The following is a 576,716-nucleotide window of genomic DNA, read 5'->3' on the forward strand; positions in this document are numbered from 1 at the left end:
CATATAACACTGGTTTAGTGGTGACGACCTCCTTTAGCTTTTGCTTTTCTGGGAAACTCTTTATCTCTCCTTCGATTCTAAATAATAGTACCCTTGCTATGTAGAGTAGTCTTGGTTGTAGGTCCTTGCTTCTCATCACTCTGAATAATTTGTGCCAATCCTTTCTGTCCTGCAAAATTTCTGTTGAGAAATCAGCTGGTAGTCTTATGGGAGCTCACTGTACATAATGAACTGCTTTTCTCTTGCTACTTTTAAGATTCTCTCTTTGTCTTTAACCTTTGGCATTTTGATTATGATGTGTCTTGGTGTGAGTCTCTTTGGGTTCATCTTGTTTGGGACTCTATGTCTCTGGGATTCTATGTCTGTTTCCTTTGCCAGCTTAGGGAAATTTTCCATCATTACTTCTTCAAATAATTTTTCAATTCCTTGCTGTCTCCCTTCTCCTTCTGGTACCCCTATGATGCAAATGTTGGTATGCTTGATGTTATTGATGTTATCCCAGAGTGACCTTAAACTATCCTCATTGTTTTGGATTATTTTTTCATAATAACTTAAACATTTCAGTTATTGTACTTTTCAACTTCAGAATTTCCATTTGGCTCTTATTTTATAATTTATATCACTTTATTGATATTCTCTCTTTGATGAGACAGTGGGGTCATACATTCCTTTACTTCTTCAATCATGCTTTCCTTTAGTTCTCTGAACATATTTATAATGGCTACTTTGAAGTCTTTTTCTGTTAAATCTAATCACCAGAAGTTTCTGTTGCCTGCTTTCTTTCTGGTATATGGATCATAGTTTCCTGGTTTTTTGTTTTGTTTTGTTTTGTTTTTGTAGGCCTTATAATTTTTTGTTGGAAAATGGGCATTTTAGTTAATTGTAGTATTTTAGGTTCTTGGACCTCCCTCCCCCTGGACCTCCTTATTGTTACTTGTGTGTTTAGTGACTAGCTGGATTATTTTAGTGAATTCAACCTACCCACTACTTCCCTACAGTTTTAAGCCTCTGCAGTTGCTCCTCAGGGTGTGCCTATAGTCCTCCTGGGATGACAGTGGTGTTGATGGGCTCTTTTCTTCTCTTTCCCTGACCATACCCAGCTGTTAAACTCTGCTAATTGCTGGCTGCTTTCTCTATTGTCTTCACCAATGCTTTGTGGCATAAACTGCTTTACAATTATGTCCGACAAATTGTGACTCTTTTGAAGGAATAATTTCTGAGGTTAGTGTTTGACATATATTTTTTTGATGCCAGGAAGGCTCCTCCCTGCTGTCTTATTCCTCTGTTCTCCCTTGAAAACTAGTTTCCTATAGTTTAGCTTATATCTTCCTTAAATCCATTCGTTTTCCTCCTAATTGCGTTTCACCAAAATCTCTGCTATTTTAAGAATACCCTAAGGTTTCAACCTCTGCATACTCTGTTGCAAATGCAGTCAGTTCATTTGTGAAGAGATTAGGCCTGCCTCTTCCTGTAGAAAAATCTCTGAGCCAGGGCTCTGGAGCCGGGGGTAGGGATAATAGAAAACTCTCTGAGTGACACCTCTGCTCTAGGAGCTGAGTGGTCAGTGGAGGAGGGCTAGCAACCTGAGATTGTCCTGGCTTGCCTCTCCTGCCACCTATGGAACCACCACCTTATTTATGATCTGGGGCAAAGGTAAGCAGGCTTCCAGGATTCTCAGCACACTGTACCAACATGGAGCCTCAATTCCATTAATGGGGCCTGGGTAGTTGAAGAGAGCACACACCCTTCACCACACTCCCCAAGTACTTACCCGCAGTAATAGGTTTTTGTGGGCAGGATGAGAAATTTTAGTTATTCTCCTCCAGGGAAACAAGCCCTCTACCTGGGAAATGGTGGCAGCGGGAGCCCCGTGTTCCTAGCTACAGCCGTCTTGAGTGGAGTCTCTGCTTCTTTGAGTAGGGAGTGGAAGGGAGATAGCAGTCTTAGTTCAAATACCATAGATTCTGGTCTTTCTTAATGAATTTTCATAGATTTTCTTGAATATCTATTCAGGTTTCTTCATTTGCTGTTTACCCTTAAGACCATTTCCAGAGGCTCTAAATGGGTGCTTTTTAATAATTTTCACTTTTCACTGGAGAGTGGGTTAGTGGGGCTTCTCATGCTGTTGTGCCAGGAGTCGGTGTCTCGGACTCTTTCTCTCTCAACATTGTTTTTTAAAGATTTATCCTTGTGGATACACATAGTTCTAGTTAATTCATTTTCACTACTCTATACTGTTCTACCATTACTGTATAATACTCAATGCCGTGAATAAAATACAGTTTACTTAGCTATTTCTCTACTGAGGGATAAATAGGTTGCTTTCACTCTTTCATTAGAAACAGTGCTGCAGTGTGCGTTCTTGTGTATATCTCCTTGTGCAAAATTTCTGAAGGGTAAACACCTAGAAGTAAAATTTCTAGGTTATTGGATAATGTTATGGCCATCTTTACTTAGTATCACCAAAATACCCTCTAAAATATTTAGATGAATTTATGCTTCCTCCATCCTTCACAACATTTAGTGTTATCAGACCTAATAATTTTTACAATTCTGATTAATGTGAAATGATTCTTTATTTTATTAAGTTGCGTCTCTTGATTACTAATGAGATTGGGCAACTTCTTATATTTTATTGATAATACTTGTTTCCTGCTTTCAAAATTGTTTGTACCCTTACACACACACACACACACACACACACACACACACATCTATACAGAGGGTGACAAAAATGTATATACATATTAAGAAAGGAAAAAACTCTATTAAAGTTGTAATGCTCAATATATACTGATAACAAAAGATGAATACAAATCATGTGTATACATTTTTTTGGTGCCCTCGGTGTGTGTGTATATATATATATATATATATATATATATATATATATATATATATAGTGGAGGATGGGTGGAATGGGGATATTGATTGCAGGGAATATTTTTATATTTTATTATTTCCTTGTTGATTATATGGATTACAAATTCTTCCGTTTTGGGACCTACATAGCTGATTGACCTACAAATGACACACATGACCCAAGCTGAACCAATAGAGTTCTTTCTTTGAGAATGTGAAAGAAACTTAGAACACAGAAAGGTAAAGCCTGGAAATTATGTTTGTGACTAGACTGTGGAAGAAAGATCATCTCCTGAAGTCCCCAGAGATGTCCTGGTTCCTTTACTTCTGATGCCAGGTCTTCTTTGAGTCTGTGAAATATCCAAGAATCTTTTTAATACCCACCTACTTAAAAAAATTATTGCTATGCAATCTGGTTGCTTCTGATCACAACAAATTTAAAAAATAACTTTAATATAACTCTCAAATTTTTGGCTTGGGCAATTGGTGCCATGGTAGTGCCATTAACTAAATGGGATTATAGGCGAGGAGGAAGGAGTAGTATTTGAGGAAAGGTAATTGGTGCAGTTTTGGACACGTTGAGTTGTGCTACTCACAAAAGAGAACTCATAGAATTTAGGGATGAGAAGAGATTCAAGAACGAGGGAGAAGTTACCAGAATGAATAAGAGGCCTGACTTATAAGCGGGGAGTACTCAATAACAGGTCAAGTAAAATGTGCCAGTGAGGAGCCATAAATGACCTTGGCATGGTCAGGGGATGGAAACTCGACTGGAGCACATCAAGGAGTAAATTGCATGTTAGGATGTAGAGAGAGAGGGTAGAGCATTATTTTGAGGAACTTGATGTGAATGGAAGCAGAGAGATAAGATAACTAGAAGGGGATGTGATTTGGGCGGGGGTGATTAAAGATGTGGGAGACTATCCATGCTTACATGTGAAGGAAAGAGAACAGAAGGAGAAGCAAGAAAGATAGGCAAAAGAGTGATTTCCAGAAGACGGGAGGGAATGGGGCAGAACACAGATAGAGGGATTCTTTTAAGAAGAAATGAGAATAAGGATGTTTTGTCACATGGCAAATAATTACCCACTTTTTAAGACCTGCTATAAAGTATGCACAAAATGATAAGAGGTTATAAAGGAGAGAGCTACTAAATCTGTCAGTGGTGTCAGGAAGACTTCATCCATTTGATGAAGTTCATTTTGATCAGATATGACTGACTGCATATCTGTGTGGCCTGAATACCGAGGGAACCACATACTTGAGCTTTGTCACTTCATGGTCCTCTGGATCAAGGATTTTGTAGTCTTGATGCATTTTTAAAGGCTCTTCTTCAATTATATTAAAATATGGTGGGTGGTGCAGAAAATAAATCTTGCTAACCTTATACCTTTTCCATATCTCTGTACACAAACAAATTCCATGAGAAAAGTCTCAGTTCTTCAGCAGGGTTACCCTATACTCAAGAAGGTTCTCTTGCAGTGCTTCCCAACCTTTCTCTACATCATGACATACAGAAAAAAACTGATAGTATTTATCCTGCACACTGGGGTAAACAGACTCCTCACAACGGGGGCTTCTGCCTGACTGCACCGAGGGCTTCAAAGTCTTGAGCACACCTGTACACAACTGTAACTCATTTGGAGTGCCATGACATACCCGTACCAATTGAGACCTCTGCTCTAAGATGCGTGCTCCCACATTTTAATTGTTTTTCTAAGTTTCTGCTCTATGATAAAGGACTTCTTCCTCCTATCATTAAAATCATTACCGAAATTATTCAGTGTGTAATGTGGAAGGATGCTTAAATACTAAAAGCAGATGGTTTACTGTTCTCTTACATAGCTACTTCATAAATGTGTATATTAAAGAACCATCTACATTCAAATATATCTTATAGTTCTCTAAGTTATCTCATTGTGAAGTTCTTTCCTGTTTCTCACTAAGTCAAATCTGGTGTAGGTGTCATAGGTTATTCTTTGACTCTTTTTCTTTCAGAAACTATAGCTATTCTTTCACAAGTTAGAGTGGTATAATGCAGGAAGAAAAAATGTTTATGACGCTAGACATTATATTGCAGTATATACTTAATACGTTAACAAATAAGGTTCAGTATAAAAAAAATCCTTCATATATCCTAGTAGGAAATGAATCATTTTTGTTTTTTGACTTCCTAAATGCATTTTAGGTAATTTTTCTGTGGATTGAGGTTTCTATGAAATGTGATTTTTGTAATTAAAAAAATTCTCATTTCCAGCTGTGCCTAATTTAATGTTTGGTCCCTGGAGGTTAAGAAGTATCAATAACTGTATATGCCCTTTGTATTTAGAGAAGTTGTAGGAAGATAAGAATCTGGCCTTTCTCATTTACATTGTAACAAGAAGAAAAATATGGGAATGTATTATGCAAGGAAGTGTTGAGATGTATAGGAAATTGTGTTTTAAGACCTACTGTAGATCTATGTCTGTGTCTGTGAAAGAGAGGATAATTAGTGCCTGCACTCTCAGTCATATCAGACTAAAGGTAATGGGGTGTAAGAAATGGTTCATTAGGCTCTCTCAAGTACTTTTACTGTGTCCATACTATTTATACCAGCAGAAAAAATTCAGTCTTTAAAATCAAGCCAAAGCATTAGCCTTAGATTCTTCAATATGAGAAATAACATTGAGTAATGATCCCTTAAAGTCAAAAGAAAAAACGTACATAAAAAAACCTACACAGTGTTTATTGGCTTATATGTCACCCACACTGAATACTTAAAATGTCTGCCCTCCTCCCTTCTTGACCACTGGCTCCACGTCCAACATGTCTCCAGGAATTTGAGGTGGTCAGAAACCAACTTGCTAAACACAATCAATATCCACATAGTAATTTTAATTGAAAAGGAACTTTGTTGCAAATTGTCTCCTTACCTGGGGTGGGATGGGGAGTAAATGGGGGAAAGAAGCAATAAGGAGGCCTTGGTTCTCGCTCCCAGAATAACTGCCTGTGGTGGTAGACATGAAAATTGGGTCAATTTACAGAGGTTATAGTGTCTGCCCACAAACTTGTTTAAATGTTGCTCTGAGAGGTATTGAGGCAGAGGGAAAGGGAGGCCGTGGGAAGGGGAGGGGCAGTGTGTTTTATGTTGCCTGGACCACACCTAGTTCTGATGGAAATTCATGAACTCGGTCTCTTTTAATCCTTTCTCCTCTTGTCTCTCTGGCCTCCGATAAAACTGCTGGAGTCAATGCTGGGCAGGTATTAGTAGCTGTAGTTGGAAAGTGTATGCCTGCTGTAGAACAATTCCTCAGCCTGTGGAAAGAAGTGGGACAATGTAGAGTTGCTAGGGGAGGATCTACCACAGTCAGCGACTTGGGATAAGTTGCATGTTTAATTCTTCCTTGAGTCCACTCTGCAAGTTTATAGGGAATAGGGATAAAGGTGAATAACCTGTGATTTCTGTATTGAATGGGGTCTATGAGAGTTCTGGTTATCATCAGATTAGGAGAATCTTTCCGTAGATAAGGACAGGTCCAGTGCTTGACTGGGTTGTGGTTTATTGAGATCCCATTGGTTTGTCTACCATAAGCCTTGAAAGTAGCTGGGCAAAAGTGGTGGAAACAGCTCTATCCTGGGTAGGAAGGGACCTTTGACTGTGACTTCTTTGAGGGCAGTGGCATGTGAATAGTGGCTCTGTGGCACCATGTGCCATTGTGAGTAAATGCTTTTTTGGTTCAATATGATAGGAGAGGAAGGTTAGTAGAGAGGAAGGAAAAGCATAGGAAATACATAGGAACTGCTCATTCCTTTGTGCACACAGAGAGACCCTATTTTATATATCACTTCTGGGGCTTGATCGATCTAAAAAAAGAGATAATGAAATGAAAATGGAAATGTATAGTGCCTGAAAAACTCGGTTGCCAGTAGATGTTTTGGTCAAATAAATGCCAAGCAACTAGCTTGAGGAATTTTTAAATGAAATCGGTTACTTTGAGAAACTTTGCCTTGCTTTAAATAAATGTTTCTGAAATGATAAACTTTCCGAATAATGGGGAAGATATTTCTTGATAGGCAAACTTTTCAGTATTTTAGATGACTACCTATTACTTCACTCTCTTTAGGACTGGCCTGTCTTCACTTACTCTCAAACTATGTCAGGAAATTAGGACATAAATGATTAGGTAAAAATTGTCATTGGGAAATGTCTATTTACTCAATGCTATTTATTAGGTATTAGGAGTTCCAAATTTTAAAAATGCTGTTTTAAAAAGTACACATCAAACAAGAAAATAAACCACCCTTTGAACTATCATTTTTAATGGTTAAACCTCTTGTAAAGCAGCAACAATTACTGAATACTCTTTTTTATATAAAATTTTCCCAGCTTTATTGAGACATGATGGATGTATAACGTTGTATAAATTTGTGGTGTACACCATGTTTATTTTATAGACATATATATTGAGAAATTATTACTACAGTAAGGTTAGTTAATATATCCATCACCTTACATAATTACCTTTTTTTTGTTTGTGGTAAGAAATTTTAAGCTTTACTCTCTTTAGCGACTTTCAAGTATACGATGCAGCATTGTTAACTAGTCACCATGCTGTACGTTAGATCCTCAGTTCTTACTAATCTTATAATTGGAAGTTTGTACCTCTTAACCACCTTCACCCATTTCCTCCATCCCCCTTGTAACTACCAACCTACTCTGTTTCTATGAGTTTGATTCTTTTAAATTCCACGTATAAAATCATACAGTATTTTTCTTTCTCTGGCTGACTCATTTTACTTAACATAATGCCCTCAAGTTACATCTATGTTGTCACAAATGGCAGGATTTCCTTCTTTTTTATGGCTGAATAATATTCCATTGTATGTATCTACCATATTTTCTTTACCCATTCATCTGTTGACAGACACTTAGGTTGTTTCCATGTCCTGGCTATTGTTAATAATGCTGCAATGAACATTGGGGTGTAGGTGTCTCTTCAAATTAGTGGTTTCATTTCCTTCAGATATATCCCCAGAAGTAGAATTTATGGACCACATGATAGCTCTGTATTTCATTTTTTGAGGAAAAATTTCATTTGTTTTCCATAGTGGCTGCACCAATTTACATTCATTTTCATTTGTTTTCCATAGTGGCCGCACCAATTTACATTGCCACCAAGAGTGCATAAGGGTTCCCTTTTCTCCACATTCTCTTTGACACTTGTTATTTCTTGTCTTTTTGATAACTTCCATGCTAACAAGTGTGAGGTGATATCTCATTGTGGTTTTGATTGGCATTCCCCTGATGATTAGTGATGTTTTAGCACCTTTTCATTTGCCTGCTGGCCATTTAACTACTGAAAACTCATGAGAGCTTTTATTTTTATTTTTTATTAAATTTATTGGGGTGACATTGGTTAGTAAAATTATATAGGTTTCAAGTGTACATTTATATAAAACGTCATATATATATATTGCATTGGGTGTCTTGAGAGCGTCTAAAGTTGCTGTTAATTCATGTAGTTAGAGCAGATACAGGTAGAAAATTTTGAACAGAAGATTTAGAGTCAAAACACCTGTATTCACATTCAGCATTGCTGCTTCCTAGTTATGTCTCTTAATTTCTGAGTACTACTTAACTCATCTGTGAAATGGGTAGAATAACATTAAAAATGGTGTGTCTCAACATGGAAGTACATTGTACAAATAGAAATAAGAACAGTGGTTGCTATTATTAAGATAGCTTTATAAAATGAATCTTCTCATCCCCTTTTTAGCCTGTCTCCCTTGACAGTTTTCCGTATTCTTTGAAGTTTCAAGATCTATTACATCCCAAACACACAAACCCAGTAAGCCTAGAGACACTTGGTGTTTAGTCCTTCCATGGTTGCTTGCAGAACTGTGTGGCCCAGAAGCCTAGCATTTTTCTTGCTTATTCAGGCACTAAGAATGCAAATATTAACCCAGTTTTTTTTTTTTTTCATTAGAAAACACTTTTCCCCCTTTCGCTGAGAATTGGGATTTAAACACATTAACAGCAATTAGTACTTGAGCCAAGAATTTAGGTTTTGATAAAAACTACGGTTGACATTTGCTCCTGGAAGAGAGAGTGAAAAATGGTCCATAAAGTTTCTATTAACTTCAAAAGCAGCAACATCTGCTCCAATCCACAAAGCTTCAGGGTCTAGCATGGAGGCAAAGAGTGCTCTCGGCAAGCTAAGAATCCAGTCAAGCCCACAGTCTTTCTAGCTTGGCCTTAACATATTGAAAGAGGAGAGCATCATTTCCAGCAAAAACTTGGCGAAGTCTTTTAAAGCAAGATGTGAAACCAGTGTAACGCTTTCGACTGCGACACTTGGCAGTGCAGCCGCCTGAAACAAGTGCTGCCAAGTGCGTTATTTCACAAGGGTTGTTCCAATCTCACCTCTTCCTCCTCCTCCTTTTTTTTTTCCTTTGCCTCTCACCATGGCTATTTGCATAATTCATTGTAGAAGTCTATGTCCTATAACTCTTAGAGGGCTGTTTGCTGATAGAGTCACAGACTATTTAAAAAAAACAAAAAACCCTTTCCAAACAACCCTGTGGTTTTCTCCGCTATGTAAGTTTCTCCCTAAAATTCAGGGGAATTCCAGACCATTTTGCAATTAGTTAAGGATTATATTTCCTTATTTTTATTAATTTTATGTAAAGTGGGATTTATCAGTGGAGCATTCATTGACACTGACTTCAATTTATTCTGATGAAACTGACTGACATCTGTGTGTGCTGTTCATCAGTCATAATTTAAACCATTCTTAATTGCATTAAATGTAAATTAAGACATTCAATTTCAGCCATTATTTTTCATAAAACACTGTGAACTGAGTTTTAGTGGGTCATGAGATCCTACATTCAAGATAAATAGGGTAAATTCAAAACTTACCATTGATGTTCATATTTCACCCTTTGTCGACTATTTCTTTTGTTGCTTACTAGATTGGAAGAATTAATTTGCTCTCTGAAGAGATGATGGCTAAGGAAGATGTAGCTGAAATTTTTAACAAAGGATTTTATCATTTTTAAAGATTGCTTATGTCTTAAATATATGATTTTTTAAAATCCTTAACTATCTAAACCAAATGATAATTTGAATTGAAATTGCCAAACTAAATTCTCTGATTTGGAACTCCTGGGATTTAAATCCTGGGATTTTAAGAATTTAGGATTACATTTTCTTTAAAAATGGCTTTGTTGTGCTTATACAAAATTTCAGTACTATGGATTAGACATAGTAATGTAAAATTAGCAAAATCTGTGAAATACATATTACATATTATATGACATAATACAGTAAGGTATAACCTCTCTCCTTCCCCCTTCTTGGTAACTGTTGCTGTTTCCAAATAATTTATTCTGATTTCATTTGTAAGCAACTGTCCTGAACGCCTGCAGTTCTCCCCATTGAATGAGAACAATCATCTTTTAGTCATATAATGATTGGAGTGACAACGATAATCATTAACAGTAAATAGTAATAGGCATTTGTATATCTTTTCATGAGCAAATATATAAATCCATGGTTAATATTCACCCCTAAAGAAACATTCAAATAACAGCCATAATGGAGGGCCTGAGAGCAATCAGGCCCAAGTGAAAACCATGCTTTTAGCAAGTATTAATTTTCAGTAGAATAAAGTGTCAAATAGCTGTGACTGACAGATTGGATTTGGCTAGGTTCTTGTTTATTTTAATCTAGGGAAATATGGGAACACTTTTATGGGTGGGGTTTTTGTTTCTCTTGTTTTGTAGTATCTTTGTCTTTACCTATATGATTACACACTGGATTATTTTGAGAGAGAAAAGAAGTTTCCAAGATGTTCTGGATCTACCCATATACGGAGCCTGTGTTGTGCTGTGCAATCCTCCTAGGATATGTAGATTTATTTAAGAGAACACTCCTCTGCTGCTTACACCAGTCAATAGTGAAAGATTTCCTTCAGTAACAAACTAGCTAGAACGTTGCCATGTCATTAAACCCCTTTGCTTTCCAAATAAAACTTGGTCAACATCGAGAAGGAAACTGTCACACTTGCCTTAGTTACTCATGTAGTAAAATTTCAGATGACTATTATATACGACATTTACATTCTCATGTCAGTTCAGCTGATGGAGAATGAAGTGTTGCAATAAGTCTGGAGATGGGTAGTGATGCAATCATCCTACCAGTTTCTTGCTATTAATATATGTCTCTTATTCATTTTTAAAGATAGCATAAATGAGAGTACTGAATATAAATGGCTTTTGTAAGTCATTCAGGTCAGTGAAGCATATCATTGTTTGCAACCTGAGTTTCATGAGAGCCCTGGCTGGTTGATAGGCACACCATATATTTTTCTCATAAATGAAAAACACAACAATATTCACAGTGTTTAATGAATATTATAAAATAATACAATATGAGTTTCCATAGGAAAAACTAGTTGTGTGTACTTAACAGTGTGACCTTAGTGTATCATCTTTAGAGTATATAAAACCCACATAGAGAGGCATTGTATAATTTATTTCTCCAGATGTAACATTAACAAACATTTTATTATGATTTATTTTTGGGGTCCTTGAAAGATGAAGGAAGTTCTTTAGTATTAGCATTGCTAATGATTTTAATGAGGCATTAAAATGTTGCAGTATTGTAGGAACATTTTTCTTTTTTTAACATTATTTCATTAATATTTCACAGGAATTTTAATGTTAAATTGATGAAAGAACCTGCGAGCATCATCCACAACATGTCAAAGTGCTCGAATAATGGGAAAGAACCAGAGAAAGGCAGGGCACACTGCTGGGGGGGAGGTCTGGTGAGAAGCCCCTGCACTGGAAACACTCCATGACATTTCAGTCTGCTTTGCTGAAATGAAGACAAAACAATTTTATTTTCTTGCTGAGGGGTTTTCTGCCACAGTCCACAGAAATCTAGCACACGTAGTACATAATGTTTGTATTCCCAGATTAGGCATGGAGAAACCAAGCACACACACAGCGGAGCTTTTCTAGGAGACGACAGTCTGTTGATTGACTTCTGTATTCGAGTAACCTTCCTCATTGAATGTTTTCAGTTTGAATCCTTTCTGCTACATACTGCTTAATAATTTCTAATGTTTTCATTTCCTCTGAGCATATGAAGGATGCTTTCATGGGCATTATATTGTTTAATCCTCACAAAGACCCTTCTGAACTATGGAAACATCAGAAGTCATTGTTATTATTATTAGTTTTTTTACCCCAAATCATAGTACTTGTGCAAGGAGTTGCTATTTGGATAACTTACAGTTACCACAAAATGACCACTCTTCCAAGAATGTGGACCAGAGGAATTAGGGACAAGAGGTTTCATCCCCAGCTAGCAGAGTTCTCACATGAGTCCATAATTCCAGGAAGAATGACTAGCTTTATTTTAGGCATTTGAGAAAGTTAAACAGCAGATGAACCAAGGACTAAGCAACCTTTGCAGTTGTATAGTGGAAATCCTGGCACAGAGGACAACTGTTCTGGAATAAATTCTCCAATGTCACAGGCAAAAATAGCCTTTATTATGGTTTGGTCTCAGCAGCTGCTTGTTCTTCCTGGATCAGAGCATGACAGAATCGTGTTCTGGCTGGACAGTATCACTGTCACGTGCATTTCATTATCTATAAGCCTGATCCTGCCTGTCAGCAGCCTTCAAGGCTACACTTTAAACCTCCGTACACCCAGTAAGCAAACACTTTTATCACCTCTTGCTTCAGAGCCAGTGTCTATTGGATCTTTAACATGGTCTCTAAGTTAGCATAGCTGTGTTATAGAATTGATTTACCTGAGAATTGTGGGTCCAGAAAAACAAACAAAAGATCTGTAGCTTATAGAACCAACTACAGGGATATCTAACTCTTTTTCTCATGCCCTAGGCAACGATTTTCAAAGTGCGGTCCATGGGTCCTTCGTACCTGAATTACTGGGGTGGGGGGTAAGGAATCTATAAAGGGAGAGGGGTACTTATTAAAATGCAGATTTTGAGGCCCAAACCTATTGAGTTAGACTCACCAGAGGGAAATCTGGGGAATCTTTATTTTGAACAAGATTCTTAGGTGATTCAGAATAGCAATAGTTTCTAGTCTTGAATTTTTTTTGATAGCTTATTTAAGTTACTTGTACACATTTACTTTAGTACTTAATTAGTGTGTAAAGATGCCACTTATAAGTGATTAAAAATAATTCCATTCATGAAGTATTTGTTCTATTGCTTGGAATGAGAGATTTGTACTAACTCTGTAACTTGCCATGTGTACTGGTCAAGCAGCTCTGCGAGGATGAAAAGTGGGGTCGTATTTCAGCCACAGCATCCGGCAGCCATCTTGCAAATGCAGGCAGTAGTTGATCATAATGGACAAGGTGGGACTGCAAGTCTTTTTTTCTCATTGCTTAATACACCTATCCAAGAACTCTGGAAGGTGTACAGAAAAAACTAAAAGCTGAAATGCAAGCTAGTCAGTTCTGCTGTTTGTTAGCTACTATAAAAGCTTCATTGAGGAGGAGATGGCTTAATACCTTGCCTAAAATTAAATTTCGGTATTATCTATGGATTTCAATTATTCATGCTATTCTAAAACTCCAAAGCATGAAAAATCTAGAGCTACTTATTTCCTGTTCTAGTAAAGCTACCAATAAGTGTGTGGAATCCAATATGGGTGTAAATAGAGCAATGGACTCTGTCTCTCTACCTCATTTGTTTTTAGCATTTTAATAGGGGTTTGATTTTCAAAGTGTCTGGCCCAAGATATGAAATCTGGTTCATGTACTGCCATATTGGACTGTCCTCTGAATGTTGGAATTTATTTTTTCCCATTGACATGAGCTGATAGAAGTGTCTTATTCTATCACATGGAGTGCCATTTAACTCTAGTGACTTCTGGTGCCCCTCAGATCATGCTGACTGTCAGGAAAACCCGATCCCCAGGCCTAAACATGTACACAGACTTTGATTGCAGTCAATTCACTCACTCTGAAGGGTAGCAGGTCTGTGTGTCAGAAGTGTGTCAGAAGAAGTATACAACATATAAACAGGATAGAAAACAAGTTCCTTATTACCCTGACATAAACAAATTTTGATGTCTACTCTACCTTCAAAAGCGTATTTTTTTAGCTCCTATGTCCCCTCCCTCCACTGCCAACAGAACACACACAAACACCTCTCACTGAATTAACACATCTCTTAAAAAAAAAATGGCAGCAACCCCCCAGAAATATTGAAAAGGAAACCCTCTAAGGAAATATGTGTCTGACCTGATTTAATACCCTTGGAAATGGAAAGTTTGGTTCAGGGAGAATTTTTATTTGTGTCTTTGTTTTTTTATGGTAGTATTTTGTTAGGTACTCATCACTGCAACTAATTTGCATACATTTAGATTCATCTGACGAGTTATATAGTTATCAATATAAATAGAGATCCAAAGAGACATAAAGAACATATAGGAAAGTGAATAGAGAACAGCTATTTTTAAATAAACAAACACATAAAGATTAATAAATAGAAAAATATCTTCTTAATACTAGGCGGATGAACTAGACGGCCACTAAAGCCCCTTCTAGCACTAAACTTCTTTGATTCTGTGGTGTGTTGGTTAAGAGCATATGCTTTGGGAAGACTACCGAGGTTTGAATTTCAGCTCTTCCACTTGTAAACTGTGTAAGTCTGGTAAGTTATTTAACCTCTCTATAATTATTTCCTCATCGAAAACTGAATTTTATTTCAAAACCCTTGTAAGTTTGTCATGAGGATTAAATGAGTTAATACATATGTCTGTTATGCAGTAAGGATTCACTGAATTTTATTAATTGTAGTAATCTGTTGAGCATCTATAATATGTCTTGAGATTTTATGAAGAGCAGCATGAAAAAAAAGTTTGACATAGTTCTTTTCCTCAAGTCGTTTACAATCTATGGAGAGCAGATTTGTAAAAATGTAATTCAAGAAAAATTATACAACAGCATGAGACTGACATAAATCACAGCAGGAGACAGAGAAGGGAGAAGGTAGAGAGGAATAGTATGACCAGAGGACACCTGAGGAGGTCAGGTGGAGCTCATCTTTGAGGGACGTTGGTGTTGGGGTTCATGGGAGGATGGAGAATGAATGATTTTAAGCAGTGAACCAAGGGATTGAGATGGGAATAAGATTGAGGAGGCTGTAGTTGTCAGACTAAGAATTCAGTCAAAAAGTAGGGTGGGGCTAGAAAATGGAGACTTAGAAATTGGCAGAGGAATTTCAGCTTAATGTGCCTGGCAGTAGAAAAGCCATTAGAAAGTTCTTGAACACTGATGTGCCATGATGAAATTGATATTTAAATACATCTGTATGTTGAAATTGGAGAGACTAGAGACATAATTCAATTAGTGTATCAGTTGTCCAAATCTAGTTGTGCATGAGAATCTACTGGAGGGCTTTAGCCCCCGAGGATTCTGATGCAGTAAACGTGGTGGCCTGAGAATCTGTATTTGCAAAAGTTCCTTCAAAGTGGTGTAACCTGCATCCAGGATTTGAGAAGTGTGGAGCTAGGAGGTTATTGCATCACTCTGGGCGTGAGGCTCTGGATTGGTGTCATAGCAATGGGAGTGGAAAGGACTATTTAGATTTAAATTATGAAGAGAGAAAAAGAGAGAGAGAGAGAAAGAGAGAGAGAGAGAGAGATTGATTGATGACAGATAGACCATAAGGTATTAAAAAAGAGAAAAAAGTCAAAGATTGCTTCTAAGTTTCTACTCTGATAGAAGAAAGGTAGTTTGAAGGAAGGCACGCTGAGATAAGTTGTGAGTCAGTTGAGTTCAAGTTGATGGCAGTTCTTTTAACAGCATATCCTGCACGCAGCTAGAACCTGAAGACTGGAGCACAAATCAAAGGTCAGGACTGGAGACAAAGATTTGGGGGTCACTGGCAGGGTCAGTGGTTGGAGCCATTAGAGTGAATATGCGCACTAGGGGGAATAAGTGTAGAGAAAGGAGCGATGAGTGCTACGAGTAGAACCTCAGTGTGATACCTAGCCCCTTGAGAAAGAGGCAGTACAAGGATTTCAGCCAGCAAAGGCGACAAAGAAGTTAGGCCACTTGGAATGTGAGATGATTGAACTGGAGACTTTTGAAAGTTTTAAAAGTAGTGACAAAACTATGTAGGTCATCTGAATGGTATCCATGAAGTCTTAATGGACTGTTCTGCATGCAGACTATGAATTTATTGTGAAAGAATACAATTTGATGTTTAAATTAGTATATCAGTTGTCCAGTGGTTCAGGTGCAAGCATTTGAAGTGGTAGACTTGTGAAATAACTAAGATTTGGTAGATCTCTTTTGGAGGTGAATAAATTCCCACAGGGAGAAAGTGGGAAGGAGAAAAGATCACTTACTATGTAGTGGGTGCTGCCTTTGCACTTTATAAGCATTAAATTATTTAATCTTCACAATTGCTTTAAAAGGTAGATATTATGCGTATTTTACAGATGAGACCAGTTAAGCATATAGTGATTAACTCACCCAATGAAACATAATTGGAAAGAGGAGTAACTGGGATTCTCATCAAGACTTTTCTTATCCCAAAATGCATTCTTTTACACAGTTTATTTAAAAATTTTCAATTGTGTTGTCTTGACAGCAGAAGAGAATGAATTCATATCAGGCAGATCAGAAGCAGTCTACTGAAAGTGGGAAAATTTTCAATTGTTATGTTTTAAAATTCACGTAAATTTTACATTTCATTCCTTACTTTATCTGTGTTTATTTTAATGTAAAATGTTTAGATCACTAAATTTCCCCATCCAATAAGATGTACCATATTTTTCTAGTGGTATTCCCTGACATACTGCCTGGTGTCTCCAGAGGTTGCACAGCACTGTATCCTAAGTAACTTTTAGGGCCTGGTGCATAGTAGGCATTCAGTAATTGGTGAATTAATGTATCAAAGGGTCATTAAAGGTAGCTGAACATACTGAGAAGGCAATTTCTTATGGGATGGTTTCAAAGACTTCTCAGAACTGGATGAAGTTTAATACTGTCAGTTACTATGTGGTCAAGTGAAGGAATCTAAGGCTATCATACCTAAAAGCAGTACGTGTAGGGGAGAATTGGTGTGGGGAGCCTGGCTTTAGAGCTGCCTTAGAGGAGAATAAGCTCTAGCGTGTGGTTTTGCTGATGGGAGGCAAAGTCACAGGGAAATCAGAAACTCCAAAATGAGATTTCTGAATGTTAAAGAGACAATTCTTCTGTATGTGGTGATTGAAGAAGAGATTTAGGAAGTCAGCTAGGCATTAACGTTAATGATAAAATCTAATAGCTTTACAATTTCATCAAACTAAACACTGCTACCATGTTGTCATCATATATTTAAAATTCATTCATTCATTCATTCATTCATTCATTCATTCTTTTAGCAAACATGTATAACTTATAAAGTGCCAGGCACAGGGCTAGGTAAGGTGATGGTTACAAAGATAAAAACAGACATGGTACTTTTCTTTCTATTGCAGAAAATGAGGGGATATACAAGGTAAAGAGCAATGAGAGCAGTAAGAAATGCACAAATCACATATCAGTAGGACGTTCAAGGAGAGATTACTTCTTTGGAGAATCAGAAATTACTCTTGGAGGTGATAGCATTTGCACTGTCTTGAAGAGTAAATAATATTTGGTTACTTTTAGATGTACTACTACCGTGTTTCCCCCAAAATAAGATCTAGCCGGACAATCAGCTCTAATGCGTCTTTTGGAGCAAAAATTAATATAGGGTCTTATGTTAATTTTTGTTCCAAAAGATGCATTAAAGCTGATTGTCCGGCTAGGTCTTATTTTTGGGAAAACAGGGTAATATGTTTACTTATCTCTTGGCATAATTACACTTACCTAAGCCAGAAGGCAATATTCAGCTTTTTTCATTTAGCTGCATATCTGGAACACCCTTCAGTAGTCAAGATGCCTAGGCAAAATGATACATAGGCCAAGATTTTATAGTTTGTCTTTAAATTTCTCTTTCTATAACAATTATCATACTATTTTGTGTTTTCTGAGAAGGAAAAAATTTGGACATATGCAATTTTCTGTTGAAGACATCATTAAGTAGCAGAATTTATTAACAACTATAGTTGAACCAAAGGACACATCAACTGATTGTTAGTTCCCTGCCACCAAATGAAGATATATTATCAGTATTTGTGTTAAACATTCCATTTTAACAGTGCAGATACATACTCATTAGCAAGCAGAATAACCTTAGAGTTTGCACTTTGCAAATGCTTATTTTCATGAGGTCGGTCTGAGCAGGTTTTAAAACTTTGCATTGCCTCCCGCATGTAATCTCAGAGCCTGTCACTCACATGTAGAAAACTCACCTCTTTATTTAGTCCGTGGTTGGTGAGAGATAGACACTTACAGGGCCCCTCTGCCCTTGAGCTGTTCCATTAGTGCATGGAAAGCACCTTGCAGCCTGTGACAAGCGCAGCAGATCGGCACTAAATCAAAAATCAGTGCCAGCCAGGGATCTAAGCCACCATGAAGGTCACAGCCATCAACTGCATGCCATCTCAATCCAAACAAAACACATTGGATACAGGGGCATTTTCACAACTCACAATAGGTGACAAACACTTCATGTTAAAGTAATCCATAGCAGTGAAACGGGGAACTGACCTTTTAAGTACTTTTGAGTATCTAATGAAAGTTTGAAAAAGCTGGAGATAATTTTTGGTAATATTTGACATTTAAAAACAAAACAAAATAAAACCTCCACATCATGGTGTTACTGTAATCAGGATTTTGATGAAAACATTCTTTTCTGTTTTCAGTATTCATGTGTGTTTTTAAGAAACAAAATAATCAGGAACTTTATATAAAAATAGGTGTCCTTTGCTTTCTTGAAATGTGTCATTGATCCATTATCAAATGAATAATTTGTGCTTTAAACTGCCCAGGTTTGCTTATTCTGAGAGTTTATAATTAGCATTTATATTAAATAGGTGACTTTATTACAACTTTACTTTCAACAGTCCAATTCAACTGAATTTATTGAATTTGAATCTAGATGTAATAGGATTTCTGTACTGTCCAGTAAAGATTTTGAATAATATAAACATTATTTATACGTTATGGATCAAATTACCTTTTCACTTTCAACTCAAAAAAATATCTAGGAGTTAAATGTATCAAAATTAAATTATAAATCCTCTACCTACTTCATGGGTTTTCTTTTATCTTGTCTGAGGATTAATTGCATATGCATAGGTTAATAAGAATTGAGTAACCAAGCAAACTAGCCAGATTTTGCTAAATTAACTTGGAAAATGCCTATACTTTACAAAATGAAAAGCTTATACACAAAAATTATTTTCTTAATGGAACAAGCATATTAATATGATCTGATTGAAATATATTACACTGCTATAGAGGTGGGGTGAGGTGAAAGCTTAGTTATGTACTTTTGATGAAATAATTGATAAGGGGATAACATAGAGATATATACATTATTCTTACCCAAATTAGCTTTTGTGAATGATATTCAACAAAGCAATGGATACAGAGAGCAGAGAAAAAATGAAAGTTCTTTACAATCTAATCAGGTTCACAGTGACCAAAACTATTTTGAGAATATGCCATTTCAGAAACAAATATATGGACCCAATTATCTCTACCATTAAGTGAATTCATTGTTTATTTACACTAGCTGGTGAAGTTTCATGAATCTGTAAAATCAAAGCAGTTCGGGAGTGTATGTAATGGAAGAATGCCATCTGCTGGGGAACCTTGTCAAATCCATATTTAATTAGGAAAACCTGAGGACACATGTTCTGCAGACCAGGAAGATTCAAAGTTTGTGGAAGCATTTTTCTTCTGAGAAATCGTCTCTCAATTAAGCTGATGCATACCTTTGATATACATTATTCATTTTAAATTAACTTGATTACTAATTTCATGGAATCACTAGCCAGGAAAGCCTTGAAAGGAAACGGGTGCAAAGGGCTTTTTTTCCCCCCTTTTTGCCAATTTACAAAGTTTTTGTATTCATCATTCATCAGTAGTCACCCAGAGTCTGTTCTATTTAAAAGCTCTGGCTTTTCACTTAATGCATCCCATCTGTTTCTGAAATAAATTGCAATAATCCGTGTTTAATTTTAATCAATGTATTACTAAATATGCAAATTATATTAAAAGCCGTGGTTTGAAAAAGCTTTCATTTGTAAATATGGTAGCTTAAAACAGGAAGCATATCTAAAAGCCATTTAGCTACAGTAGCCTAACTCTAACACTGTAGCTGATTTATAAAGCAGATCACAAGTTGATCTTTCTGCCACAAGGGGATATGTAAAACTGTTGCATATCAGATTTTGTTAACATCTGATGGGCTAGTGCTCATACTTCAGCAACCATGTCTTTTACATTTAAATTAAGGTAATCTTATTCCATTTTACATCTTTCTGATTTTTTTTTTACACAACCTAACATATGAATTTGCGTGATTGGTTTATGAATCACAGTTAAAGCAATTTGAGCAAGCCTTTCAATCAATCTTAAATTTTTAGTGTCTAATTTACTTGTGATTTGCATAATTAATTGTGGAAGGGATCCTTTGGGAGTCCCTCTTTTTCCCCCCTTTCCTTTCCTACCTTGTGTCTCACTCACTGACTAGACAGGGTGGGAATGATACTGGAATTCTTTCAGCCTTGCTAAGTGACTTTGTTAGGAACCCAGAAATTACGTGTCCCATTGCTCTGTCTCATCTGGCTGGACTAAGGGGTAAATTCTGAAAATTAAGTATTGTCTGCAAAACAGTGCCTTTACAGGGCTATCACTGAATTGTGTGTATAATTTACCAAGCAATTACCTTAAAAGAAAATTTTGGAATTCTTTCCTGTATACAGGTCATGAGTGTATGGAAATATATATAATTATGTTCATATCCCGAATTCTGTCCCGAATTTATTAATTGTTGTACTGATTTGAAGATATCACCTAGGGTGTAGTCTAATCAGCGCCGGGCTAGAGCAAATTTTCAGGAATTTTGCTAGCTAGTTGTTAAACACGTCATTATTAAAAATAAAATTACAGAAACTGACATTAAAATAAATTATACTAAAAACAAAGGTAATAAATACTCAAACATCACACCCTAAATATTGTGCTACATTTTCTTGTCGTCTGTGTTCATAAGGGATCTGTATGGTGTAGATACTAGATGATGAAGTGTATTTCTTCCCAGCTCCGCATTTAGTAACATCACACTGGTCGCTTGAAATTGGCCATGGTGGGAGTATTTACACCATAGAAATTGGCGAAAGCTACAAATCAAAGCTTTTTACCCGTCTATGTAAGGGGTTAACCATTTACTCACACATGGTTGTCTTTAATTATAGTACATAGACAGGAACTCAATACATGTTCTCTGTTATTTATTCCTGGGCTTTTTTTTTTTTTTTTTTCAGGAGAAAATCAAACTTTAATACATGTGCATGGGGAATTCATACAAGCATGAAAATTCCAAGACAATGAGGCAAATTTAGGTATATATGTCATTTTGGACAAAAGAGAAAAGTGGGGAGTAGGGGTCTTATATTTTAAAAGTAAAAATGAGCGATTAGCAGGTAGCAAGTGAGTGCCAAACAAATTCCTGCTGGACAGCTCAGAAAGCAGTGGGACCTGGGGTGTGTGGGGACGTTGTCCCTGAATGGGGTCTTCATCTCTATCATACTTAAATCATATTAGGCTAAGGTAAATATGCTCAGATTTCCTTTCTGGAACAGGTCTTTCCATCTGAATCTCTTTTGTTTCTTAATAACCAGCTTAACGTCAATATCCCCAAAGGCAGTTTTAGGGTGGCTCTTTTCAGAGAATGACTGCAGTCCTCACAGACCTTTTTACAAAAGGGAAATATATTATTTGACTCCCTAGGGAACCTTAGCCCCCCATTTCCTATTAAACTTTGAAAATTAAGTTTTAGTGTAATAGATAATTTGGGAAATACAGAAAACTTTTTTTTCCAGTGATTTCATTATCTTGGAAAGGAGGAAAGTCATCCCCTATTCATAATTTACTAAGCAGTTTGTGTCTTGCATATGAATTTTCCAGGCAATTTATTGCTGAGTTTAAGGGGCTGTCAAGCAATCCTGAGACTAGTTTGTGTTAGAGAACTAGTTTGTGGAATAAATTCACTGTCACAATGTAAATAGTAGAATCATGCCAACGACCATCTTTATTAGAAATAAGCTTTATCTGTGCAGAAGATTTATTAATCATACCTCAGGATACATAACAATCAGTGTAAACAAATTAAAACCCTTAGCTTGTGATCCAAGGTCATTTTAAAATTGGAAGCGACTTCAGCCCATTCTAAGAGTGCTAATGATGTAAAAATATGTAGGGCCCAGTCTTCTGGCGAACATGGCGCAGGGCAGTGAGGCTCTTCTGGCGAATGCACCGTCTCCTCTGCTTCCACAGGCCCTTTGTGTAGCCAGACTTCCTGGGAAAGGTGGGCTGTCTGCTGTTGTCCAGCACTTCTGTAAGATTGTTTTTTCTATTTTCAGTTTCCTTACTTGTTTTCTGTTCTTCTTTGTTTTCCCCTCACTGATAAGAAATAACTCATAATCCACTAAAAATGTTAACCATGGTAAATTTTCCTCTCCTAAACAAAAAGAGAATTCAAGATACAAGATTTTTTTCTGTATAAAAAGTTTTTTAAGTTAAATATTTAATTAAAAATATGTTAAGGTCTAAAGAGTAAAATTTTGATGATTATCTATATGTCTACTCCTATTTTTTTTACCCCCTATCAAAATCTTATGGTAATTAATATCTTTACCCCCTTTGTAAACATACAAAGTCCTTAGAACATTTTAACTCTAGTCGCAGTACTACTGGCTTATGTGCTCTGACTTATATGCTATTATAGTCACATACTATAATTATATCTTTTTTTGTTTACCTCCACAAAACATTATTAGTGCTATTTTATAAGAATCAGTGTTTGTTTAAATTTAATCATCTACCTACCATTTTCTTTGGTGTAAAGCCTTCCATTTGAGATTACTTTCCTTCTGTCTGAAGTATGCACTTTTGAGTGTAACTTACCCTTCTGTCATTCTGATTACATGCAGCCTAGACCTTCTCACTCTATGCTCCATGTCTCTTAGTCTTTTATATTTTCTATCTCCTTGCATACATATGTAAAGATACGTGATTCTGCAGCATTCTGAATAAATCCCTGAAGTCTATCTTCCATTTCACTGATTCTCTTTTTAGCTCTTCTTAATTTGCTATAGAATTTCTTCATTGAATTTTAAATTCCAATTATTATATGTTTGATTCTTTTTCAAATTTTATTTATTTATCTCTTGTGTTTTTACTCACATTTTAATTCTCTTATTTCACTAAAGATATTAAAGTGTTTGTTTTATATTATGTGATTGATATTTTAATATCTAAAGTTTTCATATATTTGGTTCTGTTCTCTGTTATTTTTGCTGATTCTTACTCATAGTGCCTTATTTTCTTGTGTGTTTTGTGAACTTTGATGACTGTGAGTTGATACTTCTTAAAGTAAGACTATGCTTTCAGGGATCATTTCTATAGTTCGTTACTTAAAGTAATGGGAATTCTTTGAAGCCTGCCTTGAAGGTAGGTTACTTCAGAGAGTTTATATTTGCTTCTGTTGCATGTCTAGGGCCACTTTAAATTATTGGTTTATGGTTTTTCAAACCACCTGGTAGGGTGAATTCAGGGTGCAGATCATGAGCAAGTTGTTGTTTGTTGTGGTTATTAATACTTGGGATTTTTTTTGCACTCTCCATTTATTCTACACTAAGATCAGGAAGTTTACCCTCTAATTCTCTTTGGTGGGTTGGGGGGAAGGGGATCGGGATTATTTGTAGTATACCTTTCACAGAAGATATAACATTTTATGGTCACATCTTTATTGGAGGAATCATTATATTTCATAACTTGAGTAGGCTCTGGTGTTTTTCTCCTCTCTCTCAACTCTTGGGAGGCTGTGGAAATCTAAGCGCAAGGTATTTAATTAAGTTTATGCTCTCAAGAGAAGATTTCAGTGCTACACTTACCTCTCTGGGTTCTCATATTCACTTAGTTTTTGACTTTTGAATATTCTTTAATATCTTGTCTGGTCATTAATGCCATCAAAAAGGGAGGTTTTAATACTTTATCTAGCATTTTAATATTTTCATTATGAGGTCAGGCAGGTATCTAGCCCACCATACTTGTAGAAATGGAATTTCCTTTTTCTTTTTAAGGTCATTAAAATGAAGGTTATAGTCATCCTTAATAGTATTCATAATGATGTAAAATTATTTCTGTACCTAAGATAGATACTTTGATTCAAAACTAATGAAGGGCATATAACTAAGTAAATTACCTATCTCATAGATATTGAGTGTGGGGGGAATCTCCTCTATAGATATAGTCACAAATGTAAATATTAAACCAAATGGGAACATTTGTACCGTAATAGCTCCTCTTCCATTTTTGCACAATTTTTAAATCATGAAGTATGAGCTATCCCTTGCAACAATCCTATGAAGTTGCTATTTTTGTTGTATTATTAGGGTACTGTAGCACTTGAAGCTGGTAATGACTGAGGTTATAATGGCGGCATTATAGTCCATTGAATTGATACATTATTTTCCTTCACTTTTCACTTGTTAGCATTAAGGTTGTTCCAGTGTTTGGGGTTTTTTTTGTCATACATACTATGGTCATGAGCTTTGTTGATATGAGTTAACCGCCCCCCCAACACACATTTTTCTTATAAGAACATTCTTAGAAATAGGATTTCTGTGTAATAAAATATGGAAAACTTTAATTAAAAGTCTCATTTAGGTATGTTGAGATACTGCATTCTTCAAGTTTAGTGGAATAGCCTTTAGAGAATCACCAAAACACATTATAAAGATTGTGGTTGTAGTGGTAACCTTAGGATCTTTACTAGTAGAGGTCTTGAAAAAAGCTTTTTCTAGGGTTTTGGCTCCTTTTGCATCTGCCAATTTGTAACAAGATTTTTTTCCTTTTAGTTGTCAAACTATCTCCTTCATTAGTTGAAGCCCATAGGCCTTAAATGTGAAACAGGTTTATACAACTTCATTATAATACAGGAGTTTGAATTTAGACACAAACTGTGTTTTAAATGTAAGGATGTTGTTAGCTCTTAGCAGTATATTTGAAAAATAGTAGTCATATGGAAAAATACTTCTGAGGAAAAGTAAGCAAACAAAACCTCTAGTTTTCCAGTTATATCTGATGAGCCAGTGTAATTATCCTGACATTCTAGGATACAATAGATATTCAATATAACTTTAACATTGAAGACTCAACTTCTTAGCATGGCAGGCAGGCCTTCCTATCTGACTGCAATATACACATTTAGTTCCAATCCCACTACATATTTCTACCTATTCTGTACTCTAGTCACATTTAAATAATCCTTCATTCATTTAGTCATTCATCTATAAACAAATATTTGTTGAGTCTCTACATTTACCAGGCATTGCAGAAGCAGTGAGTATTGACTACATTTTCTTATTTTTTGTATTCTTGATGTTCTGGCATTTGGGACCTTGATTCTGAAGAGTCTGCCCCTCCCATGGTTAGCTGAGTCCTAGAAATAGTAAACAGTTCTCCTTTGAGCCTGCTTTTGATATACACACAAACCAATTCAGAGCCCACGCCCAGCATCTCTTTCATCAAACTCTCACACACCAAGTGCACATTACCCCTTGCCCTAAATCACCCCAGGACTAGGTACTGGACAACTAAGGACCATCGCTATGGCCCAGAACCCACTGAAGTTATTCAAACTCTCCAATCCTGAACTTACTCAGTGTATCTGTCCTACCTTGCCCTTTCCTTCCTATGAAAACTCACGAAGGCTCTGGGCCATGCTCTCCCCACACCCCCTTCTGCCTCCTGACCAACGTTGGTGTTTCCGTATGTGGCACTGTGGGTCATTCTGTGCCTCCTATTTCTAGGGATCTATGAGTACAAACTTCTTCCTTCATGACAATCATTTCTGTGTCTTCGTGCATCACCACACCTGATTAAAACAAATCCCTGGTACAATTTTAGAACACAGTGGTTAACCGTGGTTGCTCTCACGGAACCTACATTCTATATTGGGGAAGACAGGAGAAAAAAAGTAAGTAGGTTAGGCTAGTTGGTATTCACTTGGTATACCCCAGAATGTCTGTACTGATTATTATAGCCAATATTTGTTTTGAGTGGCCAATATTCATATTATACCAGGTGTTAAAGATTTTGAATGGCACCTCTATTAGTAGGTAAACAAACACTAGTTGCATTTTTCCTATCTACTAAGTTTCTATAGAGAATCTCAGATGAGGCAGGAACTAAAACCTTAGTCTCGGGACTAAAGTCCAATGTTCTTTCTCTTTTCAAGTGTAATTCTGAACTACTTAACTCTTAAGCTCTTTTGACTGTTCATAATGCTCATTTTCCCCTCTTTTTTTGACTTTAGAAATCTTATTTCTAGCTTCTGCTACATCTTCCGTGGAGACTTCTCTCGTATCATCAGGTAACTTTCATTACTTTCGCTTTTGTACTTTGCTTATGCATGTGTTAGAGTCCTTGTTTCATTTTGCTTCATTTGTATATCTGTCTCTTTTATTACAGTCTAAGCTCTTTGAGGTGAAGGAAGGTGTTTACATTGTTATCCTCAGTACCTAGCACAGCGCTGCACACACATAGTGGGATCTCAGGAAACGGTGAAATGAAATGACTGGTTAATCATCAGGAGAGTTGCAGGAAGCCTTGCTCCTAAGTCCTAAATATAATTTTTCTCATAGTCTTGTATAAACTTTTAATATTTGCGTTGGATCAACAAAACAGAGTGTAGCATATCCAGTATATCCCAAGGAATGGGAAACTCACTAGACCAATCACCTTCAGTTTTCTCTCGCTCAGACTTTGATGATCCGGGATCACTGTGATAGTGAAATCCTTGGACAGATATTTAGCTGTGGAAGTATTTATCCTTATAAGGGCAGATGAAGGAAAAGGAAATCCTCACTGGCTCTTAGTTCAGTAGAACTAAGCTGGTCTTTTATGAACTGGGCAGACAATCCTAGCAACTGGGCTTCATTGTTCTCATTTTTATAATTTAAACTTCTGTTGAACCTATAGCATAATACTCTAATCCATGAGCAGAGACAATTTGGTCTTGTCATCTGGCAGCTATTCGTTAATACTAGTGACTGGCAAAGACTAGACAAATGAAGAAAGACAGTTTTGTGAGTCCAGGGAGACGGTTGAAGTTAGACCAACTGTTCCTTTTCCTGTCATTATGGAGTTCAAGACCCTGGTATTTTTGTGACTCATATTAACTACTGTTGGAACTACTGAACTGGTGGTATGTGGCAGGAAATAAAGCCTTTGTTAGCAGCCCTTTGAACTAGTCTCCCTGGCTTTGAGCTGTGCCTACCTGGAGGTGTTTGTGCACAATACAGACGTAACTGACATTAAAGCACGCACAATGCAGTAGCTTCCCAAGAGCCAAAGCTTTGTTGTTGCCTTAGGGTCTGACATTACTTTTGACATTCTAAATCTCAATGTTTATGAGAAACATCAATAATAATAACCACCCTTTGCATGGGTACAGTACCTTTCTCCCCAGGCTCTCAGTGCTTCGCAAGCATGACGCCTTCTGTGCGGAGGGGGAAGGTGGAGTGGGAGAATCTGGCCCCAGATAACTAAGAGCTAAAATTTTTCTTGGCGAGCCTGAAGAATAAAGGGGACAATTTAGGATAGGAAATGAAGGGTGTTGGGTCCAGCTGAGACTGTAAGGAGAATTTAGCAAGCTCGTAATGGACCTGACGCAGAGTTTGTCTAGCTACAGTTAATCATGACTCTTAAAAAACAAAACAAAACGGAGAAATCACTGGATCCGTGAATATCTCTAGTAATTGTCCATAATGGTTAAAGTATCAGATAAAGTTTAAATCATAACTACCGGCTTCACAAACTCATCTAATATAAGTTCAAAACTACTTTGTCTTAATTTGTCACATTTTATAAACAGTCAAAACATTCCTTTTTGCCTGGAAAGTAAAGAAAACCACCACCACCATACATCATTTAATGTTTTTAGATTTTGGTCTCTGAAGGCAGGCCCTACTTCATGTTTATATCCTTAACTCCTAGACTACCGTGTTTCCCTGAAAATAAGGCCTAGCCGGACAATCAGCTCTAACACGTCTTTTGAAGCAAAAATTAGTATAAGACCCAGTATTGTATTGTATTTTATTGTACAGTACTGTACTGTACTGTATTGTATTGTATTGTATTATACCCGGTCTTATAGTAAAATAAGACCAGGTCTTATATTAATTTTTGCTCCAAAAGATGCATTAAAACTGATTGTCCGGCTAGGTCTTATTTTTGGGGAAACACGGTATACCTTTCCCACATTAAGTGCTTAATAAATGTTTGCTTAAGTTGAAATTTTGTAGGTGTTTTATTAAAAATTGTTTTTCATAGTCTCTGCTCAGTTACTTTAGTTTTCAATTTTTTTTTCTGTGTAAAAATTGTTTTCCACATATAATGGTATAGATTCAAATTTGTTCTAAAATATTATCTGGAATCTTATATTTTGAACATAATTTCTATATAAGACCTATGGAAATTTAAAGATTCTGATCCATAAAGGATAGTCTACCAGCTTGTAAGATGATTTTTAAAAAGCGAAGAATACTGCATTTAGTTTTAAGACAGAGAATGAGTTTTAAAAAATCTTTATTTAAACCTTATTTTTGGAATGGAATCTTTAAATTCAACTGGAATGGTTGAAATTTTCTCCAGAAATGTTATGTTTTGTGAGGTTAACATTCATATGATAGCTGTACAGTAATATGCTTTTCAAAATCACACACACAATATTTGTAGAGCTTATTTCTTTGATGCAGGTTAACAGCTTCACAAAATGATTCTGTAGGTTTTGAAAAGGAAGATACAGTACTGGTGAGAACAGCTGTTTAATATGTTGGAAAGCACAAGCATAATACAAGGAAGTAGCCCCTGCAAAAGGAACACTAAGAAATAAGTTTGGTAGGATTTAAAGATGGAAAAGTTGCTCCACACTGACCTGAGGGTTCTGTAGATTAGTAACAATAATAATATTCATGTATTACCTCACTCTTTTGGTTCTTCTTTAGGCCTTAGAAATAGAGGGTTGAGTTAATTATTTTTTTCTGTTCATAGAACAATGCTATCATTATCTATTCAAGGCTCTCTCTTATTTTATCCTTTTTATCTCTCCATCCCCTCACTCCACTCCCATTTCTCGCTCTCATAGATATCCCCTACACTAACGCATTTGATATATGTACATATGTAGGAATGTAGGTATATATTTGGATAAGCATGACTCTTAAAAATTGTTGTATACGTTTTACATTTAATAAAAGGCATAGATATAATTTTATTACTTTTTCCCATTCAACATTATTTTAAAATAAAATCAATCCAAGTTACTCTATGCCCCTTTTAGTTCATTGCTTTTGACTGTTGCCTATCTTTCTATCATATGCATCCATCCCATTTTATCCTCAGAAGAGGAACTGATAAATAGGTTGCCTCCAACTACACATTACCAAAAAAGAAAAAAAATGTTGCAAAGAACAATCTTGTGCCTATGAGTGAATTTCTCTGGGCTAGATAGTCAGAAATGAGATTGCTGGTTGATAGGGAGTATACCTACTGAACTTCCTTGGTAATACGTAGCTCTTCAGAATGATTACATTGGTTTATACTCCCACCAGCAATGCATGGGAGATCCTATTTCCAGACATTCTTAACATCATGTATGCATTTTATTTTATAACTTTTTAACATTGTGAAATACATAATCTATATAGGAAAGTGTATAACATACAAGGTCTGACAGTTCAGTTCGCGAACTTGCCACTGTGCGCTTACATTGGCAGCACTGTACAAACAGCTCGGTAAGGTTTCATAACCTTGGTATATCAGTGTCTCACAGCTGTGTTCATGTCGACGTGTGGCAGTGTCTTACTGAGTGGTGTTCATTATTGTTGCATGTTTTTGTGTGTCGTCACGAGAATGTCTGAGCTTGAGTTAGAGCAAAAAAAAACACATTAAACTTCTTGTTAAATTTGGCAAGAGTGGAAGTGAAATCAGGGACATGTTAGTCCACATTTATGGGAATAATGCCATGAAGAAAATGGCAGTGTACAAATGGATTAAACGTTTTTCTGAAGGGAGAGAACGTGTCACTGATAAAGAGAGGTCAGGGTGACCAATAATGAGCAGAACTGATGAAAACGTTGCAAAAGTTCATGGAATTGTGTGTCAAAATCATCAGCTGACTGTGAGAAGCATAGCAGACCAAGTAAATATTGATAAACAGTTAGGAAAATCTTAGCTGAAAATCTTGGCATGAAAAAGGTGTGTGCAAAAATGGTCCTGAAGGAGCTTACCGATGAACAAACTCAAAGGAGAGTCGACGTTTGCCAAGACCTTTCAGAGAAGTAAGACGATGTTTTGGGCCGTGTTATCACTGGTGATGAAACATGGGTGTACCAATACAATCCTGAAACAAAGTGTCAAAGTGCATAATGGAAGTTAGCCAATTCTCCACAACCAAAAAAGTTCTGTCAGTCCAAATCAAGAGTCAAAACAATGTTGCTAACCTTTTTTGATATCAGACGGATTATTCATTATGAATTTGTACCAACTGGACAAACAATTAACCAAGTTTACTATTTGGAAGTGCTGAAAAGGCTGTGTAAAAAAGATGATCTGAACTTTTTGCCAACAATTCATGGCTCTTGCATCACGACAATGCACCAGCTCACACAGCACTGTCTGTGAGGGTGTTATTAGCCAGTAAACAAATAACTGTATTGGAACACCCTCCCTACTCACGTGATCTAGCCCCCAATGACTTCTTCCTTTACCCAAAGATAAAGGAAATATTGAAAGGAGGACGTTTTGATGACATTCAGGACATCAAGGGTAATACGACGACAACTCTGATGGTCATTCCAGAAAGAGTTCCAAACTTGCTTTGAAGGGTGGACTAGGCACTGGCATAGGTGCGTAGCTTCCCAAGGGGAGTACTTCAAAGGTGACCATAGTGATATTAAGAATGAGGTACGTAGTACTTTTTCTAGGATGAGTTTGCAAACTTAATTGGCAGACCTTGTTAGTGTACAGCTTAGTTAGTTATTAAAAAGTAAAGTTTTAGACATCCAGGTAAAGAACATTGCTAGTATCCCCCAATCCCTTGAATGCTCCTTCCCAGTCATAATCCTTTCCCTTCTCCCAAGCATAACCACTATCCTGATTTTTATGATAATCACTTCCTTGTTTTTCTTTTTACCTTTACCACCCAATTATTCATCATCATTCACTGTAATTTAGTTTTGCCTGGTTTTGAAATATGTATATATTCTTTTGAGTCTGGCTTTTTTCACTTGATATTACGTTTAGGAGATTCAACCATGTTGTTGCATGTTGTTATAGTTAATGTATTTTTACTATTGTAGAATATTACACTATATGATGATACACCACAGTTTATCCACTATACTGTTGATGGATGTTTGCTTTTCCAATTTTTGGGCACTATAAATGAAGCTGTCATGGGTACTCTTATACATGACTCTTTGTGCTCATGTGTACTCATTTCCTGTTGGGTAAATAGTTATGAGCAAAATTGCTGAATCTTAAGATATCAGTATTTTCAAGTTCAGTAGATAATGCCTAACAATTTTCCAAAGTGGTCATATTAGTTTACATTTCCATCAGCAGCATTTGAAATTTCCTGTTGTTCAAAGTTGCATTACACTTGGTATTGTCAGTCTGTTCCCCCTTCTGATCTCTTATGAAAAATTTCAAACAAGCAAATTTGAGAGTCTCCAGTGAACACTTGTATATCCACCACCTAAATTCTATCACTAAATTTTGGTAGGCTCTGGTTGCACTAGGCTGAGAATTTAGTTAGCTGGGAGCAATGAAATAAGGACATATAGAAAGAGAGAGGGTTTGAGATGACTAGGAGAGTGCAACTTTGTGCATTTCGTTTAGCAGTGGAGAATATTATGATAACTAGTCATATAGAGATAGAAGGGCAGAAATAAGTTTATAACAGTGATAAGTATGCAGACTATATAGTAAGGTCTACATTAAGGATATAAAGTGGAAAACTAATTATCTAATAATTTGACACAGTATAAGATAGTCAGATAGCATGACCTAAAGAAGGATTTTAGTCCAAATAATTCCATTTGTTCAATTCTGAGAACTGCTGGCTTTTAAATTAAATTTCAGCAACATGTCAGGTTCTTTATATAATCTTACATAATTATATTAATAAACCTGCAAAGATATAGAATTATTTCCATATTATAGATGAGGAAGCTAAGATTCAAAGAGGTTAAATAATTTATTTAAATTCAGAGTGAGTGGCAGAGCTGGATTAATATCCAAGTTTGTGAGACTCTAGACTCCATTTATTATCAAACCAAGTTCTTTGCCTTTAAAAATAAATTAATGAAGATTATTGTTAGGACTTGCTTTGTTAAATAATATCAAGCATAATCTGCACAAGCATAATCTGAACCCACTTACCTACAAGTGGCTTTTTTTTTTTTAAAGCTATAGCATACTCCTTAATGATTGGGAACAGGGAGCAAAGTGACCTGCAGCTTTATGGGATTCAGGTGTGAAAGCAAGTTCATTTCCAGGGTGGAGCATCAGGAGGGGAGAATGTGAGGAAAGGTTCAATTATAAGGCAATATGGCTAATCAATTTAGTGATAGAGATGATTATTCTGTGGATACCAGTGTATAAATCACCTCCTGCTTATTCAGTTGAGTTTGTAGGCTTTGAGCTCTGTCTCATATGTTGGCATTGCCTGTGTGACATTTAGCAAATTCATTTCTTGGTGATTTGGTTTTCTCATGTGGAAAATTAAGCTAACCATACTTACATTTTACTATCTCACAGAGAAAGTGTGGAGAATTAATGGGTTAATGCTGGAAAAGATCTTTAGACAAAAGCACTGTTATTAATCCTAGCATATAATCATTTGCACTCTAGAATAAGTGCTTCTATGATATTGTCAACGCACGTTCATTAGAATAGATATTTTTCTCAAGCTATGTCTGTGGGTTCTAATTTAACACATCTAATTTTATTTAATCAATCCATTCTAAATGGTCCTGGAATGCAGTCAGAGAGTGACCTTATACCGAAAGGGCAAGATAGATAACTACCCTGGCTTTCTTGTCTGACTGTGAGCTCTCTAACTACGTACACGTATGCGATTTTTCCCAGGGAGGCTATGGATGGGCCCTCTGAAAATAACATTCATAAGTGACTTAAAAGAAAGTTATTTAGAGGCCTAAAATTTTAAAGTTTTTTTTAACTTACTGAAAAATATAACATTTTAATGTTCTGGAGAAGCATTTTGATATAATATATTGAAAGAATAATGTCCTTTAATACTTTCAGTGAGTAACTCTTCTGCAGTTTAGAATCCAATAGCTTTCTTTTGTGTGCCTGTGTGTGATAGCAGAAAAGCTTTCATACTTTTTGTTACCATGGAAGTTATAAGTAAAACCTCATGAGAAAATTTAAGTGCATGCCTAGAATTGAAATAATTTTGGCATGGACTTGACATGTAACATAAAAATACAAACTCATTTAGTAAAGATGAAAAATAAAAGATTTTAAAAATCTTTTAAATTACCTAATCTAGATGCAAATCAGGCTGTTTCTATCAAAATTGATTTTTTAAAAATTTAAAATCTGGTATAAGTCTTCACAAGAAGCTATTTTGAAATTGAATCTTAAATAATTCTCAATAAATATAATTTTGTTTGAATCTCTTAGTACATTAAGTTAGAAATAATTTGATTCAGCAGTGGGTGGATTAAATTTGGAAAGAATAAAGACTAAGTACTTGAAGTTGAATTGCAACCTGAACCTTCAATTTAATTATCATGTTGATTATTTAGTAAATAAATTTAATACAAAAATTAATGTTCTTGGAAAGTCATGTGGTAGAATTAATTATGGTGTCTACTACTCAAATAATGCTTAAGTTTGATATTATATATTTTCAAAATAATTTATAGAAGTTTGAGGTGTAAAAACTTACATATGCGAGTACACAGAACAGTAATTTAAACAAGTTAATTTTGCTGTATATAAATAACCAGTCAGCACATTGTGATAAAAATTATTTTCATTTTAGTATTCATTACAGTAATTTACTACAGAATTATATTGGTCACATGCCTGAAATTATATTTATTGAATATACAAATTCCATTACTTACTATTAGCTGAAAAGCATGGTATTCATACTTACTCCCAGCATTTAACTAAAGATCTCAAAAGTGTTTTTAATTTTAATAAATGTAGTGTTTTGGGCCAGCCTGGTGGCTCAGGCAGTTAGAGCTCCATGCTCCTAACTCTGAAGGCTGCTGGTTTGATTCCCACATGGACCAGTGGGCTCTCAACCACAAGGTTGCTGGTTCGATTCCTTGACTCCCTCAAGGGATGGTGGCCTGCGCCCCCTGCAACTAGCAAGGGCAACTGGACCTGGAGCAGAGCTGCGCCCTCCACAACTAAGACTGAAAGGACAACAACTTGACTTGGAAAAAAAAAAAAGTCCTGGAAGTACACACTGTTCCCCAATAAAGTCCTATTCCCCTTTCCCAAAAAAATCTTAAAAATAACGAACAAACAAATGTAGTGGTTTTGCTTTGAATTCAGAGAAGCCTAGTCTAAGAAAATTAACAATTTTTTAGAAGTCACAAAGAAAATTAGTGACAGTTGCAAATAAACCTTTTTCTACTGAGGTTATTCATTTGGGACTAAATTTATACTGTACATACAGGGGGTGCCAAAAAATATATACACATTTTAAGGAAGGAAAAACTATTAAAATTGTAATAGTTAATATATACCAATAACAAAAGATGAATACAAGTCATGTGTATACATTATTTTGGCACTCCTGCTATATATTTATTTAAACATATTATTGGATTCTTAAGATAAAGCAGTGCCCCTGAAAAAAAATTCATATTTTGTTCTTTCTGGAAATGTTGGTTTATGAACTATTTGGAAAATGCTTTCTCTTATATTAATCAAAACAGTTCAATTTCATAGCTACTTCAGTATTAAGAGAACTTATTCAAAATTGAGATGTAAACAAATTAAGAAAATAGTATTTTTCATATTTATATTTATCATTGGAGTAAAGAGAATTTCTTGTTAAAGTAGTTCTGATCTGTGCCATAGGAAAACAAATGACTTAGTAAAAACAAGGCTATAATGCCATCTGGGGGCTTTTAGGGACATCACAGTTCACTAGAACTAAGAATTATATAAGGTAATTTACAGTTACCTCTATTTGTCCTTCAGAATAATAATTACCATTTATTTTTCCCTTCTTACTGATTTTTATAGTAATTGCACGAAAGGAATAATGGCTCAAAATATCCTATATTCGACAATCTACATTACCAAGATATTTCTTTCCTGTAGCCAGGCAATTTTTTTCCCTCTTAAGAAGCAGGATATGTACAACACAAAATGTCTAAAACTTTACATTCCATTATGAGTGTAATACAACTACAAAGTGAAAACTGAGTAAGAGGCTTAATAAAATGGCATATACTAATATGCATCTATGGCAGCAAAAATATGTCCCACTCTCCCACCCTTTTTTTTGGCTAACCTTAAAAACTCATAGAAAGGTCAGTCACACCAGCAGAGCCACCTTGGGGAAGTGGCATTTGAGAAGTGGTTACAGTTCAACAGCCACTTTTAAGGGAGTTCATTTGAATTCATCAATTAGTAGTCTTTACTGAATGCCTATTGTTTGCTGAATATTGTTAGGAATAAAGTAAGATCCTTTGTGCTGTCAGGAAGTAGTATATACAATATACATGAAATAAAAACATATAAGACCTGCTAATTTCCTTTTCATAGCATTTTTTGTTTGTTTTGTTTTACAACAAAATGTTTATTTTTTTCACAATTTTTAGAATGATTTTGGTTATCTGATACTTTAACTATATTTTCCCCACTTGGGTGAATTTAAAATTCCTGTTGCTATAAGCAATATCATATTTAATTAGAATCTCACTATTTTTATTTGTCAACTTATTCACATCCTTTGTTCTTTCTGCTGATTATCTATCAGCCTGATATATAGTAGATGTTCAATAAATGTGAATAAATAAGTCAATATTTTAGAGTTTTCTAATTGTTCCAACAGAAACTATATATCATAAAGAAAAAGAAAAAACGTTGAAATAGGCAGTGACTAGATTTGTGGGATGAAAGATTTGGTCCATTGTTTGCAGCCTGACTCTCTGGCTGTATATTTTATGCACAGAGGACTCAGAGAGGTCTAGCTGTTGCAGGGGCATTTAAAAGAAGTAGGATAAATTTGCAAGGTAACCTGATTCATTTTTTTAGTCATCTGATTACTATTGCATCTACTAAAAGCTCTTGTTAGAGTTGATGAGATATGTAATATTTAAAAATAAACATCTGTAAATTATTTATAGATTATTTGAACTGAATTACATTACTGTGGCAGAGGCTAGTAGTGGTTCTTTAATATCTGTCCTTGTCATCAGCAATAGAATTTTTATCTGGGCATTTGACTTCCCCAAATAGAGGCTACATTTCCCAGCTTCCCTTGTAAGCTGCCTGTGTCCATACGACAGAGTTCTAGCCAATGGATTATAAACGGAAATATCTTGTGGCAATGTCTGGAAAACATTCTTAAGGGACAGGTGGCACATGCCCTTTGTCTTCTTCATCCTTTCATCTATCCTGCTGCCTGGAATAAAGATGATGCTATCTTGGCCCATAATGAAGAGGCCACACAGAATAAAGTTGTAACAGCTCTGGACCACTTACCTGGGAGAGAAATCAACTTCTATTAATATTTTGGTACACTTATTTTGGGTTTTCTACAACTTATAGCTGAATTTAATATCAACTAATATAACTGCCATAGAAAATGCAGATTCATTTGTTGATTACAGTAACAATAATTTATTCATGTTTTCAAATTAACTTTTGTATAATATATCCATGTGTTTATCACATTAATTTTATCCATCATCTCAGAAGCATTATGAGAATATTTGAAAGGGTACTTTTATACAGTTCATTAAGAAGAAATGCAAATAATAAACATAAGAAAAATATTCAACCCAAAACTAAAGATGTAAATTAAATTATCCTTTATTTATTAGTAACTTAACAAAAACATTTGTAAAAAGGAAACTGACAAAGCAGTTTATTTCTTGATACATAGTTCCAAATTGTTTTTGATTTGTTGCTACAAGCAATTAACTGGATCAAGAGTCATAAGAATTTATTTGGTTTTTGACCCAGCAACTCGGTTTCTAAGAAGCAGTTTTAAGGAAATTGTAAACACTTAAAATGTTATGCACACAAATATATTAATTGAGGCATTATTAATATTGGTGACTAATTGGAAATAATCTAAATGTCCAACACTAGGGATTGTTTGAATAAAATATAATATGTATCAGACAGATTGTCAAATGACCATGGAAAATGATGACATATTCAACAAATTTATATTTGTCAGAACACATTAACATGTCAATAAGTATTTGTTGAATATGAGTGTCTATTATGTTGCAGGGTTTGTTCAGGTTATATAATGATGAGTGAAAGTAGGCAGACATGGTGTTGATTCTCATGGAGCTTATAGCCATGTGGAAAAGACGGATGATGAAATAATTACCCTTAAATGGTTTGTGCTATGTAAGAAAGGAATGTGGTTCTATGAAACCAAATAACAAAGTAATGTTAGACTGAGATGTTAAGATAAGCATCCTTAATTAAAGTTGTGACCTCCAAATTGAGATGTGAAGAATGGAAAGAAGTTAACCAGAAGAAATGGATAGATACATTGTGTAATAACATAGAAAATGCTTAGGTTGTAGTAACTGGAAAACACAGGATACAAAAATGAATCTAAATATGAATGTATACAGAAATAGATGTACAGAAAAATAAGACCAGAAGGAATACATCAAAATGCTAAGAATGATTTAAATGATGGTAGGATTATGGGTGATTCTCCCCTCATATATTTTCCCAATTTTCTATAATGCCCCATAATTACTTTTATAACATTTTTTTAAATAAAGAAATGCTATTTTTCCATATGTTAACACATAAAACTATTAACATAATACATGTAAGGAAGCTTTGACTCTTACAAGATAGAAAAAATTTCGTAAAGTAAAATAAGAAAAATAAATGTTTGGTTAAGCAATCATTGATAAAGAAAAAAGCCTTCTGTGGTCATGTGCAGAGGGTGTAAAACTATGGCTACTCTCTGTTTAAGAGTGGAGCGAGGAAGGTTTTCTATCATTCACAGGGTCTTTTGTAAACTAAGGAGCTAGAAAAGTAAATTGGGTACATGAACATTTAAAAAGCATACTTAAAATCTGACAAATTACTATGGAAATGCCTTAACAGTTTTTGGAAATTGTTCTATTAAAGTATGTTTAAGTTTTTATGTAGGAAGAAAACCATAAATAGCCCTTTTAAAGGTCTGGTTTTGAAAAAACTGAGCAACTTCTTTGTCATCTCTAGTGTTTTGTGCAAAGTAACTTTATACCTTCACTGAATGCAAGGAGGAAGGAGGCGTAAATGAGGAATAGTAATTTAGTTCCCAAGGAAACCCTTTACTAATTGGAAAAAAGGACACTTTCAGGATCTGTGGCTATGGCGATGTTTCTAGACAGCTGTGAAATTTTCTGCTGTTATTTTCTAATCTTGAAAGAAGGAAGAAGTTGCGTTGCAGATTTATTTTAAGTTTAAGAGCTAACTTAGTTATATGGTGAATGCTGACCACTAGCAACATGAGAAAGGTAATGTCAGTGTAGAATTCCAGTTATCACTGGCAGGTATGCAGATCTGTCAACTGTCAAGCAATAATAAGACACTGGAATCTATGAATTAGGCTCAGGAATCTTTATAAAATTTCATTAAGTGGGCGTTAACAGAAGAAACTGTAGAGAAGTACATACGCCACATAGTTCACATGTAGTTGCTCACCTAAAGAATATAAAGATGGAACAAATACACATGCTCAAAATATGCCACTTAACTGTGTTTTAGCCAGCATCTATGGAATTAAATCATAATTATTTAAATTCAGCCTTTAGCCTTCAGTCAAGTAGGAAAAATCATAATCCGCTTTATTCTGTCTTAATAGGAAAATTTACACTGCTACTTAACATTTTCTGAGGGCATGAAACAGGGGTTGGCATGTAGCAAAAATACTGTGTGTGAGTGTTCAATATGATAATGATCTTATTTATTAATTACGAACTTATATTTACAGAATTAAAAAAAATCATTCTACTACTAGGAAAGTTGAGGTCTACAGCCCAATTTTATGTCCTAAAGGACTTCTAATTGTTCTTCGTTTCTTTGTAACTAACATACACACACAGACTCCTACACAACTATAGACCAAGGCTTTTTTTTTTTAACTCTGAGTAGATATTGCAATCATCTGGGGAATCAAAAAAGTATGCTGTCCAGGCTGCTTCCTATACCAGTTACATCAGATTCTGGTGTAATCCAAGTATCAATATTTTTTAAAACTGTCCAGGTGATTCTAATGTGCAGCAAAGTGGAGAATCGCTGTTCTTAATAAACAAGTAAACTAGCAAAATTATAAATTCATTTTAGCTTTTCCTCATTTAATTTAGCTAAAGGCATAGTACTGTGGTTCTGTATGCACAGTTACTGGCTGTGTATGCCCAGTGGAATATTGTACTCATTGGTTGATTAACTGTTTAAACCCCTGGGGATGGTAGAAATGGACTAGGTGGTAAAGTAATATACATTACCTATTACTGATTTATGAAGTGTCTGAAATATGCACATCTGTAGTATTAATAATTAGGGTGACTTCTGGGTAAGAATCCAAGCTTAAGTGATGCTTCTCAGTAACCTAACTGGAGATTTAATATCTTGGAAGTTTTATGTACCAGAATTCTAAATAGGCACAGTGATAGCAACAATAAAGCAATTAAGCTCATCTATTCTTTCAACTTTCTAGCTGCTGACAGTGAACTAACCTAAGCTGACCTTTACTAATAGAACTGCAGATGTAATAGAACTCTAGATGGGTTCATATTGTTAAAGAGTGCTCCACGGGTTACATGGAGAGAAAATAAAATCCTTTGCTTGTGTTGTTCAGAAATTTAATGTGATACACTATTGACTGACTGGAGTTGATTAATACGTCATTAAATAAGAGTCTGATGCTAATACAGACAATGGAATCTGTTATGGCAGATTTCTGTCATCACCAATGCACTCATTACAAATACTATAATTATGAATGCGAAGCCATTAGAGATAGAGACAGAGAACTCAATTAAAAATTCTTCTGCATTCTGCTTAATTCCATGAAATATACAGCAAACTCTTTAGTAGGACTGCAGAATCCTTAACTGAACAATTCTTGTTTGAATGAGAGCACAAGATATATTGGAGCAGTGGAGTGTGTTGAAAAGGGGTCAGTTGGAGTGAATGAACTGGTTGTTTGTTAAAAGGGAAAGTAAGAGCTTTAAGTAAGAATTATCTAGAAGACCGTTCAGTGGGAAGTTCTAAAAATTATAATTAACGCTTTGCTTAGTACAAAATCTAATTAGTAGGAGTATGGTTTTAAAAATTCTAACTTAAAAATTTAAGTTAGAAAACCTTGTGTTTTGAACCCTAGCTCCATCACTTAACAAGCAGTGTAACTTCACATCTTTGAGACTTAGTTTCATCATCTGTGAAAGGTAGCCATTTCTTCCACCAAATTCAGAGGGTGGTTGGTTATGAGGAAAAATTAGGATAGAGGAAAGGGATTGAAACCTGAAAATGCTAATAAGTAAGTGTGTAGCAAACATTATTGATAGCCTGTGCAACAGCCATTCCTTTCTTCACTCTTGTTGGCAGAACCTTAATTTTATTTAGGTATTCACCCATCTCCCATGGAGTAAATCAGGATCTAATCTAATCTGATGAACTCAGTTCCATACTAGGGATTGGTTTAGAAAGGGGACGGAGACCCAATCCTGATAAATGAAATGTGAGGGGAAGTTTTTCAAGATGTTCTGTTCAAGAGTTACGCTCATATGTTGGCAAGAGTAGTAAGATTCAGTGACAACTTTAGGTTGCAAATAAATATCTTAATGGCTTGAATTTCTGAAATAGCTTTATTGACATATAAATTACATACAATTCACCCACTAAAAGTGTACAATTCAATGCTTTTTAATATATTTACAGATATGTGTAACTATCACCACAGTCAATTTTAGAATGTTTTTATCACTTCAAGAACAAACCTTGTATTTTTTAGTTACTGCTGCTCTAACCTCCTCCCATCAACCCTAAGCAACCACTAATCTACTTTCTGTCTCTAATCATTTCTCTATTCTGGACTTTCATATGAATGGAATCGTACAGTATATGATCTTTTGTGGCTGCCTTGTTTCACCTAACATGTTTTCAAGGTTCATCTATGTTGTAGCATGTATCAGTACTTAATTCCATTTTATGGCTGAATAATATCTATTGTATGAATACAACATATTTTGTTTATCCATTGATGTATATTTGGGTTGTTTCCCCTTTTTGGCTGTTATGAATAATGCTGCTATAAAGATGTATGTACAAATTTCTGTGTGAAACGTATGTTTTCATTTCTCTTGGGTATATACATAGAAATGGAATTGCTGGGACCCCCTGAAACAAAGGGAATTCCCAGGAAGATGGCAAACGATACCCCAGGGTGAGAGTTGTGCATCAGGCCTAGAAAACAACCAGTTCAGATTGGAGCAGGAAGTCAGAAGTTTTGAGGAGGGATGTCTCTAGGAATAAAATGGAGCCGTTATATTATAGATTTGATCAACTGAAATATTACATTGAGAGCAATAAGATAAATCACAGATCAGGGGAGAACTAGGGAAAGAGACATTTAAGAAGAGCCCTCCTGGGAACAGAACAAACCACCAACCCTGCCTCAAAAATTCCCCCTGCCTGAATTTTATTGGTTCAGACTGTGGAACAATAATCAAAAACAATCAGCCAACAATTAGTGGAGACTAATTGCTGAGTGTAATATCAAAAGGGGAAGAAGGCTTAAAAGGAAGATCAGGGAAAGAGGCAGTCAAGGAGAGCCCTGCTAAAACCCGTCATCCAGGGTGACTGGGCTGACACTGGATGGGGCAGTGTGTTTGTTTTTCATGGTAAGCCCTTAATACAATTTGACTTTACATATGTACATGGTTTTATAACGTAAAATGCAAATTAACATTTTTTACCTTACCATGTTTTGATGATGATGATTTTTATTTCTCTTTCTTTTTGCCCCAGCTTTGAGATATAATTGACGTATAACACTGTTTAAGTTTAAGGCGTAATGTGATGATTTGATAAATGTATAGATTGCAAAATGATTACCACAATAAGGTTAAATAACACATCCATCACTTCACATAATTACCATTTCTTTGGTGGTGAGAATGTTTTAAGATCTGCTCTCTTAGCAACTTCCAAGTATATAATATAGTATTGTTAACTATAGCCACCATGTTGTACATTAGATCCTCAGAACTTATCCATCTTACAACTGGAAGTTTGTACCCATTGAACATTTTCCCATTTCCTCCACACCTCCTCCCCGGACCCCAATTCTACTCTCTGTTTCTATGATTTCAACTTTTTAAAATTCCATAAGTAAGTGAGATTCTACAGTATTTGTGTTTCTCTGTCTGACTTATTTCACTTAGCATAATGCCCTCAAGGTCCTACCACGATGTCACAAAAGCCAGAATTTCCTACTTTCTCGTGGCTGAATAAATATTCCAGTGTGTGTGTGTGTGTGTGTGTGTGTGTATTTATATACCACATTTCTTTGTTCAATCACCTGTCGATAGACATAGGTTGTTTCCATGACTTGCCTGTTGTGAATAATGCTGAAACAAACATGGGGTGCAGATATCTCTTCAAGATAGTGATTTCATTGCCTTTGGATATACTCGTATACCATGAATACTGTGAAGTGGGATTGCTGGATCATATGGTAGCTCTCTTTTTCATTTTTCTTGAGGAAACGCTGTATTTTTTCCATAGTGACTGTACCAATTTACATTCCCACCAACAGTGTGCAAGTGTTCCCTTTTTCCACCTCTTTACCAACACTTATCTCTTGACTTTTTTATAGTCATTCAAACAGGTGTGAGGTGATATCTCATTGCATTGTGGTTTTGATTTGCAATTTTCTGATGATTAGTGATGTTGAGAATCTTTTCATTACATGTTGGCCATTTGTATGTCTTCTTTGGAAAAATACCTATTCAATTTCTCTGCCCATTTTAAAAATTAGATTAGGTTATTTATTTATTTATTTATGCTATTCAGTTATATGAGTTCCTTGTATATTTGGATAGTAACCCCTCATCAGATATATGGTTTGCAAATATTTTCTTCCATTCTGTAGATTGCCTTTTCATCTTATTATTTCTTTTGCTTTGCAGAAGCTTTTTAATTTGATGTAGTCCCACTTGTTTATTTTTGCTTTCCTTGCTTGTAATTTTGGTGTTATATATAAAAAAAATCATTGCTAAGACCAACAAGGTCTTTCCCCCTATGTTTTCTTCTAGGAGTTTTATGATTTCAGGTCTTACAAGACTTTAATCCATTTCTAGTTAATTTTTGTGAATGTTATTAGATAGGGCTCCAATTTCATTCTTCTGCATGTGGTTATCCAGTTTTCCCAGCACCATTTGTTGAAGAGACTGTCTTTTCCACACAGTATTCTTGGCTCCCTTGTCAACTACTAGTTGACCTTACATGTGAAGGTTTACCTCTGGGCTCTTGATTCTATTGCATTGATCTATGTATCTGTTTTTATGCTATGTAGTACAATGCTGTTCTGATTACTATACTTTTCTAATATAGTTTGAAATCGGGAAGTGTGATACCTCAAGCTTTGTTCTTTCTCAGGATTGCTTTGGCTACTTGGGGTCTTTTGTGGTTGCATACACATTTCAGGATTGCTTTTGTTTACTTCTGTGAAAAATGCCACTGAAATTTTGATAAAGATTACATTGAATTCTTCAGATCCATGAACATGAGATATCTTTCCATTTGTCTATGTCATATTCAGTTAGTTTCATCAACATTTTGATTTTCAGTGTACTGATCTTTCACTTCCTTAGTTAAATTTATTCCTAAGTATTTTATTGTTTTTGATTCTATTGTAAGTGGGACTGTTTTATTTCTTTATCAGGTAGTTTATTGTTAGTGTATGGAAATGGAACTGATTTTTGCATGATGATTTTGTATCCTGCAACTTTACTGAATTTGTTTCTTAGTTCTAATAGATTTTTGGTGGAGTCTTTAGAATTTTATGCATGTTATCTGCAAACAGAGGCAATTTTACTTCTTTCTTTATGATTTGGATGACATTAATTTTTATTGTGTAATTGCTCTGGCTAGGATTTCCAGGACTATGTTGAATAGAAGTGGCAAGAGTGGGCACCTTTGTCTTATGCCTGATCTTAGAGGTAAAGCTTTCAGCTTTTCATCATTGACTATGATGTTAGATGTGGGCTTATTATATATAGCTTTTATTATGTTGAGGTACATTCCTTCTATACCCAGTTTTTTGTGAGTTTTTATCATGAAAGGATGCTGAATTCTGTCAAATGCTTTTCCTGCATCTATTGAGATATTCATATGATTTTTATCTTCTATTCTGTTAATGTGATGTGTCACATTATTGATTTGTATATGTTGAACCATCTTTGCATCCCAGGAATAAATTCCATTTGATTATGGTGTCTGATCCTATTAATGTACTGCTGAATTTGGTTTGATAATATTTTGTTGAGAATTTTTATATCTGTGCTTATCAGGGATGCGGGCCTGTAGTTTACTTGCAGTGTCCTTATATGGCTTTGGTATCAGGACAATGTTAGCCTCATAAAATGAATTTGGGAATGTTCCCTTCTGTTCAGTTTTTTTTGCAAGAATTCAAGAAGGATTAGCATTAATTCTTCTTTAAAAGTTCAGTAGATTTCACCAGTGTACCATTTGGTCCTGGGATTTTCTGTGTCGGTAGGTTTTCGATGAACCCATCATTGGACTGTTCATATTTTCTACTTTTTATGATTCAGTCTTGGTAGGTTATATGTTTCCAGGAATTTATCCATTTCTTCTATGTTATACGATTTGTTGGCAAACTATATTAATTGTTCATAGTAGTCTCTTATGATCCTTGTTATTAATGTGGTGTCATTTATAATATTTCCTCTTTCACTTCTGATTTTCTTTATTTTTTAAAAAGATTTTTATTAAAAAAATATAGCTAACATATAACACTATATCAGTTTCAAGGTCACACCATAGTTGTTCAACATTCATATACCTAAAGAAGTGATCACCATAAGTCCAGCAACCATCTGACACCGTAACACGCTGTCACAATATTATTGACTATGTTCCCCATGCTGTACGTCACATCCCTATGACTTATTTGTTTTATGCATGGACATTTGGACCTCTTATTGCCCTTCACCTTTCTCCCCCTTATTATTTTTTCAATTATAGTTGACATTCAGTATTATTTTAATTTCAGGTGTACAGCATAGTAGTTAGACACTTATATAATTTAAGAAGTGATCCCCCAGACTAGTCTAGAACCCAACTGGCACTATACATAATTATTACCATGGTATTGATTATATTCCCTATGTTTTACATACTCATGACTATTTTGTAACTACCGGTTTATACTTAATCCTTTCGTCTTTTTTACCCTGTCCCCCAAACTTTGATCACAATGGAAAGGCTCCGTGTGACACATTGCTTCTGGTACAGCAATTTCTGTCAACTAAAAACATTACGGTGTGTCCTCATCCACCTTATTCACCAGACCTGGCACCGTGCAACTTCTGGCTCTTCCCCAAAGTCAAAATGACCATGAAAGAAAAACGTTTTGAATCGATTCAGGACATCGAGGCAGCCATGACAGCACAACTAGAGACACTCATGAAAAGGCTTTCCAGAACTGCTTCAGAAAGTGGCAAGAATGATGGGATTATGTTTGAAGAGAGGAGGAGTATTTTAAAGGGGATTACTGGCAATGTGTCTTTTACTGTAATAAATTTTTTATTTGAACATTCACTGTATGTTTTGATCACACCTTGTATCTCCACAATTATTGCACCTATAGTGTCAATTGGTAGGAGGATAGAGGAGGAGAAAAACGTATATCATGTTCCCCAAAGTTTAGACCTAGCCAGATGATCAGCTGTAATGTGTCTTTTGGAGCAAAAATTATTGTAAGACCCAGTTTTATATTATATTATGTAAGACCCAGTTTTATATTATATTATGTAAGACCCAGTTTTATATTATATTATATAAGACTCGGTCTTATACTAAAATAAGACCAGGTCTTATGTTAAATTTTGCTCCAAAAGATGCATTAGAGCTGATTATACAGCTAGGTCTTATTTTGGGGGAAACACGTTATAGGCATTGGATCCACTATCTTGCTGCCTTAACTCCATCCAATGAAGAGGGTTGCATTTTCGTTAGTGTTTTAGCTCCTGTAGTCTCCTATTGATAGCCACTGTCACTGCTGTCACTATTGCCATGGGTTTTCTTGGAGTCAATGGCATGAGAGAATGGAGAAAAAGGAAAGAACCCCCCCACCCCCTAGGGATTTCCCTATTTTCTCAGAACTTTAAGTGTTCCTTTTCTACTCCCAACTAAAACTAGAGGGTTTCTCCGGCTTATTTCCCTAATGGTATGACAGTGCTCATTTCCAGACTTGAGGCTGCATTAGATTCAGGCTGTGGGGATACTGGAGGAAAAAGAAATGTTGGCATGGTGGTGTTGAATTCTTCTCTCCCAATCCAACCTTTTCCAATTCTGAAATAGCTGCACTACTTTTTTTGTCCAGGTTGTATAGTGTTCAGTTGGAAAGAAAGAAAAGGTATTGTGTATTTATTCCATCTTACCCAGAACTGGGCCCCTATTATGTTTTGAGAGTTTATATTTTAAATATAAGCTTTTTATCAGATAATGATTTACAAATATTTTCCCCAGTCTATGGTTTATCTTTTCATTCTCCTATCTTTTAAAGAGCCGAAATATTAATTTTCATGCAGTAGTATATTTTTTCTTTTATGTATTGTGCCCTTGAGGTCATAGTTAAGAAACCTTGCCTGATGCAAGGTCACAGAGATTTTTTTCTTGTTTTATTCTACAAGTTTTATAGTTTTAGCTTCACATTTAACATTTATGTCTATGATCCCCATTGAATTTTGTATATGGAATGAGACATAGATTGAAGATCATTAATTTGAATGTGGATGTCAAATTGTTTTAGCATCATTTATTAAAAGACTACCTTTTCTCCACTGACTACATTTACACCTTTGTAAAAAAAAAATATATTTCTACTTTTAGACTCTGGATTCTGTTCTATTGTTCTATGTCTTTTTTTTATGGTAAAATATACACAACATAATGTTTATCATCTTAGCCATTTGTAAGTATACAATTCAGTGGCATTAAATATATTCACTGTTGTGTAATCATCACCATTATCTATACCAGAACCTTTTTTTATTCATTCTTAACATAAACTCTGTATCCATTAAACAATAATTCTCAACTGTCCCCTTTCCCAGCCCACCTCTATTTCTAGCATAATGTTTTCAAAATGCTTTATATTGTAGAAATATAAAGGAAAAATTTTATTCCTTTTACGGCTGAGTCCAATTCCACTGTATTCATATTATATGGAGATCATTGAGCTTCTTGGATTTATAAATTCATGTCTTTCATCAAAATTGAGAAGTTTTCAGCCACTATTTTTTTAAATATTCTTTTGGCTTCTTGCCTCTTTGCCTTCTGGGACTTATACAATTCATATGTTGATCTACTTGATAGTGTTCCACAGGTCTCTTAGGTTCTGTTCACTTTTCTTTATTCTTTTTTCTTTCTGTTTCTCAGACTTGATAATTTCAGTTGTCCTACCTTCACTGCTTCTTTCTTCTGATGAAGTCTGCTTTTGAACCCCTCCAGTAAATTTTTTACTTCAGTTATTGTATTTTTGAGCATCAGAATTTCATTTAGTTTCTTTTTATAATGTTTTTGTTCTTTATTGATATTCTCATTTTGTTCATACATTGTTTTCCTGCCTTTTCCCACACATTCCTTTAGCTCTTTGAGTCTCTTTAGGACAGTTTTAAAAAAGTCTTTTGTAAGTCCAATGTCTGGGGTTCTTCAGGGTCATTTTCTGTCAATTGACACTTTCCTGTTTCTTTGTATGTTTGTGTATTTTTTAAAAACTGAACATTTGAATCTTTTAATGTCTTAACTCTGGAAATCAGATTCTCCCTGTTCCCCAGAATTTGCTTTTTTTTTTTTTTCTTTTAAAATTGTTGAAAGGTGTCTTTATGGTGGGGATTAGCCTGAGGTGAAAGCTTAAGGTCTTCTCAGGTGATTTTTTGAGGCTGTGTCATTTGCTGGGCATGTGTGGTAGCTTTCTAAATTCCTCAATATATGTGGTTGCTTTTTAATGTCCTAATCCTTAAAAGTCTGGCTCCCAAAAGGGGGAAAAGGGAAGGAAAACAAACAAACAAACAAACAAACAAACAAACATGCTGTTCTTTTAAATTCCCTCGGAGCAGCTTCAGTCAATGAGGTTTGAAACAATGATGGCCTGACTCTGTGCTAGCCAAGATATCCCCTGGAAGCTGTGAAATTTTAAATAGACTTCAGAGTTCCAAAATAGTTCAGTTTCTGACAAAACAAGTGTCTAGGTGGAGTCTTGATGTTCCTACTACTCCAGCTTCCCTGAGGTCATTCTAGTATAATCTTTTAGAAAGTTCTTTCTCAGCTGTCCTAAAAGGAACCAAGGAAGGAAGTGTTCACCCTGGACCAGTGCTTTAATGACCAGAAGAGTATTCCTTAGATCAGAATAATGAGGCAAACCCCCAAAGAATGTGGAAAATCAGAATGATAAAATTTAGGCTACTTGGGCAACCATGCTGCTTCACTTGAAGATTGTCCTTCCAGGATTAAAATTCTGGTGTTCTTGGGTTTTATTTCACTTAAGATGAACCCACCTTTTCCAGAGGCTAGTCTCTATTTTGGTCTGTCTTCAACTGCATGCAGACAGCAATCTGGGGCTAGTGCACTGCAGGTAACCTTATTCTGACCCTTGGGAGTGTTCCTTTGTCAAATGTACTCAAAATGAATACAAAGATGAATCAGAGAAAATCCCAGTTCTCTAGAGACTGTCAGATTGGGCAGCTGGCCATAACCAACATACCTTAAAGTAGGATGTATGGCTCTCTCTTACTGGTATCTAGTACATTCTGCCTTGATCCTAAAAAGTAGTGATTTTATGTGATTACTTTTTGAATCTCTAGTGCATCTATACCTAATACATGTTTATTGGATTAATGTATTGGTTGGGACACTTGTAGTAGGTTTGCTATGAGAATTTACTCCTAGGATCCTCATTTGAACCTAACAATCACATATACAAACACATTTACAGACATATGTATAAGTAGTTCCTAGACCAGTGATTCACAGACCTTGCTACTCAAATCAGAATTACCTGAGGAACTTTCCCCAAATCCTGATTCCTGTTTTCTAAACATAGAGATTGTTTACAAGTCTGGGGTGGAGGCTAAGAATATATATATTTCAAAAACTACTTCGGTAATTTTGGTATGCAGCCAGAGTAGAGAACCACAAGCCTTTGACTACCTCGGGAAATCCAGTAGTCAAAATAGAGGAATGAAGTGTCTTCTATTCTTTAGAGAGAGTCTGGGTTAGACAGTATAGCATAGAGTTAAGAGCACTAGTTTTGGTGCTTAGAGATTGGGTTCCAATCTCAGTATAGCCACCGCCTTAGCCTTTGACAAACTACCTAATCTTTCAGAGCTTCAGTTTCTTTATAAAATAGGGACTACAGGGTTACTATGATGATTTATGTAAAGCCTTGGCACAGTACCTGTACGACAGCACACGAAAAATGTTGGCTTGATTTCTTCTGCTGTACAGACATGCCCCTGGATTAGTCCGGATGCAGAAGTCTCCTGAAGTATACCTTCTCTAGGCAGCTCTTTAGGAAACCGGGAGGTTTCCTGGTCCCCCAGCCAAGTGAAGGATGCAAAGCTATCTATAATAAGAGGGAGGGGACTATTGGTACGTACTTGCTCGCCGAGCTCGGGTACTGCGCTACGAGTGTCCACCAGAGGACGCTCAAGTTACCTAAGCTTCACGCGCAAAGCAGGCGGCGCCCCCGCGCGTGCTCACTCGGGGCTGTGCGCGCCTCGGAACCCTTGCGCCATCCTGGCTCTCGACTGCTGCTCCCAGTGGCTACCCCAAAGCAAGCCTCTGTGGCTGGGTACGGCAGCGCTTTGGGGACAAAAATCTTCCCGCGTCCGTGGGCTCTGCTTTGCACAGCTTCGTTCCGTAGGCAAATCTGGGGCGGCAAGTATTAGCGTTTCCACGGCTCTGCTACCTAGGAGATAGGAGGAGGCTGAGCCCGGCGCAGAGTCCCGGCTGACTTGGGCCTGAGCCCTGCGAGACGCCGTCCTTACCCGGATGTTGCGATGGCTGATCGGGGGAGGCCGAGAACCTCAGGGACTGGCCGAGGTAAAACCCCGGGTGGAGCCTGCCTCCCTCCGCAGAGGCTTCTGTCTAAACCTGGCGCTCCAGGGTCGGGACAATGGACACTCGGGCGGGCGGAGGCGGGGCTTGCGCGCGCCTGTGGGGGTCCTCACGGGGGTCAGGGGGAGGTGGCTTTTTCTTCAGCTGCTCTACTCGGTCCACCTAAGGCTCAGAGTTAAACACAGTATTCTTGTTCCAAGAGATGAGGAAAACTGAAGCTGATGGGGTTCATCAACAGGCTCAAGACACTCAGCCAGCCTTCTCCCTAAAACCAGTCTCTTTTCAATTTAAAAAAGTATCTGACTTACTACAAACAAGTGGTGACTGCAACCCTACACTTTCGGTTAACTTGAATTGGTGTCACTTCCCCAAATCAACTGGTGCTTGCACAGGGAATATAAAATTAATTTGATTTTCAAAAATCCAGGAACAAAAAAGATTAATTAGTTTTTAAGTTAATTTGCTTTGAAGTCAAGAAAACGATCTTCTAATTAACTACTATTTTTGGTTCCATAGTGACGCTTTCTTCATGGGCCTGAGTGGTTGAATAGACTGTAACGAGATTTATATTGAAATGTTGTGAATAAAGTAGTTTTGGAACGTTCAAAGTGAGGTCTGGAATTGATTTCATATGCCATCCAATGGAATTTGTATTGAGTTCCCTTTTATTTCTCATAGGAAATTTTTGTTTTGATTGTTAAAAATAAAAAAAACGGGTTGTTGTGAGTCAACAGCCTTATTTCTCAGTCTTATATCTTTGCAGTTCAGACTCTTTTTTTTAAGTGTTTCTTATCTGAAATTAGGCTTATTTCAGATAGGTTGAAATCCTAAAGATTATGGAAGAATTGTGGGAAATTGAGTAATTCATATATACTGTATATGACAATTCTGTATAAACCCAGTTATTTGATGAATCAGAATATGATTAACTAATTCTGCCATGCCTGGCAAGCTTTAATTTGGGGGAAGTGGTATATAGTTTTCAGATTTCTTACTATTGCTTTTCTCATCAGAAACACTGTTAGGGAAATGGGATAAATAAAAAATTACTGCTTTGGGGGTGAATTTTTTTTTTTTTGGAAAACATTTATGCATATTAGGTTGTGCACTTCTTCAAGTACTTCAACTGTAGCACAACTATGAATTTGTACATTATTGGAACCAGTGGCTTTCCCTCGTTTATACAAGAACTTGGAATCCAGGCTTCTAGGTTAAGCAGTGTTTCTCTGCTGGGATACTTTTACTTCTTAGGGGACATTTGGCAGTGTTTGGAGACATTTTGGATTGTCACAATTCAATGTGGGAGTGAATTTCTATTGGCGTCTAATGTGTAGAAACCAGGGATGCTGCTGAACTTCCACAGTGCGCAGGACAGCCCTTAACGAAGAATTATTTGGTCCAAAATGTCAGTAGTGTCAAGTTTGAGAAACTGCAGTTTAGAGCTTAAGAACAGAGGTTTTATGAAATAGTATTGGGTTTGACTACAGAAATGGGGTAAACAAGCCCTATCTTAACAGAATTGTTGAGTTATATGCTGTCCGTGCTTAACACAGTGTTACACATATAGGTTACTACCCAATACTTCGTAAATGTTAGCAATCATCTTTAACAGTATTGTCCAAAGTTGAATTCGTTGATGTCATTGACTCTAAATGACTTTATTCCTTCCATATTCATTCTGCAAACATACAATTAATGCCTAGGCACTGCTTTAGTCTATTGTATTTTACCCCTTTGACCTGTAAGTTTGTTTATGCCAAGTTTCAATTGAGAAACACCCATTCTAAAATGTTGAGTTGGATTGACCCATTCATTTTTTAGGTGAGGTTTATCGAGGTGTAATTTCTGTAAGATAAAACTCACCCTTTTTGTAAATTTATTGTGACTTGAAAATAATAAAATTTATGGTGTGGATTTGTGGTAGGAGAAATATTTTGTGTTAAATTGGCAGTCAGTTGATATTAGGGGAACTAATACATAGTATTAGAACATGATATCTTACAGCTTTTTAAATCTTGTATTCTTAGATGTATACCCTGTAGTTTTATTCTAGTATGGCCTTATCATAAAGCGTTTTATCTCTTTTTCTCTTTTGTTTTGCCCCCCCCCATACAAGAAATCTCCTTTGCAGACAATAGGTGAAGAACAAACCCAGAACCCCTACACTGAACTGCTTGTACTGAAAGCGCATCATGATATTGTACGATTTCTGGTACAGTTAGATGACTACAGGTAAGAAACTAATTGTCCAATTGACTCCTCTTTGGGAAGAGTTTAGGGAATTTTATATTAAAAACAACTTCAACATTAATCCATCTTTTCTAAAAATTTAAAAACTGATCATTTAGGGACATTTGGTAGAAATTGGTCTGTGCATCGTGATGAAATATGTATCTGAAGTCTTTTTTGCTCAGAAGTCAGGATGTTATATTTGGTAATTTGATGGTTATTTTTGTTTGAGGTTTTTTTGTTTGTTTGATGGCTTAGAAATATTTTTGTTGGCCTGGAGGAAGTGTATGACATTTGGATGGGGTTATAACTATGTTAAGGTCAACCTAAATTTGAGAAACAAGTATGGGAACTGTTTAAATATCAGGTACCTACAAGGAATATGCTATTTTTAGTGGAAGGTAAGTATTTAACCTGAATTTTTTTGTTATTGATAAAACCCCTTTAAAATGAATATTATGAAGCATAGGGAATAGAGTCAATAATATCATTAACTATTTATGCTGACAGATGTCACTAGAATTATTCTGGTGATCACTTTGTAAGCTTTATAAATGTTGAATCACTGTTGTACACCTGAAACTAATATAAAATTGTATATTAACTATAATTAAAAATAAATTAAAAAATTTATACAAATAAAATGTACATTATTCTGTACTTCCTTGCTAGCACTTCCTTGTATATTGTGTTTAATATATTTGCAAATAGAGATGAAGGTGTGTAGGTCTCAGGACTGTAGATTTAGCTTATTACAAATCTGTATATCTGTTTATTAAACCCTTATTCAGCTCTGTGTTTGTAACATGTCTCACAATAACAATTACACAATTAATTGTGTAACTATTTAGTATTTATCTTCTATAGAATGTAAACTTTGTGACAGTGGGGGCCATATTTTCTTACCACAGTATCCTTAGTACATGGCACAGCACCTTACATGTAGCAGGTTAATTAATAGCTAGCTGTTAAAAGAATTAATGAATTCCCAGACCATTACATGTTGCTTGCCATCTTAACTCCCTAACTCCACTTCTGTTGTCCCTATCAATTCTTCCACTGTCATCTCTAATTGTCTCTTTTGCTTCTGATACTGTCTTTTTTTTTTTTACATTTTTGACTCCATGGGTGACTGCTGTGATCATTCCTAATTCTGACTATCACTTCTGATGTCTTCTCTTTGCTTTTCTTACGTTTTTGGTATTTAGTTGCTTTCCCATGTACGATGCATTTCTGACACTACCTGGAGTTCGGTCAGATTTCACAGGTTAGGGCAGCGTCCTGCACAGCACTCCCTCACCTCGGTCACCAGCTGCAACCTCCAGGGTTGCCAGGCCACCCACACTTCTGACCTTCCCACTACCTTCTTAGGGTGGATAATTCAGAAGACGGACAGAACTCTGGAAAGCTCTGTACTTGTGACTACAGTTTTATTATGAAGGATGCTATCAGGACCAGCCAAATGAAGAGGCTTGTAGGGCAAAGTCTAGTCGGTTCCCACATACAAACTCTGGGTCTTCAGGATCTGTTACCTCTCAGCACATCAGTGTGTATCACCAACGAGGAAGCTCACTCAAGCTTTGAGTGTCCAGATTTTTTATTGGGGTTTCACGCACAGGAATGATTAAATCATTCCCCACGTGATTGAACTCAAGTTCCAGCCTTTCTCCCACCCTCCCTTCCCCAGTTTAGCGAGCAGGATAGTATTTGGGGCTTCAAGCCCCAACTCTCTAATTATATGGTTCATATTTCCGACAAGGCCAGACCCCACCTTAAATTGTCTAGGGGCCCACCATGAGTCCTCTTGTTAGCATAAACTCAGGTGAGGTCTGAGGGGCCCAGCTTCCTTCTAGAAACAAGGCGCAAAGTCAAGCCAAATTACACAACATGCTCCTAAACGTATGCCTGAAAAGATTTGCCTCATATATATGTATATATATATATACAACATTATTTTCCTGTTGTGATGTAAACCAACCAAATCATAGCATGTTAACCACTGTACAATATTCAGCCTCTTTGGTAATATTCATTGTTGGTATGTCCTAAGAGATACTCTGTTTGATGACATCTTTGAAACTAAACATTTCTGGCAAGATAGAATATTGGACAGCTGAAATTTTCTTGTACCATTTGTTACCATAGTAAGTTGCTAGGTAGGTTAAAAAAAAATCCCAAATAAATTCTTAGATCATAATCACTAATATTTGGGCCTTAAGGAATCCTCAAATCATTTTGTGTAAGAAAGTTAAATAAAAAATATACAGTATACTTTTAGGATGTGGTCTTTAATTTTTATATAGATTAACTGTTAAGATTCCATGTTCATTGCTATCTGTCCTCCGAAATGTTCTCTTGGCTAGTCTTATTACATAGTTAGAGGAAGAATATCCAGAAAAGGTCATCTTGTAGAATAATGATTGTTGTACATATGCTGATATTTGATTACATATTTTCCCACAGTGGTGCTTGTGTATGCTTCAGTTGTTCAGTGATCTAGTAAATGTTCTGTAAATAGTAAAAGCCATAGATAATTATATCAGTTATCTATTACTCTGCCAAACATCACCCCAAACCTGGTGGTTTAAAATATTGATGTATGTTTGGCTCACTATTTTGCAGGATGGCAGTTTGGGTTAGGCTCCGCTGGGTGGGTGTTTTCCATCTGCACCAGGATCAGCTGATCTCGGTTAGGTCCTCAAGCATCTGGTCAACTAGTGGAATAGCTGGGGCTGGCTGCTGTCAGCTGGAGTGGCTAGGCTTGCTCTTGTTCAAGTGCTGCTCACATAGAGTTCTCATACCAGCAAAAGGGCAAGTCCAATGTGAAACTTTTCAAGTCTCTGTGTCATGTTTGTGGCTGTTTCATTGGCTAAAGGAAGTCAGAAACTGGCACAAATTCAGTACGTGAATAAACTCTCCCCCTTGATGGGAGAAGGAACTAAATCCTGTTGCAAATGGTGACATGGAGGGAGAATAATTTGTGGCCATGTTTGCTGTCTACCACAGTGAATCTAAAAGACTAGAATAGATGAAAAAGCCGACTTTTTTTTGGCTTTGGCCAAAAATTGAAGGTATTACTACATGAATCACATTTAATTCTTTGTACTCAAGTCATCATTGTGTCAAAATTTTTGTATAATCAGGTATGAATTTTTCAGTCAGTCACAGACCTGTAGAACTTTCAATCTGTGTTTTTAAAAAATCAATTCTGTAATGTACAGAAAAATAACTGAAAGTTATTACTGGTAACAAAGACATAAAAAAATCTGCAAACTATATAAATATTTATTATAAATAGAATTGAGAGCTCTTAATAGTTCAGTTTAGCGTGATCTTTACCATTGCATAGGAACATTATTTATGCATTGTAAAATTACCAAAATACCCTAAATAAATATTATATTGTTACATTTTTTTATGTTTTTATTTAGTTTTGTAGACATTACATTCTGGTTTTTTGGTCAGCTGTTGTAATCCAGGTTTCACGCTTCAGGTCTTTAGATAATATCAGTTTATCGAGAATTTTGCAGAAGGATTTTCTTGTTTTCTCGGTGGCTCAGCTAAAATCAGTGAGTGGAAAATTTTCTTAGATTGGTTTTTGAAGCTACCTAATAAATCCTGTATAACCTAACAGACAGCTGCCTTTTCTTTTCTTCTTTAGTATTTTTTGAACATGAAGTGAGGATCATATTGATTGGGAGATCACTAAAGAAGGCTAAGCCTCAGCAAGAGTCTTCTAAAAAGTGGACTGTGCTAAAATTGCATGTAATACTCTAGCATTTGACACATTAAACTAAACTGAGTTCATAACACATCTTAAGAATAGTTTTCTCTGTTGCTCATTTGACCATTCCTTGATACTCCAGGAAACAGACAAGGTTATGTAGGATGGTGATCATGACTGGAAAAGAATCAGGTGACCCATGAAATGCCAGACTGGAGAACAAAATATGCCACTAGGATGGCTGGTGAAGCTGTATATTCACAAGAAACTAAACAAGCTCAGTATAGTTTGATAGTTCACTAACAACAAATAATATGTTACATCTTTAAGAAAATCATCTTAAGCTAAGAATAACTTTCTCATTAACATTCAGAGAAGAGAAATCAATAGTCAAGATGACTTAGATCCTCCTAATACCTGGGCTCCCTGGGAAGCAGACAATAAAATGGAGTTGAACATGCCAAAGGTTTATTAGAGAGAAATACCAATGACGGGAAAAGAGAAGGCAGGCTTGGACAAGGGGAGCGGTCTCAGATGTGACAAAGTCTCTGTAAGCCCAGTGGGGAGCTCTGGAGGACAGAAGCCCTTTAGAAGAGTCCTGTGTTGGATAGAAATAACTAACACTTTTTGCCCTGCCTTGCTTAGTCATTGGCTGAGGGTCGTCCAAGAATGTGCCTCTGGTTTCCACCACTTTGCTTAATCCCAGTGGCTGAGGGCAAACTGAGATAGTATGATATTGGCTGGAAAGCTGAAATGGACCCTGAAATGAAGCTGGAGGCGGATGACCACATTCCACACAGCTGGGCAGGTAGTCCTCTCTTGGAGGGGTTTCTGCAGGTCAAGATGTAGACTGCCTTTCCTATACAAACTGTAACTTGGGATCAATAATAATTGATGAGAAGAGATTTATCTTTACAGAAGAATTCAAGCTAGGGAGAATCAGAATTGGAATGCTGTAATTTTGCAACCTCTAATAGAATGATAAATTCAGGCGATGGCTATTAATATTACACACACACACACACACACACACAAACTGCTAGAAGTTATATTTCCTGGTGGAGTGTACAAATTGCCTATGAAGTGGCCTTACCAAAAAGTCAAATTTGAATCTGACTAAGTCTCTAGATCTATCAGTTTACTGGAAGTACAGGGGATTGTTAAATGACAACACAGGAAGGTAGCTAGCAAGATCCAGACCATGAGAAATCTATAAAAACAACTCTTAATTGCAAGGAAAAAAATGAAGGCATCAATAGAATTAAAGAGACTTTAGAGATATATTAACCAGTTACAATATATGAACCTTATTTAGATCTTGCTTTTAGTAAACTTAAAAAACTGAAGACAGTCAGGGAAATTTGATCACTGACTGGGTATGTGGTGACATTAAGGAATTAAGTGTTAATGTTAGTTGTGATATAAAAGAGTCCTGACAGATACATACTGAAATACTTACTGATGAAATGTAGTGACTGGGATTTGCTTCAAAATAATGTGTGGAGTAGGGATTGGATATTCTACAGATGAAACAATGCTGGCCATGGGTTGATAATTATTGAAGACAGGTGATGAGTACCTGAGGAGTTTTGTTATACTAGTTCCACTTTTATATATATTTAAATTTTCTATAATGAAAAGTTAAAAAAAATTATTAAAAAAACAATGGTATTTTTATAGAGGAAATAAAAATGCCAATTTAAGCAGTATTTTTGTTTCAGTATTAAATAAATCTTTTTCTTAGATATTATTAGATGCAGAAATCACACAGATGGACATGAACACATCTGCTTAATAAAGTAATAAATGGCAAAAAACTGGGTTAAAGGACATAGCATTGGTATACAACCACAGTGAGTTTCCTAACACTTCACCCTGAGTTTGGTAGACTTATTCACTGAATCACTGGTACAACAGGCCATCTGCAAACCTCCAACTCAGATGTAGGCTTACCCCAATAACAAGAGCAAAGAAGAATGTTTCCTCTCAATGAGCAGACAGATCCTCAGAGAAGACCCAGAAGGGTCTGAACTGAGCATGCTAAATTCATTCTCTCAAACGCATTTATTAGATCAGTCGGGGAGGGAGAGACCAAAGGCCCTTTTCTAGTAGTAGAAGTTGCTTCATGGAAACTTGAGCTCAAGGAAATGGAGGTTTCCCCCTAATAGAAGTCACAGGGATTTTTCGGTATTCTCATAACGTGTTTCCCCGAAAATAAGACCTAGCTGGACAATCAATTCTAATGCGTCTTTTGGAGCAAAAATTAATATAAGACACGGTCTTATTTTATTATAATGTAACTATATTTTATAAAATTATTACTAAGATATATAAAATATTTCTAAAATATATAAAATACATGTATATTACTAAAATATATAAAATATATTTTACTATAAAATAAGACCCGGGCTTATTTTACTCTTATAGTAAAATAACACCGGGTAATATAATATATAATACTGGGTCTTATATAAGTCCAGGTCTTATATAATGTAAGACTGGGTATTATATTAATTTTTGCTTCAAAAGACTCATTAGAGCTGATTGTCCAGCTAGGTCTTATTTTTGGGGAAACAGGGTACTTGTGAACTTGATATGTAGTTCAGTTTTCTATTTGTGATTTGGGGGAAGGGAGAATTTACCAAAGGTTTTAACTTTGCACGTGACCATGGAAACTGAAATCTTTCCACCTTCATTCTATTTGTGAATTAAAAAAGGACCTTAGTCATTCAGATATTAGAGTTGTGTTAATATATACATTTTTCTTAAGAAAATAATTTGATGTTCAAGTAGATCTAATGAAAGAATCACACCTTAATATGGCTCCTGAAAGTGTTTTGATGTTCCCTTCAACTTCTCTTATAAGACTCTATCTACATACTTCTCTAATTTTCTTTAAGTAGTTCTAGTATACAAGATAAGCAAAAATCTATTTTAAGTGAAAATTTTGCTGTTTTTTCAGTTTTGTCTGGTTTCTGGTATTGTAGTATTTTTCAGCTTTGTTTTATTGTAAAAAATATATACTATTTTGAGTTGCGTCATGTATTAGAAAGTACCTGTGGATTAGGTGGAAAGTTAGTTAACCACAGGGATTTTCTGTATTGTCATACTAATGTTCTATTTTTATTTTTCCAGTGTGTTACGGTTATGTAGATATTGAATACAGGAAGGTTTATGTTCACGTTTTTGGGTTATACTTTTTTATTATGTCCTCTAAGGTTATATTTGAATCTGTAGCACCATTGACTTAAATTCACATGAATAAGAACTATTAAATACACACTTAGGTAATGGACATAGGAATTACTTGTGAAAATATTTTATATTGTACAAATATTCGTGAAACTTTGCTGTACTTTGAGCTCACATTTGGCAAGAATGAGAATACTTTCTCTGAGATGTTCAAAGGGAAGGTGTTTAAAGGGAATGATTTCTATAAATTTAAATGAGTATAAATGAGAATTCTCAATGGATGTATGAGCTGGACTCTGTAACATTACTTAGTAAGGTAGACTATGAGCTCTTTAATGGCCAGAACTATCTCATTGATATTTACTCTCAGAATTAAAAAAAAATATATATATATATGCAGTTCATAACTGGCTCTCTATAATATCACTTCCTTTTCTCCTGTTCTAAAAAGAAAAGCTTGATTTCAAGTGAATGAAAGTCAGTCATATTTTGGGAACAACTAGGAATCTATTTTGATTCATTAAAGAATCATTTAAAAACTTGTGTACTACATTATGAATAACAAACTACTTGATAATGCTTACAATGTGGTTGCTTTATATCACTGTCTGTGTTGGGACACCGCTTGAAAACCATGCTTTCTTGATTTTATTGTAATGCAGTCACTATGATGAATAATCCTTTACAACAAATTACTTTTCTTGCTAATGTTTCTGTTATGTGTATCTTCTCTATAAAATGTAGGTGATTGTTCCTTTATATATATATATAGTGAAGGTAAAGAGGAAAAATAAGCTATAACTGAGTTCATCACAGATCTTTCTTTTCATGCCATGAAAAACTTTCCTTTATTTCTTTGCATTTCAAGCATTTTCAATAATAATAAAAAAAACAACCCTCAAAAAAACCCCCAAACCGTGCTAACCAAGAACATGGTATTTGTATAAAAAGACCAAAGAGCCAAGAGGAGCAAAGGAGAGATCTTGGCTTTAAATATTAATAGTGGACTTAAAATATTTTTACAGAGAAAATAATAGAAATAATGAATTTATCTAAGGACACGATTCCTTTGTTCCACTCTTGAAATATCACTTCCTGTTAGTGAAGCTGTTCCTTAGCGTGGTTTCATGTCACTTAAGTCAAGGTTTAATCATGTATTTTGAAGCAAGGAAGGACTTTAAAGATCACTTACAGATCTAACCTCATTCTTACATTTCTAGCAGTTTATTCATTGTAACACTGTCAATGGTCTTATTTATCTTTGGGTCCTAGTACCTGGCACAAAAACTAGAAGGTATTTCATCAGTATTTATTAAATTACCTTAGAACTTAATCTGCATTGATATTACCTAATAAATCTGAATAGCTAAGGTTTGATAGTTCTTAGTAATCTTAGTATTTAAATGTCACCAGTGATTTGTTTTTCTTGACCTTTTTTCTCTAACCAGATTTGCATCTGCTGGTGATGATGGAACTGTAGTTGTGTGGAATGCCCAGGTGTGTATTGATGTTGTGTGGATTATGTAATAAAGACATGACTGTATAGTTGAATATGCATTCATAAACATGATGTGGAGTTATACCTGCGTATTAGTAGACTGAGACTAAGTAATACTTGAAAAGAGATACTTAGAATAAATTCATTTAAAATGGGGACCAATAATTCATAATAGAGTTTTTTAATTAAGATTTTTCCTGAGAAGCAAATGCCAAATTATGAAAAGAAAAGTTTTAATCTTATTGAACAATATTTAAGTTATCAGTAAGTGCAGTGATTCTGAAAATGAATCAAGCGTTGATTTTTGTGGGAGACACAATTTTCCTTTCAAAATTGTCTGATTGCATGGTATAACATTTCTCATGTTTGATTTCAATAGTAATATAATAAAAAGCTTATTTTTTCAAAATATTTAAAGCTTCACCAAATTTCTCTGGGGGCTTCTCTTCTTGATTCTTTGATACTCAAATTGTTCTCTTTTGAAGTATTTATCTTCTCTTGTTAATCTGTCTGACTCCATTAGATCCTCATTTTTTAGTGGCTTTGCCTGTGGTTAAAGCAGTTCTTTAATATTATGTTCCCCACATTCATGAAATCCTGCAGCCTTGAAAAATTTGCAATTTGTTATATTTACATTGTATTTTTGAATGTTTACTACGGAAATCCTTGAGAGACAGAAGGATGGGTGGTTGGGGATAGATAGCTGTTGCTGTTAGAGAGACATGTTGTGGAGGCTTGATGAGTGGTTGCTGCGTTATTGGCTGTATGTACATATTTTTGTTTGTTTGTTGTTATTCTGACTTTTTTCCTTCCACAACTTCATAACTGTGGAGACTTAGATAACAGATACTTAGATACTGAGGACTTTCTTTTTTTTTCTGCAGATTAAATTACTGATTTTTGTGTGTGCTTATTTTATCAAATTCTTAAAATCATACGGAAAAAATATTCCTTTAAATTTTCTATAAAATATGCTAAAATAGGATTTTCTATTAGGAAATAATTAAAATTGTTTATGGTACTCTTTCAGCACCTGTTTAGATTCTGTTAGGTTGGTGCAAAAGTAATTGCGGTTTTCACCTTTATTTTTAACCCTTTAAACCGCAATTACTTTTGTACCAATCTAATATTTGATTACTTAAAGTTAAATGATAAGGTCTAAGTAATTTCAAATAGAATATATGTATTTTCTACATGGTGATTCTTCTTAATGTTGTCAACTAAGATGATTTAAGTTGTGAAATATGAACCTATTAACATTTTTATTGGTATTTCAGACAGGAGAAAAACTTTTGGAACTCAATGGACACACTCAAAAGATAACAGCTATTACTACATTTCCTTCCTTGGAAGCTTGTGAAGAAAAAAATCAACTGATCTTGACAGCCTCTGCTGATAGAACAGTTATTATATCCTTAAATCTGAAAGAGTGAAATAGCTATAGTGACCCAAGGGACCGGTAAATACATTAGTAGTCATTAGCCTCTTGAGGCCTGTCTGTACATTCCTGTTTTAGCAGAAATGATTTGTTCTAGCCTTCTTAAGACTTCTCAAAAGTATTAGGCATCTGAAAAGTATTAGACTGGAAATAGTATGTTAAGGCTGATTATTGATGGAAACCCCATGACTAAAGCTATTCTTTCCAAAGTTACTAATATATTAGGTTATATATAATGGAGGAAATGGAGAAAGTGGGCTTAAAAATACTTATCTCAGTTTGCTTTTCTGTTTAGGGAAGTAAAGATGAGTTGGGCTGGAGAATAATTCACATTTTTTCCTCTGCTTGTTGTACAGCAAAAGAAACTTAATGGCCCCAACCCATAGAAACCTTTTGAGCATCCCAGTCTGACAGAAAAGTGAATTTCCATCTGCTTAGTGTTTAATATTTAGTATTTAAAAACAATTTTAAAAAAGTAAATTACTGCCTTTCTTTCCCACATACTTTTTGGTAAACATTTAAGATGTAACAGCATTAGTAAAATTTTATAAAGTGATTATGTGTGCCAGGCAGTGGTTTTACATATATTAATCCATTTAATCCTTAACAATAAGTGTTTTTAGTATTCTGTTTACTGATAACAAAAGCAAAGAGAGGTTAAGTAACTTGTCCAAGGTCACACAGCCAGTGTAGGGCAGAAGGCAAGCAGTCTGACTGCAGAGTCAGAGTTCTGAACCATTATATAGTACTGTCTTCATAAAATATGTTACTTGAACAAATTCAGCCCTTTAATATTTGTGAGAGTAATTGGATTTGTGAAGGCCATAGCCAAATGCTATGTATAACTATAATCTTTCATTATTTGTATAAAAGATATCATATATTAGCTTTAAAAAGTCTATGCTTATTTGAGAAATTGGTTTAAATAGCTTCCAGCATCAGTGAAATAAGTTTCAGAGTAAGCACAAAGAAGTCAGTGTTTCTCGGTCTTCTATAGAACCAAGACATACTTTATGACACACGTGGAATGAGCTTATCAGTTGCAATGATTTCTAAACAGGTTTCCAGTTGGTGAAAACATTTCAAGGAAAGATTAAAATAGGGACAAACTATATTTTGTGGTGATTATAATATTACATAAAAAAGGGCATAAAGTTCATTCATACGTTTGTCAGAGTAGCTTTATTACTACTGCTCTATTGAGGCAAATATTTCATGAACTAAAGCTGTTTTTCTTTTTTTTTTTTCAGTATCAGTATAATCTCTGCAAAAGTAGAATTCAAAATGTTTTTTTTATTAGACCATTCCTAAGGTACTACAATAATATTTAGAGGAAATTATTAAAATTATTATTACAGTACAGAGATGAGTAGTTGGGACACTATCAGTATAAACTTCACCTGTAAATGGTAGTATAGAATCATTTCCTTTGCTGAATGACTTTTCTTGTTAAAAATAATTCTAGGCTGCATTGTTGGCAGTTCCTTTTACTCAGATAAATTCTAAATTTACTCTGCTTGGGCCTTCACTATTAACTAACTTCATTAATTAAATGCTGAGGATAGATTTTTAAATTTTTGTCAAGTGATAGTCTTAAAAGTTCATATATACGTATGTATTTATATATATTATATATATATTTATTATATAAATGTGTTCTCAGACATGCCAAAATATATATCTTACCATAGGAAATGGTGTGAAAAATTTGAAAATCATTATACCCCTTAAGTCAAACTAACTTTGAGAGGTCCTCTAATTATTTTAAATATGTATGCGGGTAATAGGAATACACTGTTCCTGTCTTTTTGAATCAGGATAACAGTAGTAAATTATGCCATACACATTGAGAGAGCTTTCGGTAAAAATTCATGGATGCAATAGTTTTTAGTATAAATACTTTATGTTAAATACTTATTGGATTATGATGGATTATTTTGGAGAATAAACCTTAAAATTTAAATAGTCATGATTTTTAACGCCTGTGAAGATTCAGTTTTCAGATCATCCATTCTGTTGGCATTTTCAAATAGTTTAATAGTGAAATTTTCTTCAAACTTATTTTAGATTGTAAGCCTACTGTGACAAGTTGATAACTCGCTATATGAATTAATTTTTGTAGTAATATAAATGCTAACTTTTATGCTTTATTTTCCACCTAAATGTGTAGTATTTATGACTTAATTATTAGAAAAGTTATAATTAAGATTTAAAAATACTGTTTAGAAATTATTTCTTAACAAAAATTTAGGTATGGAATTGTGATACTGGCAGACAGGTTCAGAAAGTATCATGCTTCCAGTCTACTGTAAAGGTAAAATCTTATGCAGATATTTTATGGTAATCTTTTTGTCTCAGAAAATATTGTTTAGTAAGTTAGATGAAATTACTTGTGTAGGTTTTAAAAATTGTTTCTTCCAAACATACCTAATAGTTATTTGCTTCTTCTAAGATAAGATTTTTGGGAGCATATATATTAAATGCTAAAATGTTTCAATATGAAATTAGAGCAGGGGGCAAATCTCTATAGCAAGATAAGGAAAAAGGTAGTACCTAGTATGTTTTTAGTAGGTAATTCTAGAAAGAGATATTACTTGCAGAATGTTTCTTTATTCTTCGAAATAAAAATGTGGAGTTATTTGTCGCTCAACCTCTGACTTCTATAACATCATAAAGACAAGACATATCAGTTAATTCCAAAACAAAATCATACATCATTAATTGGTTGCTGCTGTTAGGTTCATTCATTTTATAAATATTAATTGGGGCTTAGTACATGAGAGGAACTCTGTTAAATGTTGGGGAAACAAACTTGGATAAAACTTGGTTACTTTGATTCCTACAGAAGAAATTACCTTAAATATTCTCAGAAAGTGCTACTGTTTTTCAATAATGTCAGCAAGTTTGGGGAAAGAAACCAGTAAAATGAGGTAATGTTTCCTCATTTGCTTTAAAGATAACTGATCTCTAATATTAAGAGATAAAACTTTTTAAAAAAATGTAAAAAGAATTGCTGTGTGCCAATAATCAAGGTATTTAATTTTTTTCCCCCAAAGGCAGCATCTCTGGTAGCCATCGCATGCTACTGTGCTGTTCTAATTATCAATTTATTAAAGTTTCTGGGGAAGAAAATGCCGTTTACTATTTGCTTGTATCTAATTTAACAATAGATTGTCTTTGAAAAAGTCATTAACGTATTGACTTGATCAAATCTCTATGCTTTATTTGATCTGAAAGATGCCCCTTTTAAATCACTTATAATATCTTCTTGCTTTCTGTCTGACATCATTAATTTTCAAATGAAAATACATGAATTGAAGGAACAGGAAAGAGAAAACATTTAGTGTATGGGGGAAATTTCCATTGGTGAACTGTTTTGTGAACTATTCAATAAAAAAGTGTCTTATCCCAGTATGGTGAAAGTACTTTTTAAAGAGATTTTACTGTAATCTTAATCAGCTGGATAGTTGTATTTACTCCTGCTATGTTCATTTCACATAAAAAATTGGTAAACATAGCACTTCACTCATTTTAGTTCAGTGGTTCAATTGTTCTTGAACAAATAATTTATTAAAGAAATTCAGATTCCTAATAAATATAAGAAATACTATTTTATTTTTTGAACTAGTAATGTTTTTATGCAGGTTGGTATTAGCGAGGAGGTGGTGAAATTGGTGTTTGTATTGCTGTTAAGAGTATAAATTAATGTGATCTTCTGAAGGCAGTTTGGCATTATGAATGAATCTGGAAAAAAGAAAATGATTACATGAATTGACCCAGAAATTCAACTTCTAGAATACTCTTTACAGGAAACAATAAAAAACTTGGGCAGAGATTTATGAACAGAAATGTATATCACAAATATATTTTATAAATGGATGATTGGCAGCATCCTAAATGACTTACAGGAAAATAGTTAAATTATTGTAGATATCTATCCTAAAAATAGTATTTCAAAAGAATACATAAAGAGTTTTGAAAATGCTAATAAGATGTTAGGTAACAAAAGCACTATAGTATCCTCAACAAAGTACTAGCAAATCAAATCCAAAAACATATTAAAAAGATATATACTTATGACTAAGTGAGATTTATCCCAGGAATATGAGGTTAGCTCAACATTTGAATAATCAAGCAATGTAATATACTGTAGTTAGAATAAAGGACAAAAACCATGATAATAGATGCAGAAAAGCATTTGGCAGACTCCAACATCTTCTCATGATAAACATCGTCAATAGACTAGAAATAGATGAGAACTTCTTCAATCTAATAGAGGGCATCTCTGAAAACCCCACAGCTAACATGGTATTAATGGAGAAAGACTGACTGAATACTTTCACCCTGAGATCAGGAGCAAGACAAGGAAGTCTACTCTTGGAATGTCTATTCAACATTGTACTAGAGGTTCTGACACAGGGCAATTAGGCAATAAAAAAGAATAAAAGGCATCCATATTGGACAGGGAGAAATAAAACTATCTCTATTCACAAGCAACATGATCTATATAGAAAATCCTAAATCCTAACAAAACTATTAGAACTAATAAGTGGATTTAGCAAGGTTTCAGGGTACCATACCAGTATACAAAAACTAAGTGTATTTCTGTACGCTAGCAATGAAAATGAAATTAAGAAAACATTTCATTTACAGAATCATCTAAAAGAATAAAGTACTTAGAAATAAATTTTTAAAAAAGGTGACTTGTATGCCCCAAACTACAAAACATTGTTGAAAGAAACTAAAGAAAATCTAAATAAATAGAAAGACATCCCTTATTCATGGATCAGATTTAATACGGTTAAGATTGCAACACTACCCAGTCTACAGATTGGACACAATCTCTACCAAAATTCCAGCAGGCTTTTTGTTGTTGGTGATGTTGTTTTGCAGAAATTGACAAGCTGATTCTAAAATTCGTATAGAAGTGCAAAGGACTCTAGAATAGCTAAGACAGTCTTGAGCAGAAAGAATAAAAGTTGCAAGACTCAAACTTACCAATTTCAAAATTTACTACAAAACTATAGTAATCAGTGCATTGTGGTACTGGCATTAAGATAGCCATACAGTTCAATGGAATAGGATTGAGAGTCCAGAAATAAAACCTTACATATATGGTCAATTGATTTTGACAAGGGTGCCAAGACCATTCAATAAGAGAAAGAATGGTCTCTTCAACAAATAATGCTGGGTCAACTGGATATCCACGTACAGAATAATGAAATTGTATCCCTACTTCATGCCATATCCAAAAATTACTTCAAAATGGATCAAAGACTAAAATGTAAGAGCAGAAACTAAAACTCTTAGAAAAAATACAGGAGTAAATTCTTTGTGACCTTGGGTTAGGTACCTTAGATCTGACAACAGACACACAGCAATAGAAGAAAAAAATGCTAAATTGGACTTCATCAAAAAATGAAAAGCTTTTATGCTTCAAAAGACACCATCAAGAAAGTGAAAAGACAACCCACAGAATGGGAGAAAATATTTGCAAATTATATATCTGGTAAGGAACTTGTATCCTGAAAGTATAAAGAAATACATAAAGAACTCTTACCATTCAACAATAAAAAGACAACCCAATTAAAATTAGACGAAGAATTTGAAAGACATTTCTCCAAAGAAGATATGCAAATGGCCAGTAAGCACATGAAAAGAAGCTCAACATCATTAGTCATTAGAAAAATGCAAGTCAAAACCATCATGTCATATTGTTTGACATACACTAGATGGGTAATATCTAAATGTCAGATAATAAGTGTTGATAAGGAGGTAGAGACATTAGAATACTCATACATGGCTGGTGGGATTGTACAGTGGTCCACCCACCTTGAAAAATACTTGATAGTTCATCAAAATGTTGAACAGTTATCATTTGGCCCAGCACTCTTGACTTCTGTTTATTCCCAGGAGAAATGAAAGTGTACGTCCAAACAAAAACATGTGCACGAATGCTCATAGCAGCATTATTCATCATAGCCCAGAAGTGGAAATAACCGAAATGCCCATCTGTTGCTGAAAGGACAAAGCATGCTATATCCACACAGTGAAATATTATTTGGTAATAAAAAGGAATAAAGTTCTGATATTAAAATTTCAGAGATTAGACAGGGTAGGACCTCTTGAAGTATAAACTGCTTGATTATTTTCAACCCTTATTATTCCAGCAGTTTTAAAAGCAACCTCACCCTCAGCCCAGGCAAGACTACCAGAACTTTTTCCTTTTCTTTATTCTTGTCTCTTGCTCTTGCCCTTACACTCACTTGAGCCGATGGGTGAGGAGGGTACTATTAAAGTGTGGACTCTGAAGGGTTCTACAGACCTAGAAACACTTTCTTGAGTCAATAATTAGGAAATATTAATTGGGAAGATACATAAAAACAGAGGTCATATTTTCCGTTTTATCTAAATAACAGTTTATTTTAAGCTTGCATCTTACCTGTTTCTGAGTAACAAATTACCTCAAAACTTAGTTGCTGAAAACAATATTATCTCACAGTGTTTGTGGTAAGAACAGAGAGCAGCTTCGCTGGATGGTGCTAAGTGTTTCTCATGATGTTGCCCTCATCTGAAGGCTTGACTGGGGTTGGAGGTTCCCAGGCGCCTCACATGCTTGGCGCGTCGGTGCTGGTGGTTGTCCACAGGCCCCACTTCCTTGTGGATCTTTTCTCATAAAGCTGCTTTTGTGTATTTGCCCTAGAGTTAGTGATCCAAGGGAGAGGAAGGAGAAAGTCTTTTATGTCTTAATCTTATAAGTCGCACACCATCCCTTCTGCCATGTTCTATTGATTAGAAGCTAGTCATTTAGTAGAGCCCACATTTAAGGGAGAAGAATTCACCTCTTGAAGGGGAGGGTGGCAGAGACTTTGTGTACATTTTAAAACCACTAATGGATGCTTGAATTTCTAAACTAATACACATTTCACATGAATTTTGCAGTGTTTAACCGTTCTTCAGAGACTAGATGTTTGGCTGTCTGGTGGGAATGACATATGTGTGTGGAACCGAAAATTAGATCTCCTGTGTAAGACTAGTCACCTTTCTGATACAGGTAAAAAAATAAATCAAGGTAATTGTGAACCATCATTACAGACTCTAAAAACGCAATGAATCTCCAAAGAGACTTTTCATGAACGAAGGGAGGGGATTTTTTCTTTTTAGTTCTGAATGTAGCCATATTTTTCTATTTCAGGTTAAGGTTTGTGTAAAATGTAAAATATATTTCCATCACAAATTGCAAGGAAAAGATAGCCCCCACCCCTTCTCCTTTTGGCTTCTCTATCCCTTCTAACAGAATTTCTCAAAAGTGGTCAAGAAAAATCTTTTCAAATATGCTCTTCGGCCATATTCCTAAACTGAGTTTGATGAGCATGTTGATACCTAGAAGCAGACCTTTATGGCTTTGCAATAACTTTTTTTTCTTTATTTTGGGGGTATTGGACTTTGAATAGATTCCTAATGACCTTATTTTACAAGTGGCTTTAAGAAAAAGTTCATTCATGTGCAAACTGGCTAACAAAATTCTATTTTCTCAGTTCCGTTGACAATAACATTTTAACAACACAACAAAAAAAATCAGTTTTGACTTACATTGATACCAAGGATCTTAAAAAATAAAATATATTAAGAGTAAAAATATTTAAATATACATGAGTAAATTTAAATGATAGTGAGTTTTCGTGATTTGGGTTTTCCAAATTACAGGGTGCCTGGTAATTAGCAGTGCTTGCTATTAAACCTTTATCTCATGACGCGCCTTTCATAAGCCTTGCTTGATTTATGGCCTACCAGGGTTTTTAGGGACAGTTATTCTGTATTTGGAAATAAACAAAGATAATCTTAGTTTGATGCAACGGAAAGAGCCTTAACCTTTCCAATAATATGTTCTGTGGTTCTGTGTATAAGTTGCTACTTCTGGATTATTGAGTTTCCATTATTTTCACTTCACAAATAATTTGATAAACATTTTTTAACAAGCTATTTTCTGCATCTAGAATTCTCTTCTTTCTACACCATACCCCTGGCACCCTCTTGACTCTCCTATCTCCTTCACTTTTTTATCTTGAACTGCCTACTCCTCCCCTTTCTCCTCCTCTGCTGTCTCCTCTTCCTCCTTGAACTTGGGAAAATACAAAACATACTGTTAAAACAACCCTATGTGGGGAGAAGATTTTGGAGAGAATTACTCCCCAAATTACAAGTGTTAATCCTTTGATGGATGGGAAGGTAAAGCAAGCAAGTAGAATATTTTCAAAATTTGCATATATGTTACAAATTACATATATATGTATATACATAACACATATTTCATAATTGAAAAATTAACTTTAATGAACAGGTGTTTTGCCTACACATGTGGTTCTGAATCTAATATATCAATTCTTTCACTCTTACTGACAAAAGTAATAATTGTAACATACGTTACAGAAGTTATGGTTACCCTTAAATCATTTCATGATTCAGCTATAAAAAGATTCTCAGAACTTTATATTTAAATAAATAGGTGAAATCTGGTGAAATAGTGAATCTGATTCCAGTAATTCAAATAATTTTGTAAATGTATTGATTGATTATAAACATGCTATTTCAAGGCAGTTTCTTAGCTGTTGACTGTTGCCTAACTCATTTACTGCCAGGGACACTCAGGATTCTTAAAATTTGCATTGAGGAAAATGCCAGTTTTACGTCTTATTTGAGCTAGCCATCTTGTAAATGGTGATGGTGATTATCTTAAGGGATCCCTGGTAAGTAAGTTCACCACAATAGTACAAATGTTCAAAGAGTATACCCTACCCTTAATAAATCAATAATGTCTTTCACCTACTTTTCACAAAGTAATTTTCCATGTGTAAGCAAGCAAGGAAGTGTGATATAGCAAATTGTGTGTGCTTTATTGTTACTGTTCCCTTTATGGGAAATGACTGACATAAAACTGAGAATGTTTTTATTTTTGATGTAATCCATGAGGAAAGTAATTTGACCTTTGTTTTATATATTTTTGAAGGGATCAGTGCTTTGATTGAAATACCTAAGAACTGTGTTGTGGCAGCAGTTGGCAAAGAACTGAGTGAGTATGACTCTTTTTCTCTTTTATTTCTTTTTTTTTTTTTAATTTTGCACTAGACTTGTATACACATTTTGGAAAGACTAGTATTTTATTTAAGGGACATCTGCCCCTGCCCCAGTATTGGTCTCCTGGGATTGTTGAAGTGATATGAAGACTTAGACCTTTTTAAGATGTTGGGTCAGTTTTTGTTCTACACTTGGTCTAACATAGTCAAGTGGGGCAAAGTAACCCCACTTTTCTTATGCCAGAGACAGCCATTTATATTCCACAGTCCTCTTTGTTGCTGATTTGTACTTGTATACTTATTTAGCAAAAATTTTAACCACATGGAACAACTGTCAATATTCTGGGAACTAAAAACTTGAGTTGGGAGGGCTGGAGAAGGATTATTTTGGGAATTCACTAAGGCAGGGACTGTGGAGTCTTTGCCTCAGGAAGCCAGAACGGGCCCATTTTTTGGGGGGGGAGTTTATGCCATTTCCCTCAGAGTAGTGGGATAGCAGAGGGAGACGTAGCAAAAGGAATTTTGTACATGTATTAATTGAGTATGGACGTGCTATTTGAGGGCCACTTTTGTAGCTGTTGACTGTTGGCTAACTCATTTGCTGCCAGGGAGCCCACAGTAAAGAAAGCCTTTTGTGCTCACTGCCTTATGAGTGAAGTTTGGATGCCAAGAATTGATAGAGTACACATGCTTCTTAAAAGCTGCTTTTTTTTCTTGAAGAATTTTCCTAATGTAGCCCATAGGGCATTTGGCGTGTGACACTTCCGGGGACCATCCCTGAGATTTGCTGTGACCGTCAGTTGGCATGTTTGCAAATGCCAGTGAGACATGAGCTTACTGTTCAGCATGTATGTATTGACGGCTGTCTGCAGGCATCACTGCTGTGCGGTGAAGCTTTCTTGCTTCAACTGACCTTTCTGTGTGTCATCATGTCTGAGAAGTAATTTTCTAGACCCTGTGCTTATCCTTTCTTTTCACAGAGTAGTTTCTAAAGATATTGTAATTGTCTTTATTTTTTTCTTTTTCCTTCCTTGCAGAAATTCAGTTTTCCCATGTTCTCCATTGAGCTTAGCTTTTCTCTGCCTTCTATTGCTGAATCACTTTGTGTTTTTCTGGCTGTACTCTAACTCAGTGTATTAGAATGACCTGAAAGGCTTGTTAAAAACACAAATTATTGGGCCTTACCCTCCGAGTTTCTAATTCAGCAGGTCTGGAGTGGGGCCTGAGCTCTGCATTTCTGACTGGTTTCCACATAGTGCTGAGGTTGCTTGTCTGAGGACCATACTTGTGAGGACTGCTGCTCTAAATATTTTGATCCACTTCTTTCCACCTCACTACTGTTGAGGCTCTTATTTCCTTTCTTGCTTGGAATATTGCGGTAAGTCTCCTAACTTATCTTCCTTCCTCTACTTTAGTGCCTCTCGAATGCCTCCCCGTCCTTTAGTTTTAGTGCATCTCAGATACATTCTTCAGTAGATGTTAGAGGGATCTATCTAAAATGCAGGCTACTCCCCTGCTTAAAAGCTCCAGTGGCTTCCTGTTACCTACAGCAGTCGTTTGTAGACTCTCAAAAAATCTGACTTCAGTACAAAACTTCAAGTTTTGGAAGATCAACATAGAGTTGCCACATTTTTATTTTGTTTAGTAACACTGATAAAAAACAAAAACAAAAAAAATCAAACAAGCTATCGTTTGCCTTCCTCATTTTGTAAAAATTACTTTTTTAACAACAAAGCATGAAGATTGTGATCTCAAAAAAAAAAAAAAGAATAGGACTTTAAATTGAATATATTTACTTTTATGTGTTCCTTATGTTTTCTCATTTTTGCCTCAGAGGAATGAAATCTTTGCCCTAGAGGACCAGTGTAAGCTCACCACCAGCCCAGACTTTTCAGCATAATCACATCAGGCCCTCCATCATCTTCCTCCTGCCTCCTTTGAGTCCTGGATCACTTACTGTCGATACTGAATTGCCTGGGATTCCGCTCGCTGGGTGTTTCTCATCTTCGTGCTTGAGTCCTGCTGTCACTCTGTGTCAGGCTTGCCATCCTACTCATTGTCCTCTTGGATGGCCCTGATTCCTACTTTTTAAGAGCTCAGCTCCAGCATCTCTTTTTTTGAGAACGGAGGCTTGCTTACCTAATACCTCCCCTCCCAGAAGGCTTTCCACTATGTTCTCATAGTACTGCATCTATCATTTCACTTACTACTTTAAAACAAGACTTCTGTTTGCTTTTTGTTCTCTCCTTGCTCCTCCCTTCAGAATGTGAGCTCCTTGGCAACTGGAACTTTCTCATTCATCTTTCTGCCAACAGATGAGAGATTTTTATTGAATGGATGAATTAGTGAATTCATTGAAAAAAGGAAGACATGAACGTTGGTTTTATTCAGAAAACAATTTATAAAAAATACATAATCTTAAAAATGGAGTTCTGCATTTTACTTAGTTTTATCATAAAACAGACATATATTACCATTTTTCCTTATGTAAAAATAAATTTCATTCGCGTAAATGGAGTTTGTTGTCTGTTTCCATGACCTAGTTTGTGCCCACATCCTTGGTTTTACATGTTGCATTCCAATTTCTCTTTTTCTATGTGTGGGTTCCTTTCAACAGGAATTACAATTTCTGTGTGCACGAGCTACGGTGACTTTGAGGCCTTACTAGCTAAGCTAGGCTGTCCACGGTGAAACCTCATTCTAGTTCAGAAGTCCAGGACTTTTTTGTTTACTTTCTTTTTTAGAATTGATTATTGCTTCTGCTTTGTTCTCTGATTTAATTCATATTTGTTCTATTGTCTTGAAGTTCTTACATAGGTGACCCTGTGAATACTTGTTAGTAGAGGTCATATTTGTGGGCTGATTGAATAGTGTCACATTATCTTTAGTACTTGGTGGTAGTTCTTTGTAGAAACCTATTTTGTAGGTTTCTTTCTTGTCAGTATTATTTCTGTTAGTTTGACTAAACAATACGCTGCTTTTTATTGCACAATCAATCTCAAGACCTTTGGTAGTATTCCAACCAATGTAGATTCAACAGAACTTTGATAAGTGTCAGGAAGAGTTCCCTTTGTATTGACTGAAAGCCATTCTTCTGACAGCCCCAGTTTGAACGTAAGTGACTATCAGGATTAAATAACTGGGCTAAAATATTGTCTGTTGGTAAAAATTGTCCAGAGACATAGAATGAAATGTGGCATGACCTATTTTCCAGAGAGGAATGTGAGAAAGAAGAGAGACTTTAGTAATTAGCCACCACTTTGGAAAGGATATGATCTCTGAGACCCTCCCATTTCTCAGGCATTAGTCACCCTAATCTGAGCCTCCACAGCACGTGGTCGAGGGGCTTATTATAATACTTAATATATCAACTATAATAAGCATGTTTATAAGTCTCACTACCACTCTAGACTGTGAGTGTCTCCGGGTAATGACTGGGCCTTATTCACATTTGTATCTAATTTCTTGGAACATAGTAGATGTTTAGTAAATGTTTGTTGATAGAGTCCCTTCTGTTGATTTGTTTTTGGGTTTGTTGTATTGATTAAAGTTAGGATTTATGTTAGTTTAAAGCTATTTATTAAAGTCAGATAATGAGTAAACAACATGTTTAACATCTACTGTAGTCAAAAGAACTGTATGGCACACAAAAATTATAAGGCATATTCTGTTCAGAGAATTTATAATTTAATGGTATGAGCCTAGGTATCAAGAAAAGTTTAAAAAAAAATAAAAGCAGCTGCTGAAGTCTTCACTGACTTGAAGTTAAACATAAATTTGTAGCTTATTTTTAGCAATATTCACTGACCTGGGACTATGAATAGAGAAAACTGATGGTGGAGATGGTTCAAGGTTGTGGTCAGTCACTGGCCAGGGAGCGAGTGAGGCAGGACAGTCAGACATGCGCTGGAGCCCTAGAAAAGGTGAGACTTCATGGGTGGCGGGGGGCTTAGACGTTTTAATGAAGGAACAGAGTTCTAAGGACACACTCACTTGGGATTTTAGTCGATCATTTGAAACATTTCAAGTATTTGAAATAAATATTTTAAAGTAGTATTAGTAAGGCTCTCTTAGAGATGGGTTTTCAATATTTTAGACATTTCTAACTTAACGAAATGCTGGCTTTCTGAGCAGGGATAGAATTTTATCTTCTTTGTCCATTTAAATAAAACTATATCTGTCTTTCCATTTAGTTATTTTCAGGTTGGTAGCACCCACAGAAGACTCACTGGAATGGGATATTCTTGAGGTTAAGCGTCTCCTTGAGCACCAGGATAATATTCTCTCCTTGGCTAAGATCAATGGTAAGCTCACTGTGTACATGTTTATATTGTGAAAAATTTTGTGGTTGTTAACAGCCTGTTACGAACTTCAATCTGGTTTTGTTCTAGGATTTCTAGAATTGTCATTGTTAAAATAAAGCTTAGATTAGTAGGGATTGGCAGTTATACTGTGAGGTTCAAGCCAGTTTCATAGATTGGTAGGAGAAAATTTAGGCACAAAGAGAAAAGAGTGGGGCAGAGAGAAGAGACGATGGAAGAGAACAGCGTTATCTCAGGCTCTGTGGGATCACTGTCATAGGCTGTAAATAGTAATGCTTAGGTGCACTGTGGCATTTTTGGCAAATGGTTCTGGCTGGTTCCTCTTCTATAGACCACACAGTATGATAGTATGAGTATATAGCGAGTTACACACTTACAGTCGAATGACCAGGATCCAAGCCAACTGTGTTCATGATTGAAGACTCAGAAAATAACACCAAACAAAGGTAAAGGTCTACAAAAAAATGGGTCATATCTGCCCTTCCTCCTGGCTGTGAGTTTTGACTTCCCAGAAATCCTACTTGGCTTCATAATGAGTTTAATTCGTGTCTCCTGTGAGCTAAATCTGACACCAGATGACAGGATAGGATCCCACACCACAAATCCTGAGATTTAGCTAGTTCACTTTCAAATAAAGTGACATCTTCTGTCATCAGAGCTCTTCTGGGTGATCTGTGTTCCGAGGTCAGATGAGAGGATTCCTGGTGGCTTCAGTTGGACTGTAAGAGGGTCCTGTAAGGATGCTTTGAATATGAGGTAGTGGGAGGACTGGACTGGACCCCTGATCTGAGACCTGGGTTGGCTCTTAGACAGGAGGCAAAGGGAGAAAAGGGCATAGAGTCGTTTGTATGCCTTTCAGTCACTTGTATGCCATCATTAGGTACATCAGTGAGAATGTCCCTCCCAGTTCCCAAATCCTCCTCCCTAATAGCCAACTTCTTGTCCAGCCCAGCTGCAGTCTTTCTCAGGATTAGAAGTGTCTATGGAGATAGAAGTAACAATGTTGGGAGCACCCCTTTATTTTTTTCTGGGGGCTCTTTTTCCTCTACCCATGGATGGCAGAACAAAAGGCAGGTTCTGATTGGGAGACTGACACTGAGCCATAAGCTCCAAGGACCCGGAGCGGCTGAGAAAGCGCACTGTGTTCTGGTCCATTACACTGGTCACGCCCAGCTGTCCTGTTTCAGCTGGGAAGCCGTGGTGCCATTGACCCGCATGGTTCCTTCATACAGGTGGTGGGATGTTACTGAGGTAGCCTTAGCTTCATGGCTTCTTTCCCTGTGTGACACGTAGAGACGCTTAGAACAGTTTCACCAAGAAAGGTTTCTTTGGGTATTTCTCTGCCAACTTCTTAAGGGACGGAAAATGGAAAGCTAAAGCAAAAAAAATTAGTGAAAACTAAAAAAAGGCCCTAGTGCTTTTCACTTTATAAACACCATGACTATGAAATTACACTGCAGGTACTAAATAAGCCAAAAGGATATGTAGGAATCATATACGGACAGGTAGTCTGGTAGAATTTGAAAATGATACTGTGACAGTCTGGTTTGTACATAGGCCTCTCTGCCTTGATGCAGATATTGGCGCATGAAATGATTATATCGCACAGTTCTCAGCCCTCCTTCTTTGTCCCATCAATTCCAGTGACAAAATGTGGCTAGTTACTGGATTTGTAACTCATGGGAAAGTGGATTTTCAGTGAGGTGACCCTAGGGCAACCTTGGAATTGTAGACAGAACTCCCATCAATGGTGGGCAATCAATAGTAGGTTTGCCAAAGAGATCTGAATGCCTGGGCAGAAGGTTTTCTAATACAGACATACAAGATAACCTTGCTTATCTCTTTTGGCAAAAGGCTCTGGGTGCTTCTTCTTTATTTTATTCCTTTTCCTGTTTTGTGCTGACAGTATGGTATGGTAATCACAAAGTATTAGTAATTGTGAGGGATGGGTCTAGGCAGATGCCAGGTGAGATTTTCATACTAAGTGACTTTTGATGCTTACCTAGGATGAAAGTCCATCCAATATAATACATCATTGAGTTTGTTTGGTGTGAGACATTTTGAATGACCTGTTTTGGAATATAAATAATTTATATAGGATAAACTGCACTGACTTAGGTGAATGCCAGTAATTTTGTTTCTAGTGAAAAATTCCAACTGAGCACCAAATACTTTGTTTCTGTTGCACAGATGAGTCACAGACACTTGGGGGATTAAGTCAGAGCTGGCAGCTGTGTGGTCTCAGTAGGTACATTAATTTGGTTATGGTGACAGATGCAAAGTTGGAGTCAAGAAGAATCCCCACTCCGTAATTTCTCTAGTTCTTTTGTAGTTTGAGTGTAATTGGAAAGAGGAAGAAAAGGGATGGAAAAGAATTTTATGAAAAAACTAGTACCATGTTTTCCCGAAGATAAGACCTAGCTGGGCAGTCAGTTCTAATGTGTCTTTTGGAACGAAAATTGATATAAGACCCGGTCTTATTTTACTATAATATAAGACCAGGTCTTATCTAATAAATATAATATAATATAATATAATACCGGGTCTTATATGAATTTTTGCTCCAAAAGACGCATTAGAGCTGATTGTCCAGCAAGGTCTTATTTTCAGGGAAACACGGTACTCCCTTAACTTTCCAACCATTAAAATTAGAAGCTTGTTTCTCTCTACAGATAAGAAATGAACTTATTTCTTAAAAAGCAAATTCTGTGGTCTGTTAATAAACAATAGGCATTGGACTTGGAACTGAGACAAAATAATATTTACATGTATGATTGCTGATAATTCTTTATTTCTAAGTGATTATTCATCTAATGATTACAAATTTCTGTCTTGCTGGTTTATTTGATAAATGGAATAATTAAATCATAATTACTCATCTATGTATTCTTAAATTACAAGTAACTGGATGTTTTAATACCATTAATATGGAATAATACTAGTGGCTCAAAATAATACGAGGGACTCAAAGATAATATTTGATGTCTTTTTAAAATGTCTAAACACTTATTATTTTATTTGGTTTGTACAATCATTCTCATTTAGAACTTGAGAAATCCAAATTAAAGAAGAGTTATATGACTTTCTAGAGACTACATGGCGAGTAGCAGTCAGAGCCAAAATCAGAACTTGGCTTTCTAGACTCATGCTACATTGTTCTATTCTACCTTATTCTAAATAGCAAAAATTAAAATAGATTACATTTATTTAAGATAATTTTTAGTCTAAGCAGTTGTATATTTTCTGTTAAATATATAATTTGAAAGGTGTCTTAGTTGGCCCACTAATTTCATTTTCTTGAAAGGATTTAAAAACTTGTTATTGTGCAAGAAATACAGAATAGGAAAATGAGAAAATAGTGAGAAACATAAAAAATGTAAAAATTAAAATTGTTCAACTATATAGCGTTAAGCACTGGCCCATATCCTTCTAGATGTTTTTCTGGGCATATGTATTTGTGCATATGTGTATACATATGGTTTGCTGTTTTGTAACAGTATGTTGTGAATATATTTCCACATCAATATTAACATACTTTTACAACTTAATTTTCAATAACAGCATTACTATTCCATTTTGTGGATGTCTTATTTATTTATTCAATCCCCAATTATATGTTTAGGTTGTCTTCAGATTTTTAATGTTATGTATAACAACCTTGTATGTCTTTGATGTATACTTTCCTTGGGATAATAAATTCCTAGAGGTAGAATTGTTGAGTCAGTGGATTTGCATTTTTTTTTTAAAGGTTTTGATGCAGATTACCAAATTTGAAGGGATTATATCAATTTGTACTAGGACATTCGTAGTACCTGAGTGTGCTAATTCCCTATGCTTTTTGCCAGCATTTGGGTATTTTCCTTTTTTATAATCTTCCCCAATTTCAAATCAATAAGTAGTATCTCATTGCTTTTAGATTTCTTTGATTATTGAGGGAGTTGCACATCTTTTCACATGTTTACTCACCATTTGTATTTCTTATTTTGTCTGTTCAGATTTTTTGCCCATTTTTTCTGCTGGAGTATTTATCTTGTTCTTAGTGATTTCCAAGAACTCCTTATGTATCAAGCATAATAAACCTATTTTGACATCTAAGTTGCAAATTTTTTCCATCTTTTTGCCATTTAAATGTCTGACTTTTTTCACTAAGCAGGTATTTTCTGAGATTTCCCCAATTCCCACCTGGCCTCCTTTAGAGCGTTTTAGTACTTATATTCATAAAAAAGTATTCACCTTTTATTTTCTTCAATCCTTTAAGTATCTTTAATGTTTTAATCTTTTTGAAACTTATTTGAATAAAGTAACAGAAAATATATATACCAGTGGTGCCAAAAAATGTGTACACATTTTAAGAAAGGAAAAACCTGTATTAAAATTGTAATACTTAACATATACTGATAACAAAAGATGAATACAAGTCACGTGTATACATTTTTTCTATCTATATAGTATCTGGTATCTCTATCTATAGCTATATATCTCTCTCCCTAGTTGCTGGCACAGAGTGCCTAAAACTCTTGTAATTTCCTAAGTGGTAACAGCACAGGAGCATCTTTTGTTCTAATGTTTGGTGTGATACTTCCTGACACAGGGTACTAAATACCTTGGAATTTTCAATAATAGCAGTGTCTTTTGTTCCAATGAGGCCACTCTTGGTAGGTTCCTGGGTCGGGGCTGTTCTCCAGAAATACCAAGCTATGATTAGAAGCTTGGAATTTTCAGCCCTAATCCCCATTCTCCAGAGATGGAAAAGGGGCTGGAAATGGTGTTAATAATTGATCATGTCTACGTGATGAAGGCTCCAAAAAAATCCCAACAGTATGGGATTCCGAGAGCTTCCAGGTTGGGGAACATGTGGAAGTGCTTGGAGATGGCATGAAAGCTCCACAACCCTTCCCACATACCTTGCCATGTGTATCTTCTCCATCTGGATGTTCACCTGCATCCCGTATACCACATTCTTTTTTAATAAACTGGTAACCATTAAGTAAGCTGTTTCCCTCAGTTCAGCGAGCTGCTCCAGGAAATGCACTGAACCCAGGGAGGGGGTGTAAAAACCTCTGATTTCTAGCTGATCGGTCAGAAGTACAAGTAACAACCTGGACTTGCTGTTGTCATCTAAAGTGAGGGGAGAGGGAGTCTTGCGGGACAGAACCCTTAAACTGTGGCATCTGATGCTGTCTCCAGGTAGATAGTATGAGAATTGAGTTAAATTGTAGGTCACTTAGCTGGTGTCACAGAATTGCTTGGTGTGGGAAAACCGCCCCTACATCTGGTGTCAGAAGCGTTGTGAGTGTGGTAGCAGGGTGAGAGTCAAGGAGACACACTGAAGTGTCGGTTTTCTAAACTGTCTGACCCAAGGCAAGGTTCTTGTATTCCCCAAACACTTAACCAAATATCCCAGCATGAGGTATTTCTTTGTTCACTAATTGAAATGCAGTCATCATCATATACTAAGTAAGTCAACTTGAGTCAATTTCTGCTCTTTCTGTTCTATTAATCTTTCTATTTGGCTCATTTAGGTGCCTCACTGTTCTAATTATTGTGGTTTTATAGAGCATGACTACTGGGCAGTCCATTCCTTTTTACTTTAGCCTGGGTAAAATGATCAATAGTAAGACCTATATGAACTCTGCCTAGATTGGAGTTTTGTAACTGGCTCCCACGTTGGCGAGCTGATCGTCTGGGATGTCATGGACTGGACCGTGCAGGCCTGTGAACGCAACTTCTGGGACCCATCTCCACAGCTGGACGCTCAACAAGAAATAAAACTCTGTCGAAAACCAAATGACATTTCTATTCATCATTTTACGTGGGATGAAGAGGTAAAAAAAAAAAAAAAAATTGAGTATCTATAAACTTGCCTTTTAAAATAAACCCAGTTTCTAATTTTAAAAATTTAATCTCATGATGGATATGGAAAGATATTGTTCCCAATGTTCAGGCTGTGCTGTAAAATATGGTATTTTCCAAAGATTGTACCAGTTGCATTAAAAAAAAGCTTTTAATCTTAGCTGCTATCCTTGAGGCATAGAAGTTACTAAATTGCCACAGATTGAAAAACTCTTACTGAAATTTTGGGTTGGATTAAATAATCCCATAGGATTGGAAGACAATGCTTTACATTGTTTGAAGAAATACTTTGGGAAAGAATCATTTTGAAGATTCTGGTGCTTTTCCTAGAGAGGTAAAGGAAATTAAACATTTCAGGAATGTGTTTCTAGTTCACTAGCATTCTCGGGCAAGGTGATTGTGTGAGAATTACTGATTTCAATCCTTTAGGCCTGGGCGGTGATGCCCTTGAAGCACTTTACATCTTTTCTTGTGGTGAGATTAGTACCAATAGTTAATGAATTCTGGCTCTGGTCTTACCATCTCTTCTTGTAGCTTTAGGGCTCATGTTCAAGGTAACCTTTGAGGAAAGGGGTTAGAGGAGGCTTTTATTTCATGCCTTTCTTTACTGTTTAAATGTTCTAATCATATGCATGTCATATTTTTATTTAAACATTCCAAAAATAATGTTCTGGATGGCGAGAGTATCGTCCATTTTTTGTTTTCTTTGCATTTGTCTTTAAAAACAAAACGATAGGCTAATAGGATAAAGAACACTAATATACCCAAAGATTTAAGTTTCTTTATATCCCAACTTTATTTTGAAAAAAATTATATATGATAAAAACAACAGCGTTTCAGAAAAGATGGAAAGTAGATTTCTAAGAATTGTAGCCCTAAAAATTATATGTACTCTTTTCTCACTTTTTAAAAATTTTCAAAAAACTTTAAAAATTTTTTCTCCTTTTTGTAAAAATTAGTGTTTAAAATTTTTTTCATTTTATATTTTTAATCTTAAAATTTTTAGTACTTATGAACTGCTATGAATGCTTGATAAAGCATTACTCAGTTTTCCCCAATTTTCTTCCTTTTATAGGGAGTTCTTTCCACCAGGGCCGTTAATTATTGGTAACAGGTGATGGATAAAGTGACTCTTGAGTAAATGCTGCCAAAAGCTCATGAATTCTCTAGGTGTGTTTTTCATTTTCTTTGTGATCTTGGATAAGTCACTTAAACTCTGCATAGACTTCTTGGTCTGTAGAAGTAGTTTCTGGGGTTTCTTTGTATTGAATGCTACCCCTAGGGCTCTACAGATTTTAGCAAGTTGGCCTGTTTTCCTTAATGCCCTTGGCACTGGCCCCCAGCATGCATTGCTAAGTGTAGAGTACCCATTCTGAGAATCAACTTGGAACACCAAAGGCTTCCCAGAGTCTAAATCTGGTATGATTCCCAAAGCGTGGGCTTTGGTCCAGATACTGTGTGGGTCTGAGTTGGGTTTGTAACCTTTGAGGCTGCACGAGAAGTGTTCCAACAGGGAGGTAATCTGTAGGGATGTTTGGAAAGGTCTGCCTCATTGGGGTACCTAGTGAGTAAGAATGAATGATTCTAAGACAAGTGCTACCAAAAGTCTAGTGGCTTGAAAAATGTTTTCAGAACCTCGATGGTGTGATATGAGGCAAGAGCAAGGGACTGGAGTAACATGACCTTGATTCAAATATCGACTCCTTGTCTTAATTTTTTGTGTGACTTTAAGTTTTTAATTTTAATTTGCTCATCTGGAAAATGGAAATACTTGATTTTCCTACCTTAATGTGATGTTGTGAAGCTGAAGTAAGATAAATATTTGTGAAAGTACTTTCAAAAGATTAAAGTTGTTTTAGTAAAAAGTTTTTTTTTAGCACATTTAGAAGAATGTTTTTGTGAAGTCTTCAGAGAGTCTTACGATGACAGTGCCACTGCGGTATAGGCTTTTTTCCTATCCTTTATAGGTCTCTTGATTGTTTAAGATGTGCAGTGCAAGTAATTTTGTTTCCATTTTCCAGGCAAAAGAAGCTAAGTAACTTCCCCAAGGATATAGTGTTACGTGAATGAAAACCTAGCTTGCACCTCAGCAGCTCCTGCTGCGGGGCCAGTCGCCAGCCATAGCTCCTTTCTCTCCCTGTCATATTCCAATAAGGAAGAAAGGGACGCTAAGGGATATAACATAGCTTTCTGTGCATTAGTAGTTGTGTCCTTCTACCTTCTAAATGATCGGAGCTTTCCTTTGTGATTTGATATTTTTGGACTTCAGAGGCAGCACAATAATTTGGACTGAAGGTTAGGAATAGGGATGGGAACGGTGGCTTTCTGATGTCGCACCAGGGCTGCAAATCTATTACACCAGGTAGTGGTAAGTACTAGTTGTATGCTCATTTCTGAATCCCCCCACCCCTACCCCAGAATGTATTTGCTGCAGTTGGAAGGGGTTTGTACGTGTATAACCTTCAAACGAAGCGTGTGATTGCCTGTCAGAAAACTGCACACGACTCCAGTGTCCTGCACATCGCCAAGCTGCCACACAGGTAGGAGATGCAGCTGTTCTGCAGCAGATGACCGGCATTCCCAGTTCCTTGGGCTACCAATGTGATTGCTCAAGTGGCAAGTGACCTGGCTTTGTGGCTAACCCTGCTGTATTCTTGTGGAAATGGAGAGCCCCCGTGACTGTTTCTAACAGAAGAGTCTGTAGCAATATATTATTACAAAATTTACAAGCAGCAAGGTCCATATGAATTACACTGAATTTCATTACGAGAAGAGATACTTTAAAATATGGTACTTATTTAAAAAAGGAAAAGACTTGGGTACTTACTATGTGCTAATTTTTCTTTGTATGTTTTCCATAAGCACATCTTTTTGTTCTCTGTTTATAGCCAGAATCAAGTGGTCATCTCCTGTTGTCTGAGGCTACTAAGTGAGGGCTTTCCTCTTGGGGTAAATTTGGCTGCTGAATTTTCAGGGATGAAATTATCTGAAGGGAATAGTATTATTTTCTATGCAGGACACTTTCAGAGTGAGTGGCACCCTGAGAAGAGATGTAGTGAGAGGAGGGAAGGGGACTGCTCAGGGTAATTCATACCCTGTTTTCCTGAATGTATTTTAAAAAATGGAGATGAAATTTTTATACCATTTGAGCCAGTGTAACAATATAATGTTTGCCTTTCCCGAAGAGTGCTTTTACTTGGCATCGTAAAGCTATGTTAAGTTGTGATTTTTATCAGCTCCTGCCAAGAGCTGAATAAAAGCAGTTGAGGCCTCCTCTGATTTCTTTCACTGCAAATTTAGCATTGGCCCTCTATGGTGCTCTTTTTATCACTGATTTTCTGTTCTGACAGGCAGTTAATCTCATGCTCAGAAGATGGCAGTGTACGCATTTGGGAGTTAAGAGAAAAACAGCAGCTTGCCGCTGAACCTGTACCAACAGGTGTGTGTCTTTTCTCAAAAAGGCAGTCTTTCTTTTTTTCTCATCTTAAAGGGAAGAAAGGCAGTTATGTATAACCGCAAGAATAATATACCTCGTGCTCCAAATAGGCAGAAGATATTTACATGAAGCATATGGTAACTGTGGTCTAGAATTCACATCTTAACATTGCTTTAATATAGAATTGCCTGTTTATGTCAATTCAAGTCAACTAGGATTTTACTGTTTCGAGGGGAAAATTATTTTATGGTTATCTCACTGATCAGATAACCTAATGAGGTAATTATTCATTGATATTGTTTATAATTCTGTCTTATACACAAACAGAATTTGTGCCACCAGATATCAAACTGAAGTGTTTTCTTTCGGCCTTGAAGCGTTATTAACATTGAACTCAATTTATGGAAAAACAACTTTTGCATTTATATCATAATCTCATGAGCTCTTGACTTTCAGGTGTTTGGTTTGTAAAACAAAATCCTGGTTAGCAACATTAGTACAAGAAATCAGATGCTGGTATCTGGGGAGCTTTTTCTGGTTATCTAACGTCTTAGGGTATTGTGTTTGGACACACATGTTGCCTTTTGACTACCTTTTGTTGATAGATCTGAGTTGTGACACCCCCCACTGCCCCCCTCCCCCATTTTGGCACTGCCATTCAGCCCTTCTACTCCTCTCCGTCTTCATTCCCAGTGTCTGTCTTTTTGTCATGTTAATACACCTTCATCAGTGGGTGAGTAGGGGCAGTGAAAAGAGATTAGCAACACAGCTGGTTCGATAAGAAAGATGACAGTGAAGTACCATTTAAAAACCCTAGAGCAGTGCCTGGTCCCCTCCCTTCAGCCCTTGACAGAGCATTCCTGCATTTACCCATCCTGATTTTCCGATCTTACATTGCTGTCATAAGTAAAGAGCACAGTAGTTTTGGAAATGACTGAAATGATTGTTTTTTTTCTAGTTTTTTTTAACATGTGGGGATTTGGAAGAGTGAACAAACAAGCCAGCCAACCTGTTAAAAAGCAACAAGAAAATGCCACTTCATGTTTACTGGAGCTCATTGGAGATTTGATTGGACACTCCTCGTCTGTAGAGGTATGGTCTTTAGTAGGCACACACATGTCCAGGGAATTCCTGCTCCTGCATCTCACTGCTCTTCCTTCAGTGGGTCTCCTGAAGACCTATACTTTCTCTTATCTGTAGGATTTTGCTGAATCGAAACATGGAATAGGATAAGTTACAGTATGTGCAATTAGGATCTCTCTTTACAGAGATATGATTTGAGGAAGCAAGGAATGCTTTGCTTCTAAAAAATGGACTTAATCACCATTGTTTATGAGATGAAGATAGCTGATAAGAAGGACAGTGTGAAACAGGTTGAATATACAGAGGGGGCCAAAAAAATGTATACACATTTTAAGAAAGGAAAAAATTGTATTAAAATTGTAATGCTCCACATATACCGATAACAAAAGATGGATACAAGTCATGTGTATACATTTTTTTGGCACCCTCGGTATGACAGTAGTAAATAAGTAGATAGTGCATGGAGGGTTGTGGTTATACATATAGTTAGCCTCACAGAATCTGATTCCAGGGGTATTTATCATATTCATGAAGAGAGCACGTTTTTACCTCCCTTTGCAGGATAATAACTTGTTAGCTTTAGTAACACCCAGTGTCTTGATTATCATTATGCATATATGAAAACACTAGTTGAGAATTATCAGATGCATACAATTCTAACTTGTGGAAATCCAGATACATTAAGTTACTATAGGCACCATTGCTTATAATAAAGGAATAAGATCAGTTGAGCTAAGGAAATGATTGGAACTGGTAATAGTATGATAGCAGTATAAGCAAGGCTTTAAGTAATATAATACATTTCTTGAATTGTTCTCCCGTTTCACAGCTTGGGAGGAACAAATTACTTTTCATTTGAAAGTGCATTTATGCTTAGGAGTAGCAGAATCACACTTTTTATCGAGCATTTCCTGTATTTCAGGCACTACACTAGACACTGACTTTACAAAGAGCTAAAATATAATCCTTGCCCTCATGGATCTTACACTTTAGTAGAGAAAAAGGATACAGACCTAATAAGCTGTTAGTCTAGGCTTCTTATGATGGACTCCGATGAATAGCAGGCAATGAGTATTCAGAAATGAGAAGAAAATGGTTAGTGGAAGATATGGGACTCGAGACTCGAGCTGAACCTTGTAGGTTAGGTAGGAGTAACACAGACTTGTGACACGCCCCCAGATGCTGGGTACTTTGTCTTATTCATCTTTGCTTTTCTCTAACAGGTAGCCTGTTGTTTTCATTTTGTTTTGTTAACTTTGTCTCTGCTTCGTTGGCTGTAGTGTAGTTGGGAGTGGTAAAGATTGAATGTGGTGAGCAGAAGGGCAAAAATGGGATTTCCTTGGTGGCAAGGAGCAGATAGGCGAGGCTAGAGCACTGGGTTTCTGTGAACAGACTCGCTAGGAGATAAAGCCTGGGAAAGTAGTTTTGGGTCAGATTATGTGTGTCCTTGAATGTAAGGCTGAGGAGTTTGCACTTTATTTTTTTTAAATTTTTTGATATGCTATTTTAAAAGAATAATTTTATTTATTTTCAATTTACAGTTGACAGAATTATTTTATATTAGTTTCAGGTGTACAGCATAGCGGTTAGACATTTGTATAATTTATGACGTGATCTCCTGACTAGTCTAGTACCCACCTGGCAGTATACGTGGCTATTACAGTTCTGTTGACTGTATTCCCTGTGCTGCACTTTACATCCCTGTGACTGTTCCGGAACTCCCCATTTGTACTTCTTAGTGCCTTCACCTTTTGCAACCATCCCCCTAACTCCCTGCCCATCTGGCAACCATCAGTTTGTTCTCTGTACCTATAAGTCTGTTTTGTTTGTTCATTTATTTTGTTCTTTAGATTCCACATATAAGTGAGATCATATGGTATTTGTCTTTTTCTGTTTGTCTTAATTCACTTAGTATAATAATTTCCAGGTCCATCCATGTTGTCAAAAATGTAAGATTTCATTCTTTTCTATGGCCGAGTAATATTCCATTGTGTATATGCACCACATCTTTATCCAATTGTCTATTGATGGGCAGTTAGGTTGCTTCATGTCTTGGCTATTGAAAATAATGCTGCAGTGAACATAGGGATGCATATATCTTTTTGAATAAGTGTTTTGGATTTTTTTGGACAAATACTCAGAAGTGAAATTGCTGAGTCATAAGGTAGTTCTGTTTTAAATTTTTTGAGGAACTTCCATACTGTTTTCCATGGTGGCTGCACCAATTTGCGGCCCCATCAACAGTGCACGAGGGTTCCTTGTGCAACACTAGTTGTTGATTTATTGATGATGGCAATTCTCACAAGTGCGAGGTGATATCTCATTGTAGTATTAATTTGCATTTCCCTGATGATTAGTGACGTTCAGCATCTTTTCATGTCTGTTGGCCATCAGGATGTCCTTTGGAGAAATGTCTGTTTAGATCCTCTGCCCTTTTTTTTAATTGGATTTTTTTTTTTTTTTCTAGTGTTGAGTTGTGTGAGTTCTTTATAAATTTTGGATATTAACCCTTTCTTGGATGTATTATTGGCAAATATCTTCTCCCATTCAGTAGGTTGTCTTTTTGATGGTTTCCTTTGCTCTGCAAAAACTTTTTAGTTTAATGTAGTCCCACTTGTTTATTTTTTCTTTTGTTTCCCTTGCCTGAGGACATAGAAAATATATTAATAAGAGTAATGTCTGAGAGTTTACTGCCTATATTCTAGTAGTTTTATGGTTTCATGTCTTACATTTAAGTCTTTAATCCACTTTGAATTTATTCTTGTATATGGTGTAGGAAGGTGGTCTAGTTTCATTTTTGTGCATGTATCTGTCCAGTTTTCCCAACACCATTTATTTAGTAGACTGTCTTTACCCATTGTAATATTGTTGCCTTGTCTTAGATTAACTGACCATATAGGCATGGGTTTATTTCTGGGCTCTCTGTTCTGTTCCATTGATCTATGTGTTTGTTTTTATGCCAATGCCATACTGTTTTGATTACTATAGCCTTGTAGTATAGTTGGATATCAGGTTTTGTGATACCTTCAACTTTGCTTTGTTCTTCTTTCTCAAGATTGCTTTGGCTATTTGGAGTCTTTTATGGTTCCATGTAAGATTTAGGATTATTTGTCCTAGTCTGTGAAAAATGCCATTGGTATTTTGATAGGGATTGCATTGAATCTATAGATTGCTTTGGGTAGTATGGACATTTTCATGATGTTAATTCTTCCTATCCATGAGCATGGTATATGCTTCCATTTGTTATTCAGTTTTTTTCTTCAGTGCCATATAACTTTCTGAGTACAAGCCTTTTACCTCTTTGGTTAAATTTATCCCTAGGTATTTTACTTTTTTTGATGCAATTGTAAATGAGATTGTTTTCTTAATTTCTCTTTTTGATAATTCATTATTGGTGTATAAAAATGCAACTTGTTTCTGAATATACATTTTGTATCCTGCTACTTTACTGAATTCATTTATCAGTCCTAATGATTTTTTTGTGGAATCTTTGGCTTCTTTCTATATAGTATCATGTCATCTGCAAATAATGACAGTTTTACTTCTTCTAATTTGGATGCCTTTTATTTATTCTTCTTGTCTGAATGCTGTAACTGGACTTCCAATACTGTTGAATAAAACTAGTGAAAGTGGACATCCTTGTTTTGTTTCTGATCTTAAGAAAAATGCTTTTAGCTTTTCACTGCTGAGTGTTAGCTGTGGGTTTGTCATAAATGGCCTTTATTATGTTGAGGTATGTTCCTTTTAGTTCCACTTTGCTGAGATTTTATCATAAATGGATGTCGGATTTTGTCAAATGTTTTTTCTGCATTGATATAAGATATTTTGTCCTTCATTTGTTTATGTAGTGTATCACATTAATTGATTTGCAAATACTGAACCAACCTTGCATCCCAGGAAAAAAATCCCACTTGATCGTGGTGTATGATCTTTTGAATATATTGCTGAACTTGGTTTGCTTGAATTTGGTTTTGTTGAAGACTTTTACATCTATGTTCATTAGTGATGGGTCTATAATTTCTTTTTTGTAATGTCTTTATCCGGCTTTGGAAACAGGGTAATGATGGTCTCGTAAAATAGAGCTGGGAGCCTTCCATCTTGAATTTTTTTGAATAGCTTGAGAAGGATAGGTGTTAATTCTTCTTTGAATGTTTGGTAAAATTCACCTGAGAAGCCATCTGGTCCAGGACTTGTGTTTGTTGGGAGTTTTTTGATTACTGATTTGATTTCGTTCGTAGTAATTAGTCTGTTCACATTTTCTGTTTCTACCTGATTCAATCTTGGAAGATAGTATGTTTCTAGGAATTTATCCATTCCTTCCAGATTGTAGTATGTTCTTATAATCCTTTGTATTTCTGTGGTGTCAGTTTCACTGGATTTTATTTTCAAAATGGTAGAAACCCATTAAAAGTTTTTAAGTGGTGGGGGAACCTTCAAAGTGGCACATTTGTGATGATATAGAAATGTCAGATTGTTAGGAATTTTCCTGAGTGAAAGTATTGACACTTAAGTATTTAAAAAAAAAGTATCTCTGACTTCATTGAGAAAATCTAGACTATCTCTTAGGTGCTATCTCAATTTCCTCATTCCTTTTATTATATTTTCGTCTGTACTCTCTAGCCCAACCCCTCTATCTGTGTACTGAATTCTATCTTAGTTCTATCTCCTGAGCAAGTTTGCTCCTATATTAACCCTCTTCACTCCTACATTATCAGCTGAGGCCTCATCCTGCTGTCTTCAGAAATGTATATTTCAGAGAAAGCTCTCATTCTGCTGTTTTTTAATACTGTTTTTTAGTTTTGTTTTTGTCTCCTTTATTTCACTCTTTCCTTGGAGGAGCTCATCCTTTTTATGGCTTCATTTATCTCCTCTTGATGCCAACTCTCCTCCACTTCACAGTGTCCGTGCTGCCTTCTCATCAACATTCCATTTTCCTATTAGTTTCTAGTCTATTCTTTCACTGGCTATGACCTTCCATTTATTTGGAGAGGTTTATGTTTTGAAGCTTTTTCTGACAATTTCAGTTATTACTGATCTGTGTCCCCCTTTTCTGAATTTCTGTGGCAAATCATAGCCTGAACTACATTATTTATAGTACCTGATTTCATAGTCTTTAATTGATACCCTAATTGTTTCAACTGTGATTTGGTTTTTATAGCTGAATTAGAACCTTCTTGAGGGTAGGGACCATAAGCATATAGATAACACTCAGTAAATGCTTATGGATGGATTAATTATATCTCCTTTTTTATAGAGAGCTGAAGCCAGTGTTTACCTTGGAGAATTTTGAATTCAAACTTTTTTTTTTTTACATAGCCATTTGTATGTAAATAATAAGGAAAATATAAATGATTAAGTAAAGTAGGTCTGGCAGGACTTCTGACAAAATCTTAAAACCAGTACTTGAATAATATGGTAAAATTTCCAAAGATACTTTGGGAATTCCTGTACATTACAAAAATAGCTATTATTTATAGTTCTCTAATTGAGAATTCAAATACTAAGTATTTGTCTAGTAGTTATGTATTTGTATATGACTATTAGCAACACTTAAACTTTCTCATGGAAAATGAGTTTTACATTCAGATCCAACGAAGTCTATAAGGTACGTATCTTATAAGCCCGTGTGTTAAACCTAGTCGTGGTCTCTTCTGTGCTCCTTGGAGTTGCTGTAATCAGTAATTTTAAATTTCTTTACAGATGTTTCTATACTTTGAAGATCATGGACTAGTGACATGTTCTGCTGATCATCTCATTATTTTGTGGAAAAATGGAGAACGAGAATCTGGATTGCGCAGTTTAAAATTATTTCAGAAATTAGAGGAGAATGGTGACTTATATCTTGCTGTCTAGTTTAACAAATTCAGAATACATGTGAATGAACCTTGAACAGCAAATGTAGGGTAATACTCTGAAAACCATTAATATAGTGATCACTTAAATGCATAATGTGTATTTTTTTTTTCTCGTCACTCCATAAAACTCTGTTTGAATTTTTGTGGGTATACAAACCAGCAACAGGTTGCTGCTTAAGTATTAGTACATCTACCAATGAATATACCTCTAGTGTTTTAGCAGTGAATTTTCAGATCACACTACAAACATACAGAAATAAATTATTCTGCAGTGTCCCTAGAGACAATAAAAAATGTTTTACATCAGAAATTACATGAGCTTTTGTTTAAGAAGGAGGAGTCAGAACCTCTGAATTTAGTATAATTTTGTTGCCTCCAATTAAATTCTTATTCATCATTACATTTTTAAAAAGTTACATATAATTTCTTTCATTTAGACTCCAAAATAAATATTTTAACTATACCTGTTCATTCCCTTAAATATGTCTTTAACAAACCTGCTTTTAAGGAAATATACATGATAATTACAGAAGATATTTGGGAGAAAAATTGAAAAACCCACTGAAGAACAGGTAGGATGTAGCATATCTGAATTGAAACCTGGGATCTCCAGGAGACGGTCCCTTCCCTGTAGGAAATGAAGATCACGTAGTAACTGCACTTGGGGCCGCTGTGGAAGTGCTGAGTGCTGTGAGCGCCTTAATTTGCATCTAGACCTTGTGAGGAGGTGCAAGTGGCTAGGACAGTAAAGTTGTGGCATTGATTTAGAAGGTTTTATCCTTTGGTTTTCTTCAGAGCCCACTGATGAAGAGTCCTGGTGATGACATATTTAAATATATCCTTTCTCCTACAACTTCCCCGGTCTTTAGTAACTAATTGTCAATGTTCTATAGAACAAACTTGAATCTCTCACTGTTTAAATACAACTTTTTTTTTTTTTTTGGTGCCAAGTAATTTGTTTAAATCATTTTTCAGTTTTAGTTCTAACTACTAAGATCCCTATAAACTCAAATCAGTAGGAATCTTATGAAGGAGTATTTTTTCCCCATTGTGAACTGGCCTGAACAGCTATTGGCTAGATTGGATTGGTACTACACCAGAGCTGCCCCTTACCTACTCCAGGGATGAGAGCAAGGTCAGTAAAAAGTTACAGTGTTTCCAAAGTCAGAGACTATAGCCGGAAGTGCCTGATCCATCTTCCATTGACTCAAATATGAAATACTTAAGAAAGGCTTCTCTTGCAGTGGCCACTGAGATTTATTCACCTTCATCACCCCACCGGCTTATATCAGAACACTCTCTTTCCCTTCTGGTACTAACGAATACAAATTAAAAAGTGTTCCACACATTAAAAAATGGGCGAGTTTAGTTGCGGAGTTATTCTTAAGCTGCTGCTGAAAGAATCCTATGCAAGTAAGTACAAGGTGATGGCGGTGTCAGGACCAGTCCTTTTCAAAACACTTTCTGCAGATTTATTTGTTCATCACACACAGACACACACACACACACACACACACACACACACACACACACTCTTGATGGAATCTTTATAAAGTGTTTTCACTCGTTTTACCTTTTACCTCCACTAACTGCTCACAAAGACTGGACAAGCTAAGATCACCTGGACCAGATATGCCAATATTATTATAAATGAGGAAACTGAGGCCCAGACAGGTAAGGCCTTGCAATTTGTTAGCTCTATTCCATTATCGTCATTGGGTAGCTTTCAAAATAGAAATTGAAGAGGACTAGAATAAGAGACAAAGGCTTACATGACTAACATGGAGGAAAACCAGATAATGCTCACAGTTATTTCTGTTATAATTTACAATGAAAATAGCTTTATGGAGAAATACATGAAAATTTGTTGCCTCCATTATAGAAGAACATGAATAGGAAAATCAGCACTCCCTTTTAGCCAACAAATTGTGTTACTGTGGAGTCACATAAAGACAGCTTTCTAATCTTTCATCCTGAAATTGGAGCCCCCCGCCCCCCCCCCCCCGCCCCCCCCCGGCAGTTGTGCCCTCCACCAGGCAGACGTGCTTTCTGGTCTGAGTGCGTCAGATTGTTGATCAGTGTGATTAAGGTTTATCTCAGAATCATTTTCAGGCTTTTAATTTTCCACTATGGGTGGACTTTCCTCCATTACTAGCTAGCGCTTTCTTTGGAAATTCTACATTAGGTCATGAGTTTGTAAAGTTGTTTTCTTGAATTATATAAGGCATATTTAATGAATTATATGAGGGATTCATATATATTTTTAAAAACTGTTACTTCCTAATCTGTTCTGGGCTAGCATTTTGTGATAATCTATTCACATGGGGTGATACAAACCACAGGGGAGTTTTGGGAGCAAATAGTATAAGTACCACTGTAGGTCCCTCTGTTATACTCTGGTTAGTTTTCTGCCATGAGAAACTCTATGTTTAGCGGGAAGCCTCCAACCCATTCACTGGACTTGATAGATTTTGCTTTCATGAATGCCCTCATTTAGAAGAATACAGTTATAATTGAGGTCAACGTATATTATGTGCATTTTTTCCATTTTCTAGCTTAGTTTTCAACACTATTATATTTGCAACACCAGTGCTAACACTGTGCTGTGTGCCTCATTACCGCATTCTCTGGCTTTATTCATGTAATACAGTCAGAAACTTGCAGTCCAGGCCACTGTGTCATCTCTTCCATTGATCTTCCCAAGTGGAGTGGGTTCTGATGGAACTGATGAGGCTTGTTCTTTGCTCACAAAACTAACCAGTCCAGACTCTGAAGGCAAGCCAATGTCAAAATCTTAAATTGGAAATAAAGAATGACTTAGAGTATAGGGTCATTCTGGTCCAGGTAACATTTTCTAACTAACTACTGGTTAAGCAGTAGCAATAATGTGACTTCTCTCTGTATTAGATAGTGTTGCATTTTCCTAAATTAATATAGCTCCCCTCAACACAGTGTTTTAGAAAACAACTCCCTGTAAGCGGCAATTATACCCATCTGACATACATGTCATCTGAAACACTATTTCTAATAAATGGACTATTTGAAGGAATGCACTATTTAGTTAGCAACTCAGTAGGAGATTCCACTGCTGAAGAGCAGAGCTAAGCTAAAGCTCTAGTACCTGGCAGTCTTAAAACATTTAAGCTAATACAAAATTAATTTAACAGTCCACTGAGTAAGCTATAACATTCATATAGAAAATGTCAGACAACTGATAAATGTTACTTACCAAATGGAACTGAGAGAGAGATGGTCAGGAAAAGGGTGTCCTCACCTCAAGCAAGCGTCTGAAGCCTAGGCAAATGATTTAGCTCCTTAAAATGAGGTACTGACATCCTGAATAGAATGTGTTCTGCAAACAAAGTGTATGACTCATGAAATAAAGGACACTAAACTGAAAATTTGAAATTACAAAAAATTTAGGCCAAAGAGGAGGTAAAATAAAAACAGCTGTTGGGAATGAAAAATGGCTGTAGGAATTTAGTTACAAGTAGTTCACAAAAACATTTTCATCACATTTACATATTGCAGCATTACAATACAAAGCTACCTGCTGTCCTGACCACGCAACTTTTCTTATCATCTAACAAAAATAATTTAGATACATTTCTTTGCATGTAATTGTTGTATGTTTCCATTTTTTTGGGTACAAAACATAGGGAAAAAAAACATTGGCACATTATGTAGTGATAGATCTTTTTTTGTTCTTCCCATGTACTAGTTCCAAGTATTGTGCATTCCAATTTTCATTTGAAAAAAGTAACTACTGATTCAGTTAATTCAGTCTCTGTTTATACCTCTTAAAAGTGCAGCATGGAGTACAGAGAATTTGAAAGAAAAATGAAGATATTTTGTTTACTGAGTTTCTGATATTTACAATACATAGAGAAGAGTTGGCTGGTAAAATAGAAAGGAAAATGTCAAGTCTGATTTCATGTAGATCACAGAAAGTTGTGAAAAGAGCTGTATAAAAATATGCATTTGTGCTTTAGAAGCTTTTAGCATACAATTAATAGTATTTACTGCTTCCCCATATGTCTATTTTCTGACATATTTACACATCTTGCAATCATTTTTTTTTGTACATTAAAGGAAAATGGCATGATCTCAAATATGGACAGGTTAAAAACATCTGAACCTTGAAACTTCCCCTCCCCCCTCCCCAAATATATATGTATAGATGGTACATGGTACAATATACTCCATTGACTTATACCCAGAAAATTTAGATTGATTTAATAAAAATTTTAAACAGCAAATGTATAGAAATCTTTTTTAAAAAAGCTCGTCTAAGGGCATTCAGATTTGATGGCTTTTATATCTAATACTATATAGTGCCTTGTGACTGCTTCTGTTAACCATAAATAAGGGAAGCTCACGGAGTCCCTTGAAACAAAATGTCACTCCCTTCCCCATCATAGATGGCTTTCTGTTCAGATGAATGCCTTTTATAGGAAAGGCGGCTCACAGGCTGCTGCTAGCAGTCTAGAGAAGGCACTCACCAGGCCAAGGCTGTGTTCTCACGTGGGTGTCACACTTGGGTGTCTTCCATCAGAAGAACCCCCGAGCCATGGAGGCTGTGAAGCTAACCGGTGTATCAATAATTTGGTCCTAGTTGTTTTGCTCATTTTATATAGTTTTCGCTTAGATCTTATGAATCCTTCAGACCAGTGCTCTTAAGGAAAACAGTGAAGCTGAGCAGTGACGACGACGTATGACAGTAAGATACGAGCTGCACACCAGCTGAGTGACTTGCTCATCATCCCGGGAAATGCGCTCAAAGGCACCGGGTCTGTGCTGCTGCTGGCCTGCTAGTTACAGTCACGCAGCTCGGTGGCTGGCGAGGGCACAGGATGACAGCAGGGCGAAAGCTCTGTCACTAAGTGATTGCACAAAAGAACATACATTTTTCTTCATGGCACTTTCTAAAAATGAAATTTGGGGACCTAAATGATTCAAGGTCAAATACTAAACATTCCCTCCTTAACCTGTACCTGTCATTTTCCTTCTAAAGGACAGCCTCTCAGTTACACTACTGGGATTCACTGTGCCCTTTGCAGACAACAGGTCCTCTTCTGTCTTGGCTTTAGCTGTCAGATGGAAGCCTCAGACTTTTGCACTTTAGGTCATCTAATGTCTTCCAGTGTTTGTAGTTATTGGCCAAATGTTGCATCAGGGCTGGCAGATGTGCAAAGGCTGCAAGGACGGAAAAGAATCAAAAGAAGCCTGTTAAGTTAGACCCCAAGAGCATTTATAAGGCTGGGGCTCCACGGAACAATTTGGGATCAGAATTGGAGGACAGGGACCCTAGGTGAGGCCTTAGGCTGCAAGTGAACACACAAGCGTGGGAAGGATAATCATGAAACACTCGTGTCTGGAATACAAACAGGTCCTTTTAATGAAAGATTGAAAAGCTACTTATCAGTGACATTACCAAAATACAGGATTCACAGTAGACTTAATAGATTTTGTGTTCTTTCTAGAGTTTCCTCCAATGATAGAATAAAACTGCCATAAGCTTTGGAAACATGTCCTTTGAAGAGGTGAAGACTTGTTTATCAATTTACCAAACATCCACTGAGCCTCCCGTACACTAGGTTCATGCTAGGTGCTGGGGACACAGCAAGCGTCCCTGCACCCCACTATACCTGGCCACAAAGAGCTGACTTAAACCATTTCAGTCACACCCTTGCCCAGCCCATGTCACTCAAGGGGAGCACATACAGGACAATGCTGTGTGGCTGACCGCACACAGGACCTACCGTCCCAGGCAGCAAACATGTCTGTGAGGAAGTAGTCGATGAAGGAGATCTGGGACTTGGGGATGCTGCAGCTGTTCCGGTCAAACACGGGCATCACCACCGGCAGCCCCTGTCTCTTCTCTTCGTCCGTCTGTAAAGCACACAACACACACAGGGCAGTTGGGCGCGCTGGGACCCGTCGGAGCGGTTCCAGGAGCAGCTGGTTTCCCAGAGCAACCCTGTGAAGACGGGCCACCAGCCAGCTGGACGGTATAGATGAGGACGTAGGCTCAGCAAGGTCCTGAGGCTTATTTTATAAGTCAACCACCTGAGGAGATGCAGTGACTAAATTCAGGTCCTCTGCCTCGCAAGTCTCGCATCGCGTGTGCTAAACCACAGCCCCTCCTGAAGTCCTGATCCTCTAAGGGTTCGTACCCCCTTTTCTGAGATCTGTTTGCATTATTGCAAGGTCAAGACTATTTTCAAAGTAACGCTAATAAGTACTAACATGAGTAATACTAACTGCCATTTGTACTGAGTATGCTGAAGCAATGGTGGGTAAATCTGCTGATGCCTGAGCAGGAACCAAAGAACTGGCACCAAGCTGGACTAATAGTCATTGTATTAGTCACTTTCACGTGCTTGCAGTTAAAAAAGAAAGCCTATTTCATTTAAGAATATCCTCACTGGGGGCGGACGGGTGGCTCTGTTGGTTAGAGCCCGAGCTCTGGGCTACAGGGCTGCCGGTTCGATTCCCATATGGGCCAGCGAGCTGCGCTCTCTGTAACTAGAATGAAGTCAATGAGCTGCGGCTGAGCTCCCGGGTGGCCAGTTGGCTCAGTTGATTGGAGCGCGTCCTCTCAACCACAAGGTTGCCGTTTCGACTCCCGCAGGGGATGGTGGGTTTGCGCTCCCTGCAACTAGCAACGCCAACTGGACCTGGAGCTGAGCCGCACCCTCCACAATTAAGATTGAAAGGACAACAACTTGACTTGGATGGAGCTGATGGGTCCTGGGAAAAACACACTACTGTTCCCCAACAAAAAATCCTGGAAATACACACTGTTCCCCAAATAAAGTCCTGTTTCCCTTCCCCAATAAAATCTTTCTTTCTTTTTTTATTTAAAGAATATCCTCACTAAAGCAGTAAGAATTATGAACCTTATTAAATTTGGACCTCGGACCATGCATCTTTTTAAGATTCTGTGTGACAAAACGGGAAGTACACATAAAACCTGTGTTGTATACAAAACGATGCTGGTTGTCTGAAGGAAAGCACTTAGGCAACACAGCTGAACTACCCCAATGGTTTTCATGGAACATTATATTTTTACCCAAAATAAGGACAAACTTGATTGTTCAGATTTGGGTATTGCACATACAGTTCACTCAAGGTGTGTGTAAATCTGAGTATTTTACACATTGGAGTGTACGTTTCTATGCGTATGGCCATAATTCACCGAGCTGAATATTAAAATCCACATTTCATGGTGTGTTGAGCCAGAGGCTAGCTGATCAGAGGCCTTTATTTGCTGTCACTTTTGATTTTTAGGTCACGTTGTCTTATGAACATCATACAATTTCTTTTTGGGATGAGGACTCCTCCTAAACAGGGAGCTTAAAGAACTTAAAAGTAGTGCTTTCCCAGTTCCTATTCATAAATGTTGAGAATAACTAGGATTCCAAGGCCTCGCTGTGGGTCCTGGGAAGCCCACTAATACCCACCAGCTTCGGGCTCAGCTGGCTCCTCAGGTCAGTCAATCGGGCAGCCTGAAAATATCCACTGTTGTTCAAGGAGTAGTTTGCTTTTTGTTGCTGTTTTCTCTCCCTCTTTCTGGCAAGCCCAGAACTGCCTGTCCTACTTTTCTTCAATTTAGGGTCTCTCTTCCTGGCCTCGAAAGCTGCAGTTACGTTACGGAGTCCTCAGCTGGCCATTCCCCCTGCCGACCCCTTCCAGATATAATCAGCTGTTTATCCTGCTTCTGGTACATTCCAGCCATGACAGCAGACCCCTCTCCCCCCACAAATGCATTATTATAGCCGCTACCTGTGTGTGTGTCTTTCTGTCATACATGTACATCAGTCCTTAGAGCCTCTTCTCTGCAAGTAGGCCTATATTTCGAATGGCATCTGTGGTCTGCTACTTCCTGGATTTTTCTCTGTAACTCCTCCTCACACTGCCAAAGTGAGCTAGCTACTGCTGCTCTCCTTATATAAAAATTCCATTTTCCCTCCTTACAAATTTTTGCTCCTAATGCTTTCTCCTATCACAGTCCTTTCTTATTTCCACGTTTCTAAATCCTTCAGAATAACAGCTCTAACATCATTCCCACAAAGCCCTTCTTTTACCAAGAAAAAAAATCTTTCTGAACTCATAGTACTTCACATACACCTCCATCAGAGGCATTTTCATTTGTTACCAATGTGTGGACCTATCTATTTCTACCTCTCTCCCCTACTGTATTACGTGCTACCCATGGGCAGGGGTGTTTCTTACTCATGTCTGTGATGCACCATGGAGATAATAACCTAGTGAACGAATGGGTGCTTTCCCAGTTTTTGTGTAAGTTCAGGATGTAACATTTGAGGATGAAAAGATACTTCCAGTGGCTCAGTTCATTCCCCTCCCCCTCGAGAGGCTGCGGTTAGGACCAGTCTCCCAAAGGAACCAGAAGTCTACTCCAGGCAGGTGTGAGCCATTTCCTCCCAGGGAGGAGTCATTTACTAATTGACAGTGACTCCGGGAGAGAATCCGCGGAGTTCTGTAACCTGGGGCCATTCCCGGAAGAGAAGTGGAGCTTTCCTAGAGCGGCCACGCACCTGTGCAAAGTACTCCTCAGAGATCCTTCCGGCCCATTCGATGCACAGGTCCAGGGGGCGGCACGGGTTGGCCACGTCTGCACATTTAATCATCATGCGCTTGATCAGAATCTGGTTTTCAGGAAAGTTCTTCCCGATTGGGTTGCAGTCGTAGTCGCTGCCCTCCAGCTGGAAAACATTGTCAGGTGAGGCTAGTGCAAGATGATGGAGGAGGCCACGAGGGCTAACTGACTGGGCATTGGATGGTGGTCGCCTGGGCACTGAGGCATGCCTGAGACTCGGCGAAGGGGGTGTTCTCATTATTTCCTGATACAGTCTTGTTCAAAACAAAACAAAACAACAACATCTCAAGCAATACAAAAACATAGAATTTAAAAGGTCAAAGTTCCTGTCACCACTCATCTACCCCCTCACGTCCATCCTCTGTCCAGAGGTAACTGCTACAAGCAGTTTTCCTGTTTTGTTTTTGGCAAGTGTAATCTTAAAGACGCAGAGCTTTTCTCCCAGTTTTATCAGGAAGTAAATAAAAGTAGAACTTTCCACTTCTTTAGTACATTAAAGATGGGGAAGTAACACATACATGTAACCCTTCGGTGATTTCTTCATTTATTTCTGTTTATGCCTACCAGCTCCCTCTCTCCTAGGACTTTTCTGTCCCGTCGCTACTTAACCACCTCCTCTTCCTTTCTTTTTCCTTTAAGGTATGTGTCCACCCATGCTTTCCTGGCTTCTCCTCTGACTGGGGGGTAGGGAGTGTGGGCCATGTAAGTTTTGGGGTACCAGGAGCAGAAAGCAGGCCAGGCCAGGAGCAGGTGTGTTCAGCCATGTTTAAGAAGGCTGGTCGTTCACCAGTACATGCCTCGGGACGCATGTCAGTAGCTCTGAGCCAAGTGGCCCAGTCTGCGAGTAGGCTGACGGAAATGTAACAACAGGCCTGGAAGATTGGTCTTCTCTACCTTCAAAGACACCTTCGAATTGATTGTGTGAAAACAATTAGCTCTGAGAGCTCTGCCACGCTGGAAGACTGCACGGCATTAAGGCTTTGGTTTGGTTTGTTTTGAGACTGGACCTACTTATTAAACCATCAGTGGGCAGAATTATGTTCTGAAGGTGGTTATTTTGATTACTTACCGTTGGGAGGATACTCCTTACTACAGTTACTGCAGTAAATAATAAATCTCAACACAGAGTTGAGGGCTTACTTGGATAGATGACCTTCCCAACTCTAAATTCTACTATTCTGCATCATTTTTCCCTCCTAAATCCTCAGATCCTTGCTCACTGAAGTTCTCTGTGGGAGGAGAGGGCCTGGCATTATGCTGTGGGATCCTTGGGGGATGGAGAACACAGGTGAGGTGGCCACTGGCCCCCCATCCGGGCTGGTCACGTGATGGATCCTACAGACAGTCTCCTTACTGATGGTCAAGTTACCTTTAAGACAACCATTCACCATCCATCTGCGTATGCAACCTCTCCTACTCAACAGGAGTGAGCAGAAAGCTTTTCTAACTTTGCAGGGCTATGAACAGCTTCATGGTTTCAGGGGGCAACTGATCTCACTTTAAACAAGAGATGTGAACCTTCTGTCCATGTTCCCAAAACTCAAATTTGTAGGGACTTTAATGCAGGTCCAAGATTTAAAGAGAAACAACTTATGCTTTTGTTTGCAACTAGTGACTCCCAATTTGACTATATATAATCTTTAGGTACTGATATGCTTTTAATGCAAACCAGCAAGAATATAGTTCTTTAAAAGACCCAAGTTTGAGGTTTCCTAACAGCTCAAAGAACAGAGAATTAGAAAGGGCTTTGGATCCCCTGAAACACCACCACCTGTGCCTGTGTGCTGCCTGCAGCCTCCTTCCGTGATACGCTTTGGGCCCACGTCCTGTGTCATCACTGGCTTTCTTTCAGGGCCTTTCTTTCCAGGAGCCCCGAGTTGCTGTGCCACACTCTCAGTCTGTTCTCCTTCCCAAGGCAAACGAGTGGCCAGTACTCCCAGCCCTTCTTTACCAACTGCAAGCAAATAACCACCTTGTATTCAAGGGGGAGAGAAAATGCTTTGAGGCCAGAGTAGGCTGAATGGCCATACACTCTGGTGTCTCTGCTCGCATGGGTGTGCTCACCTCAGCGGCCATCGGCTTGTTGATGCTGTTCACAAATTTGTTCACGTGTTCAAAGTGTTTTGTCATCTCTGTTGCTAAAACCATGTCAATAATAGCCTGGCGCAGGGTTCGATAATGGTTCCTAAAATAACCAGGAGACAAAGAGCCTTGTTTACATCATGTCCCGAATTAGAACTGTTCTGCCACCATTTACCACAACCTAGGAGGAAGCTGGTGGCACAGGTAAGAAAGGAGTGCAGATCACAGACGGGTTTACCTGCTCATCTTCCCACTGAGCCAGGACTTACTGACACTATTCCATTTTCCCCAGTGATAGCTGCCCCTCGTGTGATCTAGGAGCACATTAAAAAACAGTACCTGTCACATGGTGGGCACTTATTTTACAAGGCGATTCCTTTCCACCTTCCCTTGGCAAGATCAAAACAGTGAGGTGCAAGGAACTGACAGGTTCCTTCCCTGCAAGGCTGATGAGCTCTCCCACTGCATTCAGTGCAGACGTGGCGAGTCTTACTACAGAGAGTGCTTAGTGGACATCTGGTCCTGTCCACGCGTAGAAAACGTCCCTGGGTTCTAACAGCCCATAGCCTTTATTTAGACGTTTGGTTTACAGGATTAACACATGAAAAATACTATCACGTTTTATTGGCCCAATAATTGTGGTGTGGCTGTATTGCCAATAACCCTTCTTGTCTCAGTAGCCTAGCTGGTCACACATAGCACGGGGTTAGGAAGATGGGCTGGGGTTTGAATATTGCAGAAGACTGGGATTTATATTAGTGATGCATGTTCTGGACCAAATTTCAAGGAGCAAACATGGACCGAATGTCACCATAGGTGTTTCAGATGGGACTAAATGTCCTGCAAGGCAGAGAATTGTCATTATTTCTTTCGATGGTGAATGATGGCATTGGAAGAATGTTTTCCCATGAATAATAATTCTCTAAATTACAATTAGATAGAAATTGTAATGGATGGAATAACAACCCTGCCCCAAATTACTGTCTAGGTCTTACCATCTTTTTTCTAACTTCAAGAGCCAGAATGGGGAGCTGAATAAAATTGGTTGTTGGAAAGAATTGTTTTTGTGTAAGTTTTAAAAAACAGTCCTTGATACTGATGGAACTTAAGTTGAAGGTGGAATAACTGGTCTCCATATTTCTCAGATTTCTGGAGATCAAACTGATAGGTTCCTGATGACAAGTGGGCGTTAGGCCTGCTGAGCTCCATGCTCTCTGTGCACTACCGTCTCCCAGGAGCTTGCTCTCCAGCCTGCAGGGTTGTGGCTAGCAAGACCACTTGCTTCCAGCTGTTCACATGTAGCCAGCTCTTCACACGTAGCCAACTGTCACCAGAAGAGCATACAACACCTCGGGGGAAACCTGCCCAACCTTTAGGACACTGTCTCCTTGTAAGTTAGGGTTTTAAGTGGCCAAAAACTGAACTGGGGCAAGACAGGGAAGGACACATTTTCCTTGAGTTACACAATAGACAAGATGTCCTCCTAGGAGGGTAAAAGTATCTACTATACAATCAATATTTACAGAGTTGCTGTGTATAAACATTTTCATGAACTCACTGAAGCCCAAATGAGATTTAAAAGGATGAACGCAGCCTGGAAAGTACCACTAAGTTGATAAGGGCAAGGTTATTATTGGACTGTCTGACACAATGGGACAGCTAGTCTCTCCCCTTCTCCTTTCTCCTAAGAGGAAGCTAAGTACTTGGAGAAGTTAGGGACAACTGAGTATCCTACCAATACCCCCCAAACCTGAGCACAGGGCCCAAAGCACAACCAACCTGTCAATATTCTTGAAAATGTTGCATTTGCTGTCCTTGACCGTCAGCTGGAAGGCCAGGGCTGTGTGGTGACTCTCCAAGACGGCGGTGTCATTATAGAGCACGGCAAGTTCGCTGCCTGCATTGCACAGGAAAGAGTTGGTCCTTCCCGGGTGATCCACATCATGGACAGTCGCAGCGATCAGTGCTGCCACCTCATCCAGCTGATCAAGGCTGCCCTGGGGTTGGGGACGCAAGGTTGAGCATTACCCACCGACGCAGGAGACCTTCACTCATCTCTGTGTCCTGGGCGGGGGTGGGCTCGGGGAGCTGGGATTCTCAGAATGTTCTCGCAGCCCCCTGAGCCTGCTCTCGCTTCCCACTTCCCGGAAGCTGAGAGGCTGCCTAGGACACAACGCATCGCCTTGCTGTGCTGTGGGTTATCTCAAGGGAAACAGAAATGCGAGCTGCAGTTATAATGGATACTAAGTGCTTTCTCCAGAGCACATTCACTCCAGTTCTGCAGGAAGACGCCAAATGGCCCTTTTCAAATGCCTGCCATGTGGGATAGCCATGACTCTCTTCCATGAGCTGACAGAACAGAAAGTAGCCTATGATCACAAATAATATTCATTTTATTTGCCTACTTCTGAAAAGATTTTGAGTGTGGCAGTAAATGGCACAGACACAACACAAAAGGATTAGAACCAAGCAGACAACAGGATCAAGGTGAGGAGAATTTTCCTGGGAAAATCGAGGTGAAGGGGGCTCTTACTGTCAAGAACAAAATTCAGCTCTGGGCTAGAAGGTGGCAAAGGCAAATAGGGAAACTGTTTTTCTAAAGCTCTCATTATATAATCAAAGAATACAAATTAGAGCATCAAGGGATACACACGTTTTCTCAGCTCAGAGCTTTAGGAGGAAGTTACCAAATGGGTTATTGTTACATAAGAGACACTGTCCTTTTTGAATTCATTCATTCAGTCATCACTTATTGGATGCTTACTGGGTGCCCAGGTGTCCTGCAGAATGCTGAAACTACTGTGGTGAAATATACTGATGTCATCCTGGCACTAACAGATTGATAATTTATGGGGAAGGCAAAAATTAGTAAAAACCAAAACCAAATAACTTACTGTGCGATGAGGAAAGAAGGAAGGTAGAGATGCTTTAGAGTATAACCGTGAGGCCTGACTATTTGAGGGCAGACCATTCAGCTTTCTGTGGTGATGGAAATGTTTATGTGTGTGCTGTCCACTACAGTAACCCCTTGTCACACGTAGTTTACCAGACCCTGGAAATGTGGCCAGCGCAACTGAGGAACTGGATTTTTCATTTTCTTTCATTTTAGCTAAACGTAAATAGCCACAGGTAACTAATGGCTACCACACTGGACAGTGCAGGTTTGGAGGGTGGGCAGGGATGGCTTCTCTAAAGAAGCGACTTTTGTGCTGACGCCTGAAGGGTAAGCAGGAGTTGGCTAGGCAATGAGCGGCAAGATAGAGGAGCCCAGGCCGAAAGAACAGCCGACATGACACTCCTGAGGGGAAACGAAAAGGGGATTTATTCAAGAAACTTAAAGAGCATCGTTGAGACTGATGGGTAGTGAAAGAGGAAAAAAGTGATCCCCCAAGGTGAGGCTGGAGGAGTGGGGACAATTTTTGGTATTTCCGAGTTGCTCTCATAGGCTATGGGAGGCAAAACTGCAAACTGCTTCTCAGATGCTAACAGGTAAGGAACCGTGAGTCTGAAAGCTTTCCTGAAAGCTGTCCTTACCCGAGGGAGCCATTTCCATTTCCAGTCCTGACCTGGAGCTGGTGGGCGATCCTGGCTCGGACCCAGTCCACACAAGCAGGTTTCCTGAACAGGGACAGCAGTTGATGCTACGCTTTCAGGCCTTCCCAGAGCGGCCATGGTAACCTGCAGGAGCACTCAGGACACAGAGCTGCCCCAGCTTGGGCTCCACTCACTGATTCTGCCTGTGTGGTCAGGACCCATGGGCCTCAGCGAGTGTTTCTGGACTATGTTCAATCTGGCGTGGAGTCTGGGGCCAATTTAATTTTAAATTCTTCAGTGAAACAGATTCAAGTGACTGGAGTAGACAACACATAGATGAGACATGCCTTTTCCCAGCGTACACTGACTGAAACCTGGCAAAGGTATCAACAATGGGCCGCATTGCACTGTGTAATGCAATGCCTGGTGAGAAACAGGGGGAGGCAGGGAAAAGGCCTGGGCCGGCTAGCAAGCACCTGGCCCTTCCTATGGGAGGGAGGGTGGGGCTGTCTATGGCAGAAAACTTCCTACTAAACCTACGACATGAGAAATAGCAAACCTCAGAGGGGTAAGCATTTCTGCATGTTTTTCCTTCTCTACCCAGCAGGAGCAGATTTGGATCACACGGAGGCTGGTTGGCCAGAGTGGACTCCGCCCTGGTCAGCCTTTCCAACAGTTCCTTGCCTAGGGTAAAGAGTCACTTACACCAGGAGAATAACCAAAGAATGCTGGCTCGCCTGACCTCTCCTCTTGCAGTGGTTCCTGGGAACCGGTAAGAGTGGGGAGAGGATAGGCTCTGAAACAAATCGAAGGGGAAAGTCAGCTCTGGGCATGCTACCTACGTACGTACACTGCTGGGTTGAGGACGTGGAGCCACGTCATAGGGACATAGAAATTAGGGGTGATAGTTGACATGGGCATTTGGTAAGAACACATTTTCTTGATTCTCTTCATCAGCAGCAGGTCTGGTGGAAGAGGCTTCAGGAGTAAATCCCACTTGAAGTGCCTCACAGGGACCAATCAGGGATCCTGGGCTCCCGACTGAAACTCTGAGCTCAGGAGCCCCTTCCAGCCCAATTCTCCAAGGATCCTTGCAGCTCTAAATTTTCTGATTCTCTGGCAGGGGCTGCCAGAGGTAGAACGTGTCTTTTGAATTGTAAGGATATTCTATCTAGTCTTAGACTTGTTCTATTGCTGCTATTTGAGAAATTCAACCATAGTGTGAATACATTAGCAGAACTCACAATTTAAACAAAAATCCTTCTTTTAGGGGAGGGAGATAATAAGGTGACTAAGCGTTCCCTAATTTTTCAAAGATTCAATCTATATTTTTTTCTAGGATGGTCCTGCTTAAGTGTGGTTCATCTCTAATTCAAGACTGCAGTAGCTATAGATCACTTTGGAGTTGATGCCCTAGGAAATGCCCTCAGTTGGCAGTGTGCGACCTCAGCTGTATAACAGCACAAGCAGTGTCAGATGGGGGACCACGAACCTGGAGGAGGAATCTGGAAGTGTCTTAGCTCCTCAAAGAAAGCTGCTCTAGAAACACAGGCTGATACCACCTTTTCTTAAAGTAAGAGACAAAAATCTTCGAAAGCAGCATTCTTGGATCACACTCTTTGCTTTCTTGCTGATGCAAATGAATACCAGCATCAGCCTTTGGCAAAACTGAGAAGTAAACATTCCCCTCCCCATTTTGGTGCCATTTCTGCTCTTTCTACCTATCCCACTACCACTCTTCTCCTTAAGTACCTAGAGCCTTAAAACTAAGAAAATGATCTGAAGTTAGGCATTAGCTGATTGAAATGAATTTCAATCTCTATACAGCACTTCTCCCAGAGGTGTACAGTCTAAGCTTCAGTTCTAATTGTAGCAAAGGAATTACAAGCTTCATTGGGCAACGGATGGTAGTTGGGAAGGAGGGAAGGCAGGGATCTCTTGCCAGCTGTCATGGGTGTATACAGCGCTGCCCTACACATCAGCGCCTGAACATGACAGTATCAACTTCTGAGTAAGACAAAAGGACATGGGACTCTCTCAGGATTACACGACGGTCATTAGCATACAGACAGACACATTCACAGCTACCCAAAACACATAGATGCATGTAAATCAGTACAATGCTAAAGAGCTCATTACTACCTGGATTATAACACACTGATCGCCAAATTCTGATTCCAAAACTTAACCTCTGAACCGAAAAACAGTTTGATGTAACAAATTCTGTCCTCTCAGCCAGTATCACAAAGGGCTCCTATTTGGAGAGTAGTCATGGCATGTAAGTAAAGGAGCCACTCCAGTAGCATAAACCATTATTTTAGGCATTTGGAGAAGTGGAGGCTATGAGAAAAGACCATGTCTTAACAACACCAATATGACAAGTCAACTTGGTAGCAAACACAGCTCTTAAATTGGCTGCACAATAGCTGTTTGCCTCATATACTTATTAAGACTGAGTTCTTGAATCTCCAGTCTAGCAGGTAACTAGATCAGGACATCAAGATTCTACCTTCACTCTTTCCTTTCCAAGAAAGAAGGCGGTGGCGTGCAGGACGTCGGCAGCGTGGGTGGAGTTATGGTAGGCGTTGGATGAGTGGTAGTTGGCTTCAATCACCTGGAGCCAGGCCCGGAGAGTGGTTTCAGAACAGTGCAAAAACTCACATACTCCAAACCGGGAAAAAACCTTCAAGCCCAGATAAACCAAGGGCCTGGAAAACAGGAAAACAAACCCTGATTCATTGTACTCACTGGTCCAGAAGCTGCTTTCTTCGATGACACTAGGAATGGAGGCATTGTTCTTCTGATGCTTATTCCACGTGCACAGGGGTGGGGGGTAAAATTATCTCCTCCCCCAATTACAAGGAGCCAGAGCATCTCCTCCTCACTAGCCACTTATGTACAACTAGGTGCCTCATGGTGGTCACTCCAAATGAGTTCTCGATTGTCTCTAAGTCATATGCCCTTCAGTGGCTCTCACAACCAAGAAAGGTCCCTGGTGTCCCTCTCCATCTCCACTTCTACGTAAGCGCTGTGCTTCCTTTGTGTCCCCTGAGGGGGTTACTGAGCCTAAGGACAAAAGGAATGGCTTGCGGGGTCTCAGCAAAATCCTGTCATTTAGTCATGTTGCTTATTTACAGGTGAGAACCATTCACATCCTATAGCCTAACAGCCTTCTCCTACTTAGAAGAGGACTTTCTGAGGTATCTAATCTCCCCTGCGCACAGGATGGGCCAATAGTGCCCTCAGCTCCTTTGGTAAGGTGGGGCTTCCACAATTTGGGGCTGAGGATACTGAGAACTCTTGGCTCACTAGCACAAAGGAATGACCTGGGTAGGTCTGAGAAGGACGCTCAGTATTTCCTCATTCTGGGTCATCGCCAGGCTGACCCCACACATCACCCACTAATACTCCTACTCAGGGGCCACAGTCTCTGCTCGTTCAACACTCCTCCAGCATGGCAAGAAAGGCAGAACCTGTGAGGTCTCTTGCAGCAAGGACTCACGTCTCCCTCAAGGTTTTCAGATGGGAACGTCTTGAGCTTGGCCATCCATCTTCCCTTGCTGGAGCCAGAGAGGCCACATACCTTTTATGTGTAACGGCTTCCAATTCAAAGATGTTGAACTCCCAACTCTCCTCATTATCAAGTAACTGAGCAATACAAGGGGGGACGTCGTTGATGGTTACTGGCATTGCAAGGTGACCGTGACTCTGGTGCACATCTGAGAAACAGATGGGGTGGGGGACGCTGGTTAACTGTGGAATCTTGTGCCCCTGAGCATTTGTCATCATTTTCATGGCTGCTACTATAAAAAGGAAATCTTGAACTTCCAAAGGTAGGAAGATTCACTTCAGCGTTCTGCTCTGACATTACTGAATTTTGAGACTCCCACATAGAAAAATAATTCCGTTTAACTGTCTGTTGAAAGGTATAGAGATTTGAAATTCTTATTCCGAGACTAAGAATTCTTATTTTCAGAGAAGCCATTTTAATTAGGAGACCTGGTTTCAAGATACTTAAACTTCCGTGAGACAAACAGGAAGTAACACCAAGGTCTCCCCTTCCAAAGTAATCACCACACTGGGGAGGCAGAGGCCAGAGACAGGTTAGCAGGAACAAGTGGGCAGATGACAACTTACTCTTGGTGAACACATACTCATTTCCTGACAACCTTCTCAAGCCATCCTAGAATAAAGAAAGAGGCTATTAAAAGCATGCTTTATACGCCATTATCATTATTTTCACATTTCTGTCATTAGCCAAAGAGATTTGAATCCTGAACAACCCAGCCAATCTGGAACTCCAAACTGAAGCTCAAAATTAAATCAGAACAATAGCCACAAGACAGAGGAGCGTCTCCCTTCCGTGGCTAACAGTCCTAGGAGACAGAAATTGAGAAGAACGTGTATATGACTGCACTCAGGTCTTACACCTGAGCTGTGAGTTGGTTCTATTCTAATGCCGTCTTTCTCTTCTGGCGTTTGGAAGCCACATTAGTGAACTCACAGAAGTTATCTTGCTTTGGATGCATGTGATTTTGAAGGGACCCCGCTTATCTTCACAGGGACTGTGTTATTTGATTTACATATTAGGGAGCCACAGCCATGGGCCACATTTTAGGGATTCCTTAATCCAAAGCCTTAACATTTGGGGTTTAATTTTTGACTAATATTTAATTCTTTTCCAACTGTATTTTCCATTTTGCAACATGAGCATTGCTGCTAGCCTTCAAAAGAAAAGTTTCTGGATTTGAGGTCTTTGGAGGGACTGGACAGAATTACAGTGTTCTGCCATTTACTAGGCTCTTGAACTAGGTCCTGGATGTTTTTTCATTGCAGGTTCCTCCCCTTCATCTTCTACCCATGTACCTAATTATTTAGATCTTTGTTAAAAGCCATTTATAATTGCTTGTCATCCCTAGAAAGTGTGTGCTAAGGTTTAAAGTACTAATGAAGGGCTCCCCTGAAGTCACACCTTGGATCTTTAGGCCAAGAGCTTAATTTTTACAAGTGGATAAAAGCAACAATGGCCACAAATGTCCTGCCTCTATGGCAGATATCACCAGGGACTCCTCTGTTTTATCTTTGCCTTTCTTTCTCCTCTTCCCTAAAGCTACCCTATAAAAATAGGTGGAATCCTGCCCTGGTTCCTTGCAGCATTACCTGGAGAGGAACCCCAAGATGGCATGGGAGCAGGGGGAAGGAGGGCAGATACTTGACTCGTTCCAGGAACCAGCACCCTCCTGAAAGGCCCCTGCCAGTATTCTCTACAACTGAAGTCTACTCTGCATTGGGATGGGGCAGCCAGGGCCAGCCCAGGGGCAGGAAAGGGACAGGAGGTCACGCAAATTACAGTCTCACAAGAGACCTTTAATAGGAACAAGGAGAATGGGCCAGAAAGCCAGTCAACACTCAGCATCTGGGGGCAGGGCTCAATAAAAACCTTTAAAATAAAACTCATACATGACTCCTGGACTTTGCTTTTCCCCCAAAGAATTCTTCCAGCTGCAGCCTCTGATAAGGCGCACAAATGAAGAACTGAATTTTCTTCTTTTACTTCACTTGCTGATAGAGAATGACTATAGCCAAATAGGTCACATACACACACTAGAACAGGATGAGTCCTTCGAAGTAAGCTATCTTGGTGGTTACAAAGGATGGTGTTGGAGTGCCCTCCCCTGCCCCACCAAGCCAGAGCAGCTCCACGCTCCTTTTATCCGATTACAAAGGAAACTTCCATATAAGCTTGTATTTGAAGAATGGTTGACACCTAAGATTTCGGAAACTAGTTCTGTAGTCTGAGTACAAACTCTTTCCTTATATAAAGAGCCTGAGAACCGTCAATCAATCCAACCTTGTGCCAGGTCAAGGGGAAGAAGTAATCAAGGGTCCCATCATGCATATTGTACCCTCAATCAGCCGCCTATGAACTCCTTTCTGTCATCCAAATTCTGAAGGACCGCCTCCCACTGATTTGCTCAGTCAGCTTTACAAGGCTTCTGCAGAGAGCTTTTGCAGAAAGGTAAATGCAAGAAGTACTTGAATAATGCCACTCACATAAATTCTGATGCTTCTGGTTATACTGATGTTAGTCCCTACAACAGGGATTTCGGTAACTACAGGTAACAGTATATGTTACAAGTCACATGTACTCTAGAGTGCATTTAATGTTATCCCTCCTGCATTTCTGGGTTTTTCTCGTCACTCACAGTCATCAGGCCTCCGACGAGATCACTGGTGTGAGGATCTTCGTCTTTGGTACCCAGCTGAGGGGAGTAGAGTTCCGTGGTCCGTAAAATTTCTAAAACTCTGTCCAACGCTTCTGCTACTGTGACGGGGCTGTTTTCTTGGGCTGCATTGATTATATTTATAACCTAAGGAAGTAAAGAAAGAGAAAGAGGAAATTTGAGGACATTAGGATTCTACTTCCCAAAAGTCATACCTATACCCGGAATCCAACAGAAATCAGGTGATGACGCATTGTTCATGACCAGCGCTTTCACGCCACTCCTGCCTTCTTACTGAGGAGGGCAGTTCATCCCCCTCTCCTGGTGTTACTCCTACCTCCCTGACAACATTTTTATCAGGTCCTTGGCTGACCTTTCTCCTCTAGCTGTCTTAGACAGGGTGGAGCTCCTCAGCAACTGGTGCTGGGCCTTTTTCTCACCTATAGTCCTTTCAGACATGAGCTCTTTCACGCCCACAGCTTTGGACACATACGATCTGTGTGCTAAGGACTCTCAAATTTTCATCCCAGCCCTGAACTCTTTTTGACCTTCAGACTTATATATTCAATTGCTTATCTGACACATCTATTGAAATACTTTACTTAATGTGCAAAACTAAACTCATGATCTTTCTCCCCTCTCCCCAAACCAAGCAAGTAAACAAAACAAAACATAACAACAACAACAAAAAATGGAACAGAAGAGCTATGCTACTTTCTCCAGTTTTTACACTGAAGGAAAAAAAAAACCAAGTCACTTCTATCCATTTTGTGCTCAAATTTAAAGTCTGAAAGTCCCTGATTTATGAATCACTTGCCCCTTGATTTACATCTCTCCCCACCCTGACAACATAATTAATCTCCAAGTCAAATTGATTCGACCCCTAAATATTTCCTGATCTATTCATTTCATTCCTCTTCCACTGCTATAATTCTAGAACAGCCCTAACTGGCCTCTTCTTTTTCACTTTTGCCATCTCCAATTCATTATCTGCATAGTGGCTGGATGTTCTTTTCAATAACACACCTGATCAGGTCACTCCCCTGCTTTAAACTCTTCTGTGGTTTCTTCTGCCCATAAACTAAAATATAAACTTATCATGGCCCAATTGGCCAGAATGAACTGAGCCCTGCATAACTCATGTCTCCATCTGCTCCCCTCTGTTCTCCAAACTCCAGCCACCCTGGCTTTCTTTCAGGTCCTCAAATGCTCCAATCCGTCTCTTCCCACCTCAGCGCTCCCTCCCTTGCCATGTCTGCTGCCTAGAATCCTCTTACCCCCTGTCTTCTCCTGCACTTTTGCATGCTTCAGCTCTTATGTCAAACATTACTTCCTCTCCAGAGAGACCGTCCCTGATCACCCCTCACCCCACCAAAACAGGGACCTAATCTAACCTCATCTCCTAGAATCCTGTAGTTTTCCTTTATAGCCATTACTGTAATTTAGAACCACATATTTATTATGTGTTTATTTGTTTAAAATCTGTTTCTTCTACTAGACTATAAACTTGGTGATATCAGTGGTATGTCATTTTATCATTTTATCTCCAAAACTAGCCCAGTGCTAGGCGGCCCTGATTGTAGAGTGGAGGCAGCAGGTACCACTCACCTTTGTGATGGGAGCTTCGATGGTCATGGAGTGGATTCTTGCCATGGATGGATAGCGACGATTCTGTAGGCTTGGTGCTGGAAATAAGTCAAGAAAGATACATCAGGTTTTGGTGGCTCTGCCTGACTAGGGGCAGCAAAGGAGCCCTTCATGGACTGGGAGCGTGATTCTCAAAGGACTGCTGTCCCCCTGCTGTCAACCCACAAAGCAATGAATTTACCCATCTCTTAACCTTAAAAGGCTAAGAGCTCAGCCACGACTTGCCAGAGTCTGGACAGGGTGGTCTGGCCTGGAACTTTGGTAGCAGGAAGGCTGTACGCATCCCAGGTCCACAAGGGGGATTTCAGAGAAGGTTGAGGGGATCCTGAGGCCCCACCCCAACACCTAATGATCCCCCAGAACTTACTTTCCCATAAGTCACTAAAGCCCAGCTTGGGCAGCAGCATCACTTTCAGTCCTGTAACTGGGTAACTGCAGTGTGGGGGGTGTGGGGGGGCCACGAGGGGGCGGGGGCGGGGCAGACGAATGAGCCCGCTCAGCATGAATCAGGGCCAGGCACTCGCCTCCCTGAGCCTTCAGGTTCGTAGCACCCAGAACTCAGGGTGGTTCTAGCTCTCATCTGTTGAAACTTTCATGTCATTTAATTTTTTTGAACGGGTAATGTTTACATGTGGTCCAGAAGTCAAAAGGTAGAAACTTGACTTTAAAAGCATTGTTCTCAACCAGCTCTTCCTAGCCCTCCCTGTGAGGCAGGCAGGAGGGATAACGCAGGTTACAGATGGATCACTGACTCCAGCCAGTAGTTGCAGAGCTGGCCTGCTGCTCAGCCATCGCTGTGGCCCCCTCTGCTGCCAGACAGCCACACTGCAGACCTCTGCATACTCTCAACTCTCCCTCTTTCCGTGCTCTGGAGTGAGGATATCCCATCTCAAACTCTGCTCTGAAAACTCATCTAGTTGACATTCCCTCATCCATTATCCTCTCCATCTAAACTGTATCCACATCTTTATCCATCTGAAAATATTTCAGTCCATCCTCTTTACATTCTCGGTCCCAATCCCTTGCATGCCCTGTGATTTATCCATCTTTCTCTATGAATTATCCATCTTATCTCTAGAATCTTTGGTTCTTGCTAGTTCAGCCGCTTCCCTCGTATTCATTGTGACCCAAAGGACTGAACAGTCCTTCACTTGCCCCTCGTTTATTCCCTTAAGTTACCATCCCACTTCTCTCCTTCCTATCACCGTCACTATCTATCCCCTCCTCATACCCCTAGCATCTGTCCTCCCATTTGCCAAATAAAAACTACCTGAATGAGTGAAATCCATTAGTCTGTGCTCAGCTCTTAAGCTCGTTGATGTCTGCAGCATTTATCACTGCTGGCCATCTCCTTTCTTCTGCCACCCTCTGTTCTTCGTTCCTGTGACAGTGGACTCACCCCAGCTCTCCTGTCCTCTCACTGGCCTTAGCTCTCCTGCCTGGCCTCTCATGGAGGGTGTACCCTCAAGCCTTGGACTTAGACCCTCTGTTCTTTCATCACACACACACACACACACACACACACACACACACACACACCCCTTAGAGATGTTCCTCTGTTCATGGCTTCATCTGTCACCTCTAGGACCCCAAATCCACATCTCTAGCCCTGAGGACCAGTCTTGCATTTTAGCTTCCTTGCCATCTCCACTAAAATAAAACTCATCATCGTCTCAACCTCCCACCTACCCATACATGGAGACTTTCCTATTTCTGTGAATTTACTTACATCTTTCCAGGCACACAGGCATGACAGTTCAGAATCGTCTCTCTGCAAACCCAGCTGATGATTTAGGCCTGACTGAACTCAAAAAATGTTTTGCTAAATTCTGCCTCGCAGTTTATCTGTGATGTTTTATTAAGGGAAAGCGTGTGTAACAGGTACACAGAAAACTGGGTTTGTAGTGGCGGTGGGAAGTCAAGACTCTGGTCCCCGCTCTGCCCCTAGCACCCGAGAGTGACCCAGCTATTGGAACCCCGAGCTGCTCTGTGGTTCTGGCCCAGCACACTTTAGACCACCAAGAAAGTAGCATCGAGTCATTTCAAAGAGAGGACAAAGACTGTAAAAAGTAAAAAAAGAATTAATGGCCTAAAAAGTGTTCAGCCTGTGGAAAAAAAGTCAGTTTCATTGAAATCCTACTCCTGGGGGTTTTGTTTATATGCTGACGACTTCGTGACTATATTCCTCTGTCATTTTCTATACTTTTAAAAGATCCAGGAAATTTGAAAGACCTCTTACCATCACTGCCTCGAGATGATATCGACTTCACATCTATGGACTCTTTCCTCCGGTTCTTGTATCTGAATGAATGAGACTCTAAGGGTTTCAGATGAGTGACGGAGAGTGATTAGTTATCAGCTATCACAGGTAAAGTCCAGATGCATTTTATTCCCTCATTCTCCAAAGGAAACAAGGTTACTTTCTAAGCACTATAAAACATTTTTAGGAACTAGTAAAGCACTTTCTCTTCAAATCATCACCACATAAGAATTTTCAGGGGCATTAGTTGTAAAATGATGCCTTTTCCTGTGGTACCACATTACATCCTAGAAATAGGGCTTCTTATCAAGCCTTATTGAGATCCATTAATAACATATCGTTTTGAAAATAAACATTAAAACTTGGCGGGGGCGGGAGCTCATTTTCACCTGAAGGGCAATACATTTAACTGGCTGGGGAAGGCTCTTATGGGGATAGCTGAGGAAATAAAAATACGAGTGAAGTCCACAGAGAGTTGAATGTACTTGAGAAATTAATGTGGACAATGTTCGGCCCCTCTAGAAAGTCAGACCTCTACATGGTCTTCTAGGTTCTCCTGAGGGTGTGAGTTCATCAAATGATGAAACTGCCGATCCCAGGAAGGAAGAAAGAAAAAGCAGTTTTATAATCGAACCGTTTCCAACAACTAAACCCTCACTTTTGTCTCCATTTTCTGAGGGAGAAAAGCACTTAAAAATTCTACATAAGTCTTTGCAGGCTTTGAATTTAACACTGACAATGTGCTGCGACATGAATGCAAGACGTAAGGAAACAGTGCACGCCACCAGTGAGGACCGAGGGGTAAAAGTGTGAGGGCGCAGAGCCGGCTTCCGGCTTCTGAAGCAGGCATTTTCAGGGTGTTTGCGTCCTGTGGGAGTGACACACAAGCAGGAGGGGGCATAACCAGGACACGGAACTGCTCTCACTGTGCTAACACGGGGCAGCCAGGCAGGTTCCAACAGAAAGAATGCATCTCTCAGACACCAATAAATGATCATGTTCCAAGAAAGAAACAAAGGTTCAATAATGCTTTTTAAAGAATTGTCTAGTGACACCACACAAAGGTGTAAGAGCATGTAGTACTAAACAGGATCAGCTCTAGAGCCAAATTGCCAACATTGAGATCTTTGCTATGCCATCTAGGAGCTGTGTCACCTTGGGAATGCTACTTGTCTGTCTCAGTTCCCACATCTGTAAAGTGGGGACAGTCATAGCAGTCATTCATCGGCTGTTGTGAGATGTAAATTACTTAACCCATGAATAACACTTAGAACAGGGCCAGCTACGTAGTAAGTATGTAGTTCATGTTGGCTATTATATGTTATTAATCTGTTCATTTGCACATGTACCTTCTTTTTAGGCACACGTGAAATCATGTGACAATATTGTTCTAGTACTTGCCGTTTGCACTTCATAATATGTTTTAGATACTTTTCTAGATCACCTTTTTAACCATTTACTTTAGTGTCCTAAAAAAAATCTGATTCAGTTTTTTTAAAAGGCTATAACAATAACTAAACCTGAATTATATTTATCCAGCATGAAGTGAAAGGCAAAACTGTTAGAAAGTGGATCTGAGCACCACAGCTACCACCGTGTCTTAAATGTTCTAACTTAAAATATTCACTATCTCTTTGCCTAATTTTGTCTTCCAGCCTCTGCCTTAATAATATCCCTGGTCTTGGATATGAGTTTCAATATTTCTTTATAAAGACAACTGTAATGACAATTGATAAAGACAATTATAATATTAAAGACAAATATAATAATAAGGTTTGGATTATATGGCATCTTTCAAACTCTCAGAAACTAATAATGGTCACTTGGGAGACATGCGTGTTTAGCCTATTCAGAGACTTACCAATCATATATGTTGCTAACATTTGTTTACCAGATATAAATTAAATCAAACTTATTAAAGATTTAAGATTACATTCAAGAATTCCTCAAAATGTAGTTTCTAAATAAAACTAAAGTAGGGAGGTTAATTTACCAGCTGTGGGCCCAGGTTGACTGGTTGAATCCTGAATCATGCATTAGAAATTATTCAAAGATGAATAATGCTTATTCTTCCTGATTTTATCTCAGCTAAAGTTAAGAGAAACTATAGCAATCGAAATGATTAAAAGTTTGGAGAAATTATTCTTCAATAAAGGCCATTTAAATCAAAGAATCTGTTATTCATTCTCTCAACAAATGCTTGTGGAATGAATTAAAAAAACAGGGGGAAAAAAAGATAAAAGTTTTAAATAGCTGTACCCAAAGGCAAAAAAGGATATCGTATCACCAATTTAAAAAAAGCTACAACTTACTGAGTACCTACTATGCACCAGATACTGTATTTCCATATTTACTTTAAACAGAGAAATTACATGATCATTAAAACAATTCTGAAAGCCACATATTACAATCCCTATTTTACTGATGAGGAAATTTAAACTTGGAGAGATTATGTAGATAGTTCAAAGTCAAAGAGCTAATAAATGGTAGAACCTGTGTTTTCCAAGATGGGATGTTTCAATTTATCAATGTTCTGTGAGTATTTATTGTCTATTTTGTGCCAGGCTGGGCTCTGTACAGGATATGAAAACACTTGTAACAGGTTTTGGCATCCAGAACCCTTTAAGTTAAAATAATACTCTTGCAGAAAGTGTTAGAAGAAATAAACTAAAACGAGAGAGAGAGAGAGAGAGAGAGAGAGAGAGAGAGAGAGAGAGAGGGTGGGGGAGGGGACGGGAGGGGAGGGGAGGACAGATGGGTGGGGAAGGAAAGGAGAATACTAAACAGTTAAATATTAGGTTCTGCTAAATATCATGTACGTTTTCTCCTTTAATCCTCTCATAACAACGAGATGGACATTGTTAGTTCATTTTACAAATAAAGAAACAGAAGATCAGAAAGATCCAATGAAATCTTTCTGAGTAAGCCAAAATATGGTCCATCCTGGAATCAAGGAGAGGGACTAAATAGTAGCCCACGGTCTGACTTTATGCATTAGTGGTTGGGAAGTCACCAACAGGGCAGAGAATGTACGTGCGGGAATAAGAATTTTAAATCTTTGGTAACAGATTGATTTTTCCCTCTAATGCTCGAGAATGCCAGACCTTTCAAACATAGAAGTCATCAGGTCCAGCCCCCTCATTTTATGGTTGAGGAAACCAAGGGTCAGACACTCAGCATCTTGCCCAAGGTATGAGGCGGGGAGCGGGAAGCTGAAATGGTGACTCAGTGCTCCTGACTCCCAGGCCAGGGCCCATCCACATTTTCTGACTGTTTAGTCACTGACTGCTGCTAAGAAAGGGAAGCCTGCTGTCGTATAACAACACTGTGCCTCCCCTGGACTTCTGGGCCACTCTCTATTTTAGGTGTATGCGCTCGACATGGTCTCTAGCCAGCAAAAGAAAACCAGGAATGGGGAGGCATTCAGTAGAAAAGGTTGCCATAAATGAATGTTCAAAAATTTTAAAGGGATTCTGCTTTGATTCTGGTTTTCCAACCTTCTGATATCAGCAACCCAAATTCTGGGGTGGTGACTGTCCATCTAGACTTCTTTGGAGTAACTGATAGAGTTGAACCTACAAATGCCACCTGAGTGTAGAAGAGGGGAATGGAAATATTCTCACCTGTCTGAGAATTGTCTCCTGAATCACGATGAAACTTGTGAATCTAAAGTTGTGCAAAAGTTTGGTAAAAACAAGAGAAAGAGATTTAAAACATGAGCTATATTTCCAGCCAAACAATTTCATTAAAAAGCTTTGAAAACTTCAAGAAAGCAAGAAGTTGCACAGATAATATGAACTGATGAAAGGTTCACACCAAGTGCAAGTAATAATATAAATGCTCTGTTATGTTTATACACCAACAGGAAGGCTGAGCTCGAGTGCAGGAAGGTGCTCAGAGGACACACTTTCTAAGCAGGACACCTAAATCTTCAGTCAGCTGAGCTGTGCTCATTTTCACAGTCTGCAGAAATGCAGCAAGACAAAAAGCTATAACAAAATTTAACATTTTTTAAATAAGGTTACTATATAACCTGTTTATAATTCATACATGTTACAAAATTTTTCTGTAAATAAAAGTAACCCGAATTTAAGTCTAGGATTTCTGAAAACCTTCCTACAAAACTCTTCAAATGCTTTATTTATAGACGGTCAATTTACACAATGTTTCTTCACAATGAAATCTGAACTTTAGATGTAGCTTAGCACCTAGTTCCTTCTGGTTACCAGTTTTTTTTTGGGCTGATGATTTTGTGCTAATGCTCAATAAATGTCTGTCAAATGATGAAGTAATTAACGCTAGAAATAATAAATATGCTTTCTTTGGGGCTCTGCACTGTTGTGTTTATGAGCGACTGAGACACCGCTGGGGCACATTCCAGCTCTATCACACTTACAATCATGCAGTTTTCCTGCTAAATCCACCTATTTCCAGTTACTCAGACCATCAAACATTTGTAGCCACTCAATGAAGGGGATAAAGTAACTCGAGAAACAGGACAGGTGAGTGTGTAGGGCTGTCTATGAAGAAGATGAGTATGGTTTAGCAACATCAACTGTAATAGCCAGAAATCCCATCTATATCAGACACAGGTTTCCAGCCTGGTTGAACCATTGAAAAATAATCATGTAAAACTGAAGTGTTAAAACAGGGGTTTTCTATGAATTATGCTGCATAGTCCATTCCACATAATTAGAGAAACAATTACATGGCCAGCCTGTGCAGACCTTGGTCTTAGTATGACTAAGGGCTGTGACTCATTTATCCCATAACTATGGGACCTTTTTATTTCTTCTGTGAACAACCACTTTATGTTTTCCCTTCACAGATAAAGACCATTTGCTACAAAGCTACTAAGTGCAGTGTGAATTTTTGATACTACCGTGTTTCCCCGAAAATAAGACCTAGCCGGACAATCAGCTCTGATGCATCTTTTGGAACAAAAATTAATATAAGACCTGGTTTTATTTTATTATAAGACCAGATATAATAAATATAATATAATATAATATAATATAATATAATATAATATAATATAATATAATATAATATAATATAGTATTGGGTCTTGTATTAATTTTGACTCCAAAAGATGCATTAGAGCTGATTGTCCAGCTAGGTCTTACCTTCGGGGAAACACAGTATACCAGCTGTATACAACTTTTGCCTTGCAAAATGTTTCTTAGTTAGCTTTAGTTCAAAAGCAAATGATTTTTAAATACTTAGTTTTTTTGTCTGAATCACAATACACCTCTCCTTTAGGAACAAAGTCCCATGGCTCCCCACATCACACACACACAAAACCCTGTCTTGTAGTTCACTGGCCCCCACAGGCCAGCTGTTGGAACTGTGGAGCTCCTGGAAGGTCAACGTGGGCTTTGTGTTCTGTCCAGATGGAACCCCATGAAGCCCAAGGTCCAGATGCACAACCCACCCCTCTGGGATGAAAATGTGCCTGGGCCCCTGAGGGGAAGTGGTGGGAACAGGGAGGAGGGGAGAGACACTGGATCCATCTGCTGAGGAGGTTCTGGTATTTCTCCACATAGGATGCTGCATTTGGCACCTTCTGAGCTGAACATAACACACCTGCTCCAAGCCTGTCACCCTCCAGCTGGCTCATGTGCATCTGACGGGCTCTCCTACAGACAGTACAGAGACTAGGAAAACACTGACCGACCAGCCATCCAACCTTCACCTGCTTCCCAAGCAGAAGGTCTATGGGGCTGTCTCAGCAGCTGCTGCCCAGGACCCCACATCATGCCTCATTTCCTGCGTCTCTGTGGCCAAAGCAGCACCTGAGGACCTTTTCGCCTGTTACACCCAGGAGTGCCAGGTTTTTATGGAAACTTCTTGACCCAGGTTATCTACGTGCCTCTTCTAAATATCCTCTTTTACAGATAATGTTTCACTTGGATGAAAAAGTTCTTTCAGCATTAGAATTTTCTTCTTGGCGGTCTAAACCCATCTGTCAGTTATAACTTGGTACGAATGATTCCACTAAAAGGATTTCCTCATAATTCTCAGTCAAGCTCACTGAAGAAATAAACAGGGAATGAGTGGGTGTGAGGTTTGGTGTTTTCTGATGGGCAGCCTGGGGACGGTTTGCAGGCCTGAGGACTGTGGGGCAGGAGGAGAGAGGCCACTTTTCATGACAACAGCACCCATCACTTAGACGTCTGCCATCTGCTAGCAGGTTTACACAAGGTCAGACAATTAAGTTTGAGAATTCATCCGAGAAAAAGTGCTACATACCATTCAGCAATGGCTGAATATCACTACAGTCACCTTCGAAGTACTCCCCTTGGGAAGCTATGCACTGATGCCAGCACCTAGTCTACCCTTCAAAGCAGTTTTAGAACTTTTTCTGGAATGGCCATCAGAGCTGTCGTATTACACTTGATGTACTGAATGTCATCAAAATGTCTTCCCTTCAATATTTCCTTTATCTTCGGGTAAAGAAAGAAGTCATTGGGGGCCAGATCAGGTGAGTAAGGAGGGTGTTCCAATACAGTTATTTGTTTACTGGCTAACAACTCCTTCACAGATAGTGCCGTGTGAGCTGGTGCATTGTTGTGATGCAAAAGCCATGAATTGTTGGCAAAAAGTTCAGGTTGTTTTCGCCTAACTTTCTCACGTAGCCTTTTCAGCACTTCCAAATAGTAAACTTGGTTAACTGTTTGTCCAATTGGTACAAATTCATAGTGAATAATCCCTCTGATATCAGAAAAGGTTAGCAACATCGTTGCAAAAGTTTGCGAACTTAATTGTCAGACCTCATATTTGCAACCTGTTCACTACAACATCCTTGCAAGGAAGGAAGTATCGTCATTCCTCTGACAGATGGGAAAACTGAGGCCTCGAGAGGTTAAGGGACTTGCTTGAGCCTCACAGCTAGTACACGGCGAGCCCAATTTTAAGCCAAGCTTCCTCTAGCTCTAAAACCATTTCCTCTTTCTCACATTGCTCTCTACAGTGAGGCCCCAGAAAGGAAATCCAGGGCCCAGGCTTATTAAACTGGGGTCTGAGGACAATATCCGCTGGGTCAGTGCAGGGCATGTTTCAAATATAACTTTTCTTTCCAATTTTTAGGAAGGTATGAATTTCTGCTATCGATAGGTGTTGTTACATGCATGCTAAAGCAAAACAAAAATACCATAATTCAATGTCCCCATGTCAGCCAGCTTCCCTGGAGTGTGGTGTTTTTGTTTTTTTTTTCCTTTTGTGAAAGAAAGTTTAAAGTGTAGAACATGTCCACGGACAGTAATGATGGGGAATTTTGATACTGTGTGTCCCGAGGGACCCGCAGGCTTTAGCACTAAGTTTCTGCGATGTGAATACTGCCGGCCTGGGCCGCTCTTGCCAGAGCTCAAAGCAAGTCTTCGGAAGCCTACAGCTTGTTTTTGGAAAGAAAATTTATAACTTATAACCTTTAATTACTTAAAATACTACAGTTTCCCACAAATATTGCTTGCTGTCCTTGTGCTGCATGCCTTGTTTACAAACACCTGATTATGCTTGCCTCTAAAAACTACAAATTCTGTGTGTGTGTGTGTGTGTGTATGAGAGAGAGAGAGAGAGAGAGAGAGAGAGAGAGAGAGAGAGAGGGAGTGTTAAAGGTCATTGGATTGTTTTCCTCTTAGAGAATAATCATTTAACCATATTTTCTCCACACATCCACCAGAATGTCTAAAACTAAAAAAAAATTGTCAAGGATGTGAAACTGGAGGGACTATAAAACTGTACAACCATTATGAAAAAAGTTCTGGCAATTTCTTAAAAAATTAAACATAGACCTACACTATGACCCAAATCCTCAGTATTCAGTTCCACTCCTGAGTATTTACCCGAGATAAACAAAAGCAGTTATTCACTAAAAGCCTTGTCTAAGAATGTTCAAAGGAGCCAACAAATGGAAACAGCCCAGAAGTCCATCAATGAGAGAAACTGTGGTAGATTGATGCAATGGAATACTATTCAGCAATAAAAAAGAAAAAAACTACCGATACATACACTGTGGATGAATCTCAAAACATGATGAGTGAAAGCAGCCAGATAAGAAAGAGTAGACACTGTGAAGCTCTAGAACAGGCAAAACGACTCTCTGGTTACATAATTCAGAACTGTGTGACCTCTGGGGGGTGGACCGGAGCAAGGAGAACTGGGAAGCAACATGAGGGAACTTTGGGGATGATGAGGTTTGGTCTTTTGATGGAGTCTGGTTAGAGAGGTATGTGCATTTGTCAAAACTCAACGAATGCTATACTTAAGATTTGTGCATTTCACTGTATGTAACTTTTTACCTAAAAAAAGAAAATTCCTCCAAAACAAAGAGTAAGCTCTAGTTAATAATATGAATGTTAAAGTACCAAAGAGCAAACTGTCCTGATGCTTGCGACTTAGTTTGAAATCTATCAAAGAATAAGATGGACTGATTGATGAATTAAGGGATAGACAGATGGACAGATATATGATTGAGCAAAATATTAATTACCGAACCTAGGGGGTAGGTACACACGTATTTACTTATAATTCTTCTAACTTTTCTACATGTTTGAAAATTTTCATTGAAAAATACTGGGAAAATTGTATGTTCAATAGAATATGGGTGGATGGCTAAAATTAGAAGTCTGAAATATAATTTCAAATGCTGTGAAAATAAACAAAATGAAGGAAATTGAGAACAGCCTGAATTGAGCAAGGTGAATCACATCGCATGGTCCCTGGGATTCCCGACCACGAACCTGGGCATGAAAATGATGTGCCACTTCAAACCATAACACGGGAATTGCAGACAGCAGCTGGCAATCTCAGAAGATTTACCTAGGTAATGTTGATACATTGCTCTCAATAATTTTATTGATTTTGAGAATTTTGGAGTTACAAATGAACCTAAATCCTGATCTCTCCTATGGGAGAAAAACTCTAAAACATAACTATATGAAAACATTCCTCCGATGTCCAAAATCACCTTTTTTGAAAAATGAAAAGTCATGAGACTTTTTAGCAATTAAAATGAGTCAAGGCCAGGATCAGTGTAATAATCAGTGCAAGCACGCAAGCAAGCAAATAATACTAGATACCTCCTTTAACATCCATTCAGAATCACCTTGGGAATGTGAAGAGCATTTTGGTAGAAATGTGCTTTTGTCATTATTGAATGACAAAGTCATAAAAGGCATTGTCACAATTATAATCACCAGATAGCCCAATATGTGAGCGTGGGGATCAGCCTTGATGCTTCCTTTTCTCTCATCCGCCCCTGCCTACGTCCATCATCAAATCCTGTAAAGTCTCCCTTCTAAATACCTCTAGAATCACCACTTCACTTCTCGCCATTGTTAGAGAGCAGGCTACCATCAGCTTACCTGAATTTGGCAATACCCCCAGCCCGATCCATTCTAAATTCTTCAACCTGTGCAATCTTGCAAAATGGTCCGTTTATTCCTATCACTCTCCTGCTTAAAATGCCTACTTCCCATAGGTCTCAGGGCCAGTTTCATGTGACAGCCTGACCATGAGGCTCTGCAGTGTGGCCTGGCCCCTGCCAGCTCTCCTGCTGCCCCTTGCCACCATGTCCTGGGCTGTCAGCTTGCAGGCCATACTGGCCTCCTTTCCTTCCCACTAATTTTCCCCTGCTCTTTACTACCCATGCCTTTGTACATGTGGTTCCTCTGCCCAGGAAGCTTCCCAAGCCATTCTCTTCCCTTTGCCTATTTGTCCTCCAGATCTTAGCCAAAAGGTGATTTCCCCACAGGAAAGCCTCCCCAGAGAGTTCTTGCCTATCCCAGTCCCTCCTGAGGTCAAGTGTTTCTGTTACATGTTCTTAATGGACTTTTCCTTTATTGTATTTCTTACAGTTCAAAACTTTGTGCTGTTTGATTGTCTGTTATCCTTCCAAACTGTAAGTTCTATTTAAGCAGGATTACTTTTGTATACTGAATACTAACACAGCACCTGGCACATAAAAGCTCAATAAATTAGTCCATAAGGGACTGAGATTAATCCGCTTCTTTACCTGGTAGCCTGTGTTGAATATGCTGCTGTTAATGATTTGGCCACCATATTGGTCTTTGGTGACCAATATACTTAATACTGATGTCTCTAATGACATGAATTTGCAGAGTGTTTCATGGTAAAATACTGATAAGGAAATTTTCCGTAAAACTTTTTTTTTAAGCAAATACAATATTGACTGAAAACTACATCCATATGCTCTGATAGTGCCAAATCAGGCAAAACAGTTGGTGTGACGGTGAGAAATCAGGGGCATCAAAAACCTGAATGCACCCTCGTCCCTGAACCAGTTCCCTGCATCTCTGAGTCTTTGCTACGTTTCTCATTGTATTAAACAGAGCAGTAAAAACGGTAGCTATACTTTAAAAAAAAAACAAAAAGATTGTTCATATCTATACGCACATTTGTAATGAAATGAGGAGTAATTTTAAAGCATTTCTTAATTACATAGAAGAGTGCTGGCTTTGAAGGAAGAAGATTCGATCAAAGTTTTCAAACTCAGACTATATAGCATTTGGTAGCTTTTGTGTCCCACCCCCATCAATATTATGAAAAGAGGTAAAAACCTTTACAGATGCAGAAAAGCACTATTCTCTTAAACAATCAGTGTAGACAATCAGTCGACTTATTAAGCAATCCTTATTTTTTTTAAAGATGAAACATGCTTGATCAACAACTTCACAACAAAATGGAATATGGTCACGTATGTGACACGACTTCCGTGATGAAGAGCAGTTTGAATGCTGGGAACTGAGTCATTTGAGAACCCACCTCTCTCACTAACATGCAAGGAAAATGGCAGTGTGAGTGGTATAACGCAGAATTTCTTTGATCATCTTTCTTTGCTGAATATACTTTGATGAGCATCTCCTCAGATAGCAAACATATCGGATGCATACATCAAAGATCTTTTCTGTCTGCTCTATTTTCGGAAACCACTGGGAGATTCACTTCTCAAAATTCCCACCCAAACCACAAACAGTATTCCCCAAACACGGGAACAAAACCCCTCATGCAACACTCGGGATCCCTGTCCTTGTGATCACCTTCCCTTAGCTCCTGACGCCGTGGGCAAATCGCTGCTATTGTTTTCCTGTATTCTGAGTCTGGATTAGCACCAAGGCCAAGGAGAAATTGCACGGATGCTAATCTCGATATCTGGTGTCAGATCACTTCAGTTAATTTCATGAGCCTAAAAGACTCAGTGCAACGTCATCTGTCCCCTTTTATCTTGATGGCAATTTAAAATGTTACTTATATCAAAGCAACATGCATTGGTTTGATATAAATGAACATGAATATGAATTTTTAAGATTACAGAAGATAAAAAATAATAATCCCAGGCTTCCCCCCACCTCCCCACCCACATACTTTGCTATACACGCCAGACAAGTGGACATACAGCGCCTCTACTGTTAGATATTTTCTTGGAAAAAGTTTAGCATCCCCGTTCTGTGCAATGCCAGGTCCAGGTGTTTAGATCACCGGTATCCCTTGGTCAAAACGACTCTCATGTCGGTGCTGGTGCCCAATGGCCCAACCTTCAACATGCCTTTGCAAGGGCCTTTACAGATAAGTACTCTCGTTATGTAGCCCAGTGATAACCATGTTTGTATCCTTATCTCATGGAAAAACACTTAAGGAGAACTACCATTCAAGCTTAAAAGTTTTATCTTTTCCCCCTTGTCCAGTTTTTCTTTTAATGGCTTTCAAATACCTGCAACGTAAGCACCCCTTTGCTTCATACCTGGCAAATACTGAGTTTCCTAATATGGAACTATGAGAGTGGTTCTCAAACCTCAGCAGGAATCTGAATGACGAATGACGTGAAGGGTTTGTTAAAACAGGTTGCTGGGCCCCTCCCCCAGAGTTTCTGATCCGCTCGGTCTGAGCAGGGCCTAGAATTTGGATCTCTCACAAGTCCCCAGATGAGGCCGAGGCTGCCGGCCTGGGGACCGCCGTGCAATAGGTGACGCCTCGCCTTGCAGGGTGCCCTGTGTGCCAGCAGTGCTGGCTGCACCTGCTGGTTAAAACGAGCAACTCTCAGGCTTACTCCACTCACTGAGTCCAAGTCTACATTTTAACATTTAATCTCCAGGTGATTTGATTACAATTATAGCTTGAGGAACACTGACTCAAGTGGAAAAATCATAAGCTTGCCAACTGATCTGTAGATATTTCTATTTTGGGTTGTATAAACCTGGGCAACTCATGAGCTTCACTGAGTCTGTTTCCTTATGGGTAAACGGCGACCTGTGCCTACTTTTTAGGATCCAAGAGGATCAAGTGAAATAATTTGTGCAAAATGCCTTCTCAGTAGCTCTCAAGCTCGTCTTTATACTGAAATCACCCGGAAGGCTTGTAAAACCACACTGCTGGGCTCTGCCCCCATAAGTTCTGTTTCAGTAGGTCTGGGTTAGGGCCAAAGAGCTTGTGTTTCTAACTCGTTCCCTGTGAAGCCTGAGGCTGCTGGTCCAGTGGGACCCACTGGCCTAGCCCGCAGGGGGTGCCCACATCATGCTTGTTCTTTTTGTTTTCTTTAGGGTCAATTCACCTAGATGTATCCTTTTTCTTTTTTCTGGAGGTGGGGAGGGGAGAATCTGGATTCAGTAGTGATGTATATACTCATTGCTATTTCAAGACCGATTTTAGTTTACGGACATCTTTAGAGCACACGTTGTGCATATGGGGTGTGCTCTGTTCAGCGAGCAGCACATCTGTGTTTCTCCCTTTTATGCTGTCATTCCTCTAGCCTGTGTCCCCTGGTTGCTCTGTGACAAAGAGGAACTTGTATATAAATAGCTTCAGAAAGAAATTTCATTTTACTGAAAGTTTCTTGTTCTTAAAGGCTTGTCAATGACTGATGGCACTTTTGCTAAACACTTTTATGTGTATACTCATATGCCTGCTAGATTTTGTCAAGAGAATGAGGGAATTGCAAAGATCTAGCATTTTCCCACTCCTGTTACACTAGCATTCAACAGAGAGTCATTAAACTACTTAATGACACTGGGGCTTCATCTGCACTGAGATTAGCATAAGACAGAAGCAATCAGCAGGACGACCCCTTAATAAATCAGACCCTTTGAAAGCTATGCAGAGACGGGACAGCACAAAGGAAAAATTAGTAATAGTGAGAGGACAGAAGAGTAAACCAGCTTCATCACTGTGTGTGCTGGGGTTCTGAAAGAGATGTTCATTATAATCTTTGTTTACATATTGTGAACTATCACCCCCAAGAGGAAAACGGCAGCTCTAAGTGATACCTCATCTTTTTAATTAACTCAAGAAATATTTATTGGGCCTGTGAGACAAAGATAGTTAGAAACTAGTCCCTGCTCTCAAGCGATTTATTGTCCAATAGGGGACAAAAAACATTCAGTAAGTGTTTGTTGAGAGTATACTATGTGCCAGGCAATGTTCTAGGCACAGGGATGAGAAAGAGAACAAAAGATACTCTCAGGAAGCTGGTTTAGAAGCGCCAAAGGTAGCATTCCTCAAAGGGTGGGATGCCGAAGGGGTAAACAGTAAGTTTAGGGTATTCCAAAATTTCACACTAAATAACCTTGAACCATATATTGAAGTCATTTGCCCTTCGATGTCTTTCCAAGCCTTCTGAGTTTATCAAGAAGAAACCCTCAGGTCAGGGCTGGTGTGCCTTTAACACCTACCTGCTTCTTTCCAAGGGGAGGTCTCAGTCTCAGAGCTTTCAGCCAACAGCAGTGGCTGTCTAGAATTTCATAACATTGTGAGGTTTTTTTCCCTGTTTTTTCTATATTTACTGGTACCTTCCATTATGGCTAGTGATTGCGGTATCCCATTTTATGGTAGTGATTACTATGGTGATAACAAGTTTTAAAAGTGACTGCTTCATAAGAAAAATATGCAATGAACCCGAATGATGAATGACGTGCATGAGTATGGTCATGCATGAATATGGAGACAATCAAGGTGCAGGAGTGACCGAAGTCTGGGAAACAGAGTCATAAGCAATATGCCTGTCCTGGTCCCCCCCAGTGCCCTGGCTTCAGGGGAGAGGAATCAAACCAGGTTGGAGGATTAGGCTTCAGGGAAGAGATTGAAAAGCATGGGAAGAGCTTTCAGTTGTGGACATTAAACATTCCAGTTAAGACATAGTGATTGTCAGAACTGATTTAAAAAATCAAAACCCAACTATATGTGCCTATAAGAAATTTACCTTCAATAGACATATAGATCGAAAGTAAACACATGGGAAAAGATACATCATGCAGACTAATAAACATAAGAAGGCTGGAGTGATTATATTAATAACAAATAAAATAGATTATAATACAAAGAGATATAAAGAGGAGCTTTCCGTAATGATAAAAGGTCAATTTATCAGAAAGCATAATCATAAATGTATACTATCTAACAACAGAGCTTCAAAACACATGAAACAAAAATCAATAGAATTAAAGGGAGAAATAGATAAGCCGATAATCATGGCTGCGGATCTTAATACAGCTCTTTTAGCACTTGATGGAACTAGAAAAAAGTTAGTAAAAACACAAAAGATACGAAGAATGCAATCAACCTCCTTGACCTAATTGGCATTTATAGAACACTACCCAACAATAAAAGAATACACATTCTTTTCAAATGAACTTAAAGTATTGACTAAGGTAGACCTTAATCTGGACATAAAACAACTCTCAATAAATTTAAATGGGTTCAAATCACACAAAGTATGTTCTCTAACCACAGGGAGTTAAATTAGAAACAAATAACAGAAAAATATCTATAAAATCCTCAAATATTTGGAAACTAAAACACACACTTTTCAATAGCCTCTAAACCAAAGAAGTAATCAAAAGGGAAACTAGAAAGTATTTTGAACTGAATGACTATGAGAACATACTGTGCAGGAAAGAGTTAACACTTTGTAAGCGGGCATTTTCGCGCCAAATCACGTCCTAACGCGGGGCTTTTTTGACATTTTCTCGCCAAAATTAGACTTTCCGTAAAATATTCATATCTTTCGATCTATTTAATATTTTTTTATGAAACTTTCAGTGTTTTAGTTTAAAAAGAGGTCTCTATTTATTTACTTTGCAAAATTTTTGCCGGTTCCAACTAGAGGCGATATGACGAGTTTACTCGTTTCCCACAAACAGGCCTGAGCAATGGTTAGAACAGCCTGCTTGCAGACTTGGCTACTGGCTGGTGTCTGGAAACTTGACTTTTGGAATGTTCCCTACAATGGTAGGACTTTTTAGTTCATCTGGGGTACTGACACCTGCTTTCTGTCTGGGAGATGGGAATTTTGATATCCGTGGCTGGTGCTTATGCCTGTGGGACCACCTCCCAATAAAAACCCTGGACTTTGAGTCCCTAGGTGAAAATACTGCACACATGTTGTTGCATTCTGCTGCTGTAGAAAGCAGACTGTTCCGGATGACACCAGCTGGGGATGGGAAGGGAAGCTTATATCTGTTTTCCTCTAGACTTTGCCTGAAATTGTTTCCCTTTTCCGATTGTTGTAAAAAACTATAGCCATAACCACAACTGCCTCTGAGTCCCTGAGTCCTTCCAGTGAATCACTAAACATATGGGTGATTGGGACCTCCTAAACAATAACATCAAAATTTGGGGATACAACTAAAGCAGTACTTAGAGGGAAATTTATAGCAGTAAATACCTATGTTAGAAAAAAAATAACCTCACCTTCCACCTTAAAAAATTAGAAACAGACCAGCAAGTAAACCTGAAGTGAGCAGAATAAAGGAAATAATAAAAGTCAAAGCAGCAATCAATAAACTAGCACACACACAAAAAGTGGATAAAATCAGTGAAACCAAAAGTTTCAGGCCCAGATGATGAATTCTGTTAAACATTTAAGGAATAAACAATGCCAATTCTCAGCGTCTTCCAGAGAAACAAAGAGGAGGAAATACTTCTCTACTTATTTATGAAGTCAACATTACAGTGATTCCAAAACTAGATAAAGACATTACAAGGAAAGAAAACTACAGACTAACATCCCATGTGAGCATAAATGCAAAAATGCTTAACATTTTAGCAAATCAAATCCAATATGTGTGAAAGGATAATACAAAAATTTATCCCAAGACATGAAGGTTGATTTAACATTTAAAATCAATATAATTTACTATATTAACAGACTACATGAGAAAAAATATGATATCAATAGATTTTTTTAAAAGCATTTGATAAAACCCAACATCCACTCCTGATTAAAAACAAAAAACTCTCAGCAAAATAAGAACAGAAAGAAACCCTTGACCTAATATGTATAATACATAAAAACCTATAGTTAATGTCATATTTAATGCTCAAAGAATAAATGCTTTCCCCCCAGAATCAGGAACAAGGTAAGAATGTCTTCTTTATCACTTCCATTGAACACTTTAAGGAAAGAAAAGTAAAAGGAATCCAGTTTGGAAAAGAAGTAGTAAAATGATCTTATTTAGTAGATGACATCATTGTCTATTTAGAAAATCAGATGGAATGTATAAAAAAAACTATTAAGATAATAAGTGATTTAGCAATGTTGAATGATTTAAAAAAATCAATATAGAGAAATCAATTGCATTTGTCTATAAGAACAATGAGCAATCAGAAATTGAAAATACATAAACAATACTACTTAAATAGCATCCAAAATATGAAATACTTTCAAATAAATATGAAAAAGGATAGACAAGACCTGTACACTGAAAACTATAAAACAGTACGGAGAGAAATTAAAAAGACCTAAATAAATGGAGAGCTAGACCACATTAATGGATCACAAAATTCAATATTGTAAAGGTGCCAATTTTTGCCAAATGTTTAATTTTAATCTCAAATAGAATTCCAGCCAGCTTTTTGTATAAATGGGCAATTTGATTCTAAAATTTATACAGAAATAAAAGGACTAGCTTAGCCAAAACAACTTTGAAAAAGAACAAAGTTTAAGGATTTACAGAAGCTGATTTTAAGATTATAAAGATACTGTAATTATAACAGCATTGTGATACACAAATATAGATCAGTGGAGCAGAATAGAGTCCAGCAACAGAGACACACATATATAGTCAGTTGGTTTTTGACAAAGGTACAAAGGCAATTCAGTGGATAAAGGATAGTCTTCTCATTAGAAACTGGAACTGGCTATCCAAATGTCAAAAAAAGAAAGAAAAAGAAACTTTAATCTACACTTTGCTCAATATTAAAAAATTAACTCAAAACCATGGATGTAAATAGAAGAGGTAAAAATATCCATCTTGTAAAAGAAAACATGGAAGAGAGTGTGATCTTGGGTTACCAAAGATTTCTTAGATGCAGAAACCAAGGCATGATTCATAAAACACTGATACATTGGACTTCACGGAACTTCTGCACTTTGGAAGACACTGTTAACAAAATGAAAAGACAAGCCACAGACTGGGAGAAAATATTTGCACATATCTGATCAACAATTTTCTCCAGAATATATAAAGAACTGCCCAAATTCAGCATTAAGGAAACACACAACCCAATTCAGAATTGAGTGAACTATTTGGACATACAGTTCATCAAAGAAGATATACAGATAGCAAATAAATACATGAAAAGATTGTTTTCATTGGGGAAATAAAAATTAAGACCAGAAAGAAATATATTGTATAATTATGAGAGTGTCTAACATTTAAAAGCGGACCAGGCCAGGTGATGGCAAGGATGTGCACAGGTTGAATTCTTATATTACTCATGGAAGATCACATGGTTAGGAAAAACAACTTCGGAAAACAGTTTGAGAGTTTCTTAAAAAGTTAACATGCACCTACCAAATGATATAGGTATTTACTCAAGAGAAATGAAAGTATACGTCCATTCGAGGACTTTTATATGAATGTTCAAAGCAACTTTACTTGTAATAGCCAATTCTGGGAACAAACCAAATGCCAACTAACATTTGGATGTTATAAATGAATAAACAAATTGTGGTGTAGTTATACAATAGAATGCCACTGAACAATTAAAAGAAAGGAACTACTAAAATCCACCAAATTGTACCCTTTAAATTGGTGAGTTGTATAGTCTACTTATATCTCAATAAAGCTGTTTCAATAAAAAAGAAATGAACTATTAATAAGTGCAAGAGCATGGTGGATCTCAAAATCATGCTGAGTGAAAGAAGCCATACAAAAAGAGTTTATACTCTATAATTCTATTTACATAAAATTCAAGAAAATGGAAACTATTCTATAGTGATCAGTGGTTGCTTGGAGATAGAGGAGGGCAAGGAGGGACAGGAGGGAGTAATACAAAAGGGCACAAGGAAACTCTTGAAGATATATTGACAGAGATGGTATCTTGATCGTGGTGATGGCTTCATGGATGTATACATATAACAGAGCTCATCAAACGGTTCACTGTAAACATGGACAATTTAATGTATGTCGGTTATTCCTCAATAAAGCTATGAAAAAGAAATAATGACCTGAGGTTCCACGTAAGAAGTTAGAAAAAAGCAAAGTAAACCAAAGTGACTTACGCAACTCAATAATGAAAACAATCCAATTAAAATTGGCTAAAGATTTGAATGGATACTACAAAAAATGATATACCAAAGTCCAGTAACACATGGAAAAGTGTGCAGTACGTCGTTAGTCACCATGGAAGTGCAAATTAAAACCTACACACCTAACAGGATGTTAAAATTGTCAAGTTGAAGGAATGTGGCAAATAATGATTAAGGACAATATCAACAAAATAAACAAAAGAGATACACAATAGAGAAAATTAATGAAGCCTAAATGTTGGTTCTCCAAAAAGATAAACAAAATTGATAAATCCCTACCTAGATAGTCAATTAAAAAAGAGAGAACAGAAATATCACTTTCAGAAATGAAAGGGAAGTTATTACTACAAATCCTACAGACATTATAAGGATAATAACAGAATATTATGATCCATTTTTTTGGTCAAAAAATATAGATGAAATGGCAAATTTTCTGAAAAAATAAGGCTTACCTAAACTCACAAAAGATGACAGAGAAAAAATTGAATTTTCCTATATTTATGGGAAAATTACAGAAAAAAGATTTTCGTATCAAAAATCTTTCCACATAAGAAACTCCAGGCCAATATACCTTCACAGGAGAATTCAAGCACACATTTAAGGAAGAAATAACACCAATATTATATATTATATAAATTCATTCAAAAAACAGAGGAGAAGGGAATACTTCTAAGCTCATTTAATAGACCAGCATAGTCCTAATATACAAAACCTGATGAAAGCATTTAAAAAAATTATAGACCAAGATCCTTCATAAACAGACATGAAAGATATGACATTTCATGAATGATAAAATTCTAAGTAACCTATAAAGCAACTGCTAGCATTAATTAAATCAATCAAGCAAGTTCATAGGATACAAGGTTAATAAAAAATCAATTATGTTTGCAAACTAACAGCAAACATTTGGAAAATGAACTTAGAATCAATTCAATTTGTTATAACATCAGAAAACATAAAATACTTAGACATAAATTTGACAAAACTATGCAAAGACCTTTATACAGAAAACTACATACCATTGCTGAGAGAACATTCAAGATCTCAACAAATGGAGAACTCCACCATGTTCATGAATTGGAAAAATCAATATCATTAAATATCAATTCTCTCCAATTGATCTATAGCTTCAGTGCAATCCTATTCAGAAACTCAGAAGGCTTTTTTGGGTGAACATTATCAAGCTAATTCTAAAATAGAAATGCAAAGAACATGAATACCAAACCAATTTTGAAAAAGAACAACAAAGTTGAAGAACTTACATAACCTGACTTTGAGACTCACTATAAAGTAATTAACAAAGCATATAACTGACATGTGGATTGACAAACAGATCTACGCAATAGAGTAGCGTCCAGAACAGACCTATAACCAGTCATTTGATTTTTTGCAAAGGTGCCAAAGCAATCCAATGAGGAAAGGAAAGTCTTTTCAACAAATGATGCTTGAATAACTGGATATCCATATGGAAAAATATTAAGCTTGATCCCAGCTCATACCATACACAAAAATGAATTCTAGATGGATTATACGTGTAGACCTAAATGTAAAAGATAAAAACCTCAACGCCTTTAGAGGAAAATATAGAATATCTTTATGACTTGGGGATAGGCAGAGTTTTCTTAGGCAGATCACAGAAAGCAATAACCATAAAATACTGATAAATTAAATGGTACCAAATTAAAATCTTCTGTTCATCAAAAACACTGTCAAGAAAATAAAAAGTCACAGAGTGGAAGAAAATACCAGCAAACATATCTGACAATAGGTTGATATCTAGGGTCTAGGCTATATAAAGAACTTACGCAACTCAATAATGAAAACAATCCAATTAAAAATGGCTAAAGATTTGAATGGATACTACAAAAAACGATATACCAAAGTCCAGTAACACATGGAAAAATGTGCAGCACGTCGTTAGTCACCATGGAAGTGCAACTTAAAATCTACACACCTAACAGGATGTTAAAATTGTCAAGACTGGCGCCACCACCTGTTGGCAAGGACGTGTAGTAAGTAGACCGCGTGTATTATGCTTGGGGATGTCAAATGGTAAAACCTGGGGGAAAGAACTGGCAGTTTCTTATAGAAATAAACGTACAACTAACGTATGACTTAGCAATACTCCTAGATATTTTCCCAAGAGAAACAAAAGCATATATTCACAAAAAAGGCATCTACAAAACTGGTCGTCGTAGCTTTATTTATAATAGCCCAAGACTATAACCAATGCATATGTCCATCAACAGGAGAATGGATAAATGTGCTGTGGAACATTGCAATTCATGCAATGGAATTCTACTCAGCAATAAAAAGTGACAAATGGATAGACCCCCAAACATAGATAAGTCTCAAAAAGATTATACTGACTGAGAGAGGGCTTTCACAAATCAGTACCTAGTGAATGACTCCATTTAGATAAAATTCTAGAACAGTCAAAACTAATCTATGGTGGAAAAAATCAGCTCAGTGGTTACAACTGGGGATGAAGGGGCAGAGATCAATTGGGAAGGGGAATGAAGGAACGTTTCTGGAGCAGTAGTAATGTTCTATGTTTTCTTAGAGGTTCAGGTTACACAGGTGTATGCAGGTGGACCAAAGCTCATGCAAAGGTCCATTTATGATTTGTCCATTTCTTTACATGTTAATTGTTTATAAAATGTAAGCAAATGTTAATGACATGCATGCTAAACTACTGGGAGAGGAGTAGTGACATACGAAATTTATTTTGCAAGATAAGAGATGTACTAATGGATGCATAGAGGAATGTATATTTGGAAAGATATGTGATAATGCAAATATAGTAAAATGTTAAAAGTAGAATCTAAGCAGTGGGCACTTGGGTGTTTATTGTAAAATCCTTTCAACTTTGCTTGGTAATTTTCACAGTAAAATGTTAGAGAAAAAATTGGTTGGAATGTAAACTGAGGATGAGCCCTAGGAGTCTTTTTCATGATGTCTGCTTCCTTCATGATTTATAAAAGCGGCTGAGTGTGCTTTGTGCTGTGAGTGGCATGTACCAGTAAAAATATTATTTGTTCAAAGGCAGCACAGCTGTGCAATGGTTGCAAAGTTTGACGCCAAGCTTGAAGATTTACCAGCTGTGTAACTGCTCTCTGAATATCGGTTTCTTCGTCTGTTAAATAAGGACAATACTATCTTATGGGCTTGATATAATGACTAATTGAAAGGATGCCATCAAAACAGCCCAGAGCCTGTAACAAAATACTTGTTCGATGAACCATAAACATTATTGTATTGCGCCTCATCATTTTCAGACATGTTGGAATCCCCTTCGATTCCTCTCTCCTCCGCATAGCTGAGCAGCCTGGCCTACCCCGTCCTCCTTGCTGCTCCTGTCCAGCAGAGGGGTTCAACGCCCCATGATGTCCCCTCCCACCGCTGAATTCACGAACGCCTGACCAATGCCCCTGCCACCCATTTGCAGTCATTCTTTGCTCTCCTTTCCGTCTCACCCCACACTACCTCATCTGGCAGAAAATCTGGATCATTCTTTGGTCAAAACATGGCTTATGCCCATCTCTTCTGTTTCACTAGCCTTTTAGATGGGGTCTACCCCACGCCTCGTTGCTTTTCTTTGTTTTCATACGTCTGAGTATCATCTACTTGGCTTCATAAGACTAGAACAGAACAGACGGTATCTCATTCCTCCCGTGTAGCTTATCAAGTACTTTTCCAGTGATTAACTTGTACGATATGATGCTGGTAACTGAAGTATGGATAATTGTGGATAACCTCATTTAGTCTCATTAGAATGTGTTAGTCACCCACCTGGCACTATGTAAGGTCCTTAGAGGAAGGAGGAGTCAGGATGGAGAAGACACTGAAAGCTGCTTGGGATGACAAGTGTAGTGGGACAAAACCTGACCAAGTGCTGGGCTGTGTGATGCAGCCAGTAAGTGCAGCAGGGGCCCAGAAAGGACAGAAGGCCACTGTGCAGGGGACACACAGTGGGAAGGACTGGATTCCTAAATCCGCCTTTAAATATATACCTAGGACTTGGGAGCCAGGACTAAAAAGGGTGCCAAGGTGCTAAGCCTTTTAGAGTGAAGTCTCCAAGGGGGGAAGCATGTGCCATGTCACAGGAGGGGCGAGGGGCCAAGTGCTAGCAAATCACCTGGACAGACCTTATAGCAACAGAGAGCCAGTGGGAGGTTTGAAGATAGAAACAAATGATTGGAGTGGCCTCTCAGGAAGATGAATCTGGCAGGGGGTACAAGATGGGTTGGGAGGGGAGCAGTGGCTTTAATTCAGTGATTTTGGAGAAAGTGAATGTTCTTCTGGAGGAAGAAGAGAGATGAATCTAAAAGACCACCAAGAAATCGCACTGTTCTCTAAACACTGCAACCAACAATGGGATGCTAAAAGTTAAGATTCCTCCAGGGAATCGATGATGTCCACCCTTGAGGAACCCCATTCTCCTGTGAGAAAATATTAGCCCCAAGGGTCACACCAGCCTCACTGGCTCCAGCCCACGAGTTGGAGGCAACAATCACAGCCCAGAGGGGCAGCCAGGGGAGCCAGCTCATGAATGAGAACAAGTGTGGGCTGTTTGTGCAAGGACCACGCACAGACCACTCACTTAGGTCTGCGACTTAGTGTTAGAACCTCAGCAAAATGTAAAACTCCCCAGGCTGCCATTGGTATTTCCAGAATCAAAGGAAAGGGCACTGCCAGCAAGACTAGCCAGAAAGTGTGTTTTGGGCCAGGGAGTTCAGCCACAAGAGTGACTAGCTCTTCTCCACAGTCCAGCCCACAAGGGTCGGCACCCACTCTCTGTTCTACCCCAGTGAACCAAGAGGAATGCAGGCTGCATCCCAGAAAGTAAATCAAAACGCTGGTTCACCTTCAGCAGTTGTGTAAGGAGGAAGTCCGTTCTGAACAAAATGAGGCAAGTTTTGTTTTCCCTTCCTTTGCTCCCTTACCTTTTTCTGGAAAGACACTTGTTTTGTGTTTTCTTGGAAAACCAAATTTTACAGCCCCTCTTCTTTGTAGTCAACATTGTCTAAAAATAACTTTTCAAAGGTGGTTTTTCCTAGTTTACCCTCTTGTTCCAACAGAAGCTGATGAGGCAGAAGGCCCCAAAGAGTGTGGACCCCTTGGTTATCCTCAGCTTCTGCCTGGGGAGGGCCTGCTGTGGGCCAGACTTTGCATCATGCACTGGCTCAGGCATCCTGAGTGGACACCCTGCACTCAAGGGCTCTGGCCAGCCACCAGGAGGCTGCCTTGCCATGGGCAAAGCCTAGAACCCTGAAGCACCCATTAGCTTTGATTAGATATTCTAAAGATGCGACAGTTTTAATGCTACTTTAAATTCCTAATCCAGAAAAGAACTGTGGAGCCATTGTTCAAACAATTCCCTCTGAGTGTTAACTAATTTATCAAAAGATAAGGCAAGCAACACAGGTGCGGGCCCCACAAGCCTCCACCTCAAAAGCCTGTCTGTCATCACTAAGCTGCTGCAGCCCACGCAGATGCTCTGCTTCCCCGACAGTGATAAATTCTCCCCCAAACATGTGCTGAGGTTCTCAGGCCCAGGGGAAGAGTGACTGGCCGTGGCAAAGGGTAGCAATCTGTTTTTTCAAAAATTCTTTGAAGCACAAAGTGGCCCCTGCCTGAGCCTGGCCAACCGGCCCAGCTCACCATCCATTCCCCAGGGCAGCAGCTCCTGGGGCTCAGGCCCCCCTGCTGCCCTGCTGCCGGGCTCCTCCCGGGGGAACACTGTCCCTTCACCATCATTGTGCCATCCAGGGATGTGATTTGGATGTTAACCGTTACACAGAAAGCTTATACAAGACGCTGTGTTTCTGTGGCTAAAGGGGGCAGCCTGATTGCTGCCCCACCAGGGGCCCACAGTGACAAAGAGAGAACAAGAATTGGCATTTGGGTCCTGTAGAGCCATGAGGACGATTTACTGAAAAAGATTTTTTAAAAAATAGATGTTCTCTTGGCCTGAATGGTTCTGGGTGAATTGTTCAAAATTAAATTGAAACAGAAAACGACATAAATCCCATCCACACCATTACCCCCCCTACCAGATCTCATAGCCATGAAACATTAATGCGGAAGAGAAATGGGAGGGAAAAAAAAATACTGTCAGCTGAAACCAATAACAGGGCTTGGGCTAGAGACGTGGCATTCATTTATGTGGCGTGTGTCCCGAATCTCAAGAAGTCAAGTGCCTTTGGGTCAGTCCCTATAGACAGGGACGCTCCCGTGCCTGGATCATCTTAGGGAGAGAGACAACTGCCGAGAACCTTCCCCACCATGCAGGGAGCCAGGCTCTGTGCTAGGTGCTTGCTTAGAAGACAGGTGGCGTCCCCATTCTCACAGAGCCTGCAGGGACAGTGGATTTCCCCAGTCAGCCTTCTCCTGAGCCAGTGCCTATTCTAAAACGCCCCTCCTGCAACTTGCTGGACCTCCGAGTCCACGCTATGCTTCACGCCCCCTAGTGCAGACACAGCCTGTGGGCAAGTACACACAGGGGCACTACTGCTACCCAAACTCCAATTACTCTGGCCCTGGATGCAAACATTCCTTCCATAGGCATGTCCTATGCCCTCTGTGGCCCCGGGCCCAGGAGGGGCCCCTGGCCCTCTGTGTGTGAATTACACATGACAATCCACTGTGCACCTATCCTTTCATGGTTCTTTGTTCAAACCACACTCCTGTCCCCCTATAAAACATCCTGCAGGAAACTTCCCTAGACTAACCTAACCAATCCCACCAGATCCAAACCACTCAGAAGCTTCACTCTGCAGCCTAGTGGTTTTCAACCTTGACCTTGGCAGTACGTTGGAACCCCCTGAGGAGTTCTTAGAAATCCTCATGCCCAGTCTATACCCCAGATCCATTCCATCAGAGCCCCTAAGGCCCAGGCATCACTGTGTGTGTGTATGTATACATATATTAACTTTCCAGGTAATTCCAATGTGCAGCTAAGGCTGAGAACCACTGCATTAGCCTTTCCACGTTCCTCACCAGTTGGCACAAGTTCTTCGGGTGCTGCTCTTCCCCAGTGTAGGCGGATGGATGTAAACATTCCTACCGCAGGGATTTCCAGGTCATGTTCCTTAAGGATTGCAACTTGCTTGTTAGGAAACTGACTTTTATTTCCTTTGTAACTCCAGGGCCAAAGCTCTGTCATGAGGCACTTGCATTCATTTTGACAGTTCTAATGATCTGAAACCTTCTCACAAACCTCTAACCGGCTCAAAGGCTGGCACCTCTGGTTTCTCTGCATAGTATTGCCCTTCTGGTTCATGCTCAGAATTAAAGAACTCAACAAGCACATGTGGAACGAATGGCACCGGCTGAGACCCAGCCCTTTGCTTCCTCCCTCTTACCCGCAGGTACATCGTCACACCAGTTCAGCCTCCCATTCCATAGCCATCACGTTTGATTAAGATAATAAGGAAAAGTATTATTTAACCCACCCCTTACTTTCTAGATTGAGGGACAGATGGCCAGGAAGAAGATGAGTAAATGCATGCTTTCTTCAGTCTTCTGGATCGAGGCTGTGAAATACCAACCAGAAACTCAGCCTTCGGCAAACTAGGATGACACACTGACTGCAAGAGTCAGATTTCTCCAAAATGGGGTTAATAGAAAACATTCCAAATTCTTCCTCCTCCTCACTCCTTTTTCCAACAATGGCATTAGAGGATCCATACTTTCTGGAACTTTGTTCTTAGAAATTATTTAAATGAGGCACCATATAAGTGAAGGTCCAGAAGCTTGAATAAAATAAAATCTTCAGAGATGAAACAAAAGATCCTTTAGGCAAAGGATCTGTGTCACTACAGTTGAGTTTTAAGCTTTGATTATCTGTGGACCTCCAAAATATGATGAAAAGATGAATTCTGAAATGCTGCAGTTACTGACAACACTCCACACACATTACTGCATGTCTAATAAGCAGTTGTCCTGGGAGGAGGAGCTGTCATTACCTTCACAAGCAGCGGAGATCAGAGGCTCTAGCTTTCCCTAAGGAAGACCCAAGGCTCCTCTATAGACAATTCACTACCTCACCCTCGTAGCATCCTTAGAATCCTACACAGACCCCCTACATGCCCTGCTGTGACTTCCTTTCATAGCATGTCAAATGCACAGATAAACTTGATGTCATTAACAGATGGAGGCTAGATTGGGGCAGGGAGTACGTGGCATAATTTTCTTCAGTCCATACACACACCAGGATGGTTTTGGACCGAAAGTATGGATTGTCAGAGGAAGTGAGACAAAGAACAGTGGGGCAGTGAGACTCTGAGCCCCAACTTCACCCCCAGCTCAATCTCCCCAACTCTACACCACATCAAGGGATCCAGCCAAGCCTAACCATTCTTGCTTCTCCTGCCTCTGGTTACCTTTTTGATTCTGCATGGGAATCTTCTCCCAACAAGAGCAAATTTTATCCTTCCTCATTCAACACCTACTCCATGAAGTAGTCCCCATTTTCCCAAGTAAGGGTAGCCTTTTCTCATGCACTTGCTCAGACCATGGACCTCTATTTCCTTTATAACCATATTGCTAACTACTTTGAATCCTGGTTCTGCCACACATGATCTATGTGAAAGTTAGACAGGTTTCTTAACCACTCCAAGCTTCAGTTTCCTCATTTGTAAAATGGGGATCATAATATCTACTTCATGGAATTGCCGTGAGGATTGCAGGAGTAAATATATGAAAAATACTTGCAAAGTAAGGGATACAAAGTGTTCCATACATGATATATCTTATTGTGATTATTCAAACATAAGATCCTTGACAAGTTCCATTGAGCTATTTACTGAGAGAATTCAGTAGCATCAGTGGGAGGTGGGATACAGGGCAGTGGGGCACGAGGCTCCCTTGATGAGCTGGGGCCAGTGTGGGAAGTGCTAAATGCCCTCTGTAGGTGAGAGGAGGAGAGAGTGGTTGGGGAAAATCACAGAAGAGAAATGTGACCTGGGTCAGGTGAGCAAGAGTTCTCTAGAAAGATAGGAAGAAGGAAGAGCAGGCTAGACAGATGGAATAGTAACTAAAATGCCCAGAGGCATGAAAAAAACCTTATGCCTGTGTTTAGAGAACTACAAACGGCTTGGTGTGGCCTGAGCAATGTGGCAGTGAACAAGGTGGAGAGTAGGCTGAGGCAGGATCACAGAGTGCTTCTGCGTCCTCCTCAAAGATGCCTGACAATTGCTTTTTGGATGATGATGAGCCACTGGGGAGTCCTTTAGAATGAGAACTGTGGACTGGATGGTGTGCTGGTAAAGATTTAACATCTGCCTCACTGGAAAATGTATGGATATCCATTATCTAAGTTCATTATAAATTTTACTGATAAAAAGCAGAGGTTAGTAAATTATGGCACCAGGGTTTTATAAATATCCCTCTTACCTGGTTTTGTAAATATAATTTTATTATAACATAGCCTATCCCATTCATTTACATATCACTTAGGGCTGCTCTCCTGATACAATGGCAGAGCTGGGCAATTGTGGCAGAGATCGCACGGTCTACAATATTTATTACCTAGACCTTTAAGAAAAAAATGCCAGCTTGATATAAAGGATGTGCGGCACACAATTTCTAAATGATATTAAAACATAAAATATTCCTCATCATTAATTCTGTATAGCCAATTGATTCATCCAAAATGCTTTTGTTGACTTTTTGCTGAACTCATGTATAAGCAGGCTATCTATGGCTGCAACTGATGAATGCGTGGGGTTTTGACATGAATGTAACTTGATATTTCATTTACATTTAGCAGTGAGATGAAAGTAAAATGACAGATGCATAGGAACTCCCCTCATTCATCAATGTTATGAGCAACTGCTTTGTTAAATCACATAATAATAGTTTTTGAATACTGGAAGGATATTTCTTCATTTTTTTGTGCTGTTTACAATGAAACTGCCACAGATTTGATGCACATTTAAATTTAGTCCGTATTAATAACATTTTCTCCATCACTTTCTTACGTCTAGGAAATCAACCCAAAAATAAGTCCTGGCAATTTTTAAGTTCAAGATGGTAACACAGGTGGCTTCTGAATGCACCACTTCCAAAATACACATCAAATCTCCAATTACATACAAAACAATTGCCTCTGAAATAAATCCCGAAACTAGCTGAATGACTTCTACACAACAGGTGAATAAGAAAAACCCACACACAAGTGGGTAGGAGAGGCTGAGAAACAATCTTTCTATAAACCCCACTCCCAGTGGGAAAACAGACAATTAAGAGGGAACCCACAACTCCCAGCTTCTCCCTGAGGAGTAAAGTATTTGAACCCCACATCTGGCACCCCAACATGTAAGACTTTCACCTGAGAGATGGCCCCCAAAATCTCTAGCTTTGAAAGCCAATGGAGCTTGCATCCACAAAACCCATAAGGCTATAGGAAACTAATAGACAGTTCTTAAAGGGCTCACAAAGATTCACCATGGCTAACCCCTAGGGCCCAGTACAGAGATAGCAAACTGAAATTCACTCAGTCTGTCTGAGAAAGAAGACTATTTGCTTACCTTAAAAGCTTTGGCCAGAGGGGCAAGCTTGTAATAATACACATACCTAGGTGCCCACTGCAATACTTTTCAGAGACTGGGAGGCTGGCAGATACTATCTTTGTGATCTCTGTCTGCTCCACCCCATGTCACTGGTATCTCCTGGGAAGGAGTTTGTGCACATTTATGGTGCCTTTGTTTTTATAGCTGCCATGCAGTGGACACCTTTTGATTGCCTGGTTCTGGTGGCCAGTGTGGCTTATGCTCACAGGTTACACAGGCCTGTACCAAACAGAGAAACTGTTCTGAACAGGCTATCCCCCCACCCCACCCCCAGGGCACAGTGGAGAGGCAGCAGACAGAAACACCCATTTCAGTCTTAGCCTGCAAGAGGTATATTTGTATACTTTAAAAGCTGTTGCCTGAGTGTTTGACTTCCAATCAGCCTGCATCTGGGTTCTGACAAGGCCTCCCCACTGGGACACTGACAGGTCTTTGCAGCACACCCTCAACTACTGGAAACCACTAAGAACAAAGTAGGCTACCTAGACAATAACAAAGTTATGAGAGTCAACCAAGAGCTAGGGCAGGGTGAAAAGATAAGATTCACCTCTTATAGGAGACCATGCCATCAAGACTGGGAGGAGAAGATGTTTTATCTAATGCATAGAACCAAACAAAGAGAGTTAAGGAAAATAAAGAAACAAAGGAATATGTTCTAAATGAAAAAACAAGATAAAACATCAGAAAAATATCTTAATTAAATGAAGATAAGTGATTTGCCTGACAAAGAATTCAAAATAATAGTTATAAATATGCCCATTAAGGTCAACAAATAATGCATGACCAAAGTGAGAATTTCAACAAAGAGAGAATATTTTTAAAGTTCCAAACAGAAATCAGAGCTGAAGAATATAATAAACGAACTGAATAATTCAGTAGAAGGGTTCAACAGCAGATTAGGTGAAGCAAGATCAGCAAACTTGAAGACAGGGCATTGGAATTCATCCACTCAGCAGCAAAAAGAAAAAGAATTTTAAAAAAGAGTGAAGATAATTTAAGAGACTCATGAGACAACATAGAGTAGACCAATATTCACATTATAGGGATGCCTGAAGGTGAAGAGAAAGAGGCAGAAAAATCATTTGAAAAAATAAGGGCTAAAAGCTTCCCTAACCTAGGGAAGAAAACAGACATCCAGATCCAGGAAACCCAGAAAGTTCTAAATAAGATGAACCGAAACAGACCCATACCAAAACATATTATAACTACATTGTCAATAGTTAAATACAAGGACAGAATCTTAATGCAGTAAGAGAAAAAAACAACTTGTTATGTATAAAGAAACCCCCATAAAAATATGAGATTGTTCAGCAGAAACTTTGCAGGCCAAAAGGGAGTGGCATGAGACATTCAAAATGCTGAAAGAAAAAAAAAGATCAACCTAGAATCCTCTACCTGGCAAAGCTGTCCTTCAGAAATGACCTAAAGAGAGCAATAGATAGCAGTATGATAATAATAGGGAACTTTAATATCCCACTTTCATCAATGAATAAATCACCCAGACAGAAAATCAGTAAGGAAATTTTGGACTTAAACAACACATTAGGCCAGATGGACTTAACACACATTCCATCCTAAAGCAGCAGAATACACATTATTTTCAAGTGCACATGGAACATTCTCCAGAAGAGATCACACATGTTAGGCAACAAAACAAGTCTCAATAAATTTAAGCAAGTCTTAATACATTTAAGAAGATTGAAATCATGTGAAGCATATTTTCTGAACACAATGGTATGGTATGAAAGTAGAAATCAACTACAAGAAGAAAACTGGAGAATTCACAAATATGTGGAGATTAAACAACATGTTCCTGAACAAGCAATGGATCAAAGAAAAAAAAGGGGAAATTTAAAAATATTTTGAGACAAATGAAAATGAAAATACAACATACCAAAACTTATGGGATGCAGCAAAAGCACTTCTAAGAGGAAAGTTCATAGTGATAAATACCTACATTAAGAAACAAGAAAAATTTTAAATAAACAACTTAACTTTACACCACAAGGAACTAGAAAAAGAACAACAAACCAAACCCAAAGTTAGCTGAAGGAAGGAAATAAAAATCAGAGCAGAAATAAATGAAATATAGACTAAAAAGATAATAGAAAAGATCAATGAAACTAAGAGCTGGTTTTTGAAAAATGAAACAGACAAACCTTTATCCATACTCACCAACAAAAGAAAGAAGACTCAGATAAATAATATCAGAAAAGAAAGAAAAGATAGTACAACTACACTACAGAAACACAAAGGATCATAAGAGACTAATATAAACAATTATATGATAAAAATTTGGACTATGTAGAACAAATGGATCGAAATATACAACTACCAAGACTTAATCATGAAGAAATATAACATCTGAACAGACCAATTACTAGTAAGGAGATTGAATCAGTAATCAAAAACCTCATAACAAAGAAATCCCAGGACCAGACAGCTTCACTGGTGAATACTAGCAAATATTTAAAGAAAAATTAATGTCAACCCTCAAACTCTTCCAAAAAATTGAAGAGAAGAGAATACTCCAAAACTCATTTACAAGACCAGCTTTACTGTGATACCAAAGCCAGACAAGGATACTACAAGAAAAGAAAACTATAGGCCAACATCCTTGACGAACTCCTCCACAGATGCAAAACTCCTCAACGAGACTTTATCAAACCAAATTCAACAGCATATTGAAGGCATCATATACCATGATCAAATGAGATTTACCCCTGGGATGCAAGAATGGTACAACATTCACAAATGAATCAATGTGATACACCACATTAACAAAATGATATATAAAATCATAGGATCATCTCAACAGATGCAGAAAAAGCATTTGACACAATTCAATACCCATTCACGATAAAAACTCTTCATAACTTCTCATGAAGATGGCTCCAAAAGCAAAGAAGGAAGACCCTGTGCTTCTCAAAGCTGAAACCAAACAAAGGCTTTGAAGGTTAAGAAAGCAGTGCTGAAAAGTGTCCACAGCCCCACACATAAAAGAAGACTCTCATGTCAGCCACCTTCTGGCAGCCCGAGACACTGCGCCTCCAAAGGCAATTCAAATAACCTCGGAAGAGCACCTCCAGGAGAAACAATCTTGACCACTACGCCGTCATCAAGTTCCCCTGACCACCAAGTTGGCCATGAAGAAGATAGAAGAGAATAACACTCTAGTATTCATTGTGGATGTCAATTCTAACAAGTACCACATCAAGCAGGTTGTGGAGAAGCTCTATGACATTGACGTGGCTAAGGTCAACACCCCAATCAGGCCTGATGAAAAGAATAAGGCATATGCTTGGCTGGCTCCAAACTATGATGTTTTGTATGTTGCCAACAAAATTAGGATCATCTAAACTGAATCCAGCAGGCTAGTTCCAAATATAAATTTTCTCATCATAAAAATAATGCAACAAAGAGGGTATAGAGGTAATATACCTCAATATAACAAAGGCCATATGTGACAAACTCACAACATCATACGCAGTGGTGAGAAATGGAAGGGTTTTCCTTTATGGAAAGTGTGTCCACTCCTGCCACTTTTATTCAATATAGTACTGAAAGTCCTAGCCAGAGCAATCAGGCAAGAAAAAGAAATAATAGGGATTCAAATTGGAAAGAAAGAAATAAAACCATCTCTATTTGCAGATGACATGATTTATACCATGGTTCCCCAGAAATAAGACCTAGCCGGACCACCAACTCTAATGCGTCTTTTGGAGCAAAAATTAATGTAAGACCCGGTCTTATTTTAATGTAATATAAGACCCGGTCTTATATAATGTAATATAAGACTGGGTATAATATAATATAATATAATATAATATAATATAATATAATATAATATAATATAATACTGGGTCTTATATTAATTTTTGCTCCAAAAGATAGTTTAGAGCTGATGGTTCAGCTAGGTCTTATTTTCAGGGAAATATGGTATACAGAAAACCGAAAGACTCCACCAAAAAACTGTTAGAACTAATAAATTCAGTAAAGTTGCAGGACACAATATCAATGCACAAAAATCTATTGCATTTCTATACACTAAAGATGAACTATCAGAAAGAGAAAATAAGAAAATCCCACTTACCATTGTATCAAAAATAATGAAAAACCTAGGAATAAATTTAACCAAGGAAGTGAAAGACTTATACACTGAAATCTATAAGACATTAATGAAAGAAATTGAGGGAGACGCAAATAAATGAAAAGATAGCCCATTCTCATGAATTGAAAGAATAGTGTTAAAATGTCCACACTATCTAAAGAAATCTACAGATTCAATGCAATCCCTATGAAAATTCCAATGGCATTTTTTACAGGATAGAACAAATCCTAAAATTTGTGTGGAACCACAAAAGACCCTGAATAGCCAAAGCAATTTTGAGAAAAAAGAACAAAGCTGGAGGTATCAAATTTCCTGATTTCAAACTATATTACAAAGCTATTACAAAGTATTCCAAACAGTATAGTTTTGGCATAAAAACAAACACATAGCTCAATGGTACAGAATAGAGAGTCCAGGAATAAACCCACATATATATGGTCAATTTGGGTATGATAAAGGAGCCAAAAATATACAATGGGAAAAGGACAGTCTCTTCAACAAATGGTGCTGGGAAAACTGGACAGCCACATGCAAAAGAATGAAACTGGACCATTATCGTATACTATACACAAAAATCAACTCAAAATGGATTAAAAGACTTGTAAGGCCTGAAACCATAAAACTCCTAGAAGAAAACATAGGAAAGAAGCTCCTTAACATTGATGATTTTTTTGGATTTGACACCCAAAGCATAGACAACAAAAGCAAAAATAAACAAGTGGAACTACATCAAACTAAAAAGCTTCTGCACAGTAAAGAAAACCATCAATAAAATGAAAAGGTTGTCTATGGAATGAGAGAAAATATTTGCAAATCATATATTTGAGACAGGGTCAATATCCAAAATATACGAAAAATTCATATTACTCGGCAAAAAACCCCAAATCATCCAAATTAATAAAAAGGCAGAGGATCTGAACATATTTCCAAAGAAGACACACAGATGGCCAACAGGTACACCAAAAAGATGCTCAACATCACTAATCATCAGGGAAATGGAAATCAAAACCACAATAAGATATCACTTCACACCTGTTAGAATGGAAGTTATCAAAAAGACAAGAAATAACAAGCATTGGAGAGGATGTAGGGAACCTCATGCACTGTTGGTGGGAATATAAATTGGTACAGCCTCTATGGAAAACAATATGGAGATTCCTCAAAAAGTAAAAATAGAACTACATATGATCCAGAAATTCCACTTCTGAGTATTCATCAGTGGACTACTCAGAATACTCCACTGTAAAAATTATACAAAAATGCAGGCTTTCAAATTGTAGCTAACTTTCTGGGGGAAAAAACCCCTCCTTCACCCTAAGGCCCACGTAGTCTCTCCTGTTTAAGTCCTGGTTGTTTTCAACGTGTCTGTTTACTGCCCACTACCAAAGCTATCTTACTTTTTTTATGTCCAACTAGCTTTTCCTCATGTTTTGGCCTCCGGTATTGAGGCTCCTGAGGGGGTGGCTGGTGAGCAGGCGTGAATGGTTTCACACAGAGGCAAACTTGGTTTCTGGCTCAGACTGATAGCCTCTTCCCCTCTGTTTTTCCCATCCTCCACCTGCTACCTGTCCCCACCACTCACTAAGGGCCTTACAAATGCCTACTGATGTGGCAGAGAGGACAGGGTGAGAGGCTGGATAGGGCAAAGGAACCATGCAGGAAGGACAACCCCGAGCTGCTGCCCTGCTGACCACAAGGGCCGAGTTTCTCTGACAGGTTGGAGGGCACCGGTGTCTACCTGAAACGAGCAGCCTCCCGGCCTACCATGCTCAGTGTAGTTGCACATGCCCAGAATGTTCTCAGTTTACCCTCCCCCTTGTCAGCCAGGTGACTGCCTCTCAGCTTCAGACCTCAGGGGCTTCAGGAAGCCTGTCCGGACTGGCTTCCACTATGACAGTCACCACCAAAGCCAGGCAGGAAGTTGTGTCTCTCTCCTGGGAGCCAAGACTTTCCCACACACATAATCCTATTGCTAAATTCTCAGTGTCCCTGCCTGTCCCTTGCCCCTGCTGTGAGCTGCTTCATGTCTGTACCCTGAGACACACAGCAGGTACTCCACTCACGTCTACTCAGGGTTTGGCTGTTCAAATGTGGTTTCTCAGGGAGAAAAATACGGTTTTGCAATATCAGAGGCCTTTCTTTAAATAGCTTCGTGTAAATATGTACTAAAGCTAAATGGAAAAATTTTGTTTACTTAGTGGCTTTACCAAATATATCAAATATTTGGGGCACCTACTGTGAGTACAGTACATATGTACAAACTAAACTCAGTATCATGGTAATATATTGATCACATAAAATACCTTTCTAAATGTGAACAGCTTCTCTCAGGGATAATTGAGATCATGTTTTTAGTTGCAGTGTCCTTATTTTTGCCGACTTCCTTTTAAGAAGTCACACTTGGACATGTGCCTTGGGAGAATACAGCAAATATTCTTTGTAGCAGCACCTGAAACATATATTGGCCACATACAGATCAAAACTCTACATGTAATAATAATAATTTGGGGCTAGACAGAGCCACATCTTTAATTCCCTGTGCCTTCCAAAGGTTCTTGTATTAGGGAGTAAAAATTAGTTTTAAAAATAATTTCCTGACGTCTTCTAGACATGTAAAGTGGGTTCCTGCCCCAAGCTGAAAACTGACCCAAAGCAGTGAATGACTAACGGTCCAATGGGTGATGCAGACAAGAAGTGTCACTGTCACCTCGTTGGTGGGCAGAGACATAGGTGGCAGGTTCGGGAAGATTTGCGGGAGTGAGGAGAAGCCGGGTGGAGGACTGAAGGACGAGGAAGTGGCAAAGGGTCCATCCCATTGAAAAACATGCGACAGATCTCAAGTACTGGGCACTTAGGACACATTTAAAACTTGTTTTTGTCACCAAGGATTAGCAACGAACAGAAACCAGCAAGCAATTCTCTGTGCCTTTCTCTCCTCATTCCCTGCCACCAGCCACTGTCTTCTCTCGGTTTTACGGAGAAAACCGTAGATATTGGGCTGTCTTAGTCATCAGGACCCTGTTCTGCCACATGCTAGAGGACAAGTCCCCCAAATCATGAAAGGGCCTATCAGCCCAGCCTCCTGCCAGGAAGGAAAGGATTAGGGGGACAGAACTTGGCAGATGTAAGGAGAGTTAGAGGCCTGGGGCAGTCAATGGCAAGGACACACCCAATAGAGGGCCAGTGTGGGGGTAGGGAACTGGCAGGGGCCATGGCGGCAGTGGGCAGAAACCTGTCTGAGGCGTGGTACCTGGGCTCCCTGCTGTCTAGAGAGTGCGAGTTACCTTTCTGCTGTAGATTGGGAACTAATGAAAGGTGCCCCCAACATTTCCCCAAACAGAAGTGTTCCCTAAAGGTCTGCTTAAACGCCCATCACAATGTCTTCCTTTTCTCAGTAAGTCTGCAGCTGAGTCACTGGCAGACACTAGACTATGTGCACAGCTTGTTGGGCCCTGTATCATCTATGAAAGGGTGTGAGGGGCCTGGATTCAGGGTAAGATTTGGCAGGGGAGGGACGGGCTAGAGCAGCTCTGTCCAATAGAAGTACTGTGTGAGCCACAAGAGCAAACCACATATACAATTTTAAATTTTCTAATAGCTACATTAAAAAGTAAAAAACAAAAACAGGAAAACAAAACCCAGGAGAAATTAACCTTAATATTTTAAACACAATATGTGTAAGATGTTACCATTTCAATATGTAATGAATACGAGACTGAGATTTTTAATGAGACAATTTGCATTTTTTTTCATACTCAGTCTCTGAAATCTAGCCTGTGGTTTCTACTTAGCCCACATCTCAATTTGACAGCTGCATTTCAGTACTGGGGCAGAGGTGGGGGTCCTCCACAAGTCTAGGTCAGGGTCCTCATACCTGGGAGGGCAGAAGTGAAAATCTTTTCTGACTATATTTAACCCAGAACAGATCCTGCTCATAAACAAATGACCTGCGTTTTCACTATCAGAATCTTGACGCCATTCATCTTGTCAGTGGCTTGTAAACTTCAGAGTGAATGAATCATGCGGAGGGCTGATGAAAACAGGTTGTCCAGGTCCACCCCTGGAGTTTCTGATTCTGTAGGTCTGACTTCGCAATTCTAACAAATTCCTGGGGCTGCTGCTGCTCCAGGGACCCACACCTGGAGAACCACTAATCTAGTCTAACATCTGGCCAATGAGTACCTTCCGTAAACAGCCTGTTCTCCTGAGTGCGCAGTCTACTTCTATTTGATTACCTCCTATGGTGGTAACCTTATGATCTGCGAGGGCTATCAACTTTGGTCAATGCTAATTCTTTCCTATATTGAGCCTAATTTGATCCTTTGAAACTTCCTATTGCTTTTGCCTTCAGGGCCTAATTCCGCCTTCCCCATACAAAGCCTTCACAAAACTAAAGACCTGTTTTCTCCCTCTTCTTACTCCCTGATATTCTATACCCTTTGTATTTTGTTTTAGGCACTTCTGACAGGCTTAGTCTTACGCATTATTATTACAGTAAAGCTCAATATTTTCTTAATCTTTACAACAATTTTAAGATTAAATACCATGTTTCCCCGAAAATAAGACCTAGCCAGACAATCAGCTCTAATGCGTCTTTTGGAGCAAAAACTAATATAAGACCCGGTATTATATTATATATTATATCATGTTATATTATATTACATAAGACCTGGTTTTATGTTATATTATATTATATAAGACCCGCTATTATATTATATTATACCTGATCTTATGTTATATTATACAAGAACCGGTATTATATTGCATTACATTATATTATGTTATGTTATATTATATAAAAGGCCTGCTTATAGTAAAATAAGACCGAGTCTTATATTAATTTTTGCTCCAAAAGACGCATTAGAGCTGATTGTCCGTCTAGGTCTTCTTTTTGGGGAAACACAGTAGCTTACTATAAAAAAATGAGAATGAACCCCAAAATTTTATCTCAAAGCAAGATTTCATCGTTACAAACTTGGGCAATTCAGCCCCCATTTCTGCCTGTATTATCCCCAAATAGCGACATATGTCAAAGTGCTTTTAAAGCAGTCACTTCCAAATGCCTATCCCCAGACTGATGTCAGGCTCTGACAATGCTTTTATCAGTCTACAGCGGAAGAGAAGTTTTTCCACCAAGCCAAACTTAAATAGCTATTCTTCATTCAGAGAACATGTTCTTCCTACATTTTTCCATTGTTGAATCAATCTTTCTGTCATGAAATGAGGGTGACAAGGTGGTCAATAGAATTCCAAAGGCAGGGATTCTGTTTGCAAACTCTGGAAACCTCTGTGCAAAATCCAGGTCAGATTGGTCTCCTTCTGCTCTTGATCAGCCATTGTCTTGGAACCTCGAGTAGCCAGAAAACAGACTGCTTCCTCTGAGCCTGGCCATGGGCTTTCTCCTACTCTAACCCCGTGGAACAGAGAATCTTTTCTGGAGCCACTCATTAGGTGGGCCGAGCTTCCTAAATCACAAGAAAACCCCTTCCTCTTACTGGACATGAGACACCTGCACCTCTCTGAGGCTTCCCCATGGCTTGTACGTCATTGTTCCATGAGAAGGGGGACCAAGTGATACACTCCACATTGCCAACTGCAGCCCTACTCTCTCGTCAGCTGGCTTCCCATACTGTGTCCCGGGGCTCCAAGCCCACCACGGGCACATGGGCTTTCAGGAGTACAGTGCTCCCCCATATTCTCATGGGCAAGGCTTGGAGGAGAAAGTGAGAAGGGGGATGCATTGTGATTGGGCTAGGGGTGGGCACCGTAGGTGCGGCAGTGGGAAGGCCCCTCTGCTTTGCCTGGACCAGCTTAGGAGGAGCTGGTGTAAAGTCAGGATCTCAGTAGCCTCCCTTTCCCTGAATGCGTCTGACTCCAGGATCAGATCACTGAAATTCCAGTCTGAGTCACGCATTTGGATTTGGACCTCATGAAAAGGCAACAGCCGCAGGAAAACTAGGTCCTGTCAGCTCTGAACCAGGGTGCAGGGGTTGGCATGAAGGCAAAGGGTGCCCAAAGAAGTGTGTGTACGCATGGAGAGGGAGGGTTCTGGGGGTCTGTGTAGGCGGTTCCTGGCCTAAGAAAGTGGGTAACCCAAGAAAGAAAATTATCTTCTAGAAATGAGGTCAGCAAACTTTTTCTGGAAAGGGCCAGGCAGTAAATATTTTAGGCTTTGCCAGCCGTGTGGTCTCCTCTGTAACTGCAGTTACATAGCCACACCACTACATAACAAAGGAGGGTGGCTGTATTTCAATCAAACTTTACTTACAAAACAGGCCACATTTGGCCTGTAGGTTGTAGATTGTTGCCCTTTGTCCTAGATGACACCTAAAAAAACAGTAGCCAGTCTCTGTGGGCCCTGTGTTTTGTGCTTCTCTGGGGCTTGATTCGCACCTACTCATACTGTGCTCTAGAAATGTATCCTGTTTATCTGTCTGTGGCCTCCATGGCTCCTGGGGCAGAGACTTTGTGTCCCTGGTGGCAACACAGGAACAGGTGTTGAATACACATTTAGGGATAAAGTGTGTGTGTGGTGAAGGGGGAGATGATGTTTACAGCAGACAAACCTCACTGAGTATTTCCAGCCTTTTGGCAAAGAGCTACAGGGTTCGCATAGGAAAAGCGATCTTTGCTGATGACAGGTTCCACCAGAGACAGCAGCCTGGCTTACAATTTCACTCCTTGTTAAAATGCAAACCCATGGACAAATTCTGACGTCAGGGCTAAACCCCAGAAAGCAGCACCACTGGAACCGCCTGTAAACAGGCTGCTCCCACCCTCTGGGGAGCCCTTCCCGTTACAAACCCATCACCATTCACTTCAGACTCCTTCGATGAGGAGGAAAAACACTGCGGCTAGCCAAAGATATAAAATTCTATGTTATTGCAAAATCTAAGTGTCTCTTTAGGCCCATGTAACACTATTACGTGACGTCAATGGCTCAGGGTATCTGAGCTCTGTGCTTCCACTATTCTCAGAACAGCAGTAAAGACGTTTCTATTTAGAGCCTCAGAAAAGAAGAGGTGGTCCCTTGATTCTGCATCTCTAAGTCCTGTGCTAAGGGCTAGCTTGCTTTCCCTGGGAAGCAGGAAGAGTTTACAGGTGACAAGAGGCCAGAACCTAGACATTCGATTCCATTTAAGCTAACCAACAGCCTGAGGGCCTACTATGTGCCAGGCAGCATGGGCACACAAAGACCAGCACAGCCCAGTGACCCCGCTGGAGAGGAGAGAGCAGTTGGGCACGCAAATAGCCATGATATGGTGGGGGTAATACACAGCAAAGAAGGTACTTTGGGGGCTTGAGGAAGAAAAAGGGACTTGATGTTTCTTGGGCTGGACCATGAAAGCCTGGTAGAATTTGGGTACATGGAATTGCAGGGAGACTGGCTACAGGGAGATTGGGGGTCCCATTCATTAAGTGACAAAAAGAAGAAGGAGGAGGAATAAGGCTAGATTGGTGAGGGAAGGTTGTGCTTTTTTGGACATAAACTGTGCTTGGCTCATTTCTGGCACGAGCGTGAATGAGCCCAAGCGGGCCTGCATTTTGCACTACGGCTTCACAGACCATACACGTTGGTTTGTGCTGCTTGGGACAAGTGTTTGTCTCTAAAGAGCCATCAGGATTTCCTCTGCCTCTCCCTCTGCCCGTGTCACCTCCCACATAATCTCATTCTTCCTCCTGGGATGTCTAAACTTGCTGTTGAGAGAATTGTTTTCCTATAAAAGTCAATTCCCTTCCTTTCCCAGAGGTCTCCAAGGACTTGCCTCTCTGTGTGGCTTTATGGTATTAACTGAAAATTTCCTGATTCCTGATAAAATTCTGTGCTGAAGGAGGCATTTTATGTTGAACTAAATCTTATGAACAAGGACATGATTGCTTTGGCTGTTCTAGGATATTTTGCCAAATGAATCTTGAAAAAGAAGACCAAAGCTGGAGGCATTACACTTGCTGATTTCAAAGCTATATTACAAAGCTATAGCTATATTACAAAGCTATAGAATCAAAACAATATAGTAATGGCATAAAACAGACACAGAGATCAATGGAACAGAATAGAGAGCCCAGAAATAAACCATGTATAGGAGGTGTGATCAAACAATATGGGGAATGTTTAAATAAAAAAAAATTATTACACTAAAAGACACATTGCCATTAATCTCCCTCAAGATACTACCGCTCACTTCAGACACACTTATCCCATTGTTCTTGCCACTTTCTGAAGCAGTTCTGGAAGTCCTCTTTCATGAGTGTCTTTAGATGCGCTGTCATGGCTGCCTCATGTCCTGAATTGATTCAAAACATTTATCTTTCACGGTCATTTTGACTTTGGGGAAGAGCCAGAAGTGCACGGTGCCAGATCTGCTGAATAAGGTGGATAAGGACACACCATCATGTTTTTATCTGACTGAAATTGCCGTATCAGAAGTGATGTGTGACACGGAGCCTTTCCATTGTGATAAAAAAGATATGGTGAATGCTGCTGCCAAGTGCCATCCATTGGAAAGGTAGGGATCTTCAATCTATGGGAAGCGGTGCATCGAACCTTATTAACAGTGTGTGACAAGTTTCAATTTGTTCAGTGCACTCAGGCAGGTGTGAGCTATGGTTGAGAGACACTGTGTTGTGACGTGTGCCATAAATCATCCTCCATCATGACAACGCTCTGTGTCACACATTGCTTCTGGTATATGTCAATTTCTGTCAAAAAAACATTACGGTGTGTCTTCATCCACCTTATTCAATGGATCTGGCATGGTGTGACTTCTGGCTCTTCCCCAAAGTCAAAATGACTCAGGACATTAAGGCAGACATGACAGCACAACAAAGACACTCATGAAAGAGGACTTCCAGAACTGCTTCAGAAAGTGGCAAGAACAACGGGATAAATGTGTTCGAAGCGAGGGGGAGTATTTTGAAGGAGATTAATGGCAATGTGTCTTTTACTGTAATAAATTATTTTATTTAAACATTCACTGTATTGTTTGGTCACACCTCATATATGGTCAATTAATTTATGACAAAGGAGCCAAGAATATATAATGGGGAAAAATAGTCTCTTCAGTAAATGATAATGGGAAAACTGGACAGCCATATACAAAAGAACGAAACTAAACCATTATCTTACACCATACATAAAAATCAACTCAAAATGGATTAAGCACTTAAGACCTGAAACCATAAAACTCCTAGAAGAAAACATAGGAAAGAAGCTCCATGACATTGGTCTTGCTGATGATTTTTTGGGTGTGACAGACACCCAAAGCGCAGGCAATGAAAGCAAAAATAAACAAGTGGGACTACATCAAACTAAAAAGCTTCTGCACAGCAGAGGAAACCATCAACAAAATGAAAAAACAACCTACCAAATGGGAAAACATATTTGCAAATCATGTATCTGGTAAGGGGTTAATATCCAAAATATATGAAGAACTTATACAACTCAATAGCAAAAACCAAACAATCCGATTAAACAATGGGCAGAGAATCTGAATAAAGTTGACACCTGAACAACGTAGAGGTTAAGGGTGGCACCACTTGCACAGTAAAAAATTTGAGTATAAATTAACTTAGGCCCCCACATATGCTGATTCCCAATCAGGGATCAAAATTATTAGACATTTTTCCAAGGAAGACATTCAAATGGCCAACAGGTATGCGAAAAGGTGCTCCACATCACTAATCAACAGGGAAAAGAAAATGAAAACCACATGAGGTATCAACTCATACCTCTTAGAATGGCTGCTATCAAAAGACAAGAAATAACGAGTATTGGTGAGGATGTGGAGAACAAGGAACTCTCATGCACTGTTGGTGGCAGTGTAAATTGGTGCAGCCACTATGGAAAACAATATGGAGATTCCTCAAAAAGTTAAAAATAGAACTACCACATGATCCAGAAATTCCACTTCTGGGTATTTATCCAAGGCAATAAAAACACCAACTAGAAAAGATATATCCACCCCTGTACATTGCAGCATTATTTACAATAGCATAGACACGGAAATAACCTAAGTGTCCATGAACGTTAGAATGGATAAAGAAAATGTGGCATGTGTGTATGTGTGTGTGTAGACACACACCTATATGTACACACACAGTAAGTCCTCACTTAACATTGTTGATAGGTTCTGCAACTTTAAGCGAAACAACATACAACAAAACCAATTTTACCACAGTCTAATTGATACAAACAAGGGTTAAGTTCCTACTGTATCTCATCAACATTATAATGAAACAACATTAAACAAAGCAACATTATTTGATGACCTGCTATATAATCAAATATTATTCCGCTGTTAAGAAAAAAGGAAGTCTTGCCATTTGCTACAGCATGGATGGACACTGAAGCCATGACCCTAAGTGAAATGAATCTGACAGAGAAAGACAAATACTATATAACTTATATGTGTAATCTTAAAAAACAAACAAACAAACAAAAAACCACACACATCAAAAAAACCACACTCACAGACACAGAGAACAGACTGGTCATTTCCAGAGGTGGGGTGGGGGGTAGGTGAAATGGGTGAAGGCTATCAAAAGGTACACACTTCCAGTTATCAAATAAATAAGTTGTGGGGATATAATGCAGAGCATCGTGACTATAGTTAACAATACTGTATTGTATATTTCAAAATTGCTAAGAGAATAGATCTACAAAGTTCTCCTCCCAAGAAAAAAATTTGAACCTATGTGTGATGATGAATGTTAACGAGGTGATCATTTTGCAACATATTCAAACATCCACAGACACCTTCAATGGACTGAGACACCAACTATGTGTACACATACAGTAAGTCCTCACTTCACACCGCTCACTGCATGGCTCACTGCACTCAGTCCCACTCCCGCTTCGGAAGCCGCCTTCTCAAGAAGCCCAGGCATCCTTCGGTCCCGTTGTCCCCCAGTTCATTTCTTTGTTTGGTGAGGCTTCACCTTCCTTTTTTTTTTTTTTATAATTTATTTTTTAAATTTATTGGGGTGACAATTGTTAGTAAAATTACATAGATTTCAGGTGTACAATTCTGTATTACATCATCTATAAATCCCATTGTGTGTTCACCACCTGAGGCTTCACCTTCTGATCCCACACTTGACAAGTCTCTGACATGTTCCACTGAAATGGAGTATGACTCAAAGCTCTTCATATCTTTTAGAGACATTGTCCCTTCTTTTAAAATCCTCATCTACGTCAAAAGCCGTATTTTGTATGTTTTCAAAAATAGATAATTGGTAATTATGTTTGTTGAGTGCTTTTAAACCAACAAACTTTAAAGCAGGAAGTGCAAATACACATAATCCAGTATTAAAAGTATAAATCAAAAAGAATACTGATACCAATGTTGCTCTCTATGAGAAAACTCTCTAAAAAGGTTCTTAAATATAGCAACTTATTAAAATTCTGTCACTTCAGAAGACAACGTTCAAATTATTGTTCTACATGATGTAATGATAAAAAAAATCACAGTACTAATTTGGACTGAGTCTTGCTTTTGATACAAATCTGTAGGAGTGAAATGTTCAAATGCATATATACTTTTTGTTTGCTTGAGAAATTAAGATAGAAACACAGAACATTTTTTATTTGGAGGAAGAATTTTATGCTCCCATAAAATATATTAGTTTCGAGTTGCATAGCCACAAGCTAAATCATATCTGATGTGCTTTCCTAAGACAGTAGCACAGGCTGGCAGGGGAATTTTTTTTTATTTGTCAAAGGAGCCTAATTTTGTTATAAACCTTCTTAATTGGCAACAACAATAAGACACGGAGAAAGACAAGCAGAGAACAGTGGTGAGAAGGTAACGCACGGTCAAGCAGACAAAGCAAATGAAGCAAACTGAATACCATACCTGCTTATTATTGTCGGTGGCACAACACAGCTTCTTGAGGGAGACAAAATGCCTAATTTTCCTAATAACATAAATAATCAGGTATTAGTGAGTCAGATGTGAGATGACTCAACAAATTAGCAAATGAAAACATCAACAGAAACTTCTTCAAGCAAAACTCCAGGGTCTATTCTAGGGCAGTTTTAAAATTCAGATAAAACCCAATCTACAGAAAATGCGTTTTCACACGCAGCCCACATGTGCCTTCCGAAACTGGGCTTCGCTTTTAATCACAGCCAGCTCAGAAACACTTTGCTAATGGGTATTTCATTTTTTACCATGTCTTGAAGCTTGGCTCCTCAATATCTTTCAGTGATAGGATGAAATACTACTCCAGACAAAATTGGCTTTAATTCTGCTGATGCTTATAATTTTATAGCTTATATAAAAAGCAAAAGACTCATCTGGACAATGACCAAATTTCATAGCTGCTATTTTTATATTTAACATTCCGTATTATTTTACAGTATGGTCATCATAACGAATGCATTTTTCAGATGGCAGAAAAAAAGCCTTTTACTTTAAGGTCATGGCCAGAATCCCACAACAGCCTGTGGTCCTGCTCATTACCACAAAGGAGACCAGGAAAAGACTATAGGTGCCTCAGCTCTGCACAAAATTCAGCTCAAGGTAGATTTTCTACTGAGAGTGAAACCAGGAATTCCAGAGGCCTATGCTAGATTGTATAGTAATGAGTCTCCTCCCTATTTTTTGTCTCTCTTTGGCTCTGTCTTTCTCTCTTTGGTTCAGTGTTCTCTGGAGGATGCTGAGGAGAGCATAGAAAATTCTGTTTATCCTGTAATGAGCTTCACTGAACAGGAAGAGGTAAAATTTCCCTACTTTTAATAAGAATTTCTTCTGATAGCTCACTGCCTGCAACTGGGTGGGGGGTGGGGGTGGGCATAACACTGTGTCTAGACAAAAGAACGCCTCTCTCTTATCTGTAAAATCTGAAAGATCAGAAAAATTCATTCCGAGACATTACCCAGCAATAGCGTGTCTCCTCTGCCTTGGTTACCTAATAATTCTGGTCACACACACAAAGTGAATCTTAGCGTAAATTTTCTGAGAAGATGGTCTAAGGATGATAACAGCAGGCCAGCCACTGTGGCCTCTGAGCACTAACCACTGATGGGAATGGCCACGCTGAGGCCCCTGAATTCAGGGGAAGGGTCTGGGAGGCGTCTCTCTGGGCTCATAACCCTCAGTCAGGGTCTGCCAGTGCCCCCCCGCCCCCCCCATAGACTGAAGCACAATGGCAGGAAATACAAGACGGTGGTCTCTGCACTGAGGGGGAACAATTTCAAAACTAACCAAAATAAGTAAAATTGGAGGAGAAACCACCTACAGACACTTTGCTGACTTGATGGAATGTCTCATTTTCTGACCACGCAACAATTTGCAAGGAACCTGGGTAGTCATAAGAAGCACAGGCAGGACTCCCCTCTTCCGGCTATTGGCATATAACTGCCACATTTTCCTCTTCCAAAACTTCACACAACAGCGTGCATCCCTTATAAAGCCATACTATGAAGCTGGTGTTGACCTTCAGGGTGGTTTACAAAGGCTCTCAGTGATGTACTGTTTGGCTTCATAAACCTTCCCACAAAACTTAACTGGGAGAAGGAAAAGGGATTACATGTTTGCCTTATCTCTCCACGAATGACTAGGCTGCTCTGGTAATCCAAGATTAAATGGAATCAGATCACCTCTGCTTTCGATCAGAAACACCTTTCTCTCCATAACCATGACGTCCAGGGCGCTCACCCCCTTGTGGAGCAAGCGCCAAGCTGGCCTGGAGAGAGCCAGCCCAGAGCTGATACCTCAAGGAGAAAAGGTCGGCTCCCAGTTGCTTTGTTGTTGTTGTGATGAAGGGGGAAGGCCTAGAAATTGAGCTCCTTCAGAGAGCAGTGGGGAAAATGGAACCACAGACAGTCAGGTGGAGGTGGGCAGTTGGGGTGATGCTTCATAAAGCCCACACTCAGGAGAAGAGAGTGGGAAGGAAAGTAACATGTGGGGGTTGTTGCTGGCTACATGGATGTGTCCTTGGTATATACTATAAAGTACAACCCAACGCTACTTTAGTTGTGGGTCTAATGCTTACGCTGGTATTTCAATATGCACATCCAATGCTCACATGGGCCCTTCAATTAAGAGTTCAAGAATTTGCTCTTACCCTCCTTGGCCAATCACTGGGGTGATCTTCACATGCTGTTGGATGCTGTCCCCGGATTTCCGTCTGGCATAGTAAATCCCCTGCCACTCCTACATGGACAAAGAGAGCTGTTAAAATCCTTCTGTGACAGCTGAGGTCTGCTCCTACAGTGCGTCTTATCAAGTTGAGCAATCAAGTTCCCACATGCTTTTGTTACATTCCACAAAACACCACTTGATTGTTACACCTGCTCACTACATAGGGCTCAAGGTCACAATGCACGAAGACCACAAGACCAATATGTCCATCCCCAGGCTACCCCTTTGAGCTTTCAGGACACTCGACCAGTGTGTGGAGTTCCTGTTTTCAGTCCTATGGGTGTCGTGGCACCAGGTCAAGGAATTCTTCTGAGGTCTCAAAACCTTTTTAACAACCTGACAGCTTGAAATTATCATCCTTAATTTACAGATGGGTAAACTGAGGCTTAGAGATTCTAACTTATTTGCAAAGGGAAGTGTGAAGATTCCTGCTGTCTCTGGACCCTGGGGGACTGGCTGAATGAAGAGCCTGGTGTCCTCAAGGGGGAGCCTGCGGCACCTCCACAGTGGCTGAGAGGGGGTGCTTAAACCAGAACCTGAGCCTTTTCTCTGCAGCCTTTTCCTGCCCTCACCCACACCAGGTGGCTAACTGGTATGCAGACTGGGGTCACCAGATGTGTGGCAGTATTCTTTGGCTATTTTTTAGAGTACTTGACAACTTTCTGTTTCCTTATAAATCTCATTGCCCCAATTTTTAAAATTAACTTTGGCCAACATATATAATCCACACTTATTTTATTCCTGCAAACTGGCCCGCCATTAAATAAATATAATACTTATCTAACTACTTCACATCAGACAAAGCAAGATGAAAGAAAGAAAGAATATGTGAGAACACACTGAATGCTTAAAAGAAAATGCAGAGGAAGTTCCAGGTACAGGAGTCATGCTCCTATGGAGTGCGGGGCGGGGGCGGGGGGGGGGCTCAGGGAAGAGTCCTACTGCAGCAAAGGGGGGGCCACTGACAAGCTGATGTGTCGGGGAGACACGAGCAGTCCATTTCTACTGAACTGTGATGAGTAAAGAGAACAGAAAATGGAAGACTGAAAACTGGGCCTCCGTATAAATATTGATATGAAATACTTCTAGTCCTCCAAACACTGGATAAGCTAAAAACAACAACAACACATAACAGCTCTATGAAGTAGAACTCTGCTCAGAAACAGGAATGATATTCTAGCAACAACAGGTGGGATATATGCACGCCAAGGAGGAAACATAAAAAATCACCAGGTTCTACGTCATGGTAAGTACCAGATTCATTTAATATCCAAAATTCACAATAGAATTAACTCACTTTGCAAACATAAAAGATTTGTCATTTAAGTATTACATAATGGTGTTAAAGAAGCCACTCTGAAAGACCTGACCCAGAAACTCACATCTCACCCACCTTGCCTTTCTTGATGCACGTGTTGATGGTGTCCAGGAGGTCTGCCCGGTTCTTGTCGCTTTTGGGCAGCTCAGCGAGTTCTTTCCCCAGGAGTTCACCCTTGTGGTAGCCCATCATCCTTTCGAAGGCTGGGTTGACATACTATGAACAGGAAGTAAGTAGTTACAGGTCAGTGCAGGGACGCTGCGTGCTCTGGAGGAATGCTTGCTGGGACACGGAGGAACGTGTTGGAATAGCCCATCCACGATGACTCATTTTGAAATCTTTAGCAAAGGTCATTTAAATTTCCCCTTTACATATAACATCCTCTATTCAACTTTTTCCTCCTTGCTCTGGTTTTATAACATTCAGATAGCTGGTAGGTTTTTAAAGGGGCCGAAAGCGTTCCCCCAGAGAAAAACTGCAGTCAGTATAGTTTCCCTTTCAGTGCAGCACCCACCATCCTCAGCCCATTTGCTCCTGTTCATGGAACAGGCTGGGAGGTGATTAATAGTATGTGACAGCTTCCCCGTTTCCCTCTCCCCGAGATACAGGGTTCCTAACCACCAGGTCCTCATTGTAGAATGACGGACTCTGTTCCCTGTGAAAGGCATCATCTCTTAGATTACACGTGGGGAAGGCGAGAAAAAAGGGAGGCCCTTCTCCTCATTACTGAGACCAGCACCCGGCTGCCCACTGTACAAGAGGGAGGCACAAAGCAAACGTGTTCCATGAAGAGAATTGATGGTTCAAGTTTGGATACTGGTGGGGGAAATGTGGGATTTGTGCCTGGTCTGTACCAGAAACATATCTGGTTTCTCTGCGGTCCAGGTGGGCCAGCAATCGGTAGCAATATGAGGAAGATTTCAGATCCATTTCAAGGAGCAGCCAGGAAAAACAAATTCTATAAATATGGACAAACAGGTAGGAAGGTTTTGGAGTGGGAAAGCCATGGCTACATATTTTGGTTCCAATACTGATTAGCGGGCCTTTCCTTGGGTAAGTTCCTTGACCTTGATGGGCCTCAGCCTCCCCATCTGTACCACAGGGCACTTATGTCTCTTTCATGGGCTTGCTGAATGGAAATGAGATAACCTTGTGAGTGTGTAGATGACAGGGCTGAGGGATACTGACGTTAAGGGTCCCGTATGAGAGCAGGGTGTGTCTGTGTGTGCAGTGTGGGGTGCTGCAGGAGAGCAAAGGTGGGGCTCTGCCTGTCATGGGCCACTATGTTGAGCACTGCTGGTCTCTACTGATGATACAAGTACCCCTCACATTCGGTGTCACTATGCAAACCAACTGTAGGCGGGCCAGTACTCGTCTGTGCAAAGTCTACATTTCAGAGCATTTTTTTTAAGTATCAATGCCTTTCTTTCCAAAAATTATAATAAGAAGACTATTTCAACAAAGTTTTGTCTACTATGAACATTTCCTTAGAAAGATGCCTTTAGTATTATATATAAGAGTGCTTTATAATTAGAACGCCAGCTATCGGCAAACTCTTATTGAATAGCTAATTTTTAGCTTATAAGATTATCAGTTTTCTTTGCATGCTTTGATATTCCTTTCTCCAAAGAAAACATGCTGAAATTTGAGAATTATGGGGAAAGTACTTGAAAAAGAGTGGCTCAAACTTGAAAGGTTCTATTTTGACATCTAAAAATAAAAATTGTCTCTGTACCTGAATCACATGGTCATCGCTTGTTATTTCTATGGCTTCATGACAGTGGTCTAATGCTGTAAACACTGAATTACAGGCCCTGAAAGTTGCAAAAGATTGATGTTAGTTCTGCTATAAAACCACAAGTGTTTCATCTGTTAATTTATCAAAGTAAACAGTTCCTCAGTCATTAAAACCATGTACCTTCTGATATTGTTTTGAGAAAAGAAAAAAAACACCTAGCTTTTCCAACTAAATGAATAAACAGCATATATTTCCATACATATGATACAAAGACAAGAACTGTAACCAACAAAATCTTCATGGATCATGATAAGAACTACATACGCATGTACTGAATGAAACCTTAATATGGACACAAAGGAACAAAGGTGCCGGGACAGTCTTCTAGGTCCCCTGTGTTCTAGGCCAGTGATGTCATTCTGTTCCATGCACACTGTGGTCATGGAGAAGTCAAGTCCCTATCAATTAAGAAAACCTACTTAAGCCCATCGGATCTAAGGTATTCTAGCCTTTTGCAATACACAGAAACTTTTTCCCCCTTTCTCTCATGATCGCCGATAAACAAGTCTTTATAGTACTTTGCTTTTAACCACACCCACTGGCATGATGAAAGACAAATACGGCAGGCAGGAATCCCCCCCCCCCCCCCCCCGTCTAGATAACTGTACAGCTGAGCAGGTGGGCACTTTTCTTGGGACCTTCGCTGTATATCTGGAATATTTGAAATCATTTCAGTTTCTCAGTCTCTTGGATAGAATTGTAACTGTCTTCCAAATCTATAGAACTCCAGATACGGTATGTAATTTACTATCTAACAGGAGGTATGTACCTAGTTCTTAGAGCTTTGTTATTTGTACTGGCTGTTTAAAGAATCTCAGTGAAGGCTTTCCTACACATTACAAAAAAGATGTTGATTTACTGGAATGATGTTTCTTCTTACAAAACAAACTCTTAAAAGGTAATTTGTTTTTTCCACTCATAACGGCATCTAACTTTGCCATCCTGTTTTGAACTATTTCCAAGGGATAGGGCAGAACAAACTGGGTAAAATCTGGTCCCATATTTTGCTAGTTATGGGACCTTGGGCAATTTTTTATCTTTGCTGGCCCTGTTACCTCATCTATCAAAATGAGGAAAATAACACACATTTTACAGGTTGTTATATGAATCAAAAGAGATAGTTTATGTGAGGCATTTCTCAAAGTGCTTAAGAATTCAACACAAGTTATTTGTTATTATTAGTAAGATCCCAGAGTAACATTTCTTTGTTTCTAAGGCTTTCAAAGGCTGTTGGTAAAAAGTGAATAATGACCTATCTTTTCTCATAATTATGTTTGAAATATCAGACCAATAATAGCAAGGTAACCTGCATGGGGAAGGGAAAGATTTTAGCCGGATGAAGGACAGTGTTACAGTTTCAGAGATTAAGGGACTAGTGTCGGAAGGTAAGTAAAATAAGTAATTATGATATGAGTGAGCAAAGGAGAACATAAACCTAACTTAACTGAGATTCCTGATGTTTTCTTATTTAAATTGCTCCAAACTACCTAATTTAAATTATCCTACTAGCATCTCTGCATTTGTATACGTGATCCTTTAAAATAAAATAAAAAAAAGAATAAAAGGAAACTTTAAAATTGTTACTATAGCCGTTGCTGCATTGCTTCTCATTAAGAGGCAAGTGAGAGCTAGTCTTGCCAGAATTATTTCCCAGGCACCTGGTGCAGATCCTGGCATCACAGGAAAGTGTTCCCTGTCCTCCAGAAGTTAGACGTGCAAAAGCATACTCTCTGTGGGCTAATTCCTTAACTTTGAGAGCTGGATAATTAAAGCTCTAACACATTTTATCAAATGATAAATTCCTCTTTTGCCCAAGTATTTTCTTAAAGTACCTGTGTGTCTCAACTAAGTATGTAAACAGATACTTCAGAGTATTCTTGTTTTTGTGAATTCAAGAGGCTGCCTTTATACAAGATTATTGCTCCGATCTCCAAAATTTATCTATTAAACGTTCATTGTATGATTATCCACAAAGCATAAAATCTTCAATAAATATAATGCCCAATGGGACAAAGCAAATTCTCATCAACATTTGAAGTGAAAGGATATTGGTGGGACCGGCAGATTATTTTCCCCCAGTGACTAACATTATGGACTGCAATGTTTAGATCTAGGCTTTAAACCAATTTGGTTCATGGTTCTATTTAAATAAACCTGCAGCAAAATGAGGTAATCAACTTGAATCATGTTTCTAGAGTTTGGGAATTTAATTGCTTGTATTAATTATTAATACTCTTCATGCAGAAGAACCCTAGCTTTATTAATTTTCTGTTCTTGGGAACCTTGTAACTCTGGTCCTCAAACGTATCCTTCAGGTTGAGAACTTGGAAAATTGGAAAAAGCAGCGTAAGGAAAGGTAACTTTAGTATGGAAACCCCTGAAGTGCAAGCAATGTAACCATTTCCCCCACCTTCTTAAGGACCCTGGAAGGTCCAGAAGGCAAGGCAAGTATTATAGGAGTCTGGGTATAAAGTCTACAAAGGCACAGTGATCTGATTGGGTGCAGAGTGTATCAGCTGAAAAGCAGGACACCTGGATTCTACTCCAGCGTGGGGACCAATATGGTAGCTGTGATTGTGTCAAGTCTCCCTGGCTCTCGGTGTTTTGCTCTGTCATCTGTGGCTGGGGTGGTTGGATTATAGGATCTCCTGTGTCCTTTCCAAAGGTATTCCAGAATCTACTCAAACAACACACACACACACACACACACACACACACACACACACTGAGGCTGCCTGGAACAAGGGTAGAACTGGGCAAGGTGGTGGCTTGTAGAGAGAAGATTCTGAATACAAACCCACATTCCAGTGGGAGTCTGCTGGGAGGCGGAAGCGGGAGGAGTGGAGGCAGGAGGGGCTCCTGGACTTGCTGCTGGTCAGCACCATTCCTGGGCGATAATGCAGTAGGGGCCCCTTACTCTAAGCCTTCACAATTGGGCTTCTCCTTCTGTGACACAATGGCTGTGATGCAGTGCACACAGGATAAGCACTCTGTAAACACTTCTTAATTCTGAGAGATTTAGCGTTCCAATGAATATAAAGTCTTCCCCATCAGAAACTGATTCTTTCTAAAATTGAGGACTACCGCCTTCTTAAGGTTTGGAGTAAAATAAACACGGTGATTTGGGTGTAAGTCCTGGATAACAGATATCAGACTGACTAATGACGACACAATAGCTGGTATTGCATTAGTATAAACTGATCAGTTTAAACCCCACTAAGTAGCTAAATCTTATCTGATTTTGGATAACAGTTCTTTTCATAATACAGAAGCATAAGAATATTAGAAGAGTTAAATGGTCATCATTTAACCCACATTTTCCTAGGCTTTCCCCATTTCACGAATTCTTCTGTTCAACAAAGTAATTCATCAAACGCACACAGAAATAAGATTTACTTCTATCTTTAAAAGTTATTCTATATAATGGAATTTTAAAATTAGATAGTTTTTGTTTGATCACCCGATCTTTTCTTTTTCTTGGTTAATATGGTTACCATACATGAAGACCTGGACAGAAGTATCTACCTTCAACATTCAACAATCATCCTTGCACTACAGCTTGTCCTTGCAAAATACTAGTAATGTCACATATTTAGCTGCAGCTGGGGGCGGAATTGCAGGCGAAAGTATTATGTAATTAGACTAAAATTGTTCTGGCATTGTGTAATAAAGAGCTTCATTTTCCCAGTCTACAGCAAGCGACAGAGTTGCCTGCCTACCGCTGGGGTGCAGGTAGAGGCTTTAGAGGTCCTTGATGGCCCTAAGGAGCTGGGGACAGTCACGATATGGGGTCACCATTTGCCACTCCCCCACCCTGCTGGTCCCAGATCTTGTATGCTCAGGGAGAGTCAAATCAGGAACAAACACCTTACTCCTTCAATAAAAGGGAAGGAACTTGGAGAAGGTTGAGGCAGAACCAGCTAAAAAGCAACAGAAGAAACCGATCACTTAGCCCTCGTCTGGCCTTGTCCTACACAGAACTCTAACCTGCCCAGCAACCCCCATCCCACCTGCAGGAGTTGCTGTCATGCTGTTTGCTGTTGACTGGGAAGAGAGGCTCTTTACCAGCGAAGCTTAAGCTGGTGTGGAAGGTAAGGGGAATCAGGATTCTGTGCAAACCTCCCTTCTTGGGGCCACTGCCTGCCTGAGTCATGCACCAACCTCACAATGATTTGTGTTAAGAAATTGAGCCTTCTCACTATGACCTCTAAAATGGGTCCAACTCCCCCAGCTAGCTCCAGTCAGTGAGGGGTGAGGCGTTATGGAACTTACATAGTGTTAGGTACTGTGAAACTTGCCAAGTTCTGAATCTGATGAGACCCTGAAAAGTTTTCAGTGCCCCGGCTCTAAGCAGAGTTCACCAGCCTAACAATAACCTGAAGCCCTTTCTTTAAGCCCACGATGCTTGTGAGGGATGTTTCTATCCAATCGCCAGACCTGCCTTCGCCTGCTCACTGTGGACCAGGCACCTTTGACATCTTACATGTGCTATCACATTTACTGTTTCCTAAGAAAACTCAGACAATTATTTAAAATAAAATGAGGGAATTACCTATCAAAGCAATAAGTATCTGTTCATTTTTGTTGTAGATAATACACAGCAAAAGATGTACACCAAAATGAAATCCCTCTTTTTAAAATTCTATTCATTGTGAAAACATCTAAAAAAACTGTACAGTCTTTTTACCTTCAATTAAAACAGCCGAGATTCCCAAGAATGAAAACAATTAATGTACAATATTAAAAATCATAAATTTCTGAAGTAAAGGCAATATGGTTTTCTTGAAAAATTCTATTAAGTTCTCTGAGGCTAATAAATATGTGGATACAAAGAAACTAAGGGATTTAACTTATTCAAAAATCTTTGGTAATATTACTCACCAAAGACTGTTAAAATACCTGAATTTCCACTGTTTGAGATTCTTTTTAGATACTTTCCCACATAAGAAAGTGTTTATTCCCACACTTTATTTCTTAAAGCGCTCTATCCACAAAAACAAATGAACAAACAAAAAAACCTTCCCTGACCAGGGGAACCCCAGAAGAACCTGCTTCTGTGGGTTTATGCCAACCCATTTTGCTTCCATGGGACAGAGGATAGCAGAGAAAAATTAAGTTTAAAAAGGGTTTGGTCCCCTTTGAATGCAAATTAAGTAATCAAGATAAGAAGTTTAATCATTTCAGTGAGATGCTATCTTATTTAATTTTTGCTAAGCCTGAAACCATCCTGACCTTGCAATTGGCCAGAGAGAGAAGCCAGGCTGGCACCGTCTGGCATCCTACTGCCTGGAGCTACTGGGAAAGGCCTCCCAGGGGCCATACGTTGGGTAGAGCCTTCTCTGTCCTCTGATCTCTCTCTGTTCAAGGGGACGGGTTGAAAAAATCAGGGTCCTGAGAAAGTGCTGGCATGGAGCATGAGCAAAACCAGGCATGAGCTAGGATCCTGATATTCCAAGATGTCCCAGAAGTAGAAAGTCCCATCACCCCATAGTTCTGACCATACCCTCAGACAATCCTATTCCAGAAGTGAGCACCAGGGAGAGACCTGCTCTTAGAGCACTAGATACCTGTTTAGACTTAAAATCAGTTTCTTGAAAAAATGTCATGCACTCAGGCCATAATGAAATTGCTATCGTGGTTATATAGCAATTATTATGGTTAGCATAATAAATATGCCCACTGGTTTGTCCCTATCCATAACAACCCATGGAGGAATGTATAAATGTTGAAAGTAGTAAGTAGAAAGTAATTCTCAAAGGCTATTCTTAATCTCTATCTAATTGCACAAAAATTAAACAGCACTTTTGCTTGGGTATAATTTTAAAACTGCTGTAAATAGTGGAAAATATTGTCAAAAGGAGAAATGCTTCTAATTTATTTCATTATATCAAAGGAATCTGCCGTGTACCCGCTACCATTATTTGTTTAACGGCTTCAAAATCCCTGTGACTCAGCCAGGAACCTGTGAATAGCAACCTGATGACAGACAAGCTTTTCTACAGAATTGTTAACCTCGTGCCCCCTCTTATTTGGCTACATACCGTAATTTGAACTGTGAGCGAACTTCCCCATGTTCTATTTGAATCAGTTCATTATAGCAAGCAATTATGCTGTTATTCTCCATAAATCTCTGAAAAGAAAGCAAAGATAACACATAAGACATATACAATTACTTCTTAAAGAGTCAAATAAAGAAAGCTTAACAATTTTTCCTACCCAGGTAACTGTTACATAAGAGAACTAATAGGTAAAATGAGACGAAGTAAAAGCAGTCTGTCAAGGTGTTTGCAATGCTTGTTTCAACATATGAGAAACAACAGAGCAGGTAATCTTGTATGCTTAACTCCCTTTCTAACAAAGATGGGAACAACTTAATTATGCGTGCTGACAGGAAAATAAACACACAATGTTGTTAATTACTGAAACACCTGTGCTTAAAAGTCTCCTAAAACCCAACACTGGACATATTTGGTGTGTGCCATGCTTCGAATGACCTCTTTCCAGGGAAGAGGTCCTTTGCTTCCTTCCTCATCTTCTGAGTACCTACTGTGTGTATGTCTGTCTGTCTCTCTGACACTCACACATATACACTTCCCCGTCTCTAGTGAGGATGGCTTCTCTTTGGGGAATACCTTTGAAGCCCCCTGACTTTCCCTGTGCAATTGGTCCCCACTATTCCAGGTGGAAGCTGGGTAGGGCTCAAGAAAGAGGGGGAAGGCATGAACACCCACAGAAGGGAAATACTTTCCTGTTTTTGTTTTGTTTTGTTTTGTTTTGTTTTGTTTTGTTTTGTTTTCCAAAGCAAAGCTCGACATGGTTAGGTTCAGGTTCAGGCTGAGTTTCTGGACCGGTGAAGATTATAATCAGCCTATAACAGCTCTGAGCATTGTTAGCTGATGCTTCTTAAGATACAAAAAAACACATCTGTGATAAAATAAGTTTTGAAAATGTTGGGATAAACAGATTTAGACAGGTGTTTTTCTTATTTTTTAAGACAAAAAGTAAACTTCTATTGTCTATACTAATTATAAAAGTAATACACATTAATTTTAAAGTGTATACAATACAGAAAAACACAAAGAAAAAAACCTTTAAATCCCTGATAATGCAGTAAGCTAGAGATAATGTTATAAGCTGGAGATGTTAATTTTGGTTTATTTCCCTTAGGCTTTTATTATGTCTGTGTGTATTTATGCTATATTTTCACATCCAAGTAATAATTTTTTTATATTTTATTTTTCTTTAGGTCTCCTGAGAACTTCCATTGTAGTGAAAAACAGCTTGTAGGTGATGGTTTCTAAATGCTGGTGCATACACCATGTTTACCCGAAAATAAGACCGGGTCTTATATTAATTTTTGCTCCAAAAGATGCATTAGGGCTTATGTTCAGGGGATGTCCTCCTGAAAAATCATGCTAGGGCTTATTTTCCAGTTAGGTCTTATTTTCGGGGAAACACAGAAATTGTTTGCACATAACTGGCATGTAGTGTTTTGCAGACTAGAGGTAATGGAAGAGTGCATTTCCTTATTTTGGGGGGATTAACCCATATCTTTGAAATAATCTGAATGAATCAAAAGCAGTGGTTTTCAAATTTCAATGTGCTGAGTATCACCTGGCATTTGGTTAAGAATGCAGATACCTGGGCATAAACTTCCAGAAATTTAGGCAGGTTTCTTTAGTACAGGACTTCTCAGGGCTCAGTATGCTCGTTTGCAATATTGCTGATGAGCACTGTGGATTTTCAGGGGCGGGAGAGGGAAACCACAGTCTTCACAGATTTCCCAAACTTGTTTGACCACAGAAGCCTTTTGTCACGGAACACCTCTTAGGAGATTTTGGAACACTAGTGTTCTGTGGAACCGCTTGAGAAAGACTGCTAGTTTAGTGGATGCGGCATGGAGTTTGGAGTTAAATCCCAAGCATTTCCATTTTGACTTTGTTATGAGTACGAACTCTGGCAAGCCATTTAGTCCTTCTGAGCTGGTTGCCTCTGTTTCCAATCTCTCCTTGGTAGGTGAGGATTAAGTAAATCATCTAGCAGAGAGCTGCACAAATAATAAATCTCAGGCCGCTACTTCCACCTCCCCAGGGAGGCCTGTTCAGGGAGGAACTGTGCCACACATAGTAAGTATTCCATGGATACCTGTTCAACTGAATAAGCACCATTTCAGATAGAAAGAGCGACCCAAAGGTGGATATAAAAACAGCTGCCATCGCCCTTTGCTAAGATACTGGTTTCTAAAACGTTCAGAATGGACTGAGCCTCACGCAGTTGGCCACTTACACACAGTTACAGAGGCTGCAAGTGGAGTTGCTGTGGAATATTTGATGGTACAATTTGTTCCTGGATCCCTACTCAGGGACCCACAGACTGAAGCACTGGCCAATTAGCTAGCAACACAGGGCTGAGTTTCAGCAGATGATTTAATACAATCAAAACAACTCAGAGATGGGAACCAACCTCACGGAAGGCAGAATCGCTGTCATATTTGGAAGGGTGCTTGGTAGAGAGTTGCCAAAGACAAGATTTTGCCCAAATAAGGACACCAGCCACCTGGAGAGCAGACTCAACTGATTTTGTGTCACAGTAACTCAGGAGGGAACGTCTTTGTAGGTGTTGTGTGCTTCCTTCAGAAGGAGCCCAAACTATTTGTGGCACCCTGACCTGGCTGCCAAAAGGCCTTGATCAGAGCCAGTGCGAAAGAATACCAGGTGCCCCTGACAGGTCACGCTTTGCGTGCTCCCATCAAGGGTTTTATGCACCGTGGCTGACTGCAGAAAGTAGCACCAATCCACACAGAGGGAAATGAAACCTTCTGAGCAACATGGACAGGTTACAAAACACATATTATGTGGGTGCAAAAGTAATTGAGGCTTTTACAATTATTGTTAACCTTTTCAACCGCAATTACTTTTGCACCAACCTAATAAAAAGGGTACAATGGAATTTAACCTCCTAAATTTACTTAATTGCCTTTGCACCCAAAGAGGGCTCGTTGCTTCCTCTAAGCTTTTCTGTGAGCAGATGTGCAGTCTCAGCCTCCAGACAAGTGGCGGTCACTCCAAACAAAAACTCTATACCACTTGGAGGGAGGAGCCCTGAACCCTAAGCTGAATTCCGAAAGGGACACTCGACAGCACCTCTGTGGGTCCTCGTCAATGTCACCTACAGTGTGTCATTGCTGTTCTCAGAAATGAGGCTCCAAGGAACCGTACGTCCTCGTACTCTGAGAGGTCCTGCCTCAGGATAGTAATGGGCTGGGTGCAGTGGGGTGGTCAACGTGAAACAGAAGACCTATGAAACCTGTGAATCATTTCAGGTTACTTCTCAGGAAATGGTCATTGTAAGTAAAGAAGTGCCAGGTACAAGTCTCCTTTTACTTCTCTTCTTGTAACTCTCCATTCCAGAGCTAAGAAGCGTTGTCTCATACATTCTCATCAACATTCAGCATATAAGAACAGCTTTCAGCACCAAATGCCAGCCTTTGAGAGATGCGATGATAGACAGGAGGAAAGTTATGTGAGTGATACTGCTAACGAGAAACATTCATTTCTATGACACGTGTGAACCCTTATGCTTCTTAAATATTACATAGAGCCTTGCTCACGGGGAATTTCTGCTTCTCTATGGTCTACAACAGAGATTTATTTATTTTTTTTCAATCTGGGGTAGCAATACACCATTACTTAAAACACCCAAAGGAATTTTCATAATTCACAAGGCACAGGCAATATCCAGTTTTTGAGGGAAAAGGATGCATCCTGTCATCCATTTGAGATTCATGTGACGCGTGTCAAAAAAACCCGGAGATACCAGGTAAGCCTAGTAATTTAGTTTGCTGTTGAGTCTCCTTGGGGTAATCAATCTTCATCTTCAAAGCTGAGTATCAGTGTTAATTCATGTGGTCACTCAAATAATTTTTCTTTGCTGACATTCACAGGATGCCGTAGCCATCGTGGGCCTGTCCCTGGGGTGTACGCTCTGGCCAGGCCCCAGTGACCACGTAGCCCTGGTGCCGACGTGGTGCTTACCTCTGCATAATCATTACACATAGAAATCTGACGAGACAACTGATTCAAGTGAGATAACTTTGGGACTACAGAATTTTGACCTGATATAACAAGATGTGTTTTTATGTCATTCCATACCTGTAGCTAAGATCTATGGAGATCTGAGAGAAAAAGGAAAGAGGTTTGACTAGCAGTTGCTCATTACCGTCCCATAAGAATAGATACTTCCTGTCCTTTCCTTCCCTCCCAGTCCCAGAGCGGAATTCCCTTAGCAGTTATCCATGGCTGTTTGCCTTCACTGTGGTGGGAGAGCTAAGGGTAAGATGCCTGCACCCCAGGGAGGTGCTGGCTCATCTTCTACATACCCTGTTGAAGCCTGCATGCAGAAGAGGGAGGACTGAGGCCTCTTCATGGTCGCCCGATCTGCAGCAAAGCAGAAAATGTGGTCACTCAACAGACACAATCAGGATTCCTCACACTGAAACACGGAGAGAGAGCAATGAGGCAAGCATGGCGTTGGTTCCAAGACTGGCTTCCTGACCAGCACGTGGTCACGAGGTACACCTGCCTTCAAGGACCCAGACTCCCTCATCTGCCTTCCAGATGCAAAAATAACAAAACAGTAAGGCGAAAACTCTAGCAGTGTGTCTGAAACCATTCTCATAGGTACCTTTGAGGGCGCTCTCCAACTCTGGGCTGCCCTTGGGAGTTGGAGCAAGTGTATGGGAGCAGTCCCATAAAGGGACAAGGTAAGTACAATGCTCATCCCAGAAACAGTTGTCCTGTTTGCCATCTCCAAACCTTCTAAAGCACAACTCCCACCCCAAGACCTAGCTGGGTCCAACTCTCAATGTGAGGAAGATATTATAACAGGCATTATAGGCTGCTGCAACCCCTGGCCAAATGGGAAAGAAGTGTTATCAGGAATGCCAAGTGAGAAAAGAAGAAAACAAAACTTGAATGTTGTCACTTATTTCACGGGAAGGTTTCCTATACTGAGTCTACAGTTGGGTCTTACAACTTCAGTTTGAGTAGAAGGTGGGAGTGTGGGTCAGCTTGCCATGAAGACATGCTGGGCTGTTTCCATTATGAGAGAGAAAAGCTTTCCCTGAGACAGCCAGCAAGTAACATGGAGTGTACACCTTGGAACACAGGGTAGAAAGATGGAATAGAGGGGATTGGGTGGAGGGGCAGACGAAGAACAGTAAGAGAAGTCCCAGTGCTGACTTGTGGCATTACCTGTAGCTGATTTCTGCCTCGCCCCCCCCCCCGTCCCCCCAGGGAGAAGCTGTCTTCCCTAACTCCCTTTCTCCTTAGGAACTCAAGGCCCTACCTTCGTTGACTATTAAATCAGGACTGGCACAAAAAGGGTTCCAGAGGTATTAACCATGTTCTATTTCATAAGAGGAGCAGCACAAACTCAACACTCATTTTCATTATTACTCCTTGATACACAAAATATTTTATTAAAACAGGGGGAAAGGTGAAAAATAATAATAAACAAGCCATAGCAAACTATAACTTGTCAAGGACAAGTAGACATTTTTGCTATGTGAGTAGGAAAAACAAAGAGTGCTTTGTTCTTGGTCCCATGGAATAAGCCAAGCTTGGGGAGAATGCTGGGGGCCTGGTGCACATCTGGAATTCATGTCCAAGACTCGAAGATCTGAGTCCCCAGAAGACAAAATATAAGCCCGATGGCTGAAGAAGGCTGACTGCATACCACAGTTCCACTTACTCATTCCCTTTGAGATCCCATCTCCCACCAGGATGGCGGGGTGGTAAGGAACCAATAGGGACAGTTGCTTCACTTTCCTTGCCCCACAGCCTGTGGTAGGTATCAGAGTGAAGAGACCTAGCTCCTAGCAAGAGACTCAAGGAGTATCAGGTAAGGAGAAGTCTTTGGTGAGGCCAAGACTTTGAAGCCAGGATTTCCCACTGTACCAATATGGCTTTGGAATGGAGTATTTCAAATCTCCCTGGGCTTGGATTGCTTGGGGAAAGACCAAAAGTCTGAATCGCTGGCCTGCCAGCTCCTACCTTGCAGAATCTGTGCCATTTGCCACATTGGTGCCAAGTCCAGTAGATCCTAGGCCCCGATTAAGATCTTATTCTCCCCAAAGCTAATGACAGCTATTAAGTAATCACAACACATTTTGGTACTTGCAAAGATTCCAACCATTGTCGTTTGTACAAAAAAATTTTTCCTTCTAGATCTTTCATTCTAACTGCTGGCCATTTTAGACAATAAACCTGGCAGAGCAATTTCTCATCCCACAGTCTCGTACCTATAGCCCAATCCCTCTTTTCTGCCTTCCAACACTGACATACATCTCAGCCCTGCTTCTCGCCATGTAACTGTCCCAGCACATAAACCACACAACCCTTATCTTGCAGTGGATTTTGCAGCCCTTTGTTCTCATGGTACCATTTGTTTGTAAGTGAAAACCAAGCATTCTCCCATCTCTTTTCTTCCAACAAAAAAGATAAGCTGGAACAATGTTCCCTCCAGACCTTCTCCTTCCCAGACTTTCTATTCATTTCTAGCATACAAAGAGGAACCATTTTCTTTTCCGGAGGTGTACGAATATGTGGTAACAGCCAATAGACATGATAGAGAGAAAAACCTAAGTATTTCCAGAAACTCGCAAAACAAAACCCCCACAGCAAGATCTAAGGTTGGTACTGCAGGGCCAAGGTCATGCCTATTGTTCTGCCATCTCCAAGACGGGATTACATCAGAGAAATGTTTCAGAAGGGACAGGACCATTTCCAACGGGCTATGATAGGGGAGCTTACGCTTGTGAAACCACCGCAAGGATCACCGTGTGCTCGGAGGGATTGGTGGCCCGGATCGACCTGCAACAAGAAGGCCCCACGTCAAACCAGATGACCAGGGCTTTGGTACATTAAACCAATGTGGAACTTCTTCACACTGAAAAGGGCAGAAATTCAAATCTTCCTCTAAAGAAAAAGTCTGAAAACACATGGAAGACAACAAAGAAAGATGCCCTTGTGGGTGAGGACAAGCTCTACGTGTTATTTTAAAAAAAAAAGTTTTTTTTTTTTTTTTTTTTGTAAATTCCTAGGCAATTATCCAGGAGGTCAGGTCTGCCAATTTTCCACTTCAAAAACCGGCAAATCCCACTTTCTGATTGAAATTCCACTCTGCAAAATAATTGGCACTCCTACAATTCTCTACTTATCAGTTTGTACTTGGGAGGTAATTGAGTTGGATCCTTTTTCTTTTAAAATAGTAGACTGTTCCGAAAGTTGACCTTATAATAAAAATGAAAATGCTCGCTGGCAGCTGGATATACCAATGCAGGTTGAAGCGTATTAAAAATGGTACACAGAGCCACCGCAGTGTTTCAGTTGTACTGCTGTTTGTCCTGAAACACTTTAAACAACTGCGTCATCCACTAGGGCTGAGAAATATTACAATATAGCAACTGTCACTGCAAGGATACTTGTTGTACTATGACCACCTGTATATAGTTTATTCCCTAGGAATTTAACAGGATGAAGACATGTAAGAATGTAGAATTTTGAAGTTGGTAAGTTTTCTTAGAAAACATGCTATGAATGCCGCATCTGAGACTCTGGATTATTCTGGTCAGGGGTTGTGAAATGGATGAACTTTTCATAATGGGACACACACTTGAATCTTAGTACAAACAGGTGCCTTGCTCTGGCCTCTGCTTATTTTGAGATCCTTCAGAAGAGAACCATCATCTCCAAGAGCAGAAGGCTCAAGGCTGCTCCTGAGTAATTTGTGAAACAACATGTATTTATTTTTCTTTCTAGCTACTGGGATTTTAGATCTTCTCCATTTTAACGTGTTTGCATGACTGCTCCCACAAGGACAGGCAGCTCACATCGCTCCAATCTCTTCAACTCCAGAATTTCCTGACCTTTCTCAAAAAATGCACCTTCCTCATTTCCTATGCCCTGAGACCTCACACTATGTGGGTGGAAGGCTCAAGAAAATGACCGGCTGCTGTCTCCCTGGGAAGTGAAGGTTCCCCTTATGGATAAATGGTATTTGGATGACAAATACCTTTGGAGACAATGCCTTCCTTCACTCACTGTGGGGCACGAGAAGTAAGTCAGTAGTTCTCCAGTGCAAGCACAGACTACTTCCCCTTCAGCCAGCCCACAGAAAAGGTCCTGGTAAGGGGAAGCTACATGCAGTTTCCACTTAGTGGCCTACTGAATGCATTTCCAGAATTACCAGTTAGCACCTAATGAAAAGATGCAGTGTTTCAAAGGCACACTCTAATCTCTAAGGAAACACTAAGCACTTCTCACCTTAGTTTGGCTTCTTCTTACCCAATGAGGTGTCAAGGGTACACTTCAGGGCTACATTCAAACGGGGGTGGGGGGTGGAAGGTTGGGGAGGGTGGGGACAGGGAGGGTGGGGACTTAGGCAAGAGGCTCACACACTGTCAGAACATAACTGGGCTGGAGCACACTCTTGCTTAGATTCTTTGGAGATTGGTTTCCATTTGGGGGATTGCTTCCTGCTGCTTCCTCTTCTCTCTCATTCCTCCAAAGGAGCTGTTGTGGTCAGAGGGACCTGGACCTCTTCCTGGTGGAGAGGACTAAGGCAGAGCCTGGGAATAGGCAGGGCAGGGGTCCAAGGCAGCACGTTAAGCTAAGGTCCAGTCTAGCTCAAGGGATCTTGACAAGAAAGAATACACATTTGCTGAGAGCACGTCCTCCACTCAGACATCTTAGGAAATGTGCTGGCCGTCACGCACAGGATTTGGGCCATCCTCAACAGGACTAATACCGGTCGGTAAACACACTAGCAGATACATAACCTGGCTTCTGAACTGCACCGATCCCCCATTGTTTTTCTGTGCAGCTAAGACAGAAGTACACTTATTAGGAAACAAAAGTCCATTTCTTTATATTCAAGGAAGATTGTAAAGCTCATCTGCTAAAATGGGCCTTTCCCTGAATGAAAACAATTCTTTCTGTTAGTTTCTTTTTGCGCCTGAAGCTTGTCTTACATCATTCTTTGTACGCACACAGGACCATAGCTATTTCTGCCACAAAATAATGTGAGAAAAGTCAGTCAACACCAAGTAAAAGTAGATATACTCAATTAAAAAGGACCCAATTCTACCCTGAAAATCATGTAAAAAGATATTTCTACTAAAAATATGATCCAAATGTTGTATGATACGTTTTATTTATTAACACAAGTAATAATTAAATAGGCAAATATTTCTATGCAGGAAAATAAAATGACTTCAGGCCAGTAGGGACATTTTAAAATAGGTTCCTTAAGAAAAATTCTTCTTTGGCAACTTGAAAACTGTCAGAGAGCAGCAAGGTGCTGCCTGTGATGGGAAACTTCCCTTAATCCACTCATTTCTTGTCAGGGGACCATAGGTTCTAAGAAGCCATTTCCCTACCTCACATTTCATTTACTACTTTCAAGAAAATTCCAGCTCCATATGTAATTGGAGTCTGCCCTGGCCTAGTATTTAATTAGTGACCTCTTCCTGTCTAGCTTCAAAGCATTCCACTTCTGCTAAATGGATCAGTTCATGCAGAGCTAACTCTGAGGACTGCATTTATTTATGAACAGGCATGCGTTTCCTCCCCAGAGTGCCAGCATTTCTGTAAACACGTAGGGGCTTTGGATCCCTGGGAGATTTTCTGCTCCTGCAAAGTGGCTGCCTTTTCTCCATGACTGCTGTCGAATCCACCCGTCTGTGTCAGGCAGGGAAAAATGTATATTTCACACATTCTGATGCTCATTTTGGGGCAGAATAATTACGATTAAAATATCTGGTTTACATCCAAACCATATCTCCATATCTGTATAATAAGAACTGTGTGAATTTTAATGCTTTTTTTTTTGGTGAAATATGAGCAATACTCAGGGGGGAAAAACACCCTGAAGTTTTCAGTGGTGCCCAGCTCATACCTCTAAATTCATCAGAACTCAAATGTGGGAAAACAGAAAAGGTGAGATAAATCCATAGCTTTGATCACAGAAATCTGTATATACTGCTTAAAAACATCAACACATATTTTACAAAGATTTGGGATGGAACTGGAGACACCTATAAAGGAATTTCATTTGAAGCTGTTAAGTGGACATTGACTAAACATTAAATTAAGGAAGGTACCTGCACACTGCTTCTGCATCAAAGTTTCGCGTTTGTCTGTGATCAATTACAATAATTTCATGATGTTTATCTAGAAAGCATTCAAGGGCTGACTCCGGAGTCCGGGCAATATTGCATCTATAACCGGCTCTGTCACAGGCCCACCAGAATCCATCACTCTGACTATCTTCCTTTGCAAAGATCAGCAAAACCTGGAACACAGAAAAAAAGCATCTTGACAGAAATCATCACAGTAGAGACTATTAAAAACAGGCTTATGGTATGCTGGTTACAAACGCAGCCTCCAGAGGGAAGCTACCTGGCTTCAAATCCCAGCTCCGCCGACTGGTTCCAGTGTACCTTTGAATGAGGCATTTCCTCTCTTTGGCCTATGGTCTCTCCTCTACCAGGTGTGACAAGAGTAGTGCCTCATAAGCTAGTTGTGAGAGTTGAATGAACACAGACTAGGCGTGGTTGCTGTTTATTTTTAATTTCCCAATTGCCTTTATTTTTAAATAGATTAAGCAGTGAAATCATTAACAGGATAAGGAACACAGGCTAGATGTATATGTATGGCTCACGTATACATCTCTTTGGTTCCAGGGCAGGCGACATTTGCCTCGTGGCACCTGGAGGCCACCTCTCTGAACTTAGCACTTAAGTTCATATAAAGATACAGGAAAGGGTGGGAACTCAAAACGACCTCAAAAACTAATTCTAACATCCAATCCTTGCTGGAATCTGGAATGCATGATCATAAAATATGAAGCTCGTGGAACCATACTGAGGAAAACGTGAATCTTTTTGCCTCCCTGAAAAGCACAGCCCCACCCCTGGAAAGAAGGTAGCGGTAATTTATACCACGTTGCCTTCATCACCCCCTGGGATGTGGGACTCGGATTCTCCGGCAGGCAGAAAGCCAGAGATGGCCTTACCACCACCTGAACTTGTTCATTCATTCACTTGGTTATGATCTATCTTCCCTATTATAACTGAGTTTCAGGACAGCAAGGACCTGACTGTCCCCTTCCCTGCTGTAACCCTGTGCCCAGCACTTGGCTGGAACTTTCTAGCTGCTCAGTAAAGATTTGATCAGTGAAAGGATAGCTGCTTATATGGGTTTCTGCAAAATGCAAAAGGGCTTTATTATTAATAGGAATAAGACGACATCACAGCGATAGGTCCAATAAGAAAAACATGTGATAACATGAAGATATTGATAAAGCATTTCATATTCTTCAGCACCCACTCCTGGCCTTAACAATTAGGAACAGAAGGGTAGTGTCTCAACATAATGAGCCTGTAAGCCAATGGCCAATATCCTTCCTCATGATGACACACCAAATCTGTTTCATTAAACATCAGAAACAAGACAAACTGTCCAACTATTACCACTATACCTTAAAAATGTTTTGTCAATCAAAATTTTGCAACATATAAAAATATAAACAAAAACAGAATGAACCTTATGTACCCAACATCTAGCTTCAGCAAAAACCAACTCCTGGCCAATCTAGTTTCCTTTCTATTCCTATCCACTTTCCCAACTCCTGTACTACTCTGCAAATCCCACATATCCTATCATTTCATCCATCTGCATCTGTTAACAACAAAGACTCTTAAAATACACCACTTCACTAAACCTCTCAGATAATTCCTTATCATTAAATATCTAAAGGTATCATAAATATCCTTTATTTTACACTGTTTGCATCATTCCCTGTTTTCTCAAAGCCATGTTTCCAGAAAAAATACTTTTCAGTATGATTCTGACATTTCCTTCTTAGCACGTGGCTTGAAATCACAAGCCAGTCATATGTGAGGTAGCCACACCTAAGGGCTCTCTCTGAGCCAGGCTCAGTCACTCCTCCACCCAGGGTGTTCCTAAAAATCTTCAGCCGCAGAGCTTTCTACGAAGACATAGGAGATGGCTCTCCCAAGAGAAGTGAAGGACAGAGATTTGTGGATTTTGATAGTGCAAAGAAAGCCTTCACACATAACTGCTGACCAGGGAGTTAGAAGGAAAAAAAATCAGGTAGAATAACCTGGTTTGTGCACAAAGTCAATAGCCATTTCCTTGGTGTAGCTGTGGTATTAACATGAGAAACTCAATGTGCAGACCCTAAAAGTCAGAAAAGGTGCCAGAGCATCTTGTCTCCCATCTGTCTGGCTGAATTATGGCTTGCTAAACAAAAATGTCAACACTTTGTATTTCCTTTATACCATGATGCTTCAGCATTTGACCAGTACAATAAGAACACGGCTGGATTCCCATGTTGGACTCTGCTACAGATATCCATCTCGTATGTCTTACGTGTCCTTAAAATATGGGAGTGTTCCACTTTTGGAAAAATAATGTCATTATTTAACAAATACTTCCTGGGTGCCCATTATGTGCGAGACACTTTATAATTGCTTAGAATACTCTGATGAACAAAACAGAGATCCAAGCATAGCAGTGGTGGAAGGACAAACAGTAAACAATCGATATAATAATAAGCAAGTGATACGGAATGTTGCAAGTGGTAAGTGCTATGTAAAAAGCATGAGGCGGGGTGAGGAGGATCAGGAGTGGCTGCTGGTAGCAGCGCTAAGTAGGGTGGTTAGGGTAGGTTTCACTGAGAAAGTGACATAGGAGCAAATGCCTGAAAGAAACCAAAAAGTAAGCCAAGTTGACATCTGAAGGAAAGCATTCCAAGCAGAGGAAACAGTTCCACTGGCCCCTACAGTGGGACACATGCCTGCTGTGTTCCAGGAACTACAAGGAAGCCAGCATGACAGAGGGGAGGGTGAGAGGGTGGGAGAGAATGTCAAGTTCACAGCAGAGGGCTAGATCATGGATAAGGCCTTACAGGTCATTCTAGGAACTTAAACTGGATTCACGTGGAAACTTACAAAACTGATTGAAAGTGGGGAATTCTATTTATTATGCCTTGTTATTTTCTGTTTTTCTGATGCTTTGACTGACCCTGGAGAGACTTGCTGAGTCTGGAGAGACTGCCCCTCCCAGGGCTAGCAGATTCCTAGGGACAGCAAAGGACTTGGCTAGGAATGCACTTCCCATATGCAAACCAATCCAGAGCTCAGATCCCTACCATCTCTTTTACCATGCTCTCACGCTCTGGACCACTGTCTACCTGCCCTGTCATTCCAGGGCCAGGTACCATACAACTAGAGACCTCCCCTGTGCCCCAGGCCACTGAAATGATGCAAACTAGCCAAACCTGCTCACCCCGCCTCACCCATTCCTTCCCATAGAAACCACAATAAAGGTTCTTGCCCACATTTTCCCTTGCTCTCTCTGCCTCATGACCAACCTTGCTTCTTCCGCTTCCCCAGGTAGTCCTGCGTGGTGTGGCTTACCTCCTCCTCTGGGGAGTTGTGAGTAACAAACTATCTTTTCAATGACAGTCATCTCCTGATCTGTTGGTCTCACCCTACTGGAATAATAGGAAAATCTACATTTTTAAAACGGGAGTATTTATATTATAAAGCACTCACTAGAGAATTTCTTTGAGTAGTGTTTAAAATTCTTTCCATTTATAAAAAATTCAGAAAGACTTTTCAATAATTCAACTCCTAAGCAAAGTGAAAAATCTATGGGAAATAAAAATATGTATAAATTTTAAAGTACTATAATTGCCCCTTTTATTGAGGTTTGCCTGCCTCTACAGAACTATTCCTTTTCTAGGAAAGTGATGGACCCAAGGAACCAGGGTCAGACTCTCTGTCCCTGTCTCCCAGGCCACAGCTGGGCTAATGATATTCTGTTTCCAGGAATTTGGAATTTGAACAGAGAAACAGGAGCTCGATTTAGGACCCATGGCTCATTTTAGTAGAGATCCTGAAGGAAGAACCTTTCACTCCTTCGATGTCAGACTACTCAGGGATGGCTCATTGCCACCCTTTCTAAGCCACGGTTTTTCAACTCTTCCTTGGATTCTGAAAAAAAAAAAAAAAAATTGCACTATTTTTCTAATGTAGTTCTTATTCATTTACTTACTTTTTAGTATAAAGCAGCTGTTACCTGCAACCAAAGGACAAAAACAAAAACAAACAAACAAATGGAACCCCTTAAGTCAGGGGTGTCCAAACTGCGGCCCATGGACCAACTGCAGCCCGCAATCCATTTTTTTTTGGCCTGCAGCAAATTCCAAAAATATATTTAGTTTACTTAAATAAACCAGGTGAGGCAATATGTACTTCACCTCGAGTGAGTGGCCCGGCTGTTTGTGTATTTTACCACATATGGCCCTTGGTAAAAAAACATTGAAAAAGTTTGGACATCCCTGCCTTAAGCAATACAGTCCCTCTTCAGGTTTAGCATTCTGTGTATCAATATTTAGTTTCTTGTTAGATGTAGCCATTTGTAAATATTTACTGACCATTCACTGAGGCAAATCTCATAAAATGATTCTGTGAAATATATTTTGAAAGTCATTATTAAAGGCATATGACAACTTGATTTGTAAAAAATCTGAGTAAACTGACCATTTTACTTACCCTAAATACGTAATATGCAGAACATTCATTCAAAGAATGTTTATTGAAGAATATCACACCAGATACTGAGTTAAAAACTGGGAGTAAAAGGCTGATGGAGACGGACACAGCCCAGTCTCTGCCCCTAGGATGCACGCCGGGGAGAGAGACAGCTAAGCAGACAAGTACAATAAATACAGTAATGAGTGGGGATTATAGGCCGAGCACGGACGTGGACCCAGGACAAGAATCTTGGCATAGAAAAACAGGCACAAGGAAACAGTTCTGTTGTGTCAACCTCACTGTACGGTTGTAAATACAGCAAACGAACTGATCTCGGGTGAAACCTGGGACAATGAGGAAACTTCTTCTTTTAGGGGCAGATCTTGGCCAATTTGCATTCTGTCCAGAATTAGAACACGAGAGGCAGTCCTCACTTAGTGTGGCCGTGCCAGACCACAAAAATGACCATGCAACGCAAGCTTAATAAATGATGATAAAAATGATTGTTCCATGACCTTGAGAAACTTTTGTCAAACATTAAAAGCTTTCTTACTGTTGGTTATAAATGTATAGGGAAATAAATGTAAAACTAACACTTAGTCAGTACACTGCGATTGAAAACATTGGAAACATTGAGAATGAAAATGTTTCCTTTTTAGAAACTTATTGGAAGTTGTTCAAACAGGGCTTGCCTTTTTCTAGTTGTATAAATTATGATACAGAGTGAGCATCTTTGCTATGCCTTGGTGAATTATAAACTCCTAAGTTTGGATCAGCTTCCAACACTTTATCCTCTGTACTTTCAATGTCACAAGATAGCCCCAGAGTTCCTTTAATGAATGTGCCGGGTTTTTTTTGCTGGCATCATTTCCCCTGTGACATTTCATCTTTTTTGTCACAACCATTTTCTTCATTTATTCCGATAAACTTGCTGGCACTGACTGACTTCCTCCGGTGACTTTCTAGAATCTTTCCAAGGTGGCAGCGTCAACATGCCCACAGTTGGCTGTCTCTCCTCTAACTCCATGTACATTCTATCTGATTTTCATTTCCAATGTTAACACTTTTCATTTCTTCGCTGCACCTTCGTCTTTGCTGTCTAATTCCCTCCCTCTTTCAATGATCTATTTTTGTGTAATGACATGTGCATGACCATGGAGAGACAAAGTGGCAACACAACTACACACTTGGCTGTCTGTGCTTGAAATGAAGAACAGCTAGGCAGAGACAAATCATGGAGATGCTGCAAAAGGTGACATGACCGGTCACTGATCATGCTGCATGTTTGTTATCTACATACTGGTTTGTGGACTGAAGAGCTAGCAGCAAAGTTCACACTTTATGCAATTACTCATAGCTAAAACACTGATGTAACTACAATCTGAAACATGGTGTTGGGGGTTTGGTGTTATTTAATTAAACTCTGAAAATTGTGCACACTGGAACCGTACTGCTTCTCCAATATAACTACAAAAGACCTCCAAGTGCCACGCAGGGCCTCCCTCTATCTCCAGGGAAGACTCTACCTAAACCTTCTTGGAACCATAAAGTTAATTCATCTGTTGACCCAAGCTGGAATGATGAGGGCAGGGCTAGAGAATGAAGAGCAGGGGTCTGGTGTGAGAAGCTGCAGAGGGCTAGCACACACAGACTGCACAGGACGTGGGTGGTGGGGAGGGTCCCAGGGGCAATGACAGGAACGGGGCCATGACTCGCATGAGTTCTCAGGGCAGGAAGGGACTCTGGGGTGATCCATCAACCCCCATTCAACAGATGAGGACAGTGACTTCCCAAAGCTGGACCCACACATCCCACCAACTCCTCGTTCAGTGATCTTTCCATGGCTCCAGCTGACGTTCTCTTGCTTAGCTAGAAATCCTTGTACTGTTCCTTCGATAAGTTTAATTGAGAAAGTGCTGAAAAATATCTTTTTGAGGACAGCAATAATCTGTCTTTGATACCGTTTCCCTGAAAATAAGACCTAGCTGGACAATCAGCTCTAATGTGTCTTTTGGAGCAAATATTAATGCAAGACCTGATATTGTATTACATTATATTAGACCCGGTCTTATGTAAGACCCAGTCTTATGTTATAGTAAAATAAGACCAGGTCCTATATTAATTTTGGCTCCAAAAGATGCATTAGAGCTGATTGTCTGGCTAGGTCTTATTTTTGGGGAAACACAGTAGGTAAATTACAATGAAACTTCTCTCTGGTGAAGGCCAATTATGAAAAAAATAAAGACAAAACTATCTTTTCCTTAACCTGAAGAAAACAATATAAGTTTTCATTATTATTAGTGTTTTTTAGATGTGGGCGTGTCTGCACTTCTCCAAATGGATTACCAATATCTACTATTAAACATCCAATTTTCAGACTACTTGATTGGGCTTTAAGCAAAAACTGGGTAAGAAGGAGCTTCTAGAACAGACCACATGTATAGCTCATATAAGTTGTATCCATATAATACTAAAGAACTAGCCAATTTGATCAGAGGAGGGATCAATGCAGTTGGATAAAAATGGCATGGTAGCTTTCCTTAAATGTCCCTAGGAAAGTGATGCTAAGAACAGCTAAAGTTTGATGAGAATTTTCAAAGGGCCAGCCCTTATACCAGAAGTACGTTAGATATACTATCTTATTCATAACCCTCTAACAATTCTTTGGAAGTGGGCATTATCTCCATTTTATAAACACGGAGACTGAGGCTTGAAATGGTTAAGAGACTCACCCACAGCCACACAGCTAGCAAGATTTGAACTGAGATTGATCTGACCTCAGAGCCTGTGTAATCATTATGTTAAGTAACTGACTATCAGTTTTATTTTTACCCCCTAAAATATGGGACCAAAATTCCTACCAACTGCGTGGTTCCACAAAACTGGCGGGTAAGGCAGAAGACACAATGTGGTATCAGCAGTAAGGCAGACAGAGGGGAATGCTGACCACAGCAAGTTACTGAGTCTGAACGTCTCCATCACTTGGTCATTTCACTTAATACGTGAAGAACAGTTCCCCACGAGGCCACATGATCTCCAACACATAACATCTCCAATATGCAAGAGTTCCAGAAATATCCATGTCTATATAACATGGAAAAATAAAATTTAAAGGGAAGTGCTGCCTTGCTAGGAAAAAGCTTAGGCCACAGCTGTAAAGCTCTGTTCCCAAGTGCAGCTGGAAAGCCCTGTGTGAGGGGAGCAGGACGTACTCTGAGCACGTCAGTTCTGCCCTCTGGGGAAGTAACTGTGCTTCAGGCATTGACGAAGAAAAGGCCACTTGATTTTCAGATGTTGTCATGTTGATATGAATCTACTGCTTCATAATATTTCCCCTACTTTTTATTTTGTTGCCAAGACTGGAAAATATGACTTTTACGGTGCGTCACAGCCACTCATGAGGAGAGACGATGCCCCCGACAATACCTCGCTGCACTGCTGTCTAACACTTCCACCCATTCCACGCCTAACGGTGCTCCTGCCAGCTCGTGTGGGGTGTGCGGAGCCCCACGTTACGTGTCCTGACATGGGAGCCCATTTCCCCTGGCGAACTCAGAAACACACTCTCAAAAGCAACCACATCCTGAAATATTTTTATCAAGCAAGTTCCTCTGAAACCCTAAGCGCTCTGGTTGATGTAACTAATTAACATTTTTGGCATGCCAGTGAAGTTACAGAATAGATATTTTTCTCCAAGAAAACAAAAAACAAAAACAAAGGCACTAGGACATAGTATGATTTTTCTAAGACAGTTGCAATGGCAGGAGCACAAAAACACTTAACTAGACACCATTGCCCCTAAAGTTAGGGTGTTATACAAATACTAAGACCGACTGCCCGACCCTTCTGGGTGCTCAGGGAGCATCAGCAGTCGCTCTTCCCCCTGCAGCGGCCTGTGTGGAGCCCTGAACATGTAGGTACTCAGCAGATTCCTACTGGAGAGATCGAAGAGTGAGACTCTACATTTGAATGAGACCAAGTAGTAAAGGCCCCTGCCGTCTAAGTTGAGCTTCTCATATTTTTAAAAGGCATCTCAATTATTCTGTCCCTCACTCAGGGCAGGACTCTTGACCACTTGTATCTGCTGTCATTTGGGGCCAAATTCATGGGACTGGAACCAGGCAGGGTACACAGTAGTGCTGGGAACATTCCAGCTCTTGCACTGGGGGATAGGTTCATGGTATTCATTTTCTTATTATATTCCACAGCTTATGAGTACAATTTAAAAATATTTTGGTATGTTTTAATATATCTAATAAATCAAAATTACAGACAATTATTTTTCAGTGGTCTGGAGTGGGGCTGTTAAAGGATGTTTAAATTCTGCTGAAGACCAGATGTTTCAGATGACAGAAATATGGTATGTTTGAGAGTTTGTTATAAAATTTGACTGCTAAACATGTATAAAAAAAAACAAAACTTAAGGGTAACCACTAAAAAGATAGAAGCACAACCTATAGCTTCTAAAACAAAATAAAAGGTAACTCTGAAAACTCAATTTGACAAAACGCAGAAATAAGAAAAAAAGAAAAGAAAAAGGGTAACAAAACAGAAGATACAAAAAAAGACGAATTGTATTAGTAATCACACTCAATGTAACCAGACTGAACTCCCTTATTAACTCTCAGAATAGGTGTTGGAAAAATATTATATGCTGCTTGCAAGAGACATACTTAACTTAATGTTATTAAAAAAACTGAAAATGAAAAGACAGAAAAAGATGTATCAGGAAAATGTTAACCAAAAAAAGCAGATCACAATATCACCAACAGATAAAACAGAATTTAAGGGAAAAGTTTAAAGAGGGATACTAAATAATAAAAAGGACAGTCACCAAGTATATATACACAATCAAGAATACAGATTAAGGGGGGCCAGCCCGGTGGCTCAGGTGGTTAGAGCTCCATGCTCCTAACTCCGAAGGCTGCGGGTTCAATTCCCACATGGGCCAGTGGGCTCTCAACTACAAGGTTGCTGGTTGGATTTCTCGAGTCCCGCAAGGGATGGTGGGCAGCGCCCCCTGCAACTATAGATTGAACATGGCACCTTGAGCTGAGCTGCCACTGAGCTCCCAGATGGCTCAGTTGGTTGGAGAGTGTCCTCTCAACGAACCACAAGGTTGCCAGTTTGACTCCCGCAAGGGATGGTGGGCTGTGCCCCCTGCAACTAGCAACTAGCAACAGCAACTGGACCTGGACCTGGAGCTGAGCTGCGCCCTCCACGACTAAGACTGAAAGGACAACAACTTGAAGCTGAACGGCACCCTCCATAACTAAGATTGAAAGGACAACAATTTGACTTGGAAAGAAAGTCCTGGAAGTACACACTGTTCCCCAATAAAGTCCTGTTCCCCTTCCCCAATCAAATCTTTAAAAAAGAAAAAAAAAAAAGAAAGTGTGATACCATTAAAAAAAAAAAAAAAAGAATACACATTAACATCACAGACTAAAAATATCAGCAAATATTAACAGATATAGGTGATATTGACATATCCACTATCATAGAAACTAATAGATCACATAGTGAAAAAATTAAGATAAAGATGATTTGAATAACACAATTAATAATATTGAATTATTTCATGAATATAGAACCCCAAATAGAAGAAATATATCTTTCTATTTGTGGAATATTAATTTCAAAATTGGCTACATTATTAGCCACCAAACGAGTTGCGAAACTATTAAAGAATCAGTAACAAAGGCATCACAGCAATTCAATGTAAGAAGGAACATATAGTCTTTTCAAGTGGAGCTGGAACAACTGGACATTCATATGTAGACTTCTAAACCTTGCCCTCTATATCACACCATACACAAAAATGAACTTGAGATGGATGATAGATCTAAAATTAAAAGTTAAAACATTTCCTGAAGAAAACAAAGAAATAATCTTCTTAACATGAAAGTAGGTAAAGATTCTTAGAACACAGTAAGCAATGACCATAAAAGAAGTGATAAATTAGACGACCTCAAAATTAAAATTTTGTTCAAAATCCAGAGGTATGAAGATGAATAGAAGAGGCACAAATTGGGATAAAATACTCTCAAAATCTGATAAAGGACTTGTAATAAGAATATTTAAAGAACTCCTATAACTCAATAACTTTTAAAAATTAAACCCAGGCAGAAGACTTAACCAAACATTCACAAAGGAAGATAAACGAATGGCCAGTAGGTAAAAAAAACAAACAAAAGTGTTCAACGTTATTAGTCATGGAGAAATGAAAATTTAAATAACCATAAGATAGTACTACTCACCCACTAGAGCAACGAAAATTAAAAGACTAAACATCAAATATTACTAAGGATTTGGAGTAAACAGAACTTGCATATTGCTTCCAGGAGTGTAAAATGGTACAACCACTTTGAGAAAAGATCTAGAAGCATATTGCCTTATAAAATTAAACACACCATTATTTTAGAAGTTGTAGCAAGACAATTAGGCAACTAAAATAAGATAAAAGAAAGGAAGAAGTGTTCCTTTCTGATCTCAGAAAGGAAGAAGTTTTGCCATGATCTTGTATATTGAAAATCCTAAGGAATCTACAAAAAAACTGTAAAAGCTAGTAAGGTTGAAGAATATAAGATCAATATACAAAAATAAATTGTATTTCTATACATTAGCAATAAACAACCTAAAAGTAAAATTGAGGAAATAATTCCAATTGCCATAGCATCAAAAAGATTGACATTTCAGGAATAAATTTAACAAAATATGAAAGACATACACTGAGAACAACAAAACATTGTTGAAAGAAGTTAAAGAAAATCTAAATAAATGGAAAGACACGTTATGTTTATGGATTGGAAGACAAAATTGTTAACATAGTAATAATCCCAAAATTGATGTACAGATTTATTGCAATCACTATCAAAATCCCAGCTGCTCCCCCCGCCCCAAATTAGCAAGCTGGTCCTAAAATTCATATGAAGATGCAAGGGAGAAAGAGAGGCAAAATAATCTTGAAAAATAAGAAGTTGGGGGACTCATACTTCAAAGCTATAGTAATCAAGACAGCGTGGTACTGACATACTCGTATGGCAGATATATCAGTGGAACAGAATTTACAATCCAAAAATAAACCCTCACAATTAAGGCCAGTTGAATTTTAACAAACGTGCCAATACAATTCAACAGGAAAAGAATATTTTTTTTAACAAAAGTGGCTGGGACAACCAGATACCCACATGCAAAAGAATGAAACTGTACCTCACACCATATACAAAAACGAACTCAAAATGGATCAGAGAGCTAACCTACAAAACTCTTAGAAGAAAACAGAGGAGTAAATCTTTGACCTTAGATTAGGCAATAGATTCTTAGATATGACACCAAATGATGTTAAATAAAGAAAAATTCCAGAATGATGAATACAGCCTGATACCTGTCAACTAAAGCTTAAAATATTCAAAACAAAAATATTACGAATGGATGCATACATGTGTAGAATATACATGTATAGAATGCACAAATATCATAATCAATCTCCAAATAGTGATTTAGGGAGGAAAGGAAAGAGGGCAAAGGGATAAATAAAGGCTTAAACAGTACCTGTACTCTTTTGTTTCTGAAAAAAAAACTCAGACAAATAGGATATACTGTTAATATTTGACAAAAGTGGGTATGGGTATACACATGCACCTTTATGAATATTTGAAATTCTTCGCAATTTGACAAATTACATTTTTAAAAGAATAAATCATCCTTATCATGAGCATTCATTGCCAATAAGCACAGGGCAAAAAATGAAAGTAAATTAAACCAACTGATCTAAAACTGCACTAATCTCAAGAAACATTCTGGAAATTGTTTTGGGAATATTGTTATTAGATCCGTGGTCATTGCCTTTATTCAAAATGGACTACAAAGTACGTGCGCCCAGAATGATTACTGGAATTTTCCATTTGTTTGTATTCTATACAGACAGTTGTGGCTTATGTTTATTTTAGTAATTTTCTCTCTCTCTCTGCTCCTAAATTTGTTTTCATCAAATTTTCCCAAGCTTAAAACTCTTCTTTTTGTTTTTTCCCTTCCCCTAGATTTGCATTTCCTTTTCTAAGCAATGATAAAACATTATTTTATTTTCCATTTGCTCATAAATCAAACAGTACTCTTCTTTAGGTTTTTTTTTCTTTTTTTCTTCATTTTCATCTATGTGTTGGTTGGTTTGCTTACATCTTTTCTGCATCCTCACTCATCCCAAGTGTCAGGCAAGCTTCCTAAGGAGGCCTCCCGGGATGATGTACATGCAGAGGGGGATTTAACACTTATTTAAAAGGGTACAAACCCTTTCACACATGTTTTTCCAAAGGGGCCACAGGGAACTGGAGGGGCTGTAGGGAAGACACACTGTTTCCTCGGTGTTGCAGTGCCCAGAAGGCTGCGTGGCTCAAGTCACAGAGGACAAGAAAGGGGAGCCTTTTGTCATTTTCTCTTCCTGGCCAACAACAACAGTTATTTCCTGAGCACTTTTCAGTCTTCTAGGCACTCCATGCTATTCCATTTCACTCACAATTCCCTATGGGAGGGGCATTATCATCTCCACTTTACAGACGGGACCCTGGGTGGGGAAATGAAGCAATGCATGCAAGGGCACACAACTGGTTAAAGGCAGAGCCAGGATTCACACAGGGCTGTGGCTCGTGGCAAAGCCCTGCCCTCTTCCACACACGCTCCTTCCCCTTCCGGCTGCAGCAGGATGTGGAACAGACTAGATTTTTGGTGGAAGAGTTGTCCTCCCTCACAGATCACCATGCAATCTACCTATTAGGTTTATACTCAAGATGGGGCAATATTTAAGTCTTCTGGAAAGCAATTTGAAAGAAGTTAAAGAAAATCTAAATAAATGGAAAGACATGTTATGTTTATGGATTGGAAGACAAAATCCAAGGGGCAAGGATGGCTGACTGCTGTAGTAACAGAGGGGCCCCTCAGACAGAGCTCACATGACCACGTGCTCTGGAAATGAGGCCCCTACCGAGTAATGGAGGCGTACCTGAATAGGATCTTGCGTCAGTCTCATGGGCCCGATGCGTACCTCCGCGGAAGAAACCTGCTAAACAAAGGACAGCACATGAGATGTGTCACGTCTGAAACGACAAGAATTGTCAACATTCCTCCTTGCACAGGATATTACATATGCCACTTTGCAGACGCTACATAAAAGGATCCAATTGATTGACCTGGAGACAGTTTACAAAGCACCACGTACAGTACAATCCTGGTTTTGTAAAAGAATACATACATTTATACGCACTGAAAATGTCTGGGAGGCTATCTCCTCAAATGCTAAGAAATGGGTTTTCAGGTTGTTTTTACTTTAAGTGCATGGACTTTTCCACAATAAGCATGTACTGTTTTATGGGAGAAAACAACTCCATTCAATAATTGCATACTGAGCACCTACTATGTGCTGGGCACCATACTGGACTGTTATTCTGGAATTTCCAAAGAGTAAAAATTTCTCTTAAATGTGGAAGCCAAAGCATTTCTATGGTTTAAGAGCTGTAACTAGCTTACTCTCACCCATGCTTATCATGAATAAATTATTCATTTCAGTTGTACCTCTTCAAATAAACACATCATGACTACAAGAGGCTAAATTGTGCCCCACAACTCCAGGGATGAGCTTAGGTGTTCACTGGCCAACACCATCTAACTGCCTTTGGCTGTAATAACCAAGCCAACTGATGTATACATTTTTAATTACTTTACTTGGATTTCTAAAAATGACTTTTCTCTAGACAATTGGATTGAAGGTCTTGGCCTCCCCTCCATGGATCCAATTTTCTTTTTCTCTCAGAGGCTGCAGGCATTTGGCCACTACCTGGAAGCTTATCCTGCATTCAAAACACTATGTTGACCCCTGTCAGTCAGATGAAGCACCTTCAGCAAACATCGGGATTCACAGGCCCAGAGACACCACACTGACCCAAGCTGCCAGAGGAGGCTTTATTTAAACAACAAGCAGGAAAAGCAGTGTTTTCTTTCTACTTTTGAAAGCTAAAAATTACCTTTCTCCTTTCTTCACCTTTCCCCATGTTTGACTCCCAGTGGTGTGAATCTTCTCCAAAACATCATAAGTTGCTGACACTCTTTTTCTCTGTAAGGTTGATCCGCCACCACCACCCCCACCTCCCCCTCCCCCCAAAACCACACTCAAGCATCATCTGTGAAGAAATAACACTGGGAGCTTTGGCCTCTCACCAAACCAGGCAGCAGAAAACATGGAGAGCCCTCTGATGACACCCATCCGAGGCTCCTCGGCCTCTGTGATTGGTTCTCGGGAGGGCAAGCCTTCACTCTCCTGCTCTGCTTGGCAAGGCTGCCTCTCAACAGTGGGTCCTTCGAGCAGGCCTGGCACAACTTAAACCAACTCGGGGCCTGGAGTCCCTAAGCCCGTGGACCAGCAACAAGTTCCTTCAGTGTTCCACTGCTGTCTTCAGGTAAAAGTGACATACTCAAATTGAGTGTGTACCTCTCATGCTTGTTTTCTTAAGCAATGTCCTGCAAGATCTTTGTGCCGATACCAGCACCCAATGTAATACAGCCCCAAGACTAATTCCACTGGGGGAGAACCGTCCCCAGCCTCCTGCGTCACTAGGCTCTCGCCCCCCTACCCAGCTCTACCCTAAAAGCAGTTTTTATTGTCTGAAACAGATACTCTCCATCAAAAGCAGTGCAACTGCCAGAATTTTGCTAAAAGTTAAAGATTAAGAAGTGAAACCAATTAGGTACAGTAAGGTAGATTTGATTGATAATCTGGGATATCTTTTCACTCTCCCTCTGATCTCTCTTGGATTCACTGCATCTACCACACATGGAAGGTTTCCCTCCAACAAGGCCACCTGTTAATGGTTTCTCCAGCAAAACGGGTTCCCAAACGGGTTGTCCAGGGGCAGAAAATAAACAAATGAAATAAGAAATCAATAAAAGCTTAAAAGGACTAAAATTAAAAGAGACTCTCTTTGGAAGGCTGGGACTGGGGGAAGGACCCCTGCTAGAGGGCACAGAGTCCAAAAAACAATCGTAATTCACTCCTGACTGATACATTCTTGTAGACTTTGGAAGAAGCCAATATGTGCACAAATTAGTTACACAGGCCATTTCCAACTCTGCCAGGAGGACATGTGATGACCGTGTGAGCACTTCCTAAGTTCCCCTCTGTCCTGAGCATTGTCACTTTCACATGAGGGACCTCAATGGGAGACATGCAATGGACGCTGAGTTACAACATGGAGTTTGAAAAGCAACACTCAGTCTAGAAGATATTCTTTTCCTGCCAAAAGACAAGAAAGAGCCTATAACTTTCTCCCACAGCCACAAGAGTTCACTGCCTGCATCCAGCATTTGAACCGCTGCCTGACTGAGCTCCGCAGGAAGCTACCGCCTGAGGCAGAGCCAGGAGAGGAACCCCGAGGCTGGCGGACCCTGGCCAAGACCCCTGCCTCTCCCATCTCTCCCCAACTCCTCCCTGCCCCAGTTCCCACCTCCACTGCCAGCCTGGGGCCTTCGTTTCCCAGTTCCTCTAGTCCTGACCCACACTTTGCTTCTTGTCTCTTCGCTTGCCTTTCCCTTCTTAGTCTGTGCTCCCGGACATCTGACCTTGGCTTCTGTGTCCAAGAGAGGACAACTATCACCACAGAACCCCAGAGCCTCCCCTCACTGGCTCTGGGGGCTGGCACGAGGCAGTGACCAGCAGAGGAAAATCTGCAGCAGGTATCTTCACAGACAGCAGTTGGCAGAGTTCTGTTTCTGACACAGGCGTCTTACTGCCTGCATTTCACCAATTTGTAAGAGCAATTATGAACAGAAACAGGAGACCATTTACTGATGTCTGTGTAGCCAAGTCAAGATCCTTTATTTCAAAGAGTGAACTTTGAGCAACTGCAGACGCACAGATCCTCAATTAGTATATTAGCTGTGATTCCAGGAAGTGACCGATTTTGCCAAGGACACAGAAGTAAGAAAGGGGTGGGTCATAGGTAATACAATTCCAGGTCCTGAGAGGAGAGGAGGATGAGACGACAGTGTGAAGAGAGACAAGCTTCCTAGCCACTCTGACCACATGGCTTCTCCAGCAGCCTAATGAGGAAAGACTGCGGACTGACTGCAGTTCTAACTGTCCAACACTTACAACGTGTCAAATATTTGTGTGTACCTGGTAACATACGCACATGCTCATATACACGTAGCAGGGTCACCGATTCCCATTCAGATGAACTGGCTCTTTGGGGTGGGGGTGGGGGAAGAGTCCTATTTTGTAGCATTTGCTGATTCTATGGTGTCAGTTCTTTCACCTTAGCTGATCTCAAGCTAGCAACACAGGTCCCTGAAAGCGCAATTGGGAACATATCTTTTCATTCAGAGAGGGTCTATGAGTGGCAAACTCATTCGGTCTGTTGATCTGCAAATGTCTATCACTCACTTTTGTTTGATTGTTTAGCAAGATACAGAATTCTGGTTGATAGACATTTTCCCTCCAACTTTGAAGTTGAGAGAAAGGACGTAAACTTCTGGTTTTGAAGGTAGGGAGATCAAGGAAGGCTTCATGAAGATGAGTAGGTCATGAAAAATAGGAAGATGAAGAGACTGGGTGGGGGGGGGAGACATTTCAAGCATATGGAACAACGTAAGCAAAGTCATGGAAGCAAGAATGCAAAGGTACAGTGGGGAAAAACAAGATCTAGAAAAGACGGATTAGAGAGTGTGAAAGTGAAGCCTGGGAGGGTTGGGGTGAATTCCTTAGAGGAGACTGGAAAGGAATGCCCCTTTTATTCTTTAGCACCAACCATCATGCAGGTTTCTGAGCAGAAGATGGAACAGCATCAGATTTATGACTTGGCAAGGAACAAAAAAATCAAATGTTTGGTTTACCTACTCTCTAACTAAACAATAACAGATTTACCAAAACTGAAACAAAGACACTGCTGTGAGTGGGAACTACAGCAGAGAAAGCAAGGTGGGGAAATACATCTCTCAATGATCAAGAAAAAAATTGCCGAAAAATCCCATGCAGCTTGGCCTTATTTAATGGAGAGGGCTCTCCAAAAAGAAAACTAGCTGGGGCAGGGCAGGCAGATGAAAGAGACAGACTCTTGGGAGGAATCAAGGTGATTCAGGTTGGCTAGTTCACCTATCACTGCACCATGTTCTCTGGTGATGGCTGCCACAGCTCTTAGTAGTTTCAGCTTCAGGAATTCTGTTAAATTACCTGAAGTCAAGTCTCAGAGCTTCTCTCAAAAAGAAGGAAGTGAGAATTCAGGAAGAAAAGTGGTTGACCTGGAAAGCCCTACCTACCCCATGTGCTCAGCACAGCTTCCTGGTCCCCAGTGGCCCGCTCATCTGCCCCCATTCTCCCAAGGCTCTTCAAACCCAGCTGCCCCAAGGCAGAAGGAATGATTCTCTCTCCTCTGGGGCACTCCCCCTGCACCTCACAGCCCTGACTTCATGACTCATTTAAATGCCTGTCCCTTTGGCAAAATTGTGAGTTTCTTGAGGACACAGACTCTTTTTCACAATCTTCTCCCCAACATCTAGATGATGCTCAGAAACGGCTGGTGCTCAATACGTAAATGGTTCTCAGTAAATAAATGGAATTGAATTAAGTTGCCTAAGATCACACAGATTTTAACAACAGAGTCAGGACTGAGACTTCATTTTTCCCCGACTCCCAGGGCACTGCTCTTTTATTATGCTCCAAAATGTACAGAATTCTGACTATACTACCCACCTTTCTGTTATGGGTTTCTGGATTCCATTCTGATTTGGCAAAACAGGTGACCCAATCCCTGGCAGTCCTGCTCATGTCCTCGTAGTCAGTCTGTCCTGCTGCACACAGGGCTGCCAGCAGAACCAGGAAGGAAAAGGGAGGGTGTGCGCGTGTGTGCCTGGGGAAGGGAGGGCTTCCATAATTTCCACCTTCCAACAAGCTCAGAGTCTAAACCTTCCCCCTTCAATGACTTGTCCTTTGCAATCCCTTCCTCCCCACCACCTGTAGAAGTTAATGTCTATGCACAGGCACACACACACGCAGCTCATGGAAAACCTAACTTCATGAGAGGGGAACTCCAGGGTAAAGATCATTTTTCACTTACAAAAGGGACCAGCTGTGGGCTCAGGAATAGGGCTTTTTAAATGCCCTTAATCAACTCTGCCTGCTGCCCTGCTGGCTCTAATTTTAAAATAATATTTCTCTCAAGGTATCCCCTGTCCACCCTCCATTCCCAGGCCAAACGTCTTTCTTTATTCCTCTGAGCTCTGGGTAAGCAAAGGTGGTATTTGACTTTTGCCTTTGTAATGGGCCCGTGCCTGCCTTCCGGCTTCCTGTTTGAGGCGCCTCAGCACTGACCACGGGGCTGGACGTCACTGGTTCATCCTGGTCTCCACTTCCCAGGCCCATTGCCTTCAGCGCATCCAGAATGCTTCCTCTGTCTCTTCTCAGCCACGGGGATGAACCAGTGATGTCCGACGGGCCTGGTTCATCATAACCGATGGTTAGCTCTGCTCTCTCCCCATCCGCAAGCCCTCACGTTGCTTTGATTCCAGCCACTCTCCAGCACCTCCTGGCAACTGTGCTGCTTGGGCCCTTTCAGTGCCCAACAGGTGGTCCTGAACCTCCCCTCGCCTACCTGCTTCCAACTCTCTAATCCAGAAGTTCTCATATTAGAAGTACTTAGAGAACTCTGAAAATGTATCAATGCCTGCACCCGATCTCAAACCAAGAGAATCAGAATATCTAAGGATGGGGCCCAGGCATTAGCATTTTTTAAATCTCCTCAGGAGCATCCAGGGTTGAGAATCACTAGTTTATTCTTCTGAGTAGACACGTCTGTTAACATCACACTCTATTACATATTAATTTATTCAATAAATATCAACGGAGCAACTAACCTAGTGAAAGGCACCAAAACTCACCCAGACTCAGCCACCATACCTGAACCCAGATACCTATGGGTTTTGTTTTTTTTCCATATATCCCCCCCCTCCAAAAACCTAAGATTATCACTTAGGCAAGAGAAAGATACAGTCCTTCACATTTGATGAATTATTCCCCCAAAACAGTATCCCTAAATTAGAATAAAAATAAATAAAAGATTTATTTTATTATTATTTTTTGTTATACACATACACACATATATATAAGATGTGATCACAAAATATGGTGCATGTTTAAATAAATAAAAAAATTATTACAGTAAAAGACACATTGCCATTAATACCCCTCACTTCGTACACACTTATCCCATCGTTCTTGCCACTTTCTGAAGCAGTTCTGGAAGTCCTCTTTCATGAGTGTCTTTAGTTGCGCTATTGTGGCTGCCTCGATGTCCTGAATCGATTCAAAATGTTTACCTTTCATGGTCATTTTGACTTTGGAGAAAAGTCAAAAGAAATTGCACGGTGCCAGATTCGATGAATAAGGTGGATGAGACACATTGTAATGTTTTTATTTAACAGAAATTGCATACCAGAAGCAATGTGTGATATGAAGAATCACAAATATGGTGAATGCTGCTGCTGAGTGCTGGTATACGGCAATTTCTGTCAAATAAAAACATCACAGTGTGCCCTCATCCACCTTATTCACTGGATCTGGTACCGTGTGACTTCTGGCTCTTCCCCAAAGTCAAAATGATTAAGGACATCAAGGCAGCCATGACAGTGCAACTAAAGACACTCATGAAAGAGGACTTCCAGAACTGCTTCAGAAAGTGGCAAGAACAATGCATAAGTGTGTTCAAAGCGAGGGGGAGTATCTTGAGGGGGATTAATGGCAATGTGTCTTTTACCGTAATTTTTTTTATTTAAACATTCACCATATTGTTTGATCACACCTTGCATACGAGTATATATGATTGCTCATAGTCATGAGATACTCACAGTGGGTGACATACCTACTAACTTCATGTTTTATGCTCTGCTACTTAAAATATTACATTAATTTGGCAGCATGATGCTGTATCACATAAGTACAAACACACAACTATCTACTCATCAAAATACACAACCATAAAAAGCCAATTTGACTTTAAAGTTTAAAATTTCTATTCACCAAAAACTAAAGCAAAAGCATAAAAACACTCTTAAAAAAAAGAGAAGATAGGTGACAGCTCAAGAAATGGTATTTAAAATATGGGAAACCAACAAGTATTAGTAACCAGAACATATAAGAAAACCTTTAAAAATATCAATAAAAAGACAACCAAAAATAAAGTTGGGCAAAAGATTTGAAGAATTCACAGAAGAGGTAATACAAGTATGAAGGAATGCTCAATCTTCAGTAATTAGGAAAATAAAAATTTTAAATTACAATGAGACTCTGTGTCACGCCCAGTGAAATAAGCAGAATGGTAGAATTAAGAAGCCAAACACTAGCCAGCATGGGCAAGAATGAGTTCCCACAGGAACTCATACATTGCTGGTGGGTGTGTAAATTGGTTCAGCCACTTTGAAAAACATTTTGGGGATTCCCAGTAATGATGAAGAAGTACATATGCTACAATCCACCTCGTATGTGAGTGTTTCTCTAGAGTAAATAAGGAGGTATTTATAAGAATATCTGGAGGAGATGTATAACCAAAATTTGGAAACAGCCTAATTCACAAGCCATGCACATCCATCACCAAAATAACCAACATATCGAGGAATAGTCATACATGTATTTAAAACAATACTGAATATAGTTTAGGAATATATTGTAATACATGGTTATGAATTCCCAATTGAAGCAAGTGGAGAGGGGGATGTATTGAGGGAAGGACATACCAGAGGCTTCAACTACTGATGATCTATTTTTTTTAAGCAGTGAGTAGTGAGTACATAGGTGTCCACTGAATTATACTTTCTAGCTTGTTTTATATCTTAATTAATGTAAAATGAAATTTAAATGTATTTCATTGTATTGCAAAGTCTATTTTCCATTTTGGGGTTAACATTAATTGAGCAGTAGCCACTCTATAAATATTCTACATACGCTTTTTTTTCTAGTAAAGTCTTTATTTGGTAAAATAAGGTGCTGTATTTAAAATCCCACTGAATACGGATAGAGTTTCCCCGAAACTTGGTAAGCTGACATCCTAGAAAACTGGGCTGGGACTCGGGAGACTCTGCTCAAGATAAGTAACTGTTCTGCTGGGGGTTGATGGATCCCCCACATACATCATCTCATGTAATGGTCATCGCAATCCCACTTCTTTACGAAGGAGTTAAAGCTCCAGAGAGGTTAAATAACTGATCCAAGAGGCTGGAGTTCAGATTTAAGCCCAGACTCGGCTTACTTAGAAGGCCATGCTCTTATTTATATAGTCACTAATACCTCGATTGGTTCCAGAAAGGTCTTCAGATGATATACAAACAGACTTTAAGTAAGAGTTTTAAAAATAACTTGTAAGTAAGAAGTGAAAGATCTAGCTCAGAAATAATAAGCATAGGAAAGATGAAGCAAGTGAGAAGATCAGTATGTATGTTTGTGACAGCCAGTTCAGCCTGCTGCCAGTGTAAAGTGGGAGAACCCACCCATGCACTAGACTAGACAGAGGTGGGCTTTCCAGCACTGTGTTTTACAATGCCCCGCCCCCATGTCCTCTCCTCCATTCCCAGTCACTGTCAGTGACAAAGGTGTTCTTTCTTAAGGAATACTGCTACAACATTCTGTGAGCCTTACAGGGCAAGGGGCAGAGAGGATGAGATATCCTACTGTGCCCGGAAAACACTGCAGTGGGAAAAGAGAGGTCATCCTCTGGTTAGCACTGAAGTGGCAATTAAAAAGCAACGCAGAAGACACCCGGATGCCAGCAGATTCAAACACAGAAAATGCAGCCAGCATTATCAAATGGAGAAGCCATCTCCTCCCTACAAATATCAGATGAAAGAGAACTATTTAAACAATATAGTCATTTCATCTACAGACATGAGAAAAGAACTCACCCTGATATTGATTATGGGTTAAAATGGAAAGAAAAAAAAATGGTCTAGAATACAATCCATGAAAGGGCAAGTGCCTGAAGGTGGTTACCATAAGGAAGCCTCAGAGAGAATTTGCTTTAGCGGGGAAAAAAACCCTAACTGCATCTCATTATAATTATGTCAAAAGGCTTCACATCACACATGCAGTACAGAATCAAGGCATGAGACTTTCATAAACGTGACAATTCAGCCAGTGTCACTGGGCCCAGTGTGTGTAAACACAACACCATTCCCAGATTCCCAAGGTCAAACCCAGACTCTGACTTAGCAGAGGAATTTAAAGGCAACCGCAAAACGTGACATCCTTCAACTAGCTTCCTTCCTTTTATTAGGAGTATTACTGATAATAGATATTTCTGGATGACTTCAAATATTTAAAATTACAGTGTATCCTAGAGGACAAGCAAAGAGCAGTTGATTTCTGATTATTCAGGAGGCAATTATCCAGATGGTGGAAAAACCCAAGCATTCCTGATGCTCTCCCATCCTGTTACGTGCTGCTCCTTAACATTAACTGAAGACGGGAGAAAGTGGGGAGGGATATTGAAGTCAAGTCAATTCTGCAGCACGGCCAGCAGTTCTGGTAAATAGATTTGTTGGGCAAGGAGACAGAAACCATCTGCTAAAAAGTGAGTTTGAGATTTCCTGTGGATTTCAATTATCCATGCTGCCTCTGCCCTCAATTTTATCATTGATAAGCTAGAGTTGCCTGAGAGAACCGATAGCTAACTGTCTTCTCTGCTTGGCTCCAGGAAAAATCTCATACCAGGTCTCCGGTGACCCTAAAGCAACTCTGGCTTTTTGGCCACATCTAGTACTGCACCAAAACTTCAACCACACTCCCTTTCCTGACGCCGGTGCACTACACGCACGCAGGGGAAGTGTAACCATCACTCCCCGAGTCCATGGACATCAGGGGTAATGAGTCAGCTTTGAGAACTGATTCCCATTTAAAAACTAACCCATTTCAACAAATCCATTTAAAAGTAACTTGTGAGAAGGAATCTGCACATGCAAATGCCCACCTTTTCGAAAAGAATTTTACTTACTGGGCAAATACAATGATTTCCAAACAGTATTTTTCAAAAGCACAGTTCACATCCTAAAGATGCTAAACCTAAGTGAAGCACTGTACAACAAAACCCTCAGCATTTATAGGCGCTCAGCATACATGACAGCCGCCCGAGACCAGCAGGGCTTACGCTGGGAAGGCATCCCCATGGCCCTGAGACCCTCCTCTTTACCTAGCAAAGGCCCCACTGTGCCTTGGCCCTCTGGCTCCACCATGGCTTACCTCAAAAGCCAATGTGACAACGTTACCACCTAATTTCTTCTTTTAAAAAAGTATTATTTGTTACGATTTATGGAAGAGAATAGGGAAGAATCGTGAGGGTGGAAGCAGCCTCTTTACAGGCATGTGACTGAGCTGAGGAAGGGCTCCCATGGCAGCACCCTCCTTTCTCCCAGAAACCGAGACAATTACAAAGGGTTACAGAATAAATGTGTCCACTGCTGGAGAAAAAAAAAAAAAAGAAAACTCCCAAGCACGGCAAAAGATTAAGTGCCAAACGTCCATTTTTCTCTTCAACCAAAGTACATTTCTTTAAAAGGGGGTTCAACTCACAACTCTCTGAGACCCACTTACATCTTCCTCTTCTCTTGGCCAGAGAACAGGCTGGACTGCATAACCCTGTCCAGGAATGGAAGTGCAAGGCTCCCTTTTATTCTTGCTCTAAAGCTCGCCCACTTGCTCATTCTGATGAGCCTCAGGTGCTCCCCTTTCCGTACGCAAGGCATTAAAATACCTTCAGCAGAGCACAGTGCTCTGCAATCCATTCAGTGAAGGTGGTAAGTGATATGCCAGAGGTACCTACAGGGGGCTATGGGAACTCAGGCAAGATGCATTTTGCTCCATCTGGGAATTTACACAAGCTTTTAGGAAATTCCTGGAGCTCAGTGATGAAGGAGGAGTGATAATGAGCTAGTGAAGACAATGCAAGGGGCATTTTATGCCTACGTACGAAATACCACGAGGACTGGCAAAGAACAGAGTTCCTGGGACAACCACAAGCAAAGTGGGTCTGTGGATGGGGATGATGAGGCTCAAAAGGGAGGAGGGAGCCAGGTCACAGGTCATGGTCTTGTCCTGGTGAGAATCTTGGGCTTGATTTGGATTTTGGAATCTTGGGCTTCCTCCCCTCCATTTTCACTGCTTGTCAAAAGAAGAAACATATAACCAGGTTTTTGCTCATAACATCTTGATACCATGTTCGAATGAACACAATACCATGGAAAGTAGAGAAGAGAAATGGAAAGAAATAAATCTTTGTAACACCACCAAACTGCCAGATTAAGTCTTGGCCAAAGCATTTTCTACCTCTGGACTTTTCAGTTATGTGAGCCACCAAATTGCCTTTTACTGCTTAAGTAATAAAATTGCAAGGCTGAATAAGCTTTTCTGTGCTCAACACAGAAAGAATCCCAATGGAAACAAATGACTTCCTCTTATTAATATTAGAAAGAGATCTGATAATATATATCCTTTGGATGGAGAATAGGCCACATAAGTTACATATGTAATGGTGTGTAGCTTCCCAAAGGGAGGGATATGAAATAATCACAACCCAAACAACTAGACTCAAGACCAACACCTGAGCAGAGGAGCTATGGCATTCCAACTGAGGGATAATAGAGCTACTTTTCACAGCTGTCTTTGGGCCAAGAACACTTACGAAATTCCAGGAAAGCCAGAGGTCTGAACAGAAGCTAATGCAACCCAAGGTCTCACATACCAACAACCAGTCTATAAGCCAAAGCTTTTCCAGTTATTTAGGCTGTCAGAAGATTTCTCAGACAGGTTCAAGGGCAACTTATTCCCTGATTTCTGCCAAATTCAAACAATTTGTCTCAGGGTTTTATATCTGAAGGTCAGTTTGGCTGGATATAGAATAATTGGCTCATTTTTTCTTTTCTAGATTATCTTTAACATGTTTCTTTATAGTCTCCTGGCTTTAAGCATTGCTATCAAGATTTGAGACCAATATGATTTTACTTCCTTTGAATATAACTTTGTCTTTTTGCCTGGATACCCCAAAATATATTTCGTTTTCTTTAAGGGCAATTATGTTACTAGAATATGTATTGGTGTTGTCAATTCTGAATCAATTTTCCCAGTACATAATATACCCTTTCTGTAGGTGGGTTCCAGTCTTCTTCCAGGAAGGTTGTCTTTGATTTATTTTTAAATATATGTTCTATTCCACTCACTTCATTTTCAGAGAAAAATATACATAGGGATCTCCTTTGTCTATCTTTCATAACTGTCATTTTCTCTAAATCTTTCCCTTTTCATTTGTTTTTTCTTCTTTTTCTCCAACTTCTATTTCCCTTGTAGGGCTTTCTGCAGCGTTTATACATTGTTATAGTTCTTCCAGTTTGACCTCCATTTCTTAGGTTTTTTTTTTTTTTGCTTTTATTTCTACTTCTTTTCTGAGTTATCAACTCTTTTTCATATACTTCTGTTGTCTAAGCATTTAATATGTTTTTCTAATTCAGACTCATTCTGTTCTTTCATAGCTTTTAATCATTTTCTTAATTTCTTTTAGTTCATTTTGAAATATTAGGTGGCAGTTTCTTCTCTGTTTTGCAGGCATGTTTTTCCCATGTGCCCCCATTGTCTGCCAGTTGGAGCCTGCCCTCCATTTTTGGTTGTTGTTCTCAAATCACCTCACCAAGCCCTCCACTCCTCATTGGACTGCCCCTCTTGGGACAAGTGCTTAGGGCCAATGTCTGGGCTCCCCAGCCCTTGGACCACCAGAAGCCCTTCTGTCTTCCAACCACTTCTTAATATAAAGCTCCTTGTTACTGTTAGTGGTTTGGCCCCAACAGCACATATTTTGGAGTTCACAGACCTACTCTGATACTTAGTTTTGTAAAAAATGCTGCTTGTAAGGTGTCTGCTTCGATAATATTATTGCTCTATTTTTCTGGTGATGTTTTAGGGGATGAAAAATGATGTCATAAAAGCAGGATCCATTAAAAAAATTTTAAGTTGAACTTTATCAAAACTAACAACTCCTGCTTTTAAAAGAGACTGAGGAAAGAATGAAAAGACAAGCAATAGATAAGGAGACAAATATTTTCAAATACATATCTGATAAAGGACTTGTATCTAAAATATACAAACACCCTAAAACTCAACAATAAGAAAAAAACAACAACCCAATTGAAAAATTGGGCAAAGATCTGGACAGAAACCTCACCATAGAAGATATACAGATGGCAACAGCACATACAAAGATGTTCAGCATCATTTGTCACTAGGGAATTACAAATTAAAACAATGGGATACCACTGCACACTTATTAGAATGGCTAAAATCTGAAAAACTGACAATGCCAATTGCTGACAAGTATGCAGAGCAATGCTTATTCAAAAGAGCAGAAACAAAAGCACTTAAGAATAAATTCTTTCACTCAAACATTTCTTTAACACATACTTACTGAGCACCTAATGTATTCTGGTCACCAGGGAAACAATTGCTCACTGCTATGCAACCCAATAAATGGATTGATTTGGATTTGAACTCAGACTATCTGACTTCAGAAACTGTGCTTTCACATATGATATTACAAACCAGACTACCTGTGTCATCAGGCAGTCTGGTGTGTAATATCAAGAAGACTGAAATAAATGAAATAATATGCTGCCTTCCTGGATGGGATGTCAATATTAAAAAATGGTGTCTCCCCTTAATTAATCAATATATTAATCACTATAAATATCCTGGCACAACTTTTTAAACTTGTAAAGTGATTCTCAAATTCATATAGAATAACTGCCAGCAACTACTTAAAAAAATTATGAAAGAAGAGTTAAGAGTATTTTGCTCTGCCAGATGTAACAATTGACTTCAAAGATACACCTACCAAAACAGTGTGGTTCTAGCAGACACATCAATGAAAGACAACAGAAAGCCTAGGAACACGCACATACCATACACACACACACACACACATACACACACACATATACATGTACATATATATAAATATATATGTGTGTATATGTATATGTATTTATATATTTATTTATAATTAAATATTATAAATATATAATATATATGTATACACACACGAGATATGTGTGTGTGTATGTGTGTGTATTTTTTTCCAGTTCCTAGGTTTTATATTACCTTTCATTGATTTCTCTGCTAGAACCATGCTGTCTTGGAAGTATGACATCAGCAAACAGGAAAAGTGTCATTTTATATCAGTGGGGAAGAAGTAAATAATTCAGTAATTTCAATAACAATAATTGGTTAACATGTAGAGAAAAATTAAGTTAACTCTACGTATCATAACATATATCCAAATTACTTTCAGATTAAATTTTTAAATGGAAAAAACCCTTGAGAATATTGAAAAAAATATAGGTGAACATTTACATCATTCAAAAGCCTAGAATACTTTACTAAGAATAACATCAAAGACATAAACACTGAAGGAAATGAGTGTTAGATTTTTATTAATAAAAACAAAATATAAAAAAGCAAATAATAAAACTGAAAATATTTGTAATGAATGCTAGAAAAGAAGTTGGCATCTTATCAAAGTTTTAAAAACTCTAATAAGACAATTGTAAAAAAGGTAAGCATCTCAATTAAACATGGGACAGTAAAGGACAGGCAATTCATGAAACAAACACACAAATAGGCTATAAAAATTATGCTCAGCTTCTCTGGCAATCCAAAAATGCAAATCCAAGCTAGAATCCACTTCGCTCATCAAATTCCAAAGATTTGACAATGATAATCCCAGTGCTGTTTGAGGTCTGGGGAAATCAGTATTTTCCTTGCTGGAGGAAGAGGAAAACTGTCCCAGTGACACTGGATCCCTTAACACACATCAAATGCCTTCCTGGGGCTTGGTAACTTAAATGGTTAAGATCTTTAAATGTGTTTGAGACTCTTTCAATTGCTGTCCCCCATCCTCTGTTTATATATCTACCACGACATTTATCATGTCATAATTTTGTCGCCATAACCACAAACTGTCAGGGGCAGGAGGACCCTACGAGACAGATGACAACTGCATCCAACCATGGTCAGAGAACCAGTAGGTGATCAGCTGTGACAGTATGTATCCCAGCACCCAATGGCCAAATCCACCTGCTACAACCAAGACTCACAGATATTTGGTGAGTGGGTGTTTAACTTAATACATCATTTAAAAAGCTGAAAAAGCCCTTAGTAAATGGAAGATTACTCTGTTCCTTGGCACGAAATGCAGGCTGCTAGAGAACTAAAGCTGCCAATGTTGCTATTCAGTAAAAGGTTTTTAATATAACACCAACTCTGGCATTTCTTTTCCCTGTGTGTAACTAAGGGGTAATAATACGTGCCCCTTGGAGAGGGCAGATGTCAGTTCTGTATTAGTGCTTGGCATTACAGGCAGTTGATAAATGATAGATATTATTAGAATGATCGCTCATTCATTCTTTTGGAAAATCCTTACTGAGTCTCACAATGAACCAGAAACTAAATAGGTGCCTTCTATTTGTAATCTAACTTAATAAACTGGATCATGACAGCATAAGCTCTTTCTTTAGCTTAAATCAAAACATAGCCTCAAAACATTTGACTTGCTTACGTGAAAATACAAGTGTTAACTTCTGGATTAGCTAACTTTACCCTTTCTCTCTCCCCCCAATATCACATAAAATCAAGAACTGCTTTATGTTCTCACTTGTATTATTACAAAATACTCTTCCAGACATTGAACTCATAGTGAAGGATGGTTTCCAAGAATTTGGGAATTGGGAGGCTCCCAAGGGGTCATTTTCTTTAAGTCTTTCATTTTACAGAGTGCCAAATAAGGCCTAAGAGAGTATGTAGTGTGCTAAAGGTCATACACAAGTGTGATGTCACACGGGATAAAATCAAGGTCTCCAAGCTGCCAGGCCAGTGATACTTCCACCCTGCCTCACTGTTTCTTTCTGGTAACCACGAAAATGCTTTCCCGTTAAAACCAGAAGCATAGAATACCCCATTTTCAGGCCTCGCAAAGAGAAGATGTTGGAATAGATTTACTTGTGATCAGCTTTATTCCCAATCCCTAACTCATGATTCTGCTATAATTCAATGTAAGGACCTATAAATACATACCATGTGCTTGAGAGAATGGCAGATAAACCACAAAAGTTAAAAGCCTTTACTAGCAATTCTGGAGGAGATTATTGATTATTTTTAAATGAAAAGGCTAATTATGAGTTTAAAAACTTCCTCAAATGTCTCATTTTATCATTTCCCTTTACATCTTATTTTCCAAAGCCTTTTGCAGAACTCCGACATAATATACACAGCCGTAAAAGAAGACAGACTAATTAAGCAGTCTCTGAAGCCACTCTACTAAAACTTAGATCTTTCAATGTGGGCTTACCTAATAGCCAAAGAAAAACTTACGTGGCAATGTAAAAATCCAGAGCAGCAAAGGGAAGGGATGAAGGAGGGAAGGGAAAAGTGGGTAGGAGGTGACGTTCCTATATGATTAGGTAATCAAGAACAATTTCCTATAAACTAGAAGGATACTCTTGAACTACTGAGATGTCTTACTAAAGCTGAGATGTAGGTCTGGGTCCTTGAGTAATAATAAAAAAGTAATAGAGGCCAGCAAGGTGTAACAGGGGAAAACTGACTGAGGACCAAAGGCTTATGTTCTGTCCCAACTCATCCATTATCTAATTGTGCGATCACAGCCAGATCACACCATCACTCTGGGTATCAGTGGTGCAAAATCAGAGTTAAATTCAGTGCTTCTCCAACTCATCCATAGACGTACCCTAAAAAACAAAGAATAATGAGGGTTGGGGATTGTAGCCTGCTTGAAGCCCCAGATTTCTCTGGTCTAAAAGTGTCTCCTATTTAAAAATATTTCATGGAGATTCTACTTCCAGGTTGTTTATGATTCTGATCAATTTATTGATCCTTTCTGAACCTCAATTTTCTTGGAACAACTCTCTGACAAGAATAACTACAAGTTTGGACAGAATATGTTTTTATAGGCCTCTATTTGAAAGTATTGGAGAGATCACTACATAGTGAGACTTTGTCAGACCAAGATCTGTGGGAGAAAGGAAAGTAAAAAGCAAGAACGTGGCTTTTGGTGTCCAGATCCCCTCAAGGCTATTGACAATTCTGAAAACAGAAGCTGACAAGCTGAGAAGAGCTTTCATGCATCTCTCAGAAATGGAAAGACAAAACTGGAGTTCAGGGCCTATCAGGGAGAAAGGACCTTAATAAATACCTTAGGTTTTCAGTTGGGACCCCAATGGGATTGGATTGACCTGGAAATAGATCAACCTTTATATGGGGATGAAACCCATCTTTGAATCATCTCAATCGCTGACTGAATTATTATCACCTGTATTTTGCCCAGCTGCCAATAGAAGCAAAAGTAGATTTGACCTAAAGAAATATGCCATCATCTAGAATCTCAAACTATCTCTAAATTTCCTGAAATATACTGTCCAATACACAATAAAAAACAAACAAGCTAGGTAATAATGAAAATAAAGATTGACCAAAAAGCAAAAAGGGAAAATAATTAAATAGACACACATGAGATCCAGATAGTGGAGTTATCATACACAGTGTTTAAAATAACCGCGGTCAATACATTCAAAGAATTAAAAGACAAGATACAAAATTTTGGCAAAAAGCTGGAAACTATAAAAACGAATCAAGGGACAATTTTAGTACAGGCATCCTCTGTTGTCATTTCTACAATCTTCACAGCATCTTCACCAGGAGCAGACACAGAGACATGAAGTGAGCAAATGCTGTTGGAAAAATGGTGCCGATAGACTTGCTCTATGCAAGGTTACCACAAACCTCCTTTTTTTTAAAAATGCAATATCTGTGAAGCATAATAAAGCGAAGTACAATAAACAAGATATGCCTGTACAGAAAAATACAATTAAAAACAGTCACTAAATGGATGAGTTTATAAGGATATGAAGCATGGTGAAGAGAGAATTAGGGCCCTGGAATATAAGTCAGAAGAAAAGATCCAGACTAAAGTGGGAGATGGAAGGATGGAAAATACAAGGAGTGTAAGAGACATCTGGAACACAGATAAAATGTGTCATGTATATGTAATATCAGTCGTAGCAGGATAAGAGAGAGAATAGGGCAGAAACAAAATTTAAAGAGAAAATGACTGAGAAATTTTCAATAGTGAAGAAACAAATCAAGCCACAAATTTAAGAAGTACTATAAACCTAAGAAGAAAAAAATACAAAGAAAACACCTACTCATATCATAGAAGAATAACTGAAAGCAAATACAAAGTGAAAAATGTTTAAAAATAGCCAAGGAAAAAGACACATCACTTTAAAGGAGTAGTAATAATAAGATTGACATTTAACTTCTCAACAGAAATAATGGATGTGAAACACAGTGAAATGATACCTTCAAAATGCTGAAATCAGTTATATGCCAACCTAGAACTCTATAACTAGTAAATATATATTTCAAAAATAATAATAAAACAAAACTTTTCAAATGGGGGGGTGGGGGAGATTGAGAGAGAGAAAGAATTTGTCACCAGTAGACTGGCACTAAAGAAAAGACTAAAGGGAGATTATTTACTCAGAAGGCAAATGATATCAGATGGAAGCTCACAGATGGGCAAATAATGAATATCACTGGAAAAGGTAAATGTATGAGTAAATCTAAATGAATATTCAGTGTAGAAAACATTAGTGATGTCTTCTTGACTTTTTTTAAAAAATAGAGAATTAAAATACACAACCATAAGAGCACAAAATTAAGAGGGAAATAACTAAAATTTAAGTATTCTAAGGTCCTTCTAATATCTGGGAGAGGAGTAGAGGTATTAACATTAGACTAATTGCAATAATTTGGTAATTTCTATTAATTACAAAAAGAATATTAAACAAAGTTTATAGCTAACTCGCTAATAGAACGGGGAGATGGGAAAAGTATTTAAACTAGTAGAAACCAAGAGAGGAAAAATACCAGACATAGGACAGGTGGGGAAAGGAGAAGCAAACAGTAAGATAATAGCTTTAAATGTAAATATCTTATGAAAGTATTTAATATAAATGAACTAGGTTCCTCTTCCAGTAAGAAAGAGTAAACTCCTAAACCACCAACTCTCTCGCTGACAACAATGACAAACTCTAGACAAAAAATGACAACCTGAATTTCTGGAGAGTAAATAAAAGCAGGCAGATTTTGGAGGGAAATAGAAAGTTAGAGGAGGAGTCCGCACCGATGGGATTTCCCAATTTTTCAGCTCTGCCTTGAGGACAGGCCACAGCCACAGCATAGCATGGGAGGCTCAAACTCTGACAGACAGCTCACCATCAATCTTGCCTAAGGAACCAGAAGATGGAGCCTGGGGCAAAAAGGGTTATTAGACAGTAAAGGGAGAACTCCAGCAAAGAGGGAACCAGAGAGGGAGAAATCTAAACTTTGCCCAAATCTCTGCCTAAACTTTGAACCACACATGCACAGGGCAGACTCCAAGCCACCCAGCTAAAGACAAAAAGCTTAACTGAAATTTGAGCTACCATCCACCTCAGCTAACATAGAATTTACAGTTTGAGTCTAATCAAGTTAACTGCCTCCTAAAAAAACAAACAAACAAAAAATCAATACTCCTCAGAAGACTATAACAGAATCCAGAGTTTCCTCAACATATCATTCACAATGTCCATGATACAATCCCAAATCCCTCCACATAAGAAAAATAATGGCAACCCTGAGATGACCGAGATGTTGGAATTATCAGACAACAATGTTGAAGCTGCTATTGTAATTATGCTCAATGAGGTAAGGAAAACTTCTGCTCATAGCAAATGAAAAGAGAAGAAATCTCAACCAAAAATAGAAAATATAAAAAAGAACAAATAGAAATTTTAGAACTGAAAAATACAGTATCAGAAATATTCATTGGGTGTGATTATTATCAGAATAGAGATTACAGAGGAAACAGTTCATGAACATGAAAGGCGATCAATAGAATTATCCAATCAGAAGAGGAGAAAAAAAGAGTGGAAAAAAAAAAAAAAACTAAACAGACCTAGGGAATATGTAGGCAATATAAAAAGGTGTAATATATTGATAATTGAAGTTGCAGGTAGAGAAAAAAGAAAGAATGGAAGATAAAAGTATTTGGGAAAATACAGGCTGATAATTTTCCAAATTTGCGGAAGACATATGTTTATAGATTTAAGAAGGCAACAAATCACAAGACAGCGGTAAATAAAGCTGTACCTGGGCACATTATAATTAATTTGCTAAAAGCCCAAGATGAAAGCAGCCTGAGAAAAACTACACATTATACACAGTGGGAGAATGATCCAAATGACTGCTAAATTTTCATGAGAAACAGTGGAGACAGAAGACAGAGGAACAACAACTTTCAAGTTAATACAGTTCTGGACAAAGGAAAACTTAAGACAATTCATTGCCCAGAGACCGGCAGTACAAAAAATGCTAAAATAATTATTTCAGGTTTAAGGAAATGGTACCAGAAGGAAACATAACTGTTGAGGAATGAATAAAGAGCATCAGAAATAGTGACTATAAGGGGATATTTTATCTGGGTTAACATAAAAGAACAAATGGAAAACGTAAAATTAATATGGCTTCTGAAAGATAAGATAGGAGACCATCTTAATGATCTTGGGGTAGGGAAAGATTTATTGGACTTCATTAAACTTCTGTTCATCAAGAGATATTGTTCTACTCTCCAAACTAGGATAATGCTGAGAAAGAAAGGGAGCACAATTAATCATTACTATGGAAAACTAGGCATAAGTAGGATAGTTAGGGACAAACTGGAAATATGGTGACATTACCTATCTACTGACAGGTAAATGTCCAACAGGATTGTGCTCTATGTACATCAAAAGGTATGTACAAGAAGGTTCACAGCAGCATTATTTATAATAGCTCTAAATGGAAATATCACAAATGTCCATTAACATTAGCATAAATAAATAAATAAATAATGGTATAATTATCCAATGGAATACTATACAGCAATGAAGTGTATTAAATACTGTAACATAAAACAACATGGATTCAACTGTGAAATGTAATACTCAGCAAAAGAAGCCAGACATAAAATAATATATGTTGTATGATTTCATTTATATAAGATTCAGAAAACAGGCAACACTGCTGTGTGGTTTTACGTCAAAAACAATAAGAGAGGGAGTGACGATTGAGAGGGGTTTTCTGGGGTATTGATTCTATTTCTTAACGTGTGTGATAGTAACAAATATGTTTACTTTGTGACAATTCATCAAATAATATGTTTTTCAAACTTTTGTATTTGTACATTGCTCTTCAATTTAAAAGTTTATTAAAAACAACAACAACCTAGATCTACATGTAAAATGAGATCACAAAATTCCTAGAAGATAACATAGGGTGAAATCTAGATGACCTGTGTTTGGCAACAACTTTTTAGATAAAATACCAAAGGTACAATTCATGAACAAAAATAACTGATAAGCTGGACTACATTAAAATTAAAAACATCTGCTGTGCAAAAGACAATGTCAAGAGAATGAGACGACAAGCCACAAACTGGATGAACATATTTGTAAAAGACACATCTGATAAAGTACTATTATCCAAAATATATAAAACTCTTAAAACTCAACAAGAAAACAACCCAGTTAAAGGTCTTAACAGATACCTCACCAAAGAAGATATACAGATGGTGAATAAGCATAGGAAAAGATGCTCCACGTATGTCATTAGGGAACTGCTAATTAAAATAACAATAACAGGGGCCGGCCCGGTGGCTCAGGCGGTTAGAGCTCCATGCTCCTAACTCCGAAGGCTGCTGGTTCGATTCCCACATGGGCCAGTGGGCTCTCAACCACAAGGTTGCCAGTTCAATTCCTCGAGTCCCGCAAGGGATGGTGGGCAGTGCCCCCTGCAACTAAAATTGAACACGGCACCTTGAGCTGAGCTGCCACTGAGCTCCCGAATGGCTCAGTTGGTTGGAGGGCATCCTCTCAACCACAAGGTTGCCAGCTCCACTCCCGCAAGGGATGGTGGGCTGCGCTCCCTGTAACTACCAACAGCAACTGGACCTGGAGCTGAGCTGCGCCCTCCACAACTAAGACTGAAAGGAAAACAACTTGAAGCTGAACGGCACCCTCCACAACTAAGATTGAAAGGACAACAACTTGACTTGGAAAAAGGTCTTGGAAGTACACACTGTTCCTCAATAATGTAGTGTTCCCCTTCCCCAATAATAAAAAAAAATAACAATAATATACACAAATCTATTAGAATGTCAAAAATTCAAAATACAAGCAATGTCAAATGCTGGTGGAGCAACAGGAACTTTCATTATTGCTGGTGGGAATACAAAATGGTACAGCCACTCTGGAAGACAGTTTGACAATTTCTTACAAAACTGAACATACGCTATGATCCAGTAATCATGCCCCTTGGTATTTACCCCAAAGAACTGAAAACTTATGTCCACACAAAAACCTGCACATGGATATTTATAGCAGTTTTATTCATAACTGCAAAAACTTGGAAGCAACCAAGACTTCTTTCAGTAGGTGAATAGATAAACAAACTGTGGTACATCCAGACAATGGAATGTTATTCAGTGCCAAAAAGACATGAGATTTCAAGACACAGAGAAACCTTAAATGAGTATTACTAAGTAAGAGAAACCAATCTGGAAAGGCTACATGCGGTACTATATGATTTCCACCTTAGGACATCATGGACAAGGCAAAACTATGAACACAGTAAAAAGATCAATGGTGGCCAGGGGTTAGGGATGAAGATGAGATGAACAGATGGAGCATAGGGCCCTGAAACTATTCTGTATATTATAATGGTGGATACATGTCATTAGACATTTGTCAAACCTATACAATGTACAACAGCAAGTGTGATCCCTACTGTAAACTAATAATGTGTTTAGGCTGGAAATTAATGTCACCGCAGGTTCATCAATTGTAACGAACGTACCGCGCTGGTGCAGGATGTTGATCATGGGGAGGCTATGCATGGGTGGGGGCACGGAGTGTATGGGAAATTTCTGTTCTTTCTGCTCAACTTTTCTGTGAATCAATTTTTCTTTAGAATTACTCTAAAAAATAAAGTCTATTAAAAAGAAGGAACCGCTTCAGTGCTCACTTACGTAACGTAAAAGATATGTCAAAAAAACTTTTATATTCTCATCAATAATATATCTACACTTTTATTCAAACATATTTAAATTACATGGCATTTAATGAAACTCCTAGTGTGGAGGAATGCATAGTGTATGTGTGGCTTCCTGGTGCTGCAGGCCCAGCTTGGACAGCTCTGAGGCAAGCACCTCTCCACAAAGCAAGCCCCAGGGAGCACACTCTAAGGTCAAAGGAAACCCCAGGGAGCCCTCTCTAATCTCATAATACATCCCTCTGCTTGGCATTTTAAGGTTCCATTGATGGGAATTCACAACAGCCTTCTTCAGGAAGCCTCGTGAGGAAGTGCAGCTCTGCTACCCCATCTGGCACATCCTGCCAAATCTGGCTACTGCCTCAGGCCACCAGGCAGAGAGTTCTCGATTCCCAGATTTCCTGAGTCCATGGACATTGCTCCACTAGGACTCAGAATTCTGTCAGAGAAGATGACTCACAGCCTAATAACCTTTCCCAAAACTCCAGCTGCTGCTGTACCAGCATCTACTCTGTGTGTGCTGCCGGCACTGCCTCCTAAATGGAAACAGAAGGCCCCACAGGGTACCAGGGCCACCAGAAAGAAGGGAACTACAGTAGCATCATAGACTCCAGTGGGATTAAAAGGACATAACATCAAGAACATCAAGAGGACAAAATACATTATAAAATAAAAGTAACTGACATGAAAATAGCACCTCTTGCTCAAGTAACGCCCCACATTTTGTAAATGTAATAAAATTATCCTGTTTACAATCAAATCATCAAAGCATTGGAAATTTAGAATTAAGCAAGTTTATTTTTTTCGTAGTATCCCCACTGAATCTAAATTCCCTCTTCTTATTTATACACACTCATCAGAACTCCACATAATCACCAGTACTTAGTGAAATGTGACATAAAAATATCCTTATGGATGGAACCAAAACACTTTAAGAAAGCAATTAAAATGATTTCACAAGCTGTTGTATATTCATTTCATTTCAGAAGTTTATAGTAATTAACATACTAAACCAAGCCCTGCTGCAACCAGGAGGAACAGGAGCCACAAAGCTTCCCCAAAGAGTAAATGAACTTGGGGCATTTTTTGGAATACTGACTTAAATTAAACTAGTATCGGAATGAGAGAAATTAAAATGATGAAGACTGATTTTATACTATATTTTCAGTGTTAGTATTAATATGCGAAACTACCCACTGAAATATTTGAAAAATTATCTCCCTTTAAAATATCATGAAGTCTTTTTAAAATAATTTTTTATTTTTCAATTATAGTTGACATACAATATTATATTAGTTTCAAGTGTACGATATAATGATTAGATTTTTATGTAACTTAAGAGGTGATCATCCCAATAAATCTAGTACCCATATGACACCATGTACAGTTATTACAATATTATTGACTATATTCCCTGTGCTATACTTTACATGCCCATGACTATTTTGGAACTACCAATTTGTACTTCTTAATCTATTCCCCTTTTCACTCATCCCCACAATACCCCTCCCATCTGGCAACCCTCAAAATGTTTTCTGTATCTATGAGTTTTTCTATTTTGTTTGTTTATTTTGTTCTTCAGTTTCCATATCTAAGTGAAATAATAAGGTATTTGTCTTTCTCTGTCTGACTTATTTCACTTAGAGTAATTACCTCTAGGTCCATCCATGTTGTTGGATATGGCAAGATTTCATTCTTTTATGGCTGAGTAATATTCCATTGTACACATTTACCTCTTCTTTATTCATTCATCGATGAACACCCAGGTTGCCTCCATATCCTGCCTATTGTAAATAATGCTGCAATGAACATATGGATGCACACGTCCCTTCAAAGTATGGTATGTGTTTTGAGTTTCTTCAAATAAATATTCAGAAGTGGAATTGCTGGGTCCTTCTTTGTCTCTGGTTATAGCCTTTGTTTTAAAGTCTATTTTGTCTGGTGTAAGTATTGCAACCCCAGGTTTTTGTTCTTGTTTTTTTCTTTTCTTCCATTTTCATGAAATATATTTTCCCATCCCTTTACTTTCAGTCTGTGTGTGGTTTTCAATTTTAAATGAGTCTCTTGTAGGCAGCATATGTATGGGTCTTATTTTCTTATCCATTCAGCCACCCTGTATTTTGATTGGAGCATTTAATCCATTTACATTTAAAGTAGTTGTTGATAGATATTTAGTTATTGCCATTTGTTATTCATATTTTTGAGCTTTAGCTTCTTCTTAAAGAAATCCCTTTAGCATTTCTTATAATAGTGTTTGGTGGTAATAACCTCCTTTAACTTTTTCTTGTCTGTCCTTTGATTCTAAATGATAGCTTTGTTGGGTAAAGTAATCTTGTTTGTATTCCTAGTTTTTCACCACTTTGAATATTTCTTGCCAATCCCTTTTAGCCTGTAAAGCTTCTGTTGAGAAATCATCTGACAGTCTTATGAGAGCTCCGTTGTAGGTAACTGCTTTGCTCTTGATGCTTTTAAGATTCTTTCTTTGGCATTTTAATTATGATGTGTGTTGGTGTAGGCCTCTTTGGGTTCATCTTGTTTGGGACTCTCTGCACTTTCTGGCCTTGCATATTTATTTCCTTCACGAGGTTAGGGAAGTTTTCCATCATTTCTCCAAATAGATTTCAATTCCTTGCGCTCTCTCTTCTCCTTCAAGTAACCCTATGATGCAAATTTTGGTATGCGTGATGTTGTCCCAGAGTCCTCTTAAAGTATCCTCATTGTTTTGGGTTCTTTTTTCTTTATGCTGTTCTGATTTGGTATTTTCTCTTACCTTATCATCTAAATTGCTGATTCGACCCTCTGCTTCATCTAATCTACTGTTGAATCCCTGTAATTTGTTCTTTATTTCAGTTATTGTATTCTTCATTTCTGACTGTTTCTTTTTTATGTTTTCTAGCTCCATTTTTGTTTCATATCTCTTTGTTGAATTTCTCACTGAGATCATTGAGCATCCTAATAACCTGTGTTTTGAATTATACATCTAGTAGATTGCTTGTCTCCATTTTGTTTAGTTCTTTTTCTGGAGCTTTGTTCTGTTCTTTCATTTGAGACATGTTTCTTTGTCTCCCCATTTAGGCTGCCTCCCTGTATTTGTTTTTATGTATTAGAGATGCTGTTTCTCTGTATTAGTAGAGGGGCCTCATGTAGTACTCTGTTTCCCAAAAAAATAAGACCTAGTCGGACAATCAGCTATAATGCATCTTTTGGAGCAAAAATTAATATAAGACCTGGTCTTATCCTACTATAAGACCCAGTTTTATATAATATAATATAATACAATATAATACTGGGTCTTATATTAATTTTTGCTCCAAAAGACACATTAGAGCTGATTGTCCATCTAGGTTTTATTTTCAGGGAAACAAGGTAGGTGTCCTGTGGGGCCCGGACCAGTAGCCCAGTCTCCCTGGTTACCTCAACAAGGTGCTACTGGTGTATCTCTTGTGTTGGTTGTTTTGCCCTCCTGTTGTAGTTGAGCCTTGGTTGCTGTTTGCACATCCTTGGGAGGGACTGACCATCTGGCTGATTGGTTGTGAACACTGGCTATAACTACAGTGGAGTAGCTGTTATGCAGGGGCTGACCCTACAGCACAGGATTCGATTTAGCAGGGCTCTGGTGCCTGTCCAGTCTACCGCTTGGGTGTGTTGTCTGTGGAGGCAGCTGGGTGGTGCTCCAGCTCGAGAGCGCCCTGGAATGAGCGACAAAGTAATCTTCAGATGGCTGCCACCCACGCTGGGCTTGAAGGTGCCATGAAAAGGCTAAGCTGAGAACCAAGGCCAGCTGCTGCTAGTGCCAGGCTTAAGGCTGCGTAATAAGAGGTATGGGGCATGCTGAGGCCAGAAACTTCTTGTCTGGGTTTGTGAACCTTGGAGAGATTTTAGAAAAGTTTGCAGCATGAGCCAAGACTGGCCACTTGTATGGAAAAGCCACTGGAAGAGGCTTGGGTGGGCCTGCAGGATGGGTGGGGTGGGGTCTCAGGGAATTTCCGGGGGGGGGGGTGAATGGTGTTAGCAAGGTTGATGGAGATTCAGATATGGCATCTGCCTAAGTCTGCAAGCTGGGAGAGTGGACAGCTCACAAAGAAACTATGGCTTCTGCTGGCACTTCTGTCTGGGAGAAAGCTGCCCCTCCAGTCTTTGCCCTGAGGCCAGACAGTTCAGTTCCTCCCTGTATGTCTCTGGCAACTTTCAATTTGCTACCCCAGTACTAGAGCTCAGAGTGAGTGAGTCTGTCAGTGAGTAAATCCATGCATAGGTCCTTTAAGAGGAATGCCTGGGACTCCAGCCACACTCTATCTAACTCAGCCACCATCCCTGGTGTTTTTCACGTACAGAAGTTGTGGGGATGCCTCTTCCCAGCACTGGAAACCTGGGCTGGGGAGTCTGACATGGGTCTAGGACCCCTCGATCCTCAGGGAAGACCTCTACAGCTGAGATATCCCTCCTGATTCTTAAACACCATACATGGGTGTGGGACCAGCCCTTTCCGCATCTCTGCCCCTCCTACCAGTCTCAACCTGGCTTCTTCTGTATGTCCTTGCTTGCAGAACTTCTGTTCAGCTAGACTTCAGGTGATTCTCAATGATGGTTGTTCTGTAGTTTAGTTGTAATTTTGATGTGGTCCTGAGAAGATGCAAGCACAGTATTTACCCACTTCGCCATCTTGGCTGGAAATCCCCGCATGGAGTCTTGCTATGATTTCAAGTAGAAGTCTTCAGAAAGACTTGGCTCTGTGATTTCCATCTTATGGGAACACAATAGTTGAAAAACTAAAATGGACAGTCCTGAGCTAGGCCATCATTAAAGGCTAGGGATGTGTAATGATAACCTAGGCTGCCATGACCCTCTCTTAGCCAGAGGTCCTACCTACCAGACCTCTTAGGTTCCTACCAACCAGAACTTAATCAGAGCAAAGACATGCAAGACAATGGCCCAAGTCCTGACCAGAGGATCACCCAGGGGACTTTTTTCTATAGAAAAGGCTGAAGTAAACTTGGGCCTTAACTCAGTCAATTATGTTTACAATGAGGACAAAGATCAGAAGCCACAAAGACCCAGTGATGATTCCAGTAAGTGACAGCTGAGAGTGGTAGGCTGAGATAGAGAGAAACATAAAGAGTATTTGATACCGAGGAAACAGTTCTAGTGGCCTCAATAGCCTCCAAACCATGGCTTTCAAGCCTCAGACAATAATGGAGTTTCACGGGGCTGGCCTTGACTCAATAAGGCTAGGTCCGCTCAGAATAGCATATATATAACTATTACACTGTTTTGTGCACCTGAGACTAATTTAAAAAATGTAAAAAAAAAAAAGAAAGAAAGAAAGAAATGAAGAAACTGTAAACTGTATTTCCAAAGTAATTAAAATAATAATTCTTGTAAAGTTTTGGTGGCTAATGGAGTAAGCTTCACCTAGGTAGAAAATTTGCTCAATTAGAGTCTTTAGTGTCTGACCATGATAAGTAAAAGAGGCAAGAGAAAGCTGTGATATGGGTTTTGGGGGGAGCACTGAACTGATAAGATTCAGTATTTCTGATCTTCTATTTCCTGTAAAATGCATGGAAAAGAACACAAAAAAAATAGCAAGTAAAATACCAGACATAATAAAGACTAGACACGGATTTCAAATACATAGCTACTTAACAGTAAGCTTAAATGTTGGATATGAAGCAGAGAACATGTTTTCTTACCAGAGGAACAAACCCAGAAATAAAACTCCCACCAAATAAGCCTATGAAATTTTGCAACGTTTGATGTTACCACTATTAGAAGATACCTTCTGAAGGGAATTACAGTGGAAATGTAGATACAATAAGCACAAACACAGAACCCAGAAAAGAGCTTCCTACACAGAGGATGGTTTGAATTTTTGCATTCTGAGAACACCAGGTATATATAATAGCTGTTTCCTGCAAATACATTGCTAAAGGCCATCTGAGCAATACCATGTTAATATAAACCTCATCTCACAAAGATGACTTTGTGAAAGGGAAATACATAGATGATTTTATAACAAGATAAAAAGGGTTCATGATTTTTAACTTTAGAAATACAATTTTCGAAAAATCTCCTGGTTACTACTGCACCACCCCTTGGAGAATCAGGGTCATATTTAGATAATTTCATAATTTCAGTCTCTCACTTACTATAGGAGAATTGGGATGGCAGGGTCATGGTGAGAACACCAGCCGGAATATCTTGCTTTAGACCTAGGAGACCAGTGACTAGACTCCTGTATCTAGACGCCGGAAAGGGGCCATTATTGGAGCCACTGATTCAGTTATAGCAAAGAAAGTGAGATTTCTGTGGGCTCAGAGAAAACCTAAAATGTATGGAAAAAACTACACTGTAAGGGCACTTTACAATGAGAACTATGACATATCACGACTAGGTCTTTCAACTGAAGATATATATACACATGATGTTTTAAAAGAAGATTTTTGTTCAATATCCTACTGTTTTAATATCTGTATCTCCAATATTTACTTTCAAGTAGATTTTTGTATGTGGAGGGCTAAGCATCAATTATTTGAAAATTTCACTGAGATTACTATTGCTGCACAATACCTTCTTGTCATCCCCAGAGCCCAGTACAGTGAGCTGCACACAGTAGACTCATAATATGTATCTGATGCTGAATGAATAAACAAAGGAGTGAATGACAGAAAGAATGACAGGTGAAGCCTTGTATTCATTCTACAGGAATTTATTGAATCAACTGCATGCCAAGACAGAGGAGTAAGCAAACAAACATGATAATCACACACTGTGACAAGTGCCATGAAGGAAATAAATCAGGTGATACCATAGAGAGTAATGAGAGGGAGAAGAAGCTCTAGATAAGGTTATCCTGGGAGTCTCTCTAAGGAGGAGGCCTTTGTGCTGAGCCCTAAAGTATGATATGGCGTGTTCTACTTTGAGGGAGTGGGGAGAGTGTTAGCAGTCCAGCAAAAGGAACACTGGGTGCAAAGGCCCTGAGGCCAGAAAAGATAAGTTATTTAAGAACCAGAAAGGAGACTGATATAATACTATGTTTTAAATGCTGAGTAGAGCAATGCACACCAAAATGCCATACCTAGAAACAACTTACAGATAATTTTACTAAGCTTCTCAGAAGAAATCTACAAACAAATAAAATGGAGGCTTAAGACAATCACTCCAGTAATTCAGGCAATTCATCACACCATTACTACACTCACATTTTGGACTTTACTGTTCTGCATAATTAATTCAGCCTAGATATAACATAACATAGACATGCCACTTGCTTCAGTTCAGAGGATAATAGTATAGATATTTATATCCCATTTTATATCATTTTTAAGTACCCTTTGGTGTCTTCAGAGGTTAATGATGACTTTTAAGCTTTCTAATCTCGTGTGGTTAGATCTTTTTGTTCTTGTCGAGATATTTAAATGAAATTCAACATTTTAAGAAATACCTTGGAAGCACTTTACACTTTGGAAACAAAGAATTGTAGTCCTCATAACAATTTCTCACAATTTGTCAAATCCGACTTTAATTGTCGGTGGATTCTTACAAGTTCACAGAGTAACGAGAATTGGGTAGCAATTGAAGCAATTAAAAGCAAATCCAACACATATGTGGTCAATTAATTTACAACAAAGGAGGCAAGGATACACAATAGGGAAATGACAGTCTCTTGTCAATAAATAGTGTTGGGAAAACTGGATTACTATCTTACAGCATACACAAAAACTAACTCAAAATGGATTAAAGACTTGAGTGTAAGACCCGAAACCATAAAACTCCTAGAAGAAAACACAGGCAGCAAACTCCTTGACATCGGTCTTGGCAATGACTTTTTTGGATCTGGCTCCAAAGGCAAGGGCAACCAAAGCAAAAATAAACAAATGAGACTACATCAAATTAAAAAGCTTCTGCACAGTAAAAGAAACCACCAACAAAATGAAAGGTAACCTGCTGAATGGGAGAAGATATTTATAAATCATTTATTCAATAAGGTGTTAATATGCAAAATATATGAAGAATTCATACAACTCAATTACAAAAAAGAAATAACTGAAAAATGGGCATAGGATCTGAACAGACATTTTCCCAAAAAAGACATATCGCCAACAGGCACATTAAAGGATCACTAATCATCAGGGAAAGAAATGCAAATCAAAACCACAATGACATATCAACTCATACCTGTCAGAATGGCTATTATTAACAAGACAAAAAATAAGTGTTGGCAAGGATGTGGAGAAAAGGGAACTCTTGAGTACTGTTGAGTGGGAATGTGAATTCATGCAGCCATTACGCAAAATAGTATGGAGGTTCCTTAATAAGTTAAAAAGAGAACTACCATCTAATCCAGTAATTCCAGTTCTGGTTATTTATCTGAAGAAAATGAAAATACTAATTTGAAAAGATATATGCACCGCTATGTTCATTGCCACATTATTTACAATAGCCAAGATATGGAAACAACCTAAGTGTCCACTGATAGATAAATGGAGAAATAAGATGTGATATGCATGCGTGCGCACAGTCACACACACACATATATTATTTAGCCATAAAAATGAATGAATTCTTGCCACTGTGACAACATGGATGGACCTCAAGAAAAAAATGCTAATTTAAGTAAGTCAGACAGAGAAAAATACCATATGATTTTACATATATGTGGAATCTAAAAAACAAAACAAATGAACAAACAAAAACAAACTCATAGATACTGAGAACAGGTTGGTAGTTGCCAGAGGAGAGGGAGCTTACAGGATAGGTGCAATGGGTGAAAGGCATCAAGAGGTACACACTTCCAGTTATAAAATAAATAAGTCATGGGGAGGTAACAGCATGGTTACCATAGTCAATAATATTTTAGCGTACATTTGAAAGTTGCTTTAAAAAAGTAAATCTTAAAAGCTCTCATCACAAGAAAAAAATTGTTTTACAACTTTGCATGGTGACAGAAGGTAACTAGACTTACTGTGTTGATCATTTTACAATGTATACAAATATCAAATCATTATTTTATAATGCACCTGCGACTAATATAATATTGTATTTCAATTATACTTCAATTATAAAAAAAGCAAATCCGTAACTTATCCTTTAGAGTCTCTGACTCCCAGGCTTCACATACTGAAGAATATTGCCCCAAACTGACCATGAGACCACATTCACAGCCTTTCTTACAGTTTGCTGATAACCTTATTGGTGTTGGTATCTTGGGGGAGCAAATTACAGATGTTCTCTTAAAAGTCAGAAGTAAGTTAATTAATGGGCCTAAAGTTATATTTTCTAAAAACAGCAAATGGCATAAAAATTAAAATACCGTAATGGCCCTGTTTTTGTAAAAAGTAAAATAAAAATTATATGTAGAAACTTAAATGAACGGATCTGTCACTATGAATAAGGACTAAGTATGAGTCACCATTCTGGAAGGGTAAACTCTCCATTGCGATAATGGTCACCTCTGAGTGGGGCTGGAGGAGTAGGTCATCAGGGAGAGAAATTTTAATATATAACAAATGGAGAAGCAAATATGTGTATGTATAGGTTTCAACTGGTGATATTATGGATGATTTTTTACTTTACTTTTCGTGTTTCTCAGTACAGGTATTTTCAGAATATTTTTTCAGTAAGTAGGCCAATAGGTTAAATTTCTGACCACATACTTTCATCTGGTTGTCAGTAAAGTAAGCCTCCCCCCAACACATACCCTTCAAACATTTACGAGGTCTTTTATCTGTATCATGATCTACATGGTTTAGGGATTATATGCTCTTGGGTACTCAGGTCTATCAGCAACACCAATGTTATCATAAGATATTTAAGTTGTAGGTCTTCCAACTATGACATCTAAATATTTTCTATTTTTCTATCTATTATTTGTCAGTGAGCATTGTGCCTTTTCTAATTATTTGATGAGGGTAATCAATGAAGATATGTGATAAGATCATAAAGCAAATTAGTCCTCTAAATTTACACTTTATTGGGAACCTTAATGTGCCAGAAATGTCAAGGTGTCCCATACATTTATCAGGGAATATGGCACAGGATGGTTCTGTTGCCAGGAAGACTACAATTGTAGCTCATAGCTGTATCCCCAGTGTCTGCCACAGCACCTGGGACATGTTAGATACTCAATAAATATTTACGGAATGAACGAATAAATGATTATGTGAACAGGTTCACAGGAAGGCAGCAGGAAGCAGTGGAAAGTTATGAGCTTTGGAATCAGACAGACCTATATTAAATCCCAGTTCTGCCACATACTAGCTATGTGACCTTGAGCAAAATGATGCACTTCTCTGAACCTCGGTTTCTTTACCTGTTAATGGGGTTAATAGTATCTCCCTATTTCATCAGGTTTTTGTGAGGATTAAGATAATATAGGATGTCATAGGACTGGCAGAAGTGAGGTGGTCTTCTTGAGTTGTCCAGAACTTACCACAAATTGAACATCTATAACCCATCAAATGACTTTTTGCTCATCACACAGAACAGCTAAGAGACTCGTACGAGGATTACTTGAAGGGCCCAGCCCAAGAGGCACAAGATTCAACACACCCAGAGGCCAATTCCAGATCAAACCAGAGTATTACCGGGTTTGACCTACAAGTGACACACCCAGAGGGAATTCTCTACACACACAAGAGCCCATAGATGCCAAGCCTCATCTGAGCAGTCAACCTTCACACAGCAGCTCATCCACTGTGGGCATAGACAATTTTCACAACTAATCAGCCTAGAAGTCAATCCCATCTACTGACAAGCCAAACGCAATTAAAGCTCAACTTTAACAGGAGAGTACTCACAACACAAGGGTCACCTTTGGAGCACATGCACAGGAGAATAGGGAAGTGGTGCAAGTCAAATATAGAGGACACATACTACGTAAGATCACCCAGCAAAGACCGAGAACCCTAGGGGATCTGCCTAATACATCGAAGCAAACACAGAGAGTCAGCCAGAATGGGGAAACAAAGAAACACGTCCCAAATAAAAGAACAGAAAAAACCTCCAGAATTGCAACCAAATGAAACAGAGGTAACCAACCTATCAGAGACAGTTCAGAACACTGATGATAAGAACATTTAAGGAGCTTAGTGATGACATGAAGAAGGATAGAGAAATCATACAGAACAACCAGTTAGAACTAAAGGATACAATAACTGAAATACAGAACACACTTGAAGGAATTACCAGCAGGTTAAATGAGGCAGAGGATCAAATCAGCGATTTGGAACACAAGTCAACAGAGATCATCCAAGCAGAACAACAGAAAGAAAAAAGAATAAAAAACAATGAAGATGGTTTAAGAGACCTCTGGGATAACATCAAGTGCAACAACATGCGCATCACTGGAATACCAGAAGGTGAAGAGAGGGAGCAAGGGATCAAGAACATATTTGAAGTAATAATGACAGAAAACTTCCCTAACCTGGTGAAGGAAACTGACATACAAGCCCAGGAAGTGCAGAGAGTTCCAACCAAGATGCACCCGAACAGGCCCACACCAAGACACATTATAGTTAAAATGGCAAAGGTTAAAGACAAAGAGAGAAGAATCCTAAAAGCAGCAAGAGAAAGACAGCAGGTTACATACAACGGAACTCCTATAAGACTATCAAATGGCTGTTCTACAGAAAGACTGGAGGCCAGAAGGGAGTGGCAGGAGGTATTCAAAGTGATGAAAAACAAAGGCCTACAACCTAGATTGCTTTATCCAGCAAGGCTATCATTTAAAATTGAAGGAGAGATAAAGAGCTTCCCAGAAAAGAATAAGCTAAAGGAATTAATTACCACCGAGACAGCAAAGCAGGAAATGTTAAAGGGGCTTCTGTGAACAGAAGAAAGATGAAAACAATCTAACTAATGAAGACCAGAAACACAAATAACAAAATGACAATAATTATCTACCTATAAATAATCACTTTAAATGTAAATGGATTAAATGCTCCAATCAAAAGACATAGGGTGGCTGAGTGGATAAGAAAACAAGATTCTTGCATATGCTGTATACAAGAGACTCACCTCAGATCAAAAGACACACACAGGCTGTGAAGGATTGGAGTAAGATATTTCATGCAAGTGGAAATGAGAAAAAATCTGGAGTAGCAATACTTATATCTGAAAAAATAGACTTTAAAATGAAGAATATATTAAAAGACAAAGATGGGCACTACATAATAATAAAAGTATTGATCCAACTAGAGGACATAACCCTAGTAAACATCTATGCACCCAACATAGGAGCACCTAAATATATAAAACAGATATCGACTGACATAAAGACAGAGATCAACAGTAACACTATCATGGTAGGGGACTTCAACACACCACTGACAATAAGGAACAGGTCCTCCAGATGGAAAATAAATATGGAAACAGCAGCCATAAATGACACATTGGACCAGTTGGATTTAACCAATATTTTCAGAGCATTTCACCCCAAAGCTGCAGAATACACATTCTTTTCAAGTGCACATGGAACATTTTCCAAGATAGACCACGTGTTAGGCCACAAAACAAGTCTCAATAAATTTAAGAAAATTGAAATCATACCAGGTGTCTTCTCTGACCACAGTGCTATGAAATTAGAAATCAACTACAGGAAAAACAAATTGGAAGACACAAAAATACATGGAGTCTGAATAACATGTTACTAAATAATGAATGGGTCAACAATGAGAACAAGGAAGAAATAAAAAGATATCTTGAGACAAACGAAAATGAAAACACAATGACCCAAAATCTATGGGATGCAGCAAAAGCAGTCATAAGAAGGAAATTCATAGCAATGCAGGCCTACCTAAAGAAACAAGAAAAATAACAAATCAACAGGTTATCCTTACACTTAAGGGATCTGGAAAAAGAACAGCAAAATAAGCCCAAGGGAATGAGATAATAAAAATCAGAGTGAAAATAAATGAAATAGAGACCAAAAAAACAATACAAAAGATCAATGAATCCAAGAGCTGGTTTTTTGAGAAGATAAACAAAATCGACAGACCTTTAGCCAGACTCATCAAAAAAATAAATAAAAAAAGAGAGAGCGAAAGCGGACCCAAATTAATAAAATCAGAAATGAAGGAGGAGAAGTGACAACAGACACCACAGAAATACAAAAAAATTTTAAGAAATTACTATGAACAACTATATGCCAACAAATTAGACAACCTGGAAGAAATAGACAATTTCCTAGAAGGATACAACCTTCCAAGCCTAACTCAAGAAGAAATGGGAAACCTGAATAGACAGATTACTACCAGGGACATTGAAACAGTAATCAACAAGCTCCCAACAAACAAAAGCCAACAAACAAGAGCCCTGGGCCAGATGGCCTTAGAGCAGAATTTTAGAACACATTAAAAAAAAGAATTATCACTTATTCTACTCAAACTATTCCAAAAAATCCAAAAAGAGGGAAGGATCCCAAACACTTTTTACGAGGCCACTATCACTGTGATCCTAAAATCAGACAAAGACATTACAAAAAAAGAAAACTATAGACTGTTATCCCTAATGAACGTAGATGCAAAACTCCTCAACAAAATATTAGCAAACAGAATTCAGCAACACATTAAACAGATCATACACCATGATCAAGTGGGATTCATTCCTGGTATGCAAGGGGGTGGTTCGACATCCGCAAATCAATTAATGTGATACACCACATTAACAAAATGAAAAATAAAAATCATATGATCATATCAATAGATGCAGAAAAAGCATTTGACAAAATCCAGCAGCCATTTATGATAAAAACTCTTAAGAAAGTGGGAATAGAGGGACCATATCTCAACATAATAAAGGCCATATATGATAAACCCACAGCTAACATCATACTCAATGGGGAAAAGCTAAAACCATTCCCCTTAAGATCAGGAACAAGGCAAGGTTGCCCACTTTCTCCACTTCTATTCAACATAGTTCTGGAAGTTCTAGCCACAGCAATCAGACAAGAAAAAGAAATAAAAGGCATCCAAATTGGTAAGGAGGAAGTAAAATTGTCATTATATGCAGATGACATGATACTATATATAGAGAACCCCAAAGACTCCACCAAAAAACTATTAGAACTGATAAATGAATTTAGTAAAGTAGCAGGATACAAAATTAATATTCAGAAATCAGTTGCATTTGTATATACCAATAATAAAATATCAGAAGGAGAAATTAAGAAAACAGTCCCATTTACAATTGCTTCAAAGACTATAAAATACCTAGGAATAAATTTAACCAAAGAAGTAAAAGACCTGTACTCAGAAAATTATAAGAAACTGAAGAGAGAAACTAAAGAAGATACAAATAGAGGGAAACACATACCATGCTCACGGATAGGAAGAATTAATATAGTTAAAATGTCCATACTGCCTAAGGCAATATACAGATTTACCGCACTTCCTATCAAACTACCAGGGACATTTTTCACATAAATAGAACATATAATCCTAAAATCTATGTGGAACCATAAAAGACCCTGGACAGCCTCGGCAATCTTGAGAGATAAGAACAAAGTGGGAGGTATCACGATACCTGGCATCAAATTGTACTACAAGGCTATAGTAATCAAAACATCATGGTACTGGTATAAAAACAGACACATAGATCAATGGAACAGAATAAAGAGCCCAGAAATAAATTGATGTCTATATGGTCATTTAATCTATGACAATGGAGGCAAGAATTTACATTGTGGTAAAGAAAGTCTATTCAATAAATGGTGCTGGGAACCTGGATAGACACATGCAAAAAAATGAAGCTGGACCACCTCCTTACACCATATACAAGAATAAGTTCAAAATGGGTTAAAGACTTAAATGTAAGATCTGAAACCATAAAACTCCTAGAAGAAAATATAGAAAGAAAGTTTACAGACATTACCCAGAGTAATATTTTTACTGATACATCCCCTCGGACAAGGGAAGTAAGAGAAAAAATAAACATACGGGAATACGTCAAACTAAAAAGTTTTTTCACAGCTAAGGAGACCATCAATAAAACAAAAAGGGAGCCTACTGAATGGGAGAAGATATTTGTCAATGATATATCTGATAAGGGGTTAATATCCAAAATTTATTAAAAACTCAGTCAACTCAACACCAAAAAAACAAACAATTCAATTTAAAAATGGGGAGAGGACATGAAGAGGCATTTTTCTAAAGAGAAATACAGATGGCAAATAGACATATGAAAAAATGCTCAACCTCACTAATCATTAGAGAAATGCCAATAAAAACCACAATGAGATACCACCTCACTCTGATAAGAATGGCTAGTATCAATAAATCAACAACAAGTGCTAGCGAGGATGTGGAGAAAAGGGAACCCGTGTGCACTGTTGGTGGGATTGAAGATTGATGCAGCCACTATGGAAAACAGTATGGAGGTACCTCAAAAATTTGAAAATGGAACTACCTTATGACCCAGCAACTCCACTCTTGGGTATCTATCCAGAGAATCCAAAATGCTAATTTGAAAAAATTCTATGCACCCCTATGTTTATTGCAGCACTATTCACAATAGCCAAGACATGGAAACAACCGAAATGCCCATCAGTAGACGACTGGATTAAGACACTGTGGTACATTTATCCAATGGAGTATCACTCAGCCATAAAGAAGAACGGAATCTTACCATTTGCAATGATATGGATGAACCTAGAGAACATTATGCTAAGTGAAGTCAGACAGAGAAAGACAAATACCATATGATCTCACTTATATGTGGAATCTAAAGAATAGAATGAACAAACCAATCAGAAACAGTCTCAGAGATATAGAGAAAAAACTGAGGGTTGCTACATGGGAGTGAGGGTGGGGTTAAGGGGAAGGTGAGGGGATTAGAAAGCACAATCAGTAACCACAAGGTTGCCACAGGGATACGAAAGTCAATTTGGAAATATAATCAATAATGTTGTAAAGATTTTGTAGGGTGTCCAATGGACACTTGTCTTATTAGGGAGACCACTTCATGGATGGTGTAAGTGCCTGATCACCACACTGTACACCTGAAGCTGAAGCTGAATAATAATGAATGTCAACTATAATTTTATACACTCACACACACACACACACACACACACACACACACACACACGAAGTGGAGTACAGCATTAGGAATAGAGACAGTGGAAATGTAATGGCTGTGTGCGATGTCAGAGGGGTAGTAGATTGGTGGAGGGGGGTTATCACTTTGTGAGGGGTATAAATGATAAATGTCTAACTATTACAGTGTTTTTTACACATGAAACTAATTTAAAAATTTTATAAATAAATAAATAAAAAGATGAGGTAATAGCTTCTTGTCAATTAAAAAAATATTAATATGTATGTACCTAAACATTAGCATTCGTTTAATGGTAATTCCTCCTCTTTATGGATACTTAAACTTCTGTCTAAAGATGGAACCATCTTACAGTCCTCTCTTTCCACCACATTGTGTTTGTGAAAATCAAAATTTATTTTCTATGTACTATTTTGTCCACCTAGAATGCCTTGTGCCTTATTTCTTCCTCACCAACCCAGACTCAACTTCAAGGTCAAGTTGAACTACCACTTTTGCTCAATGCTTTTATCCCCTACTCCCACCCCCAGACAAAAGCTAATTATTCCCCCTCAATAAACATACTATCCCACCTCTCTATGGCCTGACTTATCTTGTTGAGTTTATAGTCATTTCTGCTTGTGATTTCTCCCCTCCTAGGCTGTCAGCTCCCTGAAGGACAAGGGTAATTTCTGTTCATGACTGAATCCCTCAAAAGCATTGTCCATAGTGTTTTCCAGGTAATAGATGTTTTGGGAATTTTTAAAAACTAAATTAAGAAACTTGATCATATTTCCCACAGGAAGAATGATATAATAGGCTATTATATGCCTGTTCAAAAAATTGATTTGAAATAAATTACAGATAGAATTAACTGGATAGAAGGAAAGATTCAATAACTATAAAAATAACTATACAAATTGTAAAATTAGGCTTTGGGTTCTATAAAATGTGTGTAAATGATAGCTATATAAAATACATCGATTACAAAGGCTTCAACATAACACAAAGATGTATCTATAACCTAAAAAGAGAACTCTGACATATCATAAACTTGCCCTAATTCCTATACCCAGCTATAACAAACAAAAAGCTTTTTAAAAATTAGACTACTTTGGATGAGCTAGTTTCTTTAAATTGATGCCTTTTTTTTATTCCTCACCTTATAATTGACCTTGTTGCAAGCAGAATCATTGAAAACCATTCTAATGCCTCTCTTGCCTTTTTGCCCTTCCCTTCCCAGCACAGAAAACTCTTAGTCACCACTTCAGTATAGCTCTTGCTAGAACCTTTGGTTATTTTTGCCCCTTTCAATGATACCACTTTCTCTCAATCACATATTCTTCTACACTCAACTATCTTTATTTCTGCTCTGGGGCTAATAACAGATGCTAGTGTTTACTGAGCTCTTTCTTACTATGTGCTAGGTATCATGCTGAGTCCTTCAAAGATGACATCCCAGTCACAGTCTTGTAGGATAGCAAGTGGAACTACAGAGACTGGTGGCCTCAAACCACACTAGGGCTGGGGTGGTCAAAGAAGGCTTTCCAGAAGAGCGAGCTCTCAAATGGAGGTTTTAAAGGACAAGTCAGGCAAAGAATAAAGAGAAAGTATCGCATGTACAAAGAGTACTGAGCTGTGAAAAAGCAGGACATGCTCAAGGCACTGCAAGTCCTTTGATAATAGATCAGCCAGCTCTGCTAAGATGCTCCCAACAGACTAGGTCGCTGAGAATATTAGAACAACCAGAGTCAACTGAGGTTAATTGGGCATTCTCTCTGGAAGGCACAATTATATCCACTTATTTGAAGCTGTTTACCAGTCTAGCCTTAACTTGTGAATTAACAGGTATCATAACCTTCTGGAAGTTTTCTATTAATACAGCTCATCCTATTCCTATGACTGCTGTTCTAATCCATCCTCCAGCCTCTGTCCTCACCCTGCTCCCCTGACATGACCCTCAGCAGAGAGACAAACCAACATCCTATACTCTAGGGAAAGCAGAGGGCAAGAGGTTCAGATCAGGGTTCTCAAACTTTCACATGTATACACACCACTTGGGGATTTTGTTCAAATGCACATCTGGTTTCAGTTGGTCTGAGCATGGGGCCTAAGAGTCGGTATTTCTAATAGGCTTCCAGATGTTGCTATCCCGAGGACCACCCTTTGAGTAGCAAGATTCTAGTAGGGCAGATTCTGCAAGTCAACTGACTAGACTGGCATCCCTTCTCCCCACACACACACCACCTGAACAACCTGCTCTAAGCCCCAGTTTTCTCATCTTAAAATGTAAGTGGCTGCTGCACAGATGAGATGAGAATGTATAAGAGACACATCTGGCACCTGGTCAGCCTTCAGTTAATGTTGGCTTTTACTGGTAGTAGTGAAAATCTTTGGGGATGTCCAGTCAGCGATGCCTGGGCATGCTTTCCTTTCACTTCCTCCCACCTGTTCTTGATTCGACTCCTTCTGGCCTCCTCCTGGGCTATGCCCTGTCCATTAGTCCCTCTTTTACTAATATTTCCAATATCCCTCTTGTCTGCCTTCAAAAATGTTTATCTTTCCTATCCTAAAAAATAAAGTCCCTCTGACTTTCAGTCACTACCTTCTTTGTTTCACAGTTCAACTTAAAATTTGAATGATTCCTCTACATGCCTTTGGCTGTCCCGTCTACACCCCCACCCCACCATACCCTCAACTGTCCACCATTGTTCTAGAAACAGGGAAATCCTATGGTCTCTTATAAATTGTCATTCTCCTTTACTTCTTAATAATGGTGGTCCATCCCTGCGTGACCTAGGAGGAGGCATGATAAAGGCAGGGACTGTCCATTTAAACACAGTTATAGCACATCTTCTTACAGTATGAATTCCCTTCTATTGGGAGTTTGGCCAATTTCCCTACAATGTCATCACCTCAGGGATTCCATGAATAGTGCTATCTCCCTGAGATAGCTGAGTTAAGTTGTGAGCAAATGGTGAGGGGTGAGCCTCTGCTCTACACTGGGAAGAGCACTATTTTCAGGAGATTTCTAATTCCCATCTGACTCCTGAGCCCCAACTCCCATCTGGTGGGGAGGTAAGCTAGGGCAAGGACTGGAACCATTCCTAAAGAAAGCCTGGACCCGCCAGCCTTGCTGTACACCTCAGAGATAAGTGGTGTCTCTGGCTGGTTCTTCCTTCTGCCAAAGCAGCTGTCCACATGGTATGGCAGGGGGTGCTCTCCTGGTCCCACAGTTGGATGTGGGGGTCAAGGTTTAACAGCAAGAGCCAACAACAGTCACTATCCTCTGTGCACACATGTCCCGTGGGGACCTCATCAAACAGGGTGGCTAATTAAGATCAAGATCAGAAGCTCCAGCGTCCCTCATCCAAATGCCATCACCATGTCACCCCATTTACAGGTACTACTAGCTCCAGTGCTAAGGGCACAAAGTAGAGGTGAGAGTGCAAGTTACGAGGGAACATGGGAGGAAATGAGATGCTGTGAACACAAAGGCAAATGAAGTAGTTTCATGGTCAGTAGTTACAATCCTTAGCCAAGGCACCTCTCCCATTCCTAATGCCCCGTCACCCTTCCACCAGATTTTTTTTTTCCTTAGCCCGGTAAATAAGGACAATCACTAAGCTAATCGGGCATGTAAATACATACCATTCAGTAAGGTCTCTTCAACGAATCTGCATTTGTGTGTTTCAGGAAACATCTTATTCTAATCTCAAATAAAACAATTTCCTAATCTCCCTGTAGATAATTCATTACTCACTAAAGACACTGCTCTCGCCTGAACTCTTTCTTCTGACTGCTCTTGTAAACCATCTCCTTAATCATTTCACATGTACAAGAAACCTTATGAAAGTTGACTTAATTACTACTCATTGTCTGGGGATTGGAACACCACGATGACTGATAAGGCTTGTGAGAAACCTTGATTAAAATCTTGATTAGGGCGGCGGATGGCTCAGTTGGATAGAGCGAGAGCTCTGAACAAGGTTGGTGGTTCAATTCCCGCATGGGATGGTGGGCTATGCCCCCTGAAACTAAGATTGAAAACAGCGACTGGACTTGGAGCTGAGCCGCGCCCTCCACAACTAGATTGAAGGACAATGACTTGACTTGGATCTGATGGGCCCTGCAAAAACACACTGTACCCCAATATTCCCCAATAAAAAAATCTTAAAAAACCAAAAAGATCTTGATTAGGATCAAGAACAAGGAACAATGGCAGAGTTAGTGAGGGATGAGACACAGGACAGTGGCTTCAAAGTTGGGTGGGGCACATTGGGGTGGGCACAGTGAGGGCTGCTTGGCCAGCTTCAGCCTCCAGAAGAGAGATCTGTCCCAGCATCCCCACTGAGGTCTGCCAGGTTGGGTCACAGCAGACCCACTTCCAGCTCAGGGAAGGGCAATGGAGAGGGAGCCACAAACTCAAAAATGAGGCAACAATCTCATTGAATCCACTGTGCAACGTTTTTCTGCTATTTTTAATAATGGTCCTAAATCTCCAGAAAGTGGGAAGAGGTGAATGAATCACTCAGTTGATCAACAAGTAACTCTCAATGCAGGAAAACACAGCAGGTAGGCTTAAAGGATGTAGAATGAATCAAATTCCATAGTTGACTTTCAAAGGCTCATGACAAGTATACAAAGTCGGACAATTAAGTCTGCGAACTCATCCTAGAAAAAGTGCTACATACCTCACTGCTGACTATCACTATGGCCATCTTTGAAATACTCCCCTTGGGAAGCTATGCAGCAACACCAGTGCCTATTCCACCCTTCAAAGCAATTTTGGAACTCTTTTTCTGGAATGGCCATCAGAGCTGTTGTCGTATTACCCTTGATGTCCTGAATGTCATCAAAATGTCTTCCTTTCTATACTTCCTTTATCATTGGGTAAAGAAAGAAGTCATTGGAGACCAGATCAGGTGAGCAGGGAGGGTGTTCCAATACAGTTATGTGTTTACTAGCTAAAAACTCCCTCGCAGACAGTGTCCTGTGAACTGGTGATGCAAGAACCATGAATTGTTGACAAAAAGTTCAGGTCATCTAACTTTTTCACGCAGCCTTTTTAGCACTTCCAGATAGTAAACTTGGTTAACTTTGTCCAGTTGGTACAAATTCATAATGAATAATCCCTCTGATATCAAAAAAAGTTAGCAACATCATTGCAACAAGTTCGCGAACTTAATTGTCACCTCGTATATATTTTGATATTTTACTTTTTCATGAATGTTTTGCAATAATTATTACTTAATGCTGATCAAACTTTCTTATTTAGGAAGACTCTTTAGAGACAAAACTAAGAATATAGGATTAAGACCATAAATGACCGTACGGAAATTTTTAAGTGAATGTTATACCCTTTTTCAGCACATTCAAAGGCTTCTACATTGGAGACTGTGAAATGATTTATTTGCCTGAACACAGTTCACTAAATACAATCTTTCAGCTTTTAAAGTCTTATTGTTAATAACTGTCTGTAGATCGACACTGTTGTATAATTCAATGCCCAATAAATCATTCTCTTCTAAGTTCTACAGTGACATGTATTTTTCCACATGGTGAATGCCTCATAGATAAAAAGAAACAAAACACGTCTTATACATTTACTAGGCCCTGTGAAAATATTAGAGAGAAGCTTGAAGAAAAGCCGAGTTCTCCATTTGATTAAAAGTTGGTTCAATGTATGGAACAAAAACCTTGAAGATGGCTTTGACTAGGTTTTCAAAAGCTCAATTCATTATTACATAATATTCATAATTTGTCAAGTGGAATTCTCCAGGAAAAAAACAGAGTCAAGAAATAATAAGTCTTGTACTTTATCCTGGAGGGCTGAGGGCAGGGTCCCATATACTTGAAGAATTATGAGGGTAGGAAGAGAGGTTGATGTTCATTAATCACAGAAGTTATGTTCTACAGTCACTGCAAATACTGAGTTAATAAACACTGAATCATGGCTCCAGTGGGAAATACAGGGTAAGGTTCCTGCAAGGCTTTGGTCACAACACTTTTTCCAACTGATCAATACACAACCTTGTTTTATGTGTGTTTAACGACATCTTGTTGAATATATGGTTGATTGGTTCACATAAACTCATGGTCAAGAGCACTGTAACTCAGGCCTGAACGAAGACTTTCTAACTCATAGTTTCTCTGTAAGGCACACCACAGCTTTCCTGCACTTAGGAACACTAGACAGCACTTCAGCATGATGCTTGGAGGTCATTTTAAACAGTGAAATCACCAATAAAGAGCACAAAAGTGTGAAAAATAGGACACTAAATAGACTGCGAAAATGACACATTTGTAGTACAAGAGCTGAGACAAAATGGCAGAGCATTCTCTTGCTCATCTTCAGCTGGACATTCATGCCAGATGACTCAAGATTTTCACTGCTGTGCTTGTGTCCACAAATGACCATAAAAGCACTGCGAGTACTGAGTTTGGGGTTACAAGTAAATTTTAGGGAGTAGGCAAATTCTCAAATATGGACTGCACAGATAAGGACAGACTGTACCCCTTTTCCGCCTCAGGGACCACACTGCTATGGTTATGCAAAGGCATGAAGACCACCCCACCATGCTTGCGTGTGGTCCCCTTATTCCCTGAGCAGCCTGGTGAAGACAGAGTCGGAGCTGAGGTCTCCAAAAGGACTTAGGAGCAGGGCAATACTCACTCCAGTTTCAGAGAAGTTTTTTAACTGTTCCCTAGTAAACAAGGAGAAATAAAGAGACCATTCCCTATCTACACATCTTAATCACGGACAATTTGAATTATCTCAGAAGAGCTCGCAGTTTAAACTTCAGCCCATTTTCCCTGCAGAATATTTAATCTTGAGAAAAGTGCCTCTATATCAAGGTTTTTGCCTTTTCTAATTAAATTCTGGAAGAACACTCAAAGAGTTACTCTCCTTATACTTCCTTAGTATGAAAAAACAAGGATGAGCCCAGATGGTAGAGAGCCCAGAGAGGGAAGACACCACTTGGAAAGGCCACTTAACTAAATCAAATCATGAAGTTTTCAAGAGGCCTACAATTCTGGAGAGAAAAGACAATGATATTTCATGGGTGGGAGTTTTTAAAGCTCAGAGCTGAGTTTGTTGTTTTTGGTTTTTGTTTTTTGGTTTAATCATAGTAACTAATTCATCAATGTCTTTAATATAACAACATAACAAATTCAAACATGGCTTACAATGTTTTTTAAAAAGCCATGAGATTAGGACAATTAAAAATGCAATTAAAAAAACATTGGAAGGAGCACAGAAATTGTTATATTAAAGACATTGATGAATTAGTTACTATAAACCAAAAACCAAAAAACTTAGTTCTGAGCTTTCCTGTAGCAAATAAGAAAGGGAAATATTGTGATTTGTAGTTTTCATCAATAGCTAAGAGCCAACACGGATCATCTAATGTACAAAGAATATACTTTATGGATACTGAACTTCAGCAAGTACATACTGTGTCAACACCACCATAATTGATGATGTCTTGGTTTCTGGGTCAGCTGGTGTTCCACGTGGCATCACCCTCGACACTCCACAAGAGGTGTGTGAGCTCTTGCTAGCCCGATGAGTCAACTGCCATTGTGACAGGGCAAAGGGCTGGAAACACCCTCATTAGACATCTTACAAGAACACTACCAGAGAGTTGCTAACAATGTCTAAAAAGGCACAAGTTGATAAAAATCTGGAAACCTTGAAGATCTATCTAGTGACCTATATAAGCAACCAGGAGGGACCCAAGAAAGAGATGCACTTTGATATCAAAATAGTGTCCCTGGTAACAAAGTACAGTAAGAGCAAAGGTCTGATTAGCTTTCCTGTTACATATGCGTATTTGTTCCTGGGAGTCAATTTTGGACAAAATGGCTTATTGTTCACCTGGTTACAGTTGTTTTGACTATTGAAAGAAGATGATCTACTGCTGTATCTTACTATTAAAAGTGATAACAAAATTATACTCATAAAAGTGATGTTAAGGGCCTTGATTCCTTTCAAAAGAAATTGTTGGTTTGATCATTAAAAATAGTAATAACTACCCATAGGACATTATAAACCTGGACATGTTCTCTTTGTTGAGTATATTCAACTGCTACTACTTCCTAACACTTAGCTCCACTCTGCCAGAAATGTCCCCTTACTTACCCCTCTTCTGTTGTTCTGAGCAGTCCTCCATTTCCCAGAGTTCTAGAATAATCAAACTTCCTGGTTAGCTCAGGAGAGTCACACCTACTTCATATCTGATGTGATTAATAAGTGCTTACTTTCATTCTCAAATGTGTCTCCACTATAGGAAAAAATAAACACAGATAATAACATGTGTTGGTGAAAATGTGGAAATATTGGGACCCTCATATACTGCTCATAGGAATGAAAATTTGTACAGCTGCCTTGCAGAATAGTGTTGCAGTTCTTCAAAAGGTTAAACATAGATTTGCCATATAAGCCAGCAATTCCATTCCTAGATACATGCCCAACGGAAATTAAAACATAGGCCCATATAAGTTTGTACATGAATGTTCGTATCATAATTTTTCATAACAGCCTACAAGTGGAAACATCCCAAAGGCCATCAACTAATGAATGGATAAATAAAATGTGGTATGTCCATACAATGGAATATTATACAGCAATAAAAAGGAATGAAGCACTGATCCATGCCACAACATGGCTGAACCTTGAAAACATTATGCTAAGTGAAAGAAGCTGATACAAGAGGCCACATACTGTATGGGCTCATTTATTATATAAAATGTCACGAATAGGCAAATTTATAGAGACAGAAAGAAGATTTGTGTTTTTCTGGGCCTTGGAAGTGGTACTGAGAGGATGGAGTAGTAAAGATTAATGCATAAGGGTTTCTTTTTTGGGTGATGAAAATGTTCTAAAATTGATGATGGTTGCACAACTCTGGGAATATACTAAAAACCATCAAATTCTACACTTTGAATGAATTGTATGGTAGGTGAATTATATCACAATAAAGCTGCTATAAAAAGTAATAATATATAAATCAATAATAACGTAATAATAATAACCACCATCAGGAAAATAGTTACATGATCACTCTACTACATAGCATCAAATACTCAGACATCAAAGGGGAGGAAGGGGCTTGAAAACCTTTAGCAATGATCTGGTGAAACCTCCTCAACTTTAATAACGTATGTGAATAAGCTAATACCATATTTTCAAATTATCCTATTTTGGGTGGGAAGAGAAGCAGGATGATGTGTTCCTGTACTTTAGTCTTTCAGTAGAAATGAATCAGATATGCTCTCTACAACAGCAATTCAGAAATAAAGTATTGAATACAAAGTCTCAGTACTAAAAGGTAAAAACTTTTTACTCACCTAAATATGATAAAAACAAAGATTTTTATTTACCTCAATATGTTCCAAGAAAGGACACTGAAACATTAGAATATATTATTTAACCTACTGCAAGATCGGCATTTCAATAAAATTTCATATTGATCTTAACTCACTAAAGATAAAACATTTCCTATTCTCTGACCAAAAAGTATTCTGTCCTTAATTCTCACTGAGTCTTGCTCTCCTGTTCTATTTGGCACTGATTATTCCAAAATTCTCCTTGATGGCCTCTGGATAGAGCCACTAATCATTTATCTTTGTTTTGTCCATCTTGCTTCTATTTTGGTGAAAGCTTACAACACTGTCTACGAAACACATGCCTTAGTCAATTCATTGATTTTTATGAAGTGACAACCATGCCCATTTTAATTAGTCTCCAGGAGAGCCTTTAAGTATTACTATGATACTCAGTATCGGAAAAAAGAGGGAAGCCTTCTGTTGAGGATATTATGTCACGTATCCAGTGAAATGAAAGACCAATGACTACTAATCCTTGTGAAATCAGTTGAGAGTGCCTAAGCAGGTGGAGCAGGCACCTCCTCCTAAACAAAGAGGTCCTCAAAACAGATTCTAGGAGAAATCAAGTGGTTCCTTCAAGTCCATTAGTCCTCCTCTGGAGGATCTGTCATGATAGGCTCCTGACACAGGTGCAGTAAAGACAGAAGTAAAAAACCACAGGGCACAACTAATTCCACATATGGAATAGAAAGGTAAAGTACAAGGTACCAAATTAAATATAATCAAAGAAATGTATTTTGTGCACAAACACTGGATACAGACACAATTTAAACACCTGATAATGTATAACTATAATGCATGGAAATCAATTTTTGTGTAAGTGGTATGTAATCAAGCCTGTTATTTTCTACTCTTCCCTAATCATGTGTTTTAAAAATGAACACGAGCATGATGCCTTCAGCATAGATTAGTTCCTCAGTATTTCAGTGGGAGTACAAAGTGAGAGGGACACCTGTTTTCCTCTCTAGGTTCTATTTTTGAAAGATAATACTGAGGATGCTTAATAGTCACATGGGGAGATTGTCAATAAGCTATTCAATGACCACTTTAATACTAAAGAACATGGTTAAAAACAAAAGAACATGTTTTAAAACATATAGAGGATCCTCTGTCTTCCTCTGTCTCTGAGCTCTGTTCTGTCCTCCTATTTCTCCCCATTTTCTGCTTTTTTGCCCTTTCTTTCACCATATGTTTCTACTAGCCCCACCCACGTTGCCATAGACAGGATTTTCCATCTTAACTGGCCACATTATAGTCATGAAGTGTATAGTTACTATTTAGCCTTTATAAAGTGAATAAAGATGTGTGCTTCCTGCTACTATTTTTAAAGCATAGCATTCTCATTTATGAAAAATGTTTTTCATGTACAAAAAATGCAGCCCAACTTATTTTATCCTGAGCAAAGATGCCGAGAGGAAAAATGGAAAACAGGAGGCTGTTAGGAACCTGAAGAAGAATGCCCTCAAATGTTACACCGGAATAAAAATGATTTCACTGTGAACACAAGACACGTCTCTGAATCCACGCATGGAAAACCCACTCTGCTGCTGAGGCCACTCGGGGGAAACTCCTAAAAGTTAGGTGGAGAGCCCAGCCAAACTTTTGCATCCAGTCTTTCTCCCTCTTGCATACCCTTAGGAGGGACGTCACTGGAATCCTCTTAGCATCAGCCAGCACTTAACAGGCCTAGCTATGTAGAGCAAACCCACCAGCTGACACTCTGGGCAGTCCCATGAGACAGAAGGGGTGTCTGACAATGAACACACAGATACCCTCTGATGTGGGGAGAGGACTGACCGGCTAGTTAATAGCTATCAATTACACTATTTTGTTAAAATGCTAGTGATTCGTTAAAAACAAAATGGAATAATTGAGAGCAAAATGCAGAGAAATAAGTGTGGTTCCCAGAGTCTTGACAAACTGTAATCAATGCTTAACTTTACTCACAATTGGTTTCCAATACATGTTGGTCTACACTAAAGAGAAATATTTAACAACTCTTTTACTTCCACCTCTCAAAAGGCCTTGGGCTTAGACGTAGATCCTACGGGATTAGAGCGGCCCCTTCCTAGTATCTTTTCCTGTTTCCGTGGAGATGACATTCCTCACAATCTCATCTATACATATCCTACGGGGAGTTCCTTGCAGGACTGCAGGCTGCTTTTATTGCCTTCACAGGAGAATTCTAACAGGATGGCTATGACTTTTTGTAAGCCATCAGAATCCTTCTAACCTTTTTCAAGATGTCAGGCCATTTTTATTTCTGGACAGTTAAAAGCAATAGAATACAACTGTCTTTCAAACAGACTCAATCAATGGTCTCTCCACAATCCCACAGAAATAAAGGGTGGTCTTGATCAATTGTTCTTAATTTGTTTCTCCATTCTTAATCAGCATTAGAACAGTCGTGATTTTATTTTTTTTCATCCCTTTTCTGATAAAGAAGCAGAGTACTTTGGGAAAATGGCTCAACAATTGATTACGAAGTGAGCCTCAGTGGAAATCATCAATAAAATGACTGAGGATGAATTTACTTTTTTATTATGAAATGAATTAATTTTCAAATTTTATAAAACTGATGTCTATGAAGGTACTTAATACTTCCTAATTTAGAAAATCATTAAATTTCATATAAAATTTTTCCAGAAGTATTTACACAAATGTTGGCTAATTTTTCAATGCCATTTTTTAAAATGCCCCTTACAAAAAGAGGCCTGTTCCTTTCCAAACCAGATGGTAAACTGATGAGCTAATTTCCAAGAAACACTTTTAATTCAGCAGGGTCTTATATTTCTATTTCTATATTAGAGCTTTTTGAGGCATAATTGACAAACAAAATTATAAGATACTTAAAGTATACAACATGATGATTTGATATATATATAACTGAAAAGATTCCCTTTCAAGTTAATTAACACATCTATCATCTCAGACATTAACCCCTTTTCTCTGTGTGAGAATATTTAAGTTATACTCTCTTAGCAAGCTTCAATTATACAATAAAGCCTTATCAATTATAGCCTTATCAATAAAGCCTTATACAATTAAAGCCTTCTCAATTATCACCATATTTTACATTAGATCCTCAGAACTTATTCATCTTATAATTGAAAGTTTGTATACTTTCACCAACCTCTTCAAGTTTCCTCTACCCCTCAGCCCCGGGCAACCACTCTTTCATTTTCAATTCCTATGAGTTTGATTTTTTGTTTTTCCAGATTCCAAATGTAAGCAATACCATACAGTATACCAAGTCTTTCTCTGTCAGTCTTATTTCACTTAGCATAATGCCCTCCAGGTTCATCCACGTTGTCACAAATGGCAGGTTTATCTTAATTTCTGGAAGAATGACACACACACACATATACATACATACATATACATATATACATATATATATATATATATATATATATATACACACACACACACATACATATATATATATATATATCACACACACAATGTTGATGGACACTTAGGTTGTTTCCATATCTTGATTATTGTGAATGATGCTGCAATGAACATGGGGGCATAGGTATCTCTTCGAGGTAATGGTTTCATTTTTGGGGAATATATAGTCAGGAGTGGAATTGCTGGATCATATGGTAGTTCAATTTTTAATTTCTTGAGAAACTTCCATACTGTTTTCTATAGTGGCTGTACCAATTTACATTCCCACGAACAGTACACAAGGATTACCTTTTCTCCACATCCTCACCAGCACTTGTTATCTCTTGTCTTTTTCATAATAGCCATCCAAACAGATGGAAGGCAATATCTAATTGTGGGTTTGATTGGCATCTCCCTCATGATTAATGATGTTAAACACCTTTTCATAAATCCATTGGCCACTTGTATATCTTCCTTGGAAAAATGTCTATTCAGGTTTTTTGCCCACTTTTTAATTGGATTATTTGTTTTTTGGTTTTGGTTTTTGTTTTTTGCTATTGAGTTATAAGAGTTCCGTGTATATTTTAGATATTTACATTATTGGATATGTGGTTTGCAAATATTTTCTCCCATTCCATGGACTGTCTTTTCATATTGTTGATGGTTTCCTTTGCTGAGCAGAAGAAAAGAATCTTGAACAACCAAATTAGCTAGTTCTTTATATTTCATCAGTATAATTAAGAATTAATGATAGCTTTATTTCTATACTCAAAGGTTTTTCCACAAGTAACAGGATATTAAATGGCCAAAAGCTGAAATAAGGGTCAGCATACTACAGAGACTCATTTACGTAGGACTTGGGAGGATGAGAATACACGCTGCCACCACTCAAAGCTCATCTCCCACCTCTGGCCTATCTGAGATTAGCTGGCTGAATGAGGAACAATGTTTAAACAGTTGTTGGCTTAGTAAGAATTGCGATGGAGTTCCCCCTCCTTTTTAGAGCAGGGAAGGGGAGAGGACATTCAACCTGCCAGTGAGGGCGGCAGCAAAGGAACTCCCCCACGACAGCTGAGGTGCAGAAGATAGTCTGCAGAAAGAAACACATAGGCCTCTAATGCTGCTACCAGAGAAGGTGTAGAGAAGTTCTCAGGAGAGTTGGGGGCATGTATGATAGAGACGAGGGCTGCCTGGGGCTGCCTCTGATGGGAGAGGGCAAGAGGACAGAGGGAGAAGCCTACACTCCCGAAGTTTGGTGAGGCAAGAATTCGTAATCTGTGGGCCAAGTGGACAATGTAGAAGGCAGAAGCAAGCTTGACTCTCTCCTTGAAGGGACCTTATCCAAGAAAGCTGCCTGCCACTGGGGCAAGGTGATGCCAGCAGAAAGAGGTTGGAGCAGAACCCATCTCTAAAAGCAGGAGCCAGGAGAGGAGGGCATCATAAAAGGGCAGCTGGAAAGCACATTCCACCAGACAAGGAACGAAAAAGTGTGTGTGTGTGTGTGTGTGTGTGTGTGTGTGTGTGTGTGTGTGTGATAGATGGCTGATACAATCCAGAAATGCAGAAGAAAGATCTAACAGAACAGGTTTGAAAGAAGTGATGGAAGAGAAACAAATCTGTTTACTGATTTGTAACCTATTTGTTTCTTTATATTTAAGGTACGTATCTTGTTGACAGGATATAGTGAGTCTTACCCTTCCTTTTATCCAATCTGATAATCTCTGCCTTTAAATTGAGATGTTTGACTACTTACATTTAATGTAATTATTGATAGGGTTAGTTTAAACTATCATCATCTTGCCTTTGTTTTCCACTTGTCTCCTCTGTTCCTGTTTGCCCTTAACTTATCACATTCTATATTCACTATTGTGCATTTCATTTCTATTAGCCTAGCTCCTGGAAAAATGCCTCAAACTTAGTTGAGATTCAATCAATTGTTGTTGAATAAATTGATAACAGAGCTAAACAAAATATCAACTAAACCAAATGCTCAAAATACAGAATGTTCTGATTAACTCAATTTTTAATCAAATGAGGATTATTTGGAAAATCATATGCATCAAATTTTCTTGCTTTGAGATTTTTTTTTAAATTGTAATAATTGGTTCTTCATGCCTTACAAGTTTAGTGTACCGGAAATAACTTCGCAGTACCTTATTCTCACCCTTCTGAACCAGTGATGCTGCTGTGTGAACACAAAGATGGAAGAGAAGGTACAGGTTGGAATAAATTTATACAGAGCTCAGGACACACCCTAAATGTTATTTATTTAGTTTCTCTTTTTTTTGGGAAAAAAAATCTTAATATGGCATAGTTTCTCTATAATCTGCCTTTGCACTTAACACAAAGAGGGGGGAAATTCTTCTATTTTGAAGACTAAAGGAGCATATTTATTGTATGGTTAAATAGAATAAGAAGGGAAAACCATTTTTGGGTCAGACTCACAGAAACCACTACAGAATTTAAAAAATGAAATGGAATCAAATGAGATTATGAAAGAATAGTAATGTAGTGAATTTTGAATGCATAATGAAATTGCTCACATACTTAAACGTAGTCAGGGCATGACCAGTAGATGAAACAATGCATTAGAACAGTTCTCACAAGGGTTACACTTCTTTTGCGGTACATAAAAAGATGACCCCATCATTGTTTCCATCTATTATTTCCAGTTTACAATTCTCTAGGGCAAAAACTATTCTGAAGATGTGAAAATAAATTTATTACTGTAACTAATAATTAAATGATGATAAATGGCAAATAATTGTAAATAACTATTCCTGCAGCAATAAAGGACCCTTGCAAATTTATATTACACCTTGTCTGAACCAAAGCTTTTAAACAGTGATTAATAACAAATATAGATCACCTCCTAAATCTGGAAATCCCTGGTCCAAAGAGAACCCTCTATAAACTGAAAAAGTTCAAGTAATCAGCTCACTACCATTTTCTCTGTAAACCACAGCAATAATGGGTATCCATTAGCTAGCAGCTATTCTCATGAAACATCTAGGAGATGGGATAAAGTGGTACCAGATAGGGTCCTTGAGCATTGGTCTCTTCAGGGCTTATTTCTCCTTCATGATTTGACTATGATGGTATGACTGTATGCAGGACTTGTACTATAATATTTACTATACAGTCAACATTGACCCTGTGTATGTGTATGTGAGGAGGTATATATGTACATATGCACACACATATGTACACGGGAAAACAAACATGAGTGCAGTCATTCATTTATTGATGGGAGTCTAGACTCCTTCCAGGTACCACTAAACTGCTAATGAAACACATGCCAGGTCCCAAGCTGTTCTATACGATAACCACCCATATTACCTATTCCTTCCTGGCATAGTCATATTGGCAAAAGGAAAAAAAAATACCCAAATTAGAAATCAACAGAGTTTTCCCAACTTCCTATCTCTGAACTCACTAAAATGACTCTAAAATCTGGAAAACAAGAACAAGCCTTTTGCTGAGGCCTGGAAGGGATGAGACAGCTGAGGCCTGCAGTTCTTAAGAGGCTGGAATATGTCCTGACTTTGTTAGCAGCGGTATTTCGCGTCTGGGGCAAATACTTGCTTCACAAGAAGGCAGAATATGTGCAGCTACACAAGCACAGACGTGCACATGTGCGTGTGTTATGGGAAGGAGGACTGCCTCTCCCAGTTTACTATGGAAGGTCCTATAGACAGAGGTCCCACATCCTGCTGGACCTGGAGAACTAAAACACTTTCAGTCCTTGTGTGTGTGATGTGACATAGAAATGGCTCCAACTCCTGGCAACCCCATGAATGCGTAATGCCCACAACGTCCTGTCCTCAACAGCCCAGCTCAGCTCCTGTAGACTCACACCTACGGCTTCATACGTGGAGTCCATCCATCTCATATTCCATCTTTCTCTTTCCCTGCTGCCTTCTATTTTTCCAAGTATTATTGTCTTCTACAAAGGTATCTTTCTCATGATGTGCCCAAAGTAGGCAAGTTTCAGTTTTGTCATCTTCAGTTTTGTCATTTCTTAGTCCTTACAGACTAGAAAAGGCTGCCCTACCCACCATTGCACTGCCAAGGCTAGAGAATAAAGGCCTTCCTCAGTCATCACTGGAACAGGTACAACTCCTTCTCCTTTTTGACCACGGCTGCCCCAGCAAGGACTGCGGGTTTTCCACCCCCTCCCCGTCTGACACTGCCTGAGAGACTCCACAGCCTCAGTGAACTGAGGTTGAGGGCACTCAGCCCGGGAACAGGCAAAGAAAACCTGCAGTCCCTGAAAGGGGACTAGATCTGTAAGGGGGAAAAGACCAAATTGAAATCAGATGAAGAATCAGATGAAGAATCACAAACAGAAGAGACAAAAGAAAACATTAAAGGGTAAAGGAATGCAAAGCCTCAAAGTGATTTAATTAGAACACAAAAATATTTTTGGAAACTAAAAAGATTTGGGGAAATTTTGAAAAATTTACTAACCAAACTGAAAGAGCATATTCAGTCCTAAGAACAAAACAAGCAGTCTGGAACAGGAGTTGACAAACTTTCTGTAAAGGTCAAGTTTGTAAATATTTTTGACTTTGTGGATCATAGGGTCCCTTGAAATTGCCTAACTTTGCCATTGTAGCATGAAACCAGCCATAGAAAACACATTCATAAATGGGCTTGGCTGTGCGCCAATAAAACTTTATTTATAGAAACAGGCAGCAGGATGGATTTTGCAAGCCATCTGAAGTCTGTAGACCCCTGGTCTAGAAAGTCAAATTAAAAAATCTATCACAACACAGGAGAAAAAACAGAAAACAAATAGATCCAGAATATTTAAAATGCAGAATCTGTAACTCTAAAGGAAAAAAGGATCAGATGAAAAACATAGTTGAAAGATAACACAAGAAAACTTTCCTTAGAAAGACTTCAACCTTCTGACTTAACCAGGCATACCCTGTTGAAATATCTGAATTACCAGAAAAAAGAGAAAAATGTATAAATTTGTATTAAAGAAGAAAAAGTTACCTAGAAAAAAAGGGAAAATTAGTATTAGACTTTTCATGGTCAATATGAAAAGCTACAAAAAGGAAATACAATTTTTAATAAGGTGACGATGCAGGATAAACATATAAAAGCTAATAGTCTTCCTCTACACTAACACTAACCTGTAAGAAATAGAAAACCAGTTCCATACTTGATAGCAACAGCTATAAAACCCAGAGAGGAACAGATAATAAAGAAAATTATGTATTTTTTAAATTTAACATTTAAACCTTTATTAATATATAAACTTCTAATCCAAATCCCAATAGTTTTAAGAGGAAATAGAGGGCTGAGCTGGAAGAAAGATGGCGGCTGCCGTGTGACAGGATTTGGCCCATCTCATGATTTAGAGCAGCTCTCATAAAGACCTGGTGGGCACATATCATCAGATCCTGGAAAAAGCCATTCCGTTACCTGGGGCGGAACAACTAGAAACTTTGAAAGCTTTTGTGGAAGCAGTGGTAAATGAAAATGCCAGCCTCATGATCTCTCGACAGTTGCTGACTGATTTCTGCACACATCTCCCTAACCTGCCTGATAGCACAGCCAAAGAAATGTATCATTTCACCTTGGAAAGGATCCAGCCTAGAATCATTTCATTTGAGGAACAGGTTGCTTCCAGAAGACAGCACAGCATCTTGCACCCATATATGAAAAAGAAGAAGATTGGACAAATGCAGCCCAAGTGTTGGTGGGAACTCCTTTGGAAACAGGACAAAAACAGTCCAGTGTAGATGAAAAACTGGAGACTTACCTGAAGATCACTAGACTATATCTAGAGGTTAATGAGCCAGTCCAGGCAGAGGCTTACATAAATCGAGCATCATTGTTTCAGAATGAATCAACCAGCAAACAGTTAAAAGATACATTATAAGGTATGCTATGTGTTCTTGATTATAGAAGAAAATTCACTGAAGCTGTACAAAGGTACAACGAGCTTCTTGCAAGACAAATAGTGCATAAAAGTGAAAGACTATGCTTTGCACAGCAGGACAGCAGCATTCTCAAATTCTAGCTACTCTTTTTAAGGATGAAAGGTGCCAGCAACTTGCTGCTTATGGGATCCTAGAGAAAATGTACCTGGATAGGATCATCAGAGGAGAGCAGCTTCAAGAATTTGCTGCCATGCTGATGCCTCACCAGAAAGCAACTACAGCTGATGGTTCTAGCATCTTAGACAGAGCTGTTATTGAACATCATTTATGGTTCTCAAGCAAATTATATAATAATATTACCTCACAAGAACTTGGAGCTCTTTTAGAGATCCCTGCAGCTAAGGCAGAAAAGATAGCATCGCAATTGATACCAGAAGAACGTATGAACGGATTTATTGATCGGATTGATGTAATAGCTCGTTTTGAAACATGAGAAGCTCTGCCAATATGGGAAAAACAGATCCAATCACTTTGCTTCCAAGTGAATAACCTTTTGGAAAAAAATTAATCAGACAGCACCAGAATGGACAGCACAAGCCATGGAAGCCCAGATGGCTCAGCGAATCCTTACAGAACCTCTGTGCACACTACCTTCTTCCATGTTATGCATGGAATTTCACTATCTCCAAAGCATTTGCATCATGACCTTACATATTTCAATCCCATTTATGCTGGATTCCATTTTAAAAAGACAGTATTAGAGCAGGAAGCACAAACATTTAAAATTACGTAGTTCCCATATATTCAGCATCTCTGTGTATCAAGCTAACTCAACGTTTTGAAAGCTTTTCTTTAAAAAGAGTAAGTGAAATATCTGTGGCTAAAAAGTTTGAGATTTGTGATAACTTTGTAGTCATGTAAACTTAAGTGTTTTCTGCCTCTCTCACATGGTTATTCTATTAAATGAAGAAGTGAGCCAAAAAAAAAAAAAAAAGAGAGAGAAAATGGAAGCAATTATTTTAAGATTCATGTGGAAGAATACATTAGAATTGCCAAAAAAATTTTACAAAATTGAGAACAGTGAGGAGAGATTTTCTCCACCAGATATAGTCATATTATAAACCATTGTCTTTAAAACAATATGTCATTGGCATGGGAATACACAAATGTATCAGCAAAATATGACAGAAATAGATCCAGAAATAGATCCAAATATATGTTGAAACATAATAAATGTTTCATCATAATATATGAGAAAAAGGGAAATGAAGGACTTGTTTCATAAATGAACTGGCTAAAATAATTATCTAACTAAAAGGAAACAAAAATTATGAGATAGAAAAATAGAGTTCAAGTGAAACGTAAATATTTTTTAATTATAAGAAATTCAGGAGACTACTTTGTAATCTTAGCATCAGAGAGAATTTCTTAAGCAAGTCAAGAAACACAAAACTAGAAAGGAAACAGACATAGTTGAATAATTTGGGGGCAAAGACATCATTAAATCAAATGAAAAATGGTAACTGAGGAAAATCCTGCTACACAGACAAAAGATGAGGTTAATAAAACTCTTTCAAAACTGATAAGAAAAACAGTATTCCAATAGAAAAATATATATACAAGGGATGTATAGGAAATTCTCAGAAGAGGAAATGCAAGTGGCTAATAAATACATGATAAGATACTTGACCTTACAATAATTAGGAAAATACAAATCAAGATCAGATATCATTTTCACTGCTTGTATCAGCAAGAATTTATGACTGATCACTTCCAGTGCTGGCAACAGTGTGGGGAAACAGGCATTCATATAATGCTGGTGAGAGTGTGAATTCTTCCAATCTTTTTAGAAAGTAATATGCCCTTGGTCTAGAACTGCCGCTTTGGGGAATTCATCCTCATGAACTAAGGGCACTAAACGTAAAGATAGAAGTAATAGGGGTTTATTTGTTGCCTTGTCTATAGCACTAAAAAAACTGGAAACAACTTAAACATTCATCATGGTGACCCCGGCAAATGAATTATGGCAAATCTATACTATGAATACAGAATATTATTAAAAAGAATGAGTTGAATCCATATGTACTGAAATGGAGGGACTTTCAGCATATCAAGATATAAGCATTTTTGCCATTCTTCAAAAAACGCCACACAGCATGTGTGTGTGCACATGTGTGTTTTATATGATCATGAGGAAAAGTTTGGAACAATCACACATCTAAACCCAACTGGTTACTTTGAACACTGGTTACCTTGGGAGGGAGGGGGAACAGAGTGTTGACTTTTACTTTGGACTTATTTATTTTTGTTTTGTTGCAAAAACTATGAATTATTTTTATAGCTTGAAAAAAATTAATAAAGTAAATTAAAAGAAATAATGAGCTTTTAGTTTCCCATGAGATAATGCCAGTTTCCTAAATTTGAATCTCTCCAAAAATCACAGCGATGAACCAGAAGAGCAAATGAAACCACCCATACATAACTCATGTTTGTAACCAAGACTCCGGATATAATTGACAAGACCCAGTGCAAAATGAAAACGAGGGGCCCCAGCCAGGGGCAGTGATGTCAATCCCCCCTTCCCAGGGACCTACCACCACAAACCACAGAGGGCTGGCAAGCTCCAAGGAAATGCAACTTCTGTGCTGGGCCACGCACTGCACCTACATCAGCAGAGGACAAAAGGCCCCCGTGGAGTCACCCGCTGCATTACCGTGACACTGACAGCCTAGGACAGAACAGCATCCACTTTGTCCTGACCCCAACCCTTCCTGCACCTGCTTCCAGGCTCCTGGTGGGCAAAGAGGCCTAGAGAGAGCACAGGCTGTACCTGCCCATGTAACTGGGCTGCTCCAGCCAAAGAGTGGCAGTGGTCACAGGCCAGGGGCAGGGGCAGGTGGCTGGAACTGATCCAGGGAAGCGAGGAGGGAGTGGAGTGAAGGGAGGGTGGGGGAGTAAGCAGGACCAAGCATGAGTCAAGTATTCAAGACCCTGACACATGTCTATCCTGCCACTAAACTTGATTTACAAAACACAAATCCAAAGATGAAATTATTAAGAATTTCAAGACAGTGACTACAGAGCATTAAACCCCAAGCATGAGGCCCTTCTAAGACCTGGGCCCGGTGCAATGCATTGGTGCATGCCCATGATGCCAGCCCTCCCTGTGGCATAACCAGGAGGCAGAGCATACTAGAAACTGCAATTAATGCACAGGGAAAGAAACGAACATCTAAAGCCAGCAGAAAACTTGCCAGAGAAGACAGTCAGGTGGCAAAGCCTGGTAGTGAAACAGATGAAAATCACCTCCAGAAAGAGCTTCCTACCCTCAGTGTAGAAATACTGAGAACAAGTCTGATCTTGGGTACAGGGGAATGAAAGGGAGGGCTGGAAAGTTTGTGGGACCAAAGGGCATCACTTCTGGAGGGAGGGAGGTGATTTGGAAGGTCCCATTCCCCCAGATGCTTGATGGTGAAGGAAAAAAAGAAGCAAACAATACATATTAAGGGTCTTTTGCAAACAAAAGAGATTCACAAAATCAGAAGATACATCAACCCACCCCTCTCTCCCCAAAAGCCACCACTGAAGAAACTATACCCTCTGTACCGAGAGAAGAAGACACACACAAACAAACAAACCTAGTGGGCTCTCACCTGTGCCCGAACTGAATCACCAGTTATTGCTGGTTCAGCCAGGAAAACATAACACATTTCTACATGAGCAGAAAATGGCAGGCACAAAAGTAATTAGTCAACTGAAGCATTGATAGTGATAAAAAGAAATTAATTCCAATTATGATTCTTTCCACTTCAAGCTACAATTAATGTTCCAACCATTGTCCAACTGTATTTGGAAGTAGAAACTTCTAGAAAGGAAAAACAAAACAAAAACAAAAAAACAAAGACTGGAAGATCAGCCCCTTTCTGAGAAAGGCAGAAGGAAACTAAGTGCGTCATCACACACCTGGCTCTGGGGGTTTGGTGTAAAAATACAATGACTAGAGAAAAGAGGCATTTAAAAAAATCCATTAGGGATGGGAATCTTAAAAGAGAGCACCAACCTATCATTCTTCAGAGCAATTATTTCAATTTTTTTAATGACTAAATTTTCTAAACTGGAAAGCATTTACTCAAATAGTTCTGAGATCTTTCCTGTGTACTTTTAAGACAGTTTTTTCCTGTGGTTCTTTCTTGAGCACAATTCACATCTACTTTTAAAATTAAAAGATTCGCAATGTCTGAGGTAAATTTCCAAAGAGTTAACACTTAAAGTTCTTACAAGGAGTTCTATCATATGTAATCCAGTTGCTAAGCAACAGGGTGCTTTTAGAACTGTTACCCACAATGGATAAGGAATGGATCTGAAAGGAACACTGCAAAATTTTTCAAGTAGAGATACAATTGTATAGATCATTCTATTTATTGATTCCACTCAAATTTCCAATGCCTTATTTCCTTTTAGTAACCTTTCAGACCATTTAATGAAGAGAATATGAAAGCATACTTCATATCGATGGTAACTAAAACATATAACACTCAAATTTTCGTATAGTCCATTTTATAATCACATCAACTATGTCCACTTAGGAGTTAGGCATATATCAATTGCAGTAAGAGAAAAACATTTTATTTTCCTATATTGTATTTGTGACCTGTGTCATCTAAGACCGCCCTTTCCGTAAGGTTCAATTTCAAGTTTCACCTCAGGGTTGTTCAATTCAAATTTCAGGTATGCCATGCTTTTACTCCAAAACTTGAGCTCCAGTCTCCTAAGCCATTTTTGGAGGATGACATCAAATGAAGAAAGCTGAAATATAACTATGTTCACTGTAAGTTGTCGTCATGCCAATGAAATTTCAAATGAATAAAATAAGTATATACAAGGGACAATCATCAATTTCTTTTCTCATACTTGGAAGGCTTCTCTAAGAAGCAGAATGAAAATGTTAATATTTTGAGTGGCTTTTGCCAATCATTTTGAAGATTGATGCCTCAGAGACAGGAATTTGGAATCTGAAGATGTGAAGGGCGAAAACTGCTAAGAAAAACATCTCCATAACAACAAACAGTGTTTTTTTCACAGCCAACTGTTTTTTCTCCCAACCTCACTTATACTAACAATATACTAATACAATGTCTCCGGGTAAAAAATATACTTTTCAAGTGCTGATTACTGCAATGTTTTAAGCTTTAACATTTATACACATTTTTTAAAACCAGTGTGATTAGTTGTACACTAATTAATGTTCTCACTGCTTTTTATTGAGTTGTGTTTATAGAAAAAAAATCAGTTCTATCACATAAATGATATCGGCCCTCTAAAAATACACTGTTTTACTCTGTAATAGGATGTGACGTCATAAGTCGAAAGATTAGACTTGGTAAAAAGTGACCTCAATGTAAAGGCTGAAATCGAGAATTATCTGCTCAGACTCTAATGCCTTGAAGATAGTAACAGAAAAGTTCATGGAAATATTGATGAGAAATACTCTTCTCTTCTACCAATGTACTAGTTTTCAATCATTCAAATATTTTCTTATTCCTCAAAGACTACCTCTGCCAGGATGAAGGATGAGATAGTTTTATCTACCTCCCTTCTAAATAAACAAATATAGTACCAACCCCTTCCTACTCATTTCCAAAAAGGAATATAGGCAGAAAAAGAGGTCACAAAAGTATCTTCCTCAAGCAAACAACAACAAACACAATGAATAGGGCCACCAATCTTGTTATAGCAAAGTCAGAATAAGGACTTTCACTTCTAATAATGGGACAGTAGGAAATTAGGACCAACTTGCCCAATAAGGACAACTAAAAATACTGACTATGACATTTTGAAACATCCCCCTAAAAGCCTCAAAGAAGTATCAATATAGTGAGGAATTACAAGGTCAAATTCTAGAAAATCAGATCTCAGTTGGATAAATATGGTACCCAGGAGTAATTGCTAATTTAAAAGAAAGAGTTGGACAAACTGCCTGTTATCAAACCTGTCACAGGGATGTAAAGTACAGCTCAGGGAATATAGTCAAGAATATTGTAATAACTATGTATGGTGTCCGATGAGTAATAGACTTATCAGGGTGATCACTTGGTAAGTTTATATAAATGTCTAATCACTATGTTGTACACCTAAGACTAATATTGTGTGTCAACTGTAATTGATCTTTTTTCAATGAAAGAAAAACTTGAAGCCTACAACTTGGGCAAAGAGTGAACTCAAAGTGAACCAGCTGTTGGGTAGTCTCACAGCTTGCTTTGCATCAACCAGATCACCCAGGGAACCTCAAATCAAGCCTTGAGCTCATGTTAAGCCAGTCAGCTCCACACACCCCCACCCTGGGCAGAAGCAAAGGAAAACCTAGTGAAGGATAACCAGGGACATGTGACAATCTAAGCGAGAACCAATAGAAACAACAGACATATAGATAGTCTTGGAATATTTAAGTGATCATACCTGGAGTATAACACAACTATACTTAAAACATTCAAAGAAATTCATTAAAAGCAAAAGCCTGAAATTTTCAGCAAGGAATTGGAAGTTGTTTTTTTAAAAATCATTTGGTAAACTTAATCAAGAACCAGATGAAAATCTAGAACTAAAGAAGAAAGTAACAATCAAAAGTAATAAATCAGTGGAAAGATTTAACAGTTATAAGATACAACTGAACAGAGAATTAGTAAACCATAAGATGTCAGGGAAAAAAAATGTATCCAGAATGTATTGCTGAGAGACAAAAAGATGGAAGAGGGAGCAAGAGATGTGGTGAATACAGTGAGAAAGTCTAACATGTATTTACTTGGAGTCCAAGGGGAGGAGTGAGAAAATGAGGAAGAAGCATCATGTGAGGAGAACCTAACTGAGGATATTTTAGAACCAATAAAAGACTTCAATCCATGAACTCACAAGGACTAATGATTCCCCAGCCACATAAATAAGAGGAAATCCACACCGACACAAATCACAGTGAAACTGCAGAAAACCAAAGACAAAGAAAATCTTAAGATGAGCCAGAGGAAAAAAAAATACCGATGACCTTCAAATGAATCATCCTCCGAGTAGACAGCACTCAGCAACAACAAGGAAGACAGAAACAGTGGAAACGATATCTTCAGTGTGTTGAAAGAAAATCACCACCAAACTAGAATTCCACATGCAGTGAAAATATGCTCCAAGAATGAAGGTACAATATAAACAAAAACAGAGTTGTCCAATGAAGATCCACTCCAAAGGAAATAAGAGGTGTTCCTCAGGCAGAAGAAAAAAATGATCCCAGGTGGAATGAATATAAAAAGAAGAACAAACGGAAAAGGACCTATGTGGATCAACCTAAATAACACAGAAAGCAGAACGCAGTAATAGTATCTCATAGGGTTACACATACAGAGAGAAATAACATCCAAGACAATAACAGCATGTAAGCCAAAGGGAGATAAACCTTCTATGTTCTGGGAGGCAGGAGTGGTGCTGACTTTAGACTTTGATAAGTTAGGTGCATGTTCTAGTTTTGCTGGTAACCAAGTAAAGAAGAGAAACACACTAGTGGGAGTGGGGAATCAAGTGATTTAAAAGAATGCAATGCATCTAAAAGAAGGCAAGAAAGGAATGAAACAGAAAACAACAAAAAAAGTGGTAGATTTAAACCCAAATATATCTGATTACATTAAAATATAAATAGAATAAAAGAAAGTCGGTATGGAATCACAGAGCTTTATAATTAACACGGGCTTTAAAGTTATTCTAAATTTTGTATCCCACCTTGCTTTCCTGTTTAACCCTCCTGCTCTTAGGTAACATTTAAATTCCTTAGCACGGCCCCTTATGCAAGGCCGTCCCCCTCTTCTGCCTCAATTTTCAACCCACATGGTGCTCCCATAGCCAGGTGTGGCCACCATATAGGACAAGGCAGCTACAGAGCCTATCTGAGGGGCTGTTAAAGGTTCAATAAATTCTAAAAGAGGAGAAAACAAATTTAAAAGATATTGTACGTTTTGTGATCATCTTGATAAATTAATTACTTGAAATATCCTGATACTGGGTAATTAATCTTGACCCGCAGTTGTGCGATTCCACAGGACTAGAACCACATTTTTCTATACTTGACACCAAACACAGGGCCTGGCACATGACATGTGCTCAATATTTGATGAATGAATGAGAACGTGCATGTGGGACACAGCCCAACCAACGTTCTCCTTGGCCTACATGAACCGGCAAGTATGAAAATCAGAACTAAGGGCCTGAAAGAGCTAACACCAATATTCCCAGTTTCCTGTAGAGCTCATCACCTTCATGGCTCTCACCATCCTAGTTCATTGTCTACAGCTCTCATTATGGCCAAGGCCCTACTCCTGGGAACTTCTTACATATGAAATTATTTAATACTGCTAACAACCCTATGAGGTAGGTACTATTAATATTCCCCTTGTGCGAATGAGGAAACAGAGGCACAGAAAAGTTAAGAAAATTTGCTTGAGGTTACGGGTACCTAAGTGGCAGAGTTAGGATATGAACCTGGGTATTCTGACTCCAAAATCCATGCTCTTAGCTACTATTGTTAAACAGCTTCCCTAGCAATCAAAACTATCTTTAAGAACCTATCACATGGCTGAATGATGCTACCACCGATGGCTATTTAATCAAGAATACCTAGATTATGTATTTCGATAATGTGCCCTAGAAAGAAAATCCGTCCATGATGTTCAGCCAAAATGCATGTGCAGAATCATGTCTCCTGTAGCCTTTCACATCTTCCTGCATCTGTGAAGAGGGAACTCCGTGGCCCCAAAAATGTCTTGTTCTCTGGAGTTGTCAGGGAAGCCCAAGCCCACCAATAACCCAGGCTGAGAAGTCCAAGGTGCTAATGAATCATCCAAAGCTATAAAGAGGCTGAGACTTCCCCACACCCCAACCCAATTGTGGTCCCTGGAGAGACAGCTATCATTGGGCAGCCAAGGATGCATTCTTGCGTGGGACAGAAGCCTGCTCTGCTTTTCTCAGGGAGAGTCAAGTTGATGACGAGGGGAAGGCAACCCCAAAACCTCCAGAGGACTTGCTCTTTAAGCAGCAAAGATGGATATTTCACACAGAAGTGTGGGACTCGGGAAAAATGTTCCTGACTCAGGTCCTTCATGCTCATTCAGCTCAAGGGCAGAAGGGCCTCACCCTTCCCCTGAATCATCAAAGAGGGAGAAAGGGAAGGGGAGCAATTGGGCCCCATCAACAGTGAGCAAGGATTTCTGAATCATATGACCTTGTTTCGATTCCCAGCTTTAAAAGAGAAAAACCTTGAACAAATTCTTTAACCACCCTATTAATTTGTAAAATGCGGACAATACTATCTACTTCACAAGGTTGCTGTGAAGACGCAAATATGACAAACTCACCTCATGTGCCTAGCACGGAGCCTGATATATTGTTGTGTTATTTTTCTTTTTAAAACGGAGGCAACTGAGAAAAGTAGTAACATAACAGTTGTATAACAGGGATGTGTGCACACAGCCTGACCAGCAGAAGGAACCTCTGCACACGTCTTCTTATCCAAGGACTGCACCAACTTGTAATTGCTTTTTTTGTTTTCACAGACCTTCATGTTTGCCAAAGAATCAAATCCAAGCCTGCAGACACTTCAGCCAAATGATTTCTTTTGTGCTGGAATGCTTGCCAAAAACTTAATTTCTCTCACTTTCATCAGTAGAAGAGTAAGGGCTTCTAAAATGGCACACTTCAGTTGACCAAGAGCACGTGGCCTTGACAGCTGGTAAGTCTGAACGTCGCTAATGCCTTCCCCAATTCTCCTTATCCTGCCTAATAATTGCTGCAAATGTGGCATATTGCATCCCACACATTTCTGACACATCCATTACTTCAGAAAATGCTGTCAGGTAAATTAAGGACAAAGACAAAAGCTTAGTTCTAAATTTTCCTGATTTCTTCTTGAGTTTCAGCACTTTCCTTTGAGCTCCTTTTTGCCACTTGGTAGAAAAGACCATTAAAGGTCAGAGAATCTGAACTACCATGTTTCCCCGAAAATAAGACCTAGCCAAACAATCAGCTCTAATGCGTCTTTTGGAGTAAAAATTAATATAAGACCCGGTCTTATATTACATTATATTATATAAGACCGGGCAGGTTTTATATTATAGTAAAATAAGACCGGTCTTATTTTCATTAGACGGGTCTTTATTTAGACAGGTCTTACACTAAGTTTTGCTCCAAAAGACGCATTAGAGCTGATTGTCCGGCGAGGTCTTATTTTCGAGGAAACACGGTACGTCCCTGACTCTGTAGAGCCTTGCCTGAGAGTCAAAGGCCTGGGCTGGGGTCAACTTTGCCACTGACAAGTTGTGTGGTCTTAAGACAACTTATTGAACCTCTCTGAGACCGAACTTCCTTACCTCTCTCACAGTAACACAGCACGATGATGGATTATGTTTATGGCGTACCTTTTATTAACAGAAGAATTAAATGCAGTTTTTCCCATTGTAAAAATATGGACCATTACACCTGCTACTTATTTGAATACAATTTATTAACTACTAGTGGTATCACTTGGAGAATTCTGCTTCTGCTGTTTAAGATGCAAAGACCTTTCCAGTCAGATCCTTGTTATGTCAATAGATAAACACTAAGAAACCATGTGTATTAGTTCAGGGTGCCGTAACAAAAACCCCAGACGTGGGGACTTAAACAACAGAAATTTACTTTCTTGCAGTTCTGGAGCCTGAAAAGTCATGCTCGAGGTCCTAGCAGGTTTCGTTTGTGGTGAGGCTCCTCTTCCCAGCTTGCCTTCTCGCCGTGTGGCCGTGTTGTCACACAGCAGAGGAAGAGCGAGCTCTCTCGTGTCTCATAAGGACACTACGCCTATTGCATCAGGCCCCACCTTTATGACCTCATGTAACCTTAATTACCTCCTTAAAGGCCCGTCTCCAATACAGTCACCAAAGGGGGGGCTTCAACATATCAATGGGGGGAGGAGGGCATAATTCAGTCCATAGCACCAACATGTCCAGTTTTCTGGCATAAGTAGACATTCCCTTTCCCACAGACAAACAGGTTCGGCAGGTACATGTCACGTGGTGCCTATGGGGACTTAACACCCTTGGGTCACCACAAATGAAAAACTAGTATTTTCCTGTCATGAGGATGTATCCTGGGGTGAGGATGTTTTTGTCACCCAAAGCCAACGATCATGTTGCAGATGGCGAAGAAATTGAAGCTCATTAAACAAACTAATTTCAGTTGGGGCTTTGATTTAATTCTGGAGGGTATACAGCACCCCACTCAGCGCACAGCTGGACTCTCTCACTCCCTGTCCAAACGGAAGCTCCCAGTTCATCTGCACATTGGCCACAACAATACTCACGATGCCGCCGGCCAGTACCTGGGCGGAGCTCACCGTGGGCCAGGCACGTGCTGAGCCCTTGGAATGGAAGGATGAATGAAACTGGCAACAGCCTATGCCCTCGTGGAGCCGGCAGTCTAGTCAACGCTTAGCACCTGCTCGCTTTCACTTCCACCAAGAGCACGCTTTCGTCCCAGAGTCAGAGCTGGCTTTGGAAGCCCAGCTGGAGCCCGTCTGTAACTTTGGGAAAGTCACTTCACCTCTCTGTACCTCTGTTTTCTCAGCTGTCCAGTGGGGAGGAGCAGGCGTGGCCTAGATGTGCGTTAACCCAAACACCACCATGTGAGGAACATGCCGTGGCTTTTTCTCCCTTTGCCTGTTTGTAACCTCAGACTTCCCTGCATGGGTCATCGGACAGCAAATATTTACTGAACATGCACTTCATGCTATGGGGGCAGAAGGCAGCCGAGGGCAGGGGGCAGGGGCAGAAAGGACTCACAGTTATCAGACTGAGACCATGACTCTCATCTTTCTTAGAGAAACCAAATCTGGACAGAACACTGGTCCCCAGAAGGGCAAGGGACACATTTTACTCTAGATACCGGAAAGGGACTAATGCCAAGTGTGGTGACACCACTCCCTGAGATGAATAGAGTACAATTCTGGGGAGATTTCCTGGGTATGGATGATGGTGTGTGCAATACACTGAACCCAAGGCTTGGCATGTGGTACACGCTCCATAGACGTGACACTGATGAATATGTCACAGGATACCTGGGTTTCCACAGGGCATGGCTCTATCTCCCTCCTGGGTCATAGCTGTGGCCCCACAGGACCATCTGGATGCAGTAACTGTGATATGACACGGAGGGAGGTCCATGCGAGAACAACACAGCCCAAATTTGGGACCCTGAGGGCCCTAGCACATGACTGCAGTGCCAGCATCATGGCTGCCAGTGGGGCTCCTGCCAGTGGGGCAGGAGTCTCATGGAGGGGCTGGGGTGGCCCAGAAGCAAAGGAGACAGGCATGCCTCTGGGTCACCAGGGCCTGTGCTGGGGACAGAGCGTCTCAAGAAACCAAAGGGTCTCCTAATTCTGAAGGTGGGGTGCCACCCAGAGAGGCCAAGTTTGTGGGGGTTCCTAAGGCCCTGTTATACCCGGCCTAGAGAAAATGCCCATGACATAAGGATGAACATTAATGAGCTTTTTTGTGTATTTTATTTATATATAAAGCACTGCATAAGTGTTTTGCATATCAGTATAATCCTTATTGCAACCTATAAGGTAGGAACTATTACCATCCCCATTTTACATGGGCAGAAATGGAGGCACAGACAAGTGAAGTAACCTGCCCGAGGTCACACAGGTGATAACTGGTGCAGTCAACCTCAAACCCAGAGTCTGAGGAGCACTTACAGGAAGTATGCCATGCTGCTCACTGCCCTGTTCTCCTTTAGGAACCTTCGTTACTTTCCTCAAGAAACTCACAGTCCTCCCACCTCTTTCAATAGACCAGGGGCTGGCAAACTTTTTCTGTCAAGGGCCAGAGAGTAAATATTTTTGGTTTGGGGGCCAGCTGGTCTCTGTCACCACTACTCTACCAATGTGGTGTGAAATCAACCACAGACAATACGGAAATGAACGTATGTGGTTGTGTTTCAATAAAACATGATTTGTGTTCACTGTAATTTGAATTTCATATAATTTTCACCTGCTCTTCTTCTACTTCATTCTCAACTATTTAAAAAATGTAAAAGCCTTTCCTAAGTCATAAGCCGAGCAAAAACAGGTAGGGAGTGAGATTTGGTTCTCGGCTGAAGCTCGCAGATCGCTGCAAAAGACGTCACCAAGTGTGGCTGTGCCCTCATTTCCCTCCCTGACCTTGGACGGCTGGAGAGTTCCCATGAACCACAAAACTGTCCTGCACTTGCCTCTTACAGAGGCCCCGATGCACACAGGCCAGGGACACACTCAGTCATCTGTAGATCAACAAGGTGAGCACAGCACGCAGTTCAATAAACTCATCAAATGACCTAAAATGCATTTCTCTTTATATATTATGACCAATTGAGGAGGAAAGAAAAAAGGTAATGGGAGAGAGAAGGCGGGATACAAAATACATAGTGGTAGAAACACAGAATCGAGTTAGAATGACCTCAGGTAAGTTACTTCAACGCTAAACCTGTTTCCTTTTCTATAAAATGAAGGTAACAACATACCGATACTACAGGGCTGCTGTGAAGATCAAATGAAATAATGCACACAGAAGGGAAGCGCACACACACACAGCCGCCTCATGAAATGAAGACCAAAGAGAAAGGGGAAATGAGGCAGGAATAGGAGGCCCACGGAAGGTCATCTCACTCTGTCCCCCCAGTGCTAAGTCCAGAAGGACTGGGCCTTGTCTCCTTTGTCACCAGAGACTGTGGAGGCTCAGTAAACACTTGTTGTTTGTGATGAGGAGGAGGAGGTTTTTTCCTCAAAAACTGTAATATTTTGCATATAAAGTCACTGAAAAGTTACAAAGCATTGATGGAGATGCTTTGATTTCAAGACATTTTTCCATTTTATTTTAATATTCTAAAAAATGCAAAAAGATATTTTATTTAAGATACTATTTATTCTTTAAACTTGTGTTAGTTTGTACAACATCTTGCTAATTTGCAGAGTAGGAACATATCTTGTTGAAACCATCAGAGAGTAGCTGTAATAATACAAAGCCTATAAGAGTTCATTACTATTGGGCCTATGTTAGTCATAACGCAAGTAGTAGCTGCAGAGCTTGAGAGATGAGAATATTCCAAACAGGCTTCCCTTGTACATTTAATATTTTCCCCTTGCCTATGCTTACCCGTACTTTTGCTGGAATCTGTGGCCTATGTCTCTGGGATTATTTTGCATTCAACTTTCAACTAGGGCCTTGCCTCTCCTGCCTCCAGCTTCCCAGCCCTCACTCTGGTCAACAAGATCCGGAGCTGACCCAGGTTTATAGGAGACCAGGACGACAATGAGAGAACATTAGCTTAGTAGTTAAGAGGATGGGCTCTGGAGGCAGCCAACCTAGGTTTGAATCCTGGCTTAGCCACTTACTAGTTGTGTGACCTTGGGCAAGTCACTTAACCTCTCCGTGTTTTAGGGTCTTGGTTAGTAAAATGCGATAATAGTATCTATCTCATGGGGTTGAGGTGAGAATTAAATAAATTAATATATATGTAAATTAACTGCTGAGAACAGTACTTAGTATAAAGTGCTACATAAATGCTGGTTGTTGTAGTTATATCATCATCATCATCATCATCATCATCATCATTATTATAGCAAAGCCTCAGTTCTCTATTCAACAGAGCTTAGACCTGCTGGGCCACTCACATCAGCATGACTTCTGGCAAGAAGCATGTCTCTACAGCGTCTGCATTGAAAGCTGACCTCAGGCAGCCCCAGAGCCTCTATGGTTTCCAAGGCCCAGCTCTTTGATGCTTCCTCCCTGACCTGCTCCCATCCCTACATCTGACTCTATGTGTCTCCCCAACTGGGAATGCCCCAGCGCTGCGGCCCTGCCATGAGCCCAAGGCAGGGATGGAAGGCCCTGCTGCTCTGTCTGTTCTCAGTCTTCCTCTCTCGAGCTGCAGCCTCATTCAGCAGCCCTCTCAGAATGAGGCTCCAGCTCGAGAGAGGAAGACTGAGAACAGACAGCAGCGGGGCCTCCTGTTTTGTCTGAAGGTCTCCGTGCTTTTAGACAGGGGTGTCCTACTGTGCCTGGGAGCCCATGTCACATGTCAGCTGCCACCAGACCAACCGCAGTCTAGATCATTCTAACACTGCCCCAAACTCCACCCATCTGAATTGTTTCTGGGTCCTGTACAATGTTCAAAGCTTGGCTGTTCACCTTCAGTTGTATAAGCCAATCTGATGCCCCAGCATCCTCTCTGTCACAGCAGTGCTGGTGGCGAGAGTCTTCCTCAGCCCTCCTCCACACCCTGCTTCCTGCTCTTAAGTACAAACCAAACATTAACCATTTAACCAAGTGAAAAATGATGCAATGGTGGTGGTGGGAATGTAGTATGCTACATACAGGCACCTTGGAAAACAATTTGGCAGTGTCTTAAAAGGCTAAATATACAATTACCCTACAATCCAGACTCTACTCTTAAATATTTACTCGAGAGAAATAATGAAGACAGCTGTCCACACAAGAAGTTGTATGCCAATGCTCATACCACCATGAGCTATCACAAAAGATTGGAAACAACCCAAATGTCCATCAACTGATGAATGGATATATAAAAGATGCTATATTTTAACCATAGAATACTAGTCAGCAATTAAAGAAAACGACTAATACATGCTATGACATGGATGAACCTTACAAACATTAGGTGAAATGAAAGGAGCCAGACAGAAAAGACTATATACTGTATGATTCCATTTATATGGAATTTCTAGAAAAGGTAATTTTCTCAGTCAGGGGGTGGGACAGGTACTAGGGATCTCTTAGGGGTGATAGAAATGTTCTAAAATGGGACAGTGGTAGTGTTTGCAACACTGTGTAAATTTACTAAAATTCATGAAACTATACACTTAAAATGGATGAACTTTATGGTATGTAAATTATATCTAAACAAAGGTTTTTCTAAATAAATAAAAAATGCAATGATAATTTCTAAAGGGCTTAAAATTTACCCAAAATATAGATTATTTTTTTCTGGTAGTAAAGATGGCTCTATCCAAATATATCACATTTTTATTCTATAGCTGTACCATAGAAGGCATCTTCTTAGAAGCTCTTTGTACCCCTCCCCCCCAAAAAAAGTTAGGCTCAAGCTGCTGAATTACAATTACAAAGTTCACTATGAACTTCTCCCACCAACTTCACTGCAAATCTTGATTAAAATGGACCACTTTTTAAAAATAGAGTATACATACTATAGTTAGTATTAAAAAAGTACAATTAATTTCTTGCTTGCCATTTCTTAGAATGTTAAATCTAACGAGAAAAAAGATATTTGACTGATATTTTCACAGAAAAGTTACAACAGATGGAATTGATGTCTTACCGGAAGTCTCATTAAGAAAATCTAATGATCATAAACAGGATCTCCAAATTATATTTATTATTTTACCTAATTAATTAATTTTACCAAATTAATGGTTTGCAAATGGCTTAATTCCAGACACCTCTGGAGCCCCCATCATTGTGTTTGGTTGTTTTGGTCCAACATTCGGCACAGTTTTTTGCAACACACTTTCAAACATGTTGATGTAGACAAAATATGTTTAGCTAATATCTGTTATCTTCTCCTGAAGCCCCATTGCTAATGATATCTGGTCACTTTTCTTTTCTCTAATTCTCTGTGTAATTAAAGGCTCTACACCAATGTTTTCTCTCCTTTGATGATTTTAATGTGGAAAATAACATCCGCTCTTTCTGAAATGTAATTCGCACTTACAATAAAAATAGCCCAATATCGTATCCCTGTGTCACTTAAACACTTCCCACATGTCTTTGTAACAGACACAAACTCCTCCAGCCTCAGATCTATTGTGAAAAACTCAGATGAGGTTAAGCATGTCACTGTTCAGAACTCTCGTTCTTGTAATAACCCAGGCTTGTCTCTCCAGAATGCTCTTCTCCTTGGGTGGCTTTTAAAACATGTGTGTTTATCGCTGCTACGGGTCCATTATCCCCTGGGAACACAATGTTTTGTAGGGGGTCCTTGAGCAGAGGAACACAACAGCAACACTGGGACATCAGTCTATCCAACTGCATACATCCAAGTTTAAGTGTTTTGCTTCCTTCATCAGTACTTTTTATGTGCTCCTTCAGTTTCAACAAGCTCTCCAGGGACAGCACAGAAGTCAAAATGAAGCCATTTCTTTATAGTTTTTTTTTCAGTTATTCAACTGAAAATTTTTCAGAAGGGCAATTTTAAATTTAATTAAAACTCGGGACTCACAGGAGGTCTTGTAAACCGTTTCCACTCATGTAGAAATAAAGTAACCATAACCCACAGAATAACATAGCATACTTCTGCCTTGTCACTGGTCAAACAATCCTATGCCAACATCTCTCCATCATCTGGGGGCTAGTTATTAAAATATTTCCTGTATAATATTCAATGTAAAATGTTACACCCACGCTAAGAAATTATTCAGAAGCACTTGAATTTCAATTCACTAAGCAAACAATTATTTAGTACCCATGTTCTGCAAAAGACCAGTAAGTGTGTGAAAAGGGAATAAAGAAAAATATATAATTCTGATCTCCAGGAGTTTTCTGATTTGTATTTCTACAAAATAAAAATATTTTGCCTTTCAAATGCAGATTTCAAATATGGAGGAATAAAATATTTAAGAAGCCTTTTGAATAATACATAGTTACAACCAAGCAGCATTTTGATATGTTTACAAAACTTCCTAAGAAGTGACCCGATGCTTATTCATTTCAGTAAACACATACTGATATTTTTCTAAATGTAAAAATGAAGGATGAAGAACAAAAGAGTAAGACAGTCACAAACAGACATTGCAATCAACAGAGGAGATGGCAGCCACTTGTAAAGAGGTCTTTTTCCAGGGTCCTCACAGTACAGCACCTCTGACGGGGCAGCTTTTGGATGAAACATCCGGAAGACTGGATGGAACACTTACTGGGACTTCAGCACATACACCCTGTTGTTGATAAGTACTGAGAGTAACTCACGCTTACATTCAAAGATTTCTTCAAATACGTTTGTTACCAGAAATATCATAGTTTCAAGTGTATTACCCTTGAATGCCTAGAAAATACTTGAATTGATATTCAATATGAACTGAAATATTGAGAGAAGTGTGGTTCATGCCACATATTTCAACAGATTAAAAGTAATCTGCAGAGATAACTAGGCATCCTCATTTTGCTAACAACACAAAACCAACCATAGTAAAAATCATCACTGACATTTATGAGCATCATCTGAAGAACGTTACCTACATGACCTCACTGAACCACACAGAAACTGGGTCATATAAGCAAATGATTTTTCTCTGTGTTTTATTCATGAAGGAAAGAAAGTTGGCAAGGTTCAGTAGGTTGACCAAGGTCACACAGTTACTAAGTGACAAGGACAAGACTGGAGTCCAAGTCTGTCTGATAGCCAAGCCCCGTTCCCGACTACCATCCCGGACTCTCTCATGGGACAATGTGTTCTTAAAGCAAAGTTCACATTAGCCACTGCATGATTTCTCAGGGGAAATGGCAAAAGTACATTGATTTGCTAAAGAAACCACAAGCATCTGGCCAAACTGCCTTTCAGATTTTGTATTTAAAGGTTCCAAAGTTATCATTTTAAAAAATAGAGCTGCTGTATGTAGCCGTTTAAATGCTGGGTGCCCCGGGACTTAATCTAGTTTGGGGATCTCTTCTTTTTTCTATCCACACTCACTCCCTTGGTGACTCCATTCAGGTTCACAGCTTTAAGTGTCATCGATGTACTGATAACTCTCAAATGTATATATCTACCGCTAGGACCACCGCTGCCACTACCACTTTCATCCAAGCCACTAACATCTCCCTCCTGAATTATTCCAATGAGCTCCTAACTTGCCTCTTTCAGACTATTTTCAATGTTGCAGGCAGAACAGAACAATCCTGGTAAAAATAAATCACTCCTCTTGTCAGAACCCTCTAGTGGCTCCCATCTGGTTCAAAACAAACATCTTTGAAGAGTCCTTACAATAAGACTTACAAGAGTCCTTACAACAGACTACAGCAGACACATGGTGTGCCTACCCCTCAGCTCTCTGACCTCATCTCCCCCTCCCCTCCCTCTCACTTTTTCCACTCCAAAGTCACAGGCCTGCTTGGGGCTCTCAAAATGCCAAGCACATCCAGACTCAGGGTCTACCTGTCTCTGGGACACTCTCCCTCCAGATATCCACTGTGGCTTGCTTCCTCACCTCTTTCAAGCCTTATCTCAAAAGTTACCATTCAGGAAGATTCTCTCTGACAATACGTCACAGCAGTTAAGAGCCCAGATTCCACAGTCGGCCACCCTGGGTTCTAAATCCTGACTTTGCCACTTCTTGGTGGTGTGACCTTGAGTGACTTCATCTCTCTGGGCTTCAGTTTTCTCATCTTTAGATGGAGGAAAATAATAGTACCAACCTAATAAAGTTGCTGTGAGATTCAGTGAATTAATGTAAATTGTTCAGAACAGTGCCTGGTACAGGGGGAGGGCTGTCAGAGTTATTAAATCTAAGATTGTGTACATTCTAAGACACACCATTATTTTATCTGTCCTTTATATAAACAGTGTCAATTAAAGTAGCAAATGCTATCAATTATAAGGTGCATCCCAATTTTAGAGCTGCAAAACTGTTTTTTTTGAAAAAGTGTATCTTAATATCAACGAAATATTATGTGTTAGCTACTTTAGAAGGTCATTTTTCTTTCCCTTCCCTGAATTGCTTTCCTCCCTAACACTTATCACTAACATATTTGTCTTAGTCTGGGCTGCTGGAACAGAGTACCATAGATTGGTAGCTTATTAACAACAGAATTTTATTTCTCCCAGTTTTGGAGGCAGGAAATCCAAGATCAGCGTGCCAACACGGTCGAGTTCTGGAAAGGGCCCTCTTATAGGTTGTAGAGTGTCAACTTGTAGTTGAGTCCTTACATGGCAGAAAAGAGATGAGAGAACTCTTTGGGGGGGCCTCTATTATAAGGGCACTAATACCATTCATGAGGGCTCCACCCTCACAACCTAATCACCTCCCAAAGGCCCACATTCCAATACCATCACACTGGGGGTTAGGATTTCCACATATGAATCTGGGGGTGGGGGAGGTGGGGCCACACACATTCAGTCCGTAACAATATTTATATTTTACTTTTATTTTATTGGTAGTCTCTCCCGACGAGACTATAAGCTCTTAGAAGTCAGGAACTTTTGTTCTTTTTCTGCTGCTATAATCTAATATCTTGAACATTTTGCCTGACATATATCCAATCAATATTTGCTGAACAAATAAATTCATGAAAGTGTAAGTGAAAAAAAAGAGAAGGATATGAAAGACATATTCCTTATTGTTTGGAAGAAGAACACAGAATTTCAAGATGTTAAATGCATGAAAATGGTGAATGAATTATAGTGTAAGGTCCACGAGAGCAAGGACCATGTTTGTACTCCCTGAACTGAAGACACATGCACAGTAGGCACTCAACAAATACGTGCTGCACAACCGACTCAATGAATGCCCTGCCTGTGGTCTCCTGGTCCTTGTGAGAGAATGAGTCCCTAACAGGGACAGCACAGGGATAGTCCAGAGAATCTCATTCCCATGCTGGCACACAGCCAATGTGGGTAAAATGCTGCACTTTCACAGCAGTCTACTCTGAATACTTCATCGGTTGAAGACACAATAAAAGGTCAATAAATACAGCCAATTTTTGGTCTATGCCCCCACTTTTATGTTTCCTAACTTGGAGTTCACACACACACACACACACACACACACACACACTCACACACACACTAAATATATAGATAAATACTAGAAGGAAAGTAGGGCTGTGAATATTTTCTGTGATACAAGGGGTTGCCAGAGCCACTGTGGTATAACATAAGTGACAGATTCCAGGGTTTTGTGGGGTTCCTCTTGGGATGAAGGCTGTCGCAGTTATGCTGTGATCAGAAGAGCTAAGGATGGCCCTCGTAGATAGGGTAGGTATTGGAAGGAGAGGTCATTCCAATAATGTAATGATCACAAGCATTAACCAAGTGTCAGGCATTTCACGGAGTAGTTCCCATCATTTAATCCTCACTACTCACAATAAACACATGAGAAAACAGCCTAAGCACTATTCAGCTAGGAACAGGGGGAGCTGGAATTCCAAAGCAAAAGCTCTCAGCCACTTATTCTCAAAGATGACATATCCTGGAAGGGTCTTAGCCTCACCTAGACTTTCGGGGTCTGGGAATCTTAGGGAGCACTCTAGAAGACAGAGGATAAAGGCCAAACTGCTCTGGAAAGACGAAAGTTAGGGGAAGGCCTGACTGAGTCTCTGGCAGACTGGACAAGGGCTGCCAGCATCTGAGAGCAAACCAGAAGGTCTAGTTTCTGTGCGGTTACTCTGCTTGTTCTCTTCACTGATCCTTGAGCCTTCGATGAAGTCTTCTTGACAATGACAGTCTTGTCTTAGCTCCGCTCTGGAACCGCAGACAGAACCTCAGGTGTATGATTTGGTCAGACTATTAAAGTGGGGAGGAGGGCCCCACTCCCACCCTGAGGCCCACATGGAGATGGAAGCAGTAGGGATCAAAGCAGAAGACAAAATGCCATGGGATGGACTCAAGAACTCCTTGGTCTTTCCAGTGCTAGGTTTTGAGGGCCATTTTACCAACCAAGGTGACGTTCTTCACAGAAGGTCAACACTGGAAGGTCATACGAAAACACCAGGCATATGTACCATGCTGTCATCAAGAACTGCGGCCAAGATGCTGGAACTGGGGAACAGCGAACGTTTTAAGAAGCAAGCCATGGTTGCACACACACACACACACACACACACACACACCCTGGGGAGTAGGGAATGAAACTCCAGGAGCTAAATCTCTATGGGGGCAGATGAACTATTAAATACAGTATTAAAATGTCCTTTCAGTTCAGTTCTCCTATCCTAAGTACTTTTCCATTTGAAAGTTTATCCTAATAAGCTAGTGATCAGGTGTAAGCAGCATCCATTATATCTGCAGCGCTAGAAGATTTTGCCCTCACTCTGCAGAAGAGGGGGTCTCCCTTCCTTAAAGGCCCGTGTAACTACCACTGGAAGTCAGAGCAGACTCTGCTCCAGGCTCTGCTCCTGCAGAGGTGGGGGTGCTCAGGTCCTTCACAGAGAGAGCAAGCCTAGGCATCATTTCCATATGACAGGCCCATGTGAAAGGTAGGGCCATCACTGTCACGCCACAGCCTGCTCTTGGGGTGGGGGTGCTGGAGGGAGGGAGGGAGGCATAAAACCAACAAACCAAAGAACAAATCTCTGGGAACCTTGCAAGACTCCTAGTGACTGGGTGCTGCCGTCCACTTTACATAAACTCTGGAGCTGAGGTCAGTAATAAAACCCCACGGCAATAAGCTATAGGGTGAAGTCATGGTTTTCTCACTCCAGAAACAAGAAGGAAAACAAACTGTTAGCTTCCACTACTTCACACCGCCAAGCCCTGACCAATGTGAATTACACTGCCAGTGAAATCTTCCGATTCAAAAGATGTGCTACTTACAGCAGTATTCCCCTTAAAGTTATTGGTTTTTTATGACTTTATTTTTTATTATGTTTTATCTGTTAAGCCTGGATTACAATTTTTTTATCATTAAAAGATAAATTAGTCAGACAAGGCAATGATGCACTTGGTTTCCATGGCAACGCTGCACAAAAAAGTTCAACCTGCTGCATCACCAAGAAACACTTTGAATATCATTTCCTAGTAACCCCATAGACACCCAGAGACACAGACCTTCATCTGTTCTTTGCTCACACCTCGGAGAATTACACGTTCTCTGTAGCGACAGAGAACGGGTCATTCAGTCATCACAACAAACATTTCAAGTCAGCCTAATTCATCAATGTAGGGAGCAAAATAATTCCCAGCTCTGTCTGCAGGGAGACATATGCAGCTATCTGGATGTCTCTAACACAGTACATCTTCCCCTCAGTGATGGCTACAAAACCCCTTAACTAAATTCTACTTTGAATAATTTGATTTGAAGACAAGTGACCACCTCTGAATAATTCACTAATATCCACACACTAATCTGAAAAGGAGGAATTTAAAACTCACCAATCTGAAAGATAGCGCCACTCTCTCTGTTTCAGGGTCCTCACGGTACAATAATATGCACCAATGTATTGGGAAAAGGAGAAAAAAATACAAAGTTTAAGAGACTTCATAATGAAGTCTGCCACCTAAGAGATAAGAAGCTTTTACATAAGTAAATGTGAAATACAGTGGAATTTTTTTTAAAATGAGAAACAGACGTTTTTCTATACTTGCAATATTTCTCAAAGTTCTCTAAAATAACACCTACTAAAATGAACAAAAAATAAAATATGTTCACTGTAAAATAGTTGGTTATTGTGCAAACTGGTCTCCACTTGCAAACCACCACCCATCGCCTCACCTCTGCATCCTGCACCACCAGCCTCACTTACCAGCTGGTGTCACGTTGGGTGCCCACAGTTGGAGGTACTGGCAGGGCACTGGAGGGCAAGGAGTGAGAGGTGGGGTAATTTCTTCCCCATTCCTCCCTGCTTCAGGGGCCTGGCCTAGCAGTTGCTTCTGCCTTCGTAAGTACAGCTCCTACCAGGGGCCCCACAGCAAACCATGCTTTTTCCTTTCCTGGCCCCTTCAGCCCAAGACCAGTTAGAGCTCCATACAGTTGCCAACTGAGGCACTTCACTGTCCCTTGTCGTCCCGAATCTCTGCTCACCCCTCTGTGAGCAGAATCTACATTTAAGTGTCTTCATTAGAACCATCTGGAATGAACTGTTTCCCGAGGGACCCTGACTGATGCAACTTGACAATTGCAATAAATTATGAATTAACATGTCACACTACTTTTGTCACACTACTCCTTTTTGACATTATAACCATTATTATCATTTCTACCTTCTCTGATCACACAAAAGAAGCTAGAAAAGAAGGTGATTTGAAATTCCCTCCTTTAAAACCTAAAGGCAACTCATTCCACTGTAATCAGGGAAGAGTAGCTTAAAGGAGACACAGGATGTTTCCTTAGGAACTTTACGTCCGTCTACAAAGCAATGCTATTTAATAAAAATAAGCAGCAGGAGGAGTTGGAAAGGTAGATAGGGCAGGTTTTCTCAGACCTTCCCCAAGTCCTTTTCGGCTGGGCCTTCCTAGCTTGGATTGTTTGCTTTGCTGTATTGCCAATATCCATACCATCAGCTGCAACTGAGTTCATATGAGCATGGAGAAAATTCCAAAACAACTACCGTGTTTCCCTGAAAGTAAGATCTAGCTGGACAATCAGCTCTAATGCGTCTTTTGGAGCAAACATTAATATAAGACCCAGTTTTATTTTACTATAAAACCAGGTAAAATATAATATAATACCAGGTATAATATAATATTAATACCAGTTCTTATATAAGACCTTATATTAATTTTTGCTCCAAAACATGCATTAGAGCTGATTGTCCAGCTAGGTCTTATTTTTGGGGAAACACGGTACACATGGGCTTTTCATGAGCCACCATCTGGGAATTATCTTTACCACCATTCCCTCTAAATTAGCAAAACAAATATCAAGAACCAACACACACCATGTGACTCATTGTGCCCAAACCAGAAACCTGGCCCCACATTTACTTTCAGTGCTTCTAATGATTTCGTATTCATACTAAGCTCCTGAACCAAATCTAAACCGAAGTTTTCAACTTGCAAAAAAGGTCACCTCTCAGGGATTATTATGAGAGCTACATTGCATGTACTCCGGAGTGCCTCCTGTGGCAGTAAAAGAAAGAACCATTGAAGGATTCTGGAAACGCCCTTCTCTTGCCTTTCCTCAAGATCTTGTGGATTATTCCTGTTAGACCATGTAGCTTTTTTTTTCAATGCACAGGCTGGAGCCCATTACATTGTGATTCTATCACTCTGGGATAGGGCTCCACAGGGGATTTTGGCATGCGTGGGTATATGGATGGACACATGAGAGTCAAGCCCAGTGATGAGTTATGCCTCTGCTCTGCCTTCCTGAGCTAAAAGGCTGCAGTGTAAATAAAAATAATGAGGCATTTTTTTGTGGGGAGGGGTCCTGCAAATCTAGCAGAGAACTGAAATGCAAATTCATGTGAGACATCACCTATGGTATCTCCTTTAATTCTTAAAAACAATGCTGAATTAGCCATCAGGAAAATAAAAATCAAAACCACAGTAAGATCCCACCTTACACGCACTTGAATGGCTATGATAAAAAAGACATAATAACAAGTGTTGGTGAGGATGTAGAAAAAGAGGGACCCTTATACATGTTAATGGAAATGTAAAATGGTGTAGCTGTATTGGAAAAGTTTGGTGGGTCCTCAAAAAGTTCAGCGTACAGTTACCATAAGACCCAGCAATTCTACTCCTAGTATATACTCAAAAGAAATGAAAGCATATGTCCACACAAAAACTTGTACAACCATGTTCAGAGTAGCATTATTCATATTAGCCAAAAAATGGAAACAACCCAAATATCCATCAATGGATAAATGGATACACCAAAAGTAGTATATCTACACAATGGAATATTATTTGGCAATAAGAGAGCTAAAACACTGATACATGCTACAACATGGATGAACCATGAAAACATTATGCCCAGTGAAAGAAGCCAGGTACAAAAGGCCACATGCTATTCGAGGCCATTTATATGAAAAATCAGAATAAGCAAATCTATAGAGACAGAAAGTAGATTGATGGTTGCCAAGGGATGGGAAAAAAGGAAATTGGGACTGACTGCTAATAGGTATGGAGTTTCTTTTGAGGTTGATGGAAATATTCTAGAATTAGACGGTGGTGGTTGTACAACATAATGAATACACTAAAAGCCACTGAATTATACACTTTAAAATGGTAAATTTTATGTTATGTGAATTATATCTCAATTAAACAAAAAGCCAGTGTGACACCTAGTATTCCATCGCATTACTTGCATGCAGATTATAACAGACTAGTCAGGACTGGACAGGGGCTGCCCACCTGTGATCTAAGCTTTACTAAAATTCTCACACTGTCTTTTATCAAACTGTTTGCAAGGAAAATGAATTCTGTATTTCCTATCACTGAGGCATATGGTTTAACTAGAAAGTAAATTTGCATAGTTACATTGATTAAATTGGGAACACAAACATTGCAGAGAATATCTGAATTAAGTTCTCCCGTAGCCAATCACTACATTTGCAATCCTACATACACACGTATAGCCCTCTCCTATCCACCCTTCCTTTCCCTCTGCCTCCTTCTCTTTCCCCTGGTCCCCAACAAGGATGTTCTGCCAAAACGGAGCCAAAACCCAGGCATCATTCCAGACTGCTCCATCCCCCATATCTGCCTCATCCAAACATCAAATAACTTCCCTATTTAAAAAATAAATATGTGTTCCCTCCCCTCTAATGCCTCACAAAAAAAGAGAGACCCAAACATTACGTGCCTCCTGATGGAGGTACACATCACTACTCATAAGATAGTCTTGCCAAAATAAATACATAAACCTGAACCCAACCAGCAACACATACCTCTAGATCTAACTACCAAGATCCAGGGCCAGAAAAACGTGGCACATGATACCACAGGAATGGAATCAGCAAAATCCCGACTGTGAGAAATTCTGCGGGACGAATGACCCAGTTTCTTCAACAAACAAATTGTAGGGAAAAAGGAGAGAAAGGGGCTCTATTGATTAAAAAATACTAAAGAAACATACCAACCAATTACAACAGGTGGATCTTATTCCGAAGGTGATTCAAATAAGAAATTTAATTAAAAAAAGACATTTATGAGATAATTAGGGAAATCTGAACATTGTCTTGGTATTTGATGATATTAAGAAATTATTTTAATTTTTAGGTATGCTAATTAGTATCATTTTTGATTTTTAAACAGTCCTTATCTCTTAGAGACACATGCTGAAATAATTACAGCAGAACTAATATAATGTTTTAGATTTGCTTTAAAATAATCCCAGAGTAGAGAGGAGAGTGGGTGGTATAGATAAAAGAATAACCTAATTTTACAACTGTTGAAGCTGGGTGGTATGTCCGTGAAGTTTTATTATACTTTTCTCTCTACTTTTGAATTTTTCTATAATAAAAAAACATCAAAGAATGAGCCTTCAAAAATTGGCTTGTATGTTGTTATCCATAGCAGGCAACACTATTGAGAGTTATGTCCAAAGCTAACAATGCCACGTGTATTATTATATCAACCTCACAACAACAACTCTGTGAGGTAAGTACTTTTATTATCCCCCTTAGACAGAGGAAGAAATTGAATATTAAAGACCTTAAGTCACAGAACTAAGTAAATAAGAGATTATAAGCTAGTTGTCTCTGACCTCAGACCCCAAGTGTCCACTGGGAAAAACAGAAAACATTCCACATATATTAAGCAGAGACAGATCAATATAAAGGTCTGTTTGCAAGGTTTAGGAAGGCATGGAGTAGCAAACAGAAGATGGGGGGTGAGTTGGAAAAACTAAGAATGTGGAAGGGTAAATCCAGAGATCAGAACAGCCTGGGCTGGCACCCACAGGCCCACGCTCACCAGGGGAGGGCTGCACCATCACTGTTAAACTTGTGCCACTGCCATTTAGCAGAAGCCATTGCTACTGTCTCCTCCTTTTGCCCACATCCCAATTTCCTACCGCTACCTCCTATGTACCAGAAGCAATGTGTGACATGGAGCCCTTCTGTTGTGATCATAAAATACAGTGGATGCTGCTGCCGAGTGCCATCCAATGGAAAGGCAGGGATCTTCAATATGGAAAGTGACGTGACAAACCTTATAACAGTGAGTGACAAGTTTCAACTTGTTCAGTGCAGTCAGTCGGGTGTGAGCTACGGTTGACAAAAGGTGTGTTTTAAAGTGTGCTGTGAATCATCCTCCCTCATGACAATGCTTCATGTCACACATCACTTCTGATATGGCAATTTCTGTCAAATAAAAACATTACAGTGTGTCCTTACCCACCTTATTCACCAATTCTGGCACCATGTGACTTCTGGCTCTTCCCCAAAGTCAAAATGACCATGAAAGGAAAATATTTTGAATTGATTCAGGACATCGAGGCAGCCAGGACAGTGCAACTAAAGGCACTCACAAAAGAGGACTTCCAGAACTGCTTCAGAAAGTGGCAAGAGTGATGGGATAAGTGTGTTCAAAGTGAGGGGTGTATTTTGAGGAGAATTAATGTCAATGTGTCTTTTACTGTAATAATTTTTTTTTATTTAAACATTCACCATATTGTTTGATCACACCTCCTATTGCAGAATCTAAGAGGAGATCGATTGGCAAAGGAACCTGGAAGATGCAGTTTGTAGACTTCTAGCCCCACATAATACAAAGGAAAATATGGCAAAGCAGGAATGGAGCTAAGAACCAAGAGACAAAGAACCAACACAACTACTGCACTGTACTTCTTGTCAAGTTATAATGTGTCAAATTGTAATTGCTTGCTTTATAACTCTTAGGTGACATTTCACTTTCTTCCTCCCTTCTCCCATTTAAATAACTACTAAGGGACCATTAAGCACTGAAATGTGCTAGCCCGTATTGTGATGCCCTGTGAGTGTCAAATACACTCCAGTTCCAAAGACTTAGTTACACATACGTACACACACACACACACTCACACATAAACATACACACGCTCATGAGGACCCATCAGGACCTAGAAGGTTTACAGGAACTCTGTATCTGTTATATCTGCACCAATCCTTTTAAGGGCATTCTGCGCACCTTATGAGGAGTGATGCAGCTTTTCCAAGGTCACAGAGCTTGTGCAAGGCAGAGCTGGAACTCAAGCCCTGGTCAATGAGAATCCTTCCATCATAGCAGGTTGCCTTCTCATAGCCACAAAAACGACAGGAAAAGAGCTACAGTGAAGCTTGGTATGACTAGAGACGGGGACAGGACATCGCGGACCTCACTCACACATAGTGTCGCCAGGGGTTGGAGCGGACGCGATAGCATGTCAAATAATAATAACAGAGACAATGGCTGAATGGTGAGGCAGACACCACGTAGGCGCCTCGACCTCCACGTGGTCAGCAAGGCCTTGTCTACCAAAAAAAAGAAAAATGTTTTTAGAATAAAGACCTAATTTCAGCAAGTTAGCTGGAACTATTTCTTCAAGAAAAGTGCCTCACCAACTTAAATAAGCTCCGTCCAGCCAAACATGGGCAGTTTGAGCACCGAAAGTATAATAACTGCAAGGAGTTAACGCACAGCATATATATGTGTGATCCATAATGATACTAAGCAAGCAAACAGAAACAAGTAAAAAAATAAAAAAATGTCATTGTTGCCTTAGGAGAATGCTAGGGAATCAACTCGTTATTTTGAAAACTGGAAATAACAGGAAAGATTCACACATTTAATCTGCCTTTCCTATAGAAACTCTGTCCTAGGGAAGCCAATTAGTTGGTGAGAGGGAGTTTCTCTTTTTAGAAACATTCCAGCTAGTAAGTGAGTAAGTAATGATAGAACAAGAATATCACCGTCGTACACGCCCTCATGGTGGATGGATGTAAGCAATGGTAGTTAACATTAGTGAGCATCACAGCGAAGAGACAACCAAACATGTTATGCTTCCTGATAGGAGAACACAATATCATCTAAAATATGCTTATTCTTGCCTGACGCCCACCTCCTAAAATTGAGCATAATCTGAGCAAACTTCTAAATCTAACTACAAATTTCTAGCAAACACAGAAAGCCCAGAAATGTGTTAGATGCACCCCAGGGACGCAAAAAAGGAAAACACAGACTGGGCGAAAATCTACATGATAAACAACTCAGCGTCCTCAACAAACTAACTGCAAGTGAAAAGAGAGAGAGGCATGGGGAACCCATAGATAAAAAGAGACTTAAAAGACACATCAACCAATCACAATGAGTGGCCCTTATTTGGACACCAACAAGCTAAGGAAATAATTAATAAGGCAATTAGAAAAATGTGATTGATACTAAGTACAGTAGTTGCTACAGATTGAATGTTTGCCCCCCCCCATTTCATATGTTGAAATCCTAACCCCTAGTGTGATGGTATTAAAAGGTGATTATGTCATGAGAGAGCTCTCATACATGGGATTAGCGCCTTATAAAAGAGGCCCCAGAGTTCCCCTGCCCCTTCTGTGACAAATGAGGACACCGTGAAAAGACTGTGGCTATGAACCAAGAAGGGGGTCCTCACCAGACACTAAATTTGCTAGCCCTTTGACCTTGGACGTCTCAGCCTAAGAACTGCACGAAGTACATTTCTATTGTTTATAAGCCACCCAGTCTATGGTATTTTTGTTGTAGCAGCGCAAATTGACTAAGAGAGTAGGCATTAAATTTTTTGGTGTATAATGGTTTTGCAATTAAAAAAAAATTATTATTAGAGTTAAAAGACACACACTGGAATATTTGTAGATGAAATAGAAAATAAGTGACTCAAAAAAATGAGACACATCCCTTTAGTGCTGTTGGAGATGAAACAGCACAATGAAAAGAGGGCAGTTTAGCAGGAGGAGCTGAGTCCCTCGCTGTGTGAAGTTGGTTAAGAGACTCGAGCGCCTTGCACCCCATCTCTCTCCTTACACCACCTGAGCCCCTCACTTCCTCAGAGCACCAATGATCACTTAGGATAATTACTCCCTGAGGGAACTTCACAGGTTCTCCGTCCTCTGCCTCATCACCCTCCAATTAAACCAGCTTTCCCAAAGGACACAGGTACAAAAGCAACACTAGTTCGAATTCCATTTTCTGTGTCTCTCAAAGCAGTATTGTTTCAACTCTGTAAATATCTTCCAGCTACATAATTGGCTAAATACTTTTTTGAGCTAACCTAGAAACCTAAATGCCATGATTAACAGTGCTTCTACAGGAAAATCCTCTCCCGATACCACCTAGATGGCTTACAAAGTATATTTTTGGTCACGTAATCTGAATATAAAAGTGAGGGTTGCCTTTTATATGAAGTCAAAGCATTTTCTGATTTTTTTTTACATTCAAAGTTCTCACCTTTGACACACAGAAGAGGTTTCACCCTGTTACCCCACCGCCTCTCCCTTCTTGAAAATATCAATCTAGTGGAGGGGAGAATGCACTCCTCTGGGTCCCTGCCCATAGGGAGGAGAGAACAATGGGCCACGCTCCCTTGTGCTCACTAGCTCCTCCTGAAGGGGTGAAGGCTCCATGGTCAGAGTCCTACTGAGCCAGGTCACTGCAGAAAAATGTCACAGTGGGCTCCATGTGGCATTGAATAGACGGACAGAGAGGCTGAGCACAGGGACCGGAGGCCTGTGGGGATCTGATGGGTTAGGGGTCCCACAACTGGCTTTGCAGACCCAGCCTGACAGATTTGGAAGGAAGAAGACAGAAAGTCTCAAGCAAACTTGTCTACCTAAGCCTCCTCTCCAAGCACCACTTCCCACAGCAGGAGAGTGTGTGTGTGTGTGTGTGTGTGTGTGTGTGTTCCACACATGTACATGGTGCACTCTGGGAAGGTGATCGATGCTGGCCCAGTCATTGGTAAAGCTGATCCTTTGCTCTGTTGCCTTTATTTGGCCATCATTGTTGTGGATGTCACTCTGTCTTGAGGGAACTCTGGAGGGGAGATACGGTAGCCAAAGTTTCTATTAGACTGTGGGGAAAAGAGAAACTTTTAGCACCAGTCAAGGCTCAGCTTGAAACACTATTGAGGCTTCTGAAGCACCAACTGATGGAGTGACTTTTGCCTTCCTCACTTACCCAGTTTCTAAGTCAAGACTGTCCATCAGTTTCTTAAGGTCAAAGTGAAGATAAGTCTCGTGTGGCCCAAAGACCACTCACAGGTGAGGTTTGGACTATTGGGTCATTACTGGCCTTTTAAACTGGTACTTTCCTCCCCATTTGGCCATTGCTCTTGCTTAGAGTTCTCTCCGCAGGTACCCTGGAGTGGACAAAAGCCCCACCTACCCTGAACTCATCATCACCTTCCTTGTCCAGAGCTTTGATGTTATTTGTGGTTCTGATGTTAGAAAACAGCGCTTTTCTTTTTTATACATGTTACCCTGTGCAACAGGTTGCCAAAAAGTTTCTCATGTGTCTTCCTGTAAAATTTCCAAAATTCAGGGTCTTCTCTCAGTTTTGTGACTCACACAGACAACTGGGTCCCTGTAGCTAATCATTATACTTTCCTCTCTGAGAGAAAATGCCTCTGGGATTTAGTGTATCATTTTCCCAACAATACACTACCTCTGACAGCATCAGAAATGCAGCAATAGAACAACAACAGAGCCTATGAAAATGGCTCGAAGCCCAATTATAGACCAAGGCTTCAGGTGACAGGTTTACACCAAAGAAGAATTCCACATGGAACCACCTCAAGTTAACACCAAGGCTCTAACCTTCAAAGGCAGAAGCCTTGTGTAGGTCCAGCAATCATAGCACTCAAATTCCATCCTGGGTCTTTGACTGGCAAGAGTTTACTGTATCATCTTCTTTGGAAATACAGCTGATGCAGACCAAACACATGTCTGTGGCAGAGGTTTTCAAAGCTTCCTGATAACGCATATGTCTTCATACATCTAGTCACCTACGTTGGCCAAATCAATCAACTTGAACATTAGATACATTTCCCAATAAAAAACAATTACATGTTTCAAAAATAGCTAAATCTAAATAACCAAAATCTCATTTAAATTACTAAAACAGAAATGATAGCAACCACAGGATTATTAGCAGGTAATATTTCTACAATATTTACAAAATGCCAAGTACTGTGTTCAGTGAAAATAATGACAACATGTTATGCCAAAGCTTCTCAAATTTTGTATGCATTTTACCTTCTCCACTCATCTCAAAACAATACTCCAGTTCAAGCTAATACACGGGGTGACAGTGGATATGTCACCCCGTGTATTAGCTTGAGGAAAAACCTCACCCACAAGGCCCCTGATTGCCCCACCACCACCACCTGTTACGACCTCTCTGTTCTGCATAACTCTGCAGTTCCAGTACTGGCCTTGGGCCTTCATGCCTGTGTGAACAGCGGTAAAGCTCAGTGAATAAGAACCTTGAAGTTGGATTCAGACAATCTTGTATTCAAACATCAGGCCTCACCTTGAACAATTTATTCCACCTCTTGCAGCCTCATTTCCTCATTTGTAACAAAGTGGGAATAATAATAAACATATTCTTTATGGAAAATACCAGCTCATAAACATTGAGTAAAACTCATTTATTAACTTTTTGAGGCTATTAAGGAAAGGTGTAGGAAGCAGGGAAGTACAAACTGAGCAAAAATGTAAGAAGCTGGCTAAGCTGGGATCCCACTTAGGGAACTTCCCACTTAGGAAGAGGGCTTTCTTTCACCACCCCTACCTCTGGACTTTGAGATCTTGGGGACAGGAGACAATGGGCAAGGGGCAGAAGAAATGATAGAAACGTGTGTTATGGACTGAGTGTTTGTGTCCCCCAAATTTCCTATGTTGCAGCCCTACCCCTGATGGTATGTAAAGGTGGGACCTTTGGGAGATAATTAGATGAGGACATGAATTGGGGTCCCATGATGGGATTAGTGTTCTTATAAGAGGAGAAAGACCAAAACGTGCTTGCTCCCTACATGTGAAGACACAATAAGATGGCCATCTCACGAGGTACAGAATCTGCCGACACCTTAATCTTGAACTTCTCAGCCTCCAAAACAATAAGTAATAAACGTCTGTTGTTTAAACCACTTTGTTTATGGTATTTTGTTATCGGAGCACAAGATGACTAAGAAAATGCCTGAGCAGAGTCAGGGAGGAGAGTGAACTAAAGAGGAGGATATGTTTTCAGCAACAACTTAGAGGTCTCCAAACAAGATAACTGAACATGTTTTAATATCACTAGTTATGAAACAAACAGGACACATAAATAATAAAATAAGTGGCCATTAAAAAAAAACACCATTATTTTAGATGATCATCAAAGCTGCTCATCTCAGTTTGAGTTTACCAGGATATCTCTAATGATGTTGAACATCTTTAAACATTTGTTACACAGAGCTTTCTGGGGTATGGTCAGGATATTCTCTACCCTACTCTTGCAAATCTCCATCAATGGACTCCCTGACCCTCTGCTTTCCAGATGTGTTTGGCCAAATGGACATACCAGTCTAGACAGAGAGGGATGAAAAGGAGGACAATGGGATGGGAAGTATTTACTTCCTTGGCTCCTTCTGCCAGGCCACAGGCCTCCAATCACTGCATTTCTCCTTAAGACCACCGCTTCTGGGGGCTTCTCTGTCCTATAGGTTTGGTTTCTCACGTTCCCATAACCATTCTCTCCCGTTGCTTCTTCTAGGTGGCCCTCTTTCTCTAGTCTTAGGGTGCTTCAGCATCATTTGTTGATTTCCTTTCATCCTGCCAACACATCCAAAATAGTCCCTTCATTAGATTGTTTTCAATTAAACCCTTGTGGATATTCAATCTGTTTCCTGTCCAGACACTATTTGATCACAGATGAGGAAAGCCTGGTTGGTTAGTCTTGCCTCACATAGGTGCAGGCTTTGCTTACAGCCTTCCGATTGGTCACCATTGTCTCCTGTGAGTCCTGAGCTCTTCACATTCAGCAGAGAACCCCAAATAGAACGGAAACGTAAATACCTTCTATTCCCCAGTCAGAAGTCTCAACTTAGTTCAACAGCTGTTGCCTTTTCTGAGCCCCTGAATTCCAGGTTTTACTTGCCCACCTGGCCCTAAAGCACTCACCAGCTCCTTCCCTACTCTGCTTGTTTTCTGGGCTCTGGGCTCTGTTCTCCCTCCTGGTTCTATGAGGCTCACTCCCTCCTTCCTATTCTGATTCCCAGACTTAACCCATCACCAACTGGGTACATAGGATCTGCCCTGCCCTCACCAGTATGTCCTGTCCTGCCTGGGGGTCACCAGGGTGGGATTTCGGTAGAGAACTATCGCTTCTGAAAAGTTATCATCTTACACTATCTTACCTTCTGTTCTGAGGGTTTACTTAACAAAGTCAAAAGGGAGAATTATCTGATAGTCCTTAAAAATTAATGTAACTACTGAAGAAAGTGGTGAGAATTAGGAAAATTTGCTCAATGACTATAATTAATGCATTGAGAGACGGGGAGGGACTATGGCAGAAACAAAATCTGGATTTTAATAAATCAACTTGAAAAACTTACTTGGGCTTACTAAACTGTATGCTCTATTTTAAAATAATAATAAAAAAATGGTGAAAAGGACTAACCAGAACCCCACGAGTTGAGAACTGAGTATGAGTCTGCAGCATGTCATGTCAGCTCATTTTAAGCTCCTCCCTTGCATTGCAATTTCCCATCATGCAGGACACGGCTCCAGCAGGGCAGAGGCACATGAGGGGCTGTAATGGCAAAGCAGGACCTCAGGATCTACAAACTCCAGTGGGTCCTGAGGGTATATGGAACCTCAAGAAACCAGAGTGAGCTCCATGGTCCAGCCCTCTCCCCAGTCAGGATGGCTATCATCAATAAATCAACAAACAACAAGTGCTGGCGTGGATGCGGAGAAAAGGGAACGCTGGTGCACTGTTGGTGGAATGCAGATTGGTGCAGCCACTATGGAAAACAGTTTGGAGATATCTCAAAAATCTGAAAATGGAACTACCTTATGATCCAGCAATCCCACTCCTAGGTATCTATCCGGAGAAATCCAAAACTCCAATTCAAAAATCTTTATGCACTCCTATGTTTATTGCAGCACTATATACAATAGCCAAGACCTGGAAACAACCGAACTGCCCATCAGTAGATGACTGGATTAAGAAACTGTGGTGCATTTATACAATGGAGTATTACGCAGCCATAAAGAAGAAAGAAATCTTACCATTTGCAACAACATGGATGGACCTAGAGAACATTATGTTAAGTGAAATAAGTCAGAAAGAGAAAGACAAATACCATATGATCTCACTTATATGAATCTAAAGAAAAGAATAAGTGAATGAACTAATCAGAAACAGTTTTGGAAACATGGAGGAAAAACAGAGGGTTGCTAGAGGGCGGGGGTGGGGATAAGGGGAAGGTGAGAGGTTTTGGGAACGTACAGAGGGATAGTGGATGGGAGGAGGGGGGTTCACACAGTGTGAGGGATATAAATGATAAATGTCTAAGTTTTGCTTTGTCTTGTGCACCTGAAACTAATTAATTAAAAAAAAAAAAAAAAAAAAAGCAGTGGTTCTCAAGGTGTGCTCCCAATAATAGCGACACTAGCATCTCCTAGAAGCCTGTTAGAAATTGAAATTCTCAGGCCCCATCCAAAAATCTACTAAATGAGAAACTCGGGGTGGGGCCCAAAATCTGTATTTTAACAAGCCTTGCAGGTGATTCTGATGTACACTAAATTTTGAGAACACTGACTTAGAAAACAATGGCATTTTTCAAAAATGTTTTTCAAACAATGACATTTTTCAAAACAGTTCTACCCCTCCCCCAAACAAAAAGCTCATTAATTATTTACCACAAGGTCAGAAAAGTGTCTAATTATTTTCCCTTTATATATCGTCAACTCCTAGAGGCCGTGGAATGGGTGATATAGAAGTCATTAGTCACTGGCTTAGCACACCCTTTTGCAAGAGACTCCCCATCTTCACTAAGCTTTGCTTACCAAACTTCATGGCTATTCCCTGAATCCCGAGCGGCTACAACAGAGTCTGGCACAGAGACTGGCTGAATGAATAAATGAGCACAATGAATGGAGGAGAGAGGGGGAATTAGCAACGCTGACTCTCAGCACAAAATCATTTGGAAATTAACAACCTCCTGTGCCTGATCCTCAAGAGAGATAACCTACATAGAGATGGCTGCCAATGGACTGTATATGTCAATAAAATATTTTCTACAACTGACTGCCTAGTCTAGGGTGCCTCCCCAGCCGCAACAGCTGGTATGAGAAAAGAAGACTTGTTAGAATGCCCGGATCTTCCCAGAGAGAGATTCAACCATCTCCTCTGAGGATTTCTGAACAAGAATTACAAAACTGGCACAGTATCAGGAATAAGCATTGTGCAGGATTCTCCTGTTGGAGTACTATTTCTAAAAAGGAAAACAAGAGAGGGACAAATCGCTAGGAAGTTGCATTTTTACAGCAATTGGGAGACAAATCTAAAGGAAACGGAAACCCATATGATATCATTGTACTGCATATGAATTATTAATGTTTATCATTTTTTTAAATTAGGTATTCAGGAAGGTTCCTGTTGACATCATGTTTGACATCATAATGCTCCATCATTCTAAAAGCTTAATGAGATGAATTATTGCTAGAAAAGAGAGAGATCAAGCACACATTTTAGTACTCTGGGGGATACCAGAGACCAAGTAGATAATGAGGATATGGTTCATAATTGATGTATAAAAAGGAAATACAAAAAAAAAAGAACTATTACAACCCACCACTGTAAACAGGACCAAACGGCAAAAACCTTACTTTTCTCCTTGAGCATTTTAGAAAAGGGGAGCAGAGGGGATCATGACGAGCAACTATCTCAAACTCTTGAGGTGGAAGCATTGTTATTCCAAAAAGAAATGAAAGTATTTACAAAATTACCTTAACCACAAAAAGAGTATGGAACATGTGAAGATTGAAAAAATAATATAACATTGAATCACAAGTCCTAATAGGACTTAAATATATTAAAGCAATTTAGTAATAATAATTCTTTAGGATTCATATAAATAATAATTTTGGTCTCAAATTTTATTTCAAATCTATAGTTTCTGAGCTCTATACATGCAAATTAGTGTTGAAGCATGGAACCAGCAGTTTCATTCCCAACATTCCTAGTAATGGCTTGGAATAAATCAAGCTCTTATTTGGAAATCTTGTTGATAAAGCAAAGTGAGTCAAATTCCAATCCAGGTCAAGCCTTTTAACACTTCAGCCAAGTAGCAATGATGTTTATACAAGTTTATACTAGCTGCTAATAATTGGGACTCACTTTCCCTCCAGTTTTTACTCCAGTTTAGCCTCTTGAGGGAAGTATTAAAACATAGGCAATGAATTCATTCATTATTCTTTCTTTCATTGAACAAACATGGAGTAGCTAGAGTTGCCAGGTACTAAACTGAGACTCTTGCGACTCTGAAAGGCAAAACTACACAATTTCTCTGAAGCAACCAAGAAAAGTATCAGAGTTCATAGGTTCTCACCATTCTGAACTACTGCTTCATGCCTTCAAATTTCCTTTTCAACAAGACGGCAAAAGGATAGTCTTTATTGATAACACCCCATTTTTATTATTTCACCAAATATAAAATTGTATTCCCCTGAAATTTGTCCTAATACTAACTTTGTGTGAATCAGTGTGTTAAAAACAAACAAAAAGAAACTTGACAAATGAAAACTGTAGCGTTCAGCACATGCCTCTATAACAAACGTTCAGTTGGTAGGTTGTACTGTCATGAATCCAGGTCTCCAGTCAGTTGGAAATCCGATCATTACATGGTTAACATTCAAAAGCTAGGAGAGAAAGCTTATACCTGGCAGATAGTAGGTGCTCAATAAATGGTATTTTAAAATTATAATGATGACTATATTACCATATTATATTATTACCAGAGAAACCCTACAAGTATAAATAAGCATCAGTGAAGCTTCACGTTACAAAACCAGATGTTGCTAAAATAAGTTCACTAAAAGAAGCTTTTGGTCTTCCAAACTGAAGCCAGCACATGCCATGCTTCTCTTCACTCTTCCACTGAGAGCTGAGTTTATCCAATGACGATTGGGAGGTTCCTCACACTAGGCCAATTGTGGAACAACTTTTCCAGTATTAAATATACAACTGTACATAATCAATGGAATGCTTCCTGGTAATCCACTGACCATGTAAAAGCTGTGATTCTAATATTAAGAGTCATGGAGATGCATTTTTTTTATCTCTGCACAATGGAATATGCCATGGTCATTCTGCTTGTTATAAGGATAAAAGATCTAGTGGCCAGATTTACACAGTGAAAACCCTCTACGTTTTAATAGTTAGTATTTTAAGAACATACAGAAAGGAACTATTAAAATAATCATTTATCTTCTGTCATTAAGAATTAGCTAGTGACTGCTTTAATCGTTTAAACAACTTCTCCATTCCCTCACAATCCCATTTTCCCAGAAGATGAGATGTATGTGCAGAACGTTCATCTTCAGACAGTTACACTGCACTGGAAACTAATTCCCCTCACTGTAGCTCAGCTCACCCTCCAAACTCACGGCCCGATTCTCTCAATTATGTCCAGGATGCAGCCAACCCAAACAAGGAACAAACAACAGGTTCCATTCTGGTTCTCTCCTTCCATTTCCTTCTTACATCTCCCCACAAAACACAAACACCCTCATTCATTCACAAATCCCCAGGCTGGTCCTAAGACTCCAGGCAGCCGAGTTGGTTTTCCCAGGTAAAAATGGGAAGACGAGGCAATATCGTATCCTTACACCGGTCTGCACCAGTCACCCAGCAGACACGCAAATCCAGCGTGCTGCTCAGATTTCATTCAGTCGGACTCACCGCCCAATGCTCTCAATGATACCCACACCTCCTCCTGCATTAAACCGAGCCACAGCCTTCCTCCCCTCAGTGAGGAACCCGGCCAGCCCACAGGCTTCCAACTGCGCTACCTTCTCCATCCGACCCCACCCTCCGCCAGAACCAGTTCCCAGGACCCCTCTAGGGGTCTTTACTGCTCACATTTCCTGGGCCCCCATCACATCCACAAATGAAAACTCCTCCTTCATGACAACCTCCCCAACCCGACCCTGTCACGGCCACTCAACTCCTTTGGAGCCCTTGCCCGTGAAAGCCCGCACGGACGGGGCGGGCAGCCCCCCCACCAGCCGGTGTCGGTGCCTGGCGTTTACCTTGACACTGGAGTAGCTGGTCTGGGTCTCGGCCTCCGCGCTGCTGCAGCAGTGGCGCCTCCGGCCCCTGCAGGTGGTCGCGGTGGGGGCTGCCGAGCCTGTGCTGCTGCCGCTGCCCAGCTCAGCTCGGGCCCTGCGGACGCGGGCGGCGCCGCGGGGATCGGACGCGCAGCTCGAGGGGATGGCGTCGGCGGCGTCGGTCTGAACGAAGAGGCCGTGCAGGGGGGCCGCGGGGCCCTGCGACACTCTGGTGGTCTGGCGGGGCGAGTTGGACTCATCCGAGTCCCGGCAATAGATCACGCCGCTTTGCGAGACGTGAATGCTGGGGGCGCAGCCCACCCCTCGGCCGGGATCCCCCGCACCTCGCCTGCGCCCCCGGCTGCCGGGACCCAGCGCACCCGCGGCCACCTGCAGTGAGGGGGCGGGCGCCTGAGTGGCGGTGATGGAAGCTCCGGGACTGCGCGCCCCCTGGCCTGTCTGGCCACCCGTCCGTCGGGCTCGCCACGGCACCCCCAGCCGAGCCTCCGGGGGCCGCGCACGTCACCCCAACTTTCCCTTCTGGGCCATCTTCCTGCCTGAGCGGGGGAGCGCGCACACACAGCGCCCAGCGCGCACCGGCAGCCGCCACCCTCCCCGCCGCGGCGCCCCAAACACGCTCCCCGCGCCTCCGCCTTCCCCTCCTCCCTCAGCTCGGCCCCCGCCGCCGCCCAGCTCCACCTCGCTGGGCTCCGGCGCCCGTGGCCCCGGGGCCAGGGCGCCCGCCTGCCTGCCTGCCTGCCTGCCTCTTCTTTCCCCACTTTCAGTCCGCGCGGCTGCCCCTCCCTCTTTCCCCCCCTCCCTCCTCAGGTGCCCCCGCTCCGCAGCCTCCGCCGCTCCAGCCCCACTGCGCCCCTCGGCCCCACCCGCCGCTCCCCAGCTCTCCCCAGCTCTCCCCAGCTGGGCGAGAGTGCCCGCCGCTTGGCTCTGTCCACTGGGCTCCAGTGCGCGGCTGCTGGCACCACGCCTAGGCGCCCTGCCCTCCTCCTCCACTGTCCAGAGGCCTCGTCCCTTCTGCACCCATCCTGGTGCGGCCCTCCAGTGCCCCAGCCCCTCTTCCCCTCGTGGCACACACACCCGTATCGGGCCCTGAAGGGCAGCGTAAACTGGGGAGCACCGCAATAAGCCTTTCACAAACACATTTTAACACATCTCTGAGCAAAAAGAAAAAAAAAAAAAGAAAAATCAGGATGTCATCCCGAAATAGTAGGGACCCTATCGCCCAAGCCCACCCATCTGACTTGCTCACCTCCCTGTACACTCACAGAGGGAAGGAGAGACCTCAGGTTCCCACATCCCTCGCCCACCTGCCCTGGTCCGCTCTGAAGGCTAAGTTGATGGCGACCCAGTCTTCTGAAGTAGTCTATTCCAAGTCTACTCATCATCTAGGGGTTCCACGGTAGGATGGGAGGCACTGCAGAGGAAGGAGACCTTAAACATACAAATCTCCCTAAGACCCAAGGAAAGAACAGAAAGAAGCTCTACCTGTGGTTCTTGGCTTTGTCCTCCAGAGTTTTCACCTCTTTCTTGGGTGTCCCTAAATTTTCACCCTGACTTCTATCCCACCCAGCCTCCCATTGTCAACTGCTCTTCCTCACAGCTCTGGGCTGGGCAGTCAAATGGCCTTCCTTCACTCCCCCAAGTGAGGCAAACACAAGCTAAGCTTCACTCCAGGAGAATAAGAATATTTTTGGAAACATGGCAGATTTTCAGAACTCCGGATTAGAGATTCCAGGCACCACTGCCCATCTATTCATTGGTTCTTTGGGTGATTCCTGTCTGCTGCCACGGGGGCACGGGAGAACTGAGATGGTCTAAGAAAGGACTCAATGTAGCGTTGCATAGAACAGAGGCGCAACGCAAAGCACAAAGAAGTTAAGTATCCAATCTGAAATAATTTCTTGGATTCTTCCCTTTTTCTCCCCACAACACCAACCTTTGGAATGACTGGAGATTTCAAATGACAGCTTCTAACCTTCACAGAAAAGCAAGGTGTCACCTCAAATGCCAAATTCAGATATAGAGAGAAAAAAATCACTAATCTAACCTAATTCTTCTACCTTTGTTTCCTTTCTTCTCAGTTTAACATTCCAACTTTCCATCTTGGAATCGACATCTGGAAAGAAAGGAAGGAAAGGTAGGAAGAGAGGGAGGAAAGATTGAGCAGAGGGAGAAACTGACCTTGGATATAGTCTCAGTGAGAGCCTCAGGCATCCCTGTAGGGAGGACTCTGAAGATGGGATGGGATGGGCCTCGGAGTTGTCCTGAGGTGGGGCTAGGAGGATGGGCCTTTATTAACCCCACTTGGATCTGTAGTTATTTGCAGGCCATCCCCGCAACCTTGGGCAAGGTAGCTCTCTTCAGCTCAGGCAATCCCCTTCTGAGGCTGACAGCTGAGCCGAGGGCTTTCTATGGGCAGCACTCCTCCAGCTGGAGGAATGAGTCCTTCTTTTATGGTATCACAGCTTCCCCCACAGTTCCCTTCCAAGTTGCCTGGGTCCATACTTCCTTTTCCTTATCCATGCTTATAAGAACCCCACATTAACTGGTCAAGACGGAGAGATAGGGACAATCATTTGCTGGGAACAGGCCTCAGCCTGAGGGCTGCGACCTGCTGTACTCCCAAGAGACCACCCTGAATCTCAGCAAACATCATTCGAGTTAAATGACAAAATCACTAGTCTCCATACTAAATCCCTGATGCCATGTCAAGTCAGGAGTTCATCATTCATTCCTAAAGAGTATCTAGGATTCTCTTACCCATTACAGTCATTATCCTTCATGGAGCCTCCAATGGCAGCCTTTTCTGAAATTTAGAGCCATGCTAATTCTCATGCCACATGCCTACTTTTTCAGAGTTTTCTCTAGGAATGTGGTTATTAGTATGATGAAACCACCCAGAGAAGAGAAAGGGGCCAGTCACTCACTGAGGCTTTTGAAAGCAAGAAGACTATGATAAAACAGAAATCACAACCCATCTTCTGGTGGAGAATTTTAGGGCCTCAATCATGATAGGACAAGTTACCCAGAAACAAATTTAGGTTGAACTTTCTACACTTAAAAAAAAAAAGTCTTGACAGAGTAGAAAACCTCAAGGTAGCTATTAAATAAGTACGTTAATTGAACGTTTCATATTGGGACCAATACCTTTCGTTGAATGAGACTCTTCTGCAGGAATGTAAGATGGATGGGGAAAAGCACTAGGTATAAATTTTTCCTCCTATTCTCAGAGCAGTCAATAGTTTCAATGCCTTCCTCAGACTCAGTTTCCACTGCCAATTCTGGCTTAGTGAAAGGGAAAAAAAAATGATAATGTAGCCTTATAATCTCCACCAAGTGTTCACAGTGGAAATGTGTAACCTGCCCTCATTGCTGGCACAGATCTGGTCACTGAAACATGCAGAAAGTGTGCAAGTGGGGAGAAATGGTTTTACTGAAATCATTCCCTAGCTTACTCTGAGGCCTGAGTTCTTGCTCCCTTAAGTGATTTCTGGACCAATTCCCATGTCACAATTTCAGTGAACTCCAGGATAATAGCAAACTCCACAAGCTCAGACACTGCAGATCAAATTTAGGCTTGAGTTACAGAATAAGGCCAGAAAAAGCAACATTATTAAAAAATTGAATTAAGTGAAAAAATTTAGTTATAATCAATGTCCAAGAAACAAAAGAAAGCAAACTAAATCAGAAATTTCTTTTAGAACTAAACCTCAGATATGATCAGGGTCAGCTGAATGGCTTGTACATTTTATACTGATATCAACAGCTTATTTCAGAATTATGACCAGGGGCACTACAAGATCCTAAACAAGTAAGGTCTTTTCCCATTCTAAAATGGTATGACTCTTCTAGATTTTCTCTAAAGAAGCAGAAAATATCATTAATGCATTTTGAATGATTCTTAATCACAAAGATTAAAACAATAGCAGCTTTCTGATTGGTCTTTATATAACCAAATATTTAACCTTACAAAGCTTCTGGATTCAAACTACATTCCTAATGGTGCAGCTTATTGGAAATCTAACCAACTGGTAAGTGAAATTATATAGTTTATTAGGTAGCCAGGTACAGTGAACTCAGAGAAGGGTGAATCTGAACCCTAGCACTGCCTCTTACAGCTAGTTGTGTGACCTCGAGCAAATCACTTGACCTCTGGGCCTCAATTTCCTAAATAATCTCCAAAGTCTTTAAATCACCAACATTCAGAGATGCTACAAAATCTTTCCTTTAATTAAATTATTTTAAATTTAGAATAGTGGAATTTTTGAACTGAAAGGGTGGTCCTGAACCTAACTGTACATCAAATTTATCATGAAGAATGTGTCAGAAATATAACAATTCCCTGTTCCCATCCTAGAGACTTGGATGAAGGAGTCAAAGACAAGTCCAGCATCTGCCCTTTCACAGAAGATGAGTCCAGTGTAGCCTTTCCACAGCCTCCCTTGAGGACTAGAATAAAACTCAAAGCCCTTACAAGAGCCTACAACACCTACCTGATGTGGCCCCTGCCCAGCCTTTCTGAGCCCTCTTCCCTGTCACCTTCATTCTCTCTGCTCCAGCCACACGCCCTCCTTGCTGTTTCTCCAGGAGACCTCACGTTATTAGCCAGGAGCATTTCCCTCTGCCTGTTATGCTGTTCCATCGAAAACAGGCATGGCTAACTTCCTCACTTACCTTAAGCCTCTGCTCAAATGTTGCCTACTCTATAACTCCTGTTTAAAATTGAAACCCATATCTCTCCATTGTCCCTCCATCACTCCTGATTTCCTTCAGTCTGGTCTATTTTTCTTTTTCCATGGCTCTTATCACATTCCAACTTATTGTATAATTAGCTCATTTATTTTTACCTTTATTGTCTATCTCCTCCCACTAGAATATAGGCTTTGCAACAGCAAGAATTTTTTGGTTTCTTATTGACTGATGGATCCCAAATTCCTAGAACAGTGCCTGGCACATAGTAGGTGCTCAAATATTTGTTGAATGGGTGGATTCCCCCCGATTTCTTCCTTGTTGGCCTTCCCCTTCTCTTAACTGCTATAACTCAAAATTGAAGGAGTTTTTCTTTCCCCTTTATTGAGTAGAGTTTTATGTTCTATGTTTTTAGTTTTTAAAGTCAGTGAATGCCTTTAACCTAATAATCCTTCTTTTGGTGATGTACATTTCAAAAAAAACAACAAAAATAAAATAATTAATACAAAGATGTTTGTAGCAATGCTATTTATAATAATGAAACTGGAGATAACCAAACATCAAACACTTAGGGAATGGCTCAACAAACGAGACTAACAGAATACCACTATTTAAATGTGTATAGATGAAATAACATTAGTTTAAAAAACAACACAGTAGATGTAAATTGATTACAATTATGGAAAATCCATGTCTATATGTTGAAGTTCATAAGTGAATGTAAAGTGATATAGATAAAAAACTGGAGCTCAACAGATTTCTTTTTCTGAAAAACTATTTCGGTGAATACAGAAACAACATAAATGCATAAGCATAATATTTCCTAATCTATCCTCAAAAAAAATGTAGCGAAATACATTTTCTCTTATGTACTTCCACTGTTTTGTTTTCTTCAGACAGAAGATGGAAGATGAAAAAAATTAAAGAAGGGAAAGAATCACAGATAGATGGAGACAGAGACAGAGAAATTAAATGCATACACGTTTACAAAGGAAATATTTACAAAACCAGACACACAGAGACACAAAGGTACAGGGGCAAAAGAAAGCAAGAGACAAAGAAAGATACAGGGAAAGACACTTTCATGGTGAAACATTCCTAATCAATTGCGTTTACAGATATAGCTCTCTTAAGAGAGTAAAAAATGAATTGTATTTTTAACTCTAGATGCATCACATCTTGGACATTTTGCCACAGACCAAATGACATTTAGTAGATGATTTGGCCCATAGGACAGTTTTCACATGCCAGTTGCAGAATATGCAAACAGAGAAGATGTCGGAAGAGATTCCGTGAACATCTGACTTGCTTAGGTCAACGTCATCAAACATGGAATCCACTGAGCACTGGGCTCTGAATGCATGAAATACAAAAGTGATCTGTCCTTCATATTAATCAGAATACCACAAGGCAGAAGTAGATCAGCCCTGGAGAGAAACTCCAGAATATCCTTGCTATTTGCCTTCAGCATTCTCCTGGACCCAAATAGGTTATGGGAGATGGAACATTCGTTTCCAAAAATAAGGTATATGCCGTGTTTCTCTGAAAATAAGACCTAGCCAGACAATCAGCTCTAATGCATCTTTTGGAGCAAAAATTAATATTATGTAATATAATATAAGACCCTGTCTTATAGTAATATAAGACCCTATCTTATATTATAATAAGACCAGGTCTTATGTTAATTTTTGCTCTGAAAGACGCATTAGAACTAATTGTCTGGCTAGGTCTTATTTTCGGGGAAACACGGTACATATCACAAGAATATCAGGCATAAGAGGATATACAAATAAAACACAAAGCACAGTCCTATTCCAAAGTAGCTTATAGAGCAATCAGGGAGACGGGACTTACACACAAGAAATGAGGAAGCATAATCCATGAGTGTCAGGCCTAAAAGCAAAGATGAGTAGCACTACCACTTCTTTATAGTAGTTATGACAACTGGGGAAAGCTTGCTGCAGAAGGGGAAATGTCAGCTCAACCTCCATCAGGGGGACTTTTCAAGTGAGGGAACAGCATGAGCAAAGGCACAGAGGCAGAACTAACCTTGGTGGATCCAGAAAACAGTGAGCAGATGAGATAACTAGACAGCGTCGCAAGGCAAGGATGGTAAATTGAAAGGGAAAGAAAGAAGAGAGAAGATACAAAACTCTGAAGCTTCTCCTATATATAGTGGAACTCCTTGTAGGTTCTACCACCCTTAAGGAAATTCCCCATGTGAAAATCTAGATTTAGAAAACAAATCCATTGTCTTGAGAAAGGAATTTGTGTTTGCCAAATGATTAAGCGTTGACTTTTTAAAAAAATAGACTGTACAGCTGCATAAATACTCTAATTTATGAATAAGCACTTTGAGGTTTTGGGTACCCTAACACAGGGTACAAATTTTAAATTCACACCAAATTAACTTAAGATATACAATATATAAAGCAAAGCATAATTGTTTCTGAATTAGTGTGACACTTCCTAAATGCCTCGTGGGTAAAGAACAAAAGGTTCAGGTGTCTGAGCAGAGCCCCCTCTGCCTGCACGCATACTTTTCTAGGCATACCATCCACTCCAAAAGATTTCATTACACTACATCATGCCAAAATCATCCACTTACTCATTTGTTCAGCGAATATTTATTGAGTGGTAACCATGTATCAGACTTTAACTAGGCATTGGGGAACAAGATCTAAACAGTCTCTTATGTCTATGGAGTTTAGAATATGATGGAGGGTTGGAAGGACAAGCAAACATTAAAATTCCCTGCTAGTGGTGAAGGTTAAACAGGATATAAAATATGCTGATGTGATAAAGACTTGGATAGGATTATGGACGTTTTCTTCGAGGAAATGACATTTAAGTTAAAATTCTCGGAAAACTTTATCAAAGGAATAGCATGATTTTGTATCCATCCATCCACCCATCTACCCATCCCTGCAATGAGAACATCGTCTGAGCACCCACCGCTGGGCCAGGGACACGAGAAGGAAAAGCCTCAGTACCGGCTCTTGGCGCCATGGGGAACACAGACAGACACACAGAGAAGTGTGTTAGCACTTGCTTTGAAAAAATGATCCAAGCCCAGAGAGAAAGGTCACTGTGGGCGGAAGTGATAACAGAAGATGTCTCTGAGGAGATAGGAATCCGGCACTTGGAAGAAAGGGCAATATTTGAATAAACGGAAAAGAGGACATTCCAGAGAGAATAATGTGAGTGAAGGCCTAGAGCTGGGAACACACACTGAGTGCTTCAAGGACAATAAAGTAGATTATTCAAAAGGTGTGTGGTGTGTGTGTTGTGGGGCGGGGGGGTGGGGGGAGCAGGGAGGGCGAATAGCATTATATTAGCTGACAAGATAAGCTACGGACCAGGGAACAAAATGCCAGACTAAGGAGTTTGGTAAAAGTCTAGTCATTGAGAATCACTGAAGATTTTCAGTAAGACTGTACCTTAAAAGTGCGATTTTACTGAGATGACTATGGTTGCATATTCAAGAAAGACTGGTGAAGTAGGTCAGGAGTGAGGATGAGTAAGGAGCTATAATAATCCAGGAATGGAATAATAAGGACTGTTATGGACTGAATTGTATCCCATGCACACATTCATATGTTGAAGCCCTAACCCCCAAGTGTGTCTGTATTTGGAGAGAGGGCTCTTACAGAGGTAATTAAAGTTAAATGAAGGCATAAGGGTGAGGCCCTAATCCAATAAGATTGGTGTCCTTATAAGAAAAGGAAGAGATATAAGAGAGCATTCTCTCTCTCTCTCTCTCTCTCTCTCTTTCTCTCCCTCTCTCCCTCCCTTCCTCCCTCCCTCCTTCCCTCTTCTCTCTCCCTTCCTCCCTCTTTTCTCTCCCTCCCTCCCAGCACACACCTAGGAAAAAGGCCATATGACCACATAGTGAGAAGGCGTCACAGGTCATCTTCCAAGTCCTCCACACTAAGATGCTTACAGCCCCCCTTTCCCAGTGTGGCTAAGAAAATACACTATTAGCCAAGACTTCCTTGGGCTTCTCTGTCTACACAGGGATATGAGTTTCTTGCTTCAAGTCCAGATTGCTAAATTTGGCCTTTTGGTACTTGTGTTTCAAGAACAGCTTCTGAGCCTCCAAATTTTACTTAACTAGTTAAAGGTGCCTTAAGGCTGCCTGAGGGCCCTGCATTAGCACCTTCTACGGTTCTGATGTCTTCATCCTCTGCCTTTGGCTCCGGGAGCCTCGAAGGGAGGTGTTCCAGAAGGCTTTTGGCAGCAAGTCTCTTCCTTTGCAGAATTTGACATTTGCTCTGCAACATGGCACTTGCCATTACACCATTAAACATCTCCAACAGTAGCTGGGGGCATAACTGACTACTTCTTCACACCTCATATGATGTGGCTTCTAATAAATTAAGTCCAGGGTACCCCATGCAAGTGGCTGTCAAACCCTAGCATAGATCAGAATTGCCTAAAGCACAGATGGCAGGGCCTGAGAATGTGAACTTCTAACTCGTTCCCCAAAGATGCTGATGCTACTAATCCTAGGTCACACTTTGAGAACCACTGCTATACATAACGTATTGCAAAACGAACACCATGGCCAAAAGCAGAACAAAACCTTCCCCTGTGATGCTTTATTTTCTGAAGCATAATATAATTTGTGCTTTAACCTGAACGTTTCATTACACAAAGGACTGTCACCAAGCACTATCGTCTGGCAATTTATAAGCATGGTAAGGGTGTGTATTTCAGGGATGTCCCTCCAAGCCAGAGACTTCTAAAGACAGGTTTTCAAGAGTCTTCACCCTTTCTGAGACATGGGAAGGGGGTGGGGGGGTGCGTGCAGAAGTAAACTTAATGTTTAAATGCACACCAACAGAAGAATATTAATTTCCAGTATAGTACTTGACTTTTCCTTTTTCTTAATATGTAGCGTTGAAGCCTAGGAAGACAAAAGTCCACTAACTTTTAAGAACAATAACTAAAGCTCTAGGAAGTGGGAACAGGAGGAGGAATACTGAGAATTCAATCCCAGATAAATACACAAAGCAAATAAAATTATTTCCAGAATACTGGTTGAATAATAATAGTAATAATGGCTATCATTTAGGAGGTGACTACTATGTAAGTCTTGTACTTTACATGTTTTATCTCTGTATATATTATGTATCTTTGTATGCTTCTCTTCTTTCATCTTTTGGATATGAAATCTTTCAACATTTCCTTTCCATCTATCACTAACCTGAAACACCCACCTATCATAGCTAAGTAATTACTTGCTTTCTTCTGAGCACAGAGCCATCAAACTTTGATAGGTTATAAAAATTCTACTTGCACTGCATTTCTCATGGAGATCTAAAAGATAACATTCACATTTTTCATAATGGGAGGATTTTTTTTTAATCACAAACATAAACATCAGCTTTAAAAGAAAATAAAAAGTCCCTCGCTTTGGAAATGAAAATGACATGTTAGGAAAAAGTAGTATGAGAATTGTCTTTTGTTGTTAAATTAAGGAATCAAGCCAGGATTTAAATTTTTCCTTCTCTGAAAACATTTTTGTGAAAGATGGAGCCCAGCCACGAAGTCTACACATTTATAAGACATTTTAAGCATTAAATTGCAGAAAATTCTGTAAGAAATTCATAGCCCATTACAATTCAGATGGCATAAATTTTCATATTAATTGTACTTTTAATATATTCTGTTTCTCCTATATGTACAAGTGAGTATAAAACATGTATAATAAAGAGTTATAGATGACACATCTATAAGTAATCTCCATTCTCAGGAAATGTAGAAAGCAAGACTTGAATGGCCTTTTAGAACTCCAGCTATGAGAGGCTTAGAAATTTCCCCTGGGAAAGGTCTGAGAGCCATTTTAGAGCCTAAATACTATATCAAAAAGTCACATGAGCCTCATTTGGAGTGTGTGTGTTGGAAAAGGAGATTAGGCGTACGAACCACTGTAGGAAAACAGACAATTCCACAATAACAAACATAAACAATGCAGTGCAGTTCTTCCAAATTTCTTTGCAATATCCATAGTTTATTTATTTAATTATGGAAGAAGAATGAAGAAAAAATAACATAAGAGGGCATCTTCAAATAGAATAACGTTTTAAGATGGCAACCTTTTATGTAGGATCATGAATAAGTATTTGTAGGATGGACTTATTTCTGGCTGTCATAAAGAAACAAAGACCAAATTTACCCTCCTTCCATTAATAACTAGAAAAGCAGATAAAATATAGTAAATAACTATTTTCAGACATCGGAGAATAGGTACTCAGGGCTGTAATCCCTGGGAGAAAGGAAACAGATGAGGTATACAGTATTACCATACCTCAGCTTTCATGCTGGAGGCACATTTCACACCTTGGAGCAGGGAAGGAATCCCAGGGAGAGTCCAGTGGTATCGCTGACTTGAGGTAACAGAAATCAGAGTTTGGAGAGGCTTATGTGGCTGGACCTTATGGGGCAGCGTTTCAGAAAGAGGAAACTATATATATAAGGAACGCTGAGAGGCACTTAGAAGTTTACTAAATATTAAGATGCACATGAATAGGGTGAAATTCCACAAACCAGGAAGAAAGTGACTGGGAAGCTCCAAGCTGAACAATTCACAAAGCTCACACAGAACTGGGAGCCAACCAAGTTCTCTGTCACCAGGCAGAGTGGACAGTCCTCGTTGATGACTCAGGGTATTCAGTGGAGAGCCCAGTGGGCCAGGCCTTCATAATAAAGTTAAAGAATGCTTAGAACAAAGACCTTTAAAATCTTAAAAAAAGAAAATCTTAAAAGAATCCAGAGAAAAAACACATAATAAACACAGAGGAAGAATAACAAGAATGACAGACTTCTCATTAGAAACCATGAAATCCAGAAGAAAATGGAGCGCTTTCTTTAAAATGCTGAAGGAAGAAACTGTCGATGGATATGCAGGAGAACCATCATTCCAAAAATGAAGGTAAATGAAAACTTTTTCAGACGAACAAAAATTGAGAGAATTCATTACCAGGAATCATGCATTACAAGAAAAGTTTTAAAAGTTCTTCAAGTAGATGGGAAATTATGTTAGTTAGAAACTTGGATATACACAAATGAATGGAAAGCATTAAAATGGTAAATATGAGGGTAAATATAAAACACTTTTTTCTTATTTTTATTGCTTTTAAAAGATAACACTATAGCAAAAATAATAACAATTTGTTGTGTTTATAAAATATGTAGAAGTAAAATAAATGGTAAAAATAGCACAAAGGATAAGAGGGAGTACATGGCAGTATTTCGTAAAACTCTTACACACTAACGTGTATATTATTTGAAAGTATACTGTGATAAATTAAAAAGTATGCACTGTAAATATAAGAGCAACTAGTAAGAAAAGAAAGAAGTAACTGATATGAAATGGAATCATTAAAATTATTCAATTAACAAACAATGCAGAGAAAGAAAGAAAAAGAAATAAAGAGAAGATGGAAAAATAGAAAAGAAATATTAATGTGATAGCTTTATATCCTCTCATATAGATATTTCTATTAATTGAATTACTAATTACATTAAGTGTGAATGATCTAAGCACTCTAATTTAACCAAGTACATCTTATCTTTAAAAAAAATCTACTTTAAATATAAAGACATAGATAGTTAAAATAATAGGATAGAATAAGATATACCATGCAAACACTAAATATAAGAAAGTTGGAGAGGTTATTCTGATATCAGAGAAAGTAGATTTCAAAATAAGATACACCCAAGAATAACAGGGGGCATTTCATTATGATAAAGGGGTCAATTCATGTAGAAGATATAACAATCCTAAATATGAATTCCTTCAATAACAAAGCTTCAATATACATGAAGTATGAAGTGATAAAACTGACATGAGGAATAGACAAATCCACAATTATACCTGGAAACTTCCTCGTGCAGCAATTGATACAACAAAGGACCAGTAAATATATAAAATACTTGAAAAATACCATTAACCAACTTGGCATAATTTGTATTTATAGAATCCACTGGTCAATACCAGCAGAATGAACAGGTTTTTTTTCAGGTGCACATGGAACATTCACTAAAATATATCACAGGCTAATCCATAGAACAAGTCCCAATAAATTTAAAAGATTGAAGTTATATACAGAATGTTCTCTGACCATTGTGCATTTAAAGTCAAAGTCAATAAAATTATCTGGAAATTCCACAAATATTTGGAAATTAAACAACATACTTCTAAATAATCCATAAGTCCAAGAAGCACAAGGGAAATAAGAAAATATTTGAACTGAATAAAAATGAAAAGAAATCAAGCTTTGTAGATGTAGGTAAAGTGGTACTCAAAGGGAAATTTGTAGCTTTAAAAGCTTTTATTAAAACAGAAGAAGGGTCCAACTTTAATGATCTTAGAGTCCACTTAAGTCTAGGGGGGAAAAAAGAGCAAATTAAATCCAAACTAAGAAGGACATAATAAATATAAAAGCAGAAATTAATAAGTAGGAAACAGGTAAACAATACACAAATTTAGTAAATCCAAAAGCCAGTTTTCTGAAAGGTAAATAAAAATCGATAAACGTTTAGCAAGACTGACCAATAAAAAAGGAAAGAAGATACCAATTACTGACATCAGGACCCTATGTGCATTAAAAGGGTAAAAAGAGAATATTACAAACAAATTTATGTCAATAAATTAACAATTTACATAAAATAGCATATTCCTAGAAATACCCAAAGTACCAAAACTCACTCAAAAATATTTTAAAATCTAAATTTCCCCATATTTACTAAAGAAATTGAATTTGTGTTCAAAACTTGCAAAGAAAATGCCAGTCCCAGAAACATTCTCTGGTGAAATCTATAAAACTCATACGGAAGAAATAATGCCAACCTTACACAAACATTCTCACAAAATTAAACAATTGGAAACCCTTCACAATTCATGTTATAAGACCAGAATTATCCAGATACCAAAGCCAAAAAAAAAGGCATTATAAAAAAAGAAAATTGCAGATAAATGTATCCCTGAATATGGATGCAAAAATCCTTAACAAAGTTTAGCAAATCAAACCCAGCAATATATTAAAACAAAATAGAACTCCATGACCAAGTAGTGTTTATCTCAAGAATGCAAAGTTAGTTTCACATTTGAAAGCCAATCAATGGGCAAAAGAATGAAGATGGCCTCTTTCCTCACACATCGTTTATAAAAACTAACTAAAAATGGGTCAAAGACTTAAATTTAGAAGCTAAAGTTATAAAACTCTTAAAAGAAAACACGGGCAAATTTCATGACTTTGGAATTGGCAATGGTTTCTTAAATGTCACACCAAAAGCACAAGCAGCCAAAGAAAAATAAATTGGACTTCATCAAAATTAAAACTTTTGTACATCAAAGGGCACTTGAATCAAAAGAGTGAAAAGACAATCCACAAAATCATGTACCTGATAAGGGTTGACTACCTAAAATATATATAAAGAACTCTTACAACTTAGTTACAAAAAGGCAAACAACCCAATCAAAAAAGGGGCACAAGGACTTGAACAGACTTTTCTCCAAAGAAAATAAACGAATGACCAACAAGCATATTAGGGAAATGCAATTCAAAAGCTCAGTGAGATGACACTTCACACCCACTAGGATAGCTATAACTTAAAAAAACAAAAAAGGAAAATAAGAGTTAGCAATGATATGGAGAAACTGGAACCCTTATAAATTGTTGCTAGTGGGAATGTAAAATGGTAAAACCTCTATGAAAAACAGTTTGGTGGTTCCTCAAAAAGTTATAGAGTTACCATATGACTCAGAAATTCTACTCCTAGATATATACACCCAAGAGAATTGATAACAGATGTTCAAAAACTTCTACATGCACGTTCAAAGCAGCACTATTTACAATAGCCAAAAGGAGGCAACAGCACAAATTTTGACTAACAGATGAATGGATAAATAAAATGTGGTATATCTATATGATTGAATATTACTTGGCCATAAAAAAAAGAAGTACTCCTACGTGATACAACATGGATGAACCTTGAAAACATTAATCTAAGTTGACAGAAGCCAAACACAAAGGCCACATACTATGGTTCTATTTATATGAAATATCCAGAACAGGCAAATCCAGAGACATAAAGCAGATTAGTGGTTGCCAGAGGCCGAGGAAAGGGTGAATGGGGAGTGACTGTCTAATGGCCACAGGATTTCCTTTTCAAGTGATAAAAATGTTCTGGCACAAGACAGTAGTGGTGGTTGCACAACATTTTAAACATACTTGTACTTATTACCACTAAATTATATACTTTAAAATGGGTAAAACAGTGAATTTTATGTCATGTGTATCTACCACAATTAAAAAAAGAGTTAACATAGTCCACCACTTTAACAGAATAAAGGAAAAAATCATACCATGATCTCCACAGATGTAAGAAAAGCATTGGACAAATTTACTACCTATTCATGACAAGAATTCTCAATAAATCAGTTGTGGAAAGGAACTTTTTCAATCTGATAAAAAGCATCTATGAAAAAGCATCAAACTTACAGCAAGCATCAAACTTAAAGGTGCAAGATTGAATGCTTTTCCCCTAAGATCAGGAACAAAGCACAGATGGGCACTGTCACCATAATTGTACTAGCAAAAGATACTCAAACTGAAAAGGAAGAAGTAGAACTTTGTTTATTCACAAAAAACATAATTGTGCATAGAAAATCTGAAAGACTCTACAAAAACAGCTGGTAGAAACTAATAGGTGAATTAGCAAAATCATAGCTACATGTCAATAAACAAAAATTAATTGTAGTCTATATACTAACAATGAATTGCAAATTAAAATTTACAATGATATTAAAAAGCATAAAAATTTCTCTCTAGATCACCACAATGAAAGCTATAAAACACTACTGAGAGAAGTTAAGAAATCCTAAATAAATAGATACAGATATATGTTTTTGTATCAGAAAATTCAATATTGCTGAGTTGTCAATCTCCCTCATTAATCTATAGATTCAATACAATTCCAACCTAAACCACAGCAGGACTTGCTTTATTTATTCATTTAATTTTTGTAGAAATTGGAAAAATAATTTTAAAATGTGTGTAGAAATGCAAAGGACCTAGAAGAGTTACACAAATTTTGAAAAACAAAGAACAAAATTGGAAGATAAACAATACTTGACTTTAAAATTTAATATAAAGTTATAGTAATCAAGACAGAGTGATACTGCCATAAGGATAAACAAATAGATCAATAGAACAGAATAGTGTCCATATTTGGACTCATGTTTTTAGGATCAATTAATTTTCAATTAAAGTGCCAAGATAATTCAATGGAGAAATTATAATCTTTTCAACCAGTGGTGGTGGGACCACTGGATAACCATATCCAAAAATAAAACAAATAACCCTCAGCCGTTACCTTGCACCATACACGAATATTAACTTGAAAGATATCACAGAACTAAAGAAGCTAAAACTAAAACACTTCTAGAAGTAAACTTAGGAGAAAATCTTTACAAACTTTAGGTAGGCAAAGATTTCTTAGAAAGAATGTAAAATGCATGAACCATAAATATAAAAACAACTTGATGAATTGAAATTCATCAAAATTGTAAAACTGCTCATTTAAAGATAATTCTAAGAAAATTAAAAGGCGTATCACAGACTGGAAGGAATATATATTCAAAGACTTGTATCGAGAATATATAAAGAATTCTTATAGTAAATAATCAGAAAACCAGTAACAATTAAAAATTGGGCATTTATACAATGGAGTATTACTCAGCCATGGAAAACAATGAAATCTTACCATTTGCAACAATATGGATGGGTCTAGAGAGCATTGAGCTAAGTGAAATAAGTCAGATGGAGAAAGACAAATACCATATGATCTCACTTATATGTGGAATCTAAAAAACAGAATAAATGAGCAAACTAAACAGAAATAGTCCCAGGGATATAGAGAAAAACTGAGGGTTGCTAGCTGGGAGGGGAGTGCGGATGAGGGAGAAGGTGAGGGGATTAGAAAGCACAAATTAGTAGCCACAATATCCCATGCGGATACGAAAGACAGTTTGGGGGATATAATCAATAATGTTCTGAAGATTTTGTAGGGTGCAAAATGGGCACTTGTCTCATTAGGGAGGCCACTTCAAGGATGGTGTAGATGCCTGACCACTGCACTGTACACCTGAAGCTGAAGCTGAATAATAATGAATGACAACTATAATTTTATGTATATATTTACAGGAGGTGGAGTACAGCATAAGGAATAGTCAATGGAATTGTAACAGCTGTATACGATGTCAGAGGGGTAGTAGATTGGGGGAGGGGATTATCACTTTGTGAGGGGTATAAATGTCTAACTATTACGTTGTTTTGTACACCTGAAACTAACAATAAAAAAAAATTGGGCAAAACATTTGGAACAGACACTTCACAATATAAGACATTAAAATGGCCAGTAAGCACATGAAAAAAAACAACTTAGCATTAGTCATCAGTGAAATGTAAATAAAACCATAATCTGATAACACTATATATCCATTAAAATGGCTAAAATGCAAAAGACTGACAATACCAAATGGTAACAAGGATATAAAGCAACTGGAACTCTCATACATGCTGATGGGAATGTAAATTGGTACAACCACTTTTGGAAAACAGTCTGACGGTGTCTTATTAAGTATATACTTCCATACAACCATGAAATTTCACTTCTCGGCACTCACCCAAGAAAAATGAAAACATATGCCCAAAGGTTCGTCCATAACAGCTTTTAAAATAACAGCCCAAAACTGGAAACAACCCAAACACTCATTACCAGGTGAATAAATAAACAAATTATGGCCCATCCATAAAATGGACTAACAATGATAAAATGTGACAAACTACTGATACACACAGCAATATGGATGAATCTCAAAATCACTACACTGAGTGAAAGAAGACAGACACAAAAGGCTACACATATGATTTCAGTGATATGAAACTCTTTTTAAAAAGACAAATCCATTCTACTGCAATAAAAAGATGAGTGGCTACTTGAGTCTATGGTAGGGGTTGCGAATTGACTGGGAAGGAGCAGAAGGGACAAGATGACAAGATTCGTCTATATCTAGATTATGGCAGTGATTATATGGGCATATTATATGATTACATACTTTGTCAAAACCCGTCAAATACTTTCAAGGTGTATATTTTATTATATATAAATTACACCTCGGTAAAGTTATTTTTTTTAAAAAGCCCTTGCAGCATTTGCCTGTTTTTTTTGTTTGTTTGTTTTTTGTTGTTGTTTTTAAAGATTTTATTGGGGAAGGGGAACAGGACTTTATTGGGGAACAGTGTGCACTTCCAGGACTTTTTCCAAGTCAAGTTGTTGTCCCTTCAATCCTGGTTGTGGAGGGTGCCATTCAGCTTCAAGTTGTTGTCCTTTCAGTCTTAGTTGTAGAGGGCGCAGCTCAGCTCTTGGTCCAGTTGCCATAGCTAGTTGCAGGGGGCGCAGCCCACCATCCCTTGCGGGAGTCGAACTGGCAACCTTTGTGGTTGAGAGGATGCACTCCAACCAACTGAGCCATCTGGGAGCTCAGCGGCAGCTCAGCTCAAGATGCCGTGTTCAATCTTAGTTACAGGGGGCGGAGCCCACCATCCCTTGCGGGGCTCAAGGAATTGAACTGGCAACCTTGTGGTTGAGAGCCCACTGGCCCATTGGGAATCAAACTGGCAGCCTTTGGAGTTAGGAGCATGGAGCTCTAACCACCTGAGCCATCGGGCCAGCCCTTGCCTGTTTTTTATGGACTGAAGTGTGCCCCTCCAAATTAAAAGGCTGAAGTCTTAACCCCCTATGCGACTGTATTTGGAGATAGGGCCTTTAGGGAGGTAATTGAGATTAAAAGAGGTTACAAGGGTGGAGCCCTAATGCAACAGGACTAGTGTCCCTTATAAGAAGAGGAAGCGACAGCACAGAGCTCTCCATGAATGCACCGAAAAACAAGGCCATGTGAGGACATAGTGAGAAGGCAGCCACTAAAGGCATGAAAAGTAGCCTCGAATAACTAACCCTGATGTTGGGCTTCCAGCCTTTGGAACTGTGAGAAAATAAGGACCTGTGATTTAAGCCTGTTATGGCAGCCCAAGCAGACTAACACACCTGAGCATCAAGCGCAAGAAAATAATAAAGTCATTATTTCTTACTAATCCTATTATTCTTGGGCCTATTTTAATCTCTAACCAACTAAAGCTCTTCTAGAATATGTATTGAGAAACCAGCTGGTGTTTTAATTCTGTAGAAGGTCTTGGCCAACAGATCAGACAGCCAGTTCGTAGGTGAGACCCAAAGTGATAATAGAACGCAATTTTTAGACCTGTGAAAACAATCACTGAGACTAGACAGACATCGTCTGGGCCAAGTGAAAGGAAGATCACAAGAGGACCTCCATAACACCCCAATTGTGCGTCGGATCAGATATTAGGGAAAGAATTGCTTTCTCTTGGCTTTTGGTTGAGCCTCACCTGGCACTGGCACCAAAACCATGAAACATGGGCTTCTCTCTCTTTTTCTCTCTATCATCTTATTTATCAGATAAATTTCTGCAACCAATGATTCCACAGGTTCTCATCTTTCCACAACTTACAGTTCCTTTCTTTAGAGCAATAATTTTTAGCTAACAAACCACCTTTCTCCTTTAAAACTATTTTGGGGCCACTCAAAGGTTGGTTATGAGGAAAAGCTTCCAGGAGGAGGTGGGCCTTTATTTTGACCATGGCTTCACTCTGGCTCCCCTTAGGCTCTCATCAATGTAGCAGCCAGGGTGATCCTCCTACGACTTCAGTCAGATTCTATCACTCCCATCTGGCTCAGTCTTTTAGCCGACGACAAGGCTCTCAGCAGGCTGGTTCTCCATTCTTTCCGACCTCAGTTTCTACTGCTCTCCCTTTGCTCACGCTCTCCTGCCACACTGACCTCCTCGCTGCGCCCTGGACACATTGCCTTTGGACACACTGCTTCAGAGCCTTTGCACCTACTATTTCTCCTACTTCGAATGCACTTCCCAACTATCCATCTGGCTCATTCCTCACTTCCTTCAGGCCTCGGCTCAAATGTGACCTTTCCAGGGAGGCCTTCTAAAGACCACCCTATTTAATAAAGCCACATTCCCCATCCTATCCTGGGGAGTCCTTACCACACCCTTTTCCTGCTTTATCTTCTCCCTGGCACATAACGCCATCTGACTTTCTTGCTTTCTCTCTTTCATTCGTTACTATCTTCCCACACCAGAAGGTAAGCCCCCAAAGGAGAGAAACTGTCTGGCACATGTTGGATGCTCAGTAATTACTTGTTGCATGAACCATGGAAACCTGCTCCTTCTACAGATGAGAAGTCAGAGGAGAGAAGCAACCATCCTCGGCCGCCTGCATCCTCCTCCGCTGCTCACAGCTCTCACTGACCTCCAGATCTTGTGTGGACAGAGACAGAGGAAAGTCCTGCAGACCGTGTATATGCCCCTGAAGGCAGGGCTTGGAAAGAACCAGAAGGCCAGCCATACCTGGGCCAAGGCAAGAGGCCATGGGCGTGTTTGAGGTAGGTGGAGATGGATAGCACAGTAGTTTCTGGGCTTTTCCCCTCCCTCTTCTTCCCTCCCTCCTTGGAAGGCCATGCTTTCTATCAGGGCTTCCTCCCCAATGTACTGACCAAACTGCTACAGCATGACAAGGTATTGATTCTCTCAGCTCTCAGGCCACCCAGGGCCTGGAGCAGACAGAGTTTTGTCCACTGACTCCACTGTCCCAGACAACACTGCCATTGTCCTCTATGTGCTGTGATGCAGAAGATTTACGACACAGTGCTTTTCCCTTCCTCCAAGGAGTCCTCCCCTCTACTCCTTCCACTATCTTCTCCACCTTTCTGCTTATCTTCCTCTTGTACAACCCCTGTAGCCACCGGATCTGGGTAAGCTATGGCCTTTCTAACAGAATTTATTCCCACACATGAGTGAGAGCTGTTGAGAACGCCGGTGCATGCTGTATTAAAAGATCTGAAATGCCCTCCCTTAAACAGAAAAGGCTGCTCAATAAAAGACAGATGGTGAGAATACTTTAGTGGCCACTGTCCCTCTGAAAATGCTACAGAATGCTATTCTGGGATAAAATTGAGTTCTTCCCTTTGAGACATGAAAATGTGTATTGCAAAATGGTGTTCTTCAGGCAGAAATGCTCTTCAGTGGGCTGACAAATATGCTCCTAGTAAAACCTTTGATAATATTATTTATCGCAATCTTGCTAATATCACTCCATCACAAGCGAGGACAGGATCTAGAACTCCTCAACCAGCTAAAGCACTCTTAAGTTACTAAGAAGACCCTTTGTGCAGTTTTCTAAACAGAGGAGGTTTGATGAAAGCTACCTGAGGAATTTAATTTTCCTCTGTATATTCCATTCCATTGCAAGGAAGATTGTCTTGAGCTTTCTTTTTAACAATACTAAATGGAACTAGAAAATAGTTGGAGGGGATGAGGTCACTTACTTAGCAATGCCCCGACCATTTTATTACTAATGCTCTCCCCAGAGCTCACTCAGGAGGAGTCATATTTACAGTGGAGGACGTTGGCTGGTCATGTGTGTTAGATGACTGCTTTGTCATCCACTTATATCTCAGTTTAATTTTCTTAGTCATCTAGGAAAATTTCAAAAACTCAAAGATCAAAACCAGGGATGGGAGTTGGGTAAGGCAAGCAAGTCAGGTAGGCCACAAAATTTAAGGAGGCATTCACTCTCAGATGCTGACCTTACACTTGAGGGCCTCCTTAAATTTTGCAGCCTAGGCTCCTCACTCCTAAAGAGGCATGCATTCTCTGGGTAATGCAAGTGACCTATGTCACCAATCTGGAAGCCGGGGTCAGACAACACCTGGGTCAGAGGATGTGTCCCTTCTCATAAGCCGGGGACAGTACATGGCTTGAGAGACAGGAGACCTGGCTTCCAGTCCCCTCTTCACCACTTTTGCCATTTTTCCTCAAATCTAAAACGCCACTGATAATACAAAATACCACCATTTACATACCACTAAGAAAAAAATGCTGCCCATTAAACTATGACACAGTGGCCTAGTGACAGTCCTGTGAGATTCAAGAATTGGTCCCACTAACCTCCCACAGCTTTGAACTTTTTCATGTATACTGAGGGATTAGGTAATTTCTCCTGCCTTCAAATAGTTGACATGAGATGCGTAATCCTTTTGCACATATCTCCTAACGAAACATGACTCTGGCTTTATACACTGCTGGGTGCATTTTCTTTATTAAAAGCACTTGGCTGCTACTTTGCAAAAAGACAAACAAAACAAAACTGAAATTGCATCACGCTTCCAATGACAAATATTTGCTTTATCAATATCGAGTTTATACCCCATGCTCTAGTTCCTTGTCTCTCTGTGAAAGCCGTGTGAACAATAATGTTTGGTTTCGATGCCACATCACAGTGTAAACTGTTTGAAGTCATCTTAATCAGCAGTTAAACTCATCACATGTATTATCAACAATGCACCTACCTCGACTAAAATATCAAATTTGTTGAAAACACAAAAAGCTACAACTCAGCCGACTCATTCACAGGCAATGACAAGTACATTACAACCACTGCCTGGCCTAGAGCAATTTATAAGATGCTGTCCCACCAGCAGCAGTGGTCACAGATTCAGACTGGTAAGCAAGTCCCAAGGCACTTTTGAGCTTAATGTGGCACTACTCAGCTTTCTAGTAGGAAACAGGACAGGAAATACAGCATGCACAGTACCTGCTGTCTCATACAAAGGTCTAGCATGAGGGATGCATCGTTACTGGGGGCGAGGTGTATGGTTCACCTGACTGAGAGAAGACACTCCCTTGCTTTCCTATTGCTCCAGTCCTGCAGGCCCCAAGGCCACATGACAGTTCCAAGCTCTCCCAGTCCCAGGAATCTAGAGTTTCACAATAATCAAGATTGATAATCCACCCCAGGTATAGAGCAATCCACACTTATCTTAACTCCTTATGTTTCCAAGGAAAAGATGCTGTAAGAAGGTAAGTCTGAGGTCATCTTCCCAGGCAGGTTAATGGGAAAAGGTTCCAGGCCTAACCCTCAGGTGCCATTGACTGCAAAACACATCCTGATTCCAGGGGCATTGCAATGGAAAGTGTACATCTCAGAAAAAAAACAGAAATGCTGCTGTTACAAATTACGTTAATTGCCAACCCTAGTTGCCTCAACTGAAGTGGGGATGATAATTTTAAGGGACTATTTAAGCGGACACTCTTTCGTGTTTCTTTTCAGCCGTAAAATCTAATTGTGAACCTGTGGCTTTGATGTGTGTGAGCTGTTGGAGTTTTAAAGTGGTCATGCAATTACTATCATACAAGGCATACATGCCTCCCAGGCATGCCATAGAAGCCGTAGGAGTTCCAGAGCCTTTGGGTTGTCTGTGTCTGGGGCAAGCACACTGGCCTGAAGGGTTCCATGAGCTTCTGAAGCTGCGAATAATAACAGCCACCATTTTTGATGCCCTAGTGTCTATCAAGTACTTTGCCTACATTATCTCATTTAATTAGCGCAATAACCCAGTGAGGTATTACTGTTCCATATTACAAATTAGGAAACATTGCTGGTGTGGATAAAAAAAGGTGTTGTACGGGGTGATGTGATCACAAATTCCTGCCTGGGCAGGTCATGGTGGATAGTCACACCCCAGGCATATAACTTTTTAGTATAAGGTTTATCTTGACCTTAAATAAGCCCTGTCCATTGTTTCTGTGCATCTAGGTAACCACCCTCAAGAGCACGTAATCTTGTTAACTATCCTGTAATCCAATCCCCACTTTGCTTTCTCTCACCTCCATCTGATCTTCCTTACTTTCCCTCTTTAATTTCAAACGTATGAAAGAAGCTGCAAACTTATTCTGTGGAGCATTTGAAATCTTGCTCCCCAGCATATGTCGTCAGTTTGGCTCACATAAACTCTTATAAAAACTCTCTACAGGTTCTTATGCTGGTAAATGGTGGAGCTGGGATTAGAACTCAGGCAGTCCGCTTTGGAGTTGATGCTCTTAATCACCATGCTCACCATCTCTCACCTTCAGCTACTCTGTCTCACATTAGATTCAGTGCCATTAATAAAAGGTTACTTGATGTAAATAGTAACATTGGGCCCAGGGAACCCGATGTTTAAATAACACCCAGGGAACTCAGAAAACAACACTTTTGTTAGTCAATGGAAGGGATGTGATGTGAAGAGGGAGATGACTCCATAATGTGGCTTCAGAAATCCACTTGCCTCCTCAAATAAGAACAGGGTGACTACGCCTCAGCATGTGCCATCTGACAGAGACAATGTGTTATGGGCTGAATTGTGTCCTCCCCAATTCATAGGTTGACATGCTAGGACCTCAGAATGTAACTGTATTTGGAGATAGGGCCTTAAAAGAGGTGATTAACATTAAATAAGGTCATTAGGGTGGGTCCTAGTCCAGCATGACTGGCACCTTTATAAGAAGAGATTAGGACACACAGAAGGGAGACCATGTGAAGACCCAAGGAGAAGACAGTGAAGGGGAGCAGATTGTGCCACCCCAAAATATACCTCTCTGGCACAGGATTATTTTAAGCTGATCATTTTTTAAGAAACTGCAGACACAAGAGAAGCTCTGCAAACAGAAGTTACTCCTTTTGTAAGGGAAATTTACATTAGAAAAGGGGCCTGTACCAGGAAGAAAGCTATTACCAGAGATCACTTATTCATCTGAGATACTTATTTGCATGGCAGAGCAACCTTTGTTTACCAAACATTTGCTCTTCTCACCTTCCCCCAGACCCTATCCTTTATCTCAGGATGCTACCATGTTTCCCCGAAAATAAGACCTAGCCGGACAATCAAAATTAATATAAGACCCGGTCTTATTTTACTATAAGTATAGTAAACTTATAGTTTACTTATAGTTACTATACTTACAATAAAATAAGACCAGGTATAATACACTATAATATAATATAATATAATATAATATAATATAATATAATACTGGGTCTTACATTAATTATGGCTCCAAAAGACACATTAGAGCTGATTGTCCAGCAAGGTCTTATTTTCGGGGAAACACCGTATTTAAGCCTGAATTGTCTGGCTGCCTTTTGAGTCTTGTATATTTGTGAGGCTCCTGTACCACATCAAATTATTTTTTCTCCTGTTAATCTGTCTTTTATTACAAGAGATCTCAGCCAACAATCTAAAAGGGTCAAGGGAAATTTATTTTTCCTCCCCTACAATGGCCATCGACAGGCCAAGGAGAAAGGCCCTCAAAGGAACCAACCCTGCTGACACCTTGATCTTGGACTTTCAGGCTCCAGAACAATGAGGAAGTAAATTTTTGTTGTGTACGCCACTCCATCTATCGTACTTTGTCATGGCAGCCCTAGCACACTAATACACAATACTATGTATTTACCATACCATTTCCACTTTCTAGACACAGAAAACCACATTTCCTAGTTTCTATACATTGGAGTGAAGTCCATGTAACCAGTTATGAGCAAAGGACTATAAATTTAAAATAAGTTTCATTCCTGAACTAAGGCATTTAAGAGTGTTCCCGTAGGTGGAAAGAATAGGGATGCAGGGAGTGAGGGGGGAGGAAGGGAAGGAGGAAGTGCGGGGAAACAAAGAAAGGAGGAAATGAGGTCATTCTTAAGAAAAGGTGCAGCTACAGCTAACTGTAATGGATTCCAACTATTAACATTGCAGGGAAAAGTCTACATCCCTGTGTCACCATGATAGTTCCAACAAGAGCCACATAAAAAACAAGGGAATCCCACCTTCCCACTGGAAGGAGTGCTCAGCGAGGGACAGCAAGGACCCGCCTGGGAACTCCTAAACCACCACCCCTAAATCTTGACTATTTCATGCCCTTATTTGAATAAAATCCTAAGCTTCTTTGTTCTTTGGAGCAGTTGCTCTTCTTCTGGGCCTGCCCACCCTCATGCCATTTTGAAAGAGTACTATATTTTTTCTTTTCTTTTAATAAATCCACTGCTTACCTGGCTTTGTTTGTATGACTTATTTGGTGTGTCCTTAAACTCTTTCCTGCGACGATACTAAGAATCTGTTCCTGGTAACAAGAGAAGGTGTTAACTATCCACAGTCTCCCTCACCTTCCTTGCCATATGACCACGGAGACTACATGTTCCAGGAGGTATAGTTACAAGGTGGCAGAGCTTTTGTCAGCCTGCCTCTCTGAGTAACTCTCGTGGAGCATGGAATTCTGCTAACATGCTTTGGACATATCATGTGAGTGAGAAACTTGTCTTTTTTTTATAAGCCACTGAGGTTTCACGATTAATATGTGACTGCAGCATAACCTAGCCTCATCTCACGTACAAATCTAACTCAGAAAAACCAGGGTACCCAAAACATACATTTTAGGAGTTCATGTGCCATTAGGTGAAACCATATTAAATTTCTGTTTTTGAAGGTAAAAAATGATCAAATGTTGAAAATTTCATTTGTTCAACCTCTTTTCTTTACATCTTTGCAGAAAAGACCTTGACAACCCACAAGTCCTGCCACCCCTGGTTCACACACCTGAGACCCATTCCGATTCACTGATTTACCAAAAGACCAAAAACATGTCAGCAGAAGAACTGCAGCTCAAACCAGAAATTGCATTTCTTTTTGTGAAGGCAAGTTGGCCGTAGTTACTAAAAAGTACATATCAGATAGTGACCATGCTCTTTCACATAGCAATTCCCCTAGGAAATGATCCACCAGGAATATCTGAACAGGCGTGCAGAATATATAAAATCCACTATGCCAACACTATATAATGTGATTGTGAAAATTTAGAAATAATACAATTGCTCATTCACAGGGAATTAGTTAAATAAATTATGGTTTATCCATCTGTAGTCAAGTCTACAGTGTTAAAAAGAAAGAGGTCAATCTCTTTGCTCACATGAAAGGATACCCAAGTCATGTTTATAAAAGCAAGAGGATAAATAGAAAAAGAAAATTACCACTCATGGAAGATTTATTAACCTACATGCACTGACACTTAGTAGGCACTTTTTGCCCTCCCGTGCTCCTCGCTCTTGCATATTGCTTTGATCGTTATAAATAAACCCAAGTAGCTGGTCCAGCTCTACCACCTACCAGCTATGTGATCTCAGGCAAGAAGCCTCTCAGTTCCCTCACCTGTAAAATGGAAAGAAATAACAGTACTTCCTTCAGAAAGTGTGAATAGGATTACATGAGGCTATGTACATAAAGTGCATAGAACGATACTTGATATATTATAAGTACTTAATAGATATATTCACCGTTATGGTAAAAAAGGTGATACTCATCTCTAGAACCTGAAGAAAGAAGGTTTCTTGTAGTTTGTGTTATATTTACTTCTGCTTTTTAAAAAAATCTCTTTTAACAAATTATCCAGTAATAAAACAAAATAAATCATCCTGTTTATTTCCCTCCCTGAAATTAAATAAAAAAGCAATGTTGTCTTTTTTTTAAGCAGTGCTTACCCCCCATAAACTCTAGCAACATTAGGCATTGCAATATTCCTAATTGTAAATCTTCTAAAGATAATTTTCTTATTTCATTTCCGAACTGATAAACTGTCTTTCGGAGAAGTTAATATTAACGGAGTCGTTCCCATGTAAATAAAATGTTTATCAGGTATACCCTAAGGTGCCTCCATGAGGTTTGCAGCACACTCAACCCTCTTCTACTGAGGGATGAATTCTACTCATTTCTCTAACAGGGTGGGTACGGCAAGGGTATTTCACAGGCACAGAAAGAACCTTTTATGTAACCGCACTCTAACTTAAACAGGACTTCCTATTTGAGGTCCTTCCCAGTGCATTCTGAGTATTAACTAAACCAGCCAGGCTTATTTCCACAGACCTTAAGCCTGAAAGATTTGTGGAGCTCTGTAAACAGACTGGAATTAAAGTTCAATTCACCCACAGTTCTGATCCAGTGTCTCTTCAGTCCATGGATGCGCTGTGGAACTAGTACAATCCAGACTATGCAGAAGTAGTGAGCAATCACAGGCTATCTAAGCTTGGCAAATTACTGCTACAGTAGACCTCAGCATTAAAGGTTCTTTTTGAACCTTTTGTTGCAGCGGACGCCCAGACAGGTTGTGTGGCTTGCCCAAAGTTTCACAGCTGGTGAGTGGTGCAATTAGGGCTGGAACTGGCTTCCCAATGCATGTTCTTTCCACTACTGGTGAAGTATCATTCTTCCAGTTTTTGCTTCTTGGAAAACTGAGCAAAGTTAAAGTAGCTCGTTCAAGGTCAGAGGGGCAGTCAAGCAGAACTGGCAATGCCAGCCAACAGACTACAAAATCCTAGAGGGAGAGTCCTCTGGCCCTCACCTACCCCCGCGGGCCCTGTGTAAATATTTTTGTTGATTGTCTCTCAGCATACGGTTTAGACGAAGTCTCTCTTCTAGGTCAGCACGACGTGTTTAACTTCAGGTGCTGCTCAGAGCGTCTGTTACTGTCAGAGCAGGCACGCCCCCCAGCGCCCTGACCTGACGGCCGCCTGCAAAGTTTGAGGGTAGGGGCCCGGGGAAGAGAGGGGGTAGGGGGCAGATAGATACCCACTGTTCTACAGCGGGGGTCTTGCAGCCCTAGCGACTTGAAGTTCCCCCATAGCAACTCGTCAGTGACATTTTTCTGGAGTTGGCAACCTGAAGACGATAAATTGGTATCAGATTGAAGTGGAAGCGACTCTAGTCTAGAGACCATACAGAGAAGCCTACTGGAGACTGAGGACACCTAGCCGAGCCTTTATAAAGGGTGGTGCAAGCCTCACCTCCCGCAACAGTCCAGGGGACCGCGTCTATTTGATCCTGGTAACTAAGTGCACTTCAGGCTACCTCCTGCCGCCCAGGAGACCGGCCCCAAGTGCACAGTGGCAGCGCTTGCACCACAGACATCTCTCGTAAGCACTTTCCTATGACCCAAGGCATGAGACTCTTCTCTGCACCCACGTTCCATCTCACCCACATGAGGCTCACACTCGGTCTGCACAGCGAGCGTTGTCCCAGGAGCTGCACGTGCGGGTGGGAGTGAGTCGCAGAATCACACGGTCACGAGCACTTTAAGTGTGTGTGGGCACTGAGGCTTTCTGTGAGGGAATACCTCCCTCCTCGCCCCATTCTGCAGCTGGCGGCGGTTCGCTTCCCGGGAGAGGAGGCAGCTACGCAGCCACTGGAAGCACGGGGAGGAAAGCAGGGGCACCGCGGTGGCGCAGAGAGCGTGGGAACTCGGGGCGCAACAGGAGCCAGCAGAGCCGGCCGGTCCTCGCAGTCGCTGGGCTAACGCCTGGGAAAGCGCCGCGGCAGCAGTGCGGCACCGTACCTACGCGCAGGGAGGCTGGGGGTGGGCGATTGTTATGATTTGGAATTTTCAGCCGGGTGATTACACCAGACACTTGTACTTGCCTCCTGGAATAGAAGAAGGGAGCTGGGCACCGGGACACCCAGAGACTCGTGGCAAAAAGAAAATATAAACTCTCCCCAGCAGTAGGGGTGCCTGAAAGGGGGCCCAGGGACAGCTCTGAGCTTCTTAGCTCTGAGCTTCTTAGGCCCCCTGGGCACCCTGCTCAGCTCGCACCCGTGCCCAGGTGCCCAGCTGGAAGGGGACTGCCCTCAGACATGCAGACCCGGGGACGCTCACCTGGCGGGTGCTCGGCCAGCAGCGCGGCGGGTCCATGCTGGCGGCAGCGGCAGCTGGGCGCCCCGGAGGTGCCGGTGTTCCACGCCACAGCCCGACACAGAGGGCACAGGGCTACTGCACCCCGCACCCCGGGCCCGGTGAACACGTGAAGGGTCTAGTGGATCCGAGGGACTCTGGCTGGCAGCCTGAGCCTCTTTGCGCCTTCACTCTGGAGGCACGTCCCGAGGCCGGCGGGTGCCTGGGTCCTAACGCCCCTCCCAGTATGCAGAGCCCCAACTTTGAGCCCTACTAAGGCCCCCACCTCCCCTAGCTACTCTGCTCCCTGCAGCGCCTCTCTCACCCTGAGGGGAATCCGAGTCTTGCTGGAACTGCTGATCCTGGCGCCTTTCTCGGTACTCGGGATTTGGGGGCTGCCTGCTCACCGGTCCCACCATTCTCCTTTCTCCTGTCCTTGTGCTTAAACCACCAAGAAAACACTGAAGGATCAGATTTTCCTCATCCCTCAACTCAAATTCATATACACTATTATTTCAAAGAGATTCCAAAGTCAGAGACAGTCATTATAAATATATGTAATATATAACAAAGGTTGTTCTTACTCAAAGTGGAGAACTTTTGTATTCAAATGAATACATAAACAACGTGTGTGTGTTATCCCTCAGTCTTAATTGTCTGGACAATTTACTATTGTGAGTCAAATGTGAGTCAAACCAAAGGTGCTGCTACCCTTCTTGTCCCCCTCCTATTCAGTTTAGGGAGCTGGAATCAAAGGTTGGGCAGGTAATATGAAGCTTTCCGGCTCTTTCAAAAAGTAATAAATTGTAGCTAGTTAAATGCCTCAGCTGCAAATAAACCAGGCATCTTTCTCCTGGTTATTATCACACCTGCCCCATACCTGTCTCCTGTAGGGAGGAGGGGTTTCTAATACAGACCTAGAGCATTTGCAAAAGCCTTTCCTTTCTCAGCTTCCCACAGTCAGTCCAGCCAAAAACCAAGATCAACAACAGCAATCTTTTCCTGCTGACTTTCTCACCCAGAGAGGCTGAGGAGAATCCAATGACAGAAAAGAAAACCACATCATTTTTAAAGCAAAACCTAGTTCATAGTATATGAAAAGAGACAAAGAGAAACATTATTATTTTGGTATATTATAATATATGAAGGCCTACAATAAAGCATGAAAGCAGTATGAATTTAGCCTTTATAGACTTTTTTCTTAAGGAACTCAAAGTATTTTCCCGCATAAGCACTCCTTTCTGTGGCCCCAAATTATTCCCACCTTCCGGTGTTCATGTCTTTGTGGAATCGCCTCCCCTTGCATGTTAGGCAACTTGTGACTTGCTTGCTACCCACAGAGCATGGCAACGGTGGTGGGATGTCACTTCAGTGATTATGTTACAGTCTTGCTAGAAAATTCTCTCTTGCTGGCTTTGATAAAGTAAGCAGCCATATTGGGGAGGCCATGTGGCAAGGAACTGATGGTGCCCCTGGCCAAGAGCCAGTTAGAAATGGAGGCATTTAGTCCAACAAACTGAGAGGAACTATGTCCTGCCAACAACCAGGAGAGGTTGAAAGTGAACCCTTCCCTAGTGAAGCCTTGAGATGAGACTGCAGCCCCCACCCCCCCAGCTAACGCAGGGGACCCACTAAAGCCATACCAAGACTTCTGACCCACAAAAACTGTGAGATAATAAATGTGTGTTGTTTAAGCCACAAAATTTGTGGTAATTTATGTACAATAAAATAACTAATACACTTCCTCCTTCCACAGCTATTATAGAAAAGTGAGGCAAAAGGGGATTAGGTAGAATGGCTAAAGTCATTTGAATTAGCAGCATAATCTACCATTGTTTCAGTCACAGCCTCTTTAGACCCTGTATTGACTAGAAAAACCAGAACAGCAAACAGACATAAGAAGATGAAAGCCCTAGTTCAAGTTGAGATCTGGTGGGGAGTAAAGCAACTGAAGAACTTTAAGAAGGTCTCAGGCAAAAAATAACCCAGCAGGTAAAAGGATGGTTTGAGAAACTCAGGGTAAATTAACCCAAGCAAAACCACAGATATTTTCAGGAAGAAAAGTAAATAAAAGGAGAATGAGAAAGAGAAAAACAATAACAAAGAGACAATGAGGAAAGGTAAAGGCACCAAATCCTCTGAATCCCTTTTCTAATTATATATGAATGAAAAAACAGAAGCCATATGATTCGCTCCTGTAAATATGGGGATTTTCCAGAAGAGCAGCTCAAGAAGTACTAGGAGGGTATCTACACACAGTACATGCCTGTGCAACGAGCAGGTTGTCTACTGTCCCCAAGATATTGCATAAAAACAGATGGTGTCTCAAACTATGAACCAGAGTTCTGAGGGTTTGCACATATTCATTAGATTTTAAGAGTCTTTGGATGCCTAATGTTTAAGAGTTTTCTACTCCATCCTTGTTATAATACAGCAAAATTGAGCCCAACACTTAATCCATCGGATATGTATTTTCCGCTGTCTATCTTGAAGGGGATTATAGAGTGGTGTATGATTTTTAAAGAGGAAGAGAAAAAGGGAATAAAGGAGAGACGAAAAGGAAAGAAAGAAGGAAGCAGAAAGCACCACCTCCCTACAAATCTAGTAGTAAACGCTACTAACTACTCTCCACATTCAAAGTATAGCTATCTGGCTTTCCTCCTCTCCCTTGATCTCCATGCCAACCAGTCACCACTTCCATTGTAGTATCACTGGCCCGTCCCTCCTTTTGCACCTCTATTACCAGGAGTGGAACAGAACCTATCTGGGCTCCTGACATCGCCCTCTGGACCAAAGTAGGTGCCTAGGCCACAGCCCACACGGCATAATTTAACTCGGAGGTGCTAGAGCCCACTCCACCTTCAACTCACGCCCATAATGTCTCCCCCACTCAGATTTCACAGGGCTTGAAATTTCCTCAAAATGTTTTTTTTTTTCCCTCTAATTGGATCAGCACTGCTCTATCCTAAAATTTAAAACTCTAAATATTTACATTTGCAGTAACTCTTTGTGCCTCTTAAACCTTCGTAAGACTGTACCTTCTGAAGAGTAACTTCACACACTGCTTACTTCAAGAGTAGACATTACTGGGGTGAAAGGAAATGGGCAGCAAAAACTAACTTCACCCATTTCCCAGCTTGGTCTATGGCCCTATGTGTCTAGCTGTTTGGAATATGAAAGGGAGTAAGGCAGCAGCTGTTGGCTGCTGGCTTTCTGGTGCCCCACACACGCAGTGGAATCTACCTGTTTCAGGCCTATAACCAATAAGCAGAGATATGGGGGAGGAAACAAGTAGTTTTCTCATGGGAAATAGAAGCCTGACCACTGAGGGGTGGAAAAGCAGCGGTCATCTATGGACAACATGACTTTGGTTCCACTCACGAGATTAGAACCAACACGCTGCACCATTTAGTTCCCTTTGTACGTATCATTCATCATTCTTCTTTGAAGACTGGATGAAATGTTGATGGTGCTGACGAGCTGGGGCTTGCCACGGTGTGGAAGACTAGTACAATCAAGTGCTACCAGGGTTTGATAATTTCTGGAGAAATTAAGTCCATGGTTTAGCTTCCATGATCATCAATGTAACCGGCATACACGCATTAAACTCCCCTTGCAATTCTTCCATCCAGTTAGCATAGCATTATCCCAATTTCACCAGCTCTGTTCCGAACAAAGGAATACACAAATAATACATAACTGTCCTGACAACAGAGGGGCAGACTTTGGTGTCACCTGTGGCCTCCCTCACTCTAATCTATGAGTAGATTCAAGATTCTAGCCCCTGTTTTTTCTAATAACATGGAAATCTCAGATGGACTCAACCAAAGCTACTCTGAGGAAACTAAACATATCTCTGACAAAATTCTAGACCAGACATTCTCCAGACTGGATGCCTGCCTCCAAAATGGCTCAAGACAAGAGAGAAAAGAATAGAAAATTCAGAGTAAATCTGCAGTTGTCACATGGGTGGGCATTAGCCCTGTGGCCTGGAGTTATACATTTGCAAAGATTAAATGTGGACTTGGAAGTTCAGTGTTATTAATAAAATGTCTCATTAGTATTTATCAGCAGGATATCATAAGTATTAATGATGAAAGCCTTGCACTTTTGTCTGAGGAGAGGCCGCAATGTCAAGTGGCTGCCACACATTCCTTTAAGTGTGTTTGAGAGCCAAGCCCCTCCCAGCCCCTCCCACTCTTCATTGATACTTACACTACATCCAAAATATCTAGATAGCTAGAGAGGTATTTCTAGCAGAGGCAAATTTGTTCAATTATGTATTCATTCATCCACTCAACAAATACTTTTGAGCAACTATGGTACACCAGGAAAGACTTTAGGTGCTGAGGACAGACTGAAAACAGCATGAATCCTCGTGGTCACAATGCTTACATTCTAGTGGAGGAAAGAGGGAGAATTTAAAGAAATAAATAAAAAAGATCATACTATCATCTAAAGAGAATAAAACAAATTACTGACAGAAGGAGCCTGAAGGGGACGCCACTTCAGTTTGGGAGGTCAGAGAAGGCTTCCCTGGGAAGGGACATTTGAACTGACACAGGATTACCCCCACGGAGCTGGGGATGCAGGGGGCGGGGGGGGGGGGGGGAATACTAGGGAGGGGAAGAGTACATGCAAAACCTTCAAGGCAGAAACACTCTTGGTTAAGTTCAAAGAAGAAACAGGAGGCTCCGCGGCCAGGTGCAACAGAAAGGCTTGCCGTGGGTTTAAGCAGAGAAGAAACACCATATGATTCGCTTGTTGAAAAGATCACTGTGGCCACTGTGGGAAGAATCAATTCTCGGGGGTTAAGGGTGGAAACTGGTAGGGCAGGAGGAGGCTGTTGCAGTAATCCAAGTGAGAGATGGCGGTGACTAGAGAGAAAGCAGCACGGACTGATAGAAACGTCAGGTTCAGGGAGCGTGCATGCATTTTGAATGTAAGGCTGACAGGACGTGGGATGGACTGCATGTGGGGAGTGGAATGAGGAGAGAGAGAAAAACAACGATAACCCCTACGTTTTTGGCTTGAGTGGTTGTGTGGATTGAGTGGTGGTGCCATTTTCTGAGATGGGGAAGGGTGGGGGAGGAGCAGGAGCAGGAAAAGAATGGGTAGGACATCAAGAGCCCCGCTTTGGCCTTGTTCAGTGCGAGTCTCTGTTAGACATGGAAGTGAAGATGTCAAGGAGGCAGCTGGATCTATGTCTGGGACTCAGTAGAAAGGTCAGGGCTGGAGCTATCAATTTGGGAGCCATCAGTGTGTACATGCTGCTCTAAGCCAGGGGGCTGGAGAGGTCACCTAAGGAGGGTACGGAATCAGAAAGGAGAAAAGGGTGGAGAACACACTCGGGGCATGCTGGCTCTTGGAGATTGAGCAGAGGAGATGCCAGCAATGAGCCTTAGGAGCTGAGGCCTATGTGATAGGAGAAAAACTCATCAAAGAGAATGAAACTCTTGAATGACTCGTCCACTGATATGAAGAGCTGGAACATGGGGAATTCCTGAAAGATTTTACACAAAGAGTAGACCTGGAGGTTTGCACATTATGAAGCTAAATCTGGGGGTGGCGGGAAGCATGGATTAGAGAAGACTGACGGGATACAGAGATAACTAATAATATCCAGACAGAGCTGAGGAGAGCCTGAAGTAGAACACTGGCGTTAGGAATGGAGAGGAGTGGCAGAACAGCAGCGAAATACCCGGTAACCCATGGGCTGTGGGCAGGCAACACGTGGGTGCTAGTGCCTCCCACACAGACAGATGTTGGTCTGAGAGCAAGCGCTCCGGTGAGCAGTGCTGAGTACACGGGGTCCGAGGTGTCCTGTGGAACACACAGGAGAGATGCCTAATAGGTAAGAGGACACGGGTCTTCAGGTGACAGGAAATGTTTGGGTTGGAGCTAAAAGTTCAGGCATATTAGTAAACACGGAAACTTTGAGTGGGAGAGCTAAGGATCTAGCCTTTCAAGAAAGAGGTGAACAGAGAGGGGATGGGATACAGGAGGGTTCAGCAGATGGCCAGAAGGTAAAACAATCACTCTCTGGCCAGAGCTTGGCCTCAGCATAACTTCTTCCAGGCCAAGGACTTTGAAAATGTAAATATCTTGAAGGCTCCAAATGGAGAATTACTCCCTAGCAGAAGTAATGTTCTTCTGGAAAAAGAAATGCAGCTACACACACACACACTCAACCCAGCAACACTTACTGGGGATGATGTTTCCCCTCCTTTAAAAAATGAGGCGAAGGGAGGAGGTAGTCAATTTAAAAACATTTCGTTTTCCTAAATTTATCTAAGAATTAAAACACATTTTAATCAAATTCTCACAAGTCTAACAGGGCCGACTTTTAAAAAGAAGGTAATAGAGATAAATTTTAAAAGAGGGCACTATAGATAAATTAAGAAAACTTTGCCCCTTAGATTATGACAAAACTCTTTTTATCCCTCTCTGCTCTTCCTCCCCAACTTATTTTTGCCTCCCATTATTAGTCATAGAACTCAAGTTGAGAACAAGAATTTCCTGATTAATAAAACCTCTGGGAATGAAGCAATTTTGTAACAAAATAGCCTATGTTTTAAAACCAGTCAACCCACCTTCATAAATCAGGTGGGTCAGTGTTAATATGTTTCATGCAGCCCGTACAACATTTCTGAGACCTTGTACCCTCATATTCAGTTGCCAGGGGCTAAAACAAACAAACACGAATAAATAAACATCCTCACACACTTACCATGTGTTTGCAAAGAGTTAAAGGCAAAGAGCACTGAGCCTTCAAAACAATTCTGCAGTCAGTGAGGTGTAGGCAGCCCCCAGCCTCCCTTCCTCACCTGTTCTCTCCACCTTCCAATCTAGACGCCCTTGTGTGGTGCCCTCCTCCCCTCTTGCTCCTCTTCTCTGGGGGAGGAGGGACTGGACACCCCCCCTGTGTTCACTCATTAGCTTACAGCACTTGGGTGTGCGTGGTTCCTGCCCCAGGTTACCTCCTCAGCCAGTAATCTGCATTACAAGTCCTGACCTAAAGACTTACTACTTACTTTCTTACTTACTGAGGGGAGGGAGACGGGATGGAGGCTTTAGTAAATAGTAAAGATAAAATGAAAACAAAAAACAGAAAGAAAATGTGAAATTGACTGTGGTGATGGTTGCACATATCTGTGAATACACTAAAGGCCAGTGAGTTGTACACATTAAATGGGTGACTTGTATGGTTGAAAAGAAAAAAAAAGAAAAAAAACACAGAAAACACCACATTGGAAAAAAAAAGAAATGAACGGATGGAATGCTTCAGGACTACCCTTACCTACTGAGACAGCGGCCTGGGTGAGCTGTGGTCCGCTGCTCCCACAGCGGCCTGCACTAGTCCTGCACTTCCCTAATGCCATAGACATAGCTCCTGCAGGACCAAGCTCCTTGAGGACTGAGGCCCTGTTGGTCTTATGTTTTGGATTCCCAGACACAAAAGAAGCACTCAATAAATGTTCACTGAAAGAGCAAGTGGATGAATTCACTGAAGTTGGAATGCAGAGTCATGTTGCCCTTTTGACTGGAAAAAATTGAAAGATTGAAAGGAAATACCACCCTTTATCTCCACACCACCATTAAATGGCCTTTGTTCCCTGGGAGGTGCTAGAAACTTTGACCTAAAAGGTAGGAGAAGCAGGAAAACAAACTGTCATCATCTGCTTCTCATAGGTCCAAAAATATTAGCTCCTGACCCTAAGCTTGGGTTCTCCTGACCTAAGACTCCCAGATGCTCAATTTTTGGCGCCTGGTATGCTTGTTTCATCTATCACGTGTTTCAGACAAACACTGACTGGGGTGTACTAAGCTGCAGGCAGTGCTGGGCACTGAGGGACGAATGGCCTAGCCCTGCGTTCACCAGCCTTGCAATCTAGTTGAGCTACTATTTAGTGAGCTGTCTCAGCTAAAGACTCCTTCACCATCTACCCCTGCATCCAGCCATCCAATCTATTTCCTGTCTTTCTTCGTTTTTATAAATTTCTGAGAGCCACATGAGTGTGTGGAACATATTTGTTAAATGAAGGCTTACTGTAGTTTGCAAGTATAGAAACAGTAAAGCTAAAGAGGATTGCGCTGGGTGGTCTGGTTGCCGCTCCAGATGGGCTCTCCAACCCTCCTCTGTGCCCTGGGAGGCTGACCTGGAGGGAACAGATCACTGGGCCCTCGGCCCTGGCTTCAAGTCCGTCGGGTTCAGCCAGTGGGAGGCACCACCCCAGAACTGGGCCCAGGCAGTTGCTGTGTCTCTTCTTGGCAACACAGAGCTCTTTCCAAGTTCCAGTGCGTAGCTCCTTACCACCTGCCTAGGGATGTTACCAACCGCCTAGGGTGGTAACAACTTCTCGGCTCTCACAGCCCAGGGATACTGCACTTGTTGGTTTCCCTTAACCCTGCCCACAACGATCCACACCTGTGTAGGTCAAGCCTTCATCTGTTTCCCGAAGGAACTCGGATACAAAAGCCATCTCTTTCAACCTCCAGAGGTGGAATCATACTTTCAACCTGTAACCTTCGTGGGTATTTGCACATTGTGATTTCACTACTGTTGGCCTATAAAGACTGATTTTTTAAAACATATCCTATGGCTTGGACAAAATTATGCCAAGATGAAGGTCAGAACTGAGATGCCAACTAAAATAAGTGTCCAAGGAACCAAGTGACAAATGCTTGACATTTCAAATTCCAAGAAGTCACAGCCAGTAGAATCAAGTTCAAACTTAGCTGTGAGGCTGACAGCTACCTAGTCCAGCTCTTTCCCCAAGTCATACCCTTAATTAGGACAAAATGCTGTTTCCAAGTAGCTCCCACCCCTTTTGTTCACAAACCTCCCTCTGCCTGGAATATCTGCCCCCTACACTCATTTCTGTCTATCTAATCCCATCCCACGCTACAAGGCTTACTGCAGTGGCTTCTCCATAAATAGTCATACTTTCTATGATTATCCCCATCAGAAAGTAGCTTGCGTTCCTCTACACACTTGGAGTATTCTGTTTGCACTCACTCATATCATCTACCGCTTTCTTGCGTTAGAATTATTGTGTCTAGGTGTTTTTCTCACTCCTAAGCCTTGAAGAGCCCTGAGGGCAGGACAATGTCTCACATATCTTTGTTGCCCCCAAAGGATCTATTGCAGCGCTTCAGAAATTAAATTTTCTAACTAAATGTTTGTTGATTGGCTAAATAAAGGAATGTATGAACAAATTAACAACCAAAATTATTTTCGGTTGGGATGGTGATGTAATTTTTTCTGAGTCTCAGAAAACCAAGCCATATTTCACATTTTCATCCAGAAATAGCAAATTCATAAAAGCAATGGCACTATATTTGAGGAGAAATATTTTCAGATTCCTTCCATATGTGTTTCTATATATAACGGTTTATGCAATATTTTAAATCAAATTCAACACCATGTGGACATGTATCTTCTAGAAGCTCATAACGATGATTTAGGTCAGAGCTTAAAACAATAACAAAAAAGTTCTAAAAGAGACTTGTTCATTTATCCTTCAGTTCTGCTCATTCTCTAGATGTTTCCTTTCCAGTCTTGGCTCCGATGTCACTTTCTGTCTGTGACCTTCTCTGACTTCCCCAGGCAGAACTGCTCTCTCTCAGGAGGTTTTATTGCCCTTTGTACAGACCTTCCGTGAGGCTTTTATCCCACTGCTCTATGTTGTTTACGTGTCCGTCTCCCAATGAGGCTGGGACCGCCTGAAGAGCAGGGACCCAGCCTCGATCACCTACCTCTGTCTTCCCAACACCTCACATAGTACCTGGCACAGAGAGAGGGCTCAATAAATGTGCTATGAATTGAACTGGCCTAATGCCAATTGCGTACTTTGGCTCCAAAACCCCAGCCCATGCTTTCTTTGGTTTAAAATCCTATGACATTTACAATTCATGGAGGGACACACACACACACCTGGTCTTTGGAAGTGGTATCCAGATTTCTTATCTATAGCCAATTATTTAACTGGATCCCAGTTTAGGTCATCATGGATCACTTCCACAGTAAATATTTTAGCTTGCCGCTACAGGACAGCACCTCAACACCTATTCGGGAACATACTCTCTTAGAGCTGAAACTGGGAACTTGAGACAAGGCCGTGTTTCAAGGAGGGAATGGAGGGAGGAAAGAAACCTAGAATCGACTGAGCATTTGCTCTGTGCTCAGTCTCTTTCATGCCTTATCCCTTTAAATCCTCACAAAATCTCAGGGTCAGCTCAGTTCTAGAAGCTCCATGTTGCATCAGGATATCTCCCAGGGTCAATGGAACCATTTTCCTTAGACACATTACCAGTGGAGGTGGCTCTGCTGGAGTGAGTTCAGGATGGGACAAGGGCCAGATTCATCTCTCACATCACCTCAAGCCACTGGCCCACAAACTCACGGCCTGGAAACATAACGACCTTTCCGTCCCCTGCAGCACCCCCACACCTTTCCCACTCGGGCGTGTTTGCACGCACTGCTCTCTCTGCCATGCTGACCTTCTCTTTCACTCTCTTCACCTGGCTAATTCCTACCTGTCTTCGCAGTTAGTGGTCCTCAAGGTGCGGTCTCCCAACCAGCAGTCTCGGCATCACCCAGGAGCTTATTAGAAACGCAAATTCTTGGGACCCACCTTAGACCTATTGACTCAGAAACTCTGGGGGTGGAATCCAGAAACCTATTTTACAGACAAGCTCTCCAGGTGATTCTGATGTACATTAAAATTTGAGAAGCACTGTTCTAGGCTTTATCTTAACCATCTCCTCCTCAGAGAGACGTTCCGTGAGCCCTGCTCCCCAATCTGTATTAGATCCCCAGTTATTCTTTCTCATAATACCTATTCATGTATCACAGTCTGCAAATTATATAACTGTAGGTGTGCTTGTTTAAAATCTATCTTCTTCACCAGATTCTGAGTTCCATGAAGGCAGGGAACATGTATACCCAAAGCCTTTCACCACACCTGCCACACAGGAAGTACTCAATCAATGCCTATTTATTGCTCAGCTTTTCCTAACTGTCACCTGCTCATGAGCCAACCTGGCTGTGAGACCCTGAAGTACTTCTTGAGCCCACGCTGTGGACTTGGGCCTCTAGCCATGGAAGACATAGCATAAAAGATAAGCGAACCTCATTCATTCACCATCCAGAGAGAAGACCACCCACAACCCCTTGTGTCTCAGCTGCTCTTTCCATTACTGAGAAACCACATGTGTCAATGGGGGAGGGGTGGGAGAAGGAGGGCATTTAGGCCATTCTTTGTTTATCAATAGTTTGAGTAAACAACTTAGTGAAGGAAGAGATCAAAACTCTTAGCTATATGAGATTTTCATATTCTCAGTGAATTGCGACCACTCTTGTTTTTCACTTGGAGCCCACACCGATGCCTCACTGTCTCTGTTAACCAGTGACTTATTCTTCTCTTTCAGGCCTCATGTGGAATCAAGCTTCGCTTTCCACCTGGGCTTCATCAGATAGGTAAGATGTTTGGATTTCAATTTCCTCAGAAAAATAATGTTTTAATATACATATTTTTCTCCTGATGGTTGATGGAACAGTCCTGTGAGATGCCTCTGAACAACAGTGTCACTCAATGCTTTTCCGAGCCTAGTCTTCACATTACACAGGGACACCTAGGACAACACCCCGGGGATTGTGGGTAGCTGACAGCTGGAGGCCATGACAGAGGTTGAAGGATGACAGAAGGGGTCGGGGCCTTGTTCTGGGGATTCTGGCTCAGGGTAAAGTGTGCTATGTATCCTAAACCACACCTCAATGCTCCCTCCCCCGGCCGCGAGACAAAATCAGGTTCACACGAACCTCCAAGGCAGACTAAAGGCAGAAACAATCCTGGCAGAGGCTGTCCCATCCCCAAACCAGCTCCGCCATGGAGAGCACAGCGAGGATCAGGCCAGCCCTGTTTCCACGTTCCTCAGCTCTTCTAACACCTGTTCACAAAGACAATTCCTCTCCCCAAACTGTGTCCCTGGGTCCTGGGCATCACCACCCCTCCATCTCACATCTTAATCAACAGTCATAACTGTTCAGTCAGCATTCAGATTCCCAACCTTTGCAGCCTGTCACAAAGAAAACACAGAGAGGTGGAACTACCTGACTGGGCTAAGACTTAAAAGCAAACCCCCTGTGGGGCTCTCCAATCCCCAGTCCGAGTGGGGAAGGTGAGGGAGCCCCTACCTTGTGCTTGATGCCGCAGACATAGTTTGTCTTCCTAATCTCATTCAAATGCCACAATAATTCTATGTGACAGGCTCAGTATCTCCCTTTTACAGATGTGGAAACTGAGGCTTAGAGAATTTAAGAACCTTCCCCAAATCACAGAGCTAATAAGGAAGTACTTGGACACTGGACTGTCTGCCTATAACTTCCTTGCACTTGTTCCAAATGACCCTCCAATGAGCCTTGGGAAAGGGATTTCTAAGTGACACCAGCATCCCACTATGGAACCTAGATCTCATCCACTTATACTATCCTGAGCCCATGGAGTCCACTTAGTGTTTCCTCATCACCATACCTGTATATCCTGCAGCCTTGTGTTACTTCTGTACTTTTTGGCTGATGCAAATGGCCCGTGTCTCACTCATACCTCCTTGCCCTTGGACCCCATGTCCACCCCAGAACCTACTAGAAGCACTTGATAGACTCGCCCCTGGAAAGCATTTGAGATGAGCTGATTAAACAGACACAGGCTTTCATTCAGAATTGGGTCTATGGTGGGCTATCGCAGATGTAATTCTAAAGGCGTAGGCCTAAGCTGTTGCACGTAAAGACAGCCCTTAGCTCCCCAAGCAATTCCTAGGTTGTGGGGCACTTAGGGGTGAGTTCCCTCTGGTTTCCCACACTATTTTGGTACTATTTTTACCTAAACTGACTGAGAACAGGGACACAGAAGTAGAAGGCAACACCAAGTCAAGCATATGAACTATCATATATTCAGTAACACACAGATCTGATTTTGTTGGTGCTATGGGAAACCTTTGCTTCAAAAACAAAAGAAAACAAACAAGACATCCAAAGTAAATGTAGTGAAAACTCACTGATACCCATTTCTAAATATCCAGGAAGACTTCAGGTGACAGGAGTTGGCACTGTGCCATCTCTCAGGGCGGGGCTATCCTTGTGCTTCTTGGTTTTCAAATCCTCAGATTGTTGGTTTACTAACTGGGAAGGCCTGCGGCCTCTCTTATCAGGCCTTTGCATCAGAACCTTGAATAACAAACATCTTCTGAACTGAGTATAAGGAAGTTGAGATTTCTCTGGGGTCAGAGGCTGAAAAACATTGTTGAAAAGCTGGCAACAGGAGGCCCTACTGAAAGAGTGGTGGGTCTGTTGAAGACCCAGGCAGAGCTTTCATCTCAGGGTGGGAAGATGATCTGTTAGAGACACTGAGTCTGGATCTCAGGCCATAGGAGGTAATGGAGGGAGACTGGCTGTACAGCTGGACGCAGCCCGAGTCCTGCAGCACAGCAGGGGTGAAGCCTGCTCTGTTCATTTGCTGGACATACATGCCATTCTCTCCTCCATCCTAGGCACACCCCCAAAGGCGCTTCTGCACATGGGGACATAACTGCTTCTGTTCCAGTGTCCCCTAATTGTTCCTGCCATCCCTTCCGGATCCATCTCTGCTCCTAAACCTGTCGTGTCCCTGTGGGGCCCCACCAGGGGTTGGACAGCAGAGTGGTCCCTGCACAGGCGGTTCTGGGCCAGGGAGCTGGAACCATGCTCCTGGTGCCAGAGCCCAGTTTCATGCCCAGACAGTGACCGGGGCTCTGTGCCAAGGCTGCCATACGGCCTCACTGCTCCCTGGCCTCCCTCCAGCACCTGTGCCAGGAAGGAACAGCCTGTCACCAGGGAGGAGTGGGCAACTGAATGCCTCAAGCTCTGACTTCTCAGGCAGCCATGCCCTGTGGGAGCGTGCTCCCTTTTGCCCTATGGTCACTTCATAGGTTCGAAAGAGGGACAGGCAGTTGGGAAGACAGGCACCAATCCTGTAGGGCCCAGGCTTCACATTTAAAATACTGTTTTCCAGGTTCGGGCACAAATTCACTTGTCATCACTTGGGTCTTAACAGAGGGAAAAATACAATGGAAAATTAGATCCTGTGTCACAGTGTCATGGGTATAAATAAAATGAAAGGCAAGCCTGACGTCAGTAATGAGGAGTCTCACATTCCACTTCACGTCCTCATCATCAAAGAGGCAGCTCAATTTACCCCCGTGGGTGGTGGGAACTGGTCAGTGTACACGGGGCGGGCTCTGACACCGTGGGGCCCATGCTTCTTTCTCCCTCAAGATTATACAGGAGCCCTGGGCCTCACTCACGGTGCTGGGTGTTCCCTGGGTATGCAGTGGCATTCCTAGCAGACGGCACAATTCTTCTACTCACGCCCTCAGCTTCTCCCAGTCTATATTGTTCCACTTAAATATCCCTTCTCAGGGGCAGCCAGCTTGTCCCTTCACCAGACTCCCTGGGGATATGTTGAGGGGACATTTCTCTTCCTAGAGAAGAGAAAGGAGAATGCAGGAGGGGAGGGCTGAGTGCTGTCTTGCAAGGGACAGAGCTGGTGTAGATGGTGGTCTCCGCTACTCCCTTAACTGAGATGTGCCACTGAAAAGTGGTGTGCAAATCAGCCTGGGGGTGTTGATTCTATTATAGACATATTCTGGAGTACGATGATCTACAGGAACCCCATGCTAAACAACTCCATACTTCAAACTTTCCCCTCCAACCAAGTTCTCTTTGTAAACCTAGCTATTCCTCTATTAGGCTTTTCTCAAAGTGTTACGCATCCTTGAACCCCACAGCCAAAAACAGACATGGTCTGGTGTACAACCTAACACCCGTTATCATCAAAGGGCGTCTGATTTCAAAGCATACTGAGGAATGCTGACGAGCAGTGCCACACATAGGAATCAACCAATAACTGGCTTTAGACTTTGACTCTTGGGGGTGTCACTGCATCTAGAATAGTTGGTAGAGTCTCTTCCCGATTCACATGCTATGAGTCAAGCACTCAGATGATAACTCTTTGTTTTGAAATCACTACATTCAACAAGCATTTGTGGAACTCTCCCCTGTACTGGCGACTCTGTTGGTGCTGGGTCTGTCGAGATGAGTATGACACAACTCTGGCCATTTCTAGGCCATTTCAACTCTGGGAAGGATGTGGTTAACAGCGGTGGAGCTCAGGGAAAAGAGTCCCAATAGAGAATTTTACAACACACTTCCACCACTTCCTAGCAGCGTGACTTTGCCTACCTCAGAGGTGCACGGGCATTGCATGAAGCAGCTAAAGGAACATGGTGTCGGGGTCCTGACAGGTGCTCTAGGGTGCCAGTGCCCTTCCCTGTTCCCCACTCTCCAGCACTGCATCTGCTGCCTTAAAAAGGAAATACAAAACGGCAAAGAAAATTACAGTTGCATAGACACACAAGGTTGTGTTTATTCTCTCACCCCACCCTACACACACACACACACACACACACACACACACACACACACGCACGCACACGCACGCACTTTAACCTAGCTTTTGATAGGTGTGATTATTCCAGGCCACAAATTACAGTGTTATTTTTAGAACTAGGTTTCTAACTCTGCTGCACTCAAGAAGAAATAGATTGGATTGATAATGGACCGAAATGCCATTTGCTCATTTTCTTCTCCCTGTGTCCTCAGTGGGGCAGGATTTGGTAGCACCTGGACCTCGGGCACTTCTCATTTTGTGTCCCATTACTGCTACTGAGGACGGCTCTGTGGACTAAATTCCGGGAGATCTACTTTATAAGACGTTTCTGAGACCACAGAGGTTTTGTTCCTTTGCTCCTCATCTCATGGGGAAATGATGTTCTTCAAAAATTGTGCCAGAACTGGCCCAGGGCAAAATTGTGAAGTGCAAGGAATTGGTTCCCTCCTCTCATCTTTTCTGCTTCTTCTCCGCATCCTAAGCATCCGGCATCCAAATACCACACCTGGCTTCTAGAACCTTCAGTGATAGTCCCTGTCTGTTTGGACAGTTCCTGTCCCAAGCTATCATCTTCCTTACATCTCAAAACTTACTCTTCCTATAACTCTTCCCTCCCAGATCTTCTACCTGCTAGATGGATATGGGTCATCCATGAAGTGAAATGGAAATTTTATGCCAGGAGGGTGAAGATTTGGGTTTTTTTTTGTTTGTTTGTTTTATTCTTTGTTGCTGTGATAGTTAAAGAAGCCTAGTTGTTTGTCTCAGGCACAGTTTAGGCTCTTCTCCTGCCAGGGGAGGGGGAAGGAGGAGGCAGGAGCCTTGTGCTCTCCTTAGAGGTTGGGTGTTCTACTAACACACTGAGCGTTTTGTTCTTCTCCTGCGGACCCAGGGTATGCTGGAGCCAGCCTGTACTGGCTCACGATCTCAGGAATTCTGCCAGATAGTTGTTAAACACTGCCGTTATTAAAAGTTAAATTATATAAGCATACAATTAAATAAATTATATGAAAAACAAAAGTAATATTTAAACCTCATCATTTCCTAATTATTTCATTACTCTTATCTATGCACTTGAAGTTATTTATGTCCATTGGATCTCTAGGATGAGAATACTACATATGGTGGAGTACTGTACCTCTCTTCCCAATTCCTTGTTCAATAACATCACACTGGTCGCTTGAACTCAGCCATGGTGGGTGGGGATATTTACCCCAGAGAATTTGGTAAACCCTACAAATTGGAGCTTTACATATCGCTGCTTCCCCCATCAGACCAGTTGTCAAACATTTACCAGCAACCACCGTTTTGCCCTGCAGTGGGCTCAGGACCAGGGCTGCCGTCAGCTAGGAATGCTACTATCCAGCTTCAAGGATGTGGGAAAGGTCTGCAAAGCTCCCCAAAGCTCTGCTTCTGCCTTCCCAAAGCCACTTTGCCTAGACAACTTCTGACACTCACATCACTCTGCTGTGTCCCAACACCCCCCCCCCCCCGAGACCCCTGTGCCTTCCCCCACACTCACACACACTCTCATAGTCAACACATTCTGCTCGGTGTGAATTCTCTGAACTCCAGTACAATTCTGGGGAATCTGAGAGTCTGCTAGCCTGTGGGTGGGGTGAGGTGGGGTTCTGAACTGAAAGAGGGGAGAAGAAGCAACAAATGGAATAATCTGGATGCAAGGTTACTGGGCATCCTATCTCTTACATTTGGTTCCACAAGTTGACTTCAAAGACAGGAGATGAGTGGTTTTCAGTTCTCCACTGTAGACAATTTTTTTTTTGTTTTTTGGCAGACACATACTGGAAGAGTTGGGTGAAGGGCTAAGAAGTAGAAGTAAACTTATTAACTGTAACCTCTGGTTTTCAAGATACTTTCCTTTTTTTTTTTTTTTCTCCAAGTGAGTGGGTCTAAGGGCATCATCCTTAAAAGAATACACAATGTTTTGCACTTTTTAAAGCCCTATCACACTTATTATTACATACAGCTTTTAGAATAACCCTGTGAGCTAAGTGTAATACACACATTACTAGTCCCATTATGAACAAAAATACCATTGCCCACCTGGCTAGTTTATGAAAGAGCTGGAATCAGGTCCCACCGTGCCAGCTGGTTTTGAAAAGGGTTATACCTTACCAAGGTAGGAAGCATGACATGCCAATTATTTTAACTGGAAGTCAACCAAGTCAATCCATGTGCTATCCTTTCTCTCTTCCTCCTCCAAGGACTCTCATGTGAGTTTTCCACCTGATTCCATGGCATTGAGCTATTTAGAGCTTCATCCTGGCCATGTAGACAACTTATTTACTAGAAAGTGAGATTAGAGATTGACCTTCAGTGTCCTTAACAGATGACACCAGAGTACAAAGAAGAAGACCACAAGGCCATGGGACCACAAGGCCACAGGATCAGTGGGGAAAGCTACAAGTGCGGAAGAAGCTCTGCCTGTAAGAACAGTGTGTGGGGTTCTTAAAATGTGAATCCACAGACCATAAACATCTAAACAGTTTTTATGAGACTATGGTTTATTAATTCCTCATTAAAAGACTGGATGACATTAAGCCTTATTAATTCACTGGCCAATTGGGGGGAAAGGAGAAAGGGCAGCTTTTGCAAAACAGCTGCTTACCCAGTCCTTGGGCCAGACCCAAGGAACTGGGGAGAAGAAACTCCTTATTATATCCTTGTAAGTGAGAGTTTTTGTTTTACAAACTGTGACTGGAAAATTTTGTATCAAACTGTTAATAGTGGTTATTTGAGGGAAAATTAAGATTTTTTTTCATAATTCCCACTATCATGAAACAGTTTTCAGTAGATAACCACCTTTTTTTAGTCTTTTTATAGAACCACAATAATAACACCTTAAAATTATAAAGCATGTCAGCTTTTACAAAATGTTCTTGTCCATTGCTTCAACTGGATCACGTGAACACCCTATATAAGAATCTTCCATTTAAAGCACAAGCTCCCAAAAGACAAAAGAAATGTGGAGAGGCGCATTACACTAAGAGGGGAGAGATGGCTATGCAAGCCGTGCCTCCAACTCCCTCTCCTTCGAAGTTGCTGTGTTCACTTAGGGTCCTCATAATTTTACTTCTGACCCTCATTCCTACCTCAAAATGGAGTTCAGAGGTATTCTGTTTGTCTTTTTCTTGTTTATCGACATGCCACCCTCATGGGTAAAATCAATGGCAAATGGCTACTTTGAAAAGTCAGACAGAAATCATTTCAATGTAACTTTCCCATGAGTAAAATTAATGCTCCCTTTTAACCTGTCTTCTTTGTTTGAAGTCAAGTGTATTTAGTCGTCAGGTCTGGTTAAAGAAAATATGGGAGTCAATTCTTTGTGCAAATAAGTCAATCACAGCTAAGAATTAGTATGAATGGTTAATAATTCTTTGGGAGCCACCTACAGGCGCGTATCCTGGGAAAGGCAATTTACAAATTATACTTCTGCAATTTGAAAAAGTGGCTCATTTTCTCTGTACTCATTGGTGAAATCAGGGCTAATGAATTATTGGATGGTAATGCACTAGCCCCCCATAGCTTCAGCACTCCTGTTTCTGCATTGCTCTCACCAAGTCGATACAACTTCAATATTAAAATCAAGACTATTTTCACAGGCGATGTGAGTGTTCATTATCTTGACCATAGGTGATCATTCCACAATATATATGTATATCAAATCATCACATTGTACATTTAAATATATATAATTATATCTGTCAACTATTCCTCAATAAAATTGGCGGGGGAGAAAAAAAAATGAATATTCTCACTAAACCCAAAGAAACATGAAGATTTGGTGGAGAAAGGTAGGCTGGCTTGGAGACCATAATTAGATTTCAATATATCACTGGGGGAAAGAGAGAAAGAGGAAAAAAAGGGGTGGTGGTGAGGGGAGAGAGAGAGAGAGAGAGAGAGAGAGAGAGAGAGAGAGAGAGAGGACAAGACAGCATTCACAGGTACAAAGAGAAAAGATATTAGCACTGACGAGAGTGCTCAGCTGTTCCCAAGGCTGGAAAACAGAACAAAAGGACCAGAACTGATCCAAGTATCTGTAAATATTTTAATATTTAATAAACATGGCATTTTAAATTGTGGGAGAGGGAAGATGGAATCTCAATGAATGTTATTGGGATAATCTGCTAACATTTTCGAAAAGTAATTCCAATAGATGAAAAACTTTAATGTTTTTATTTTAGATTTAATTGAATTTTAGATTTAAATTTTAACATTCTGAAAAGGCCAGAAAATTATAAACAAATCGTTGTATCACGTTCTTTAACTTCCTGCTGCAATGTGCAGCAGCCCCACTCGTGACCTCCAAAGTGTTCTTGCATTGTTTCAAAGGAATTCAGCATGTCTCCTCAACTAGCAGGAAAACCACAAGTGAAATCCTACCTCCTTCCTTGAGCCTCCCTTGCTTACCGCACTCTGGAATGGTCTCTGTCTCATTATCCCTACCATTCGTGTTGGCCATAATCAGTCTGGTTTGCGGCAGCTTGTCTTGTGTTGCCTTGAATGACTATCTATTTCTTAGCATCAAGCTTTACTCTTTGCATATTCACCCCTGTCCTCCCCACAGACTTGTCTTAGGTTCTTTATCTCCCACACAGTGCTGGGCAGGCGGGCCTCATGGCTCAGAACCTGCGCTCCAGACTCAGGCTGTGAATTCCAGCTCTGCCATTTACTAGCTATGGGACCTTCAAAAAGGTACTCAGCTTCTGCATGTCTTCCTCGTCTACACAAGGAGGGCCAAAGTGGCACCTCTTCATGAAGCTGTTAGGAGCGCTGAGACAAATGCATGGCAAGTGTTCAGCAGGTGCCCGCCTGCCATGTGGGAAGTGCTGAGTAAATGTCAACTATTAGTGCATAAGTGCTAAGTAAATACTTGCGGGGTGACGGCTGTAATGGGGAGGAACATTAGGTAAACAGAGAGAGGGCTGCTTTAGCGTGTGGTGAACCCCACGCTGTCCTGGAAAGACAGGCGGCCACCTGGAGACCTCCTGCCCCAGGCTCCCCGGGGCAGATCAGAGGTTATCACAGCACCGAGGGTTCTGGGTGAGGAGGACAAACTGAGGGAGAAGGTGCACAGCTGAGGTTTTGGAACATAAATGCATTATTAGACTATTAACTCGTTCAACAAATACTGACTGAGCACCTACTGTGTGCCAGGAAAACAAGAAATTTCTTTTTTTGGAGTTAGTTACAAGTATAATAGCTAGGATGTGTCCTCTCATCTCCATATCTATCCACCAAGCTGTTATATCTAGTTCAAGACTCAGTGGCTCTGGCCTGAGTCCCGATTATCTCTTAACTAGGTTCCATGCCCAACCGGGCCTTTTCTTCTTTTCTTTTTTCTTTTAAACAATCTGTACTGAGCAGGTAGGTGAGTTTTCTAAACTACCTGAACACTTTATCCCCTTTCTGGACATCTCTACGGGCTCCCCACTGCTGGCGTGGTCTGTCCTTGCGGACTCCCATGCTCAAGGGTCTCATCCTTCCAAGGGTACCTGGGACACAGTCTTCCCTGGATCTCCACTAATTTCTTCTCTCCCGTTAAGAACCAGCTCAGGTATCAGCTCCCTTAGGAGGCATCCATCAGAGCCCACCCAGAAATACAGCATTTGAACTCCCTGTATTCAAATACTGTGAATGTATGGTAGGCGGCTGGTTTCACAGGTGATGGGAAAACTGAGCCTCAACCAGGACACCCTGAGGCAAACCAGAGGTCAGCACCAGCAAGAAGCTGCTACCCCTTCTAGGCTGGAGGGCAAGTTGGGAAGGTTACCAGAGCCCAGGGGCCACAACTGCCCACTGAAGCCGCACCCGGGGGCCTGTCCAGCCAGAAACGAAGTTATGGTAGAGACCCAGCTGCTTTGAAGATTTTGAAGATACAACTCAAGGCAGAGAAGAGACGGGAGGGATACCCTGACTTTTCCCTGTCCTTCCTCCAGTCGGGCACCATTGCCTCTCAGGGGCAGAACCCACGAAGCCAGCTGACACAGTCTGCAGGGGCTCCCCGCCTGCACTTGCCCAACAGAGCAGGGCAGAGTGAGAGTGAGAGTTACGGGGCTGCCCTCCTTCCTGATGCCCTGAGGCAGAACGTCACTGTCTCTGCTCCGCTCCCTCTGATCCTATCTTTTTTATAGCCCTGATCCTCTGGGCTATGATTCGCCTGTTTACAAGTCTGTTTTCCTTAACAGACTGTGGTAAGACAATGGCCTTATTCATCTTGGTATCCTCAGCTCCTGGCATAATTCACAGTGCATAACAGTCACTTAATCTTGGTTGGATATCTACTGAAAGGAAACTCCTGGGGTCACCTCTAGCTAGCACTCCTTTTCCGTCTCCCTGTTTCATTTGCCTACCTCCACTGTCTGAACTCTCAGCACCGAAGGATAAACAAGGAGCCCGGGTTGTTTCAACTCTCAGGGTCTGTAATCCATAGCCTTATACATATTTAAATACTCCCAACAACAAATCACAATAATTATTTATACTCAGAGCACCATCAACATATCCACCTTCTACCTTCCCATAGCTACATGAAAATTATCCATGGAAATGCTCCCAAATCTCAGGATTATCTTCCCTCTACCACCCAAGAAGTTTCTAGGCCACCTCTCCCTGTGTGAATCAGTGTGCTCAGGGTAAACAAACTAATTTTAAAATCAGCTTAAGCAAAACATAATTAGGAAGATAAATTAGCTGCCCCCCAAATTGCATAATGAATGCCCAAGGAGAAATGATTTTTATTCTCCACCATTTTTATTCTCTGTGTAATGTTTTCTCTTCCATCATTGCAGATGGTAGGAAAGTGCCAGAGAACTTACCTTCTGAGCTTGATTATCTGTGGAATGATCACCAAAGGGGGAAATGGACTGCTTTTGTTTTTGTTTTTCTTATCTTGAATTTATAACACCAGCTTAGAGGTATAGCAAGGGGGAATACGGAAAAGACCCCTGTAATTATAATCAGACAATCAGGGTTCAACTCTTGGTTCTGATTTCTTGCTACAAACATGAACTAGTTAGGTAACCTCTGCGAAATCAGTTTTTTCACATGTGAAATGAGGACGATGATAACAAGTGCCTCAATGACAATGACAGCACACACATGCTTACTATCTGGTTCTAAGCACTTCATATGAATGAATTCCTTCAGTATTTACTATGACTTCATGAGTTACCATTAATTTTACACACAAGGAAAGGGGCACAGAGAAATTGAGTAACGTGCTCAAACAGTTGTAAAAATTGAGTGCGACTTTATACATTGAAATTATTAAGTAATTGTCTGAAACATAGTCGGTGTTCATTTTTCCTTTGCAGTCTCCCTCCCCCTGCCAAATTAATCTTTATAGAAACTAACTTCTATTGAAGCACCGTGGCCAAGAGGCCTGGATCCTTCACTCCTAGCTCTGCACTCACTGTGCTGTGCGCCTGTTTCCTGCTGTGCAAAATGAAACATCACATATATCATCAGCTACCACCAATCAGTGGTCTATAATTAGACCTGGCCAGCAGTTACATTTTGTTACACTGCATAATGTTTACATTTTTAAAGAGCAGTTGTCAATGTTTAAAAATCAGATCTCTGTCTCTCTGTCTCTCTGTCTCTCTGTCTCTCTCTCACACACACACTCACACACACACACACACACACACACACACACACACACGTATTCACAGATTTTAGGCTTTTCTTGAGAAATGGGCCCATCTAGCCACACGGGCTCTCATTCACACAAGTCAACATTCACCTCAAGTTGAGTGTGGCCATCTCCTTTTACGAGCAACATATATTTCCCAGTTTTCTATAGTTCCCATTTCTCATAGCTTCATGAAAACACATGAGCCTACAACCTCTGGACTCAACGATCATTAAGGTCTCTCCCTTCTACCATGAAGAGTCCATGATTCCTTGACATCTGAAAACATTTCCCAGGGGAATTATCCACTGTAGGGCACCACAGATTTTCACTGAATGTTGGTGTCACATAGGATGACCAATTCATCCCAGTTTGACTAGGACTTTTTCCCCCTTTTAGACTGAAAGCCCCACATCCCAGGGAATTCCTTGGTTCCTGGCCAATCAGGTTGGTCACCCTATGTCTCACAAGAACACCTTCTACAGCGGCCCCTCCCATCTGGGAAATGAGGATGCTATATTGAATCCTCATGCTCCAGAGTCTCCTCGGGAAACTCTGCACTGCTAGGAGAGCATATCTAGTATCCCCCAGCATGTATTTATGGGGGTGCTAGGGTGGGCTGAATGAGAAGGCCTACACCTGGTCATATGACTGGTTCTCCTGATGGGGCTCTGTATGACATTAGGTAGGTCACTCATTCTCTGGGCCTCTCTGCTCTGCCACTCATTCAACAGATATTTATTAAATGCCTTCCATGTGCCAAGCACCATTCTAGGCACTGAGAATAAGCAAGTGCAAGGTCCTTGCCCTTAAGAAAACTCATATTTGAAAGAGGAAACAGACTATGAATCACGTAAACAATATCTGATCGAATTTCAGGTGGTGACAATGCCACAAAGAAACCATTGGCTGTAGGAAAAAAAGCAAACTCCACGGGGCCACAGGGGCCATCAGCAATTCTGGAGGGTGCCGAGGAGGGTCAAAAATGAGTCACGATTCTACTTGGCATCCTGTTTTGGGCAATATGAAATTCTTAACTTTTGGAACTTTTGATTTGAGGGATATATGTAACAATTTAATTTCTCAATTACAAAATATTTCTCAGTGAAAAACAGCTTTATGGCTGTAATCCATATCAATATCAAATCTCATACAGATGGACTGGAAATTTATGAAGTCAAATCAACCCAAATAACAGCACGAGGGTTGAGAAAAGAGAGAGGCCAAGTTTATTAGTAAATCTGACATTTTATTAAACAAAGTGCAGCTGGAGTAAAGAGCTAAAGCCAAAAGCAGAAAAATGAATGAATAAATACATAAATGAATAGACTGTATAATAGCTGCCTCCCTCCCCACAAAAGAGCTGTAAACTGCCTCAATAAAGAAACTAACCACTTTATAACAAATTAAAGAAGAGAAACTACTATAGTATGTCATTAATTCATTCATTCATTACATAACACTGTTATTAAAAATAAGAAGATGATAGTTGGTAAGTTCAACATGTTTGTATTTAAAGTAGCCCTATTTTATTTTTCTGATTATAAAATAATAAATTGCTTTATATAATTTTGAAGCTTAAAACAAGTAATAAAAGGCATCCTTTAAGCCAGAATTCCTCAATCTTGGCACTGACATTTTGGGATGGGTACCTATTTGTCCTGGGGGCAATGGGGGCATTTGTCGTGGGGGCAGTCCCCCATGTGTGAATGTGTAGCAGTATCCCTGGCCTCTGCCCATTAGATGCCACAGCATCCCCCACCTCCCACCCCACTTGCTGACACCAAAAGTGCCTCCAGGTGCAGCAAATACCTCTGGGGGACAAAATCGCCTCAGAATGAAAACTGCTGCTTTAAGCAACTCACTTTGCTCACACATTAGGAGGCTCAGAAGTAAAGGCCTAGGAGAGACCCCCTGTTCCTCCAGGCAAATAAACAGGAGATTTCCTTCTGGAAGAGCCCTTGCATTCCCCTTCCCCTCCGTGATGCCCACACACCCGCCCTCCAGAGAAAGGCAGTGCTGTCCCAAGAGGACAGGGGAGGGGGTGGGGACGGAAGGCTTGGGCTCTGCTCAGGGGATCAGCGAGCTTCTGGAGCTTACACTGTGTGCGTCATGGCTGCTGATCCAGGCCATGCCCCAGACCTGCACTCCTCCCAGTGAGCTTTGCTAACAAGCCTGGGAGAGAAGCTTCCCGTGTGCGCGGCTTACACACCCACATGTAAATCCAGCAGTCTGTGGCTGCTCTAAGCCCGGCAGATTAAAATTGTGTCTGTCCTTCACGAGCACTGTTCCGAATGAGTCTCCAAAGCTGGGAGCAGAGCAGCCAGCCTGTCTGTGTCCTGCTCTAAGGACTTTACAAAGAGTCCATGGCGCACAACCTAACCCAAGACAGAACCAATACACCCAGCTGGTCATTCCCCCCCAGCTTTGGCCAGTTCTTCAGAGCAAACAGTTGTATAGAAGCAAACATTTTCCATTAATACAAAATGTTCATGTGAGCCCAAGTCAACTACTGCATTTGTAGGTACCTGTGAACCTGGATGCTTGGAACTAAAGGGAAATTAGTCTTGTGTGTTACCCCTCAGCGACTCAGATTCAGTGGTCCCCGTCCACAGAAGGGAGAGCTGGATGAAGAGGGAGAGGGTGAGGGAACCCAGGTTCTACTTTTATTCATTCATTTCATAAACATTTGTTGAGTCTCTATGACATGCCCAACGCTATGCTCTATGCCTGGGGAGAACTTAGCTTTAGATGGAGCCTTTCCGGGTTCACAAAATCAAAAGTTTCCAGAACCGGATAGTAACGTAAATGAGGGAGCCATGTTTATGCCACGCCACAGCTCCAGCTGCTTGTTTCCATAATGGCCTACAAGGCAATTTTGCTAGACCTTCTGACTTTTCAAGAGAAAACAGGATTTTTATGTCATCTTTTAATTTTTAAGGAGAGGCTGAAACTTTAAAACAAAAACAAAAATATCCCAGCATGGACAAAACCAATCCAATTGCGAAGCCTTCAAACTATAACTTCTGCTTTAGAGACAGGGAGGCGTAGTGGTTAAGCATTCCCTTCTTAGGGAATGCCAATTATGTAACAATCTCCAAATCTCTGGGGCTTAATCCAATGTATGTTCATTTATTACTCATGTCCAAGTCCAATGTGGTCAACACATAGGGTGCTCTATTCCATCCATGGATCCATGCACCTTCTATCTGGCTCTGCCACCCCCCAGGATCTTCCCAGAATCCTATACTGGGTTCTCTGCTTTGAGCTAACTATGGGAGAGAGACAAGGGAAGGGAAGGGAAGGGGATGGGAGGACAAAAGAGGGGAGGGGAGAAAAGGGAAGAGTGAGATTGAGAAAATATCAGGTGTATCACATCTGTCCATTCCCATTAGCCAGAACCTTGTCACAAGGCCCCAATCTAATTGTCAAGTTCAGACATGAAGTGTTCCTCTGCATTCAGGAACATCTAGACAATCTCTGCAATACTCTGCATTCATATAAACACAATTCTGTGGGTTCAGAATGTCTACCTATTGGTCCCAGTCTTGCCCTTCAGTGCAACACACACAGGACAACAGGAAGATACGCAAGCGTGGAGGCTGGTAGGCTTAGAGTTGAATCTCAGTTCTAATTCTTGCTAACTTTGGACCTTGGGCAAACTCTTTAAACTCTCTGTGCCTCAGTTTATTCATTTCAAAAATAAAGATAGTTATTACCTCCCTGGGCTGTTGCAAGGATGGAATAAAATAATGTATGTGTTAGCACATGGCATAATGTCTAGTACAGAGACTAGAAGACACTCAATGCCAGTGTCTCCCCTGGTCTTCTATACGAATGCCTTCCAGGTATTTAAAGACGACTAGGATTACTTCTGTAAGTTTTCTCTTCTCCCAGTTTCCTCGGCTACGTTCATTGTTTTTATATGATGTCATTGCCAGCCCCCTTCCTCTCGTGATCGTTGTTCCACGGTCATACCCCAGTTTGTCTTAGTTTAGGTTTCTCTGAAAGCAGACCCTGAGACAGGACTTGGGTTTAGATCATTTTGGGGGGAAGTTGATCTTAGGAAATAGTAGTGAAGTTAAAGGGGGAAGGGTGAAAAGTTAATAAATGAGTAAGTTCCAGCTGTGGGCAACTGGAGTTCAATCCCATAGGGACTCTGAGGAACCATGCAGAAGGCACCTTAGAATTGTCCCACAGTCCATGTCCTGCAGGATGGGAAAGCTAGGCCATTTCTCCCTGAAATCCTGCCTTCATTGGTTCAGGGCTGCCTCCAACTGAGGGGTGTTAACTGCCTTGAAAGTACAGGCTGTGCCTGCATGTAGCTCAGCAGGCTTTCCAGACTTGAAGCAAAGCGAGAGACACTGCTGTGAGCTGGTGTGGATGCCGGCAAAGTGCAGGGCCGTGTCCACCACAGCCACACTGAAATCTGGTGGCTGAAGGATGGGCTCAGTACATCACAAGCTCCGCTACGATGTCTCTTGCAAAAATGTCTGAAAGAATCCACCCCACGTGTTCATAACGGTTGTGTCTGGCCATAGGAATTATACTCATATGGTTATTTTGTCTTTTCAGGTTTTTTTTGTTTCCTCAAGGAATATGTGATGGCCAGGAATAAATACTATGACCCAAGAGAGGGTCTGACCGGGGCAGGATGGAAGATAGTTCATTAAAACCAAACTGAGGATAAAAGAAGCAAAACTGGTTATATTCATAGATGACATTATCCCATGCATAGAAAATCCCAAGGAATCCACATACAAAATGACTAAAACTAATAAATGAGTTTAGCAAGGTTGCAGGATACAAGATTAATATTCAAAAGTCAACTGTATTTCCATAGTAGCAACAACAAATCCAAAAATGAAATTTAAAAAAAAAAGTCTATTCACAAAGCCTAAACAATATAAAATACTTAGGAATAAATGTAATAAAAGTGCGCTTTTACACTAAAAATTATAAAACATTACTTAAAGAAATTAATGAATATTTAAATAAATGGAGAAACAGTCCCATTTATGGATTGGAAGACTCAATATTGTCAAGACAGAAATTCTCCAATTGATCTATATACTCAACACAATCCCTATCAAAATCCTATCAGGCTTTTTTGGTAGAAATTGACACACTGATCCTAAAATTTATATGACAATGAAAAATACAGTCAAAAGAATTTTGGGGGAAAAAAACAGAATAAAGTTGGAAGACTTATATTACTTGATTTGAAAATTTACTATAAAGTCACACGAATCAATACAGTGTGGTATTGGTGTAAGGACAGACATATAGATCAATGGCTGAGGACTGAGAGTTCAGATATAAACCTTTGCATTATAGTCAATTAATTTTTGACAAAGGTGCCAAAATAATTCAATGGGGGAACAAACAGTCTTTTTTCAGCAAATGGTGCCAGGACTATTACAGACCCACATGGAAAAACATGAACTTAGGTCCTTATCTCACATCATATCTAAATAACGAACTGGATTCTCTTTTAGTTTTTCTGACTCCTGGGCCAGGTGTATGTGCTTTGCTCCATGATGAAAAACCTCAGCTTCTGAAAGCACCCTTGTCAACAAGGTCAAAAACAACAAGAAGAAACACAGGTTCCAATCTGTCCCTGTGGGGTCCTGGCTCCTGTTCATGGGATACTAGCCTGCTGTGATCTTTCCTTCCTGCCTACCTGCCTGTGGACTTCAAAGGTTTGTCTGGGATCAGATTTGCTTCCAAGTTCATGTAGAGCATTCAGTTTCTTGCAGGTTGTGAGGCTGAGGACTTCATTTTCTTGCTGACTATTAGGTGGAGGCTGCTTTCAGCTCCTTGCTGCATGGTCTTTTCCATATGGCAGCTCACAATATGGCAGCTTGCTCCTTCAAAGCCAGCAAAGGAGAGAGGGTCTCCTAACAAGATGGATTGCAGCCTTATGTAATGTAATCATGAACATATAACCATATATATATATACCATTGCCTTTGCCAAATTCTACTAGTTAGAAGCACATCACAGGTCTCATTCATACACAAGAGGAGATCACACAAGGGTTGAAACCAGGAGGTGGGGAATGTAAGGGCTACCCCAAAGGCTGTCCATCACAGTCTACCTTCTTGTCCCCAATGATTTCTGTCCCTTTCACATGAAAAATACATTTACTCCCTCCCAAGTTCCCCCCAAGAACCTCATATCATTATGGCATCTGCTCAAAGCCTAGAATCTCATCATCTAAATCAGGTCCAGGTATGGATGAGCCTCCTTGGGTATAGTTACTCTCAATCTATTAAAAGAAAGACACACTATCAAACACACCCAGCATACAATGGAGGAGCAGGTATAGTAAAATAGTTATAGACATCCCATTTAGGGGGACGGGGCAGATAAAAGGGGACGGAGGAGAGAAAAGGTAAAAAGGGGTTACCACTCAAAGGAAATAGATATACAAGTCCAAGAAGCCCAGAGAGTCCCAAACAAGAGGAATCCAAAGAGACCCACACCAAAACACATCATAATTAAAATACCGAAGTTTAAAGAAAAAGACAGAACCTTAAAAGCAGCATACGCAGTTAGTTACTTTCAAGGGAGCTCCCATAAGATTGTCAGCTGATTTCTCAACAGAAACTTTGCAGGCCAGAAGGAACTGGCACAAAATATTCAAAGTGATGAAAAGCAAGGACCTGCAACCGAGATTACTCTACCCAGCAAGGTTATGATTTAGAATCAAAGAACAGAGAAAGCACTTTCCAGACAAGAAAAAGCTAAAGGAGTTCATCACCACCAAACCAGTATTACAAAAAAGTGTTAAAGGGACTTCTTTAAGAAGAAGAAGAAAGATTTTTAAAAAATGCAAATAATAGAATGGCAGTAACTACATGCCTATTAATAATTACTTTAAATGTAAATGGATTAAATGCTCCAATCAAAGGACATAGGGTGGCTGAATGAATAAGAAAACAAGACCCTTCCACATGCTGCCTACAAGAGACTCAATTCAGATCAAAAGACACACACAGACTGAAAGTAAAGAGCTGGAAAAAGATATTTCATGCAAATAAAAATGAAAAAAGATAGTTGGGGTAGCAATACTTATACCAGACAAAATAGACTTTAGAACAAAGGCTATAACAAGAGACAAAGAAGTACCCATCAATTCCACTTCTGGGTATTTATCTGAAGAAACCCCAACACTGATTCAAAAAGACATGTGCATCCCTCTGTTCAATGCAGCATTATTTACAATAGCCAAGATAAGGAGGCAACCTAAGCACCCATTGATAGAAGAATGGACAAAGAAGAAGTGATACATAGGAGTTTATACAATGGAATATTACTCAGCCATCAAAAGAATGAAATCTTGCCATTTGTGACAACATGGATGGACCTAGATGGTACTATGCTAGAGAAATAAGTCAGACAGAGAAAGACAAATACTATATGATTTCACTTATATGTGGAATCTGAAAAACAAAATAAACAAAACAGAAACAGACTCATAAATACAGAGAACAAAACTGATGGTTACTAGATTGAAGAAGGGTTGGGGGATGCATGAAAAGGGGGAAGAGATAAAGATGTGCAAACTGCCAGTTATAAAACCAGTCACAGGGATGTAATATACAGCATAGGGAATATAATCAATAATATTGTAAAAATTATGTATGGTGTCCGATGAATAATAGACTTATCAGGGTGATCACTTTGTAAATTATATAAATGTTGAATCACTATGTTGAACACCTGAAACTAATATTGCATGTCAACTGTAATTGGAAAAAAAAAAATTATATATATATATATATATATATATGTTTTCCACAAACGAAAAACTTTATCGAATCCCAGAACCAAGGGGTTTGCCCTGCATGCCGAGGAGGTGGTGCAGGGGCCATATTTGACCTTTTTCTTGGGGCGTAGGTTGTTGGTGTGGCCATGCTTCTTGCGGCAGTTGACAGCACGGGGATGGAGGCAGGCATAACACTTGAGCAGATCATCTTGTCGCCATTGTCCTTCTGGGCAAGTTGGTGGAAGGAGAGCTCGATGATGCTGCCCCACAGGCGAGGCACCAAGTGCAGGGTGGACCCTTTCTGGCTGTTAGAGTCTAAGCGAGTGCGGCCATCCTCCAGCTGGTCGCCTGCAAAAACCAGATGCTGCTGGTCCCGTGGGATGCCCTCCTTATCTTGGATTAGAGCTTTGACATTCTCCATGGTGTCACTGAGCTCGACCTCCAGGGTGATGGTCTTGCCCCTCAGGGTCTTCCCAAAGATCTGCATCTCTGCATCTGCTGGGGAGGCTGCTCGGCTGCCTCATTGAAGAGAAAGACCATAAAATATTATTTTTTTAAAAATGCCCCCAAAAGGCGGGGGGTTGGGGAGGTGGAAGATTACCACTAGAAAGTAAATTCAGCCTTGCAAACTTCTGCCAGAGTTCCTGGATTAGATTCCAAGGCCTGAGAATAATCCAGGTATAATGAATAATGAAAGGTACACACGTTTGCAGCTGAGTAGTTTTATCATCCTGTTTCCTGCCAGTAGAATTTGGGAGATCCAACAGCCTCCTTTCATTTTGTATTCTCTCTGTCTCTTTCAGTTTAAGTTGGTAGTGCTTTCGCTGAAATCAATTTCATAAATACTCTGTGGGTCTCCTGTCAATTTCCCCGTTACACATAAGCAACACCCACAGTTCTCCTTGAGACAGGCGCTCCTTTACCTCGGACAAAAATGCTGAGATGGCTAAAGGACAACTCAGTTAAACTTCCAAAAGGCCTTATTTGAGAAGTTGTATGAGACACATCCTTCATCTCTGGAGAGGGCCCTTTGTGTGACTGAATACTATTCTGATCTTTTGATCTTCTTGAGGTTTTAACAAAAGTTTGTACAATCACCATTTGGCTTTTTCTCTATGCCAGGGCTTATCTCTATGCCACATGCTCGAAAGTCATTTCTTAATTTTAACAGCTTTTGCCATCTGGAGAGACGAAGGATTTTCAAAATCATCAAACACTGGTTCCTTTTTCAAAGTTTTTCCTTCAGTTTATCTCTCTCCTCTTGCATTTGATTATATGCAGCCAGTGGCATCTTCAACACTTTTACTTGGAAATCCTAGCGAGATATCCACGTTCATCACTTGTTCTCCTTTACACAGAATTGTAGGAGACAATTTTGCTAACCTTTCTGTTACTACCTAACAAGTAACCCTCTTCCTCCAGTTTCTAATAACATGTTTCTTACGTCCTTTTTGAGCCCTCACTGGCAGCATCCTCCAAGTTTGAATTTCTAAACAGTTTGTTCAAAGTAAATTAGGCTTTCTCTATCATGCTCCTCAAAATTCTTCCAGCCTCCAACCAGTTCCAGTCACTCCCAGTGTTTTAGATGTGTGTTATAGCAACACTCCACTTTCAGAGACCAATATAGAACCTTGTACTGATTAGTTTAATTGATTAGGTCTACTAGAATTTTAAATACATGGGAAGGTTTTGTATGTTTATAAGCAATTTCAAGACCCAACTTGAACTATTCAGAGATGACATTTTTTGCTTTTGAGTTTGAGAATATTACTATATCACAAAGAAGGTAAGGAAATATGTATTTTTAAATACTGTATTTTTTCTCTCAAGAGAGTATGAGAATATGCATAAAAGTAATAAAGGAGAAATAAATTTAAGTATATAAGTAACTTACAACAGTTTAAGTTTAAAATAGTAAGTGTTGCAATCATTTTGACAATTCATTTTTGTGTGTTTCCACTTTTTAAAGCATCTGTAGCATTTAAAAGATTCAGATATAGGATACCTGTTATTTTAAGAGAAGTCAATTAGTTTGAAATTAATGTTGAAATGTCTGGAAAATATTATATTCATTATATTCATAAGTTGTGATTTTTCTAATTGTATAGGAGTGTTTGAATTTTTAGAATTCTGTTGATTCATATAATTAATAAATTGAGCATTAAACAAAGTACAAATAGCATTGACGGTGCCTTCTGACATACAGAGGCCCCTTGGGCATTAAAGAATGTAATCAGAGGTAAGCATTCAAGAGAGATTCAGGGAGGAGACATGGAAAGCGGCTGCATGAAGGAGACAAGGGACAGGCCTCCTTCTCAGGGGCTCTGCGAAGGCAGAGCGTGGATGGAGGCCCCACAGTACTGCTACCCCGACTCCCTCTAGTGGTTCAGACCGCAAAGCCCGCCTTCCCTGAGCACCAGGAGAAAATGTGTACTGCTAGGTCATCTCTCTCCCCAAGAAGTTTCCCTTGATTAGCCAGCCAAAAAAAGAAGAAAGAAAGAAAAGAGAAGGTCCAGAAATTATTCCACCAACGTTCTTGTGAGATATTCATCCAATCTTAGCACAAACACTTCCTGCGTCACTAGGCACCACAATCTACTCTGAGTATCTCTAATAACTATAAAATGCTTCCTGCTTTACAGCTGACACTCTATCCCTGGGACCGGTACTCACTGGCTCTGTGTTTGCCCTCTGGAACTGTACAGCACAATTGTAATCTCTCTTCCACCTGACGGCACTCCAAATATTTGAAAACAGCTCCCTGTCATCCCTCTCCCCACCCCCCGAGCCCCCAGGCTTAGCTTCTCCAGGCCAACATACACAGTCCCTTCAACCACTACGCATTTGACTCAGTTTCCATCCCAGTTACTCTCCTCTGGAGGCATTTCTGGTTTGTCAACAGCCCCTGAAAACACACTGACAGCAAGAACCACTTTCATGCCCAGAGTCTGAGCAAGTCAGTCAGTGGCCCACCTGTCGCTCGGTGTGATGGGGCTGATACCACCCGACTGCAACGGCTCCATGCTCTTTAGAGCAGCTTTGTCAAATGGTGGACAGAAGGCTGAGATTCCTCTTGTCAGGATTTTTCCCATAAGTGGCAACTCCACACTTGCCTTACTTAACCCTCTTTGTAACTCTGAAACACATTCTGTACTCGGGGCAGAACTCATTATAATGTTTCCCGAATAATATTGCATTCAAAAACCACAGGCAAATGACCATGTTTGGGTGAACTCTGCCTGCCCCTGATCAGAGAACTCAAAAAACCCTCAAGAATGACCTACTCCCTTGTGGGACTGAAGCTTGGTAACTTGAGAATGGGTGCTGATCTAACCAGCCTAAATTCTTTCTGCTGTAGTTTAAACTCATTTTCTCTCATATCGCCCTCTGTGGACATAGAGGGGGGAAAAAAGACTTCGTGTCAATAATGTAACATCCCTTTATAGTCTGAAGACTGATATTCAGTCTACTCACACCTCTCTTCTCTGAACTAATGTAGACATTTCCCCGAAGGGCTGTTTTTCAAAAACCTTTCATCATTTACTTTGCCTCCCCTGGCTCCTTTCCAATTTCTCCATAACATCCTCCACTTATGGGCCCCAAGACTGAACAGTATGTTTTAATGACTGATATTGGCTATAGATTAAGAATTATATCTGTAAAAATATTTCCATTATACCATAGCTCATGGTTACAAAGATTTATACACCTAAGGAGTCCTTGGCTGGCACATAACAGGTTATGTTTCAAAACTTTCTTTGTAGGTCAGTTATTTGATATTTGGGCACATTTTTCCACAGAAACAGTATTATACCTGGTACTTGGGCTCCCGGCTCAGCCAATTTAAGTCACAGAGCAATAACGATACCAAGTTGAATTTACAGAATAAGAATTCTCTGATCTGAAGAGATGCAGGAAGGTGGAATGGGTACTCTTTCCCCAGTTTCTCAGGAGAGGCTGCTCCTCGCAGACATTTGAAATGGGTGACTCTTAACTTTGGGTACCTTCCCTCAGTCTTTCCAGGCCTTCTCCCATCTCTTCGGGTCCTTATCCCAGGGTTCTAGCCCCCAATATCCTAGTATTGCCCGAAGTCTCCTGGCTGCTACACCCAGGCCTCCCTACAGCCCCAATTCTCCACGCTTCAAATGTGTCTTAGCTCCCCTCTCACATGATCATTGTGCTTAATTTTCACTTTGTTGATTTTTTAAAGTCTCAATGTAACATGTGAAAGCCTCCATTACTACGGTGGGTCTAAGTTTTCTTTGTACACTTTGATGCACCGTGATTCCACATTACAACTCCCAAATGTCATAACTTTGTTGCCAATTTTACCTTTCATAATGATAAAATTGCACTTAAAAAGTGTGAAAGTGTGGGGGAGAGAACCTCCAGCAACTCAGTGGGCTAAGATGATGCAAACAAGTTCCCCTTCAGCTACTGCTACAGAGAAACACGGGACAAAATAGTTCTATAAGCATGAATACAAATATTTATACTTGACAGAAAGAAAGGGAACTATCCAGATTCCAGACGTAAAGGAGGAACTCCGAGGCTGAGCAGGAAGTGGGGCTAATACCACCGCAGCCTATGCAGAGTCTGAACTAGCTGTAGGCCTTACTTAGGGGCTCCCAGGATTTTAACACCCGGACAGGCCAATGCGATGTTGTCTCCGGAGTGAGCAAGGAAGGCAACTGGAATTGAGGATTCTGCCAAATCTGGGTTCCTGAGGTCTAGACTGTTGGCAAAATCAGGATCACATAAGTTCCTGCATCCTCAGGCTATAGGTGAAAAGAAAAAAGTTTGTCCACAAGAACTTGAAACCAAGCCTGGGACATACATTGACATGACTTCTGAATTTTCACTGTGAGGTAGAAATACCAAGCTGAGAAGAAACATAAAAGCTGGTTGAGAACTGGTGATATCTCTAGGGCTCCAGCAGAAGCAAACTTGCGGCCACAGTGAAGGGACAGTCTAACAACCCAAGGCACACAGTTCTCCCTCAGGGGAAGAAAAGATCCCCGCTGAAAACAAGCTCATAATAAAAATTACAGACCAATTACAGGAAACCATCTTGAGGGTCAGACCATGAAACTAACAGAAGAATTAAAGCCCCAAGAAGTAGAGAAAATAGATCAATCTATAGATGACCATAAAAGAATCAGGTTTTAAATGACTTACAAGTTGAAAGGAGGAATAGAAAATATAATGAAAAATAGGAAAGCATATGAAAAGATTAAAGGCAGATTTGGGAAAGGACCAAATAGTTCTTTTATAAATGAAACTTCTAGCCACTGAAAGTCAAAACTAAATAGATGTATTTATTATGTGAGTAGAAAATAAGGAGACTGGAACTAAGGAAATTACTTAGAATGTAGCACAGAGATAAAAGTGGGGGTGGAAACGAATGAGTGTTTAAGCATCACGAAGGACAGAATCATCAATAACAAAACGGGTACACAATAGGAGTTATTTAAGGGGTAAATAGAAAATGGGAAAGCCAGGGCTTCTTACATGGACAAGTACACTGTACACTGTATTGGTATCTACTGTGTGTATTACGTGACCCCATAACTTCGTGGATTAAAATACCAACAATTTATTTAAATCCTAGTTGTGGGTACACAACTTGGATTTGGCTCAGCTGAGAGGTTACTCACGCATCTGTGGGCAGCGGGCAGGGCCTCACTCACATTAGCTGGCTGAGAAATAAAGGGGAAGAGGTTGGGGTGCAGCTCCCGCGGGCTCCCTGCAGAAAGCGCTCTCTGTTTCACTTGGCAACTATCAGCCAAAGACAAGTTAGCCTCCCGGTGACCGAAGCCTCTGTGTTCTGATTTCATGTTTTGCAGCTGGATCTTCAAATGGGCTGTTGTGTAGTGTGTTCTGCCCTTTTACACAGATTGTGACAGATGCTGACTTAGTGGGAACAACTTGGTTCCAAGAGGGAAGTTGGAGTCATTTTCATTAATGACTTGACATTTCTTTGCCTCAGTTGCAAGCTTGGAGTCACTGATTGTTAGTTTTACCTATGACCACGGCACCCTCCCAATTCAGCTACAAGTATCTAAACAAAAAACAAATCACTTTGGTCAGTGTCAGAATTTGCTCTGCTAGAACTGCAGTACGAAGGCTTTGGGGAGGGGTATGATGGTTAATGTTTAAAAGAATCAGCAAGAATTGTATTTATACAATCTTGTAGACTGATGGATGGGCAAAGTAGGAAAGATGGGGCTGGATGGTGGGAAACAAAAGCAGGTAGAAAAATTAAAAATACAGATAATTTTTAAAAAAAGAAAACAAGAAGAGTTTCCTATTTTGGGCTTCCTAAACCATGAATCTTTATTCCTGTCAGCCAAGTGGAAGCTAGAAAGTAACTTGTTTTTTCCTAAATAAACTCCACACTAGCATCTTTCATAAACACTCACAGGAAATAAGGAAATCTTGTTACTAATCACAATAGACTTTAGAATGAGAGCAGCCTCGTCTACCTCTGGTCTGGAAACACTTGGGTCTGGAAAGGGCTCTCGGGCAGATAAGCCTCACACAATTGTTCTATGCAAAATATACAAGGTATTGGGGGAGAAAAAAAAAGAAAAAAAAAACAACAACAACAACAAAAAACCCTGAGGGACAAGAGGGGAAAATGTCACCTGTCCTGGGAAACTCCAACACAATCCACTTAGGACCCAAAAGCAGGGCCAGAGGGTGAAGTGGTTCGGGAAGGGTACAGACTAGAAATCACTGCAATGCTTCACGATGAGAGGGGCTGAGAAGATGGCCATCCCCAGGCCCCACATTTCCGAGGATGGTATCTAGTTCAGATATTCAGACTCCCACCCTCATGAGTGCCCTTGGACTTGTCAGACGAAATGCTCAGACACACAGTTTTGAAAATGTGGTCACTCTCAGCACAGGCAGCCTAAGGTCCTAGGGAAGTAGAAGGCATCTTTCCTGCTACCTGGGCAACTATTCTTATTTTTAATGACTTCTGGGGTGGCAACGCATCTCTGCCTTTGCTCTGCTTTCTCTGGAGGTTTGGCATCCCCCTTGGTCACCTCAAACTTTGAAGTCTCCCCTTTGCTTTCATGATGGCCAATCTCCACCCCACATCCACCAGACCCTATTTTACTCCTGCAGGGAGAAAAAGGCCCAAATTGGACCAGATCAGCAAAATGTGAGGGCAAAGTGGACAGAACCTCACAGCTAGAGTAAGAGTGTGACATTCTGAAATTTCGGTGAGAAGGGCTTTCCTGCAGGCACACAGACAGTACTTGCTGACTTTCATCTGCCCACTGGTGCTTATTCACTTTGTGTTAAGGCCCTGAGAACCAGGAAGCAGTCGTCCCTAAGGTGGTGGCATCAAGGCAGGACTGAGGCAGACAGAAGCTCTAGGAAGCAGCTTCCACCTTGACTCGACCTTCACCAGCCCATCAACACTACTGCATTTAGGACCTGTTCCATCTGCCACATCGGAGTGAGCCCACCTTCAACCCAATTACAGTTCTTATCCCATTTTTGAACAAACTATTTGGAAATCTGCTCTTTCTCAGCTCGATCATGCTTCCTGCTCTAGGCATTCAATCCAGCTGCATCCATGTCTACCTGCACGGTTGGCTTTCACTCTCCTGCTAGGCCAGGCTCTCCTGGGGGCATCTACATAAGCTGGTTAGGAATTAGGCATTTACTATTTTAACACGATAAAAGATAAAAGATCGTGGGAGACTTTCAGTTTTAAGATGGAAGACATTTTTTTTTTCTCCTTTCCCCACTCAGCAACAAGTAAGATGAGAAACAGAAACACACATGCAGGATTGACGAAACCAGTAGACCCTTCGGTTCTCAAATCACAACATATGAAGACAGAAAGTAACTGGAAGATTCTGGCCTTAGGAGAATACAGAAAGGTAGAATTTAAGACCCTCCAGAGGATGAAATCACCAAGAAACAAACTTAGTTTGCACTGCACAGCCCCTGAAAAGCTGAGGCTTTGAGACACTAGTTGGTGTGAGGCAACTAATGAAAATAGAGAGATTTGTTCAAAATCTATTTAATGAGCATTTGGTCCTCACCCACAGCCCAAAGTGATTAAAAAAAACCCAAAAAAAAACCTTCCCTGTATATACCAGGGGTGCCAACATAACGTATACAAGTGGACACTTTGGTGAACTTTGGTCAAGCAGTAGTTTGTCGTAATCAGAAGTGTCTGGATGCTGACGGTAACCACTTTGAGCGCCTCTTGTAATTGCAGAAGTGACAACGTGACTTGTATTCATCTTTTGTTGTCGGGATATATTGAATATTATAATTTTAATACAGTTTTCCTTTCTTAAAATGTGCATACATTTTTTGGCACCCTCTGTATTTGGGGGGGGGAATGAACCCAAAAAATTTTAGTATGGTGGGGGTTAGATTACAGAGTAAAAATACTGAATGATGCAAACGTCCTCCTCAACTCAGCTGCAAAAAATGCCAGCAGCTGGGCATATACCCTTTAAGAAGGGCATTGGAAGAGTCTTCTCTCCAGACATTAATGGTCCCAGAGAGAAGTCGGGTAGATACTGACATCTGAGTTTCCCCACTGACAAAGGTGGCTCACTGTCATACACACCGCAGTGTAGCCAGGGTGTGACAAGCCTCTCCCACGCCCCCAAGCTCACACAGTTTCCATTTAGTGCCTAACTCTTAAAAAAGAACAGAAAATCAAGAATCGGTAGATGTTTGGAAAGTTTCCTACCTGAAAGGCTGAAACAGAAACCCAACCCAACCAAACCAAACAAATAAAAACAAACAGAAAAGGCCACTTAGAAGAAGGAGAGACAATACAGGGAGTAAATGAACACTTCAAAGACAAAAAAGCTAGAAATAACCTCCTTAGATAGATAAGAAGAGAAAGTACATTCATGAAATAAAAACAGGATACTATAGAAAACAAATAATTAAAAAATATGAATGAGCTCTTGGAAATTAAGAATAAGAGCTGAAATTGTAAAAGTTGCTAGAAATGTTACATAATAAAGTTGAGGATGTCTCCCAGAAAGTGTAACAAAAAGACAAAGATATGGGCAATTAAAAAGATAGGAAAATTAGAAGCTTGATCCTGGAGATCCAATACCCAACTGATAGGTGTTCCAGAAAGAGTAATGTAGAAAGAAGATTTTAAGAGAAGAAATAAAATTTATTCTAACTGAAAGCGTTGAGTCTCTCAATTGAAAAGGTCCCCCAAGTGTCCAGCACAATGAATGAAAACCTCACCAAATCATAGCATATCAAATGCTATGGCCAGAAAACTCATGGGACAGATCCTCTGAGCAGGTATCAAGATGAGATTAGATGTGCAAGAGATTTACTGGAGGAAATGCGTGTGAAGGATAAAGGGAGAGAGAGCAGGAGTAAGTGAGAAGACGCTTCAGATCAGAATGCAGCTCTGAAAGCTGTGAAATGAGAAAAGAGAGACTTAAGTAGGAAGTGCTTCAGACAACAGCACAGTTCTGAAAATCTCAGCCGGACCAAAAGGGAGTCTCTGAGCCAAAGGTTGTTCACTAGAGGAGTCCCACATTATGGCCTACTCATCTTTTTCAGCTACTGGCTGGAAGTCGCCTAACGGAAGTATGGACTCTTTGTTCACCTGGTGTTGGATCCAGAGGTGTGGCAGCTAGCTGGGTTGTTAACGCTGCTTTCCATGGCAGATTATCTTAATGGGACATCTAAGCAGTTAACCTCCATGACCCGGAAGTCATCTCATGCCCTGCACAAATCCAATTCTCCATGGTTCCTGTGGGCCTCTCTTTCTGAGTAGAAACAAGAGGGAAGTTAGTGGGAAGAACTGTAGCCCCTGGTGCTGCCATTTGTCTTGAGATCACAACTGGTACTCACCCTCTCCCACCTGCACTATCCAATCAAAATTCCCCTGCCACTCAGCTATTGATTCTGCAGTTCTTAGCAGCTTACCTGGTGGTATGACTCAAACTTCCATTTTAGAGGGGTCTTAGTAAACATACTCTTTTCAGGCAGGATTTGTGTCCATATCCATCCAAAGTTTGAGCAAAGGTGTAGAGAGAGATGTCCATAAGGACCACCTGGGATCCACAGACATCTCCCTCTGCCCCCATTGTGTGAAAGCAGCCCAACTTCCTCCTGTTGGTTAAGGTCAAATATCTCTGCCAAGACGAGGACTCTTCTTTTCACCTGCTGGTCTCTGGCCATAAGACATCCGAGTACCCTGGTGGCCACCGTAGCTCAATGGGAGCCTTTCTGTGTCTTCTGTCATGTTTACCTCATGTGGATAGCAGGACCTCTAATCCCTCAGAGCGCAGAGTTGTGAAGAAATACAAAGTTCCCCAGTAGGTCATTGGGAATGATGACATGTGGGGCCACTCCTGCTTCCACCCTTTGGTTCCCAAACCCATGTATTCTTCCTATTGAGGACACAGCACCATATAAAGGGCCCAATTTAATGCGTACAGTGCTTCCTGAAGGATGGCAACCTGTCCTGTCAGAGTACTGTCTTCAAGCTGGAGCTGCCATTGTGTCTTAATAACCATTCCAGTGCTTCACGAGGCAGGCTCCTTCTAGATGATGTGTATGTGAAATGACCAGTGGATCCCATGGGCATGGGCTACTCTCACACCTCCTTTGGTATGAAGCAGATCCCCGGTTGACAACGATGTTGTGTGTGATTCCATGACTATAGGTCAGGCATTCCGTGAGCCCCCAGACAGTGGTGCTTGCTGCAGCTCTATGGGTAGGAAAGGCAAACCTACAGCCAGCCCAGGTAGCTAACCCTCTGCAGACGAACTGCTGAGACTTCCAGGACAGAGGGGGTCCAATGTTGTTGACTTGCCACTAAGTAGCCAGTTGAAGATGGAAAAGTTTTATTTTCCAACTCAGCCAAGTCCCAGAATTCCTGGGCTCTCTCTGTTCCATCTATATTTTCCTTGAAAACTGGCTGGTTCATTTATGAACTCATCTCTTTCTTACAGTGTTATATGCAGCTAAATCCAACTAGCTCACACTTTCATCATTTTGTCAAAAGATCTCTTGGTGCAAATCTAAATAACTTTAGGTACATATTCTAACTTCCAAGTTACCAAATGTTATAAAATATTTCATCTCTACTTAACACAGATGTCCATTTTCTTTCCAGCCTCCTATTTAGCCTTCTTGTACCTGCTACGTACTCAGTGCCCAAACCAATGCCATTTACATTTTGTTTTTCTTGTACCTATATCCCACTACTGATAGCAATTTCTACTACCAATTATATACTAATTTCTTATACCAAATGATATTGTCACAAAATATTACATGAAAGACATCCAAAAAGTCAGTGGCTTAAAATAACAGTAATTTATTATCATTGATCTGTGAGTCAGCTGAGGGTTGGCAGAACCAGCTGGGCTCAGCTGGGAAGCTCTGCCGATTTAGGTTGAGCTCTACTAGGACTGATTGGCTGTATTACTCACCCTCCTCCAAGAACCAGTGGGCTGGTCATGCACATGTTCTGCTGCTTCTAATGACATAACACGAGATAGCAAGTTCAACCACACAAGTGCTTTTTAAGCCTGTGCTTGCAACCTATCTGCTAATATCCCATTAGCCAAAGTAAGTCAAGCAGCCAGACCTAGCCATCAAAGGGCAGGGGAGTACACGCCACCCACATAAATGGGGACAGAGAACAGTGAATTTTCTGAGCAATAATCTGATCTACCACATATCCTATTGTGGAATTTTAGATCACTTCCAAAGTGGAAAAGTCATCAGGTAAAAAGGGTTGGGAATTAGAACTTCTCAGAGCAACACCACTTCCTAACTCCGGAAAGGGGCCCTAGCAATATGTTCACATGTCATACATTTTTGTAAGTTATACAAAAAACAGCCTTTTGTTAAGATGATTGTTTCTTTCCACTCTAACTTCCAATTCATTTCACTTCCCTTGATGTGGCCATGAGCATTATTTCTAAATAAATATACATTTTGTACCCACCCAATTTCTAGTCACAATTTTGTACTCTTTTGTTTAAAAAGGGCTCTCCCAAATAGTGTAAATTTCAGGCTCCATAAACCCTGAATTCATCCCTAAATAAATATTATCTATCCCATTCTACAAATTGATAAATGAAGTTAATTGGCTTTGTCCAAGTTTGCACATCTAGACTTAAATTCAGATATTTTAATGTTTGAATCCATTTCTTTCTGCTACTCCATAATACATCTCTAGATAGTGGAAGAAAAGTTCAAAGGCATTAGCTCCTTTTCTGGGAAAATCAGTTCTGAAACATGGGTGTAAAAGGAGCAAACCTGAGCCCTTGGGGTTCATGTGGTGTTGTTCTGGGTATGAATAGGTGATGGTGAAAAATACAAAAGGAAAGGTCACTGAAGACAAATCATGATGACACAATTTCATCTTCAGCTGGCTCTGCCTAGCAGGTGGGGAGCAATTACACTAAAGTGCCTCCTGTGAGACACAATGCACTTGAAGTAGAAAGAGAAGTTCTCCAGATGTCTGTCATTTCAACCTGGCCTCAGTGAAGAGATCCTAGTAACTCTGGGAAGAGCCTGAGGCTGGTAGAAGTCAGAGGTCAGGAAATCAGACTCAAGGAGTTGGAAGAGACGCTTGGGGGATTTATCCAACTCCTCAAGGAAAGGAGGCGGACCATAGAGAGAGACAGCACACGTAGAGGTTAAGAGCATGGCTTGATCTTGGCTTCTATCTGTGTAGAAGCTGTATGGCATTAAATAAGTTATTTAATCTCTATGCCTCAGTTTCTTCATTTGTAAACTAGGGATAGCAAAATGAGTCCATATTCCCTTACCCACAAATCAGAATCCATAAACCTAAAATTATTTCAAAACTTATTTGGTGGGAAGAACTGATCTGAAACTCATTTGGCAGCAAAACCCAACCCAATTCATGTGAAGGTAATGATTCCATTTAATGTAAAAATTCATTTAGCTCACCCCAGAAATATTAACGTATGTGATTATAAAGTACAGTCCCATGGGAATGTTTTCTAACATAAACTGGATGTGCCGTGTACCTTTCTAAACTCCAGATTTAAAAACATTTCTGGTCTTACGGCTTTTGGATAAACGCCTGTGGATCTGAAATGCCTGTGTCATCAGGCTGTTGTGAGGATTAAATGACAGCAGCCCCCCCTTATTCATGAGGGCTACAGTCCAAGACCCTCAGGGGATGCCTGAAATCCCGAATAGTACTGAACCCTATATACTATGTATTTTCCTATACATACGTACCTATAATAAAGTTTAATTTACAAATTAGGCACAATAAAAGATTAATAACAATAACTAATAATAAAGTAGAATCATTATAAGACGGTAATGAAATTATGTGAATGTGGTTTCACTCTCTCAGAATATCTTACTGTGCTGTACACTCGCCTTTTCACTTGAAGGAAGCACTTTACGGCTTCTCTTTGGCATCTCTGAATTGCCACCACCACTTCTCTTGCGCTTTGGGGCCATTATTAAGTAAAGTAAGGGTTACCTGAACACAAGCACTGCGATAGCACGACAGTCGATCTGATAACCAAGATGGCAGCTCCGACCTGACTAATGGGCGTGTACAACACGGATATGCGGGACGCAGAGATGATTCCTGCCCTAAGCAGGATGGATCTAGACAGCATGAGATCTCACCATGCTACTCAGAATGGAGTGCAATTTAAAACTTATAAATTATTTACTGCTGGAATTTTCCATTTAATATTTTCAGACCATAGTAGATAACTGAAACCACAGAAAAAGAAATGGCAGATAAGGGGGACTACTGTAGTAACATAGGAAAGGTGCTTTGAATAGTACTTGGCACAAAATAAGTGCTCTAGACAGGTTTGCTACTATTATTGGGAACCCCCTCTATAAGTACACACCTGAGATGCATTTATCTGACTCCTAGAGAGGAGAATTCACTTCCTTATGAGATATCTAGTTTAAATGCTGAACATTTCTAACCTAATCTTATAAGCTGAAATTGGCCTTACTCTCACTTCCCCCCACTGGTCATAACTAGATTTCAGTACAGCTTTTGCAGATAGCTGCTGTCTCCCACGTCTTCTTTTCAGCATGGTCAATTGTTCATTATATATTGCTCCCAGACCAACCTGTTAGCTCTTCCCCTGACGCACTCCAGTTTGCCCACATATCCTTTCAAATGCAGTGCCCAAAATATGCCCAGTGGGCAATATGGGTTCTGATCAGCATAGACTACAGTTCACATTTTTCTGTGCTCCAGACTGTGAAAAACAACTGCGTCTCAGTGTGAAAAACAGACTGAGATGAAAGGAGATTTGGAAAAACATAATCAAGGCCATCACAGAGTTTCATTAGAAAAACATACTGAAAAAATTCAATTTCAAGGCAATTTTTTTTCTGGTTTCCCTGAACCAAGATGGAAAACAGTGAGCAGCCTAGACCGATCGAAACATAAGAGTCGAACAGTGTCCAAGTAAGCTCGGTGACGTTATGCCAAGTCATTTACTGTGAAATATGACAGACAGCAGTGCTGGAGCCTGTGTGAAGGTCACAGACCGAAGCCCACAGTCCTAGAAAAACGAATGGCATTCCACACCAGGAGAAGAACAGAGCTAAATAAAACTCTGAAAAGCATCGTCACCAATTCACAGCGAGTGATAGAGAATCAGGACACTGCTCCCTCTGGTGGGCACAGCTAGACCCTTTCTCATCTCTGCCCTTGACCCCCTGTGGTTCAGGAGAACCCCAGCAAAGAAATGCACTGGAAGGGAAAAAATGCTTTTCGGGGTGCACCATGGGGATCACTCACTGAAGTGGTGATGGGCATAGTGAGAAAAACACTCTTCTCATGCGACAGCCAACCTGGCTGCCTGCACAGTGTGCCTAAAATTCTAGATGCTTTTGAGGTCTTAGTAAAGATTCCCCAAGAGCTGGCTGGTGGGTACATGGGGATTCATTACTCTATTCTTTCTACTATGTGTATGTTTAAAATTTTCCATAATAAAATATTTTGAAAGATCTTTAAGCATTGGTAACTTTTTAAAAGAATGTTGACAGTCTACTAATTGAATCTGTCTTCCTTTTCCCCAAACTGAAAATAAGTTTTAAATCAGAAGGTAACATCACTAATAAACTGGTTGGGAAAATGTTGGTGATTTCTTATGTGGATGTATTAGATCATATAACAGGTTATATATCTAATAACTGAGCAGTGAAATAAACTATTCAGACAGAGTTTTGACACCAAAAACTGTGTTCCAAGTTATGTTGGTGAATAAAGACCATCGGGTTAATATCTGGCTGAAGGCAAGGATGTTAATAAGTTGTGGACTCTCTGGCCTGGTTTTTCCTTTCATCCACTGAGAAATGGACTTGTGATCATGGCCCTCAGACTCAGACCAAACCTAGTTACCGGAACCACACAGGTGAAAGAGTAGTCAGGAAATTGATTAGGTGAACAGACTTTGACCTAGTCCTGCTCCAGTGCACGTAGGAATGGACCTCCAATTTACCTTGGCCAAAGTAAATGCCAGGAAGGAGCTGCCAATGTTTTGTGTACTAAAACTTGGCTAGAGGCAGAGCCTCCAGGGCACCGGACTCCCAAGCATCATTTCTCGTCCTGGTCCTGCCACTTACTCCAGCCACTGCTGCAGGCAACCAGTTCCATGTAGGCTTGGACCAGCACCACCAAGGTGTAATCTAACAGCACAGTATGGACCTCTTGACTTTGCTCCAGGGTTTCTCAGACACCACGATCTGTGATGTCTGTGGAAAGTGGCCTGGCGGTCACACGTGCACCATCTAGAAATTTGAGCAATTACTACTTTTGAGGATCCCTTTGGATGGGATGTTGTAGCTGGACAGAAATAAGGACCTCCTTGCTGGTAGTAAGTACAGATCCCGCAGCAACACAGTCGGCTCTCACCTGGGAGGAGGCACATGTGAAAGGGAGAAGCTCTGGGGTAGGTGGTAGCAGTGCACTTGGATAATACGGAGGCAACGATAATAAGGAACGGGGAATTCACAGGCTTTTGTGAACTGCTTTGGAAGTTTTAAAAAAAAAAGAAAGTGACAGATTCAGGGTAGCCAACAATCAACTGAAGCACACTGTGAACTTTTCAAGGTCCCCATGACACTGTTTAAAAAACTTTATCTCCTGCAGGTGCAAGGAACACTATCTTGAACATTAAACCAATAATTTAGTCATAAGGTATCAATGACAAAAGGAGAAAATTCAAAGTCTCAACAGGTCTCCTATCTCAAAGTGAGGGTCCTTATAGGAAAAATGCAGGATCTTAAGACCTGGGATAGGGTAGACGAGTCTGAGACTATTGAGTCACTACATTGATTTTAATCCACTAAGAGCAGAACCAGCCTTCTTTCCCTGCCTGGAAGAGAACAGCATCACCCTGCCCGGGGGCCTCTCCTGAATCTTGCCTTGCATTGTGACTCTGTCCTCCCCAGGGTCCTCTCCAACCCCCACTCACTGTCTCCAGGATAACTAGAGCCGAGTTTTGGCTCAAGCAGGAGGGGAAAATATATCCCTGCTCCAGTAGGAAATAGTTTGCTGAAGGAACCAAAGGCCCTGGCTAATCCTTACAGGCAGGAACTGGACATGCTAATGGGACCTTGAGGGTGTTGGACCAGGGTTGGTGAGTGGGTAGCAGAGAATCTATTGACATGGGGCTGCTCTTCCTTGATTTAAACTGTCCTGGCAAGGACACCGGGAGCAATCCACTGCAAGAATGGTTTGTCGAGGCTTGGACAAAATAATGGCCTTCAATAAATAAAGCTCAGTGGCTGGAACTTCCCTGGCGTGGCTCTGAGGGAGGAGTCAGAAAGCTCAGGCAAGTGGAAATATTAGAGTAGACTTACTTTTTCTTTTGATTAGTTATTTATAAAAGATTGTAGAAAATATTCACTAGGAATACAGACAAAACGTAATTTAAATTTCGACAAGCATTTATGTTGCTAAAAGTTTACAGGAAACACACACATAGAAGCCACTTTGTATAACTGAATTCCATCAAGCTCTTTGATTTTTGTCATCATCATTGAAGGACCCATATTTGCAAATAAAGCATGGTTTATCCTTGAACAGTGGTGACTAACGTAAATTTTTTTTTATTGTGGTAAAATATACATACTAAAATTAACCATTTTAACCATTTAAGTGTATTATTCAATGGCATTAAGTATATTTACATTGTTGGGCAACCATCACCACCATCCATCCCCAGAACTGTTTCGTCTTCCCAAACTGAAACTCTGTCCCCACTAAAGAGTAACCCCTGTTTCCCCCTTCCTCCAGGGCCTGGTAACCTCTATTCCACTGTCTCTATGAATTTACCTAGTTTAGGTACCTCATTACTATGATTAGTGGAACCAAACAATATTTTTCCTTTTATATCGGTTTTATTTCTCATAGCATAATGTTTTCAAGGTTCATCCACGTTTTAGCAAATTTCAGAATTTCATGCCTTTAAAACGATGAATAATTTTCCACTGTCTGTATATATCACATTTTTGTTAACTATCCATCTATTGACTGACATTTGGGTTGTCTCCACCTTTTGGCTTTTGTGAACAAGGCTTCTATGAACATTTGGCACACAAGTACCTGTTTGAGTCCCTGCTTTCAGTTCTTTGGGTTATATACCTAGAAGTGGGATTGCTGGATCATATGGTAACTCTGTTCAACTTTTTGAGGAATCACCAAACTGTTTCATACAGCAGCTGCACCAGTTTACATTCCCACCAGCAAAGTACAAGAGTTCCAATTTTTCTACATCACCAACATTTGTTACTTTTCCTTTTTAAAAAAATAATGGTATTGAAGCCCCAAAATAAACTATTACATTTATGGTAAAATAATAATAATAATAATAATAATAATAATAATAATGGCATCCTAATGAGTGTGAAAATTTTAGGAATTTTTTACTATGACTTCTTCAAAAATGTTTTCTGATCCCTTCTCTCTCTCCTTTCCTTCTGATACTTCCAATGCACTTATGGCAGACCATCTGATATTACTCCATAGCTCACAAATGTTTTGTTTTTTCAGTCTTTTCTCTGTGTGCATCAATGCAGATAGTTCCTTTTTCTATGTCTTTATGTTCACTGTTCTTTTCTTCTTTAGTGTCTAATCTATTATACCCATCCAATGTGTTTTTAATTTTGGACATTTTGTTTTTATCTCTAGAAGTCTGAGTTGAGTCCTTTTTAAATCTCCCATTTCTCATCTCATAATTTTCATGTTCTTCCTTCATCCTTGAGACTATGGAGTGTATTTCTAATAGGTGTTATGAGCATTCTTGTCAGCTAATCCCATTGTCTCTGTCATTTCTGAATGTGGGGCTTGTGACTAATTTTTCTCTTCATTATTGTTTATATTTTCCTGATTCTTCAGACATCTACTAATTTTATGTTGGATTCTGGATATTAAAAATTTCATACTGTTGTGTGGACTTTGCAGTATATCTTTAACAAGTATTGGGCTTCTTCTGTTGGCCTTCTCCTTGAAGATTAGTTGTAACCCTTTGAGGTATGTTTTTGGCTCTTCTAGTGTGGTCTAGGATAGCATTTATTTGAAAGAGAACTTAGCCCCACTTCAAAGTGTTGTCTTTCTATGATTTCTATCGAATTTCATGTTCATTTAACAATATCTTGTTTACTCTGGCTGGAGGAAACTCAAATCATTTCCAGCACTGTGTGAACTCTATTTATTGTATGTCTTACAACTTAAGCATAACTGTTCTTTCCTCAGAAATTGTTCTGGAATTTTACCCTATTCCTGAGTACATTGGTACTCATACAAAGACCCAAGGGAATTCCTGCAATGATTTCTTGAGCTCTTTTGCTGTAGCTCTCTCAGGTACTCTGCCATGCAAATTATAGTTACCTTGGTCTTCGTAGACTACAATACCTTACTTAATTTAGTGAGATTGCACACTTTGTATGGTTTCTTTTCCCTGAATCACAGTCTGGAGCTACCTGCAAGCAGAGTGTCTATGCCACGGTAGGTCTCATTCCACTTGTTTTCCTTTTCTAGGGATCCAATCTTGTTTGAATCTTGTCCACTATTTGAAAATAATTGTTTACTATACTTTACTTCTCTAGTTGCTTACGTTCAAAAGGTATTTCCAGACAGACTTACTCCTTCTTGGCTGGAAGCAGAAGTTTTTGGAAATCATTTTAATAACTCAGCTAAAGTGTCATCTCAGGGACATCCTGTTGTTAGCACACTGTCCTCCAAAATACTATATGTGTATATATATAAAAGCAATGGCTGGTATATGGTGCCATGTCCCAGTGTCTAGCAACATTAGTCCTGGAAATATGAGGTGAAAGTAGGATTGCCCCCCATCACTCCTCCTGGTCCAATTAAAAATGTGTGTTTCCCATCCCCACAATCTTAGATTCTACTGAATTAATCATCCTACCTTCAGGTCGGAGACTATTTCCATTAGGGGAAAAGGTGGGGCTTCCACCAAACTTGATATATGACTACTACTTGTTAACTTTGGGCTCCTCATGGCAGTAGACCAGCAAGCAAAGAAAGATGTTACTATACTGGCAAGAATAATTGACTCTGATTATCATGAAGAACTAAGGCTGCTGTTAAATAATGTGTGCAGGGAGGAGTATGTCTGGCACACAGGAGGTTCACTGGGACATCAACTAATGATTCTGTGACGGGCGATGATGAAATGGGCAACTGCAGCAACCATGGCCTTACAAAGACAACCAAAGGCTCAGACCTCAAAGAGATAAAGGTCTAAGTCATCCATCAGGAAAGCAGCCTAGATCAGCGAAAGGATTGGCTGAGACTAAGGGAAATCTAGAGCATATGCTGAATTCTAGTTAATGATATACATGCTAAAAGAATTGTTCTGTTGTCTGAAAATTACATTGAAATGCAATGGATTGGATGGACAGAGGGACAGATAAGTGAATAGACATGTGATAAAATATTAATTGTCCAATCCTGGCAGTGGATATACAGGTTTCGACTATAAAATTCTTTCAACTTCTGTGTAGGTGTGGGGACAGAGCCCCAAAAAGCAGTTTCCAGGCTCTCGGCCTCACATAGAAAGGTGTTGGCTCAGGTAGTAAATGGCCATCAACTGTGATTGGATGGCCATCAGCTGTGGCTAGTTGGCCGTCAGCTGTAACTAGTGAGCCATTGGCCACTAATATAACTGCTGTGGCTACACTAGCAAAAAAAATGGGGGCTGGCAAGAAGATGGTGGCTGAGCCTGCAAGCGGCGCAATGAGGGTTGAGAATTGTGTGACTTCTGTTTCATTTCTCCAAACCAGCCGCGAGCGAGAATATAGTGGTATGACTCCCCTACCTATGGCTCCGTGGGTGTTCCTTTTTGGCCTCACCATATCCTGCGTTCTCTTGTGGGGGGCGGGAGCAGAGACCCCGCCGGACGCCCCGCACGACAGTAGGTCTGAGCTAAGCACCCAGGAGAAGCGTCAGGGGCAGGCATACCATGGGTTAGCTGCCACTGGAGTCTACCCTCTGCAGTTTAACTTCATAAGGACCCCCAGTCCTGGGGATGAGCTGCAAGGTCACCACCAGTGACAGGAGGGAACATCATTGACAGAATGGAGGACAAGACTCTTCAGTTGGCCTTTAGAAAAAGTTTAAACATCTAACTGCTTTGCTGTCCTTCCTGACCCATTGGTCAAAGCCTCCAGGGCCTCTTCTTTGTTCATTAATACAAACGACAGGAATAACAGCCCTTATATTTTGTAGTGAGATAAGAAAATCACAGAATTTCAGAGCCAGAAGAAATCATTGACATTGCCTCATTCGACCGCAGAGAGGTGAAAAGCAGATGATATGGTGACGGGCTGAGAGTTCTGACTCTCAGTCCAGGGTTTTCCACTAGGACTTGACAAAATCGTTTAACAGCTCTTAATTGTTAATCTGTCTGTCTTATCTGTGTCTCTGCCTTACAACAAACTCAAAATGCTCCCCAGGATACAAATAAATCACAACCAACCAACCACACTGGACTCTGATTCTCAGGGTGGCCTGCAGGCTGACAACTGCCTCGGGCTGGTCCTGCCCAGGCTCCTCTCACAGGGGTGTAGCTAACACACGCAACAGTGGAGCAAATCCCCCTCCTCTATGCTAAAATTATTGTCCTGAATAACCGTGAACTGAAATGAAAAATAATGGTGACTAGAAATTGCTGATGATCAAGTTTTCTTTTGTGGAACTTTGTGCATATAATTTTGCCAGTAAAATAAAAGTAAATGCAACTTCAGAAACAGTCTCAGAGATCTAGAGCAAAAACTGAGGGTTGCTAGTTGGGGGGGGGGGGCAGGGGGGATGAAGGAGAAGGTGAGGGGATTAGAAAGCACAAATTGGTAACCACAAGATTGCCATGGGGATATGAAAGACAGTTTGGGGAATATAATCAATATTGTTGTGAAGATTTTGTAGGGTGTCAGATGGGCACATGTCTTATTAGGGAGACCACTTCATTGACAGTGTAGATGCCTGACCACTGCAGTGTACACCTGAAGCTGAAGCTGAATAATAATGAATGTCAACTATAATTTTATATATACTATATAGTCACAGGATGTGGAGTACAGCATAGGGAATAGCATCAATGGAATTGTAGCAGCTACATACGATGTCAAGAGGGGTAGTGGATTGGGGGAGGGGAGTTATCACTTTGTGAGGGGTATAAACGTCTATTACATTGTTTTGTACACCTGAAACTGGTAAAAAAAAGAAAAGTAAATGCAACAACGTGGATGGACCTAGAGGGTATTATGCTTAGTGAAATAAGTCAGACTGAGAAAGACAAATACTGTATGATCCCACTTATACGTGGAATCTAAAGAACAGAATAAACGAACAAACAAAATAGAAATAGATTCATAGATACAGAGAACAAACTGATGGTTACTAGATACGAAGGGGGTTGGATGAGAAAGGTGAAATAGGATTAAGAAGTACAAATTGGTAGCCACAAAATAGTCATGGGGATGTAAAGTACAGTATAGAAAATATAGTCAATAGTATTGTAATAACCATGTATAATGTCAGATGGGTACTAGACTTATGGGGGGATCACTTCATAAATTATGTCTAACCTCTACACTGTACACCTACACTGTACACCTCTACACTGTACACCTAAATGTCTTACCTCTACACTGTACACCTAAAACTAATACAAAATAATATTGAATGTCAACTATAATTTAAAAAAATAGTCACAGGGATGTAAAGTAGAGCATAGGGAATATACTGTGTTTCCCTGAAAATAAGACCTAGCTGGATAATCAGCTCTAATGTGCCTTTTGGAGCAAAAAATAATATAAGACCTGGTATTATACTACATTATATTATATTATATTATATTATATTATATTATATTATATTATACTATACTATACTATATTATATTATATAACACCGGGTCTTATAGTAAAATAAGACCGGGTCTTATATTAATTTTTGCTCCAAAAGATGCATTAGAGGTGACTGTCTGGCTAGGTCTTATTTTCGGGGAAACACGGTAGTCAATAATATTGAAATAACTATGGGTAACAGACTTACTGGGGTTATCAGTTTTGTGAGGTATATAAATATCTAATCACTACGTTCTTTTGTATACCTGAAACTAATGTTTAAAAAGCAAAAAGTAAAAAATAAAAAATAAGGTATTTCAATACAAATCTGCAAAAATAGTGATTGATTTTTTTATTCCACTTAATGGGAAAAACTTAAACCTGCATATTGGTCTGTCATAAAAATGAATATTACAATTAAATAACAAGAATAGCAATAATATGAATAAACCTCAATTTTAAGGATATTACTCAAATCAGTAATATATTTAATGTATGAATTAGATCTGCCCTTACCAAACAAAAATATGACATCTCACAGTTTCACTGTTTTAAATTTTAAATACAAAAACTACAGTAGTCATATAGACAATAGAACTGAAGTAAGTAAATTCTGTTTGCATTCACTGTGCTATAATTCTTTATTTGGACTCTGCAGTGTAAATGCAGGAATATGTGTAGCCCAGGGGTTGGAGGCACAAACTGCCCCTGAAGAAAGCTGCAATGACTTCAATCTGTTACAAATTTATTCTCCAAAAAATGCATGCAGTGGAGTCAGTGGGGGGTGCGGGTAACAGGAGCACAGCTGTATAACTAAGCATTCTTTTAATATCCATGTAAAATATAACTACTAAGGGGTAACTGATACAAATGTATAAATTTGAAGATTACATATATATAAAAATAAAATTTAACAGTAACTTTAGCAATTGTTTGGAACTTAGACCAGCAAAAGATAATTTGGGGGCAGTACTTTATCACTGACATTGTTTAGAATTGACAGAACAAGGTAACAATTCAAAGCAGACTACATTTTAGGGTATCTACAAAGAACCTACAGCTAACATCATACTTAATGGAGAAAAGACTGAATACTCCCTAGGATGGTGAACAAGGCGAGGATGCCTTCTCGCATAACTTCTATCTAATACTGTAGTAGAAGTTCTAATCATTGCAAGAAAGCCAAAAACAACAACAACAACAACAACAAAGGTATGAAAAAGAAAGAAAAGGCATAGTTTTTGGTTAGGAATAAAAACTATCTTTTTTCACAGATAACATTGTATTAGAAAATCCTAAGGAATCTATGCTCACACACACACACAATGCTACTGGAACTAAGTTGAATTTAGCAAGGTCATAAGATACAAGGTAAGCTACTCTGCCATAAGAAAAGATGAAAGAGTGCTATTTGTGACAACATGGATGCTAAGCAAAATAAGTCAGACAGAAAAAGTTGAGAACCATAGGACTTCACTGATATGTGGGATACAAAACTGAAAGTAACAAAGGTACAAGACAAACAAAGAAACAAAAACTCATAGACACAGAAAATAGTTCAGTGGTTACCAGAGGGTAAAGGGGGAGGGGGTATAGTAGATGAGGGTAAAGGGGATCAAATATATGGTGATGGAAGGAGAACTGACTCTGGGTGGTGAACACACAATGTGATATGTAGATGATGTATTACAGAATTGTATACCTGAAATCTATGTAACTTTACTAACAATTGTCACCCAGATACATTTTAATTAAAAGGAAAAAAAAGATATAAGATAACTATATAAACTCAATCATATTTCTATATACCAGCAATGAACACTTGGAAAATGAAACCTATGCGCAAGTTTTTACACAGGTGGCAATTCTCCCCCAAATTGATTCACAAACTGAACACAATCTCAATCAAAATTCCAGATTTTTTTAACTTGACAAGCTGATTTTAAACATTTTATGGAAATGAAAATGACCTACAATAACCAAAGATTTTTCAAGACTTTCTATAAAACTATAGTAATCAAGACAGTGTGATAATGGCAAAAGGACAGACATGTATATCAATGGGACAGAGATAGTCCAGAAATAGACTCACAAATATATGGTCAAGTGATTTGCAGTAAAGATGCCAAGGCATTTCAATGGGCAAAAAGGAAGCTTCAACAAATGGTGCTGGAACAATTAGATATCCATTTAAAAAAATATAAGTACTGACCGTTGCCTCATAGCATACTCAATAAATAACTCAAAATATATAATAATAGACAACATGTAAAAGTGAAAACTATAAAACTCCTAGAAAATAACCTAAGAGAAAATCTTTGCAACTTTGATATAGGCAAATACTTCTGAGACAGAACATTAAAACTACAAACCATTAAAGATTTAATTGGTAAACTGGGCTTTCACAAAGTTAATATTTCTGCTCATCAAAAAACACTACTAGGAAAATGAAAATGATGCCACAAAATGGGAGAAAGAATTTGCAGTACATGTATCTGACAAAGAACTTTATACAGACTATACAAAGAACTAATACAACTCAACCATAAAGACAGAATCCAATAAAATATAGGAAAAATATTTAAAAAGACACTTTACAAAATGAATGACCAAAAACACACTGAAAGACCTCAACATCATTAGCCATTAGGAAAATGCAAATTAAAACCAGAATGAGATACCACTTCACACCCACTAGAATGACCAAAATGAACGAGACGGACAACAAGTAAACATCGGTGAGCATGCGGACACCTGACACTCTCATACATTGCCAAGTAGGAGTATAAAATGTTACTGCTACTTTGGAAAACATTGTGGCAGTTTTCATAAATTTAAACATATACTTACCATATTACCCAGCAATTCCATTTCAGGTATTTATCCAAAAGAAATTAAAACATATCCACACAAAGACTTGTACATAAATGTATATATATATGGAGACCAGAAACAACCTGAATGAATGTCCAACAGGGGAATGGATAAACAAATTGTGGTATATTTATATAATGGAATAAAACTCAGCAATAAAAAGGAAGAACACACTGATACATACAACAAAAGCACTATGAGAAATGCCTGACACATTCCATTTATATGAAATTCTAGAAAATTCAAACTTTTCTAGAGTGACAGAAGGCACATCAGTGGTTGCCTAGGGGTGGGAAGAAGTGGATGTTAATTGAACAGGGTATAAGGAAGCTTTGGGGGGTTATGGAAATATTCTGTATCTGGATTGAGGTGGTGTTTACATGGCTACGTACATTTTTCAAAACTCATCTAACTGTGCATTCAAAATGAAAGCATTTTGTTATATATAAATTAGACTGTAACACTCATTTTGAAAAAACAACAACAAAAAACAAGTCCCCAAATGCTCAACCAGCTGCCCACTGTCACCTAGGGTGTAGGGTTGTAAAGGCAGCAACTACTTTACTGAGGACCCCCCAACCCCAGGTAAACATGTAGGTGGCTCCCAGGCCCTCACATGGCCTCTTACTGTGGCTGAAAGGAGTAGCCCCATATGAACTCCAGCATAGGTCTGGACCAGAGGCAGGAATAAGGCCTACTCTGTGCCCCCCTCAACCCTTGGATGTCACTCATTTTTCTGAGAAAAATGAAGGGTGCTGCTTCCTGAGTAGAAAACTCCGCTGGTCTCAGGAGGAGGCCTCCAGGCTTCCCAAAGGAGTAAACTAGAAGGAGAAGGGTGCGAGGAAGAGAATATACCCTGGTCCCGCTTTGTAACTCACTCAGGAGCAATAACCATCATTTACTGATGACTCCCTCTGTGCCAAACCCTATGCTGAGAGTTTTCCACGTTACCTTTTTCAATTCTTATCCTAACCCTCAGTGTGACTCCTGTTATGCCAGTTTAGAGAGGAACAAGCAAAAGCAGCAGAGAGGCTAAGAAACCATCCTAAGCTTTCGGAGCTAGTATATGGCAGAGCTGATCCCAAGCATAGGATTTGCCGTGTTCTCACAGGCCACACTGCCTCTGCTGGTGAACTAGCTCTGTTCCCGATTGCTCATGCCTGTCGTTCCCCTCCTCACCCTGGGGAAGGGCACACAGTTGTGAGCAGGCTCAGAGGACAGCGTTCAGAACAAAGGACTCAGGCCCAGAACACAGAGTCCTGTTCCCTCTATTCCAGCTACATCAAAAACACCCCAAGTTCAGAAACCTATTAAGTCATCTTCTCTATAATTCAAATGCGGAGAAGTACTTTTAAGAGACACAGCATTCCAGCAATTCTCACGAGCTATAAATATGTAATTTATGGGGAAAGTAGGAACTTTGTGTCACATTGAAATGGAGAACTATTTGAAGAAAGGGGAAAAATATCCCATCATATTGAGTCATGAGGGAAATAACTGCAGTAGATCATACTAGTAAATAGCAATATAAAAATAGCTTCTGTTTGGAAGTTCACATTAAATGTTAATGTGGCCTTGAGTTTATTTGAAATATTTTTCACCAAGCATTTTCATTTTTACAACCTTAAAAGTTCTCCTCACATTAAACCAAGGTCAAATAATGTTTGATGCCAACGTGAAGAAACCTGAAGATCAATGGGCTCAACTCTCTGAAAAGAAGAAACACAAGGCAACTATTCTTTGAAAACAGACTATCATGGCATGTAGGCCATGAGTCCCTAAAGAACAAGATCCTTGAGGGTGGGGCCCATGGCTGATTTTATGTCGGCTCACCCAGAGCACAAAGTTTAGTGTGGGGTGAACACCTCATTTGTCTTTGCTCAACACTCGTTTTTTTCCGGAGGCAGCATTCCTCTTCATTTTGAAAACTGCCCTCTACCACTTGAACCTCCTGATCCAGTGTGAGCAGCCAAACCTGGGTCAGCCAGGCAAGGTGGGTCTCTGAGTCCTTTCCCAGGATTTCTTGAACTTAAACTAAAGAAATAGAATACAACTGGGAACACGTGAGCCCAGCAGCTGCCGGAGCTGTGTCCTGGTTGAGTGAGGCAAGTTGGTCTGTGAGAAAGCCCTTGAGCCTTTCACTCTCCCAGTCAGGTTGTTCCTCCAGCCACCAACCTGGTCCCCTCCAGGGGTTTGGTGAGATCACAAGTCCTAAACAAGGCATGATTGGTCTGCCAGGAACTATGGTCCACTTTCATTCTTCTCAAAGCCAAACTGAAGTCACAAGACCAAAGAACTCTCAGCTGCCATTTAAAAACAATTAGCCATACTTTCCAGCTTCTATTCTGTCTCAGGTACCCTGTGAGGCATTTCACAAAATCTGTCTCATTTAATTCTCACAACAACCCTATGGAGGAAGGTGCTATATATTGTTATCCCCATTTTACAGATGAGAAACAAAACCAAACAAAATTGGAGGCTCATTTTTTTTTTTTTTTTGAGATCTTAAGTAATTTGCCCACATGCACACGTCACTAGCCTCTTCTCATGACTCTGAGGACAACTATAAAACTGCTTGGTCTAGACCTGGGCTCCTTCCAAACCATTCTAACGCAGGCACCAACTACAAAAAGAAATCTAAATTAAAAGCCTGATGCAGATGTGCCCATGTTTTGGAGCTAGCCAGTAGGAAGTGGAACCCCAGTATCTGGAGCTTCCCAGAAAGCCCATCGACCTGGAGATTTCACTCACACACATAGTGATTTGCTACACAGGTACCAGGTAGAGCAGCTGAGGATAGAATTAGGGAATAACTTCTGCTTTCTACACTACATGCCTTTTTAAAAACGTATTTACTATTGTGATAAAATATACATGACAGTTACCATTTTAACCCTTTTAAAGCATACACTTTGGTGGCATTAAGTACATTCGCATTGTTGTACAACTAGTATCACCACCGTCCATCTCCTAAACTTTTTCATCTCCCCAAACTGAAACTCTGAAATCCATGAAACACTGACTCCCGATTCCCCCCTCCCTGCCCTCACCCCTGGCAGCCACCCTTCTACTTTCTGTCCTTGTGAATTTGACTATACTGAGTACCTCATATAAGTGGTATGGTAGAAGCTTTGAATTTTCAACCCCTCCAAGTATTTATTGAGACCCACTATTTGCTCAGCACTGTTGCTATGCTTTATGGGGGGAAAGATATAAAATAGGAGATTTGATCCCTGCCACTGAGATGATTATAGTAGAGCTGTGAAGGCAAGCCTCGTTTCTAAGAAACAATATGTACGTGCATGATACCAATTGGGAGAATAGGAAATTTAGATAGGGGAGATCCTTATAAGCTGGTATAGTCTAAGAAGTCTTCATGAAAGTGGTGACTTCTTTTGAAGGAATGAGAATGAGATTTAGTTGGGCAGAGAAGAAGACTGTGGATTAACTAAGTCATTCACAAATCCAGGCAGGCTGGATCGCCCCAAGTAGCCCCAGCCATCACCAAATGGGCCACCACATTCTGATCTGGTTTCTCTGAGGACAGGATGATGAATCCTAGGCCTGTGCATCACACTTCTGCTTTACCCCCAAGTCACACATACAATGATTTCCTTTTCTCCTATTGCAAAATAGACACAAACGAAAATCAAAGGGTTTGGAGGTTTTTTTTGTCTTTGTTTTTGTTTTGTTATTCTTTATGATTATCTCAGAAAAGAGCCAAACCAGCTCTTTTGGAAAAGTTTGTCTTTTTTCTTTTGGCAAAAAGAGTAAGAACTTCTGAAACTTGTATGGAATGTCTGACCACCAGGGTCAGGTCACATCAACCCTGCCCACAGCTGGGGCTGTGGTGAGATAAGCCTCCAGATGCTCAGTCTAACCAGACACCCTTGTCCTTTAAACAAGTGGTATGGAGTGCCCCCACCACACCCAGCCCCCACCCCAGCCAGCACGTTGAGCAAGTGGCCAGTGGAGCAGCACCGACAAAGCTGTCCGTGTAGGGTTGTCCCCACATCTCTTCCTGACTGGCCTGCTTTCTAAGCGTAAGCCTTGACTAGGGACCCTAGAGGGCAAGTAAGCACAGGAAGGCCTGCATACTGTCGCTCCTACTGCTTGTCTTTTCTGTTCTTCCGTTTTTTTCTGCCTCCTTTCTTAGTAAAACAAAATGTAGTCCCTACTTTTAGACATAAACACGCCTTGGTGGCTCACAGCATATAGGTTGGATTCTGACTGTCCCTGCAACTGTGTGTATGTTAACAGAAACTGCGAATGTGGGGCTAAGTGAAGAAACTAGATAGTGCACCATGGGCCATACAAGGCATTTAACAATCCTAGAAGAAGAAAAATGTGAAACGGCAGCAAAAGGGACCCACCTGAATAACCTGCAAGCCCCCCATAATCATAGGCACATAGTGGCTTACAGTGAATGTATGCACATAAACAACAACAAAATAACAAAATACAGGATGGGAGACTAATGGATTCTGAAAAAGAATTGAAATTCTGAGAGAAATTCTTACACTATTTCTTCCTAATAATTCTGAGAAACAGAAATCAATGTCTAATGCCTGAGAATTCTCATAGGAAGGGAGCCATTGCTTTCTGCTACCAGCGTTTCCCTCTCATTCCAGTGACCTGGAAAAGGTCATTAGGGAGCGCTACGCTCTAGAGGTGAGAACCACAGGGATGTTGCCCTTTGAGCAGAAGCTCAGTCTTCTCAACGATACTGAGGCCAGTACAAGTCATCATGGAGACATGGGAACTACAAACCACATTGCAGTTATTTACTACCAATTCCATCATCCATCCATTCTCTTATTTATTACTTTCAGCTATATACAAAACAGTTTGAATCTTAAAAATATCTCAATTCTGGCCCACAATATTGCAACACTCTCATTGGTCTACCTATCTCTAGTCTGTCATTTTTTCAAACACACCCCCCATACCTCCCCAAAGTGGCATAGTTAAAATATGAATCTCAATATATAACTCACTTGCTTAAAATTACCTCCAGGATAAACTACAAGCTTAGCTACGTTTCAAGCACAAAGAGACTTGCATTTGTATATAATTACAATGAAGACGTCAAATTTCAAAGATAAGTTTAAAAATTTCATAAGTCTCAGGTCAGATGGGTGGCTCAGTTGGTTAGAGCACGTGCTCTTAACCACAAGGTTGCCAGTTTGACTCCCGCAAAGGATGGTGGGCTGTGTTCCCTGCAACTAACAACGGCGAAATGGACTTGGGCGACTGGACTTGGAGCTGTGCTGCAACACAACTAAGATTGAAAGAACAACAACTTGACTTGGATGGAGCTGATGGATCCTGGGAAAAACACACTGTTCCCCAATGAAAAAAGTCCTGGAAATACGCACTGTTCCCCAATAAAGTCCTGTAAAAAAAAAAAAAAATTCATAAGACTCCAAGCCAACCAGTGAAATAAACATAAAGTCTATATTAACATTTTATATTATATGACAGAAAATGATAAAACTAAAAAATGAGGAAGCTGGATCTGAAAAAGCCTAGAGCTGAGGATTGAAAACAGTTCACCATGAAAAAAATAACTTTTTTAAAGTTGTAATTGCAAATATAAAATAAAGACCTCATTTGAAAGCACACAATTATTTATAGTTTTTGGAAAAGCACCTTTATTTGGCGTGCACTTCTTTCATTACGCTCCCTGCTCCCCGTCCTGCTTCCTGTGATCACCTCTGATGCCACCTGCATTCTAGTTCTTGTCTTCGTCGCTACATTGCGGGGAACCCAAGCTAAGAAAGTGGGTACTAGAGTGCCCCTAGAAAGTAGAAGCTTAGAACCTCTGAACCTCCAAACCTCAGGACAGGATTCTGGACCTGGGTTACTTACCCATCAGATGGTAACAAGGATCCCACTACTAGTGGTAAGTGGAGTGATGATAACACTTGGAGTGCTGTGATGGTAGAATTAAGAGTCTCACCTGTGATGGAGTAAGATAAGGGACAGATCAAAGTGGAAATGTTGGTTTATTCAGTAGCTTTGGCTGATCCAATAAAATATAGTCATATTCAGTTTAGCCTTGAACAAGACAGGTTTGAACTGTGTGGGTCCACTTATACGTGGGGTTTTTTGTATGTATAGTTGGCCCTCCATAACCTCAGGTTTCACACCTGCGGATTCAACCAACCATGGGTGTGGAGGGCCAAAATGTACGCATTGTTCTCTGCTACTTTATATGAGGGACTTGAGCATCCATGGATTTTGGAATCAATCCCTCACGGATACTGGAGGACAACTGTAGTTAAGTTTTAGGGAGCCTAAAGTTATACATGGATTTTTGACGGCGCAGTGGTCAGCACCCCCAACCCCCATGTTGTCCAAGGGTCAGCTAGCCTGATAGACCATTAGAATAGCATATTACAATTTCAGGTAAGGTGCTATTTGGGGAATAATATCCTATAGGAAGGGATGCTGTCCTCCAGGGTAAACTGAATGCTTTAAATCAATGCTTTGTGGATCTGTGTCCCCAATAACTAGAATACACAGGTCCTCAGCACTGTATAAGCTTTCAGGCACCACAAAATCTGGATCCATATTGTGTCTATTAATGTGAGTATTAAAAGTAGCTAGATCATACCCTTCTTCTTCTAATCTCAGCTCCTCGAACTACCTTCCAACTTTTCTCTATGTACGTTAAGCTGTAGGCAGCTGCTTACCACTGCTCTCATCGCCCCAAAAGAATAATTCTGGGGCTCTGATGAAGCCCATACAGCAAAAACACTTTTCTAGCCAGTCTTCTCCATCCCCATTCCTTATTCCTGCAACTCTATTCCCCAAGTTCCATGTCTGAATCTTTTGGAGCAAACTTTTCTTCCTCTCTCCCTTTCTCTCTTTTCCCTTTTCCTCCCTCTTTCCCTCCTTCCTTTCTGCCTTGTTTCCTTCAGACCTGCCAAGATGCATATAATTAAGAAAAATCTAAGTAATCTAGGGAATCAGAATAAAAGGAAAATATAGGTATGGCAATAAAAGACTAGCACACAGAAAAGTTGACATTGTGATGAGACGAATCATGACCCTCCCCCCAAAAAGATGTTAACGTCCTAACCCCAGGTATCTGTGAATGTGATCTTATTTGGAAATAGGGTTTTTGCAGATGCAGTCAGGATAGAGCTTAATCTCCTATGACTAGTGACTTTATAAGAAGAGGGAAATATAGACACTGACACACAAGAAGAATGCTATGTGGCAACAGAGGCAGAGACTGGAGTAATACAACTACAAGCCAAGGATTGCTGGCCACCACCACCTAAGAAAAGGCAGGGAGGGATTTTCCCCTACAGGTTGCAAGACGGAGCACAGTCCTGCTGACACCTTGATTTTGGACTTCTAACCTTTAGAACTGTGAGAGGATACATTTCTATGGTTTTAAGCCACTTAGGTTGTGGTACTTTGCTACAGCAGCCCTAGGATACTAATAGAGTAGTCATCCCATCTTTGACTCTCAGCCTTCCTAGCAGCTAAAGCAAGGAAGCAGTCCATTACAGGATCCACAGCACCCACAGGATTAAAATTGTTCAGGGGATGCAGACCTTTCCATCACCTGAGAGATCAGAGAATGGTTTCCTCTGGGTCAGAAAAAAACACCATGGGAATCAGTGGACAACTGTAGTGATGACATCATGACACTAGCCCAGATAATAAATTTTATGCAGCTATTTCCTGTAGGTGCCTTGCTTACAGCAGAGGATATGACCCCGAAGGGACAGTTCATTAAAAGCATATCTAGAAACCAGAAATGAAAAAGGAGACATTACTACCAACCTTACAGAAATAAAAAGGATAATAAAGGAATACTATGCACAACTGTATACCAACACATTAGATAACTTGGATGAAATAGACAAATTCCTAGAAAGATACAAACTACCAAAACTGACTCAAGAAGGAGTAGACAATATGAACAGACCTATAACAAATGAAGGTATCTAATTAGTAATAAAAAAACTACCCATAAAGAATATCTAGGCCCAGGTGGCTTCCCTATTGAATTCTACCAAGCATTTAAGGAAAAATTAATACCAATTCTTCACAAACTCTTCCAAAAACAGAAGAAGAAGGAACACTTCTCAACTCATTTTATGAGACTAATATCATTCTTACACCCAAATCAAATAAAAATATAAGAAAACTACAGACCAAAGGCATATATGAAATGTACCAAAAGAGTGTTATCCACGTATATGGTTCTGTAATTTCACATCTTTGAGTTAATCTCCATAAATAGTTTACTCAAATTGGGTTTTTGCTGAGGATTAGACAGCAGATTTCAAGGCTATAATCTCTGGCAAGAATCTGGAGAGTAAACATTCTGCATTACCAACGTAATGCAGGTCTTCAAAGTTTAAGCATTGAATCAAACACAGAAAAGACAGACTCCTTTTCTCTGGACTTTAAAAATAAATCCAAAACACATCCTGTTAGAAAAATAAACATATAATTCCAAGAGTCCAAACCCTACCCGTTTTTAGGTCTCGGCTAAATGCTGCCACTTTCAAGAAGATGTAGCTATTCTCAATTTAGTGTGGCACTTCAGTGTTTTCTCTCACATCATTTTTCACTTTCTTCTTGGAGTTGCATTTGTCTTATTGCCTTTCTGAAGTATATCTTGAAGTGTCTTGAGGGCAGGAATATTTCTTGAACCTCCAAACTCTTACTCAGGTTTAGGATAGTGCTTTGCCCATAACCAGAACTTACTAAAAACTGTCTTATGAACGAATGAAAATAGAATGTATCTCATTACATGGTCAGTTTAAAGCCAAATGGATTTTTAAGGTACTCGACGTAAAAAGTCTCCTGTTAAAAGGATTGCCAGATAAACTTTAAAAATTTATTTATGAATTAAACCATGAATAAGAGATGGCTTTAACCCGATTCATTTATACTAGTTGTGTTTCTTTTAATCAGATGTCCACAGCCACAATGTTCTTTTGGATGGGTATAAAAATATTAACCTAATATTTAACCGACACATTACAAAATTATCCCTTGGAAGACACCCAACCAGTTTCTTCTCCTGAAACCATACTTGAAATGGTAAAGAGAAACTCTATTAATGGACTTTGAAACACTAGTTTCTAGAAAGGATGAGCTTTTAAAAAATTACCTGAACCAACGCATGTAAAGTGGGTTATATTATTGTAACTAGTTACTCCCTGTCCTCTTTTTAAGAGGATTATACAATCTCTGCCCATTGCCATATGATTTACAAGGTTTCCTTAAGAGGGAAGTGTATTTTCTGGCCCCATTGACAGTAGGCTTTGTCATGTGACTTGCTTTGGCCAATAGAATGTGAGCTGCTTAAGAGCAGCAAGTGCCAACAGTGTGTTAAGAGCTGACTGTTAACATTTCTTGAAACTTGGCAAGCCACTTGTTAAACTCTCAGGAGCTTGAAATCAGCCATGGTGGGATTATTTACATCATGGATATGGCCAACACTACAAATCAGATCCTCCTCCCTCAAAGTTGGTTCCAGCACACAGTAAGTGTGTCCCAAAAAAGTTGATCTTTCAACCGGGAGCCTGGAATAAAGGAAACTGTTGGAGTAGAGCCCAAGCTACCAGCAGCAGATGTAATTTGCTTGAGCAATGAATCTTTGTTACTGTAAATCACTGAGATGTAGGGGGGTTTATCTCATCATAATCTATCAAAAGCTGACTGATTAGTGTGTTATTAAGTTTTAGTGAACACAATGAGCCCTACCTTTATCTGTCCAGCCCTTGCTTCCGGGAATTTCTTCTAACTACTTGTGCCTTCACACACCTTGAACCTGAAAGGATGAAAGCTGCATTCAGAGATTCAACACGGGGAATCCAGGTCTTGGAAGGTTAATGGAAAGGTATAAAACAAAAACTACATTTAAAAAAAAAATCACTAAGCTACTATATCATTTCTAAACCTTGGCAAACACAAGTCTGTCACTCGTGGACCTAGATGGTTTAGGAGTGACTCCCCATCCCTTTCAACTACAGATCACACATATCATCCCCCCTTTCATCCCACAAATACATGAATTGAGCGCTGTTTCTTTAAGGGGGACGAGCGGAGGTTTCCACACAGGACAAAATGTCTGCGAGGATCCTGGACTGGATCGGCGACACCACACTCCCAGCACGCCTCCCGCCACGCTCCGGGGACGATGGAGTGAGTGTGGGCCTCCAGGCTCGCTCAGCGCGGCCAGCGCGAGGCCGGGGCTCCCAGAGGCCCCATTGGGGGGTCGCGGTCGGGTGGGGGGCAGGGGGTGATGGGGTCGCAGGCTTAGGGACCGGCCCCGGGCCTCGCGGACCCAAGTGAGCCCGAGAACCGCAAACACCGCAGCCCCGTGTTGTTACAGGCTTGCTTGGGCATGGGGTGCTGGTCGCGCCCTTCCTTCGCTGTGATCAGGTTGTCCGTATTGTAAAAGATGCATTTGGCCTCAGATTCTGCATAAAGGCCGCTGTTTAATTTCTTTCAGCACCTCATGGCTGCTCCTTTTCTATAGTCTCCCCTCAAAAAAGTTGTTCGGGAATATCGAAAATCATCTGCTCTCTATTAAAATTGCCTTATTCAGTCAAGACTTTTAACAGTGTCCAAGTGGTTGGGTGCCCTCTCTCTCTAATTGAGACTTTCTTAATGTTTTCCACTTTTGGGGAGGAAAAACCGGAATGCAAGCCAGATGCTCAAACGAGAATCCCTACCCCCACCTCCATGGTGCTCAAACAAAAGAATTTTCTGATCCTTTCAGAATAGTATACAGGAGCAATTTGCTGTAATTACTTACACTAACCAAATGCCTGAAGCTTACCAAGCAAACTTATTTTTCCCTTCATGAAAAAAAAAAGTACCTGCTACCATCTGAACTTCTAATTAGTCCAGACTACAAAGCTATAGGGTGTTTAATAGAAACTGTTGTAGAAATAGGTTAATAAATTGACATAATTAGGATGATTATTTTCTGCACTTTTCATTAATGTTATTTGTACACCCTTTTTGGCCAAAAAATAGCTTGAGGCAATACATTACAAAAAATATTCAACAATGTGTTAAAAAGGCCAAGAGCCAAAACCAGGTGATTCTCAATTGTAAAATCTTTGTGTTAAGCCCTTCAAAGTGCAGCTTAAAACCCCTCCAATTCATACAAAATTATGCTTTTCACAGATAAAATTAATAACACCTCTATTTTTAGGGACATATATAATAAATAATGTAGGCCTAAAATAAAGGTCCACTTTAGAGCAGAAGACTTTATAATTTTCATTTTAAAAAATGCATTAATAGAGAATACTTCTTAGCCTTTTAGCTAATGGTAGAGGTATCTAAGAGTTCAGCTTACGACATTTAAAGAACATCTCTGATTCACCAGATAAATAGCTCTGGGTGCACTAAATTTTTTACAGTCCATGTTTAATAACCTTTTTCCATATACTTTCACTTGACCCTTTATTCCCTGACCCATGTATCCACTTTACAGTTCGGAGGAATTTTTTACTTGTTTTTTAACTTCAGTTAAGTCTTCACCCTGGTGATTCCAGACTAATTTTTCTAATTGTCTGGATCTGTTTATGAATAGATTAATACATGGCTGTAAACTAATACTGCAACAAAGATGGACAGGTAACAGATGAATAAATTGTATTTTCCTTGATACATGGATTGTCAAGGCTAATTATTTGTTTTAATTATTTTCTGCTTTAAGTTACTGGTGAATGAAGTAAATGAAAATGTTTTCAGTGTTTCCATACAAGTCTGTGTAGATTTCACATTAGTATTAATTCCTTACCTAAGATCCAAATTCAACCTACACATAATTGTTTGTAACTCTGGCAGATTAATCCTACTGAAGCAAGTATCTTTGACTATGGAAAGACAGATAGAGCTGTAATTTATTTGTTATTTCCTTTTGAGAATATTACCTGGTTCTCTGGCCTTTAGCATGCCTAACATTTTCTATGTGTACAAGCATAAGTATAAAATAATAAAATTAACTTTAATGGACGGTTTATAGGATGATTCACAATGTTGTACACTGTGTGTGTATATACTCATATTTACACCAATTATTCATCCAGGTTTTGACTTCTTCCCTTATTCTCTATATTAGTATTCAGGGAGATCATACTGACGAATCTGGGTTTTAATCTGATAGGTTATTGGAAGACTAGAACTTCAGAGAACTTCAAATAGAACTTCAAATGTACAGGTAATTAAACTTAATTAAATCCATTTTAGATAATGGATACTTAATGAAACTCACAGGATAGTTTAGAGGTATTATACCAACAATATTACTCTCTCCTTTTCCATGGAATAACTTCTTAGCCTATTTTTCCCCTGAAAGTGGACTCAGAATTTTCCACTGTTAAATTAGTTTCATGCTAGCAGTGATTTTATTTAGTTTCAAGAAATTTTATTTTAAAATATGAGCCTGGAAGCCTGTTAATGACTAAAGCATTGGCATTTTATGAGTCAGCACCAGTGGTAATGTGTTTTAATGAATTTTGTACCCAAAGGATGGTGGGGAAGGGCAGGGATGCTGAAGCGGCAGTGTCTGCATGAACCTCTGTTAGAGCCCCCAAAGCCCACCCTTCCCCCATGGTGGACACTGTGTGATGGAATTCACTCTCACATGAACCTTCATCATGGGAATCAGAATTATTGCTGGAAGCATCTCTCACCATCAGACAGAGCTTCCAGAGAGCAGGAACTAACTTCTGGGCAGTAAGCACGTGCCTGACCCTGAGCTGGTGCACAATGAGCATTGGAATGAAAGAGTGGATGGACTGAATGGATGTAAGCAAAATTAATCACAGTCATTAGTACCTTTCTGGTAGTTTAAAAACTGTCTCAGGAAAAAATTAAGGGAGCTCTTGTTTTTCATTTTATTCTTGTTTACCAACCATCCAATTAAGAGATGTGCATTTTTGTTGGTTACTTGGTAAGGAAGAAATGCATATCGCAGGATGCCAGCTAACCAGACCTCCTTATCATCTTCTACCTGAGGGATAAGCAACCTATTTTACTGAATGTCAATTTAGGAAGTGAAAATAAAATTGGTTGGGGAGGGGAGGTGAATCTGTGATTCTTTTTTATTTGCTTTTTGTATTGAAAATCCCCGAGAGAATTCTTCCAACATAAACTACCTTGCTGTACTGAATAATAGAATGTCAAAGAGAAAAATAACACTGCCTTTTAGCCCCTAAGATCTTCATGTGGGTGTTTGAGCAGTAAATAGTGGTAGCTTCTTTTCGTTCATGCCTTGAATTTATATAGCGCTGGAGAGTCCAACAGTGAGGTCATTTGCATTAGCTGATTTCACCCACCAGTTTAGAGGCAGATAATCTTATCATTTCCTTGACAGATGGGGAGCTGGCTCTAAGAACCAGAGTCCGGTTCTTTGCATTTATGCAGTGTCCCCTGAGTGCCTGCCCTGTGCCAGGGAGATGAGTGAGAGGAGCTACTCTCCCATGGCATCCCCCACTTCCTGTGGATATAAAATCACCTTCTGCTTGGGCAGAGCATAGCAAACCACCCAAAATGGAGCAACCCCACACACTGGGTTCCCTCCAGGGCCAGATGGCACTGCACTGTGCCACACAGGACTATCCCCTCCAGCCTCCAGAGTTACGGCTGCCTAGCCCTGCCTGCGCTCACATGCCTGAGGACTGTTTTATAAAATTATTTTTTATTTATGTATAGGTCCTGCCATATCCATACCCTACTAAATGTATACACATGATCACGTGCATGCTCTCTTAGTACCGCTTTTCTTTTCCTTCTGTGTTCACCTCTTTTCACATCCTTTCACATCAGCTGCCATCCCCTCAACCCATAGTGTGTTTCCTTCTTTCTTTTGCTTTACATATACATATCCTAGACAGATCTATATATTATTTAATAATAATGAGATCATACACACTTTTCTGCAACTTGCTTTTCTCTGAAGTTCCTCCAGAAATCCGCTTAGGTTATCTGTCACAACTCCGATCCACCCTTTTTTAATGGCTACATAATATTCCCTGGTGAGGCCATACATCATTTACCCAGCCAGTCTTCTACTGATGGGCAGTCCCTTGTTTCCAGTTTTTTGCCATTCTAAATAATACTGTACTGAAAACATCCTAATACATAGGACTTTACATATTAGTACTTTTAGTTCTGCTACAGAACAGATTCCCAGGAGTAGAATCCCTGATTGTATCTATTTTTAATTTGTAGAAATTTCCACATTGCTTTCTGAAAAGCCTTCACATCTCCACTAGTAATGCGTGAATGTACCCTTTTCTCTGCCTCCCTTCTAGCTTCGGCTGACAGACCTCTTCATTTTTGTTACTGTGATGGACCTACTGTGTTTCCCCGAAAATAAGACCTAACCGGAAAATAAGCCCTAGCATGATTTTTCAGGATGACATCCCCTGAACATAAGCCCTAATGCGTCTTTTGGAGCAAAAATTAATATAAGATCTTACTTTCTGAGAAACAACTGTATTAGGTTGGTGCAAAAATAATTGCGGTTTAGGGCCGCCCGGTGGCTCAGGCAGTTGGAGCTCCGTGCTCCTAACTCCGAAGGCTGCCAGCTCGATTCCCACATGGGCCAGTGGGCTCTCAACCACAAGGTTGCCAGTTCGATTCCTCGAATCCCGCAAGGGATGGTGGGCAGCGCCCGCTGCAGCTAAGATTGAACACGGCACCTTGAGCTGAGCTGCCACTGAGCTCCTGGATGGCTCAGTTGGTTGGAGCGCGGGCTCCCAACCACAAGGTTGCCGGGCTCCACTCCTGTAAGGGATGGTGGGCTGCACTCCCTGCAACTAGCAACAGCAACTGGACCTGGAGCTGAGCTGCGCCCTCCACAACTAAGACTGAAAGAACAACAACTTGAAGCTGCACGGCACCCTCCACAACTAAGATTGAAAGGACAACAACTTGACTTGGAAAAAAGTCCTGGAAGTACACACTGTTCCGCAATAAAGTCCTGTTCCCCTTCCCCAATAAAATCTTTAAAAAATAATAATAATTGCGGTTTAAAAGGTTGAAAACAAATTGCAAATACCGCGATTATTTTTGCACCAACCTAATAAAATAAGGCCTCATTGTTACTTTAATAGCACTTACCTGAATGTGAGTGATGTGCATCTTTTCACAAGTGTCCTGGCCATTTGATTTTGCGCTTAGGTCAGCTGCCTAACTCGTATTTCTTGACCGGTTTTATTGGGTTGTCTCTTTTTTTAAGTTTGTAAGAGTTCTGTATGTATTAGAATTGTGGCCAAAGATTCTAAGGCTTCTCTTCCGAGCAAAGATGGTGGACTGGGCGGCTTCTCTCACTCTGCACTAGCGGGGCAGCTGAAATGAGCTCGGGGGTATTTATCAGAGGTAGGCAGGCCCTTACGGCCTGCAGCCACAGACTGCTGGTCACTCTTTAGTTACTGAGTCTGAACAGAAGATGGTCCTGAGCCAGAATGTAGCTGTGTGCGGAGGACTGAGAAGGTGAGGCAGGCCTGTACCGTGCTGCCTTCCACTGGTTAAGACCTCCAAGAACAAAGGCCACCAAAGGTCCCTCTGCCACCCTTGGAGGGGCAGCGCTGTGCTGGCCGACATTTGTGGCGTTGCTTGTCCCTAGCTCAGGAGAGACGTCCCACTAAGTCTAAATCACCTGTGTGCCCCCTTAATTCTTATAACAGATTTATGTCTGTGGCATGTCTCTGGACATCCCAGGTTTTGAAGAACCCCAGAGACATCTTGGCAGGGAGGTAAAGGATGACAGTAACTGGTCACCTCTGGCACTTTTAGGGGCACGTCAGTAATGATTAATCTGGGACTTTGGCACAGGTAAGAGAGTCTGTAGGTTATATGCAATTTTCAACCCCCAGTTCAGAATGTAAAGCGACAGTCTTGATAGTATAGAAAAACTTTTTCTACAAAAAATTTATTTTTATATATAAAATAAATATAGGGATTCATTATACTATTCTGCTCACTTTTGTGTATGTCCAGTAATTAAAAAAAAAAACAACAACAACAGCTCTGGAAAGGTGATTCAAATATAGAAGGAAACAGAATTGTAATAAGTAAGTAAATAAATAAATAAATAAATAAATAAATAAAGGAAAAAGAAGTGTAGAAAAAATTAAGGTAAAGATGGATAACAAAAAACATTTCTAAAACTAACATCTGGTTCTTTTTAATTATCATAAAAAAATTACCCTTGAAGGTGGTCTGTCATTCCCTCCACATCCCACCACTCCCCACTTTGGGGACTTGAGAGATTTAATAAATCTCTAGGGGAAATCTAGCCTTTAATTTCTAAAGAGCTTTTATACTAAGTGGTCAGCATGAGTAACCATATTCAAATCAATGCCTGTTGTATCAGAAAATATGTAAAATAGCTATTTCTATTGTTAGAAGAGGCCTGGTACTTGTCTTTTTTATTGATCTGGTAAGTTTGTTATCTTTTTCAAAATGTGAGAGATATGTTAAATGTCATGCCTGATCCTGAGTGGACTTGCTTGGTTGGAAAAAGAATAGTGAGATTTAGAAAATGGTAATTCATCTGTAACAAGACTATTAGCAATTGATTTAAAATCTTATACTAAATTCTATTGTTATAGCAACGTATTCTTCTTGTTCTCATCTTTGCCTTCAGTCATTCCTAGCTGCATTTAACAAAAGAAATCCTGGAACTTTATCATCTCATTGCTGCTGGTTCAAAACCTGACAATATGAGCAGGCACTGGCTATTGCACAGAGCATTATTTTCCCACTTCAGCCTTGATAGTCCTCCTGACATAAGCTCTCAGATGACCTCAAGAGTCTATCATGTGTTCTCTCATTATTCTTAAATTTTCAAAGCAAAATTTGTCTAGAATCACACATTTGGTTCTTTGTGAAGTTATTTCTTAAAGAATAACTTCACCTTTTCTATTCCCTCTTGTTTGCTAGCTTATTGCAGTGGTAAATTGTTTTCCTACTAGAAAATATTTTGCAATAATAGTAGCTGCATTGTGTTTGGGTAGCTTTAACCCAGATATTTTGTTGGACAAAGCAAGAACATATTGTTTTTCTTTACTTTTCTTCCTTAATTAAAAGTATTGACCAAGCTGTATTTCTTGCAGATATATAGAGGAGTACATTTAGGTGGGATGAGCAATATAGAAAACTAATTTTGTTTTATGATTCAAGCACCTATGAGAAGGTCTGAAAAAAAGAACCCCAGAAGGACATGGTGTTACCTAGTATTTCTAGTATCTGTCTTTAAGGCTGTTTAATTGAATTTCTTTTACTCAGCTATCTGTCCTCTGAATTTACTCCTAGCACTGCTGATGGTTCTTCAGAACTCAGGGATCATGCTGCAGTGTTTCTGCCTGAGAACTTCAGTTGACTGGAAATGCCGAGGCAATGACAGGGACCCCAAGCCCTTCAGGACATGGCCCACCATCTAATTTAAAGGTAAAAGTTTAGAAAGCTGCTTTGTATACTCATATTGCTATTTTCTAAATGTGCAAATTTTAAAAACATTTTAATGGCTTCTAGTAGTGTCAATTTTCTCATAAGCACACTGTTTTTAAAACTGCAAAGCAAAGATACTTTTATCTTGAAAAAAGTACCCTCATTGAAACTTCTTAAAAGATTATTCACTACTGAACAACCTTGGGCACTTCTGCTCCTAAAGAAACAAAGTTTTCATTCCTAAAGCGTTATTTTCTGCTCCTCTCTAAAAGTTTACTCTGCAACACTGAGAGAAGAATACAAAAGGGGGCTTTGCTCTTATTCTGAAAAGACAATAACTTTTTTGTAGGAGAGCAGAGTAAACTAATTAAAACTTATATATACAGCAAACTTCCAGTCAAGATGGTGGAGTAGGTAAATAAATGCTCACTTCCTCCCATGACTACATCAAAATTCCAACTACATTATGGAACACCCATCACTGACAACTGCCTTAAGATTAGCTGAACAGAAGTCCTATCACTAAGAATATAAAGAAAAAGCCATGATAAGACGGGTAGCAGGGGCAGAGAAACAGAACAGCCAGGTCCCACACCTAAAGTGTGGCAATTAAGAATCTCGAATATCTCAGCTGCAGAGATCACTCCTTAGGAGCGAGGAGTGCCGGCCCCACACTGGGCTCCCCAGCCTGGGGCACCAGTGCCAGGAAGAGGAGTCCCCATCCCATCTGGCTATGAAAACCAGCAAGATGGCATCCCAGTGAGGAGGGCTACTGTAAACCCAGGTGTCCCTTTAAAGGGCATGTGCACAGATTAACTTGCTCAATACTCACTCTGGGCTCCAGTGCAGCGGCAGCAGGGACATACGCGGAGAAACTAAAATGATTAGCTTCAGGGCAAGTGTTGGAGAAACAGGTTGGGGCAGCTCTCTCCAGGATGGAAGTGCTGGCATGTGCCATTATATTTTTGTTGAGCACTCCTCCCATCCAGCCTGCACAGGTGGACACCAAATCTGTGTTCTCCATTAACCTGACTAACACTGTTTGCCCTGCCCCGATGATTCCCTGAGATACTACCACACCTAACTCACACGCCTAGCTTGAGCCATTTCCAGTGGCTTTTCCATGTGAGTGGCCTGCCTCAGCTCAGGCTGCTGACTTTCCTAAAATCTCTCAAAGATCTACAAACCCAACCAAGCAGCAGCTGGCCTCAGCATGCACTGTACCTCTCGCTAAGCAGCTCCAACGCCAGCACAAACAGCAACTGGTCTCAATTGCACTGTAACTCCCATCAGATGACCCCAAGCCTGACACAAACTTGGAATGGCAGCTTCAACTAAGTGGCCACAAGCCTGCCACGAGTGGCAGCTAGCCTCAGCTCACATCGTGGTGCCCACCAAAGGGTCCCAAACCCCGAAATTAGTGGCAGCTGGCCTCAATTCACAGCTTAGCCTCTCCCAAGTGCATCCAAGCCCAGCACAAGTGGCAACCAACTGCAGATCACTTTGTAGCTCCCACCAGGCAGCCACAAACCTGGCACAAATGGCAGCAGGATCTTGGCCTGCACCAGAGCTCGTCCCAAAAGGCTCCAGAACCAACACACCCCATGGCCAGCTTCAGACCACACCAGAGCACCATCCAACCACCTCCACAAACCATACACCCAAAGGGTGGACTTGGCTGGCACCAGAGACCCACAAAAGCAACTCCCATTCCGTGAGGTCAGCCCCCACACAAGAGCTAATCATCTGTAGTCACAGCCAGCCCTCACAGCCAATCAGCCTGAAGTTCAATCGCACACACTGACACACCAGCAGCAATCAAGGCTCAACTACAACAGGAGGGCACACACAATCCATGCAAGAAACACCCCTAGAGCACTCAGGTGGCCAGGGAGACTGTGCCACTGGTGCCCACAAGACAGCTACTACATAAGGCCGCCGTGGGAGACATAGGAGCCCTACCTAATACATAGAAATGAACACAGGAAGTCAGCCAAAATGAGGAGACAAAGAAACATGTCCCAGATGAACACAAGGACAAAACTCCAGAAAAAGAACTAAACGGAATGGAGACAAGTAATCTACCAGATACAGAGTTCAAAACACCAGTTATAAGGATGCTCAATGAAGTTAATGGAAGAATAGATGAACTCAGTGAAAATTTCAACAAAGAGATAAAACCATAAAAAAAAAGTCAGAAATGAAAAATACACTACAGGGAATCAACAGCAGATTGGATGAAGCAGACAGAGGACTGAATCAGCAATCTGGAAAACAAAGTTGTGGAAAACACCCAATCAGAACAGCAAAAAGAAAAAAGAATTTTAAAAAATGAGGTAAATTTAAGGGACCTCTAAGACAACATCAAGCATACTAACATCCACACCATTTGGGTACCAGAAGGAGAAGAGAGATAGCAAGGGATTGAAAACCTATTTGAGGAAATAATGACAGAAAACTTCCCTAACCTGGTAAAGGAAATATATACACAAGTCCAGAAAGTGCAGAGAGTCCCAAACAAGATGAACCCAAAGATGCCCTCTCCAAGACACAACATAATTAAAATGCCAAAGGTTAAAGAGAGAATCTTAAAGTAGCAAGAGATAAGCAGTTAGTTACATACAAAGGAGCATCCATAAGACTATCAGCTGATCTTTCAACAGAAACTTTGCAGGCTGGGGGATTGGCACCAAATATTCAAAGTGATAAAAGCAAGGACCTACAACCAAGACTATGCTACACAACAAGGCTATCCTTTAGACTTGAATGCGAGATAAAAGTTTCCCTGACAAGAAAATGCCAAAGGTGTTCATCACCCCTAATCTAGTACTACAAGAAATGTTAAAAGAACTTCTTCAAATAGAAAAGGGAAGATCGAAAATATGAATAAGAAAATATAGTAAAGAAAAATATTCTCACTGACAAAGACAAAGACTTAGAAAAAGCAGTGGATCAACCTACTACAAAAGTTAGAAGGCAAAAGTAGGAAGATCATGTATGTTTACAACAGTAAATTAAGGAATACACACAAAGACACATACAAAAGAAGTGAAAAATAATGACAAAAACAAATGTAAAGGGAGTGAGTAAAAATTATAGTGATGTTAGAATGAGTTTGAATTTAAGCGACCATCAACTTAAAACAGACTGCAGTAAACACAGTTTGGTATATATGGTAAGTACATGGTAACCACAAAACAAAAATCTATAAGAAATATACAAAAATATGCAAAAATTAAAGAAAAAGGAATTCAAACACAACATTATAGAAACTCATCAACATACAAGAGAAGAGAGGAAGAGAATAAGAGAGGAACAGAGAAGAATGACAAAAACACTCAGAAAATAATTAATAAAGTGGCAATAACTACAATAACTATTAATACTTACTTTAAATGTAAATGGACTAAATGATCCAATCAAAAGACATAGGGTGGCTGAATGGGTTAAAAAACAAGACCCATACATATGCTGCCTATAAGATACCTACCTACCTCAGGTCGAAAGACACACACAGAATGAAAGCAAAGGGATGGAAAAAGATATTTCATGCAAATGTAAATTTTAAAAAATAGCTGGAGTAACAATACTTATGTCAGACAAAATACACTTTAAAACATGGGCTATAATAAGAGACAGAAAAGGGCATTTCATAATGATAAAGGGATCAATTCAACAAGAGGAGATAAGTCTCATAAACATCTACGCACCCAATGTAGGAGCACCTAAATTTATAAAATAAATACTGATGGACATAAAAGGTGAGATCAACAGTAACATAGTAATAGTAGGGGACTTTAACACCCCATTAACATCAATGGATAGGTCATCAGACAAAATCAACAAGGAACGCTGGCCTTAAATGACACATTAGACCAGATGGACTTAATTGATATTTTTAGGATATTTCACCCCAAAGCAGAAGAACATACATTCTTTTCAAGTGCACATGAAACATTTCTTCCAGGATAGACCACATGTTAGGCCACAAAAACACTCAATAAATATAAGAAGACTGAAACCCTGTCAAGCATCTTCTCTGATCACAATGGTATTAGAGTAGAAATTAATTAAAGAAGACAACTGAAAAACACACAAACACATGGAGGCTAAATAACATGCTCCTCAACAGTGAATGGGTTAACAACAAGATCAAGGAAGAAATCAAAAGATACCTTGAGCCAAATGAAAATGAAAATGCAATGACCCAAAATCTATGCACACAGCCAAAGAAGTTCTAAGAGGGAAATTTACAGCAATAAAGTCCTACTTCAAGAAACAAGAAAAATCTCAAATAAACTATTTAAACTTACACCTAAACGAACGAGAAAAATAAGAACAAACAAAGCCTAAAGTAAGTAGAAGGAAGGCAATAAAGATCAGAATGGGGGAAAAAATGAAATAGAGTCTATGAAAAACAATAGAAAAGATCAATGAAACCAAGAGCTGGTTCTTTGAAAAGTCACTGGACTCATCAAGAAAAAAAAAAAAGAGAGGGCCCAAATAAATAAAATCAGAGAGGAAAGAGAAGTGACAACTGACACAATAGAAATACAAAGGATTATAAGGAAATACTACAAACAATTATATGCCAACAAATTGGACAACCTGGAAGAAATGGATAAATTCCTAGAAACATATAATCTTCCGTGGCTGAATCAGGAAGAAACAGAAACACTGAACAGACTGATAACTACTAATGAAACTGAATCAGTAATCAAAAATCTCCCAATAAACAAAAGTCCTTGACCAGATGGCTTCACAGGTGACTTTACAAAACATTCAAAGAAGAATTAATACCTAGCCTCAAACTATTCCAAAAAATTAAAGAGGAGGGAAGAAGGCTCCTAAAATCATTTTGTGAGACCAGCATTACCCTGATACCAAAACCACACAAAGACACTATAAAAAAAGAAAATTACAGGCCAATATCTCTGATGAACATAGATGCAGAAATCCTCAAAATATTAGCAAACTAAATTCAGCAATACATTAAAAAGATCATACACCATGATCAAGTGGAATTTATTTCTGGGATGCAAGGTTGGTTCAATATCTGCAAATTAATTAACATTATATACCACATAAACAAAATTAAGAATAAAACTCATATGATCATATCAATAGATGCAGTAAAAGCATTTGACAAAATCCAATATCCATTTATGATAAAACTGTCAGCAAGGTGGGTATACAAGGAATATACCTCAACATAATAAAGGCCATGTATGACAAACCCACAGCTAACATCATACTCAATGGTGAAAAGCTAACAGCTTTTTCCTTAAGACCAGGAACAAGACAAGAATGTCCACTTTTATTCAACATAGTATTGGAATTCCTAGGCACAGCAATCAGACAAGAAAACTAAAAGGCATCAAAGTTGGAAAGGATGAAATAAAACTGTCATTATTTGCAGATGATGTAATACTATGTATAGAGAACCCTAAATATTCCACCAAGAAACTATTAGAACTAATAAATGAATTCATTAAAGTAGCAGGATACAAAATTAATATTTTGAAATTGGTTGCATTTTTATACACCAATAATGAACTGCCAGAAAGAGAAATTAAGGAAACAATCCCATTCACAGTTGCATCAAAAAGAATAAAATACCTAAGAATAAATTTAAACGAGGAGGTTAAAGACCTGTACTAAAAAAAAATGTAAAACACTGAAGAAGATACAAATAAATAGATGGATATACAGTGCTCATGGATAGGAAGCATTAACACTGTTAAAATGTCCATACTACCCAAAGCAATCTACAGATTCAGCACAACCCTATCAAAATACCAATAGCCTTCTCCACAGAACTAGAACAAGTAATCCTAAAATTCACATGGAATCACAAAAGGTCCTGAATAGCCAAAGCAATCTTGACAAAGAAGAACAAAGTTGGAGGCATCATGCTATTTGATATCAAACTACACCACAAGGCTATCATACTCAAAACAGCATGGTGCTGGCAAAAAACAGACACATAGATCAATGGAACAGAATAGAGAACCCAGAAATAAACCCATGCCTATATGGTCAATTAATCTATGACAAAGGAGGCAAGAATATACAGTAGGATACAAACAGTCTCTCTAATACATGGTGTTGAGAAAACTGTATAGATATATGCAAAAGAATGAAACTGGATTTCTTTCTTACACCATATACAAGAATAAACTCAAAATGGATTAAAGACTTAAATGTAAGACCTGAAACCATAAAACTAAAAGAAAACATAGGGGTAAACTCTTTGACATTGCTCTTATATGTCTCCTCAGGCAAGGGAAACAAAAGAAAAATAAGTGGGACTACATCAAACTAAAAAGTTTTTTTTGCAGAGTGAAGGAAACCATCAACAAAACAAAAAGACAACCTACTAAATGGGAGAAGATATGCGTCAATGATACATCCAATAAGGGGCTAATATCTAAAATATATAAGGAACTCATACAACTTAACACCAAAATAACGAACAATCCAATTAAAATGAGCAAAGGACCTGAATAGACATTTCTCCAAAGAAGACATACAGATGACCAACAGACATATGAAAACATGCTCAAGGGCACTAAACATCAGGGAAATGCAAATTAAAACTACAATGAGTTTTCACCTCACACCTGTCAGAATGGCTTTCATCAATAAATTAACAAACAACAAGTGTTGGCGAGGATGTGGAGAAAAGGGAACCCTCGTGAACTGCTGGGTTTATATGGAACCACAAAAGGGATTGTAAATTGATGCAGCCACTATGAAAAACAGTATGGAGGTTCCTCAAAAAAGTAAAAATAGAACTACCATATGACCCAGCAATTCCACTTCTGGGTATTTATCCAAAGAAATGCAAAACACTAACTTGAAAAGATATATGCACCCCTCTGCTCAATGCAGCATTATTTACAACAGCCAAGATATGGAAGCAACCTAAGTGTCCATCAATGGACAAATGTATAATGAAGAGGTCGTACATAGTATATACAGTGGAATATTACTCAGCCATGAAAAAGAATGAAATGTTGATATCCGTGACAACATGGATGGACCTAGAGAGTGTTATGCTAAGTGAAATAAGACAGAGAAAGACAAAGATCATATGATTTCACTTATATGTGTAATCTGAAAAACAAAATAACCAAAACAAACACAGATACAGAGAACAAATTGATGGATGCCAAATGGGAGGTGTTTGGGGGGAATGGGTGAAAAATATGAAGGGACTAAGAAATACAAATTGCGAGTTATAAAAATCTCCATGGTGATGTAAAGTACCACATAGGTAATATAGTTAGTAACAGTATAACTATGTATGGTGTCAGGTCAGTACTAGATTTATCAGGGTGATCACTTCCAAAGTCATATAAATGTCTAATCACTATATTGTACACCTGCAACTAATATAACATTGTATGTCAACTGTATTTGAAAAATAAAAAAATTTTTTTTAAATTAATATATACATATAGCGCTTACGTAGCTAGTTCTTTACATTTAAGAAGCTTGGCTTCCCATTTTCAGTATAAGTACTTGTCAGCTAGGGACCCATTTGATTTCTAAGAGAATTCCTAGTTAAGAAAAGAGAGCTACCGATCTGAAAAACAAAATGACTAGTAAAGATGGGATAAATATCACACCAGTACAAGAAAACCTGAAAGGCACATTTAAAGAAAAAATTTATCCTTTTGTTTTAAGTAATAACCATTAAAATATATCCACCTCTAAAAAAAAAGAAAAAAAAGAAAAAAAGAAAAGAGAGCTAGACATTTTTAACACTTTTTTCCTAGGAACCAACAGTTAACAATACTGAAAAAGAAACCCAGGTGTCTACCAGACTAACCATGGGACTGTTTTTGTAATAAAAGGGAGGCATGGTGTTTCTTCACAGGCCAACTATAGTCATGGAAGTTGTGTTTGAGTGTGTGTGTGTATCTATGTATATAAAATTTTGTTGTTCTTACCTTTTTTCCCCTCGGTATGCAGACGCTGCAGAGAGGATGAGAAGCGAGGAGCTGGCAGTGACCATGGAAGAGACCCGTGGGCCTGACGATGCTGAAGCGCAGGGCGGCCCGTGTCCGGGCCTGACGCCGGCGCCTCCCGGCCGCCTGGGGGCGCCATACTCCGAGGCCTGGGGGTACTTTCATCTGGCGCCCGCACGCCCCGGACAGGCGTCGGGCCACTGGGCCACCTGCCGGCTGTGCGGGGAGCAGGTGAGCCGGGGCCCGGGCTTCCACGCTTGCACCCCGGCGCTGTGGAGGCACCTGAAGAGCGTGCACCGGCGAGAGCTAGAGAAGAGCGCCGCCGGCCGCTCGCCGCCGCCGGCCCCCGGCCCCGCCGCGGCCGCTGCTGCAGCCGCCGAGGGCGACTGGGCGCGCCTCCTGGAGCAGATGGGCGCGCTGGCCGTACGTGGAAGCCTGCGCGAGCGCGAGCTGGCGCGGCGCGAGGCGGCGGTGGAGCAGGGCGAGCGCTCCCTGGAGCGGAGGCGCAGGGCCCTGCAGGAGGAGGAGCGCGCGGCGGCCCTGGTGCGGCGGGAGCTGCAGGCCGAGAGGGAGGCGCTACAGGCGCGGCTGCGGGAAGTGACCCGACGTGAAGATGCCTTGGCCTTCGCCGCTACCCCGCTGCAGACTGCGCTCAAAGAGGAGCCCGAGGGGGAGAGGGACGGCTACGTTATCACGAAAGTCTTCCTGTAGGTTTTGGCCGCCCCCACGGCCCCATAGCAGCGCTACTTCAGGTGTGGTCCGCGGACCAGCGTCTTCAGCCTCACCTGGAAGCTGAATCTCAGGCGCTGTCCCTTGTTAAATAGGAATCTTAAATACGGGGCCTTGAAAAAACATGTTGGAAGCCAGAGCAGAACCGAAAATCACTTCCACTCCGCGGCCACCTGGGGTGCCTGGGGCGCAAGCTGTTGGCCGTTAGTGGGCATCGGTGCAGGGGGCGGTTTTCCTCCGACTGCCTTTGAAAAGGAGAGCTCCGGCAGCCCCTTGAACCTAGATTATTCGGAGCCATGTACCTAGTGACTGAAAGGACAGAAGCTTCCTTATACACCAAAGATTACCACAGCGTATGGCTGTACACCAGCCATGGCAACCCAGGGTAGAGGGCCCATGGAAATGAGGATAAAGCATTTTACCCAAAAAAGAGTTTTACTCATTTCCTAATGAGTAAATCTTCGATGAACCGTCTTTGTCCAGCACCACGTTCTGAAAAGGGGGCCATTTAGTTTCCATAACTGCTCTTTACCCTCATCATCTCTAGTGCCTCGGCAGGACAATCTCAGAACCCGTTTACTCCCCTCCCCAGCTGGCACCACAATACCGAGTACACCCTGTCTCACCTCAGCCTCTTCTTTCTAGTTTCAGACCCAGTGGAAGCTGTGGTCAGTCTTCCCACTTTATGCCTCACACTTGCTTCCTTATTAGCAAAACATGACCTCATCTTTCATTGCTAGGAAGGGCTCTTCCTTCCCCTTCTGTCTCCAGTCTTCACTTCTGGGTCAAAGAAGGCATCCCCCTTACCAGAGACAACCTCCTTATGTTTTCATCCATTCCTTTTCCTCTCCACTGGGTCTTGGCTTGTGTACTTCCTTTCCTCTGTCTTATTCCCTCCATTTTCCCAGACTTCCTCTTAGAAATGCCCAGTATCCTAGTCTCCCCAGCCTGGAAGCTCTCATGTGAACCACCACCCAAGGAGGATCAAGTAGTCCTTTGCTGCCTATACTTCCTCCCCATTCTTTATTCCTTCACTCCATCTTCAGTTTTCCATGCTACACTGGATTCTTAAAAAGCCGCCACAATCTGGCCAAATATGATGACTTATTTCAGCCTTCATTTTACTTAATCTCTCACTTCTTGAAATTTCTCCTTTGGTAGGTGGAACTTGCTTTTCCTCCAGGGAATGCTTTTTCCTTATGTACACTGGTTCCCAAATGATTTTTCTTCAGGTCTGTTTTTTCTCATTTTTTATATATTGAAAAATTTCAAGCATCCAGAAAAAGTTGAAAGGCTAATACAATGAATAGCCACATGTACCATCCACCTAGACTGAAGAGTTAACATTTTTCCATATGTACGTTTTCTTCCCACCACTCCATACATACATGACATTTCATCCCTAAGTATTTCAGCATGCAACATTGTTCTACATGATTACAATGCAATTATCATACCTAAGAACACAGTTTTCTTCATCAAAATTCCTCACTTGTCCCAAGAATCATTTTATCTTTAAAAATAGGGTCCAAAGTTAATACAAGCATATTACTTTTGATTATAACCCTTTAGAACAGCCCCCTTACTATTTTTTTCCCATGACACTTACTTATTGAAGAGCCCCAGCCATCTGTCTTATAATGTCCTATATCTGTATTTGTCTGATTGTTTCCTTAGGCCAATTTCTGCACTTATTTACCTGTACAGCTGCAACAATCACCTCTGTGCCAGCGACTCCTGAATACTTCCAGCCTTGAGTGTTCTCCCTCCCACCCCTGAGGTCTGTCCATATCCAATTTTCTGATGCATGTCTCTCCCTCTGCGCGCATATCCTCTCGCTACTGGTGGAAGGGGCAAATCTTCAACTCTACCACCACCCTAACCTTTACTAGACTTTTAAAATGTATCAGGTACATATACACTTTACATGTATTACCTGACTTTATTCTCATAGCTCCATGGGAGGCATTAATACTATGCACACTTTACAGCTAAGGAAACACATAGGAGTTAAATAGCTTGTACAAGATCACAGCTGGTAAATAGTTGAGATACAAATCCAGTCTCTGCCTCCAAATGCCAGGCTCCTAGTGCTATATAGTCTCCCTTGTTACTCAAGTCACCTGGCTGACACGTTTCCTTCCTAACTCCAATTCCAGGTAGAACCATCAGTGACATTAACACACACTAAGCATTCACCGTGTGCCAGAGCCATGGTAAATGCTTTACAAGAATAACTGCCTACCATGCAACTACCCCATGACATAAGTGCTCTTACGCTCATGTTGTAGAGCAAGAGACAGGCTCAGGGGAGCTAAGTAATGTCTTCAGGGTCACACAACTACTAAGAAGCAGAGTGGGATTTGAACTCCAGTGTCACTGAATCCTACCCTAGGCCCCTGACCTACTGAGTCTATTTCTAAAAAATATCACACCTGTCTTTCTACAGATGCCACCTATCGAGCTCAGGCCCCATTTATCATTCATCTGTGGTTCATCTTACCATCTTTGCCCCACTGTCCCCTACCTGACACTCAACTTGGCCAAAAGAATTGTCCTGAGCCAAGGTTGATGTCACTTTTCCTGCTCAAAAGTCCTCCATCTAAAAGCTTCGACTTTGTGGCCTAACATCCACGCCCCCCACCCTGGCGCTAGTCTTAGTTGTCCCCTCCCCACATAAGCTGCATTCTGCAGCCAAATTAGACTCCTTATTTCTCCTGACATGCCCTGGTCTTAGCGCCTCTATGCCTCTGTTCATCTTCCTCTACTTAAAAATGTCCTTCAATCTCTGAGTATGAAAAACTACTCATTTTTCTAAGACCATGCCCAAATTGGACGACCTGCATGAAGCTTTCCTTTGGTTCCTCCTCGTTTAGAGATGATTACTTACTTCTCCGGACTCTCATACCATTTCGTATCTCACAACTTAGAACAGGCCATCTAGCATATGGCTATGTGAGTTCTCGTCTCATCTCTCTTGCCAGACCTGAAGGCCTTGGGGTTAGGGATGGAGTTCACTCATCCTACTCCCACAATGCCTTGCATATAACTGCTTAATAAATATTTGAGGCACCAAACCCACTCAATGTGTTTAAGATTTTTACAAATTAGTTTTCTCATAATTATTAATACAACTATTCATTTATCTTTAATTCTGAGTAGAATTCATAACAAAAATAATAGCCTATAAGGAAATTGCAGTAATAATTTTTAAAGCTCTTTAGTCGATACAGATTTAATAAGTGTCAGTTATTGGGCTGTTTGATTTGAATCTAATCAACTAGCATGTCATTATCAGGAATGTTTTTCTTAAAACTATTTTTTTCATTACACAAGTAACACAAATGCAATGCCCCAATCTGCAGAACAGCAGGAAAAAAATACCACACCCCCACAGTCCTGACACTTTGGTAAAAGTTCTAGTAATATTTTAATGTATTTTATTCGTCTATCTTTTGCAATTTTTACATTACTCTAATAATAGTATAAGTTATCTCTCAAGTACTGACATTTAACTTCATGTGGATTTATAAGTTGGGCTCTAAGATCTGAATTTGCACATTTTAGAAGAAAAAATATTTTACAAACGTTACTCTTCTATTTCACCAATTGTTAGAACAATTAAAATAAGCAATGATTTGCTTTTAGAATCTTAACTGCTCCCTCAAGAAAGATGGCTAATGGGAGCCCGAATAGTCTGTTCCGGGCCAGGGAGAACAGTTAGCCTGACTGATGACTGAGTGCTGGTTTGGGGAGTTAACACGTTGCGTACAGCGGGGTTTAAATCCCTCATACCCCTCTGTTCCGGCAGGTTTTTAAAAGAAACTACTTTAAAATGCACTCTTCTCTTTAAAGCGTAAATGCTTCTATGTCATTTATTATTTTTCTATGGAATTTTTTAGGATTTACTCACCTATGATGTTAGTAATCCCTCCTGGTGTGATACTGCAGAAAGCAGTTTCCTTTGTTATTAACGAAACACAAATAATTCAATAAAATGTGCAAAGTAAAAAGAGTCAACAGTAAAAACGAGAATTCTCGTTATCCGTCCTTAACGCATGGCTCAGAAAAAAACGAAGATTCTCGTGATCCGTACGCAACGTGTTAAGGGACGACGTTTTACTTTCTGCTTTATACACTATTGCATTGTTGTAATTTTTCATACCAAACATGAATTACTTTTATAATAAAAAATTACTTTTTGCAAATGGAGAAGCCTTACCATCAGCATTCAGCTTCCTTAATTTAAAATTAACAAAACCTCTACCACAAGGGCTGACATAATCCCCACTTCCAGAAAAGCCTTGAAAGAAATGTAGCCCTTGTCCCGTCCAAGTCCATCATTTGACAGGAGAAAAATGAGTCCGAGTGGCTTGTCCACTATCCGGAGATAGTGGCTATGATGGCTCACATGACTCCAGCCTCCTCAACAGATATTCTACTTCCTTGGCCTTCAGTGCTCTGCTGGCTCTCCCGGCAAAGCACACAGCTATCAGGACCAACCAGCGGAGCTGGCATCTCGATGTCAGCTAAGCAGTGGGGAGTGGAGAGTGCACGGGTGGGTTCCAGGGATTGCTTCATCCTCTCTGATTGTGACACAGCCTGATCAGTGAGTTGTCACTAGTGGTGGCTGACAGTAATACACCCCACCTGTATCAGTAAGGCTTCCCTGATTTTTGTACCTGGATTTGCTAATAGCAGCACAGGTGCTGCCTCTGAGAGCAACGCATGCATTGCACTAGCACGGTGAACGGCTGGACTGCCCTGAACCCAACTCCTGAACTACTACGATGTAAAGTGATCAGTCGCTTCCTTAAGTTGAAATTTGGCAGGGAGAAGGGAGTATGGATAAAGAGGGTAATGACCAAGCTTGAAACAGCCAGGGCCCTTTAGGCAACTAAGTTGTCATCTTTGCGGCCGAAGAAGAGAAGGATTTAGCTTGGTTTGGGCTGGGTTTCTAAGGTTTCGAGTCTTCAATGTTTCTGAAGAGATTCAGAAACACTGGGCTTTTGTTTTGTTTTGTTGCCGTGGACTCATCAAGGAATTCTTTTCTAAAGGTTTCAACTTCTCTACCTTTCTACAACCTGAATCTGCTCCTTTGTTGGGAAAATGGATGAGGTGATCATTAAGGTCCCCTTTGACTCGATTATGTTATTACATGAAATACAGCAAAACACATATCCACCTTTGAGTGAATCAGTTGCTCGCTTTCATTGTATTTTCTTGTTAACTGCAGATTTAGAAGAAAATGTTGAAAACCACCTATGTATGTTTACTATTAAAAATAGTGTACCAAGTTTCTTCTTCCATAGTACTGAGCTACTCTTAGCTTCACTACCAGCACGCTCCCCTGTACTATACTCCTTTTGTACTCAGAACACCCTGTAGGCAGGCCAGGTATAAATGTCCATGTTTCACAAATGAAGATCCCACATTTCAACAAGGTGAAATGAACTGCTGAGGATCACACAGCTACTGTTTCCCCAAAAATAAGACCTAGCCGGACAATCAGCTCTAATGCATCTTTTGGAGCAAAAATCAATATAAGACCCAGTCTTATTTTACTATAAGACCGGGTCTAATATAATATGTAATATAATATAATAATATCCTGGTCTTATTTTACTCAGTAACAATGACTTCTTTTTCTCTTATCTGAATGATTAATGTACATTTGGTCCTGTTCAAAATGTCCATGAAAATACGTGGCTCACATCCAAAGGTCATTGCAATTTAGTCCTATCAAAAACATCCATGAGTATATCTGGTTCATGCCAAAGGGTCTTTGATATTTGGTCCTGTCAAAATGTCCACGCTTAGAAAACATCCCTGGGTTCAAATAGCCCATAATGTTTATTTACACAGAGTTAATAACATATAAAAAATACTATCGTGTTTTGTTGGCCCAATTGTGTGTGGTGGCTATATTGCCAATAACCCTTGTCTCAGTAGCCTAGCTGGTCATACGCTCGTACATAGCACATGGGGTTAAGTAGATGGGTTGGTGTGGGCCAAATGTCTCCATGGATATTCTGCTACAGGACCAAATATCAAGGACCTTTTGGCAGGGACCAAATGTTTCTGTGGACATTTTGGATGGGACTAAATGTGCTGCAAGGATCTGAATGGGAGCTCAAAACCATTCTGAAAGGACCTCAGAAAGAGCATGTTTTCTGGGATGATTCCTGAGAACACCTACATACAAGCCACAAAGCTCTGCCAAGTCATTTTCCTACATGATAGAACTACTTTTTTATCAAAACATAAATTTCAGACTTGATTTGCCAAATGAGTTAATCTAGTCAACACTCAGTATGACTTGTGACTACAAAATAATTTCACCACAAGTAAATATATCAAAACTGATCCATCTAAGTACTTTTCCTTTAGTCACCTTGGAAGATACAGTTATTGCAAAACTACTTCCATGCTTAAAACACTTCCAGAACTCCTCTTTTGTAGTTCTTGCAGTTGCTGGCACATTCTTTAAAACATCCTTAAGTTGGCAAATATTCATCGTTCCAGGAAAAATTTGATTTTTAAAAAGAGCTGCCAGTTATTCAGAGCCCAGTCTGGTGAATATGGTAGATGATTAACCAGATTAACTTTTCTTGATAATAAGGTGTGATTATAATAAAGCAATGATAATTATTTTTGCGTGGCTCATAAATTGGCCTTGATAGTGTTGTATATTAAGGTTAAGTAAAGGTAGCATGGTCAGAGTAGAGATTAAAGCCCATTTTAGTAGGTTTATGATGTGAATGAATTCAGGTAGTACTGGGAGTCATTACATATTTAAATCGTTTTAAATGTTTCTTTTTATGAAAATCTTAATTATGACATTCTCTGAAATCTGATTTCATAGTGCTAAAATGAAGGCTTTAAGGAAAAGCATTAAATGCTAATGAAAGCTTTATTATTTCAGTATATATTCTCCTGGGCCTTTGGTCAAGATAAGTAATGATCAAATGAATGAGCTGGCAACCTTCCTGGCCTCTGAAATCTCCTAGTAATTGGAAGCTAAGTAACACATTGTCACATGTTAAAATACATTTAATAATATTCCACTAACTTCTCCGTGTCTTGTGGTTTCTGGGCACTGAAATAACATGGCATTTCCACACAGATGAAGAAAGCTAGCTTTGCTGGAAGAATTTCTGAAGTCATTCTTTCTCGGCAAGCAGAAGACGCTGTTGGCCTCCCTTCACATTAACTTCCCCCAGCTTGTCTGCTGCTCAGCCTCCAGGCACTTTCTGATCTACATGTTCTCTGATTCCAGTGACCTGATTCCTGTTGCTTTTTTTTTCTCCTAATGTACTTCAGTGATCTATTGTTCAGATTTAGAACCACAAAACCCAAATGTCTGAGCAGGCAGAGTTACTATTACTCTCAGGTAATTAGAGGAAATAATTAAATGAGGGGCAGCAGCCTCAGTAAGGTTTTACTGTTGTCCACATATCCCAAACCCTCAAAAACATGACTAAAATTTTTTTGAAGGCAGTTTATAAGATTATTCGAAAAAAAGGTCTAGTTTGGAAACAGATCTGAAAACATTAAAACAACAAAAATAAATAAATTGATATTTCCCCCTCCACCCTAAGAACTTTGGCTTTTGAAATTTTCAATGAACAAAAAACTATTTAGGATTAATACTCTTTGGGGGACTATCAAGGCCTTCATGTGACTACTTGAACTTTACCTTCTACCAAATACTATCTAGAAAATAAATGTAAACCCCAAGAATGCAGGGAGTTTTATCCGGTTTGTTTACTGCTGCATCCCAAGTGCTTAGAACTGTGTCTGCCCTGTACAAAGCGCTTCATGGCTATCTGCTGAATGAATGCACACTGTCCAAAGATCTTCATATAAGAGTATCTGAAATCCAGTTTTTCCTGGAGCTCTCCTTGCAGCTCCCCTGCTCCCACAGGGTAGTGAGAACCAGGGTGGACCTGCTAGATCTCTCTATCATTCTGCAGATACTTCCTTTTCCAAAGTCATGCAGAATCCACCCCTTCTTTGAGGATGACGAGGGTCGTCTACAGTTGCTTCTGCCCTTTCTCTCTTTCTCATTACCAAGCCCCTGCTCCTGCTCCAATACTCATGAAGAAATCCAGCTCCTTAGTCTTCTTGTCCACACCTTTCTCCCATCATCACCTCGAGGAATGAAGATGGCCCATCCACTTACTCACCTCATCCCCCAGCCGCCCTGGCTTCGATACCCATCATCTCCACTCCAGGATTCTACGACAGCCACGCCCTTGGTGTTGGTAGCATGGCGCAATAATACTAATAACTGCTAATATGGGAGGGGTTATTATGCACCAAACACTGTACTCAGTGCCACACAGGCCTTATTATCTCACTTAAACTTCCCAACAAACCCATGAAGACATTAAGGCACAAATGTTTAAATACATTTTTAAACTCAGGTCAGGACTGGCAGATCTGTGATTTGAACCCAGGACAGTGAGACTCTTTACCCGATGCTCTTAACCACTGGGATGAAAAGAATGAAGATTTAAACCCCAGTTCTGTCACACAGGCTTTTTGACCTTGAGCAAAACAAAAATCTCTCTAAGCCTCAGTTTTCTAATTCATGAAATACTGTCAGGAATAAAGAAGACAATGTATGTGAAGTGCCTGCCATACCACAAGTGTGTACGCCATCCATCCCACCAAGCACTTACTGAGCACCTCCTAGCATCCAATCCTGACACAGGTACTGAAGACACAGCTATGAACAAAACAAACCAGGTCCCTGCCTTCCCAGGTCTGCACAGCACCTGGTGGGTTCTCAATAAACATGTGATAGATGGAACAAGCCCTCAAGGAGCCTGCCAGCCTCCACTCTACCTCTCTTCAATCAGCCAGTTATTCCATTATAAAGCAATCTTCCCTGCTTAAAATCCTTCAGGGAATTCCACATTGTTAAAAAAAAAAAAAAAAAAATCCAAATTTCTTAACACAACATGGTAGAACGGCTATAGGTACGTGGCTCCCTGCCCTACTCCACCCCAGACCCTTCTCTTTAGGCAATGAAAACCTTTGTTCATATGGAATCTATCTGGAATCTTGAATTGAAAACCAGATCGATGAAGACGTATTCTGGTTAACGGCATGAGAACTGGAGTCACCAGTTTGGCATGCTAACCCCTTTCACCCTCATCAAGCATGCACACACATACACAGCTGCAGCTCCTAAGGCAACGCCACAGGTTCTGTCAAACAGTTTGAAAACCAAACTATAGATCAATGTTTTTCTAACTGCAGGACACAACCCATTAGTAAATTATGAAATCTATTTAGTGGTTGGAATCAGTGACTTGGAAAAAAAGTAAGAGTGCATTTCATTACATGAAGTAATGGCTAAGTATTAGTATATATACAAAACCTGTTACATATGCACACACAGACATTCACGTACTAAACTGTGGTAATAAATTGTATTTCGTACTGTGGATCGTGGTCAGAATGGTTTGAAAGCCACTGCTTTACATCCTCTATGTAGCCTCAGTTCCTTCCATGTTTCCTCAGTCACATAAAACTCCATCCCTAGCAAGCCACTTGCAGTTCCCCAAACCCACCTTGCTCTTCCACCACTATGCCTGTGAGTGTATAAGCCAAGCCCGGTGCTAGGCAGTAGGAATGCAATAGTGAGAAAAACCAAGGTCTTGCCCACATGGCCCTTAAGAATCTAACTAGACAAGTATCATACTACTTGTCACACTAATTAATATAGAACTGTGAACCAAAATAAGGAGTGTAAATACAATATGGATTTTCAAGAAAATTTATCAAAGATAATTTAGGGAACAAGGGAGGCATGCCTGAAGAAGAATCAACTAGCAGAGATCTAAAGAATATGTCAGTTACCTAGATAAAAGTGGGGAAGAACAGCATTCCAGACATAACAGAATAGAGGCAGCCCTGGGGTGAGAGGGCATGGCAGCCCTGGGAGGAGAGAGGAACTGAAAAAGAGGCCAGCATGCCAGAGCCCAGAGAGCAAGTGGGAGAGAGATACAAAACAGGACTGGAAGTTAGCAGTGGCTAGACCAGGTAGGGTCTTAGGGTTTTGTTTTCTGACCTCAGAGTAATGGGAAGCCATTGGAGATGATGAAATAGGAATTGTGAAGATACTACACCTGCAGTATGGACTGGAGGGAGGAAGGAGTGACTGCAGGGAGGCCAGTTAGGAGACTACTGGAATAGTCCAGGTGAGGGCTGACGATGAATTGATTTAATATTTTGGAAATTAGGGGAGAAAAGGTGGTGGTAGTGAACTAGAGGCTGACTCTTAGCTTCTGGCTTACACAACTGGCTAGAGGGTGCTGCCAGCTGAGACAGTAAACTGGGAGAGACCAGGTTTGAAGACTATTGGGTTCAATCGTGGGTAAGTTGCATTTATGGTCATTTTGAGTTGGGTATATATCCTGGCTAAAACAACCTGGAAGTCATGGGTATAGAGGGCAAATGAAACTGGGCACACGAAGGTGAGGAAAATGTCTGGGTTGAGCCCTGAAGGCATCCCCATTTCCTGGTGTTCTATTCCTACTTACCATAAATGTGTACAACTACACATAGTTAACGACACAATTATACCTGCTTCAACGTCCAAACACAGAAATTATAAAATAAAAAGGGAAAGTCTATTCACTCCTTGGGTAATTAATATTAACAATTCAATCTGTACCCTTATATTTTTTATAAGAAATGGGACTGTGCTATATATACTTTTCTATAATCTGTTTTTTTAAATCAGCAATGTAGTGAGAATATTCTTCTGTATCAGGGTATAGTTCTATCTTACTCATTTGAAGGGCGACAAAGTATTATCACAATTTAAATCTCCAGTCCCCACTGATGGATAGTTGGATTATCTGGCAGACAGTTACCTGCCCATTCAGTACCCACTATGCCCCTTCTGCCTTGCTCACTGAACCCTGATTCTGTCACAACAGCAACGTGTTCAGCCCCAAGTGATGGTTTATGGCTGGCTTAAGTCAACTGAGCATCCTGCTGCCCACCTTTCAACTTCCCTCGCAGCTATGGGTAGTCATGGTATCAGGCTCTGGCTAGACCCTAAGAAGAAGTCTGCTGTGAGAGCTTCTGAGCAAGCTTTTTCTTTCCTGACAAAAGAGAACTAACATGAATACTGCTCTCTTTCCCCTTTCTTTCTGTTTTGGACATAAATGTGATGACTGGAGTACCAAACGTCATTTTGCAACTACAAAGCCATAAGCCAACACTAAGAATAGTAAAGCAGAAAGGCAGAGAGAAAGCCTGGGCTAACACGCATAGACACACACACACGAACACCAACTCATTTGAAAGACTCCAAATGTATTTCCAAAGTTCAAGTCTAAAAACGTAAAATGAAGTATTTTGAATCAAAGATTCAGAACACAGACATAAGCGACGCCCTACAAAAACAAAAATAAGAAGCACATTTAGAATAAGATGATAGAGAAAAATACTTTCAACTGTTGCTGAGAACACCTTTACAGGTTGGGTCCAGAAATACCTCCCTGGCTCCCTGCCAAGCACAGCCCTCTGTCCTGCAACTTGACAGGGTGGCCTTTGTACAAAATCTCTGACATTTCTTGCTTTCCCTTGTTTGAGATTTCTATCTTCTTTTGCCTGCAATTTGAAAATGTACCAAATTAGAAATACTCTTTACATGAAAACTGGGAAGGTATTTGATTTGGGTGAGCCATTACTTTCCTTAAGTTCATGACTAGAATAGAAATGAAACATCAGAAGTAAAAATTGTTTTAAAAGCAGGAAAAAAAAATCTCTCTGAGAAAAAATGCTTCCTGGCTATTTAATTCCAGAAAACAATTTCTGTTATTTTATTCTAATGCTGATGGTTTCTTCTGTTCTTAATTTTTCCAGCTTCTCGTATTCTGGCAAAAATGTAAGATGTTAGGTTTCTCAAATTCAACAACTTGTAGCTTCACTTAAAACACACACTTAAAGGCTATTAAATTAATAAATTTATACTGTGTGAATAAACTATAATTTAAAACATTGACACAAAACAATTTTATGTGTAATCCAAACTGTACATAATTCACATCTATGCTTCTAAATAAATAGAAGCTCACATTTGTACTACTTTTACAGTTTACCAAGTGCTTTTTCTATACATTTTTTCATTTTCTATTCAAGACAGACATGTGAGATAAATATTATTCTTATTTCACAGTTGGGAATAGACCCAGACATTATTCAGTGCTTTAACCACTATATAGTGTAGCCCTGAGACCTTAGATTTGCAAAGGGTTTTAATAATGCAAATATCACATATATTTCAATTTTTATCACCATTTTCAAGTTTCCATTTTCTTAACAAAAGAAAACAATGAAAAAAAGTTTTCTGCAATCCAATAATAAAAATGGGAACAGACAGTGTACTAACCCAGTGAGCAAGATCTACCAGAAGCGAAGTCAACTTTGGGAGTCCTATATTGTTACCTATATATAGAGCACCAGTACCAAAACCACATTTAGATCATTTTTCCTATTTTGGATAAAATAATGCAGGAAACTCCTGTTGCCTCCAAGTCTAACATACATGGGTTAGGGCCAGGAAGGATACAGAAAAATACTTTATCCAGATCTGGAGTTCTAGGACCTCTGATTATCCCAGCTCAGGCCTTACAGGGACATGACAATTTGGTCAGATGTCTCATCTTCAGTAATAAATTTCTTTTTCTTTCTCCACTCTCTTTTCTCTAAAGGGTACCCTGTACCATTTAGACTAGAAATTCTAACAGGTAGCCTTTCTTTCTAAATTATCTTGCCTACTGTCTAATTTTTTTTCAGAAGTTTCCTTTCCTGTTCTAAATCTTGAAGATCTTTCTTTACAGTAGATGAGGGAGCTATAGCTTATAGTCACTGCCAGAAAAGGATCAGTTCCAGCATTAACTTCCCAGCAAAAAGCTGAGAGCAAAATCAAACAGACAATAGTGACAACTGGCAAAGAGCAGCGACACCTGCAGGCAGAACACTGCACTGCAGTTCTCCAGTATTTGAGGCTTTCCTTTTGTTATATTGCTCTGTCAATTTAAAAAGGAAAATTCTGGCTTGTCGTGAGTTAAAAGCAGACCAGTATGTTCAATGAATCACTCTGCATGTGAGGACATTTTCAAATGTATCTTGAGTTTGAGGCCTTGGCTAGGTAATCTGCAGTAGAAATCAGATTTATCTGGCACAACTCCATTGCCAGCAATGGGATTTATCAAAATTACAAATGCTAGCACATTGAATATTTCAATATTTTACTCAATTGTTCATTATCTAAATATTTCAGCTATGAAACAAACCAAAGGTAAATGCTTAATACATAGTACAAGTCAACAGATTCTTCACAGAAGAAAACAATGAAAGACTAATTTTCTACATCATGTTCATTAGTTCTTCAATAATATTACTTACGTTAGTTCAAGGATAATAAAATTTATGCACCACTACCCATGTTTTCTCAACATTTTTATCTAAGTTCTAAAGGGCATGAAACAAGAATGTGTATAGTCATAATTGGTTTTATAAACTTGTGATGTTTTCTTGTTGCACACCTTACAATAATGAATACATGGAAACAAGGACAAATGCACATTTAAGTCATTAGTGGGTATATGAATTTTACCTATATGGTTAGTTACTTATGTTGGTCTTGTAAATGACAAGATAAAATAACAAAGTTTGATAAGCTCATCCATGCCCTGTGAACTTGAATCCACTCACCAAATAACTTGACTCAGTCACTATTTATTAGTTTTAAAAAATGTTTTTTTAAAAGCTGCAAACCACACTTTATTATACACTTCTAAATCATGAGGGGGTAAATTGTGATCCAGTTCCCTCATGCCACTGGCTCTTTTGAAGGGAAAAGTTCTGCAATAAAATAAAAGAGTTTCCAGACTCTCTTATAAAAAAGATTGAATTGTGTACTATGACTGACCTTCACTCTACAGTCCCTTTGACCCAAGGCACGGTCCCTGGTGCATCTTTTTGAGGTTTAGTTTCTGGGAAGTTTTCAGCAAACCTCTCTCGTGCTTTTTCCCAGTTCTTTTTGCTCTTGTTTTGGAGAAGGTGAACATCTTCAATTGAGGATGGTTTGCCGGTCCCCAAGCCTGCATGTGCTCGCCGAAGCTGAAGCTGGATCTGTTACCAAAAGTTGAGCAGAGGACTTACTGTACAGTCAAAGCACATTGAAATGTGCTGCGTCCAATTTAGTATTTTAACTATAATTCTTTGATTTAGGAAAGATTGATGCACAAGAAAAACCTGTCAAATGCATCAAATACACACAGGAACACATACAAGATTATATATGGAACTTAAACTCATTTTTCTACATTGTCTTGCCTGTCAATAAGTACAGCTGACTCCACAAAAAATAGAGTATTCCTTAAATAGCAATCACCAAATTTCACTGAAATGCTGCAGAATCTGTCATCCCACTCTAACCAAAAGTAAAGGCAAGAGATTTAATTAAACTACTGTCCTAGCCTCACCTAAGTAAGTTAACAGGTAGGTTAAACATTAAGAGTCATAAAAAAAACTCTTGCTTATTTTCATAAAAGGAGGGGAGGACTTCTCATTATTTCGAGAACCATTAAAAGCTACCAACTGCTGAGTACCTAATGTCTGACAGGCATCATGTTAGGGGCTTTATCTTCATTACATCCTAAACAAGAGTTCTTATTATCCTCATTTTTACATGAAAACTGAAGTCCAAACTTGCCCTAAGTCCCACAAATAGTAAGTGACAGAACATATATTCTAACCTAGGTCTGACTATATAAAACTCAGTTCTTCCCATCGTATCTCAATAAAATGAGAAAATTTACATTAAACTCACAGTGATCCATTCATTATTTATTTAGGTACCAACTAATTATCAAGAAAGTTCTTTAGTCATGTTATTTTGTAAGATCATCCAAACCCCAATGAACCATGGGATTGCAGAATTAAATCATTGTATCATTTTTCAAGTATTATTCTGTCCATTGCTTATTTGTTACATGCTCTGATTCTTGAACCCAAAACAGATTTTCCAGCTAATACAGAATCTGCTTGTTTGTAAAGTAACACTGGAATAGTACCAGGAATAGTAAGGAAGTCATTAAATACAACTAAAAGACACAGAAAATAACACTTACTATCCTAGCTTCAATGAAGGAAAAAACTCTTAGAAGCTTCCTAAAAACAAAATCAAACAATGCACATCTATCTCTATATCTCTCTATCTCTCTATGTCTCTATCTCTCTATGTCTCTATCTCTCTATATCTCTATATGTATGTTCAGTAATCATCCATGCCACAAAGGCAGTAATCATGTCTGTTTTTGCTTGCTACCATACTCCTAGCACCTAAGGCAAAGCCTGGCACATATTAGATAGACAGTAAATATACCTGCTGTAAAAATAAAGAATGAAAGAAAGCACAAGTCTTACCGGAGTTTTCATTCCTCCACCGTCCTTCCCTAGGCCCTCTCCTTTCTTCCAACCCATCTTCTCTAACATCTTCCGACCTTTGTTGCTGTCAGTAATTTCACTTTAAAGAAAATTAAGACAGTTGACTTCTAAAAGACCATTTAGGTAACATTTATAATAAATGAAAGTATTAAAAATAATTGGTACAACTAATTTAGAAAACTGGCGTTATCTAATAAATTTGAAGATACATAAATTCTAATCCTACATACACTACTTAACAGAAAAACATGTACATGGTGCACAAATAAGACACGTACAAAAATGTTTTTGCAGCAAATCTAACAATAACCACAAATCAGAAACAACCCAGATGTCCCAGATCAATGATAAAATGGATAAATTGTGGCATATTCATACAAGAGAATATTACACAGCAATGAAAATAAAATATACCTAACCAAATAATGTTGGACCAAAAAAATATAAACGCAAAATAAATAATGAATTAGTAAATTTCAAATTCAAAAATAAGTGAAAATAATCTGTTGCTGTTGAAAAAGAAAGAATAATAGTGATTTAGTAGGGTAGGTTTCTGGGGTTACTGATAATTTCCTATTTCTTGACCAAAAAACATGTATTTTACAATGTGTTAATTATATAATATATGGCTGTTAATACTTACCTTTGTGTACTTTTCTGTGTATGTCATAACATCAATAAAAAAGTTAAAATAAAATGAAACAAAACCTATCATTCACTATTTGCATTTGTTCTATTTTACATTTTGCAATAATTTAAGGTTATTTTAATTTTATGTTCTATCACATTGTCTTTTCAGTTCTACAAAAATATGTTAAATTAGCTCTTCAATAATTAACCAAGCAATGTCATACCAATATACTTCATTTTTTATTTCTGCCTTCTAATTTGACTCTAATGTAATCTTCATATTCTCCAGTAATTATTTCAAAATTATTAAAATTTTTAAAATATTTGCCATGTAGCTTAGTACCATAGTTTGCCACATATAATGCACACATTTTTGCCCAAATTTGTGAGGGAAAGGTGCACATTATACATGGGTAGTACTAATTCCATATCTATGTGTTTGCTTTTTGTTTTTCTTTTAAACTTTTATTTATTTAAGTGTGTTTTTCCAGGACCCATCAGCTCCAAGTCAAGCTGTTGTTTCAATCTAGTTGAGGGTGCCGCCCATGTGGGGACCGAACCTGCAACCTTGTTGTCAAGAGCACCTCACTCTAACCAACTGAGCTAACCAGCCACCCCTCTATATAAGTGTTTTTAATTCTCCTATTTATGCTTATGAGTTAAAACTGTAACTCCAGAAATCAAAAACGATATACGTATGCAAAATAATACCCTGGAATACAATAATCGGTTTTGTTGAACTTACGACAAACTTGCAACGACGAAGAGTTCTTGGCCTTTTATGATGCGTAAATATTGTAAATTTGTTACCGGTACATAAAATTTCTTGTACCTTGTTATCTGTTCTTGTATTTTGTAATTATCTGTTACAGAAAATTTCTTGTACCATAATATGTTAAAAAAATACATGCTAAAACTCCTTTATAATACAAAAAACAAGTACCCAAATGTAAACAAATAAAAATTTGAATTAAAAAATTAAAACGAAAGATTTTTTTCCCTGAAAGCTTCGTCCAAAACCATGGGTGTGCATTATACATGGGAGTGCACTGTACACGGCAAAATACAGTATGTATATCTAATTCATAATACTGTATTTTATCAAATCTGACTCCATAAATTATAAGATGTGCTGTTATTTTATGTAGCATTAAGAAAAACTGCTGGCATGTATAACTGTAAAACTCTATCCAGGTAGTATATCTTATAATCAATAAAGTATGATATTTAGTCAAAATTTTGTAATGAGTTGTCAGTTCCACAGAAAAGATTTAAATTTTAACTAAATCCAGAATTTACATTCTGCAAAAAACATATAGCTAATTTATGATTAAATGCAGAAATATGGTCACATTGTAGGCCTCAAAATTACATTTTGTGCCTCTGGATACCTACTGTATAAAAGTATACTCACTCAGTTGGGTGGCTAGCATGTCAGCTTTGCATATATATATGTGTTTTTAAGTATGTGTACTCACACATATGCTCAGTATTTTTCTAGGGAATAATGGAATTCTAATATTAGAGGAAAATGTAAATAGATGTAATGTTTCCATCTTGTTCAGAACCATTCTTTCAAAAGATACCTATCAGACTATATAGCCCTATAAATCAAATTATCTTACGATTTGGTACAAAGAATTGTTTCAAGCAATTAAAGTTAATACTTACGAATGAACAGATGCAGGAGCATCATCTCTTTGGAAAGTTCCTTCACTTCCAATCTGCTCCCTACGTTTCCCAGCTCTATCTTTATATTTTGGATTCTTCAATGCCTTTTCATCTTCGTAGTCTGTATTCTTTATAAACACAAAATATTTGTTGATAAAACAAAGCTGATAAATAAAAATGAAATGTCTGCATATTTGCATTACTTAACAAATATGGTTCAATGTGGTGTCTATTAAAGAATTAAAATAAGCCACGATGTAAATTAAGACAGTTATATTATTGAATATGCTATCTTTATTCCATGCTCTTTAAAATGTTTATATTATTCCAAGTTGTATTACAACACAAATTGTACAGAATATAAATCATACATGTACTGTAATATGTAATCATAAAATAATACAGTGAAATACAGTATATTTTGACTTAATGCTGTATACTCCTATCTCATGTCAACCACCAGCATTCAAAACAAATATGTAGGGGCCTGCCCAGTGGTTCAGGTGGTTGGAGCACCGGGCTCCTAATACAGAGGTCACCAGTTCGATTGCCACATGGGCCAGTGAGCTGCGCCCTCTACGGCTAAGATTGTGAACAACGGCTCTCCCTGGAGCTGGGCTGCCAGAGACCAACTGCCTCAGCCCTGCAGGGGGCGGGTAGGGGGGGCATGGGCCAGGGAGCTGTGTCCTATACAACTAGACTGAGAAACAACGACTTGAACTGGAATGGGGGAAGTTGGAGGGCGGGAGGCAGAAGAAGGGGGGGAAAATATGTAGAACCACTGGGGTTGGAAATAAAATCTATTTCTCCTTTTCTCTAAGGAACTGAAAGTACCAAAGGACCTAAAACAGTTTGATCACTGTGCCTTGGAAAGAAAAATGTAGAAAGTCTTTTTAAAAAATGGATAAAAAGCAAGTACTCTTTTACTCTGGCAATGATAATAGCTTTTTGCTTTAATATAGTTCTATCTATATGATTAATCAGTCACTCAACAAATATTTACTGAGTAAACAGTGTGTTAAGCTCCATACTAGGTGATGGAATGCGAAGAGATTTATAATCCTGGAGGGCAGACACACATAATCTTTAGCATGCTACGGTATGGCTGGTTCAACAATAAAGGTATAGGTAAGATGTGGCAGTGACACAAAAAAGGAGGTAATCAATTCAGCTTGGGGCTTCAGAGAAGGCTTCTCTGCACCCTTTGTTATTACTTGCTGATCTTTATATAAAAAGTACAATAGTCATCCACAGAGATGCTAGAGGCTGCTAGAGCAATTCAAGCAAAGTACCACAGAAATTTTTACTTAATTTTGTTTTTAATCAGAGAAAAAAAACAATCACTAACCCTAGTGGTTTTTCCCCCCAGAAGACACAGAAATTGAGTTAAAACTTTTGAGAAAACATTTTATTTTCTCCTTATATATCTCCTATTTTCCTCCCAAATTAGCCCCTTGACATTTTTTCTATTATTTCTCTCCCTTAGTACAACAGTAACAATACCAATACAGTTTTGCAGAATATATATTATTTTGACAGCATCTTTTCTCACCTCTTCATGAAGTGTAAAAAGCACTGGACAAATACACTAAAGACTTAGATTCTGTATCTAGCTCTGTCATTTAGTAGCTGGGTGATCCTTAGCTTAATTTCTCAAATGTAAACGGAAAATATTAATTACCTTTCTGGTCTACTTGTAGGATTAAATGGTAACATTTTTTAACAGCCCTATTGAGGTATATTATCCTACAATAAATTACACATGAAGTGTACAATTGAGACACTTTTGAGATAGGTATACAGTTATGAACCATCACCACAATCAAGGTAATGAATACATCTATCTCCCACAAAAGTATCCTTGTCCTTTGTTGTAATCCATGCCTCCAGACCTCCCTGTGCATCCTTCCTCTGAGGTATTCAAACAACCACTGACCTTTCTGTCATGTATTAGTTTGCTTTCCTAGAATTTTATGTAAATAGAAGTATATACTATGTACTCGTTTTGTCTGGCTTCTCTCATTCAGCATAATTGAGATTCGTCCATATTGTTACCTTATCAATAGCTCATGCTTTTTTTATTGCTAAATCGTATTTGACCATATAGACACACCATAGTTTATCCATTCAGATGAACACATAAATTTTTCCAGTTTTCACTATTGGGAAAAAAGCTGCTATGAACATTTGTTTTCTAGTCTTTATAGGAACATATGCTTTCCTTTCTCTTGGGCCAAAATGGTGAATCAGACAATAGGTGTATACTTAAATTTTAAAGAAACTACTAAACTCTTTTCCAAAACAATCACACCATTTATATTCTCACCAGAAGCGCGTGAGAATTCTAGTTCCTCCATATGCCCACCAACACTTGGTACGGTCAGTATTTTTAATTGGTTTTAATTTGCATTTCCCTAATGACTGTTGATACTGAACATCTTTTCATGTGTTTATTTGCCATCTGTACATATGCTTGAAGCATCTATTCAAATCTTTTGCTCATTTTTTAATTGAGTTGTTTTCTTACTGAGTTTTGAGAGCTCATTATATATTCTAGATATAAGATATACGATTTTTTCAGACATAAGATTTGCAAATATTTTTCCCAGTCTGTGGCTTATCTTTTCATTCTCTCATCAGTGTCTTTAGAAGAACAGGTTTTGGAGGAAATGCAATTTATTAATCTGTTCTTTTATGGGTTATGCTTTTGATGTTAGATATCTAAAAAATCTTTGCCTAGGGGTAGCTAGTTAGCTCAGTTGTTTAGAGTGTGGTGCTGATAAAAATCTTTGCCTAACTTTACTTTTTAAAGGTTTGCTTTAAAAATTTTATAGTTTTAGCTTTTAAATTCATTTCTATGATCCATTGTGAGTTCATTTTTATGTATGTTATAAGGTATGGATCAAAGTCCCTTTTGTTATTGTTGTTTTTGCATATGGTAATCCATTGTTCCAGCACTGTTTGTTGAAAAAGACCATCCTTCCTCCACCAAATTGCCTCCACACCTTTGTTGAAATCATACACATATATAGACCTATCTATATGGATCTATTTCTGGACTCATCATTCTGTTCCATCGACCTATTTATGCCAATACTATACTGTCTTGATTACATAGATTATAATGAGTCTTGAAATCGGCAGCTTTAGTGCTCCAACGATGTTCTTCATTGATAACATTTTAATGCAAATTTCAAAAACCAGAAATGGCTAGGGCATTATTACCATTTTTCTACTCTAATGTAGAGTATTATTATCATTTTTCTACTCTAACTTCCATAGTTTTTGAGACAACAGTAAACAACTGGAAGAAATCACATAGTAAATCTCAAAATCATTCTAAATAACTTTTTATATATAAAATGGACTATGCATATCTAAAGGCATTTGTACTCAAAACCAGGTGCACAATTTAACACATGTAACAGTATTTAACATCCTTACCTGCAAACCATATTTTACTCGTATTTTCTTTAATTCTTTTCTCCTTTCCAACTCTTTTTCCTCCTTGCTTAGTGTTGGACCAACTAAAAGGAAAGAGTTTGATTTTAAAAGGAAAACTCAATCTGATAGATGTTATATAAAATTAATACTCTTATTTAATAATAAAACACTAATAGTATTAGTAGCCCATCTGCAGATTGATCAAAAGTTCCAATAAATGTTAATATAAAAAAATCTTGTGTTATGATGATGTCCTTTCAGCATTTTGATAACTAAATCTACTTGGAAAATAAACCAAAACCCAAAGATTATAGGAATGTTACAGTATAGATACTGAAAGAAATACCAAACAGCGTAAGTTTTTTTATATGATTACTGTAATAGAATCCCAAATGCAGAAATATTGTGAATTTTCCAAAGGAACAAAGGCATGTGCAAAAGAAAAATCACAGAACCCAAGATTCATGTTATTGTATAATGTAAATTTGTATAATTGTATATTGTAAAATAATACTTATTTTCATAATCTAGTATCAGAAAAGAAAATATATACAAAGACCATGCAGAGTTGGTATTTAGGGGAAATACTGATGTGAAAAAAATTAGTTCTCACTAGTTCAAAGTATCTATTTAAACTTCAAAGCCTTAGATGAATAGGCTTAAAGCAAGGTAGCACACTCCTACAGTGTTATTTACTATAGTAAATAATGGTATACACACAGGTGATACAGCAACGGAAAATGTAAGTAGGAAAGCAAACATGTCAACCAATAATTCTTAATACGTTGGCTATTATTTTCTATGATACTATTATATGACAGAGTTAAACTGTGGATGACTTTTTCATATCAATAAATAGATGTTAAAAGGAAACCAATCTTTATATTACGTAATTATGTCACAATTACTCTTTTGAAGGACATTTAGCTACCATTGCAGTGCTGCTTCAAAAGTATACTAAACTACATTAGCAAAAACAGAGCTAATGATTATCTCCTGGTGAGACAGTAACCTAATGCTGCAACAGCACAACTAAATTACTACATAGAAAAATCAACTACAATCATAATCTATTAGCCTAGGTCTATTAGCAAATTTCAAATACATGTCATTTCTCAGTCTCATTTGATAATATTCACTGAAATGTAAATATATCTCAATACAGCATTATATCAATTTGATATGAAGCTGTTAGCCAACTGATTCTTTTTTAGAACACTCCAGTGAATTAAAAAGTCATCATGTCCACATATGTTTGACATACCAAGAGATTCATCTTTCTTATCAAGACGAAGGTGAGCTCTAACCTGCCCTGGTTCGCAGCCATCGCAGGTGTCACTGCCAGGGTGAATGTGAAAGGACAACACCGTCTCTCCAATTTTCACTTCATCTCCATGCTCAAGTACATAAGGGTCACATTTAGTTTTAGGCTGAGGGGGAAAATTACAAAACAAAAATCCAGGTGCGTTACATATGATTATTTTATGCCTACTGTAGTTATGTCTGATTATAACAAAAAAATACTTGAGATGGTTCTCAATGAGATAAACACAGGCACATATTTCCACAACTTGAGGATGATGCATAATGTTCTATTAGCGGAGAAGATATCTGAACTGAGGAACTTCGAATTTTTATATTATCAAAATCCACAATCTCCCAATCTCCATGCCCAATCCTCTCAGAGAAATACCTAACCCAAACTTCAATCAATCTATTACCATAATGAATCATGGTCAAAAAGATGAAGTGTTAAGGGAATAAGTGAATCATATTTCCCCTTTTCCCTTCTTTTCTCTTGATAATTCAGTTTTATTTCATTTTTGATTCTTATATACTAAGAACAAGGCCTCCCTCTCTCTCCTTCCAGTGCCAAACACTTTGCTACATGTTGGGGATAGAAGAGGTAACTGGACAAACGTAGACCCTGCCTTCAAGGAGTTTCCTGTTTAACAATATTTTCATTAAAACAATTTAAAAAAAAAAAAAAACATAAAAAGATGGGCCCCTAAAGTTTCTGTAAGGACATTTACTCTGAATAGCTTTAAAATGCATTTATTTCTAAAAATATGGCACTGATACATAACTAGAAGTCAAAACTCAATAATCAAATCTCTACTTATACTTTTTTCAGCCCTTTCCAGGAATTCCCTTCCACATAATACATTTGGACTTGAACAATTATCGAAACCAAATGATATGTATAATAACCATGGCCTTTTAGGAATAAAAAATTTCAGTTCAGTTTTTAAAAATAATGTACAAGTAATTAATTAATATACACTTACCTGAAGAATCTGTTTTCCATTAACAACTGTACCATTTTGACTGCCTTGATCCACAAGGACATAACTTTGTAAGTCATGGTCAAAATAAATTTCTGCATGAAACTTAAAAAAGAAACCAGGTAATTACAGGTAGCATACTTTTTTTTTTACCATAGATAACAATTTTTCTATGATAGGATACAATGGACTTGAGTCTCGGATAATTTAACTTTTTTTTTTTTTAATACTTTTTCTGAACATAGAAGTATTATAATGCTCCTAGTAGAAATGTGGATGTTACAGAAGAAAATACACATAATTCCACCTATAACCATCATTAATAATTTAACATGTGTCCTACCTTTTCTACTTCTATAACATAGTTGAAACTATACTATATAAACAATTTGAAATTATTTTTTTACCTCAAGTATTTTTCTGTATCATTAAAAATTCTTAATACAAAAAATGATTTGAAACATTCAAGGTCAACTTCTCAAAGTTTTCCAGTTTTTCAATACTCAGGACTACTCACCTTCTCCTTGCTCCACAGCACTTTGTTTATATGACACTTACCTTACACGAAATTACTGCATATATAATGTCATTGTACTGCTTACAATTACTGCTTACATTAGTTTACATTATTGCTTACCTCTCAGTACATAATACACTGCCCACATATACTGGACATGTACTCAATACATGTCTTTTTAACTGGATAAAGAGCTGCAGAAATCTTTAATTTAAAATTTCACATACAATACACAATGGTGGGAATGTAAAATGGTGCAACAGCTTTGGAGGGGTCTGACAGTTCCTCAAAAGGTTAAAGAGAGTTACCATATGATCCAACAATTCTACTCCTAGGTATATACATCAAGAGAAACAAAAACATACATCCAAACAAAACTTGTACACAAACGTTCACAGAAGCATTATTCTTAATAACATTATTCTTAATAGTGGAAACAATTCAAATGTCCGTCAATTGATGAATAAACAAAATGTAGTATATTCATACAATGAAATATTAATTTGGCAATAAAAAGAAATGAAGTACTGACATATCCTACAACATGGATGAATCTTAAAGACATGCTAAATGAAAAAGCTAATTACAAAAGATTACATGTAATATGATTCCATTTATATGAAATGTGCAAAATAGGCAAATCCACGGAGACAGAAAGAAGATTGGTGGTTGACTTGGGCAACGGGAGTTGGAAGGTCATGAGGAATTACTACTATTGAGTATGTTTGTTTTTATGGTGATGAAAATGTTCTAAAATTTATGTGATGATGGTTGCACAACTCTATGAATACACTAAAATCCTCTGAATTATATACTTTCAATGGGTAAATTGTACATGGTATGTGGACTATATCTCAATAACGTTGTTCTTTAAAAATTTCATAAATATAAATTAAAAAATGTTTCAAACACTAAAAGAATATACTGAATCTGTCTACTCGTGACGCAGCTTTAATAAATTTTGCCATATTTGCCTCAGATACTTAAAATAAATTATCCATTGATGTGTACCACACTGTCCATCACCCAACTTGCCTTTTCAGAGGTTTGATGTTTATTCATTCATGATACATCTCTTTATATTTTTACCACCTATGTATCTATAAACAATGTTTTGCCTGATTTGGAACTTGATATAAATGAGAATCATAACTATATGAATGGTTTATTGAGATATAATTTAGATACAGGAAATTCACAGGTCTTAAATGTATAGTTTGATGAGTCTGACAAATGTATGCTACTGTATATATTTCTTTTATTTTACATCTTTAGCTTAATCCAGTTGTTGTGAACAGTTGTGCCATTTTGCTGAATGGTAATCCACTACATGGATGTACCACAATCCACATATTCTTCTGATGTTGGACATCCAGGTTTTTCCCAAGATTTCACTTTTGTTTAAGTTTCTGTTAATGTTCTTATACATGCAGCTTTCTTATGTACAATGAAAGGATTTCTCTTAGATAGATAGTTAGGAATGAAATTGCTAAACTATGTATATGCAAATCTTAAACTTTATTAGATTACTGCCATACTGTTTACCAAAGCGGTTGTACCAATTTATATTCCCAACAGCAGTCTACAAGAATTCTTAATTCCTCTATATATATCCTTAACCAACCCTTGGTATTGTCAGAATTTTTAATTTTTGCAAGCATAACAGATGTGAAATTAAATCTCATCATTGTGATTTTAATTTGCATTTCCTTGATTACTACTGAGGCTGAAATCTTTTCTTATATTTATTAGTTGTTCAGGTTTCCTCTTCTGTAAATTTTCTCTTCATGTCTGTACATTTTATTCAGTCAGGTTGTTTAGAATAAAACTATTGAAACCATTTAAAGTCTGTTGACTTGAAATCTTATTCCAAAAAGCTATTCTAAATTATTCTCCCAACAGGAGTGATATTTAATAAATATGATGAATGACAACTGACACCTTGGTTTCTTCGTTTGTATTTCTTAAATTAACAGAAAGATTGAATGGTTTTCACATGCTAACCATAATTATTTCCTCTATTTTGCATTGCTTATTTATGTCCTTCATTAATTCACCTATTGCTGTCACAGTAGGGTTTGAAAAAGTGAATTTGCATTAGCTTTTAAAATGTAAAGGATATACCGGGGGTACCAAAAATAATGTACACATTTTAAGAGATGTTATCTATGTATTACTTTTCAAAGTTGAATTGAATTACGGTAGCAATGTGTAGTATGACATTTGCTCAAAAGATGGCATTCATCAAATGAATGCTAGTGCATTGCATTGCAATTTTAATACAGTTTTTGCCTTTCTTAAAATGTCTATACATTTTTTTGGCACCCTCTGTATATTTTGTCTTATTTGTGTGACTATCCGAGTCAGCCTTTTAAATTTACTTAACACATAAAGAACTTCAAACTTAAATTATTCAAAATTTAAAAAAAAATTATTCAAAATTATTTTCTCTCTGTGAATTTTTTTTCCGTTTTTTTTTTAACTTAGAAGGTCTTCTCCTATCCAGTGGTGAAATATTTGTTTGTTTTTTCCCACAATATTAATATGAAATGTGTGGGGTTTTTAATTTTTTTCACCTACTTGACAAATTATCTACCATACCAGTGGACACATTAGTTTATAAGAGAGAAAGAAAAAGCAGAAATGCTACCAGAGAACTACTATATTTTAGATTGGAGTCAGGGAAGGACCTCTTTGCTGTTTAAGTTACAGACTGGGTTTTCTTCAGGGGCAAAATAATAAAGGGTCACAGGAAAGTAAAAAAGCAAGATAATTTGGTCAGAGTTAAGATTATGAGGATTTACTCCCCTATGAATGACTCCAAACATAATAAAAATGGTTAGTCTTTCAATCTAATGATGAGAAACAAATTTCATTCCAAAAAGACAACTCACATAAACTATATACTTTAGATCCATATTACATAGTACATTAAACAGAAACAAACAAACAGGTATGATGAAAGGTCAAAATATAGAAAAAAAACAAAGATAACAACCATGGAAGGGAGGGGGGAAAACTACAGAAAATACAGTAAAGAAAAAGATAAATATGAAGTATACAGTCTCAGTAGCTAAACCTTTTGATTTGATTTTACTTATAATTTAAGTTGCAAATCTTTCCATATAGTATGTTTTAAAACCCCAACTGTTCTTTTTCCTGAAACCATTGTAAGTTCAACTAGGAAAAGCTATAAACGGAGAGCCTCGGTAGAAGATGATAGATTGTTCCTGGGCTATAATATACTCTGGATTCAAAGTAACCATTTACTACAGTAGCCTGAATCCAGGTCTGATTCATTTTTGAACTGCCATAATATCTCGTATATTTATTTCATTCAATAAATACCTATTAAATGGGTATTATTTTAATACTTAAATTAATCCACATTTTCTACTCCTGCTCCAGACTGTTAAAAATTAAACAAAATTTAGTTAATCCAAATTGTAATAAAGAATTTTTATTTTCAAAAGCAGTGGATTAAACAAATCTGCATTGCTTTCCTTACCATTACTACAGTGGCTATTAACCTTTCTATTAAATGGGGAAAACTCTAACTTTCTGCTATAATAATGATTTATAAAATTACATCTGGGGTGTATATCTGAAAAAAATCAAAGAGCTTACCTTACTGACACCAACTTCAGGGATTCGGAGAGTATGCTCCATATCTTTCTCTCTGCAGAGTTAAGGAAAATGTCTTTAGTAATTTTTGAAGCCCATATAAATGCAGCAATAGTGACATGGAAAGAATTTTTAAGATTTTTTTGTTGTTTTATAAAATAATGTTTAAAAAAAAGATAATGTTAAAATGCAATATTTATAGAGGGAGGTGCATGGATGTCATTCTTTCGTCTATTCAACAAGTACCATGCAAATTTCATAACTGCTCAAGAAATGTATAATCCACTAGAATAAGACAAGTATACAACTACAATAATATTAAACATTTTACCTTCCAATTGTAGCAGGGTTTACAGCTGTAATGATAAAAAGTGATCCTGTCTGCAACACTGGTGATCTAATAACAATTACTCTAATACATGGGGGCCAAATTTTTTCTTCATCTGCCAAAGAAACAAGTGGGTAAACATTAATTCAAACACTATGGAAAAAAATTATTAGAAATGTCTAGGGATAGTAGGAGGCATCCATAAAATACAAATGTATTGATCAAAAATCTTAATTCTATTTAAAACAACCTTCTTAAATCCTGCTATACAACGTACCAACTTAAAGTGATCAACCTAAAGGTATATAGCAAATTCAGCATTTATTACAATTATAAAATAACTCTGTTTTAAGGTCTGGGAATTTGAAAATATTGCAAACAAGGCTTTTTATATTAAGTTAAAAAAATTGAGTCTACCCTTTTTTAAAAAAGTAAAAAATTCCATTAAGAACAAAAAAAGTTCATATACCCTAATATGAAATCCTGGGTTTTAAAAGCACGCCTTTATAACCTCAAGTACAAAAATATTAGATTTACTCTAATACCTATGTAGCTGAATTCATGGACTACACTTTTTAAAGGCAATCTGCTTCTCCCCCCTCAATTATAAAAGTAGATTACAAATATCTAACCCACTAACATAGACTTAATACATATTTTAGGATTAGAACATAGGTAATTTGGTTTTGTGTCCCACTGACTAGGCCATTCAATGCAATGAAACTTTAAGGTCCAAGTGTTAGCCATTTATTCACATCCTACTCTCTAAAAATAACCAAGTGGCAGCCCACATAATTTTTAGTAATGTCATTCAAATAATCAGTTTAAAACAATCAGTTTCCTTTTTGGCAGATCTTTACATGAGTTGCTAACATCTTCAACTGTGTTGCTGTTTTACAATGACCACACTGGGTTATTTCTGTAAAAATTAAATAATGGTTATTTACTCACCTTCATCCTCAGTGTCTTCTGCACTTACACTGTCTTCACTGGTAATGTCTTCATCATAACTGTCCTCGGTCTGAGAGTCTGTAATTTCACCTTCTTCTGGCTCACTATCAGTCTCTATGATTTTCTCATCTTTAAATGAAGTCGAATTATAGATGTTTTCATTAAGAGGAGATTCTATAGTCTTTCCGCTAACTGGAACAGTGAATTTAGAGGAATTATTTTTGTAATGAATGTCTATTTTGGCCTTCTTTTTCATATTTGTAAAATCATCTCCCTCTCTGCAGCTTATATGTTCCACACTGGATGGTTTTTGATCTTCTGAATTCAAATCCTGGCAAGAGGTGGGTGGGGAGGCAGAAACAGGGGAGAATAACCTTAAATATGACCATCTTATAATATTTAATGCTAAAAGTTTCAATGAATTAGTGAAGATATATACAGTGAAATAACAATGGTTACAATCTTTACCCTCTCTTCTGCTCGTGTTCCCTTTCTTGGTTAGTGACAATACCATCCACTTATCATCCAAATCAAAACTCTTACTGTTACCTTTGACATCCCCAAACCAGTACGTGAAATCAATTACCAACCGTGTTTCCCCGAAAATCAGACCTAGCCGGACCATCAGCTCTAATGCGTCTTTTGGAGCAAAAATTAATATAAGACCCGAAATTAGATTAGATTACATTATACCCGGTCTTATAGTAAAATAAGAGTGGGTCTTATATTAATTTATGCTCCAAATGACACATTAGAGCTAATGGTCCAGCTAGGTCTTATTTTCGGGGGAACACGGAAGCACTATAGACTATGGTTACAATTTATCCCAATCCTCTCTTTATCTATTCTCAATGTCCTCAACTGTCCCAGTCCAGGCCTTCATTCATCACTTATTGCTTGGACCAGGTGACAGCCTACAGACCAATGCTACCCAATAAAAATATAATGCAAGCCATATTTATAATTTAAAGTTTTCTAATAGTCACATTAAAAAGGTTTTAAAAAGCAGGTGAAATTCATTTTATTACTTTATCTAACCCAGTATTTACAAAATATCTTCATTTAATATATGTTAACATTTAATCAATACAAAAATTACCAATGAAAGATTTTACATGGACTTTTTGTACTGTCTTCAAAATTGGGAGTAGTTTACAATTACAACACATCTTAATTAGGACCAGTTACATTTCCAGTGCTCAATAGCCACATGTAGCTAGTCGGCTACCTTATTAGACAGTGCAGGCCGAGAGAATACAGGTACCCTAAACTTTCTTTTTGAACTTTGTTTGAACCATTTATCAAGTCAACACATAAAATACAGAACTGGCACTGATTACAGCAGGGATTTAAAGATCCTAATGTACCTAAAGTAGCAGAACAGTAGTTTTAGGAAAATGTAGTACTTCATTGAGTTGGTTTGTTAACACCCAACAGTTTCAAGTATCGATGAATCAGTTACATCTCTTATACAAAATTCCAACTTACCTGGCCTAAGCCTTTTATTATTTATTATACAATTATATTGGGTATGTCTTACAACAAATGAACAAATCTATTATTTTAATCTTAGAAGAAGCAGAGAGTTATTTTCCTCTTTTTTCCTTTGGTTTCTAGCAAACTAAATTTTCTTTCTACCTTAGAGCCACATGATGAAATGAATTCATTATGTTCTTCTATCATTTTATAAAATATGGAAGCATCTGAAACACATATTTTTAATAGCGACATAAATTCAGGTTAGACTGGCTAAACACAGTGTGACAAACTATATACACTTCCAGCAATACAAACTCACCAAGGACAAGAACAAGGGCAAGGAGCTGAACAACTATGAGCTTTAAAGCCCATTGCGAATCATAGCAAAAAATTTCCCTATCTATATTTACTTTTAAAAAAAGCAGTTTCCAGTCTTGTATATTTTATTATTATTGCTGCTTGTAAAACAACATATTTAAAATAAAAATGAATGAAATTGCCAGAGGTGCTACTTTTTAAAAACTATTTGCCAGTCCAGAATGTTAAATATCCATTAATAGAAGTACTTTCACAACCTATCCTTTCAAATAGTTCAACCGTTAGTAACAGGTAGGAGTCATAAAACAGCATTCTTGAAAGCAAACAGAAAAACCATTTTTGGTATTTTATGTCACATACTCTTCTATTGCTAGGTATTTTCAGTGAAAATAATAAACAAAAACAAATCAAATAGAGAATAGAAAATAAATCCCAACAGAATCTCAATTCCATATTTGAACTTTAGTATTATACATTTAAAGGCTTCTTCTTTGGTTAAGAAGAGAAAAACATGAGACAGAATTTGAAGAGTAAAGTATCAAATAGCTGCCACAATTCATAAAATGCCAATACAACAAATAAGCCTCCATTCCTGCCTATAAACCACCAACCTTGTCCATGGAGTGATAATGCATCAATAACATTTTTTATATTTTCCTTCTTTCAATTTAAATTATATCATAAGCATTTTTTAAATTCCCCAGTCTTTATAACTACCATTTTAAGGCCTAAGTAATGCTTTTTAAATTAAATGTTCTATCATTTTTTTTAACCAATATCTGTGGACCATTCGCACTCTTAGTTTTTTTCTGTTCTTATAAATATTGCTATATAATTATACAAAAGCACTTTATTTCTTTGGACTTAAAAAAATAATTACCAGAAGTGAGATTTTCCAATTAAAAAATAGCAACATTTTTATGGTTATTCATACGAATAGCCAATTTTCCAAAAAAATACCAATTTACACTAATAAATATGTACCTCCTCTATATTTGCCAGAAATAGATTTTTTAAAATTTTTGCTAACATAATGGGTAAGAAATTGCTCAAAACGACTAAGAAAGTTGAACTTTTATTTACGTCTACTTACAAACTGTTTTTCTTTTATTGTGAATTGTACATTGACATCAACTTATCAGTTGAGGGTCTGAAAGTTCTTCCAAATTATGTAATACAAGAGCATTTTATCTGCGTTAAATCTACCTCTTTCAAACTTTTAAGAAATTCCTTTAACTTCTAGTAACTGAGAATTTCTGAAAAAGTCCATTTGGCCCATGTGAATGCCTCTTGGTTAATACATTCTGATATCTTATTATCTTAATGGATATATTTGAAATACAGAGTTAATGAATGATTTTCAGTTTCATCAAAAAATTTTGGTTTAATCATGATATCACCAGTATGTAAATTAAAAATTTATGAAGACAATACCTTTTCCTCATTTGTTGTAGAAGAATCTGGATCCTTTCTTCTCTTCTTCAACTTTTTATCTTTACTTTGTTTTGTGCCAGAAGTCTGGTAAGGCTGCAGATCTACTCGAGAATGAAATTGATATCGACCACTTTCCACATCACAGTAGTAATAAATTCCAGTGGAAGGGTCATAATACAGTTGATTTTCCTTTCAAAAATCAAGAAAACAGCAAGTTTTATTTACGTAAGATGAAATAAAATAGAAAAACAAACAATAGAAATATCAAATATATTCAAATACAGTGAATATTGTTTCTTTTAAGATAATGAATAAAAATATCAGAATGAAAACAGCTTGTAATTTTCCAAAATACTTTACCATTCAGTATCTGCTCTAATTTTCATAGTGAGAAAAATGAGTACATTTAAATATTAAATTAAATCATGAAACTGCCAACATTTGACCATTTTTTAACTTACAGAAACAGCAATTTCATATGGTTCAACTTACTACATTAATGACCAATGATAACAAGAAATATTTTAGGAGTTATGAAAACTAAGGTATCCATCATAAAAGCAATTCCAGACTCATTATCCTTATTACACGATAATGGTTCAACAGTATAAACCCCCAAACACTTCTCTCAATGTTATAAAACAAAAATTTGCACTTTAATGTTCATGACGAAAAGTTCTAAAGAAAAATTTGAAAATAAGGTTAACTTCATAAATACAACATAACAGTCTACATAAAGAAATCAATTAAAAAAATCATTTTCACCAATTCTACAGTAAGTAACAGGACTTACAAGTGAAACAACCATGCAAAAATGAATTTTGGAAAATTATGGAAAAAAACTAGAAAGATAAAATTATGTCATCATCTGCATTTATTAGATACTGGCCAGTACTCTATAATCAAGAGTTAGTTGAAAGTCTGTATTTTCTTTACAAAAGACTTTCATAAATCCATGCAGATCAGACCTGGAAACATCCTATGATGCATTGAGATTAAGAAACTAAAATTTATTGAAAAAGAGTAATTTATTTTTCTAATTGTTGATATTATTGCAATTTATTGTCTTTAATCCATTCTGTAGATCTCTTACAAAAATATTTTGAATTTTATCTCTTTCCCTTAACTAAAAACCAAAAGGAAGCATTCTAATCTTTATTTCTAGTGACAACAGAACTTTCATAATTCATATCTTTTTAATCTGTTGTCTTTCACCCCAAAATATAGTTTCAAAATGTTTTGAATTTTATTTAATTAAATAAAATGAAAACTAGCATAATAAAAATGGTAAAACAATAAATTCCCTAATTTACTGAGGCACATAACCTGCAGAATGTAACTAACCATTTGCAGAACAGATATCAGGAGGAAAGATACAGAAAGGAAGGTAGAAGAATGACAAAGACTAATGTTATATACTTGGACACTCTGTATTCTCCTAGAAACCAGATAAGTACTAGCTACTCTCTTTGGTAATAAAGAGTTTAAACATTAATTTTCTGAGGATTAACTAGCATTGTCAATTAGCCTATTCCTGTAAAAGAAAACCCTCTCTTTACAAAGGATTTACAAGGTTAACAATAGTTCCAGGAACGGGAATGGTGAACATCTGCTTCACTTTTGGGCACTATATTCTGTAATTCCTGAGGACCAGATCACATGCCTAGACCATGAAGGCTGAGGTATGTGGGTATGTGAGTTCTGTCATCATTGTCATCAAATCTTGAATAAAATCCAATTAAGTACCAGACTTCAACAGCCATAACACTGTATTATAAATCAAGAACTTAATTTTCTGGTTCTGTCCTCATCAGTGGTCCATTACATTTCTGATTCCACACTAATTACCTAGTTCTCACTGTTAACAGATTGATTTTTAAAAAGTGAAATGTTTAAAAGTCACAGAATATAAAACACTGACTAATAATAAACATGCTATTGAAAATTCAAGAAAAAGATTCCCTCTGTGGCCTCAAATGGATTCATAAAGTATTTAAAACAAACACAAAAAAAAACCTTACCCCAAGCCTAGAATTAACAATATCACTTTCTCATAAAGACTATGAAAAAAAATGTTAGGTTAGGTTATTAAACACTTTACAACAATGTAGTTAATTGTCTGCTTTTATTAATAAGTGCTCTAACATTTTTGTATGTTACTTTATGTATAAAAGATCAGACTTCTCTAAAATATTAATCTATAATAATCACAATTAACTTATTTAATTAAAAACCTAGAAGTGTAGCATCATAAGCTATTTTATAATTCTTTTATCAAATAGCTTTTATCAAACATAATTTTTAAATGTAGCATCTTGCTTTTCTTAATTCACCTTAGGTTTAAAATTTGGTATCAAGCAGCTAAATATAGAACCATACAGGATTAAAAGGTCTGAAATACTTACAGAATCATAATAGAAACCAGTGCTGTGGTCAAAATACAGTCCAGTATTCTCATCATAACTAAATCCAGTCTGTGACACAGCAGCTTCTGCTGCAGCTCTCAAACTTTCAGCTAATGATGAACCTTCTAAGGATGTATCTTCTATTGCTAATGCAGATGCTGGCTCCTAGGTAAGACACATTCACATCAAATAAGACAAAAACTTCCTTATATCAACTTAAAAGTTAGCAGAATTCGAAACAAATAGACTTGAAAGCTATTTTAAATGATAAGACTTTTATTTCTGCAATGGAAGGGATGGCCCATCAATTACAATTTGATCCATTTAAAAAAATATTTACTAGTGTATCAGTTAATTCAATTTTAACCCAGTTTTGAAGACACTAGTAGTGAGTGACTATTACTCAAAAATAAATGCCTGATACCATAGGGAAGCAATCCACAAAATACAAATTCTGAAGTATTCCTCAAGGCAAACGATCTAGATTCTTCAATAATTATAAGTACTAAGGGAAAATATTTTTAGAAGAGAGAAGAAAAAGCTATAGATTATATGAGATACATTACAATATCAAACAGTTGCACTGTATGAACATTACTGGGATCCTGATTCGAACAAACTGTAGAAACAAATTTATAAAACATTCAGGGAAATTTGAACAGTGGCTGGATATATGACATAAAGAAAGCACTGAAAAATTTCTGGTGTGAACATGGTTATTGCAGTGGTGGTCCATAATTTTTTGGTTGAATCAAAATATACTGACAAATTTTCTTTGTTTTAGTTTATTTGCATCATTAAGTTTTGGGAACACACAAAGTAGGAAAAAATTACACATATGAACAAGTTCTAATATTTCTTAAAAACTGTACTAGTCACTGTATAATTATATGCAGAATATTTACAACCCTGGTATATATTTTGATGGAGCAGAGAAGTCAATTTGTCTGCATATTAACAATGAAGGGCAAGTTCTTGGGCATCAACTGTTTCATGTTAAACACTTCATTACCTGTGAATTTGAGGCAAAATGGTCCTCTTGTCCACATTCAACCTTTTCCGTTATATCAGTACCGGTGTAAGCATCACTTTCTACTTGTGACTGGTCTTTAGTAGGATTATAAGTAGAAGCTTCAATATCCTGATCTTGCTGAACAGAGAGTTCAGTCACTTTATTTGGAAGACTAATATCCTTATTATAGTACGTCTGATAATAATAATCTGTAGAAAAAACAAATAAGTGATATATTAGAAGTGTATAGAAAAAGGAATTAATTCCAAAACATTGGCACTGAACTAAGACAGCACACATTACAAATTTTTACAATTGTATTTATTAATAAATTAAAATTGATGGTGCAGATAAATCTGCAGATGCCAATATCTTTGATTCTAATGTCATTTTCAGTACCCTAGCTGTCAAGCTAAAAAGGATAAAAATAAAAAAACAGGCAGCAGATTTGGATTTTCCACAGCACGAGAAAAAAATGAAAACAGGTAGATAAGTTGTGTTCTATCAAAAAAAATATGAAATAGCAACTCTAAATAATTTCTAAGCATATACCTTAATATCATTGCATATCAAATGACAATGGAATAAAAACAACAGGTCAAGGGTTGATTTTTCTGTCAAATTTCTCTCGCGGTGCTGACTTTTTAAAAAATATACTATTATACAGATATGTAATGTTAATACTATTGCTATGTTTAGCTAGTTAGCTAAATTATGTACTAAATAAAACAAGGCAAAATGTAATGGGAAAAATCATTTCTTGTGATCCCTACTTATTAAAACTCAGTTGCTCAGTTTTTTTACCTCACAACATAATGCCACTGACGAGGTCATGGTCGTGGGCTCACAAATCCCACAAAGACCTAAGAGACTGGCATTGAACACAATGCTAAATGGAATGCATCAACAAGAAAACACACGCCCCACACAATATCAAAACTACAACTAAACTACAGAACACCAATCACTAAAATCGCCTCAAGTATAGCTGAACAATAGTATAACTAAGGATATACAGAAGTCATGTCAAGACTGGTAGGAGGGGTGGAGACGTGGAAAAGGCTGGTCCCACACCCATGTATGGTGGTAAAAAGTCAGGAGGGATACCTTAGCTGCAGAGGTCCCCCCTGAGAAACAAAGGGACCCAGCCCCACACCAGGTTCCCCAGCCCAGGATTCCAGTGTTGGGAAGAGAAATCCCCCTAACTTCTGGCTGGGAAAATAAGCGAAGATTGTGGCTGAAAGAGATGGAGGGCTGCTGGAGTCCCAGGGCCCATGCATGGCCTTACTGATGGACTCACTCTGAGCTCCTGCGTTGGGGCAGCGGCTCGAAAGGTGCCAAGGACATATGGGGAGGAACAGTATGGCCTCAGGACAAGTGCTGGGGGCAGCTTTCTCCCAGACAGAAGTGCTGGCAGAAGCCATTCTTCCTTTGTTGAGCCTCCCTCCCCACCCAGCCCACACATGCAGCACCACATGTGAGTCTCCATCAACCTGGCTAACACCGTTCTCTCTGTCCTGGTGACTACCTGAGACCCTGCCCCACCCAACTAGTGGGCCCACCCAAGCTGCTTCTAGCGGCTTGTCCATATAAATGGCCTGCCTTAAACCACACTACAGACTTTCCTAAAATCTATCAAAGGTTCAAAAACCTCAAACAAGCAGCATCTGGCCTCAGCATGCCCCATACCTCTTGCTAATCAGCCCCAAGCCTGGCATTAGCAGCAGCGGACCTCAGTTCACAGCTTAGCCTCTCCCAGGCACTTCCAAGCCCAGCACAAGTGGCAACCACCTGCAGGTCACTTAGTAGATCATACCAAGTGGCCATGGGCAGAGCACACGCAATGGCTGACACTGGGCTGCACCAGAGCTCCTCCCAGAGGCCCTTAAAACCAACACACCCCATGGTCAGCTTCAAACCACACCAGAGCACCACCCAACCACCTCCACAAACGACACACCCAAAAGGCAGAACTGGCAGGCAGCAGAGCCCCAATAAAGTGAATCTTGCTCCATGGGGTCAGCCCCTGCACAACAGCTCCACTGGTTGTGAGCCAGTCCTCACAACCAATCAGACTGAGAGTCAATCCCTCCCACTGACATACAAACAGCAATCAAGTCTCAACTATAACAGGAAGGTATGTACAACCCACACAAGGAACACACCTGTAGCACCTGGCTCAGGTGACCAGGGAGACTGGGCTCCACAGGCAAGTAATAAATAAGGCCAGTCTATCAAGACCAGGAGGCATAGCAGCCCTACCTAATACATAGAAACAAACACTGGGAGGCAGCCCAAATGAGGAGACAAACATGTCCCAAATGAAAGAACAGAACAAAACTCCAGAAAAAGAACTAAACAAAATGGCAACAAGCAATCTACCAGATGCAGAGTTCTAAACACTGGCTATAAGGATGATCAATGAGCTCAGTGAGAACTTCAACAAAGGGATAGGAAATATAATAATGGAGATAAAAAACATAAAAAGGAACCAGTCAGAAATAAAGACTACAATACCTGAAGTGAAGAATACATCAGAGGGAATCAACAGTAGATTAGATGAAGCAGAGGATCGAATCAGCAATTTGGAAAGAAAGGTAGCAGGAAACACCCAGTCAGAGCAGCAAAAAGAAAAAAGAATCCAAAAAATTGAGGATAGTTTAAGGAGCCTCTGGGACAACACTGAGCATACTAATATTCACATCACAGGGGAACCAGAAGGAGAAGAGAGCAAGGAATTGAGAACCTATTTGAAGAAATAATGACTAAAAACTTTCCTAACCAGTCTATTTATTTTCCTAAATAGACATACAAATCCAAGAAGCACAGAGAGTCCCAAACAAGATGAACCCGAAGAGAAAAACACACCATAATAAAAATGCCAAAGTTTAAAGACAAAGACAGAATCTTAAAAACAGCAAGAGAAAAGCAGTTAGTTGCCTACAAGGGAACTTCCATAAGACTGTCAGCTGATTTCTCAACAGAAGCTTTGCAGGCCAGAAGGGACAGGCACAAAATCAAAGTGATGAAAAGCAAGAACCTACAACCAAGATTGCTCTACCCAGCAAAGCTATCATTTATAATCAAAGGACAGATAAAGAGCTCCCCAGACAAGAAAAAGGCTCAAGAGTTCATTATCGTGAACACACAATGTGATTTATAGATGATGTAATACAGACTTGTACACCTGAAAGCTATGTAACTTTACTAACAATTGTCACCCCAATAAACTTTAATTAAAAAAAAAGAACAACAACAAAAAAAAAAGGGTTCATTATCACCAAGCCAGCCAGTATTATAAGAAATGTTAAAGGAACTTCTTTAAGAACAAAAATAATCAAAAATATGAATAGTAAAACGGCAATAACTATATATGTAACTAAAATCATTTTAAATGTAAGTGGATTAAATGCTCCAGTCAAAAGACATAGGGTGGATGAATGGCTAAGAAAACAAGACCCTTACATATGCTGCCTACAAGAGACTCACTTCAGACTGAAAGACACACAGAGACTGAAAGTAAAGGGATGGAAAATGATATGTCATAAAAATGAAAATGAAAAATAAAAAAGCTGGAGTAGCAATACTTATACCAGACAAAATAGACTTTAGAGCAAAGGCTATATATAACAAGAGACAACGAAGGACCCAGTAATTCCACTTCTGGGTATTTATCCAAAGAAACCCGAAACACTAATTTGAAAAGACATACGCATCTATATGTTCATGGCAACATTATTTACAATAGCTAAGATGTGGAAACAAACTAAGTGTCCATGGATAAGCAAGCAGTGGTACATAAATACATGGAATATTACTCAGCCATAAAAAAAGAATGAAATCTTGCCATCTGCAACAAGATGGATCAACCCAGAGGTTATCACGCTGGGTGAAGTTAAGCCAGACAGAGAAAGACAAACACCCTATGATTTCACTTATACTGTATGGAATCTAAAAAAAAAAAACAAAATAAGTGAACAAACAAAACAGAAACAAACTCACAGATACAGAGAATTTTGATGGTTGCCAGATGGGGGGGATAGGGGGAACGGGTGAGAAGGGGAAGGCATTAAAAAGTACAAATTGGTAGTAACAAACTAGTCATGGACATGTAAAGTATAGCATAGGGAATATAGTCAATAATATTTTAATAACTATGTATGGTGTCTGATGGGTACTAGATATACCGAGGTGATCACTTTGAAGAGTTATGTAACTGTCTAATCACTATGTTGTACACCTAAAACCTAATATAATATTGTATGTCAACTGTAATTGAAAAATAGGAGAACTGACTCTGGGTGATAAACACACAATGTGATATACAGATGATGTATTACAGAATTGTACACTTGAAACCTATGTAACTTTACTAACCATTGTCACCCTAATAAACTTTAAAAAAAGAAAAATAAAACATTATTATTTTTTTTAAAACGGACCATTTCAATTTTAAAAAAAAAGAAAACATATGCCCCTGGGTCACAAGAAAGACCAGATGAGTAGATGGCTCACAGCATGACAAAAATTACTCAGTGAATGTGCCACTGAAAACATAGTAACAATACTATGTATTTATAGGAATGACAATACATTTCTACTTTCCCCTCAGAAGAGCAAATAGGAGTATCTGCAAACACCCAATCTAGAGAGAAGACAACATGATAACAGTTCTCCTTTATCTAGAGTTTTGTCTGTTTTAAAGAAAACTTCCCGTTAACATGATGTGAATGTGACAGTATTAGGATATCTCCACTATCAACTGAATACCTGAGATTGACCAAGGCGGGTGGTTCTCTGTTTGTACTTCTACATCAGACTTTTTACTATCTTCATTTCTCCCACAATGGAGTATTTTACTGAGCTCTTCTACCTGAAAAAAAACAAGGCTTTAGAGAAAAATAAATCACATAACAATCCAGTAATATACCCACCATTCTCCTGAAATTACAATAGTTATTTTTCTCGGTAAAATTTTTAGAGAAGTATCAGTAGCAGCTAGTTTCCTTTTCAGAAAAACAAAAAATCCTATAATTGACTTTCTTTCACCTTTTACATTTGCAGAGGGAGATGTTTTTATACTTACACTCTCTTGCTAAACCTCAAAATATCCCCTTCAAAAATCAGATTGACCAAATAGGACTTTGTGAACGGGAAGCTTTATTTCTAATAAATAAGAATGTTTTTATACTAATATTTTAATCAGTCGGCAGTTCTCCCTAAAGAATTATAAAAAAATTAATTCCCATGTGTTAAATTATCTAGTGTCATTCAGTGTCGTCCACCTGGAATTAACTATTCACTTAAATATACTAATACCACTCATATACTTTAAAATACTTTTTTCTTTAGTAGTCTTATGACTAAATAACTGCAGCAGAAGAAAATAGAGGGACTGCCTCAGAAGGGCATCTATCCTCCCTGTGCCTCAATGAATGCCAAAACCAGAGCAACAGAGTAGAACTACCCAGAGGTAGATGAAACAGCCCCTGTCAGACAGGACCTCAGTGTGACACTACTAAAAAATAAGATTCTCAATATTTCTTTAATGATACACAGAGCTTAAAAGGAAAAAGGTGGTAAGACTCATTATATACAGATTATCTCAGTTATCAGATATGCTGGTACAACCAGGGCTGGAACTAGGGTGAAGCAAGTAAGGCTCCTAGGGAGCAAATTTAAGGAGGCACTCAGTCTCAGCTTCCTCCAAGTACAGGGTCTATTCTGAGAATGAGTACCCCCTTAAATTTTTCACCCCAGACTACTGATTACCTTGCCCTAGTGCTGGGTCTGCTACTAACCACTAGGTTCTGTGAACTAGATCATTTATTTAGTACCTGCTACCTGCTAGGCACTATACTTGGTGGTAATCTGGATAACATCTTATTAATTCTTAAACCACCTTACAAATTAGATGTCCTAATCCCTTTTACATGTGAGAAATCTGAAGAGATAACGTAACTGGCACAATGCTTTTCTTGCCTCCAAAGCCTACACATTTTATGTTTTTCTAACAGTTCACCCTCGATTCTCAACCCATTTTTTTTTCTGTTCCAGATAAAATACTATTTAGTAATTCCAGATGACAGTTAACAACCAAACTCCACCCACCACCAGGGGAAGCTGACTAGGAGAGTAAGGAGTTATTATCATCATAGTCAAGATTGTCTATGCATTTCAGTTTTCCATGTTAGACCACTAACACTAATAACCAAAATGCTGGCTCTTCAAAGATTAGTAAACTGTTTTCTTTTAGAATCTATATAGCAAGTACTTGAACAATCGGGGCATTATAAAAGGGTGTTTTAAAATGCTATCTATCATGCTCCCCTTCCCCCAAAATACTTTTACCAATATTTGTAGTCTCCTAACAATCCATGTATATTGTAGGTAGTCAAGAACTATTGAGTAAACAAACTCAAATTTTCTATAACTCTATACAATGGGCACACCAAGTCACTGCAACTCATCAGATATTTTCATAGATCATTTGATAAAAGCCTAACAGTTTGATGACGTTTTAGGGTTCAGCCTATACATGTGGCTTTAGGACTGATACCAATATACTGCAAAAGACTAAACAGTTTCATTGAAATTAATAGTTATGTGGAAATTAACTTGTCAGGAGACAGTGTAACTGTCCAACACATCAAGTCTGAAAAAATTATGTTCCTGTTTAAAATTTTAAAAAGTGACACTTTAAATTTTTGTCTTTAGTGTATTTGATAAAAATGAAATTAGCTGCTTAATGCCTCTAACAAAGTTATATCTTCCCTACTTCCACCAGAAAACTCAAGATGATAAACGCCCAGAATAACCACCTTACACTGTGTTCAACAGTTTGTAAAACTGTAAAAGTGTGTTCACATTTAATTTGATTTAACCTTCACCAGTGTAGTACTAGCCTTCTCATTTTATGGGCAACCGAGGCTCAGTATCAATTCATACATCTAGTGAGTCAAAGATGGGATTCTGACTCAAGTCCAGCGTTTTAACAAACTCAAAAGTGACCTAGAAATAGGATTAACGTGTCTACTGCCAATGGGACGTTACAAGTGAGAATGAAGACAACCTAAAATTCTGAAGTTCAACTCACACCACCTGTAACTTCTGCTCTCGCATTTATCTAAATCGAGTAACCCGAACTTTCAGGTGTGCTCCAAATGTACTTGGAATTACAATCGCACTGAACTTTCATTTCTTTCAAGTACTCTATAAATTGTAGAGTAGTTCTGGGCCCCTGCCAGGGAGTCCTTCCAATACTATCAGAGGCTTCGAAGGCCTCGTCCAGGGCGGGATGGGGCGCAGGGCTGCGAGCAGGCGGACCGCGCACCTGGGTGCGGAGCTCCTGGTTGTTGCTCTCGGCGCTCTGGTACAGACGCTCCGTGTGATGCAGCAGCTTCTCGATCTCCCGCACCTGCCGCTTGCAGCTCCGCAGCTCGTGTTCCAACTTCTCCACCTTGCGCCTCAACTGGGCCAGCTCCGACTCGGGAGAGGTGGGTGGCGATGGTGACAACGAAGGCGACGGCGCTTCGGAGGCCATGGGGTCCGGCGCAAGGCGGCCCGTGGGCGGGGAGGGACTGAGCTCAGACCGAGGCAGATGCAGGCGGGCCCTGAAGCCCCGGGAGCGCGCGGGCAGCGAGAGGCGGCCGCACACCCGCCCGGCCGCGGCGGCCCCTGGCCATGACGCCCAGAAGCTCACTGCCCGGTAGCCAGAGGAACTGCGGACAAGCAGCAAGGGGAAGGCGCCCCGCCCAATCGGCCCGGCTTTGAAACAGAAAAACTTTATTGGTAACTACCTTCCCCAGCGACCGAGACAACCGCAGGAGCGCTGCAGAAGTGGGAGGGCCGGAGAAGTCAGGGCCCCAAGTGCTCGGGCTGTTCCTGCTCTGTACCGGAAACGATGGCGTCGGCCGTGGGTGGGGCTGAGACCGAAAGGGAAGCGACGGGAAGCGGGAAAGGCCTCACGGTGCACATGCGCACTTCCCGGCGGCTGAGGGGCATCCTGTCCGTAAGGGTGTCGGAAAGTGGCTACCTGGAGAGTTGGCGTGATGGAGGAGGTCGCAGCCTCTGGTCTCAGCCTTGTGTCCTTACGAAGCATACTACCTACGTGACATCCTTCACAATTGATTTTGGTTTTGTAATATTTTTTCTTAGTTATTATTTTGTACCTCGGATTGTAATCATACCCCTTAGTTCACAGCACATCACCAACATTGGCCCATGAACAGCTAGCTCTTCTCTTTGGGGTTTTGGTTTGGTTTGGTTCGGTTTTTGTTTTACTGTGGCTCTACTACATCCCCATTCCTCAGTCCCATTACCTCCTTTCTGTCAATACGGGCACCTACTCTCACGTGTCTGATATATATGCCCTTGACTATAAATCCTTCTAAAATATGTTTCAGGTAGGGGTTGGCCGGTAACTCAGTTGGTTAGGCCGTGGTGCTGGTGGCACCAAGGTTGCCGGTTAGGTCCCTGCGTGGGCCACTGTGAGCTGCGCCCTCCTTAACACACGCACACACACACATTTACATAAATAGCATTTGGTTAAATGATGTTTTTAAAATTTATATATATTGCTATACATATAAATCTAAGTGCTGTGTGATAGTTCAGGTATATGTATTTGTTTCATATGTTTTATGATTTGGGCTTTTGAATCTTATTCGTGAAGTCTTCCCACCCTGAGTTATATTTTTTCTTTAACTTTATAATTTTAACTTTCACATTTCTCTATTCCAACTGGATGGTTTCAGACATATTTTTCCACATAATGACCTAGTTTTCTTTTTTCTTTTTTTGTTAGGGAAGGTGCAGCGCACAGTGGCCCATGCAGGGTCGAACCAGCAACCTTGGTGCCACTGACACCACGCTCTAACCAACTGAGCTAACCGGCCACCACCGACCTACTTTTCTTAAGACCATTCCCTTTACATTGCTTTGAAGTACCACTTTTATCATATATATATACATTACTGCTTGAGTAACTACTGCTTGAGCGAACTATTGTTTGAGCAACATTGACCAGCATTTCCACTTGTATACATTTTACATTTTTTGGCACCCATAGTATATAGTATATACACATATATAAGGAGGTGCCAAAAGAGTGTATACACATTTTAAGAGATGTTGTCTATGTATTACTTAGTAGTTCGCCATCATCAGAAAGTGTCTGGACGCTGATGGGAACCACTTTGAGCACCTCTTGTAATTGCAGAAGTCAAATGTGACTAGTAGTCATCTTTTGTTATCGGTATATATTGAGTATTACAATTTTAATACAGTTTTTCTTTCTTAAAATGTGTATACATTTTTTAGCACCCTCTGTATATAGGTCTTGTTTCTGAATGCTCTATTCTGGTCTGTTTGTGTATCAGTCTGCTCCCATGTAGAACCATTCTATTTTCATCACTTTGGTTTTGTAATATGTCTTAATATCTGGCAGAGCAAGTTCTCACTCTGCTTTTATTTTTCAAAATTGACTTATTCATAAACCTCTATTTTTCTGTATAAATGTTAGAATGAGTTTGTTGAGTTCCTTGAACGATTCAATGGAATTTTTACTAAGATTGCATTGAATGTCTAGATTTATTTGGGGAGAATTAACATAAAATTTTGTGATGTTAAGATGTCCCATCCACATACATTTTTTTTCTCCATTTATTCATTCTTTTTTGTACTTTAACAGAGTTTTCATACTTCTTCTGAAAGAGGTCTTGGGCATTCTTTCTAAGATTATTTCTGAAGCACTCATAGTTTTATTGTGAATGAAGTAATATTTTCCAATATATTTGACAGAGAAAGAAAAGTTAAAGTGATGGATAGGTTTCTAGTTTGGTCAAAGGAGGTAAGGACTATTGAAGAAGAGTATGTGGATGGAGGAGGGAGGGATGTTTTAGTTTTGATTTTGTTGATAATGTTTAGTTTGAGGTGGCTACAAGACATCCATTATCGATGTTCAATAAGCAATGAGCATTCCAGAAGCCCGTCTGAAGCTTAGACAGAACCTAGCAGGTACTGTCTAAAGTGTAAAGTGTAAAGAACCACAAATGGCCCCAAGGGCTAAGGAGAGAAAGTAAATGAATGGATAGAGCAGTGAACAGCCACTACTGAGTTCTGGAGAACTGTGGAACCATGTGAGAGTGTGGACTCAGTATTGTGGAGCTTCTGATTTTTCAAGAAAAGCCAGAAATTTGGATTTTTATGTGAATCTCTATTTAAAAACAATGGTTCAAATTAGAAAGATAATTTCTGTGACATCATCATTATATCCTCTTCACTGTACATGTGTGCTTCAGGTACTGCTCCAGTGTCTTCTCATTTTTACCATCACTGCTACTGCTAGCTTTGCCCCTCACATGGCATCTTTGTCTTCTAACTAGTCTCTTTCTTTTCCTCTCTCTTTCCCCTTGATTTTATTATTTTGTTTGAAAGAGTTTCCCCACCCCCATATGTGTGTGTGTGTGTGTGTGTGTGTGTGTGTGTCTGTGTGTGTATAGTTTATTTATCACTAATCAATAATAGAGATATTTTCTTCCATGTAATAAGTTAACTGAGTCCTATGGCTAATTTTCAGTCCTTGGGTTATTATATCTAATAGATGATGTAGAAATCATTAATGCCCTCAAATCTTTATCTACCTTGTATCCAAATCCTTTGCCATGCGACTTTGTGGTTCCCTTCACTAAAGAGGCAGAATCTCTCCCACTTTGAATCTGGGTTTGGCCATGTGATTTGCTTTGGCCAGTTGAGTTGCCAGAATAGTGGACCAGTTTCTAGACTAGGTCTCAAGAGGCCTTAGTATTTATGCTTTCTTTCTTGGATTCCTGCCATTTCCATGAGAAAGACATACCCAGGCATGTCTACTGGTCTCAGAAGGATAAATGGCACGTGGAACCCGTGTGTTACTGTGTATCTTCTAGGTAAGATACTCCAGCTAAGCCAGCCTAGAGCAGAGGCCCCAGGAAACACTCAGACAGTTAGCAATCCCAGTGGAAATCAGCCAGCCCCCCATCTCACCCAGACTTGGGAGAAATGATAAATAATGTATGTTGGAAGCCACTGCATTTGGGGTTATTTTGTATGTAGCAATAACTGACTGATACCCAGCCTGATCTAGAGCCATTACAGGAGCCTGTGCGTTTCAGGCTGGAGTCCAAGTACCTACTGTGTTTCCCCAAAAATAAGACCTAGCCCGACCATCAGCTCTAATGCGTCTTTTGGAGCAAAAATTATTGTAAGACCTGGTCTTATATTACATAAGCCCGAGTCTTATATTATCAGACCTAGTCTTATGTTAAAATAAGACCGGGTCTTACATTAATTTTTGCTCCAAAAGACGCATTAGAGCTGATGGTCTGGCTAGGTCTTCTTTTGGGGGAAACACAGTAATATAGTACTATATTCCATAACAGAGGAATATTGTCAATTAAATAGAATCTGATTTACATCCAATTTCTTTTAGAGTATCATCAATTTTATATTTAATGAACATTCACCTGGCATAATTTATGTTGGATACAATGGGTAGCCAACTCTCCAATCTGATCCTACAGTTTGATGTCACACAAGAATATCTGGGGAGTCATAGCATTTCAATAGTTCTGATTTATTGCTCCATATTACTTTTGGTCAATTGACCATTACCTGTTTCCTCCCCCTGGAGGCCCAAGGAAAAAATGAGTGGAGGATACTAAAGTGTATCCTCCAGTGTAACACTAAAGCACTGGATTGATGGTAAAGGAAGGAAGCCAAAGGAAACTAGGCAGGTCCCTCTTTTCTACCACCAACTGAACACTTACATTTTCACCTTCATTTTATGATTCCATAATGAGTAAAAAATTGTAAATTTTCCCATGCTCCCCACCCAGGGGAGGGGGGGCAGTCTATCATGAAGGAACGCAAGACTAGAATTGGGGAAGAGAAAGAAATATCCTTAGAGAAGGCAAGGAGCTAAAAGAAAGACAGGTTTTATTGGAGACCAGATGGAAACAAGAAGGTGGAGGATGGAGGAAGCAGGGGGCTAGAGGCTGTGTTGGGAGCCAGGAAATGTTGCTCAAGATGAGAGAGCACACATTGCACTAGAAGAGCTGGGTAGGTAGATTTGAGACAGGACCACCATGAGGGCTATTTATTTATGCAGGGCCCAAGAACTGCTTAGAAACTGAGCCATCACCTCTAGTTTGTCCCTTCATTCAAGAGAAAATCTCTATCACCTTCACCAGGGCACTCTGATAACTGCCCTCCCTTGGGGTCCATGAGGACTTCATCCTTCCCTACTGATTGCCTAGGAGAACTTGCAGACCATTCCCTCTCCCTGACTTTGTTGCCCAGTGCATACAATACTCCCAAGATACCCATGAAGCCAAAGAAGAAAGAAGACTGATGGGGACCTGGATGTGACCCCCAATGGAGTGGTGTGGGGAACATCTCACGTCTATACTTGAGGTGGGGGTTGCTGAATGAATCCATCTAGATGCTGGAGGAGCCTCTGCTTCCCTCTCTTCCCTTTTCTCCCCAAGACAGAGCAATAGTTATTGACAGTTCTCTTCTAATAATAAAATTACCTAAGAATATAAGGAAAACTTAACCAAAGGAAACATTAGAATGCCAGGAATACATGTTTACCTTCTTGTTTCAAGGAAGGGCCTGGACATGATCCTATTGTTTATTGAAATATATGTACTTCTTGCTTTGTTCATGAAGATTTAATGTGAGATAATTTGTTGGAACAGTCTCCTGAAGAAAAAGGACAAAATGTTTATGAGCCTAACGACTTATTATCAACATATTTATTAAACAGTCATAATATTTAGTTTGGGATCAAATGTATCTATTAAATAGTTACAAACAAATTAAGATTCATCCGAATATATGCCAAAAACGTAGAGGAGAAAGACAAAGTTGGGTGCTTATGTAGCTTATTAGGGTTACAGAGGACATCAGATAGTATAGAATTAACGTGGTAAGTTAGTGAAGTGGTTTAAATGCAACTGGGACACGTGTGGGGTAATAAAATCACTTTTAGAGACAATAACTAAATCTCAGCTCCGCTGCATACAGTAAGTCTTCAATTAATGTTGTAGATAGGTTCTTGGAAACTGCAACTTTAAGAGAAACAACATGAAGTTAATTTTACCATATGCAAATTGATATAAATGAGTTACGTTCTGCTGGCATATTTCTGGTCATAAAAACACCAAACTCCTAAATAAAGATCCAAAAGACTTCTAACATTAAACATTGAAATAAATGTGAGCTATACATAGTTTTAAGAAGGAGTCATAAAAACAAGGAAGATAATGATTTTCCAACCTGGTTATCCTAGTTCAGGGTTTCAGGTGGACAGAGCCCATTCTGACAACTCAGGGCAAAAGGTGGGAACCCACCCAGGACAAGACGCCCTTCCATCACAGTGCACACTCACACCCACACTCACTCAGACTGGGGCCACTGAGACACCAATTCACCTCATGTGTGCCTCTTTGGGATGTGAGAGAAAACTGCAGTCCCTGGAGAAAACCCATGCTGACATGGCCCCTGCCAGCAATCTATTTTTTTTTCATTAACATTATAACGAAACAGTATTGAATGAAATGAAAATTATTTGAGGACCTGTTATACTAGCTGTATGACTTTGGGCAAGTTCCTTAAGCATCTGTGTCTCGTTCCTCATCTATAAAGTGAAGACTAAATAATAGTACCTTCACATAGAATAGTGGAAAGATGAAAAACAATAATGTGTGTAAAGTGCTAAATTTAGAACCTGGCACATGGTAAGTTTGTAATGAATATTAATTATTATTAGTGTTTTATCTAATAAAAGCTTGCATAATGTTTGCTGTGTACCAGGCATTATACTAATTATATTACAAAATACTTGACATGCTATTCTCATCACAATCCTGTGGGATAGGTACTATTATTACCATCATCACCTCCATTTTACAGAGAAGGACATTGAAGCCCAGAGATTCAGTAGCTTCCTTAAGATCACACAGCCAGTAAGAGTCAGACCTGGCATTTCAATTCAGACTGTCTGCTGCCAGCGCTCGTAACCGTATGCCATTCCCCTTCCACATGTTAGTACCATCGCGTCATTACCATCATCATCGTCGTCTTGAACCACAAATGGAAGGCGATTCACAAGGCACTAAGGTTTATATGTATTTGTTAGCTGATTTATTATTAAAGTTTTTTCTACACAATAGATGTTTCCATAAAATGTGTGTGTTATTTTTGTAAGAATTATATTTTAAGTGTAAAAGTGAAATTTTTAAGGAAAAAAAGTATGTATGGAATCATTCTAGCTAGGAAGGTTAAAAAGATTAATAGGATGAAATATCGGTAAGGAAATTCGAGTCCATTAATAATTCCCCGTCTTCGTACGGGGTCGCTATAAAAATTATTCTATTAATCATCCCTACTTGTCTCTGAAGTCAATAATAGAATGACCAAATGTGAAAGCACTTTGTAAACTAACAAAACACTATAGAAATGTAAGTTATAATTATTTGCCTTTTAGACCCTAACAGATTCTATTCATGTGTGTATGACATAAAGATATATATATATAGATATATATAGATATATATGTATGTGTGTGTGCATATATATATATATATATATATATATATATATACACACATATATATATATTTGGAAAATTTCTCAAGAGTTATATTCTGTCCACATTTGTTGCCTCTTGGGAAGTGGGATTGCTGATCACAAGTAGAGACGTCTCTCAAATCCTTTTCACTGAAACCAATTGAGGGCAGGAATACGTAACACAAAACACATTTTGACCAGAAGGTGGCAATAAAGCATTGATATTTCTAAAAGGAACCCTGTTGAAGGATTAAATTCTGGTAGGTGGTGTACATCCAAGGAGCCAAAATATTGTCGTCTAGACATTCTGATCATCCAGATTCTATGGACAACTCCTCACCCTCACCCCATCCCTGCCCTGGAGGAGACTAGGCTCAGATAAGAGGTGATGGGGACATACTGTGATAAGTGCTGCCATCAGAAAAGCACAGGGCTGCGGGAGCAGTCATTTGTCTGAAAAGTATGTCCCCATCTTAGAGTTCTCATTTAAGTTAACTTTATTGAATAAATGGAATGATTACTGGCATAAGGGTATTGTGGTCATATTACTTTAGCTCTTTGACGAAGTTTTTCCATGTACCAATTTTACTGCATCTAAGAATGGGATTTCTTCTCTTTGTTCTTCATCTAAGAAATGGCAAAAATACTGGGAGAAATTGGTATACTGTTTCATTTTGTCCCCTAACCATTCCACCCCTGGCAATCAAGGAAGAAGGCTCCCTTAATTCTGGGAAGCATACATTAGTTGCTGTCTAGAATAGACTGGGTCTAGGTTTGGTAAAGAAAAACCTATTTTGACACTTGTTAACACGGTAAGGAAGACTTTATCAGAATTATTGTGATAGGTGTAGCTATCAAGACTATTGCAATAGAGGAGAGAAATTGGATTCAACTATGAACACAAGAATGAGTGGGGATTTATAGCTGAGGAGGCAGGTGGGGATGTGGATGGAAAATTACTCCAGGAGCTTGATGAAAGGAAGCAGATGGAGTTATGGTTTGCATATCAAAAGCATTCTCACAGGCAAGTTGTTTGCTATCTCTAGAAATTAGCCAACCCTGGTAGGGGCAGCCCCTCTAGGTCTGCAAGGTTCCAAGATGTCAAAGCATCATAAAATGTGTGTGTGGGGGGGGGAATTAAAACATGATTAATACAAAGTCCTTTGCTTCTAGCTTCTAAAATACCATTTTTGTCAACCAATCAAGTGCCTCATGAAATTAGAAAGCACTGAATAAGCAAGATCGTCTGATTTCACTTAGCCAATAATCATACTAGGTAACATTTAATTAATTCCTGCTGTATGCTATCTCTTGTGCTAAGTACATGCATAATTGTACATAACCCATGTATTTGTATCTTGAATGTAATGGTGATTATACGAATATGTACATGTGGTAAAATGTCACAGAATTATACACAAAGCCCTACTCCCCTCCCCCCTAAAAAAATTAGTGCCTGCAAAAATGGGTGAAATTTGAGTAAGAACTGTAGCCTAGCTAATTGTAGATTTATCAATTTCCTGATTTTGATAATACGCTATAGTTATGTAAGATGTCACCACTGGGGTAAGCTAGGTGATGGATTCATGGGACCTCACTATACTATTCTTGCAACTTCTTGTGAATCAATTATCTCAAAACAAAAAGTTAGAAGAAAAACCCCTTGAGGCCAATACAATAATTATCCCCATATTGCACATGAGGGGCTTGGAGAAGTTAAGTAACCTGCCTAAGGTTGTTCAGCAAGTGAGAGTGTGATTTCAACCTGGAGCCCATGCACTATCAACCTCCCTTCAACATACGAGGTCAGATAATTAAGTTCGCGAACTCATCCTAGAAACAGTGCTACATACCTCATTGCTGAATATCACTATGGTCACCTTCGAAGTACTCCCCTTGGGAAGCTATGCACCGACTCCAGCACCTAGTCCACCCTTCAAAGCAATTTTGGAACTCTTTCTGGAATGGCCATCAGAGCTGTAGTGATATTACATGTCCTGAATGTCATCAAAATGTCATCCTTTCAATATTTCCTTTATCTGTGGGTAAAGAAAGAAGTCATTGGGGGCCAGATCAGGTACATAGGGAGGGTGTTCCAATATAGTTATTTGTTTACTGGCTAAAAATTCCCTCACAGACAATGCTGTGTGAGCTGGTGCATTGTTGTGATGCAAGAGCCTTGAATTGTTTGGTCAGGTCATCTAACTTATTCATACAGCCTTTTAGCACTTGCAAATAGTAAACTTGGTTAACTGTCCAGTTGGTACAAATTCATAATGAATATTCCTCTAATATCAAAAAAGGTTAGCAACATCGTTGCACTAAGTTCACAAAATTAATCGTCAGACCTTGTAGATAACCTTCAGATAAAATTATGGTTCTCATAGTACTCATGGTACTCATAGAATGTTTCTGGGTTCCAATATGGTCTGAAACTATGTGAATAAATTCAGTTACACTACAGTGCTTGAAAGTTAAACTGTGGCACAGTTAAAAGTATAGGAACTCCCCGCTTCAAACTGTGGGCAAAAAAGGGGCCATATACTAAACCTGACAAGCTCAGGGAAGGCCTGCATGGCAGGCCTTACAAACTCAGAGACTGAAATTAATCACATAGGATGGTCTGAACATAAAAATTCCTAACTGAAAGCGGGTCATGGCCAGTAGTCACATCCTTGGCCTGTAGCTTCTTTGACAAAGATCAATCTTTATTTAAGTGAGCCTGTCTTTTTTCATCTAAGATAACATAACCTTGGAATGTCAGAGCAATCCCTTTTTCTGGACCCCCCAGGGTACAACCCACCACACCAGAGCAGGAAACTACAGAATCCCTCACTGTTGCTTTTGTCCCCTGATTACCATCTCCCTGTGTTGTAAAATGCTATTAACTATTCTGTACCCACCAATGTAAAAGAACTATCTGTCTCTCCAATTTACTTTTTATCCAATCCCAGAGATTTCCCTGCTTTGCTTTCTCCCACCATCTTAATCTACCATCAATGGATTTCATGTAATCCTCTTCCTTTGATTCTAATGTATAAAATAAATTGCAAAACCACCATTTTCCAGAGCATTTTCTCAATCTGTTGAGATTTTGCTTCCTGGCAATTTTCATCAGTTTGGCTCAAATAAACTCTTATAAGTTTTCTCTTAGGCTGGATGTTTTTTCATTGACATAGCTATACTACAAGACTATAGTAATCAAAACAGTATGGTACTGGCAGAAAAACAGACACACAGACCAATGGAACAGAACTGAGAGCCCAGTAATAAACACACACAAATATAAGCAACTAGTTTATAACAAAGGAGTCAAGAATACACAATGGGGAAAGGACAATCTCTTTAATAAATGGTGTTGGGAAAACTGAACAGCCACATGCAAAAGAATAAAACTAGACTACTATCTTACACCATACACAAAAATTAACTCAAAATAGATTAAAGGCTTGAATGTAAGATCTGAAATAATAAAATCCATAGAAGAAAATACAGGCACTAAGCTCTAGACATCAGGCTCAGTGGGTTTTTGTGAATTTGATTCCAAAGGCAAGGTAAAGAACAACAAAAATAAACAAGTGGGACTACAAAAAAGCATCTGCACAGCAAAGGAAACCATCAACAAAGCAAAAAGGCAATCTATGGAATTCGAGAAAATATTGGTAAACCATATATCTGATAAGGGGTTAATATCCAAAATATATAAAGAACTCATACAACTCAACAGCAAATAAAAAATAATTCAATTTAAAAAATGGACAGAGGATCTAAATAGACATTTTTCTAAGGAAGACATGCCGATGGCCAACAGACATACGAGTATGTCTTGAGACACACTTATATATGAGTAACAACTTCTCTGCTTCCCAGGACATAATCTGAGTAGTAGTAGTAGTAGTAGAGGAACCCACATAAAAGACCAAAATTAACCCAGAGACAGAATGAAAGATACAGGAAAAGAACAAACAAGGTGCTCTGGGAAGACAGAGGATGGAGCCAGCGACTGCTGATGAGACACTGAGGACCAGAATGAAAAGGTGACCCACTCACCTGTTAGGAGACACTTTGGGGGTGGTCTTCAGTGCCACACCCAAACCAAGCTGAGGATCTCTGATGGCGGAGCTAAGACCCGTCTTCCACTTAAATCAACTGCCAGCTTTATGCTCAGGCTCCTGAACAGTTTTAGGTGTCAACTTATCAAAACAAGCAAGAGCTCTTGCTAATATCTGATATCATGCATTTATCAGAAAATATTTATCAGAAATATCAGAAGCTATGTCACCATTTAATGGATGAAATATATTTCTCATTACTTGAACCAAGGTGAGCAACTTACCATAAAACAGTAGGATGATGGCTAGCAGACAAGATGCAAAGATGTATGGGAGACTAATTTAGAGGCAATATAGCCTGGTCACCAATTGGGCAGAAGCAGGAAGATGAACTTTTTTTCTGGGGACTCCATCTGGGTTGAACTGTTTAGGTGCCCAGTGGACTAAGAGAAAGAGGTAGGGACAGTGAGTAACCCACGGATGTAACTGTCGATGCACCACAGTCATTCTATCAGTGGACCAGTTGTTATTTATTGCACACATTCTGTAGTTTCCTCCCTGCTTATCCAAGTGTTTCATATGGAGATAAGCCTTTTCTACTCAATTTCAGACCCTGCTGCAAATTTTCCTCTGTCCTTGAAACTTAATTACATGGGTAAAAAGAGGATGCCAACGGAATTGATAATTATCAAAATCGTCAGAGTCCAAAGGATTATAATGATGAATATTCTCTTACAAATAACTAAAGGGATTAGCAGATGAATGTATCAGAATATCAACAATGTTTTAAGAACGTGAAATAATCTCATCCTTGTCTCACCTCATTCTTCTTTCATTGCTCATCCTGCTTTCCTTGGTTAAAGGCTCAAGAACCACCTTTATCATTTTACCAACGCTACATTTATACAGGTTTTCGCCGCTATCCGAGAGTAGAGCATATCTATAATACCTTTCATATATCAAAATGGTGTAAATTGAAAAAGCAATTATTATTAATTCATATGGAAAAAATTTTGAGTTTTCCTATATCCCCAAAAATAACATACCAAATAACACATAAAACCCAAAATAATACTAACATATAGTAAAAGCAAGAATGATATGGTAAATACATAGCCTGTATAAAGTAGAAATGATGTATGTACAGTGTAGTTTCACTTATTAAAAAATGATTTCTCCTTAAGTATAAGATAATGGAACGCTACACTTTGTACACCTATCACTCCACTCAAACAATAGACTTTCCATCTATTACCATTACTATCTATTACTATTCCGTCTATTACTATTACTGGATGCTAATTTAAAAAGACCACTGTGCTACTAGCAGAACCACTAGTAACTGGCAGCTTTCAAGATTCTTTCTCTCGTCATGTAAATATTAAGAGTGATGGACACAAACGAGTTCAAAGCATGTGCGATGTCATTATTTCATTCACCACAATCAAAAAACTTAATTATGTCCAATTTTACACTAAGCATAACATCCTTATGAGCACTCTTAGGTGTTTCTGAGACCTTAGGACACATCTTGCTAACGGATGCACAAAATAAATCGAGATAAAGCACAGATGCTCAGACATAGTTCAGAGCTCCGCGACTTGATGCTCAAGATGCTGAGTGTGGTTCCCCGGGAAGAAGCTTGGTGGGCCCACGCTGGCTGCTCTGGGTACACACCACCTCAATTATGCTCTTTGCAAAACAAAAGCTAGTTTCAATTTTCACCTTTTTTTGTAAAAGTGAAAATCCTCTTGAGATTTCTTTCGGTTAGTGAAAACAGGTACTACGAATGTGGGCCTTTCATAAAAGTGACGTGACTAAAAGCAACATCCAAAAAGCGGGGATACCTGTACATATTTGGGGGCAAAACATCAAGACTGGTAGCATTATCTGATATGCACAATACTTAGTAGGATGTCAATTGCAGCCATTTATTAAATGTTCGATTTTCCTGTTCCAAGTAATGAAATTAAATTGAATGAAGATGTGAACAAAGGAGCGGCTAAGTGCAGCAGCACAGAACGGTTCCCTGAAGTGTTGAGAACTTTTCAATCATTAACAATAAACGTGTCCATTCTACCTAACAAAAAGGCTAATCTCTTTCCCAAGCTGGTGGGAAAGTGTTATTGTATTGCTATTCACCTGAGTTAAGTAAAACTCTTTTGCCACTGGAGCTAGCTCCTCCTTATCTATTACAGCTTAACTTGCTTCCAAGCTGTAACATATGCACAGATACACCTTTCTTCATATAGTGGGTATTTTCTTATTTGTTATTTGACAGTTGGATTGTTTCCTCACTGAATTGCATTATCATTTCATCGAGTTTGATGATTATTTTTCAGTTGACAATTATTAGATTTTAAATTTTTTAACATAAAAAAATTTTCTGGGGCGGCCAGTTACCTCAGTTGGTTAGAGCGCAGTGCTCTTAAACAACAAGATTGCCGGTTCGATCCTCACATGGGCCACTGTGAGCTGCACCCTCCACAACTAGATTGAAACAACTACTCGACCTGAAGCTGATGGGTCCTGGAAAGACACACTTAAAATAAATAAAAGTTAAAAAAAAATTCTAACACTAAATTATTTATTAAATGCAGGTGGTATATGTATATACAGTTTTCTTGTTACTGGGAAGAAAACAAAAAATGTAAAATATGGTCCCTTCTCAAATAACCTAAAATCTAATTATGGAAGCAAGACATAGGGACCTTAAACAATTGAAAAACAAAGTAGGAAAGTAATGGTTAAGTGCAGACTATACTTTAAAAGGAAGAGATTAGAGTAATTTGAAAGAACTAGGTCTCCCGCTGACTTGAATGACAAAGAATATTTAAACAAATGCAAGGGCGTAGGGAGGACATTTTAAGCAGTGGGCTAGCCTGGGAACATATCCGGAGTCACTGCTGCACCTGACTTACACAGAGGTGGAAGGATTGTTTGGCAAATAGAAATACCTTATAATATATGCAGTGATTTACTCCATATACTAGTTTAACAAATTACCACAAACTTAACAGTTTAAAACAGCACAAATGTACTGTCTTACGATTCTGCAGGTTAGACATCCAACATGGGTCTCACTGGATAAAAATCAAGGTGTCAACAGGGATGTGTTCCTGTCTGCAGACTCAAGGGTACAATCTATTTCCTTACCTTTTCCAGCTTCTAGAGGCCTTCCACATTCCTTGGCTTGTAGCCACCTCCCTCCATCTTCAAAGCCAGCAACATTGCAATATTGCATCTCGCTGACCTTTCCCCCATAGCCACATCTTCCTCTCTCCACAAGCAGGAAAGCTTCTCTGTTTTTAAGCATCTCGTTGATTACCCTGGGCTCACCTGAACAACCCAGGATACTCTCCCATCTCAAGGTCCTTAACCGTAATTACATCTGCAGTCTCTTTTGCCACATAAGGTAGCAAATTTTTCTCTAATCCCTTTCTTTTCTATTCCCATGGCTTTGATCTAGGTTCTTATATACTCACTTGTGATTATAGCAGTAACCTGATAAATAACTTCTTGGAGGAGTTTCTCCTCCGCTTCAATCCATCCTATGCATCAATTTCATACAGACCACTTAAAGCACTGTTAAGATGCAAACTTTAACTGAGTAAACTTTAAAGATCTTATTGGCTATATTCAATTCATGAATTGGGCAGCATCCAATCTAGCAAACAGAAAGGAATTCTGAGGAGCTGAAAGACTTTTATAGGCAAAAGGGAGTGGGAACAAAGAAGTTATATAAGGCAAAAATAAACAATATGCTGGTTTTTACAAGGTTTCTGGTCTTTGGGGATAGCAGACTACCTAAGTAGTGCTAATCAGATGATTCCTGAGTGACTGATTTAAGAGTCCATTTCTGGGAGAGCCAACACTGTAATTTTTGCAGCTCTTCCTATTTATTCTGAGTACACACAAAATATTTCTAAAAGGATACCCAAGAAGCTGTTGATGGGTTGAGAAATAGGATGCAGTTGGCAGGGGGGAGGACATAGATTGACTAGGTGGGTGGAAAGGAAACCTTAACTTTCCATTTTATGCTTTTTCAGATTCGATTCAATTTTTAGCATGTGAGACGCCTTCTTTTAAAAGTGGAAAAAAAACAGCAAAATAACTTTCATTTAAAAGGCTACATATTTTTCAAAGAAAATTTAGATATGCAGGGAAAACATTGCTGGTATTGTTCATCTAGTAAACACAACCACTATTCAAAGTGAATCACCCATTATTCTAAAAAAAAAAAAAAACAAGCAAACTACAACGAAAAACCAAAATCATACCTCTACTCTCCAATAATGTCTTTGAAAGTAAGAATGGTTAGGTTGGCAAATAGAAATACCTTATAATGTAACATTTTCCTCTAAAGTGCTCCAAGTGCTGGACAAACAGTTCCAATTGGGGGAAGGCAAGATGAATGCTTTCTGGTAATCAGAAAGAAAGTGGCCATGTAACCCATTAAGTGCCTGTCCTACCAGGCGCTGGCTGGGAAGAAGGGAGAAGCAAAGGTGAGTCTAGTCAGTCTCTAACCCAGGGAGTTAACAGTCAATTTCTTCTTGAAATTAAGAAAATGTAATGGGTTACATTTATAACCTGCTTAACATTTAGAGATTAGAGTCATAATGAATTAGCACTAGAACCTTGTTTTCTTCTGGAAAAACAATGTGTAGATACAAATGGAGAAAAGTATTGTAAGATTTGAATTAACATTTTTCTCCCAGGATCTCACTCTGGGGTCACATAACCAGGATTTAAATCCAGATTCTGCCATTTTCTAGATGAATGACTTTGGAGAAGTTCTTTGACTTTTTCAAGCCTCAGTTTTCTCATCTGTAAAATGGAGATACAAAAAGTACTTACCTCAGTAGGTGGTTGGGGGACTGAAGGAGATAAAAGAGTGCTTGCTGCCTGTTTGGTGGAATGACACAGCAGGGACCCAGTTAATCTGACACACCATGAGCACATAGAACAATAGCTGGCACATGAAAACCTCATCCATGTTTGTCAGCAAATGAATTAGACTGATACAACTTAAAACAATGTTTTAAGAAGAAACATGTAATTACAAAAGTTTGGAAACAACCCAAATGTCCACTGTTATGTCTAAATAACATGTGAAACACCCATGAAAATGAAATGCTCTGCAATTGCAACAATAATTAGGAAGTTATCTAATGCTGATATGGAAAGAGCCCTATGACATACCATGTTTCCCCGAAAATAAGACCTAGCCAGACAATCAGCTCTAATGCATCTTTTGGAGCAAAAATTCATAGAAGACCGGGTCTCATTTTACTATAAGACTGGGTATAATATAATATAATACAATATAATATAATACAATATAATACCGGGTCTTATATTAAATGTAAAAAGGAGAAAAAAGTACCTGTATTTCCATTAAAAAATTCTATAAGGATATACTAATAATACAAAGTAGTAAGCATGGTTCACTATAGGGATGGAAGATAAGAATTCAGTCAAAAGGGAGATAAGAGCGGGAGGGACACTTTTTTACTGTATTGTTTTTATATATTTTTTAAAAATTGAACCATATAACTGTATTCCATATTTTAAAATAGATGAAAAATTCAAAGAAAAACAAGGAGCTGGATTCTTGTTGTTTACGCCAGTCAGTGCTATAGTGCATTGTTTGAGGGAGGTTTTTGTTTTTGTTGTTTTTTGAAATTAATTTATTTTCTTAAGACTTCATTCAAGTTCAAAATTCAAGCAGTAAAAAGGAGTATACGGCGGAAAACTGCCTTCCCACCTTAGCTAAAGACGTCCCCTTCCCTCAGGCAACCAATGTGTAAGATTCTTGAATATAGTGGGAGATTTTAGACATTTAGAATTTTAAAATGTATTTACTGCTGTGATTTCGAGGGGGATTTTGCCACAGTGGTCTTCGCAAGTCAGGACTCTTATTCAAAGCTCTTTTATTAAACCATCTTTCTTGTATTGCAAAGGAAATGCTGTTGAGAAGAGCCAACAACTGTGAGCAACACAAATATGATGAGGTTGGTAACGGGGGAAAAGACTGAGTCCTGTGGAAGTCAGCAGAATAAAGGAAACACACAGGCAGAAAACGCTCAGGCCACAGCTGCGTGGGCCCACTTCTGCCCTGGCTCCAGGAAGCTATTGCCAGGCTTTGCTTGGTTCAAAGTCTTCAGGGGAGGGAGCTGTGGCAAGAGGGCTGTGATGTCCAGATGTTGCTGAGTGCATCTTTGGAATATAGTACAACTTCTGAACCCCCTGCGCCCAAACAGTGCAACCCACCCTCAGGTCTCTGGGAGCAGTAAGAGGGTAGCCAACACAAAGGGTTGGTCTAGACAAACGGTTGTTTCAATCAGTTCTCCTCAAAGTGGGACCCCTGGACCAGCAGCAGCAACATCACCTGGGAAGCTGTTAGAAACGCAGATTCTCAGGCCTCACCCAGACCTACCAGATCAGAAATTCTGGGGGGGAGGGGTGTTTTAAGGGGCTCTCCAGCTCATTCTGATGCAAGCTGTAGTTTGAGAACCACTAGTTGAAATCAACATTTTCTCCACTGCTCTGATGGTAACCATCTCCTGGAGCAGGGAAAGGGAGGCAGAAAGTTTGTGAAAAATGCACACTCCCAGGTCCCGCCTCAGACTTACTGAATCAAAGTATTCCATGAGGAAGCCTCAGAATTTACATCTAGGAATGACTGAAAACTGGCCTAAATGATTCCTATTACCAGATACTTGAGGTTAGAGAAACAAACTTGCCTTACGCCCTGATATATCAGGTGTTTCTTTTTCTCAAAAACAACCACCCAGGCTGGCCTTACAGCTCACACAGGATTCTTTCAGACCACCTGATAAGCAGCAGCCTCTCCGGGAACATGTTGATGTCTCTGACCCACCACTGCAAGATCGTGTGCCTCTCAGAATCCTAGCTCGACAATAATCAGAATAAGGAAGGGGCTATTTTGCTGGTACTCACTCCCATCGTAACTTCACAGGTGACCCACCTAAGACCCACTACCCATGGTTGTCATACAGAAAAAGTAGGCCCTAAGGGATGAGACCTAACACGATGGATGTAATAGAGGTAAAAGGAACTTGGTGCTGCCTATTGCCCTGGGTAACAGCACACAGATCCAAGGAGAGCAGCGAGGGAGGGAAGTGTTACAATTTCCTCCATTGAGTCATATCCTGTAGGCCCTAGTTGCTGAAAGGAAGAGAACTTTCCCTTGCCCTAGGGTGTGGGGACAGACAAGTGGAATAGTGGCTGGGTGCATATTTTCTAGACCTTAAGACTGGGTAAACACCACACTTGGAAAGCACTTTGAGACGCTCTTTCCCTGACAGAGCCAGACGGGATCCAACTTGTCTAGGGAAACAGCAGGGAGAGGGTGACGAAGCCCGGAAGGCAGTGGAATGAACTCACATGGGGTGGTGGCTGCAGTGAGTCAGCTCAGCCACAAGCTCAGAGACTAAGGGGCGGAAGACAGGATATTCAGGAAAATGGAGGACAATAATTTACAGAATGACTTTATAATTTCTATTCATTATACATAGTGTGAAACAATCAGTGTCTCGAGCAATTTCCTTCCAAGTTCAGCTATGTTTAAGAAGTCAGTCCCTGGTTTGCTGGTCTGGAGTGGGTCACCAGAGAGATCACAGGTTCCAAGGACAACATTGTAGTCTTTGGCGAACAGGAGCAGTTAAGAGCATCACTGTAGCAGGACAGGAGTCCACAATTGTTAAAATTAGCCAATGTTTCTGAAAGCAGTTGCCATTGAGTGTTTCCTTCCCATTGCACTGGGGACCATCACACTTCAGATGGGAAGTATGGAAGGCTGTTTATTCTCTGCGCATTCTATTTAATAGCAGAAAGGAAAAAGACACGATACAGAAGATAGGACAGAGCGATAATGTAATGGCTCTGGGGGGAGTCAGCGGATGTGCAATCGCTTCAGCAAGAGGAACACCAAGAGGAATATCAGCCCCACCTGCTGAGGGGAATTGGTGTTTTGCTTTTTAACCTGGACTTAAGAGAGCTGAGACCATTTCGTAAAATCCAAGGCCACTTTGTCCTAGGTGTAAAAATGTTCCCAGATTGAACATGGAGCCATGCCAATGCAGATGGTCATAGGGAGGAAGGACTCTGGAGCCAGACAGCCTGAGTTCAAGTCCCAGCCTTGCCACTCCCTACTTTGGGAGAGTCACTCGGTAGTTCTTTGTCTCAGTTTCCCCATCTGTCCTTATCTGTCAACAGGAGGCAGTAATTGTGGAGTTTGTTATTTATAAAGAATTCAGGACAGCACCCATACTTACAAGTTCTCAGTACATGGATGCCGTTGTTTTTTCTCTCCAGGTTTCTTCAGGTAAAACTTTGCTTACATTTGTCATTCATATCTAGAATAACACACATCCACATCTGTGGTGCATGATTCACTCAAAAGGTTCAAATTTATTCTTTCTACTTTGACCAAGAGTGGAGGATGAAAAAACTCCAAGGCGAACATGGTGCTGGTAGGCCACGTACGGTGTCCATTCTAAGGGCAGACTTCGCAGAAGTTAAATTAACAAGTGAGTAACAACCCCATTGTAATCTGTGTGAAGATAGTTTTTGGAATCTTGATTGAGGTTAGTGTTTATCATTATTACTTTAGGTTTTGGGGCGTCTTCATCTAGGGAATGTAAACATGGGGTCTCACAATATAGCTGAGTAATTCAATTAAACACATATTTGTGGAACTCATATCAAATGCAAGGCAGTATCACGTACAAAATTCTGAGGGATGTGAAGGCAATCAAGAAACAGTTCTCACTCTTGGATTTAAACAGTAAAGTCTATGAAACAAGATAGTGGAATGCATCTAATGACATTCCTGTGTAAAAATAGATGAGGAAGAAATCATTTATAAAAGAGTATCACATTGTCACAAATACCTACCAAATGCCTCTTATCTACTTTGCCTCTAACGTCATAACATCCTAAACATCCATCTCTGAGGTTCACATCGCTGCAAATATCTTCTGGTGAACTGAGAAGTAAATTACATGATCAGAGATTATTCTGGGTGTCATCCAAAAGAAATGAAGGTTTATTTTCTGATGGAAAAATAAAGTGACAGTTCCATAAAATAAAATGTGTTTTCTTTGCGGGTCACAAGGATATAGAGCTGTAAAAGACAGAGCAATTTTGTATTAGCTCTCTGATGAATACCCAGTATGATTTTATTTTAAATATTATTTCATAAAATCTTTACAGGTCTATTTTGTCCATTTTTATTTGGGGGTTTTACGGCAGACATCAGTTACTTAAAACTAAAAGTAGTAGTATGTAAAACTAGGGGAAATGCCTTTAAATGAAAAAAGTTTTATTTAATATTATAATTATAATATAATTTTTCATGTTCATCTGCAGAAATGTAAGCATCATTGGCATTATACAACGCTAAGTTCTAAATATGAGCCTCCAGTTGTAGGTGGTTCGCCTGTGGTCTAGAAACATGGGCGTTTTGAGTACATATTATAGTTTGGCATTAACTCACTATGAATCTTCCCATAAATCTTTCAATCTTGTTTTTCCCCGTGTATGAAGTGAAGATACCCAGATTCTTCTGGTTCACAGAGTAAATCCCTTGCACACTGCAGAAATTAAATGAAGTAAGATACATGAAAGTCCATTAGGAATTGTTAAAAGAAATACAAATAGTAGTAATAAATCACTATACCTATTACATCGTAGCATATGCCAAGCAACCTAAGTCATTCTAATACAGCATATATAAATGTCACGCTACGCTGAATAAAATATTAAGCATAATATGATTTTGCCTGTCTCAGGGGCACCCAAAGAAAGTCCTGTTGACTCATTTTACATGGCTTATATTATATAACATGTTTCACTTCCTTTAATAGTCAAATCCATCATTCAACATTGATTACGGCAAGTCTTTCCTGTGACAGCATAGCAGTGGACAAGAGAGACGAGGAGCTTGCCACCTGGTGGAAAATTCCCTGTAGATTTGCCTTTCCAAGCTTTAATGTGCCTGTGAATCATCTGGAAATCTGACTTAAATACAGATTCTGATTCATTAGGTCTGGGTTTGGGCCTGAGGGTCTGCTGGTCCGGACACCACTTTGGGTAGCAAGGAACTAGGTAACCAGTTGTTAACCTCCCAAGCAACATGCTGCCTTAGCTAAATGGAAACACTCCACTTCTTAAAAGAAAAACCCTTACGGACTGACAATAATATTGGGAATTTCAGGCAGCTGGTGAAAGGAGATTCTAGGGGAGAATATTTCCTTGTCTCTTCCTATCTTCTGGTGGTTGCCAGCAGTCTTTGGCATTCTTTGGCTTATAACTGCATCACTCCAATCTCTGCCTCCATTGTCACATGCCCTTCTCCTCTGTGGGTCTTCGCTGGGTATCTGCGTGCCTTTTCTCTTATGAGAACACCAATAATTGGATTTAGGCCTCATCCTAATCCAGTGTGAACTCGTCTTAACGAATTACATCTGCAAAGATTCTATTTCCAAATAAGGTCCCATTTTGAGTAGGCATGGCGGGGGAGAGGGCTGCACTCATGAAAAAAATTTTCAGCTCAGTGTGGTGATATTATGGAGGGAAATAAAAGAGAGAACCTAGAGGGGAAGTGAAAGCTGCATGGTCCTCCTCACCCAGATCTCATCAGGTGTCAGATGGAGCAGCAGCAGACCATGAGTTCTCTAGGCCACAACGAAAGTGAAGCAAGTAGAGTCTGTGAGCAGTGGAGAGTGGCAGGCAGATGAAGTTAAAAAGGTGCCTCAGAGCAGTCTTAAGACAACCCTCTTCCCTTCCCCCAAGTCGAGGTCTTATCCACAAACAGAGCAAGTTGCTAGAAGGGAAATTGTGTGCCCTTCTCATTTCTTCATCTATAATCAAAAGACACTGAAGCACAACGAATAATGATGACTTTCAGACATTTCAGAATAGCTAAAGGTAGAGGCTTTTGTGTGTAGTGTGGGTTGGGGCTGCTGATGAATAGTGATAGCTGAGAATGTGGTTCTCCTCAGGGAAGGTATATCAGATGTTTGGTTATAAATGGCCAGAAAGGGTACTTAACAAGATAGGGGTACCGATCAGGAAATAATTGTTTGCTAGAAATGGGGCAGCCTTTTCGTTGGGTAATTAAGATGGTGTCACCTGATACTTACTCCAGGGAACATCGCTTTTCCAGCACAGTATCATTAATCTGGTGTCATGGCAACAGGCAGGGTCCTCCCTCTGGAGCTTTCTTTTATTAATGTGTCTGCTCTTCACAAGTTATAGTTTGCTCCTTCCGTTGTGTTGCTCCAAGCACAAGTGACAAGGTGGAAAGAACGTGAGGTAGATTTTATTATTTAGCACAAGATTTCAAGAAAAGCAAAAACAAACCAACCAACCACTGGCTTGTTATATTAAAAGGTAATCTCCTTCCTTCTTACAGGTCTGTATATCCTCATATTCATGGACCAGTAGCATCAGCATAGTCTAGGAGCTGTTAGAAATACAGAATCTCAGTTCCCACCTCGGAATCAGAACCTGACCTTTGCCAAGATTCCTGGGAGATTCACATTCACATTAAAGTTTAAGAAGCACTGACAAATAGAGACTTGCGTTTAAATGATACCACCACCAGCAGCTGCCTACTAAGGGTTTCTCTTCTGAGGCACCACTTTTTTTCATTTAGCCTTGGTAGCCTCATAAGATTGCCCCCAGCCCAAAGTAGAAAATGGTCATTGTTTTCTGAAGTGAGAGGAAAGCTTGGCAATTTAGGCTAAGTTTGTCATAAGAAAATGTTTCCAGGCTGTGCCAGGTATTTGGTCCCCAAGCTTTTCTTGTGTCCTGTATAGTTTAGGAAACCTGTCTCTCTGTCTCTAAGCTCACTCAGTCAGCTCAGAGACTCCGGTCTGTGAATTAGGCACCATGTTCCAGCAGCACCAAACAGAGGAGGCTTTTGTTCTAGAAATACTGCCTGGGAACTTTGCCAAACAAAAACTCAAAAGCTAGCTTTGTCTCTCTTAGCCAGGACACAGGGTCATGCCATTGCTTCTTACTCGTCACAGCAATGAGTTTCTCATCTAAACCTTGACCTAAGGATCATTCTGAAAATGATTTGCTAGCCAAAACACCAAGTTTGAAGGACTTTCCTTCATTCCTAGCAGACATGTAATACCACAAGCTAGGTCTTACAATTATCATGAAATGAAAAATGTGGGAAATAACCCAGATACTTTCATTAAAAAGCAAATAATTAATTTTTAAAAAATGAATTTTGAAAAAAGCAAATAATAAGAGCAAATCCGTTGAATTATCTAGATATTTTTTCCCAGACTTTGGACTCTTTTTATTTGAGGGTAGAGAGGATGGAGCCAAATGGGGTAATAAGAGGAGGAGAGACAGGTCTGTAAAAAGGGAAGTATAGAAGAATGATTGATAATTAGGAATGAGATGAGTCATTGTTGCCATGAATTAACCTTGACAAAGGAATATGAATTGTTTTTCATAATGAATGTAGCTGTATGTATGACCTTGGGTAAGTGTCCTACCTTTCTTTCTTTTTTTTTTTTTTAATCAACTTTTTTTTTTAAGAGAGGCGCAGCTCACTGTGGCCCATGTGGGGATCGAACTGGCAACCTTGGTGTTATTAGCACCTCGCTCTAACCAACTGAGCTAACTGGCCACCCCTGTCCTAACCTCTTTCTTCTTCAGTTCTTTAATTTGTAAAATGAGGATAATAATACTACCTCTTTCTTTGGATTGTTGTAAGATTAAATGAGATGATATATATAAACCATTTTACAATGTTTGGTATATAGTAAACACTGAATAAATCTTAGATTTATTATTACATAAAGATGAAATCAATTCTGGGACTAAAAGAAAGTGTTAATCCAAATATTTGAGTATCAATTAAAGTCTACATACAAAAATAAGTGAAATGAGGAATAGAAGTACTTTACCAGATTATTATTCAAGAATAATAGAAAATTTTAAAAAAGACTACAAGGAGAATTAACAGATGGATCAGGCCTGGGAAAATGTCTTGGTTTATTCTGGCTGCTATAACAAAACACCATAAACTGCGTGGCTTACAAACAACAAATATTTTTTTCTCACAGTTCTGTAGGTTGAGAAATCCAAGATCATGGTGCCAGCAGATTCGGTAGCTGGTAAGGTCCCACTTCCTAGATGGCCGTCTTTTCTTCTTAATCTCACTTGGGAGAAGGAGTAAGTAAGGGATATTTTTTAGTCCTCTTTTATTAGGGCGCTAATCCCAATCACCTCCCAAAGGCCCCACCTCAAAGTGCTGTCACAGAGGGGGACCCTTAGTTACTAATTTTTTCACCTACATTCATTTAATTAACAGAAATGATCAGGTCTTCATAGCATCTTTATGGACACCATTTTTTAGATAGTAATTTTCAAGAGAACTATTTTTAAAATCTGCAAATATTCAGCTTTTACAATGAGGAGAAATAAAATGTCTAACATCCAGTGGCCCCCTCAGATGTACGTCAGTGCATCTTATTCTATCCTCCATACCTCCACACTTCTTTCAGAACTGATTTTTCTCAGCTTGTCCAATCTTCTGTTGAACCCATCCATGAAGCTATATATTTTACTGGCTCTTTTCTTCATTTCCTAAATTTACTGCATTTTTTACAAAATGTGTTTTCTGTACTTCCGCACCCCCATAATGTCCTGCTCTTGTCTTGTTACACAGTTGCATTCCAGATGGTTCTGCCATCCTGGATAAAGCACATTTTATCAATGACATGAGGAAACTTGTTCATTCATGCATGAGTACTTTCCAATTAAAGACATTGCTTTGAAGCGACTTCCAAATTGGTTTCATTGAGAAAAATTAAAGGAAGCTAAAAGCCTTTCACTTGTGATTTGACAATAGCCAGAAAATCTTAGTTAATCATGAATGTTAAGTGATAACATTTAATTAGCATGGGTTATAAATAGAATATTGCTTGGGATTTATGTAGGCACAATCTGAAGTTGCTGTGTAATGTTGGCTGTTCTTTCTACAGTTCCTCTCAAAAATGGGACAATGACATCTCACAACCATTTTTATTTTGGACTTTCTTTTCAGAACTAGTTTCTTTGGGTGAGAACTGAGTGTTATTTTGGCCCTTACCATATTCAGTGCTTGCTTCTCGGGTTATAGACTGAGGATATATAGGAAGGTGCTAATGAATCTGTCGGTATCCATTCCTTTGCCCTTTTGTGCTCCTGTACATGAAAGTCAGTGTGATTGTGACCAGGCAGTCACATAGGACTATGTGTAGAAAGAAAAGGCACAATCAATTGGTAAACAGGATTTCGCAACAGCTTTGTTACAGCATATTATGGCTGGGGACAAGGGAAAGATTTTCAGGAGAAACAAAAGTTAATATTTAATGTGTTAGTCAAGGTTCTCCAGAGAAACAGAACTAATGGGATGTTCCCTCTTCCTCAGGGGACCTCTTTTTCTCTTAAGACCTTCAACTGATTGAATGAGGCTCACCCACATTATGGAGAGTAATCTGCTTTACTCAAAGTGGACTGTTGTTAATCTTATCTAAAACATACCTTCACTACACCCTGACAACCGTTTGACCAAATACCTGGGTACCATGGCCTAGGCAAATTGACACAAAATTAACCATCACGTTTGGCCATCCTGTAAGTTGGAATTGATTTGTTATAATATCCTCAAATGCCCTAAAATCACTTTAAATGTGGTGTTTTGATAAAGGAATAAGGACCAGAAAGCCTTCAATGTCACCCTATGCTGGCATAAACCTTCTGTGAAAGCAGTACTTCCTATTTTATTCTAGTATTAGTCTCTAGCAGCGTAGTGCAGTAATAAAGCGGGCAAACTCAGATGTCAGATCACTGGCGTCTGAATCTGGGCTCTACTGCTTTCTGTGTGATTGGAGGCAACTTACTTTTATTTCCCTCTGCTTTGGTTTCTCCATCTATAAAATGGAGATAGGTTTAAATGTTCTAACTCTTGGGAAGTCTGCAGAACAGTGAAGGAACATATTAAGTATTCAATACATATTAGCTTTTATCACCACCTAAATTTAGAATAAAGCCAAACATTTTCTTAATGTTCATCCATCTCAGGGATACGCTTTTAGGTTTATTTTGTTTTTAAACCTGTAGTCTTACAGAAAGTTACACCAGTCACACCCCCTTTCCTACCTTTCCCCTGGGATTGGTATTTCAGTGTCCCTGAAGGGGCACTCAATGTGAGCACGTTGTTTTTCACTAGGAAGGCCAGGAGAGGGAAGAACAGCAGAGACTGCTGTTAATAAGCCCAGACACAATGGGTGGAAGGTTGGCTTTCACTGAGTAGATGGGAACGTGGAGCTACCATTTTATGTCTGGACGCACCTTATAAATGGACCACCCCATTTTAATGAACTGATGAGTAAATACTGTAGCATTAAAGCCATTCTAAGAAAAAAAATATGTATATAGATAGATAGATAGATAGATAGATAGATAGATAGATAGAATAAAGAATTTGATGTTACAAATCAATCAGCTATTTTCTCTATACCAAATAAATTCTTATTAAAAAGCCACTTCTTATTTCCTTTACATCACACACTTCTACATGGCATTTAAGACGAAATTCTATTACCAAAGCCTATACTGGTAAACAACTTTTCCAGGAAAGGGACACTCATATATATATATATATATATATATATATATATATATATATATATATATATATATATAGCATCTGTCATGTGCTTAGAATGGTGCTTGGCACTTCATGAAAACTATCACACTAAAGAGGTAGGTCTTGCTGTTTATACTTTACATATGAGGAGGCTGATGCTCAGAGAGGTGTGGTCACTTGCTCAAGGGCATATAAATGGTTAGTGGTTGAATCAGAACTCAACCCCATGTCAGGTTCCAAAGTCTAGATTCCTCTCCCTCCATTGTGATGCCTGGACTCACAGGACTAGATCTTGTTTCTAAAGCTGTATCCCATAATGGTCCCATCCATACTACACAGGCAAGATTGCATTCCAAGTTGGTCCTGGGCAAAACTAAGGAAGTGCACAAAGTTTGTCTTTGACAATATCCTCAACTCCACAGCAAGCTTTCTTTTTGCTTACCTGTACAAACTTTCAGCCAGTTAATGGTTTCATCAGTTCCTTGGTAGCTTTTCCAATAGCCTTAATGGGACGTTCACCTGAGTCTATCTTCTTCTCAGCATCTATTACTCTTAATTTCACCTACCACACTCTCCTTTATCCAAAGCTTACCTGCCAATTCTGTGTCACATTATAATAATTAGCAACACTTTATATGGTCAAATTGGTTACTGATTTGTAAGTTATTTTATTAACTAGTTACCTCTATGGTTTGAACCTTTAAAAACAATAAAGTACTCATGAATTACCTGCTTAATTAATAATACACCTTAAAGAACAAAAGAAAAAGGATTATAAGAGTCAAATTTTGGTGTTATTTTCAGTTGAGTGGGTTCTTTGCTGTCCCTCAAATCACACCACTTAGGTAACCATCTACTTGCCTTATGCAATTGGCTGGCTTGATTACACATGAACCATTAATAGCACAGAACACACTTTATATACTTTAAAAACCTGAAGCAGGGGAGTCCACCATCTTCTTACTAGTAAATCCTGATATCTGGTAACCCATCTAGTTACAAAGGTCATGGTTCTATCTAACTCATCCAGCTATATGTCCTAATATTGACATAGCCATCTCCTTAAGCAAAAAACACTTCTCATTTTCCATTTTTCAGGGATTGAGTATACTGATGTTCCCAAGAGCAAAGCCCAGAGTCCAATTTGGAGACCTTGATTTTCATATTTTCCAACCCTCTGGTCAAGCCTTTCTCTTACTCATATTTCTTCTCTTGCCTCTCTGCTTCTTCTCTCTTTGTATAGTTTGTCTTATTACAAGAAGAGGAAAAACATTTAAATGCAAAGAGAAAAATGGGTGGTAATCACTACAAATAACCCATTAGAACTGAGACCATTCAATCTGCTTATTTGAACACACAAAGGTGTTTCTCTCTTCTGAAACACTCCACTGCAGAGATAAGAATATATTCAGATATAATTTCATGTGATTACCCTGTGATAGGAGCTCCCATTCACAACTCTCTATGTGGTGTTGTTAAGCACATAAATAGCCTCCAAGTAAATCCTGTCCGTCAAATCTTTATTTTTCTTTCATGAAGATTCTACTTTGCAGGCAAACTCTGGCAATGTTGCCTCCCTGTTAAAATAGCAAGAAAGGAAAGTTTGAAGTTGGGAGAGATCTCGAAAGATCTTTGCCCTCAAAATTTGTCTTGTGTCAAATGTATTTCCTCCCTGAGGAAAAACTACATAGCAAGTCAGAAAAACCCATGTAGTAAAAGAGAAAATTAAATAGTAAAGTATAAAGGCGAAAACATAAGTTGCCATTATGAATTTATTTTGCAGCCAAATTAACCCGTGAATGTTTTTAACAAATACTGATGGGAGGGCAGCCCTGTGTTGATAAGGCTGGTATAAAACTTACTTTTATCCGTTATTTACTCCTAGAGCAGGAATTCTTATGCTGAAACTTTAGGTAGGTTTCAGGGATCTGTGACTTCTCAGAAATTTTGGGGGATTCTTGTATCCATGGGCTTTGGGGGGAATGATCTATAGTTTCTGTCAGATTTTCAAAGGAGTTTAATCTACTCATAAGAATCACTAGTCTTAGAAGATCCTTTAAGGAACATGAAAAAGTTGGGGATAGTGATATCAGTTAAAACCTGGTGTTCATGAGATCAAAGATATGCATTTGGGATACTTTTCTCTGAAAGACAATCAGATCAGACCTGTGTGGATAGTTATAGCAAAACCAGTCAGGGAAATTAGAGAATAGCTGAGAATTGGATTTAGACAGAGCCATTGTATGAGCCATTGTATGAACTATGGTAACACTCAATGTTATATCATCATCATCATCATCATCATCTCAGTAGCTTAACAAAAATTTACTTCTTATTTACACAAAATTTAATTTCTGGTCAATAGGCAGCCTTCCATATGGTCATCCAGGGATCCAGGCTCCTTGCATCCTATGGTTCTGTCTTCTTGTATCCTTAAAGTCCTCTGTTAGAACCTCAATACCTTGCCAGTAAATAATGGAAGAAAGAGAAGGTATGGAGGATTACATGAGGGTTGGACATCATTTCTCATCATATTCTTTCAATCAAAACTCAGTCACATGACCAAACCTAACTATAAGGGAGGTTGAAAAATGTAATCTAGCTGCATTCTCAGGAGACAGAAGAAAGGGCTTTTGGTGAACACATAGCATTTCTGCCCTGCCCTCTTAAATGAAGCAACAGTACCAGGAAGAGGTTGAAGGTGACGAAGACATGCTGTTTTAGATACTGAGAGAAAGTCCAATGTTATAAGCAGACCAATGTATTCCATAGACAATAGGCTAGAAGACTGGCAGAAGAGGCAGGCTTATAGGAGGTAGAAAGGTGTCCAGAGGATTGGATGAACACAGTAACCTATAACCTAGGAACAAAAGTGCTCCAACTGTCAGGCATGGAAGCAGGAGGAATTTGGAAATTCAGTGATCAGTATATAGAGCCTGAGTCACCTAGTTAGTATTTAGGAAGACAGGAGTTAGGAGTAGAAGATCAGAGTGAGGTTAGGCAAGAGCTAGGGTGGGATAACCAAGAGCTAGGAAAATTGAAGAGGGTACAGGGTAGAGAGGCAAGACAGACTATTTGTGAAGTGACTTCTTCGTGACCAGCATGTTGGAAAATAACTGTTCAAATTCCTCCTGTCGAAGATCCAGATGGGTCCTGGAGCAGTGCCGAACCTACAGATAGGGGTCAGCTGTAAGGATGGGCACATGGGAATCTGATAAGGCCTGACATGATCCACCCTCAAATGTTCCCAGGAACCTTACTCGGTCACAGACAACACCCTAAATAACCCTAGCTTCTTCACAAAGATCCTGGGATGAAACAGGCAATCAAATCTGTACAAACCTTCAGAGCACAAAGCAAATGCCCCACTAAGAGTACGGAGGACCCAGGGTAGAAAATTTGCTTAGAAGAAATAATGCTAAAAACAACAGCTGATATGTGCAAGACACAGTTCTTGGGCTTTAAATATATTTAACCATTTAATCTTGACAAAACCTGTATTTGAAGTATATGTCTTTATTACCTCAGTTTTACAGATGATTAAAAACTGAGCAATGGACACTGAGAAGTCACTTGTTCAAGTAAATGGCAGAGCTGGGGTTCAAAAAGGTTAGCTCCAGAGTGGATAACGTCAGCCACTCTGTTTTTCTTATAAAGTCAAATTTGCCCCAAATTTCATATGGCATTCTACTCAATTAATGGAGGTACCATTGAAGACACATCCTTTAACTCTCCCCCAGAGATCTCATCTACCATTTTGTTTCCAGAAAGGTGTCCCATCCTTTTGGAATGAAGACTAAGTCGTAGAGCTCCAAAAAATAAGTCACGGATAGTTCCCTGAAGAAGTCATCCTCTCAAAAAATGTACACTAGAATGCAATAACAAGCTTTGAAGTAAAATATGTCACAAAAGAATAATCATAGAATGTCAAGGTAAAAGAAAACTTAGAGACCACAGTCCCACCAATTTTAGTGCAGAGAGGTTAAGTAGCTTGCAAAATGTCCCTTAGGAACAAAAGCAGATTGTCCTAACTTCCATGGTAACATACTTGCTTCCTTACTTCAGACCATTTTCTCTACTCAGCATAAAGGGATCATGAGGGTTAAAAGCCTGACATTTCTGACAGTGGTATAAATGACTGCATTGATTCTTGAGTTGATAGAGGGGCTGTGAAAAAGATGAAAGTGTTCAACTTCATAGAATTAGCTTTCTATGAAATAAGGAATCCAACATTTATATAACTAATCAGGAATTATATATTCATCCATTCAGGCATTTATTCATTCATTTCCTAAAGTATTCACTCATTGCAAGATATCTACTGAGCCAAAATTTGTGTTAAATCTTAGGTATCTTTAGCACTTTCAATCAATATTTGTCTTTCGGCCTGGTTTTCAGCTTTTGTTAACAAGCCTAGTGTATGGGATTCAGTACATTCCATTATAAAATAAACTTTAGATTAAATATGTTTGGGAATCATAATAAGGCCATTAATTATAGCACAGTTTGTAGCTTCCATCCATTAATCCAAAGTAAAAAGGATATCACTTAGGAGTATTTCCTTTGTTGCTCAGGGATCCTGCATCCTGCTTCCCTGTCAGGATCCATCAGTTAGTGTTGTTTGTTCAAACACTTCAATCTACCTTCTGCTCTAAATAATTCAACTTCAATGGCCAGGGCTCTACTAGCTCTAAGATGTCTAAAATGATTTTGTTCAGCATTTATTTCTGCACCACATGAAAACATTATTTTCTGATGGTAATAAGGGAGGAGGTTACTCAGAAAACAAAGCACAGTATCACAGTGCCAATATTCCTAATTTATTTATTCATGTTTGTATTTATGAATGGAAATTTTTTCCATGCTACAAAGTTTTGTTAAAAACAAGTTGTTGCAATTCAATAAATAATAACTACAACTATTATCTATTGTAAACAGAATAATAATCAGAAAATAAATAAGCAGATGCAACTACTTTGGTATATACGTTCAATTGTTTTCTGTTATAAAACTGATATGAATGCCACCATTTTTATTTCTTTGTAGCATTTTCCCTTGAGATACATTTTTTTAGTTACACATTGCTTTACATTTGTCTTTCTAGTTCAGGTTTGTAGCATACCAAAGGATTACAGAAAACTTGTTTTTTTTTTCCCAAAGAGGGGCTTATTTTCTACCATGTGGTCATTTATATATTACAAATGAAAAAGAAGCAAGGTACAAAAACAAATGTGTGTGTGAGAGAGACAGACAGAGAGAGAGAGAAAAAGAGAGAGAAAGAGATGGACTCAAGGCTGTGAATACTGACTGGTATGAAAGGCTATTAACTAGCTGGTTATCAAAATAATATATAATAGCCATTTAAAAACTCACTTAGCTAACAGCATGTAAATCACTGGATTGGTTATTCAAAGAGCAGGCAAACAGAATTCCTGGATGCTGTTTCCATTTGGGTTTTCCAGTTCGTATGGTTCCAATTGGCGGTACTCAAAAGTTACACGATTTATGTGTTTTCCGCTGGAAACCATGCGCACCACCGTGTTGTCACAGCCAATTTTCATTTGAGCTATAATTCATGGAAAAAGTGAAAGTTTCCCAGTGGTTAGAAACTACATAGTCAAACTATTTGTGTTGACAAGATCATTTAAATACAAAGAAAGCGAAGGAATGTATCACGTACTCATGTACTTAAACTAGGCATCAGCTATCAGGTGAAACACTTTTTTTCATTTTTATTATAACATATAATTAATTATAGAATAGTGAAACTGAATTCAGCCTTGTTTCTCAAGTCAAGAACACTGTTAGCCAAATAAATATGGCTGCATAGAGACAAGAAGATGTCTCCTTGCACTTTTCATGTTCTATCTGCAAGACTTTGGTAAAGGTAATAGTCTGTCCACACTACACCTTTACTTGAGTTCAGTGTTCTCAGTGGGGGCAGTACTGTCCTCTAGAGACAGGCTGGAAATGTGCAGGGGCAGTTTGTGGTTGTCCTGTCTGGGCGTGCATTTAGTAGGCAGGGCTAGAGGATAGAGTGTACTGCTGGACATTTATGTGGACCCCCCCAAATCACCTGTTTATTATTTTCTGAGTCTAGGTAATCATTCTATTTTACATATAAATAAAAAATCATTTGCGTAGCTTAGATATATTACACTGAATATATTCGTTTTTGTTTTATTATCCTGTACATTTTCTGTCTCATTTTTTTTCTGTGTTTCGTATGTGGAATGGCTTTTGATAACCTTACTTCTCTTAAATCCAGTCTTATTCATTATTTGTATAAGCATCTGGTAATGTTTATGTATTTTCTAGTACAGATGTGCCTGAGCAGTTATATACTGAAACTCATATTATTTTTATTAAAAATTACTTTTATTTTATTCTTCCAGCCTTAAGCTGGTTCCTAAGGCAAGATTTATCAGCCCTACAATAATCCTTTCTCCTTTTTTAATTTCTCAATCTCTTTTCCTTCCCACTTTGTTTCCATAAAGCCTTAATTCTGAGAAACACAGGCTTTGTTGTATAGCTGGTACTTCACAAACATGTGTGTCTGGATTTAAATTCAGTAAAACAGCCAGATAGAGTTATCAATTGAGGTAAAAGTCAATTTGGAGACATAATAAATATAAACTTGATAATTACTTTAATATAAGCACCAAGGAGTCTATATTATGCTTCTATGAGGAGATCCAAATTTAATTTTCCTTAAATGACTTGGAAGGTCATTCTTTTTCTGATTTCACTCTGAACTTTAATCTACATAACATGCCCTATTGCCTTCCCGCACATTGTTTATTTATTCTTTGACATAATTCCTAATAAAATCCAATTTAAAGGGCAGGGTCCCTAATAGTTCTTCATTGTCTGAACAACTTAGAAGGAGCTCATGGAAACATGGTGAATGAAAGAAAAAAAAGTCTAAAATGAACCAATGAGTCATAGAATTCAAGCCTTCAGATTTTTTTAAGACTAGTTTCAATTACCCAGATAATTTAGGCAAAAGAGGTTTTTGTTGCACTTAGTCTTACCCTTTTACCTAATTCAAGTCATATAATTCAAGCACCAAAATCACTCTGGCTTCAAATATCTAAATTTGAAGACACGAGCGTTCTTTAGTCCTTAATCTAATCTTCCCCAGCTCAAATGCACCTCCTCACAGGTGTCCATTAGCATGCAAGGATCCAGTGCCTCAAAGAACGCATGCAAAGGGCAAGAGAAGCCATATGCACTGACCATTTAAACCAGGGCTCAAGTGTAAATTAGCATAAAATAATTTCTGAGTTTTCAGTAGTGAGTTTTTAGAAACCTCTTGTCTTTACCTTGATTGGAAAGCTTGCCCTGGGCCCAGTCCTGCCCTAAATCTCATCTGGAACTCTTGTTATGCGTACGTATCTGGGGGACAGTGGACTATATATTGAGTCTTAGTGTTTACCTGTGTATATTCTATTTCAGAGATGTTTTGTTTACTAAGGTGCCAGCATTAGCTCAGAGAGAAAAAAATCCTGGTGGGCAAATCTAGTTTTAATTAAAACAGGCAAAAGCTTATCAAAAGGATGTCTGATTTGCAGCTTCATTACCTAGTTGGCTAGTGATTTATGGTTATAAGAGAGGAAGGGGGCTATGATAAAAATTGCTGTTAAAGACTGTTGTTCTTCCTCTCCTGTTTCACTTTTGTCTATTTAAGGATAATCCTGATTCCTGCATCTGAAGTACAGATATGGGAGTGATGTTTATGGAAGTGGTTTATGTAATCCTCTGCCTCCCCAATTGGACTACGTTAATTAATCTGGTCAAGAGGTCAGCGGTTCCCACCTCCCCTGAGCACACTTGAGCATAATCAAATGGAAAATCTCCACTGATCCCTAACAAAGACGATCTGGTTCCATTTGGCATGCTGTGCACTAAACTGGTTTTTGGTTTCTTGTATTTACCAGTGATCACTTTAAGATTTCAGAATTTACTTCTGTTTTTGCAGTGGTCTTTCAGAGGCTGGTTTTGCTGCTAGAAGTTAGAGACATCCAGCAGTTCTGAGAATTTCTAATAAGGCACATCACTTTTTAATTTATTTACTATGAGTACCACATACATATATATGAGTACCACATACAGATATACACATGTAAGGAAAAGTTTAGATAGTACTTCATCATTACAGTATTGCTAATTGATGATACATCTACTCCTGGAACCATAGTTTTCAGTTAATAAACAAACTCTTTAGCATCTAGCGGATGAAAGCAAGAACCTTCAAGGAGGTAGAAAGAACACAGAACAAAAAAGAACTACTTAGGGCCAACCTTAAACACGCCTCCTTGTAACTTTACAGGTTTCTCTCCCAATGTCAGACATTTTGGTAATGCATTCTTGATACTGTACATGTAAAATCCTCATGCTGGCTCAATGTGCAAAATTGAAGGGTTTTTTTTTGTTTGTTTGTTTTTTGGTGGAAGTTGCCTTCCCATGTATAAAACATGTGAGGTGTTTTACTTAAGGATGTACTGTTGATAGGCACATCAATAGTAATCACAGAAACATCTCACCAGGGCCATGAAAAGGGTAGCAGAGATCAGCTAAAGGCATCATCTTGGAAGGGTCCAGTCCAGTTCCTCCCAGCAGCTCCACAAAGTCTCCTTTTGCCCCGCATCCTGCTGAGGGTTTCTGAGAGAATCAAGTAACAGGGAAAGACATATTTAAACCAACTATTGAAGACAAACCATTGGACCAATGGCAAGCTGGTGAATTCATTCATTCAGTCAGCCTCTGATTTCCTGGCAGTGCCATTTAATTCAACATCCAGGACTCCAGAAATTAAAAGACATTTAAAAAGAAAACAATCATAAGAATTGCTTTTCTAAATCAGTTGAGTAATCATTTTTTTAAATGGGTGTGCTTTTTTTTTATATAAGCTCCAGGACTGGAATGATGAAATGGGAATCTGTAAACTCCACATATGATATATGAAAACTGAATCTGAAAATGCTTTGCTTTTTTAAATCATTTGGACATACATTCTGAATTATTTGAATTTCTTGATGCATGCAGTCAGAGTTTTTTTTATAAACAGGGCTTTCACATCAGTTTTTCCTTCCACTCATTTTATTTCCTCTTCTTTATAAGGGACTTTTCCTGCTATTGGCACAATCCTTATCATTTCTGCTGATAAGGATTTAGATTAGGTACAAGAATATTAAAGAAAGAAGAGAACCCTAATTTGAGTCCCAAGTTAGAGTTACCATCGTCTTTCTCCTTCCAACTAAATCAAATTTATGTCAAGCTGCTCAAAACAAGAATCTAGTTTCAGACTTTGTGTGATCCGCTGTACCCACCTTTTTCTGCAGCCCTTCATCCTTTCCACACTGTCTCACCTACAGCAATTCCTGTGTTTCTCTTTCCCACACAAACAAAGCAGCCCCTCCCAGTCCCAAATGTTGCCCTTTGGGCCACCCATCTTCTGTGATCCGGGCTGCTTTCCTATGCATGCCACGTGTGTTGCCACTCAGGGCCCATGCTGACAAAGGTCTTGTGCTTGGTTTAATGCTCTACTGTCACTGTCTCGAAATCCTTAATAATTTTAAAATAAGGACCCCACATTTTTATTTTGTACTGTTCCCCACAAATGGTATAGCTGGTTTTACCTGTGATCCTCTTCTTCATTAAGGCATATTCTTCAAGACACCTAGTGGAGTGTGTCAGGGCGCTCAGAAGTTAATCAGATAAACCCTGATACATAAGGACCCAGATCTAAAATAATGTTAAACGTGCACATAAACACACACTCACAAACATTTAGAAAACATTGAAATGCAACTAGAACTAAACAGTAAACTAGAAAATAGTATAACAGTAACTGCCTAATGAAAGTAGGCAAGTGGGGGAGGGGCACACATTTTTAAAGCACCTACTATGTGCTGGGTTCTATGCATAGTGCTTTACACATAATTTCATCAGATAATGAAATAGAGGGTTAGTTAGCCCCACTCTGCACAGGACTTATGTTCTTGTATGAAGAGTTGAATAAGCCATTTAGGGGTGAAGAAAAAACTCAATTGCCTTTCCTTTGAGTAGAGGATGTCTGAGGGCAGCATGTCTTAAAACCAGACTTTGCACTTGGTTCTATAGGTTCCAAATTTCAGAAGCAGGTGGTGAAGGGGAAAAGGCAGGCTCAGGAGACAGAAATGGGAAATAAAAGAGATAGGAAGAAGTAGAAGCTAAAGTGAGGGGAGCAAAACAAAGAAGCAAGGAAGCTGGATGCACCTATTCCTTGGCGTTCAATGACATTTCTCATTTCTTCCCCAAACTCTAAGCTATTCTTATAATCAATGGCAGAAACTGAGTTGTCTAGGGACCTCTCTGGGGTTCAACAGAGGAGCCTTATATTTCATTGTTGAGGTTCTACCTTCCTGGACTAAGCCATTATCATGTCTTGTCTAGACTATGACAATGGCCTCCCAGGCGCGTGCCTCGTACTACCACTCGGGCCCCTGTGATCCAGTTATCATGTGGAAGCCTTTAGGTAAACCTCGTTCTCCCCCCATAGACTTTGTTAATTAATTTGTCATGACATCAGCAATTCCCAACTACTCTTACCCCAGCTGATCATAATCAAATGGATTATATCACTTTCCTGCCTGAATCCTTTTAGTGGTTTTCTGCTGCACTTAGAATAAACTCAAACTCCTTAATATGACCCGCTGGGCTCTCCACACCCTGCCCCTGCCCAGCTCACTGACACTGCCTCATATAACTCCCCCGCTACCTTGCCTTCTTTCCATTTCTGGATCCCAGAAAGCCCATTTCTGTCTCTGAGCCTCTACACTAGTGTTCCTTCTGTTTCCAGGCTTTTCCTGTGGCTGCTGACTCGCTCGTATCTATCACCCAAGTCTCACTTTAAATACCTCTTTCTCAGAAGGTTTCTTTCCTGACCATATTATCTCAAGGATCTCCCTGCTCCTCCTTCTGCTCCCTTGTCCCCAGTCAATGTTTATGACACCACTCTGCTTCATTTTCTGTAGGGCACTCACCACTAGTTGAAGTACATTACACTTTTGCTTGTCTCATCCCACTAGAATGCAAGTTCTACATGAGCAGGATCTGTTTTGTTCATTGCTAATTTCCAGCACCTATAATAGTGCCTTACACATGGTAAGCAATCAAAAAATATTTTATATAGGAACAGATGCCTAGAACGCTGCAGACTCTAACATTTTTAAAGGCAGAAACACCAAGATTACTCCTCATAGTCAAGAATAACTAAAGTATCGAGCTCTCAATTTGCTATCACAGTTGCTATCTTCTATACTACACATCAGGAATGGCATACATACAATCTCAAGCCAGTAACGCTATGCCAGAGACATCCACTTATCCTGGTCTTTATCAAAGAATAATTCTTCTCCTAAGGTTCAACCAAAAAAACAAACAAAAAAAACAAACAACACTGCTCATGAATTTAGTGCTTAAAGGAAATTAGACATACTACTTTTCTCACTCCTCGTCCTATTTATTTGGTTTCCCCAAAATCTGGCTGTCTTTGATGCCAGAAAATACATGAGCTATCTTAACATATACATAGGAGAAAGTCAAAGGAAATGAGGATGACTCAGGGGGAAGAAACTATCAGGGTAAGTAAATGTGGTCAAGCTCAGCATTTAATTTTAAGATCCATTCAGAAGTTCATGGGAAAACAAGTTGATAAAGAGTCTCAGCTAATATTTTGTTGCAAAATGTATTGAATTAAATGTAATGCCAAAAAACTCTTCAAAACTTTACTGTATTTTTCAACATAAAAATCCAATTTCCTATTTTATGCTACTCTTAGCATTTCTTCATAACACAGTCAATGAGAGACTTCCTTCATGTCAAAAAATGTTCCAATAATCAGGAAAGCAGCTGTGTAGATGACTCACACTAGTTTCTGCTAGGAGAGATTTTGTACTGCTAGGCAAGTACAAGAGAATTCAATTGTAATTATATGCCACAAGTCTACCAATGAAAGCACTTCTTACATCACAAGAAAAGTATTCAAGTAGACACAAGGGATACCTAAGAATGAAACTTGCAGCATAATGCAAACAGAAAACGGGTTTAGTCAAAGTAGCGAGGGCACACACATCTGAGACTTAATAGTCAAACAGAAGGCTATATACTACTGCAATTCGTGAAGGTCCACATTTACGCTGTACGATTACTTTTGCTCTGATAAAATTGGGGCCTTAATAAATGATTTGGAAGCAACTCACCTTTAACTGCAGGCCATTTAAGTGTCCCAAGGTGAGATCAGATATTTGGATTACCACAGGATAAATGATGGAGAAGCTGCAGTTTCGATGCTGATGTGGAACTACCAGGGTGAACCTTCCATTTGGGGTCTGGGACATGACATTGCAGGCTTTATAGAGAAACAAAATCACATTTTCACTATTTGGTATGCTGGGTTTTCATAGAAATGTACCCTATCCTTATTCCAGGCTTCTGGGCCTGTGGCCCAGAAGACGGTACATATCACAAAGGCAACTTGGAGACAGGAGAAGTTAGGGAATAAAAATCACCAGTGATGTATAGACATTGTCAGGATGCCCTGGGCTGTGAGGGGCTCCTAGTCTTTATCTCCGGGGGTTTGGGGGGGCTGCTTTGTTTATAACAATCACAGATGTAAATGAATAACCAACCAAACAATATGAGCTGCTAAAAGTTCTAGGAACACTTAAGTTAACTAGGGTCCAAGTTCAAGCTGGGAGTTTGGAAGAATCAAGGCTTTAAAGCTAAGGCCAGAACTCAAACCTTGTCTATCTGAAGCTTTCATTCAATGACTTTAGAGCCATAATGTTACTTTCTAAATGATAAAATAAATAAATAATAAAAGAGTCACAAAATAGGCTGAGAAAAACTAGAAAGCAGGCTTCCATCTGGTAAATATTTGTTGGGTGTTAAGTGGTCTAAGTTGACTAAAAGATAAATTTTAATGTTTAATTTACTGCCAAGAATTTCTGAATTTTTTTGTTTTGTGTCTCAAGTCTAGACTTAAATTGATTCTTCCAGCTATGAAACTGGAAGCATCAGAGTTTGCTTTTTTTTGGTCAATTATGGGATAAAAATTTGCAATTGATCAAAACAGCTCAGAACTACCTCTTGCCTCCTTCCTATAATTTTAATTACACTTAATTTCAAAAAGAACTGAAATTCCTTGATGACTCTAAAAGGTTTCTGATTTATAACCAAACAAAATATAGGAGAAACATTTCATGTTGTCCTCTAGGGTTATACTGCTCCAGCTCTCAGAAACAGCCTTTTTGGGGAGCTTCTTTAAAAACAAACAAACAAAAATCCAGAAGATTGGTCAATGCATTGTTCTTTGGCAGATTAGGCCACATTCTCTGATCATATGAAATGTTAATATCAATACTATTATATGCAACCAAAAATAAGTGATACTTTCTTTTCCTGATTTAATTTTTTTTTCTTTTAATTGGGGAAAAATATAAGCCGATGAATGACTCATTTTGGTTAAGATAATGTATCTTAGGCCTGGGTTATTCAGCTTTTTAGCACCTATGGACAGATCCATCAGAAATGAACTAAATTAGAGTGGGAGGGCTCAGAATCAGAAGGTGACATTGAGGTCCTCTGGTCCAACCCTCTGCCCAGGGCATGAAATCTGTCCACCAAATCCCAGATATGCAGTCTTTCAGCCTTTGCCTAAATACCTCTAAGACTGCAACTTCATATCTGCTCCTTCAAGCTTATCCCAGATCAGTGGAATGACTTGGAAGGATTAAAGTTTGTCACTGAATGCATTGTAGTGCCTTAAGAGATCAGAATAAGACTTGGAAGAAAAAATAGAATTCTATTCACCATAAATTAGTATCCTATCTAGCCTGGGAAATAAATTTAAAACTATGATTTGATTTTCATAACAATAGATAGAATATATCCCTTAGGTCACTTCTAATTACAAAAGAATTTCCATTCAAATCATTTCTCACTTCAAATTTCTTGTCTGTGCAATGGTACTACTTTTGAAAAGCAGATTAGATAGCCCTCCCCCCACCACCACCACCACAAGTCCTATCTCTGGCCTGAAAAGGCAGGGATCCCACTTACGAAAGAGGTTGGGGTTCGTGGTTATGGTTATCGTGAATCCATTTCCTGGTTCATGGACCCGGAAGAAGATCATGGCCACATTCTGGGAGGATCTGATGCTCCTTCTGCTAAGACCACTCTCACAGAAATCTATATACCGCTCAGCTGTGGGGAGAGGATGATCCTGGGAACTGGGGAACTTTTCCCCCTTGAGAATCCAACCATCAAATACCTTCCAACAAAAAAATACAGACATAGATGATCACGGCCATCAACTCCTGAAGTCACAGGTGTGTTGAAAGGGGAGCTGGGGGGAAGTTACCCAGCAACGAACCTTCAGTCATAAATGAAAAATTGACAGCCTACTTGCTTTCCATTTGTATATATTTTGACTGTGAGGGTTGTTTACAAATGAAATTATTAATTAGTTATTGCTTTTAAAAAAAATAAGCCTTAAAGTTGCTAAAGTAAGTAAACTTTATTTTATAATTTCAGCCACCTTGGTAAATGAAACTACAGACAATATACATTTTTATCTTGGTCGTATTTTCCACACATCCCACCTTCAGAAGAATTAATTCCACAGAAGCCTAATTTGGCTTTCAACTTGTCTCTTTCTTCTCCTCATTGAAATATGAACAAAATATCTCAAAAATAGACAACAAAAGAAAAAATTGAAACAGCAACTTTACCTACCTGCCAATGGTTATATGCATCTATTTTTCCCCCATATTTTTTTTTTTTACTCATCAAAATTTCAAGAACTACATCAACACTCAGGCAACAATGGCTGATATGCTGCTTAGGACTTTTTCCTTCACTTGCTAAAGTTTGCAGTTGGAAAAAAGGTCAGAGTCTATTGAATTTACTCTTAAAATCACCACAGGTCACCAATTTAATGAGTCCAACCCGGTTCACATTAGCAAAATCACAAGCTACAAATTACTTCACCAGACCAGCCCTCTTGTAACGCATTTGACAGGTTCCAAAATAATTCCACTTGGAGGTTTTAATTGTGATCTTTTTCACTGAACCATAGAACTCCAGCCATCCGCAGCTGACTTGTTAGACTTAGGGAGAATGGCTGGGAGAGGAGATGTTGTGAGGCTGGGGTCGTGTACTCCCCTCCCATCTGTCTCAGATTAGATTCTATCTCAGCATCCCCTCACAGCAGCCCGTGTCCTACTGCTCCAAAATCGGATCACCCAGGTATTGGAGACAGCCACTGCGAGCCTGGAACAGCTCCACAGAAAGAGACACCCCCAGGAGCCAGACCCGCTCAGATGGCAGACTTGTGGGGCGAGTCTTCTAACCAGCATCCGCCGGTACTGGACCCGAGCGCTCGCGCTAGTTTGTATCATTTTCATCTGCCACCAGAACGTAACACCAGTAACACGACGTTTAGTGGCGCTAGTTCAAGTCTTTATAAGGGTCTGGCCCCAAAAGCGAACAGAGGGGATTACAAACTACTGCAGTGTCCGAGGCAGGGGACCTTCGGGGGAAGGTCTAGGGGTGGGGGGTTGGGGGTGGGGGGTGGGAAGGTCTAGAGGTTGGGGGTGGGGGAAGTTCCTGTAGCATGGGGGGGTCCGGAACGCTCCTCTCTCACTTGGGTACCAGCAGAACGTCGAATTAAGAGTATCAATGGCTCCCCAAGAGTATCAATGGCTGCCCAAGCTCGGCAGCCCCCCCGCTAGATGTAGCACCCTGGCTCATCCCCCCTCCCGTGCCCCGAGGTTGGGGCTGCTCCGTGGGGACTCCTCACCTTCAGGAAGTCCCCACCCTGACAGTCGATGGAGACCAGGTCGTAGTGGATGGTGATGAACTCCTCCGGCTCGCCGATGAAGAAGACGGCGCAGTGCAGCTGTGGCCGGTCAGCGGTGAAGGTGAACTGGCCCTGGAGGCTCAGCATGTCCAGGCACCCTGAAGGAGGGCAGTGGGGTCAGGGGTCCCGGGCATGCCCCGGGCAGCCCCTCTCCGCGAGCCCCATTTCCGAATCTGCAGCACCCAGCGCCCAACTCCCAGCCTCCGCTGCCCGCGGCTCCCGAACCCCGGGGTGCATCACCCCATCTCGCTCCACGGCTCCTCCTCAGGATGGACCCTCAGCGATCGGAATTATGCCCCCGCTGGTCCTGGCCAGCCCGTTCCCGAGGTGCCATGGAGCCTCCTGCCCTGGGCACGGAGTCCCAACCTCCCCACCTCCCGGCTGCTGACCGACAGAACCCGGCAGTGCGGACTCACGCAGAGCGCGGCGGTACAACTGTTCCTCCGCCAGCTCCCGCTTCAGGTTGGAGCTGAAGAGCAGGAAAGGGTCGTGGTCCGCGGCTTCCCGCAGCTGGCAAGGAAAATGGGTCAGTCCGGAAAAGTTCAAGGGGTGGGAAAGGGGACCAGGAGCCGGGCGCTCTCCCTGCCCCGCAGCAAAGAGAATAAAGTGATGGTTTCCCTTCCATCAGACAAGAGTATCCCCAGGGACCAGAGGGAAGGAGGAAGAGGCAGGGAGGAAGACCAGTCTGGGGGGGGGGGGGGGAGCAAGGGAAAGACCCGCGCAAAAGACAGGGAAGAAAGAGCTAACCCCAACAAAGGTGACAGCCCAGACAGCCTGTGCGCCCCCCAAAACTGGACACACACATCGGGAGGTGTGATGGGTCAGTTCGGGGATTGCTCACCTCTAGGTACCGGCTCTCCCCTCTTAGAGCCACCAGAAAGATCAGAATGAAGTGACATTGAAGTTTGAAGGAAAGAGACATGCTGGCCATGCCTCTCTGCTGCTGGTGTGCTCTGCTCCCAAGGTCTCAGGCTTTGCTGCCACACCTTCGCCCAAGCTGAGAGCTGGAAGCTGCTAGGGTCCCTTGGCTGGTTCTCTTTTATAGAGCAGTGAGGAGGGAAGGCTCACTGCCCCTTAACTGATTTGAGCTCAGTAACCATGGGTTACCCTGTCTCAGTAACAAAGTGCGTGGTGATGACGAGGGTCCAGCTCTTAGACCCAAATCTTCAGAGTGGTCGAGCATTATTCACTAAGAATGATTTCAGGCTCTTAAAACTTAGTGAACTAAAGTGTGGGAGAAAGAATGAGGCCGGGATAGAGAATAACAAAGGGCATTTTACTTGACCTGCCAAGTGCTGAATTATCCTTTCCCTCGGATATTCAGGGGATTTTTGGTTTTGCAAAGCAAAGTGATAATGTTACACACATGCATAAAATACCCAAACACATAATAACCTTATCATGCAACCTTGTCACGTAATCTTGGATGGACTTGGATGGAAATTGTCAGAGAATATAGTATTCATGCAATTGCTCGTGACTCTCAGTAAGAAACTTGAGGCATTTTCAGCTCCAAAGAGAAGAACAGAAGCCAAAATCTGATTTTGCAGAATATTGCAGTAATGTAATTCAAGCTTTCTTTCTGTTCCTCAGTCTTTGCTTTATCCTGGTCCAGTTTCTTGTAAGGAATTCCTTAATGGAAAGCTAATCTGGAATCTGTGGACTTCTGGACTTCAGCTGAGCGCTGTCACTTAGCCTGAATGTATACACGATGGACATACTCTTGGGCCAGCTACCTAAGGCCATGACCTTAGCATCCATCTGAACCACTGAGCGATGAAGTCATTCCATTTTACACCTTCAAATACCTAGACTACTTTAATCTTCTGATAGAAAGCACTGTCCAGAAGCTTTATTATAGCTCCTCATCAGCAAATTTACAAGGCTAAACAAATGACCTAGAGATCCAGAAATTAGTTAACTATAAGCTTATCTTTGCTGATTAGACAGGAAGAGAATTGCTTCTCCTTTATGTCCGAAATTGTGGGAAATATGGGGACACTCCACTTTCTGCTTTCCCACCCCCTTTCCAGTCTATGGGTTAAGCAAGGCAATTATTAGGTTGGTGCAAAAGTAATTGCTGTTTTTGCAATTTTTTTAACCTTTTAAACCACAATTACTTTTGCACCAACCTAACACAAATCCTAAAAACTTCATGTTGTTTTTACCTCTTCCTGACAGAAAACATGGCACTATCATAGCTTTCATTGTTATTAAAATTATTACAAATAATGAGACCATAATACAGGGTTGTAACTCAAGGAAATGGTTATATTTTTAGTTTATAAATACTCAAAATTAAGCAATAATTTCCCTAGCGGTGTCAGAACTTGATCATATTTAAGACAATTCTGATCGCCAAAGGTGCTCCCTCTTAGTTGTTTAAACAGGAGGCCTTCCTACCATGTCCAACTTTGTAAACAGTCCTCAGACCACAGACAGCAGGAGAGGAAAGGTCCCATAAAGTTCATGAACACTGGCCACCACGTCCTTCTCCCCATCCTGGAACTGTTTAGATGTCTGAACTTTAGAGAGGGTATAAAGAAACCTAAGAGGAATACAAGAGGAGAAAAATAAATGGGTGAATGCCAAATTACTTGGCCTCAAACACTTCAGGCCTGCTTCAGGTCTGTCTCCCACCAGTTTGTGCCCAGGGGAGGCTCAGGCATACTCATCCTGAATGCCACAGCCCTGGTCTTCTTTCTCATCAACCTAGTCGTGGCCGGGGCTTGCTCCCAGAATGAGCCCAGCACTCATCTTAGAGACCCCTGCTTCTCCCACTTGGGAGGTCGAGCTTTATTAGCACCTCCACAGAGATACTCTTCTCCAGTCTGCTCTCTCTCTCTCTCTCTCTCTCTCTCTCTCTCTCTCTCACACACACACACACACACACACACAGATGGACACAAGGACACAGGGGCACACGGATACACAGACAACAATAATGTCCCTAACATTGATTCATGATGCTCCCTCCTCAGGAACTGCACACAGGAAGGCCAAACATTTTAGTTTCTCTGTATTTTGGAGACAATCTGATGATAACACTCCCTGAGCAGTATTTTATAGTTTAAGAATAGCAGTATTCTGTTAGGCAGGGTTAAGATTTTGTTAGGTAGGATGAAGACATTTTTCTTTCACAAAGCCCCACAGCTAATTGTCACCTGTGCTAAGTCTGAAAGTGGAGGTGGCCACCAATAGAGATCCATCTTAAATTCATAAACATGGCGGGAGGGGGGGCGGATTTTTAAGTTGTGCTGAGACTGAAGAGACGTACACAGACAACTTCTAAGTAGCATGCAGAGGGACTTTGTATTCAGCCACATGGCCTATGATGGGATTGTGACAGCCAAATGCAAGCTTATGGAGTCTGCCACAGTTTATGCACTGAGGTGCCAGAAGCAGCAAAGGGAAACACCATAATCCCAAATCTCTTTCTATTCTAGGGTCAGGCCTAAAACGCCCTTAAGTATTCCCTGTCTGTAATTGTAAGCTTTTTCTCTCTTTAATGACTTCCAAAAGAACACTACCAATTCATGCTTTAGAAGACATTCCTTTTTCCTTTACTGACTGATACGTTGAAATGTTGGGAAATGAGACGTGATTGAGTTCTTTAAGAAATAGAGATGACTGAATAAAATGCACTGTAGTTAGCCAACAACTCATTTTCAATTGTTTTCATAAATAAATTTGGCTACTTTTAATGCAACCATTTTTAAGAGATACGGTTTATTTTTTGGATGTGTTTGTGATGAAGAAGGAAGAAACTAAATATGTTTGGGGAAACCACAGGATAAGCCAGCCTTTGAATGAAACCCTGAGATGTCAGTGATTTTCAACCCAAATCCATTATCTTCTTTTGCCATAGTTAAGACCACCAACATTAGGTCTTTTGGGGGGTGGCCAGTGACTGATACCAAGTTTGTCTCAGGTTGCCTTCACCCCACATTTGCAGTCTTTCTGGCTACAAACCAGCTAACAACAATTCCTAAGCTTTACATGCTACAACTTAACAAATAAAAACACCCTGAGCCAATGTTCTCATAATCCCTAGTCCACAAAACTTTGTGGGAAAAGGCTCAGAGACCAGGGGATAGGATCCTGTCATATCATGCCTGTCCCCAGAACAGCCTTTGGATGTTGAAAGGAGAAGTAATTTCCAGAAAAAGGGATGCTGGATTCACAAAATAATGGGTATCTTCAAAAGACTGGAAAAGAAAAAGAAAAACCCTGGTTCAGTGACCTCTTCAGTCTTAACTTTTCTCACCTGTAAAATGTGATGTACACTGGAAATTATTATAGGAATTAAATATTATATATGCCCCACATAGAGGACAGCCTTGAATGGTAGCTATTATTAAATTACACCCATCATGTTATGTCTTTACTACTAGAGCTTTCTTTCTAACGATAATTTTATAAGAGTGCATACATAGAATATGTTTTGCATGTAATTATTAAATTTAAATGTATAACTTCCTATTAGAACATTAAGAAACTTCAAAAGCCATAGTTAAAAAAAGAGAAAACTAAGTTGAAATACAATTACAAAACTGTATTTCAAAAGACTAGCTAGGAATGGACCCTATTAAAGATTATGCATTATAATGGATAGTGGCTTAGCTGCATCAGAGAGAAAAGCTGAGATGTAGGGAGCAGTGGAATTGAGAGGACTAAGGAAAGGGAAAAGTTGAAGTTACAAAGCAGAAACAGAAGATGATTAGGTACAGCCCAAAGAGAACAGTATTTTGATTCCATAACAAGGATTGTTGAAAGACATCATCCGTTAAGACTTTCGGACACTGGGAATAAGAAAGCAATGATTTGGTAAGAAGGCTTCCAAAAAAGTGATGGGAGGAAATAAGAGAGATTAAAAGACCTGCCCAGATTATCACAATAAGTCAGAAACAAACTCTAGACTAAAAAGATCCCTCTATGACCCAGCAATTCCATTCTTGGGTATCTATCCAGAGAAATCCAAAATGCTAATTTGAAAAAACTTTGTTTATTGCAGCACTATACACAATAGCCATAATTTGGAAACAACTGAAATGCCCATCGGTAGATGACTAGATTAAGAAACTGAGGTACATTTATACAATGGAGTATTATGCAGCCATAAAGAAGAATGAAATCTTGCCATTTGCAATGATATAGATGGACCTAGAGAACATTATGTTAAGTGAAATAAGTCAGACGGAGAAAGATAAATACCATATGATCTCATTTATATGTGGAATCTAAAGAAAAGAATAAACAAGCAAAGTAAACAGGAATAGTCTCAGAGATATAGAAGAAAAACTTATAGTTGCTAGAAGGGAGAGGGGTGGGGATGAAGAAGGGGAAGGGATGAGACAGCATAAATTTGTAACTGCAATATTGCGATGGGGATATGAAAGACAGTTGGGGAATATAATTAATGATGTTGTAAAGATTTGGTAGGGTGTCAGATGGGCATATGTCTTGTTAGGGAGACCACTTCATGGACGGTGCAGATGCCTGACCACTGTGCTGTACACCTGAAGCTGAAGCTGAATAATATTGTATGTCAACTATAATTTTATATATATAGGCACAGGAGATGGAGTACAGCATAGGGATTAGAGTCAATGGAATTGTAATAGATATATACAATGTCAGAGGGGCAACTGATTGGGAGAAGGGGGTTATCACTTTGTGAGGGGTGAAATGTCTAATTATTGCATTGTTTTGTACACCTGAAACTAATAAAAAAAATAAAATAGAGTAAAAATAAATAAAAAGATCCCTCTATATCCAGCCAGATAATCAGTCCTTCTTCAAAGACAACAGCCCTGGAAATTAACCTAAAAAATTACATTTTAGGTTTTAAAAATTACTAGCCTAGCAGCAAAAAGTGAGATGGCAGTGGCCAAAGCAAGATGCTGGCAGATCAATAACTGCAAAGGAGACCGGGGATCGGTCATGTTTGTGCAATGGTGTTCTTGACTTTGGAGTGACATTGTTATCTCAACTCCCTTCAGGCTTACTCTAAAATATGCCATGACTAATATCTAGCCAGTAAATCATAACGAAATGCCATTTAATAATCCCTCACTGCCTGCATCAAAGGGAAAAGTACAGCCAGGCCCAGAGCCGTTGGTGTGTTTGTCATTGGGCAGTGGTGACGCGCATCAGTACATAACATCAGCCTCTTCTCTGACGGAAGAGAAATGCAGTGTAGTCTCATTTCTTAGCGCCTTAGAATAGCTCTCACGGAGAAAAGTCTGTCAATTGTGTGGAGTGACACGAGAAGCTCTAAATAAGGAAAGCAGAGGGGAAAACCGTAGCGAGGCAGTGGTTAGCTATCTGTGGTGCCTTCTTAGCTCACTTTTGTGGGACCCCTGCCAGCAGCCAGCCTGCTTTTCCCTCTGTTAGTCCTCCCTTCCTCCCTCCCTCCCTCCCTTACTCCTCTCCTCCTTTCCTTCCTTCCTTCCACAAACTCTGAGCAACAGATTTAGCTATTCTATACTCATAGTATTAATATTTTATATATACATATGAATAACCGTTACCATGCTTTATTATAACTTTGAATATGGCTGTCTTCAGCCCTAAAGGTAAACGCCTAGAAGTCTGGGCCTGCAGCTCATCCATCTCTGTCCTCAGCATCTAGCACACACATACACCTGGCACATCTGGGTGGTACCTAAAAGCAAACTGAACAGAGGGGCTTCTGCTCCTCTCAGTTATAAATTAGAGAATTGTTACCACTAAAATGTTAGTTGACAACATCCAGCGAGGTGGCACCAGCCAGGTATTGGGAGTCAAATGGTAAAACTTGACAAAAGGGAAGAGAGGAGGTGCTGAAACAGCTCCTGGAGTCAACTCTAAGGAGTTGACCACAACCAGAGTGGGGTGGGGTGCGAGGAAGGGGAGAGGGAGCTGGAGGGACAGGGCTGGGACTCAGGTGGGGCAATTAGGGCACTTGCCTGGGGCACAAAAGCTCACTCATTACGATAAATAATATTATAATGCAATATATTATAAAAGGAGATTAATGCAAAAAAGTCCATGAAGAACAAAATGTCAGAGTTTGAGATAAAGACACCATTGGTCTTAGTGACTTTCCCTTTTGCCTCGGGCTCTATTCTGGCACAACACAGCACTATGGAGGTAACACCCTGTGGGAGTAATCAAGAATTCTAGGGGTTTCATTCCGGTTTCCACGCATGTTAACTGCAGAGTGAAAAACAAAAGGGCTCTGGCTTAGGTGTCCCAAGCCCTGGGTCACTGACTTGGGCAAGTCATTCACGTCATATGTAAGGTGAGGGAGGTGAATGTAACTGTCAAGATCGCAGCAGGAAACAGAGCTCTCAAGTGGATCATTTGCAGAGAGTTTAATAAAAAGACTATATAACGGTGTGGGCAGCATGCAGGGAAACCACAAGGCAGGATGCAGTGTCCTATGACTAATAACAGAGGGGAGATGTCCCCCAGCCTCCTGGGCCACAGGACAGGGAGAGAAGGGGTCACTGGAAGCCGTCCAGCCCTAGGGGTCTTTAAGGTCCTGAGGTCAGTTTAATACTTGTTTGCAAATTTTTTGACACTCTTCCCACAAAAAGATGGAGTCTGGTTCCTTTTCCCTAGAATATGGCCCAATTTAGAAACATGTTTCTAATAAGTTGGCAAAGTGACACTGATTTCTGAGGCTAAGTTAGAAAAAGGCAATATGCCTTCAGCATGGAGTTGTCTCTCTCCTGGGACACATGCCTTTGGTGTCCTGAGCTACCATGTAATCAGCCCAGTGACCATGAAGCCACCATGCTTGAGAAACTACATAGAGATAGAGGAGATGCCTGGGAGCCCCAGCTCTTTCAGTCCCCAGACATTTTTATCTGAGCACGAGACATGTGAGTGAAGAGGTCTTTGAGGTGATCCCAGTTCCCAGCCACCAGCTGACTACAACAGCATGAATGACCCCAAGTCAGAACCACCCCTCTGAGTATTTTTCTCCAATACCCAAGGAACCATGAGAGATAATGAATGTTGTTCTAAATCACTCAGTTTTGGAGTGATGCATTATATAGGAATAGATAATCAATATGAGCCTGTCTTAGTCTATTCAGGCTGTTCTACTAGAATGCCACAGATAGGGTGGCTTATGAATAACAGAAATTTATTTCTCACAGTTCTGGAAGCTGAAAGTCCAAGATCAAGGTGTTAACAGATTCAGCGTCTGGTGAGGACCCACTTCCGGGTTCATAGGCAACTGTCTTCTTCTTCTGTCCACACATGGTGGAAGGGGCAAGGGAGCTCTCTGGGGCCTCTATTATAAGGGCACTAATCCCATTCATGGGGACTCCACCCTCATGACCTAATCACCTCCCAAAGGCCCCCCATCCAAACACCATCGCATTGGGGATTAGGTTTCAACATAAGAAGTTTGGAAAGACACATTCAGTCTACAGCAAGTCCTTTCCATTTCTAACCTACATTCTCTAGGGCGTTGACTTGAGGTCTCCAGGTGCCCCAGCTGTGTGATAGCCTTTGTCTGTGAAGCCCCTGAGCTGAATCATCATCTTCAAGGCATGCCCTTGTGCCTAGAACAGCTATTTCTAGACTGATTCGACATCTGTAAAACCAGGTGGGCTGGTGCAAAGCTCAGCTTGTGGGGCATAGTTAGTGGTTAGAAAGTAGACATAGTCAGCCCTGTAGAAACTGAACCCTGTGCCTGAGCCATGAAACCAGCATGCCCTCACCAGCTGGTTATTGGAATTATGTGTAAAGGATCAATAAACACTGCTCCTTTTTAAATGCTGATATTTTTCTATTTTTAATTATTACTACTATGCAAACAGAATAAGATTCCTCCAAGGCATTTAAAGAGAGGGAAGCCATCTAATATTGAAGAACTCAGTTTTTGGCCAACAGAATAATTATATTGTAGGTCCCATTTGTGTTTTAAAATCTCATGGTATAAAAACCGAACTGAATACTAAACACCTTTAGGGTTAAAAAGTTAGCCCCAGAGCCAACTGAAAGCGATTTCAATGGCTCAAACTGGAACAATTTGAACAACAAAATAAAGTATTATTAGATTAGAACTCAGTGTATAAAATAATTTCCATGAGTCCATATTGATATAAATGATTGAATAAATTAATAAATGGGGAGAAGAGACAAATCTACCATGCAGAAGAATCCCAAATTGTCTATGTAGATATTCAGCTATCAAGGAAGAGGAGCATAACTCCTCACTTAAGTGTGGGCTGTGCATAGTGACTTCGTTCCAAAGAGGGCAGTGTGGGAAGGGAGTGCAGGGAGAGTAACTTTACAGTGGAGGAACCTGCCACACACTGTCTTAGCCAATTCAAGGTCAACATCAACAGTCATAAATCACATTGCTAGTATGTACCTTTGATACGATGCATTGAAAAATGACACTTTGACGCTTATAAACCCATAACCCAGTGTAATCATGAGTAAAACATCAGACAAATTCCAATACAGGGGCATCCTACCTTGACCAGTACTCCTCAAAACTGTCAAAGTCATCAAAAACAAAGAAAGTCTGAGAAATTGTCAAAGCTAAGAGGAGCCAAAGGAGAGATAGCAACTAAATGTAATGTGGTGTCTTGGATGAGATCCTGGAACAGAAAAAGGACATTAGGTAAAACCTAAAAAAAACCTAAATAAACAATAGACATTAGTTAATAATAATGTGTCAAGATTGATTCATTACGTATAACAAAGGTACCATACTAATTTAAGATGTTAATAATAAGAGAAACTATGCGGGAACTCTGTACTCTCTTTTCAATTTTCTTGTAAATCCAAGTGTTCTTTAAAAAAAGTCTGTTAAAGGGGCCGGCCGGGTGGCTCAGGTGGTTGGAGCACCGTGCTCCTAACACTGTGGTCGCCAGTTCGATTCCCACATGGGCCAGTGAGCTGCACCCTCTACAGCTAGATTGAGAACAACGGCTGGGCTGCCGTGAGCTGCCCATCAGTGGCCAGCAACTGACTGGCTCAGCTGGGTAGAGCACAAGGCTCATAATACCAACATGGGTCAGTGAGCTGCGTCTTCCACAACTAGACTGAGAACAATGGTTTGACTCAGAGTTGGGGGGGAGGAGAGAAAAAATCCCACTATCCCACTATCCAACTGAATCTAGGAAAAAAAAAGAAAAAGTAAGCATCCATATATGGGCTTTCCAGCATCAAAGTGTATTTGACATTTGCCAGGCAAGAGCCAAAGAAGTTTTGTCTCCAGACTTTCCCTTTCATCCCTTAAAAAAGTCTCTCAATTCTATTCATACTAGTTACATCTTTTTTTTAAATTGTGGTATATTGGGGTGAAAACTGTTAGCAAAGTTACATAGATTTCAGGTGTACAATTCTGTATTACATCATCTATAAACCACATTGTGTGTTTACCACCCAGAGAGTCAGTTCTCCTTCCATCACCGTATGTTTGAACCTAGTTACATCTTGTTCTTTCCTCAGCCTCCTTTGCTCCTCTAGCCCCCACCTCCACCCTGCTTCAGAAACATCCCTCACTTAGATCACTCCTAATTTTTCACTTCTACTGGTCACTTCCATTGTTCCTTGGCTTGTCTGCATTATTCAACACTTTCGCTTTTTCTTTTTTTCTGAACTCAATCCTTTGGTTTTAGGTAAACTTGATTTTTTAAGAGTCAAACATACTCATTTTAGAAACACTGAAAAAGTGAGTTAAACACAATGCTATTACATATTATTTCACCCTTTATATTATACATATAAATTTGCAGCACCACATTCAACAGTTGTTTTTGTTTGTGTCTTAAACACTAGAAGGAGACAGTCAAAAAAAAGCTAGAAAGTTTTTTTTTCCTTTCAATGTCTTTTTTCCTCTCTCTAAATCTGAAATACATGATTCTAAAGAAGCAAATCATTTGTAATAGTCTGGGAGATATAATAATTTGCATTTAAAGTTATTGGCTATATTTTAGGAAGGCAGCAGGATATGGGAGACAAAGATGCATATTCCAAGATTTTCCTTACAAAAAGAAATCATAGAGCATATACCATTTTGCAATATGATTTATGTCATATATCACAAACATGATTTTGTTATTAAATATACTTTCCCCACATCATTTGAATGGTTGCATAGCATTCTATTGTTATGATATTTAATCAATCCTCTATTGAACATTTCTATTGTTTCCAATAATTTACTATTGTAATCAAAACCATATATATAATTTTAAATCTTTTATTTTCATTCTCTAGACTTAAAGCTAAAGACTTTAATGGATTCTCCAAAGTGTTATCTCTTTGGGTCTGTGAGCAAGGATAAATCAACAGACAAGGGAGAAGGCAGTACAACTACCGTACTGGAGAAGAGATAGATCAATTACTTTCATAAAATCACGAACACTCAGAATCAGATACATCCCTCAATATTCACTCATTGCCTTCTTTTCAATTCAGAGGAGAGTTTGAAAGGAAAGAAGCAGATACATTAGACCAGATTGAGCAAAGTGCTTGTTCATTTTTGAATTTAAGATGGTGGATTTTAGATGGCTACATATGGCATCTCATAGCACACCATTCCTGTCTGTAAAGACCTCTGGGTATTCTGAGAGCAATAAGGGTCAAATTAATCTCAATGATGTGTCAAATTAGTAATCATATTAAGTCCATATTGTCACCTGCTCTTTGGCAGGTTTAATAAGCCACATGTTAAATTGATTATGCAAATTATCTTAGGCAAATTAAAACATCTGTTCCACATATCACCATATTTCAAGGTGAAAGTCTTCCTGAAGGTGAGTTTTCAGTCCCACTAAATATGACATGTCTTTTGGCTACATTGTGCATTGGTTTGTCAGCATCTCAACTCACCATTAGTAGCTTTCTTTTCTTATGCCACACTTCAGGATGCTGCATTTTCACAGCACTGACAAAAAGCTAGTTTGTTTTTCATACATAATACACATTGACGTGATCCATAAACATGGGAATAAAAATATGGCATAACTATAAGAGATTTATCTTTTCACTTCATAAGAGGATAAGTCATGAGGCCACAAAGGAGACATGAGTGGACACACTGGAAATCATCCCAGGATTGCAGAATAGAATATATAGGCTTTGAGAATTCCGGGACACTTGTTTATTCATTTCTCCCTTTTAGTGAGATCACCTACCCTTGAGTTTGTTATAATGCCTTCATTTTCAGCACCACCATTGTTTCTTAGTTGCATTTTCAGTAAAGAAGAATGAAGTAATTCTCAAACTTTAGTTTTACATCAGAATCAACTCGGAGCTAGTTAAAAATAGAAAGATCATCATTTAGTAGGACTGGGGTGGGGGCCAGGAATGTACATTTTTTTAAGCACTCCAGGTAACCCTGATGTAGCGGTCTATGGCCTGCATTGGGAGAACTGTTTATGTCGAGGACGATTAAATAAGAGTATGGATCTTTAGAGTATGACTTTCCCAGATTTGAATTCTTCCTCTGCCACTTACTTGCCCTATGGCCCTGGGAAAGTTATTTCATATTAAGTCTCAGTTTCCTAGTCTATAAAATAGGGATACTACTCAGCACATTGTACACCTTAAACTTATATAATGTTATACGTCAATGATATCACGATTAAAAATAATTAAAAAGTAAAATAAGAAATGGGGATACTACAACATGGATGAGCCTTGAAAACACTATGCTAAGTAAAATGAACCATACACCAAAAGACAAGTATTATAGGATTCCATTTATATAAGTTTCATAGAATAAGCAAATCATAGAGACAGATAGTAGAAGAGAGGTTACCAGGGACTGGGAGGAGGGGGTGTGGGGAGTTTTTGTTTAATGGATATAGAGTCTGTTTGGAAAGATGAAAAATTTCTGGAAATGGATGGTAGTAAATGGTTGCACAACAATGTGAATGTATGTTAAGTATACTACTGAATTGTATATTTAAAAATGGTTAAAAATGGTAAATTCATGATATACATTTTTTTTACCACAATAAAAATAAAGGGGTGGGGGGTGGCTGGTTAGCTCAGTTGGTTAGAGCGTGGTGCTCTTAACAATAAGTTTGCTGGTTCAATCCCCACATGGGCCACTGTGAGCTGTGCCCTCAACAACTAGATTGAAACAACTGCTTGACTTGGAGCTGATGGGTCCTAGAAAAACACATTTAAAAATAAATAAATAAATAAATAGGGTGGCCATAAATAATGAGAATAAATTTATAAGTTGCATTATTTTAAAATGAGGATAAAAATTACTGCTGCCTAAATTTGTTTTAAATATTGAGTCTGATAATATATGAATAAAGCTTACTTAATACAGGGACTGGCATGTAGCGAAGGTTCAGTAGATGGAAGCACCTCACGAATTACAGGTGACAGACAGCTCCTTCCTATACCTGGAAACATGTCATGGACTGTGGTGGGAGAGTGAGGCGTGGTACACCAACGCTCGCCACACTGGCCCACACTTGATCAGGTAAGCAACTTCTCAGGTCCCTGAGGTGTGTTCAAGGCGACCCCACAGTTTCCACAACTACTTCTGGGTGATGCTGCCTCACTCTTCACAGGATTCTCCCTGCTCCCGTCAGAGGAGACACACCACTAGGACAACATTCTCCTTTCCACTGTCCCTTGGGGGAGGTAAGAACTCTGCCCAGCAACACAGAGACTAGGAGAGGGGCGATCCCCTCTCCCACTGGGCACCCACCCAGCTGACATCAGGCTCCCCTGGGCTTGTCTGAATCATCTCACCAGTGACCACGGTCTGCAGCAGCTGCTTTGATGTCAGCTCACCCATATGTTCTGATGCCCTCTCTTCTCTCCCTCTCCTTAGAATCATCTCGATTCAACACAAATCTTAGCAAATTGTTGACTTTAAAGAACACATCTTTAAACATTCTTTTAAAGAAAACTCCCACAGTTGCAAGTAGCAAAACTAAGATTATTACACGAAATTAAATGTAATTACAAAAGCACCTCTTTGTTTTCCCTTGTATTTATTTTAACATTGATGGAGTGAATATAATTTTGATTTCTAATTAGTTTTAGCTCCCACTGGTACTAAGCTGCCTTGTTTAAATTTCACATGTTATAAAGAATCTTTGAAAGTTTTTCTCCCTGTTTTTTTTCAATCTTTCTTCCCAAAGCCCACAAGCAAAAAATAAGTCTAGCCTCCTTTAATTTTTATTTTTTAAATGTTGATGAAGAAATAAATAGGTTGTTTTTTTTTAAAAGGGTAAAGATGAAGTCTTTCATCTGTGGGTGGGGGTGAGCAGGCAGTGCAGCGGTGTTTATTTTTCACAATGAGTTTCATAAATGGTCTTCACTTCTGTCCTGTCACTATAAATAAGGCCATAAAAATCTCATGTTGTGGGGTGGCCAGTTCGCTCAGTTGGGTAGAGCGTGGTGCTAATAACACCAAGGTTTGAGCCCCCACATGGGCCACTGTGAGCTGTGCCCTCCTTAAAAAAAAAAAAAAGAATAAAATCTCATGTTGTTGAAAGCCTAGGGGTAAGCTCAGAAAAACACTTATTTCCAACTTAACCATATTATATTACTGAGGTTATTCCTGTAGAATATTGGAATAACTAGTCAGTCCTGAACAAAAACCTAACGAACAATAACAAATCTCATATCAATTTGGTGGGGAGAAAAACAACAAGAATTAGTATTAAGCGTTCGAATTTACAACCTATTGTTCTCAAATATGCAGACACAACACAAATGACCTTTGAAAAACAACTGACAGCTTATGAAAAGATAAATTGGGAGTATTTGGGAGTATAAATTATATATATAAATAAATAAACACACAACTTTAGAAAAATAGACACTACAAATGAATGAAAAAAGATAAAAGAACTCATAATTTCACCATCTAGAGATAACTACCATTATAATAGACTCTAATCCTTTAGGTGTACTAGTATATAAATGTGAGTATGTATACACAGTAGCATCACATTTTACACTATGACTTAGGTATACAAAAAACTGAAATAAAGGGAACCTTTGTTTCTTCACTGTAAGTGATCTCATCTTGTTCTCAAGACTGTGCCTTGCCTCTGGGTACTAGGTTCCCAGTAGCCTCTTAATTGCAACCCCAGTTTTCAGATTCCCTACCCACCTGGTCCTTCTACAGCAATTCACCATCCCTGCCAATGTTTAACCACACTAGGGCGCTGGAAGGGAGGACACCTTCTGTTATGAACTGAATATTTGTGTCACCCCAAAATTGACGTCGAATCCCTGATCCCCAATGTGATGGTATTTGAAGGTGGAGCCTTTGGGAGGTGATAAAATTTAGATGAGGGTGGGACCTCCAGGATGGGAGTGGAGTCCTTATAACAAGGGTGAGAGACCAGAGTGGTCCCCTCCAGCCGTGTGAGGCCATTGTCAGGAGAGGATTGTGTATGAACCAGGAAGTAGGCCTGTGCCTACTTGATTTTGGACTTCCCAGCCTCCAGGACTGTGAGAAATAATACATGTCTGTTGTTTAAGTCACCTGTCTATGGTATTTTGTTACAGCAGCCTGAACTAAGACAACTCCATTTTCTAGCTGCACAATTCAAGGCAATTTATTCACCTCCCTGTGCCTGAGGATAATCTGTGAATTGGTGACACTCCTTCTTATTTACTAAGTCCTACCTGTGTACTAAACAATAGGCTGTTGAGAACATTAACTGACCTTTATATCTCTACTAGGTACAAAATAGAATTCAACAAATCCTACTTCTTGCCTCCACTCTTTCTCTGCCTAGAGAAATTGACTCATGTAAAGACTGTGTCCCCTCTCAGGAGTTAATTGAATTGCCAAGGAAGAGCTCAGAGTGCTTAACCATAGAGAGAATGAATCACTTTGTCTGAGGTTCAGGTATCAGTGTTTGGATACCTGATAACCTTTCTAGCCTCACCCCCAGCCCCTAAATCATTCATGAAATGCCACTATCTCTGCAAGAAGCCTAAGTACCCTGTAAACAAGCAAGTGGTTTGCTCGTCTCTATTGTCTTACTCTTTATGTGCCACTTGTGAGTCCATAGGTTTAAAACCCACATGTTTAAAAATTCTAGACTTAAGAATAGCCTCTTGACTCCACCTCAAAGCCACAAATGACTTTACGCGTATAACTATGTACAAAAATATAATTAACATCAATCGAGTTTTGTAAGTTTGAGGATTCTTTTGTGACTCTAAGGATAAATGCAGAAACCACAGGTTTATACAAAAAAAAAGTTGGGGGTGGGGGATGAATGTCTCTACCTTAAATTAACATTTTAGGCAGAGAACACATTAATAGAACTGAGTCTGTAACTGTTTCTCCATCGGGCATTGCAAATAACCACTGAGGGGATCTAAAGGGCCCCTTTGAGCCTAGATCAGACTTTCTTTGCTTTTTTGCAGTTTCTGTAAGAGGAGCATCCCATTGCTCCACAACTTTAGGTGAGAATGCTCTTAGCGTTGCAGACCCCATTCTATCTCTTCCGGGCTGCTTTCAAATTAACTTAGATGCCAACTTCCACAGAAAGTCTGCCAGGCTGTGTTCTTTAATTGTCTCCTCCAGTGAACTCTTAAACCAACTAACTCCCTGATGGGTAATATGCCAGGAAATTGTAGAATCACAAACACCCTTCTTCCCCCTAAATCCCCCCTTTACCTACAATGTACTTCAGACAATTGTTCAAAAATATCAGCGGTGAGTCAGACCCAGCGATCAATAGAACAGACTCTATGGTATTAAAAAGTGATGGTCTCAAAGTAACTTTAAAGTAGCCCCAGCTGACGAGCTAATCATGAATTTTAGAGCTGGGTGATAGTATCTTTTCTAGGGTGTCAGGAGCTCAATAAAGAACTTCCTGCTGCGGATTGAGCAGCAGGGGGGATCCAAATTACTTCCTGCTCTAACCAACCAAATCTTCAGCTCTGTGACCCTGAAACCCACACTTTTAAGAGTTTTGTGCCCACTTACCAAGAAAACTCAGTTAGATCCGGTTTTAATGTGCTTCAGAGCTGAGTTCAGTTCTGGCTCTGCTGTGCCCCGACGACCTTGAGTGTGTCACTTCCATGGACCTCAGTTTCCTCCTTTGTAAACTGCGGACTTGCACTAGTCAGGTCCCCAGACCTGCCCAAGCTTGAGAGCTTGTTGAAGAGAGAGAACCAGCTACTGATCCAAAGATGCTGGCAGGATCCAGGGTGGGCCTCACAGATGACGGCTCTGCAGGAGAATTTAGGAAACACGGGGTTTGGAGCTGGCTGGGTCTTTTCCAGCTCTCAGATTTCTTTGATTTAAAAACAAAAAACTACTCTGGGTGGGAATAGAAGATGTCTTTCCTGCAAACGCCTTGCCACGTTATAGGAAAAGCAGGCCAGCTGCAGGTACCATCAGCATCTGAAGATGCTGATGCCCAAGGCATTTTTGTTACCGTTCACCTCTTCACATAAAGGTCTACACCTGTCTCCTATCCTCCTATTAATTGCACCTCCTTCCTTTAGTGGCAGGGGGTTAACACCTTTTCCCTGAATTAGTAATGGAGTTTCCAGGTTAAGTGGATACACACAAATAAAAGCCTCACTTGCGAACTTTTTTCAGCAAAAGTACAATATTCACCTATCATCTCCCTGTCATGTAAAAATCAGGATGGCTATGTAACTCAAAGACCAAACATTCCCTTGTGTTTTTCCATGTGTTGGGAACATTGTTCAGTTCAGAGTTTTCATTCCACATTTGAGGCCCTGTAGTTTTCTCTCTGCAGCATCTATCAGCAAGGTTAAGTTCCTCCTCCTGTAGCTCGGACTCTAATAGTGAAGGTAACAAGAGCCAGCCATGTAGTCAGCGTCTAACCCAGTAAGCAACACTGGGAGTTTGCAGAGGATTATACAGCCCCATCTGGAGATGAAAAGAGCTCTTATATGTAACTGAACCTGAACTGTTTCTGCCTCAACGCCTGTTCTGTCATTTTGAAGGGGAAATAGAAACTGTGTGGCTTTGACAGTTTGCTGTTGTCTGCACCATAATTCGTAAAGAAAGCAGCGACTCTAAGTAGCTACCCCTCCCTGCTCAAACTTTCTCTGCAGCGCCTGTTATTGTTACGCAGAATATGTCAGGAGGGACAAAGGATTCTCTCTCCCACCCTGAAGATGCATTATCTCATTTTCAAAAGGGGCTCTGAAGCCACAAGCACAACACTTACATTTAATTCTGCCAAGTAAAAGATCACTTAGGAAGCAATCAAATTCTAAAATTTCAGGCCATCTTTTTGCTGCTTATATGTTCACCTCCTCTGCACTGGGGACATTATTGATGGCCCAGTTATAGTCCTTCTTTCCTTTGCCATTGGGAGGACCACACAGCTATAATTTATAGAGGTCTCTATTGTGTAAAAATGACAGTGAATTAGACCTTTTGTTTCAGAACAGAGGAAGAAGTTGTGACTCAGGACTTCTAAAGGATATTTGAAATCAATATAGATGGTGCAGGTATAGAGGTGTTTCTCAATGCAGTTCCCAGTGGGATGTTAACATCTGTGTAATGTTAGCTCCCCCTCTGCTTACCACCCCCTCCCATGTCCTCAGAGCAGAGAGGGCAGGGGTGTGGAATGGGAAAAACACACGTCAGAACTCAGCTTGAACCCTGGCTTCACCACATACTAACTACATGATCCTGAGGAATTTGCTTTACCATTTTGAGCCTCAGTTTCCTTATCTGTAAAATCGGGACACTAAATCTTATTTCATAGGTTTGTTGAGAGGATTCCGTGTCATAACATGGACAAAACATGGGGACAAGTCCTGACCTTAATGAATGGCAGTCCTCACCCCACTAACCCCTCCCTTTCTACACCTGTCATTTCATATGTTGAAATTCAAATCCTTGTCTGATTTCTTTCTTCTCCAAAATGATCTTTGGATTTTCTTTTCTATCTAATTCCTAACAGTTTTCCTTAAGAGCCTAAGCCACCATTGGGAAGTTCATTAACTTCCCCAAGCCTTTGAGGTGAATGATTTTGCAATGCAAACTGGTCCTGTCTGAGAGTGGCCTGTGGAAACTTAATTTGTTACCAGGAAGAGATGTAAATGTAAAGGGAATGATGGAATAGCCTGACCTTTCAAGACTCAGAACTTCTCACCGTTCACAGTGCATTCAATAAATCTTTCCTGAGCATTTCCTATGTTCCAGGCATCATTCTGGATGCTGGGGGAAAAGCAATAAACAAGGTTACCTCAGGTCTGCTCTCCTGGAGCTCATGATTCGGTAACGGCAGACCCTGTTAGCTCAGGTTGCTATAACAAATACCACAGACTGGGTGGCTTAAACAACAGACATTTATTTCTCACGGTTCTGGAAACTGGAAGTCTGAGATCAGACTCCCAGCATGGTTGGGTCCTGGTGAGGGCCTTCTTTCTGGTTTATAAACAGCTGCCTTTTTGCTGTTTCTGCAGACAGCAGAGAAAGAATTCTCTCTTTCCCGTCTCTTCTTATAAAGGTGTTATTACACCCCTCATGACATAATTAACTCCCCAAGGCCCATCTCCAAATACCATCACCTTGGGGAGTAGGGCTTCAACATACGAATTTTGGGGGAACACAAACATTCAGCCCATAGTAGGCAATTAATGATCAAACACATACAGCAGATAATTTCTGATAGTAGAAATGTGATGAAGATGAAACAAGGAAACAGGACCAAGAGTGACTGGCGGAGGGGTTCTTTAGGTGAGAGATCAGAATGGCCTCTCTGAGGAGGTAAAATCGGAACAGAGATGAGAAAGATGAGAAGGAGACAACCCCATGAGGATTGGGGCAGAGAGAGAGCACAGCTTGGCATCCTTGACTGCACACTCGAACTCAAGGAAAGGGCCAGTGGGCCAGAGCTGGGGGGAACATGGTGTGAGTGGAGGGTGGAGAGGGAGGTAAGAAACCAGACCCCAAGGGCTTTGTAGGCCAGAAGAGGGAGCTTGGGCTTTAGAATACGTCTCACCCAGAACTTCTGGAAGGGCACCAGGATTCAAACACCACTGGCTTCAGGGCCTCCCTGGACAAAGACACTTATTTGCACATTTCATTTCTTGAGGGTCAGCATCTTTGCTTTGGGCCCTAATTTCTTGCTCTTACTACTATGGTATCCATATGAAGAAGGAAGCAGCAGAAAAGCCTTGAAGCCATACACCTAAGAAAATCACAGACTGAACTGCAGTGGTTGCCCTAGGCGTTGAGTGCTAAGACGCTGTCTTAACTCACATATAACTAAGTCAAGGAGAAAACATTCAGAGGATCAGCAACAACAAGGAAATTAAAGACAGGAAGCTGGGAGAGAGAATACCTAATCTTTGTATTTACTATGGAAATTTCTAAGAAAAGAAACTGCATAAGCCAGATAGCTTTGCAACCCTGCAGGGGGAATCTTTTCTTTTCTATTTTGAAAAGCAAACTCTACTTCCTTCTTTTGGAAACTTAGTATCTGGAGAAGAGACTGACAAGCGGCTTTCACCAGCCTGTTCTTTCTCCAGCACCTTTCTCATCTAGCCCTCTCTTCTCTCTCTTGTTCTAAGAACCTACTTTGTCCTTTTCCCATCTCTGGCCCTTAGGCTGTTTCTCAAGTCTTGATGTTCAAGTGTATGCTTGGTTTTCTCTGGAGCCTCTCTCCTCCGCTCCAGATCTCATAGATTATGCAGCGCCTTCTTATAGGTTTTGAAGAAGCTCAGCAGTGGTGCTGACAGTGGAGCAAGGGCTGAAGCACCTTTAGTCCCACTCCCTCCCTCAGTCCTTTCCAGCTCCATCACGGAACTACCCCTTTCATCTTTTCCCCAAAACCCATTACCTGGGGAACATGTCCTTATCAGTGAAACACACATGAAAGTGTCTTCCTGGAGTATTATCAACTTCCATTTGGCAGCCAGGACTGCACCATCACACCTTCCCAACCCTCGTGGCCATTATTCACCAACTCTAAACTTGTCACTCACCAGATTGGGTAATTCTATTGCTCTAATATCTGCAATTAGGCCAGGGTCTCAGAGTAGGACACCAGGTGAATTCTAATCATCTCTTTTCAGAAAGAACATGCTTCTCTACTGTCATAAATCTAAGGCATCTCCTGCCACTCCCAGTGACTTTCACCTCAAGACTCGTCTCTACAGCCTGGATGTCACAATTACACACTCTGCATGGACTCATTTACAGAACTTCCAAAGGATGGTACCAGCATGTTTTTTTGTTTTGTTTTTTTTAAGATTTTATTGGGGGAGGGGAACAGGACTTTATTGGGGAACAGTGTGTACTTCAGGACTTTTTTCCAAGTCAAGTTGTTGTCCTTTCAATCTTAGTTGTGGAGGGCGCAGTTCAGCTCCAGGTCCAGTTGCCATTTTCTAGTTGCAGGGGGCACAGCCCACCATCCCTTGCGGGAGTTGAACCGGCAACCTTGTGGTTGAGAGGACGCACTCCAACCAACTGAGCCATCCCGGAGCTCAGTGGCAGCTCAGCTCAAGGTGCCGTGTTCAATCTTAGTTGCAGGGGGCGCTGCCCACCACCCCTTCCGGGCGTCGAGGACTTGAACTGGCAACCTTGTGATTGAGAGCCCACTGGCCCATGTGGGAATCCAACTGGCAGCCTTTGGAGTTAGGAGCACGGAGCTCTAACCGCCTGAGCCACCGGGCCGGCCCCCCTGCATGTTTTTATATAACTTTGTGTTCAGTGATTTCTTACTCTCAGCCATTAAGTTCTTCCGACAACAAGCAGCGTACAATGTCTAAAGAGGGTAATAAAGAAGAAATCTATAACTTTTTTTAAAAAAAATTAGTACTTGGAGGAAATGGAAGGTTGAGAGTAAATTGTACAAATGCAACAGAAGCAAGAGTTGGACAGACTCAGGACAACAGAGAGAGTGCTAAATTTAACTATATATACCTTTGACATGACAAGTCAATTCCAATTTTACGTGGAGATGGTACACCAAGCCTGTTGCTCCTGGAATAAGATGGGTGAGTGAGGGCTACACTGGCTCCCGTGGGAAGTTTCCCACCCTCTTCACAAGGAAGAAGCCCTGGTTATGGTTACTGCTGTGGTAGTGATCCTGCAAGATGGCCTGTAATCATCCCCACCTCCCGGTGTTCACACCTTTGCTAATCCCCTTCCACATAGTACCAAGGTTAGTGTGTACACATGTGACCAATAGAATGTGGTAGAAGTGATGGATGTCACTTCTAATATTAGGTTATAGAAAACACGATGACTTCTCTTTTTTTCCTCTTTACTCACTCACTCTTAGGGACCCCAGTGTCATGCGCAGCCTTAAGGAGAGGCCCTTGTGGCAAGGAACTGAAGCCTTCTGCCAACAACCTCATGAGTCAACATGGAAGTGGATCCTCTGGCCCCAGTCAAGTCTTCAGAGACTGCAGCTCCAAGTCATTGTCCTTCAGTGTAGTTGTGGAGGGTGCAGCTCAGCTCCAACTCCAGTCGCCGTTTTCAATCTTTAGTTGCAGGGGGCGCAGCCCACCGTCTTATGTGGGAATTGAACTGGCAACCTTGTGGTTGAGATCTTGCCCTCTAACCAACTCAGCCATCCGGCCGCCCCTGGACTGACTGCATTTTGTCCCCTCAAAATTCCAATGTTGAAGCCCTCATCCCCGACCTGACTATTTGGAGGCAATTAAGGGTAGATAAGGTCATCAGGATGGGGCCTTAATCCGATAGAACTGGTATCCTTATAAGAAGAAGAAGAAGAGAGAGAGGTCTGTGAGAACACAGTGAGAAGACAGCCATCTGCAAGCCAGGAAGAGCAGTCTCACCAGAAACTGAATCGACAGGTACCTTGATCTTAGACTTCTCAGCCAGTGTCTGGGAAGGAGTGGGTGGAGTGGGGAGGGGGGGGAAGCAACCAGCATTTTTTTTTTTAAAGAAATCCCAGGGGGTGGCCAGTTAGCTCCGTTGGTTAGAGTGTGGGGCTGATAACACCGAGGTTGCAATTCTATCCCCACATGTGTCACTTTGAGCTGCACCCGCCTTAAAAAAAAAAAAGAAATCCCAGGATGTTTCTTGTTTGTTTTAACCATCAGAGTTCTAGTTCTGCAACTTAAGGGTGCATAATAATCACCTAGAGTGCTTGCTACCAGTGTAGATTTTCACCTACCCTCCTTCTCCATTCTGATTTGTTTGGACTGGGATGGAACCAGGGAATCCCAATGCTCAATAAAGTGCCCCTACTTGAGACATGAGGTTTAAAGAAGTTAAATAACTTGCTGAAGACCTTTGACCTGAGCTGTTCTGGTGGCAGTCCTTCCTTCCAGGGCCCTGGAAATGTTCTTCCCTGATTTCTCCCCCTTCTCCATGGCCATCTTCATGCCTGATATCCTTGTGTTGTCTTATATTCTCCCAAATGGAGCAATGTACCAGCAAGAACTATTTTACAGGCACCGTCTTCCAAAATGACACCTCTGTACTATTTTCTTAGCCTTTGGTATTCATCCTCGCATTGAGATCATTCCTATCCACATTGTGGACATCATCTGGGAGTTTGTTAGGAATGCAGAATGTCACGCCCCAGCCCAGACCTAGTGACACAGAGTCAGATCCCCGGGTGAGTCATATACACATTAAAGTTGGAATAGCTGCTACACTAGACACTTCTCAGCCAGGTGTTGATCTGATTATTTGAAAAAGTGATTCACCATAAAAGCAGTAATTTTCAACCCGGGTTGCATTTAGCATCACCTGACGGTTTAAAAAAAAAAAAAATGCTGATGCCTGCGACCATCCCCAGACCAACTGAATAAGAATCTTTGTGGGGTGGAGTATTCAGCTGTATTTTTAATAATACCTCAGGTGAGTGTAATGTGAAATTAGGGATCAGAACCACTGCTTTAAAGATTTAAATATTTCAGGGAGATATTTAGAAACATAAGCAAAACTGCTCTAAATAAGAAGAAAAAATACATAAAATCCTACAATGATTTCTTATAACCTTCAGGATAAATTTCAAACGGTTCACATTAGCACCCAAGGCCCTTTCTGATTCCGGGTCCTGTCTACCTTTCCAGCGCCATACCCACTCTCCCACACCCACACTGGAGGGTGCCCACCCCACCTGCATTCCCCTGAACATGTCATGTTGCTTTACATCTGTATGACTTTTCCCATTTCTCTTTTCCTCCATGTCTTTGTCTCATCAAAGACTTGACTCCAGGCTCCTGCTTCTGGAAAGCCTTTCTTGACACAACTATTCTCGGTGGGGAGCGGGGGTGGAATTTGTTGTTAAAATTAAAACTTAAAGGTTTTGTTTTTGTTTAATGCTTTCTAGCTATTTGTACTATCAGTCACATCTCAAACCCAGGGCCCCAAGCAGACCCGGCTGCTGTCTCCCATAAGCCTTGTCTTCCGATGACCACATTGGGAAAATGTTACACATCAGAATGTGCTAATTCTGAGATGACCTTTGAATGTTGTTCAAAGTTGATTTAAACCGCAGCAAATGCAAAGGCCCGTGCCTTGGGGCAGAAGAAATAATCAAATTTGCCACCTATAAATGTATTGTATGTACTTAACGCACACACGAAAAAGAAAGTTTCTCCTTTACTAGAAAAGAGGTTTTGGTACATCATGTAATTCTCACTTATTTGAAATGTAATTTGACACATAAATTGCTTTTCCTCACTTTTGATCGATTTTTAGAAACACCATGAAATGAACATTGTTTTTCCATTTATTTCTCTTATGTTGGGAATGTCCTTCCCCTAATCGAATGTGAGGAAATTCCTGGATTTACATTTCATGATTTGGTGACCCATTTAAAATAAGTAAACTTTGAATCAAGTTGAATGAAAGTTTAAACGCCACTGAGAAATACTCAGACTTTCTCTGAATAATTGGTGTGGATTCTTGTAAGAAAAAAAGCCTAAACACCTCTGAAATGTGTGTTCAATTTTTTTCTCACATTTTCCTCCAACCTTTCAAGAGACAGGAATAAGTAATACCAAGGATATACATTTCTTCTCTTGAATGCTCTGATGTCTAAATTCTCCCTGTTTTATCTGCTTAGAATTGACATGGGGAAGACAAAAATATATTATTCTATTTAAAAAAAATAAAATAAAGACAGCTCTTAGCACTAGAAAATCAACAATTGGCAGGTTCTTTCATTTGGTAATTAAACAAATATTTTTTGAGCACCTACTATCAGCCAGAAAGGCAGATAGGCACTTTCGTAAGCAAAATCACTCTGATCAGGTTCATGGATGTTACCAATGATTTTTATCTTGGCAAATCTAATGATCAGTTCCCCATTCTCAATTTACTCCTCCTCTCAGTGGATTTCACCCTCTTCCCTTTTTCAAATACTTTCTTCTCTAGGCATCCAAAACACCACTGTCTCCTGGGTTTCCTTTTATCTCCCTGGCCACACCTTTGTTGTATCATCTGCTGGCTCCCCTTTCTCCTGAGCTAACTGTCGGGCCTTTCTTCTTCTCCATCTGCACTCTCATCCTAAGTGATCTCTAGTCCTGTGGCTTACTACCATCTAGATGCTAATGAGTCCCAAATCTGTATCTCCAGTCCCCTCTTTAACTTGGCCTCTGAACTAGATCATATATCCAACTATCCATGTGATATCTCCACTTGGATAACCAATAGGCATCTCAAACAGTCCTACTGATTCCCCCTCAATGTCCCCACACTAAAGCTGTTCTTCTTCCAGTCTTTCCAATTTTTTTGCTTGACCAAAAATCTAAACATTAGATTGTGTTTGGCTGCATGTAACAGACTCAAACTTAACCAGAGAGCAGTTGTGTTTGTTTTTTTCACATAACGAGAGGACCAGAGGCAGGCAGACTAGGGCTGTGCAGTGGCTCCTCAATGATAACAATATCTTTTTCCCGCATTGTCCTCATGGTTGCAAGACGGCAGCCCTACCTCCAGCCTCACATCCACATTCTAATGGAAGGAAAAGGAAGGAGTTAACAAGGTAGAAGGCATAGAGCCTATGTGGAAAGAGCAAAATACCCCAGACGTTCCCAACCAACTTCTGCTTATTTCTCATTGTCCAGAACTGTGTTTCAAGCCCACCTCAGTTGCCAGAAGAGCTGGGAAATACAGCTTTTTGGCTGGGCACATGCACAAATCAGGGTTCTGACATATGGAAGATAGTAGAACGGATATCAGATAGACCATCACAACGACTGCCCTATCATCCTGGACTACTCTCTTTCTTACACTTCATTACCACTCCATCGGCAAGTCCCATCATTCCCACCTCCACAACACCTAACAAATGAAACACTTCTCTTCATCTTCATTGCTCAAATCCTGGCTTGAGACACCGTCAGCTCTCTCCCAGACCACAGCAATGGCCTCTTAACTTCACACAGTAGCCGGGGTAAGCATTTAAAAGTATAAATATGATCATGCCACTCCATTTCTTTTTAGTCTCAAAGGAAAACCTTTCCTCAGGGATAATTCTCTTGCTCTTGACATTTTCCTTGGAGGCGTCACATAATTGCCTCAGTGACTCAGGCCCTTGAAAACGAAAGCTAGAAAGGGAAGTGTTTTGTAGGCAAGTTTGCTTTCCACCCCACCACAGACGTTCCCTTGGAAGAACACCCTTTTTTTCTTGATTGTGACAAATGAAAAATTGCATGTAGAAACAAATATCTTAAAAACTCACTTTTTAAAAACCAAATTGGTACCATATCAAACATCCTATTGTTTAAAGTTAACGTTATATCGTAGACACATCCCATCCCAGTAAATGTTCTTTGAAAACATGTATTTAACAACCATACAGCATTTCACCTCTTGGAAAGAAACGTTGGAGAAGTCAAGGTGAAAAATAACCTTTTCCTGTGGTAGCTGGCATACATCTCCAGTGGACACCAACTGGAGAGAGTAGGTTGGATAAAACCCACGTGCTGTGGAATGTAGGATGGACCAAAGGTGTTCACCTGTCACCATTGCCACCATTTTCATCTCTATGGGTGCCACTTATTGAGCACTTACTATGTTCCAGGCACTTGCTATCTTATTTTAACCATCAGAGTTCTAGTTCTGCAACTTAAGGGTGCATAATAATCACCTAGAGTGCTTGCTACCAGTGTAGATTTTCACCTACCCTCCTTCTCCATTCTGATTTGTTTGGACTGGGATGGAACCGGGGAATCCCAATGCTCAATAAAGTGCCCCTACTTGAGACATGAGGTTTAAAGAAGTTCAATAACTTGCTGAAGACCTTTGACCTGAGCTGTTCTGGTGGCAGTCCTTCCTTCCAGGACCCTGGGAATGTTCTTCCCTGATTTCTCCCACTTTTCACCCCCTTCTCCATGGCCATCTTCATGCCTGATATCCTTGTGTTGTCTTATATTCTCCCAAATGGAGCAATGTACCAGCAAGAACTATTTTACAGGCACCTTCTTCCAAAATGACACCTCTGTACTATTTTCTTAGCCTTTGCTATTCATCCTCGCATTGAGATCATTTCTATCCACATTGTGGACATCATCTGGGAGTTTGTTAGGAATGCAGAATGTCACGCCCCAGCCCAGACCTAGTGACACAGAGTCAGATCCCCGGGTGAGTCATATACACATTAAAGTTGGAATAGCTGCTACACTAGACACTTCTCAGCCAGGTGTTGATCTGATTATTTGAAAAAGTGATTCACCATAAAAGCAGTAATTTTCAACCCGGGTTGCATTTAGCATCACCTGACGGTTTTAAAAAAAAAAAAAAAATGCTGATGCCTGCGACCATCCCCAGACCAACTGAATAAGAATCTTTGTGGGGTGGAGTATTCAGCTGTATTTTTAATAATACCTCAGGTGAGTGTAATGTGAAATTAGGGATCAGAACCACTGCTTTAAAGATTTAAATATTTCAGGGAGATATTTAGAAACATAAGCAAAACTGCTCTAAATAAGAAGAAAAAATACATAAAATCCTACAATGATTTCTTATAACCTTCAGGATAAATTTCAAACGGTTCACATTAGCACCCAAGGCCCTTTCTGATTCCGGGTCCTGTCTACCTTTCCAGCGCCATACCCACTCTCCCACACCCGCACTGGAGGGTGCCCACCCCACCTGCATTCCCCTGAACATGTCATGTTGCTTTACATCTGTATGACTTTGCCCATTTCTCTTTTCCTCCATGTCTTTGTCTCATCAAAGACTTGACTCCAGGCTCCTGCTTCTGGAAAGCCTTTCTTGACACCACTACTCTGGGTGGGGAGCGGGGGTGGAATTTGTTGTTAAAATTAAAACTTAAAGGTTTTCTTTTTGTTTAATGCTTTCTAGCTATTTGTACTATCAGTCACATCTCAAACCCAGGGCCCCAAGCAGACCCGGCTGCTGTCTCCCATAAGCCTTGTCTTCCGATGACCACATTGGGAAAATGCTACACATCAGAATGTGCTAATTCTGAGATGACCTTTGAATGTTGTTCAAAGTTGATTTAAACCGCAGCAAATGCAAAGGCCCGTGCCTTGGGGCAGAAGAAATAATCAAATTTGCCACCTATAAATGTATTGTATGTACTTAATGCACACACGAAAAAGAAAGTTTCTCCTTTATTAGAAAAGAGGTTTTGGTACATCATGTAATTCTCACTTATTTGAAATGTAATTTGACACATAAATTGCTTTTCCTCACTTTTGATCGATTTTTAGAAACGCCATGAAATGAACATTGTTTTTCCATTTATTTCTCTTATGTTGGGAATGTCCTTCCCCTAATTGAATGTGAGGAAATTCCTGGATTTACATTTCATGATTTGGTGACCCATTTAAAATAAGTAAACTTTGAATCAAGTTGAATGAAAGTTTAAACGCCACTGAGAAATATTCAGACTTTCTCTGAATAATTGGTGTGGATTCTTGTAAGAAAAAAAGCCTAAACACCTCTGAAATGTGTGTTCAATTTTTTTCTCACATTTTCCTCCAACCTTTCAAGAGACAGGAATAAGTAATACCAAGGATATACATTTCTTCTCTTGAATGCTCTGATGTCTAAATTCTCCCTGTTTTATCTGCTTAGAATTGACATGGGGAAGACAAAAATATATTATTCTATTTAAAAAAAAAAAAAAAAAAAAAAAAGACAGCTCTTAGCACTAGAAAATCAACAATTGGCAGGTTCTTTCATTTGGTAATTAAACAAATATTTTTGAGCACCTACTATCAGCCAGAAAGGCAGATAGGCACTTTTGTAAGCAAAATCACTCTGATCAGGTTCATGGATGTTACCAATGATTTTTATCTTGGCAAATCTAATGATCAGTTCCCCATTCTCAATTTACTCCTCCTCTCAGTGGATTTCACCCTCTTCCCTTTTTCAAATACTTTCTTCTCTAGGCATCCAAAACACCACTGTCTCCTGGGTTTCCTTTTATCTCCCTGGCCACACCTTTGTTGTATCATCTGCTGGCTCCCCTTTCTCCTGAGCTAACTGTTGGGCCTTTCTTCTTCTCCATCTGCATTCTCATCCTAAGTGATCTCTAGTCCTGTGGCTTACTACCATCTAGATGCTAATGAGTCCCAAATCTGTATCTCCAGTCCCCTCTTTAACTTGGCCTCTGAACTAGATCATATATCCAACTATGCATGTGATATCTCCACTTGGATAACCAATAGGCATCTCAAACAGTCCTACTGATTCCCCCTCAATGTCCCCACACTAAAGCTGTTCTTCTTCCAGTCTTTCCGATTTTTTTGCTTGACCAAAAATCTAAACATTAGATTGTGTTTGGCTGCATGTAACAGACTCAAACTTAACCAGAGAGCAGTTATTTTTTTTTTTTTTTCACATAACGAGAGGACCAGAGGCAGGCAGACTAGGGCTGTGCAGTGGCTCCTCAATGATAACAATATCTTTTTCCTGCATTGTCCTCATGGTTGCAAGACGGCAGCCCTACCTCCAGCCTCACATCCACATTCTAATGGAAGGAAAAGGAAGGCGTTAACAAGGTAGAAGGCATAGAGCCTATGTGGAAAGAGCAAAATACCCCAGACGTTCCCAATCAACTTCTGCTTATTTCTCATTGTCCAGAACTGTGTTTCAAGCCCACCTCAGTTGCCAGAAGAGCTGGGAAATACAGCTTTTTGGCTGGGCACATGCACAAATCAGGGTTCTGACATATGGAAGATAGTAGAATGGATATCAGATAGACCATCGCGACGACTGCCCTATCATCCTGGACTACTCTCTTTCTTACACTTCATTACCACTCCATCGGCAAGTCCCATCATTCCCACCTCCACAACACCTAACAAATGAAACACTTCTCTTCATCTTCATTGCTCAAATCCTGGCTTGAGACACCGTCAGCTCTCTCCCAGACCACAGCAATGGCCTCTTAACTTCACACAGTAGCCGGGGTAAGCATTTAAAAGTATAAATATGATCATGCCACTCCATTTCTTAAATTTTCCAAAAGATCTGCCACCGTTTGGGTTCCTTCTGAAGCAGACCCTGAGACAAGGATTTGCATGCAAGTCATTTATTTGAGAGATGCAGGACGCACAGGATGAGGGTTATATAGTGAGACAAGGAAGGGAAGGTAGCCCAGAAAAGGTGCTATATCAAGCCAGCATCTCCAGGGGCAACTGAAGCTTAACCCCAGGGGAAGCACTGGGAACTGATGTAAAACACTTGCCTCAGAATTACATGACCCAAGAGGCAAGGAAAAGTATTTGTACACCAGCCCCCAAGAGCGGCTGGCTCAGCTCGCTTGACTTGAGCACCTCGTCCTGAATCTATCCCTTTCTTGACTGAACTCACTCAAAAGCCAACACTTCTATTTATCAGCTTTTCTGCTTATAGTTTCTTCCATTAGAAGCCAAATCACTTAATTTCTTTAATATAATAGGATGAGAAGTTCAAAGTACAATTTAAGGAAAATGACTGTCTGTCTTAGACATTTGCTAAGTTCTAGTTTCATTTGAAAGTAGCTAAATTTTTGTGATGCTCTCTGACAATCAAAAACACATATAACATCTTTAATAAGAAATTTCAAGTAGGGCATATAAGATTTGGATTATTTATTTAAAGTCAGTATGTTAAGGTCTATATCATTTAATTCTAGCATCATTACATGTATATTATATCTATAAACAACATTACTGTATAGATCTAGAGGATATAGATGAACAGTAAGTAAATAACTTTGGATCTATTTCTGCCTTTAGATTTGCTTACTACTTAACATCTCTTTCTTCTTCAATTGTTCTACAAAGTAATCATTACGAGCAACTGTCAGAGCTGCCACCATGATCACAAATTCATCAAAATCCGCTTTGTTGTCCTTATTGGCATCCAAGTCCAGCACTATCTTATCAACCATCTGGGGGTCCTTTTGGAGCTAAAAGGAAATAGAAAATTTCTAACTCCCAGGCTTTGAGGTTTATAGTGACCAGTGAAATTGCATCTTCCTTGTATTTATATTAAAGTTTTAATTTCCATTTTTAGTACCTAAGGACAATTTCCAAGAGCCTATTTGCAGGTAGGTTTGAACCAGGCACAGATTCTAAGTGAGTCTAGCCCTCTGCACCAGGATGTTGAAGAATTGATGGGAGCCTCAAATATAATTTCCAACACTTGGAAACCCTAACCACAGGCAACATGACAAAGGGCACATGTGGACGTACACAGAACACAAAAGTCTCTCGTGTTTGCTTCCCCTGTATTTTGAATCTCAAAATAAATTATACTTTGTCTGTGGCAGAATCATAGGAGACTATGTACACAGAGGCTGTCCCTGGATGTGTACCTCATCCAACCGTGACTGAATAGGGCAGAAAATCTAGGACTCACCAAGAGGAAGTCCGTGAGCTCTCGCTGCAGGAGAATCTTCAAGTCCCCTTTGCTGAGCTTGAATCTGTCCCCTTCCTTGCAAGAGTACTGGTGGAAGATTCTAAGCATGGTGTCCAAGGCCATCTCTAGCTGGGTGGGCATGTTGGCAGCAGAACTGACCACTCCAGTAACAGGCCACCAAACTCAGGGACTTATTCAAAAAAAGCAGGTGGGGAAACACCAACAGTTTGATTAAAACAGAATAGTATTACAAATATTACGTGTTCATAAGTTAGCAATCAGAAAACAAATATAGAGTCATATTAAAACACAGGTTAAAGATCAGCAAAAAGAGAAGAAGATACCTAACTTCATACCTGTTCAGCCAATACGCGGCTCCGTCAACAGGTGTTTACAACTAAATTATATGTATTTATATTCGGGGTTCCACTTGGCACATCCGTTCCCAAGAAGATGAAAATTACCTGTGACAAGAGATTCAGGTGGAAGTGCCTGTGTGCCTGTTTTTAATCACCAGAAGGAACAGATGTGAGCTGCTGCCCCAAGGGCCATTAAGGAAGGATTGGTGCCCATTGTGCGTATTAGATGAGAAGGCAAAGAGAAGGAAAAAGGAAGCCTTCAGCGCTCTCTCATCATGGGGAGTAGAACTATGTCAGTTGCTAGGAAGTTGATGGGGGGGGGGGGGGGGGGGGGCCTCTAACAATAGAGGAACAAAGAAAAAACTCTGGCTCAAACCTGGAGACTGCTCAGCAAAGCCAATAGGAAGCTCAAGGGGAAAACCTCAGAGCAGACTAGTTAAACTAACCCAATGGACACTTGTGCAGCTATTAAAAAAACAATGAGGAAGCTCCCTGTGTGGCAAGTTAGAAAGGTTCAAAGCAGGATCCTGGATGTGTAAGAAGGAAATAAAAATAAGAATATATATGCATATATACTTGGCATTTGAGTAAGGAGTTATTGACAGGATACATAAGAGGAATAAAAGTGGTAGCTATAAGAGGCAAGGGGGAAAGAGGGTGGAACAGCGTGGTTGGGAGGAAGATTTCTCATTTACACACTTTCAACTTATTTTAACTTTTTCAGCTATAGGAATGTATTGCCTAGTCAAAAGAATTGAAATAAAATAAAGCCCAGAGTAGGTGTGTATACAGGAATCCAAGGGGGGGAGAAGGGATTTCGAAGTGAGAGACACTTAACAAAGAGTCACTGGAAAATCAAAGCCAGGAATTGGCCATCGTGCCTGTCCTCTCAGAACTGAAATTTAACTATATGAAAAGCAAACCGGTATCTCCTTTTTATTGCCTTTCAACAAGCCTGTTGGGATAGATCTTCAACCAGCCCATCCCCCTCTCTCTTACCACCTGGACACCATCAAAACCTCCCCTCAAGGACCTTGGGGACATTCTCACTGTTTACCTAAAGCCCAATTCTCAAAAATATTTTTGTTAGTTTTTTTTGTATTAAAGTAATAATGCGTATGGTAAAACAATAATATTTTGAATGCTCAAGAGTATGAAATAAAATTCTCTCTGCACCGTTCCCCCCCCTAGTCCCCCCACCCCACCCCCACCCCCACCCCTGTTAACCCTTTCCTGCATGAGAGGCAGTATTATGGTGTGAAAAGCACAGACTGCCTGGCTTCAACTCTCACCTCTGCTACTAACTAGTTGTGTGATTTGGGGCTAGTCATTTACCACTCTGTGGCTCAATTTCTCAATCTGTATAAATGGGATAACAGTAGGACCTCCCCAACAGAAAGGATTAAATGAGTTAAAATATGCACCTGGAACATAGTAAGTGCTACAAATATGTCAACTATTACTGTCCTTACAAAAAAATATATGTACATAATTTATATAATTATATATAATATTTCATATGTATCCCTAAACATACATATACATAAACACCATCAATTTGTATACACCTTGTTTTCTTTTTACTTAATATATACCTTAGAAATCTTGCTATATCAACACATATAGATCTACCCCATTCTTCATTAAAGTTGCAGATCATTCCACTGGATGAATGTACCCACATAGAGTCAAGAAATATGTATCAGGCACTTATGTTCTGCCAGGCCCTATGTAAACATGACAGAAAAACTTGCCCTGGGAGCAAACCTTGTTGCTGCTTTTATTGGGGTTGTGTGAAATATATAGAATGCAGGGAACACCAACATCTTTTTTTGTTGCATCTTCCTGTCCAAGAACATCCCTACTGTTATGTGACAAAACTTTTCTGGGTCTCCTCAATTCTGAATGCATTTTCCCCTCTCCAACTTTTAAACATTGTTCCCCCCAGGTGAAATCCCAGCTACTCCTATAATTTCCATCACTCCCCAAATCATATATTTTGGCTCAGGTCTCTCTGCTAAGCTCCAAAACCACCTAACTGTCTGCTGGACCCCCATCCCTACAGGAGTGTCCCACAAGCTTCTCAAACTCAATTAGGACCAAAGCAAAACCCATCCCACCCAAACCTGGGCCTCCTGCTGTACTGACGAACTCAGTCATCCAATTCCACCCATCACCCGGCTTCTGGCACTAATTTTAAATATTAGTTGAACTCATCCATTTCTCTCCATTCTTTACCACCTACAGAACTTCATCATTTTTGGTCTCTGTGACTGTAATAGCTTCCTTACTGCTCTCTACTTGCTATCTACTCCCTTCACTCTGATATGCGTTCCACTGTCAGAGTAGTTTATATAAAACAAAAATAAACACCCACACTCCTAGGCATTCAAAGGTCTGACCCTGCCTACAAACTGATCAAAATGTTGTATTCTCTCATTCTTCCTTGCCTTGGCACGTTGTGGGCCCACTACCTGAAATGCTAATTCTGTCTACTCCTTGAGGCTCAGTTCAAAAACTCTTGGAAGTTTTCCTACACTCTTTCCAACTCCCCAACCTCCACCTCAGTCCTTTCTTATCTCCTGGAGCATCGTCTTATCTTTTTATCATTGCATTTATCATACATTCCTGTAATCACTATTTTTTTCTGCCCATACATTCTTCACTCTCCAGACTTAGAATGAGTTCCGTGATGACAGAATTGATGCCTGGTTCATCTTTGCATTCCACAGCATTAGCAGAGGATCAAGCATATAGTGGAAATGCTCAGAAATCTTTGCTGATAGATGGATTAATGAGTAAATGACTCAGAGAGGGAAATTGTAAGATCTCCAAAGAATTAAAGTTAGCCTAGTTTAACTGTCTAAGGAATTGTTTGATTGCCTTTACTCCACACAAAAAAATTTGCTTCAAGGGAAGACAGAGAGAGAGAGGGAATAATCATTTAAAAGAATATAAAGAGGGCAGGCCCGGTGGCTCAGGCGGTTGGGGCTCCATGCTCCTGGCTCTGAAAGTTGCCGGTTCAAAGGCAGCCAGTGGGCTCTCAACCACAAGGTTGCCAGTTCGAATCCTTGACTCCCACAAGGGATAGTGGGCTGCGCCCCTGCAACTAGCAATGGCAACTGGACCTGGAGCTGAGCTGCGCCCTCCACAACTAAGACTGAAAGGACAACAACTTGACTTGGAAAAAAGTCCTGGAAGTACACACTGTTCCCCAATAAAGTCCTGTTCCCCTTCCCCAATAAAATCTTTAAAAAAAGAAAAAGAATATAGTTTGTATTTGGAACTAAATATTATCAGGGTAAGCTGCTGATGTTATAAATATACTGAAATGGTTAAGTCTTACAGAGTGGATGGGTCTCAGCAGTATTGTATTTAAATCATATTCAACCACAAATTAATTTAATTGGAGAATTCTATTGGCAGGCAAAACTCTTAATAGATATTTAAAATTGTAATGCTGTAGACATGTGCATCCCTATGTTCATTGCAACATTATTTGCAATAGCCAAGATATGGAAGCAACCTAAGTGTCCATTGAATGATGAATGAATAAAGAAGATGTGATATTTATATATTTTTAAATGGACTACTCAGCTATAAAAAAGAATTAAATCTTCTCGTTTGTGACAACATGGATGGACAGGGAGGGTATTACGGTAAGTGAAATAAGTCAGGCAGAGAAAGACAAGTACAATATGATTTCACTTATATGTGGAATCTAAAAAACAAAACAGGCAAACAAACAAAACAGAAACAGATTCATAGATACAAAGAACTTGGTGGTTGCCAGAGGGATGGGTGAAATAAGTGAAGGGGATTAAGAGATACAAACTTCCGGTTATAAAATAAATAAGTCACAGGGAATATCAGTTGAAGTATAGAGAATATAGTCTCTATATTAATATCAGTGTAGAGAATATAGTCAATAATACTGTAATAACTTTGTGTGGTGACACAAGGTAAGAAGGTGGAGATCACTTCATAATATATATAAATATTAAATCGCCATGATGTACACCTGAAACTAATATAAGTGAGTTATACTTAAATAAAAAAATTGTAATGTGGTAATCTGATCGAGAGACGAGAATGTGGCTTTGTTCTTGGGGTTTAAAAGCAAGGTAGGTTCTGCTTGGTTTCTGCTTGGCTTTAAAAGCAGAGCTAGATGTTTCCTTTGGTACATGCTGCCCCTTAGTGTCAGGCTGTGGGACTGCATCTGAAAGTCCTTTAATCCCCAGAACACATTTGAAATTGTTTGAGTGACTCTTCTTCAGGGGCCTATCTATGGGAGAAGGTTTTTGCAAACAGTGCCTCCGATAAGGGGCTAATATCCAAATATACAAGGAACTCATACAACTCAACAAAAAAACAAACAACCCAATTGAAAAGTGGGCAGAGGGCCTGAAGAGACATTTCTCCAAAGAGGACTATAAATGGCAAATAGACATATGAAAAAATGCTCAACATCACTAATCATCAGAGAAATGCAAATAAAAACCACAATGAGATATCACCTCACCCCAGTCAAAATGGCTATCATCAACAAGACAAATAGTAACAAGTGTTGGAGAGGCTGTGGAAAAAGAGGAACCCTCATACACTGTCGGTGGGAATGCAGACTGGTGCAGCCGCTATGGAAGGCAGTGTAATTTTCCTCAAAAAATTACAAATAGAATTACCATATGACCCAGCAATCCCTCTCCTGGGTATCTACAAAAAAAATCTGAAAACATTTATCCAGATAGACAAGTGTGCTCCGATATTCATTGCAGCTTTATTTACGGTGGCCAAGACATGGAAACAACCAAAATGTCCTTCGATAGATGAATGGATAAAGAAGTTGTGGTATATATATATATATACACACACAATGGAATACTATTTGGCTGTAAGAAAAGATGAAATAGGATGATTTGTGACAATGTGATGGATCCTGAGATTATAATGCTAAGCGAAATAAGTCAGACAGAAAAATTCAAGAACCATATGATTTCACTGATATGTGGTATACAAACCGAAAACAATAAAAGAACAAGACAAACAACTGAAAAACAAAAACTCATAGACACAGACAATAGTTCAGGGGTTACCAGAGGGTAAGGGGGTGGGGGAGCGGGGCTCTAGAAGAGGGTAAAAGGGGTCTAATATATGGTGATGGAAAGAAATCTGACTCTGGGTGGTGAACACTCAATGTGAGTTATAGATAATGTATTACAGAATTGTACACCTGAAATCTATGTAACTTTACTAACAATTATCACACCAATAAACTTTAAAGAAATAAAATAAAATAAAAAGTAGAATTATAAAGACTACAGACATGCAATTTTTTTTTCAGCAAAATAAATGAAAACAGCAAAATTAAAATCATACGTATACTGTAGTGGAAAAAAATTGCATACATATAAAAAAGAAGAAAAGTACAAAAAGTTTTAATACTTATTTAATAAAAGTATGGATTATTTAAAATTATTTAATGCTGCTATTAAATTGCATTTTCAATTAAAACCAATTATAATTGTACAGCATTTAAAATTGTAATCTATTGCTATATTAGGCAATGTCTTTTAAGGTATAAAGTTGAATTTTAAAACATCGCATATAAAATTCTAGATTCAAAATGACCATGTTATACATGTAAGAAAAGATAAAGGAAATAGGCAAAAATGTTAGTAGGTGTTTTTTTAAGGGTGATGTGTTGTTGTTTTTTGCCTTCTTTTTGTGTTGTTCTTTGTTTTGGGTAATTTTAAATCTTCAGCAATGGCTGTATTTCACTTTTATAACAAAAAACTGAAGTATTTTAAGAATTATAGAATTGACCAAAAGCATTTGAACCACCGTGTTGATTTGGCTATAATACTCACTGACTTTCTTAAGGCACTTTCCAGTTTATAAAGCCCTTTTCACACATATTATTAAGTAGCAAGTATTTGCCCAGTGCTGGATATAGCATGTAAGAAATTATCAAGACAAATGCTCAAAATGTTACTGAAAAATACATTACAGAGTATTATTAAATACTAAGTCAACCATAAGGCATATGACATAACTGGGGCTCCTTTTTCACAAAAGGAAAATGACAACCTTTCAGAAAAGGAAGTTCCTTCCTTTAAAATTCTTTTTTTTTTTTTCCCAAAATTAGTTTAAAGATTAGCATGTATGTTTGTGTGTGTGAGCGGGCTGGTGTGTGGGTTTTTCATCCTTCGGAAAACAACTCGGATAGTGAAGGGCAGAGGTCCCTCAAGGAACTTAAAGAGCTGTAACTACACACTTTTCTCCTTTCCCTTATGGTCCAGAAAAACAGGTGCAGAGAATTTGCCACACATCTCTGCCAGGAAAGCCAGATGTCTATACGCCAGGAACTACAGAAAGGAGATTTCCCTTCTCGCTGCCTTCAATGATGTCTCCTATACTGACTTAAGGGCATTTTATCTTGCCCTTTACCAGCAGACTGAGAGTTAGAAAGAAGCGGAATTATAAAAGCAAGAGTTTGAATATTAATTTTCCTTTCACAAGTCAAACATTGATTTTCCTGGATGAAGTGAGACAATTTCTACAATTTGCTTCCAAATAATCCAGTGGGTAGGACGTAAGTGGTAGGATGAGAAGTGGGCAGAGACGAGATTATGCCAGATTGGCCATGAATCGTTTAACTGTGGAAGCTGGGTGCTGGGTCCATGCGAGTTTGTTAGACTATTCTACTTTTCTGTTTTCTGTAAGTTTAAATTTTTCCTCACTAAAAAGTGTTTACATACATACACACAATTCCCATCCCTGTCGGCATGAGAAAAAAGTTAAGCAAACTGGAATTATTTCACTGGAGGAGGAGAAGTTAGCCACTTAATGGCACTGAGTGTATGGAGGATTACAGAGAGAGAAGCTGCTACTTTCTTTTTGTCACCGCTACAAACACATGAAGAGTAACTGCAACAATAATAATGTAACAAAATATTCCCTAATCATGAAGGCTGTTAAACTCTGAAATCAATTACTAGCAGAGGATAGCCAAGCAAATTCTTTCACTGAAAACAGAGTGAAACTGCATTATTTATACTGATGGCTAAGCATTAAGGCTTCTCAGTTAACCAAATAATTACTTGGGACAAAGGAGGTAGGGGAATCTTGATCTGAACCTTAGCCAGTCACATTGACTAGGCTGAAAACAAGCAGGTAGAATGTGTTTGGGCAAGTGGCATGCATCTGGGCCACAGGTCTGAACCATAGCTCACGTTTATGGTCAGGACCAGCTGTTAGCAAGTCTAGCAATCATACTTCCATTGTCAGCTAAAGCCACATCCATTCTGTGCAATGATGCTGAAACAAGGTTCCAGTGGCAGCCAGCCTTCAAATGGCCCCTAAGAATCCTTGTCTCCCAGTACTCACACCTTCATGTGGTCTCCTCCTACCCTGAACAGAGCTGACCTGTGTTACCAATAGTGTGTGACTTGCAAGACTAGGCCACAAAAGACATCATGGCTTCGCTTTGCATCCTCTTGGACCACACTCTCTGGGGGAAGTCAGCTGCCATGTTGTGAGGACACCAACAAGCCCTGCAGAGAGATCCATGTGGCAAAGAACATAGGCCTCTGGCCAACAGTTAGCACCAACCTGCCAGACATGTGATGAACCCCCTTAGAAGCGATCCTCCAGCCATAGTTAAGCCTTCGGATGACTACAGCCCGACTTTTGGGAAACTCCAAGCCTCAACCACAGCTACTCAGCTCCCAAAGTCCTACAGAAACTGAGATAACAAATGTTTTAAGCTAAATTAGGGGTTAATTGTTATGCAACAATAGATAACTAATACAGTTTTAGTTGAAAGTTTAGATTCTCTTTTACATGACTAGAAAAATAGTTCAATGTAAATAAATGTTCCTTTTATCAGAATTTCTCAGAAAAAAAATGTGAGAGATGAAATTTTCATCTGTGGTCTCAGGATACATGTGCCAAACTCTTACAGGAGAGGGCACTGTTTCCTACTTTCTACAGCACCTTTCCCACAAAGCAGGAATGAAAATTTAGGGGAAGTAACAATGGGTTCTCTCCAAGTGACCTCCTTGAATATCTTAATAGAATTGATATAGGGTTTTTTCAAATCACAGTTTAATCAAAAATCACCTTTTCTGATTCTGAAAGCATCACCTTGGATCACAAAGTAGTATTGCTTTGTCGCTTCTTATGTGCCACCTGAGCAGTATCTGTTTTATTAGAGCTTCTGTGACTATTTCCAGAATTCACTGAAAAGCATTAGTACTTATTTGTTATGAGTCTGTTTTCATGATATGCAACCTAGAATTCCAAAAGTCTTCCACCAGCCCCTTCCCAGCTTCCCATGGTAAGCAGCTGAGAGGCAGGATCTCCGAGTATCCAGGGAGAAAGGTTTCTCTAGCCTACTTCAGTAAACAGCAACTCTAAAAGGTTTCTGTCTCTGAAATTTGATAATGTAGTGTTTTCTCTATTTCTGCCACAAATGAGGTTAGAGTTTTTGGTATGGACACAGCACCTATGCTGGCTGTAGTAGCAATGGCTGCAAAGTGAAGAAGTTCCAACTACGATCTCCTGGGCTTGGTGGCCACAGAGTGACCCGTTTTCTCATCTAGCCAATTCTGTAGTGTGGTTTTGGACATGTTTTCTGAAGAGTCTCCTCGAGCATTGTTTCTTCACGGCTCTCACAAGAGTTTTGTGAGCCAATCACATTGATTTCAAGGAATTCCCTTTCTTCAAGTCAGCTTCCACTGCTTGCAGTTAAGAACCCTGACTAATTCACCCCATTCAAGACAGACTCTGCTAAGCTGGTCAGATCTCCAGGGAGCCCTGCCTTCGGCCCAGAAATCAGCAGACTCTCTCCACAAAGAATTGGTCTTGATAGACTGGATTTGCCAGTTTGGGGTTAAATTACACACTTACCCAAAGTCACAAAGGCTAACAGTGATTGCATCTTTCTAGACCACTAGACTCCCTACAGCTGGAGGGTCCTGGGTGTGAAAATCCTGCATTACTTGCCTTTTTTGGGGGGTGGGAGGGAAGGAGGGGGGCTTTAATAATATATGCCTCCAAAAGACCCAAATTCCAGAAAAGATATTTGCTCATTTTCAGCTTGCTAACTCCTTCTGGTCCCAGCAGTTCAGAAATAGATTGGTGGAGGTAAAAGTGGTTCAAATATTCTAATCTTAGTTAACTCTGAGTTCCAAAGTTCATATAATAATGATATATTCTTCCTGTTGGTTTTGCTCCTAATTACATGAACATCACATCCGTTAGTGTTTACCTTTCTCCAGCCAAAACAAACTATTTGGTTACCATTGAATAATCTTTTAGATTTTTTATAGTCCACCAAGTTGAGACGTTTCTTTCAAGTTTACAATCTTACCAGGATTGTTTCTTACGTATCATCCCTCTAAAAAACTCCCATCCTTAACTCATTTATAACAACTTATAATTGTGTTCAGAGGCTACTTCTGAAGAATTTGTGTTTTAGACTTTGTAACAATTAGCCCCCACTCTTCTTACCACTGTCCTTGGATGATGGACACATTGGATCTCAGTTGGATCATCTATTTGCTCTCACCTTACTCTTGACATGATGCTCCCTGAACCAGCCTGTGCCATGAGTGGGCTGGCAAGAGCAATGGGAGAAGACTGAGAAGGAATGAAGGCCTCTAAGTGTGTCAGGTATCCCTTGGGTTACACATACTTCTGGAACTCCATATTGATTGCCTCAAGAAAGGCTCCACCCCCTGTACCTATTAAAAGATAATTGACAAATTGATATTTGTTCTGACAGTTCCATCTTTTATCAAAGGCTTCAAATTCTGGTTAGACAAGAACTTCCAGGAAGCCATTTTAAAAACTGGCTGAGAAAATAGCAGTCAAAAACTAAATAAGAAGTTCCTAGGAGATCAAAGAGTTAAATTTTATTATAAACTGTTGTTTATTGTTTCTAAAAATCTTATGTAAGAAAGTTCCTGTGGACAACACCAGGTTTGGTTTTTAAAAACAAGAATGGGATGGGTCAGGGAAATGTTTTGCTACAGAATGACATCTCTGAGGGAGTATGTGTGGAAGCCCAGATTTCATTTGATATATGCAAGTCCTTATATTAGTGGGCTGTATTTGACCTTGCTTCTAATTTCTGTCTTCCTGAAGCTTCTTCTCTTGATTTCTGTGGCCTCTTGCTATGCTGATTTTCCTCAAACCTCTCCAACTCTTCTTCTCCTATGTTCTTTCCTTAGCAGATCCTGTCTTCTAATGCTTGCCCTTTAAATGTGGGTATTCTCCATTGCTCTATGTGGTCAACCTAGGCAATTTCATCTACTGTGATGGTTTCACCTACAAACTATGATTCCAATTCCCACATCTATTTTTCCAACCCTAACCTGAGACCTGAGACCCCTGAGAGTCCTATCAGTACCGTTTTATTTCCACTCTCCTAGAATATAGACCTAGAACTTCTTATGAAATGCCAGTGTTTTTCATAGCCCAGTTATTTTCTTCTTATATTAATACTTACACTCAGGAGGAGAAATTAGATTGGACTTTTATTGCTCTTTCTTTGGACTTGAATTGGTTATGGGCTCAACTAGTTATGATGTATTTATCAGCAAATATTAGAACTAAATAAAAGTGGTTAAAACTTAATAAGGGCATGTGTTAGTTACCTTTTACAATAAGGGTTGGCTCTTTCAGTGTTTCAGCAATGTCATCAAGGACCCAAGACCTTTGTCTTTTCTCTTCACTATCTTCTGCATGTTGGCTATCACCCCTGACTTGTCCCCTGACAGTCACAAGGTGCCTGCTGCAAGTCCAGGCATCACGTCCTTGGACCATCTATGGCAAATTTATAGAGTCCATCAATTTCCCCAGATAGTCTAAACCAGAGGTGTCCAAACTGTGGCCCACGGGCCAACTGAGGCCCGCAATCCATTTTTAATTGGCCCGCAGCCAATTCCAAAAATATATTTAGTTTACTTAAATAAACCAGGTGAGGCAATACGTGCTTCACCTCGAGTGAGTGGCCCAGCTATTTGTGTATTTTACCGCATACGGCCCTTGGTGAAAAACATTGAAAAAAGTTTGGACACCCCTGGTCTAAACTATCTAAAATTATCCCTGTATTAGTTCAATGGAGAATTGGGTTACTGAATTGTATCAGACTGGCCTCCCCAAGAATTGCTCACACAGTTGTGCTTTGGAGAAATGACACTTGATTATGTTGTGGGAAGCTTCTAGAATCAGCCTTAGATTTGTATCTACTCCAGGGATGGACATTGTTTGAATACAGCGTTCCCTCTCTATGAAGACTCTCAACAGAAATTTCTGTGTGGCCTTTGTGTTGAGAAGAGTCCTGACTGGCCTAAGCAATCTTCTTATAGAGACTATGAATTGCCCCACAGATGTGTCCTCTGTCTGCTAGAAGGCTCAGAGTCAGTCTGCAGATACCTAAGCCAAATACATGGTTTTACTACCTGTCATAAATTCAAATACCTACAGCAGTGGTTATGTTCAAACTATTTAACAACAGGTATAACACAGGTACTGATCAAAATGGGCAATTGTCGTAAACAGTGAGCATCAGCCTACTTCTGGGTGATGTAGCCAGGTAGCTAATGTACCGTGTTTCCCCGAAAGTGAGACCTAACTGGACAATCAACTGGACAATCTCTAATGCGTCTTTTGGAGCAAAAATTAACATAAGACCCAGTTGTACATTATATTATGTTAGACAAGACCTGGTCTTATATTGTATTATGTTAGATAAGACCCAATCTTATATTATACTAAAATAAGACCAGGTCTTACATTAATTTTTGCTCCAAAAGATGCATTAGAGCTGATTGTCCACCTAGGTCTTATTTTCAGGGAAACACGGTAGACAGGCAAAATGGAGCGAGAATAAGAAAGAAAAATCTCAACTTATTTTTGTCTTATTCACATTTGATAGAGATCTAAGTACAGAGAAATAGTCCATGATGATAAATGGGACTGACACTCCACATCAGTGTTGAGGAGACAATAGGGGATTTAAGGGACTGAGGTACATTGGAGAGCCCAGGGCCTCTTACGAATGGTGACTGGTCTTCAAATCCAGATCATTGTTACCATATTAGAATATCGCTCAGAGCTCCCAGCATTTCCAGTATTTTTCAGAAAAAGCCAGAAATCCCAATTTTTAAGAACACTTGGATTTTAAGACTACAACTCAAAAAACAAACCAAAAAAAAAAACAGAAATAAAGAGACAAACAAAACTGTAGGCCAAGCCAAACATTTCAGCCAAACCCTACCTCAGACTTTGTATTAACCTCACTCCTCCATTTTACATTCCATCCTTGTTTTTCTTTCTTCTTTCTCTCCTGTGTAATGTATAATACCTCACTCTAGTTTATGTATCCTCATCACTTGACACTCTACCCGGGACAGAGAAGAGTATAAATAAACTGAGTACAGGACATCTCCCCTTAGATAACTCATCAGCATCTCAAACTCCCAAGTCATACCAGACTGAAGTGATCATTTTCACTCCCCTGCCCCGCTCACTTATCTGGTCCAGATGGGCTCTTCCTTCGTTTGCCATCCCAAGCAACAGCAATACCCCCATTCACTTCATGATTGCATAAACTAGAAACCTGAGTGTCATGCTATTTCTGGTCCCTCCTCCTCTCATTCAATCAGTTGCTAGGTTTTACCTCCTTAGTCTCTCATTCCCTTCTCTCCATCCCTAGCACAATGGTTCAGGCCCTTAACACATCTTGCCTTTATTACTGTAAGAGCCCCAACTCACCTTCTGCACCGACTTTGCCCTTCTTCAAAATCAGCCTCCCTCAGGGGCCAGGAGGCACACATGACCTCCTCTCTACCTTAACCCCACAATCCCCACCATCTCTGAGTTAAATCTAAGTTCAGGGAAGTGCTCCCAGCCATTTCACCTGCCCCACCTGCCTCACACTTAACATTCTGGTCTTGGGAATCTCAGTTACTCAGCTCAGGCATCGGCCCCTCCAAGGAAGCCCTCTGCCCCCCGACACCCCTCAGCTCCCTGGAATGCTCAATGATCCCTCCTAGTGTTCCCATATCACCTCATGCTTTCCTCTGTCCCCGTGCAGGAACTGGATTAAGCGAAAATAATAGTAGCTAATATTAATTAGCATCGACTCTGCCCAAGCACTGTTCTAGGCAGTTTAAATGCATCCTATTCATTTCATCCTCAAAAATCTTAGGAAGCATTATGAGTCCTGTTTTATAACCCTCAAGCAGAGGCACAGAGAGCTTTCCCAAAGCCACAACGGTGATGAAGTGAGGATTTGAACCCCGGGCACCAGGCTCCAGAGCACTTGCTCTTCACCGCTAGAAGGCGCTGGTGGAGTGTCCATCTCAAGCAGTTTCTTGAGAAACTCAGCGTCTTACCATTCTGTTTACTACAGCTCATCCTGCTTTCCCCTCCGGATAAGGACCAACGTGCCTGCAGTGCCCTGAGTCTGGACTCCCACAGCCATAAAGGCTTCCTCAGACCTGTGCGATTCCCAGCCAGGGCTCCTCAGTGGAAGACTGCTAATCTCCACCCTGAACTCAAGACAGGTGCATTCTCATCTTCTCAGAAGGCCCCCGGAAGGGTCAAAAACAAAAAAAACAGGGTGGAAGATTCTTGTTTGTAAATCTAGTACAGTAGTTGAAGTTGGAGGTGGGAAGCCTCCAGCCGCAAGGTAGGGGCTGGGGAGGGCAAACAGGGCACGGGGTGGTTGCAATGAGGCTTCCTCTCCCTAAAGGAATTACGTTGGCTACAAAAAAAGAGACAGAGACAGAGAAAGAGGGCCAGCAGCCTGATGATGGCTCAGAGCCCTGAGATTCTGATAGACCTTTGCCCTACAGTTTCCTTCTGGCTCCTGTGACCATCCTGGCCTCCTGCCTCTCACTTCACCTTGAGAAATTCAGGTTTCTTGTTCCATCCAGGTCAAGGATCCAGAGAATCTTCAAGGTGTGGCTTGTCCTCCCTAGATCTCACAGGAGATTTAATTTAGCATTGCTCATGTCTTCCCAGAAGCCCGTTTAAGACTCCTCCCAAAAGACTCAACAGCCATTTGTGTTCCTTCTGCTCAGAGTGGCCAGTGTAGGGCAGGCCTGGACCATCAGCCCTGGGCACACAATCACTCTTGGCCCAGAGAACCACCATTCGACAAGAGAGAGGAAGACACAGGTCAGGAAACGTCCGATACACACAAAGTCTTGAAAGAAGGAACTCCAGGATAGGTTCTGAAGACTGAAACATCACTTTCTAAAATAACTATTCTAGTCTACCGCAACTGAAAACGAAAATTAAGAGGATCCAAACTGTAGAATTATAGAATGATGGACATTCTGGAAAGATCAGAATGAATCTGCAGGAGAAGACACACATGAAATGTCTGCATTGCTAGTTAATGACAAATCCTGTCAGGGTGGAGTTCCCAGGCAGAGCCAGCCAGAGTCAGATGTTCTTCCATATCCTTAAGGGCATTAATATCACTGCAAGGCAACCACCAAATAGCAGAGCAAAATGATAAGGATTTTAGTATTCCTAATTGCTTCCCTTAAGTGCAAAGTGGACAGATGTCTAATCAGTCTTGGTCAACAGTCTTTTATCTCCCATAGTATGGTTTTTAAATTGCCAGTGGAGTGCAATTAGCAAAATCCAGAGTATGGGAAAATCTACAAACAACCTGGTTTGTTCAACAAATAAATTGCAAGGGGGAAAAAAAAAACCCAAAACATGAATTAGGAAACTGAAAAGCCAGCTACCAATTGCAATCTTTGAGGTTTTTTTGGATTCTGATTTTTTTAAAAAAAACTAAACAAGGAAACCAATTATGACATTTGAGACAAGTGGAAATTTGAACACTGACAGGATATTTGATATTAAGGAACTGCTTTTTTTTAAGGTGTGATTTTTAAATTGCTTATCTTTTAGAGTCACTGAAACACAAGTGAAATAATATGATTTCTGGGATTTGCTTCAGAATAAACGGGATGGGGAGGCAGATGGGGTAGAACTGAACAATTGTTGATCGTTATTGGGACTGAATGATGGGTACATGAGCTTCCTTACGCAATTCTGTCAACTTCTGTATGGGTACAAAATTCTCCACAACTAATGTTTTTAAAAAGAAAAAAAGAAAAAAAATTCCAGTTGTAATTAACAGAAACTATCATTGGAAGAAATACCGTTTCCCTCCTTCCTCTGCATTTTTTTAAATTATAAATTCTGATAAGTCAGTTATACTTTTAACAAAGTACCCCCTTTTACAAAAATCTTTGGCTGGAGGGAAAAATTGTTAAAAATAGGAACTAGACACAGTTCTCTCTGGTGCCCAGGTGGCTTCTGGGAGAGCTCAGAACACAAAGGCTTGGCTAAAACTACTTTCTTGGGATTAGGTAAGTAAATCTATCTACCCAGTACTACATAGAAGTTATAATTAAACCCTTTTATGGACTTAAGTCATTTACCCTAGGCTACATGGTGAAGCTGGAGTAAGGAACTTGGACCTGAGTCAAGACCTGGCAATGCTGAGAATTAATCTCTTAATCTCCAGGGCTCAGACTCCAAGGTTTTATGTACCGCTGTAGTAGCTGCAACCATGCCCTCCAATTCGCCACAAAAGAATGAGAGAACTTTCTAGAACAAAGGATGTTCTAAATGAACAGAAATTTTCTGCAGCCCACCCAGAATAATAATTTGGGTTTACTTCCAGAGATAATACAAAGAGAAATGAGACTGAATTTCCCCGAGTCCAGCACCTTTCAAATGTCACTGCCCTAGTTGTGAGGAGTTGCAGGAGGAAAAATATGCCCCAAATACAAAAGTAAATAAAGGAGGAAAGACATAGCTTCATTTCTTTCAAGATACTCATAGCTCTGCATGTGTTTACGATCATGACTAGTCAGTGTTTACAGTGGTGTGGGTAAACAGGCACAGGCCACAGGTGTGTGAACTGATGCGTCATCTCAAGAGGGCAATTTATCATGATCAAAATTACACATATCCTTTAACCCAGAAATTCTACTTCTAGAAATAGGGTATATCCAGACACTCCCATCAACAGTATCTCTCTACTGAATAACACTCATCTCCATATTCTTAAGATAACAGACTCACTGTTTGCCTCTTGCCCCACAATCCTCTGTTCCTTTTCACAATTACACTTGGTATACGAAATCATCTACCATCTCTATGTGCACTTCCTTACTTCTCATTCTTTCTTGAACACCCCCTCCCCCTCCCCAATTCTGGCTTTAAGTCTCTACCACACCACTGAGACTGCTAGTCCGGTCAAGGTCACCAATATTCTCCATGTAGTAAGACCAAATGGTCACTTCTCTCTCTCACTCGACCTCTTAGTAATAGTCCACGTGATTGACCATTCTCCCCTTTATGTCCCTTGGCTTCCCTGACAGACAGCATAGTCTCTGGACTTCCTTCACTCCCAGTAGCCCACCCTTCTGTTTCTTTTACTAGTTCGTTTTCTGCTCAAAAGGTGTAAGTACCAAAGGCCTCTGACCTAGGCCTCCTTCCCTTTATCTATATTCTATCCCCCAGGGCATCTTACCAAGACCTTTGCTTTGAAAGAGCCAGTGATATTCAAAGACTCAAACCTGTATTTGCAGCCCTAAGCACTATAAACAAATAAATCCAGATTCAGATATCCAAATGCCCTGCACTTCAGTTCTACCTGGATGTCTAACAGGTACCTCAAACTCTAGATGCCATGGCCAAAATAGAACTCTTGACATTCAACCCCCAAACTTGCTCACTCATTATTTCACCATCATCCATCAAGCAAAAACTCTAGGCATGATCTTTAATTCCTTGATTCTGTATTTACTCAAATCTGAGAACTTTACTTCCAAAACATTACCCAAATTAGTTCCCTTCTCTCCAACACTATCATCACCCTGATTTAAGCCAACATCATCTTTTGGTTGGATTGGTAGAATGTCCTCCTATTCTTGCTTCTCCTCTTGCCCTTCTGTAATCCTTATTTCACAGTAAACAGTGACTTTTAAAATTACCAGTAAAACAAGCCTATGGCATCCCACCTAGAATGAAAGTCAAGCTCCTTACTCCTTCCAAGTCCTTCAGTTCTCCAGCCAGCACCTGCCTCTCTCTCCACTCATTCATACTACTCTTCCCCCCTCACTCATTCCCACAAAGCCCTTATTTGGGATCCTCCCATGGTGGCTTTCTTGGCCTTTATATTACAACTTAAATTTTGCCTTCTTAGCAACCTTCTCTGATCCCCTAGTACAAAATATTCTTAGCACTTACACTTTCTTAGAATTTACGACTATTGGATATTTTTCTTCTTCTTTTTTTTAAAGATTTTATTGGGGAAGGGGAACGGGACTTTATTGGGGAACAGTGTGTACTTCCAGGACTTTTTTCCAAGTCAAGTTGTTGTCCTTTCAATCTTAGTTGTGGAGGGTGCCGTTCAGCTTCAAGTTGTTGTCCTTTCAGTCTTAGTTGTGGAGGGCGCAGCTCAGCCTCAGGTCCAGTTGCCATTGTTAGTTGCAGGGGGTGCAACCCACTATCCCTTGCGGGATTCGAGGAATCGAACTGGCAACCTTGTGGTTGAGAGCCCACACTCCAACCAACTGAGCCATCCGGGAGCTCAGCTCAAGGTGCCCTGTTCAATCTTTGTCGCAGGGGGCGGAGCCCACCACCCCTTGCGGGACTGGAGGAGTTGAACTGGCAACCTTGTGGTTGAGAACTCACTGGCCCATGTGGGAATCGAACCGGCAGCCTTCTCCAACAGCCTGAGCCACCAGGCCGGACCCTATTTTTCTTTTCAGTCTCTAATTAGAAAGTGAACTCCATGAGAACAGAGCTCTTGTCTATTTTGTTCTCCACAATGTCACTCACTGCCTTGAACATGACTTGGCACATAGTACATGATGGAAGAATATTGAATGAACAAGTATGTAAACATATAAAAAGATATTCACTCAAATATTGCATGGGTAAGCAATACAAATATAGCAAAAAAACAGAAGCTACCGAAAAGCTCGAGGATTCCTTATATCTGTACAATGGATACATTTATTTAAAATAATGAGGTCAAGCTACCATGTTTCCTCAAAAATAAGACCTAGCCAGACAATCAGCTCTAATGCATCTTTTGGAGCAAAAATTAACATAAGACTCTGTCTTATATTATAGTAAAAAGTCTTATATCAATTTTTGCTCCAAAAGACACATTAGAGCTGATTGTTCTGCTAGGTCTTATTTTCGGGGAAATACGGTATAAGTGTTAATATAGAAATAATGTCCAAGATATGTTCATATTGTCAACCTAAAAGGGCCTTTCAGAGTGAGAGGCAACAAGCATTTATTTGGGATCAAAGAAGAGCTGTTCAGGATGAACTGACTTGGGAGAAACCCTGTTCCAATTAGGAGACAAAGGCAAAGGGTATTTATGACAAAGGGGATCAATTACATCAACAGAAGGCATTTCTATTGGTGCAGGTAACACAACACAGTAATGTTAATTCTAAATGTTTTTAATTTTCTGTCCAGTAGTAATCAGTCTGGTAGTCATATCTGCTTCCTTGTTATCTTGGCAATTCTTTGGGACACATGGTTGCTTTAGACCCAGTCCAAAAGTTATTTTGTCCTGTTTTAACACTCCAAAGGTTTGAGGCATAAGACATGCAAGGCAGTTCCTCTGGCATGGCAGCTCCGTCGCCATTTTTCCTTTTTTCTTTTTGATAATATACATATTACGGTAGCCAGCTTCCAATATAGCCCCCAATGATCCTTGCCTCCTAATGCGCTTATGAAATCTTCTCCCAAATCGAATTGGAGCTAGTCTGTGTGACCAATAGAGTATGGTAGAAGTGATGTTTTGTGACTTCTGAGGTTAGGTTCTAAAAGAAAGGCTTCTTCCTTATTCTCTTGGATCACTCATTTTGGGGGAAGCCAACATTTGTGCTACGAGGTCACTCGAGCAGCTCTATGAAGAGGCCCACATGGAGAGGAACAGAGGCTTCCTGCCAACCACCAGCACCAACTTGCCAGTCCTGTGAGAGGACCACACCGGAAGTGGATCCTCCAAACCCAGTCAAGCCTTCAGATGACTGCAACATGAGATCCCCAAGCCAGAACCATGTGGCCAAACTGCTCCTGAATTCATGACCCAGAGAAACTGTTCAAGTTAGTAAATGCTTTTTGTTGTTTTAAGCCATTACCCTTTGAGGTAATTGGTTATGTATATAAATAATACATAATACAAATCCTTTTACTAAAAAAGTGTATTTGTACACATGTTTACCCATGCATAGAAATCTCAAAGAATATACAAAAGAAGTAACTGGATTCTGACATGATAGGGTAGGGAGAGGATATGTTCACTTCTAACTATATGCTCTTATATTCTCAGACTTATTTACAATAACTACTTATTTCTTTTACGATCTTAAAATATTTACTTTTTAAAAGATTTAAGCGAAACAGTGTTAAGAGGGATAAGCCAAAATAATGGCCGTTCCTAAGCCTTCTTGTCCTTTGTTTTCCCACACTGAAGACCTTAAAGGCTTTTGAGTAGGTCAAATACTGGAGGACTGGTTATTTCTGTTTTTTGTTTTTAAACTTTTATTTATTTAAGTGTGTTTTCCAGGACCCATCAGCTCAAAGTCAAGAAGTTGTTTCAATCTAGTTGTGGAGGCCGCAGCTCACAGTGGCCCCTGTGGGGATCGAACTGGCAACCTTGTTAAGAGCACCAAGCTCTAACAAACTGAGCTAACTGGCTGCCGCTGGTTATTTCTGTTTTTAATATTGATGCATTTCACTGAGAACATTAAGTCCCACGACTGGACTGCTGCTAAGGTAGGAATCCTGATTTAATTATTTATATTTAGTAGAGCAATAATATAACAACTCTATACAAGATGAACAAATGAGCCACTCAGACAACTGCTAGGTGCTGATGGTTTGCTTAGAGTTTGTGATGGAGCCCACAGGCTTACGCTGTCGTTTCTGCATTAAGCAGAACTCCAGTTGTGCCTAATTTCTCACCAATAAAGATAGAAGCTGGGAAATATTCCATAGATTGACCAACTGGTAGAGGCCAGGGCAGCTCATATCCAAACCACAGAATTCTTCATACTCGCCCTCAATAAAAACATTTCCAAAGAGTGACTCCAATTATTTACCTTTAAACAGAACAACCATCTCAGTGAAGTTCTAAGGTTCGAATAAAAGAGAGGACTTGATTCCTCAGGGTTTGTTTTTTTCTATTTCAGAATTGGAAGTGGGTGGGGAAAACTAGACATATGCCTTTGACTAGTGTGGAATCAGAACCTTCTCTTTTAGGACATCCAAACTCTGCAGCACAAACCCATGTTAATCAAAGAGACCTGGAACTGCAGTGACAAACTGTACCTTTGATTCGGTAATATATTCATGCCAGTCCTCTCAGGGGCCTCCAAAGGGTGAAAGTTACAGGAACAAAGATGTAATCACTCAACTATGCATACTGATGAGATTATAGCCCCAGGATTTATGGAATCCTGGCTGAAACTCCTGCTGCAAACAATCAAACTGACATACAAGGAAATGCCCACTAAAACAACTCCAATCAAGTCAGTTTAGCATGTGTTCCGCACAGTGGGACACAAATCCACATTAAGAGAGCCCTCTTTTAGTAAATGGAGCCAGTGGAATGCAAAAATATTCAAAATTTCACAGTTTAGAAAAATCAGACCACAATAAGATTGCTAAGGCAAAGAGCTAAAATCAGACCACAATAAGATTGCTAAGGCAAGAGCAAGGACAACCATATCCAGGGCACTTCTCTGCTCAGACCTGGAGTTCCTCATACGTGTAATCGGGCCCTAACTCAGGTAGACCAGGGACTTCCTCAGCCATTTCTCAAAGGCACAAGAAACAAAAATGATTTGAAAAACTTTTGCTTCAGCAAACATTCTTATGAGTCTATGTTTCAAATCCTTTCTTTTACACTTAATATAGATTTAAAAACTCGGTAAAAATGAACCAAGAAAAATACCTCATCTTCAATAATATAATGATTACATTCTGATTATCCATACATGGGATACTACCTGGTCATTAAAAATGAGGAAGATCCATATGAACTGATTTAGAAGCTAATTTTATTTATCTATATACATATATATATATATATGTATATACATATACTCATTCTTTTTATATATTCATTCTTATTTGAAGAATATATTGTGTAGAAATATAAAAATTAGCCTTCTGGGAAATGAGAAAGAGCATAGGTGGCAAAGAAGAAAATTTTTTATTTATATATTTTTGTTCAGTTTGTTTTTTAACATCAGCATATATTATAAAAATGACTAATAAAGAAATGGCAAATACCAAAAAAATTTTTTCCACTGAATTAGCCCATAGACCACCTGCAAGGCACGTGAGCCATTTGTTTCTGCTCCCTTTTATCCTATATCCGCCATCTTTTGCTTTCTTACCTGTAAAATGGGACAACCTCACAAGCCTGCTAGGAGACTCAAAGCAGAGAAAGCAAGGAAGGCAGGATACAACTGGCACTGAAGTGAAAAAGTGACAGATCAGAAATGAGATCTCATTAGCAGACAGAGGCATAATATAACAAATTTTATATTTATGAGCACATAAATGTGCCAAACATTTAATCCTAATAACTCTATGAGGAAGATATTTATCATCATCATCATTTTACCGATGAGGAAACTGAGACACAGAAGTAGCTTCCCTAAGTTAACAAAACAAAAAAATGAAGGAGTCAGAATTCACCCCTGCCTGGCAGCTCAGGACCTGCACTCTTAGCCACTAGGCTATGCTGCTTCAATACAAATTAAGAGTTGAGGTTTTTTTCCCCCAATCAGATTGGTAAAATTTCAGAAGACTGGTGGTGGATCAAGTGTGGATGAGCATTTCAGAAAATTGGTACAAATGTATTTTTTGGTAGAAGTATAAATTACTGAAGGCCATCTGGCAAGGGTTACCAAAATTTAAAACAGGCATCTAACTTTGCAGCTGGCCATTCTACTTCAAGGAACTCATCCTACAGAAATATTCACAAAGATGTCTTCGCAAAGATGTTCAACGCAGCACTGTTTTAATAGGGGAGGAGGGACAACTTCAGGAACCACAGGTAGGGAAATGACTAAATACATCACAATATATGCAAAATATTAAATAGTCTATATCCTTTAAAACTGCAACCTATAGATGCAGACATAGAAAGAATTCTAAAATAGGGTTAAATGAAAAACAATTATCACAGAGCAATATGTACAGTACGATCCTATTTATGTAAAAATGTGTATCACATCATTTCTTCTTAGAAGAGTGATGCTGTTGCTTCCCTTATTACTTTCCTTCCCTCAAACACCCCCACACACACACCACACACACGCACGCGCGCAGTTCAGAAATAAGTTGTGAAAAAAATTCAGGTGTTATTTATAAATCATACAATAAGATAAACATTTCAAAAAGTCACAAATACAACAGTTATATAAAGTCAGTTGGGAGTCAAGTACCTCTTAAATATATTGCAAATCACATCTATCTTACTGTTCTTTTCCAAACAGATGTGGTTCAAAACCAATGAAGACGTTATAACTTCATATTTGATAACAAGAGAACAAAACTGACAATAAATAGTCTGACAATAATTCCTTACAATACTAAATGGTCACTTCTATTCTCAGTTGTAAAACTCAGACTACCTGAAGAGTTCGCTGAAGTCAATAAAAAGTTACACAAAAATCTGTATTTCCGTGTTTTAAATCCTTATTGCATTTTCCTTGAATTGACAATGATACATACAAAGGCTCAAAGGATTAATAAAGAAATTGAAAGACCCAATAAGTCAACAGATTTCATTACAAGCTGAACAAAAAAAGAGACACAAAGCATTCTGTTTTCTTTTCATTTCAAAAACCACCATGGCACCTTGTCAAGTGGACGCAGCACCCAGACCAGTGGTTCACAAACCTTGTTGTGTGTGAGCATCAGGCAGAGGCTTGTTAAAATGCAGGTTCCTGGACCCCGTTCCCAGGCTCTGAGCTCTCCTTCCTAAGTCTGATGAACATTCGTTTTTAAACAAGATCCTCACGGATTTCGATGAGTGGTAAAAGAACGCCCATGACCAATTCTGCTGTCCAATCCTAATTTGCTGCCATTGGTTGGAAACCCGACTCTGGACAGCCCCTTCACCTTTTCTTTTCCTCATCTGTCAAGTCAGTCAAGTGGACTGATCACCTCTGAGGGCCCTTAAGCCCCAACAAGACTGTGACTGATGTACAAGAAATGGATTTCAGCTAAGAACTTAGTCTTCACATCAAAACTAGTTTGTTTGTTTTTTGCAAGTCACTTGGTTTCTGTGTGTTCGCCGCCTTCTAAAAAGTCTGTTTCTGTAAGTTCCATTTCCGGGAGCATCTGAGTAGATGAATTCTGAAACTGACATCCATGTAATTTGGGGGTTTTCCTCATGCAAACAGGGAAGCTTCCAGCAATCCTGAGAGTGGCTGCATATACATGGTATGTGGTGAGACCTGCTTGGCTTAGGAAACAACAGAAACATCCCCATCACATTAAGCAGGCTCCAAACTCTCCTGTAAAACTTCCACCAGAGGAGCTGGAAAACTCAGTAGGAGGTTTTAACTGTGGTTGAACTTGAAGAGTAAGAGCTGGATTTCCTGGAGGATTTCTTAGATGAGAGGGATATTTGCATCCGCTTTACCGTGCGGACGCTTCGGCAAAGGACAGCATTCTTTGCATGATCCCTGAAGTCCTGTGACACAAAGTAATAGACAAAGGGGTCAATGCAGCTATTGAGGGTGGAGAGGCAGAGGGCTGCGATGTACAGGGCATACACATGGCTCTGGCCCTGATGTTTAATCAGGAAATAATGCACCACAAGCAGGAGGTTACTAGGAGTGAAGCAGATCAGGTACATGGCCAGGACGGTGACAATAAGTTTGATGGCTCTCCTCCTCTTCTTTCCCGAGTTTTCATCTATGGCAGAAGATTGAAGTGTTCTGATCATCAGCACATAGGCAGAAGCTGTGAGGAAGGCTGGGAACAGAAAGATTCCAATGGCCAGAGAGAGGAAATAATTGAACATGTCCGCCACCAACACCTCCTCAGGCAAAACATCATGACAGGTCGTGATATTAAGGGCTGGGATGTGACTGGTCTGCTTCACGAGATACAAGGGGATGGTAACCAGCAGAATCAGCAGCCATATTCCCAGGGAGACACCAATGGCAATGTTGGCCTTCTTCCTGGCATGCACTATGGGGTTCACGATAACCCAGTACCTCTGCACGCTGAGGCAGGTCATGAAGAGAATGGAACAATACATGTTGCCGTAGAAAAAGCCAATGAGTACCTTGCAAAGTGCTTCCCCGTAAATCCAGTTGTTGCCATGGATATGATAGGCAATCTTCAGAGGGAACCAGATGATAGAAAGTAGATCCGCCAAGGCCAGGTTGGCCATGTAAACCACAGCGGGGTGCTTCTTCTTTGTTCGGAAAAGAAACACCCACAGGGCCATGCCATTACTTGGCAAACCAACTATAAATACAATCGTGTAGACAATTGGAAGAAAGACAGTCGTCAGTTTTCCAGTGAGGATGGAGGCAGAAAACTCATCCACGGAAAAGCCTGGATCCACTTTCCCAGAGATCAGAGATGAGTCACCAGTCTTACCAATGAGACTTCTTCCTTTAGAGGATCTATTGAAGCCTGGACAAGAAAGGCAAGGCAGACAAGGGTCATTACTGAAATCAATGTTTCAGCAGTAATGCTGGTATGTTCAAGTAAAAACACTTTATATAAAGATAGAAGGAGTACACAAAATGCTTACAGAGGTTTTCTTTGGGTGATTGGATTACTGGGATTTGTATTACCTGGTTTTATTTGTTTCTTTGTTTTGTTTTATAATGAGGTTTTTTTTTTATCAGAAGGGTTGTGAAGTATGTGTGGAATATAACATTGACTTCTTTGAATCCCCCAAAAAAACTGACAGTATTTCAATTTATTTTTACAAACTGTCTACATTCATTAGTTCCTAACTGTCCTTATAATGGCCATTTCACTCTGGTCAAGACATGATCCAGCCTGGCCTATCAGTCATTCCGTGTCTCCTCCAGCTACTGGTGGCTGTTGGAGTTTCTTGGCATTCCTCAGCATTACAGAGGGAGATTCCCAGGAACACAAGAGACATTCCCTTTCCACCCACAAGGACAGCCTCGGCCATGGCGGGATTCCCCGCTTCTGTGTGGGCCTCCAGGGGAACTTCCCATGGAGGCCAGATGGCAAGCAAGCTTTCTAGCCTCAAGGTCACAGGACGGGTACATGTACCAAAGACAAATTTGTGTTCTTTCAAGCAAGGAACATGGCTAGCTTTAACAACTTACGCTCTCATCCCAATATTATGAAGCTTTAGACACCAGTAACGAATGACATATCTAGCCTACAACCTGCCCAACCAAGTGCTCATGGACCTGCAAGACACTGAAGAATCTTACTTTAATTCTGAGAAACAGTAGGCCTTCACCATCCAGAGAAAACAGAGCCAAGTGTATCACTTTGAGGTTGTCAAACTTACTCATGAGTTTATCTGACAATTTTTATGCTTCGTCATCACTTTTTCCTTTTCGAGCTATGCCATCGTGTCCAGCAGGATGATTCATTTCACTTACGGCTTCTGTTAAGGACTAACAGTGGTTGGCCGGGGTGGACGATTACAGGGTATGGAGAGCAACACTTCACTTTTCAATTAGTGTAGCAGGTTGAGTGGTGCCCCCCATGAACCCCAAAAGATGCCCAGGCCCTAATCCCTAGCATCTGTGATTACTATCTTACTTAGAAAAAGGGTCTCTATAGATGTAATGAAGGATCTTGAGATGAGAAGACCATCCTGAATTATCCAAGTGGGCCCTAAGTCCATTGGCAAATGTCTTTATAAGAAGAAAGGCAGAGGGAGATTTGAGAGACAAAAGAGAAGAGAGGAGAAACTGATGTGAAGAGAAAAAGGAAGGCAGAGACTGGAGGAATGCTGAGGAATGCCAAGAAACTCCAACAGCCAAGAGAAGCTGGAGGAGACAAGGACTTGCTTCTCCCCTGGAACCTTCAGAGATGCCAACACCTTGATTTCAGATTTCTGGCCTCCACAACTTGGAGCAGATAAATAACTGTTTGTTAAGCCATCAGCTTGTGGCAATTTGTCATGGCACAGGAAACTAATATACTTAGGATAGACCTAGCTCTTGTTCCAATTTTTTAAATAATTTTTTAAAAGAACATGAATTATTTTTAAATAAAAATAATCCTGCATATTATAGTGTTCTTCATATACTTGCTTATAACCCATGGCAAGAATATAACCCATATTCTGTATGGTAACCTAGTTCCAAAACAAATATCCATAAATGAAAGAAAAGTTTCACAAAATAATAATTACCCTTACTATGCAGGGTACACTCTGATAATTTCTATAGTGCTCTATTTCATTCTTATAAAAAGCCAGTCACCACCCTCTACATTGATTTCATGAACCATTTCCGTATTTTTCAAAATCAGTTTGTAGAATGACCAATTTTGAAGCACCCCAGGGGAACAATGCCAATACAGTTACAGGCCCCAAAATACAAAATAATAAGGGCCGCTGTATAATTCCTTTATGGTCTCCACAGCCCCTGGCATAGCGCTGGATATAGAGCAGGTGCTCCATACACCTGTGATGGAGGGAAAAGCACAGCAAGCCACACCATTTTATAGATACAGAAACTGAAGCACAAAAAAATTGAGTAACTTTCCCAAGATTAAACAGGTGTTAGGTAGGAGAGTCAGGATTCAACCCGAGGTAGTCCATTTCTAGAACCCATGACTTTAACCACTATACCACACTGCACCTGAGGTTACATGTTGGAATCCATGGAGACCAACATAACCTGTGCTGACTCCACACAACATATTTTCTCAAACAAAAGAATTTTAAACATAAAAGTTTACCATTTAAAAAAATCATCTTCTTTAAGTTAGCCCCTCCTCCAACAATTTATATACTTATTTGTATTAATATCAACATGTTCTAGATGGCTTTCAGAGGTATAAGAGAATCCTGTGGCAAAGCTAGTAACTGTAAATAGTGTACTAGTGTCCCGAGAAACTCTTCCATTCAAAGAGCTAGGACATCTATCCCAGAAATAACCCACCAGAAACAATTCAATGAGTTATCCTGCATTTCCGTAGGACACAGAGCCACCAAGATTATAGAATTAATTACCACAAAGGAAACCCATTTCTTTCCCTTTACTATAAAAAATAAAGTCATACAACTTGCGTTATAAAAGGAAGGAAAATCTAGGCATTGATTGTTCACAGCTATTAGCATCACAAAAAATGATAACCAGATATTAATGTGTCTCCTAAGGGAAGAAGCACTTGTGAAGTAACCTTGCAAAAAAACAAAAAGAACAAAACCTAAATCTGATCAAGCACCTGGATCCAATCACCATTTTAATGGAAATAAAGGGGACAATGGGACATGTCAAATAACACCACAAGCATGTAGTCAACAAAATCTGGACTGTGGAAACTGCTACAGGATAAAAGACCTAGTTTCTTCAAAGGCAAAATAAATTACAAGGCAAAAATAAAAAGAGAAAGAGGTGTGGAGCTAATCCTTGTAGATTAAAATATTTAAAAGACATACGAACCTTACATAATACATGGACCTTATTGGGACGCTGATTCAAACAAACTATTAAAATAATGTTTATGAAATTTAGAGATAACTAGAAATTTGAACACTGACTGAATATTTGATTCTGTTAAGAAATTATTGTTAGTGGTTATGTTTGAAAAAGAAATCTTCATCTTGTATTAATACATACTGAAGTATTTTAAGATGAAATTATATCTGGATTTATTTCAAAATAACACAAGGATTGGAACTCCGAGACACAACTGGTGGGAATGTAAAATGGTACAGCTGCTGTGGAAAACAATCTGGCAGTTCCTCAAACAGTTAAATAGAGTTGCCAAGTAACCCAGCAATTCCTAGGTATATATCCAAGACAAATAAAAACACATGTCCACACAAAAACTTATACAGTAGCACTATTCATAAGCGCCAAAAAGTAGAAATAACCCAAAAGTCTATCAACAAAGGAATGGATAAACAATATGTAGTATATACATACAATGGAATATTATTTGGCAATAAAAGGAAATGAAGTACTGATATATGCTGCCATGTAGAGGAACCTAGAAAAGATTATGCGAAGTGAAAAAAGCCAGTTACAAAGGAACATGTATTGTATGATTTCATTTATGTCATAAGTCCTGAATAGGTCAATCCACAGACAAAAAGTAAATTAATGGTTGCCAGGGGCTGGGGAATGAGGAGATTGGGGGTAAGATCCAAAGAGTGGGATGGGGTGTTCTTTTGGGGTAACAAAAATGTCTTAAAGTTAATTGTAGTAATGGATATACAAAATGTGATTAAAAGATACGGTGAATGTTTGAATTAAAAAATTTATTACAGTAAAGAACACATTGCCATTAATCCCTCTCAAAATACAACCCCTCACTTTGAACACACTTATCCCATCATTCTTGCCACTTTCTGAAGCAGTTCTGGAAGTCCTCTTTCGTGAGTGTCATTACTTCATCCTCTATCATGACATCGCTTCCAGTACTGCAATTTCTGTCAAATAAAAACATTTGGTGTGTCTTCATCCACCTTATTCACCGGATCTGGCACCATGCAACTTCTGGCTCTTCCCCAAAGTCAAAATGACCATGAAAGGAAAATGTTTTGAATCAATTCAGGGCATCGAGACAGCCACGACAGCACAACTAAAGACACTCATGAAAGAGGACTTCCAGAACTGCTTCAGGAAGTGGCAAGAATGATGGGATAAGTGTGTTTGAAGCAAGGGGGCATATTTTGAGGGCAATGTGTCTTTTACTGTAATAAATTTTTAACATTTAAATATTCACCGTATTTTTTTTATCACACCTCGTACGACACTGAAAATTCTAAAAGTTATTGAATTATAGAGTTTAAATGGGTGAATTGTATGGTATGCAAATTATCTTAATAAAACTGTTAAATAATAACATGGGAGGAGGGCAGGAAGTAGACTGAGGTACAGTCATCAAAGCTGAGTGAAGGGACATGGCATTCACTGTAATATTCTACTTTCATATTTTAAATTTTCCATAAAAAGCAATACATACCAGGTCAGGAAAGTTCATGGAAAGAGAGATCAAAATTTTAAAAAATGAAAATAGTAAAATAAAGATGGGAAAAAGAGCAAGAAATGCTAAAATAAGAAAGGGAGGGAGGCATAGAGACAGAGGTGGGAAGGGAGGGAGGGAGGGAGCGAGGGAGAGAGGGAGGAAGCAAAGAAGGAAGGAAGGAAGGAAGTTAGGAAGGAAATTCTGAGAACATTCCAACATAAACCATGAATGGTCTCAACCAAAAATATTGTTGATGGGGTGGCCAGTTAGCTCAGTTTGTTAGAGCATGGTGCTAATAACACCAAGGTTGCAGTTTCGATCCCCGCAAGGGCCACTGTGAGCTGTGCCCTCCTTAAAAAAAAAAAATCGTTCATGTTAACTGTGGTCATTGTGCCTGTCGGCCAGTTGCAGAGCACAGAAGCAGCATGCTACCTAAGTGATAAAACACTGGTAAATGTCAAGATGCTGCTCAAAGGGCCCTGAAGCCCTTTTAGCATAGTGCATAGACTTTTTTACCCTGTACAGTGTCCTATACCATTCACCAAACTCTTATCTAGAACTGATGCTATCCAGCTCCCAACTGTATAACCCATCTGTAAACTCACTTCAATTCAGAGAGGGGAGAAGAAATTAAATGCACATATGAAGTTGAAACACATAAAGAAACTGGCTACAAAAGCATCCTCATTTGGGGGTTGTAATCAACAATCCTGCGGAAGTATGCAAGAAGACAAACCCAAAGATGCTCAAGGCAGCATGCCCACCTCAACTACAAACAAGCAGGAAAAACAAGCAATGCTCACCAGGCCCCCATTCTTAGCTTACCATAACCGCAGCAGAGTCCCTTGACTCAATAGTAGACACTATACTATTCAATAAATATTGAAATGGAAAGAGAGACAGGATATACTGTCAATTGAAAAAAAGCAGTGGCAGAATATGCTTCCATCTGCATAACATTATCATTTATTTGCAAAATCTGAAGTCTAGAAGGATACCCAAACTATAAATAATGGCTATCTCTCTGGAGTAAAATGGCTGGGGAAGAGAGAATTTTCTTTTTTTACTTCATATCTCTATATATTGCTGGGTTTCTTTTTCAAAGGAGTTTAAACTGGTATAATCTTTTTGGAAGGCAATTGGGCAAAATATGTAAAATTTAAAGTGTGCTTTCCCTATGACCTATCAACTTATTTCTAAGAATTTGTCCTGTATAAATTCTAGCTAAAGGGCAAAAAAATATTGCATGAATATTTAAGAATATTGCAAGAATAATAAGAAATTGCAAGAATATTTACTAGAATACTGTTTATCACGGTAAAACAAAAACGTTAGTCTCAACACACATCAAAAAAGTGACAACAGGACCGGCCCGGTGGCTCAGGCAGTTAGAGCTCCATGTTCCTAACTCCGAAAGTAGCCGGTTTGATTCCCACATGGGCCAGTGGGCTCTCAAGCACAAAGTTGCCAGTTCAATTCCTCGAGTCCCGCAAGGGATGGTGGGCTCTGCCCCCTGCAACTAAGATTGAACAGCACCTTGAGCTGAGCTGCCACTGAGCTCCCAGATGGCTCAGTTGGTTGGAGCGCATCCTCTCAACCACAAGGTTGCCGGTTCGACTTCTGCAAGGGATGGTGGGCTGCGCCCCCTGCAACTAGCAACAGCAACTGGACCTGGAGCTGAGCTGCGCCCTCCACAACTAAGACTGAAAGGACAACAACTTGAAGCTGAACAGCACCCTCCACAACTAAGATTGAAAGGACAACTTGACTTGGAAGAAAGTTCTGGAAGTACACACTGTTCCTCACTATAGTCCTGTCCCCTTTCCCCAATTAAAAAAAAATGTACAAAAAAATAAAAGAATCAGAGGAACTGCATGTTTAAAAAAAAAGTGACAATAGTCATGTACCATACGACAGTTGAAAGACAGACCGCATAAAAGATGGTGGTCCCGTAAGATGATAATAGAGCAGAACAATCCCTATCACCTAATGACATCATAGTGCAATGCATTACATGTTTGTGGTGATGCTGGTGTAAACAAAACTACTGGGCTGCCAGTTGTATAAAAGTATAGCACGTACAATTATGTACAGCGCATACTACTTGATAATGCTAATAAAGGTTGATAACGATAATAAAGGACTGTTATTAGTTTACGTATTTACTATACTATACTTTTTATCATTATTTTAGAGTGTACGCTACTTCTAAAAAAACTTTGCTGTAAAACAGTATGCTGTGTTACACCAGCCGCAGCCTCATACATTCTGTGTTTACTGTGTCTCTTGATTGCACCCTTTTCCCTTGTGCTTGATTTAATTTTGTTTATTTGTATAGTAACTCGCTGTACAGCCTTGTAGCCTAGGAGCAATAGGCTATACCATCCAGCATTGGGGTGTCGTAGGCTCTACCATCTGGGTTTGTGCACGTGCCTCTATGATGTTCGAACAATGATATAATTGCCTGATGACACATTTCTCAGAGAGTATCCCCATCATTGAGTGGTGCCTGACTAGTTCAATAATTTATGATATTTATACAATGAATAATATTCCCCCTATGAAAGTATGGACAGATTTCTACACACTGACCATGAATAGATTAACCAGGTTAAATAAATAAATTATAGGATGGCATGTGTAGTACAATCTTTCTATTGTTACGAAATATATATCTGTGCATAGAGAAGTCTGTTGAGAGTGGAGAGGGGAGAGAATGGAGAGTTTTCACTTTTTTTTAACCCTTCTGAATTGTACAATTTTGAAAAAAATGCATATAAAACTTTCAACTTTCATGGCCCTTGTTCTTTGTTATTTTAAGCATCTTCCTGCAGCCTACACGCCCCATCAAACCAAGTGCAGGGCAAGTACTTATTTGTGTTAACTCTCCTCTTGTGTCCTTTTCCCTACTATCTTTCCTCACTCCAAATCTCCTGTAGGAGCAGAGACTGAAAAATAAAAAGTTCAGTTGCCAAATACCCCTCCCTGGGTACATTTTAATACATTCTCATGTGTTTTTTCAGGATGAACTGTTTCCCTCAACACTTGCCTTGCTAATAAAACCATAAGAAAGTCAAACACAGACTTCACTAAAACATCGCCTATCAAGGTTAATTAGTAACTAGAAGGCAAGCAAAGGAACCAAAACCACAAATTTAAAATCCCATCTTCATGCTCATTATAGTATTCTCTCTTATTGTGAAACATTGGAAATACCCCATGTTGTCTATCAACAGGACCAATTTAAAAATTATGACACATTCTCCAACATAGAGTCATTAAAAATGTTTTATAGTTACTGACATGCTACTGGTTTATTTAATCCCATACTCACATACAAAGATTTTCTATATTTGTGAATACATATTTTATGCATGGATGCATGAAAGCATGGAAAAGGATATAAACCCTTGGGTACTGAGGGTGACTTAATTAAACTTTTCCTTTTTTTCTCATTTTTCCTCTATAGCAATCACATATTACTTGTTATCACTAAAAACCAATTACAAAGAGAACAGAAGTTTCAGTCTCCAAAAGAAAAAACAGAATGACTGCATCACAGAGGCCTTCCCAAGCTTACAATGTGGTAGAAAGAAATCAGTGCCTGAAAAAAGCTGATTTAAATGCCTGACTGCCATCAACCCGCCAGGTCACTCTGGGCAAGTCCCCTCATTTCACTCTTCATTTGCTGTTTACTGAGGTCCTTTAAATAATGAGCGTGCTGGACCATGGCAATGTTGATGACTCAAGGGTCCCTGGCCTCCACGAGTTTAGGATCCAATGGGGAGACAGATTAAACATATTTACACAAGTCGTTATCAATTACTGTTGTGATAAATAGGAAAGAAAGCAGAGTCTGATGGAATGTTTTTCCTTGCCCCCCACAAATTCCGTGGGCCGCATATGTAAAATGTGAAGGCTGTTCTCTAGGTTGAGTTCCCTTTCATGAGGCAGTCTTTTGGGGTAAAGCCTTTGGGAAGAAAATCAAAGTTGTTATCTGTCCTGTAGCAAATTGCGAAGTGTGGGTAAAGGTCAAGCTAAAAGGGGATGAGCAAAGACGTGGGCTGAGGAGCAGAAAAACTCTGGCGATGCTCTATTTCTTTACCAAAATCAATTTAGTTTCAAGTTGGGAGGAAAGCTCCATCTACCTAAAGTCTGTTACTTAACTAACCCTTCAAGAACGTTACCCTACAAGGGAATCAAAGTATGAGGATGGAAAAAAAAGAACTCCCCAAATGCAATATTTAATAGTTCTGGTTAACAAGTAACTTGATTTTGCTGTTGTTAAATTAAGTTCACCTTATACTCGAGGAATCCTCCAGCCCCAGCCCAGTCACTTTGTAAACAAGAACAAACCCATATACTCAGGACAACCTTCCTATAGGAGGAACTGTCTGAATCATAAAAGCACTGACTCACCTACACCCACATATTTTTCAAACATATTTGCACATTCTAAGTTTTGCTCCTCAATTTTAACTTTCTAACTTTAAAAGACAAAGGTAGGGGCGACCTATTAGCTCAGTTGGTTAGAGCACGATGCTCCTAATGCCACGGTTGCCAGTTCGATCCCCACATGGGCCACCGTGAGCTGCGCCCTCCACAACTAGAATGAAACAACTACCGCACTTCACTTGGAGCTGAAAGGTAAATGGAGAAGTACTAATCATTTTCAATACCTCCCGGAAATAAATAAATGCTGACCATAAAATGTAGTCAGTGGTGCAGTTCTCAAGTATACACCATAATCCCCTTTTCTGTGACTCCAGAGGGAAAACAATTACATTCTTCAATCTAATTCAAATTCACAGTGATTTGCTCTTTTACAATATCTTCACGAAAAGAATAAAAATGAGAAACTGCCCTTTTACAGCAGGTCTGCAAATTTCGCAGGGAAAGAAAATCTTCCCTTTGAAGACGACCCTGCCTGCCCCAAACTGTAGGGCGTCTGTTAGCATCACAGTAGCGCGATCTCAGGCCAAGGATTCCCCGCGCCCTCAGACGCCTGCTCCGCCAGGGAGATTCCACCCCCAGCAGAACAACTTGGAGCACTCGCAGGGCAGTCACCCGCAGCCGCGAACAATTCGGCCCCTGATCACCACCCAGTTGGCTCTCGTGCTATTCAGTGCCCAGGACTGACAGCCTTCGATCTCAGTGGCAGCCAGAGTACGCTCCATGCGACAGGGAAGGGTGCGGGAACTCAGGGCCCTAAGGTCACCTGGTCGAATATAAGGCCGAGTTCAAGAACTTCCATAAATCTGCGTGACGCCCAACTGGCCTAAAACTTGAAGCTAAGCGCGGGTTACCGCGATAACCCGGCGGGGGCCGGCCCTGACTTCCATACCCGAGCGGTCCACCGTGCCAGGGGAGCTGCGGGCCGGTGGGTCTTTAAGCCCGTGGGCCGTTCCTAAAGAGGGAGCTCCGAAGGCTAAAGGGGTTGCAAGAAGCGAGGTAGAAGGTTCTTGGCTGCGGGCTCCCACCTACTCCACCCCGCTCCGAACCACAACTCCAGGGGTCCCCTGGGACCAGCCCGGGGGAAGTCGCCAGGGTGTACGAAAAGCTCTTTAATGACTTAGTGTTTGCAAAGAAGCCAACCCGTGGGAGTCCTCTGGGTAGCCTTTAGACTAGAACACTCCGTTCCCTTCTCTCCGTGAACGTCAGCCTCTTGGGATTGTCTCATTCGGTTGCTCTCTGAACGCGGGGATCCCCCGTGAAAGCGGCGGAGAGCAGGCTGTGGGGTGTACGGGAGATGCTCGGAGGCAGCAGACCACCCAGCGCACCTGCCCCACTTCCACACCTGCCGACAGTGCCCAGAATCCCCGCTCGTTAGCGACACGAGCCCTCCCCGGCCGTTTCTCACCTTGGATCGTGCGATCACCCGAGGCAGAGGCCGCCAGCAGGATGGCGCTCCCCAGCAGCCACGCCGCGCTCGGGCTTCGCATTCTTCCAACAACCCGGACGCCGGGCGAGCGAGGAATTCGCCGCCACTGATTCAAAACTCCGAGCTCCACTCGCGGGTGGAAGAGAAAGCCACTCTCTCACCTGCCCCTAATTGGAGACTCTGCGCGCGCCCTCCCAGAGCCGGATAAGTTTCAGTGAAACCTCAGCGGCAACAGGCACCTGCGCGAGGCCACGCCCAGGGGCCAGAACCTGCGGCTCTGTCCCGCCCCTCCAGCTGTCAGGCGCTCTGGCTCCGCCCGCGGCCTGCAGGCTCCGAGCTACCCCACCACTCGCCGCCCTCCCGGCTCGGGATGGACGAGCTGCAGTTTCCCAGCCAGCCCGAGCCGCCCGCGGGCAGGGTTGGCCGGGTGAAGTAGCCTTATTGGAATGCAAATAGTAGGAACGCTGGGACGGAGGGTTCCTCCAGGCCTGCGCGACGCCTCCAACTACCTTTCACCTTTAATTCCTACTGAGGAGCCAGTGTCGTCCATCGCCCCTCCCCTTACCTAAATGGCAAAAAACCAAGACTGGAGCTCACTGCACTTACCCTCGGTAATTGATAGAGGTTTCCCAGTGGAGGGGGCACGTTTTTAATCTGCAGAGGCAAGATGGATGGCTGCGGACCCCAAGGAAAGCGGTGGGGAGCAGAAAGGAGTACAGGCAGGAGGGGTTAGGGATGTAGGATAGGTTTCTGCTCTCCTGTTAACTAGCTGCGACCTCCAACAAACCTCTTTACCCCCCTCTAGGTCCATTTCCTCGTCTGAGCGGTGGAGGGGGAGAAAACAGTTGGAACAGTTACTTTAAGTGAGGAGTGCTAATAATTTAGGAGCCCGGTGCAGTTTAACCCTGAAAACAACCTGCGCACTAAGAATGATTATTATTCCCGTTTTACAGACGAGGAGATGGAGCTTAGAAAGGTTGGATAAATTGCGCACAGTTTGCAGTGTATAGATACAGGTTATGAATGTCAACCACATTCAAACATGTCGAAGAGAATTAGATGTATTTTCAGTAGGTCCAAGGATGCAGAAAGAGGTGGAAGCTACAGTGGGAGGCTGATTTTCGCTCAGTGGAGAAACATTTCTAACAAGTCCCACCGGTCCCAGTCCTGAGGGCTGCCTGGTGAGGTGCAGTGCCACATCACTGCACAGCTTGCAGCAAAGGGCCAGGTCATTAGTCCAGTGTGTGGGAGAGGGCGTTTCCTCCCCGGCTCCAGCCAGTTTGGGTGAGTCTGGATAGTCTGTGAGGAGCTTGAGCCCTCAGAGTCTGATTCTCCCTAGAAGACCAAAGTCTGTGAGTCAGTGCCTGTGACCATTACTAAGTTTTGAACCATTAACTGAATGGCCACAATCTTAGGCCTGTGAGTTTCTAGGATGGAGCTTACATCTAATAAAGGCCCTGTGTCCTCTTACTGAACCCACGGTGGGGCCAATTAATAGAATGAATGTGGGTTCGAGATAATTCAGGCAGACAAAAGTATATACAATGTCATGCTAGCCAGTTGTTTAACCATATCCCCAATAAAACATTTCCCCAAAGTTACCTACTTGTAAGTGGATGGTTGGCATTCTACCTTTTCTCTCTACCTGGACAGAGGAGCTCACAAGAGGAGGGAAATAAAAACTGAAGAGGAAGAGAAGCAAATGACCTTGAACATGCCATGGGAGTGGAATACTCGTTCCCTGAATAACAGGAATGTACTGCCTCCTAACACACACACACACACACACACACACACACACACACACACCACAAGAATGGCTAGGGAAAGCTGTTCTGTGAAAGACAATTCTTTTTAGTGGCTGCTTTTCAGTAGCCCATCTCTTAGGAATCCCTCATTGCTATATCTCAAATGAATTGTTTTTGGAATGTGGAAAGAGGTTAGCCTTTGAAAACATGTATTCCTGTGGGCAAATTCTGGCTTCTCGCCTTACCAACATCTGTGTGGCCTTGGAGAAAGACTTACCCTCTCGAAGCTTCAGGTTCCTTAACATAACAAAAGGGAGTTAATATTATTTTTAGTTCAAAGGTGTCTGAAGATAAAATAAATTGTGACTGTGTTTGACGCATGATAGAAGCCCAACACATCCTTTTTGATTCCTTCCTTTCTCTCAGGAATCTCCTTCACACACCCCACTTGCACCCCAGCTCTCAGGATGCTACCTCCCAGGGCCACATGCATCAGCCTGTGCCCTCTTTTCCTCCAGGAAAAGTTAACTTCTAGAAGTAGCACCAGGGACTTCTTGTCCAGGGGACAGTTCTGATGGGGATCAGTTTACACCTGAGGGTCCCTCATTAGGGGAGGTAAGCCCTATGATGTCCCCTCAGTCTTTCCAAGCCTCCATTTCCTCATTATAATCTATTACTATTACATCTAAAATCTGGGGGTGATCACAGTACCTTTCCCATGGGGTGGTTGAGAGGACTCCGTTTTCTAAATGCCCATAAAGTGCTTCTTTAGCAGTTCCTGGTATATGGAAATGGTAGCTACTATAGAATGACTTCCTCCTGGGGGAATCTTCCTCTTTTCAGAGAACAATGCATCAAGACCTGGCTGGTTTTGACTGCAATTTTCACTGGTGTTTTATGATTTTGTGCCCTGAATCATCAAAATTCCCAAGAAAATACGTTTTTGAACAATGTTATGAGATATGAGTAATTATCTCAAGAATGACTATAAACCAGCAGCCTGACTATCTAAACTACATTCATTTGAGTTAGTTTGCAGATATTTTCCTGTGACTTTGAAACTACAAGATTTGTTCTTTAGATATTGATGACTCCTTTGCCCTGAAGGGCTTGGGATTTTGTATGGCTCTGTGCAGCAGTACAGGAAAATAACCACCGGCAATTCCAGATAGCCTGGCATCTGGGAATTGGGAACTTTGTGCAGTTTCCCACCCTCCTTCGATGCTTTATTTTATTTTACATTCTAAGGAAAATAAAGTAGGAACTGGGGTAGGCCAGGCAGTGAGGGAAAAGCCATTTCATTCAATCAATTCTACAATCATTTATCAAACTCATCCAACTCTTCCTGGAGAAACAAAGATATAATCCTTGCACTCTTGGGTCCTGGTCAAAGATAGATGGAGAAAACATTACATTCGTTCACTCATCAATTCACTGAACAAACACTTTGAACAAGATTAGCAGTGACCTTCACATGGTAAGTCCTTTGGTCAATTCTCAGTTTTCATGTTACTCAAGCTGACTTTGGAATTGGACACAATTGATCTCTCCTTCTTGAACACGACATTCACTTGGCTTTCTGGACTAACCCCACCTGTCTTGATCTCGCCTCCTACCTCACTGACAGTTCAGAAAAGTTGGTTGTTTTCTGGTTCTCACTCACCTTCTTGAATTCTGTACTCTGGAGTGTCCCTGGGTTTGTCCTTGAACTTCTTTTCAATGTACACTCATCTCCTGTGGTTTTTAAATAAATGTATGAGCAGACAACTCCCAAATTTGTATTTAGAGCCCAGATTTCTCCTTTCCCGAAAAATAACATATCCATCCAGTTACTCAACATCTCCACTGGGACCTGACGATAAGCATATCAAGCATAAATCCAAAACTAAATTTCTGATCCACTACACCCCTCTCATAGTCTTCTCTTCATCTCCTTAAACGACAACTCCATGCTTCCAGTTGCCCAAATCAAAAATCTTGGAGTCATCCTTGACTTCTCTTATATTCCACATCTGATTCATCAGCAAATCCCACCTTGAAAATATATCCCTAATACCACCCTAGTCCAAGTTACTATTATCTTTTGCCTAGATTATTACAATAGCCTTATAACTTGTCTCCCTCATTTTGCCCATAAGCCTTACACAGTCTTCTCTCAACACAGTGGTCAGAGTGAACCTGTGAAAATGTGCATCAGATTGAGACAGCACAGGGACTAGGCCCAAGGCCAAAGGAATGCTGGATAAACTCACCACAAGAATACCCATCAACCTCTACACAAAAACGCAGAAGTAGCTGTTTATTATCCCCCTTCTGTTTACTTCCATATAGATGTTGAAACTACTATTTCGCATGTGCAGTTGATCACTATCGGACCTTCCTGGGGTGGCAATAATGAGCAGTCTGCCATCTTGCCCCACAGTGCAGGCCTGAACATGGTTACCAGGCAATGTAGTTGGTAAAGGAAGCCTGCCTTTTTCCGAAAGCCTGTCTTTTCACACAAGGCCCCTTTTTTGTTTGTTTTGTTTTTTTGTCTCCAGCTTATAAAAGCAGCCAGGCACAGCCCAACCCCGAGCCAGTTTGGAGGACCTTCCTTTCCTCTGTGCTGCCTCCCTTGTGCTCGAGCATAAGCTTAATAAAACCTGTCTGGAAATTTTTCTGAGGTTTCCTCTCAAATTCTATCTTGGGGAACCCAAGACCCGCAAAGCTGGTAACATGATGACTTCCTTACTTAAAGTACTGAAGTAGCTTCCCACTTCTGAGTTCAAACCAAACTCTGTCAAAGGTTTACACATCCTGTACCCCTCCCCCCCACACACACACACACCCTCCTTGACTTATCTCCTCTATTCCCCTCTCATTCTGCTCCAGCCAAGCATACTCCCCTGCCATTCCTTTGCCTGGAATGGTTTTCCCTTAAACACCTACATAGCTTCAGTCTTCACTTCCTTCATGTATTTACTGAAACGTATCTTCTCCGTGGGGCCTTCTAAGAACACTTTATTTAAAATTATACTCCTACCCTATACTCCCCATCTTCCTTCGATGCTTTATTTTCCTCTATGGCATGTATCACCAGTATTGATATTCTACATGTATTTATTTATTATCTAGTTCCCCCTTTGCAATATAAGTTCCTTGAGAACAGAGGTTTTTTGTTTGTTTCTTTTTGTTTTTGTTTTAGTTTGTGGCATTTTCAAAAGGATTTATGAAGTAAAACCACCTGAAGCTGGCAACTGCCTCTTACTGCACAGCCATCGCTATAATGTCAAGTTATTAAGTCCCAGTTTAAATCACTTGTATTAAAACCTAGGAAGGCAAATGTCTAAAACACTGCGAAAGTCAACCTTTAAAATGTAGAGAACAGGGATTTTGTTTTTTTATCTCTTTTATTTACTGCTGTATTCCCAATTCTAGAACAGTATCTAGCACATAGAATGAACTCAACAAATACTTGTGAATGAGTGAATTTTTATACATTGTACACCTACTATCTTTCACTCATTTTGCTAGAATCTAAAATTGCAAAGATCAGTATCTCTGCCTCCATTGAGTTGATGGTCAAATGTGAAGAGAGATGTGTAAATAAGTCAAGCATTGGGTGTTTGGGGGTATGTCAGTAAGTGATGCAACTTTGAAGGGCTATGGATACAGAGAGAAAGAATGACTCTTGCTTACGGGAGTCAGAAACGGCTTCTTAAAGGAGGGGTATCTGAACAGGGCGTTGAAAGATAAATAGTTCACCAGGTATATTGTTTAACGTAAGGCTAGCTGCCATAACAGATAACTCTCCAAATCTTAGTGGTCCATTGAAATAGATGTTTATTTCTTACTTACTTAAAGCCAAAAACCAAGGCTATTATTTTGTGGGAGGCTTTCTTTCAAGTGAGGGTAAATTAGCTGGGCTTTTCCCATCTTGGGACTCTGCCATCTTCACTCATGGATTCCAAGGTAACTACAGTAGTAAAAGGGCATGAAGGATTGTGCATATAGCATCTCCACAGCCATGGCCAGAAACTGGTGTACAATTATTTCTATATTCCATTCACCACAGTCAGTCGCATGGCCACAGCTCACTGCCCAGAGGGAAGAGGAGAGGAGGTCAGTGGAAAGCTAACTAGTCTATTATTCTAGGAATAAAGGGGTAGGGACAGACCCCCAACAGTAAGAACAGTATGAAAGTGTGGTATGTTTGGGGAGCACTGTGGTGGGAACCCAGAGTATGTGAAGGAGAGTGACTGGGGCTAAAACGAGAAAGGTAGGCAGGGCTTATCTATGAAGGGTTTGTGTCTACCATGAAAGAGACTTTAAACTTTCTTCCTGAGGGCATTGAACCAACAATTGAAGTTTGAACCAACAATTCTCTACCGTGTCTTCAGAGCACTAAGATTGTCAGGATGGCCTTTCTGGGACCAAAAATGAAAAAGAGTAAATCAGGGAGGAGTTGTAGATAGAAGAAATAGGGAGAGGAAAATGGGAAGAGAAGAGGGAGACACTCCTCCTCGTGCTGCCTAAGTGAGCATCTCAGCCCCACTGATTAACCGTTCCCATCTTTTTAATCACCACGTGGCATAATGACTATTTCCCACACCTTGCCCCCACCATGTACTTATTTCATTCAGTAATCACCGGGCTTTTCATGAGGTGTGCGGTATCAGTTATGCTCTCCTCAGCATTCTCTTTTCTCAGAAAGGTAGATTGTGGCTGCATTTCCCATGACATCATGGCTCTCTCCGTCTACACTCTTCTCAGTGATGCAATGCCCAACGACAGTTCCAGCCCAGTTTTAAAGTCTTCATAACTCTTTTTCTTAAAAACATTTCCCCCAATTGTTTGAATGGCAGAAACAAAAAAAATCTAAAAAGTAACCCCACACACACACACACACTCACACACTCACACAACAACCAACCAACCAAGGATCGCACTCCTAGATCACAAACCTAGTGATCTAGATGGTCACTAATTAGTTGATCACTAATGCCTGAAATTGTTATCATTTGAAATTATTTCTTTGGGTCCAGAAAGCCTTTGGGTAGCTGAGAGACCTCCATTCCAGTCCAATCTTTGGCTATCATCCAGATCCCTCTGCTCTCCTGCTGACAAGCTGAGAGACACCAGGGGAATAAGGCACCCCCTCAGGGCTTCCCTTTCTCACACCAGAGGGCCTCTAAGGACCCCTCCAACTGTAATTAATTTAAAAGTCAATGAAGAAAACTAACACCTCAGAACGTTGAGTTGAGAGCATGGAGGACAAGACCTTTTGGGAGTGAGTCCAGCGAGGTGGGCAGAGCTCCACTGTGGGAGAGGAGAGGGGGGTGCCAAAGACAGACTGCCACGTCAGCTCTTCTCCTGAGCTCTCTGAGTCAGAACTCACCTGGTCTAATCAGCAACCCATTTCAAAGAAGCCTAATTGCTAACTTTTCTTGTAAAATCAATCACAACATCCTCTTTAGATGAGTGGCCAATAAATAAATAAATAAATAAAAAGACATTTCAGTTGCAGAATACAGTTGCGTTCCAATTTGGGAGCCGACAGACTAGTTGTTCTGTCTCCTCTGCCTCCAGTCTTGACCACCAGCTCCACGCACCACTTGCAATCATTCCTGAGTGTCTAAGTCTTAGAGTCTCATCTAAAGAAGAAATGTTTCTCTTTTTTTTTTAATTATAAATGCAACACATGCTTATTAAGGTTATTGTAAAACAAAAAACAAAAAACAAAAAAACACTGGAAAATGCAAAAAAGAAAGAAGGAAGGGAGGGAAGGGTGGGGAAGAGGAAGAAAGTTATAGTCAGTTAGGGACAGGACCGCGGTGGAGAGCACCAAGGCCCAGACGAACAGTCTCAAAGTGAGATGGGAAAATCGTGGGCAGTCAGGGACCCGTGGCGGAGGGCCTCAAGGCCAAAGAGAACAGCAGCTCACAGAAAAAAAAAAATGTAGAAAAGGGAACTAGGCAGGAGGGGCTACCGCATCAGGCTGCAGAGTCAGCCAAGATACCAGCCCAGGTGCAGGAAGGGGAACAGGGGAACCCAACCGGCTCCTGTTAGACAACTTAAAGATTATGGATTCAAGGACATATATATAGTACATATAGTCTCTGGCTCAGCTTAGCCTGCGGAGCATTCCATTGGGATCCCCCCTCTCTTCGGAGAGTTGTACGCTTGCATTTTTCGCTTTTGCAATAAAACTGTAAACTGTTTCAATTTACCTCTCCGAGTCCACGTTCTCATTCTTCAAGTGTGTGAGGCCACGAACCCCGGGCACCAAACATCAGAAATCCTACATCAGAAAGATCCAGAGATAACTATTCTTAACAGTTTAATACGCATTTTTCTAGTTAAAGCTATCTTTTTAAAAATAAAATTGAGATTACATTGCATAACTGTTTTGTTACTTAGTTTTCCCCATTCAACAGCATAGTGAACATTTCTTCAAATTCTTAAATATCCTTCCATAGCTCTATTTTAAATTACTGCAGAATATTTCATCTTCTGGGTAGATCTCAATTTATTTAACCTGTTGTAGAATATCCTGATTATTTCAGGTTTTTTGTTGTGTTTTAGATAACATAGAGTTAAACATACCCTTGTACATACATTTCTTTCTGTAGTCTCAGACTATTTCTTTAGGAAAAAATACTTTTGGAGATGGCTGGATTTGCTATATCAAAATTTCCGTTTATTTTTAAAGTTTTTAATGATTATCAAATTGCCCTTCAGAAACAATGCACTAGTTTATAGTCCCATCAGCAGTTGTATGAGTGTATCTATCTCCTCACATCTTCATCAGCATTAGGTATTACTACTTTAGAAATATTTACTAATTTTATCATTCTGCCATAATCTTAATATTTACTTACTCAAGCATCAGAGTAGGGAAAAGGATTTTTCATGGAGGTGAGAAAAACCTAAGAGATGGGGACTGGTCATGCTAAAGCATAATCTAAGCATATAATCAGTTAACAACTGCATAAATACTATGTAGATCTCTTTTAGCAGTTACTTTAGTTTGGTGGATATATCACTAGAGTAGGAGACCTGCCTCAGAGTCCTTTGTACATACCGTGTTTCCCTGAAAATAAGACCAGGTCTTATATTAATTTTTGCTCCAAAACGCATTAGGGTGTATTTTCAGGGGATGTCTTATTTTTTCATGTACAACAATTTACATTTATTCAAATACAGTCACATCATCTTCTGGAACAACGACATAACGTACTAAATGCATCGGTCTGGCTGACGATCTTAACTGGGGTTTATTTTCGGGGTAGGTCTTATCTTCTGGGAAACGCAATATTAGCTACAAGGCAGATCACTCTGGTCTCTGTTTTCTCATCTATAAAATGAGGATAATACTACTTACAGTAATGTTATAAGTATTCAAAGGACTAAAGATTGTTGCCAATGGAATCCCTTCAAAGGTGCTCTGCACTTGGTTGGGGCTGATAGGAGGCTTTCCCTGGAATGCCTGGTGAAACTGCAGAGAATGACAAAGGCCTATGAGAAGCTAGCAAGGAGAGGAAGGGGCATGGAGAGGTGTGTGTGTGGGGGGGGTAATGTGGATTTTATGTGAAATGCAACTAGGGGCTACACAGGCCCAGAGAGGAGTTACAGCAGCGGGCTGGTTCCCGGCTATTTAAACACAGCTGGAACGTGGATGAAGGAGGGTCTGGGAAATCTCAGGAAGGAAGGAGAGGGAAATGATTCCCAGCGGCTCTGGGCAGCAGAAACTAGTTTGGTCCTGCTGTTTAACATTTGTGAGCTTCATTAGCATTTGAAGGAAGTGCCTGCAGAACACCCACAGAGCCTTTAGAGCCAGTGCAGAGGCGTGCTGGGCAGGGAGGGGGGCTGGGAGGTTCTGTCTCTGACTTCAGCCTGATTTCCTCGAAATCAGATCCATCACGACTACTGGACTCTATAAGAAGGGACTGAATCTGTTTCTACCCCAGCTAAAGCCAAAATTCATTCTATTTACAAAGCATCCCAAGTTCTCAGCTACCTCTAGCATTGGACCAATTTTGGAAAGAAAAACAATTATCGTCATAGCAATAGGTATCATGTTGAATTATGAACTCATTTAACCTTCACTATATCTTATAAAATAGAGACTAGTATTGTCTTCTTGTTAGAAAAAACATGTTTCAGAAGCATATGCCAAACTCATAACCTTATAGTGGAGGCATTCCTAGTAACACTATATGCTTGTGTTACCAGAAGCTTCCCTGAATTTTTTTATATTCTAGTTAGAAATTAATTAGGTGTTTATTTCTTAGGGAAAAAAATATATCAGGCCAATTTTGGCTTTGGAGCCCAAGGACGGCAAGTAGGTATGTCCAGGGATTCTTTTGGTTCTTGAAGGATCACACTGGTTGTGACTGAAAAAACTCTAGCCCTCCTCACAGAGGAAAAATGTAGTGGGAGAGGACGGCGTTTAAAGCACAAAGAATCCCAGCTCCGTCTGGCTGGCTCTACCGCCTAGTTACACACACCCACGGTTCAGCCTACTCTGAAAATTAAACTCACTTTAGAAATGCAAATGACTCACCAAGGAGTGAGGGATTTTAGCATCTGGCAAGTGAAGTGTGGCTTTGAAGACTGGTTGGGAGCCAGCTATGTTCTGCCAGGAAAACCTCCCAGGGTTGCTGTTGGAGTCAAAGGAGATCAGGACGGGAAGCGGGCTTGGTAAAGTGTCAAGTAACGACGAAACCAACATTCAGTGTAGAACGAAAGTGTTGAGTTCTGAGTAACTTACAGCCTACTGAACTAGCCAATGGAAAAGATAAAATTTTGCAAAGACTGTTGCATTGGCCAGGGTAGACATAGTCTTGGTCTAGAGCTGCCTTTACCCTTCAAATCTGATTTCTAACCTCTTATCTTTCTCCTTCCACATCGTGCCACATTGACTGGGGCCTCTCTTGGGTGTGGTTCTGTGCTGGGTTCGGTTTGGCCAAGGACACTGCTGTCGCGTGGTCAGAGAGAAAATAGACCTGCAGTCCCCAACAGTAAAGCTTGAGAAGTCCAAGCAAAATCATTCAGGACAATGTGAGGTAAAGGTGAGGTGGAGGAGCCAACAGAGGAGGGAGCTGTAAAGAGCGAGGGGGGGGGGGGGAGCCCAAGGTTCAAGACACCGCAAAAGTGCCCCATGCAAATTATTTACTGCTCAGAGCCCAGCAGGCGCTCCAAATGGCCCTCAAATCTACCACTGGCTTGTACGGTGCTAAAGTGCCTCCTTCTATGATGAGGGATTTCCATTTCCAAAGGGAGTTTACTTTCAAATAACCGAATGACTTGAGGCAGCCTGGCCTCATTGGTGAAGAACTAGGACTCCTGGGCAAAACTGCTTGGGTTTGACTTTTCCACTTATGAGCTGCGTTTCCTTGGGCAAGATAATTAACCTCTCTGTGCCTGAATTTTTCTTATCTGTAAAGCAGAGGTAATAGCAATAACATTTGGTTCTTAGATTATTGTACAAACTACAGATGTTAATCTTTGTAAAGTGCTTAGAACAGGTCCTGGCACATAGTTTATTGTGTGTGTGCATGTGTGTGTATACATACATTTTAATAATGCATCTTCCCGACTAGATATAAGCTCTGAGTGTAGGGGTCCTGTCTGAATTTGCTTATATTTGTATGTCCAATGCTTAGCACAGCATATGGTAAGCACTCAACTCTGTTTGGACAAAGGAAACCTCCCAAACCATTAGGCTACAGAAAAGGAAGACTTGAGCTCCAGCTCTACCCACCCAAGAAATAAACACACCTGCTAGCAGTCCACAAAGCTAGAGAAGGAATCCCAAGAGCTATGCCGTGACAGTTCTCTGTTCTCAGACCCTGGGACTTCTGCTTGTCTTTACCACACAAGATGTGGGTCCAAGACGGTATTTGACTAGAGGAAGTGCTGGTCTGAGTCAAGAGTGTCTGCCCAGGTTCAGCTGTGGGCCAAGTATTTATTGCCTTGTCCTTGGTCTCTCACAGTTCTATAGTTTGTGGGCAGAGGGCCAGCCTCCCTCCCCTGCTTTCCATGCACCTGGATCCTTCTGCAGAGTCTTGGGCTGGATGCATCTGTATCAGAGATAGAACTCCAGCTCAAATTTTCTAACTGGAAATGTTGACATTGCCCCCTCAGCTCCCAAGACAAACAGCGTTTATAGGATCCTGCTTGGCCCTCTCCAGTGGAAAATTCTAGTTGGGACCAAAGTAAAGTGACATCCCATAGTTCACTGAATCCAAGTCATCTTTGACGTAATTGTGTGTTGCACGATATTGTATGTAGCACAGAGAAAGAATAAATACTGACAAACACTGCATGATTTTAACATTTACTGAAATTTCAAGGGTGCTAAAATATGAAAAAGATACATCTTAGATTTGGTGAAAACAGAGCACCGTTTCTACATACAAACAGCAGGAAGAAAAGAGAAGCAATCAGAAGAGAATGTTCACATGTGGCACCAACAAATCCACCCACCATATTCCTGCCCTCCCTCTTTTAACAATGGGTGAACTGCCCATGCCCCCATCTACCCCAATCCCTACCCATGTGCACTGGTCCCATCTTCTCAACAAGAGGAGGACATCAATCCAGCAATCCTCACTCTTCTCCTCTTCACAGTTAATTTTTTTCTCTGTCCTGGTTCATTTCCATTGCCTAAAACTATGAAAGAATATCTTCCTTCTGGCTCCCTCTTCAGTTCCTTTCTTGACTATACTTTACACAGATTCCTTAAAAGAGATGTTTTCCTTTGTTACCTTCTCATCCTCTCTTCCCATGTTTTTCCTTCTGTCCCCACTACTCCATCTAAACAGGTCTCTATCAAGGTCCCCAATGACCTTTCCGATGCCAAATGCCACAACTAATCCTAGTCCTTAGTTTACTCCCCTTTCAACAGCAATTGGCTTCTAAGATGCCCCTCTCTCCTGGTTTCCCTCCTCCCATGCACTGGCAATGCCCCAAAGACCTCTTCTCTGCCTGCCCCTATGGGTGACCTCACCCAGTCCCGTGGCTTTAATTATCATCTTTACTTTAATAACTACTGTCCCCAGCTCTGGCCTCTCCCTTGAACTCAGGGTTCATCTATCCTGATAGGCATCTCAAATTAATATGTCCCAAACCAAACTTTTGAATTCCAACCTCAAGACGTCTTTCCTGTCTTAACAAACAGCAACTTTCCCAGTTACTCTGGCCAAAACCTTTGGAATCTGAATCAGCTTCGACTACTCATTTTCTCTCACGTCCAATTCATCAGCAAATCCTTTTGGATTTTAAAATATCTCCAAATAAGATCGTGTCTCACAATGGCCACTTGCTACCACCTTAGATCAAATCATCATCCTCTTTTACCTGGACTGTCTCAATAGCTTCCTACTGGTTTCCCTCTGTCCACCTGGTCTCCAGTATTCTATGCCTCAAGCAGAAACCAGACTTATCCTTAAAAAGTCACACTAGACCTCAGCACATGTCTGCTCAAACTCTCCAAGGCGCCCATGTCATGCAGAGGAAAAACCCAAGTCCTGCAGGGTCAAACCCCTGCCCCTCTGGGCTTCCCTCTCCCCACTCTTCCCTTGCTTGCTCTGCCTCCTTGCTGTTTCTAGAATACACTGAGCACTCTTCCACTTCAGTTTCTACTTCCGTCTGCCGTTTCCTCAGCCCCTCACTCCCTTTAGGTCTTGGCTCCCCTGTCATTCCATCAGAGCGGTTTTCCCTGACTGACTCTACAGAATAGCCCGCCCCAGTGTCATTTTCCTCTCTTTACCTTGCTTTCTTTTCCTTTACATGTCACTCCTTCACATACAGTGGTCCCACTTATCCATTGGGCAGATATGTCCCAAGACCCCCAGTGGATGCCTGAAACCTGGGATAGTACCAAACCCTATATGTACTATGTTTTTTCCTATACATACATACCTATGATAAAGTTTAATTCATAAATTAGGCACAGCAAGAGATGAACAATAACTAATAATAAAATTGATCTTTAATAAAAGTTATGTAAACGTGGTCTCTCTCTCAAAATTCTTATTGTGCTGTACTCACCCTTCTTCTTGTGATGATGTGAGGTGATAAAATGCCTCAATGATGACATGAAGTGAGGTGAATGATGTGGGCATTGTGACTTAGCTTTAGGCTACTTTGTGACATTGTGACCTTCTGATGGTATGTCAGAAGGAGGATCATTTATTTACAGTAAATGCCCAGGTATCACTCATTTCAGGGGTCGGGGTGGGGTGGGGTGCCCCTTCCTGAAGTCTTCATACAGGCTCAGTGCTTTCCAGTGCAACACGTTGGCATCGATCACAACATGTTTTTGTTCATGTCATCCATCCACAAATTTAATGCCTTTTCCATATTAACTAAGCAATTACCATACACGGTGGCTACAACTTTTGCAGTTTGAAGTGCAACAGCAAAACGAGCACAAATTTCTTTTTCCTTCCTCATGATTTCATGGATAGAAGATTCATTCTTATCGTAGATCTTAGCAACCTCAGCACACAGCTTTTTCTTTACTGATTAAGTCAAGAACTTTCACCTTTTTCACTTAAAGAAACCACAGCTTCTCTTTGGCATAGCGGAATTGCCAACATCATTATTCTTGTGCGCTGGGGCCATTATTAAGTAAAATAAGGTTACCTGAACACAAACATTGCAATACCTCAACAGCTGATCTGATAACCAAGATGGCAGCTCCTACATGACTAATGGGCAGGGAGCATATACAGCATGGGACACGGGACAAAGGGATGATTCACATCCTGTGTGGGACTGAGCAGGACAGCGTGAGAGTTCATCATGCTACTCAAAATGCTATGCAATTTAAAGTTTATGAATTGTTTATTTCTGGAATTTTCCATTTAATATTTTACGACTGCAGTTGACTGCGGGTAAGTGAAACCATGGAAAGTGAAACTGCGGATAAGGGGGGACTGCTGTATTGCATATCTGTCTGTGTTTTGGCTGTGTCTATGGCCCCCACTTGTATGTAAGCTGCATGAAGTCAGGGATTTTGTTCCCTGCTGTGTCCTCAGCATGTCAGACACTGCCCAGCAGATGGTGGCACTCCATGAAGATTTATGAAATGACTTCTGATGTTGAAGAAAACTTCCTTCATGTAGAAATGTTAGGAGACTGACCATTGTTCGTACATCTTTCTACAACTAGGTCACTGGGAGTTAAAAGAAATGCATACGCATGTTTTCTAGAAGTTGCCTGCAAACACAGAAAACAGTTGCCTTGTTAATCCTACGAAAGGATCGTGTCTGAAGTCATCTGTTTGTGGCTTGAATGTATTTGTGCAACTGAGGAATCTGGCCAAGCTTCACTTGAGTCACTACAATGACCCAGCCAGCCTCTTCTGCCAAGGATCTCCTCATCCTGGCTGCCAACCCCTCACCCCTTGTCTCACTGCCTAGAGGGGCCTGACTGACCATCCTTGCTCCACTTATTTCTCCTGTTTCCCATTAGTTCTCCCTCTATGCCCGCTTGGCTCTTTCTCCAGACTCTTCTTAAGCTATTTATAAGCTTGTGCTGCACATATCTGTGTCCCATCCATGCCTCTCTGCCCCCTCCCCCCCAAAGCCACCTCAAGACTGCAAGACATTTGAAGGCTGGGGTTGTGTCTTACTCATCTTCATATCCCTAACCCCTAACACCGTGCCTGGCACAAGAAATGTTTGCTGAATGACTGAATGAACTCTCCATTTTCAACAGATTGGCTTGTTCACAATTTCTGGAAGACAGGCTGAGCTTAGTCTTGGCATAGCATTGCTCATACCATGCCCTCCAACCAACATTCCCTACCCCCTCATTTCTACACACACACACAGACACACACAATACCCTTGAATAGCTAACTGTTAGGCAAAATATTTTGGCTCAGAATGCATTTGTCTGTTTACAACGTTCTAGTTGATTCATTCGTTCAAGTTTCATCAACTGCCATTTTCTTCATTGGGCCTTTCTTTATAACTCTAAGCAATTCACATCTTTCCCCTGCCAGAGGATGCACAGCATGGAGTTCAGAGAGAGGCGGTAAAGCATTGCATTGCAGTTATGACTGTGATGTGTAAGGGCTGGAGTCAGACCTACCGGTTCACATCCAGGTTTTCCTACATACTGGCCTTGGCCAAGTTACTTCCTATCTGAGCATCTGCCCCCTCACCTGTAAAAAAAGGACCAATAATAACATTCTTCAGAGGGCTGTTGGGAAGATTACATGGAATACTATATCCAAAGACATAGATCATGATCAAGAAACGATAGTTGCTATTATCCTCATAGTTTAAACCTTTGATATGATTTATTATTTTATGAGAAGTTGCGTTGTATTTTCTAATTCTGTCTTATACATAGATTATCTCTTAAATGACAGTTCAAGTTCCTGGAAGTCATGGTTCGTGAACAAATAATAGGTCTAGAATGAACATAGAGGAATTACGTTGTTCCAGTGATACGAGTTATTAATTCATGGTTCCCAAGGCTTTGTCTTTTTTCATTACTGGGTAGGTCTTTTTCCTAGACTTGGGTTAGGGAGGAGGGTAAGCATTTTACATATGGTTACATAAATGATTACATATTTCACATATATAAATAAGTCTCCATGGCTGATGGGACAGTGTTGGGTAGGGGAGGGTATAGGAGCTTTTGGTTCAGAGCTGCCATTCTTTTTCCTAATTAGTGGGAATGATGAATAGAAAGCAATGCTACACAACGTGTAAGTCTACACAAAGCCTGGGCCCTGGTTTTCCATGCTGGTTCTGCCTTTGTCTAGCTGTGTTACTTTGGGTAAGTCATTTAACTTTGGATAAATCATTTAACCTCTGCTTCCTTATTTGCAGAGAGAAGATGATAATAGTCCTACCTTGTAGGGTTAGTGTAAGAATTAAATGTTAAGTGCCAGGCACACAGTTAAGGGCTCAATAGACCATTATCACTTTTATGAGAACTTCTTTATTCATTTGCTCCAGTTCTGGGACAAGTCTTAGAGTGGAGCCACCATTGGGTCTCTTTTAACACTTCAGAACACAGAAGGGACCAGTTTGATGGTCACACAGCATTTTTATTATGATAGAAGCTTGTTCCTCCTTGCCCCAGGAGACTCCTCTGCCCTGAGAGAGTACCCAGGCATCCTTAAACACTTCTCCATTAGGGAGTAGCTGGGGCACCCGGAAATAGCCAGACTTCTTATTGCTATTATTTTATTTACATTTCTCTAATTAACCTGGCATCAGAATCAGAATTTCAGAGCAGCAAGAGCTCTTGGGGCAGGATCTCTGAGAGGTGATAAAGGCATTGGCTTTGAGGTCAGACTGAAGCTAGGTTGGGTGGGAGTCTGGTGCTGACCCTTACCATCAGAGCGACCTATGGG

At 39.7% G+C, this 576,716-nt stretch overlaps 7 protein-coding genes, 3 long non-coding RNA genes, 1 other non-coding gene and 2 pseudogenes across 22 annotated transcripts; 4 read left to right on the forward strand and 9 right to left on the reverse strand.

The window, feature by feature from the left end:
* Positions 1-22,049: 22,049 nt before the first annotated feature.
* LOC141570691 (uncharacterized) lies at positions 22,050-50,220 on the reverse strand. Of its 2 annotated transcripts, XR_012495078.1 has the most exons (5): positions 50,006-50,220; positions 30,342-30,454; positions 27,509-27,624; positions 25,373-25,489; positions 22,050-22,504 (listed from the first exon to the last, which is right to left on the reverse strand). It is a non-coding gene; the product is annotated as an uncharacterized LOC141570691 (long non-coding RNA). The 2 variants fall into 2 exon arrangements; XR_012495077.1 differs by having other exon boundaries at positions 22,050-25,489.
* Positions 50,221-50,344: 124 nt separating this feature from the next.
* Positions 50,345-92,468, forward strand: WDR41 (WD repeat domain 41). The gene is made up of 13 exons (XM_019728162.2): positions 50,345-50,652; positions 52,784-52,899; positions 61,264-61,312; positions 62,591-62,722; positions 65,003-65,065; positions 69,694-69,805; positions 71,759-71,821; positions 76,019-76,129; positions 81,788-81,972; positions 84,419-84,540; positions 85,351-85,439; positions 86,395-86,528; positions 92,220-92,468. The coding sequence occupies exons 1-13, from the start codon at positions 50,602-50,604 to the stop codon at positions 92,370-92,372; spliced, it is 1,380 nt and encodes a 459-aa protein (XP_019583721.1). The 5' UTR covers positions 50,345-50,601; the 3' UTR covers positions 92,373-92,468.
* A 3,359-nt stretch (positions 92,469-95,827) lies between these two features.
* On the reverse strand, positions 95,828-324,394 carry PDE8B (phosphodiesterase 8B). Of its 5 annotated transcripts, none has more exons than XM_019728158.2 (22): positions 324,150-324,394; positions 196,864-196,923; positions 183,402-183,592; positions 180,052-180,111; positions 177,618-177,675; positions 173,281-173,369; positions 167,177-167,255; positions 165,517-165,657; positions 164,047-164,135; positions 161,832-161,892; positions 120,368-120,410; positions 116,724-116,801; positions 114,446-114,522; positions 112,820-112,984; positions 110,751-110,796; positions 110,197-110,332; positions 109,123-109,321; positions 104,859-105,076; positions 103,062-103,182; positions 100,936-101,103; positions 98,137-98,266; positions 95,828-97,570 (listed from the first exon to the last, which is right to left on the reverse strand). In XM_019728158.2, exons 1-22 carry the CDS (start codon positions 324,183-324,185, stop codon positions 97,461-97,463), a joined length of 2,355 nt encoding a protein of 784 aa, XP_019583717.1. In that variant the 5' UTR covers positions 324,186-324,394; the 3' UTR covers positions 95,828-97,460. The 5 variants fall into 5 exon arrangements, with proteins under 5 accessions (XP_019583717.1, XP_019583718.1, XP_019583716.2 ...); XM_019728159.2 differs by having other exon boundaries at positions 196,864-196,920; positions 324,150-324,343; XM_019728157.2 differs by lacking the exon at positions 324,150-324,394 and adding an exon at positions 294,749-295,537 and having other exon boundaries at positions 196,864-196,920.
* LOC109445637 (COP9 signalosome complex subunit 4) lies at positions 254,217-255,331 on the forward strand (annotated as a pseudogene).
* Positions 324,395-351,559: 27,165 nt separating the features above from the next.
* LOC109445673 (ubiquitin-ribosomal protein eL40 fusion protein) lies at positions 351,560-355,620 on the reverse strand (annotated as a pseudogene).
* A 29,969-nt stretch (positions 355,621-385,589) lies between these two features.
* LOC141570692 (uncharacterized) lies at positions 385,590-390,195 on the reverse strand. The gene is made up of 3 exons (XR_012495079.1): positions 390,073-390,195; positions 386,203-386,293; positions 385,590-385,726 (listed from the first exon to the last, which is right to left on the reverse strand). It is a non-coding gene; the product is annotated as an uncharacterized LOC141570692 (long non-coding RNA).
* Positions 390,196-390,382: 187 nt separating this feature from the next.
* Positions 390,383-410,715, forward strand: ZBED3 (zinc finger BED-type containing 3). Of its 2 annotated transcripts, XM_074328810.1 has the most exons (4): positions 390,407-390,513; positions 392,495-392,548; positions 397,654-397,788; positions 405,769-410,715. In XM_074328810.1, the coding sequence occupies exon 4, from the start codon at positions 405,783-405,785 to the stop codon at positions 406,473-406,475; it is 693 nt and encodes a 230-aa protein (XP_074184911.1). In that variant the 5' UTR covers positions 390,407-390,513; positions 392,495-392,548; positions 397,654-397,788; positions 405,769-405,782; the 3' UTR covers positions 406,476-410,715. The 2 variants fall into 2 exon arrangements, with proteins under 2 accessions (XP_019583714.2, XP_074184911.1); XM_019728155.2 differs by lacking the exon at positions 392,495-392,548 and having other exon boundaries at positions 390,383-390,513.
* On the forward strand, positions 395,815-395,943 carry LOC141570951 (small nucleolar RNA SNORA47). The gene has a single exon (XR_012495388.1). It is a non-coding gene; the product is annotated as a small nucleolar RNA SNORA47 (small nucleolar RNA).
* A 7,098-nt stretch (positions 410,716-417,813) lies between the features above and the next one.
* AGGF1 (angiogenic factor with G-patch and FHA domains 1) lies at positions 417,814-449,995 on the reverse strand. Of its 3 annotated transcripts, none has more exons than XM_019728152.2 (14): positions 449,408-449,995; positions 446,845-446,947; positions 442,075-442,283; positions 441,063-441,227; positions 438,658-438,846; positions 435,427-435,757; positions 434,479-434,590; positions 434,151-434,202; positions 430,010-430,111; positions 428,986-429,151; positions 427,722-427,804; positions 424,278-424,405; positions 421,956-422,055; positions 417,814-420,659 (listed from the first exon to the last, which is right to left on the reverse strand). In XM_019728152.2, the coding sequence occupies exons 1-14, from the start codon at positions 449,615-449,617 to the stop codon at positions 420,459-420,461; spliced, it is 2,151 nt and encodes a 716-aa protein (XP_019583711.2). In that variant the 5' UTR covers positions 449,618-449,995; the 3' UTR covers positions 417,814-420,458. The 3 variants fall into 3 exon arrangements, with proteins under 3 accessions (XP_019583711.2, XP_019583713.1, XP_074184910.1); XM_019728154.2 differs by having other exon boundaries at positions 420,248-420,659; positions 449,874-449,989; XM_074328809.1 differs by having other exon boundaries at positions 420,248-420,659; positions 446,845-446,963; positions 449,408-449,540.
* Positions 449,996-465,770: 15,775 nt separating this feature from the next.
* LOC109445632 (uncharacterized) lies at positions 465,771-476,197 on the reverse strand. 2 transcript variants are annotated; one of them, XR_012495080.1, is made up of 5 exons: positions 474,279-476,197; positions 473,853-473,950; positions 471,908-472,043; positions 470,260-470,356; positions 465,771-469,887 (listed from the first exon to the last, which is right to left on the reverse strand). It is a non-coding gene; the product is annotated as an uncharacterized LOC109445632 (long non-coding RNA). The 2 variants fall into 2 exon arrangements; XR_002137063.2 differs by having other exon boundaries at positions 471,908-473,950.
* Positions 476,198-481,228: 5,031 nt separating this feature from the next.
* CRHBP (corticotropin releasing hormone binding protein) lies at positions 481,229-493,619 on the reverse strand. 2 transcript variants are annotated; one of them, XM_019728151.2, is made up of 7 exons: positions 493,173-493,619; positions 492,748-492,841; positions 492,272-492,429; positions 490,531-490,741; positions 488,670-488,818; positions 484,971-485,088; positions 481,229-481,990 (listed from the first exon to the last, which is right to left on the reverse strand). In XM_019728151.2, the coding sequence occupies exons 1-7, from the start codon at positions 493,260-493,262 to the stop codon at positions 481,833-481,835; spliced, it is 978 nt and encodes a 325-aa protein (XP_019583710.2). In that variant the 5' UTR covers positions 493,263-493,619; the 3' UTR covers positions 481,229-481,832. The 2 variants fall into 2 exon arrangements, with proteins under 2 accessions (XP_019583710.2, XP_074184912.1); XM_074328811.1 differs by lacking the exons at positions 492,748-492,841; positions 493,173-493,619 and adding an exon at positions 492,572-492,720.
* Positions 493,620-522,408: 28,789 nt separating this feature from the next.
* S100Z (S100 calcium binding protein Z) lies at positions 522,409-524,766 on the reverse strand. Its single transcript, XM_019728226.2, has 2 exons — positions 524,103-524,766; positions 522,409-523,650 (listed from the first exon to the last, which is right to left on the reverse strand). The coding sequence occupies exons 1-2, from the start codon at positions 524,241-524,243 to the stop codon at positions 523,474-523,476; spliced, it is 318 nt and encodes a 105-aa protein (XP_019583785.2). The 5' UTR covers positions 524,244-524,766; the 3' UTR covers positions 522,409-523,473.
* A 20,948-nt stretch (positions 524,767-545,714) lies between these two features.
* Positions 545,715-560,132, reverse strand: F2RL1 (F2R like trypsin receptor 1). 2 transcript variants are annotated; one of them, XR_012495081.1, is made up of 3 exons: positions 559,581-560,132; positions 547,457-549,211; positions 545,715-546,021 (listed from the first exon to the last, which is right to left on the reverse strand). XR_012495081.1 is itself a non-coding variant. In XM_019728150.2 (2 exons), exons 1-2 carry the CDS (start codon positions 559,660-559,662, stop codon positions 548,109-548,111), a joined length of 1,185 nt encoding a protein of 394 aa, XP_019583709.1. In that variant the 5' UTR covers positions 559,663-560,132; the 3' UTR covers positions 546,556-548,108. The 2 variants fall into 2 exon arrangements, 1 of the variants encoding a protein (XP_019583709.1); XM_019728150.2 differs by lacking the exon at positions 545,715-546,021 and having other exon boundaries at positions 546,556-549,211.
* Between the last annotated feature and the right edge of the window lie 16,584 nt (positions 560,133-576,716).

This window comes from Rhinolophus sinicus, linkage group LG03, assembly GCF_036562045.2.
Source record: "Rhinolophus sinicus isolate RSC01 linkage group LG03, ASM3656204v1, whole genome shotgun sequence".
In the NCBI taxonomy this organism is placed as follows: domain Eukaryota; kingdom Metazoa; phylum Chordata; class Mammalia; order Chiroptera; family Rhinolophidae; genus Rhinolophus; species Rhinolophus sinicus.

What these genes read in the sequence shown, in the direction of transcription:
- WDR41 (XM_019728162.2), top strand. Translation starts at nt 50,602, where the DNA reads ATGTTGCGATGGCTGATCGGGGGAGGCCGAGAACCTCAGGGACTGGCC. An exon ending in TAGTCACCTTTCTGATACAG is followed by an intron (nt 69,806 to 71,758) that starts GTAAAAAAATAA and finishes ATATTTTTGAAG; the next exon opens with GGATCAGTGCTTTGATTGAA. An exon ending in AGCAGTTGGCAAAGAACTGA is followed by an intron (nt 71,822 to 76,018) that starts GTGAGTATGACT and finishes CTTTCCATTTAG; the next exon opens with TTATTTTCAGGTTGGTAGCA.
- PDE8B (XM_019728158.2), bottom strand. Translation starts at nt 324,185, where the DNA reads ATGGACCCGCCGCGCTGCTGGCCGAGCACCCGCCAG. An exon ending in GCGATGACCATGTGATTCAG is followed by an intron (nt 165,658 to 167,176) that starts GTACAGAGACAA and finishes TCCTGTTCATAG; the next exon opens with TATGTCAACCCAGCCTTCGA. An exon ending in TGAGTATGTGTTCACCAAGA is followed by an intron (nt 110,333 to 110,750) that starts GTAAGTTGTCAT and finishes TCTGTTTCTCAG; the next exon opens with ATGTGCACCAGAGTCACGGT.
- ZBED3 (XM_019728155.2), top strand. Translation starts at nt 405,783, where the DNA reads ATGAGAAGCGAGGAGCTGGCAGTGACCATGGAAGAGACCCGTGGGCCT.
- AGGF1 (XM_019728152.2), bottom strand. Translation starts at nt 449,617, where the DNA reads ATGGCCTCCGAAGCGCCGTCGCCTTCGTTGTCACCATCGCCACCCACC. An exon ending in ACCAGGAGCTCCGCACCCAG is followed by an intron (nt 446,948 to 449,407) that starts GTGCGCGGTCCG and finishes GTTTTTTTTCAG; the next exon opens with GTAGAAGAGCTCAGTAAAAT. An exon ending in CTACAACAAATGAGGAAAAG is followed by an intron (nt 435,758 to 438,657) that starts GTATTGTCTTCA and finishes ACCTCTTGCCAG; the next exon opens with GATTTGAATTCAGAAGATCA.
- CRHBP (XM_019728151.2), bottom strand. Translation starts at nt 493,262, where the DNA reads ATGGCCAGCATGTCTCTTTCCTTCAAACTTCAATGTCACTTCATTCTG. An exon ending in CACGAACCCCAACCTCTTTC is followed by an intron (nt 488,819 to 490,530) that starts GTAAGTGGGATC and finishes TTCTCTATAAAG; the next exon opens with CCTGCAATGTCATGTCCCAG. An exon ending in TAAATGGCCTGCAGTTAAAG is followed by an intron (nt 485,089 to 488,669) that starts GTGAGTTGCTTC and finishes TGATTCTCTCAG; the next exon opens with AAACCCTCAGCAGGATGCGG.
- S100Z (XM_019728226.2), bottom strand. Translation starts at nt 524,243, where the DNA reads ATGCCCACCCAGCTAGAGATGGCCTTGGACACCATGCTTAGAATCTTC. An exon ending in AGCTCACGGACTTCCTCTTG is followed by an intron (nt 523,651 to 524,102) that starts GTGAGTCCTAGA and finishes ATTTCCTTTTAG; the next exon opens with CTCCAAAAGGACCCCCAGAT.
- F2RL1 (XM_019728150.2), bottom strand. Translation starts at nt 559,662, where the DNA reads ATGCGAAGCCCGAGCGCGGCGTGGCTGCTGGGGAGCGCCATCCTGCTG. An exon ending in GGGTGATCGCACGATCCAAG is followed by an intron (nt 549,212 to 559,580) that starts GTGAGAAACGGC and finishes TTTCTTGTCCAG; the next exon opens with GCTTCAATAGATCCTCTAAA.